At 34.9% G+C, this 576716-nt stretch overlaps 1 protein-coding gene across 1 annotated transcript; it reads left to right on the top strand.

The window, feature by feature from the left end:
• The first annotated feature begins 105125 nt into the window (after positions 1 to 105125).
• HCN1 (hyperpolarization activated cyclic nucleotide gated potassium channel 1) lies at positions 105126 to 493573 on the top strand. Its single transcript, XM_012449553.2, has 8 exons — positions 105126 to 105532; positions 150030 to 150453; positions 312848 to 313009; positions 372986 to 373204; positions 413809 to 413955; positions 448406 to 448646; positions 481515 to 481679; positions 485917 to 493573. Exons 1-8 carry the CDS (start codon positions 105126 to 105128, stop codon positions 486804 to 486806), a joined length of 2655 nt encoding a protein of 884 aa, XP_012304976.1. The 3' UTR covers positions 486807 to 493573.
• Positions 493574 to 576716: the final 83143 nt, after the last annotated feature.

The raw sequence follows: 576716 nt of genomic DNA, 5'->3' as shown, positions 1-576716 counted from the left end.
ACCCCTAGGTCTGGGCTTCCTGAAGGGCCACAACTCTTCTTTCCTTCTTGTCTCCAGAATGTGATGAGTGGGTATGGAGGTGCCTGTTTCAGCCTTATTTGTGTTACAGCTCTTTCAGTTCTGCCATTCAGCAGGTCCTGAGTTCTTGTCCTGTGTCCAGGAAGAATGAGGTATGTGCACATCTGGAGAGTGAGTAAGATGGACAGGAGTTTTATTTAGCAATAGAATATGTCTCAGGATACCCAAAGTGGGTAGCTCCTTTCTGCAGGTAGGTAGCTCTGACAAGTGCAGCCCTCAGTGGAGAGGGGACCTGAAGTGGGTAGCTCCTTTTCACAGGCAAGTTCTCCTAACAAGTGTCCAGATCTCAGCATAGAGGAGACCTGTCGTGAGTAGCTCCTTTTCCCAGGCAGGTTGTCCCAATGAGTCAAGGAGACCCAAACTGGCTGGCTCTTTTCTGTAGCTGGTACTTTTGACATCTGCGTGAGTCTGGGGTTTTTTATGGGCTTAGAAAAGGGTAAGTGCATGCTGATTGGTCTTTGGGCATCCATGGATGGGCATGGAAAAAGGACCGTAAGTTCTCACTCTAGGCCTTGGAATCTGCCTGGAAGTGGCAGCTGGTCCACAGGCTTCAGGCTGTTCCTGTCTTGAAGGAAGGGTTTCACAGGGGTCCTGCCCCATTCTGCCCAGGAACCTGACTGCCTCCTGCCATCATCAACATGTTGTCTACAGTGCTCAGGCTGTCTGGGTCAAGGGATGCCTGCAGGCCCATACTTTGCTGCCCTCAGCACCCCTGGTCTCCCTTCCATGCTTGTCAGTGCCTGAAGTCTGGAGGGGTCCAAGGCAGCAGGGAGCTGGCGTGTCAGCACCACCCCAGGTGCACGCACAGTTTGCCAGGTCAGGCTCAGCTACAACTTTGCTTTGCATTGCAGCAATCACCAGGAGCGAAGAGAGGCCAGGGAGTGGGAGCAGGCATTTCTGAGTCTGTGAGGGTAGCAGGGTCTTCCTGGGTCCCTGAGAGCACGAGGATGCTCAGGTCCAGAGTTGTAGCTGGAGTGGCTGCAGCTGTGCCCAGGAGCATAAGGCTTCTACTCCACTAGTTGATAAGGGGCAGGGCTTTACCTGTTCTTGGCCCCTGCTGGCTCTGCAGAGCCCACTCTCCCCTGCCACACCTCCCCATCTGCAACTGGTGTCTTCACAGCAGCCACTCCAGCTGCTGCCATCAAACCCCACTCTGAAAAGATACACCTAACTGATGTTAGGATAGAGGTCAGACTGTTTTTAAGTACTTCCTGCTGGCAGCACATGTTGTTTTGGGGAAAACAGCAGTCAGATCTCTCTCTGAGACCTAAGAGTCCCTGGTAAGAAGAGAGCCATAATCTGAGGCTCTAGTTGCATGACCACTTGGAATTTAATGGCCTCTAGGCAAGAAGAAAAGAAATTTACAAGGAGGTTAAATAGGTGAAGGAAAAAATCTTGTGCCAAAGATAACAGAAATAAGAATTAAAATAAATGAATCATTCTGAATACAATGTTGTGGTTGGAGCTGTTTCACCCTGGTGAAAGAAATTAAATCTTATATGGGGGCAGTTAAACTTTAAAAGAGAAATAACTATTTAGGAGAGTAGATAATCCCTTGGGAGTTCAGGATTAAGGGGTCCTCGACAAAGAGGTCTTATGGTGAGAAACAGAACAAAAGTGAAAACATCAAGTATAGGATATCCATGGAGGGCTAATTGTTAGCACTTATCTTCTATGATTTTTAGCTTGAGGTTCCTGATTTATTTACTCTGGTACTTCAGGTGCTCTCCTGAGTCAACAGAGGTAATTTTGTCAGTTTCCCATGGGTTTTTTCAAGTATATGAATCCAAGAATCCATTCCAGTGACCTTTACTGCCATAGGAGTTGAAGGAAGAACAGTGTAAGGTCCCTCCCATTCTGTTCCTAAGTGGAAGGATTTTAAGAACTTTCCATTGGCTGGAAGCTGGTAGATGAAGCTTGCCATCCTCTGATTGCAGCCATCATAAACACCGAAGGGTATATCTCTAGAGGCAACTCATTCTATCTCCACAGAGGAATATAGAGGTTATATTTCTTTTAAGGAGCCCTCTTGGATAAGAGGGGTCTTAAAGTGGATCAGAAATCTGGAGCCCTTTCACTGCTAATTTAGATGCTTGGTCTGCCAATGTATTTCCCTTGGCTATTTCATCCATCCCCTTCTGGTGGCCATTACAATGTATTACTGCCACTTCCTGTGGAAGGAAGACTGAGAATAATAGTCTGTTAATTTTCTGATGATATTTAATGGGAGACCCATTAGCTGTGAGGGAGTTCCTCTCCTTCCAGATAGTGGCATGGGCATGGAGGACTAGGAAAGCATACTTAGGATAAGGATAAATGTTTACTGCTTTCCCCTTGCTTAATTCAACACTCTCATGAGGGCAATTAGCTCAGCTAGTTGAACACGTGTGCCCGAGGAGAGAGGCGCACTCTCAATAATGTCATTTAGGGTGACTATTCCATACCATGCTTTATGGATCCCTTGCTTTATGAAGGAAATTCTATCCATAATGAGAGTCCAGTCTGAGTTCTCTAAGGTTTTTTTTTTTAGGTCCTCTCTGACTACATAAGTTTGTAATGCTATCTGTTCACAATCACGTTCAAGCTCCCCAGCTTTCTCTTGGAAAACTGGACTGTAGGTCTTTCTGATATTTGAGGAGGCAGTTGTCCATTAGCCAGAGACTCTCCTTAGAAGACAGCAGTTCTCCAACATTATGTGGGGTATAAAAGGTTAAGTTTTTCCATATGGTGAACTTAGTAGCCTCTGGTACCACTGCAACTGCTTGGAGGCAAGCTGACCATTCTTTAGCTACCAAATCAAGCTCCCTACTTAGTTAGCCTACAGGCTGCTGGGCTGGACTTCAGGCCTGGCTTAGAACTCCCATTCCTTTCCCTTCTGAGACATAAAGATTAAACATCTACCCAGTTGGAAGACTAAGGGCTGGTGCTTCAAGCAAGGCTTGTTTTAATTGGCCAAAAGACCTTTAAGCCTCTGGTTCCCAAGTTAGGGAGTGGGTTAGCTGCCTGAGTTTCCTTAGGTGACATAATGGATGAGCTATTTTACTGTATCCAGGTATTCTTAGCCTGCAGAATCCTGTAATGCCCAAGAATCCCCTCAGATGCTTCAAGGTTTGGGGGTGGGTAAAAAGAGGAGATGGGCCTGATCCTTTCTTCACCTGGTACCCTGGTCCCCTCTGACAAGACTATATCTGGGTACACTGAAGTCTGACAGAGCTTAGCCTTACATTTTGAGATCTTATCTCCTCTGTTAGCCAGAAAATTAAGAAGAGCCTTATTGTCCCCCTGAGATATTTCCTCAGTTGGGGCATGAAGGAGAATGTCATCTACATATCGTAAAATGTTAACCTGAGGATAAGGAACTCAGAGAGATCTCTTGACAATGCATCCAAACAGGTGGGCACTGCGATGGAATCCCTGTAACACTGTCCATGTTAGCTGGGTGGTCTGATTGGAGGGATTCTCGAATGCAAATACTGGGAGTTGGGTGCAGGAGAATGCAGAAAAAGGCATCCTTTAGGTCCAGGACTGTGAACCATTTAGTTCCCTCAGGTACTTAAGTTAGCAGGATATAGGGATTGAGAACCACCGGGTGAATTGGAACCACGGCTTTATTAATGAGGCGGAAGTCTGGGATCAGTCTCCATTCCCCATTGGGTTTTGGGGCCCTGAATATCGGGGTATTACAAGGGCTGTTAAAGGGTTTGAGAAGATCCTGCATTCTCAAGTTATCAATGATGGCTTCTAGTCCTTTTCTACCTTCTGGTTTTAGGGGATATTGTCTCTGCTTAGGGAAGAAGGTAGAATCCTTAAGGTGGATCTGCACCGGTGTGGTGGTTGTGGTTCGGCCAATTTTCCCTTGAGTTGCCCAAATTTCTGGGCTAATATCGGCCTCCACTAGGGGGAGACAAAGAATTTGTCCTGGAGCCATAAGGCTGGTGGTTCCCATACAAGCCAAAATATCCCTGCCCCACAAAGGAGTTGGGCTTTAAGGCATGATTTAAAAGGCATGAGTAAACAAGTGGTCTCCCCAGCTACAACTAAGGGGTTAGGAAAAATATTAGGGTAATGGCTTTCCTGAGACATCCCTCACAGTCATACTAAGAGAGGAGAGGGAGCCCGAATTGGAAAGGGGAACTGAAAAGCCCACTCTGGAGTCCAGGACGAGGTCCACCTTCCTCCCTTCAACTTCCAAAATTATCTGGGACACCTGGATGGTAATGGTGGTCTGAACTACTGAAGCCAGGGAGAAAAGCCCAGGACAAGTCAGTCCTGCTGGACCATTTGGGAGACTGGCTCTGGACCCAGTGACCTGTGTCTCTGGGGACAGTCCACCCTCCAGTGGTTCCCATGACAAACTGGACAAGGTCAAGGTGGCTTTCTCATGTTGCCTGGACAGTCCTTCCTAATGTGCCTTCCTTGCCACATTTGTAGCCAAGAATAAGTGCATGTCGGAGACTCTGGGTTTGTGAGCCTGCAAGGCAGCTATCAGAGCCTCTGCCTTTTTCTTGTATTTCCTTTCTTTTCTGGACTTCCTCCTAATCTCTACTGTAAAAACAGAGGTGGCCGCTTTCAGGAGGTTCTCTAAAGTACTATCTGGTCCTATAGACCATTTTGGAAGCTTCCTCCTGATATCAAGATCTGCCTGAGTTATAAACCTATGCTTTAGGATCAGTGGTCCCTTGATGGCATCAGGAGATAGAGAGGTGTGCTTTACCAAGGCCCCTCTTAGCCTTTCCAGGAAGGTGGTGGGATTCTCACCCAATCCCTGGTGTATCATGGATAGTTTGGAGTAATTGAGAGACTTAGTTCTAGTTCTTCATTAGCCCTCCAATATGCACACCTGAGAGTGTTTTCTCTTCCATTCTTTCATTTCATCATTGGGGTCCCATTTAGAGTCCTCTAATGATAACTCTAGTCTTCCAATTGGATGAGGCTCATCCCCTTCCCTGGCACTATATGACATGCAAAGCTCATTCCTGAAAATCTCTGCTGCTTTCATGGGAGACTGCTTTTCCGTGGTAATCAGGGTCTGATTCAAAAGTAACATAACATCCTTCCAAGAGAGTTCAAATACTTTAGTTAAATTCTGGAAAGCCTCTATATACCTGTCAGGATGGTCTAAAATACTTGCCTTAAGTCCTGTAGATAAAAGGGGACCTGGATCTCTATAGGGCCACATTCACCAAGCATTGTTGCAGGGGCAGGAGTAAGACTGACCTGCCTAAAATGAAGATTTCTAGGATGGGGCAAGATTGACAGAGAACCAGCGTAGGGAGGAGTGAAGAGCATTGACTCGCCTACTGGAGGTACCTCTGGAGTTTGCTTTTGTAGTTCCGTACAGCCTCTCCTGAGATGGCCACTAGGAGCTCTGAATCAGTCCTATAATGTCGGCAAAGGTTCGGATTACTCTGCAAGACAATGAAAGCCTGCACATGTGGAACCTTGTATCATTTGACCTCAAGTTTACAGAGAGTGTCCAGCTTCAGAATAGTGTTGAAATTAATGCTTCCTTCTTGAGGCCATGTTTCTCTTTTCTACAGAACATAATTCAGCCACAGCTATGTGCAAACAAATATGAGGCACTTTTTCTCAAGTGTCTGATGGTCAAAGGAGTCCCAGTGATGAACACTCTAGAGTGTAGGCTGAAGATGACTGGTTACCCATCTGGAAGATAGGACAGAGGAAGAAAAGGCATTTTTTCTTCTCTCCAGAGCTTGAGGGTCAAGGGTGTCTCAGTGATTCAGAATGCACTCAAGAAGAGTGCAGGCTGAAGATGTTAGTTACTCATCTGAAAAAGGGTATATATCAGCAGCTAAAGCACATATTTTTGGTTTCTTCATCTTATATACAAGAAAGAGAGAGCTTTTATTCTACCAAATTTTGTTTTTAGAGTTTGTTTGTAGATTTCATTCTATCAAATTTTTTAAAAACACTTTTACCAGTCAGAGAGGATATAAAGCCTGTTTTAATCACACTCAGTAAAATATTTGATGCAAATGAATATTAGGAAACTTCTCTAGGATTTTTTAAAAGTTAAAATAACAGAAAATTCCAACCGCAGAGATTTGTGCATTTTTTTTTTTCACTTAAAGTGTTACAGTAGGTAGCTAGTCAGAAATGGGCAGGGTGGGAGAGGGCTCTCCCCGCAACCCACCACCAGGAATGTCAGGCAACTCTCAGGTGATTGTCAGGCAGTTATTAAACTGTCTCTCTAAAATAATAATTGATCACAGCAGGCACCAGGGAAAGGCGTCTCAGAATAGACAGAAGAAAACCTGAAACTGGTGATCAGGTTTTTTTTTTAGCAATGAAGAATGGAGTATACTCATTAATCCAATAAGATTCCAGCAGCTGGGTGAGTGGGCTCAGGCATTAAGAGGTGAAATGGCAGAGTTTAACTGGAATATGACCTTCTAGGGACATTCCACTGGTAAGGGAAGAGCGCCTCAACTGAGTCTGCGTGCAACTCCAGTAAATACACTGTGCATGCAGCTCCTTCAAAGTGCTGGCAGACCACTGTGCATGGACACCCCAATCCAAGGGAAGAATCAGGGGAGAAGGAAGTCAAGACCCCAGAAGCATGCCAACATATAAAAACCCAAGTCAAAAGGTCAAACCTACACTTCATCTTTTAATTTGCCCACTCAGCCCACTTCCAAGTGTACTTTGCTTCCTCTAATTCCTGCTCTAAAGCTTTTCAATAAGTGTTCACTCCTGCTCTAAAACTTGCCTTGGTCTCTCCTTCTGCCTTATGACCTTCAGTTGAAGTTTTTCTTCTGAGGAGGCAAGAATTGAGGTTGCTGCAGACTCGTACAGATTGGCCGCTGGTAACATACTTTGATGCCGAGTGACTCAGATATGTTCCACTGCTCACAAAAGTATTTTGTCCATAAAAGAAGGAACCAATGGCAATGCCTGTCCTCCTTTTCTCTTCTGAGCCTCAGAAAAACCCCAGAGAGCGATTAGTTTGTTTAATACATGTGTTCTACTGCACAGTGTTGATTTAAGGTACTAGGTATTTAAAAGAAAACCTTGGGCATATTAAAATTTTAAAGAGTTTCTTAGAGCCGACAGTGACTCATGAATCAAGCAGTGCTAGACCCCAAGGAGTTCAGCGCTCCATTGAGAGGTCTCAAGAGGAAAACTTTTATAAAGTGTTTGTAGAAACAAGACAAAAAAATGCTATTTGGTTGGTTAAAGTGGAAATCCCTTTCTAGTTAGAGGTTAGTTGGCAGTTTTGTATTAGTTAAGCCTAAGTTTCATTTTATTGTTTTTGGGTCGGGTTTTGGTTTGTTTAGGGAGGAACCCAAGATACTGATGTCATCTCAGCTCAACAGTCTCCTAATTAATTGTTTTTTAAATACAGCATATAAAGCTTAATGGAACTTCATTTTCTTCACGTGTTGCTTTCAGGATCCCCTTCCCTCATTTTATTTTGCAGTTGTTGGTCAATCACAATGCAGGAAATTCAAGAGAACACTATTATTCGATATATATATTTTTAAGTGGAATGACTCTACAGAAATTACCCAAACTTGACAAGACCCTAACAACTTACAGGAAATGACCATGCCCAATACAATCCTTGAAAGTGTCATTGAATCTACAGTTCCCATCTATGACTCACACCAGTTTTTAGGCAAATCACTTGAACCAGAAATCTAAAAGTTATTTGCAATTTCCGTGGGCTTTACTGCTCATCATATAAGCCTCTTAAGAATGTAGATATAAATCCCTTCCTGTAACCCCATTTCTGCTGCCATGGGACATATCAGAAATAGAGACTGAAAATGCTAAGAAACCAAATACCACAGGTATTTTTTTGACACAAAAAATTAATTTTATTTACATTTGTGTGCCTATGATAGCATACGTATTTTGCTTGAGATATTTGAGTATGTTTATTATTTCACATGCCTATTTATGCTAATATGTACTTGAATTTGAAATCCAATACTGAGCACAATGGTACAAGTCTCTAAACTAATTACATAAATAGCCCGATCACTCACGTTCTCCCTTCCCGCTAGAATTACCTTACATGCTTTTGATACTTCTTCTTTTGCAAATGGTTGAATTTTACTATCCTGTTTAACTCTAACTTCATGCTCATTAACACTAATTATTTTTTTTCCAGTGTTGTAGAATTTGTGGATATTTACTATTGTATTCTCACTCCTCCAAATGCAATGACTCATTACAAACATTTCACAAAATTAATTTTATTTTTTATAAACATTTCACAAAATTAATTAAATGTATTAATTATATAATTAAATTAATATATATATTCTTCTTCGAGTAGGTAAGAATTTATCCTTCTTCTAAAAATCAATATAGATCAAGATAATTTTAAATGGCTGATTTGATAGTATACAAATGTAATTAAATTGCATGTTGACAAATTGGTCTTCCAGTGACTATATAATATAGTTTAGTAATGGATGTTTTACAAAATGTAGCTGGAGATTTCTAGGTTGCAGAAAGCTACAGGGGTATATTGTTCTTATCCTGACCACAAAGAAAAAAGAAAATCCAAATATCTACAAAATCCTAACTTTTCTCAAGTTCATCAGAGACCCGGGTGTTCGGGGCAACCTGTTAAACTTAAGGCCAAAGGGAGACACATCCCTTAAAAGAGCATATGAACCATTTCACCTTTGAAGGAACCCAGGAGAAAAGAGGCTGCTTTACTAGTTGGTAAGACAAAAACAACTGAAATTTCAGCATTTTCTTAAAACACCAGTTTGTAGTGGTCAGTTTAGAATCTTGGGCATACCAACAAACATTTTTTCCACAGGCTTGTAGTATGTGTACTCACAAGAAACAGGGGGGCAGATCAGGTCACCTGAAAGAGCCCACCCCATCCCCAACCCCCACAGTCAGTGGCACATAGGTAAAAAAATCTCTTCTCACTTTTTGGACTTTTGTTTCATACAAACCAAAAGCATTAAGACACTGGAGGAGGGGCAGAAAACCCTCCCACACTTACTAGTCATGCAAAAATCCAATCTTCCCTCTAGGGAAGAACAGAATCAGCAAGTCATTCATCATTAAGCAGAGGGGGAGAACCGTCCAGCATCCAGGTTTAAACAACTGCAAACATGTTGATGGAGGATAAAACAAATGTTGTATGCCTCTGAGAGAGGGGCAGGAAAACCCTGGGACACACTATCAAACTTGCACCATGTAACAGAATTTGAATGCTGGTGAAGGGGTAAGAAATCCTCCTGCCCAAAGCTCCAGGTAGAAATACACCGCCACTGAAGGAGAAACAGAGGCAAAGCTGTCTGCACTTGAGAGAGATATGGAAAATGAGATATATGTCCAGGATCTTGCACTGACAAAAAGCAGAGATCTGCTGCCACTACAAGAGGAGGAGGCAATTCTCTACTGGCAAAACCTCAAATAATATAAGTGCTGTTTGACCAAACTCTCTAGCGATGCTGATTAAGAAATAAGTTATCAATATCAGAAATAAATTTAAAAAAGAATATTGTAAAAAACCTTGTGACAATATATTCAATCAATTAGATAAAACAGACAAATTCCTCAAAATACAGAAGCTGAAAAAGTTTACTTGAGAAGAAATAAATTTTGTGAATATCCCTATGTGTATTGTTAAAAGAAACTTGGATGCTTTAAAATTTTAAAAGAGTTTATTTGAGCAGGCAGAGATTAATGAACTGGGTAGCACCAGACCTCAAGCAGTTTAGCACTCCATTGAGAGGGTATGAGGGGAAACTTTTATAATGTGTTCATAGTAGCAAGACAAAGAAAATATATTTGATTGCTTAAAGTGAAATACCCCTAGATATGTTACAGGTAGTTAGACACATATAAGCAAGACAGAAGAGGACTCTCCCATACCTATTAGGAATGTTGGGTGATGGTTTGGCAGTTATCACATTGCCTCTCTAAAAGTGATAAATTGGCAGCCAGCACCAGGTATAGGCCATGTCCTGATGGTTCACACCTGTTGTACTAAAGTGTTAATTAAATGCAGATGCCAGGGAGAAGCAATTTCCTGTGTATGCACAGTAAGAGATAAAATGCTGGAATATGACATTCCAGGGGTACTTCACCAGAAAAGGGAGGAAAAGCCTGAGATGGGCATGCCTACAACTTCCTAAACACACTGTGCCTGCTCATATCCTAAGGGTAAGAAGGGAACTGCACATGTAAGCAGCTCACATTACGGGAAGAATCATGGGAAAGGGTTGCAAGACTCTGGAAGCGGGCTGGTCCTATAAAGTCCTAGGTTCACAGTTAAACACTGCACTTGACCTTCACTGCATTTGATCTTCATTTCTTTAATACTATTTTAAAATTTTACCTGCTTGGATCTCTTCCAAGTGTACTTTCCTTTCTTTTCAAATCAACCTCTACTCCTCCTCTGAAGCTTGCTTCAGTGTCTTTTTCTGACTTATGTTCTTCTGGAGGAAGAATTCCTTTTTCTGAAGAGTGATTTTTCTTTTTCAAGGACGTAAGAATTGAAGTTGCTGCAGATTCATACGGATTTGCTGCTGGTAATTACATTACTTCCACTGGTAACATATTTGGTGCTGTGAGACTCCAGTGTTTGTCACTGGTAGCCGTTATACGTTAGTTGGTGGTTTCTGGTGATTAAGCTTAAGTTTTGTTTTACTGTTTACAATGGGCTTTGATTTGTTTGCTTATGTAGAAATCCAAAGTGCTGTAGGCCTAATGGTCTCCCAATTAAAATTTTAAAATAATATTAAAGAAATTGAAATTTTAGTTAAATACTTTTCTAGGGAAATTGATATACCTAGATAAATTCATGGATAATTTGTACTATGTAATAAAGGAAAATATAATATCAATTCCATAGGTTTTCAAAAAAAATGAGAGAGAAGCAATTATTTCTAAACTTATTTTAGAAAACCAGGATTACCCTGATATCACAACCAGACAAGGTCATAACAAGAAAAGAAAACTATAGATCAATATTCTTCACCTACTTAGAGGCAAAAATCATCATGAAAATATTAGCAAATTAAATTCAACAATATATAAAGAAGTTCATGTTTATATTGTGTTCAAATGGAGTTAAAGCTAGCTATGCAACACTAGAGAAACATTCAAATATGTGTCAATTTTAATTCACCATATAAACAGAGTAAAATTGAAAAATAATTTCTAGATACAGAAAAAAAATTTGACAAAATTCAACATCCATTTATGCAAATACCCTTGGAAATCTAAGAACACAAGAAAAGTTCTTTAAACTGACAAAGGACACTGTTTCTTCAAACCGACAAAGTATAACTTTGAATGAATCAAGGATGACCAAGAAAGTCAAAAAATTAGAAAACAAGAAATAAAAATCTCTTTATTCACAGATTATATAACCATCTACATAGAAAAATTTAAATACATCTACTGAGACCAGCTTGGTCATAGAGACCCCCACCCAGATGGCACTGAAGGCATTGAGAAGCAAACACCCAGATAGAACAGCAAAGTGGGTCTATCTGGGGGAACAACAGCTTTCTGAGGGACTGACAGCATTCCAGGTTGAGGGCCTTGAGCAGACTCTGACTCACATATTTATTCTCTCTGAACAGGTGATTATTATTAACAAAGAGATGTTCAGTATTTTCTCCTAACACAAAAATATATCAAGTAGTCAGCTGGTCCCTACTTACCACTGATCACAGACAAACTAAAAACTTTTCTCCACGAGGGAGCCACAGGGGCAGGTTCAGATGTCCCACACTAAAATAATTGTTTTAACTGGTATATGATATTTATATATTGTCCTGCCACTTTAGAATGGCCCAGGTAGTTTTCTACTTGGGGGGGCATGGTGGCTAGGTTTTCCTTGCCATCGTTCTTCCTAGCAAGTAATATATTTTATCATACACTCAGCATTTCTCAGCAATCATACACTCAGCATTTCTCAACATTTTACCCCGTCTTTCTTCAACAAAGCTAGGCAAGCAAGCACAGCTTTGTCTTGGTGAACTATTCCTTAGAGGATTCAAGATCCACACCTGCAGACTGCACGAAGAGAAACAAGACAAATCAGTAACCCAATCATAACAGCAATTATAGATCTTACAAGAGTTTTCACCCAAGTCACTGGACTTAGGGCTGCCAATCCATCAGCAGCTCCCTCAAGCACCTCAGATCCTGAAACCAAAGTTAAATGTGCTTTGAGAAGCTTGAAAAAATTGTTCTTTTAATTTTCTCATATCCAGTGATAGGTTTCCAGAATGTCCTTCTAGGTGATGTTTTATTCTTTCCCAATTATGTTCAGTCTCATTACACTTTTAGAATTAATAAAGTCAATCTGCAACTCTCCCACCACCAAAAGACATGAGCGGTTTAAAACATCCCCTATTTTATTCCTTCTAAACTTCAATGAATAAGAATTAGGGCCTGATCTTCTATTATATTTTCCTTCCCAGACTTTTATTGGTATTAGAACCATACTTTTTATTCAGCTCTTATCATCGGCCATACCATTTTTTGTTGTGGTCCTATTAATCCTCCCATTTACAGCTACTGGCGAATCTAACCAAGTCATGGGCCACAATCAAGGAGGAAAAGGAATATGTGCCCAATATGTGAAATTTCCTTTTACTTCCGCCCACTCCAGGAATACTCACTGCAATGGTGATAACCCTCATCATACTTATAGTAACAGGCTGTCCTGCTTTCTTCAGGTTTTTCTCAGCCATCTGTGAAAGTGTTAAATGTCTGGATGGTACTCACACTGGTTGTGGATTTAGACCTGAAGAAACACAAACAAATCCTCTACCCCATATTATTACATTGCCTTTGTCTCAATTTTATGTAAGTGGATCTTGCCACCAGATTAATTGCCCTACGGTTTCTTGGATTTTTTTTATTCAGGTGTTGTTCAGCTGCTGTTAATTGTCCTCTTCTTGGCAAACTCAAAAATTCTAAAGTTAATCTTGATAAATTTAATTGCATTTGTGGAGTTCTATATTCATCATCTCCATCCACAATTAAAACAAGCTCCAGGACCTCCTTTGTTTATTTTTAAACCTGCCATTGCTTGTGCCAATAAGATAGCTTTGTGTAAGTTTCCTCCTATTCCATCACATGCCTTAATGTAATCTACTAAGTTAGCTTTCCCTTTAAATGGCCATAAAGCAGCCTGGCATTAAGAATTAGCATTGTTGAATGCTGGTACGTATAATACAATATCCTGAGCCTCAGTTTCGGATATGGCCCTTCTTATGGCTTCTGCAACTGAGCTATAGTTGGCATATGGCTCTTTTGGACCCTGCTTAACAGCTCTGAAAGGATTTTTTTCACTTCCTGATATAAGTTTCTCTCGAGCTCTTAAACTTACTTTCCTAATCTGCTCTATGACTAGATCAGCCACAGTAGCCTGTCATTTAAAGGAGCCCATACACCAGTTCCTGTGAGCTGTTGTACGGCAGTATTAATTGGAGGTTTAACATTAGTATTTATATTAGCTTGAATTATGCCTCGTCAGTCTACCAAGTCTTAAACTGTGAAAATTGAGAGGGAAACAAACGAGTTCAGGTTAAGGTATCCCAGTCTATAGGAATTAACTGAAATTGCCATGCTTCTAACTCTTCCTTTTTTCTTGGTAGTTGAATTTCTGCCTGAATGAAACTGGTTGCTGTAATTCTAGGAATACACGTGCTGGATCCAGTTACCGTAGTTCTAGGAGTACACACGGCAACAGAAGCAGAGGTCGAAATATCAAAATATTGGGAGGATCTGGCCATCCCTCAACAAGATACTGAGGGGGAGCTGACAGGCACACCTTTTTCTCATTTGACTTTTCATCGTTTTGCTCTATAGTTTCTCTGCATATTTCATCATACTCCCTTTCCTCTTCTGAATCTTCTTCCTCAACGACTCTAAGGCAGAATGCACTAAAGCTCAAACAAACCACACTAAATAAGCCTTGCATTCGCTTGATCTTTATCCCATGTTACCCTAATACTGCCTACTGAGCTCCCCCAGCTCACTCCGGGAAATTTTTTTCAAGCGTTTTCGGGCTATTTCCAAGCTCCCCGCAACTTACCCTAGGAGATTTTTTCAAGGGTTCTCCAGCTACTTCTGGGCTTCCCCTAACTCACCTGGTAGATTCTTTCAAAAGTTCCTGGGCTCCTTCTGAGATCCCCAGCTTACCTCAGGGATTTTTTTTCTCAAGAGTACTTGGGATACCTTCAGCTTAGATTCTCCTTTCTCTATCACTCAAGTGACCCTTCATCCCAGGTTCAAGCCCCATGGTAGGTGCCACTTACTGAGGCCAGCTCGGTCATGGAGACCCCCACCCAGGTGGCACTGGAGGCATTGAGAAGCAGACACCCAGATAGAACAGCAAAGTGGGTCTATCGGGGGACAACAGCCTTCCTGGCTGAGAGCCTCAGGAGCTGACAACATTCCAGGCTGAGGGCCTTAAGCAGACTCTGACCCACACATTTATTCTCTCTGAACAGGTGATTATTTTTAACAAAGAGATGTTTGGTATTTTCTCATAACACAAAAATATACCAAGTAGTCAGCTGGTGCCTGCTTACCACTGATCACAGACAAAGTAAGAAGTATCCTCCATGAGGGAGCCACAGGGTAGGGTCAGATATCCCATGCTAAAATAATTGTTTTAACCGTTGTATGATATTTGTATATTGTCCTGCCACTTTAGAATGCCCCAAGTAGTTTTCTACTTGGAGGAGGGTAGACTAGGGTTTCCTTGCCATCGTTCTTCCTAGCAAACAATATATTTTATCATACACTCAGCATTTCTCAGCAATCATACTCAGCATTTCTCAATATGTATCTACTAAGAAAGACACTAGTTCTATTAAGTAGCTCATAGACTACAAAATAGGTCACTTCAAAGTCATAGACTACAACTTTAATATACAAAATTTATTTGTATGTGTTTGTGTGTAGGTATATATATATTCAGCAATTAATTGGAATTTGGATTAAAACCATATCATTTAAAATATAGTTAATATATACAAAATACTTAGGAATAAATATACCGAGATATATGAAATTCAAGATAGTTTGATAGGAAATCATGAATCTGGTCTGAGAAAGGGAAGTGAGATGAAATAGTCCAATTTTCCCTCAAGACATTTGCACAAATTCTCTATTCATACCCATCTTGAGACCCACTTATATTACTGTGTGAAAAGGATAGTCTTTCTAACAAATGGCAGTGGAACCATTAGCTATTCATATATATAAAAGTTAATATTAACCCTGACTTTAGAATATGTTAAAATTAACTAGAAAATACGTCATATGTATAAAAGTTAAAACTGTATAACTATACAGAAGCAAATGAGTAAATCTGTGTTGTATTGGGTAAGACAAAGCTTTTTTTTTAATAAGACAGGAAAACTGACTTGGTGTGGTGGCTCACACCTGTATTCCCAGCACTTTGGGATGCTGAAGTGGGCAGATCACCTGAGGCTGGGAGTTCGAGATCAGCCAGACTAACATGGAGAAACACCATCTCTACTAAAAATACAAAAAAAAAAATTAGCCAGGTGTGATGGTGCATGCCTGTAATCCCAGCTACTAGGGAGGATGAGGCAGGAGAATTGCTTGAACCCGTGAGGTGAAGGTTATGGTGAGCTGAGATCATGCCACTGCACTGGGAAACAAGAGTAAAACTCCATCTCAAAAACAAGCAAAAAAAAAAAAAAAAAAAAAAGAAAAAAAGAAAGAAAGAAAAAGAAAAACCCCAAACAATGAAAGAAAATTGACAAATCGTATTTCCTCAAATTAAAATCTCAAGTTATTTCAAACAGATTAAATAAATAAATAAATAAAGTCACATATAGAAATACAATATTTTAAAACACATATGTGACAAAGGACTTGTATCCAGATTACCCAAAGAACTTTCACAACTCAATATAAAGAAAACAACCCAATAAAAATGTGCCAAATAAATAAAAAGACACTTCAGCAAATAAGACATATAGGTGTCAAATAAGCACATTATAACAGGCTCACCATCTTTGGTCATTAAGTAAAACCACAATGAGATACCACTAGAATCCCACTAGATTGGTAAAATGGAAAAGCACAGGAAAAATAAGTCTCAACATTCAACATGGATACAGAGCAACCGAAGCCTCATATACCAATGGTAAGATGTAAGAAGTTAAATTAACTTTTGAGACTGGTTTGGCCATTGTTGGATTATAAAATCTACCATGGGCTCTTGCACATTCTTGCTGAGTATGCCAAAAATGCAAAGTCCTGACCACTCTTTACCTTTTCTACTAGTTCATTGCTCATGATCTTGTGTGTACAGTGAGCAACCCTGAGAGATGAGGTAATGTATTTTCTGGGATAAAGAACAGACTTACTTATTGCTTGCTATAGTAGAGGTGAATTCTTCAACTGCAACATTCTTCTCCTGTAATTTAACCCACCACCTGTGTAGGAATCTTTCTAAAATTTTTGTAACTCTACTATGAGACTTGGAGTGCAATGGGAAGTGGTACGAACATGCCAATGCTCCTGCTACTTGCTGTGTAATAAAGTTCTTTGTCTGACCCAGAGATCTCAGTCCTCTATCAATATCTATGAAACAGTAATGTGCTTATTTATTATAAGTTGGGTAACATTACTCTTGGATCTGATAGCAGTTTAAAAAATATATTAAATGTGCACTTACTATATTATACAGCAATTCCACATTTACACATTTACTGAAGGGAACTGAAAACGAAGGTCCAGACAAGACCTTATACTAACTTTTGTAGCAGGCTTATTCATAAGCACTTCAGACTGAAAACAGTCTAAATGCCCATTAGCTTTGAATGAATAAAAATACTGTGATGCATCCATAGAATACTATTCAGCAATAAAAAGGAACCAACTAATGGCACATGCAATATGAGCAATTTGAAAAGCATTATACTAAGTTAAAGAAACAATATGCAGGCCAGGTTCAGTGGCTCTTACCTGTAATCCCAGCACTTTGGGAGGCCAAAGCTGGCAGATCATGAGGTCAGGAGTTCAAGACAATCCTGGCTAACATGGTGAATCCTTGTCTCTACTAAAAATACAAAAATTAGCTGGGCATGGTAGTGGCACCTCTAATCCAAGCTACTTGGTAAGCTGAGGCAGGAGAATCATTTGAACCCAGGAGGCAGAGGTTGCAGTAAGCCAATATTGCACCATTACACCCCAGCCCGGGTGGAGACTCTGTCTCAAAAAAAAAAAAAGTCATATACAAAGTCTACACACATCACAGATAATTCCATTTATATTTCATTCTGGGAAAGTCAAATCAACAGAGATAAAAATCATCGCAGTGATGGCAAGGGATTGTGGAGTGGTGTATGCGAGAAATGACTGGAAAGGGGTGTAAGGGAACATTTTTGGGTGATGAAATGTCATATAACATGACATGATGCTGATTATACAACTATATATATTTGTCAAAACTCATTGAATTTTACACTTTAGAAAGGTAAATTTTGCTGCATTTTGATTATACTTCTACAAAAAACATTAGCAAAAAGTTCAGTTAAATGTTTTTCTCCTTATGTGAATGACATACTTATTAGAAATTTCAATGCTTGGAATGAAATGAGATATGTAGTTTCATGCCATTAGGGAGTCAGTTTGCTATAGAGAAAAGCACATATTTCTATAAAGAAGGATGCCCGGGATCAAGTCCTGGATTTTTAAAAATAATAGACCATACCTGAGACTTCTAGAATTTGAATTACTTCAGAACTACAACAAAGTGGACTATGGATAATTTCTGAGGTAAATTTCAATATATTTATTCATTTGTTTTTCTGAGATGAGTCTTGCTTTGTCATCCAGACTAGAGTGCAGTGGTCTGATCATAGTTCCCTGTAACCTTGAATTCCTGGGCTCAAGCTCTCCTTCTGCTTCAGCCTCTTAAGTAGCTATGACTATAGACAGGTGCCACTACTCCAGGCTAATAATTAAAATGTTTTTGGTAGAGTCAGAGTCTCGCTATGTTACCAGAGACGGTGAGTTTCAATGTTTAAGTGTTCCTTTTAAAGCTTTTAGATCCATCTGTGCAAACTTCCTTTACCCAAGAGTTATTGCCTAAATAAATTCAGACATGGCAAACTACTAATATCTGATAGAGTTTAGTCGGCTAATTGGGAGATTTAGGTAATTGTTTTACATAAATATTTCAGGTTAGCTTGGACACCATAAAATTAAGAGCCATCAATAATCAAGAGCTAAGGCTGTTTCTGACAATTCCTTAGGCTTTAACAGCAGTTGTGTTGATACTTTTCTTTCATGATTGTAATTGCAAAGTTTGGCCCCATGCCTGGATACAGTTTGTTCACTTTCTCACCGAGGAAGCTGAACTCTTCTCTCAGATGTGGTAGGGATGCAAGTCCAGTGAACTGCCCATCTTTCTTTTCCTTGTGTAAAATGAGGCTCCTCATGAGAGTTCACAGTTGGCAAATAATTCGTGTTGGCACAGGATGTAAAGGGACTCAAAACATATTAGCAACTGAAATTAAAGTCAGTTGTCTGCTTTGAAGAACAAAGAGAGTTTTACTCTCAGAGTTCTTTACTAGTGGAGATGCATTTACTGAAGTTCTATTATATTCTCATTCAAAGCATTCAGTCATTCCAATTCCATTGTACACATTTTCAGCACTTTTTATGCTATACTAAGAACTAGCATGGAAATCTGTTACTTTAAATTTCATTTGTTAGTTAGTAACTTCCACAAGAGGTTTACCAACTCTCTCCCTTTTGTATATCTTATAAGGACATGAATCTTTAAATTAAGTTTTCATAAAAATCACAGGAAGGACTTATTTAAATAAGTAAAATATTTGAACCTTAACCTCAGAGAGTCTGATTTCTGAGGTAGGATCTGAGAGTCCTTTTTAGACAAGCATATGGCTGGCAATCATGTCAATCGTTGTTAGATAAAATTTGAGAATCTTTATTGCGGCACATTCATTTAACAAGATTGTTAGTATTAACATTGGCTTTTGTGTGATGTCTCTTTTGACCTCCACATCCAATCACCAGTCAAATTCCATGGACACTGACTTTTCAATGATATTCATTGCCAATAGTCTTTCAATTTCTTCTTCTTTTTTTTTTAAAATATATTTTATTGCACTTCAGGTTCTGGGGTACACGTGCAGAACATGCAGGATTGTTGCATAGGTACATACATGGCAATGTGATTTGCTGCCTCCATCCCTGTCACGTATATATGGCATTTCTTCCCACGTTATCCCTCCCTACCCCCTGCTGTCTCTCCCCTAGTCCCCCACAATAGACTCCAGTGTGTGATGCTCCCCTCCCTGTGTCCCTGTGTTCTAATTGTTCAACACCCACCTATGAGTGAGAACATGTGGTGTTGGATTTTCTGTTCTTGTGTCAGTTTGCTGAGATTGATGGTTTCCAGATTCATCCATGTCCCTACAAAGGACACAAACGCATCATTTTTTGTGGCTGCATACTATTCCATGGTGTATATGTACCACATTTTCCTTGTCCAGTCTATCATCGATGGGCATTTGGGTTAGCTCCAGGTCTTTTCTATCATAAACAGTGCCATAATGAACATATGTGTGCCTGTGTCTTTATGATAGAATGATTTATAATCCCTTGGGTATATACCCAGTTATGGGATTGCTGGGTCAAATGGAATTTCTATTTCTCGGTCCTTGAGGAATTGCCACACTGTCTTCCACAATGGTTGAACTAATTTACACTCCCATCAACAGTGTAAAAGTGTTCCAATTTCTTCACATCCTCTCCAGCATCTGTTGTCTCTAGATTTTTTAATGATCGCCATTCTAACTGGTGTGAGATGGTATCTCAATGTGGTTTTGATTTACACTTCTCTAATGACCAGTGATGATGAGCATTTTTTCATATGTTTGTTGGCCTCATGTATGTCTTCTTTTGAAAAGTGTCTCTTCATGTCCTTCACCCACTTTTGAATGGGTTTGTTTGTTTGTTTCTTGTATATCTGTTTTTGTTCTTTGTAGATTCTAGATATTAGCCCTTTGTCAGATGGGTAGATTGAAAAAATTTTTTCCAATTCTGTTGGTTGCCAGTTCATTCTAATGATTGTTTCTTTTGCTGTGCTGAAGCTCTGGAGTTTAATTAGATCCCATTTGTCTATTTTGGCTTTTGTTGGCAATGCTTTTAGTGTTTTAGTCATGAAGTCCTTGCCTATGCCTATGTCCTGAATGGTTTTGCCTGGGTTTTCTTCTAGGGTTTTTATGGTTTTAGGTCTTATGTTTAAGTCTTTAATCCATCTGGAGTTAATTTTAGTGTAAGATGTCAGGAAGGGGTCCAGTTTTTGCTTTCTGCACATGGATAGCCAGTTTTCCCAACACCATTTATTAAACAGGAAATCCTTTCCCCATTGCTTGTTTTTTTCAGGTTTGTCAAATATCAGATGGCTGTAGATGTGGGGCAGTGCCTCTGAGGCCTTTATTCTGTTCCATTGGTCTATATCTCTGTTTTGGTACCAGTACCATGCTGTTTTGATTACTGTAGCCTTGTAGTATAGTTTGAAGTCAGGTAGCATCATGCCTCCAGCTTTGTTCTTTTCACTTAGAATTGACTTGCCTATGAAGGATCTCTTTTGGTTCCATATGAAGTTGAAGGTGGTTTTATATCCTGAGACTTTGCTGAAATTGCTTATCAGTTTCAGGAGATTTTGGGCTGAGACAAGGGGGTCTTCTAAATATACAATCATGTTGTCTGCAAATAGAGAGAATTTGACTTCCTCCTTTCCTAATTGAATACCCTTTATTTCTTTTTCTTGCCTGATTGCTCTGGCTAGAACTTCCAATACTATATTGAATAGGAGTGGTGAGAGAGGGCATTCTTGTCTAGTGCCAGATTTCAAATGGAATGCTTCCAGTTTTTGCCCATTCAGTATGTTATTGGCTGTGGGTTTGTCATAAATAGATTTTATTATTTTGAGATACGTTCCATCGATATCTAGTTTGTTGAAAGTTTTTAGCATAAAGCGCTGTTGAATTTTGTCAAAGGCCTTCTCTGCATCTATTGAGATAATCATGTGGTTTTTGTCTTTGGTTCTGTTTATGTCGTGAATTACATTTACAGACCTGTGTATGTTGAACCAGCCTTGCATCCCAGGGATGAAGCCTACTTGACTGTGATGGATAAGTTTTTTGATGTGCTGTTGCAATCAGTTTGCCAGTATTTTAATGAAGATATTTTCATCTATATTCATCATGGATGTTGGCCTGAAGTTTTCTTTTCTTCTTGAGTCTCTGCTGGGTTTTGGTATCAGGATGATGTTGGTCTCATAAAATGATTTGGGAAGGATTCCCTCTTTTTGGATTGTTTGGAATAGTTTTAGAAGTAGTGGTACCAGCTCCTCTATGTATGTCTGGTAAAATTCAGCTGTGAACCTGGGCTTTTTTTTGTTTGGTTGCCTAGTAATTGCTGCCTCAACTTCAGCCCTTGTTATTGATCTATTCAGGGTTTTGACTTCCTCCTGATTTAGGCTTGGGAAGGTGCAAGTGTCCAGGAATGTATCCATTTCTTCTAGGTTTACTGGTTATGTGCATGGAGTTGTTTGTATTAATCTCTGATGGTAGTTTGTATTTCTGTGGAATCTGTGGTGGTATCCCCTTTATCATTTTTTTATTGCATCTTTTTGATTCTTCTCTCTTTTCTTTTTTATTAATCTGGTTAGTAGTCTGTATTTTGATAATCTTTTCAAAAAAACCAGCTCCTGGATTAATTTATTTTTGTGAAGGGATTTTTGTGTCTCTATCTCCTTCAGTTCTGCTCTGATCTTAGCTATTTCTTGTCTTCTGCTAGCTTTTGAGTTCTTTTGATCTTGCACCTCTAGCTCTTTCAATTTTGATGATAGGGTGTCGATTTTAGATCTTTCCTTGCTTCTCATTTGGACATTTATTGCTATAAACTTCCATAGCATTTATGTACATGTCTATCATGTGTACGGTACATAATAGTTGCTCAATAAACATTTAATAACAGAAAAATGGTTACAAGATTAATTTCTATGACTCAGTTTCTTCTCACATCCAATTGATCATTCAGCTATTTTGATTTTTAAATATAATTCTTAATGAAGTAAAACATATATAGGGAAAAGTATGCTAAGCATAAGTATGCATTAAGATGAATTGTCATAGCGAACACATTGATATAACTAGAAACAGCACATGACCAGCAGCCCAGAAGCAGCCTCATGGCCCCTTCCTATTCATATTTCTCATCAAAGGTAACCATTAACCTGACTTCTAATGGCATAGATTTCATTGCCTGTTGGTAAACCTGACATAAATGAAATCATAAAGAATGTACAATTTATATTCAGCTTTGTTTGTTGAATATTATGTTTGTGAGATTTGCTTACCTTGTTGCATTTTAGCAATGTTTTCTACATTTTAATCTCTACATAGTAATCCATTATATAAAAGTACTAAAATTTATCTGCTTTATTGGCATGGGCATTTGAATTGTTTCCAGCTTTTTTTTAGCTTTTCTTATACTGTTACTATATTCATTTTATACGTGTCTTTTGATGATTGTATGTAAACACAAATTTGTACACCTAGAAGTGGAAATGTTTAGTCAAACACTATTGATTTTATTTTCTAAATATTTCATCAATATATCCTCTTAAAATGTATTTCACTTCCCAAATTGAGGCTCAGGAAATGTTTAATTGAGATTAATAAAACAGCCCCAAACTGATCTTATTGACTCTATTTATCACCATCATCCACTTAAACCAATCTTTGCAAATCAATCTGTATAAAACACAATTTTCATCATATCTTCAATTGCCTGAAAACCTTTTACAGATTCCTTGTATAAAACTGAAGTTTTATATCTGGCGCATGAGTTACTTCATGGTCTTGACAGTGCTAATTTTTCAGTCTGTAACCTCCAATTCTTATTATCACAGATAGTATTTTCTTTCAGTGATCTAAAATTTCATCATAGCCACTATTTTAATATATTTAGTCAATAAGGACTTTAACACTATTGTAGAGGTTTGTTTTCTTTGTTGATTTTAGGGAATTTTTTTCTTGGCCTCCTGGGAGGTCACTCCCATTGAATTGTACTCTCATGTTGGCATTGGCTGACCCAATGGATGGTGTTTAGGGAATGAGGGCTTTGCCTTCATGAATGGATTAATGCTGCTACAAAAAGGACATTTAGGAGTGGGTTTACCCCTTTCTGCCTTTTCCATGTAAGGGCACAGCAAGAATGCCTTCTCAAAATCGCTTTGCCTTGATCTTGGACTTCCCATCCTCTAGAACTGTGAGATATAAATGTTTGTTCTTTATAGATTACCCAGTCTCAGATTTCTTTTTATAGCAACATAAACTAAAACAGTATTCCTTGAGTTATTTAACAGATACTGTTGAAGACCCTAGTATTTTAGTTTGAATTACAGAAGGTTTAAAATGTTGTGTTCCACCCTTCAGGGTGGGAAAATATTGATTCAGGGGTTCTAGTAGTCTGAGTCCCCATGTGGGATTAAGTAGAATCACATAAGATTATAGGAAAGAGGCTTATCAAATAATTGTTGGCATATCATTTAAGAGAGTAATGATTGGGGTTGAGGGATACAGGAGGCAATCAGAGCCTCTTTTTTGAATTTCTAGAACTATTTCCATATATGGGAAAGGAGCAGCAGGGACTAGAAGGCAAAAGTCATGATTATTTTTGGTAGAAATATGTGATGGCAAACTAAAACTTTGGCAACCATTGAACTGGGATAACTGATATGGACAAAGACTTGGAATTCATCTATAGAGCAGAGAAATAACAATTATTGCAGAATAATACACTGCTCCAGTGGGATCAATTAAGACAGAGAACAATGAGATAGTAGAAGTCTTGACAGGCAATTGATCAAATTTTGGGTATTGGGAAGAAGAAAAAAGATGATCAAGATAAAGGCTAAGAGAACAATGAGCCATGAACCCAGGCTAAAATAGACAATAGGAATTCATACTGTAATTAATTTGAATAAGTAAATAGAATTTCTTATAGAGCTACAAGTTATTTGATTAAGAATGTTCTTCAGGTATTATCTTGCCTGAAAACTTAACTAAAAAATTGGAGGTTCTGAATCTGTATATTGATATGTTGTATGTCTCAGAAGCTCAAAAATGCATATATAAAATAACCCCTAGTGGTCAAAGACACTCTTATTTTATGAGTTCAATCCAAGTTTCTACGTCTATAGGTCAGTCTCAGTTTTTGGTTGTTTATTTGTGTGTAGGGAAAGACAAAATTACTCCAGAAACTGTAACTGAATCACAGGGTGTTAGAATATAGTTGGATCTACATAGGTCATTGATAGGCAAATACCTAACAAATTTTCAAGAACCATGTTAAATTTTTTATTAAAATCCAGAATTCTGGGCCCCTCCTCAGACCTGATTGCTCTGGAATCTCCAGAGGGTAGAGGGGAAGAGGTGGCAACCAGAAAATTACATTATAAAATAAGCAGCCCATGTGATTATTTTGTGGAAGAAAATTTGAGAAGCATTATTTAAACAGGATCAAAATGTGATAGAAATGAGTTAGAGCAAGAAACTGATTTAAGTGTTAGTGAAGGGAAGACCTGAAAGAGTTTAGGCTAAACTCTTAGGAGGGATTGAGAAATTACCATCCTATGGATCAGAACAGATGACTGATATATAGCTCAAATCAGAAGAGTAAATTCAAAATCAAGTAGGATTAGGGTGGCATGAAGAGATCTGGCTCAATATAATGGAGAGGATTGTGGGCAGAGGTAGAATAGCTTTCTGAAAGAGTTACTCTATAGGTGAATTTAGGATGCAGGCTTGTTGTAATAACCTTGGACATATTTTCAAGTTGAAACTCAGTTTGATAAAGGACTGTCATTCTTTTGTGATATTGCCCATATGGAACTGGAGAATCCTTCCAACTCTCCTGAGAGCTTGTGACATTCTCTTTGTAGGGAGGGCCATGTCTGTACTCTGGTTTGATACTCAGTGAGAATGCTTAGAGATTTTTGTGGTCTTTGTCCTGTGCTTCATAGTCTGGTTAACTGTATTTGTGAGTATGTGTGTCTCTGTGAGTACGTGTATATGTGTGTGCATATTTCTAGCCATCTTCCTTGTCCATAGGTATGAATCTTTTTAGGGTTTCAAGTCTTTACTAACACAATGTAATGTCTTAATGTTTATTCATAGCCGCTGTTATTTTCATAATAATAAGAAACAAAGCAACTTTCCAAAAATTTATTGTATAATCTTTAAGGCAGATAAAAGAAAGCCTTGAAAAAGAGAGAAATTGTTTTTTCTTCCAATAAAACATCAGGGAGAATTTTGTTAGTGTCTATCCATTTCCTCTATTTCTTATAAATGTTTCAGCTCTTTCCTTTTGTCTTTTTTTTTCTATTTTCTTTTTCCTACCATAATCTACTTAATAGTGCTTGATGTTATAAAAATTTTATATGTATTAATGTACTGGAAAAAAAGATTTATTACAAAGATTAACTACAAAACCTCAATGCTATAACAAAGATAAAAACTTTTATTATAATACATTTAGAAAGTACTCTGTTATCAGGAGTGTAAGTATCAGTTTACTTCAAAAATTATTCCTGGTCTCATTATCTCGATTCCCCTGACCAGAAAAATTTATTATATCAACTGCAATCCACCGTAGGAGTTTTTAAAACATTTACTTTTGAGTAACTATTTTCAAGAGTACAAAATAAAAATGACCAGCTTCAATCTCTATTTTGCAATTAATAGAGCAGTTCCTATCAACAACCACTGGGAGGTAGCACATGTATGATGTTTTCATTATTTTATATGTAAAGTTATAAACTTTGACTTGATAGTGCCTGAAGTTAATGACAGTATTTTTATTATTTGCATTAAATCTGTGTTAGCATAGACAATTAATGGCTTTAGTAAGATTAGTGAACAGAAAAAGCGAGCTGAACAATATAAGAAAGTAAATAGCCATGCCTTGTTTGGAGGTCATTGTTTTCCAATAAAGAAAATTAATATAATGTTAAATACCTGAATATTTTGCCATCTGTACAACTTTCCAAAAAACTATGTACAGAAAATCTTAGGCTTATCTATGTTCAATTTGAAAATAGATTAGAAATAAAAATAATTATGCTTACACGCCTGAGTTAGAAAATAGCAACCAATATAGGAAATTCAATACAGGTTTTCATGCCTATTTCAGTTAAAACAGTTATCTATTCTGCGTGCATTTTCATTCTGTAGACACTAATGCCTTAAAAAGTGTTCAATATTTTTAATTGTTATCAATTTTAAGTATGTCAAAACTTTTGGGCTCAAATAATTGAGAGTAAATTAGACTAATGTCTAGTTTTAATTCACTTATATTTTAATACTTAGCCATAATTCAATAATAGTGTGTATGATAAAGAATTTTTTTGTAAGATCATAATTCATAAATTTCAACAGAAAAATTATTAACATAATTTACTAAATACAAGTGATTCATTATTTGCCACATGGCAATATTTAACTGAACTAGAGTTGTAATAAAAATACATTCATATTAATTTAATTATTGAGAATTCTTAAACTATAACCAGAAAAAAGAAAGAAATAAGAAAAAAATTCATATGTTCGCACGATTAGCAAAAAGAGGAAATATGCCAGCCTTAATTAAGAAATTTTAGTGTGCTTTAAAATGACATGTTAAAGCTCTTTTTTCTTGCTATCGGCTTGGACTTTTAGAAAATCTAGAATAGTGTTTATTAATTATTTATTGTCAACAGTAAATGCAATGGCTACTATGTTGCTATTCTTAATATTTATCCTGCACTTATTATTTTCCAATTATATAAATTCCTTGGCTTTTATAATGAATCAATCTTTCAGAAGAAAACTCCAGGTTGCTAGTTTTTGTTATATGACTTGCAGTTATTTTACAGCCTACTAGACAGAATGACTAGAGAATATTATCATTTAATATTTTAATCCAACAATTTCTCTTCTCATTCTACAAATCTGCCAACAAAAGTACTGTAGCATCTCCATCTATCTCTCTTGGTTCCCCCTGGACATAAATTACAACAAAGTTCAAACATTTGGTCATCGGAAATAGAGTAGAAGCTCCCTTGAGCAACCATCACATAATTTACCTTCTGGTTCATTTTGTCCCTCTTTTGCCCTTGAAAACAAATGGACTGATATTTCAGAAACTGAACATTCACAACAAAAAATTAACCCACTAGTAAACCTGTAGAGTTCACCCTCATCTGTTGCTTATAGGCTTTCAGTGTGTCAGTCAGCGTTGTTAGTTCCCTATACTAGAGCAGCTAGTTTTGTTGGTGGCTGATGTGAGACCTCAGTTCTTGTCTTCTTAGTTTAAATGAACTTAAACAAGAGCAAAAGGAAAAGAATGTTTTGAAAGTTAAGAGCAGAATAGACAGTATGCCTTGAGAGAGAGAATTCAGGGTGGCTGCTCATAAGGATGAGACAGAAAAGACTGGCACTAGGGAGACTCCCATTTTAGGAGTCTTACATGATTATTCTTAAGGAGGCAGAAAGAGGTGTTGCTGGTAAGCATGTTCTGGCTGTCCTCTAGGTGCACTTGCACAGTAGCTGTACTTGCTCGCTCATACATCGCAGGTCTCATTAGCATCTTAAATATCCACCCAGGGTGTGTTTTTTTACTATTATAATGAGCAAAGGGTTACTTTAAGAACAGGTAAAATCAAAGTGCACATGCTGTCTACAGGGGAGATTCTCTTCTGAAGATAGCTTTGCTTGAATGAGCCCAACTATGTTGAATGCTAAGGCTTATTATGTTGATTGTACGGTCACCATGGATGCTGCGTCCTGATGACACGGTCACTTTCTTGACTACTTATCTGCCTCTGTTTAAGCAGAAAAATTATTTATCCAAAATACCGGATAGCTCACAGCACCTCTAAGAAAGCTAGAATAGCACTTTGAGGCAGTATTGCCCTAACATTTGTTAGAGGATGGAGCAAAACACACAATTCTGAACACGACCTCCACTCTCTTCCTACATTTGACTCCACTGTACCCAGTTATGGCCTTATAAACATTATCTGCACCTTAAGTCTCTGTGACCTACAGATACACATGTCTGTGGTGCAGTCTGCTTATGGGAGGACTGACACAACAAGAAGCTTAAATAGGCCCAACAAAAAAGTCCATTAGCCAAGAAATATTGGGGTTTTGAGTTGCCACATATGTTCTAGAAGCATATGCTCAGGTTGGCACTTCCCTTTTGACCTAGGGATCGTTGTTTCATGGGAAGGGATATGGCCTAAATAGTGCATCAGTTGCTTAGAGTTCATGCAGTCAGGCATCTTGGAGCTATGGAAAGTCAATGTTGATAACTGACAATCTAATTTCAGAACCTCTGTCTCTGCTGCTTAGATGCTGGAAAGCTTCACCACCACTCCCACTAGAAAATCAATTCCTGTAGCTACCGCTTCTGAACAGGAAGCAAATCCAGGTCGTTTATTTCCTTTCTAATGTGCCCACATCTTAACTGCAAGGCAGGTTTACCAAGAAAATTTCTAGCGGCTACCTCAGGGAAGACTAACTAATAGTGTGAGAAATTCCTCAAACCCAAAAAGATTGTTGAATATTGCTGCATGGCCCCAAAGATATACTCTCTGTACAATAGACTTAGGGTTAATTGTGTTTTTTTCCAAAGCAATTTAGGTCAATTGCACACATTTTGTAATTACATAATTTAAACACATTTTATATAAACCTATACAAAGTAAATAAAAGGAAATGGTTTCTTTTAAAACTTTGCTGAATACTTTGGAATAACTTGATGAGGGCGAGTTGCTTTTTAAAATGCTATTAAGTGTGGGTGGAAAAATCATTAAACTAAAAAAAGATTCTGCAGTTAGACTGCTTCTCAAATAGCTTTTGGGTTAGGGCTTCATTGCACTTTAAAGAAAGCAAAATTTGAAATCAATTGGAGATAGCTCATCATGGGCGTGGCTAATTAAGGGAAGGTAACAGTTTACTTCAGTCAGCCCACGCATGTTCAAAGAAAATACATTAGCCCTACATCACAAGATTATAAGTATACTCTTTCTTAGTTAGTTTGAAACTTGTGAGAAGAAAATCATAAAACTGAATCTTAGAGGAATGATATCTATTTATTAACTTAAAATTCAAAATTTTACATTAAGCATTTAAGTCGTTTATTGCCTGAGAATAACTTGACCATATTGCAAACCTTATTTTATGAAATCTCCCATGAACTATTTTTTAAAATAGACAACAGATTAATCCTGATCCCACTGAATAAGATGGCTTATTCTGTGTGTCCAGATAATGAAATTTGTGGTTGTAACTTGGATACTTGTATTAGGTTACTTTGTCTTTAATATAAATTAATTTCACATGGATTCAGTTATACCATATTTTTAAAAATGGTAAAACAAAAGCCTCAAGTTGTTTTTGCCAAATTTTCACAGATAAAATGAAATAAATAATACATTCATACTATTATGCTGCTAATAATAATTTGTATAATAATGTTATGCTAATAATAATGAATAATAATTAAATCTTGCTGTAAAGATGAGGGTATTAGCAATTTTTTAAAAATGCTCATTATATATCTGCATTGTTTTAAGTTACTATTCCTATACAAAAAGCAGCTGAAACAATTATGTAGATAATTATTCTCTTTTATCACATTCTATAGTATCAGAATCTGTGTTAATCAATTTGTTTGCATTCATTTCTGCATATATCATCTTACACTACTTTTATTCAAAATTGATAAATATTTCAGCTGCATTCTGCTATGAAAATGATGCTTTCCTAGCCCAGCTCTTATGTTGTTTCCCTTGATACTGTTAGCTCTGGTCTTAATTGTCACTTTGAGTTCCTGACATTTACCTCGACTGGTCTTCTGGTGTTTGTTTCTTACTAGGCCTTTTCCAATTCTTCCACTCTGTTCATTTCCTTAATATTGTTTAACCATATTTGCTAAAAATCGGTGATTTTTTTAAGGTAAGCTCTTATGCAGAACTTTGTCTTGATGACTAGATTTGTCTTCCTACATTTGCTTTGATGACTAAAGTGCCTTATGTTTTGCCATGATCATCAGATCACCTGTAGGTAACAGATGAGTGCCATGTTATTCATGCTTATGGATATAGCCTTCTCTTCTGTATCCTGCCTGGTTGTAACTTTTCTAGTTTTAGCTCCATGCTACCCATTCATAACCACTGAACACAAATAACCAGAATTTTTAGGGGACCCAACTATCTTAAAATAACTATTAATCCTCTTTGGTTCCTGGTCTCATTTCTTTCCCTGGTACTGCTGTGCTATGTTTATTTTTCCAATTCGTTTTTATCAGCCCGTATTTCTGAAGCAAACTGATTCTGTCTTGACATTTCTAAACTGAGTTCTATCCATAATACCTTAACATTTTTATCAGTCTGTGTTTCATGCAGCTGCCTATAACAGAGAAATCAATTTAAAATTTCTTAACTAGTAAGTTACTAATCGTGTATTTTTCCTCCACTAGGAGTCTGGAATTAATAGGTCCAGAGCTGGTTCTACAAGGATCCAGATTCCTACCCCGTTTTCAGCTCCCTCAAGTAAGTTAACTTGTTAATTTTGTCCTTTTGGTTGTATAATGGAGAACTTTTTTTTTGCCAATATTTTAGTTGCTTCTTTTCTCCATGAAGCACACATTTTATCCTTCTGAACTTTTAAAAAACTGCTTTGAGTATAATTGACATGCAATAAACTGTATACATTTAAAATAATTTAATAAATTTGGACTTACACACACACACACACACACACACACTCTCATACAAAACCTTCAGCACAATCAAAATTATTAACATACCTGTTAAGCCTGAGAGTTCCCTTTGGCTTCTTTATATCCCTTTTCTCATGACTGGGTCATATGGTAAATATATGTTTTATAAAATTATTATTATGTGTTTAATGTATTTTTATAGTATATTTTGTATTATAATGTAATATACAATAAAATATATTGTAATATGTTTAAGTATTAATGTTTACAATCTGCTTTCTGAAGCCATTGTACCATATCGTATTTCCATTAGCACTGTGTGAGAGTTCTAGTCGGTCTACATCCTCACCTGGCAGCATGGCCAGTCTTTTAAATCTTAATATAGTGGTGCATCACTGTGATTTTAATTTACATTTAAAATCTGGGGTGAGATGGTATTTCATTGTGGTTTTGATTTGCATTTCTCTGATGATTAGTGAAGTTGAGTATTATTTCACATGTTTTTTGACACATGTTCTGTGTCTTCTTTTGAAAAGTGTCTGCTCATGTCCTTTGCCCACTTTTTAATGGGGTTATTTGTGTGGTTTATTGCTAGTTCAATTATTTAAGTTCCTTTTAGGTTGTGGATGTTAGACTTTTGTCAGATGCATACTTTGTAAAAATTTTCTCCCATTCTGTATGTTGTGTGTTTACACTGTTGATAGTTTCTTTTGCTGTCCAGAAGCTCTTTGGTTTAATTAGATTCTACTTGTTAATTGCTGTTTTTGTTGCAGTTGCTTTTGAGGGCTTAGTCATAAATTCTTTCCCAAGGCCTATGTCCAGAATGGTATGTCCTAGGTTTTCTTCTAGGATTTTTACAGTTTGAGGTCTTACATTTAAATCTTGAATCCATCTTGAGTTAATTTTTTATGTGATGAAATGTAGGGGTCCAGTTTCATTGTTGTTCCACATATAGCTAGTCAGCTATCCCAGCACAATTTATCGAATAGGGAGTCCTCTCAACATTTCTTATTTTGTTATCTTTCTCAAAGATCAGATGGCTATACCCATGCGGCTTTATTTCTGAGTTCTCTATTCTGTACCAGTGGTCTCTGTGCCTGTTTTTGTACAAGGACTATGCTGTTTTGATTACTGTAGTCTTTTTTTTTTTTTTTTTTTTTTTTGAGATGCAATCTCACTCTGTCACCCATGCTGGAGTGCAGTGGTGCAATCTGGTTCACTGCAACCTCCACCTCTCCAGTTCAAGTGATTCTCCTGCCTCAGCCTCCTGAGTAGCTGGGACTACATGCGTGCACCAACATGCTTGACTAATTTTTGTATTTTTAGTAGAGATGGGGTTTCATCATGTTGACCAGGCTGGTCTTGAACTCCTAACCTCGAGTGATTTGCCTGCCTTGGCCTCCAGAAGTGCTGGGATTACAGGCATGAACATTGTACCCAACGATTATTGTAGTCTTACAGTGTAGTTTGAAGTAGGCAATATGATGTCTTGAATTTGTTCTTTTGGTTTAGAATTGCTTTGGCTTTTTGGACTCTTTTTTGAGTCCCATCTAAATTTTATAATAGTTTTTTTAATTTTGTGAAAAATGATGTTGGTAGTTTGATAGGAATAGCATTGAATCTGTAAATTGCTTTGGGCAATATGGCCATTTTAATCAAATCATTACAAATCAATTTAAACAACATCTAATTAAATCAATATTACATTGAATCAATTTAATGTCAGTTCTTCAAATCCATTAACATGGAATGTCTTTCCATTTGTTTGCATCATCTCTGATATCTTTCAGCAGTGTTTTGTAGCTCTCCTTGAAGAGATCTTTTACTTCTGTCATTAGATGTATTCCTAGGTATTTTATTTTATTTTAATTTTGGGAGTGATTATTATAAATGGGATTGTATTCTTAATTTGGCTGTCAGCCTGAAAGTTATTGGTGTATAGATGTGTTACTGATTTTTGTGTACTGACTTTGTATATTGACTTTTTATTGAAGTCGTTTATCCATTCCAGGAGCCTTTTGGTGGAATCTTTAGGGTTTCTAGGTATGAAATCATATCATCTGCAAAGATAGTTTGTCTTCTTTTCCTATTAGGATGCCTTTTATTTCTTCTTCTTGCCTGACTGCTCTGGCTTACTTCCTGTTTTGTTTTTTAATATTGAGTTTTGCATTCTGAATACAAGATCTTCATCAAATATGAATGTTGCAAATATTTTCTTCCAGTATATAGTCTTTGTGTTCGTCTGTGTGTCTTCTGAGTGAGAAATTTTTACTTTTAATGAAATCCAATTTTATCTATTTGTCTTTTTATATATTGTGCCTTTTATCTCATATCAAAGACAACTTTGTTTAACCCAGGATCACTCCACTTTTATCTTGTTCTTTTCCATTGACCTATTAGTTTATTTTATACCAATACCTGATATAATTTGAAATCCATAGTGTTAGTTTTGCCACCTTATTCTCTTCCAAAGTTGTTCATGGTCGTCTAAGCTTTGCACTTCCCTATGAATTTTAGAATTAATTGTTTCCTTCTATCAAAAAAAAAACTGCCAAGATTTCAATTAAGACTGCATTATATCTATTGATCAATTTGGGGAAAATTAACATCTTAGAATAGAGAGTCTTTTCATCCGTGAATGTGGTATTCCTCTTCATTTTTTTAGATTTCTTCATATTTGTCTTTTCAATGTTTTGGTAGTGTACAGGTCTTGCAAAATATGTTGGACAGTTTTGTTTCAAGCAATACATTTGCCTTCCAGGTCAGAAGAATAGAGAAAGCATGAAAAAAATCTTCTATTCATGGAGCTTTATTTATTTTTATTTTCATTTTTATGTTGACTATTTCCAGCCACTATAATGGAAAATGTCAAAAGAATATGAGGATGGGGATAACTTCTAAACCAAAAGTAGCTGATCCACACAAATTACAGTAACTTTTAACATATATTTTTTCAAAACTTTCTAGCTATTTTATTGTATTCACTTTTTTAGAGTGGCAATAATTTTTTCATCTTAATGTAGAAGGAGAAATTACCTTTGTATTGGGGGAATATTTCAAGTTCCTGTTTTTAATATAATGGATCTACAGTCATAGGTTTTCCAAGATTAAGCAGTGCTATTGCTATTTAGCTTAATTTTTTCCCGTTAAATATATTTAGCTAATACTAAGCTTATTTTTGTTTGTTTTTAGAAAATGTGTGTCCAGCTAATAAATTTGTGTTGGCTTTTTAAAGTGGGATCCAATATCGAGATCTCTAATGACACCAGAGTTTTGGAGGATATCTATGAGGATACAATTGATCCATAGGTAGAAGGATGAGAAGAAGCATTCCTAATTAAAATGTAGAATGTTTTCTCAGGCAACTGATGCATATTTTACCTGTTACTGCTCCCAGTCCTTTGGCATATAATGTGAGTGACATTGAAGACTGAAACTACAAAAAGAATATTATATTTTGTTTTGGTGGTTTCTTGTGACCGTATAAGTATTGCTAAAAAATGTACACTTTGGATTCAATGATCATTTCAATTATTTTCCTTGTGACTCTTTTAGCTTATGCACAAACAAGATCTTCCAAGTTACTGCAAATCAGACAGGTCTTTGTCTCCTTTAAATTACCTTATGATTGAAATAGGCAAGAACTACAAATAAATCCTTTAAAGTTACCATTAAATGTCATAGCTAACAGAGTACACCGAAAAAGATACTTGTCTTGATACCATAGCTCTTCTATGTTACGTTCTAAAATAACCTATATGCTATAGCCCAGAAACAGAGTGCAGTAGGTAAGATAAGGTCTTGTCCCTAAAGAAGTGATTCTTTCCTAGTAATTATTTTCTTGTTCTGTCTGAAATGTACTGTTGTATAATGAAGATAACATGTGTCATTTTGGGGTTCTAACACTAATTCTGACACTTATTAGCAGAAGGAACTTGGGCAACCAGTATAATTACTTTCTAATCTGTAGAATAGAGATAATAAACTACTACCTACTTTATAGAGTTGTTGTACATTTATTTATAATATATGCAGAATATCTTATATGGAGTAAACATGATTCAAAGAAGACTAAAGGTAAGAATATACAATGATAGAACAGTATGGGAAAATCCCAATTACTTGTTTCTCTAAAATAAACATTGACTCTTCTATGTCGTTCCATTTCAGAGAAGATAGACTTTTTTTTTTTTTAACCCCCTTAACCCATCCTCTCCACCAAGCATCAGTGCCTCAGATGCAATTTTTTAATAGTGAAGATAAAAGAAAAAAATACGTAATATGGATGTCAATCTACATGGACTGACTGGTTACGTTTTAATAAAAATGCTTCTTTTCCCTTGTTGTTAGGGCCAAAAATGTTAGGCAAAAATGTTAATTTATAGAAATCAATAAATTAATGTATCTTCTCAAATTTTAATAGAAATCCAGATAAATATTTTTAGAATAAAAAATTGATTTAATTTAGATATAAAGGAATGGCTATATTATGAAGTTTGTACTGCTGAAAACTGTGGCTGTCATGCTTTGGTTAGATGTTTTCAGTCCCTAAAGTTTTTAAATTCCTATTGCTCCAGTGACAGATTTATCTCAAAATTTATATCTAGTACGTTAAGTGACGTTGGATTTTTTTCTTATAATAAAACATTTGTCAGGGGAAAATCACCTCTGGTGACCTCCGACACAAATAAAATAAGTATACTGAGAATAATGGCATTTTATGTGTCTTGAGACATTATTGAGATCAGGCATAAAGTAGATTTCATAGCATTTATTATCAGTCACCAGTATCTGGCCAATTAACAACATTCTTATTCCTTGTTTGTGGGAAAGTGTAAATGACCTGGTAACTGCGAGATAGAAAGTGTGAAATGCCTCTGGTGTATATACTTGAGTTATTATTATAATTCATCTCAGTGAGCCCAGAAAATTCAGATATGCATCTGCTTTTTGTATTTTACACACAGTAAAATGTTCTGTAATTGGATTTCTCTGTCTTATTTTCTAAATGTTGGTATTCTCTCATAAATGTACTGTTGTTCTGGTCTTCATAAACGCACCTGACGTAATTAAAATAGTGGCTGATGCATCAAAATGCAGGACAGGCAGTAGTGGGGAAAGTTAGGGATTTGGAGTAAAATATAATACAGTTCAAATCTCAGCTCCATGATGGACTTCTTTATCCTGGCATCAGGGTTATAGTTTAGGTCAGGGTCAGGATTATGTAATTAACCTCTTACATGTTGGTTTTCTTGTCTGTAAAATGTGAATAATAATACATTGCTAACAACATAGTGATGAGTAATAATGTAATGCCTGACACAGGTCATCCCCAAAAAACTGATGCTATTATAAATGGTACTATTTTGTACTATAATGTTGTATCACTTGGCAAGGGTAGGTTTCGATAATGTGAAATAACTCATATTTTCTCTTCCAATTTAAATATCTGGCTGACTATGAAATTATGCATAATATGATGAAATTTTCTGTCACACTTTAACAGATTTCTATTATGGGAACAAAACTGTTAGGGTATAGAGAGAATGTTCAACAAATTTAGGATTGTAAAGTAGTTTCTCCCAACGAATTGAGAAGTTTACATGGTGGAGGGGAAAACATGAGTGGGTTAAGGAAGCACAAAAGGGTAAGAAGTTGAATTTCAAGGAGAAAATAGAAGTATTTGCTGTAAATTATGCTTTTTATTTTTTTGTTTCCCCCTATACATTTCTTTAGAAAAGTATCAAAAAAAAAAACAATGTATATATGTACATATGAGTGTGTGCATAGGTGTATTTGCATGAATTTGTGTATACTCATGCATTTTGAAAGGATAAATATATTATATATTTGGGCTCTATTTACCCCTTAGTTATTTTTCATATCCCGTCTCTTCTCTTTTTTTCTCACATCTTGCCGAAACACTGGTCCATAAGAAATATGCTAACTTATGTATGTATCAACATAAAGATTCAGGTCAAGTTTAAAATGACAACAACTACAACATATTGGTGGCAGTTCAAGCTCAAGAGGGCTGTTAGCTCTGATTATAACTTCTCTGGACATTTGCTGGTGAGATGAAACTCCATTGTGTTATTTTTGACCCAAACTCCCAGGAATTGTGCAAAATATTACTTTGGAACTCTAAAAAGAAAACAACTTGGATATAATAGCTATATACATTTAGAGGTAGGAAATCGCTAATTCAACTGTAAAATTGTTTCATTTAATTCAAGATGCACTTTTGAGCTTGCTCTTTGTTTTTAAAGAACACGGATGTATACACAATACCAAGCTATAAACCATATTTAATTTAAATATAATTGGCTTTATTAATCCTTTCCATATCCCAGAACCTTTTTGTACTATAAAAGAATGTAAGCATCAGTGCCTGAAACTCAGATATAGTCAAATGATTTCACACATTTAGCTGAGATTCTAGCTTAAGAATTGAAACAAATAGATGAGCTTGAGGTCATAATATTTATAAGCATACTGTGAATATTTTGATAGCCATTATACCATGAACAAATTTGGAAACTCTTTTTCTCCCTTTGAATCTAGGCAATTCAAATGCGGTATTTGCCAGAAAATATAACTTTAGAAATCATTAGAATTAATGAAGTCATATTTTCAAACAATAGAAATATCTACTGCACTAAAACTATTTTCAGATATAGGGAAATATATTTTATTACACTGTGCTCTGAAATTATCAGCCTTTTAGTTTGGGGGCCAATAATTGTAAGGAATTTCACCAGGTGGCTTTCTGACACCAAACCCAAACTTCTCCCCTCTTTTTGAAGTAACTAAACCACCAATAAAACCTCTAGCTCTTTTTTGAAATACTATGCATAGGTTTATCAAGCTTGTGAAATAGTTCTACAGTCTTACTGATAACTGTTTAATTACCAGTAAGTTCTACAGTCTTACTGGTAACTGGTTTAATTACTAGTAAGTTTAATTACCAGTGAGTTACCAGTAAGTTCTACAGTCTCACTGGTAACTGGTAACTGGTAAATATCTTAAGTAAAACCTTAGGAAACTGAGTTGTATATGAGATAGGATCCTACCTTTATGTCCGTTAAACTGATATTTGCTTTCACATTTCTGATTTTTAACAGTCAAAAGTAGTATAGATAATCAATAAAAGAAAAAACTAAGCTATTTAATTTTTACAATATATTTTTTACTTCTGTTGTTATCTTATGGCATGTTCCTGATACTAAACATGATGTTAGTGGTCTGAGTTACTCATGATTAAGGATTCAGAATGCTAATTTTAAAGATTGCATCTTCTATAAAGTCAGATCTCCATTGGTGATGGAAAGCACTGGAAAGTTTTAAAGAATTTATGTTAGACCTAACTGATGTCATTCTTTTAATCTCTTTTGACAACCTAATAAAAGTGAAAGTGACAGCAACTACCATCATCTCTGTCTACATAGTTACAAAATAATAAAACCAATATTTCTGTATCCAAGGGGGGAACACAAAGACTATCAGCCAACCCATTCCATCCTCATGAACAGAAGGAATTAGTTTAGACAGAAGAGTGTTTTACAGGCCAGAGGGTGCCAGCCTTGACTGTCTTTTTGAAAATCTTTTGCATTTACTGCCTCTATTCTTGGTTATCCAATGTAACCCATTTAAAATTGTGACTGATGCCATTATACAGCATTATTTCAAGCCACTGTGGCTGAGGAAAATTTAATGACATTGCTCAGGAAAAATCTTGGTTTCATGCATAAAGATCATTTTTTTTTTTTTGAGACGGAGTTTCGCTGGTTACCCAGGCTGGAGTGCAATGGCGCGATCTCGGCTCACCGCAACCTCCGCCTCCTGGGTTCAGGCAATTCTCCTGCCTCAGCCTCATGAGTAGCTGGGATTACAGGCATGTGCCACCGTGACCAGCTAATTTTTTGTATTTTTAGTAGAGGCGGGGTTTCACCATGTTGACCAGGATGGTCTCGATCTCATGACCTCGTGATCCACCCGCCTCAGCCTCCCAAAGTGCTGGGATTACAGGCATGAGCCACTGCGCCTGGCCATCATTTTTCTTTTTTAAGATGACAGATAGGAGGCAGTGTTAGTGTGCCTCTCCCACTTGGAAGAACAGAATAGTGGGTAGAGATTCTTTATTCCCCCAAGAACCACCACAGGAGCTTAACAGGAAAACCAACAGAATTCACAGACCCTTTGAAAGAAGTGCCAGACTGCAGCCTGCTCTGTGAGACACATGAAAAACTATATGTAACCAGATTATAAGACGTGGAGAGCCCACCTCCAAGCATACATCCCTATCAGGGAATCTGAAAATCCAGGCCATGGTTTAAGAAACCCTTAACTCTACCAGGAGCTAGAATAAATTTAGGGAGTGGCATGAAATATAAAAGTAGAAGCAGTAGTAGGAAGTGCCTTGTAGGCATTCCTAGTCTCCAGAGTAGAATGAGGGAAGCCATTTCTGACTGTATTTCACAGGAGCCCTCAGAGAAGTCAGCCAATGAGCTCAGGGAGAAGTCCCAGGGTGAAAGATGCTCCCATCTGGATTTTGCAATATAATCTCAGGTGGTGACAAACTCCCTTGAACAGAAACCTGGGAAAGAGTAGCAAGTGTCCTGTAGATAGGAGCATAGCATCTGGGCACCCAACCTTGCAGCAGACAAGGAGAGATGTAGTCTGAGAGGTGTGCTTGCTTTCTCTGCTGGTAAGCTCATGGCTGGGACAGTCTGAGTTCTGTGCTCAGGCTGCCTGGATCTAAACCCAGTGCTATTAGCAGAGCACTGTGGGAGTAAGACTAGCCTCACTGACTATGTGGGATCTGGGTGGGGCTTACTGCTGCCCACTACTCCCCATTCCACTTGCAAACTCTTCTAAGCATCAGAGTCAATTATACTCCTCTCTGAAACATTACCCCAGCAGCCTGAGAACCACCCCATCTACCACAGGGAACACGGCCTGCCCTACTCAAGGATAGTCTGAGTTTAGACCCATTTAACCCTGCCCCCACCATCCTGGTAGCTTAACACAAAGGACATAGTTTCTGGAAGCTTTATAACCCTACCCATCCTCTGAGAAACCAGAATACTTCTCCTGGGAAAATTAAAGCAAACTGAAATCCCACTACTACTACTGCAGCTGGTGCTCTTCTGAAAGCACCACCTCCTGGCTGGAGGCCAGCCAACATAGGCCATTAGAGCACATCTAGGTAGAATAACAATGTACCCAGAAGGAGAAAAATGGCTATGTAATCTCAGCTCTCACCACTGCCTATGATACCCTGGCTAACCAGAGGTCCTGAGTCCATCCACAAAAGAGGTTCAATACTAGTATAAGCCAGCACAGTAAGCCTATCTACAATGAAGGAATCTCAGTCTGTGTCCCTCTCCTGCCACCTCCATCAGAGCAGGTTCTAGGATCCACTGCTGGGAGACTTGAAGACAGGTCACATTATTGGATCTCTTGCAGACATTCCTCAGAACAGAACTGAGTCTGATAGTCCAACTGGGTGGCTAGACCCAGAAGAGCAATAACAATCACTACAGTCTAGCTTTCAAGAAGTCTCATTCCTAAGGGAAGGAGGAGGGCACTACCAAGAACCAGCTCAGTCAGGAGTCCCCCACCCAGGCGGGCTGAAGATATTGAGAGGCAGACACCCAGGTAGCACAACAGAGTGGATCTATCCTGGGGACCAACAGCCTGAGAGCCTGCAGGGCTGATAGCTCTCTAGACTGAAGGCCCCAAGCAGATTTTCATCCATGTATTTATTTGCTCTTTGACAGGTGATTCTTATTAATACACAGGTGTTCTATGTATACACATAACTCAAGAATATACCAAGTAGGCAGCTGTTACCCTCCTACCACTAATTACAAACTAAAAGGTATCCTCCACAAAGAAGCCATGGGGGCAGAGTAAACTTAATGTTTCTCCACAGGGCACCATATCAAAGGAACACCCTGTGGGACAAAATAATCTGAATGGCAAGTCACAAGTCTCAGGTGTTTCCAATGATGGGATGTTTCTTACAGCAGAAACACAATTACAGTGCTGGATGCAGTAGAGAAAGTTTGCACTTCCACCCCAACAGGCAGGCAGCCTGTGATCATGAAGAGTCTTGGAGGAGGAGTCTTTGTCCCCGCCTGATGCACAACTGCAAACACAACTGAGGCTTCTCCCATGGGAACATAGCATGGATACACCTATAGACAGTCTTCTTGGAACAATTCAGAGAGACTGCAGCCTCACAGGAGGAGCAGATTCAGGCCTGTATGAGAGGCAGTCACAAATCCTCACTACCTAGAACATCAACATTTCTACAAATGAAAAGAGGTATCTGTTTAATCTGAATAGCTAGAACATTGGGACAGAAGTGAGGCTGTGAGGTGGACAGATTTCCTGCTGGCCTAGCAGGGGAACTGAGGAAGCTCCCACCTTTGCCCTGATAAAACCTCAGCACATCTAATTGAGAGCTATCCCAGCCACCTTCATTAAGGCTGGGACCTCTGCTCACTATTAGGTATTCTGTCTATCCACCTGCTTTAGCTACAGTGAGTGCCTACCCAGGGATACCTCCCTTATTGGCCTAAAGTCTGAATCATCAACTCAGCAAATAAAATACTGGGCAAAAATTGAACAAATAAATAAAATGTACACAATGAGAAAAGCTTCAAGAGATCCCTTCCATTCTAATCCTATAGAAAACAGTGAACTTGCACACACACCAAGTATATAACTACTGGAAGCAGCATCTGGGATACTAGCACACAGAGACTTTATGAGAAACTCATACAGATTCTTCATATCTAAAGGCATTAAGAATCAAATTAGGCTATAATAAATTATAAAAATTAGTCAGATCCTTAAGAGAAAAAAAGAAATTTAAAAAACACAGCTTAATCAAAACTAAATTCAAGAAAATTTTGAAGAAATAATTTACCCAATGAGAAGGAACCAGAAGAGTAATTCTGGTAATATGACACATCCGGAGTCTATAACACCAAAACAGTGTTCTTTAACCCCTCAAAAGATCACGCTAGCTCCTCAGCAGTGAAACAAAACCAAGATAAAATCTCTGAAATGCAAGATAAAGAATTCAGAAGGTTGATTATTAAACTACTCAAGAAACTAGAGAAAGGTGAAAAACAACTTAAAAAAATAAAAAAAAAAATCCAGGATATGAATGAAAAAATGTTTAGAGAGATAAATATCATAAAGAAAAAAACAGAACTTCTGGAAATGAAAGACACACATAGGTAAATACAAATTGCATTGGAAAGTTTCAACAATAGACTAGAACAAGTAGAAGAAAAATTTTCAGAGCTCAAAGACAATGCTTTTGAATTAACCTGATCAGAAAAAGACAAAAAAGGACAATAAAAAGCCAAGTTTCCAAGAAATACAGGTTTATTTAAAATGGCAAAAACCTAAAAATAATTGGTGTTCAAGGGAGAAGAGAAGTCCAAAAGTTTGAAACACTTATTTGAGGAAAAAAATTGAAGAAAATTCCCTGGCCTTGCTAGAGATCTAGATAGCCAAATATAAGAAGCTCAGGAAACTCCTGGGAAATTCATTGCAAAAGATAATCACCAAGGCATAGTCATTAGGCTACCTAAAGTCAATGCAAAAAGAAAAAAAAAATAGAATTTTAAGAGCTGTGAGACAAAAGCGTCAGGTAACCTATAAAGGGAAACCTATCAGACTAATAGCAGATTTCTTGACAGAAACCATACAAGCCAGAAGGGATTGAGGTCCTATCTTTAGCCTCCTTAAACAAAATAATTGTCAGCCAAGAATTTTGTATCCAGCAAAACTAAGTTTAATAAATAAAAGAGAGATGATAAAGTCTTTTTCAGATAAACAAATGCTGAGGGAATTTGCTACTACCAAACCAGCACTACAAGTAGTGCTAAAAGGATGGTACTGGTACCAAAACAGATATATAGACCAAAGGAACAGAGCGGAGGCCTCAGATATAATGTCACACATCTACAACTATCTGATCTTTGACAAACCTGACAAAAATAAGCAATGAAGAAAGGATTCCCTATTTAATAAGTGGTGTTGGGAATACTGGCTAGACATATGCAGAAAACTGAAAGTGGACCCCCTCCATATACCTTATACAAAAATTAACTCAAGGTGGATTAAAGACTTAAACATAAGACCTAAAACCATAAAATCCCTAGAAGAAAACTAAGACAATACCATTCAAGACATAGGCATAGGCAAAGACTTCATGACCAAAACACCAAAAGCAATGGCAACAAAAGCCAAAATTGACAAATAGGATCTAATTAAACTAAAGAGCTTCTGCACAGCAAAAAAAAAAAAAAAAAACCTATCATCAGAGTGAACAGGCCACCTACAGAATGGGAGAAAATTTTTGCAATCTATCCGTCTGGCAAAGAGCTAATATTCAGAATCTACAAAGCACTTAAATTAACAAGAAAAAAAAACCAACCCCATCAAAAAGTGGGTAAAGGATATGGACAGACACTTCTCAGAAGAAGACATTTATGAGGCCAACAAACATATGGAAAAAAAGCTCATCATCACTGGTAAATTAGAGAAAGTGCAAATCAAAACCACAGTGAGATACCATCTCATGCAAATTAGAATGGTGATCATTAAAAAGTCAGGAAACAACAGATGTTGGAGAGGATGTGTAGAAATAGGAACACTTTTACACTGTTTGTGGGAGTGTAAATTAAGTTCAATCATTTTGGAAGACAGTGTAGCAATTTATCAAGGATCTAGAACCAGAAATACCATTTGACCCAGCAATCCCTATACTGGGTACACACCCAAAGGATTGTAAATCATTCTACTGTAAAGACACATGCACACATATGTTTATTGCAGGACTGTTTACAATGACAAAGGCTTGGAACCAATCCAAATACTCATCAATGATAGACTGGATAAAGAAAATGTGGCACATAAACACCATGGAATACTATGCAGCCATAAAAAGGAAAAAGATCATGTCCTACCCAGGGACGGATGAATCTGGAAACCATCATTCTCAGCAAAAACTAACACAAGAGCAGAAAACCAAACACCACATATTCTCACTTGTAAGTGGGAGTTGAACAATGAGAACATATGGACACAGGGAGTGGAACACCACACACTGGGGCCTGTCAAGGGTGGGGGGCTAGGGGACGGATAGCATTACAAGAAATACCTAATGTGGATGAGGGGTTGCTGGGTGCAGCAAGCCATCATGACATGTGTATAGCTGTGTAACAAACCTGTATATTCTGCAAATATATCCAAGAACTTAAAGTATAATAATAATTTTTTAAAAGAAATCAAAAAAAAGATTTCTATCTTGACACAAAAGCTTGATATGCACCAAAAGAGAACCTCTTCAAGCATAAATCTCACAGGGCCTATAAAACAATGCCACAAAAAAAAAAAAAAACCAAACCCCCAAGTATCTAGGTAACAACTACCATGATGAACAGAATAGTACCTCACATCTCAATATAAACATTGAATGTTAATGGCCTAAATGCTCCACTTAAAAAATATAGAATGGCAGAATGGATTAAAAGCCACCAACCAAATATCTCCTGCGTCTTCAAGAGACTCACCTAACACGTAATAACTCACATAAACTGAAGGAGTGGAAAAGGAGTAAAAGAGTGGAAAAAATATATTACATTCAAATAGAAACTAAATAAGACCAGGAATAGCTATTCTTACATCAGACAAAACAGACTTTAAAGCAACAACTGTAAAACAAAAGACAAAGAAGGACATTTTATAATGATAAAAGGATTTATCCAGGAGGAAGATATTACAATCCTAAATTTATATGCACCTAACATTGGAACTCCAGATTTATAAGACAATTACAACTAGACCTAAGAAATGAGATCGATGCAACACAATAGTAGTGGGGAACTTCAATACTTCACTGACAGCAATAGACAGATCATCAAGACAGACAAAGAAATAGTGGATGTAAACTATAACCTAGAACAAATGGACTTAACAGATATTTACAGAAAATTCTGCTTCATAATGTCAGAATATATATTCTTCTTTTCAGCACATGGAAAATTCTCCAAGATTCCTTACGATAGGCCACCAAACAAGTCTTGATAAATTTAAGAAAATTGAAATCATATCAAATATCTTCTCAGACCACAGTGAAATAAAACTGGAAATCAACTCCAAAAGAAACTCTCTAAATTATACAAATACATGGAAATTAAATGATCTGCTCTTGAATGATTTGGGGTTAACAATGAAATAAAGATGGAAATTAAAAATTCTTTGAAATGAATAGTAACAGTGACACAACTAATCAAAACCTCTGGGATACAGCAAAAATGGTGATAAGAGGAAAGTTCATAGCATTAAATGCCTAAATCAAAAAATCTGAAGGAGCACAAATAGCCAGCCTAGTTTCATACCTTAGGGTACAAGAGAAACAAGAACAAACTAAACCGAAACCCAGAAGAAGAAAAGTAACAAAGATCAGAGCAGAACTAAATGAAATTGAAACTCAAACAAATAAGCAACAGCAAAGGAGTACAAAAGATAAACATAAAAAAGCTGTTTTTTTTTTTTTTTTTTTTTTTTTGGTAAAGATAAGCAAAATTGATAACCATGATTGGGGTTAACCAAGAAGAGAAAAGATCTAAATAAGCTCAATTAGAAATGAAACGAGAAATATTACAAACAATGCCACAGAAATACAAAGAGCATTCAAGCCTACTATGAACACTTTTACATGCACAAACTAGAAAATCTAGAGGAAACGGATAAATTCTGGGAAATATGCAACTGTTCTAGATTAAATCAGGAAGAAATAGGAACCCTGAACAGAACAATAACAAGCAATGATATTGAATTGGTAATTTTAAAAAATTGCCAACAGAAAAAATTCAGGACTAGATGGATTCACAGCTGAATTCTACCAAATATTTAAAGAATAGGTACCAATTCTATTGAAACTATTCCACAATATGGAGAAAGAGGGAGTACTTGCTAAATCATTCTATGAACCCATTACCACCCTAATATCAAAACCAGGAAAGGACAAAAAAAAAAAAAAAGAAAAAACTACAGACCAATATCCCTGAAGAACGTAGATGCAAAAATTCTCAACAAAATACTAACTAAATGAATGCAAAAGTGTATCAAAGAGATAATGCATCTTGTTCAAATGGGTTTCACACCAGAGATGCAGAGGTGGTTTAACATAGGCAAATCAAAAAAAAAATGTGATGCATGACATAAACAGAATTAAAATAGAAAACTATATGATCATCTCAGTAGATGCAGAAAAAGCATTTGATGAAATCCAACATTCCTTTGTAATTAAAATCTTCAACAAAATGAGCATAGAAGGAATTTACCTCAAAGTAATAAAAGCCATCTATGACAAACCCAGAGCCAACATCATACTGAATGAGGAAAAGTTGAAAGTATTCTCCCTGAGAACTGGAACAAGACAAAGTTGCCCATTTTCACTACTTCTATTCCATATAGTTTTGGAAGTTCCAGCCAGAGCAATCAGACAAGAGGAAAAAACAAAAGGCATCCAAATTGGAAAAGAGAAACTCAAATTGTCACTATTCATCAAGGATATGATTGTGAACCTAGGAAACCGTAAAGACTCATCCAAAAAATCTTCTAGATCTGTTAAATGAATTCAGTAAAGTCTCAGGATACAAAATCAATGTCCACAAATTAGCAGCACTGCTACACACTAACAATGACCAAGCTGAGAATCAAATCAAGAATTCAACCCCTTTTATAACAGCTGGAAAAGAATACTTAAGAATATACTTAACAAAGGAGGTGAAAGATCTCTACAAGGAACACTACAAAAGACTGCTGTGAGAAATCACAGATGACATAGACAAATGAAAACACATCCCATGCTCATGAATGGAAAGAATAAATATTGTGAAAAAGATCATACTGGCCAAAGCAGTCTGCAGGTTCAATACAATTCCCATCAAAATACCATCATCATTTCTCACAGACCTAGAAAAAAGCAATCCTAAAATTCACATGGAACCAAAAAAAGGGCCTGCATAGCTAAATGAATATGAAGCAAAAAGAACAATTCTGGAACTAGCATATTACCAGACTTCAAATCATACTACAAGACTATATTTACTAAACAGCATGGTACTGATATGAAAATAGGCAAGCAGACCAATGGATCAGAATAGAGAACCAGAAATAAAGTCAAATACATACAGTCAACTGATCTTCAAGAAAGTATACAAAAACATAAATTGAGTAAAGGACACCCTATTCAATAAATGGAGTTGAGAAAACTGGCAAGCCACATGTAGAAGAAAAAAACTGGATTCTCATTCTCTCACCTTATATAAAAATCATCTCAAGATGGATCAAAAGTTTAAATCCAAGACCTGAAAACATAAAAATTCTAGAAGTTAACAGAAAAATTATTGGACATTGGTTTAGCAAACAATATATGACTAAGACACCAAAAGCAAAGGTAACAAAAACCAAAATAAACAAATGGGACTGAATTAAAATAAAAAGCTTCTACACAGCAAAATAAATAATCAGCTGAAAAAACAGACAACCCACAGAATGGGAAAAAAATATTTGCAAACTATGCATCCAACAAAGGACTAATATCCAGAAACTACAAGGAACTTAAACAAGCAAGAAAAAAGCAAATAATCCCATGTGTACAAACAACATGAATGTACAATTCTCAACAGAGGATACACAAGCAGTCAACAAACATATGAAAAAATGCTCAATGTCAGTAATCATCAGGGAAAGGCAAATTAAAATCACAATGAGATACCACCTTACTCCAGTAAGAACGGCCATAATTAAAAAGTTAAAAAAACAATGGATGTTGGTGTGGATGTGGTGAAAAGGGAACACTTTTACACTTTCAGTGGGAATATAAATTAGTACAACCATTATGCAAAACAGTATGGAGATTCCCTTAAAGAAATAAAAGTACAATGATCATTTGATTCAGCAATCTCACTACTGGGTATCTACCCAAAGGGAAAGGAGTCATTATATGAAAAAGACACAAGAACATGCATGTTTATAGCAGCAGAATTTGCAATTGCAAAGTTATGGAACCAACCTAAGTGCCCATCAACCCACAACTGGATAAAGAAAATGTGGTGTATATATACACAATGGAATACTACTCAGCCATGAAAAGTAACAAAATACTATCTTTTGCATCAACTTGGATGGAGCTTGAGGCCATTTTTCTAAGTGAAGTAACTCAGAAATGGAAAATGAAATATCATGTACTCACTTATAAGTGAGAGCTAAATTATGAAGATGCAAAGGCATAAGAATGATATAATGGACTTTGGGGACTTGGTTGGGGGGAAGATTGGGAAGGGAGTGAGAACATAAGACTATATATTGGGTTCAATGTACACTACTTGGGCGATGGGTCCACTAAAATCTCAGAAATCACCACTAAATAACTTAACTCATGTAACCAAAAAACACTTGACTCCAAAAACTGTTGAAATTGAAATAAAAATGAAAACTTAAAAAATTTAAAAGACTTTTAAAAAAATTTTTTGAACAGAGGATTCTTCCTAATATCTTCATCTCAGCATCCAGTATACAAAGTTGGCAGGTTAAAAATTCAGAGCTGCAGCATTACGCAAACATTTTATGCTGAATAATAAAAAAAAATCCAACAAAATAGGCAAAGTAATATTATATAATAATTTATTTTCTTGTGTCTTACTAGCCTTTTCCATGAGACTGTAAGAGCTTTGAAGCTTTCTAGTTTACTACTGTATCTACTGAGCTACAAACAAGACCTAGAACAGAATAGATGTTCAGTAAGTGTTTATTGGATGAATGAATCAATAATGAGAGTCCTGTATCAATAACTGAATATTCTGGCACAGACAACCCTGATGGGAGAAGAGTGATATTGGGTACTTAAAAAGAGATAAAAAGAACTTCAAGCCCAGGACTGAGGCAGTTCTGTAAGCAACAGACATATAGGGAGGATTGAAACATGGTATCAGAACTTATACCATTCACTTTCTAATTTATTACATCTAAGTGGGTATACTAAATTGTGTAGATATTTAACAGCCAAAGCCAGACCCCTTCAGAAAGCATCTCAGGGGGTTATCCAACATGGTTTAAAGTTAAGAGGGAATAGATTCACAGTCCTCTACTCTCTCTCTCTCTGTCACATACACATACACATACACACACACACACACACACACACACACACACACCTCTTACACAGCCCACCCCAGAAAAATTTCCCCCATGACAAAAGCAATGAGAACATAGGTATTATTGAGTCACAGACAAAAGGATGGGTTATTAATTAAAGGAGGGTTTATTTGTTTCTTTTTTAACTGGTGGAATAAGTCCCATTGAAAGGGAGATACTTTACATACAAAGAAGTAGGAGTAATTGATAAAATACAATTTCTGCAAAGACTTCTGGAGGCAATAGGATTCCCAGCATAATATTGACTTTAAATAGAAGGCTGCAGAACTTTCTCACTGAAGAAGAAAGAAGAAAGATATAAAAGATATAAATGTAAGCTTTTATGCCTAGAAGTATAAAAAATAGACTTTGGAAGAAAATAGAAAGTTTTGCAAGACTTGAATAGCAGAAAGTAGTTAAAGAATGAATAGGAAAAGTGAACTTTTCCTGAGGGACAGTATGACGATACATGTTGGTATTGCTGTGCAGTGTCACGTGTCTGTTTAAACTTGTGAATCATGATTTTATACTGGAATCAATACACCTGTTTTCTGCATTTTCTCAGCAGTCTATTTCAATGGAACAGGCATGAGAATATGAATCATGCCTGGATTACAGTTTATCTTTGAAATGGTATTTTACTCATAAAGTGTTTCTCAAAATGACTTACCCTCAAGATATGTAAATATAATAGGTTCCAAAGTTTCCTAAATCAAATAGTATTTATGTAAATTTCTTCAAAGAACGTTAATACAGGGTCATGCAAAACTGACTGGCATATATCCCATTGATAAGACACCTGTAATGAGTTTTTAAGTTTTTTAGAGACAGGGTCTCACTCTGTTGCCTAAGTTGAAGTGCAGAGTGTGGTAGCATAATCATAGCTCACTGTAACTTCAAACTCCTGGGTTCAAGTGATCCTCCATCTCAGCCATCCAAGTACCTGGGACTACAACTTTATACCACTATATCCAGCTAATTTTCTTATTGTTTTGCATGTAGAAATGAGGTCTCTCTATGTTATCCAAGCTGGTCTCCAATTCTAGGCCTTAAGTGATCCTCCTACCTCAGCCCCACGAAGTGTTGGGATTATAGGCGTGATCCACTGCACCCAGCCAATACTATTTCTATATATGGAATTATTAGCTTTTATTGGATAATAAGGCTGTATAATAAGGCCACCACATAATAAGTCAATGTTAAAATCATTTCTTGATGCATGTCTAGCAAAGCAAAGTGGATTTTACCTGACTACACAGCCAAGGATTGTTATCTTAGGTAAACAATAATCAACTCAATTTTGTTCTTTGAATTTAGAATGTTGCAAAGAGTATATGCCTTCTTAAATGTGAAAATGAGATAGCACTTTGTGCATTTCTGCCTGGTTTCTTTGAAATTATTCTATCTATATCAATTTCTTTCTGGAAAACCAGTGAATAGTAGTTGAGCTTTCTTTATATTTGCCCACACTAGAAAAGAGACAGAACAAAAAATAAATAATCAGAGTACAACTCATATTGGGCATTGAGATTTTCTTTTAACCAAACATTTATGCATGGGTTACTTTGGTTTTCTGAGAATTTGAAAGAACAAATAATAAAATGATGCTGCCATACTTTGAAACTACGAATTTAAGGGAATAAGACGTTATCTTTTGCCTCCAACCTGTCACATTATTCATAATTTTCTCTTTACTTTCTATGCATGCTGGCTGCTGAGAGCATATGGTATCCCAAGCAACAATTTATGCTAAAGTGCTCTTTTTAAAATCATGGCAATTCTAGGTCATGTGGTCTTAGATTGATATAGTAGTTAACTCTTTATGTCCAAAGGACTAAACTGCATGTTCTAAGACTGAATATAAACAGAGCCAACAAAAGGATTTATCATCTTCTTTGATAATTAATATATTACTGGAAAAAGTCTTCCTAAGGATACTTTTTAAAAGATGTTCAATCACTCTGGCTTGTCACAGAGGAGTCAAGTGCCTGGGACTACCACCACCTTCTTCTTCATTTTGGCCACAACAGAAAATCCAACATCTCAGCTCCAGGAATGACTTGGCACATTAGCCTTGTCTTGAGACATCTGCTAAGGCCTAGCAAAGTTCTTGTCCCCTTTCATGCATAAAGCTGAACATGACAATGCAGTTTGTACCAGCATTTATACAAAAATGCATGCATTGAATACCTGCTATGCATACCTGGCGTCAGAATCAAATATAATTAAACAAAATACACAGAGGAACTTCCAGTTTCCACTTCTGCATATAAAGAGCTTAGAAGTCCTTCACTCCATCCTAACAAGTAGAATGCTGGACAGACTGGAAAATCAACAACTCTACTTGAATCTGTAAGAGAGTGGAGGGCACAGGACACATCACCTCCCCCAAGACTGGAGAGAGAGACAGTTGAATACAGAGAGTCACAGCTTACTGGAGGGGAGAATAATGATCAGGAATCACAGCAGGAGGCTGGGTGTGGTGGTTCACGTGAACCACTTTGGGAAGCCAACTTGAGCTCAGGAGTTAAGGTTACAGTGAGCTATGATCACACCACTGCACGTAAGCCTGGGTGACAGAGTGAGAACTTGTCTCAAAAAAAAAAAAGAAAAGAAAACAAGCAAATAAATTGGTTCAGGAACCAATGCAGAGTAGGGAAATATGAAAAGTGATTGATGAATGGAGGCTTGGTGTGGACAATTTTGAGGGTTGAAATTTCCATGCTCCAGTCATGGGGGGAAGGACCTCACACAATGCTGTGAGATTTACCTCCAGGAACTCAAAAAGGCTCCCACGATAAACGCTGAAGAAAAATCCCTTCATGTGATTGGCAAGGGGAAAGGAAAAGAAACCATTTTAAAATATGCCAGACCAGCTAGGTGCAATGGCACATGCCTGTAATCCCAGCACTTTGGGAGACCGAGGCAGGCAGGTCACCAGAGATCAGTAGTTTGTGACCAGTCTGACCAACATGGTGAAACCCCATCTCTACTAAAATATGGGGTGTGGTGGTGGGTGCCTGTAATCCCAGCTACCTGGGAGGCTGAGGCAGGAGAATAGCTTGAATAAAAAAAAAGCCAGACCACACTCATATATGTCCTCAGGAGAAACAAGTTAACCAGAGCCTATTCTGCTAGGTTATTCACAGAGCCTAAATGAACTTGAGGCAGGAAAACACCCAAATCATGGCCCCAGTGGCTTTCTGTACCACCTCCTGGAGAAAACGAAAACTGAAAAGCACCTATGAATTCACAGTCCAGAGGTATAAGCTCACTAAAAGAGAGACTTAAACACAGGACTATAGCATGGTTCCTTTCTCTTCACCCTTTATCACCCCATTACTAAAGACCTATTTATAGCAGTTTCCTGTACTAGTACGTTGTTTTTGGCTATCAAGGAAACATTACAGAACAAATACAGTTGGTAAATGGAAATAAACACACTTTGAAAAGACAGAACAAACTTCAGAACATGGGAAGGATTTTGGAATTATCAGACCAGAAATTTTAAAGCATATAACTAATATGGTAAGGACACTAAAATGTAGGCAACATGCAGGAACAGATAGGCCATGTCAGCAGAGGGATGGAAACATCCAGGAAGAAGTAAACAGTAATGCTAGGTATCAAAACCTTTGTAACAGAAATAAAGAATGATTTTAATGGTTTTACTAGTCAGCTAATTAAAGCTGAAAAAAATCTACAGCTTGAAAATGCCAATACAAACCTACAAAACTGAAAAGCAATTAGAACAAAAACTGAATAAAAAGCCAGAACAGAATATTTTAAAACTGAGGGACAGCTACAAAACGTGTAACATATGTCTAATGCAAATATTAGAAGAGAAGAAAGGGTAAAAGAAACAAAAGAAATAGTGACGACTGAAAATTTTCCCAAATTAAGTTAAGATACCAAGTCACAGATCCAGGAAGCTCAAAGAACACCAAGCAATGTAAATGCCAAAAATCTACACCTACACATATTTTCTAACTACAGAAAATCCAAGATAAAGAAAAAATCTTGCAAAAAGCCAGAGGGAAATACCACTTTGCCTACATAAGAACAAAGATAAGATTTATATCTGACTTCGCAGAAACCATGGAAGCAAGAAGAAAGTGGAATGCAATATTTAAGGGTTGGTAGAAAAAAAAATGTAGAATTCTGTACCTGATAAAATTATCTTTAAAATATAAAGAAAAAATAAAGACTTCCTAAGACAATCAAAAACTAAGATAATTTATTACCAGTAGACCTACCTTGCAATAAATGTTAAAGAAAGTTCCTCAGAGAGAAGGAAAATGAGTGATATGCAGGTGAAGTAAGTGATGACAATGATATAAGGATGATAGGTTAGAATTAGTATTATTTTGCTATGATAAGGTACTTGCACTATGTGTGAAGAGGCATAGTATTATCTGAAAGTAGACTTGGATTAGTTTTAAACATATATGGCAAATGGTAGGACGACAACTAAAAAATTTAAAAAAGAATTATAACTAAAATACTAAAATAGGAATGAAAATGAAATAACATAAAATGCTCAAGTAAAACCACATAAGGCATAGAAAAAGTGGAAGACAAAAATAAGAACAAGGAACAAGGGCAACAAATAAAAAACAGTAATAAATATGATATTTTTTAATCCAATGATATCAACACTTTGAATAGTAATGGTTTAAACCAACCCATGCCCCGTGGGCCTCATGAGGCCCAGATGGCTTTGAATGCAGCCTAACACAAATTCATAAATTTCTTAAAACATTATGAGATTTTTTGTGTGAATTTTTTTTTTTAGCTCATCAGCTATCATTAGTGTTATTTTATGTGTGGCCCAAGACAATTCTTGTTTTCCTAATGTGGCCCAGGGAAGCCAAAGATTGGACATCCCTTGTTTAAATGTACCAATTGAAATGTACCAATTGAAAAACAAACATTGTCAGAGTGGTTCTAAAAGTAAGACTCAATTATGTGTTGTCTATAAGAAACCCACTTTGAATATAAAGATCTATCTATGTATCTATCATAGATTGATAGGTAGAGAGATATAGATATAGGCTAAAAGTAAATTCCTGGAGAAAGATATGCCAGCTAAAAATAATCAAAAGAAAGCAAGAACAGCAGTATTAATTTCAGAGAGAGCGAACTTCAGAGCAAAGAAGTTGTTTGCAATAAAGAGAGATACTACATAATGATAAAGGGATCAAATCTCTAGGAAGACATAACAATTATTAACATGCATGTACCTAAAAACAGTATTAAAATAGATGAGGCAAAACAGATAGAACTACAAGGAGAAAAAGACAGATTCACTATTATAGTCAGAGATTTCAATACCCTTCTATGATAAATGGATGCATCAAGCAGACAAAAATCATTAAAAACATAGTGGAACTCAGCAGTGCTATTCAATCAACTGGATATAATTAATTTCTATAGACTTTTTAATATAATAACATCTGAATACACGTTCTTTTCAAGCTCACATGAAACATTCCAATAAAATAGGTTTTCTTTGGGTAATAGAGAGAAGAGTTAAATCCTCCTTCCAGATTGGAAAAGTGGTGTTAATAGAAGCTGCTTTCCATGAAGGAGTCATACTTAGGATACATTTGTACTGCTCAAAGTAAAATTACTTCCAGGATTTGAAATACGATGTTTATAAAGTGCTGAGCTCATTACCTGGCAAATTTGCAAGTGCTCAACACAGAGGAGCTACTTTTTATTCTCAGGTTAAGTAGTATGAGCCACAGCAATATATAGGGAAAACAGTTGTGTTTCAATGGAGTTTGAGCAAAAAAAAAAAATTTTTTTTTTATCAACACAGGGAGAATTTCCATTTCTTCAGAGATGCACCTGCATCCTGGGGAGGCTAATCTCCAGGTTCTTTCTGGTGCCCTGTGAATTAAATCAGACATTCTGGTTTCTTTTTTAACCTTCTAAAGTTTGCTTGTGTAATAAATACATCCTTCTATCTTCTCATGCAATACATCTCTTTCATCAAAATAATCATTGTATTCTTTTGACTCCCTAGCTAAATATGGTGGCACCTCTTTGAGATATATTTTTTCTTTAACTTCAAGATCTGGCTGAATAGCGGATAGCATTAATGGTTTTTAATATTTACGTTCAATTCATTTAATAAGTGCTTTAAGGACAGTCCATGACCCAAAGTCTATTTGGTTTACAGAGTTTTATGGGATTTTCCACACGAGACTGTGCAAAACGCAATGAATATTCACATTATACAAACTGTGCTGAATAATTTATTTGGCTTCAGGTGATGAAGACGTGTTGGCCTATGAGGCCCTGGTTGTTGTATGTGTGGGGGTAGTGGGGGTGTGAGAATAGTCACCGTTTTTGAAAGTGTCGTGCAAGGCAGTAAACCATGGCTCCCTTGACGCTTCACACCATCAACACTGCTCAGACACTGAGAGGAAACTAAGAACACATCAACTCAGGGAAAATTTCCAGTTCTTCAGAGATGCACCTGCATCCTGAGGAGGCTAATCTCCAGGTTCTTTCTGATGCCCTGTGAATTAAATTAGCCATTCTGTCACTAGAGTCAAGTTTGACTTTGAAAGTGAATAGCACCCTTGGAAAACAAAAAGACCCCAAGGAAGTCAATTCTCAACAAAGAAGAAGGAGGAAGAGGAAATACATATTTATGATATATATATCTATCATTCTCACTCTCTCCTTATTTCTCTCTCTATCCCTCTCTCTTATCCATCATCAGGTAGCTTTTAAAGTTATTTGCTAAATGTGAGAAAATCAGAAATCATTGGTGTACTAAATAAATTCCCTAACGTTCCTGCATATACCTTGAATAAAAAGCAATCCTTTTCTAGTTGTATTAATACTCAAAAATTACAGAATGGGTGTTCATAATTAGTATTTAAATTAATCACTTAATCAGTTTGTCAAAACAAGCCCTGTTAGAATTGAATTGTGTGGCAAATTTTGGCAAGAGAGAGTGGAAGAAGGTCTGATATGATTTGGCTCTACGTCCCTAACCAAATGTCATCTTGAATTATAATCCCCACATGGTGAGGGAGGAACCTAATGGGAGGTTATTGGATCATGGTGGCAGTTTCCCTCATGCTATTCTCATGATAGTGAGTGAGTTCTCATGAGATCTGATGGCTTAAAAGTGTTTGACAGTTTCTGTCTCCCTTTGTCTCTATCTGCTGTTGCCATGTAAGATGTGCCTTGCCTCTTCTTCACCTTCTGCCATGATGATGTTTCCTGAGGCATAACCAACCATGAGGAAAAGAGCTGAGTGAATTAAACCTCTTTCCTTTATAAATTGCCTAGTCTCAGGTCATTCTTTATAGCAGTATGAAAACAGACTAACACAAAATTGGTATGGGAGTCTGGGGCACTGCTATAAAGATACCTGAAAATGTGGAATTGACTTTTGGAACTGCGTAACAGGCAGAGGTTGGAATGGTTGGAGGGCTCGGAAAAAGACAGGAAGATGTGGGAAAGTTTGGAACTTCTTAGACACTTTTTGAATAGTTTGGACCAAAATATTGACAGTGATATGGAAATGAAGTCCAGGTTGAGGTGGTTTCAGTTGGAGATGATGAATTTATTGGGAACTGTAGTAAAAGTCACTCTTGCTATGCTTTAGCAAAGAGACTGGTGGCATTTTGCCCCTGCCCTAGAGATCTGTGGAACTTTTAACTTGAGAGAGAAGATTTAGGGTATCTGACAGAAGAAATTTGTAAACAGCAAAGCCTTTGAGATGTGACCTGGCTTTTTCTGAAAGCATGCAGTCTTATGTGTTCACAAAGAGATGGTATTAAATTGGTACTTATGTTTAAAAGGGAAGCAGAGTATAAAAGTTTGAAAAATTTGCAGCCTGACCATGTGATAGAAAATGATAACCCATTTTCTGGGGAGAAATTCAAGCTGGCTGCAGAAATTTGCATAAGTAATGAGGAACTGAATGTTAATAGCCAAGACAATGTGGAAAATTTCTCCAGAGCATGTCAGAGATCTTCACAGCAACCCCTCCCATTTTTCCCTCCTAGGCCCAGAAGCCTAGAAGGGAAAAATGGTTTCATGGGCCAGGCCCAGAGCCCTGTTGCTCTGTGTAGTCTCAGGACATGGTACCCTGCATCCCTGTCACTCCAGCTCCAGCCATGACTAAATGGGCCAACATATAGGCCCTGCAGGCTGTTGCTTTAGAGGGTGTGAACCCCAAGCCTTGGCAGCCTCCATGTGGTGTTGGGCCTGTGGGTGCATGGAAGACAAGAGTTCAGTTTGGGAGCCTCTGCCTAGATCTCAGAGGAGGTACGGAAACTCCTGGATGCCCAGGCAGAAGTCTGCTGCAGGGATTGAGTCATGGAGATCCTCTACTGGGCAATGAAGAGAAAAATGTGGAATTGGAGCCCCCACACAGAGTCCCTATTGGGGCACTGCCTAGTGGAGCTATGAGAAGAGGACCACTGTTCTCCAGATCCCAGAATGGTAGATCAACTGACAACTTGTGTTGTGCAACTGGAGAAGCTGCAGGCACTCAACACCAGCCTGTGAAAGCAGCCATGGGGGCTGTACCCTGCAGAGGCACAGTGGCAGAACTGCCCAAGGCCTTGAGAGCCCATTTCTTGCATCAGCATGACCTGGCTATTAGACATAGAGTAAAAGGAGATTATTTTGGAGCTTTAAGATTTAATAAGGGCCAGCTGGGTTTTGGACTTGCACGGGACCTGTGGCCTCTTTGTTTTGACCAATTTCTCCCATTTGGAATCAGAAGATTTTCCCAATGCTTGTACCCCAGTTTTATCTTGAAAATAACTAGCTTATTTTTTATTTTACAGGCTCATAGGTGGAAGGGACTTGAGTTGTCTCAGATGAGACTTTGAACTTGGACTTTTGAGTTAATACTGGAATGAGTTAAGACTTTAGGAGACTGTTGGAAAAACATTATTGGTTTTGAAATGTGAAAATGACATGAGATTTGGGAGGGGTCAGGGAGAGAATAATATGGTTTGGCTCTGTGTCCTCACCCGAATCTCATCTTGAATTGTAATCTCACATGTTGAGGGAGGAACCTGGTGGGAGGTTATTAGATCATGGGGGCAGTTTCCCTCATGCTGTTCTAATGACAGCAAGTGAGTTCTCATGAAATCTGATGGTTTAAAGGTGTTTGACAGTTTCTGCCTCCCTCTCTCTCTCGCTGCTGCCTCCATGTGCCTTGCTTCCTCTTTGCTTCCACCGTGTTTCCTGAGGCCTTGTCAGCCATGAGGAACTGTGAATCAATTAAACTTCTTTTCTTTATAAATTATCCAGTCTTAGGTCATTCTTTACAGCAGTGTGAAAACAGACTAATACAAGGTCCAACAGTCAGTTGAGACCAAAAGAAAGACTTTCTAATAGAATCTATAATCTATATTATATATATATCATCATAAATAAAATAATTTCTAATTTCATTTGTTTTGAAAATTTATAAATAACACATGAATATTTATGCCCTTTTAAGCTAGAATTATTCTGTATATTAATTGCTTCTAAATGTATTTTATAGTATACTATTTCAGAGTACATAAATAGGTACACAAAAAAGCTCTGACTTGTAAAATGAGGTTATATCTCAATCTAGAATCTAGAAACTTTTCTGTGCACATTGCCTTATAAATGGTACTGAAAATTATGTGGTTAAAAAAGGTATAATATTTTCTAAATGCTGTGTTGATGAAATATTGTTTTCCCTCAGTACATCACCTGTAGAGAAATTCCAGAACAGTGTAGAGTGATCATGAATTTGAAGAAATAATTTGGATCCTTGGGTTCTGGGAATACAAATATAAATAAGCCACAGTACATACCTTTAAGTAGGGGACAGAAAATTTATCACAAGGAACAACCACAATTATAAAAATATGTTTAATAACAATAACAAAAATCATAAAATGTATGTTTTCAAAGTAGTAAATAGTAGGAAGTAATTGACTTTGCCCAGAAATTATGGTTTCACAGAGAAAGTAAAAGGAAGGAATTTTTCCCTGAGTTGTTTTCTGCTTACAAGAAGTCTTCAAAAAAAATTGGGTTTTAATTTTCTTCTTGTTGCTTTTAGTTGACTCTCTAATGGAATATGTTTTTTTGTTGTTTTTCTGGAATACCAATTCTCTTTTGATTGTAATCCTTGTATATATTATATTTCTACTCTTCAAGTTATTAGTGTTACATATGTTGTTTTACTCTTCCCGAGAAAACTGAAGTCATGGTATTCTGAAGACTAGAGATAATCCAACAAAGCCTGTGACTCTTCCTCATTTGGAATCTTACTGGCCCAATCTGTTTTCCATTGCCAGCATACTGCTGCTAAAGCTATACCATATCAAACATTCTCCCTAAAGGCTCAGGCACCATTATGGAAGAGGAGGGCAAATGAGATTGTAAGAGCCAGATTAGCGAGGTGCAGTGTAGAAGCCAAAGCAACTCCATCTTGAATGCTAATCTGCCATGTGGGATTCTGATTAACCTCAGTTCCAGGAATGCCTCTGATGTTCAGTTTCTCTATTGTCCTTTATGATCAAATACTTACTGTAAATCCTGCCTTTAGGGCAAATTCCCACCCATTCCCTCTGAAACATATGTGCCCTTCCCCTATAGCATATAATCCCTAGATCTGGCAGGTAATGGTGAAGGTCTCACTACTGCCTGAGACACAGACATTGCTTCTGTTTGAAAGTTTCTGCCAGAGAAAACAGAAACTGTCAATTCTTGAAATTTTTTAAGAAAGGAGAATACAAATAAAAAATTTTTTAAAATAAATTAACCTAACTGAAATAATAAGGATGAATGTGAGAGGGCAGTGATACGCTTGGGAGAAGTAGTTGAGGAATGGCAGAGAAATCACTGAATGATTTTCCTATAATTTTGCTGTTGTATACTTCTACCTTTGTGGCGGAGAAGGTTATCTCAAAACTCATTACTTACATTTGAAATCCTGGATCAGGTTCCTTTTACTTCTAATTCAACTAGATTATGTATTAACTAAGTTTTTGTGGGCTGGTCTAGAGAATCGACCACCACTGTGAAAGTTGCAAACAATTGGGGTACAAATAATGTTTTCACAGATCAAACACTGCCAGGATAATCATATGTTGTCAGAGACTAGTTGCTGATTTATTCTGTTTCCAGGCAGCAGGATGTGTGATAACTGCTTGAAAGTAAGTAGAAAACCTAATCAGGAATGCCCTTATGCCTTCTGAGATCTGGCAAGAAGAGAAGAGCACCATTATACTCCATTCCAAATTTAAGGGCAGCTGAGAGCCAGCAAAGTCCAACCTTCTGCATGAGGGCGAAGCATGGATTTTCCACCCACGTCACAGCTGGCTTCTCAAGTTGTCTCATCAGTGTCACCTACAAAGCATTCTTTGCCTGAGATAATTTGGCAGAATTTCCCACCCTGGGACATTGGAATGCAGCCAATCTATCAGCATGGAAGTTAGCTTGCAGGAAGCTCATGTGGCTGTTGGATATAGGGCTGATTGAAGGAGGGTGATTCTGAGCAGCTTGGATGATAAAATCTCCTTATGGGCATAACAATTTATTACTCAGGTTGTTGGAAGCAATGTACACTATTTTTCTGCCAATAAAAATCTCCACAGATAATCTGATTTTGTATGCTTATTTTGTTTTGTTTTTTTTTGTTTCATTAAAATATAACCATGTGAAATAAGGGAACACCTATCAGCAAAAGAGTCTGGCAGACCATAAAGCCAAGCACCCCAAAAGACATTGAATTTCAAAATAGGTGCACTCTATTCACAAATGAGGGCACTCTGCCATCTTGACCCAACAGTAGGATTATTGGGGAATATTTGTGGTATTATAATATATAATATTTAGGTATTATAATTGATGGGAGCATCTAGTCAGACCCACTGATTTCTCCTACAAACCCACCCTTATGATTAAAACCAAATGGCTGTCATGATACAGAGTTTATTTGTTCCAGGTTAAAGAGAAAGAGCTGTTTGCGAAAATTTTAGTAATGTATTAGGAAAGGTTGAGGTTCCAACTGTGAGCCTTGGCATGGTAAAATAAAGCTTTGGTTGTTGTGGTACAAGAGGTCAGGGGAAGGGCAGACTTGTAGGTTATGTGAACTAAGACGAAGTTGGCCTGTGAATACACGCTGCCCATATTTACAGAGCAATAGCCAGTACTATCCTTCAAAGGAAAGATTTCTTGAGAAAAAAAAAAGTCAGTGGCAGAAGATTCCCACACCAGCTAACCATAGCAGTTGACCTGGTCTTTTGTTCATAAACATGAACTGACAACCAAGAATCATCAAATACTTGAAGAAAATCAACAGCGCAGGAGAGAAAAGCCTACATAAATGAGGAGGACAAGTAACATTAATGGAACCAGAATCTACTTTGAGAATCAGAATAAATAGTGAAATTATAATTTCTATACTCAGATTGGTTTGAATAAAGGGTACATCTTTTAAACAAGAAGAGGTTGCTTTAAAAGAAAATTATGAGAAAACATGAAAAAATTTATTTCCAAAATCTGTGATTTCTAAATAATAAGAGGAATATAGGACTAAAAGAGGAGAAAAATCTGAAGGGCAGAGCCAGGCAACATAGAGATTTAAAAAAAGGGAAAACGTAAGAAGTATAGATAATTGAGCCAGGAAGCCCAGCATTTATCTAATAACAGATTTAAAGGAGAGCAAGAACAGAAAAATGGTGAGAAGAAAAAAAGTTAAAGAAATAATAGAACATATATTAGTGAAATAAGAGAGACGAAGATGAGCACTGTCAATACATTATCATATTTTCTTTTCCAAAAGAAAAAGAAAAGCAAGTTGAAGTGTATTGTACACAACATGTTCCCATTATCGAAATTCTAATATGCAATATTACATTATTGCAATGCTATAATAAATATTAGTCTTAAAATCATAGTACCCATTCCTTACGAGATGCATAGATATAGAGTAAAATCATAACAATTTAGCTGCAGTTACCTTTGTGAGAAGCAGCAAACACTGTTTAAATTTGCTTGGCTCAGTACGAGATTTTGCCTAATTCCTTACAGTGGGAAAACTTTGAGGGCAAAATCAATCTGTCTATGTGTTAATGAAGGTTACTGGCTCAAGAATGGACTATTTAATGAATTGAAAATGAAGATACTACGGTGACTTGCTCTAGTGAATTGTGCACTTTGCGACCCATTCACCCAGAATCTTAAGGGTATTCAAAATTGTATTTAGTTTGTCCATGTAATAATGGGAAATTTCAATTATTTTGGCTATCGAAGGCATTGTGGGCTACTCTATTTTTCTCAAGTCCATTGGGTGACTTTTCAAATTAAACATCCATTCCATGTCTCTGTTCATTTTCAAGTCAGTACTGGAGAAATGAAGGTGGAGGAGATGACAATACAAATAAATGATTCTTATTCAGCAGGTGAATGTCCTTCCTCCCTTCTCTCAAGATGGCATATGTAGAGCATGCTCCATAAATATTGATATATCTATATACTCGGTGAAGTATTCCAATAAAAATTCCACAAATATATGGAGAGGTAGATAGATATCGAGATAGATAGGTAGATAGACCAATAGATAATGTTCACATATAGCTACATTTAGAGATATAGATGTGGAGATGAATACAGATGTAGACGTGACTATATAGAAGTGTATGGACACGTTGTTAGCTAGAAGAAAAGAATCTGAGTTATGTCCTCAATATCTAGAAAGGTATACAATTATAATATGGAAGGAAAATAATGTCACGATTAACTAGTTAGAAACATACAGAACCTGGGAGGTGGAGAAGAACATTTCTGTACTTTTCTCTTTAAATAACTTCTCAGTTGGCACAGAGCGTCCTTGGATGGACCTGAGGGTCTTTTCTGTCTCTCTTCCTTCTCTCATGCAGTCTCACCTACTCAGTCTTTTCCATGCTTTTCTTCTTTTGACCTCCGCCCTGGAGATGGGCCTCAAAATCTCAAAGTTCACAGGCAGCATTCCCCTTTTCTCAAATGATTAAAGTAGGCTGTTTTAGTTGCAATGGATGAGCTGAGTATCAATGTTCATGTAATTTAGAATTAAGCCTGCACAATTTTGGTGATGTGTCCAAAGTGGACTGCACATGCTCCAGGGGTGCGTGGGATGATCTATCAGAGTGCAGGAATGTAATAGTCACAATTCTGTTTATATCTTGCTTTTATAAATTATTTGAAATATATATTTTTATAATGCTCTATAGTATATAATTTATACGCACAGTACTATATAAAGTAAATGAAATATACATACATAAATTTACATATATTGCAAGCTTAATTTGTTTAGCTGAGAGAGCTATACTATCAAAGGCTATTCTAGAAGATAAAGTATTATTGATGTTACTTACTTTAATATGTTAATTCTGCTGCATTTTATACTAATAATAACTACTACAACAGAAAACAATGTTTTGGCAGGGCACTTTGCTTATGCTTGTAATTCCAGCACTTTGGGAGGCCAAGGCAGGAGGATCTATTGAGCCTAGGAATTCAAGATTAGCCTGGACAACATGGTGAGATCTCATCTCTACAAAAAACGAAAATAAAAACTAGCTAGGTTTGGTGGTGTGTGCCTATAGTCCCAGCTACGAGGGAGGCTGAGGTGGGAGAATTGCTTGAGCCTGGGAGGTTGAGGCTGCAATGAGTTGAGATCACAACACTGCACTCTAGACTGGGTGCCACATAAATAAATAAATAAAATAAAGCACAGTCTTTTTATATTATCTTAACAAATTTGTATCCCCACTGGGAATAAAGGGAAAGAAAGGAGTGAAAGAAAGAATAGATCACCCTACCCTATAAAATTGTAAATTTAAAGGAAATATCAAAGAGCTGTTACAAATGTAAAGATAATAAAGAGTTAGTGGTTTTCAAAGAACGTGTCAACTCTCATAGGAGAAAGTAAAGTGTGCAGAAGGAACTTTGAGTCACCAGGTTGCCTTTAATATGTTGTGTTCTAATTGTCTCCCTGTTACCCTCTTGTCTTCTTCAGTCTTGCCACACAGCAGCCATGGGGACCCTCCACCCTGGTAAGTCAGAGTATGTCATTCCCCTGGTATCAGCCTTCCAGTTCTGCCCATTTCACTCTATATAAAATTTAAAGCCCTTATTATGTTCACAGAGCCCTGTATGATTGGGTCCTGGCTACCCCAGGAACTTTTTTTCACTGCTCTTTCCCCTTGTTCACTGTCTTTACATAACAAACATATTCCCCTCTACCTCAGATGTCTGCTTTCCAGTTCTCTCTGCATTTAGTATTCTTCTTCTCTATATTCATATGTCTCCCTTTCTCTCCTTTATTCATCTCTTCTTCAAATGCCACACCATTTTAAATGATCATTATAACTACACTAGGATCCTCATGTCACTTTATGTCTCCTTAAATCATTTCTAATGATCCTGTTAGCCCTTCCTTCTTGGCACATCATACAGGTATTGAATAAAAAGCTCAGCAGGAAAAATTCACTCAGTCCTCTTGACTTAAAATTTCTCATCTAAAAACAGGAAAAGAGTAAATCAATGTATAGGAACCTGCCAATACCCATACAAGTTTGTAATGAAAATATATTTGTTAGATTAAGTTTGCTTCAGTGGCAGTTGATTTACTCAGCAAACTGTTTTTTTGGAAGTTTCTTGGGGAATTGGTATTTTTTCTCCAATATTTAGCAATACTAATGTGTTCTCTTGAGATGAGCGAGATTTTGAAACAGATTTATTTTCAGATGGAGAGGATGGGATAAGTGAAAAAATGAAGAAAGCTACAAGCCCTCTTCCACCATTTGTGGAGTCCAAGACAAGAGACCCACAGATGTATTTCTAAATATGTAAAGATTATAAATCAAACTATTCTCACGGCCTAGAATAGTTTCCCCTCAACTCCCCCACCCTCACCCAAAACTGTTCCTTAGATGTAGAATATGGGATCTAGAGGCTGAAGGGGCTGCGATTTTCCCAGCCAGCCTAGCTGTCTAGCTGTCTAACAGCCTAACTGACAATAAGGACCTGAAGTAACAAGGCAGGGCAGAGCCTGGGTGGTGACAGACCTTGCCTGGACCTATGACAAGTCAAGCTTCCCAACACTAGCCAGAGAGAGCAACTTTCCTCCCCCGATACATCGCTTTTCTGAGTCAGGATTTCCAGGCAGTTCTAGCTACACCACCCACTTTCAGAGATTTGGGACACTGATGCTTGAACGCTCTCTGGTTTTCCCAAAGGCTGTAATTTTCTCATCTTGCCACCCCAACACCACACACACACACACACACACACACACACACACACACACATCCTCTACACACTCCACCTCTGGCATGAGTGGCTATGTTCAGATCAATTGTCTTTCTTCTGTGATTCCCAAAACTTTTCTATTTCGTTGTTGTTGTTGTTGTTGTTGTTGAGTCAGGGTCTCACTCTAGTCACACAGGCTGAAGTGCAGTGGCATGATCGTGGCTCACTACAGCCTCCACCTCCCAGGCTCAAGAGATTCTCCTGCTTTAGCTTCCTGAGTGGCTGGAACTACAGGTGTGCACACTACACCCAGCTAATTTTGCTTTTTATAGACACGGTGTCTCACTATGTTGCCCAGGCTGGTCTCAAACTCCTGGCCCCAAGCAATACTCTCATTTTGGCCTCTCAAAGTGTTGGGACTATAGGCGTGAGCCACCACACCCAGCCCAAACTTTCTTTTATGTACCCAAAATACAACAAAACATCTTTGTGTATTGCCATTTGTAATATATGGGATCTTCTCAGTCTTCAGTTCCAGAGTAAAGAGTCCTCTTGCCCAGGCATGAGTGCAGGACTGGTCAACTGTATCATGTGGATTATCAGGAAAATGACTCAGTTTTCAGAGGTCCACTGACTTACTCTGACCTTTGGACACTTCACTTAACATCTCAGTAATATTTTTTTCCTCTCTGTATAATCATTTTAGCAATAAAAAAGAACCTCTACCTCTATCATGAGAACATATATGAAGTTAGTTTTAATACCTTGAGATTGCTTCATGGGAAACCCAGAACAATTCAGAAACTCGGGCTATCCTTAAATAATGTACCCCCTAAATGTTTTACAGAAAGTATTAATAACTTGTGTCTAAATAAATTTATTAATAATAAACAATTTGCATTCTACTGGTTATCAAAATAATCTTTTCTTAAGTGAATCTAAGTTAAATAATAAGTTTAATATAACATCTTTATATAGTAATTGATATAATACTAATTATTTAATATTTATATAATATTAATTATATATATATTTAATTATTAATTTACATATTACTAATTATATGATATTAATATAGGTTTAATTACAAATAGTAAATAGTTTCTTAGTTGGTAAAATACACTAGGTAATAGAAGAATTGTTATTAATTGAATTCTCATTTAGGATAATTAGACTTTATCTTAGGAGCACAGACTGGGCCATCATATGTACCAAGATTGAGAGACTGTGGATGGACTTGGGTAAGAATCATCTAAAAAATGAAGATTATTATAACTGTTGTAATTACAATTATAATAATAATATTTTAAATGTTCTAAATACATTTTTTACACATTCTAGGTGTTAGAGATATTAAATTTTCATCGAAAGATGGCATGTTAGCACATTGTTAACCTTGGCTCTATGGAAAAGTTGAAAAAAGCAATAAATATGTCAGCATATTTACTGAGTGTCAATTTAGGATAAAGCATAGTGTTCTAAGAGGGATTCAAAGATCAGTAAGACATCCTTGATCCTAAGTATATATTAACAAGTGCATATATTAATATAGTATAGCCTAAAATACAATTAAGTAATATAGGTGTTTAGAAACAAATTATTCCCAATTCAAAAACTAGACATGGCTTTGCAAAGAAAGCCTCACAAAGAAATAACATCACAGTATTTAGTAAAATGTAATTTCTACTCTAAATGAAATTTGAATAAAAAGTAATTTCTGTTTTCATTTATATATATTTAACTGTATATAGTATTCTTGTGTGTGTATAAAATCTTCAAAAAGCCTTTTTACATGTATTATCATAAACATCCTGAAAGCTGGCCGGCTATTTCATATTATTAATATTATGAATAATGTGACTTGACAACATTATCATGAGTTCATAAAAGAAGGACTAACATTGGAGTTCATAAGTCTTTGCTTTTCACTCACATGATGCTTTCCTTTTCAAATGAGACATGCCAAATTTTACCATGAAAATTCAAATGTATCTTAATATAAGTCTAAGCAATGTATAATTAGATAATAGTCTTACAAGTCAATTACGGATCCAATAAAATGGGTAGAGATTAGGTTATCTGAGCTGCTTTTTAAATAGAAGACTAATCTTAGGCTATTTCTCAAATCTGAGTTGAAGGTGCATGGAGGCTCATTGGTTCCATAGGTCAATGTTTTGCAAAGCAATTAATAAAGGGCCTACATTTTGTTAAGTGTTCAGTACATTATCCATTATTACTTTAGACTTTTTTTCAGTTCAGTGGAAAACCAATAAAATCTTCAGTGCAAACAGAAATCCTAGGCAGCAGACACCAAACTCTGCCCAGTTGTGGGTGGGGGAGGACAGATATTTTAGAATATTGCTCTCACTCTGAGCCAGAGACATTTGCCAGGAAGACTGCTGGTGATAGTCTATTGCAGCAATTGGCTTCACAGTTCCTAATTCATCACAAGCTCTTCACTGTCAAAAGTGAGAAAGATAAAAGAAGGAAGAGGAAGAACATTTGACATAGTGTACTAATAACTGCCTAATTCTGCCTGTACCCCCCAATTTATGTGAGGGAAGTTTGAAAACTGACACTAATCTCAGAAAAAAAAATGTAGCTGGAGCTGCAAGGATGACCAAGATCTGGTCAATAATGAGACAAATCAAGCTCAGATAATCTCAATATTGTCTGTTTACAAGTACATTTTCTTATGGATGTAATTGGATGACTTTTTCCAACTGTATTTCTGAAAGGAACATTCTCCTTTGTTCATAATTAATAAACTGATTTATTTATCTCCACACTAGACTGTGATCCTCTGCTATGGTGTGAATATTTGTGCCTTCCAAAACGCATGTTGGAATTTAATTGCCATCTTAACAATAGTAAGAAGTGGAATTCTTAGTAAGTAATTAAGTCATAAGGGTAACCCTCTCCTGGATGAGATGAGTGCTGTTAAATAAAGGGAAAGTTCAGCCCTCTCTTGCTCTCTCTTGGCTTTTTGCCTTCTGCCAAGGGATGACAGCAGGAAGGTGCTCATCAGACTCTGCTCACCAGATCTTGGAATTTCTAGGCTCCAACACCTTGAGCCAATAAATTTTTGTTCATTATAAATTTTCCAGTCGCAGGTATTCTGTTACAGCATCACAAGATGGACTGAAACACTCTCCAAGGTAGAAAAAAATGTATCCTCTTTAATATCATCTAGTCCTATAATAATGCTGAGCACAGGACAGTTCACAAATAAATAATTAATGATATTAAGTATGTCGTATATAAGAAACCCACTGACAATCTCATGAAACTATCTAGACACTTAAAAAATAATTAAGCAAAAAAAAAAAAAAATTGACTATGGATCTGTTATGCAGCCCAAATAGATATACTATAATGAACACCAAGAAACAATCCACTGAAAACTGAAAAGAAGCACTAGCAATATAAGAATAATTTTTAATTTGTGGATTCTACAAAGATCTGGAGCTTGTAAGTGCAGATAAAACAGTACAGTTTTGGTTGGGCACAGTGGCTCACACCTGTAATCCCAGCACTTTGGGAGGTCGAGGTGGGCAGATCACGAGGTCAGGAGTTCAAGACCAGCCTGACCAACATGGTGAAACACCACCTCTACTAAATATATAAAAATTAGCTGGGCGTGATGGCATGTGCCTGTAATCCCAGCTACTCAGGAGGCTGAGGCAGGAGAGTTGCTTGAACTCGGGAGGCGGAAGGTTGCAGTGAGCTGAGATCACACCACTGCACTCCAGGCTGGGTGACGGAGCCAGACTCCGTCACAAAAAAAAAAAAAAAAAAAAAAGAGTACAGGTTTTATTCAGATAAATAGGCCTCAAAACTCTGAATCAAAACATTTCCTAGTGGCTGTGGTGCTCTTTGCAAGACATAATTGTATTTACTTGCTTTGAAACCACTAAATTCTTCATGTGACTTGTGGGTGTTAATTTTTAGGACATTGTTTTCTAGCTGCTAAAAGAATGTAGTACATTAGGCTGTGTGAAGTTTTGCGTGAATGGCTCCTTATGTCATATTTGCAAGACAGATGTCTACAAATTGAAGTTTGTTTTTATAATCACGTGCATATTCAGCTCATCCTGAGCTTGTGCAATTTAAAGTTTGTCCTCAGTTCACACTGAAGTGGTGTAAGTCAATGTTTTCCTCTCTGAGAGAACAATTTTGTCTACTGCATGTTAACCAGTTGGCTCTCTTCTTAACTGTTAAACAGTATTAAATTAAACATCAGTTTCAGTGAATGGATGACTTATTTGAGGCATGTTAAAACAATCCAAATTGCTTTTTCACTAGAAAGAATTTGTTGTAACCATATATTAAGAACAAAGGTTTTGTCACTGGATATCAAATATTTGTTCAGTGAAATCAAAGTTTCACAAGTGTTTTATAAAAGTAGACTGCACAATGCAGGTAAATGATGTTTCTTCTTTCCCACTCTCTTTTTCATTTTTACACTCTCTATGATTGTTAACTTGTTGATCACAATATTTGGTGAATGGAAAATATTTACCAAATATTCTTTGATTAAAATAATCTATAAATAAAACCTAATAGAAACATTAACCTGCCCACAGCATTTTCTTTTTCAAATAAACATGCTTTATGTTAGAGCAGTTTTAAATTTACAGGACAACTGAGCAGAAGGCACAGAGAGTTTCTGTATACACCCTGTTACTACACATGTACAACCTCCAATTCAACAAGGGTTCATTTATTAAAATTGATGAACCTGCATTGACACATCATGATCACTCAATGTTCATAGTTTGCATTGGGGTCCACTCTTGGAGTTAAATATTCTTTGAGTTTTGGCAAATTTATAATGATAGGAATCCACCATATTCAGAATAATTTCAATGCTTTATTACTTAATGTGATTATTGAAGTAATTGTATTATTGTCTACCATATTTGTTAGTTTTATGTTTGTTATCCTATTGTTTGTTCCTTTTTTCTTATTTCATACTTTTTCTGTCTTTTGTGTCTTTAATTGAGCATTTATATGATATTAATTTTTTTCTTATTACATCAGTTATACTTTTTTTTCTTTTCTACTTTTTCTAGTCGTTGCCCTCAAGTTTGCAATATACATTTACTGCTATTTCTAGTCATCTTTCAAATAACACCACACTATTTTGTGGTTATTGCAAGTATCTTATATTAACAATATATTTTAAATATAGTAATCCCTTTTATTTGCAGTTTCACTTTCTGTGATTTTAGATATCTGCAGTAAATCACAGTTTGAAAATCTTAAGTAGAAAATTCCAGAAATAAATAATTTATGTTTTAAATTGCAGGCCATTGTGAGTCGTGATGAAATTCTGTGCTGTCCCACTCCACCCACCTGGGACATGAATCATCTCTTTGTCCAATGTATCCATACTGTATATGCTGCTAACCACTTAGTAACCATCCAAGTGATCAGATGGACTGTTGCAGCATCATGGTGCTTATGTTCAAGTAACCCTTACTTTACCTAATAATGACCCCAAAGTACAAGAGTCAAGATGCTGGCACATTGCTATAATTGTTCTATTATTAGTTATTATCATTAATCTCTTACTGTGCCTAATTTCTAAATAAAACTTTATCATAGGTATGCATGCACAGGAAAAAAACATAGTATATATAGGGTTTGGTACTAGGCATGTGGTTTCAGGCATCCACTGGGGATTTTGGAATGTAGGCCTCATGGATAAGGGGAGACTGTCATCTATTCCTCTCTCCCATCCTTTGTATTTTTGCTGTCATTTCATTCATTTACTTGTATACATGTATACAGACATAATAATATAATACATATGTAATAAGCACACATATATACATATAATAAGCATATACATAATAAGTATACACGATCAGTACATTGTTGCTGTAATTATTTTGAACAAACTGTTTTGTTAGATAAATGAGGAATAAGAAATTTTAAACTTTATTTTACCTTCACTTATTCTTTTTCCAAAGCTCTTCCTTTCTTTACATAGATTCAAGATTCTAATCTATGTTATTTTTCTACTCTTGTTTTCACATGTATTGCAGAGCTTCTTTTCAGATGTGTTGGAGGGTAAATCTAATGACAACAAATTTACTTCAATTTTTATCTGAGAAAAATCTTTATTTTTTATTCACTTTTGAAATTAATTTCACAGAGTAAAGATTTATAAGTTGGTGTTAGTTTTGTCTGTTTTTTCTCTGAACATTAAATATTTTACTGCACTATTCTCTTCCTTGCATGATTTATAAGAAGTCAGATGTTATTTTTATCTCTGCTCCTTGCTAGTTAAGGTTTTCTTTTCTTCGTCTAGATTTTTGTCAAGACTTTTTTTTTATCTTTTGATGTTTTGAAATTTGAATGTGTTATGCCTAGATGTAGTAGTTTTGGCATTTGGTTGTGTTAGGGTCTCCTGGATTTGTAGTTTGATGTCTGACATTATTTAGGGATAAATCTCAATCACTATTGCTTCAGATATTGCTTCTGTTTCTTTCTCTTTCTTTTACTTCTGGTATTGCCATTATGTATATGTTATACCTTTCATAGTCGTCCTACAGTTCTTGAATAGTTTGTTTTGTTTTTCTCTTTGCTTTTTAGCTTTGTGGGTTTCTATTGAGATATCCTCAACTTCAGAGATTCTTTCCTTAGCAATGTCCAGTCTACTAATAAGCCCACAAATGGCCTTCTTCATTTCTATTACAGTGTTTTGACTCTAGTATTTCTTTTAGTTATTTGTTAGAATCTGCTTGTACTATGCATCTATTCTTGCATTTTTCATTAAAGCCCAGAGCAGTATCGATCATCATTTAAAAAATATAATTACCTGATAATTCCAACATTCCGGCCATATCTGATTCTGGTCCAGGTACTATTTTAGTCTCTTCAAACTGTTCTTTTTGCATTTTAGTATGCCTTATAATTTTTCCTTGGAAGGTGGATATTATGCAGTAGGTAAAAAGAACTGCAGTAAATAAACTTTAACATTATAATGGTAAGATGTTGGGAGAGGGGAAAACTTCTATAGCCCTGTAATTAGGATTCAGTCTTTAGGTAACTTTGTGTCCATGACTATGTTCCTCAGTAGTCCTTCCCCAACCCTCCCACCCCACTGGGAGAGGACAGCTAGAGGCAGCTGGAGTGAGGTATTGCCTTTTTTTTTTTTCACTTGGAAGGCGATAGCCAGCTGAGTTGGACAATTTTCTTCCCCCATGTAGTTTACACTGTGATATAACCCAGCAGGTTGGACTTGGGTAAAATAATTTCTTTTAAGGACAGGGCTTTTTAATGCTCTGGGTATTTCAAAATGACTCCTCTTCCCTTGCTAGGAGCATGCGTGGATTTTCTGTAAAATTCACCATGACGACCTGGTAGAGCTCCTGGAAAGAAGAGTTCTAATAGTGTGGACACTGCCCATGAGTGTGCCCCCTTGGAGTTTTTAACCTGCCGATTTGTTCACACTGAACCTCCAGGAGTTCATCAGTTAGAGTTTAGGTTTTCTGACCTAGGCACTGGTTCCCACTGGTTTCTGCTCATGGATTTCTTTTTTGATAAGTTGTGATTCTCTGTATTTGCTTTTCTTTCTCTTCAATTTTGGGGGTAGAAGTTTTCTCTGTGACCTTACTTCTCTAGTGGATCTAAAAAAAAGTTGTTGATTTTTTTCAGTTGGTTCAGCTATTTGCTTGTTAGGATAGAGTGGCATTTTCTAAGTTTCCTATGTGCTGGGCTGGAAACTAAAAGTGAGTGTTTTCTTTTGAAGATGAATTGTATTGCTATTTAAGCTGGCAATTTGGTATAAATCTATCCTTTATTTATAAGGGCCTTTTATTCTTTTCTCATTCCTGTGACTGGAACTTCCCTAGCTTACCATACTCATTTCAACTAAATGTTCATTATTCAAATTAACTAGGTTACTGGTCTGCATCCAGGATTTGATCTGCATCCAGGATGTGATCTAGCACAGCAGAATCTTACATCAGCTATGCTAGATTTGCTGGATAAAAGCATCCTGGAAAAGAATCAAAATACTTAGGCAAATGGCTAGGAATACTAGTGCATACCAGAAATTATAAAGAGGCTCTTATTTCCCAATAATCATTTTCAATGTCTACATGTTACAATGTAAATTGAGAAGAAAAATAATCACAAGACAACATCATTTGTTAGTGAATTGACCATTTATAAAATTAGTCTGAATTTACATTTTCCTTCTCTCTATTACATGGTCAGTGTTTTGCAAAATGTTGAATGCATTTCATAGGACAATGCAGTGCAGACTGAATTACTTACAATGTGAAATTGGCAACATTAAGATTTCATGAAATCAATAGTATAATGCCAGACAACTGGTGAAATCCAATGCCAATTTATTACCCAGCAAAGGTATAATGGAGTTAGAACAGACATACATACACAACAAAACAGTAATTCTTAGAGCAAAACAAAACAAAACAAAACAAAACAAAAAAGAATGAAATGTATGTGTGTATGTGTGCTTACTAAGATGAATTTTTGGACAAAATTGTATGAGAACACAGTTGGTACCTCAAAAGAAGATATTTTGATCACCAAGGAAGTAAAATATCTGATTTAAAAAACCACTGATCTTTAGTAGGCATAAAAATATGATTTTTGAGCGGTTATTTAGATATGAAAGTGAAATGTGATATAAAGCCTAGACATTTGATATATCATAAAATTTCATTGGTAAAATCATTTCTTTGTTACTTAACAAAGAAAAATAAATATTTGCTTCATTTATTCAAATAAGCTCATATTTGAACTCATAAACTTATTTTTGGTGCTCATAAAATAAACAAATTGAAAATCTTACTTTCTCCTAAAATAGAAAATCCAAACAGATTATTTTTATAAATTATTTCCTTGAGTATCCAATTAACATGGTCATTTTCCAGTATTATTTTCATTTAATAACAAAATGTTCTATATTTCTAAGCATGACACTATAGCTATTCAAATATATGGGCAACTACAAGATTTTAACTTTCATCCCTACCCTCCGGAGATCTATTCTAATCTGTGTAAATACATGCAGAATTTTACATTCCCACACTTTAAAACCATGAAGTGTGGGAATGTAAAAAAAACACGCAAACGAAAAAGAAGTGAAAAACCCAAAAGAGTATTAAAATATCCCTACTTAATTTGATAACCACATATCTTCTTTTCAAATTTTCCCCGATGACGATTCTTACCTGTATTAGTCTTTACTACAATGATTGCAAAATAGTATCTTACTAGTCCATGCTCAACATTTCGGTGTAGGCAAGAGGCCTTCCTCCTCATTCTCATGATTATCTATCTTTTTTCAAATAACTGTATAATTTATTACTATCCTCAATCATTTTCATGCTCAAAGACACCCAGATTTTTTTCAGTGGAAGCCCATTCAAGCTGGTTCTGGTGCTCCTGGGATGGGCCCACATAACTTTTTTGAACACTTCCTTACACTCTGTCAAGCCCTTTTTCTACCTCTGCCTCTCCTACCCAGCCCTGGAATCTATGTCTCCGAGGAAGCCAGGATTCTTGTAATAATATTATAAAATATGATAAAATAAAAATAATATTAAATAAAAATTAAAGTAATATTAAAGATACAATCTGGTTCCTGTGTATGCTTATTTTTACTCTGGCAACATTTCTTTTAGGCCCTTTCAGCAGCCAGAGGTAGGAAAAAATACATACCCACACCCCCACCACATACACACTTCCCCATGAGTATATATAGTATGTACATACATACATTACCATGTGAACATATACATGCATGTACATAGCCACACATATTTTAGAAATCAGGAGTTTGCATAGAACCCTACAATTTCAATCCATCCCTAAAGTTTTTTCTCTTGCTTTTGTCTATTTCATATGTGTGTCTTTTCTTTCACAGTGAGAACCCTGACTCCCAACAGCCATTAATACATGTGTTCAGTGTACAACATATTGAAAATAGTTTCAGAATTGGTTCATCTATATTTATTAGTCAGGTAATTCTGACATTACTAGTATGTTTTCAGTTCTGATCCAGCAGAAATAAGCCATTATTATTTTCTTTGAGAATGGGCCTACTTTTTCACCTTGTAAAGAGGATACGTGCTAGCACCCATTTGTTGTTGTTGTTTGTGTGTGTGTGTGTGTGTGTGTGTGTGTGTGTGTGTGTGTTTGTAGTACTGATAGGGAAAATATCTTCTTCCTCATGCATTAGAATTTATTTCAAGCACCTCTTTCCTAACTAACTGTGAGAAATTTGTGGAAAAGAACTTTAAACAGAATTCAATTAGAATACAAATGACAAAGTGAAGAGGGACTAACCCAATTACTCCTCCTCAGTTTATCACTGTTTTTACTCAAACCATCACTTCATTTCATGTTCCTTCAATGCTTTGACTCTCTTTTCAGAGTCAGTTGTGAAGAAATAAAGAAAGCGAGCATTAAGAGTAGTGACTTTCCAGTCAGAAAAAAATCTAGTTTTGAGGCCTACGTTCACCACTAAGCAGTCATATGTACTCACCTAGCAGAAATGCCTGCTTTGTGACTAAAATGAATAAATTTATATAAAAGTATTTAGTATAAGGGCCTCGTACATAAGAAGAGTTTAATAATTATTAGTTACTATTATTGTTAAGTAAAGTCTATGGTATCTGCGTACACAATTTAATTTACTTAGAACCTTAGCTCCTTATTTAAATTGTAGCCCTATCGTTTCACATTTTAATTGTATTTCAGAATTGAAACCCATTTAGAAAATTTATTGGTATATTTTAGTCACTCAGCCTATATGAGATATAACTGGTGGCAGTCAGTTTTTAATTTTCCTCTTCAATTACTTTATTGTAGTCTAACACTATTATCTTTATTATAGTCTAACACAATTGCTTTATTAGAGTTTAACACTATTATCTGCAATTACTCAAATCATATATTGCCTAGTTCCTAACTAGAAAATATATTCATTGTTCATAAAGTGCATTCATCAAAGAGCTGATTTTAAAAATAAAAAGGTTGTAAAATCTAAAAAAAGAAAGATATAGGTGAAAGAAGAAGTTGGTCCATAAAATGCTGACCTTTAAGTACTGTTCTTTTCTGCTTTCCTGTGGGAGCATTAAGGAGGGAGTGATCTCATAGATTTCCACTAATGTCGTGACCTATAGCTCCTGCCCAACATTTCTGCTAATTATGGAGTCTTCCTTATTGTCTTCACAATGTGCTTACCTGTTTTCTTATGCTAGGCTGACAGCTTGTTCACTTCCGTTGGCCTTAACCTTGGCTTTGACATCCACAGGGGGTAGGCAGGCTGTCAATACGAACATCAGAATAGGGCAGAGACCGTCTGGAAGCTAGAATCTGGGACAACTTTGGCAGCTCCTGCAGATTTGTATTTTTCATGTGATTATTCAGCTAGCTTCCCCCCACCCTAAAATGTTAGAAGGCATTCCAATGCCAGAGGGCTAATGCATGTAATTAGAGAGGCGTGGTTTTTGCTATTCCCATCCCATCCGCAACAGCTTGAGTACCACTGCATTACTCATTAGGAGTCATAAATCTTGACTTACTGGATACCCAAAGGGCTCAAAGGCTAGGGGTGGGCAGCTTGGAAGAAAGCCGACATTGCTTCTGACCTTGGATAGCCAAATGAGCCCAAACAAGATTTATATTTTATATCTCACATTTTATAAAAAGATTTTTAAAATTCCACTCATGGGTTTCCATGAGACCCATTATTTTTAGCTATTTTTATTTTCTTTTTACATTTTTAAATTTATGGAACAGTGTAAGTGTAGTGATATAGCATAGCAAATTAACAGTTTCCAAAAAAGATTCAAAAGATCAAAAATTTAAAATGCATATTGGAAAAAATAACCTTTAGTTATTATTTTCATACTAATAATAGAATGCACTAATGTTTATTGTTAATAATTAGAAGAGATTCAGAAGAACTGAATTTGCAATCCTTTTGTTTCTTTCTGGAAATATCTTCCACCTAATTGGCTTTCTCATTTGGGCAACTTGATATTCTAAACAAATCAGGTGGTATGTATATGAAAACAGGTGCAGAAAGGTTGCTGTCTTTGAAAATTTTTAGTATCTCTTTAGCCAGAGCAAGAAAACAGACTGAGTTACAAAAACAAAATGATGAATAAAAGCTTCCCAACAATGTCTCTTCTCATCTTGCTTCTGATTTTGAGGGGAGACTTCCAGGGTATTTTCCTAATAATAACATTATACCTAAGGCTATCCTCAGACTCTTGTCTTGCACATTCATGGCCACAATGATGTCTGAAAATGGAGAAACATTGTATGGAGATGGAGGGAGAAAGTGAGAAAAGGAAGGAAGAAGGAGAGAGATGGAGAGGAAGGAAGGAAAGAAGAGGGAAGGAAGGAAAGGAGAAAGGAAGGGAGCGGAAAAAAGAACACAAAGGAGGTTCAACTATTTATTTTGTACTCGTCAAGGATTTTTTTTCCTAAAGAAATGTAAAGCCACATCACAAACAATTAGCAAGAAAGTTACTTTCCCTTTGCCTCTCCCTTCCCCACAATAACTCCCTTTACTTAGAATTTATCTCATTCAATGACAACCTCATTAAGTTACACAGCTCAGTGATCTTGGGATCAACTTTTCCTCTTCTCTTTCTCTTACATCCCACATCTGAAAATCCTGTTATCTCTACATTCAAAACAAATATTTAGAAGTTTATAATCCTCTTTACTTCTTCAAATTTCATTCTGGTATAAACATCCATGGTTTTATAACAGGAGTATTGCTTTAGCTTTCTAACTGAATTCATGCTTCCGTCTCTGTCATTCATCAGTCAGAGTCTCAACAAAGCATCAAGAAATATTCCGTTAAAATCTTAAGCCTGCTTATACTATGTCTTTGCTTTTTCAAATGAGAATGTTTTCCCCTCTGAGAGTAAAATCCAATAACTTGACTATGGCTTATGAGATGCTATCTGTTCAACTTCTCTACCTCCACCCACTGCAACCATAACACTATGTTTTTGAACTCAACTGTTACAATTCCTCCCTTCCCACATGTTCACTCTGTTTAGCAACTCTCGACCATACAAAACATTTTATTGCTTCTGAAACTTAGCCCTCTCTTTGAAAACATTTCTCAATTTTGCACAAATAACTTGATACCAGTGAGGTCTCCTCTGGTCATTTATTTATCAAGAGCTAACATAATATGTATCTTCCTTATTTACTTATTCATTATTTGTGAACAATAAATTCCCTACTCCCTCTACTTGAAAGTAAAAATTTTGTGAAAGTAGAACTTTACAGTTCTGTATATTATTCAGTTCCCATGACCTAGAAGTGATTGGATTCAGGATATAGCCAGGATATAGCAGACTTTCAATAATTAACTGAGGGAATTAATATATGATTTTGCAGAAGAAATAATTTGTACTGTAACAGAAAAAAGGGCATGGGCCAAATTGTGAAGGAAGCTTAGTTCATTTTTTGTTTCCCACAATATCCTTTTCATTTTCTTTCTCCTCCTCTTGGAGGCTGGCAGTAGTGTGATAGAAAGAACATGGAGTCTAGGATGACAAAGACTCATGTTTGGTTCCTGGTTATAGAATATTGGGCAATGTACTTTCCTCCCTAAGACTTGATTGTTCTCTTTTTCAAAGTGGGAATGATAATCTTACTTTGTAGAAATGTTATAAATCTTAAATGATATTAAATATATAAATTGTTTAGTGAAGTTTGGGCACATTGTAGGTATTCAATTAATGCCCTTTTCTTTTTTCTCCTTCAGCATCCCTTCTTTTCTATTTAATGCTACCTAAGAGCCCACGGAACTAAATGCTGTACTTCAGGGTCTCACAAAGATCTTGAGCCCTCTGGAGACGAATGAGGTCTCATACCACTTGCTTAGTTTAAAACAATTGCTTTAAATTGAGATCATAGAGATGTGTGGTATATGCACCCTATGGCAGTGTATGGCACAGCCGCTGTATACCATAGGCACTACTAGGGATTTGCCCAGATTCTCTCAGATGCCTTCTGCTCTTCTGTGCATGCCTCCTCAGGTGTCTGTGTGCTTCTGCTTGGGGCTAGCATCTAGTATGCTATGGGGGAACTATTCTTGGGCTACTAAAGCCACTTTGTCCATGGAATTAGAGAACCAGAAATACTTAAGAGTTTATATCCAACCACCCTCACACCCATTAACTGACTCATGTGGGAACAAAAAACGTCAGTTTTGGCCTGGTGCGGTGGCTCACGCCTGCAATCCCAGCACTTTGGGAGGCCAAGGCAGGTGGACACCTGAGGTCAGGAGTTAGAGACCAGCCTGACCAATATGGTGAAACTCTGTCTCTACTAAAAATACAAAAATTAGCCCAGTGTGATGGTGGGTGCCTGTAAGCCTAGCTACTCGGGAGGCTGAGGCAGGAGGATTGCTTGAACCTGGGAGGCAGAGGTTGCAGTGAGCCAAGATCGCGCCACTGCACTCCAGCCTGGGCAACAGAGCGAGATGGAAAAAAAGAGAAAAGAAAAGAAAGGAAAAGTCAGTTTCCTTGTCTCTAAACAGAATAAACTCGGAAATCTCATCTAGAATCAAGCTGAAGACTCCCTCCAGGGGATTTTGTCTCCTTCAGAGCCTAAGGGTGGTCTGCAGCACTGGCTCTTTTGCGCTGATTCCTTAACATACTTGGCAGTTCTCCGAGGCTGACTGCAATCCTGCATGCTGAGTCACCACATATCAGGACTCTCTTCTCTGTCTCCCATTCTCCCCGAAGATAAGCACCACCTCTGCCCATGACCAAGACTGACATTCTTTGAAATGACAGGGAAAGGGGTACTTATTTCCCCTCAAATCATTTTTCTATTCTATAATTATAGCCTGAACTCTGTGCTTAATTTTTCTTGGACATTTTGTTTGATCTTTCAAAATGCAATTTGGAAGTTAACAAACCAAACATGAATCCTTCCTTTTTTCTCCTCTCATTCCCTTGTAATAATAATGAATAGATACATAATTCAAAATAATTTCTCAGTGTATTCTAAGTGAGAAATCAGGATTAGCAAACAAGTAGCTGGGATTACAGGCACCCGCCACCATGCCCAGCTAATTTTTGTATTTTTAGTAGAGATGAGGTTTCACTATGTTAGCCAGGCTGGTCTTGAACTCCTGACCTTGTGATCTGCCCACCTCACCCTCCCAAAGTGGACAGGGTTTCATTGTAGCCTATAAATGTCTTGTTGGTTTATTTAACAAACAGCTATGCTCTACAAGTGCTAGAAGAATAATACATGGTCCTTGCCCTTGTGGACCTAACAGTTGATGAGACTTTAGATACCATGCAAAATGTGTGCCCAGCATGAAATGATAGCACTGCCGCAGTGCTGAGTTAATGTGGCTTAGTGAAAAGTACATTGGAGGTGAGGACACGGAAACTGTTTTGAAAGATTAGAAAGGTCTAGTCAGGTTAGGAAAAGAGAAAAATCATTTCACATCAAGGGAGTGGCCAGAGAAAAGTCCATAAGACTCAGGCAGAGTGTTCTGGGACAAGGACTAAAAACAGTTTTGTGTTATTTAAACAAAACCATTTAATGGTTTATATGAGACAAGGACTATTAGAGACAGGGACTATTAGAGAAGAGGTGGAAGAGAGGAGACAGATTCTGTGTTCATGAATTTGACCATGAAAAGTTTGGAGTAGGAGAATAACATGGCCAAATTTGTGTTTTCTACTCGTTTTCTTTGATTGTGTCAAAAAATGGACTTCAGGAAGCAACACTGAAATCCTGGCACAGCTGTTGTGAGCCTGAATTAGAACAGGGCCAAGGAAGTATGATCAGGAAGGGAAAGTTTCCAGAAAGAAACTTCAATGGCAGGAGTCTAGAAAGGGTCTAGGAACTCGGCACACTCTCATTCGATGCCCTTTCCTGGCCTCCACACCACTATTGGCAAGAATGAGTAAGATGCCTCAGACTTTCTCTTGCTCCTGGCAAGAAATCCTCTCCATTCACATGTCAGTAAAAATCTCATTACTCCCTTTATCCCCATTTACATCATTCATCACAAGAAGCCCAGGGACTCCCGTGTCATTCTTCATCCTGGGATTCTAATCCCCATCTGGCTCTTGAAGCAGGGAGATACTCCCCTTCTTTCTGGCTCTCCCTATACACTTTCCTCAAGATTTGTTTTTCCTCAAAGCAATTATCACCTTCTGATATGCTCTAGATTTTACTTACTTACTTGATGGTTCCATTCTCTCACCCCCTCCCCCACCATGGACACACATACTAGAATTTAAACTCTAACATGGCAACAATTTTTGCCAATTTATTCTGGGATATTTCTCCAGTGCTTAGGGCAGTATTTGACACAATAAACATTTGTAGAATGAGTAAATTTGAAAGTAATAACAGGACCTTTCTATCAACTATATTTCTAGGGTAAGAGAAAGAGAGCAGTTGCAACTAATTTCAAGATTTGGCTTCAGTGACCGAGAGTATAATTTTAAATGTTTGCTAAAATCAGAAATGATTTCCTTCTATAGGCTGTACTAATTTTGTTTTTTTAATTTTAGCCAGAGAGCATTTCCATGAAAATTTGCAAGCATTGTATGTTTTGTTTGTTGCAACCAGTAAAATTTATCTTTGGGGAAAACTTCACAAAGATTGAAGCATGACTGTTTTCAGTGCAATGGTGAGCAGAAATAATTTCCTAATTCATTTGTTTCCCAAGAATGTGAGAAGTCGTTGATTTTATATTAAATATTAGGGGACTTCAGGCTATAAAGATAAATTTTTCCAGGTGCTGTTCTGGAACATTAGCATCATAAAAGGGCAAAGGAGAAGAAAAAGCAGTTTGGAGTTAGAGGAGGAAGATGAAAGGTAATTCTTTTTTTATACTTCTGAAGAAAGACAACATCAACAAAGGATAATAGACAAACAAACAAAAAGTGGTTGGTCAGGTAGGGGAGAAAATTGACAAATGGCATCAAGCCCTTCCCCAGCCAAGGGTAGCACATTCATATCCTGGTGCATAATTCAAGCTGTTATTTTATTATTCATAAGAAACAACTTGATATCTGGATATCCAACCCATACACTATATTGATTAATATACCTGTAAACCAAACATACATATACAAAACCTTCTATAAAAAATTGTACGTTTAGTCTCCTAATTTTGGTTGCTGCAGAAGCATTATATGTAGTTATATACAAGTGACTAAAAAGATAGAAGGATTTAAAAAATAGTCTACCAGGAAAGGAAGTTAAGTGGAAAAGTGGAAATGGAACTCTCATTAATTGACGAACTTTCGGGGACACCTACAATATGTATATACCTTAAACACATTCTCAGTTAATCATTAACAACATTTTGGAAAATACATATTTTCTCCCCAAGTTTATAGATGATGATAGCAAATAAAGTCACTCAGCCAAGCTGTAAAACTGAGATAATGAAAATCTAATCCACATTTTCAGATTTCAAATGAACTATTTGTCACCAACGTATTTCATACAATATTGAAAAAATTTATATGTATAAAGTTCTAAAAGACGAATTGTACAAAATGAAGCACATGGTCCTCCTGTTTAGGATTGCCAGCATTCCCATGCTTTGTTGGCATTTATAAAGTTTTACTAAATTTGGCTTAAAAGCAATACATCCACTACAAGGAGCAGTTGTTTTTGAGTGTTTTGGGAAGGAGGAGGGAAAGCAAGAATGCATTGTGGGAGTGAAGACAAAGAGCAGTATTCTTAGTATGTAGCAGTGACTAAGAAAGATTTTGAGCTCCAGAAAAAGAGTAGGGGAAATAGAACAATAAACAAGATCAAGCTCCATTATCATAAAATTTAAAGACTAGGTTTCTACCACATTTGTCATGCTCAAATATCTCAAACATTATTATTATTATTGAAAAGGAGTCTGTCGCCCAGGCTGGAGTCCAGTGACACTATCTCAGCTAACTGCAACCTCCACCTCTTCGGTTCAAGTGATTCTCCTTCCTCAGCCTCCTGAGTAGCTGGGATTACAGGCATCTGCCACCACGGCCAACTAATTTTTGTATATTTAGTAGACACAGGGTTTTGTCATGTTGGCTATGCTGGTCTCGAACTCCTGATCTCGGGTGATCCACCCTCCATGGCCTCCCAAAGTGCTGGGATTACAGGTGTGAGCCACAGCACTAGTTCTCAAACACTATTTTGTATTAGTGTATATACTTCTTATTCAACGGCATCAACATATTTATTCATGGCCTATAATTAAGAAAAGGAAAAATGAACAGAAATTAACAAAGCACTTTTCCACTGAAGAAGAATAACTAATTAATTATAGAGATATGCCATTTAAGTGAAAGGAATGAAATGCCATTGAGATGTCCAATAAGGACACTGCTAATGCTATTCTTTTGTGACATTGCAAATGCCATAGATTTACCAGCTTATTTATTTATTTTTGGCATGGTGTGCATAGCCTTATCTTATTTTCCAAATTCTAAATTAACATGCTTGGCTAACTGACTGTGGTGGCTTATGACTATAATCCCAGCACTTTGGGAGGCTGAGTCTGCTTGAGGCCAGGATTTTGAGACCAGCCTAGGCAACATAGTGAGTTCCCATCTCTACAAAAAATACAAAAATTAGCTAGGTGTGGTGGCATGTGTTCGTAGTCTAAGTTATTTGGGAGGCTGAGATGGGAGGATTGCTTGAGCTCAGGAGGTTGAGGTTACTGTAAGCTAAGATCATGTCACTGTACTTCAGCCTGGGCAACAGAGGGAGATCCTGTCCCAATCAATCAATAAAATAAACCAATGGTTTAACCAATAAACTTTTGGAACATAAGCATTCTTAAATGGAAGTTTGCCTATATTATAAGCTTATCTTGAAGTCGGTAAATAGCTATATACAACTGGGAGCCAGTTATCACATGGCCCCAGACTATCTCCTTTCCTGAAGTAGAAAGGGCTTTTTAAAACCCTATCACGATAACTTCATGGGATTTGGCATAATTGAGTAGATTCTGAACCTTGTCTTTGACATGAGAAGATTAAATGAGATAACATATGAAAGTTCAGTGGTTGCTACATGTCAAGCATTCCATAATGGTAGTTACGCTCCTGCGTTTTAGCCATTAGTTGAGAGTGAGAAGGAAAGGACAATAGAAAGAGAAAGAGAGGGTAGAAGGACAGAAGAACAAAACAAGTATGACAGTGTTATTACAGTACTTCATGTGAAGACGTAATTAAGTTTCATCTAAAACATCTATAAAGTTTAAATCTTTGAGTGACGTAATAAGCCATAGGATAATAAAAATGCATTAGATAAAATGTGTCAGTTAAGTGCGACTATCTTTCAGGGGTGAATAAATGTACATTTCAGTGTTGACCAGGCTCCTCAGGTGGAAATAATCCTATATTTTTATTGTTTTGTGAAGCAAAGAAAATACTTTATAATCAGAGTATTATAAATGAATCAATAAATACTGCTAATATTCAAATTACAAGACTTTAGAAGTAATACATATGACAAAAGTTTGTTTCTAATTACATTTTGCTGGCAGAGTTTATATCACTACCATCTTACATTCTTGAGGATGGCTTACATCTGCAAAATTCCAACTATCTGAACATCTCTAAATAACAATGAAATTATATGTCTGACTTATGGATCAAGTGTTCCTAAAATATATAAACAAAATTGATTTTTCTTTTGCAGATTATTTATTAAAATTATTACATTACTTATAATAAAGCCAAAAGTGATTTTTAAAGTTACAAAACTTTCTATTAGTCAGAAAAATATCCCAGACATGATTATATATCTACTATAAGGCCTTCTGGGTAGATAAGACTGTTTCCCCACAAAATATCAACTTGTCACAGAATAACCTAAGGTATAAATATTAGAAATGAAATAAATAATTTAATATTTCTGAATTATGTTCCTAATTATATCTATCAGGTTTCTAGAAGATTTCATTTCAATATCTTCTGATGGCCCATAATTTATTAAATGTTTTACAGTCAACACAAAATCAGAAGCATTAGTTTCTTTGAATAACTCAGGCATGTTTGTTTTATGTATATAATATGTTTAATACATATTATATTTTTATATACAATCTTACATTATACACAGAATTTCCATTTACTGGTATGTACTTGCCTAGAAGAAAAAGACTGTGTTGTTGTTCTTCCTCATCTCTCCAGAGCATTTTCAGTCACTAGAACCTCCAGTTATTCTAAGGCTGACAGTTATTAAATACAAAGGCAATGAATAAAATGCCTTGCAATTTTAGAGATCTCAATCTTCTAAGAAATGCCAAAAACAACAGATACCATGGCAAAGGTAGGCTTTTTCAGTAGAAGAAAGTTCTGGAGGCAGATTCATAAATACAGAATTGCGATTTGAATTAATCTGGTTTCTTTTTGATTGTTATAGGAAGCTCAAAGTGTAAAAAGTATTTTTTTTAATGAATGGGAACTAAGAAATATAAATGGTTAGTTTTCTGTAATATAGGAGCAATGTACTGTGGCAAAGTGTCATGAACTAGCTTGATATCTAAAACACAGAAATTAACATTATAAGAGTACTCAAATGAGCTTTGTGAAAGTTATCTTTCCTTTTGATATATATCATTATTATTCTCTTTATGAACTAATGACAAACTTATTGTTGATAGTAGGAGAACAAGAGTGTAGATATAAAGTAGACACTTTTAATCTGCATGCAGTATTTCACCTAGAAGAGAAAGAGTGAATAAGCATTATATATTTATACCTATAACCAATTATTAGTCTTCTCAGAGTGATGTTCAAAAAACTATTTGAAGTTGCATCTGGGTTCAGTAAGGCATGTTGCCATGATTTATCAGTAATATCCAAAGACACTGGTTAAAGGAGTGACTCTTGTTTTTTTTTTCTTTGCTTTGTTTTGTTTTTGCTAAGTATGGGCCACTCCTAGCCTTGAACATTGCTAGTATTTAATGAATGTTAAAAATTTCTTGAGACAATCAGTATCTTTTATTAACAGCATTCTACTTTATTGAAACACAGATTAAGGAAAAATTCAATTTTTAGGGTTTCTTGTTATACTGGCTATCAGTTCTCAAATCGTCTAAAGATTATGATTTAGGCAATGCTATGGAATGGTGAAATGAAAAATTAAGAGTGAATTGATAGAGAAAAAAATCTGTTCTAGTCTTTCTCTAGAATTTATCTCCTTTTACTACTCTCTTATTCCCCTCACACTTCAGGTCTCTGTTGATCTTTCTTCCTTTCTGAATGGTATTATTTTAAAATATTCTTATCTCTGAAGCAGCTACGTTTGCATTGATATATGCAGTATATCAGTTCCAAATTTATCAACAAATACTCAGCAGGAACTACCCCTCTGAAGTGCACTTTGGGTTGCTGGCAGCCATGAATGCTTTGGAAGCTTGCCTTCCATTTTCCTTGGTTAAAATGATGCCACTTGAAAAGACAAATACCACTATAATTCCTGTTGAGTTGGGACACAAGTCTTCATCTCACACACATGAAAGCATAAATCAGACTCACAAGATAATATCTGAGTCAGCGGTTCCTACTTTTGTATTGAATCTAATTAAAAGCATGAAACAAATGCTTGTCACACATTCTATCTCATTGAAATAATATATAAATAAATAGTGAGACAGAAAATTGGAAGATACAGCAATTGGAATGACAAAAGGGAATTTTATTCAGAGCAGAACTTGATGACTTGAAATCTAGAAAATTAACCTAATTAAAAGTAGCATAAAACATATTAAATATGCTTAATACTCAAGGATTCAAATTAGTACTGTGAGAAGATACTAAGGTGGATGGTTGTCAAATAAATCATAGATGCATCTGATGTAACAGGTATATTAAGATAACATCTTCCTGATTAATTTGGTTTTTTGATTCACAGATGTGAGTATTTACTCTTCCTCTGTTTAACAAAGATTATATCAGAACACAGTGAAATAGGTGATAAATGTTGTGGCATAAAGTGCAATAGATTACTTTGAAAGTATGGTGACATCTTTAAATTGAACCCTGGAAAGAAAAGATTCCCTAGGCTAGCATGACCTTCCACATGCCAGAGGCTATAATGATTTACTCCAGCCGGAGGAGCACATCTGCACCATCAGCTGCAATTGGGATTGCTGCAATTGGGATCACTACACTTGGGCAAGCTTAAAATAGTCTTTTGCTGTTCTCTAAGACCTACTCTTTTTTGCTCTGGACCACCTAGAGTGAAATTGGGATATTCTAGGAATCAACAGTCCTGCATCTTTCAAGCCTTAACAGTGACAGATTCCTGTGACTTGACAAAAAATACAGCACTTTTTGATTTAAAATTTTGATTGGGTAAAGGTTTATAGGGTCCAGAATTAACCCTTCCTACCAGAAAAGCTTATTGTATAGGTTAAGAGTCTACTGAGATACTTCTTCCTGTTGCTTGAGGAGGTCTGGTTATAGCCAACCTTATAATCAAAACACAAACTAAAAGAGAAAGGGGGCATCAAAAATTAAAATTGCTTAATTTTTTGAGTATTGACTTGACTGATAAATTCATTTTCAAAAATATAATGCTTTGTAAACATTATAAATAAAATATCTGTACATGGTGTCAAAAATTTATATTCATTATATGAATTTTAAATGTAAGCAGAATAATAATTATTATAAGTAGAATAATTAAATTTTTGGCAATAAATTTTTGTGGATGACTTTCCCAGTTCAATGTATAAGCATTTCTGCCTTAATATTTTCAAAGGTACTATATTTTCACTCCTATTCAAGGTATCTTTTTAAATTAGTATTTTATAAGATAAAACTCATCAATGTTGTTACTATTATGATTTATGCCTTTTGATTTATTATTTTCTTACTGGCTTGCCAAATGTTATATGCTATAGTATGACTGAACCTCTCAATTTCATTTGTGTTAAACAGCATATTCATAGCAAAAAAGTTTTGCTGTTGTCACTCTGACTTCACCAAATACAGCTTGGTGGTTTTGTGCATCTTATAGGCTCCAGCATGAACCATGGCACATTGACCAGTCTACTCAGGTCCTGGTAGGTTTCTTCCACTCTCAATGGAGGCTTGAAAGAGTTAGGTGTCCCTGGTCTCTCATGCTCAAGGAGACTTGTCTTATCAGTGAATGCCTTCATGCTGTCCTTGAAAGGAAGGTGTTAGATATATCATCCCTGAAAAGTGCTGGAGAAAGAAATGCAAGTTATTTCTGGCAGACTTCCCCATGCACTATGGTAATAACTCAATTTACTGCCTAATGTGTTTCCAACACCACTAGATAAGACCATGGCAGATCTACCAAACTCTTCCCTAATAATTCCAAAGCAAATTTTAAGTATGCCCCATGCTTTATTTAAAAACTGAAAAATTCAGAACAAAAGAGCACACTGGGACAATAAGTGTGAACCACTGTCTTAGGCTAACAGAGACTTTTGGCAACAGATAGAAACTCTGAAAATAATTTTCAGGCTTCCATTGTATCTACAGATAAGTGGACTTGCTTTAAAATCTCATTTATTGCCTTTTTAAAGGTAGATTCAGGTTTTATGAGGCCAGAAGTTTATACAATATAAAAGGCCTCCTTTGGGAAAAAAGAAGATTAAAATACTTCTTTTACAAATTGTAAAACAGTAGTGACACACTGTTTTTTGGGTTCTCTCAGGGCTGTGCAAGTTAAATGCCCGAAGCTTGGAACATATGAAGATTTTAAAAATCTGTTTGTGATCTCTTCTTTATCATCAAGTCCATGCTGGCTAATTGACAACAGGGGTTGTCTGAATCACCAGGAATTGGGTTTGTTTACAGATGTTGGCAGGAGAAAATAACGCCCAGTGAAGGACAACACAGAGAAATAAGAGAGGAACCATTCTGTGAGTGAGGAGAAAGGCAAGCTAGCTGACAAACCCAGGGAGTCAAGCCCCAAACTATCTATGAAGCTCCTTAATTTAGTCCTTTATTTATGAAGCTTGGGGTTTGTGAACTGGCTTCTTCCTGGGAATAGCACACAAAGCCAATTGTGTTGGCTTAAATCAGCTCTGTTCATCAACTTGTAGTTTTGCTGTTGTAACTAAGATCCATGTACACCCGAATTATACAAAGTATGAAGTGAAACTTCTTTCTTCTTCCTCACCCTTGCTGGATTAGGACCTCTGAGGAAGGGGTCCTCTTCAACTGGTGCTGGTATTTCTGAAAGAACATGCTGGGAAGGTTATGGGGTGGAGAAAATCTCCAAACTATAACAAACTGCTGCTGCTGGAAACATTGCCAGTGCCATGGTGAAGAGCCACTGTTGTGTGATGGTGATAGAATTAGAAAACAAACAAGAAATGCTTCTTTTCCCTTCTCCAGCTTCCCTGTCTCTTAGATTACCCACTACTGGAAGAGCCTAACAGTGATTTGCTGAATACAGAGAAATGTGATTTGCAGAGTCCCAGATCCAAGTATAGATAGGCCAGTTTAAAGCTGAGTCAATGGCTTAATAATCAGCACATTGCCAGTAGCAAGTATACTATTGGAGTTAATTTATCCCTTACACCTGTATTCTTGAATAATTTCCATCTACCGGGAACTCTAGAGAGTCTAAGTAGTGAACAAAATGAACAAAGTCTCCGTCCTCCTGAAGTTTATATTCTATGGGGGAAAGGCCAGTTAGTAACAATTTTAGCAAATGAAAAGGATAAGTGCTACAAAAACAAGAAACAAGAAATTCCTTATGTCCTTTATATTGTTTAATAGCAATTGGTAACTGGTTCTCCAGAATCTTGCTCTCAATAGGCAATTGGTTCTGCATAACTTCAGGCATACACTTAATTAGCTGTTTTGCCACATCATCTGGTACTGTGAGTTTCTTGGTTCCATTACAAGGATACCAATGGAAGTTTTGCTGCTTTTATTTTATTTATTTATTTATTTATTTTTGAGACAAACTCTTACTCTGTCGCCCAGACTGGAGTGCAGTGGAGCAGTCTTAGCTCACTGCAACCTCCTCCTCCTGGTCAAGCCACTCTCCTGGCTCAGCCTCCAGAAAAGCTAGAATTACGGCACCCACCACCACGCCTGGATAATTTTTGTATTTTTAGTAGAGGCAGAGTTTTGCCATGTTGGCCAGCTGGCCTCAAACTCCTGACCTCAGCTGATTCTCCTGCTTCAGTGTCCCAAAGTGCTGAGATTACAGGCTTGAGCTACCAATTTTAGCTCTATCTAGGCAATATAATTAATACTTTCAAATACTTCTTGTCCCCTGATGGTCTATATTTGCACCCCACTTCTGGCCACATTTGATGTATCCAGATACTTTATTATAAGCTACAGAAGTTAACTTAAGCCAAAAGAAAAATTCACAAGATTGAAGATAAAGCTGAGAAAACTGGCTTGGGGAGCATAGAAACCAAGTATCTCCAAGGTATTTAGAGGCAGAAAAGGCTCACTAATCTCAACCATGAGCCATTGCTGAAATACATTAAAAATATTATGTCTATGTATATACTTCTGGTGCACTACTCATGTGTCCACCCCTTTGTTCATCATGTGTCAACCCCTTTGTTCTTTTTGAGTAGTGAGAGGAAGGATTTGTCTTCTAAGAGTCTCCACCTCATTTTAGATTTTATAGGGGAGGACAGAGATTAATGCAGTGTGCCACCAAGATACCTCATAATCAGGGAGATCTCTACTCAAAATAAAATTGGGAGGCTGTTAGTTATGAGAAGTGGATGCCAAGAAGTAAAACATCACTAAAGTCAATGTCACTATTTAACTGCCATCTCCTATTAGTACAAAAAAAATAGGATTGACCTGATGTATCTGACTGGATTTTGAATGCAGATACACATTCAAAGAAGAGTTATAACTGTCTTCTTATTTAAGTGAAATAATCGAGGAGCAGAATTACTATGCTATTCTGGCCTAGATTTATTTTTGCACACCTATATTTATGCACATTTGACAGAAAATACATATGTTTAATGATATTAACAATAATACAGATCTTTGCAAATCTTTACATAGGGAATCATTTCAATGGTAGACCTTATTTTGAGGAAGGAAAGCTGCTCTTCATCAAAACCAAATTTCCATATTCTTCAGTGACTAATAAGTAATTCTGAGGTTACGTTTAGAAGGAACTAAAACTTTCTTTCTTTCTTCTTTTTTTTTTTTTTTGGAATCTCCAAAGGGCGTTACCTTTCTGCTCAAAAACCAGTCTACTCTCTGCAGTGCTATGGCTCTATAGAGCATGGAAGATCTTTCAGTGAATTGCCTCTGCATAACCAACAAGGCATCTTTGACTAGACTCCGTGGCCTCCACTTCTCTTGTGAGCACTGCTCTGATGCTGAGGATCTAGCATTGCTGTCAAAGTTGCCTGGTGCCATGCATGTGGCAAGGAGATATATATATATATATATGTGAGTCAGTGTAGACTAGCAAAAATAATCCTCTTCTCTTGAGTGCTACACTTTGCTGTAAAGATTCCAAGCATTCATTTCCCTTATGTTGTATGAATGTTAGTGAAACAGGTCTTACATTTTTCCTGTCCTGGAGGCTCAGACATACAAAAAGGTGTTTAGAGGGGATGTCCAGTAACAGGCACCACACTGTCCTCAAAATTACGGTATCCTTCTTTATCCTATGGGCAATTTGGTGGTTCAGATATTTTTTCTTTATTTCTTCTAAAAAAGGTAAACAAGATACATGTGCAGAACATGCAGGTTTGTTACATATGTATACATGTGCCATGGTAGTTTGCTGTACCTATTGACCCATCCTCTAAGTTCCTTCCCATGACCCCCCATCCCCCAATAGGCTCTGGTGTGTGTTGTTCCCCTCCGTGTCCATGTGTTCTCAATGTTCAGCTCCCACTTATGAGTGAGAACATATGGTATTTGGTTTTCTGTTCCTGTGTTCGTTTGCTGAGGATGATGGCTTCCAGTTTCATCCATGTCTCTGCAAAGGATATGATCTCATTCCTTTTTATGGCTGGCTCAGATCTATGGTGCCCAGATTCTTTCTTTAGAGTGAGTTTTCTTAAGAAGCTTCTCTGTCTTCATACAAAATGGACCTCTAATGGCTCACTCACCAATTTGCCAAATGATGCCCACTAACACTCTCAATTTGCATTGTCATATTTAAAGTCAGCTACCCCCCAAAAATAAAAAGTGGTTCTCATTAATTCATGATCCATAGTACAAATTATTTCAACTGAACTCTAGGACAAGGACTCTAGTTGTAGTATAAAGCTACTTCTGGCTGTGATAAGCTATAAATCTGTGAGGTTCTGACTCTTTGAACTGTCCTTGGGATGACCAGTTTGCTTTATTTGCAAGCCTTGCTTTTCCTGACTAGTTTAGTTAACTAAGGTCCTGGATGAATAACTTTATTTCTACCCTTTAGCCACCTATCAGGCTGCTGATGAATAGAGGCCTTGCATTCATTTATTATACATTTCATGACCCAAATGTAATCTACCATTAATTCCATCTACTTCTAATACATGCCACAATAAAATGTCACTTGATTTGTACTGGAAAGTTACATTTTAAAAGATATTGCTCATAAATGTGATTTTACTAACCCAAATTCTATTTAATCTCCATGAAATAATATACTAATCTCTCTTCTTTAAAAAAAAAATGAAAAAAAAATTGTTGAATTGTAAAGCACAAAATTTAAGGTCCTTTTTCTCTTATAGTAGGTAACTTGATTCATTTTAAATTATATTAAATCAGTAATTTCATCCATATTTTATGTATGACATGTCATGAGCTTGATTCTATAATGCAGTATTTCCATCAAAACTGCAAATAAGGTAGTAAACAAAATCTCTATGAATTTTTTTTTAACCTAGTAAAAGATACCCTAAAGTCTTCAGTCAGTTGTATTAAAAGTAAGAATTGGACTAATTATATAACTACTAATAAATAGGTTTTTTGTAAATTTCTTACACAGAGGGTCAGAAAGTGCCTTCATTTATTTCATGTAATTCCATTTCATTCATTTCATCCATTCAAAAACAAATGATTGAATGAGACTAGATGTCATTGTTCCACTTGCTAGAAGCACAGCAGTGAATAAGGCCTTATGGGCTTATAGTCTATTGGGGGAGACAGATAATCTACAAATGAAGTAAAATATTGAGTATGTCACTTGGTGTCAAGTGCAGTACAGAAAAATAAAGCAGGGAAGGGAGATAGGAAGCCATAAGAGAGGTTGCTTTTTATGTAGAATGATAACTGAGAATATCACTTAAAGTACATACCTGTTTAAAGTGAGAGAAAAATTTTACAGGTAGAAGGAACAACACATACTATGTGCTGAGGTGGGCATGCTTCTGGTGAATTTGAAGAAGAATAAGCAGGTCTCTGTTGTGGGAGCAGAGTTTGGGAGAAGGTGAAGTAGTCAATGGGATCAGAGAGGTCACAGGGGTTAGCACACAGTGAGGATGGTGGCTTTTAATGGGGTCATCATTCCATTAGAGGATTGAGATGAGAGGAATGACCTGGCCTGGCTTTTGTTGTAAAAGATTCACTGTAGCTATAGAGTTTGAGTTTAGATTATAGGGAGGCAAAGTAGTGAGAAGTGGCCAGGTTCAAAATGTAGAAAAAGTAGGTATTGCTGACAGATTGAATGTAAGGTAGACATGAAGCAGAGAAATAAAAGATAAAGTCATGCTTTTTTAACTGACCAGGTGGAATGAACATTAGGTTTATAGTTGATATTTTATAAAGACTAATTTAAAAACAGAAATAAGTGGAGAAACATTTTTTAAAACGAGTGCTACTGAATAATATTCGTAGAGAACACACTGAAGTGTGTGTATATATATGTAGTTACTATGTTATACATACACATAACAAAATAAATAATTTTGATAAATATGAATAGATAGCAAGATAGAGCAAAAATCTGTGGGTCATTTGAGGTGGAAAAGAGATGCCAGCTTTGACAAAGAAATTTTATTAAACATATATTGGGAAATTATACCAGTCAAGGTCCTAGAGAGAAAAAGATGGCTCACTCAATGAATTTAATTGAAGATATTTTAATGAAAGGGCTATTTGCAGAGATATGGATAAAGTTAAGGGGACCAACAAATATGGTGATGCAGCTACATGGAAACTAATCAGAGCTTGTGCCCCATTCAGTAATAATTTCTTTTTATTGCCACGTTTAATGGCAAGGTAGAGGAAATTATTACTGAATGGGGCACAAGCTACAGCCATTGAGAAGACAATAGGAACTGTGGACATAGAGGAAAGTAGCCAGGGATAGAACCACGGTGAAGAAGGGAGGAAGTGGGACAAGGGAAATAAACAATCTGTTCTTTCTCTCCTCCTATCCCTCTTTTCTTTCTGGTCCCTCCTATTGGCCTAGGGTAGTCAGAATACATAAGATCCCTGGTAATGCAGTCCATGGAGTTCAGCCAAGAGGGAAGAGGGGTAGAAATTGAATCTAGAGGAACAAATGAAGAATGTATATCACAGAATTTCACATAATTTAAGAAGATCTGAACATTGACACAAATGAGGAAGTCTCTATGAAATACCTGTAAAAGAAACTACAGATTACAGTATGTCTATGTTTTTATCACCGAAAACTCATCTGCAACTGCCCATTTTCTCACTAAATCTGTGCTGAAAAGCTCAGATTCTGGGAGAATAACTTCCAAGACCTGTCTTGAATTAAGCACTTACATTTGTCAGGTGAAGGTGCTGGCAGGATCCAGTAATTGGAGCCCAATTTTAATCATGCAGAGTTAGTTAGGAAAGGGAGTGTGTTTCAAAGAAAGGTGTTATAGTATTTACAAATCCAGATAAGGCTCTCTCCTGGAACATTAAAATATTTATATATTAAAAATAAAAAACAGAAAGGTAAATTTATCTAGATGGACACTAATATTTTGGAATATAGGAATGCTATTTAATTTACTTCTCAATGGCAATGAAGTCAAAGCTTGTTATTTGTTTTCTTTTTTTGAGATTTTCTCTTTTTTTTTTTTTTTGTCTAACCAAAACCTTTATGCCTAATTCCAGGTTTAATTTCTTTCTTTTTTTTTTTAAGATTGAAAGCTTACAAAAGTCTTAAAAAGAGAAGAAGAATGGATCAGTATACAATAATTGTCACTGCTGGGGAGAAACAAAACTATAGATGAACAAAGCCTTGAACTGTGGGGTTTTATCAATTGCTAAGGGTAAAAATAATTGTAAAGAGGAAACCACTTTAACCTAATTTATGCATCTTAATTTACTCAGAGACAATAATAATAATCTCGTTTATAATTGTGTGCAATTTTGTTTCCAGACTTTCTCTGAATTTCTTGTTAAAGAGGTGGAGAAAATCAGCTTTGAGACTCCAAGCTGATAATAGCCTCTTTGTTAGTGACAATATCCACCCCCTCTCTCTGAGACAACTAGTCATGCGATTTGGCTTTGCGAGTGAAAGGTCAAAAGGGAACATAATTTTAAGAAGTAAATTAAAATTCATCAGTTCAGTATTGGCCAATTATTAACGCTTTTTCATCTTATTCATTAATTGATCTGGTGATCAGACATGTAATAATTTTTGATGTAAAGGAGTGAGAGTTTGCAAATATATGTATACTTCTTTCTAAAATAGAAAATACAGCACTTCAGTAAGGAGCACAGGCAACTTCGGAGCCAACAGATTCATGATAAGAGGTAGCTCTGCCACATGAAAGCTATGTGAAATTTTTGTGTTAATAAGCTGTCTATCCTAGAGTGTAAAATGGAGACAATATTTGCCTTACAAATGTGCAGTGAGGTTTAAGTGAGACATCTATGGAGCACTTAGTACAGGACCCAGCACAGAATATGATCGTTAGATATTACAGAACGAATATTACTCATACTCTAAGGTAAAAGATACAAGTCAGTAATCATAAGAACCAACTTTACTCACACTTTAAGGTAAATGATGCACTTTAATAATTATAATTCACTATGATAATCATTTAGTAATATGTATAGTGATACACATATATGCTCTAGGTGTACAGAGGAAGGAATTCTAGATGAAGCTGGAGGATTACTGGAGGAGGTTCATTCATTCATTCATTATTTCAACAAATATTTATAGAATCCCCACTTTGTGACAGGCTTATAAGATTCAGTGATGAATCCTATAGGGAGGGTCATTGTTCTTGTGGTACCTTCTGTTGTATCAGAAAAAAAGTAAAAAATAAATATGTAAGTTCATTTAGGAAACAAGAAGCACTGAATGGAAATAAAATGTATAAAAACATAATGAGGCGAAGGGAATCAGAAAGCTTAAACTGAAGAGCATGTCAGATATATTTTTATCTCTATAGATCCACTCTTCATCCTCGCTCTATCCTAGACATATGAACAAACCTCTGAGGTACGAGACTTCTATTGGGTTTGTCCAGAAGGAAATGCCAGCAAGAGGTGGGAGGAAGGGGGAAGAATAAAGAGAGGTTTTCCACCTTGAGACTAAAATCTGTGCCTAATCATGTTAAACTAGATAAAACTTTATTAGGAAATTTTTTATTCTAGTGGTCTATAACTTTTAGTGTCATTAAAATAATGCAGTAGATGTTAAAAAAGAATTCAACAAGATTTAAAACATATACTTAATTAAAATGCACACACATAGACACACAGACACACACACACACACACTTCTTACCTCTTATAGTGCTATTCTCAAAAATATAATCTGTATTTATATCTTTTAATGTATCTGCTTCAAACATAATAATACTTAACATTAAGATAGAAGTATTCTGAAGCTATTCTTTATCAGACATACGAAATTAATATTTTTCATATATAAATCAATAAAATTTTAGAAGATAATAAAAGAAAAATAAATAATTCATAGGAAGAAAGATACAATATTTGTTATCTGTGCATGATATACTTGCATATCAGTTAAACAAAATAAAATAAAAATAGGATACTGCAAAGCATAGAATTCTTTTCCTCTTTTCTGTTCAGTTGCTAAACTGCACTGAAAACTTTAAAGAGTGTCTGCACATAGTAGATATCCAATGAATATTTGTTGAAAGAATGAATGAATGAAGATAATTTAGTAAAATACTTATAAGACTAAAATATAAAAGAAACTCTGAAAATTTATTATATTAAAAAATCCCTCACAAAATTAGAAATCACACCAGATGCAAATATATTCACAATAATAACCAATAGAAAAATACTTTGAAGAAATCATCATAGTGTTACTAGAAAATATTTAATAGTTATATTACTAAGACATAGAAATTCTATTAAGAAAAATAAAACAATAATTAACTAAATGAGAAATCATAGCAAGGAGTAAATCAAGAGGGCAAACAGAACATTCATTCACCTGTACTTCAGAATTCCAAAGTTCCATAAAATGATAGAAATGATACATTTTAAAGAAATAGTACAAACCCCTGGGAAAAATAATAACACTTTTCCCACACCAGTAATTTCAAGAACTTCTAGGAACAGAAAGTAACTGTTATTAAATTTTTGGAAGAAAAAAATGTAATAGTAAACAAAATAATAGCAACAGGAAAAGTCCTATAAGAAAAAAAGCACTGCAAAGTTCAATCTTTTCCACTTCACATTCAATGAACAGACGAGAAAAGTTGCGTAGAGGGACTCGGGGCAATTTTCAAAGCATCTACTTGAAAACTGGGTTCAGAATAGCTGGACCCATTGGACCTTTGAGAAATTAATGAAACACAAACCAAAAAAAAAAAATATGACTTGGCTAACAAAATTAGATTGGTTATTTTTTAAAAGGCAAATGAAATGGATAAGCTCATTGCATTCTCTTTAAGACAAAGAGAAAGGAAACAACAGTAGGCATGAGATAAAGAACAAAGATACAAAGAGGAGAGTTTTGTTCTTGCTGGTAAAGCGAATATAGTATACAAATTTACACTCACATTTAAAAGCTTGGAAGAATTGGGAAATTTTCTGATGTAATATAAAGTACCAAACAATTCAATAGCACTATCAAATAGCCCAACAACTGTAGAATAAATTAAAAGGCTGGCAAACATACTCAAATGAACACATTTATGTGTTCCTAAACATAAAGTAAATTTTGACAGCTCTATCACTTATATGGAATAAACAGCTATAGAGCACAGAAGAAAATAAAGTTTTCTGATCTCAGTCCATGAAAAGCTAGCATAACCAAAGCTGGCCAAAAATAGCAAAGAATGAAAATATTACCATCAGCATTATTATCATCTAAAAACATGTGAAATTAATATAATAGTCTAATGTGATAAGATTTATGCCTATAAAGAAAATGTTAATTATGTTTATTAGTATAATCGATTACATTAGCAGATTAAAAGGGAGAAAACAAAGACCATCTTGACATATGTAAAATTATTAGTAATATGTATAAGTTTATTTTATCATTAAAACACTTTTTAACAAGCAAGAGGGAATCTACCTTAATATGATGAAGGCTACCTTACTAGTAACCTATAGCAAGTGCCATAAAATCAGAACAGTTGCTATTACATATCTATGATAACAGTGTCAGCTAACATTATAACTACTCTTCAGCATTTAATTGACATTCCTTGCCAATGTAGTATGTCAAGAAAAGTGTGTTATAAAAATTAAGAAAGAGAACAAATATATAGTTGATAGAAGATGTCATTATTTACTGACACTACCAAAAAGAATATACTAAAATACCATGTTAGATAGAGTTAAATAATTCCCTACTACAGCTATATGCAAGGACAAAGTCAGCAATAAAAAAGAATTTTTCTATAACCAAAAATAGCCAATTGAAAAGCACAATGATAAAATGTCTCTTTTTCCAAAAGTCAGAACACCTATGAAATACCTAGCGACAAATCTCTACTAAACAAAAAATTTCCAAGACTTATATTAAAAAACTATATAATAGGTTACCTTGTATTTAGATACATAGGTAATATAGGTAGAAAGAGATAGATAAATGGAGAGATTACATTTTAAGATGTACTAATATAAGGTTATAACTATGTTCATTATTTATCAATTAATGCATACATGTAGTTCCAAACAAAATTCCAGCTGGATTGTTTAAGATAATTTGACAAACTTATTCTTAAATTAATATGAAGGGAAAAATAGGAACAAAAGTATCCAAGAATTTTAGCTGGGTGCAGTGGCTAATGCCTATAATTCCAGAACTTTGGGAGGCCAAGATTGGAGGATACAATAGGTATACTAAGATATTAGTTATGTAAAATAATACAAATGAATATATGTATGTTAGAGTTGAGAAAGATAGGCATGTGACAGCAAAATGAAGGAGGGTTGATGGAATACTTCAAGGTTTTTCTTTTTAAATGTTGTATTGTTCAAATGTTTGACAAAAATATGTATCATTTAGCGCTGATAGAAGAAGAAAATAGGAAAGAAATATCTATTTTGCTTTTAAATAGCAACTCAATATTAAAGATGATAGTTCTTCCTAAATAGCCTCTATGTGCAATGCAAACAAAATGCCTTCACTACAAAGACAAGTGCCAAAACTTGTCAAAAATAATTCTATATGTATCTGAAAAAAATCGTGTTTAATATGTATGTATACAGACACATGAAGAGATATACAGATGTTAGGACTGGGCCACCATATACTAAAACTACTAAAATCGTATAGTACTGTTAGTATTTCTATAGACAGGTCAATGGAAAAAATTCTGAAAAGTAAGTATCTGTCAATCTTTTAAAGTGGCGTAGTTTTTTCCAGTGTTTGCTTTTATAAACGTTTACCTGTAATGATTTTCAGTATTTACATTATACTACTAAATCATCTTAAACTCACTTTAGGAAATAACATGATATTATATTCTACTTTCCTTTTCTCTGGAATAGTTACTTAACCATCCTAGGACTATTTGCTATACAACATATCTTTTGCTCATTGATGTAAAATGACAATTTTGATCTATGATTAATACTAAAGTGTGTTTCTGGTTTTTATTCCTTTTTTTTTTTTTTTTGACAGGGTCTCACTCTGTCACCCAGGCTGGAGTGCAGTGGCATGATCTCATCTCACTGCAAACTCCACCTCCTGGGTTCAAACAATTTTTGTGCCTCAGCCTTCCAAGCAGCTGGGATTACAGGCACACACCACCATGCCTGGCTCAGTTTTTTGTATTTTCAGAAGAGACAGGATTTCACCATGTTGGCCAGGCTGGTCTTGAACTCCTGACCTCAAATGATTCACCCGCCTCAGCTTCCCAAAGTGTTGAGATTACAGGCGTGAGCCACCGTGCCTGGTCTGGTTTTTATTCTTTTGTATTGCCTTATTTGTCTCTTTCTCTGCTCAGTGCTACCTTAAGCAGCTCTAATACTTTGGAAATTTTTTCACTGTTTTCATTTTTTAAGCCATAGCCTATGAACTGTTAAAAATGATTTATTAATCCAACTAAATTTAAAAACATTTTGTTGCTTTTGTCCCCATGAAGAAAACCAGAAACACTTTTTTTTTAAAGTAAGTTGTTTTAGTGGTTTGTAAGAATGACTGTATATTACTGGTGAGTTGTTTTGTTTGGTTCGTTTGCTTTCTTTCCTTCTTATTTATTTATTTATTTATTTAACTTCAAGTTCTGGGATACATGTGCAGAATACGCAGGTTTGTTATGTAGGTATACATGTTCCACGGTGGTTTGCTGCATCTATCAACCCCTCATCTAGTTTTTAAGCTCTGTATGCATTAGGTATTTGTCCTAAAGCTCTTTCTCCCCTTACCCTCCATCCCCCAACAGGCCCTGGTGTGTAATGTTTCCCTCTCTGTGTCCATGGAATCACCAAATTTCATTTGAAACTTAAAATCAATTTTGGAAGAAGCACCATATTGATAATATTGAGTCTTTATGGACAAATTGTATAGCTAATTTATTTAAATATCTTTTACACCTTTTATCAAAAATGTTTCTTAAACTATGGATCTCAGATATTTCTTGTTAAGTTTATTACTGTGTAATTTTCATTTTTAGTTGCAATTGTGAAAAAAAACATTGTTCTCCATTTTGCCTTAATGGTTATTGCTGATGCTTAGGAAAAATGTTAATTTTTGCACATCTAGTGAAGTAACCAAAAGTTTATACCAACTTTCCAAATTCTATTATGAGTTACAATGGTTATCCAGTTGATTATTTTGGGTTTTCAGAAGACAATATTATCCATTAAAAATAACATGCGTTGCAGAAATGGTGGGTATGAGTGCCTTGTTCTGACTTGAACAGCTTTAATGTTTCTATTAAGCATGATGTTGGTGTGGCTTTCCAGACAGATAATCAGATTTGCTTGTGCACAAGACACAAAAAGACTGTGAGGTTGTCTATAATGAACTTTTTTTCCCACTGTTCCTTACCATTGCCTTCTTTGACAGAAGTTTTTATTTTATTTCCTTACATGTGTAATATGTTTTTAACATATTACTCTGTCCTACTAAGAGGACCAAAATGTCTTATCCCTTAAATCTTTAAGTTTCAATGAGACTTTCCAATAAACCGTCAAACTTCAAGTCACCAATCTATCTTTTCTGTCTCATTTCATGTGTGCTAGCATCTGCTGCATGGAGATTTTATTTTAGGTTCATATTAATCTTCTGCTGCTGTCTGCAATTTGATCTTAAGCAGAGTATTAAAGGAAACTGGGAATATTTCACAAGATGCACAATTCTTGTATATATTGAACAGCACCCATTACAACTACTGATGAGACTTTCCTGAAATTAATTCATAATTGATATTCTCTAATGAGTCCTCCAAAATCAGATCCTGTAAAATACTAGGCACTTTGACATCATGGATATCTAATGACACAGAGTCAACATGATGGTAATCTTATTTCTAAGATGTCTTTAAAATACACACTTGAATTTAGCTCACTAGATTTTAGCTTGAGGTAGTTAATCAACGAACACAATACCAAGACAAGCTAAGAAGAGATTATTCTGAAGTTTCAAGATTGTCTCTTCCCTTATCATTGATTTCTTTCTTTTATTACTTTCACTTTGTCCCAATATTCTTGAGAGTTCATTCTTCTTCCAATGAAAACTTAAATTTCATATTCTAAACAACTTTAAATCGACACTCTGAAAAGTAAAGAAACATGACTTTTTATATTGCTGACAACTTGAAGTTAATACATTGATATACACATTCTCAAATTTTTAAGAAAATGCATATTTTGAGATTTTGGATAAATAAAATATGGCCTAAAAGCTATACTTGGAACAACCAATGACTTGTGATCCTTTGTAGACATTGCTTAGTTCTATTTTGAGATCTTGTTTTTCAGTGATTCTGTCATATCAGTTTAGTACAAATCTTGAAACTCAGAAAAACTTTTACTAAAATAACTGCCTGGTCATGAGTAAGATTAAGTTGCAATAGAACAAACAGAGAGATTGGCTGAAAGAAAAGCAAACTTACTTAAACTCAGCATAACATTTTAGATAGTATATTTTTACATTATTATAAAATTTAAAATTTATGTTAAAATATACATTGTCACACTCATGACTGAAAATAGAAGGATTGAGGAAGCATGCAGAATGGGAGAAAAGTAGGGAAACATCTTTAGTCTAATACAGAAAAGCTGCCGGAGTAATCGGGCCTTTCTTAGGCAGAACTCTGCTTTGGGCAATGTTTGCTTTCATCCATTCCCGTGGTTTCCTTCTGCCCTCAGCACCTGGTATCCTCATCTGACCTCTTGGATTTCCAAAGTACAGAAAGGTCTCTATTTTGATAGATCAGAGCTCTATATTTTCATGTTTTTCCTTCTCTTACCATTAAAATTTGGCCATCCATACTTATTCTTAGGGTTCTGGTTTATGATTAGTTGAAAACAGATGGTGTCTGAGTCAGGACATAGCTCCGTGAAATAAGGAGATTTAGCATAGGCGATGGTAAGGAGAATGGTAAGGGAAATCTTACAGAATTGCAACAGAGTTAGGTCTAATGGCTCGTTTCTGCTTCCCTCTGCTCTCTTCTCAGTTCTCTGCTTCCTTTCTCAGCCTTTGTTAACCCCTCAGGAAGGCATCCAGTTGTCTTCCTTTCTCTTTATCCTTGCTTCCCTCATTGTTAATTGGCTTCATCACTGTTTAATTTTTCAGAAAAAACAGCTTGATTGGCCCCACTCATTTTTTTTTTCTTATGATGGGTCACTAGTTGCCAGCCTGCCATACATTCCCTCTTTGAGAGCCTGCCCCTTCTGCAAAAAATGTGGCTTGAGCTGACAGGAACCCAGGGGATCTGGGACTCTTGGCAGGCCAAGATTTCCTTTGAAGAGGCTGTAAGCAGGAGGCAAAGCTTGTATCTGAAACAGATGTTTTGGGACATTTGGGAGTCTTGAAACTCTTCAGACGCCTGGGCTGCCCTGCTGAGTGATTGGTGGGTTTGGCAGCACATTTTGCTTCTTTTAGCTAATCCAGTGGGTTTCAGAGATGCAGGGTGAATAAGAGGAAACGGAGAATGCTTTCCTCAGCATCGGTACCACGCTTGTAAGTTTTCCTTACGAATGTTCCTCCCTTCTGAAATGGTAATGACATTCTAATGAGAGATTCCAAGACGTCTTTACTTCTAGCGTGGTGTCAGTAAACACTGACAGGCACACACGTCCCTTAGTGTGTTTTATTGATTATGTAACTTATCTAAAAAGATAGGTCAGCTCAGGCGAGGCCTCCCTCACACACTTTTCTTTCAATATTGGTGGCTGATAGACCTGCTTGCATGTGTATTGATATGAATGGCCCTGGAAAGAAAGAAATCCCATCCTCTGTTTAAGGAACTCCGCGAGAATTAACAAGGATAAGTGTAAGGAGGTCAGTTGTCTGTCCCCAGGTGCAGAACCTTAATCTGAAAAGCCCCAAGCAGCTGGTTACCCAGGATTACACAGACCTGGTAGCTTTTGCCCTCTGCCTCTCTTTCTAGCACACACACGTGCGCACGCACACAAGCATACTTTCCCTGGTACTTTTGACATTTATTTGCCATTGTCAAACTTTACTTTCTTTTGGACATTTGGTTTTGCACGTGAATTTTTGGCATGCATAGTCAGCTCGTTCCCTTTTCCCCATCTGTAACGTTATTCAAACAGGCGTTCAGACAATGTCTCCATGAGTTTAGGATGTTTGTCTCTTTTGGAGCAACACACACTCGCTGGTTCAGGCTTGCTCTCTCTCCTCTCTCCCCGCTCTTTCATGCAAACATACACCGAGTCCCTCTCCACGTGTACCAATGAATGTCTCCTCCGAGGGCTCCTGAGTTCAATGTCACGCTGGGCAGAAGTGGAGCAAGAGTAACGAGCATGTGTGGAGTGCAGACGGGGAGAGACCCATTCCAGCCAGCAGAGGGCAGCCGAGGGGAGGCGCTGGCGCGCGAGGGCTGAGCCGAGCTGAGCCTCGCCTCGCTCGGGCAGCCTCAGCCTCAGCACCAGCCGCGCCGGAGCCCGGAGCGCAGCCACTGAGGGCAGCGGCGGCGGCGGAAGCCAGGCGCGCAGCGAGGAGCGGCGCGGGCGGGAAGCAGCAGCTGCCGCCGCCGCCGCCGCCGCCACCGCCGCGACGGGCAGCAGCCAGCCGCCTCGCCGGCAGTCGGCTCGGGCCCCTGCCCTCTCGGCTTCGTGTCCCTGGCGCCGGGCGGCCGGCGAGTCTGGAGCCTGCGCCGTCGCCGGTCGCGTCCTCCGGGCATGGAAGGAGGCGGCAAGTCCAACTCTTCGTCCAACAGCCGGGACGATGGCAACAGCGTCTTCCCCGCCAAGACATCCGCGACGGGCGCGGGGCCGGCCGCGGCCGAGAAGCGCCTGGGCACCCCACCGGGGGGCGGCGGGGCTGGCGCGAAGGAGCACGGCAACTCCGTGTGCTTCAAGGTGGACGGCGGCGGCGGCGGCGGCGAGGAGCCGGCTGGGGGTTTCGAGGACGCCGAGGGGCCCCGGCGGCAGTACGGCTTCATGCAAAGGCAGTTCACTTCAATGCTGCAGCCCGGGGTCAACAAATTCTCCCTCCGCATGTTTGGGAGCCAGAAGGCGGTGGAGAAGGAGCAGGAAAGGGTTAAAACTGCAGGCTTCTGGATTATCCACCCTTACAGTGATTTCAGGTGAGGGCTCCCAGTCGCCGCCCCACCCTCCCTTCAGGCGCGCCCTCAAACGCGCTTCCCCGCGCTTGGGAGGGGGGCGCCCCGGGGACTTGGAGGGCGGGCGGGGGGTGGCGCTGCCGGCAGCGTCGGCTCGGGCTGACTCGGCGCCTCCCAGTAGTTTCCACCCAGGAGGGGCTCGGAGGATGCGCTCCTGTTGCCCAGGAATCCCAGATGGACTCTCCTCCTTGGCCTCGTGAACTTTGGGGCAGATCGGGGGAGGATGGAGGCCACGATGACCCTCCCTAGCGGGAGGCTAAGTTGTACCAGGGAAACTTTTACTTCAGAGACGGGAGTGAGAGGAAGCGGCCATCCTTCCTCTCGCGACTCCCCCAAGCGTGGTCTCAACCAAGAGGGAAAAGGAGGCTTCTGGGCTTAGGAGAAGACGGGGTAACCTAAGACAGCGATTCACACGCCCAAGGAGTTCCTGCCGCGCTCGCCCCTGGGGAGTGTGTTTAGTCTGTTTTTCTTTATAGGCGCTGGGTATCCTCACAGTGTTTCCTCAGAAACAGCGCTGGCAGGCAGGAGAAGGGTAATTTGCACTTGGATAGTCCCTGACAAGTGAGGTCTCAGCAAAGCCGGGCGCCTCCAGGAAGGGCAGGAGCATGGCAGGAAGCCTCTAGTTCCTGAAACAGAGAGAGGGGGCGTCTCCAGAGCCCCCTTCCTGAAATAGAGCGGCACCCTTTCTTGACCTTGACTACAAGTCTGTTTCAAAAATCTCTTTCACATCCCCCAGCTTGGGAAGAAGGGCAGGAGAGCTGTCAGCAGGAGAACTCCGCTTTGGAGAATTAAAATTAAGACGTTTTCTGATCTTATTTGTCGCCCAAGTATTCATTCAGTGATAAGCATGTTTAGAGATTGTCAAATGAAGGTCGTGAAGTAGATCCTCTTATTAGCATGCTCACGGTTTTCTTAGCTCCTGAACAAGGCTGGACTTTCCATTTTAAAATCCAGAACGATTTAACTCCAATTAACTCAGGGTGATATCTATTTTTTTGGCCGAACTCGTTCTAAAAGAAAAAAGAATCAACTAAAGGAGTATGTACATATGCTAAGCATTCTCTATAGGCTTCTACTAAATAGCAAATAAATATAGCAATGAAAAGCAGCCTTGGAGTTAGTTTAGAAACTAAGGAAATTATTACCAACTCGGTGCCTTAACGGGAGCTGTCCACCGTTCTGAATGACATTATATGTGAAACCCCCGCAGTCCCGCTACACAAAGGCTCAGAGTGACTATCTTTGCCTTCTTTGAGGTATTTATTGTCTCAGAAGTCAGTAGCCTCTGTGATCTATGCATAGAGTGAGTGGATTTTAGAAAGTGTATGATTTTAAGGTACTTACTTGTAAGAACACACAGCAAAGTCCAAAGGAGAACTTATAAAACCTAATGATGTTTATAGTCTAGAGATCATTAAGAGTTTGGTTGAAAGAATGTTCATATTAAAATGATCTATAAATAAGCAAACATGTTTCCTCCAGTAGGAAGATAGGGAAGCAAACTTATAAATGACCTTGTTCTGAAATGTGTAAGGTTGTCATGTTCTTTAGCATTTTAAAGGTGGGAATCAAATGTAGAATATTCTATCTTCTTCAGTCCCCAATGGAAATATATTTCACCTCCTTTTAAGATTTTAAGTGAAAATAATTTACATGAAAACAGCCTCAAGTCTTAATACCAAAAATAAATGTGGTATTTCTAGAAATGTATGGGGTTCAATATTAACATGTAAAAATGCTAAACTTTTTAAAGTTAATTTCACTCAATTAAATGATTACATGTGATGCTTTTATTTTTCAGCAATGTGAAAAGGACTATCCCTTTTCAAAATGATATCATACATCAAATAAACTTTTTCCCACTTACTAAATAAAAGCATAGGGCCACTTTTCAGGAATTAGAATAGTGTGCCAAAGTCTTTTAAATGAATGAAATTACAGGATTCTCCTAATTTTCCCACTTTGGAAACAAAAGATTTCTTTAAAAATAAACATTGTTACTGAACAAAGGGACAAATTGAAATCAGGTGATGATTTAATTTTATTATGCATTTCAAAGAAATGGAAAATGATTTAAAAGTGAGCTAATACTCTAAATAAACTCCACTGTGGAATAGTTTGGAATATTTGAATTTTCATTTGCAAAAATGGAACAAAGAAAATGGCAGGTACAGTTAAGCAATTATAATTATTTAGATCTTCTTAACCTGAAAGATATCTGAAAAAAATAGATAAAACTCATAATTACAATACACACTGATGTTTTAAAACAAACTAGAGAAATAATCATGTACTTGTTTACATTCAAAAGATATTTACATCTTATTTCATTAATGTTTTTGTATGATCTCAAAATCAATATAAGGTTTTCTGAAACCTATAACATGTCATGATAATGTAATGAAAAAAGCAAAAATATGAAAGACAAAATTCAGTAATTTTTTTTCTCAGGGAAAAGCAATGTATGAGTAATTTTCAACAGATATTAGATATGTTTGTGGTCATGATCTATTTACTTTGGGCCCTTTCCTGAGGGATTCTTTTGGGGAGGTGCTTTACTACAATTCCTAAAATGCCAAACTTAAGTTCATTAATCATTTAGAAACTGAGCAAGTAAAAGTTAAGAGTAATTTCTATTAAAAGTGGGGAGATATTGCAAATGAAGATATCCAGAGGATTCTTTTCCTTGACACTTTTAATAAGCCTTGCATGGCCAGAGAAGTTTACTGTGTTCTTACTCCAGGGCATGTCGTGACTTTAACACTGTTACTAGTTTCCTTTCTCAGGGTGATATTTAGGACCCATGGCTTTCTGCTTTACTTCCCTCAAGTGACAGGGCTATGCTCCCACTGAGACTCTCAGAGAGCTAGCTAGTGCCTCTTTTCCCAGCCAGAGCCCAAGAGTGCTATTGCTGTGTCTGGCAGGTGGTTTTCTCTACCCCTGGTGTAAGTAGGGCAGAGATGCTGTATTTCCCTTCTTCCTCAGGAGAGGATGATGTTAGAAACCTTCAGAGAATAAAAGGAGTCCAATAGTATAGATACTGTTTGAAATAACTGGGTGGAAGCTACAAAATTTAGTAAACACAACAAGCGCATGTTTTTGTTTATACTGTGGTATAGAAGCACCCAAACTAGAGAAAATATGGATAGTTACTTAAAAACAAATGTACCTTGATTTTTGTGTAGTGATGGCATGGTCTTAGTCTTATTGAATTTCATGTGAATGACACAAGACACATTTAATTTGGAGGTTAAAAATGATTTTTAAAAATTCATAGTGATTTTATATTAATTAGCTAATATTTTATTAAGGTAAAAATGATTCTGGGCAAGCATTGTGCTTCCACAGCCAATTGACAGTTATGATATAATCATTTAAATAGGTTGAAAGAATATTTAGAATAATTTTGTTGATGATTTTTATTATGCAGATAATTTAATGGAAGAATGTATCACCAGACTATTTGCCATTTCAGAGATTCTGACGTTATTTTGTTCTATCATGCTAATACAAAGGGACTTTTAAAAAGAAAGCTCCTGTTCCATATACATTGCCAGCCAACATCTTGCTCCTCATAAGGGAGGCAAGTTTTATCTTGACTTCTTATTTTTTTCAACTTCTTTTCATCGTTAGTACAAGTATGTGAAAAGCTTTCTGTGTTATAAGTGCTCAAGGATTCTAGAGATGGGAGTTACTTCCTGAAGATACTGTCACTTCCGGACTTCCATCTCTGCTTTGGATTGCAGCCACAAGTGTACTGATCTCAGAATGTGTTGGTTAGGGAAGGGGGGCTTCACCCATATTATACAGTTCATCATAGAACATTTGCTTCTCACAGGAGCTTCGCACAAGAAAACAATTCAGCCTTCTGGGGTTTAAAGACTAATTAGCCTAGTGTTATCTTTGTGCTGAACACATTCTGTATTCTGCCAGCAATGCTGCTTTTATTTGCTTTTCATATCAACATAGCCAAAATTAACCATAAGAATTTATTTTCTTTCTATGTTAGGTCTACCTTTTATGCTTTATACGTTCAATTACATTTTTCTTAGTGACTCTAGCAACTGTTAGGCATGTGAAATTTCTTCAGAGATTTAAAGGTGTAAAAAAAGTAGCTAAATTTATTTAGTTACTTTTTCTTAGTGTGTATGTAAGTTATGCAACTTTAAATTTTAGCAAATGTTTCACTATTGCAGTTAGTAAATATGATGATTTATACTATTAAAATATTATAAGATGGTTTCCTTTTTTTTCTGAGCAACTTTCCCTTTAAAGCTACTTTTGGGGTATGATTATAAATTGAGAATCTGTGGAGAGGTACACCTTACTAATCATATTTAATTATGTGGACTTGGATTTATGAATGTTCCTTTTGAATAATGAAAGAAATTTAAATGCACTGAAAAGATATATTATTATTTGTATCATAGGTTCATTTAACAAAATTGTATTCAGCTATATCTGCTTGATCAAAAACCACAAAGCAAAACAACATCACCACCAAAAAGCAGTATAAATAGTATTTGTAATTCTGCATTATTATATAACTCAATGCACCTATGTCCTATAGTGAACATGAAGCCAGCAAAATGCATTTGGTATGATTCTCAGGTGACAATCTTATTCTCAGTATAATTGTTGTGTTTAGCAGATAATTCACTTCATTATTTAGAGACAACTGGGCTCAGGACAAGGACTTTCAAATAGAGTTTCTTGTAAGCACAGTACAAATTATTGCAGATCATTAGCACTGCATGAAGAGTAGAGCATTTGCAGGATCTGTGACAAGTTTTCATTTTATCATTTTGTGTGAAAGAGTAATAAACTATAAATTAGGCTGACACTATGTATTTTAGTTGTGGAAGTAGTGATAATGAAAAAAGTCTGCATGCACTAAGTAAATTCTATTTTCACTACTTTTCTTCTAAAAATAATTTTCTTTGTGAAGGCATGTGGATGTACAAGTTACCATTAGTTTTACAGAAAAAAATCAATATTCCTGGTGCATCCTGAAATTTTATGTTTTTGCAAAATTAACCTTCATGGCTCTATTAATTCTATTTGTACGTATGTGTTACAGAAACTATTCAAGGGACATCTATATACAACTATGCATGTAAAGAATATATGTAGAAGTTGATTATTTTTGAGTTGAGCATTTATCTGATACATTTCACCCAACTTTGATAAAATTGATTTCATGACTCTTTCAAGTTATGTTAGTTAATTTTCTCATAGTATTTTTCTATTTCACCTAATAGTTGACTACTCAGTTAAAGCAAAGAAGTAACATTACTCATGCCTTAAATGTACAACTTATAATTTTATTTATATAAACATAATTTTATTTTCAAGTCGTTAGCTATAACTCTAAAAATATAAGGCTAATTCTACATACATATGAAGTTAGTAAATATTTACAAATTTTAGACTATCAGCTTTGTTTCCAATAATTCAGTATTATAAAGAGTGCTGCAACAAACATCTTTGCACTTTACTCTTCATTATATTCTGGCTAAAGTTCAGGGAATGGAATGACTGCCTATGAACTTTCTAGAGATTCTATACATATTGATTTAACCAATTAATACTGCCTCCAGTTTACACATTTCTTAAAATGGCAAGAACAATGTAAATTCTCCAAGGTTGACATTCCTGTTAAGATATTTACAGGCTGTTTTAGGACAGAAAGTGTAACCTGTCCTCCATTTCATTCTTCATAGAGTGACAAGAGTGATCTTAAAAAGAAAATCAAATAATGTTGTTACGCTGTTTAGTGACTTCCCATTACTCTTACACTGCATTTGACAGACTTTCTATGAGCTTCAAGCTTCAATTATGAGCTTTTCCTGCGTAATTTCAACCTATAAATGCAACCTCATCACATGCCACTCATTACAGCACTGTGTTCCAGCCCCTTGGCTAAATTTTCAGCTCCTAGAACAACCTGAGTTCTCTCCTGCGACTAAGATTTTAATGTGACATTTACCCCCATTCTTGAAATACTCTTCACGTTTCATTACTCCACATAGCTAGTTTCTATTCATCTTTTATATTTCCATTTAATCGTTGTGCTCACATTTACTTTATTTTCTATCTAGGCTTTCTGTTCATCAGAATGTGTAATTATTTGTATATGTGTCCCTTCCCTGGAATTTGAGCCATGCTACCTTATGAATCCTACTCAGTTTTATATTCCCCATGTTATAAACATGCACATAATAGACTTTTCTTGCCAAACTTTCTTAGATGATTCATTTTTTTCCTCAACTTTTCTTTTAAGATCAGGGGTACATGTGTGGGATGCTCAGGTTTGTTACATAGGTAAACATGTGCCATGATGGTTTGCTGCACAGATAATCCCATCACCTAAGTATTACATCCAGATATGCTTTTTAACAGCTTTTTTGAGACAAAATTCATATACCATATAATTCACCCATTTAAAGTATGCAATTCAGTGTTTTCTATTAAGTTCACAGAGTTATGTAGTCATTACCACCATAAATTTTATAATGTTTTATCATCCCAAGAAGAAACCACATATGGATTAGCACTCACTTTTCTCTTTCCTCTCTCACCCTCCTGCTCAGCCTTAAGCAACCACTAATCTGTGCTCTCTCTGTAGATTTTTGCTTATTCTGAATATTTTATATCAGTGGAATCATGCAATAGAGAGTCTTTTGTTACTGGCTTCTTTCACTTAGCATAATGTTTTTTCAAGGTTCATTCATGTTGTTACCTGTATCAGTTCTTTATTTATTTCCTTGCTTAATAACATTCCATTTTATGGCTATACTACATTTAATTTATTCATTTATCAGTTGATGGACAGCTGGGTTGTTTCTGCTTTTTGGCTATTGTAAAACTGCTGACATGAATATTCTTGCACAAGTTTTTGCTCAGAGATGTTCATATTTCTCTTTGGAGTGAAATTTAACATAACAGACCTGTAATAAATATTTATTGACTGAATGACAAAGAATTATTCTCCAACCAGGTCATGAGCACATTAATCTTAGAGTTGACAAATTCAGATGAAAGCAATGAAAGCTTTTTTTTTTCCTACAGTAATACCTGGCATCCACTTCCCACTGGCACCTGCAATATGTGCCCCAACTATTACATTTCCCTGCCCAATACACAGATGAATAAATGAAACTGCAGAGAAGTTATGTCGCGTGAACATGGTGACATAGATAGATAGTAAGAACTGGGCCAGGAATTCAGTTCTTGTGAATATTAATTTTGTCACTTCAACTCTTTTACATAATAAGAAACAAGGCTGCCAGTATAAATAATTCCCCAAACCTTCTGAGAAACATGATGGATTGAACTAATCATTTATACTTCCTCCCTCTTTAAGTCACTCCAAAATAATATGAAAAAGCACAGACACATTGGTAAGTGGAAGAAAGAAGAGACAGCAGAGAATATAGATCTCAAAAACATTTGTAAAATAGGAAGTTAATGGAGAAATTATTCCATTTCCACAATCCTTCACCCATTGAAATCCAGAAGAGTTCAGGACTTGGAAATGCCAATTATGAAATAGTTCCAGGAAAGCCAGACTGAAAACAGAATTAAGTAAGGGTTTCCTTAGTGAATATAGAACTCTCTGTGCTGACATTAGGATGCTTGGAGCCAGGTCAATTTTTCTCAGGCAGGAAACTAAAGAAATTACCTCCAAAGTGAGACATCTCAAAGGCTTCAGTATAAAAATCATTTTTATTGCCTAATCACTGCAAAAATTCCTGTATATGTACATTGAGACTGTAATTATATTTTTCATATGGCATTGCTTAATATGGAACTGAAAGCAAAAGATAACCAGACATTTTAGAAAAGTCTCATAAGGAAAGACTAAATCAAACAAAGAAAGACTAAATCAAACAATCAAAGAAGGTCCAGAGGGATAGGATAAGGAGAAATGATAGTATTATAAAAAATACTTTATAAATGATAGCTTCAGAAATATTTTATCTACACAATAAGAACACTATGCCATGAAAACAGTAGTAAGAAATTTAAAAAACAGCTCTTAGATGGAATGTGTTGGCAGGTAGAGTCTGGGGAGCCTATCAGAATTAGAGCAAAAAGACAAACGGGGATAGGAAATATAAGAAAATATAGCAAAATGAAGAACTAATTTATAAAGTCAAAATCTACGAAAAGGTGTTCTAGAATGATAACAAGGAGTGAAAAGGACACATGGAATTAATAGAGACATTTTAGATAAAAATTTCCAGATAGCAGCAACTGAAATGTCTGTTCTAAGGGACTCATGGAATGCTTAGCATCATGAAATAAAATGACTGTCCAAGAATCATCACACAGAAGCTTTAGAACACCATTGAATCAGCAACAAACAAAAGACTGAGACTTTCCAAAGAAAAAGTTACATATAGTGGGAATAATACAAGTTAAATGACAATGTAACGAAGTCTACAAAATTCTGAGAGAAAATAATCTCTAAAAGATATCCACACCTTGCCATAATAAAAAGTTTAAATAAAGATATTCAGAAATGAAGAACTCTAGTATTAATTACCCATGTACCCTTTCTTAGAAAGTTGTTAGATGACATGTTCCTGCAAAACAGGAAATTGCACCAAACAACATTAAGACATAGAAGCTAGGAAATGGGCTCTAATACAGAGAAACCTGAAGTCCCAGGAGTACCCCAAAATAACTGGCCTTGATAGAAACCAGTCTAGACTCTGGCAGGAAAGCAAAGTGTCCTGGAGGAAGGCCTTCAGGGTAGAAGAAAAAGACATGGATATCAGCATTTGATAAATAATGTTATTAGGTGTTCCACAGATCATTTGGAACAAGATATCGATGACTTTCATATAAATATTTGTAGAGTACATTGGATACAAGTAAATAAACAAAAGACCTTTATTTACTCCAGAATGATCTAAAGGTGTCTAAAAAAGGGAAAAGAATCACAGTTCCTTGTTCATCAGTACATAATGCTTATTTGGTCACAATAATGTAAACCAGTTGACTGATTTAAACAACGATTGTGGTGCAATTGGGAGGGTGGGAGGGCAGGAGAAAGGTAAATGCAGTTTGGGTGATATAAGAAAGCTAAGTCCTTGTCTTCCATAGTTGGAAGCTAATAAATGAATAGTGTTTAAAGTTGGTAAATTCATCTCTTTGAAATATGAACTAAACGCCAAAAGCAACAATTAGAGTGGTTAAATTTGGAAAGTGATATGTAGGGTAAAAGGAATAGGGTGAGGCTTATATGTTCTCTTTATAATCCTTGATGCTGTTTTGCTTAAAAAAAAAGACTATGGGCATATATTATTTTGAAGCAACAATGTTAGGAACTGTTTGGATCAGAATCCGAGCTCCACCACCTTAGTAACTAGACCTTGATTTTCTCAATTATAATATAAGGAAATATATATATTTATATATTATAGAAATATATAGATATAAAATTCATGGGGTGTATAGTATATATAGTGTGTATGTATACTCTATATGCTATATAAACATTTCTATATTGTGCTTAGAAGTGATGCTCTGCATTTAATGCTGTTTAAGAGTTATTATTATGAAAGTAAAATTAAAACAAGGCATGTTAGTTGTTTGAAAAAATAAAATAATCTCTAAGTACATACTCTAACCATTTCCAGAATTCCTGAAGAAAATGTTTATGTGAAAGAAGGGGCTTGTAAATAGTGTGTTGCTGTTTCCTTTTTACCTTCATGCAAGCCTTGACAGCAGAAGCCCTGATGTGCAGTGACGTATTTTATGTATGTTACGTGAAATTGGTCTAGTCTTGAGGCACTTTAGCATTGGAAAATTTTTAATATATTCTGTTTCTGTAAAATTTTCCGGTTTAATCTCTTTAGTTGGTATGGAATGGATACAGTATTGAACATTAGGAAATAGCTTTTAGGGAAAATTCTGATGTCATTGAGTTTCATGTGCTACTTTCTGTTCATCTTTATTTTCATCAGAAAATGGCATAAACCATTTGGGATATTCAAATCAGTTAAGTATTTTATATGAGGCAAACAAGATGAGTTATAACCTGATAAATCTTTCATTTTCTTTTTTATTGTCATGTTTAACAATCTTTAAAAATTGTTATTTAGAAATATAATTATTTCTTTAGGAACACAAAAGAATTTGAGATATACTACAAATCTGACAAATTAAAAAAAAAATCTTTATGACATCATTTCTAGAGCAATTGTCACTTATCGCCCTTGCAGAATGTTTTAGCCTTGTTATTTTATTAAAAAGACAATGCCCCTCATTAAAATATACACTACCTAGTTTGTTTGAGGAACATGAGCAGAGACTGAAAAAATGAATACTGAAAGTGATTAGTTTTTTTTTTTTTGAGACAGAGTCTTGCTCTGCCAGACAGGCTGGAATACAGTGGCATGATCTCAATTCACTGCATTCTACACCTCCTGAGTTAAAGTAATTCTCTTGCCTCAGCCTCCCAAGTACCTGGAATTACAGGCATGTGCCACCATGCCTTGCTAATTTTTGTATTTTCAGTAGAGATGGGTTTTTCATGTTGGTCAGGCTGGTCTCGAACTTCTGACCTCAAGCAATCCACCCACCTCAACCTCCTAAAGTGCTGGGATTACAGATGTGAGCCACTGCACCTGGCCTATTTGATTAGTTTTTAAAGGGAGAACAACTGTTCCTTATTTTTTCCTATAGAAGGGTCATTCTTTGTTTAAATAGTATTTTTAATAAACTGTCTTTTTTTTCTAAAAAATAAATTTGATACTTATCCTGAATATTCATGTAAGTGAATTAGAATGAAGATTGGAGACATTTATATTTTGTGATCTGGATGTATATTTAATGTATAAAAAGCAGAAATACATGCTAGAAGCACCAAATTATGGTTGAATAAGTATTGTACAATATAAATAATCCCATAATTCTAATTGGCTATAATTACTGATTATACTAATTATTCATGGTTATCCATTTGTGTTAATGATTCTAGGCTTTAAAGACTCATAAAATACTTCACAAATCACATTAAAGCTATGGACCCTCTGACCTGTGCATTTATTACAATATTTGTCTATAATTTCAAGAGATTTGTGGTTTCCTTGAAGCACATTTATTTTTGGACCGCAAGTTAAGACTTCCTGAACTATCTAATATTGTCATGCCAAAATAGAGACACTAAAAACAGTGCATGGAATATTTAAGCATAGAGTTTTGCCTGGGCAAGCTATTTAAGAATTATTGCTGAAGCTGGACCAGGCACAGTGGCTCATGCCTATAATCCTAGCACTTTGGGAGGCTGAGGTGGGTGGATCACTTGAGCTCAGGAGTTTGAGACCAGCCTGGGCAACATAGTGATACCTTGTCTCTACAAAAAATACAAAAATTAGGCAGACATGGTGGTGCACACCTATAGTCCCAGCTACTTGGAGGCTGAGGTAGGAGGATTGCTTGATATCAGGAGGTTGAGGACGCAGTGAGCCAAGATGACGCCACTGCATTCCATCCAAAGTGAAACCCTGTCTCAAAAAAAAAAAAAAAAACTATAGCTGGCTAGGAAGAATTTCCTTGAGAGGGAGAGAATTCCCTATGAAGAACTAGTTTTAATTTTGAGGCTAGCTACCTGATCAGCAGGAATTGAAGAGAGGCTTGTTCTGGATAGGTCAGGCAGTACAATAAGGCACATAATTCTAACTAGAAATATACTTGGGGTGAAAAGAAGCTAAATTATTTTTTGCAAACATTAAAGAGTTGGTTGAACCAACATATAAATTATGGGGTTAACTGCTAAATTCAGAAAGATGGCTGCTTCTAAGTTAAATATTTTAAGCTATAGCAGTAACTTTCCTTTATATCAACAATGATGATTAGAATCTATAACAGAAAAAAAAATCACTGACTAAAAAAACTAAAAACATAAACTATATATCCTAATTTAGTATTAGAAAAATGGTTTAGTGAAATAATTGAGTAAAATCAATTTTTATTATTTTCAGCAAAGTTAAATCCAAAGTTAGGCTTAAATTTATAAATGGTAAAAATAACTGATATCAGAAATCCTGGAAAAATATTAGTGAATTATTTAATAATAAAGCTATGGAGGGAGAGCTTGCCATCATGACACTAAAGCCTGTAAATTATTCTAACCTTTCTAAAGGTCAGCTTGATACCTTATATTTTACAAATATTGAAAATGTATAGGGTAGTAAGTTATTGTAAAGAAAAAATATGGCAAGTTTGCAAACACATGGAAACAAAGATGATTCATATGTTTTTTATAATAGTGCAAAATTATAATAAAAACTCATTACAATATCAACATATTTTAAACTTCAAGTTGTCATCTATTTCTCGTATCTCATAAACTCTAGGTTATCATCTATTTGTCATATTATATCACAGAGATATGAGAAACTTACCACAATTTATCATAATTAGTGTTTTGTTTTTCTTCATAGAGCATATCGCAGTTTTCTTCATAGAACATATCACAATATCGAAATTTATCATACTTAATTTTTTTAAATGTTTTGTTTCTTTGCTTCGAGTATTGTTTATCATCCCCAGATTCTGGAATTTAAGGCCCATTAACATGAGGGTTTTTTTCTTTTTTCTGTTTGAATTACTATACTCCCAGGCTCCAAGGGCTAGAAGTATGCAGGATATAAAATAGGCATTTAATAAATTTGAATAAATAAAGAGACTTTTAGCAATACTATGCTTAACTTTGGTTTTAATATATAACTTCCAACAACCTTGTTCCCTGTGTGCTTTATAAAAAACAATAATTTAGTGTGGACATCTAATCTGCATTTTATTACTTCACAGAAACATGCATTTGGAAATAAGATTTAAAGCCATTACAGTTAAATAAATGCATATTTCTAAGAGCTCTATTTACTATAATGCTTGATTTTATGTAGTTTTTAAAATTTGAGTAGAGGGGGGTGTGTGTTTGTGTGTGTGTGTGTGTATGTGTGTGTGTGTGTGTGTGTGTGTATATATATATATATATGATATCTTGTCTTAGTTCTTTTGAGCTGCTATAACAAAATACCATAGACTGAGTGGATTATAAACAATGTAAATTTATTTTTCACAGTTCTGGAGGCTGGAAAGTCCAAAATCAAGGTGCTGGTTGATTTGCTCTCTGGTGAGGATATGCTTGTCACAGATGACTGTCTATTCACTATAACCTAGCGAGGTGGAAGGGGTGAGGGATCTCTTGGGATCTCTTTTATGAGGGCACCAAACCCATTGATGAGAGCTCTATCCTTATGACCTAATCACTTCCCGAAGACCCCTCCTCCTAACACCACTAACATGTGGGTTAGGATTTCAACATATGAATTTTGGGGAGACATAAACATTCTATCCGTTATACCTGGCATGGCTCTTCTTTTACAGCCCTATAAAAACTATTTAAATGTCATTGCCTTTAGAATCAGTGCTATCTTAATCGAAATAAAGTTGAGAATGTATCCCTTTGGGCAATGACATTTAGAAAGAATTACATTACTTTTAGGTATGTATCATTTATTTTCTGTTCCACCTTGCCAAATTGTGCTATTTGATTTAACAGTGCACCTTTAAAACCCTGTTGTACAGAGATGGAAAATTAACACTATGTCCCTCTAGGTCTAATTAATAAAATATCGAGTCAATATTTTGAAAATGGATTTTTGTTTTATTTTTAACTTTTTGTTGACCAGGTTTGTATTTTTTAAAATTGTATTTACCACATTTACAGTGAAGAAAAAAATATTCCAATGGAAAATGTCCTGAGTGAGCAGTGTTAAATTAGCCTTTGTGTAAATAGGAAAGGTATCATAGATCTTGATACAGGAAAATTGAACTTAACATAATTTTCAAAAGCGAAAGGAACTTGAGTCTGAAAAAATGAAAAACTAAGATGTCAGCTTAATTTCTGTATATAAAAGACAGCGCAAAACCAAAACCCAAACAAACAAACAAAAAGCCATGGGCAACTTTTACAGGAAAACTATCTTTAGCAACCTGAAAGATAAGTAAATTGACACAAACCTTTAACAACTGCAAGACCTGTTGTTTTTGCACTTACCTGTTGGAGAAAGGAAACAGAGCAGAAGCATCTGACAGACCTGAGAATATGGGAGACTCCCATGCAGCCAACAGGAATGGGATGGAACAGCAGCTGAAACTGGGATGGAATTTGCACAAGTGGGCTGCCTTAATTTGAAGAAGAGAAATGTATGATCCTAGCTCTGGGGCAGGCAACGTATGTGAAGAGCCTGGAATAACTGGACATACCAGATATTAAGGAGGTTATCAGACTACCAGGGTAATAGCAAAAATAATCAGGATCCCACTTGAAGAAGCCAAAGATGAGCTTTGAAAAGGATAAGAATTTTAATGATTTCAAACCCATCAGATGTTTAAATTTGAGTTCATAATGATTACCTACTAAATGTACCTTCACCTAATACATGAAAAGATAATGTAATTAGAAAAGCATTATTTTACCAACCATATTTAATTAATGAGCATCACAATAAAAAGGAAGGGGGAAAAAAGGAAGAGGTCTTAATTTTGAAAAAGAAAGATCAAGGCTATAATTAAAGGACAGTTCAATTTTACTATTTATCTTTCCATTTTACTCACAATTTGTATTTTCAACAAAACCCTAATAATACTGAGGCAAAGCAACTTAATGCAACTTTATGCAGGGGAAATGTCCCAGACATAGTCTCAGAAAAATCGGAATCTTAACTCTTTTAATTGGATTTGAATGGACTTTCCCTCTCTTTTGAAGAGTGAAAACTTTCATGGCTATCAACATTTTGGGATGCAAATCATTTTATTATTTGGTTCATGTAGTTTATATAGAAAGGAGGTATTACGTAATGGAATAAAAGAAGCCTAATAAATTCAAATCACAAATAATACCTTTTTAGTATATTTTTTATAAAATAGCAATTCTTTATTCATTCATTGTTACACTGTCGTGATTCCACAAAGCATAAAGCATTGTCAGACTTGTTTTGAAAGTCAATCAAATGTAGAATTATTTCAGAATTGTACACTTAATAGAAAAATTCACTGGAAAACAGCAAAAGATTTTAGTTGACTGAAATGTGACACTGCTTTTGCATTTCTTTCCTATGTAAAATAAAACTGATAAATATTCCTTCTGTATCAACAAATCATGTTGCAAAGAGAGAGAAAAGCTCTTAACCTACTTTCCTATCTTCAATTTTTAACTTTATCATGCTTGTTAATTGCCTGGGTGTCCTTTAACTATCTATTTCCATGATTCTTTCCCAGAGGCTTGGTTTAATTTTAAAAGTGCAGTGTATTCAGCCCTAATTATGAGAGCTCACTGCAGGCAAACAGCAAGAGATAGTAATGACCAAAACGTGTTCTTAAATCAGTGTCACAGCTACCACAAACACATTGCTATAAACATTTATGAAATACAGTCATGTAGACAATATTTAGAAGCTAGTAACATTTGAAAATAGCATTCCTCCCAAGAAACAGTTTTTTAAATGTGATTTTAAAAATATCTACTTTCTGTACTGAAAAGTAGAATATTTTTATCAATTATTTAAGCCAGTTCAACATTCACATATTTAAATTCTTTCATAATCAATAACTAGACATGAGGTGGTTCTATGACTTCACCTGATTTAGAATGAAGTTCACAAAATATGTTGTGTGACTAGAAATGCTGTCTATCATTTTTATTGAAAGGCATGCTTCTATGTTGTCCTAAATGCCTAAAATAAGTAGAGATTTAAAGCATTCTCTGTCATAGTTACTTTTACATTTTTTAGTTGGGGGAAGATTTCTTGCTGAAATGTTATTTTAACTGGTCACACAGGGGAAAACAACATAGTCAGTGAGATATTCTACAAAAAGTGGTCCAATTGCAGTATTACCTGCTAAGTTCTAACTAGGTGCCGGGTGCTAGTCTAAGTGTCTTTATTTCTGTTACTTCACTGAGTCCTTAGAGCAACTCTGTGACAGGTACTGTTTCCTGTTTCAGCTTAGAAAACCAAACTATGGAAAGGTTAGACAGTTATAACGATAGCTTATAAATGAAGAAAGATTTGAACACAGAGACCTAGCTCAGAGCCACTATGCTTTGTCCCAAAGGTATTCAATCATATTCTGATCCAATGACTTAGTCATTTTCTCAGACTTTTAAATTTATACACCTTTAGTAATTATACATATTTTTTTTCTAGCTATATAAATTCTAGTTATTTAGCTGATATTCTCCAGTGGGAAATGGTGCTTTTTAGTCAAAGATTGGCTACAGTTTTCTGGGAACTTCATTTCTAATTCATCATGTTGGATTAGATCTTATGTGTTAAAACTTAATTATTTCAGATGCTCATTTGTTTTTCCAAAATGTTAATTTTTTTTTTCTTTTTTTGAAAGAAAGAAAGAAAGAAAAAGAATGAAGAAGAGGAAGAAAAAGGAAGAGAAAGAGAGAGAGAGAATGGGAGTATTGCTTTCTTGCCCAGGCTAGAATGCAATTTAGTAACGGGTATTGAAAACCTCTTTTATACCAATAATTATACTTAATGATGTAGACAGGAAGGAATAAGGGAAGAAAATAACAAACAAGCAGCCAACCAATATTTCATTTAAACCTATGAAATGCTATGCGATTACTGAGGAGTGCTTTACTTCCAATTATGTAGTCACTTTTGGAATAGGTGTGAAGTGGTAATGTATGTTTTGTGTATTTGAAGTGGAGAGTTCTATAAATGTTTATTAAGTTTACTTGTTCTGGGTCTGAGTTCAAGTCCTGGATGTCCTTGTTAATTTTCTGTCTCGTTGATCTATAGAATCTTTAGCTCTTCTTGTTACATTGATCCTTTTGCCATTATGTAATGTCCTTCTTTGCCTCTTTCGATCTTCGTTGCTTTAAAGTCTACTTTATCAGAGGCGAGAATTGCATCTCCTGCTTTTTGTTTATTTGTTTATTTTACTCTCTGTTTGGTTGGTAAATCTTCCTCCTTCTCTTTGTTTTGAGTCTTTGTGTATCGTTGCATGTGAGATGGGTCTGGATGCAGCATACCGATGGGTTTTGGCTTTTTATCCAATTAGAGTATATATAAGTTTAATACTGGCATTTGATGCTAGCTGGCTGTTTTGCCCATTAGTTAGTGTAAATTTTTCATTGTGTTAATGCTCTTTGCTTTTTGATGTATTTTTGGAAAGGATGATATTGGTTGTTCCTTTATATGTATAGTGCTTCTTTCAGAAGCTCTCGTAAAGCAGGCCTGGTGGTGGTGAAGTCTCTAAGTACTTGTTTGTTTGCAAAAGATTTAATTTTTCCTTCGCTTATAAAGCTTAGTTTGGCTGGATATGAAATTCTGGGTTGAAAGTTCTTTTCTTTAAGGATGTTAAATATTGGTCCCCACTCTTTTCTGGCTTGTAGGGTTTCTGCTGAAAGATCTGCTGTAAGTCTGATAGGTTTCCCTTTATGGGTAACCTGACCTTTCTCTCTGGCTGCCCTTAGTATTTTCTCCTTCATTTCAACCCTAATAAATCTGGCGATTATGTGTCTTGGGGTTGGTCTTCTTGAAGAATATCTTTGTGGTGTTCTCTGTATTACCTGGAGTTGAATATTACCCTGCCTTGCCAGGTTGGGAAAGTTTTCCTGAATGATATCCTGAAGACTATTTTCCAACTTGGATTCATTCTCTTCATCACATTCAGGTACACCTATCAAACGTAAATTAGGTCTTTTCACATAGTCCCATATTTCCTGGAGACTGCTCATTCCTTTTTATCCTTTTTTCTCCAATCTTGTCTTCTCATTTCATTTCACCGAGCTGGTCCTCAACTTCTGATATCCTTTCTTCTGCTTGATCAATTCGACTGTTTAAACTTGTGCATGCTTCGCGAAGTTCTCGTGTTGTGTTTTTCAGCTCCATCAATTCACTCATATTCCACTCTAAATTGTCCATTCTTGTTAACATTTCGTCAAACCTTTTTTCAAGGTTCTTAGTTTCTTTGCATTGGGTTAGAACAAGTTCTTTTAATTCACAGAAGTTTCTTATTACCCACCTTTTGAAACCTGCTTCTGTTATTGGAACACACTCCTTCTCCATTAAGCCTTGTTCCATTACTGATGAGGAATTGCGATCCCCTGTAGAGGGAGAGGCATTCTGATTTTGAGTATTCTCTGCCTTTTTAGGCTGGTTTCTTCCCTTCATTATATATTTATCCCTCTGTCGTCTTTGTAATTACCGACTTTCTAACTAGGTCTCTGAGGGGACGTCACTTCTTGATTCCCAGTGCCGAAATCTGAGCAATCCACTGCACTGGCCAAAACAACGGTGTTAAGATTGATGGTGCTTTTCTGCCTGGGAATCTCCGGACTCTGCACCAAGAACTGCCGCGCTGAGGCACCAGCAAAACCGCCGCGCTGGCCACAAGAGTCGCCCTGGCGACCCGTGGGACTCCTCTGCTGGGAATCTCTTGGTCCGTGAGCAACAAATATTCATCTGAAAGTGTGGCATCCTCTAGTTCTCTGCGCTTTCACTGGGAGCTATGAGCCCTAGCTGCTAGTGATCAGCCATCTTGGATCTCTCCTCCCAAAATGTTAAATATTTGACAGTAAAGAGTTAAGGGCAAATCTTGAAAATAGAAATGTTCTTATTCAGGGAGACATGTAAAAAGAAACAAAACTTCTTTAGACTGTACTTAAGTTTAATACTCCAGAAAACTATAAGAACCAATGAAAACATTCTTCCTAAAAATACTTTTAATTTCCTTTCATTATGTGTTTTTGTATCCTTTTAAATGGTAATGCTTAAGTACCAAAATGAACAGACTATTTAAATGAAAATAGCAAAGAAGAGCTGTACTCATGATGAAGTCATTGGGAGGTGCATGGAAATAGAAAGAGGCTCAAAACTTTAGCCATAAATATTGAGGAGAGAGACAGTTATTACACAAAAAGGTCAATGTTTGTCATTAGATTACAATATACCACTGTATAAATGTTATGTATTAGATAGTTTATAAATTGGAGTTTATAATAATAAAAATGGATTACAATTGCTTGCTAAAATTTAGGAGGGTTATTATTAGACTTTGAATTTACTAAAGAAAAGGCAACTGAGAAAGGCAAGAAACAATGGCATGAGGTTTCAGATGGCAGATGCCCAAGAAGTTCCTCCATTAACTGTGGTACTCTTGTACCCCTGAGACTATTCCTTCTGGTTTCTTGAGGTCTGATAGCAGGATATTTTGCCTAAGAGAATCACTGCATCCAAAACAGTTATTTCACAAGTAGCCATCACTTATTTGTACTGTAGAGCTATGTAAATAACTCGAGGAAGCCAAATCCCCAAAGAAACAGATATACTGGAGAATTTGGGAAAATTCTCCCAAAACTTCTCTGTTTAACAATAGTTTTTTGTTTTTTTAAATTGGAACGATGAGGTAGGTGATGTTATTACCAGTCTTCAAGATCAGAATATCCTGTAATAATGGATAATTTAAAAATACGTTTTATCATTTATCCTCCTAACCTGGGTAAATTTAAATTCTTTCTCTATAGGAAACATGCTCAAACATTTTAATTTAAATTAAACAAAACCCTTGGCTCTCAGTTATGTTTGCTACTTCCATGGTTCACCTTTGACCTTCCCAAACCTTAGGAAAGAGAAATTTACATTCACTTGCTCTCTTTCTCTCTCTTGCTTGTCCTTTCTCTCTCTTGTTTATCATTACTCTTTAATCCTATATTACCATTTCCATAACCCTTTCCATTCAAGTCCTACCTTGAAGAAATAAAACAGAACAACAAAATGAAATTAAGCCAAATAAGTAAACAGTAAATGTCATTTAACCTCCTTTTTTCTAAATATAACCAACACTTACCAGAATTTATTTACTTTGACCCCTTAGTGGCACTTAACACCCCTTTTTGTTTCTCTGTTTCTTTTCCCTTTGTATTGTTTTCCTATGTCTCTGCACACTGCTGCTCAAATTCCCTCCAAGGCTCCAGCTCTTTGGCCTTTACCTTTCAGCTTTAGACAAGGCTCTACAGATATGCAATTTGCTTCAATACAGATTCTTAATAACCTATATGTGCCAGCCACTCCTCAACCAGAGTAGAGCAGTGACGAAGTCAGATATCTGTATTTTTTGTGAGCTTCCAGTCTTGTGAGGAAGACATGCAGAAAACAAGTAATGAAAGGTTATCACTGATAACAGAGGAAGACTACAGGGTAAGATGTGGAAAGATAGAGCTGGGAGTTTAATCCAAGGGGTTAGGAAAAGCCTCCATGAAGATGTGGCAGTTGAACTTAGAATTAAAAGACAAATAGGAATTAGCCACATGTTTCAGGCATGTGTGAAGACAGAAATAAATACTTGGCAAATTTAAGTTATAATGAAGCAAATGCAGAAAAATTTTTTGAATCATTTCCCACCAGTATTAATTGGATTATATGATATGTGGACTGATGGTAGATAGATTGATGGCTAGATAGATAGCTGATAGACAGATGATAGATAATTAAGTACCTCTCAAGGATCATATTGCATATCAATTTCTTCTGTAATGTGTCATCAGAACCTTTGCCTGTTTTTCCTCTGTCATGATTGTGTTTTAATATATTTCCATTAAATGTTAAGATTTCCCACAAATCATTCAACATGTAAATGACCATTCCTTTACTTTGCATTCTCTTAGAATTTATTTATAATTCATATCCCATTATCTTGAGACTGCACATATTCTCTGGTTATTTTAGCCCTTCTATTTTTTTCTCTATTTTTTTTTCAAATTCCTTCCAGAGCATTTATGTCTTCTACCTCCTTTTGATTTAGTTCCTTTCCATTGTCATTTATCTGAATGTCCTAAGTGTCTTGTTCCAAGACATGCTCCAGACATATCTTGCTCTGAACATGTTAAAATTTTATCCTGATTTTCTTGTACAGAAATACAAATAAAAAAATATTTTAATACTATAATTATGGATACACTTTACTTAATATGATCTCTAATGTATCTGATTGACCAACAAAAATGTAAGGTGTATATAGATTTGCTTAGGCATATATGTGTGTGTATTTGTCTAGAGCAAGTTATGTCTATATTGTTCTTTATGTAATTATAAGACATTAAAATATGGTTGATTTTTTGAAGATTTCATAGGCAATATTCGTGATGAAAAAGCAGGTCATACTGGAAAAGCTAAGTGACAAAGTATATGTGAAAATTTGAAGTAAAGTGATACCTCAAAAATAAATATGAGAATAAAGCTTGTTTTTATGAAGTCCAGCCATGTAAAACTACACATACACAAACATACACTCACATACTTTATAAATCATGTGAAGCAGGGATGCATGCACACAACTGCTGTGGACAGCTCCATATTTGTCTTGATCCAATCAATGACCGACAGGACTGAGTCTTGGAAAAGTTGTGAAGTGTGATAATCCCTGAATTGCTCATCAACCTTTTCTTACAGCATTTCCCTTTTCACTCTTGAGCTTATCTTCTATTAAAATAGAAAAGGATCTGACATCAACCATTTATTCATGGTGTTTAGATTGAAGTATATTCACACTGAAATGACTTTATCAAATTTTTGTGCTTTAAGTTTTTATGTCTAATGGTATAAAATAGTTGTTCACAATGGAAGGAAATGAACAAACTGCTTGGATGCAGGTGGGTGATGGGAGCTATAGAGATGACCCTGAAATCATATTAGCCTTACTTGGCTCTTTGTGAAGCTAAAGGTGATTTAATACTTCGGAATGGTGCAGAGAAAGGTCAAAACGTACAGTCCAGTTTGAAAAATGGGGCTGAAGTTGAAGAACATAATTTTTTTTTGCCATCTTTGGCATAATTGTGTGATTGTTTTCTCTAATAGTTCAGCATCCCTGTGTGTACAGAGAGAATTCAGATGGTAGTGTAACCAGGTTGTCGGGAGGGGCTTAGCTCCCTCCCTAATTTGATTTGCCCAAGGTTCTCGGCCTCTCTTTGCCCCAAGAATGGGGGAAGGGGCCCTGGAGGCACAGTGAGCTTATCGTTCAAGTAAATATTGGAACCAAAGAGTTTAGCAGAGAAAGAGAAAGAGAGAAGTAGAGCTCCCATGCTGCCATGGGAGGGGAATCCGGAGGGGATATTTGCACAGTTAGAGAGAGAGAGACGGCTCTATGTTGCTGTGGGAGGTGATCGGGAGAAGGAGTCCGCACAGGTAAGGGGCAGTGGGACTTTAATCTTGGAGTTATTTCTGCCCCATTCATGTTCTCGTCCAATGAGAGGAGTTCTTTTAAACTTCCTCTGGAGCGATTGATCTTTGACTTTGATATTGGATTGGCTGTCTGGTCTGCAACAGAGTCCGTTCCTCCCAGAGCTTTCCTCGGGCTTTTTAAACAAAGGAGCACACATGGAATTTTGCCTACTCTGTGCCTGGAAAGTCAGACAAAGAACTCTGGGTTTCCGGATGGGGAGGTGGATGGAGGCATGGCACTGGGAAGCTCTTGCCTTTGAAACCATGCCCCTTGTGGACTCCATTTTCCTTAACACAGTCCCTCAGTCCCACCTCTGAACAGGAAAGTCCAACTGCTGTTGGGACATGGCGTCGATTGCTCTTTAGTTACTTTCTGCTGAATTGGGGCATAGAAGGGGCCCTGCAGTTGAGGTTTCCTTGAAAGGGGAGTGTTCCAGGGGTGCAGGTTGATCTAGAGGTTCGTGATAGAACTCTGGAGCCAAGGACACCTGGGGTTCCATTTGCAAGATCATTTGTGGCCTTATGGCTTCAATTCTAGAAGAAACCAACTTGACAAGAAGATTAAAGATGAGAGACCCAAAGGCCAGCAATAATGGAATGGTTATAAACGGGCTAGAAGAGGGTAGATTCAGGACAGCAAGTTGTTTAACAGGCTCCAGGATCCTGTTTCTTGAAGGTCTTTAGCACTGTTTGATTTGGTCCCTGAGTTCTTTAACTTTGTTTAAGACAATACCTGAGTAGTTTATAAAGTAGCAGCATTTTTCTAGAAAGAGAGAGGTTCCTTTTTCTCTGCTGTTAACAGATTCAGGGCCCTTCTATTCTGAAGTGCTACAGCAGCTAAAGAGTTAAGCTGCTTTTGCAGAGAATATTAGCAACATTTTTCATGTTATTGTTTAGCTCCTGAAATAGCTTATAGTAACTGAATAGAGGTAGTAACTTTTCCAATGCCAGTTTTCCTATCATTCCGGGCCCCCCTCCCCTACCAGTGGAAGGAATAATTGGGGTTTGAGTATGGCGTGGCCTTGGCAAGAGAAGACTCTGCACCTGAGAGTAGGTGTACATTTTCATGGGGAGGGGGCACTAGGAAGGAGAGGAGGAATGCTATTAGGCCAATCCATAGGGGCAATCACATAGAGTCCAGTCACAGGTAGTAAAGTTAAGAGTGATAGTTCTGTTAATGCCAGGATGTAAGTTAGACTTGTGAGTAGTTTCCTGGTGATTTTGTCGGAAGAGCAAATGTAGATCCTTTAATGGCTCACAGGTGTACGAAGGGTCATCTCCTGGAATCAGGCTGTGGAGTGGAGGGCCTATGATTTTCTTCAGGAGGTGTCCAAGGCTTGAGCTGAGTGTGTTGAATCCAGGAGTCAATTCCCACCACCTTAACTGCCATCGGGGTAGACAGAATAACCGAAAACGACCCTTCCCAAGATGGGCCTAGAGAGGGAGATTCTGAGGGGAGAAATTTAACAAGCACCAAGTCTCCAGGGCAGAACAACTCTTTCCCTTTTTCCCTAGAGTGTCCTTCAGGTAAGGTCCTAAGAGCCTGTTGGTACTTAGCCAAGGAGGCTATATCTTTTATCAGATCTGCTGTTTCCTTCTCTAATACGAGTTCATTAGTAAGAAAGGGCCATACATAAAGCATCTCATAGGGGCTGAGTCCTATTTTGTGAGGCGAGTTTTGAGACCTTAAGAGTGCTATTGGTAATAGAGAAGGCCACGGGCAGTGGGTTTCCTGTCCCATTTTGGTTAGGTGTCTCTTAAGAATTTCATTCATCTTTTCCACTTTCCCTGAGGACTGAAGCCTCCAAGCACAGTGGAGATGATGCTGTATTCTAAATGTCCTGGAAATTCCTTGGATCACTGCAACTTTGAGGGCAAGGCCTTTATCGCTTTGAAGACAGCGAGGGAGTCTGAATCTAGGGATTATTTCATTAATCAGGACTTTTATTACATCTTGGGCTTTTTTTGTTGTTGTTCTATAGGGGAAAGCCTCAACCCAGTTTGTGTAAGTATCTAAACATACTAGCAGATATTGATATCCCCAAGGCTTAGGCATATGGGTAAAGTCCATTTGCCAGTCCTCACCTGGGTAATGACTGGTTTGCTGTTCCCCAAGAGGAACTTTACAATGTGCCAAAGGATTATTTTTCTGGCCTATTTCACCTTCTTTTACCATTTGTTGGACAGCCTTGAAGAGACCTTTGTTTGTAAATATAGATTTTTGGCTTTTGGATATGTTTGAATGACGGATCACTAGTGACTCAGTGGGGCTAGAGAATGAGTGTTCTGGATAATTCCCATCATGAGATCTAGTATGTTTAGGGAAGGAACATCCAACAAAGGTTTGGATGAGTATTAGATATAATGTGACTAGCAGAGAGAATGAGAGAAAGGACTTGGCTGGTCTAGGATATCTTAAGGGACAAAAGTTGATCTCATGCCACATCTGAATTGGGAGCCAAGCTACTATCAGACTTGATATAAGATGGGTTCTACACATTATCTGTAAGTATGTGGTAATATGCTTCTTACAAGATATATATGATAAAATTGAGAGTAACAGTGAGAATCTCGTTCCAGCAAGGTCATCAAATTATATTTTCAAGGAAATTGTATTGCCACTCATATATATTTTCCAAGTAGCAATAGTTGAGAACCCTGAAGTTTTTTGTGACACCTACTTACAACATATAGTAAGTACTTATATATGCATACATATCTTATTATTTTTATTTTTAATTTTTAAAAATTTTTATAGAGATAGGGTCTTGTTATGTTGACCAGGCTGGCCTAGAACTGCTGATTTCCTTCTAGCAATCCTCCTACCTCAGCCTTCCAAAGTGTTAGTATTACAGGAGTGAGCCACTACACCCAGCCCATGCATGTCTTATTGAAGATACATTTATTCTGTACTTTCTTATTTTTAATTCTAGAAATTTTTTTATTGTGCTCTAAAATAATAAAACATTCAGCATTTATGATATTGAAAAATCTTGTAAATTGATAAAATTGGCTTCCAATTTATGTATAACGACTGAAAATACAGTTAATATTAAACTTTACGTTATAGGAGAGGACACATATTTTCTTAAGTTGTATCTAATAAATGGCATTATATTAATACTTGTGTGATAAAATAAGTATTCTCTATTTCATTCTTGTAAAAATTTGTTAGAGTTCGTAACATAAGCTTAACATAAAATCATAAATAAATGCTAGGTATACGTAGATAGAAGTTCTGTATAAGATCAATCATGGAAAATTCCTAGAATGAATGTTTTCCTTTTTATTCATTATCCTTTTATTTAGCGATTTTGATAGCTGCCTTCTCAGAGAGTTCTGTGACACCTAAAACATATAGACTTCTAAGTTCTCCTTGTAAGATTAAGTATTAGAGAGATTTTAGGATTGTTGTTATTTATCCCAAAGAGCTAATTTACATAATTCGTAAAAAGCAACTTAATTAAAGGCATATATATGATATATATACATATGCTTAGCAACTAAAAGCCAATGAAAATTAGCATTTTAATATTAGCTTTTAAAATATAACTATCCCATGTAAAGTTAGTATAATAACCAAAAGGTTTTCACTTAATGCCTTGGTATGTCAAAGAGAAAAATTTATTTTGCCTTAGACATTACAAGAGATTTTACTTAACATATGAAATTAACAAATAATGGGAAATTATTTGGGGACGCATATATGTATACTTGATATCATGATCCATGAAATAAGCTAGTACTAGAATGATTCTGCTGTGCCTTTCTTGTGGTAGAAAGCATAAGGTCAAATTTGTGACCTTTGAATAAGGGATCTGTTTTAGAATGTCTTATCAGTTGATTGTAGCTATAGACAACGTTATTGAAGACAAATATATTTCTTTATCACCTCTAACCCCCACTTGTGATATCCATCTAAGCAAAGAATTGTGCTACTTGAAAAAGCCACTAATAAGTAGGGATGCTTGGGCAAAATTTGGAAAGATAAATCTAAAGATCTTCTAGTGGCCAAAGATGGGACAAATTGAACAACTGAATAATAAACTAGGATTGAGTTATAAACCCAAACTATAATATAAGTAACTATGATATCATACTGATATAAAAATTATTGAATCTATAAATAAATGGTGTGGGAGGGATTCCAAATAATTTGTGTAGCTGTTGTACCCTCAGGGAAGTGGGCCGTTCCTTACCTGTAGGCTGTCAATAGTAATTTCTTTCAAATAATGATTTGAGAAACCTAAGTAACATTACAGTTAAGTGATCAAAATTAACAGTCATAAATCATGTTGATAGTATGTATACTGCATATCATGTAATCTTTGCTTCTGTAGTATTCCTCTGCAATAGCCATAACCTCAGTCTAATCATGAGAAAAACATCAGACAAATCCTAATTTTTAAAGTCATTTTACAAAGTACATGACTAGTACCCCCAAAACTATGAAGGTCATCAAGAAGAAAAATAATCTGAGAAAAGTGTCATATGAAGCATAGCTAAGAAGACATACTAACTAAACTGTAATGTGGTATTCCGGACAGCATGCTGGAATAGAGAATGTACATTAGGTAAAAAGTATGAACATGAGAGTAAAGTATGGACTACAGTTAATAATGTATAAATATTTGTTCATTATTTATGATTGATGTAACATGCAAAAATTGAGAAATTAGGTATGAGATACATGGGAACTCTGTACTATCTTTGTTATTTTCTGCAATTTTGAGACTATTCTAAAGCAAAGGTTTATTCAAAAAAGAAAGATAAACAGAGCAACTTTTTAGCAGCCAAAGACCCAGAGTAGAATTAATTAACAAGGAAACAGAGATCATAGGTAAAGCTACAAACCTCTCCAATTAAAAAAAAATTGGATCTTTTACATAACATTTTTTTCTTATTTTTTACGACATAATTTGCATTTCTGAATTATTTAATATGGCAACCTTCTGTTCCAAACACAGACAACAAGGAAGTATTTTTAAATCTACTTTACTCAGTTGTGTTTTTTTCTTTTTTTTTTTTTAACTTAATTCTCTAACGACTTTTTTATTTCTTAGTGGAATTCAGTTCCTTTATTGCAAACTGGGTTGGTAATATATGTACTGATAGCCTGAGAATGAACATTTGTAACACAGTTATAAATACTAGCAAATACTTAACGTAGACAAGTGGCATCTGAAAACATCCTTCTGTCTATTCAAGCTCACTGAGGCCTAAAGAAGCTTTTACTATAATTTCTAGCTTTTGAAGCTTATTATTATTATATTAATAACTTTAAAAATAAAATTATGTAGATGAGTATAGTATAATAACTTCTAGTATTTTATGCATAAATACACTAATAATTAAGACAGCCTTTGTTTATGCACAGTAGGTATGTGATTTAGTAAGATGTTCACATTTTGCCTTAGGCATAAGCCTAGTAATCCACAGTTCCCCTGGTGTTTTTTGACTGGTCAAGTGCATTGCAATAGTCAAATCAGTTTATACATCTAGGTGCAGTATTGAATAATTTACATTCCACAACATTCTTTCTCTCCTTCTTTCCTCTCTGCCACCCTCATTTCCCCATGACATTGTTGAAATTCAGTAAAGAAAGCATTTCAAAATGCAGATTTTAATTAAAGGATTTAATAATTTTCTTGGAGTAAATATCTTTCTTATGTGGATTATAAACTTTAAACCAGCTGAGGAAAAAACCCTATTATCTTCTAACTTACATTTAGTGACTTTTTAAAGATAAAATCTTTAAACGTAACAATAACAGATTTTTTGACAGTCCTAACTCAATTTACATGAGTAGTAACTTAGAACAGAGCCATGTCAGACTTATAAAATATTCAGTCTTAATATTTAACTATTGTTTATATTGGAACACTTTACATAACATTTTACTAGTGAACTACAAATAGTTATACAACAATTGAAATTGTTTTTTTGTTCCTAAATTCTGCCTTCATAATTATTTTATGTGACTAGTAATCATCAAAGGACTGGTAGTCGTCAAAGTGGTAAGTCCTCACTTACCAAAATTTACTCAGCATATAAGTATTGAATTGCAACTATATATAACCATATAGTAGGGGCTGAAATAGATTCAAACAAGAGTAAGTCATGAATCTTGCTCTTAAGGATCTTACAGTCTAGTGGGATTGTGTGGGATGGGTTGAAGCAATTATATATAGCAATATATATAGTACTGTATATAGTACTTTATTCATATATAATGTCAGATAATCTAATGCATACTGAACATGACTTGCTGATAATAAACATTAGGCTTAATAGGACAGAGTGATTACTTCAAGCTGGAAAGTTCTGGAAAGCTAATGAAGGGAGGTGGCATTTGAACTGGACCTTAATGACAAGTGGGATTTGGGTAATGGAGTTTGGAAAGAACAGGACTTTCAGGTACAGGATAGCAAATAGATGATGACAGAACAGTAGGCAAGGGTGATGGAGCTATTAAGGAAGGTATATGGAAAATAAGCTTGTTTTCTCTAAAATAACTGCAGAATTTGAGTTTCCTGATTGATGATGCATCTAATTAGTGTTTTGCCACTTTTTTAAGGAATTAAAGCTCTTGGTGTTACATTTAAAATAATTTATATAATTTAAAATGTACTTTAAGGCTGTTACTTTTTTCTATCATCCATATTTATCAGTTACTATAATAAAGTAACTAAGATTTATGAAATTTTGTTTGAATCTGTTTTGTAAAATGTGCTGTTTGCTTCACATTTTTTTCAGTAAAAACTGATTTTAGATGATATTTTATTGTGGAGAAATTAATTGTAATTTATTGCGTGGTAGAATTATGTTAGTATATTTTTTGGCCCTAACCTTTGAAAAATGTGCATTAAAAGAAAGATCTAATCATTTCCTGTAAAAGATATGACTTTTTCTCGCTAGACAGATCTTAAAGCGATAAAGTTTATGTTGAATATAGATTGGATATTAGAGAAATGTATGTTTGCATGTTACAGCAGTGTAAATAGAGGCTTCCTTAGATTTAAATAGTGTAGGGGCATGACAATTTAAGAAATTATTCCAGTTAGAAAATGCATTGTCCAAAATTATTTCATATTTGCTAATTGAGGATGATTCTTAATAACCTTGAGCTTGAGAACTAATGCCTACGTCTCTTAAGGAAAACGCACTGCTATGTTTATAGGCTCCTTTGGGAGCAATGTTTTAAAGAAGCACAGGACCAGAAGTAGGAATTAAAATTATCTCCTAGCTTCAGTTGTTTAACTCCCAAACATATGAAATGTGTTGGATTCAGAATGTGGCAATTAACTTTTTTCATTATTGAAGAAAAATGAAAAGCTCCAATAAAGCATCATTTGAAGATTTGGCTTTTTGGGGGTTTTTTTTGCACTATGTTTCGAAATTTGCATTTCTTCCTTTTTCTTCTGTCCGTGTGGCAGATACATCACATCTATGATTCAAAGCAAATTTCTCCACTTTCGTCAATGTCTCATTTTTTCTCTTCATCTGTGACTACATTTTTCACATTTTTACTCTTCATATTTATTTATTTATTTATTATTTTTTGAGATGGAGTTTTGCTGTTGTTGCCCAAGTTGGAGTGTAGTGGCACGATCTCAGCTCACTGCAACCTCTGTCTCCCTGTTCAAGCAATTCTCCTGCCTCAGCCTCCCGAGTAGCTGGGATTACAGGCATGTCTGGCTAATTCTGTATTTTTAGTAGAGACAGGGTTTCTCCATGTTGGTCAGGGTGGTCTTGAACCCCCGACCTCAGGTGATCCACCTGCCTTGGCCTCCTAAAGTGCTGGGATTACAGGCATGAGGCAGAGTGCCCAGCCCATATTTATTTTGTTATTAAGAGTTTCCATACTATCAGCCTTAAAATATAATCAGGGTTTTCCTAGTCTTGAAAAGGAAAAAACAACTTTATACCTCCATTCAAGTTACAGAGGGGGATGGGAAACACCATAAACGCATTTTGAAAAAAATGAAAGAATAATCAAATTTCACTTATTCTAAAATGTTTTCTATGACCTTCCTATCTTTGACTTTCATTTGTTAACAGCTCCATTCCATTAACATGTGTTTATAATATCATGATATCTATAATCTCATGTGTCTCCACACAACCTATTGTTCACTGTTTGCAATTTGTTCTTTGGTACCACCTCATTACCATTGCTTTCACAATGGTAACCTATCTTTGCATGATCAATCTAAAAGTTTGATCTCTATCTACATTTCTCTCAGAGAAATTTTCATCTCAGTCTCACTTGCTGCTCCATCTTCTTGTTGGAGTGGACTTGGCTCATGACCACCATTTTGGATCTTTTCTTCTACGTATATTTTCCCCTTGGAAGACTCATGTTCCTGTATAGGTTCAGTTCTCAAATCTACACAATTCCTAAAGCTGTTTCCTTGGTCCTGGCATCACCTCTGAGTTTTAGAATATTACAGTTCCAACTGTTGTCTGCTGGGTGAATGTGAAACATATTAAAGTCATTATCTCCAAAACTGAACTTATGATCTCCCCCACATCTACTCTCAAAATGTTCAGATTATCATTTCCTGGCTTTTCTGGCATAAGATCTGGGAGTTATATTTGACTCCTTCAACTTCCTCTCTTCAAGTACATGCAATTCCACATTTTACCAATTTTTCTCTCATAAGGATTCCTTACTCCATTTCTTCTTCTTTGCCTTCTGCAAGTTAGTTTTTTTATATTAAATTTCTTTGAAGTTATTCCAACTCTCTCAATTTCTTGCTCTGACACATGATTAATTTCTACAAACTAAAACTTTTAGATTTGAGAAAACTGTTGGAAATTTTCTTAGTTTACTTTCTGTAAGGAATGAGTTAGAGACCCAGAGCAGGGGGGATTTTCTCAAGATTATAAGGTCTAGGTAATACTAAATATTAAAAATACGCCCTTCTACATTCATTGTAGTCTTCTTTCAACTATACCATACTACTGTTCTTCAGAAGTTTTTTCCCCAACACCAAGGAATTTGTTTTGGTCAATAATAAACATGAATACAACTGACAACAAGATACTAGTGGACCACTATTTTGGCTTAAGTGCAGAATTATTCTTTTATAATTATTTTAAGGGAAAGAGCAATTAATTTGGAAAATAGCAAAGCAAATATCAACATCATGCATATTACATCACATTCTTGTCACAAAATATAACACTTGCTTGACTTCTAACATCTGTAAAGGTCAGAATTTAGAAATGGCTGTCATCTAAATCCAAATTATGAATGTATCACATAGGATGCTTATGCATTTTCAGTAATACATATCTGTAGTGGAGTTAGAGATAAATGCATAATTTTGCATTTGTGACTGTGTCAGTCTGTTTTCACGGACTGCTTTAAAAATACTTGCTTTAAAAATACTACCTGAGACTGGATAATTTATGAAGGAAAGAGGTTTAATTGACTCACAATTTCACATGGCTAGGGAGGTCTCAGGAAACCTACAATCATGGCGGAAGGTGAAGAGGAAGCAAGGCACGTCTTATATGGTGGCAGGAGAGAGAGAGAGAGTGAGGGAGAAGGTGCCACACTTTTAAACCATCAGATCTCGTGAGAACCTCCTGTCATGAGAACAGCAGAAGGGAAACTGACCCCATGATCCAGTCGCCTCCCACTGGATTTCTCCCTCCACACATGGGGATTACAATTTGAGATAAGATTTGGGTGGGAACACAGAGCCAAATCATATCAGTAACTATCTGTTTTGATAATCAATACAGATTATTTTTCATTAAGCTACTCTTAGGCATATAAAGAAATTGTGCTATATCTGCGACATAAAAAAAATGTTGATTTTGGGGGGTGTAAAAATACAAAAACAAAATAAATCTGATGCATGACATTACACAGGAGAGAGCCCTGGGTTAGCCATCAGAAAATCTCCCTCCAAATCTTAGATGCCATTAACCAGTCAAGTGATCTTGGCCAAGTCACATACCATTTTAATTGTTTTAGATTTCTCATCTGTAAACATAGAATGAACAAAACATTTTTATTTGTCTCATAGAACTGGTGATAAAATGCAATGAAAATTAATACTCTGAAAATATTTTATGAATACTAAGTTGTTTTATACGAATTGGGAACATGGCTATTGTCTGAAAAACTCCTAAAATGCCTCAGTAGCTTGACAACCAAATTGGAACATAACAAGAGAGCTATAAATCTTGTTTACCTTACTAATAATGTTAGTAAGGTATTTATTTCTAAGATTTCATCAAGTTTTAATTCAGAGTATTCTAGGATGTTTGAATTTATAACTTGCAGAACATTTGTATTAATCCTAGGCATGATTTTCTTTCAATGCGTGTTTTAAAAATCAATGTAAATTTGTTAATGTCATCAGCCTCTGCTAATATTTTCCCAAACCTACAGTACATCTGACACTGTACTAGTACTTAAAATGTTTCAACTCATTACTTTTCTTGGAACTTCTTGGAAAACTCTATAGTTTTCAATGTGATGGGGGTTGTAAATCTATAGTATCTTTATTTTTTTTTAAAGTCTGACATATAATTTTTACTCAAAGAATGAATAGTATAGGAAACTAATAGCTTTCCCTTGGATATTTGTTTTGCAGCAAACAATTATGAGACTGGCAACTTCTTCTACTCACCAAGACCAGCATCTGTCTCTGGAGAGAGGTTGTAGGTCAGAGAATAACCCCTGAACTCTGATCTCATGAGAAACCACTAGGTGACCTCAGGGTCTCCTGATGGTTGAAAGTATGCCCACAAGTATTCTTACTATGGTACCTTTGTGGCTTATTTTTTGAAAGCAGCTGAGGTTTGTAGGACCAGTGAGCCCAGCCTGAGTTCCATGGCTGTTCCTCACCCTCTTACTATACTGGTCAAACTAAGTCCTCACTTTACCTTCAAATGTGTGGAATATGTCCATATTTTTTCATAGTTTTAATCTAACCAAGTTTTAGATATTTCACTTTTTAAATCTTCTCTTACACATTAGGCTTTCCATTTCCTTAATCATTCCCACCCATCACCCCCGATTTTTTCTGGTTATCTTCCAGCTTGTCTGCATTTTCATGATATTGGGGTACCCAAAACAATAAAATATTCAGGGAACAGACACATATAGACTACGATTTAGTGTTTTTATTTATTAAAGCTGCGAATATTCATCCACTAATTTATTCAATAGATATTTAAGGAGTTCACTGTAGTTGCAGACACTGTGTTAGATAGACAGTAGGGATATAATATAATGGGAAGCAGAGATATATGTGATCCCTGGCCATGTTACATTTACTGTAATTGGAGAAATAGACCTTTAAAAACAATTTTCCACACACAATACAAAAATGCAAAGCATTTTATGTATATGAAGGAAAAGACATGACTCAAGGAATGTATTACTAGGCCACCTGACCAAGTCTGAGAGTGATTTCTTCATTCAGTCTGTGAATGCTCATTTGGGTTTATTATGTACGTAGTGTGGTTGTGGCCTTTCTTTAAACGTAACAGAAGAATGACATGGTTGTTGCCTAATATAGAAATATCTAGGGGTGGCTTATGAGAAATCATGCCCACACAAATGTTTTTGTAATCTTATATGAGATGTTAATAAATATCTTTAGGACACATTGCTATGTTTTATTGACTAGTCATTAAAACTCTGAGCAAAAACAGCATGATGGCTAAGGAAACAGTTTTACTTCAAATCCTCCTAAACCCTTTTTTATATTGCCGGTTTTCCACCCCCTCATTTTCACCTAAATAGATATTCTGGAGGCACCACTGCTTGTCCTGGGATTAGATTTAACACATTCTAAGGTTCATAGGCTACAGAAGTTCAATCGAAAGAGTACAGTAACTGGCTCAGAGACCTTGGGATTAGGCTGGGGGAGTTGGTAGCTCACTTCAGCCTGGAGAATGTCAAGAAGAGGAGAGAAGTGGAAGGGAGAGTACTGGAGAGTAGTTCCAGGGAGCAGTTACGCAGAAGACGTTTTAAAAAGGAGGTGTGAAGGCTAAGTAATTAGATTAGCCTGTCTAAAGCTCCTTGATCAGGTTGAGGATTAGTGAGAGTAAGGGTCAGAGAAATTGGACAGATTGGATAGAAATGTAAATTAAGACATTTACATCAGTTTCAAATTGCCAAGAGTTTTGGCATAGTTTAATTCTCATATTCTATAGGTTGATATTTTCTCTTTTAATCTTTTCTGTTATTACGTGACACCATATGGATTTTGAAATAATGACTTTTGAGTTAGTAATCTGCAAACACAACAAAATTATTATTTTAAGAATTGCTATTTTTGATGTGTATATAAGATCAATTCTTGTGTTTCTGCTTTTTTTTTAACCAATTATCTCTGTTACCAAAAAAAGTCTGAGATTTTATTTCTTCACAAGTTTTTTGTTTTTGTTGTTTGCTTTTTAAGCTGTTGAAGAAACCAGACACAGCCTGTCACTTAAATTACCAGAAGGTAGAAGTCATATCTTTTAAAAAGTGAACCAAAATGTGCAAATTACAGAAACTTTTTGCAGAATTTAGTAAATTTATAAATAATTTAAAAAGTCTCTCTAAGTTACCGGCCTACATAAAAAAGCATGTGCAACTTCTGCCTACTGATGGGATTCTGCTGTTTGTTGAGGAACATCATATCATCCATATGTGTATTTTCTACTGAAGCAAAAAAGATTTAATAAGTATCACTAAATGATGAAGGAAAGGGTGAAAGAAAACAGGACAAAAACATTTCTTATTATACCTATGCAGAAACATACATACATACAGTTCTTTGTGGGTACTGTAGTGAATTGGAGTGGGTATTCATTTGATTCATTTGTTAAGTGATGGAAAATTTCTCACTCTACTGGCAGTTCTGCTTAAAGTATGCTGTAGGATTGATGTGAATTGCTCAGAGAATTAAAGAAACACAGTCTTTAATTCTTTAATATTCCATAGCAAATGTTACTCTGCCCACACACCCTCGATATTTGTTACAGACCTGGAAACATATGCTCCTGGTAGAATCATTTTCTTCCTTGACACATCACCCATTCTGCTGCATCAGATAATACGCAGCTGCCAGTGGGTGAAAACCTCAATGCAGTATAAGTATCAAATAACATCTTAAAACATACTGTTTTAGGGAAAAGAACATATACTAAATGGAAATGGCATTCTTATTTATCCCTGTAGGGCTCAAAATCTGTAGAAATGAGTAGTATTTAACTTCAAAAATTTGTTATTAAAATAAATAAGTAGACATCAATTATTTTAGAATATCATTTTGAAGGAAAAATATATTATGAAATTTATAATAATAAACAGAACTTAACACTTTTTAAATTGAGATTTTATTTGATCACATTCTTGGCTGTCTGTGATCATGAGCCTACATTTTAATTGGGAAAGCAAAGACTTGAAAATATATTAGGAGCAAACTCTTGGGATACCATTGGATTTATTTTATATTATAACATCTAAAACATTAGCTGAAAAAGTAAATATGCCACCAGACCTTTTAACTTTCATGCAATTTAATCCCTTTATCCTCTACCTTTTGTCTAATTCTCTTGGTATTCCTTCTGGTAACCCCGGGACTAGCACTAGGTTTACTGCTCAATGAATGTTTGCAGTGTTGTTACGTACACAGAAGACTTGATCACTCTCCTTTTTGTCTTTTAGGAGTGCCCTTTATAAAGCCTATCATAGAACTTAGACTATTTTATAGGGCATTATTGATTTGTTCATGTTTTCTTGAGGATTAGGCTGTATCCAGTTCTAGTTGGAGGCATAGTGCCAAGTCCAGGAAACAGCACGTTTGTTGACAAATTAATATTTGTGCCATGATAAATATGCGACCCCAGGATTCCTTAGCAAATGCTTTCCTTACATTTCTTTAATACTAGAACTTACTTAAAAGATGACCAATTGATTATCTCTTTTGGAAACCCAGAGTACCTATGGTGTGAAATGTACGGAACATGTCTTAAATTCTCTTTTAGTCATATTTAACTGCTTCATGTTAGGCATATTAGGTCTTCATTTTTTTGGAGGTCCTTGAGGGCAGAATTTGTATATAGTTTGTGTATACATTTCTCACAGTACTTAGAACAATACATGCTGTGTACATATTTTTTGACATTATTATATTGTAGCTATTTGGAGAGAATATTTGGTACTACATTTGACTCTTGTTTCTCAAGTGTTTTTTTGCATTTAGAGGATATTAACTGACTTTAGTCAATGCACTAGTGAGATCTCTTTGCGGGCTAAGGCAGAAATAATTCAGAAATCCCTTTTGAAACAGGCAATCTCATAGCTCCTCTGTTTAGAAGTTGTGTGCTACTATATGGGCATAAGCACAGGAGAGCTATCTCTGAGTCTCTGGGAATGTAGGCAAACTCTTAGTGGCTTCTGTATCAAAAGGCGTAGAGACCAAAGGCCTGACATTGAGCTGTACCTGTAGCATCATAGCCTATTCCCCTTCTTTTGTGAAAACAATTATGTAAACTATCTGCTTAGATGGGTGACTGATAAGAATAGGTGTAAGAGTTGTCATTGCTTTTCTATTAAGTATACAATTTTAAAAAAGAATTCTCTTAAATTCTTAAATTATTTATCTGAATATGGCGGGAAGAGTGAAAGTACAGAAATTGGTCTTGGGTTCAAAATCAATTTGCATGATTTTCTGCTTGCAAGAATTTAAGAAATGTCCTTGATTAGATGGTTTCGGTTTTCCTCTTTTCAAACTTAGACAAGGTTGCGTACCTCTTTGGCTGTTTTAATATCAAACAAGACCATGTCTTTAAAGTGTCTATTAGCTAATAAATATTTTATTTATTAGATAATACTTTATTTAATGTTTAATACTTTATAGCCCTAATGCTGCACCCTTAATATTCGGTAACATAAATTGTTATATCTAGAAATCAGGATCATAAACACATTCCAAAGCTTCCAGAAAACATGGACATTTTAAAGACTGAAGGGCACAATTATGTGCTTGATTCAGTACTGTCCATCACACCCACAAACTGGAACAATAATGCAAATGATATGTATGGCAGTGGCAGCTTACAACTTAACAAAGAGAATAAAGATTTTTGAGATCTATAGAGTAACAAGAAACACAGGGAGGTGACTTGTATTATCAGCAAGAGGAAAAATAAACTGGGTGGTTTGAAAATAGGCAGTGTGGTGGGAGAATTACAATAGCAATGAGGGGGAAATCCATCTGAAATTAAAACTGGACAGTATTTTTGCTTTCCTTAAAAGAATAAATTGTCAAGAGTTAGAAGTAGGAAATAAAATTTAAAAAACACCCAATGGTCCATCAAATAAAACTACTTAGAATTTAAGGAGTAGTTTTAAATTAAACTTTCTGGAGAGCTCTAAATCTAAACACCAGGAGCTATTTTGTACATTATTTCTAAATAATTTAAATTAAGGATTTTTTAAATGGAAAATTTACATGTCCTTATAAAGATAGAATGCTGCAGAATAGATGTACTTAATGCCCAGGGAGTTCTTCTCCATCCTATATCCTTTGATTAAAGCTATAGGCTTACAGAAATATAATTCATGGGCTATATTTCGGGGGGAGCAGATGTTTGGATTCTGCAAAATGAAACTTGTGGCCTTCATTTGAAGTGAATTTGAATAACACAATGTAAGTCCCCTTGAATGATATCTTTGTTCTTGTTGTCTAAAGAAAGAAGATTAAAACAGTTTAAAAACGTGTCATAATTCTACCATTTGAGAAAAAACAAAGGCTTCTACCTGATTAATTTTGAAATCATCCAAAAGAACAAATGATCATAATTATTTTAACTAGGATTGTGTAATGCTATAATAAACCCTCATTAACACAGATACTAATTTGGAATTTAATCATTGGGAAATCAGCAGTATGTATACTATTTGCTAGGTAACTTAAGTATAAAGATGACTGGCATTTAATTTTGCTGGGAATAAGGGCTAAAACAGTATTTTTGGATACTGCTTATTAAGCAGTCTTTATTAAATTATTGTTGACATCATATTATGGCAGGGTATTCACTGTTCAGTAGTAGATGCACTCAGATGCTGAAAATCATGTAGAGAAATTAGGATAGGCATTTGGGACAAGAGGAGACCAACTCCAATTGGGATGGGGATCAGGTGAAAGGGAGTTCTGTGAAGGAGCTGGAATTTATTCAACTGTTGAAGTAATATCAGGCTATGTAGAGATTGTTATTTTTATGCTATTTTTCAAAACATATGTACCTAATCATTAGGCTATTAGATATTGAAAATTGAGTCAATTTTAAATAACATTTGGGACCTGATTTTTTATTAAAAAATTAAATCCAGCTGGGTATTTATTTTATTTATGCAGATTGATAAATAAGTTGTTACAAACATGTGCTTAATTCCTGTTTCATATCTAGAAAATAATTGTTATCAAGAGATCATTCTTCTAAATACAATGGTCCAAACTTTTATAATGCAGCTAGTGATGTTTATTAATCTCCCAGACCACCACTAATTTTGAAACCAGTGGGACTTCACAAAAGCAGCACACTAGGTCTGTATGTCAGCCAAAGAGGTGCTAGATTTGATGAGAAATTATCAAAAGCATTTATATTTTGGGAATTCTATTTCTTCAATTCTGGTAAATAACAAATATTTATTTCATCAGAGAGAGGGAAGAAGAGAACTTTCATTTACTATTTAGAGAAAATTGTGAATACAAGCACCTTTAGTAGCAGTAAAGTATGCTGATTATTTAAATCTCATTAAAGCTTTAGGTTAGAAATGTCTGACATCAGGGTGTTACAACTAGAGCAGATATCCTAAGCAACTGGGTCTGGGGACATTCAGAAGAGTGGGAAGTTTTTGTCAGGAACAAGGAGGAATTCTCCTTACCACAAACATTAGAGGGATGCATGTGTGTAGAGAAAAAAAATGTATGACTGAATTTGGAATTCTTCTTGATTTAGTATCATGGATTTAATGCCACTTACTCTCTTCTAAAAACCTATATAGAAAGATACATTCTACATTAAAATAATAAGTGGCCTATCAAAATTATTTTATTAGTAGTTAATATTATACTTATTGGTGCTAATATATCATGGATTAAATGCCACTTTCTCTCTTATAAAAACCTATATAGAAAGATATGTTCTACATTAAAAAATAAGTGGCCTGTCAAAATTATTTTATTAGTAGTTAATATTATACTTATTAGTGCTAATATATTATAATTTGAAATATTATTTTATTTAGCCTATTTTATATATTTCCATTAAAAAGGTAAAATAGTTACCTAGTTTATGACTTTGCTGTAATTATAAAGATCATTAGTTTTCAGTGAGTGTCCTCTCTGCTTTGCTGGTATTTCAGAGAAAGGAAGTTTCTACATAACAGTTTCCTTCTCCACCCCCTTCAATTGATGGGGATTTATTATAAGGAAGGAGAAATGAGTAAAGAATCCTATCAATGTTGAAGTCAGGCTTTGTAGAGAACGAAAACCTTGTTCAGGATACTACAGAGATTCCAGTGTAAGATAGAACTCCCAAGCTACCATTTTTGGGTCATGGCTTCTCTTCTAACACAGGTTCTGTATGCTACACTTTACATACACTATTGCATATAGTCCTCATGCAGAGTAACTCTAAGGGTAGTAGAAAAAAATAGAAATTTATGGCAGCCAAGTATCTTGCTCCAAATCATACAGTTAACTCTGGTCTGCCTTCAAAGTCCAACGAAGTACTTTTACAAATACCATTTCTCTGGGGCAGGATGAATAGAAGTAGATAGATTATACAAAATGTCAAATCATGTGTCAAATACACAACTCCTTTGTTTTTTAGATATCTAACCTAAGAGCATATTTCTAACCTCTTTGTATCCTATTTTATTTATTTTAATGTATTTTGTTGTAAAAAACTCTCAATAAGTAAAATCCAGATTTATATGCAAAAAAAATTAAGAAATTATTATTTACTTTGTTAATGGCTCTTTGGCTTATTATAAAATGTTTTCTTTAAATATCCCCCATTAAAGTTTATGTTTTTATTTAAAATCCAATTAATAAATATTTTTTAACATTTGCTATCTTAGATGCTATCTTATAGCAGAAAATATATAGAAGACATGATATAGTTTTGAACTTTAAATAACTTAAGTCCAGTAATGATGGAAGAAACACATATAAATAATTAGTAATAGAATCAAAAATAAATTAGGAAGCATGTTGAGAATATATGCTTCTCTGGGGTTTGTAAAAAAAAAAACTAACAAATGAGGGGAAACAAGGATGAATAGGAAAAGCTCGTGATTTTTAGGGAAGTGAAACTACTCACATATGTACATGTCACTATGTGTTTGCCATATAATGTACAACAACAGTGAACCCTAATGTAAACTGTGGGCTTTGGGTGATAATGAGGTATCAGTGTAGGCTTGTCAGTTGTAACAAATGGTTTTTTATGGTGGTGGATGTTGTTAATAGGGAGGGGCTGTACATGTGTAGGGGCAGGGGGTATATGAGAAATCTCTGTACACTCAACTCAAGTTTGCCATGAACCTAAAACTACTGTAAAAATAAAGTCTACTAAACAAACAACAACAAAAAAAAAAAACAAAAGCAAAAACCTGCAAAAAACTAAGAAACTCATTGCTAGAATGGGATTTGAGGGAGAAGTAGAATGCTGTTAGGTAGAAAGATAGGTGGAATGGAAGTAATCATACCTCCTATATGTGTACCTAGATAGGCATGAGGGCAAAGCATGAGCAAATGCTCTCTTGCCTAAGATATGGGATGCTTGTGCTCAGTTCTTAAAAGAGGAAGCTGGAAAGGCAGGAGTAGGCCATATCATGGAGTGCCTTGACAAAGTTGTTTTCATTTAATTGAGAGAGTCATTGCTGGTTATTGACCTAGCAAATTGATTGTTAGGTAAGTTGCTTTGGGAGTGGTGGGACTTGATTAGAAAGAGTAGACAGGAGACTCATGACGAATTTTAAGCAAAAGGTAGCTCTGCCCAGACCAGAGAAATAATAATGGGAATGGAAGGTGGGGATAGATAGGAAAAATATGGTAATAAAATGTGTGAGATATAGAAATTGAGAGTTAAGGAAAAGAAGGAGCTTGGGTGTCTAAGAGAAATTTTTAGAGTAAAGAGCTAGAAAGAAAGTTTCATGGGCAATTGAGTAAGACATTTTTCATGGGGTCAATTTTCAAGAACCCATTTTTTTTTAATTTAAAGAAGGTATATTGAACTTCTAGAATAGGTGATAATTGTGTTTTCTTTGGTTACCTAAGGAATGAATCCATGCTAACTAAAGACAGTGTTATATAAGCATAGAATAGCACTTGTGGTTTTGTCTACAAAATAGAGTCAATGTTACTTTAAAAGGATATTACAGGGTTTAACAGAGCTTCCTACTGGTATTGAGATATCTAATGGCTTCAGACTATATTACATATTGCTAGCAAAAAGCTATGGTGTGATAAGCATTATTACTGTAATAAAGAATGAATGGTACTTTCTTTTTATCTCTATTGCTCTGAGGGATGGGATATTAGTTTTCCTTCAGAAAAAAGCTTCTATCTTAATTACAGAAATGCAAAGATGTATATAGTAATGAATATTTTTCATTAGGCTGCTGGGTGCTTCTCACAAAATTAGATTTCTTTTGGTGGGTGAGGAAAGGTAAATGGGTACTGACTAGGTCACCTGCATTGTGTGCCACAATTATAGGCCAGGCCCTGGGATTAGCATATATTTTTCATTTAATCCACAAAACCCTGTGCATTTGGTTCTATAATAATCTTCGTTGAACAGATTAGAAAATGTAAAATAAAAGAATTTAAGTGACTTGTTTCTAAATAAAACAGCTGGTAAGACTTTCCGAATGAGGACAGCTGCAGTGGGAATTGTAAAGTGCAAATGGATGAAAACAACATACATTTAGGTGTGAAAACTAAGCAGCCATGGTAAGCAATGGGATATGTGCTTGAGTAGATTTGGGGCCAAGAGTTATTTAGGATGGCTCCATGATTTCTGGCTTGCAAATCACATATAAAGTTGTTCCATTCCCTGAGATAGGGGATATGTGAGGAATATATGTGGGAGAGGAGATTATGAGTTTCAGCTTAGGCAGGCTGTTTGAGATGAGTGTGAGATATGCCAGGAGAGAGATTTAACGGGTTGCTGATTATGAGGATTAGGAGGCTTAGAAGATAGGAATGGACTGAAGATAAAGCTTTTGGGGTCATCGGTTACAAATTAATTATTAAAGACACGGATGAGTATATAATATTTGTCAAGGGCACTGTGTAGAATAGAAGATGAAAGATGTGTGACACCCAGGGGAACAACAGCCTTGAAGAGGAGGGCAGAGAGAGAAGCTTACAGAAGGGACTTGTTAGGAGTGCCCAGGAGTGAAAAATCCTCAGTGTAGACAGAGTTTCATTTTAGAGTTTAGTGATGCCATTTCTTTGTGAAATAGCTATTACAATATTGCACCTCCTCTACATCTCTCCTCTGTCATTATTATGTTGAATGGCACCTTTTGCATTTCCACTGTGAGAAGAAGATACAAAATCATTTCATTTAAACTACCAGTGCATGTTGTATGACTGACATGGGTATTTGTATACTTATTTCAAAAATTACAGATAAGTTTTGACAGAAATACTGGTGGAATCTTCAAAATGATAAACGTTTATCCTTTACAACATCCTGAGTCTGGAAACAGGGGAGATAGGGCTTATTACAGTTCTTTCTTCAACTACTACTTTTATTTCAGGAGTCATTCATTCATAATTGCAGATGATAGTAACTTTGAAAGGTTTATACGAATATATACCTCACCAAAATGTAGCTAAAACAGTCTAAGTAGGAGTGCTCATGTAAAACAAAAATATCTTGGTTAACAGACATTTTTATCATGGAAGTTTATATGGTTTATGCAAACCTGCTCAAAGAGCATACCTATGACTAGGATAAAGTAGCTCATGTTCTTGGAAACATTTCATGATTATATAGTTGTGTTAGTTTTTTTTTTCATTTTTAGAAGTAGACACTATACCAACTATAAATATTTGATTAACGACAGCGTCAACAGACTGAGAGAACCCCCATAAAAATAACATTATGGTTATGTCAATTAATTTAGTTAAGCTATATTCTCTCAATTTTAATGTAAGCTGAGATAACAGTATTTCAAAAGGTAATTAGTAGTCATAGGCATGTTCAAAATTAAATTAGAAATGTTAAAGAAAGAATTTTTTTAGCCTGGCATGGTGGGCGCCTGTAATGCCAGCTACTCGGAGGCTGAGACGAGAGAATTACTTGAACTCCGGAGGCGGAGTTTGCAGTGAGACGAGATCGTGCCATTGCACTCCAGCCTGGGCAACAAGAGTGAAACTCCATCTCAAAACAAACAAACAAAAAAAATGAAAATATTTTTAGAGAAATAGTGGCAATAAATTTAAAGTAGTTGTTCAGTACAGCAGTAATAAAAACACAAATTTTGGGTAGATTCTGTTTTCAAATCTGGAGTAGAACCTGTTCAGTTCTTTTTAGCATCAGACCAAAATTAGTTTTCTTATTTCAAGCAAAAGAAGAAAAGAAAGCATAAGTATTTGGAGTACTGCAAAGCTCCAGGGTATTCTAGACTCCATGGCAAACCTAATCTGTATTTATTGAGATAAATCTGCAGTACCAAAATTAATTGCTAGAGTATCCTATTTATTTCAGTTTTTTTCTAATCTATGGTAAATGGACATGTAAAATAATTCAAAATGCCTCAAAAGAGCCTTCCCAAAGACATTCTTATAGATCTTCCAGTCTTACACGTCCTTCTAGTTTCTGTGTATATTTTGTATTAACTATAAGGCAGGTTGCTTTTTTTGCCTCTTTACTAAATAAATGGGGATATGAATGTTCTTGATTTTATTTGTATAATGCTTCATATCACATAATTTTTAGAATTCTGTAATAATAATGCCTTGGTTTAGGAATATATTAATTTTACTTATATTTAAACATATAGCCATTTAAGGAATCACATTTTTTTTCTTACAAAACCATTTCTTTGTTATTTTACTTACTGATCTCATTATATGTCAGTAATAATTTTTCATGGGGGGAATAGGCTGGTTATTTTCTACATCTTAAAATCTGATTCTTTTTATTTGTTGTAGGTTTTATTGGGATTTAATAATGCTTATAATGATGGTTGGAAATCTAGTCATCATACCAGTTGGAATCACATTCTTTACAGAGCAAACAACAACACCATGGATTATTTTCAATGTGGCATCAGATACAGTTTTCCTATTGGACCTGATCATGAATTTTAGGACTGGGACTGTCAATGAAGACAGTTCTGAAATCATCCTGGACCCCAAAGTGATCAAGATGAATTATTTAAAAAGCTGGTTTGTGGTTGACTTCATCTCATCCATCCCAGTGGATTATATCTTTCTTATTGTAGAAAAAGGAATGGATTCAGAAGTTTACAAGACAGCCAGGGCACTTCGCATTGTGAGGTTTACAAAAATTCTCAGTCTCTTGCGTTTATTACGACTTTCAAGGTTAATTAGATACATACATCAATGGGAAGAGGTAAGATGCATCTTTTTCTTTTTTAAATCTATATCATGAAACTGTTAAATATGACTGTTTTAAAATGAACAACTGTGCTACATGTAATGAGTTTTATGAAATTCCAGTAGAAAAATGTACTTGACTCCTCTTTTCCATGCATAAGTGATATATTTATATCCCTAAAATATATGATCAATAATAGATTTGAATGAGCTGAAAAAAATAGTGATCATTTTATGCCAATTTATTATATTTTAAAATGAATACACTTTAATTAACAATTATTATCCTGTTCAATACAACCCCTCTCCCACCTTTTTTTTTAATCTATTATGAATACATCAAATACCATCTTTGATAAAGATGTGTAGGGTCTAATTACTAATCTGGTACATCATTAGCTCTACGAGATATTGTGGTTTTTGTCTCCTCTAATATTGAAGTTTCATTGAACTCATGTTTGGTAAAACAGATTGCTTCTTTATTTCCAAGTTGTATATGTAAAGGCTTTGTTTTTAGTGTATTAAAATTTTGCTCACTATTAGGCCTTGCTTATAATAATTTATTATAGTTTCTCCCTATTAGTTCATTTCAAAATACTAAAAAAGAGCATATTCATAAGGGACATTGTACATAGAAAACACAAAGAGTATAGTGAATAAATGGAGTGAATCTGACTAGTCAGACCCATATTTTGCTGAATAGGGCATCTGCTGTTCTCAGACGTGGGTAGGACCTGAGAAGGCTCAGCCAACTGGAGTTTCCAAAGATCTGAGTTAAATCATCATCAAGCAAAGGAGTTTATATCCCTATCTTCAAAGTCTGCATATTAACCATTTGACTTCATTTTCTTCCTAAGTCTTTTTGTATTAATTATAACCTGAATTTTATTGCCTTCATAAACGTTAACAGTCCTAAAGACCTGTAGAATGCCTAAACCAGTACTAATGAAAGTCATATAAAGTCATATACTGGGTATAGATTATTGCTTTACTCCCTACAGAAATACTTTTTAGCATTTTCAAGATAGATTATGCTTTTAAATAAGTCATAAAATGGAAGTTCTGTTTGATTCCTGTGAGGTGGTAGCAGTGTTTTTGTATGTGCTTGTCAGTGACATTTTGGTTCACAGGATTTCAGGAAATGACATGAAATAATAAAACACTGCATAATACACTGATAAAAAGGCATAAAAATGGATCATTCTTAAAATATAGATATGGGATATATTTAAAATCAAATGAAGCACATTTGAGAAATCAGATTCATCTTGTAATTTTTCTCTATATAACACATTCCATCTAAAATGGAATAAATGTTCAGTTCTCAAAGCTCTTTTTATGCTAACTTGAGATTAATACCAAACCAAGATGATTCTTGCTAATAATTTCTAATATTTATTGAAGGCTTATTACATGTCATGTAGTATGTTTGATCCTTTACATGTATTAGGTCACTGAATCTTCCTAACAACTCAATGATGTAGATATTATTGCCATCATTTAACAGAGGAGAACAATTAAATACTATAAGGTAACTTGTCCAGATTCATAGAACTAGTAAGAAGTAGAGCTGGGATTCTAAACTTGGCAATCAGAGTCAGGATCTAGTGCTCACAACTGCAAAACTATGTAAGTTCTTACTATGACATATACTGTTTTAGTTATAAGTATCTTAATATTTTACCATTTTATAGATTGTCTAAGAAATTGTAGGGAACTTTTCTTAAGTAAGACTGTGGGGCATGCAATGCAATAAAGTTGAACAGTACCTTTTAAAACAAGGCCACAGAAAAATATTTTAACAAATATCCTGTGAAAAGAAAGTCACTGATATAAATATCCAGTCAATTAAAAATACAGTAGCAATGTGACTATTTTTAATGTCTTGTGGTTTTAACCCAGTTACCCTAGAGAATGGCAGCAGGATGAACAGATGGCATCCTATCAGATAAAATGGCAGACCATGTGGTCATAGAAGAGCATACTCCTTAACAGCAATGTCCTTTGGCTTCTGGCAGTAATCACAGGAACCTAGATCTGTGTAACATGATGTGTTTTAAAGATGCCATGATATAATTTAAGAACATCAGCTCACTGCTATCATTATTGTAAAATGCAATTTAATATGCACTTACAGACATTTGGTAACCAAGTACATTCAGGCTAGAGCTGTGAGTTGGCAAGATCTTTCTTATAAATAAATGACCTTGGTAATAAATGAACCATAAGCCCATTTAGGTGAAGAATGTTTTCTTGATTATATGATACCCCATATAATATCATGTATCATGGGTATTTAGTGCCTGTTAGTAATACTGTTAAACAGGGAAGAAACAGAAGAATAATTCAGAATTTAATAAAAATTCATCCTTCTATCACCTACATGATTCTAACCATAATCACAAGGAAACTTGAATGATTCCAAAACTGGAAATCTGTCTACCTGATTTTTATAAATGCCACCAGGATATGTTTACAAGTAGAAATATAACAAATAAATCAGAAAAAGTAGCTCTGTGAGCTTTTGAAATAAGAATATAGAGGAAGATGTGAGTTCTCCCACATATCTTTGATTCTGAGTGTTTTAGTACCAAGCTGGCTAATGCTAAATTCAGCAAATTTGGGGAAGTAATGTGTGAAGTCTGGAAGCTGCCACTGTTCTAAATGAATCATTCCTGAGGAAAGCTGCTGCCTTCTATAGGAGACTGCTTCCATCTTCAACAATACATTTTTTTTTTTTCTGGACTGAATTAGTTCAACTGAAAAACAACAAGAAGCCCTGATGCCAGATAAATTAGAAAAATATTATGAATGAGATACAGAAGCTTTGAAATTTTGTCCTTATGTTATTATCATTTCTAAAGCTGAATTAGTGTTTAATACAGGAGGAAATAGCTGATTTGGGCAACTAATTTATGAAACACATGGTGTTAAGAAATGAAGAGGGAAGTTGTTTTCATGAGCCAATTATAAGATCAATAGATTTAGGATGTAAAAATAGCTCTCTGTGACATTAAACTGAAACTTTATATATATTGCCAGGTGAAGTAAAAATCAGAGACATTTTAGATAAATCAAGCCAAAAATGTCTTTTCTTGCAATAGCTAGAAAACTGAGGTGAATCTTTCCCGTTCTTTCATTTGAGTTTAAAAAATTATTGTTTGAATTCAGCATTGTTGTTGTTACTGTATTACAAGTAAAGATTGTGATCCAAGCCAGACTGCTATTTCGTAACCTATCACAAGGGGACCCAATTCTGTATGATCCTTCTAAAAAGAGACATACGGTGAGGAAATCCCTGGAAATTAAATGGAATATGTGACAATCACAAGCCACTGAAGAGATAAAGAGTAGATTAAGAGCTTAGTGAATAGGAGATTATTCAGTTTGTAAAGGTGAAGAGTTCCTTTACAGCTGCTGATCTCAGTCATTTTATCAATAGGAGATGACCTTCAAAATTTTTTTGAGGTTTAGGAAATATTAATTGCAAAGAGAAATGCTACACTGTAATGATTATCTCTGTAGGACTTAATGTCATAGATAAAGCATAAATATTTCATAGTTAATTTTAAAAAGTAGGAAATGCATCATTATATAATAACTATGGCTTTGGAATATATAACTATAATATTTTATTTTTTAATCATCATTTTGAATCTCCCCAACCTCCCTTGTATAGAACTGGGACAAATTACAATTAATTACATACATTTTAGGGCAGGAAAGAGGGCTTGTGGTTTTGATTTTATATGTTTATAGCAATTTCAGATGAATAATGTGTCTTGAACATTTCAATGCTTGTCTTGAAATCAGTATTAGATATTTATACTGGCTTAGAGATGGTTTTATATACAAATCATATATAACAACAGAGAAGTAATAAGGAAATTTATTCTGCAGGGAACTAATGCAGATTACAGTTTCTGTCTTTGGTTAATTTTAGCATTCAAATTGGTGTAAAGTAGAAACTAACTCTTACTATAAATTGCCTGTCTATAATTATACAAATACATATTTTAATTACTTTCATATTTTAAAAAACACATAGGATTCTATGATTTGCCATAAGCAAAGAGCAGAGTTGTCCCAAACCTGCCCTGTACTAGATCTTAGAGAGGCTCCCTATTGCTTATCACATCAAATCTGTGTTTCTTTGCTGTGCCTACAAGGCTCTCCAGCACATTGTTCCCTGCTCTTACCATTGTCACTTCATATTTGCACTCAACTCTTTTCTGTTTGTTTGTGTTTTTGTTTTACAGTGCTGCTTGCAGGAAATGATTCTTTCTGCCTCTATAATTTTACTCCTGCTACATCTCTGATTTGGAAAGGCTTTTTTTTTTTTTTCTGTCACTCCTTTAAAAATCAGACTTTAGGCCAGGCACAGTGGCTCACATCTATAATCCCAGCACTTTGGGAGACTGAGATGGGTGGATCACCTGAGTTCAGGAGTTCGAGACCAGCCTGGCTAACATGGTGAAAAATATCTCTACTAAAAAATATAAAAATTAACTGGGTATGGTGGCAGGTGCCTGTAATCCTAGCTACTCTGGAGGAGAACCACTTGAACTTGGGAGGCAGAGGCTGTAGTGAACTGAGATCGTTTCATTGTACTCCAGCCTGGGTGACAAGAGCAAAACTCCATCTCAAAAAAAAAAAAAATCAGGCTTAAACTAATTTCTGGAAAGTGTTCTATATTGATGGACTCTACTGTGACAGTCAATACCTTTACAATGAAAATTTCTACTGGCTCTACATGCGTGTGTTCATGATCATTTGGTTACTAATGCTTTATTACACACATTTTCCTTTCCTTTTGCCAAACATAGACATCATAGGGAAGAATCAGTGTCAAATTTTGCCCTTGAATTTTTTGGTATACTAGTGCAGGGTTATAAATACAATAAATGATCAGAGCATGCTTATCCACTAAATACTGGCAATCTCCCATGTTCTAAATCCATTAAATAATAATAAGAGAGTATTCATTCTTCACTCCCAAGGGTTTACTGAGTAATCTGTTATGTGGAGATGCTGCAAATAAGAATAGAAGACAGATGCCAGTTTTGTGAAAAAAGCAGATGTGAGCAAATAATCACAGATGGTGTAAGAAGTAGTGGCACAAATAAGGGAGTGAGCAACATAATTGCTTCTGCACAAGAGGAAGCCTTTGAAGATACTGAACTGAATTTTGAATCTGGAATATGCATTACCAAGCTGAACAAGTGGGCCAGGCAGACCAGTGCCTTCCACAAGACACAAGATACAAGCAGCCTAGTGCAGTAGATGCACATCTCCAGATTAAGTTTAGAGATGTAGACCAGAATTTGTGCTAAGGATAGACTTAATTAAAAGGTACCATTGATGCATTTTAGGCAGGAGATACACATTTTAGAGTGCTACAGAATGAGGATTGGAGGCCACTGTGGATAGAGCTAACACCACCAGTTAGAAGAGAGGTTTATCACTTCCTTGCATTTTTTTGTATGCAGTCAATGTCAAACATACTACTTTCTTAGATAGCTAAAAAAAGGTTTATCTTTGCCAAGTACTCTTGCTGTTGGAAAATGTTTGTATCAGTTAATAAAGTATGATAAGGCCTTCTATGAAGTCTACCTGTAGTGTTTTACTATTTTAAATATCAATTATATTGGAGGTTTTGATTTTTATGGATGTATGGAATGGATTTTATACCAGAAATTAGTGTATGTTTCAACTGCAACATTATTTTCTACGTAATCTAGGGAAAATCACATAAAGCGACTTATTTATGCCCACAAACAATCAACCAGTTGTGAAGTTCAAATGAAATGAAGTATATGGAAGTTATCTGAAATGTTTAAACATATATTTCTGTAATACTTATAATATTTATGTTGACATCTTTCTCAAATTAGCATATCTACCAACACCAACATTCTTACATGTGTGTGAATTGCCTGATATTTTCTGCAAGCAAATATTGATTCTGCTGAAGACCACTAGGTGTCCTCTATTGGTTATGTTACCTTAAGGTTCTATCTTCTAAAATGCCAAACTTTTCTTTGAAATTATTCATTTACACCCTCCTGGAATCATCTATTTTCTTGGCTAGTTCATTTCTTGAAAAAAAAAAAAAAAGAATGGCTATGGATATTCATATATGTAAAATGATATCTAACTATACTTTCTTCTCCAATTACACAGAATTTTAAGTTCCTTCTCTAAACAATTATTAGTATTCTCAGAGAATTGTTTTCAGTATTATATTATGTATTTTTGAATGTGATATCTTAACAGATATCTTAAAGTTTTAATGTGCAATAAAATGAGTTCTGTTTGGAAATGAAATGTTACATCAAGGCAACTGCTCTGTTATCCAGGCTGGAGTGTAGTTGGTTTGATCTTGGCTCGCTGCAATCTCCGCCTCCTGGGTTCAAGTGATTCTCCTGTCTCAGCCTCCTAAGTAGCTGGGACTACAGGTGTCGCCAACACACCTGGTTAATTTTTGTGTTTTTAGTAGAGACGGGTTTCACCATGTTGGGTAGGTGGCCTCGTCTTGAACTCCTGATCTCAGGTAATCCACCCACCTTGGCCTTCCAAAGTGCTGGGATTACAGGCATGAGCCACCATGCCCAGACCCAAGACAACTAAAAAGTTGTAACAGGGTGTGTACGATGTACATATACATATGTTATAGGAAAGGCTTAAGTTTATAAATGCTCTTTGGTCAGTGTCCTGTGGCAGATCTGTATAATCTCAGTGCTTTTGACATGGAAATCTCAGTTAAATGTCAGAATATAAGATCCAATTTGAAATGTTCATGCTTCCTATTTTAAGATTAAAACATTCAACTTTCTTAATGCCTGATCCTTGTCCCAATCTGTGTTCTTGTTTTGCAGGTTTTTCTATAATTCCATGGCTATATATTGATACTAATCAGATTGATACCCAAGTTTCTAAATTATGTACCTAGTTGCTTCAATGTCCACATGACTCAGTGACATCCCTACAAAGATATCTCATGAGCTCCTCAATCTTAGTAGGTTCATTTTTTCTTTAAATCTTCTCCTTCTTCCATATTTCCTGTTACTCAAGTCAGAAATCTAAAAAGTATTCTTTTCCTTCTCTTTCAATTACCAAGAAATAGCCAAGTCCTACTGGTTCTACTACTTCCCGAGTGTGATTTGAATCCTGTAACTTCTTCACTTGACCGCCTTACCACCATCCTAGTCCAAGCAAACTTCAGTTGTCTCTCATCTGGATTTCTATACTCAATTCATAACTGTATTTTTAAAAATTCACCCTTGCTTGCCTTCTCAGGAACTCAAAAGTGATAGTTTTGAAGAGTAACTATTACCATATTACCCACCTGCTGAAAATATTTCTGTAACTTTTCATTACTGTCAATATACAATCCAATATTCAAGGCTCTTTGAAATTTGTTTCTGGCCAAACTCTCAACCTGAGAAACCCTTTGCTCATTATTCTTTAACTATGTTGAACCTCTTTAGTTTGTCAAACACCACATTTCAAATCCTATGTTTCATGTTCATGAAAATATGTGTTCATGTTTTCTAGAACTTTGTTCCTTTCAACAGTTTCAGATTAGCCAACTCGCTTTATTTAAGCATCGCTTCCTTCAGGTAGAATTAACTAATCTCTCAAATGTAGTTAGTTCCATCTGTAATGGATCTGGTATAGCTCCTTGTGCTTCTGCTTTGTAACAGTCATCACTTTTGTAATTTCTCTGTATCTGTGCCTTTAAAACTACATATTAGACTCCAAAAGGACAAATATCAGAGCTTTCCTGCATCTTCAGCTCCTAGCATAGTGTCTGGGAAATAATTGGGCTCTAAAATACTTGCTAAGTGATTTCAGTTATTTCCGCAATGGAACTTCAGTAGGAAAATAAAACATGTAAATAAACAAACCAATAAATAAAACAACAATGTATTGAATCCAGTGTTACAAGCATTTATTGTGTAAACAACAAAACCAAGAGAGAGAGATATTATATATGAGTGTGTCATAGAGAGTAGAAGAGAGGTTCTAGGGTAAGCACGCTAAATATGGCCACTTTCAAATCTAAGTGTGAAAGTGTATGTCCTTCTAAGTGGCAAAGTCTGGGGAATATTCCAAGGGAATTTAGAAATCATGGAAAAATTAATCAATTTCTTCATTGAGAGAATGGGGATAATGATAATTTTTGTGTCCAATCTCACAGAATCTAAGGTTCAAATGAGATGTTATTGTTGAACATATACTTTGAAACTAAAAAGTTCATAGAAATTTAAGTTATATTATAAATGTTTCTATGAATTTAAAATGTAAAAATCTCAAAAAGGAGTTCAGTTATTAGCCCTTTATTGTGCTTATTGCCCTGGCAAATATTGAAAGAATTATGAATACTATTATGCATTGCTTTTTTTTTTTTTTTTTTTTTTTGAGACTGAGTCTCCCTCTGTAGCCAGGCTGTAGTGCAATGGCACAATCTTGGTTCACTGCAACCTCCGCCTCCTGGATTCAAGCGAGCTTCAGCTTCCCAAGTAGCTGGGATTACAGGTGCCTACGGCCACACCTGGCTAATTTTTTTTGTATTTTTAGTAGACACGGGGTTTCACCGTGTTAGGGACGAAACGATCTCCTGACCTCGTGATCTGCCTACCTCAGCCTCCCAAAGTGCTGGGATTGCAGGAGCGAGCCACTTCGCCTGGCCACATTGCTCTTTCTTTAGAGATGAGGTCTTGCTCTTTTGCCCAGGCTAAAGTGCAATGGTAGGATTATAGCCCACTGCAACCTTGAACTCCTAAGCTCAAGGGATCTTCCCACACAATTGGGATTATAGGTGCATGCCACCACTCCTGGCTAATTAAAAAAATTTTTCTTTTGTACAGATAGGGTCTTGCAGTATTCCCCTGGCTGGTCTGGAACTCCTAGCCTCAAGCTATCATCCCACCTCAGCCTCCTAAAACACTGCGATTACAAGCATGAGCCAATGTGCCTGGCCCTTATTATGCATTACTTCTGCCCAAAATATACCAACTGAAGAACTGAAGTAGCAGATGAATCAGGCTAATTTAGGACAAAGCACATTTAGCCTTACATTTATCCAGTTTCTGAATAGATTACTTAGTTTTTCCTTTCATTGTGCATGCAGATACCATATATATTATGGCTGCTGCTATTTTAGACTCATTTGTGTGCTATTTAAGTTGATAATACTATTGGTTTATGAATGTTGTAGACACAATTCGTTATGTGCTTCTGGTTTAAACTTGAAATCTGGTTCTATTGCCAGAGTGTTTTATAATAAGCGTGTGTTACTTTAATTATCCTAGTAATTATCTCAGTTGAATGGGTCACTTTAGTTGGTCTTGTATATGGTGCGCCTATCTACAAACAAGAAAGGTGTGATGATACATAATGGACGTTGGAAAATGGTATAGTGACATCCAAGAATATTTTATTGTTACAAATAACTAGGTGAAATTAAACTTATCTCTGAAGAAAATGCTAAATATACTTACGTAATGAAAAGGAAAATATATGCCTTTTTACTATCAATTTCTAATAAATCAGGCTTTCACTTTAGTCTGATTCAATGTCAAAGGTGTTTTTACTAATTTAAAATACTTTGGAAAACAAGATTATGCCTGCATTATTTCAAAAGAATGATTGATGTGAATATAATTGGGCAAAGCATACTATTTGAAGTATATCAGCAATTGTCACAGAAAGTCAGTTTATGAGGCATTATAACTGTATTATGAAAGCTCAAGAGTAAATAAAATTAGAGCCCTTCAGTTGCACCAGATAATGGCTGAGGAAGACCTGCTTTGACTTCTCTTTCTGTCTTGCTGATGTTTGCAGTTTAGATTTTGTATTATATGAGTCGTATCTTAGTGTGAAAAGGAAATGCATTTGGTTGGTTATGTAAGTCTGGTGGCTATTTTGAGTTAAATCTGCCATTTAGACCATTTTTTTAAGACAGCTAAATTCCTTATTACATTTTAAAGTGAAAGTAGACATTGAGTACGGACTCTGGAGGCTGGTCTCAGGGCTCCCGATAATTTAAAGCAGTTGCAAAATAAAGAAATGGTAGCTATTTTTAAATAATCTTATCTAAGTCAGGAGTAGTGGAATCAGATAGAGATTGTTTCCCATTGAGATTGTTTATGGGTCAGAATATTCACAATAATCTATTATTTCAATTTGCTGTTTTTGTTGTTTTTGTGGGGATATGAGTTGAGAACGGGGGGAATGCAGAATTCTGAAATGAGTGTCAGGAGTATCTTGTGCAAGTCATTTTCAGACATTTTTCTCATATTTAAAAAACATGGATGACAGCTCCTACTTGGTTGATAATCAAATGGAAAATTCATATGAAAGTGCTTTGTGAACTCTAAAATTGAAAATCTCTAGAGCATATTTATATAAGATATAATTAGCATGTCAAGTTAATTCACTGATTCTTTCACAGAATCTATGAAGGAATGAAATTTTTTTCCTTCCTCAATATTCTGGCTCATGCCTAAGATTTAAATAGTAGAATCTGGATTGTGGTAAAATGTGCTTTTAAATTTAGAATCCAGGAAGTATATCTACCTAACCATACCTAGCAGTAATGCTTGGGAGATCAACTAGCTTTGTGAATGTGACAGTTTCTTAGTGCGGGAAGTAGTTCTCCATTGTGTGAAAATATTCATTTTCATGATACTAAGGAGAAGGATAAATGTTCAGAACAACTCCTTTCAGTTAACTGGCAATGAATCACAAGCATTCGAATTGATAGGTTTTAACAATGCTGTACAATTAAAACATATTGCCTCATTTTTATCTAGACTGAAATTTAGAGAAATGTAGCACTAGATAATCTTTAATCTAGTAAAGACAACTTCTCTTTCTTCTCCTTACACATATTTGTTGTAGAAGCAAGACAACTTTGTAATAACAGTAATTACCAAGGAATGCCAGTAATTACCAATCTGTTGGGAAAGAGTTATTGAAGAACTTCTAGATTTATAATCTTTTAGGCTCACATAAGCATTGGCTTTAGAATAATATTAGATGGTATATAGATTGCAAAGTAGTATATACATTTACTCTCTTGACGGCTAGGTTATGAGTAATGGATTCTTGAAGTTCTAAGTGACCAGTTTTGTGCTCTCAAACATTTATTGAGAATTCTGATATTAATAACTAAAATTTCACTATTGGGAATGACTAATTTATGTTTCAATGTCTTTATTATCTTCAAGAGTATCCTAGAAAATGTCAAATGTGCGTTAAGCTATTACTAGATAACATGTTAGCAGGCTATTGGTTGACAGGGAGCTGAGAGTAATTATACAGAAAGGATAAGTACATGAATATGAGTGTCACAACCTGAGGGAGAGAATGTGCATTTATATGAGTGGGAGGTTCAACCAGAATGTGGTGAGTTTAGATTGACTGGCAGAGGAGAAAGGAGGGCACCAGTAAGCAATAAAAATAATAATAAAAAGAAATCACGGTTTTGTGGAAGTCTTCCTGCCTCTGCATTATCAGGATTTGCCTAATGTCAAAGATGACTGTTTTAGTGTTACTGGGAACCTCACCAACTAAATCCTTTGCCCTTTTATCATTTAGTTGAATCATTATTTCAGATATTTCAGAAATTTTCAATGGCTTGAAATTAAAAGATAAGCCTATGCCTTCAGGTGAAAAAAATTTTTAGTGAGCACATGTTGCAGTAAAAAGCTGTGATTTTTGAAGAACTCTGTTTAGTACTACATTTCTTAAATGTATGATTTTATACAACCATTTAACATTGTATATGTAATTATATACTAGCTATACAAAATAAAAATGAGAGGTCTTCACATGAAAATTTCATATCTTTATAATATCAAATATAGAACTTGAACTTAATCATATATTAATTGGCCATATGTATACCATATGCTTAGCTGTGTTATCTTATATAAAAATGAATAATAACCACTGCTAAAAGAGAATATGTATTTTTGTGAAGGAATTAGAAAAGGAAATAAAAAATTATAACAGGTGTATGTGAATTCCCATCTATTATAAATTATTAAATAGAATATTTTGAGAATGGCTCTAAAGCTGCATTTTGGCTCCATTTGAAAGACCTCCTCAATCTATTTAGAAAGGCTTCTAAGAAAGCAGGAAGTGGGGAATAGTGACGTTTTGGCCAGATGATTACAATCCTTTGATTAGCCCATTGAAATAAAAAAGGGGCTGTTACATATCATGCTTTACTAAAATGTGAGATTTCCCAAGTTTTAGAAACAAAAAAAAAATTATTTAAAATAATGTTAATACTGTTTTGAGATTGCAAAATAACTTTCTTATGCTAGAATATGAGACATTCATTTGCATTCAAATCATACACATTTATGAAAGATCCCTAAATTTTTTTTTTGGAAGAAAGAACAATGTATTTTAATTTTATAGACAGTCTTACAAACTCTGCATTTAGTCAGATAACAAAAAGGAAACTTAGTTCCCCCCTCTCTCTCTCTTTTTCTTGTAGTATGGATGACCTTGTAGGAGACTCTTAACCAGAAAATGTATCACAATTACTAAATAGACAGTTGGAAATATCTAACAGATTATCAAGAAACTGCTGCATTCAGGCACTTGAGTGACCAACAGCAAATCAGTTATCCTGTAGTTCTGAAAATACTTACCTTATTCAAAATTATTCATTTGTCTTCACATTTTCCATGAGTATATTATTGATTTACTTGCACCCCCCAGCTTCTATTTCAGCATGGAGTCACTTCCAACATCTGTGTCTGTTGTGGCTATTGTTAGAGAATCCGTGTGTTGATAGATTCTGTTTGAAAAACCAATGCATTCTTTCCACTAAAAGGTGTTGTAAAATATCTCTTCAATAGTAGGACTATTTATTGATGGTGTTTTTATTGTCATTGCTGTTGTTAATCTTGTTATGGGCAGGTAGTGAAATTACCCAGAATTTCAGGTTAGATAATACCTATTTTATAAGACGTGAGAGGTCAAAGGACCCCAGCTTTAATTCTTACCCTTAGGAAATCAGTTCCTTTCTCTGTTTCCCAAGAAAACAAGATCTTGCTAATACTATGAATGTTTAAAATCGCTTTTACCTTTATGGAAGCAAAATTTTTTCTTTATCCTCCTCTTTTGTCATATTTCCCACCAGAAGATTTGCTAACAGAATGTCAGCAAAATATCTATTTGTCATTTTTTTATTACTGGGAGAAAACAAATATAATTTCCTTGTCAGGAAACGGACACACAGACACACAGACACAAACACAGACACATACACACACACACACACACACCACACTCTCATTCACAATGGAGACTTAGCATAGGATCAAGGAAGTCCTATTTCAGAGACTCAGGATACTATAAATTCCATTGTCCCTTGAACTGAAGAATGGAGTATTGAGGTTGAGGAAACCAGTGTGATCTACCCCTTGATACAAAATAAATGTCATTTATTTTCTGCCTTTTAAAACAGAAAAAAGCCCCATAACATTGTATAAAAAATAAAAGCAATTAAGAAGATCACTAAATTCAAGATAGAACATTTCCAAATTGGCAAAATATCTTGCTCAACTTGCAAGACCAAAACATATCAGATTGATTATTTTCCTTTGTACCCAGTATAACTCTGGATGATAGTTTCTTTTGTTCACTTATTATTTGATATGAAAAGCAAATGCTTCAGCTTAAGAACCACAACTTAAATTTGTTGTAATTTTACAATAGTTATTTTAGAAACAAATTCTCCTAAATTATGTGATTTTAAAAGTTCAATTTTTTTCCAAAGAAGCAATCAAAATAGTTTCCTCAAAGCTCAGTCATGCAAATAATGTTATTGTTACAGACTTGAGCCTACAAAGTAAAGAATCTAGGAGATAGTTTCCTTGGAATGTTTTCCCAGAGTTTTTAGAAATCTTGATCAACATTCTCCAGTGTGTAGTCTGTGAGTTGTTAATTGTTTCCTGGAGACATTTTTTTTTTTCCAGTATTGGGAATGTTATCATGTGGGCTAAAGTATCGTAGTAGCTTCTCACAGCAAATGTTAATATGTTGCTCCCAGTACATAACTATCATAGGTGGGTTTGTGGTCTTGCTTCTTGTCATCTCATACCTGGATGTAGACTGACTAAGCAGCTTCCATCATGACCATTGTCAGTCATTTTGACAGGGAGATAGATAGCTCTGTAGGGTTTTAAACAATCAGACTCAGAAGTAATATATTTCAGTTCTTACAACTTTTTGGCCAGAATGTCACATGACCTCAACCAGCTGCAAGAAAGTCAAGAAGAGCAATCTACCAACTAACTGGGAGTCAGATAACTGAAGCAATTTGCTTAATAGCATTACTTCAGTAGTTGGACTAGCTGAGAGACGGAGACAGGGTATGCCTTGAACGGATCACCAAGTTGGCCCGTGACTAACTTACATTACCTTTGTATCTGTTCAAATTAAAATGACCAACCAGGTTGATCTCTTTGTTTTTCTCTCATGGATGTTTTTGGTCTCAGACAACCATCGGGCTAGCTAATGAGGTCATAATAGAGGAAATGTGATCTACATTTTTATAATACAGCTGCTGTATGGCCCATTATTTGATTATTCATTTTTCTTGTTTTTTGAATAAATATATATTGGACTCATATGCTATGCATATAGGTTACAACAGTAAATAAAAACTAATTTCTTTTTTTAAACAGCCTAAAATCTAGTTATATGAGTAAAAAAACAAACAAACAAAAATAACAGTTCTCTTTGAGGATGTATAACAGCTTTAGAGGCTAGGGAAGGCTCTGGAGAGAAAGTGATACCTGAACTGAGATTTATAAGAAGGCTAGGACTTATGGAAAAAGCCAAAGAAATACATTGTAACCAAGGTAAATTCCTTAAGTCAAAAGACATGTAAGCAATTTTTCAAGAAACTTAGGTCTGAATAGGTGAGGTATACAGAGATGAGGTTGCAAAGATAAGTTGGTATTTTGAAAGTCAAATTAAAGAGTATAGACTTTGTCCCTGAGGACAATAAGAAACCTTTGAAAGGTTTTAGGCAACACCATGGTATGTTTAGCAAACACAGTGTTTACTGTGGAGCCTGTTTACTATGGAGCCACATGCTATTCTAAGCTCTTAAAAATATTAATTTCATTAAGCTCCATAGTGACTCTGTGAAGTCGGTAGTATCATCATCACTATAAAAAGGTGAAGAAGCTGAGGCACAGAGAGATTATTAACAACCTGTCTATATTGCATAGCTAGTAAATGATCGTGCCAGGAAATAAATCCACACTCCATGATTCAAAATCTTGAATAGATCTTGCTCCCTCTCTGCTTAAATATGACTCAAACTAGTATACATACGGTTTGGAAAGAGACAGGTAAGATTTCAAGCAGGGTTTCTATTCAGTGGCATGTGCTATAACTTGGACAAGAGAGAAAGAATTAGGGGGCCAGTGATGGTACTACCTACCATATGATCTCCTTCCCATGATCATAAGGTGCTTAAAAAGCTGATAGACGTTCTTTTAGGTATTAACAGGAACTGGCACTTACCCTGGGTGACTCCCTCAGAGCAGCCTCTTGGGTATATCAATTATAAAGTAATCTTTATTTTACTTAGTTTTTGTAAGTGAACTCAACCTTAATAGGAATTTAAATTACTCCATTAATGGAAGTACCAGTTTCCAGGCTTCAAAACATTAGATTTAGTGTGAGTTTAATAATTTATTAATTGTGGATGAATATTAGCATAATTTAATTTCCTAACTTTCACACTAAAAAGAATTACAATGCTTAAGATTTAGATTTTTGTCCAATCAAATAGGGAGCACATGTTATAAATGTATGATAGAATCAGAATAATTCTTTTACAAGGAAAACTTACTGTACTTGAAATTTTGAGAACACTTGAAATATAAGCAATAAAACCCAGATCTTAAGTGTTACAATATATACATTTTACTGATAATGTGTTACTTTTGTTTGGACTTTGTTTTTTAAGCTATTCAGACTTAGGAAGTACTTACAAATTAACTACTTTAGGATTCTTTGGCTACCAATAAATTATATTACTATCATATGTTTAATTATCTTTGAGTTTTACACCTTACTCTAATTTATGGAGAATCACTTCATTGCCAAGAATATGGTCTATCTTAGTGAATGTTCTATATTCGCTCAAGAAAATGTCTTTTGCTATTATTGATTAGAATGTTCTGTAATGGTCAATTAGGTCAAATTTGCTCAATTAACAATGTTGTTCAGATCTTCCAAATCCTTACTGATTTTATGATTGCTTGGTCTCACAGTTCTTGAGAAAAGGACATTAATATACTAAGCTATGATTTTGCATTTGTCCATTTCCCCTTTCAGTTCTATCAGTTTTTTGTTGTATATACTTTGAAGCTATGCTGTTAATTTCATACATAATTAGGATTGTTATGTCCTGTTGGTGAATTGGTTCCTTTATCACTATGAAATGGCCCTCTTGACCTCTGATATCTACTTTATTGGATATTAATATTGCCACTGTACTTTAATAATTGTATGATATATATATATATATATATATAAAATATTATATTTTCTTTTCTTGTTTTTTACTTTTTTGAGATGAAGTTTCACTCTGTTGCCCAGGCTGGAGTGAAATGGCATGATCTCAGCTCATGGTAACCTTCACCTTCCAGGTTCAAGTGATTCTCCTGCCTCAGCCTCATAGCTGGGATTACAGGCACCTGCCAGCAAGCCCAGCTAATTTTTCGTAGTTTTAGTAGAGTCGGGGTTTCACCACATTTGCCAGGCTGGTCTCGAACTCCTGACAAGTGATCCACCACCTTGGCCTCCCAAAGTCCTAGAATTACAGGCATGAGCTACTGCACTCGGTCTCATATTTTATTTTCAATGTGTGTATTTAAAGTGAGCTTTTTGTAGATAATATGTAGTTGAGTCTTGGTTTTATTTATCAAACCTGACAATCTATGCCTTTTAATTGGAATACTGAAATCATTTATATTAATGTTTTTGTTTTCTTCTAATAAGCATTTTATCCAGAATTGTATACTTATTAATATGCTTCTAGTAACCAAAGTTTTTGCAAAGATTCAGAAAAGTTTGCCCCCTTTTTAGTAGCTTTTGTTCTATCTTTCCCTTTGTGATTTTTTTTAAGTAGGTGATTTTTTGAGACCTTTATGAAAGAGTTTACAGTGTAGATAATAAAACAATAATAGGAATGAGTATTCTTAGTAAGCAGAGCCAGGGCCTGCATTATTCAGTTTAGGCTTTTGATGGTGTGGGAGAATGTGAACCATGTGAAGTAGTGATATTAGGTAGATATTAATGTGTTCATTTTTTTACTTCAGTCACTTTCTACCTTGACAGGACCAACTTTTATCACACCAAGAGAAGTAAAGAACGATGTATGAAAATACCAGTTGCTTGGCAGTTTATTATTTATTTATGCTACCATGTTCCAGTGCTTTCTGTAGACAGAAGTGTTAAAAAAGCTAATCCTAGCACTTTGGGAGGCTGAGGTGGGTGGATCACGAGGTCAAGAGATCGAGACCATCCTGGTCAACATGGTGAAACCCCATCTCTACTAAAAATACAAAAATTAGCTGGGCACGGTGGCGCATGCCTGTAGTCCCAGCTACTCGGGAGGCTGAGACAGGAGAATTGCTTGAACCCAGGAGGCGGAGGTTGCGGTGAGCCGAGATCGCGCCATTGCACTTCAACCTGGGTAACAAGAGTGAAACTCCGTCTCAAAAAAAAGCTGCTAGTTTTTGAGTTCTCTACTCTGGTGTGGAAATCCATTATTATTTATTTTCCTCTATACTTTTATAGAATTCACAAATAAAATTAGATATAGTTAAATAAAGTTATCTAAAATTTCACGAAGAAACTAAGAATATTGCTGACATTTGGGTTGTAACTGGTTTATGAAACCATGGGGTGATTATTCTTCCAATAAAGCCCACATTTAGGATTATGTTATGACATTTTTCTTGTACACAAGCTCACACATAATGCCCTGCCACTCAAGTAAAATAAATATATGTTTATTTCCCTTCATTCCTATTTTTCCTAAAGTTAAACATTATATTCACAGAAAAAAACTGAATATGATAGACTCTATCTTGACTCTGCCCTAATATGGGTGTTCTTGGATTTTATTTTATAAACAAGGAAATTATTTTATTCTCAAAGCATATGTGTGGTACAAAGTAGACACATTAGGTTTCATTTTGACAAAAAGTGACTTAAAAATCTGCCATCTACTATTATTTCAGTGTTGTGTTACAGTAGAAATGTAGGATGCTGTAATCAACTGTTGATGACAATCTCTTTTGCTTTCCCAGATCAGTGAAAAAAAAAATCACCATGGTTGCACCTGGTCCATAGTGGAGCATTTGGAGTGATGGCTCAGTATAATGCATATCATCTTGAGGATGAGATAGAACACTATATATCTTTCTCACATGATGCAAACTGATCATATGCAATCATATCCAGATTATTTTGGAGAAAAAAGTGACATGTGTAACTTAGTATGAGGCAATATTCCTGCTATTCAGATGTGAAGCCTTCCAATGACTTGGTGTGATAAATGGCTGATTTTGCAGGTCCTACATTTCAATGTCAGTTACCAAAAAGAAAACTGTCATCTAGACAGAAAGAACAAGATGAAATAAGAATTACCAGAATTACAGAATTGTATTTCTTCCTGCCTGAAGGCATAGTCATCTTATTCGGCATCAGCTCTTAAAGAGTTTGACTTTGAGAAATGTATTTGGAAAGAAGTGCAGGAAAATGAATGAACCCAGTTACACACACACACACAGTATATACATATATATGGCACGTGTGTATATATGGCATGTTTATATACGCTAATCATGTATATGTATGTTGCATACGTATATGTATATAAAACACTATTACCTTCTCTGTGTGGTTTTTTAAACTTTAGTTTTTTAATTAGATCTTATAACTCTGTGCATTTTCTGATTAAAACCTTCTAAAATTTAGAATTAACTTGACCAGGGCCCTGAATGATTCCCTGCTGACCCTTTAAACTCAGCTTGTATCATTCTCCCCTTTTGCAGACTGTTCACTAGCTGTATTAGACTTTCCTAGAAGCTTGGTTCTTCCTTAGGAATTTTTGCATTGGTTGTTTTCTCTGCCTCCTCAATCTTAGATCTTAACCTTCACAAATAGATATTTCCTGAACACCTTTAGCTAAAGTTGCTACTCCTGTATATTTACCTTCACATCATGAGTCATTGTTTATTGGCATTTATAATGGTTTTGTTTATGTGTTGGTTGCCTGCTTTGCCACTGTTTTTCTCTGCTAGGATGCTGGGTGGTTCATAATTGATTAGTACACCATTCTCAGTGCTTAGATACTACCTGCCACATGGTGAGCACTCAGGAGTGATTGTTGAAGGATGTTTCCCAGGAGCAGCACACTGCTGATTGTGCAGCGATTTCCATGTCAATGTTCAGAAGAGCCAGTCTAAATACTCATATAATTATTTTCAACAAAGAAGCATTATTAGATGTTTATTTGTAATTAAAATTAATAATCTTTCACAATTATAAAATTGATAAGTGACAGTAAAGTGGTGTGATTGACATACACATGATATGGGTTGTGTTTCTGCCTCTAATGAGCTATGTAATCATGCTACACCTATATTTTCCTATCTATAGAGTAGGGTTAAGAATAGATAACTCATGGGGATGTTGTAAAGACTGAATGAGCTAGTGTCTCTGTAAAGAGTCCAAGGCAAGACCTGAACACAATGCCTGGCACGTAGAAGAAATTTTATGAATTGTGAGCACAAAAATTTTGCCTGTGTCATCCCAAATTTTATTTTATTTTTTTGTTGTAAATGTGCCTTCTATGTAAACAAGATAAGAGATTTAATATTAGAGAATGATCAAAGTAGTGGCCTAATAAGACAATAAAATATTTATTTGATTTTGGGGTTTGCAATAAAATAATAAATTTTACAAAGTACCCTATGTCAAAGCTTAGCTCATTACAATTTTGAAATTCTATTTTATTTGCACCGTATTGATATAGTTTATTAACATATTATTGTTCAAGTTTTTCATATCCCTTTTAGACTTTGAAAAAACTGTAGGTTTTTCTTCTTTCTTATTTTAAAGTTTTCTCCTTCCCAGGTGAGAGTGCTTTTCATTCTATAATTTTATAGGTTAAAATATAAATTAGAGCTCTTCATGTATTTTTTCCCATTTCTTAACTAATCAAGAACAATAGCATCCATAATATGTGAAGGTACTAAGTGCAGTGGGTAGTGGTATGAGGGATTAGGAAGATATGGACAATAAGGCAAGCCTGGGGACTGGGGTGCCCTACCTTATCTTTGCGAATACTGTAGGAAATGCAAACTGTCACTAATTCTACATGTAAATGAATGTTTTTATTTTTGTTTTTGTTTTGGGAGGGAGTCCCACTCTGTCACCCAGGCTGGATTGCAATGGCATGGTCTCGGCTCACTGCAACCTCTGCCTCCCGGGTTGAAGCGATTCTCCTGCTTCAGGCTCCTAAGTAGCTGGGACTACAGGCACGTGCCACCACCCCTGGCTAATTTTTGTATTTTTAGTAGAAACTGGGTTTCACTATGTTAGCCAGGCTGGTCTTGAACTCCTAACCTCATGATTCACCCGCCTCGGCCTCCCAAAGTGCTAGGATTATAGGCATGAAACATCATGCCTGGCCAGATGAATATTTTTAATACCAACATATGGCCTTGCTTTTGATCTAATAACACACTATTAGATCAAACAATTCCATGAGGAAAACTAAGAAAAATATTTTGACCAGGAGCCTGAGGACAGAAGAGGGTCCATGTGCCTTCTCATTATCTCAGAGAGCAACAGATTCCTGGCAAGAAGAGGCCTTGCCTTCCCCGAGTTGTTCACAGCCTCATTACTTACCACAGCTGACCTAAGACACCATCTAGACTTATACCAGTGTGCCCTACATCCCTGTTTGCTTCCATAAACATAGGAGGCCCCAGGCTACTATGTTTCTCATTCCCAAATGGCTTCATACATCCATGATTCTGACCCCATCTTATGCCCCTCTCCAGCGCACATTCCTCACACTTTCTACTAGGTCCTGTGGGGTTTGACGTCTCTATCAACAGAATTCCTCTGGCTTCCAATTCTTCTTTAAGTATCCCATTCACTTCCTTTTTCTCTTTTTTTTTAATTGTATTTTAGGTTTTGGGGTACATGTGAAGAACATGCAAGATTGTTGCATAGGTACACACATGGCAGTGTGATTTGCTGCCTTCCTCCCCTTCACCTATATCTGGCATTTCTCCCCATGATATCTCTCCCCAACTCCCCACCCCCCGCTGTCCCCTACCCTATTTACCCCCAACAGACCCCAGTGTGTAGTGCTCCCCTCCCTGTGTCCATGTGTTCTCATTGTTGAACACTCACCTATGAGTGAGAACATGCGGTGTTTGACTTCCTGTTCTTGTGTCATTCATGTCAGTTCGCTGAGAATGATGGTTTCCAGGTTCATCCATGTCCCTACAAAGGACACGAACTCATCATTTTTGATGGCTGCATAATATTCCATGGTGTATATGTGCCACATTTTCCCTGTTCAGTCTATCATCGATGGGCGTTTAGGTTGGTTCCAGGTCTTTGCTATTGTAAACTGTGCTGCAATGAACATTCGTGTGCATGTGTCCTTAGAGTAGAACGATTTATAATCCTTTAGAGACACTTTAAGGACAATGATTCACCTCTAGCCCTTGCAAGTGGTGACTTTCTCTTTTGCTCATTCTCAGGGCATGCAAGTGAAATAGATGCATTCCTAGATCCTCACTGTCAATTGTAGTCCATTCTGTTCCGCTGATTACTTAACTACTCTTTCTCACTGTTTCCATCTCTAATGCATTGGCCCTATTTTCAGAATAAATCTGGAGTCTGACCACTTCTAACCAGCAATACCCTTACTATTGTATGAAACTACCATCATGTCTTGCGTGGGTTATTATAATCCTCCTAAGTGTTTTATTACTTCTACACTTGCCATACTTGGACTTATGTTTGATATAGCAGCCAGAACATTTCTTTGAGATCCTAAGCCAAATCATGTCATTTCACAGTTCCAAATGTTCCAGTGGCCTCTAATCTAACCAAGAAGCCTGTAAGGTCCTATATTGTCTGACTCCCTACCTCTATGACCTCACCTTGTATTATACAGTCCTTGTTTATTTCCTCTAGTCACACTAGCTCCCTGCCGTACCTGGAACTTGACAAGAGTGCCCTCGACTTACCGTTTTTGTATGAGTTCTTTCCTCTCCTAGGAATATGCTTTCACCAGATATCCCCTCATCTTTCACTTCCTTCAAATCTTTATCAAATGTCATATTATCATTGAGATCTTCCTTGACTACTTTATATAAAGTAATAATCCTCTCCTCATTATTAGTTATCCATCCTGCTGTGTTTTATTTTTTCTTCATGGAACTTGTCACTTCATGTAGTATACTTTGCTTCTCTCTCTCTCTCTCTCTCTCTCGCTCTCTCTCTCTCTAAGAATGAGACCTCTAGGAACATGAGATTTTCTTTCATTATTGTGTAGTCATCTTCGCCCAAAACAATTTCTAGGAGTTAATAATGACAATTTATAGTCATTACTTGTTGAATGAATAGCTAAATGATCTTACCACACTTTTGAATTATAATAGTTAGGATTCTTTACTTCAAACACAAGGAGATATTTCTCTACCTGAAAGAAGAACTGCTTTTTACCCAGCTACAGAAGTAATAGAAGATGGGAAAAGAATTGGGGTTACTATTATTGTGCTACTTGAGATTAAGGTTTCTTGAGAATCTCATGTATAAATCAAACAAAGAGTATTAGATAACCTGTTTATTAAAGTCTCTGAGATGGAAGTGATGTGAGGGGAAGCTAAAACATAAAGAGGCAAAGTGAACTTGTCTACAAATAATGGAACTGGTTAGTGACAGGCAGGATTGCATCTCTGACTCGTTAGTCTCTATCCAGGAATCATTCATTCAGCAATGAATATTTACTGAGTGCCTGCTTGTTTAGTGTCAAGGAGATAGACACAGTTCTCTTCTCATGGATCCTACAATTTAGCATAGGACATAAATATTAAAAACATTACACATATATTCTTGGGTTATGTGCTTCGAAGGAGGAGACAGTATTTGAAAAGCGATATATTATGAAAGGAGACTGACACAGTCTGAAGAATAAAGTAAATCTTTGGCTAGGTGTCATCATGAAGCTGGTAGAGTTTTGAGTGATGAGTGGGGAGTTAAGAAGAGAAAGAGGGAGATATATTTCTGGCAAAAGGACAAGACACTAATTCCTGCTGCAGTAAGGAGTGGGGTGCCATCACTTAGTGGAAGAAAGGCCTAGTTGTCCTTTGATAAATACCAGACTTCTGCTTCCATATCATTATTGTTCTATAGACTGCTTACCAAAGCATAATAGGTATTAATTGTATAACCTTATATACTATTTGACCATGAATAAAACGTTCCCTCTTTTAAATTCAGAAATGGGTTCTCCATTAACTGAAAAGTTTAACTTCCCGTGTTCATGTTGATGGGCTTCTTTTTATCTCTTTTTCATTCTTTCAAAGAAACCTCTCCCTGGCAATCTGTTTCCTTGCAGCTCATCCTTTCTCATCTAGCTAGCTTCCTATTTTTATTGCTGAGTCAACCAATCAGCTTTAATTGTCTCTCCCTCCAGCTGGCTCTGTCTTTTTGGAGAAAAAATTCTGCTACAGGTGCATTTTTTAAAATTAGGAAAATATGAGTGTCTAAATGTGAGTGCAGCTAGACTTTAATGGTGAATTCTGAAATTATAAAAGATGATTAGTTCCTTTTATCAGTCATTATGGTGACCAACAGTTTTTAAAGCATTCATCCTATCCACAAACTGACCGATAGCACTCAGAAAAAATCTTAAAAAAAAAAAAATCCTTTTACATGGCTTTTATTTGTGGCTTAATTATTTCCTTTCTTTTCTTTTTAGAAAGTTTAGATCCATTTAAAATTGGGTCACATTTTTTTTTTTAATGTAGCCTGAAATGAAAATACAACCAAACTTCAAGATTGGAAGGTTTTGAAATAATTTTAATTCCCTCTTAATTATCTATGAAACACTATTTCAAACAAATTAATGGTTTAAAAGTTGAAACAAAATATTTAGCATAACAAGTCTTATTAGTGTTACAAAATATGAATGTTAAGAAAAATATGAAGGTAACATATATGTAAAGATTCTACAATATTTTGTTCCATATACTTGAAAGGAAGAAAAAGAGTCTTAAGATACGCTATTGGTCTTCTACAGTTGTTCCTAATTAGTGAATTTCACTAAATGATAAGTAAAATAATTTTTCTTTCTGCTTAGGTTATTCAAATATTAATACTCAAATGGTTATATTAGGTTAAACTATTTATTAAAAAATTCACTTATATTACCAAATAATGTATTTTGATTCTTGTTGACCAAGTCAAAGATTCAAACTATTAGATTCATTATGTTTTGTGGGTGAAAGATTTGTACCTATGTGGTGTTCAGAATGTTTTGAGAATGCTTTATTTATCAAATATTTAATTCCCACATACTGTAGTCATATAGATCTAGTTCTACAAATTACTTTTTATTAATTATCCTCTGAATGTAAACTGAAGATACTCATGTTGTTGGGGTTCATAAATAAATAATAAAGCACCATTAGGTTTTTTTATCCCCCCGATTTACAATTATTCCTGATACCTTTTCCTGATAGAGTACTACAGAAAAATAGAATTTAATTTAGTGTGATAACATGAGGTAAAATAAGGCAAACATGAGGAATCAGGAGACTTCTATTTTCAGCTTTGTCACTATCTCATTAAATGAGCTCAAAAAAGCATTTAACCTTCCAAGCCTGACTTCTCACTTTTGGAGAAAAAAAAGGTAGAACAATTATGATAATTACCTAAGAAGAATTTTCAGAAGTCGAAAGTGTGAGTTTCAAGGTTCTGGAATAAAGATTGCTAGAAACAAGAACTCTGAATACATCATTATGTTGAGCTGAAATCACCCTTTGAGGTTGAATAAGTATTTCCTAGTTATAGAGAAAACAAGCACATTTACACCTCTCTCAATGTTTCTTCTCAACCCAGAATCATTGTTTGAGTTGAGAAGCCAAGAGACTTGTTTCTAATCTGGTTCTGACATTAAGTTTCTCTGTGACTTTGATTTAATATCTGAGATCTCAATTTCCTTATCTGAATAATCAGGGTATTAGATTATGAACTGTGTATTGTCTAACCCAGTTTTAACTAGGATTTATGTATCCCAACCATCTGGAAGGATACCTGGCACATAATAGATACTCAATAAATAATAGGTTGAATGAATGAATAGATCATTATGGTACCTTCATTTGGTTTGTTAGGTAGGGTACTGTAGACTTGTCAGATACAGAGACTACAAGGATACCTGTAAAGGATCAATATTATGGGGTTAATGTTTGAATGAACTAATGATTTTCTCTCATTCTGCTCAAACATGAAGCCAGTGGCGAGCCTTTGGAATTTTGCTGAGATTTGCTTGGTCATTTTTTTTTTTGTATTTATGTTCCTATACTCCTTCCCTTTTGACTGTAAATGAATTTACATAACAGAACTGGCTTTGATATAATAATCATATATATATTTTAAAATTTCCTCACATAGCTTAGTTCCATAATTCTCTCCATATTTGTCTTCTGATACTAGTCAGAAAACTAAAATATATATATATTTTGAAAATAATTTCAGATTTACAGAATTGTAAAACAGCATATAGGGTATTTATATAACTTTCACTCAGCTTCTGAAAATGTTAATATCTTACATAAATATGGTATATTTATCAAAACTAAGAAATCAATTTTGGTACATTGTGTATTAGTACAACACTAGCTACACTACAGACTTTAGATTTCACCAGTTTTTCCACTAACGTCCTTTTCCTATTGTAGGATTAAATCTACATACCACATCACTGATAGCCATCGTGCCTCTTTAGGCATATATGATGTTTCTTAGTTTTTTCCTTGTTTTTTGCCACCCTGACACCTTGAAGAGTACTGGGCAAGTATTTTGTAGAATTTGTTCTTTTATAATGATTTCTCATGGTTAGTTGTGCCTTATTAACTTTTTAGGAAAAATGCCACTTAGTTGAAGTGCTCTTCTCATTGTATGTAACTACGAGGTACATAACTTCAACATGACTTACCACTGGTGATATTAACTTTCATCACTTGATTAAGATGATGTTTACCAGATTTCTCCACTCTAAAGATACTATTTTTCCTCTTCCACACTCCGTTCGTTAAAAGCAAGTCACTAAGTACAGTTTATACTCAAGGGGAAAGAAATTAATCTCTACCACTTGAGAAAGGAATAGCAAGGAATTTGTGGACCTGAGTTCAAATCACCACATTAATTAATAAGTATCTTGAGGAAGTTATATTTAGTCTATACAGATATCCTGTTTGTTCTTAAAGTTTAGTCCACTAATTTAGACATTTTTTCAGTGGATCTTGGCTGTAGCAAATATTACTGTGATATTCTAGCTGTGATTTTTCTATTTCCCTCATTTCTTCCACATTTCTTATTTGAAATTCTTCTATAAAGAAAATCACTCCTCAGCAAATGAAAAAGAACAGGAATCATAAAAAACAATCTCTCAGACCACAGTGCAATCAAATTAGAACTCAAGATTAAGAAACTAGCTCAGAACTGCACAACTTCATGGAAACTAAACAACTGGCTCTTGAATGTTGACTGGATAAATAATGAAATGAAGGCAGAAATAAAGATGTTCTTCGAAACCAATGAGAATGAAGACACAATTTGGCAGACTCACTGGGACACATTTAAAGCAGTGTCTAGAGGGAAATTTATAGCAATAAATGCCCACATGAGAAGCAAGGAAAGATCTAAAATTGACACAATATCATCAAAATTGAAAGACCTAGAGGAGCAAGATAAAAAAAACCTCAAAACCTAGCAGAAGACAAGAAATAACTAAGATCAGAGCAGAACTGAAGGAGATAGAGACACAAAAAACTCTTCAAAAATCAGTAAATCCAGGAGCTGATCTTTTGAAAACATCAACAAAATAGACAGACAGCTAGCCAGATTAATAAAAAAGAAAAGAGAGAAGAATCAAATAGATGCAATAAAAAACGATAAAGGGGATATCATCACCAATTCCACAGAAATATAAACTATCATCAGAGATTACTACAAACAGCTCTATGCACATAACACAGTAAACCTGGAAGAAATGGATAAATTCTTGGACACTTACACACTCCCAAGTCTAAACCGGGAAGCAATTGAAACCCTAAATAGACCAATAACAAGGCCTGAAGTTTAGGTGGCAATTAATAGCCAACGAAACAAAAAGCCCAGGTCCAGATGGGTCCACAGCCGATTTCTACCAGACATACAAAGGGGAGCTGGTACTACTCCTTCTGAAACTATTCCAAACAATCCAAAAAGAGGGAATCCTTCCCAAATCATTTCATGAGACCAACATCATCCTGATACCAAAACCTGGCAGAGACTCAACAAAAAAAGAAAACTTCACGCCCATATCCATGATGAACACAGATGCAAAAATCTTCAATAAAATACTGGTAAACCGATTGCAACGCATATCAAAAAGCTTATCCATCACGATCAAGTAGGGTTCATCCCAGGGATGTAATGCTGGTTCAACATACACGAGTCTATAAATATAATCTACCACATAAACAGAACCAAAGACAAAAACCACATGATTATCTCCATAGATGCAGAGAAGGCCTTTGACAAAATTCAACAGCCTTTTATGCTAAAAACTCTCAATAAACTATGTATCTACCGAATGTATCTCAAAATAATAAAAGCTATTTATGACGAACTCACTGCCAATATCATACTGAATGGGCAAAATCTGGAAGCATTCTTTTGACATCTGGCACTAGACAAGGATGCCCTTTCTCACCACTCCTATTCAATATAGTATCGGAAGTTCTAGCCAGAGCAATCAGGCAAGAAAATGAAATAAAGGTATTCAATTAGGAAAGGAAGAAGTCAAATTCTCTCTATTTGCAGAAAACATGATTGTATATTTAGAAGACCCCATCATCTCAGCCCCAAATCTCCTTAAACTGATAAGCAACTTCAGCAAAGCCTCAGGATACAAAATAAATGTGCAGAAATCACAAGTATTCTTACATACAAATAACAGACTTAAAGAGAGCCAAATCAAGAATGAACTGCCATTCACAATTGATAGAAAGAGAATAAAATACCTAGGAATACAACTAACAAAGGATGTAAATGACCTCTTCAGTGAGAACTACAAACCACTGCTCAAGGAAATAAGAGAGGACACAAACAGATGGAAAAACATTCCATACTCATGGTTAGGAAGAATCAATATCATGAAAATGGCCATACTGCCCAAAGTAATTTATAGATTCAATGCTCTCCCCATCAAGCTACCTATGACCTTCTTCACAGAACTGGAAAAAACCACCTTCAACTTCAAATGGAAAAAAAAAAAGCCCGCATAGCCAAGACAATCCTAAGCAAAAAGAACAAAGCTGGAGGCATGATGCTACCTGACTTCAAACTACACTACAAGGCTACAGTAATCAAAACAGCATGGTACTGGTACCAAAACAGAGATATAGACCAATGGAACAGAATAGAGGCCCCGGAGGCAATGCCACACATCTACAACCATCTGATATTTGACAAACCTGACAAAAACAAGCAATGGGGAAAGGATTCCCTGTTTAATAAATGGTGTTGGGTAAACTGGCTAGCCATATGCAGAAAGCAGAAACTGGACCCCTTCCTGACACCTTACACTAAAATTAACTCCAGATGGATTAAAGATTTAAACGTAAGACCTAACACTGTAAAAACCCTAGAAGAAAACCCAGGCAAAACCATTCAGGACATAGGCATAGGCAAGGACTTCTTGAATAAAACACCAAATGCATTGACAATAAAAGCCAAAATAGACAAATGGGATCTAATTAAACTCCAGAGCTTCTGTACAGCAAAAGAAACAATCATAAGAGTGAACTGACAACCAACAGAATGGAAAAAAATTTTTCAATCTACCCATCTGACAAAGGGCTAATATCCAGAATCTACAAAGAACTAAAACAGATTTACAAGAAAAAAACAAACAAACCGATTCAAAAGTGGGTGAAGGACATGAACAGACACTTTTCAAAAGAAGACATTTATGACGCAAACAAACATATGAAAAAATACTTATCATCACTGGTCATTAGAGAAATGCGGGTCAAAACCACATTGAGATACCACTTCATGCCAGTTAGAATGGTGATAATTAAAAAATCTGGAGACAACAGATGCTGGAGAGGATGTGGAGAAATAGGAACACTTTCACACTGTTGGAGGGAGTGTAAATTAGTTCAACCATTGTGGAAGACAGTGTGGCGATTCCTCAAGGACCTAGAAATAGAAATTCCATTTGACCCAGCAATCCCATTACTGAGTATGTATCCAAAGAATTATAAATTTTTCTGCTATAAAGACACATGCACATGTATATTCATTGCAGCGCTGTTTACAATAGCCAAGACCTGGAACCAACCCAAATGCCCATCAATGATAGATTGGACATGGAAAATGTGGCACATATATACCATGGAATACTATGCAGCCATAGAAAATGATGAGTTTGTGTCCTTTGTAGGGACATGGATGAATCTGGAAACCACCATTCTCAGCAAACTGACACAAGAACAGAAAATCAAACAAGGCATTTTCTCACCGATAGGCAGGTGTTGAACAATGAGAACACATGAATACAAGGAGGGGAGCATCACACACTGGGGTCTGTTGGGGGGGACAGTGGGGGGTAGTTTGGGGAGGAATAACATGCGGAGAAATGCCAGATATAGGTGACGGAGTGATGGAGGGAGCAAACCACATTGCCATGTATGTACCTATGCAAAAATCCTGCATATTCTGCACATGTATCCCAGAACCTAAAGTGCAATTTTATATGTATTTATGTATATATATATGTATGTATGTGTGTGTATATGTGTATATATATATGTATATATATATTTATATGTGTGTATATATAGAGAGAGAGAAAAAGAAAATCTGCCCCATCTCATTCATTAATTCATTCACTTTTTCATTTGTTAATCAGCATAGTCTCATAAATATTTATTGGGTTCCAATTCAGTACTCTTGTCATTTATTTTATTTCTCAAATTGTTCCAGGTTTAGCTAAGTCTTTTGGTTGGCTACTGTATTTTTTTTTAACAATTTACTTATTTTCTGACACTACACAATGTTTGGATTTATCTTGTATTTTCTCTTCCCCAGTTTGAATCTGCAAATTTTCTAGGGAGCCCTGTTATTTTTGTTGGAGAACAGTATCTAGAATTGTGATGTAGGCACCAGATATGCTCATTGCTACCAGGATACAGAAGTGTCCCTGCTCCTAGGCCCTCTCAGAAGTCAATGGAAGCAATTTTAAACTAGGTTAGTGTCTGTGTATGAAAATACTTCTTGGGAGGCTTGGTTTCCACTTCTCATTACTACTAGTACTTTAGAAATTTGATGTGGCTGATTATAGATTCCTCACTTAAAAAAAAATCAATTTTTCTACCAGTTAAGTGCTAAAACCATTTTAAAAGCACATACCAGGAAGGAAAAAGATTTCAGTACTACTGAAATCGTAATTACTCTCAAAATGATAATTTCATCCTAGATTGCTTTCTGTTTCGGACGTCTATGTTCAACTCCCGCCAAATGCTCCTACCTGAAATTCTGTGTGGTGTTTCAAACCCAATATGTTAAAAAGTGAACTCTTCACATCCCCTTTAGATTGCTCCGTCTTCTTTTTCTTTTAGTCAGTCTAACTGCAACACCTTTCACCTGGCCATTTAAGTTAGATTCCCATCAGCTCACCTATACAATCAATTATTAACTGCTGATGATTTTACTTCCTAAATATAATATGGAGTTAGTTTTTTTCAAAATGTTTATTTATGATTAGACTTGAGTCATTACTGTTTTAAAAAGAATATCACTGAGGTGTCTAGTCTTGCTCTAGCACATAACTTCATTGCTTTCCTTACATTGGATGAATTGCACCTGTTCTCTAACTGCTCTTTGTTTAAGTTAGCCTTATATTTTTCAAATCCATTATTCTCGCTGCTGAAGCAAATATCTTGCTATGCAACTTCTCTGTTTAAAGCCTCTCAAATGACTTCTCATTGTTTGTAGAAATCAATCCAGCTCCTAAATATCATGCAAAGCATTCTAAACCTCTGTGTTCCCACAACCACTATAGGCTTCTGGTTCAAGTATAAGCTATTGCTATTTCATAATGCCTCTGTGCTTCTGCTTATCATATCCTCTTAGCAGGAGGAATACCCCCCTGTCTCTTTATTTAGTACTTATTCCTACCCCTCACCACAACACACACCCCTATCTTCCAGGATTCCTTCCCTGACTTCATTTTGTAAGCTGGTTTAGTAGATTTGCAGTGCAACAATGGCTTCCTGCACTTATGTCACTATTATTATTATTGATTGCTTATAGCATGCCAAGAAATCTACAAAGTGCATTATCTATTTTATCTTTTTAATCCTTCCTAAACTATTATATCCTAATATCCCATCTGTGTTCTGCCTCTTCTAGTATAATGAGCTCCTGAGAAAATGCACCAGAACTTACCCTTTGTTTTACCAGAGAGAACAGTTTCTGACAGATAGTATTCTATAATATATTTTGTAGCAAATGGAGAAGTAGACTCTGGAACAAGTTGGGTAGTGGAGGGAACAGCTATAGTCTCCTTGGAATGTCTTTTTAAACATGAATTTCTATTCCTAGAAATTGGTAATGCTTGCTGCTAAGATGTGAATGAGAACTAGTAAAACAACTAATACTGGTTACTCCTTAGTAAATATTTACAATTTTCTCCTAAATGTTTACAAATTTCTCCTAAATTTGTCATCTGCATTTTCTCAAAGAACCTTCAAAAACACTACAAATGAGATTTTCTTTCAATTTTACAAAAGGAAATTAAGTCTGTGGCAAAAATTGTTAGAGCTTCATCTAGAGTTCACCATACCATTTTGTTCACTCTCCCTAAAAAATGGGAAATGAAGTGGCAGGACTGAGTTCATGCCAATGGAATATGAATGGAAATAACATGCTTTATTTCTGTGCCTGGCCCATAAAACTTCACCACACTTTCTCTTCCATTTTCCTTTTCATTCTCTGACTCAACTTGTGGTCACCACTTGTGGAAGACAGTGGAACCACAGATGGAAGGAACTTGAGTACTGAAATTTCTACTTGGAGCAGAAACAGTTGTCCATGATATACATCCTTTGGACTTTAAATGAGCATGATTTACTTGAGCTTTAAAAACCTGAGATACTAGTGTTTAGTTGTTAAACTCCTAGCATCACGCTAACTAATGCGTGGCCATAGTTAGCTTGTCCAAGGTAACACATTCCTAACATTTCTATAAAACATGTTCAAGCAATTCAAAGATGTTTTGGTCTGACTTTATATCTTGTGTTCTCTTAACTTATATGGCACCCCTTAGTAAATAAATGAATATTTTTCTGTTTTTCAAAATTTGATTTAGGGCTTGCCAGGTATTTTTCAAATCACTGTTTCCACCTCTAGCTCCTACTAAAAGTTTGCCATTATAAACAATAACATTTCCACAAACATGCCTTTGTCACAGGCATATTTAAGACTACAATAAATGCTGAGGTATTTAGGACACGTTTGGAGAATAAGTAGAGTAAGCAACATTTCTAAGTTTTTTTATTGTGTTTGGGAGCATGGTTGTGTGTTTACGATAATATGTTTATTTTGATTAAAACATGGAAGGAAAAATGGAGCTAGTAACATGGAAGGAAAAATGGAGCTAGTTGACATATCTCACATGCATTTCAATCAACCAAGTTTCTTTTTTATTTAATAGAAGAGCCAAAGGATATTTTTTTCATTAACTTCTTTCTCTTCTTTTCTGGGATCTTCAATGCAATGTAGAACAAAGATTATGGTTTTATCAATGTAAGAGACTTAAATTTTATGGCCAACTTCCAACATTACTGAATATATCACTTTGAAAATGTTCTTTAAACACTGAGAAAATCTTATTTTCTGTAAAGTAAAAATAATATCTTACTCATAGAAGATTAAATAAAATAAACTATTTAATTATAGTTCTCATATACAAAAGCCAAATCAATACATGATATTAGTGTTTATTGTCCTTGTGACTATTGTTATTTTAATTTTTTACTCTTTTAGGCACTGTCTCAGAACTTAAAATACCTTAAATTCTCTCAAGCTCCAAATTGAGCATCTGACAAGTTTTTGTATTTTTCCATTGTTCGTTTTATTTGCTTCCTGAAAGTTGCTTGATCTCATAGATTAAGAATGCTCCATGTGTTATCACGTTATGCCCATAGTCTGGCATTGCATTGTAAGGATTTATCTGAGAAGTTATTCTCAGTTTATTCTTTCCTGTTAAATTAAAATGTGTATGAGCTGCAAATCTTCCAATACTTGGCAATTAAAGCCTTTGAAGAAAAAAATGCCATCTTTTATTTTTTTCAAGAAAAACATTGTTATGTACCAAATATCTCTTTTAGTCATTTTCATTTGCATACTTCCTTGATATGTAAAGTTATTTAGCATAGTGCTTTTTAAAATCGCTTCATAGATGTTCTTTTACTTTAGTTCATCATTTTCTGAAATCATTTTGGAAAAACAATTGTGGTGTTTAGAGTTGAATAACTGTTGCATTTCAAGCCATTTTGCGTCATCACCATAGGAGGCTTATTTGTAATCAGAATTTCTTGAGGAGGGAAATGAGATCAGCACATCATACTCTTTCTTCATCCTTCTTGTGGTCAGAGAAGAGCCAAGACATAGATAATTGAAAATAGCAATTAACCTCAAACACTTATATTTGGCTTTAAAGTTAGTTTCATGATTTTGAGAAACAGCTTTACTTTTTAAATTAGATTGTATTCAGAAAATCATTAATATAGCTTTATTCCTTAAGCTTATAACAAATATTATCAAGGGGCTTCTGGTGAGAATTGTAAGAAGAGTCTGGAATGATCCACTGAGAATGCTTTCAATCAGCTCTTTTATTCTGCAGTCTTGCAATTAAACACTACATTCTGTACCCACACTGGCATGTCTATGAAGTTGCAGTGTCTTTTTCAATAAGCCTTTCTGTAATTAAGGCATAAAACATATCCCAGTATTGTTTCCGGCTTTGGTTTATACTTGAAATAAGGTATCAAATGTCCAGAGCAAACCATATAGTCATCTGCATAAAGCAAATGTTTATTACTCTACTTCTCTGAGGTCACTTTCTCTCTCTCTCTCTCTCTGTTCTCAAAAGATCATGATTCCCTATATTGAGATGCCTAGAATTATCAGGGAGACTGTCAGAGTGCTTAATTTGCAAAGATTTCTGTTAAAGTATTAATGTAAATATGATTGCTTTGCGTGAATAAATGCTCTTTTACTCATTGTTATTTATATCATCTTCCTTAGGATGAAAGCAGTGAAATCTGGTTACAGGAAATGATTTTTTTTTAGCTCAAAAACTCATCAGTTGAGATATAGAGACAATTTTCCAGCTTTGGAAAATTAAAAACAAATTAACAAAGTTGACTTAAGTTCTTTTTTTTTCTCTGTGGTTTTGAAATATATTCCACTCTCCACCTGTGAATATGCAGCTTCCAACTAAATGAACCAATGGATGAATTTCCAAATTTGAATTTCAAATTATTGGGAGTTGGGGTGGGGTGACATAATCTGGAGTGTGAAATATGGAAATGAGATAACCGAAAATTGAAAATTCAAAAACATATGAGCACAAATGAAATTCCTGTGTAGTACTGCTTGTATGTATCAAATTTTGCTGCTTTGGCTTCTTTTCTGTTTTCATGCAGCTAATTTAGTACTAAAACTATTTAAGGAAATAGCCAAAGAGGAGAGCTCAGAAGAGAAAGAGAAGTCACAGAGATAGTTCACAAATTGGATAATCAGTCCCTAAATAATTGAGAGATGACTATATTTGAAAGATTTATCAATAGCAAGAAAGGCTGAGGTAACTTTAAACCACAGCCATTGTCAATGTGAAGAAGTGATCTATTTCAAGTTTTCTCTTTGTTTTTTTGTATCTCCTTTGGCAGCTTTTGTGAATGAACATCATGACCTGCCCCTAGCATTACAAAATACAGAGAACCCTAGTTTGTATTCAGATATGGATATTACAAGTATATTTCTACTTTTTCAGTGAAGTTTATCACTGATTTTATTAAAATGGTGGATTTATGTCTTCCTAGGAAATTAGGAGACAGATGGATAGTTATATATAACCAGAATTAATAAATGAGGGAAATCATCATCTTCTAGGATAGAAATGAAAATATGGACTTCTGATTCGCAAAATAAGATACTGAGGGAGGAACTCTTAGAAAATAGCAGTTTGGGTTACCAAAGGATTCCTGATTATCAGGGATGAATATCACATGAACAGCAGATGTCCGTTGTTACTAACTGCCTTAGCCATACGGAAAGAACAGTATCTGGGGAGCCATTGGTACATCATTTTTCCAGACCTGTTATACATAACAAGAATAAACCTGAGACTAAATAGCTATGTTTTTAAAATGCATTACTGAACTTATTTTATTACACTAACCATTTCTCCCTACACCTAAATTTGGAGTGCTCATAAGACTGCAGAGTATCTACAATACCTTGAACCATAATTGAGGACATTTCTACCACAGAGTATAAAACATACTAATTTGGTGGTGACCATTTATATGGCAAGTTTTATTTTTAATTTTACTGAAGAATTTTTAATAAAAGTTAAATTACTTCAGTGAATTCCTTCCTCCAAGTCCAACACTGTTTGTCTTGTAAATAATTATTTGAAAATCATCATTAGGGATAGCTGCCAACTGAAGAAAGCCTAAAATATAAATACCATCTTACAATATTGAGTTTCCCTTTGTTTCTCTGGAATACACCCAGTGCGTCAAGCTAAGTACCTCTCCTCATGGTGCCATTTCCATATAGCTTTTTGAAAACAGAATGGGACAAAGTGATATATAATGAAGAAAAATGTCTACTATACTTTTCAGCAACATCAGCTGGTATCCTTTGGCTTTGAAACATGTACTCTTCACTTTCAGGGTTCATCAGTGTAGCTGGAAGGTTGAATAAATACATATACAAACCAAAAGAAGTGTAAGGACACATAAAATAGCATGATCTGATACAAGTCAATAGAATGCAAATTATAAACACTTGGGTCTCAGGAAACAAATATTTAATGGTATCACTTCATAATATTTGAGATTGCATAAAAATGTATGTAGTTAGCTTTTAAAATAATAAAGTGATTTCAATATTAATCAATATGTGTTGACTCTCATTATGAATGTGCCTTCCTTTATGCTGGGTACTGGAAATGGAAATTGTTGTAATACACTCACCTTGTCTCCAAGAGGCTTAGTGCATATGAAGTCAGAAACTTAGAATACTTTTTATAGATTGAAAGATAAATGAATGATACAGATAACAATTGCCATTAAAGTTTGGAAGACACAATCAAAGATGATTTTCTGGAGGAATTAGTTCTGGATTTAGTACTTGAAAATAAAAACACTTCTTAGGTAAGTTGAAAACTGAGAAAATTAAATCAAGACTCCAGAAATAACATAGTAACTCCAGAAAATTAAATCAATATTCCAGAAATAACATATTAACCACTGGGAGATCAGTTATTACCCTTGTGGGTATGATGGGGTGTGTTACTCTGTATGTTAAAGGTTTTAAACTTGGTAATGAGATTCAAATATTTCATAAACTATGAAACTTGTTTGTAAATATTTGTGTATATGGGCAACATACATATTTATAAGAAGCACTTTAGGTCTATGATTTTTTTCAGCTTCCCAAAGAGGTGTAACTTCTTCCAAAGGTTAAAATTCTCTGCTCCATATTAAGATCTTTCTCCAATGTAGTTACTTTTTCCATGATAATTTTCTTAAAATTGACTGTCCAAGTTGTTGATTTATTTTTTATTTTTGAGATGAAGTCTTACTCTGTCACCAGGCTGGAGTGCAGTGGCGTGATCTCGACTCACTGCAACCTCCACCTCGTGGGTTCAAGCAATTCTCCTGCTTCAGCCTCTTGAGTAGCTGGGACTACAGGCACGTGCCACCACACCTAGCTAATTTTTGTATTTTTAGTAGAGACAGGGTTTCACCATGTTGGCCAGGATAGTCTTAATCTCTTGACCTGGTGATCCACCTGCCTATGCCTCCCAAAGTGCTGGGATTACAGGTATGAGCCACCGTGCCCAGCCTATTGTATGTTTTATGCTAAAACAAAAGAGTTTTAGCAAAGATAATCTTTCTAGCCTACCAAACAGTTAACTGAATTTTTAAAAGAATCATATTTGAATATCTTCTCTATGGCATGATACCCTCGGCAGGAACTCCCATTAAATATCATAGGAAATTTTAAACTTATTACCAGCTTTCCAATAACCCAAAGAGGTTGCAGTCTTACACTGCCAGGGTCACCAGAAAGGAGATGAAAAGAGAGCAGAGGGCAATCACCGAGCTGACCTAGAAACAAAAAGGGCAGCCAGACAAGAATTTATAGAAGGACCTTTAATATGGGAAAACCCTGTCCAGGGAACTAGACCTCAATACTCATCAGAAAAGGTAGAGCGGGCAATCTCCTAGGGACATAATCTTCTTCCTTCAGGATGGCTAGCTACTGAGGAAGGGAAAGTCCTCCTACCAGCTGCCAGCCAGAGGAAAGTACTTAAAACCCTGCATCAAACCTTCCATATGGGTATAGGGAATACACGTTGAATGGCCAAATCTATATTTACAGAAAGGTCTCTTCAAGGCTGTTCAACAAATAGTCAAAGGATGTGAAATATGCCAGAAAAATAATCATTTGGCACATCGCAAAGCTCCTCTTGGGAAACAGCGAACTGGTCATTACCCAGGTGAGAACTGGCAAATGGACTTTACCCATATGCTTAAGTCTCAGGGATATCAATATCTGTTAGTATGTGTAGATACCTACACAAACTGGGTTGAGGCCTTCCGTTGTAGAGCAGAAAAAGCCCAAGAGGTAATAAAAGTTCTGATTAAAGAAATAATCCCTAGATTCGGACTCCCTCGCTGTCTTCAAAGTGACAATGGGCCTGCCTTTAAAGCTGCAGTGACCTAAGGAATTTCTAGGGCATTAGGAATACAGTATCATCTCCACAGTCCTCAGGGAAAGTGGAAAAGATGAATGAAATTCTTAAAAGATACCTAAAAAAACTGTCACAGGAAACCACCTCCAGTGGCCCTCTCTATTACCAATAGCCCTCTTAGGGGCCCGAAACTCTACTCAGAAAATAGGACTCAGCCCTATGAGATGCTTAATGGATGCCCCTTCTTACTAATGATCTTGTATTAGACAAGGAAACAGCAGATCTGATAAAAGATATAACCTCCTTGGCTAAGTACCAACAGGCTCTTAGGACCTTACCTGAAGGACACCCTAGGGAAAAGGGGAAAGAGTTGTTCTGCCCTGGAGACTTGGTGCTTGTTAAATCTCTCCCCTCAGAATCTCCCTCTCTTGGCCCATTTTAGGAAGGACAATTTTCAGTTATTCTGTCTACCCCAATGGCAGTTAAGGCGTTGGGAATTGACTCGTGGATTTAACACACTCCGCTAAAGCCTTGGACACCTCCTGAAGAAAATCATAGGCCCTCCACTCCACAGCCTGAAGTTCCAGGAGATGACCCTTCGTACACCTGTGAGCTGTTAGAGGAGCTATGTTTGCTCCTCCGACGAGATCCCCAGAAAAGTAACTACTCATAGGTCTAACTTATATCCTGGCATTAACAGACCTATCACTCTTCACTTTACTATCTGCAACAAGACTCCATACGATTGCTCCTACAGATTGGCCTAATAGCATTCCTCCTCTCCTTCCTAGTCCCACTCCCATGACAATTTACACCAACTCTCAGGTGCAGAGTCTTCTCCTGCCAAGGCCACGCCATACTCAAACCCCAATTATTCCTTTCATGGCGGGAGGGGATGTGTAATGATAGGAAAACCTAATACTGGCATTGGAAAAGTTACTACCTCTACTCAGTTTTACTATAAGCTATTTCGGGAGTTAAATAGTAATGTGGAAAAGGTTGCTAATTCTCTCTGCAAAAGCAGCTTAACTCTTTAGCTGCCGTAGCTCTTCAGAATAGAAAGAGCCCTGAATCTACTAACAGCAGAGAGAGAAGGAACCTGTCTCTTTCTATGAAAAGAATGCTGCTACTTTATAAACTACTCAGGTATTGTCTTAAACAAAGTTAAAGAACTCAGGGATCAACTGAACACAGGGCTAAAAGCTCCCAAGAAATAGTATCGTGAAGCTTAACAACTGGCTGTCCTGGCTTTACCCTCTCCTAGGCCCATTTATAACCATTCTATTATTGCTGGCCTTCGGGCCTCTTATCTTTAACCTTCATGTCAAACTCATTTCTTCTAGAATTAAAGCCATAAGGCCACAAATGGTCCTGCATATGAAACCCTGGAGGTCCTTAGCTTATGAGTTCTATCATGGACCTCTGGATCAATCTGCACCCCTGGAAGACTCCCTTTTTGAGGAAACCTCAACTGCAGAGGCCTTTGTCAACCCCAATTCAGCAGGAAGTAGTTAAAGAGCGATCAACTCCCGTGTCCCAACAGCAGCTGGACTTTCCTGTTCAGAGTGGGGACTGAGGGACTGTGTTAAGCTGTTTTCAATGGCAGGAATTTCTCAGCACCATGCCTCCCTCCATGCCCCCATCCAGGGACCAAAGGGGTTTCAAATGTAAAGTTCTTTGTCTAACTTTCCCGCAGCAGGCTAGGTAGAAATTCCAGGTGAGCTTCTTTTATTCAGAAAGCCCACCAAAAGCCCTGGGAGGAGTGGCTCTGTTGTGGGCCCAAGAAACCAATCTGGGGTCAGAGTCAAAGATTAATCACTCCAGAGGAAGTCTGAAAGAACTCCTTTCATTGAACAGCAACATGAATGAGGAGGGAATAACTTCAGGGTTAAAACTCCACTGCTCCTTACCTGTGTGAATATTCCCTCCAGTTTCCCCTCCCACGGCAGCATGGGAGCTGTCTCGCCTCTCTCTCTGCTTGATAAATTGCTCTCTGCTAAACTCTTTGGGTCTGATATTTATTTATGTTACTGCTAAACTCTTCTAAAACACAAACCTCATCCTCTAATTTCCTTACTTAAACTGTGTTCTGCTGGATGCAGTCATGACCTATTAGTATCATATGCAAAGCATATTTTACACTGGCATCAATTTTTGCTGACATCTCATGACAAGGTCTTTTATATCAGCTTCACGCAGTTACTCATCATTCCTCAAAAGAGTCATGCTGTTTCAAGTTGGTCCTCTCAGGCAGGATTAGTTGTTTCTTCCTCTTTGCTCCTCCTTCATGTTATAACACTATGATAACTTATTTTAAATTTTGTTTACAAGTCTGTCTTCACCTTTAGACTGAAAAATCTTGAAGGGCAATGGCTGCCTCATTCACCTGTGCATTTCTTAGAACTAATATGTAGTGTGGCACAGAGACTCCATCATAGTTTACACAATACATTTGCACCAGTCAAGATAGAAATAATATTGTAGCTATTATAGTTGGATTCTTTTTAAGGTTTAATGGTCAAAATTACTATAGAAACTAATAGACAATGTTAAGGTATACCCAGAGACTTATACACATTGTTCAATTTATCCTACTATTGTGAGACATCTACCATACCAACAGTATTTTCAGCATGAATACTCCCCATAATCCAACTTGTCAAAGGGAAAAAATGTAACAGTTGGAGAGTTCCTGTTTCTTTTTATTAAAATATTTTATTTTACAACAGAGCTGTAATTTTTAATTTATCTTATTATTGATGGGTATTTATAGTACCCCATATTTTTTGTTGCTATGTTAACTTATTTTTTACATGTCTTCTTGTGTACATTTCTAAGATTTTTCTCTAGAGAGTACACCTAAGAGTAGAATTGAAAGTTACAAGATATGGGTCGTTTCAGCTTTACAAAGTGATGCCAAATTGCTTTCCAAGAAATTGATACCATGTTCTCCCATCAGCAGGGAAGAGAGTTATTGTTGTTTTATGTCCTCTCAAACACATAATATTGTCTTCTTCTAATTTTTGCCACTCTAACTTGAAATAGTGTCATGTTTTGTTTGAATTTGCATTTCCCTGATTACAAAGAAAGTAAAGCATGTTTTCAGGTTGTGAGTCATTTAAGTTTCTTAAATGTCTTTTGCCATTTTTTCTCCTACTGATTCATAAGAGTCACTTATAAGACATATTTATACAGTTTGGAAATACCTTCAACTAGTTTGTCGCTTGCATTTGTACTTTTTTCTTTGTACTCATTTAATTTTGTCTTTTGATGTACGGAAGTTTTAATTTGATAGTATTCAATTTATTAATATTTTCCAATTATAAATTTGTGCTTTTAAAAATGTATTTGCTACCCCAAATCATAAAGATTTTAAAAAATTTTTAATTTCAAATATATCTTTCATGATGGGTTATTTTCCCTCTGAAATTGATTTTCATGTACTGTGTAAACATTTCTTAAATGCATAGCTTAGTTTTATGACTTTATCTTCTCTTCCATTGATCTTTACCAGTGTGCTATCTTAATTACTGTAGCCTTATATTAAGTATTTAAAGCTAAGAAGGCAAATTTTCCTGCTTGATTCTATTCTTTTAGAACTATCTTAGCTATTTTTATCACCATATAAAGAAGCAATTCATCATCAATTCACACAGAAATCACACACACACACACACACACCCCCATCCTACCAACTTGGACCTTCGATTAAAATTGTAATGAATTTATAGATAGATACATTCGGGCAAAATTGATGTCTTTACATTATCGCATTTTTTGGTTATGAACGTGGTATGTTTTCTATTGATTTAGGTATGGCTTATTATCATTATTTAATAAAATTGTATAATTTTCTAAATATAGTTTGCACATTTTGTTAGATATAATTGTAAATATTTAATACTTAAGTTATTTTAAATAGTATCTTGTTTTAACTTTCACTTCTAAATATTTGTTGCTTCTATATAGGAATGCAGTTGAGTTTTGTTAATTGGTTTTAAATACAGCAACATTTCTAAACTCCCTTATTAATTCTAATAATATATTTTTATATTCTTTTGGTTTCCCAGTATTTAATAAGATCTGTAGCTAATTAGAGTTTTGTTTCCTTATGACCAGTATTACTTATTTTAATGTCTATTGCACAGGCTAGGATCTCACATATAATATTGAATAGAGAAGATGTCAGCAGGTATTCTTGCTATTTTCTCATTTTAAAGATAATGCTTTTAAATTTTCACCAATCAATATTATCCCTGTTGCTTTTGCCAATAATTTTTATTAAGGATAGCAAATTGTTCTCTATTCTTAGTTTTCTAAAAGCTTTCACCATCCATTAATTATTGTTTTTTATTGAATACCCCTTCTGTATTTATCAAGATGACTCTCTCTCTAGATATAGCTAGATATATCTAGATCTTCCTATTTATAGATAAATAAAATGATATTACTGTCTATCTATCTATCTTCTATCTACCAATCTATATCCAAATATCATTTAGTTTTAATCTAAAATGTCTTAAATTAATCACATAAGGAAATTTCTAGTGTAGAGACAATCTTGTGTCTTACATTCCTGGAATAAATCCAACTTGGTCTTGATGTCTTATACTTTTTTTTAATTAACCGTTTTGGTTTGCTATTATTTTTAGTACATTTGCAAAGATTTGAGGTTTCTTTTATCAGAATGACCTCTTCTGGTTTTGGGATCAAAACTATGAGAACCACATAAAATTTATTGTCCTTCTTGTTTTATTCTCTAGATGTCTTTCTTCCCTGATAATATCCCATTTTTCATTAGATTTTTTGAAAATACTTTTTCATAATAATTCAGTTTTCAAATTGTTCTTTAAATTGTTCTTTATCTACTTCAGTCATGTTTAATGATTTATATTACTTTCCAAAATGTGTCTTTACCTAAGTTTCAAATTTGATGGCATAACAAGGTTCATGGCCTATTTCATATGGTCATTTTTACCTACTCTTAATCATGTACTTTTTTCACTCTCTTTGGACTTATTCCTCTGTTTCTTTTCGAACATCTTAAATCGGATGCTTAGTTTATTAACTTCTCATATTTTTTCCTAATGTAAGCATTAAAGATTCCGTATATCACTTTAATACATTCTAGAAGTTTCATATATAATATTTTTTATCATTACTTAGTTTTAAGTCTATTATCTGAAAATTTAGATTATCCTCCTTAACTTTACATGCATGTTTAGATTGATTTGTGATAACTCATTTTGTTATTTCTATTTTGAGAGCTTTTAAAAATTATTTTACTTTAGTGGGGTTTATTTGTTTATTTATTTATCTTTTACTTTTTTACCTTTTGAGATTGAGACTTTTTTCCAAACCCAGGCCTAGACAGATGGTGTGCTTTTGTACGATGGTTTTTTTTTTTTTTTTTTTTTTTTTTTGAGACGGAGTTTCGCTCTTGTTACCCAGGCTGGAGTGCAATGGCGCGATCTCGGCTCACCGCAACCTCCGCCTCCTGGGTTTAGGCAATTCTCCTGCCTCAGCCTCCTGAGTAGCTGTGATTACAGGCACGCGCCACCACGCCCAGCTAATTTTTTGTATTTTTAGTAGAGACGGGGTTTCACCATGTTGACCAGTATGGTCTCGATCTCTTGACCTCGTGATCCGCCCACCTCGGCCTCCCAAAGTGCTGGGATTACAGGCGTGAGCCACCGCGCCCGGCCCACGATGAGTTTTAATCTGATTTATATGTTGGAATTGTGACTTTTGTCCTGTACTTTGAGATATTGAAGGTTCTTTGATTCAACTTTCCACCTGCATGAGCGCTCTGTGCTTCCCCCGACTCCAGCTTTTTCACTAAGGATAAATACTTCTTTCGAAAATATTCTAAGCCACTAGAGTTTAGCATATTTCTTATGCTATCTCTAGCATATCTCAGGATAAATGCCAGCTCCTAAGTTTACCATCGTTAAATCATATTCTCTTTTTTCCTATTTTTTTTTCTTTTTTTGTTTTACGTCAGCTTAGACATGATATACATATATATGCACCCCTACCCCACACACAATCTGTTCTGTACCAGGTGGAGTTTCTCAATACACGCACTTTGTTATACTGTCTAAAACAAAATCATTTGTTCCTTTTCTATTTTTTACTAGGTTCAAAGCAAAGGAAAATGAAGGTTAGAAAGTGAGAGAAATTCTCTGGCAGTGGATGCTTAAGTAGTGGGAAAATCATGGTGTTCTTGTTGGTGGAACCATAAACTGAAACAGTTGGCTGACTTAATACTTCTAACTCTGCCTGGGGAAATTTGACAAAGTTTGAGGTTGGAGCTTGTGTTAAAACCTTAAAGGATGTGAAGCTAGTATTTCCCATCAAGTATGCTTACCTTTGCATTTTAATTTTACTTATAAATTTTATTATTCACACATGTCAGAAATGTTAATTTATGTTCTTTCCTTAGATATATTAATTTTCTCCTTCAGAAAATGTCTTTTCAAACTCATTTTTTAATCTTCCCAGGTGAGCTAATTTTGTTTTAAATTTGTAATCATTTTTAAACAATATTACCAGAGTAACACAGCTATTCTTTAAAAATTTAAACATAATTATGCTAAGAGAAAAATGAAAGTCCTCAGCTGACTCCAATAGTCTCATTTACCAGATAACAACTGTTAATTGATTTATCTACATTCTTCCAGTTTCTTTGGCTATGTACTCATTTACAATATACAAAAACTTTATAAAACTTGTACAGTTTTTTAAACTTTGATAATCCTGTCCAGATTACTCTGACACTAGTTTTCTTCAGTGAAGAACATATTACGGACATCTTGCTGTTAGTCTGAGAATTACCTTAATATTTTAAGTAATGTTGCAGAATTTTTTTGTGTTTCTATACAACATAATAAATGATTCTTTAACTCATCAGCATTTTGATTGATTCCAATTCATTGCTATTGGAAACAATGCTGCAAAATTATTCTCCTCCATAACTCATTGATTAATTTTACAATTATTTTTGGAGAGTAAGTTCTAGAAAAACAATTCTAGAGTTAAAGACATGCATGTCATTTGAAGAGATATAATTAAAATTACATATTAAGGTTGTTAAATAGAGTCACAAATGAAGGTACCCATTTAATTTCAAGGATCTACACACCTGAAACACTGGTCTCAAAAATATACTGGTAGGCAAATATTTCGCTTGCTTTTATTGCCTGTTTGATTTAGATTATATGCTCAAACAGTAAGACTTTATACTCCCTCATTTTCAATGGCTTTTAATATGCCTTAAATATATAAAAATCTGCAATGTTAATAGCAGATAATATACCTGAAAATATAGCAAAGCAAAATAAAGATTCGCATTTTTTCTGAGATGTGGCTAACTCCTCTTAGACTACTCTGCCTGCTCCCCACCAGTAAAATAGTACTGTTTGATAAATTTTAACTAAAGTAAATTACTGTTTAGATACAATCTTTGGGTAATTTGCTAACTATAAAATCATATTCCTCTTTGCTCATATTTATCAATTAGGTATGAAAGTCATTTTATACCCAGTTTATCATATTTTGAAGTTGTGTCTTTAATTTTTTTGTTACTGCTCTTTCAATTACCTCTACATGTCTTATCTGAGAAGTTGTCTATTTACATTTTGTTGCCATTCCTTAATGCTAAAGCATTCATTTGCTCAAGTGAATAATTTTTTTTAAAAGGTTGATATATTTAGCTTCTGTGAACCTATGACATGTAATTTACCTCCCTTTATTATTAATACATTTTTAAGAATCATTTATCAGCAGACCACAGAACAGTAGTTCATAGACACTTTGTCACCTACATGGCTGGCTCCCTAATTTCTAACAATATCACTATTTATTAATAAGACCTTTTAGTGTGTCAAAAGCACAGACTCTTTCATGTTCCTAACTGGAAAACTGAATAATGACATTTCCAGCAGAATGGTAAGCACCACCCAGACAGTAGACTGCCTTTACTGTAATCTTGGCACTGTCACTTGCTGGCGGTACACTTTAGACACTGGTAATTTGCTTATCTTCTCTGGGTAACCACATCTACAGAATGAAAACAAAAGTCTTATCTATCTCATGGAGTTGTTGCAAAGATCAAGAAAGTGTTTGGTCTGTCCACTCAGGAAATTATTGGCAGCTGCGTTATTTCTACTTGTCATTCTGTCAATTCTGTCTAGAAAGTATATTTCAAAAATCACTTCCATTTGAGTTTTGAATTCATTTCAATTATTTTGTGAAACATCATTTTAGGGCTCATTTCTTCTGAGGTTTGATTGGCTAAGTTTTTGTGTTATATTATCTACTTATGATCCTTTTTTTTTGAACGTGCAGAAGCTATTCGAAAGTGATTTTTGAAAATGAAAATAAACCTATTCAGTAATTAACACAGTATTTTATCATACTGATCGAAAGGAAAACCAGGAGCCATTTTGTTTCTCCTAGAATGCTTAACATTGTATTCAAACAGTAACTAATATGGAAAGTTTATCATACAACTAGTCATATTTTAAAAATCTATATTGGGGCATGTTTTCAATAACTGGTAAGGTTTCATTTTGCTTTATGCTATTCCTTTGGGCATGACACTCCACAATTGATTACTGTTTTAATGGTTTTTCTGGCAGTAAAGATTTTGTAGGCAAGAACTGCAGTTATGAACTGCATATAGGAAGCCTTGTATCTGATTTTCCCTATAACAAATTCAACCATTCAATTCTATGTTTAGAGTCAATTTTCAATATTCTACAGAAAGAGCATGAAATAAATGTTTAATTTAAAAAAGCTCCCTGAAAGATATGCCATCATCCACTTTTATCCAATATTCATTTGTAAAAATTAGATGCCAGATTTCAACAACTATTCCAGGCAAATTGTCTTGCTTCTATTTATCACTAGATAGCAGCATTTTATGACTTTTTAATGTAATTTATTCAGAGAAGTGCTGGAAACATGTTGGCAATTATTCTATCCATTAGAACATCTATGATCCATATGCATCCTAAAGTATATACTTGAAAGGATGTCTGAGGACAGGAAGCGAATTGGTTGGAAAAGTTATGCTTGGCAATACTAAAACAGTAAATGCATTCAGACTGCATCAGATATTATGACAATGTACTCCTGGGTTATCACCTACAATATTATAGGTTGTGTTTTCTTGCCTTCTTAAACTTCTAAAAGAATGAGAACTAGGGAACACCATGCCACTCATATTGAACTATAAGAAATAATTAGTTGAAAGATATTCAACCATATTTTTAAAATTACATACTTTATAAACACTGTGACTGTTTTTCCCTATTGAATTGGACAGATGTTTGATTGAATTAATTTTGTTGATATTATGTGGGTGCAGATTGCCTCTGATCACTAGAAATAATGAGCTTAAACACATATCTACTTTTATTGATTATTAATAAGAATAGAAGTCAAATCTGCTCACAAAAAACCTAAACTTTTTTTTGCCATTGTATCAAAACTGTATACATATGTATTTGCTGGAGTTTTAACAAACACTTGGAGAGGGTGCCTCTCAAGCACTTGAATCTGAAGAGTGGATTGGAAAGTTATAAATAAGTATTCTATCTTAATCACAGGAAAAATAAAGAGAAATTCTGGCACTTTTTCTCTGTCAGTAATCATAAAAGTAATCAATAAGAAGCAGCTACATTCTCAAGTATTTTAGATAAATGGAAGATGGGAAAAGCACATGTATTAGTTTACTAAGGTGGCTATAAGAAAATACCACAGACTGGGTGTCTTAAACAACAGAAATTTATATTCTCACTGTTCTGGAGGCTAAAAGTTCAAGATAAAGATGTCGGCTGCTTTTGTCTCTTTTGAGGCCTCTTTCCTTGGCTTGTGGAAAGCTTCCTGCTGTGTCCTCACATGGTCTTTCCTCTGTGTGCACATCCATGTCTCTTTGTCTAGATTACCTCTTCTTATAAGTATACTGATCATGTTGGATTAGGGCCTATGGTAATAGTTTCATTTTAACTTAGGTACTTCTTCAAAGACCTTATCTCCACATACAAGTACATTCTGATGTCCTGGGGAAGTATTAGTCCAGTCTCATGCTGCTAGGAAGAAATACCTGAAACTGGGTAATTTATAAAACAGGTTTAATTGCTCATAGTTCTGCATGGCTGAGGGGGGACTCAGGAAACTTACAATCATGGCTGAAGACACCTCTTCACAGGGTGGGAGGAGGGAGAATGAATGTCCAGTGAAGGAGGAAACTCCTTATAGAACCATAAGATCTTTTGAGATCTAACTCACTATTAACCTAGAACAGGCATGGGGGAACTGCCCCTATGATTCAATTATCTCCACCTGGTCCTTTCCATGACACTAGGGATTAGCGGAACTACAGTTCAAGATGAGATTTGGGTGGGGATACAGCCCAACCATATCAGGGGTTTAGGACTTCAACATATGAATTTTTGGAGGACACAATCCAGCCCATAAGGGCACACTTTACATTCTTTCTCACTTCATTTTTGGAAAACATACATACATTGTCAGAACATATAAATGCTTTATTTAGCTTCTTTAAACAAAAATGGTGCAGTAGTTAGAATGCCTAAATATCATGAATAATTGGAGCTCAGCCAGTGTTTTTCAAAGGACTCTGGACAGCCGAAGCATCTATTAAGAAGTCTGTGTACAAAAGATCATGTGCTTTCCTCACAGGAACACATCTTAGGCCCTTACTCCAATCTGATTTATTTAAAGTTTATTCATGTTTGTAACAAGAATCATTATTTGATTTCCTACATTAGGATTAGGAGAAAATTTATTTCAGCTATCATCTCCTAGCTCCTGATTTTACAGGTGAGAAACACAGGTCCCAAAGGTCAATGGCAAAATTCACAGAAAAACCTTCCTTCCTAATTGTATAACCGGAACTTTCAGATGGGCTGCTTGCTGATGATTTGGGATTGGCTTCTAGCATCTGAGCCTCAGTGGAATCTATTCATTATTAGAAAAGGATGTTGAAATTACTGTGTGGCAAAACACTTCACTAGATATTTTTTTTTGTTCCAAACCATAAAAGAAATACCTACTCATTAAGACAAGTCAAATGACATAGAGACACACAACAAAATCCAGATGTGCTCACCTACTGCTCAAGGTGGACAACACAATGTGAGTCTTTACCTGTCCTTTACGTTGCAGATGCATTTTCCATTTTTAGCTTTTTTTTTCTGATAGTTGGCCAGAGACTAGAAAAACAAAAATAGGAAAAAAATTATATTCTTCCAACCTTGTACCCAATCTCCCATACTCTTTATACTTCAGGTATAAATTATTGTTTATTGTTAGGTAATCCTAATTACCTAACAATAAGAGAGAAGTAAAGTGCTTGAGCTTCACTTTTTGGATTCTTCCCACTCCACTTCTGACTGTTTTTCTTCACAGACAACAGTTTTGGCTATTGAAAGTTTCGCCTTCCTGCAAAAACATGTTTAAATACTATTTTTTTCAGGAAGTATTTCCTAACTTCTGTAACCCACAGAACTCTCTTTTTTTCTGGAACCCCAATAACACCCACTGGCTGGAATGCTTATTTGACATTCATCTTGTGTATGTATGCCTTTTTTCTTAAATTGGATGCAAACTTCATGACAGAAAAGAGTTTGTTCAACATCTCTATGAATTGGCTGTTTCTCAGATCAGGAATTGCCAGTGAAGTGCATTTTTGACTCCTCCAAATAGCTTCAAAGTGAGATATTGTTAACACTTTTCCTTGTGGGTGAGCTGGCCTGAGAATTTTTGGAGGGATCTACTAATGGCTAGTATTCTGCTCATATAATTTAACATGCAAAAGAGCATTTTTACAGGTTCTGAAGTTCTTGTAGCAACTAAAAATTGTATCACATATGAGAATTTCAATGACTCAACAATAATGTTTTCATTATTAAATAGTGGGAACATACTAGGATTTCAAGATAATAGGAGTAATTAACATATTTTGATCCAGGGTATGTATGATTTCTGGAAAAAGAGAGAAAGTAGGAAAAAAATACTTGTGTCAATTAATCAAATGTTTTGCTCAGAACTCACCTGTCTCTTTGCCTTGTTGCTGTTTCGATGAGGTTGTTGAGAGATAAAGAGTGTGTATGTGTGAGTGAGTGAGAAAGAGAGAGAGAGAGAGAGAGAGAGAGAGAATAATTGGGAAATAATGCCTAAAAATATAATTTTTTTTTTAGCCCAAGTCAGGAAAAAATGACAAGACCACACATCTAAACACATTACAGTAATTTTCCTTGCTAGCTTGATAATGCTTATAGTCTTTAGCCTCCTGAAACCAATATGTGCTGAGTTATGGAAGAGGCCTGGGCAAATTGTAATGTTTTACTTTTCCTTCTAAGCTTGTTGTCTCTGTGTGCTCTTGATGAGAAAGAAGAAACTTCTGTGTTAAGAACTGCAGTGAATTCAGTTTCACATTTGTTGGGATCCAGCCTAACTCTGTATGTGGGTGCCCCGAGTCCTGGCAGTGATGAGGGAGTGAGAAATAAGACAAAGACAAGAGTAGAATTCAAATGTATGGGTTCAGGGGGCCAGCACACTCTAACATGGGGTGAACCACATTAACACTGGGCTCTAGGCTCCACATACTTTTATTGGGTTCATTATCTTATTAATTGTGTGGGCTGTGGGGAGGAGAGGTGAGAAGGAAGATGGGTGTGGGGGAGCGTGTGTCTTGCAGCATTCAATGGCAAATGTGGTTCTTCTATGAAATGCTAAGGACACTGAGTTTTACCACCCATTGTCTATCCAGGTGCATCTGCAAAGAGACACAGCAAATAAGGCACCATAAGTTCTGACCACACACAGTGCATCAAGGGGCTTTTATCTTCCAAGCATTGCTGACACGGAGCAATGAGAATTATTCCATATTCTGAGAACATAGGCAGAGCCTGTGGCATTCTGGTTATCTCTACCCTGCAAGGCTTTCCAGCCTCCCAAGCTCCCATGTGCAAACACCCTTCGAGTCTTGTGAGCAGAGGTTGCATGCCTTCCCAGAGTTCTTGCACAAAGCCCTCTTTATGAGACCCTCATGCAAACCCTATGTTGGGAAGAGATCATGGGACCAAAGCAGTATTTGCTGCCTTGCAAACACATAGCAGCGTTCCATGGTTATAAAGCACTCTCAGAATCTTTACTATAGGCCTCCTGTTACCTGCTTGATCTCTGCTTTTATTTAACTGCACAGTAGTTGGAGTTTTCTTAATTCAATATTTGATGGGTGGCACAAATCTCAGTGTATAAAAAGCAAAGCAAGCAAAGTAATCATTTAACTATAAGTAACATAGGTCTTCCCCTGGCCATCTTGGCCTACAACATTTATTTCAGTGAAATAGCATAAGATTAAAAAATATGAGAAAAACAAAACAAAACAGAAAATACTACTATAGTGTGTAACGTGTAGTCATCCTGTAGAGACAACTTAATTGATAACACAGCCACTCATCCATAGCAAATATCATGAGTCTAAAACATCATACAACTTTTTTTCACAACAGTAGTAAAAAGCAACTCAGACTATTATTTTTTAACTAAGATGTGTATCAGATACTGAAGGAACTTTAAACTGTTTTAAAGCCCAAACATACAGTGATTATCTTTTGTTTTTTTAAATGGTAGCCTCTGAAGTTTTTATCTAAAAGAGATAACTTTATCTTTTAAGGTAAACAAACAACCAAACAGATAAAAATGTACTGTTTATTTTGAGGAAAATATTAAACATCTATTCTTTGTCTAGTTACTTGCCTTTTCACTTAAGATATTCTTCTAATTTCATTTTGGATGATGCAGAATTTCTAGAGCTATTCTAATTTAGCTTATTCAGTCAGCAGCGTTTCCTTCAAAATGTAATTTTGATGTAAATTATGGACTGTTTGCCATGAAAAAATGTGCATAGCATAACACAGAACTTTGAACATAGTTTCATGATTCATGGACAACTTCAACCCCACCTCGGGGTCCTTGTTGAAAAAACTATGACTAAATGGCAATTTGACAGGGAGAGTACAGCTTCATCTAGACAATCCATGTTCTAATTCCCTGTTCTAAAACTGCAACAGCTGGAGTTTTGCTGCTTGCCCTAATATGTTTCATGCCTTTCTCCAAGTGCATGACTATGTATACAAACTGTTATTCATTGACACTCCTATTGGTCAGCTGAATCTCTTGAATGGGAAGTCAGATTAAATCAATTATGTATAGATTTCAATCTTTGTAAGAGTCATTGTCATTATGTGCATTTACTGTGATAGGGCAATTTAGAATAACTTTTTTTAATCATCTACTATGTGCAAGTCCCTTTTCATGCACTGTCTTATTTAGTTGCCTTAATAATCTCAATAAGGCAAATACCATTACAGATACTTCTCAACTTACAGTTAGGTTAGGTCCTGATAAACCTATTGCAAGTCAAAAATATTTAAGTCCAAAATACAATTAATACTCTGATAAAACCATTGTAAACTAAAAAAAAAATCGTACGTTGAACAATCATAAGTGAGGGAATAGCTATAGATTTCCACAAGATACTGAGACACATAATGCCATTTGGTTGTTTGGTTATTTTTTAAATTGTTTCATATAGAGTCAAATAAAAATTGTAATGTCATATAACTTCTTAAGGGGAAGCACCAGGACTATAGGATTACAAAGGCTCTATTCATTTCACTAAGTTATACCTTAAATATATCTTGAGAATATACCATGACTTAATGAAATTTAAATATGGAATAACCAAGAAATAAAACACATTTTAACAAAATGAGACAAAACAATTGAAGCTCCACAGGGCATTTAAGCATCTAATTCTTAATTTACATATATTTTTATTGTTCTCAGAGCTACCAACTTGGCCAGAATCAGAGTGAGGTAACCAGGCTTGGAAACAGAGCCCCTAGGGTTGAATTTCTCCTTGTGCATGACTGGTCTGGACAGCTTGTATAATAGAGGGCTTCAGGCTTTTAGAAGTTTGTGCACTGTATTTATCTGCATTTCAATGTCTATTGTTCTCCATTACTAGGAAAAAAAATATCCTGCCTTTTTCCTCTGTTACTTATTTTACCATTTCTCTTTCTTTTCCTGGGTAAATCATTCCACATCCATGACTTTCCATGACAGAGGTTCCCACCATGTATTTCACCACCATGTCTGCCCTGAACTTCAATTTCAGATTAGTCTTTGATGTTTTAACTCAAACATTCCACAGGCCAGAATTTCCAAGTAACTTTCCCCCTCATGGCTATTAATTTCATTCTTTATCCCTACACTGATGGAACTTCTGTCAGCATAATCTAAATAACAGAAGGTAGTAGGGGGGAGGTTATTTAGGGATGAGGAAAATGATGAATTTGGTTAATGTCAGATGTGGGTTACTTAAGGAGACATCTCTAATATGCAGTTACGGTAAAAATCTGGATATTGTACTAGAATTCTGGCTTTGAGAAATAGAAAATCTAAGAATGAGACCTATCTTTTTAATGAATTTTTTATTTGTGATAATCTGGAAGATTTCCTTTCCCTTGTGACATTGCTGACTGTGATATTCAATAACCTAAAAATCAGGGAATGCTTTTGTTAGAATTTTCCTTAGCAGTCGTTAAGTTTAATAATTTTCCTTTTCATTTGAGAAAGCTAGGATCCAGAAAAGTATGATAACATTTTCAACATTTTGAGCAAGGACTGCTTTTCAGGGCTCTTTACATTCAGTAGATACGTTGGGAAAGCCTCAGTGGCTAATTTCACTAGCATTTGTATTATCTGTGATTGTTTCAGCAAAACTGATCCCTCTTCCTTCATCTCAGAGAGAGGATAAATTAGGCACTAATATATCTGAAATTAAAGTAGAATCATTACATCGTGATACCTTGATGTAATATTGGCAATTGAAAAGCAATGGAAGATAATAGTACTATCAACATCAAACAACAGAGAGAACACTTTTCTGCTCTGAGCCCTGGAAGGCTAAGGCACTTTGGGAGGCATGACACTTTTATTCCACTAAGGGAAACCATTTAGTAAATTGCCACTGAAATGCTCTTAAGGGTCTCTTAAGAGGTCTGCAAGTGTTAATGTATCTCCCAAAGTGTCTGGCCTAGGCCCAGAGAAGAACAGCAATACTTTCAATTTAAAATTCAGGAATAGACTGGGCATAGTGGCTCACATCTGCCAAAGCAGTTGGATCACCTGAGGTCAGGAGTTTGGGATGAGCCTGACCAACATGGTGAAACTTCATCTCTACTGAAAATACAAAAAAAGTAACGAGATGTGATGGCGTGCACCTGTAACCCAGCTACTCAGGAGGCTGAAGCAGGATAATTGCTTGAACCAAGGAAACAGAGGTTGTAGTGAGTAGAGATTGTGCCACTGCACTCCAGCCTGTGAAACAGAGCAAGACTCTGTCTTTAAATAAATAAATAAATAAAATTCAGAAATAATAATAATGAAAATAGCTACCTTGCTATAGCAATTTAAAATCTTGGAACACATTGTTTTTGTTCCTCTTCATGTTCATTGGCAGTAACAAGGTTAAATGAGGTTCCTTGACTGGAACTCTGCCAAGGTGTTACAGAAAGTTACCAGCTTCACTGTCTTGCTAAATGTGGGCTACTATCAGGGGTAAGTGAGGTTACCATGAGAAAACTTGTAGTTTCCTAATATGAATGTAGCACACTGTGTCCTGTGTCTTACATGTGTGGGCTGTGTGTGTGTGTGTGTGTGTGTGTGTGTGTGTGTGTAAGAGAGAGAGAGAAAGAAAGAGAGAAAGAATATATCTCTACCTTTGTCTCTGGATTTCTCTGTTAGTACGTGTATGTGTGTGTCTGTGTGTGTGTGCACGTGCGTGCACGTGCGCCTGTCTGTAGGGACTAACAAAGTCATTATTTTGAACATAAGAAAAGGTATGTATAGAATATAGGAAGAGCATTTCTGTTAGTGATCCAAACAATTTGGAGAGGAAGGGATTTATGATTTCCAAATTAGTTATCCTTTTGGAAAAATAAGTTATTTTGTTAAACAATATTTTAAAATAAAAGTATTTGGGCACATTACTGTCTATTGTATTTTCATACAATTTTCAAAATGAAAATGATGTGATAATGTGATTCATGATATTTTTAAAAATAAAGTAACCAGAATTTTCTCACATTTCCTAAGTGAAGGTATCTAGGAAAACAATAAGATAACTTTTCCTTGCTTCTAAATCTTCAGTGGTCTGACTCTTGCACTTATATTAAAAAAGACATTACCTAGGGTGGTTTATAAGGCCTCATTCTATGAGTATTTATGTAAATACACATTCCTGTAAACTATTCAAATAATTCATTGTTTGGATTCATATAGTGATATTAAAACAGTTTAACAACATTTCTTTAAATAAGTTAATAAGTACTAATTGCAGTTCAAGGAACTCAAAAACAGTCCAAGAAACAAGTTCATTCATGGAAAGGAAAGATTCTTAAGCAATCCTAACGTTTTTTAGTTAGAACATATCATATAATGAAATAAGATTCAGAAAAGGCCTAGAAATATATAAATATGATTATATACATATTAATTGAAAATCAACAGCTAATTCGTATCATCTGTTATTTGTTTTCTTTCTCTAATATACTTATGGCTCCCATGAAAAGTAAAATATTATGCTAACATCAAAAGCCAATTAAATAATGAGCTCCTGCTAGTGTTCCATGGTTAGTCTCATTTCCTAAATATCTGTGATCATTTACACATACACTTAAAGGTTCCATTATTCTTGGTTTATTTTTATATGAACTCTACACACTTTAAGATTTCCAATGTTTAAAACAATTGATTAGAGAACTAGCACTACCTGACTTCAAAACTTACTATAAAGCTAAAATAATTAATACAGTATGATAGTGGCAAAAGAAGAGACAAATAGATCAATGTAGTAGAATACAGAGCCTAGAAATAGACCCACATACACACAGTCAAGTAATTTTTGACAAAGGAGTAAAGGTAATACAATGGAGAAAAAATCTTTTCAACAAATGGTGCTGGAACAAATGGACATCCATGTGCCAAAAAAAAATGTATCTAGACACAGATTTTACACCCTTCATAAAAATTAACTCAAAGTGGATCATGGAGCTAAATGTAAAATACAAAACTATTAAACTCCTAGAAGAAAACATAAAAGAAAACCCGGATAATCTTGGATTCAGTGATACTTTTTAGATACCACACCAAACATACAATCTGTGAAATAAACAATATTTTATAACCTGAACTTTATTAAAATTTAAAACTTCTGATCTGTGAAAGAGAATGTCAAGAGAATAAGAGAATAAGACAAGCCAAAGACTGAAGGAAATACATCAAAAGATACATCTGATAGAGGTCCATCAAAATATACAAAGAATAATGTACAAAATACTCAACAATAGTGTTTGCTTTAATCTGATTTTTAAAATGGGCCAAAGACTTTAACAGACACTTCACTAAAAAGATGTGCAGAGGCCAAATAAGTATATGAAAAAGATGCTTCATATCATATGTCCTCAGGGAAATGCAAACTAAAACAGCAGTAAGATACCACTTATATATCTATGAGAATGACCAAAAATCCAGAACACTGACAACATCAGATGCTGATGAGAATATGGAGCAACAGGCACTCTCATTCATTGCTAGTAACAATGCAAAACAGCACAGCTACTTGGGAAGACAACTAGCAGTTCCTTAAAAAACTAAATATATTCTTATCATAGGATCCAGCAATCTTATCTCTTAATATTTACCCAAATAATTAAAAACTTATATCAGTGCAAAAATCTGCACACAAATATTTATAACAGCTATATTCATAACTGCCAAAATTTGGAAGGAGCTAGAATGTCCATCAGTAGGTGAACGGATAAATAAACTGATCCATCCAGACAATGGAATATTATTCAACACTAAAAAGAAACTAGGCCAGGCATAGTGAATCATGCCTGCAATCTCAGTGCTTTGGGAGGCCAAGGTGAGAGGATCACTTGAAGCTAGCCCGCATCTCTATTAATTAAGAAAAAAAAATAGCCAGTCATGATGGCACATCCCAGTAGTCCCAGTTGTTTGAGAAGCTGAGATGGAAGGATTGCTTGAGCCCAGGAGTTTGAGGCTGCAGTGAGCTATGATTGTGCCACTGCACTGCAGCCTGAGTGACAGAGCAAGACCTTATCTGTAAAAAACAAACAAATAAACAAACCAATAAAATTTAGCTAGCTATCAACCCATGAATACATATGGAACAAGAGTAAATGCATATTACTTAGTGAAAGAAGCCAATCTGAAAAGGCTACATACCTTATGATTCCAACGATATGACATTCTGGAAAGGTGAACTATGGATATAGTAAAAAGATCAGTGGTTTCCACAGGTTTATGGGAGAGAGGAAGGGATGAATAGGCAGAGCATAGATGATTAGGGCAGGAAACTTGTCTGTTCTATACTAGAGGGGTGGATATATGTCATTATATATTTGTCCAAACTCATACAAGGTGCAAGAGTGACCCTTAATGTAAACTATGAACTTTGGGTGATATCGAAGTATCAATGTGGATTCATCAGTTGTAACTAAACCAAAGCCATAATCTATGAAATAAACAATTGATAACCTCACAAATATTCCACTACAGTGTAGGATGTCGATCATGGAGGAAGCTATGCATGTGTGAGGGCAGTGGGTAGATGGGAAATCTCTGTATTTTCTGCTCCATATTGCTGTGAACCTAAAATCACTCTTAAAAAAGTCTATGAAAAATTTTCTGACTGTGTTCCTAATATACTATTCTACTTAATATGAAAGGAAATTTAGGTAATGTATTTTATGGAATGAACTTTTAAACAAAGATATGAAAAAAGTGGTTGGAAATAAACACTTCAATTGGAATGTAACTGAAACTACAGAAATTACTCTGAGGTTTAGAATTGTAGAGTGTTAAAAAGTATACAAGTACAATGATTTTTTGCATCTATATCTGAAAATTGAAAGGAAAAAATATGTATAAGTAATTATTATAATCATCAAATTGATATCTTGCTTTGATGATTGATTGATACTATTTTCTGAGTAGAGTAGGTAGTGTCAAGGATAAGAAAGCTGTAGTGTATCAAAAGATGTACCCAGTGTTCCCATGAGCCTGAAAAGTTATAGATCAGGGAGCTGTCACCTTTAGACAACTTATCCAAATGTCAAATTATTAAAGGAACTTAACTATTAAGCCATGTTCTCCTCTAATTAGCTATTGATTCCTGTGACCATCAGATAAATAGAAATTATTAAATGGAAAGCCAGCATCTATTGAAATATTACTATTGGCCCTTAAAAATATGTATTCCCATTCACATGGAATTATAGAACTCACTAGAAAGCACATATAGGACAAACAAAACTTTACTCTTTTGGAGTTTAAAATTCATGTTCTACCATCTCCTGTTCATTCTATTTGTGATCATTGATCATAATTTTGTGCATAATCAACTAACATGCAAAAGCCCTAATTGTCTGTAACTCTTTCATAACAAGGCACCTTAACACAGTCAATTCTCCACACATGGGCCATGACCTGTACTTATTACCCCAAAAAGCTACACCGGCACTAATGGCTTCAGCCATCTCATACCACTCTAAACTTGACCCACTAAACCTCATCTTTTTCTCTATATGACTTCAAACCTGGAGTCCTCCTTACCCAGTCAGTTTTCCAGCCCCTATATCACATTGTTTCTTCCTTACTGCTGGAAACTCTACAACTGATTTATTAATCATATTCTCTTTTACTGACGCCCATTGCTCTTTCGCGTTCAGTTGCAGTGTATTATGCTGAAAAAAGCTTCCGAGGCAGATTCTTACAGTCTATCTCAAAGAGCTACTCTTATGCTAGAGTGAGAGGGAATCTTCTTTTGGTTTAAGGTTAGGCTTTCTCTTTTATCTTTTCTAGGACTTTATTCTGCATTTCTGTAACATAAAGCTCTCTCTGAGAACCATTGCTGCCTTGTACACAAGCTTGATTTCCTCTCCCTTAAAATAAAATCAAACAATACCTAATGTGGGTGGCGAGGGGATGGAGGCAGAAAACCACCATGGCATGTGTATAGCTATGTAACAATCCTGCAAGATCTGCACATGTACCCCAGAACTTAAAGTAAAATAAAAAAAATCATAATCCCTTCTTTCTGCACATAAACTGTCCTTCAAGCTACTGCCTTGTCTAACTGTTATAACCAAAGTATTTTTATCAGGCATGAGATAAATGAGATAATTCACAGGAGAGCTCAGCATGCTCAGCAAGTGGTAAACTTTCAGAGTAATGTTAGTCATTGCTTATATGACATTCTTATTTGTTACTATTAGCAGTAATAGAGAAAAGCAGAGGTCTCTGGATGCAGGAAGATATGAAGGTCACATCTAGCCTGGTAAGTAGTGAGTGAAATCCTCCTGGAAGGGATGACCCCTAACTTGAATCTATAAGGATTAACAAGTAGTAGTTAAAAGATACAGAGTTTGTAAAGGGATTCCTGGATCTTTAAAAATTATCATAATGCCTGGTGGGGCAGGAGGTGAGTGGGGTGTTGGCATTTAGAGGATAGGGTCAGGAATTCTAGCTCTCCTGCAATTTAGGCAGTGTTGCACAAGTAAAGATTACCTAGGAGTTGACATACACAGCATTTTGAAGTAAAGGAAGTGCTGTACAAATAAAGAGATTCTATAACGTTTTGTTTTTGTGCTCAAAATTGCACAATATCCACTCCATTGTTAGTATCAGTGACCAATGCAACATAACTGTTTTAGTCTGAAGTTGTATTCATGGTGATTCTACCTATGGGGACAAACATGTTATTAATTTATTGTGTCTTCTAGTGTAGTCTTGCCTGAATATAAATGCATATTATTCTGTTATCCCTACTTCCCTGATACTTATCTATAGGGGATTATATATTTTTTCAATTTATGTGTATAAGTAAATTATATTTTCTTAGTTCAAGATACTATAACAACTTGGTATAAGGGAAGGTAATGCTGGTACCTCAGTGGCATATAAACAACAGAAATTTATTTCTTTCAGTGCTGGAGATTTGATGTTTGAGATCAGGGTGCGCTTATGGTCAGGTTCTGATGAGGGCCCTTTTCTGGCTTGTAGACTGCCATCTTTTATCTGCATCCTCAAATGAAAAAAAGAGAAAGCGAGTTCTATGTGACTTCATTTATAAGGGCATTAATCTTACTTGTGAAAACTCAAACCTCATGAACTAATTACATCCTAAAGGCCCCACCTCCAAATTCTATTTCACTAGGGATTAAATTTCAATGTATGAAATTTAGTAGGCACAAGTATTCAATTCATGACATATATTCTATGTCTTTAATTTTAATTAATAAAGATGGCATTAATATTTCTTGTAAATAGAAGCATTGATCTGATAGGTTTGAAAGTGACTTTGTTATATAGTCATAAAGATATAATTGAGTGACTATAGAAAACCTTGGTTAGTGATGGCTCATAGAATTGAGGTACATATTTTTTGACTCTGGAATTGATTTTTAAAACATAGGAGTATTTCAGAAGGTTTATTAAGATAGTCTGTCATATTCAGCAAAACCACATAAACTTGAGGAATCTCAAATATTTATTAATTTAGTCTCTGTTGCTAAGAGACTAAATGATGGAGTTAAGAGACTAAATGATGATGCTAGGCTAGTACATTAGTTTTATATTGCTGCTGAAGCAGATTGCCACAAATTTAGTGGCTTAAAACAACAACAAATCTTACAGCTCTGTAGGTCAGAAGTCTGATGTGGTTCTCACTAGGTTAAGTCAAGATGTAGGCAGGCTGCATTTTTTTCTGGAGTCTGTAGTGGGGGATTTGTTTCATTGCCTTTTCCAGGTACTAGAGGCCACCACATTCCTTGGCTTGTGGCCCCCAGGAGCAATTTAAATTCTCCTTACTGTGAATCACTCTGATCTAATTCTAGTCACAGCTCTTCTGATTCTCTTCTTCTGCCTTCCTTGTTCACATTTCAGGTTCTTTTTGATTACACTGGGCCCATCTGGATATTCCAAGATAATCTATTTTAAGACCTGTTGATTTTCAGCTGTAATTACCTCAACAACCTTAATTTTCTTTTGCCGTGTAATCTAATATTTTCATATTACATTACAGGGAGTAGGATATAGGAATCTTGCAGGGCAAATTCAGCCTTCTGAATGGAATCAATTCTTGAAGGTGTCAGCAGGACCCTGGCTTTAAATAGGCTACCCTAGTCTATATCATTCCAGAGAAATATGGTAGACGGATATTACATCTAAACGGCAAGCATATTTTAGTCACTTGGACCATCCAAAAAGAGTTAACATGTTAACATGTAGAGGTTTATCATCTCATATAAATCAATCTTTTACCGGGAAGAGAAATTCTTACATAATCTATTCCACTGTTGCACTGCTTTAAAAACAGAAACAAAAAAACAAAGACCATCATGTTTTCTTTTCCTCCCTCTTTATATAGATGTGTATTTCAAAGATTACTTATTACTTTTAATTTATCATTCAGCTTGATGTGCTATACCTTTTCTTCCTCCAAACTATGAAAATATATAAATATTTCTGTATCTGGTATCTAAACCTCAGATTGAAATGTTAACAATTAAAAACTCAATTATAAATCAGTACTTATTCACTTTTTTTGTTTGGCTCTTTATAATTTTTTTAAGTTCTCACTACTACTATATTCTCCTCTTGATAATTTCACTCTTTGTTATTTTATTTAAGTATTAGGCTCTTTGCAGGACCATGGTAGGTACCTGCAGGAGACAGAAACATGACCAAAGGGAAAAGGAGAAGAGGTTCACTTCCTGTGTTTCCCAATCCCAGGGTAAGGAGATTGGCCCTGAGTTGTGTTGGTGAGGTGTAATTTATGAGGCAGTTTACAATCTAGAACTTGATGATGACTGTAGGAAAAATATGACTTTGTACCTATGACTTGGTATAAAGGAAAAAGTACTAACCCAAGTCAGCTACTAAGAGTTTATCAGACTATCAATAAAATTACCTTTCCATTTGTCATTTGTAAACTTTGAGAATTGGACTAAATTTTTAGGATTTTTTGAAGTTTAAAAATCTATAGCTTCATGTCTTAACATTCTATTCAATAGTCCTGTATATATTTAATTACTATACTTGATTTTATAAACAGATACTTATATGTTAATAGAAATAATAAAGTTTCATTTAAAAAATTACTTTTGACATAATAGGTTGTTTTAGGAAATTTGAAAATGTCATAACAATAATGACATTTGTACAAAATTAATTATAGATACTGATTAATCCCATCCAGGTGAGTAAAAGCAAGTAGAGTAGACATATAACAGATATTGCTTTTAATTTATTATATTATTTTTGTGTATCTTTCCTTCAATCTGAGAATAATGAAAATATCTTACTTCCCTTTGTTCTTTCTAGAGCAAAAGTGCCCGATTTGAATTCTAATCATATTACGTTTCAACTGCATAGCTTTGGCCAAGTTTGTTAATTTCTCTATGCCTCCATTTTTTAATCTGTAAAATGGGAATATTAATAGTATTTGTTTTATAGAGTTTTATGAGAACTAAGTGGGTTAGTAAATGTAAAGCACTTAGAATATAGCCCCCAGACAAAGTGAATGCTCGGTACTGTTGAGCTATGATGATTCAGGAGTTATGCAGTCTCCAAAACTGCCTTAGAGACAGTGTGACACTGTAGGATGTTTGCCTCACCACCTTCCACTCTTATCTAATGCTTCCTGGAAACACTGGGGCATAGTTGTGAACACACGGGAGAGGAGCTGACTAGGTGCCTTTTTTTTTCTCCATAGCAACAGGAAATAAACAATATGTGCTGCATGTTGAGTCAGAAGGCTTCAGATATTTTACTGTCAAGCCTGAATCTAATGTCAATTTATATTTATTTCCAAGAAGAGAACACCTAATCACTGCTTGGAATATGCTCCTAGCTTTGTGTTGGCATCCCAGGCCACTCATTTGAGACCCTTAGGATAGACCTCTGTCTTACTAAGTTGGCCTTCCATAAAACCCCAATTGTCCCATTTTAGTTTCTCAGGACACTGTGGTGGGTCATCTAAAAAGTGAACTAGCGTAAACAAGAGCAATGGCAACAACCAAACCTCTTGTTACCATCCGTATGAGACAAATATCCTTCCTTTCATTTGTTTAAGTCTTCTTAACTCTACTGTGATCAATCATATTATGCCAGGTTTGTAAGTCTCATCACTACAGTGAGTTCTAAATATATGTTCAAAAGCCATGAATTACAGATGGGATTTGGCTTAAGGAATGTTGTGGGTGGTTTGATCTTCTATCCAGACCACTCAGATTTTCTCCATATCAGCAATAAGGCTGTTTCTCTTTCTTATCACTCCTGTGTCCACTGAAGTAGCCTTTTTAATTTCCTTCAAGAACTTTTTCTTATATTCACAACTTGGCTGTTTGGCATAAGAACTTAACTTTTGGTCTGTTTTGCCTTTCAACATGCCTTTGTCACTAAGCTCAATCATTTCTAACTTGATTTAACGTAAGAGATGTGTGACTCTTTCACTTGAACACTTAGAGGCTACTGTGGAGTCATTAATAGGCCTAATTACAATATTGTTGTGTCTCAGGGAATAAGGAATTCTTAACAAAGGGAGAGAAATGGAGAAACAGCTGAGCTGATTGAAGGAGCAATCAAAATGTACACTTATTGATGAAGGTCCTCATCTTACATGGGCATGGTTCATGGCACCCGAAAGCAGTTATATTAGAAACATCAAGGATCACTGATCACAGATCAACATAACAAGATATAATAATAATGAAAAAGTTTGAAATATTATGAATATTACCAAAATGTGATGCATGAAAGTGTCATGTGAGAACATGCTGTTGTAAAAATGGCACCAATAGACTTGATTGATGCAAAGTTGCAAAAACATTAAATTTGTAAAATCACTTTATCTGAGAAGCACAATATCATGAAGCCCAATAAAACAAGGTATTCCAGAAAACTGTTGCAAATGTAATAGTTGTATAAACTCATGGTATATTGGATAGATGGGAAAAATAAAATTTTATTGTTAATATGCATGCATTTTATCATATTCAATGGGCACATTACATTTAGTGATCACTTGTAAGCAAATTTTATTTTGTATATGCTATTGGGACTCTAAAATTTTTTAATTTTTATAAATTATGATTTATAAGAGGAAATTTTATGTATTTTTCTCATCAACTAAATCATTTTTTGTTCAGAAAACTTATATAATGGTTTTTAAGAAACACAATTCTGAAAATATAATGTAAATGCTTTTTTTGAGAAGCTTCTCTTAATCTTTTTTAAAAACACTACTGTGAATGTAATTTCCCAAGGCCAAATGTCAGCAGTCAGTAATAATAGAAACCTTAAATCAATCATCTCAACATTTTCAAGCCTCATAGCTTTTTTTTTTTTTTTTTTTAAAGTATATAGCGAATAGGATGGCCTGAAGGGAGCAATTTGCAAATCTATTTCTGGAAGGCAGTATTCCTGTTAACAGCACATAAAACCATTTTTTTCTCTTCTGTTGGTTTCAGTTCACTGACCAAATGATCACTTTATAAAATAAATGTACAAAAAAAAAAAAAAAAAGGATAGTGTTACAGGCTTTTTTTTTTTTTTTTCTAGCAGGTTTTTGGTTTTTAGTGGAAATCCCTCCTCAGGAAAATAAATAAATGAAGTGAATTCACAGCTGTATTTGCACTAGACACTATTAGCAATGGGATTTTGGTAGTAAAAAATACAGTTTCCCTAATGAGACAATACCTTAGTCAGCCTGGGGGTTGAATTAGAAGAGGGCTTTCTTAATGATGTTCAGATTTTTGAACTGCAGTGGTGCCTATGTTTCTTACTAAGTTGTTTGGGGAAGAAGAGCAGAAAAAAGTAATAGATTTTGAATAAAATGATGAATTTAATTTCAAATGTGTTTAAACTGAGGTCCTTTGAATAAATTTGAATAGATACTTGTATATGCATAGAGAATATTTTATTATGTACATAGAAATTTCTTAGAACAATTAAGTTTCTATCATCAACCTTCCGGGCATGAATTTCTGTATGCCAAAAATATTTTGCACAGCAAGGCAAAACAAATGCTAATGGAGGTGTTTGCTCACATGTTATGTTTCAATAGATCCCTTCCTGACTTTCTTAAAAAAAAAAAATGAAAATCTTCCCCCTACCTACAGAATAGGAACTGTGTAGTTCCTATTCTACATTTTCTGCATCTTTTCTCCATATCATAAATCACAATGACACTTAATATATTGAACTTAATTTTTATCTCTTTTTCCCTATCCACACCATGACAAAGTCCCTCCATTAAAGCAAGGAACTTGTGTTCGATGCTGTATCCTCAATAGCTAAATTGGTGCCAGTACGTGCTCACAATTTTGTTGAACAAATTAATGAATATAGAGTCAATCATTAGTTCCTGAAATTCTGTATCACCAATCTTTTATGTATGGTAAGACTGTTTTACCATTAAGAGAGAATAAACATATTTCCCCAATTTAAAAAAGAAAACTAATATGATTATATCACTCTCAATCTTGGCTAAACAACAGGCTAAAATGCAACAGTCGTATTTCCACATATACAAAAACACAGCCACACTTCTTTTTTTTTTTTAAATCATTTATAGACATTTTCCAAGTGTGTGAATCCTTAATATTATTAGCCCTGTGCAGAATGCGCTATATCCAAGCTAATTCTCTTTAAAGTACTTTGAGGGCCGGGCACGGTGGCTCACTCCTTTAATCTCAGCACTTTGGGAGGCCGAGGCGGGTGGATCACGAGGTTAACAGATCAAGACCATCCTGGTCAACATGCTGAAACCCCCGTCTCTACTAAAAATACAAAAAATTAGCTGGGCATGGTGGCACCCACCTGTAGTCCCAGCTACTCAGGAGGCTGAGGCAGGAGAATTGCTTGAACCCAGGAGACGGAGGTTGCAGTGAGCTGAGATCGCGCCATTACACTCCAGCCTGGGTAACAAGAGCGAAACTCCGTCTCAAAAAAAAAAAGAAGAAGTACTTTGAATACTCCTGAAAGAATGAAGGTTTATGGTCAAGTGGTAGACTAAGCATAAAGATACCATAGGGAGAATATGAAAGGACAATGAGAAGTGTTTCCCACAAGTCTGATGCAATTTCTGAAATTTATTTGATTAGATATTTCATTCCTCAAGTTTAAGATCTGATTTGAAATCCTTTAGAATGATAATGCCTCTTGAAGGGTGTATAGTTTTTACTTATCCTTTGGCATTAATAAGTTATCAAAGCAATTTCAACAGTGGAGGCTGAAAGGAGGGTAACAATAGATATAATGTGTACAAATGAATGGAGAGAAGAGTGGAAGAAAAATCACTGCTTAGAAACCATCAGGCTCTCTGTTGTGATTGGCTCTAACACCACAGTGCCTAAAGAGAAAGGACATGGAATGTTTCAAATGCACTTATTGACAAAATGCCAATGGTCATAACTCATACTGATTTTTTATGTTTTACTTATTTATTTATTTATTTTTGAGATGGAGTTTTGCTCTTGTTGCCCAGGTTGGAGTGTAATGGTGCGATCTTGGCTCACTGCAACTTCCACCTCCCAGGTTCAGGCAATTCTCCTGCCCCAGTCTCCCAAGTAGGTGGGATTACAAGCATGTGCCACCATGCCCAGCTAATTTTTTGTATTTAGTAGAGATGGGGTTCCACCATGTTGGCCAGGCTGGTCTTGAACTCTTTACCTCGGGTGATCCACCCACCCCAGCCTCCCAAAGTGCTGGGATTTCAGGCATGAGCCACTGGACCTGGCCTCATACTTAATTTGAAATAAAGATACTAGTTATAATCTATAGTAATATCCTGAGTAGAGCACATAAGGAGTTAATTTCATAACTCAAAATTCCCATGAAGCATCCAGGTTTTTTGATTTAATCTTTCAGCCCCACCATCCTTAGCTTGTCTATTTAAGTGTTTCATCTAGCTTTCTCCGAGTCACAATATGGTATAGCAACTCCAGTTGGTGTGTCCAGATAATAAAATATCCAGAAGAAAAGAGAAAAACAGCTTGTTCTCTGATTCTTTTTTTTTTTTTTTTTTTTTTTTTGTCTCCAGGCTGGAGTGCAGTGGTGCAATCTCCGCCAACTGCAACCTCTGCCTCCTGGGTTCACGCGATTCTTCCACCTCAGCCTCCCGAGTAGCTGGGACCACTGGTGCGTGCCACCACGCCCGGCCAATTTTTGTATTTTTAGTAGAGACAGGGTTTCACAATGTTGGCCAGGATGGTCTCCACCTCTTGACCTCATGATCAACCCACCTTGGCCTCCCAAAGTGCTGGGATTACAGGAGTGAGCCACCACACCCGGCCTTCTCTGATTCTTTTTTTAAGAGTCAGAAAATATTTCCAAGAAGAAACCATGAAACCTACCCTATCTGCCCAATTTTACAACAATCATTGTCAGAAGTGAATGGGATTACTAGATTTGTTTACTAATCTGGTTTTATATGAATCACATGGGTACTAGTGGACACACTAACAAAGTCCTCATCTGTATGCCATTAGGAAGGAAAGAGGAAGTGACCATAATTGGACAACCTATTATGTCTGCTAGAGGAACCAAAAGGAGCGTTAGAAACTGGGTCTATTTAATTAAACCAATGTAGATATGGAAGAAGTCAAAAATGGGAAATAGCATGAATTGTCCTTTGTACTATTTTATTCAACAGTACAACCATATCAAATATTAAATTATCAAGCAAGCAATATTGTCCATAATCCTCATAAGTGTTTACATCAATAGTATGAAATATTAGCGAAATAGAAAAGAAAAAGATACTTGTCACAAGAACAAATTGTCACAAAAGAATTTTAAATTCCCCAACATGTTTTTAGATATGAAATTTCTTTGTATATTTGTACTGGAAATATCTAACTCTAGAACGAGGGTTATAATAAGGAATTAGTACTCTTCTTATCTTTGAATATTACTGAAAGTTTTAATCTTGTTAAAAGTAAGGCAATAACAATGTTAGGTGTGTTTTGTTTTGTTTTTTTATATTTTGTTTTTAGACCAGCTCAACTATCCAGTTTAAAAATTAGGGTGGACACAATGTAGATATAAGTGTTAGTCAAATGATTTAAGTAATGTTTTAGACATTGAGTACTAAAGAAATTCAGCCTCTGATTCTGTGTCCTCTGGGTAAACCAGGAAAGCAACAAAATAGCTTGTCTTATCAATATCTTATTTATTAATATCTTAATTATTATTTCACTAAATCAATATCTTAATTATTGTTTTGCTAAAGTTTCTCTCCCAGCTGGTAAGGTAGTATAGTGGTGAAAAGATTATTGCTAAAAGACTTAATAATCAATAGGCCTTCCTAATAAACATGGAGATGATAAGGTAAAAAAAGAAATATGTCAGTAGATTTCATGTTCCAGATGACAGCGACTCTAGAAAAATGTGTAATAAAAGAAACATAGGCAGAGGGATCAGAGTAATCTACATGAGATTTTAAAGATACAACAAAAATACCTTAGAGGTGGGGGAAATAGAAAAAGTAAGCAAGAGAGGAACAAAAGGAGGAAAGGAAGAAAGAGACAGAATATCAGGCTACATTAAATACAGATAAAAGATGTTCACGGTGACATAATTAAAAATAAAATGTAGCATTGGTAATTAAAAATAGCAATAGGAATTCTTCAGTGTGCACTAACGTTTTATCACATTAATTTTAGATCATCTGTTTGGCAAATACCTGCAATTTTTTACTTCAGTCAGTTGGTGGCTTTTAGTCAAATCTCTCTGGAAAGTTTGTCGTCAAGCTAGGTTGTCCCATCAAGTTAAATATATTATCTCCTGTAGGTTAAATTATACCGCCATGAGATGTTATGTTATATTCTTGGCACCAAAGCATATGATGATGATGATGATGATGATGATGAAATGAAGATGATGATATTAATAATAATGATGCCCACATAATCTACTTGTAAAAATATAGATTAATTAAGCTATTCTTACTAATTTTAGACTTCCAACTATATTAATCCTGAATGTTAAAAAGACGGATGTTTGAGTTTTATAAAAACAGTTGAAGACTGGGAATATTAAATAAATCTTACATTAGTTAAGAACTATATAGCGAGCAGCTTTTATTTCTTTTGTAATATTAATAACCAAAACGGTAATTTAGATTAAATTGAATTAATTAATTAAATATAATTCTAAACACGATGGATTGTTACACCCTCAGGTTCCAAAGACTGAACTCACAGAAGTCTTGAGGTTTAACATATCAAACAAACTTTCAGCCATATGCAACTGTCTTAACATTTCTGAATTTTTCAAATGAATTTATAAAACATAAATCCTTCTACATAGGTAAAACCTTCAGTATTAACTTTAGAAAAGTTATTACTTTTCCTTATCTACCACAAGGTTCATGGACAATTCCCTTATCACAAAAAACAGATTAATAAGAGAAAAACAAAGCATATGTAAGTTTTATGTGACATTGAAAACTTCAGAAATGAAGAACCAGAGACCTAGGGAAAATAGTGTATTTTAATGGACAATCATGTAGAAGTATGATTGGAGAACAAAAGGGTATGATGTAAAGGTCATTAGCTGGGGGTAATGTAGCAAGAGCTGTTCATTCAGATCTTTTCCTGTGTTTCTATGTGACATTTCTTCCCTCTGGGGGCAGGACACCAGTCACAAAAGGGTCTCCAGGGGAGTGAGAAGGAGACTGAGAGAGAGTGAGTAACCTTTCTAGGGTTTATGGCTTGCTTCAGGGAGAAAGAAGTGAGGAGAATTTCAGTTTCTGAGCCTTAGTTCAGGAGAGAAAGAGCAGGAAAAGTTCAGAGACCTTTCTGCTTCTATTGAAAATACTCAGTATGCCAAGATCCCATATTTTGGTGTATTGTTTTCTAAGCCCTGACATACATAATTTAAAAATAAAGCTACTTAAAGAAAAAGAACCTAATGTTTTGAATAAGTAAACAATTCTATTATCATTACGCGTCTAAGATTTTAAAGCACACTTGAAAATATAATGAGCGTTAATTTTTTTTTGCTTACCAATTTAATAGTAGAATAAAAAAGTATGATTGATTTTTTAAAACTAATAATAACAATCATTAACATTTAATGAATGTTTACCCAGTTCTGGGAAATATTCTACTTTACAAATATTAAATAATTTAATATTCATAATAACTGAGTTAAACACTATTCGTATGCCCATTAAATGATGAAGAAACTAAGGCACAGAGAGTTATTCTGGGACCAGTTCTGTTTCAGTCCAATTCATTATGCCTTTTTTCAACTTTTGTACTTTACAGTCCTAAAAATTGATGTGATCAGAAAATTTAACCAAGGTCCTGTAGCTTTTCTGAATCATCTAAAGAATATTAGATTGTGTTAGTGAGACAACTTATTACAGTATAGAGTCAACAAATTATTAAATATTTTAAAGGATAAAGCTGTGAGCTAACTAATTTATGAATTTTTTAATCTGATGATCATAAAAGTTGCTCAAGAAAGAGAAAATACTCAATATGATTTTTTAAATATACGATCACAAATGTCACTGATGATTAAAATAGTGAAAATAGCCAATATAAAAACAAAACAAAATCCTGACTGCACATGAGTATAGTGGAAAGACCTTTTATATGTGAAGTTAATACTGGTTTTATGTGTTTAATAGCAATATAATTTTGAGCAAGTTCTTAGTGAAAATTTTAACTACCATAGCCATTTGTGTGTGTGTGTGTGTGTGTGTGTGTGTGTCTGTGTTACTTTACATATGAAAGTAAGGTAGACGTCTTACGCATTTTACAAGCAAAAGGCATAACAAGCCTTTAAGAATCATGCCAAGGAGGCTGAACTGAAAATTCAGGTGTGTTTTAAAAACTTTCCAGGGACAGTTAAAATGGCCATTCCAATGTAGAGTCAGAGTTAAAACTCAATTTTACCCTCATTTGGTTGGCAGGCACTGTGTTAGATGAGGACTATTGTTCGGTCAGTATTTTCCAAAGGGCACTTTTTCAAATTCAATCTTTTAATGAAACTGTGTTTTTCATGCCAACATGTTTTGAACTGTATATAACTCTGCGTGTGTGTGTGTGTAGCCTAAAATGCCCTTTCCTTTTCACCATCTGTGTTTAGTTAACCTGTGTTAATCTTTAAGATTTAGTTCTGCATGTTCTGCATGTCAACGTTTAGCTCTGCAAGCAGCTCAGTACTATTCTATTCCAGCTCTGCACTCCTGAAGCTCCTTCCTTTTTTGTGGATATTCCTCACTGCATTTTCACCCTATAAGAAAGTTGCTTGTTTCCTGCCAATCACCCCATTCCTTTACATGGGAAAGGGACATTCTTTGTTTGTTGCTGCATTAGCAGAGCCAAGAACAGTTTCTGGCACACAGTAGGTGTTGAATAATTTTTGGAGAAGAAAAGAAGGTAGAAAGAATGACAAAAAGAAAGAAAGAAAAATCTATGATGCTGGTGGATGAATAAATTTCCATTCAATTGATATACCTTAATTTTGTTCTTACTCAATCAGTTCATCTTAATTGTCTTACTTCTTTTGTATGTTACACATAATTTTAAAATTAAGTAAAATTCCCCTATGTGTTGACAACAGTATTATTAAGTTATAAGACATTTCATGAACTTCAAGTAGACAAACTTGCAGCAACCCAATTCCTCTGGAAAAAACATCTATGTAATTTTTAATTCTATAACCTATATCAGAGAGAAAGTAACAGTGAGGGGAACAGACTGAAGCTTTTACTTCATGTGTGTGGCTCACCTAATACTGACTTGTCCTTGTTTAAACTTTCTGCTTTTATAAAGCCCCTATTAGTTGCACAAGAAACCACATGAGAGTTCTTGCTTGGGCATTTTCCTCCCAGGAAGGAATTCATCCCAGAGTGCAGAAGGGCTAATCTTCCAGAAAGCCATTGTGCAGAATAATTTTACTTAGGTTTGGGGACCTGCAGTCAAGGGAGTCTTTTATCTTAGTCTCTCTCCACTTTCCTCTCATTTTATTCTTCTTTCCTCTTTGAAAAAAATTACTATCAATTTCCATTTGTGATCATTGTTTTGTATTTTGCCAACATATAAATTCTCTTGATAGTCTGGATTTTGATGTATAAATCTTAGCTACCCTTTGATATGAGGCTATTAAACAATTTAAAATATATGGAAGTGTAATTGTGACCGAAATAGAAAAATACTGTATTCTCAAATACTGAAATAGGAAGGTATCTAGTAATAAAAAATATTGAGTAGTGAAAAATGAGTATTTGGTACTAACTTTTAGACTAAAAATGTGGGAGAGTAAAAACAAGAAAGCGTTATGTTTTAAATCAAAATACCTTTTCTAAATTAAATTCATTAGACCTACCTCAAACTAAAAAAGAAACAACCAGTTATAGAGTTTAAAAAAGGAAATCAAATATGTGTATAATTAAGGTGGCATTATACTGGTCAGTGCTAATAGAATCTCAGGTTGCGAAAGATGAGAACAATTCAGTAATTCCATTCTTAGAATGATAAAATAAATTCTGGCATCTGTTGGAGAGAGAATGATATTAATCTGCTGTGAGAAAGCTACTCAATTTAAGAGTACCATGACTAATTAGCAGTATTCAGATTTTATTGTTTATACACTAATCATTATACCACCATCTCAAGTTACTCTGAGAACACATTTTAATTTTATTTTGTTACCAAAATGAGAATATTCTTCAAAGTAATTTTCTCTCAAAACTGTGTCATATTCAATTAAGTTAATCTCTGAACCATGAGAATGAGGTTAACAAACAAAATGCTTTATTATTATCGTTGTTGTTTTGAGAAAGGGTCTCATTCTGTTGTCCATGCTGGAGTGCAGTGTTGTGATAATGGCTCACTGCAGCTTCAGCCTCCAGGGAACAAGCTGTCCTCCCACCTCAGCCTCCCATATGCCACCACACCCAGCTAATTTTTTTATTTTTTGCAGAGATGAGGTCTCACTATGTTGCTCCGGCTGGTCTTGAATACCTGGGGTTAAGCGACCGTCCCACCTCAGCCTCTCAAAATGCTGGGATTACAGCTACAAGCCACTGTGCCAGGCCCTAGAATGCTTAATTATTTTACCACTGTTTTATAATATCAAAATAAAGTTGACTCCTGTGCTTACAAGATATAACTACCCAAGGACACAGTCTTTTCCTTTAAAATATTGTTTAATGGTGAAACAGGCATGATTATACATGCAAATGTATTCTATAGGGAAAACTATTAGTGCATGTTGGAGGATTTTAAGGCCGCACAAGGCTACAGAGTGAGTTGAGCCTGCTAGGCACTGAGAAAGATGGCAGCTTAATGATGACACTTCCTCCATTCATTGTTCCCACTGGCTTCTGCAGATAGAAAAATCTATAATGATTTGATATCATTCCCTGAAAGAACATTTGGGAATAGAGTGTAGATTTAGTGAGATCAAAGGAAAAATATCCACACTGTTTATCATAACTCATAAGTTTATCGGTCATTTCCATTGGACCAGCCCTTAAATCTGACAGTTCAATTTCAATTTACCTTTTCATTGCCTTTTCTCTGAAATCTTCTTCCCATGATGAATTTCAGTTTAATTTAATTTGAAAACAACAGAAAGATTCTTCTGACAAGACAATTATTTTGGGCTATTTTATAAAGATTTTTGAGTTTACAGGAAAAGGAAAAAAGGAACCTGTTAACAAATACAAATGTGTAGCTCCAGTGTGCCCAGCAAATCTCTTTATGCTTTTTTTTCGTACTGTCTTTTCTTTCCTTCCCTTCTGATACAGATTAATAACAGACGTAATTCAGGCTGCCACCTACTCCTTTATTTCAGATTATTCCTTTTTATCATCTTATGTTCCTTACTACTGATAATTACGGAAAACTTACGTTAATATCAGTTTGTCTGTAAAATATGATTCTTTATAAAAATGAAGATAATGGTAGGAGTATTTGCTCTTATAAAATGAGACTGGCATAAAGGAATGCATAGTTAGAACAAAATTGTTGTTTTAAGAGTCTACCCTTAAAACAGCCAAGGAAACGTACATTGACTTTTCTGTGTGAGCATGATATTTTTAGGAGGATAGGCATTTAGAGTTTAGGTAGATTCACTCACATTTAATTTACTTGTTCACATTATTTTTACTTAGTGGGAGATAAAGTTTATGAGATATCAGGAGGAGATTAGTCATTTAAATTTTCTTTGTGGATCAGAATGAAGTGAAATTAACTCAGTGTTTAAGTTTTGATTACTTAACAAATTACATTTTGTCAAATAAAAAGAATTTTATGACACTGATGATTGGGTCTGAGGATACAGATGGGGATAATTAGGCTACTAGTTTTGCTCAGGTGTCATATGTCTTTGTAAGTTCTCCACTACAGTGTTGCTCTAATCCATGGGCATAGTTGGAAGAACTCCTAGTACCAAATCAAAATTAAACTGACATAGATAGAAACTGGGGAAGAAAGCTCTTCAAAAATAGGAAGTGGACTTATATATAATTAACTTAAAGGACCCGATATTTGAAAGCAACCTGGGTTAAACTTCCATCTCTGTGACTTCAGAGTTACATATTTTTTTTTATGTTACTCCCTTTTTTTTTTGGACTAAGATTTTTCATCTGTAAATGATCAAAATGCAGGATTACTGGGTGAATTAGATAAAATGTAAGACACCTTATAAAAATTGTCATATATGATGAATGTTCATTAAATCGTTGCTGTAAGTTCACTAAAAAGAGGTTGAATAAATTTAACATTTTCAACATCTTATTTATCAGTCATGTGAAGGGTTTTTAGAATTGTTTCAGAAATAATTTATATAATCTTAATATTTTGATATGAGAATACTTAACACTGTTTCCTCTGATTGTAGGAATTCTGCTGTAAGTCTTATACTTGTAAATCTTGTATAACTTTCAACATATTATTCAATTCATAAATGAAATGATATAGGGATTTCACTATATATTATTTTATTTTACTTATTATTATTATTATTTTTTGAGACAGAATCTCATGTTTGTCACTCAGGGTTGAGTGCAGTTATGCAATCTTGGCTTACTGCAACCCCTGCCTCCCAGGTTCAAGAGATTCATTCTCCTGCTTCACCCTCCTGAGTAGCTGGGATTACAGGCACCCTGCCTTAGCTTCCCAAGTAGCTGGGATTACAGAGGCCTGCAACCATATCCGGCAGACTTTTTTGTAATTTTAGTAGAGATGGTGTTTCACCATGTTGGCCAGGCTGGTCTGAAACTCCAGACCTCAGGTGATCTGCCTGCCTCAGCCTCCCAAAGTTCTGGCATTACAGGTATGAGTCACCGTGCCCAGTCTCCACTATATATTTTAAATTCTCTACATATATTCACTACAAAAAGGAAAGATAAATCTAGGTATGACAAATGTTAAATTTACCTTAGGTTTATTAAGGGATTGTTTCAGAAAAAAATCAACATATTTAAAATTTGTTTATATGAATTTGTTTCTACAAGCAAAACTATTTCTTGGTACAGAATTCTTTTATTCAGTTTTATGCTAAAAATGTCCTTTCTTCAAGTTCTAGTTTTAAATGGTCCATCACATATCCTATATATTTTGCTTAATTCAAATTAATGTTCCCTTTTATTATTAGTACATTCTGAGAACGAAGTGTCAGCCTTGGTGTTAGGAAACCATTAAATTTACATGAAGTATGAGCTATACAAGAGGGTTTTACCTGTATTTGTTAAGCTATTTTTATTCTGAAGTGACCTGTAGAAGGAAAAAGTGGCGATTCTGGTTTTAGTCTTTTTATCACTTCCGCTTTGACAATTCTTGTATTCTTAATATTCTAAATCACAGGATTCATCTCAAGAAATTACCTTTGTGGCTGTTATTTTTACTCACATATTCATTCATAGCTTCTTATTGGTATTTGTGTATGTGTCTTTCTGTGTGTGTATATTTGTGTATAAAATTTACCTAAGTTTTTTTGTAGACATGGGGTCTAACTGTGTTGCCCAAGTTGGTCTCAAACTCCTGGGCTTAAGTGATCCTTCTGCTTCCGCTTTCCAAAGTATTGGGACTATAGGCATTAGCCATTGTACCCAGCTAGAATATACCTAAATTTTAAATAAGGAGAATTTTCTAGGGTTTTTTCTCTGATATTATTCTGCTGTTGGATATCAAGAGAAAGATGTTAGGAAAACACACTTTGAGGAAATAAGAAAGGTATGACATGTATGCAAACAAAGCTTTATGAAACCACAAAATATGTAGATAGAAATATCTCAAGAAATGACTCTTTGTTCTCAAGTTGTATTGTGATATTGTAGCAATTCAGTTACATCTTCAGATTCCACTTTTAATTCTAGTTCTCTTGCTATTTCTACCACATGTGTAGTTACTTCCTCCACTGAAGTGTCTTGAACTCCTCACAGTCATCCATGAAAGTTGGAATTGACTTCTTCCAGACTTCTGTTAATGTTGATATTTTGACCTGCCATGAATATCACAAATGTTCTTAACAACATCTAGGATGGTGAATTCTTTCCAGAAGGTTTTCAATTTATTTTGCCCAGATCCATCAGAGGAATCACCATCTATGTCAGCTATAGACTTATGAAATGTATTTCTTAAATAATGAGACTTGAAAGTTGAAATATTCTTTGACATATAGGCTGCAGAATGGATGCTATATCAGTCATGAACAGCATTAATTTCCTAGTACATATCCGTCAGAGCTCTTGGGTGACTAGATGCATTGTCAGTGAGCAGTGTTATTTTGAAAGGAATCTTTTTTTTCTGAACAGTAGGTCTCAATAGAGGGCTTAAAATATTCAGCACACCATACTGTAGGCTGGGTGTGGTGGCTCACACCTGTAATCCCAGGACTTTGGGAGACTAAGGTGGGAGGTCCATTTGAGGCCAGCCTGGGCAATCTAGCAAGATCCTATCCCTAAAAAAATTTAAAAATTAGCTGGGTGTGGTGGTATGTACCAACAATCCTGACTACTTGGGAGACCAGGATGAGTTGACCACAGTGATCTATGAGCTATGATAGTGCTACTGCACTTCAACCAGTGTGTGACAGAGAAAGACCTTTCATCTAAATAAATAAATAAATACTATAATACAGATATGCTGTCATCCAGACTTATTTTTAAATTCCACTTACAGAGCACAGGCAGAGTAGATTGAGCATAATTTTTAAGGGCCCTTTGATTTTAGGAATGATCAATGAGCATTTGCTTAAATTTAGATTCACCAGCTGCATAAGCTCCTGAAAAGAGAGTAAGCCTGTCCTTTGAAGATTTAAAGCCAGACATTGACTTCTATCTACCTATCAAAGTCCTAAATGGCATATTTTTCCAATATTTCAATATAGTCTCTTTCATTTACATTGAAAATCTATTGTTTAGTGTAGCCACCTTCATCAATTATCTTAGCTAAATCTTTTGGATAGCTTGCAGCAGTTTCTACATCAACATCTGCTGCTGCATCTTACACTTTTATGTTATGGAAACAGCTTTTTTTTTCCTGTAAACCTCACAAACCAGCCTCTGCTAACATCAAACTTTTCTTCCATAGCGTCTTCACCTCTATCAGCTTTCACAGAATTAAAGAGAGTTAGCATGTCACTCTGGATTAGGATTTGACTTAGGGAACATCATGGTTCATTTGATCCTATCCAGACCACTCAGACTTTTTCCATATCAGCAATAAGACTGTTTCTCTTTTTATTAATTATGTGTTCACTGGAATAGAGTTTTTAATATCCTTCAAGAATTTTTCCTTTGCATTCACAACTTGGCTCACTGTTTGGCATAAGAGGCCCTGCTTTTGGTCTGTTTTTGCTATCAATATGTCTTCCTCATTAAGCTCAGTCATTTCTAGCTTTTGATTTATGTGAGAGATATGTGACTCTGCCTTTCACTTGAATACCTAGAGGCCATTGTGGAGTAATTAATTGACCTAATTTCAACATTGTTGTGTCTCAGGGAATAGAGAGGTCCAATCAGAGTGAGAGAAATGAAGGAATGGCCAGTTGGTGCAGCAGTCAGAGTACACACAACATTTAACTATTAAGTTTGCTGTCTTATATGAGTGCAGTCCATGGTACTTCAAAACAATTACATTAGTAACATCAAAGGTCACTGATCATGGATCACTATAACAGATATACTAACAATGAAAAAGTTTGAAATATTGCAAGAATTACAAAAAAGTGACACAAAGTTATGAAGGAGCACAGGCTGTTGTAAAAATGGCACCGATAAACTTGGTTGATGCAGGGTTGCAGAACTTTTCAATTTACTAAAAAAAAAAAAAATAGCTGCCAAGTGCAATATAAAATGAGGTATTCATGTGTTCTCTATTCAGGAGTAATGATAAAGCATTTCAAGCAATTTGAAAGAAATATGTAATGAAATAAAAACTTTTTATTCTGAGTTGTCTGCCTAGTAATGTAGAACAAGAAGTCAGCAGCACTACAAAAGCAGTTGACAACTGAAAATGCAAAAGCTGTAGTCGTTTCCTACTAAAAATTTACATGGCTCAATGATGAGAATCATTGAGAATTTTAGGTTTCCAGATCAATGTGTATTGCATTGAAGAAACAGAGTAAGAAAGAAAAAGCAAAAGAAGAACAAAGACAATAAACAAGCTTTCAAATTCCAAATGTGAACAGGAGAGAGCTTTGGGAGGATTTGGGTATATTTGATATTTATGAATTAATTGTGATTGAAACCAAAATGACTAAATCTTCCTGTGATGTTTGAAGGTTGTAAGTCTTTCAAAAGAGAAGTGAGACATTATTATCAGAGGATATTGAAATGACAGGGATGAGAAAAGGATGGAAATTGAAATTTTATGAAAGTTTGAAGTAATATGTAGGTAGAAGGAAAGCTTGAGAGATTAGTCAGGCTTTAAACATGTGATATTTCAGATGTCAATGGGATCTCCAAAGGATGGACTCCATCTTTCTGTTGGCAATACAGGGAAGGGACTGTGCTAAGAGATAAGCATTTGCTATTCACACAAAATTATATGAGAAACAACAGGAATAAAAATTGATGGGAGAAGGAACATAGAGGGGAAAGAATATAAGGGAAAGAATCAGTTTGGGGGAAGAGTGCATTAGAGAGTTTGAGAAAGAACCTTTGAAACCAATAATAGACAGTTAAAGCAAATGTGCTTCTTGGGATGAGGAGACTAAGATATTCATCTTTGCATCTTCTGTGCTTGTAACATTGTTAAATAGAAATGGAAGAAGGAATCTAGGAGAGTAAGGATGAATGTTATAGTAGTAGTACAATGTCATCTAAGAGATTTTGGGCTAGAGAAGCTAAAGGCTATAAAGCAGTTTATGTGTAGTCATGGTGAAATATGATTAATAAAATCAAAGAATTAGAAAAGGACTTTGAGCTGTAGGCAGAGAACAATGGCCTTGTCAAGCTAATTTTAGTGTGAGAAAAGATGGGATGTTATCATAGGTTCTCACTTTTTATGCTGACATCTAGAGTTTCTTGGAAATCTATTAATAAAAGGTGAAGGATAGATATGAGTGAGAGTTCCAGCAAAAACTTAGGAGATTGACTACTGATTTTTTTTTGCAGTCTGTCAATTTACTGGTAATTAAAAGCAATTTAATTACCAGTGAATTAAAGACAATTTAATTATCAGTAAATTTACTGGATGTAGGAGAAGAATACAAATAATTCCAAAGTCTGAGTCAAATAAATAAATAGAAGTCATATGCTTATATAAATGCTTCCAAAATTTTCCATTGATAATGAGAACTTCAGAATTTCTTAAATGGCATAGGTGAACATTTTACAAAATCTAATGGAAAGTGACATCAACATGTTTATTCTAAACAAGGATATTTTGATTTTTTCAATATACATACTCACATATTAAAAAATTTGTGGGCACATAGTACGTGTATATATTTATGGGGTGTATGAGATATTTTGATACAGGTATACAGTACATAATAATCACATCAGAGTAAATGGGGTAACCACCTCAAGCATTTGTCCTTTCTTTCTGTTACAAACAATCCAATTATACTTTTTTAGTTATTTTAAAGTGTACAAAAAATTATAGCTGACTGTAGTCAGTCTGTCATGCTATCAAATACTAAATCTTATTCATTCTATCTAGCTATATTTTCATGCCCATTAACCATCCCTACTTTTCCCCACTGAATACCCTTCCCAGACTCTGGTAACCATCATTCTATTTCCTATATCCATGAGTTCAATTATTTTATGTTTTTTAGCTTCTATAAATAAGTGAGAATATGTAAAGTTTGTCTTTCTGTGTCTGGCTTATTTCACATAACATAATGACCTCCAGTGTCATCTATGTTGTTGCAAATTACAGGATCTCATTCTTCTTTTGGCTGAATAGTACTCTACTGTGTATATATGCCACATTTTCTTTATCCATTCATCTGTTGACAGGGCACATAGATTGTTTCCAAATCTTGGCGACTGTGAATAGTGCTGCAATAAACATGGAAGCGCAGCACTTACTTCCTTTCTTTTGGGCATATATCTAGCAGTGGGGTTGCTGTACCATATGATAATTCTATTTTTTTAGTTTTTTGAGGAACCTCCAAACTGTTCTCCATAATGGTTGTACAAATTCATATTCCCACCAGCAGAGTACAAGGGTTCCCTTTTCTCTACATCTTGCCAGCATCTGTTAATGACTGTCTATTGGATAAGAGCGATTTCAACTAGGATAAGATATCTCACTGTAGTTTGATTTTCATTTCTCTGATGATCTATGATGTTGACCACCTTTTCATATACCTGTTTGCCATGTATTTGTCTTCTCTTGAGAGACATCTTTTGCCCATTTTAAAATCAAATTGTTAGATTTTTTTTCTATTGAGTTGTTTGGGTTCCTTATCTATTTTGGTTATTAATTCCTTGTCAGATAAATAGCTTGCAAATATATCCTCTCATTTTGTGAGTTGTCTTTTTACTTTGTTGATTGTTTTCTTTGCTGTTCAAAAGCTGTTTAACCTGATGTGATCTCATTTGTACATTTATGCTCTGGTTGCTTGTGCTTACGGGATATTACTCAAGCAATCTTTTCCCAGTCCAATGTCCTGGGGAGTTTCCATATGTTTTCTTTTAGTAGTCTTATAGTTTGAGGTCTTAGATCTAAGAGTTTAATCCATTTTGATTTGATTTTTGTATATGGTGACAAATAGGGATCTAGCTTCATTCTTCAGCATATGGATATACAATTTTCCCAGCACCATTTATTGAAGAGACTATTCTTTCCTCAGTGTATCTTTGACACCTTTGTTGAAAATGAATTCATTGTAGGCATGTGGATATTTCTGGGTTCTTTATTATGTTCTATTTTTCTATGTCTCTGTTTCTATGCTAGTACCGTGCTATTTTGCTTACCATAGCTCTGTAGTATTATTTGAGGTCAGGTAATGTGATTCCTCCAGTTTTGTTATTTTTCCTCAGGATAGCTTTGGAGTGTGTGTGTGTGTGTGTGTGTGTGTGTGTGTGTGTGTGATTTCATATAAATTTTAGAATTTTTTTCTAGTTCTTTGAAGAATGTCAATGGTATTTTTATAAAGATTGCATTGAATCTGTAGATTGCTTTGGGTAGTGTGGACATTTTAATAGTATTGATGCTTCCAATTCATGACCATAGAATATGTTTCCATTTTTTGGTGTCCTCTTCAATTTCTTTCATCAGAATTTTATAATTTATATTATAGAGATTTTTCACTTCTTTGATTAAATTTATTCCTAAATATTGTGTTTTATTTGTAGCAAGTGTAAATGGGATTAATCTCATGATTTCTTTTTCACACTGTTCACTGTTGGCATATAGAAATGCTATTGTTTTTTGTATGTTGATTTTGTATTCAGCATCTGTACTGAAATTATCAGTTCTACTAATTTATTGGTAGAGTCTTTAGGTTTCTCCAAATATATAATTTTATAATCTGCAAATAAGAATAATTTGACTTCTTCCTTTCTAATCCGGATACCCCTTATTTCTTTCTTGTCTGGTTGCTCTAGGAAGAATTTCCTAGAATATTTTGCTTAGGATTTTTTGTACTAGGCAGATGTTGAAGCAGCCATATCAAAACAGCTATAAAATGTGTTCTATTAAAAGGAAATCTCCTATTTACATTTTATGCCTGAGTTCCATTCTAGTTTCTCAGCCTCCATGAATCTCAGAGAAAGCTTAAGTGTCAAGGATGGGGTCAGATGCTTGTGTATGTATTATTAAGAAATAATACAGAAGAAAGTGAAAATGTTTATCAGTCCAGATGACCACATGTTAAGGTCACATTGGCCTTAGCAAAATTCCATATACACTGATTATTCATGGACAATTAAATAACTCCTTGCCCAATATGAATGGTTTTGTTGATTTTCTTCTGCTTGCCTTAAGGATTATCCTGAATCCTCACAGATTGGATTAAGTGGTAGTGGGCCTAGCTAAGTAATGTGGAATAGCTTTTGTTGTTTCAATCAGGTTTTCAGACTTATCAGATGTTTCTGTAGTGAAGAGGGCAATTATAATAACTCTGGGTTGAGGCCTTTTCTCTCAGATCAAGCCTGAACCTAAATGGATTTACGTTCCATTTAGGAGGGATTACATTTATTTTTTCATTAAGTTCAAATACTGTGGGCAAGACGGTAATACATTTATTTAATAATAGCTTGATAGATTAAATTTTGTGAGGGCCATGAAACAGAATATTTGAATTAGAAGGAAACTTAGTAGTCTTCTAATTCAACCTTCCTCCTAACCTGGGAACATCTCTGATCTCTAATTATCCATTATGAGTACTTAATGCATGGGTAGTCACAATTTTATGAAGATACCTAATCATCATTTCAATGGGCCTATCTGTCGATAATAATAAACAATAACTGCTTATTGAGTCATTCAAAATTTAGAACTTCATTTTTGCCTGTCTGGGCTCAGCAATGAGCTATCAGTGAAGGAGAAAAAGTTGAGATCTGAAATTAGCCAGTGCTCTAGTGAAGAAAGGCCAGGCATTCCATAGCTAACTTGGATGTTGGGGTTTAGTAATAATTTAATGTGTAAGAAACATAGAGCTGTTATAGATGGTGGGAGATTATGACTAATAGAATATTTCACTTTTGCCATTTTTAGAGTAAGGGACACGTGTGATTTCCAGGTACAGTTGGCCCTCCCATTCATGGGTTCTGCATTTCTGAATTTCAAAAACTGAGGATGAAACTATTTGAAAAAATCAATAGAAAACAGCATGCAACAATAAAAAACAAGTAAAAATGTAGTGTAACAACTATTTACATAGCATTTACATTGTATTAGGTATTCTAAGTATCTGGAGATGATTTAAGGGATATGGGAGGATGCACATAGGTTACATGCAAATACTCTGTCATTTTATGTCAGTAATGAACATCTATGGATTTTGGTGTCTATGGGAGGTCTTGGAACCAATGCTGTATGGATGGGGGATGGATACCAAGGGAAAACTTTATATTCTTTTGTAAGGGAAGGAAGACTTTTTCTTTATTGTCTGAGTGTTTGAAAAATTTGAGTCTGTAAGGTAAACTGACAGCAGGCAGAATAAGAGGAAAAATGGTATACACATTTATAATGTGTCCTGGGGCATCATATGACCAAAAAATGATTACCCAAAACCTCAGTGAGATCTAGAAGCTTATATATAAATCCTTTTCGTAGGGGAAAAGCAAGAGAGGATGTGGCCAATCTAGGGACAGTAAATGATTTTTGAGAAAGAGAGTGGGCCCTCAGAAGAATAGGTGACAGCCTGTGACAAAATCTGGATGGATGAATGTCCACCCCAGCCTTCATTCGTGGGCTAGGAGTTAATCTTTCTTGATTGATGAGATTTCTGGGCAGGTGATTTAGAACAATTATATTTCTTTCCTTCAGAGGAGGCAGAGGATGTGACTTTAGGTAAATAAGAGGAGTTCAGGGAAAGCCCCTTCCTGCTTGTGCTGTTCCCAGGTGCTCTGAATTTGAAGTAACCAGCGTACCAAAATAGCATATTTGGAGGTGTAATTTTCTGAACTTCACTTTGACTGTGAATCAGATATCATTCCTATTTTATGATAGGAATGTTATCATTCCTATTTTATCTAATCTTCTATTTGTGTCTCCATCTGCTGTTAAAACGTTTTGTATTCCCAGTGTCTTCCTTTTATCATATACATTATGCCATGCAGAACTCATTTATCCTTATGTTTAACCAAAATTTGCTTGTCTTTAACACTACTCTTAGGTACTAATTTTGATGATAAGCTTACAAAAATTTGTGATAATCTTCCTGAGATTTCACTCCTATAAGCTAAATGCTATTTTTGAGTGGATGAAAAAAATATATACCATGTTTCTAGAGTTTTCAAATTCTGCTTACTGAAGCTCTTACCTCTTTTAAAGCAAAATGCTGTTTCAGATGTTACATTTCCAGTACAAAATTAAATGCAATGATGATAGCTGTACTATAAAAGTCTGTTCTGTTTAATCAAGGAGCAGACTTCAGGACTTTATCTTGATGATACTTAGAGATAGAAACACTAAATAAGTAATATTAAAATAATATGTGGGCATGAAGTTTTTTGTTCCACAGTTGCACCATGTTGCTACATTGCAAAGGAACACTTAAAATGCTACTTGAAATAAAATGTTAAATTTGTTGACTACCATATTGTTTGAGTACTTGGCTGCCTGTTTTTTAAGGTATACTGTGGCAACAATAACTTCATTATAAATACACAGTTTGAGAAATGGAGAGTACATTAAAGAGGGAATGTACTGCTCTTGAATTAATGGAGAAATCAGATTTAATGAAGCTTTTGTAGTTTTTGGAGATATGTGATAGATTTCACTAAAGACATTATTTATAGACCAGATTTTCCCTTAGCTCAAGCTCAGAGGCAAAATTTGAGGATGAATCTGCTTCTGTTAACCACTATCTCCTTCATGATATTCTCTCAAAGAATGTAAGACAATCTCAAGGTGTAATTAAAATTCTAGCAAAAATTTCTAGGAGTGGACAAATTAATGGTTGCTGTGTATATATTTTCAGTTCTGTGACTTGGCTATATTCTTTTATAAAACCAATGGCATTATGCATCTTAATCCATTACCATTTTGGCTAACTACAAATAATAGTTAAAATTACTTTTAAAAATAGCCAGACAGTTTTTATACACAATTGAATAATAGTTATTTGTTGAAAAATTTTCTCCATTATGTTCAAAATTATTGTTTTTGTTTTAAATCCTTTATAGAGTTGTTCAGAGTCATCCTCCACAATTACTAAATTGTACAGATAGAACACCAAAAAGATAATTGCTGGAAATAGGTATTGTTGCTAAGTAGAATATAATATGAAACTTTCCTGTAGCAATGAAATTTCATATTACGATATTGACTGTAATCTGAATAAATAATGCCCTTTGTAAGGCAGTATTTTACCTTCTTTTTGAAAATAAAGAAAACTTTTATCCATCTTTAATCTTCTACCACTTTCTAATTCTCCATGATTGCTCAAGTACATCATTTCCTTGGTGACACTGAGAGTTTTATTAGTATTTTGGGATATAATTCATTTTTATCTACAAACTTAAACTCTTAGATATATTTCTTCATGTGACCAAAAAAAAGAATGTTGAGAGATTTTATTAAAGTCCCCTCGTGGTTTCATCTGTTCATGTGCTTGATATGACATTAGATGTGCAATAGATAAGAGCATAATATATTTTTCACACTTTCCTCATTAGTTTGTTGTCTATTATTGCTTACTGACCAACTCTTCATTGTAATGTCTAGCCAGGAAATTGGGCAGAAAATTCTTACAGTCAGACATTCATATCAGTGAATGTGAAATGACTTTCCAAAATTTAGGCCAGCAAAGTAGATAGATATAATGGATTATTATAAAATGGTAATATGTATCAGAGTTTTCCTTAAGAATAGGGATAATGAGTTGTTATTCTATGAATTATTAAGATCTGTATGCTTAAGATTATGTAATTTGGCTTTCTGTGCATGGCTTTCAAAAATAGTATGATCCCTTTTCTCTATTTCTAACAAATGCAAAATCCATAGAAATGGAAATTAGCTGCAGCTGTGATTTTATGAATGGTTTCCTAGAAACTACATTGAAGAAAACCTTAATATACAAATGAGTTTTATACTTCCCTTCTAAGTAAGTGCAGATGGGAGATTTGTGAATCTGCTACCACAATGCATTAAATATACATTTTGAAGATGATGGTCACATTTTCTATTTTAAGGTAACATTTAAATAAGTCCAAATATACATGTTTTCACAATGAAAACTCTAGAAATCGTCTATTGAAATGACAAACTCATCCATTATCTTTTAAAAACTAATTTTAAAAAACAAGTAAGAGGTTCATTGACTTTTTTCTTTACTCACACAAACTTGAAACTCTTATATCATCTCTTAATCCAGATGATCATCATTTATTTTTGTGTTAAATCTAGGGTTAGAAAACTCATTTATATAAAGTGTATTCATTGAATTCTTACTCTATATGTAGGGCGTTAGTGGTAGTCTTGGTGAAAAAGAAGTAAGATAATACAGAAAGTATGTGTTTTTTTAAGTTTATAAATTCATTGGCAAGGTTAAGCATGTGTATGAGTAGATTGTTAATAGACCCTTGACAATTCTAGGATTAATTATTAAAACACAATTTTTAAATGCCCTGAATAAAGGAAATTAGTAGAAGCTTATGATATTTTACTACTTGAGCATGTAATATTAAAGTAATCCTGTTTTATTTTTGATAAAGTTTTTATTCTGGCCAAGCAAAGGAAAAGAGAAGGTGTATTATATCTAGAATACAAATAGTTATTTGACAAATCTTGTGGCAAGATAAACATGAGTAGATGGTTAGTAATATATTTACTAGTAAATATTGGATTAACATATCAATATAATCTCTGAGTATAAGGATTATTATCAGCCTGAAAGGCAATTTCTAGTGTAAGATTTCTTTTCTCTTACCTAGCTATCCATTATAGCATTTTATATGTTTCTTACATGATGACATTGAATATTTGTTTACCAGTTTCACAGATGACACACATCTTGGATGTTTTAAAAAAAAGTCCTGACACATAGAATCAGAACCTAAAAAACTGCTGTACAAAATAATGACTTTTCAAATCAAATGAGATATATTTTAATATACATTGATGTTTGTTCTGCACTTGGGCTCAAAACATGATCAAACTGTTAAATATAGATAAAGAATAATCATATTAAGAAGATAGGTGAGCAACAAATTCCACATTAAAGTTCAGCCTGAAATGACTAGGAAGACTGCTAATTTGATCTTGCAAAACTGCTTTGGTAAATGCATACTCTCTCCACTAGTATATTCTATCAATATTACTTTACTACTTTAATAAAAGTTGCTAACTCATATTGAATAGAGCAAAATTCAGAAATTCACCTTTGCAAATTGTCCCTTCTTATGCTTATATTGTTCTAGTAGCTCCTTGTCTTTCATTGCTCAATCCAGAAACGTATAAGTTAACATTCTTTTCTTTACTCCTTTCATATAGTCAATGTATCCTATGTATTCTGTCAGTATAGCTGGAGACATATCACGAAGACTCTTTTAAAAGATTAACAATTTAGATTTTACTCCGTTGGTAATAACCTATTACAGATTTTATCGTAAGAAAATTTTAGTAAAATCATTTGCATGATTAATGTGCATTCTTAAAATTGTACCAATGTAGAGACTCATAGAGACCAGTTAAAAGGTTAATGAAATAGTTCAAGTCAGAAATAAAGACTGAGAGACATAGAAGAGAGGGAAAATAAGAGGATATAGACTGAAAACATACATTTGAAAATCTGTAGAGGATTTTGGCTCAATGTAAGTAATACTTTTCTAATAAATGAAGTATTCTAATCTTAAAAACAACTTATTTCTGAAGAATTGAACTGCCTTGTTACAAGATCATTTTAAATAGCATAGTATGGTTGGAATAATGATATGTAAGATCTCTTCTGGTCTGAGAGATTATTTTTCCATTATAAACATCATTGAAGATATATAGGATGGGGCATTATAAATTAATAAAGCAAAATCCCCCAAGGAATACAGGATAGAGAGACAGAGATGTAAAATATTATAGAGGAAATTTTATTTGAATTGATAAAAGTGAAATTATAAAGAAACGAAGTAATAGAACTAAGATGGGAAAGGAAAAATCACTTAGGAAATCATCAGTCTTCATTTCTTTGAAGCAAAAGATGATACATACAGAAGTCTTAGGAGATGTGCCTGGAAAGTCACTCTAGGTGTCATTGTAGAATTTCTGAATGGCACAGAATTTGGATATTAGGCTGTGGTAAGTGTAAATATGGAAGCTGATTAGAAAGCATTGGAAACATTTAAACATCAAGGTAAATTTTTAAAAACTTGCTAATTTGAAGTAGAAAGAAAAAAGTTACATATAAAATAAATTGTAAAGAAAGTATGGAGGAGAGTTCCTTTTATTATATATCAGCAGGGGGCCAACTGGAGTCTGCATTTAATGTGGGAAACATGAAGAAAACAGAAGAAAAGAAGAGGAATAGGTTTAGATGTGAAGAATTGTTATGTATGTATTTGTAGACTTGTTGAACTTTGAAAAGACACTGGAAATCATGAGGAGAAAATGTCTATCAAATAATTATAATGCAACATTGTAGGCTACAGGTAAAGTTACAAATGGAGATACAGATTTACAAGTAATTTACACTGGAATGAGTCAAATTGGGTAAAGAAACCATCATTGAAGGAGGGAGTATGTAATGCTTAAATGAAGATTACAGGGAGCATTAAAGTATATACATATTTGAAGCTAAAACACTTCTGAGGTGTCAGAGAAACTGTGGTCTATACTACAGCAGGGAATCCAATGATATTTTATTAGAAGAATGAAAGAACAAGAGTGTCTCAAGAAGGAGATGATAGTCAACAGTGTCCCACATTTTGCAAAGAATTAAGAATTCAGAAAATGCCATTTGCCTTGTCAAATGGGGGGTACCAGGTGATTTTCTAAATAAGAACAAGTAGAAAACTTAAAATTCTAGATACTCATCTTTACATAGAAAACTAACCTATTGATTTAACAAGATTATGGAAATTTCTCTTTGATTTTCTAGATTTTTTTTTAAGGATAATGAAAACTCATTCTGAACTTTGTACTACTTTAATAATGTAATATGTACATACATTATTTTTTATTTAGTAATGTAAGTATATTCTAAAAAGGCATTCTGTCTTTCTATGGTACATAGATAGTTCCAATTCATTTTACTCCTCAGAATGGTAAGGTACTCCAGACTCTTGAAAGCAGATAAGTATTTGATGCCTTTTTTGTTAAACTATTTCAAAATTATGGAATAACGGAAGTTGAAACTGTAAGTCAGAAATGTAGTCACACATATGTAATCTCCCCCTGTTTTTATACCCATCTTCTCTATATCCCTTTTCAACTTACCTTCCTAGTATGATTCTTCTCTATCTGCTTTATATATTGGTCATATTCAGTGTAATATGTGGAACAAGTCTCCAATTGTTTGAACATACACTGTACTATAAACGGCTATAGCATTTTCTTTTAAGTGATGTTCAGTATTTCAGTGTAACAGTGTCTCCCAATTTTATCAAAGTCTGATTTTAGCTAAGCTCTGTTGGAAACACAAACTTAACCTAAACAGTAAAAATTCGGTCACTGGAGAGTACACAGGACAACTCAGGTCTCGTGGGTGAATTTCATGCCTGTTGGGTGTAGTAGTTCTTGGCTATGTTTATTAGAGGGGCATTTGTCCTTCAGCAAAACTTTTGCTGGTCTGCTCGCTGTCACCACTGTAGCATTCATCAAAGTAACACCTTAGAAAGAAGGCACAGCAATGTTCCCAGAGAACTGCTAATCTGAAAATCTTTTTTTTTTAATAGCTTTTCTTTTCCTTGGCTAAAAATAATGCTAAAACTATGTTAACAGGTATGTAAGAAGAAAGAATATGCAATAGAAAAAAATTCTGACATAACAACAGAGTTAAAAACTAGGACATGATCGGAAATATTTACGCTTGTCCAAAATATAAAGAAAAAGCATTAATCCACTTATTGGGAAATTTCAAAAATGAGTTGAGACATTATGAATACTATAGAATAAAACTTACTGTATTTTATTGCACAGTAATTAATTATTTTGACATTGCTTGTGTGTAGTTTCAGCCTTCATTTGACTGGTTAGGGAAGAAAAATATGTGAAAGAATTTGCATGAATTTAACCTGAATTTAATGACATTTTTATTTTTTCAACATTATTTGACGAAACTTTTAATTTGTATTTTAATTCTAGTTATCTGGCTCTTTCACTTGAATGGAATTATAGAAAAAGCAAATTAATTTATGTTATGGCTAATCTAGGTTTAAACATATATTGCTAAGTGTTTTATAGTTTTCTGTCTACAAATATGTTTATGTTATAATGTGGCAACTCAGTAGCTTATTTCTTGTTTCAAAGTCACAGCTGATCAAGGAAAAGATTTAAAGCTATTTAATATTTTTAAGCTAATTAACTTGTGGTTATTTGTTTTTATTCTGTATTTGAATTTACATTTTATGAATTCTCTATACTTTTTCTTTTATCTATTATCTACAGAATTTAATTGTTATTTGTCCCCTCCCCAAAGAAGAAGAAAGGATACACAGAAAGTAAACCACAGTGTTCGATTAGTTTTGTAAAAAAAATAAATAAATAATGTTTAGAGATCTCAAAGTTAAATGCACATTATGTCAGTTACAAATTTTGTAATTCTGTTCAGTATTTTACATGTGTTAAGCCATTGTGGAACTCTCTTCCTACTGGGAATGACAGACAAAAACTAAATGATAATAAAGTGTGGTAAGTGCAATGGTTACAAGTTCAAGATTTAATGAAAGAACATAGCAGTGTCACTTAACCAAGTATAAAAGGATCATGAATTAAACAGATTTGAGGCCAGGTAGGTTTAAACTGGGATGGGGCTAGGTGTTGTAGGAGTGTGCAAGAAGACAGGGTAACAATGCGAAGCACATGGCAAGTCATATTCAGAATAATTGGAGAACAGAGCTCTGGAGATCTGGTGATAATGTAGGGCTTGATAATCAATAATTTGCTGCATTTTTTTTCAGAATTAGGAAAGCACTTAAGGGAAAATTATAAATACAATGTGACATTGCCATCATTGTTTTCTATGCTTTAATTTTTATAAATATTTTGTACCATTGTACTTGGAATACAGCCCACAAATTTTTTTGTTTGTAATGGGGCAATATTTTAGGTCTTCTCTTAGATTAACTTTTTTTTCCTTTTTTTCTGCACGTTTAGAATGAGAAGTTTGTGGTGAGCACTAAGTTTTGTGTGTTTCATCAGGATAAGTCAGTAATATACTATATTACCTTTGGATTTCACTTGTGTTCTATTAGAAGAAAACCTAGGTAATACCATTCAGGACATAGAATGGGCAAGAACTTCAATTTTGATGTATTATCTGACCTCTTGGTATGATTTGGGTCTTTTTAATCTTATAGCTCTTTTAAAAACGTTCATTGACTATTGCAAATGAAGTAGATAAACTCAGACCAAGCCTTTTTATTGGGCATTTAGAAAGAGCCTGGGACATATAGTTATATCATATCCTAGTTCCATCACTTACTTACTATGTAACCTTGGGCAAATGATTTAAATTCATTTGTCCTAATTTTGCATTTCCTAATGAGCAAAATTATGATAAGCATTTATCCCAAAGGATTGTAGAATAGTAATTCACGTATAGACCATCTTAGATATTACTTTCTATTTAGGTGTTATATAATACATGTTTATTATTCTTATGATTTGATAAAGAGTAGATATTTTAATTTTATTATAAATGTAATACTTAAAAGTTGAGGTCTTTGACTCATAGTAATTAGTGGATCTCTATTTCCAAGCTTAAGAAACTCATTACTTAATTTACTACTGAAAGTATGAATTTAATATTTATTATTGCATTGAAGAAGAGTATAATCTCTAGTAGGAAAGTTAAATACAATAGTAGTAATTCTCCTTTCATATCACAGCTAAAGGAAGGTACTTTCAGTCAATGATCCATTAGCCTTGGAGCCTATTACAAAGTCTGTACTATCCTTTAAAATTGACGTTCTCAATTTCCTAGGTGATTCTAGGTATATTCTTTACGTAGTTGTAGTCAAATAGCCAATAGCACAAAATGTGATTGGGAAAAAGACAGAAAAACAGAAGGACCAGATCAAATACTCAAGTAACAAGAGAAGATGGGAAGGTAACAGAGTGACTAAAAGTCCTAGATACAGAAATTAGCCAGGCATGGTGGCAAGTGACTGTAATCCCAGCTACTTGGAAGGCTGAGACAGGAGAATTGCTGGAACCCAGAGGATGGAAGTTGTAGTGAGCTGAGATTTCGCCACTTCACTCCAGCCTGGGCGAAAGAGCGAAATTCTGTCTCAAAAAAAAAAAAAACTTAGAGGTGCTTTAATTCAGTGAAATAAACAACAGTAAAACACCTTTTTGCAGGAGAATCAATATATAACATGTTTGGCAAATGTTTTCAAACAGGGTATTATTAAAAATAACTCAGAGATAATCAACTGTGTATCAGGATTTTCTACAAAATGGCTTAAATAGCAACTTAAAATATTCAATAATGAAGCTTTCACTTGGTGAAACTTAAGCAGCTAACTAGCAAATACACTGAAAATCTTTTTTTTAATTTAGTTCAATAGAGGTTAGTCAGAGATAAGATTTACTGGAAAACATAGAAACTGTAACTTGTGATGTTGTTTTTTATGCCTAAGGCTGTACCGTATTACAATCTTGAGAACAGAAAGCTGCAGCATTACCAGCCTGGGCTGTCAGAGAACACAGTTTAGAACTGAAAAAGCAGCCATAAATTAAAAGGCAAATCCTTTGAGAAGGAGAGATCCTCAGAAGGGATGAACACCCAAATCTTAGTACAAAAGCTGCCTAAAACTTAGTCTGACCTAAACATTATGCATGCTGGTTGAGAAACTGTGCATGCAATTGCAGGGAAACAGGGGAAAGCAACTGTTAGCAACTGTAATAACTGATTGGTGATTTTACCTGCTGCCAACCTTATGGCATGCTGAGCTTGGAGTTCTAGTTTAGCTAAATTGACCACTAAGAGAAATAAAATGTATTTTCAGAGAAATATAACAAAATCTAGATTTTCTTTCAATTTATTACTAGTAGTCATTATTCAATTAAAAATTTGTAGCTACATGAAAACACAGGAAAATTGATCTGTACTCAGGAAAACAAGCAGTTGACAGAATGTGACAATGACATAATTAAAATATTTCTATTAGCACACAAGAATGTTAGAGCAGTGACATTTTCCAGGACTTAATGGGAAACAGGAATATAATGAATACACTCAGAATGGAATCTCAACAAAGAAATATAAGCCATAAAAAGAATGAAATAAAAATTCTAATGCTGAAAAATGTAGTAACTGAAATGAAAAAAGGAAATCACTGTGTAGGTTTAAAAGAAGATTGGTGATGACAAGGAATAAAGTCAGTTGAGTTGAAGATTGAACTTATCTAAGTGAAAGACAGAAAATAGAAAAAATTGAAGAATAATGAGCATGGACTCACAAACAATGCAAGTGGTCTAACATAATGTAATTGGAATTCTAGAATAAGAGGAGATTAGAATTGGGTCAGAAAAAAATGTTTTAAAGAAAAAATAGGTGAAAACTTCCCAGAAGATATCAATTTACAGATCCAAAAAGTACAGTAATCACCAAAAGTGATAAATGCAAAGAAAGAAAACCAAACCATATATAAACACATCATAGTCAAGTTGCTGAAATCTGAACTTAAAATGATGAAATTACATAGAGTGAGAGGATAATACAAATGACAGTGGAGTTTTCACAAGAAACTAATATCTTTAATATTAAAGGGATGGAGAGCAAAACTAAAAAGCAACAACAAAATGGTCAACCACAATTTTGTATCCATAGAAATTATCCTTAACAGATAAAAGTAAGAAATTTATAGTTAGACAAAAACTGGGAGATTGTATCATTAAGAGACCCTTATTACAAGACATTGAAGACTTAAGAGTCTGAAAGAATAAGATTACCAGAAAAGCTTAAAAATAATGCATATAATCATTATGTATATTTTCATATTGCAGGCTTCATTTTTTAACTTTATCACTGAAAAGATGATGGAAAATTCCTTGATATTAAAAATAATTATTTGATGCAGAACAATGAACAATGAGTTATTGAATTATATTTGTGTCTCTGTTATATTTATTATATTTCTTTCTTTTTTTGGCTTCCCTTCTGTTTTTTTTCTTTTCTTTTTTGAAACGGTGTCTCATTCTGTTCCCCAGGCTGGAGTGCAGTGGCATAATCTCAACTCACTGCAGCCTCCACCTCCTGGGTTCAAGTGATTCTCCTGCCTCAGCCTCCCAAGTAGCTGGGATTACCGGTACCTGCCACCATATGCAGCTAAGTTTTGTATTTTTTGTAGAGATGGGGTTTCAGCAGGTTGGCCAGGCTGGTCTTGAACTCCTGACCTCAAGTGATCCACCCACCTCAGCCTCCCAAAGTGCTGGGATTACAGGTGTGAGCTATTGTACCTGACTTGCTTCTCTGTTATATTCTCATTTGAGAAGATATCATCAAAGAATATATTAAGATATTCTCTTTCACTATAGATTAGGGCCAAACATATTTCTTATATTTGTGTTATAAGATAGTCCCTAGTTTTATATTTCAATGTAAGAGGGTCTAAATAGCACTAATTTTTTACTTTATTTAAAGATCCTTTCCCTTATTCAGAGTATTGTATGACTTGCATTTTTAAAAATAAAGGCATATTGCTATTGTTTCTGGTTTTATAGTACATGATTTAATTTCACAGCATATAAATTGTAGCACTGAGGAGAATGCTGGTATTTTATTTTGGGTGGATAGAATTGCTAGGTCTTATTGTTTCAATAACTTTCAAGTCAGGCATATAATTAATGTATGTGCCTGTTAAAGTATGTTATTTTTAAATTGGTTTTTCACATTTTAAATTTTATAGTTTGGAAGAAATGTTTCATTCAGATCAATGCATTTTTTGCCTCTGTTCTGAAAAGAAACTGTATGCTTGTAATTAATTAATCTTGGCTATTTAGCAAATGTATTCAAAATAAAAGGTTAGCTCTTTTATTATTCAAAATCACTTATACCACCAATATTGTTTACAAACTGATATGAGACTTTTTTTTTTTTTTTTTTTTTTTGGTCTTAGAATCATCTTATAGGCTTTTAAGCTACACTCATAACTCCGTCTCTGTAATCTTCCTCCATAAACTTTTATTAGGCCATTGCTTAACAATTGGTCATTGACATATTATGTATGTTATTAATAGTTATGACATTCCCCACTCCCAGAGCCTTTTAGGATTGCTCTAAACTTTCAGGCAGAAATAGTCTTACAGCAAACCCCTGTATACCACATTAATTTTCATGGTCTATTAATTTTTTTTGAGATGGAATCTCGCTCTGTTGCCCAGGCTGGAATGCAACGGCACGATCTTGGCTCACTACAACCTCTACCTTCCAAGTTTAAGTGATTCTCGTGCCTCAGCCTCTGAGTAGCTGGGACTACAGGTGCCTGCCACCATGCCCTGATAAATTTTGTATATTTTGTAGAGATGGGGTTTCAGGGTGTTGCTCAGCCTGGTCTTAAACTTCTGACTTCTGCTGATCCACCAACCTTGGCCTCCCAAAGTTCTGGGATTACAGGCATAAGCCACCATACCCGGTCCATGGTCTATTAATTTCCTTATAGACTTCAACATCTTGTGGTATACAATATGGATATTAGGTAGTAATCCATGGGTGACTGAGATGAGAAATCTATGCTCAGTAGAACAGGATTTTCTTATAGATCTCAAAAACTTTTAGATAATACATCTTAAAGCTGGGTGCCAATATTATGCCAATCCTTGTTCTCTCTTCTCCCCTCCACTGCCCATTTAGCAGATGGCTTTGAGCCCACAGAACTGTTCCCTGCTTCACTCCACTAATAACCCTATTGTCAGCTCTCTTTATCTTCTGGGGACAATGTCACCACTAGGATTTTTATAGTTTACAAAACACATAAAAAGCCCTTTCCTGAGAGATGAGAAAAGACTGAACTCTAGCTCAGGTTCTGCTCGCCAAGGGAACAGTTTTTGCTATATTTCTTAGCCTGGATGGAGAGCCTGTCTTCAATTCTTGCTGTTCCTTCCATATGGTTTAGCTATGGGCCATCAGAGGGCACATGGGATTTTGTTATAATAAAAACACTTTCTATTTCTTACAGAATATTGGAGTATATTAATGAGTATATTAACTAAAGGGGTATCACCTACCTTGGAAAGGCACATCAGTACATATGAGACTGTCATCAGAATCCTTGACAAAGGAAGAGCTAGGCATCATCATACCACTATACTTACAGAAACTCAAAATGACATTTACTCAAAGTGGCTGTGAGACAAAGCAAGTGGCATGAACCTGACTTATTAGGCAGCTCCCTGAAATAAGCCTAAATTCTGAGGAGATAGAAAAGAACTCTCTTGGAGTCTAAGACTTTAGTGAGATGATTTTGCTTTTATAAGTTCAATTTTTTTATGGATTCATTGTATTTTTGAGTATAGTGAACAAGTAAGAATTTTCACTTTTCTAATTAGTCCTCATTTTACAAATGTGCAATGTTTTCTAAAAAGTAAAATGCTTCCCAGTAAAACAAACACCATACACAGCAATTACATATTACAAGTAATACACATACATAATCAATCCGAACTGGCACAATTCAGAATTGTATCCTTGGTGCAGTAGTTCTTTCCTTAGAACTCAAAATCTTAGCTGTCAGAATTTCCCTGAACTCATTAAGACTCATTTGTCTCTGTCAGTGACATGTTCTCTAGAGCCAGTTCATGCCGCCTGCTTTGTCTCACAGCCACTTTGAATAAGGCCAGTTTACAAGAGAAGAGAGAACCTATGCCTTGGAATGCATTATATCTCAAGGAATGATATAATTTTTCTTCACAAACTTTCATTTGCAAGGAAAAGTACGGGTTAAACACTACCTAAATAAATTAAATGGTGCATAATAAAAATATCCATTCTATTAAAAACTCAACTCAGAATACTGTACACTGGTTCAAATGAACATAGTAGAGAGATTCTGATCACTGTTCTTCACTGAAGGACAACAAGTACTGTAGGATAATCTCTTAATACTCAGTTTAGAAGTGCCTTAGTACCATGTGTTGTGATATAAATAAACATATATAACACTCTGATTATTTGTTTTAATTTAAGGATAGGTTTTTCCTCATTCCAAGAATAGATGATAGATAGAATGAACACACTTAAAGCCATGCTCCATAATTATGATTTCTCTCAATTTAGTTAAAAAATGGACTGTAAATGATTTCTATGTTATAATTAGCTATATTTTACAACAACAAATTTTAATAGCTTAACATTAAAGTTTGGAGATCACATTCTTTTCTAAAATTATAGTAAACTAACAAAATGTCCACATAGAAGGTGCTAGAATGATCAATATTATCTTGAAACATTTTTGTCTGCTCAAACATAAAAGCTAATAAAGTACTGAAGCTTCACATTTCTATACTATAGAGCAGGACCACAGTTGTTTCAGCCTCTGTTTTGTTAAGAATAATAAGATGTGTGGTCCTTGCTTTTGAAGAGCCTGTAGTCTAGTATAGTAAATTGTATTTACCAAATAATTAATATGAGGCAGGTGCTAAAAATCATATGAAAAAAGTGTTATGGAAACGGAGGACAGAAAGATTATGACGAGGAAAAGCATCTCAGAGATGTCATGTTGGAACATATTTGAAAAAAAGTATCAGAGTCTACAAAGTAAACTACAAGATGAAAGCTATTCTAGCACATAAAGAAATCAGAAAGAAATGGCAGACAATTACTTGCTTGAGGTACTGGCAAGTGTGGCTGACAAAGGGTCCATATGATGAAGAAGGGGCGAGATAAAGGGAAAGGCAAGTAGGGGCCATGCACACTGCACAATGGCTATTGAATTGTATTCTGAGGACAACAGAGGATGTTCTTTAAAGGCAAGGGACTAGTAGAGTACCAGGATCAGATTTATGGACAAAAAACCTTGAAGGCATTACAGAGAGTCATTAATGGCAATAGCGACTAGTGGCAATAGTCTGGGTTAACTCCTGTTGTTGACTTGTTATAGCAACAGAGGAGCCTGAAGTGAGCAGAGTCCCCTATTTCAGTGGGGTGGCTATTTCAAAGCCCTAAACCAGAGCAATTAGAGTAGGAGTGGTAGAAGGAGGAGGTCTGAGAAAAGAACAGAACCAGTTAGAGAAACATTTAAGAAGTAGGAATAACAGTGCCAGTTGAAAGGGAAGAGTCAACAAGAAGAAAAATTTATCAGGGATTATTCAGTTTTACTGTTGCCATAGATTATTCATGTAAAACAACTGAATTTGGAGTAGAAGTAAATGATTCAATTTTAAGCATGACCATTATTCCTATTTTTTTAATGTGATGATTTTGTGCGTGTGTGTGTGTATGTGTGTGTGTGTGAGCATTTCTTTAATTTTACATCAAGATACTACACCCCATATTTCTTGGCATTTAAATTCAAAATTCCATTTTTAGAAAAGCCTGTCTCCCACCACCACCATTAGTCTTTTTGTCTATCTTTCTTTCTTTTCCCAGCTACATTCAGGCTGTCTGGGTAACTCCTGTTGTTGACTTGTTATTAGCTGTGTGACCTTAGGAAAGATAGGGAAATTTTTCCATTCTGTCATTTATGTTACCTGTCAAATGGTTATGTTAATAATGGAACCTACCACATAGAGTCAGTGCAAATTTTAAATTAGTTAATACACATGAAGTACTTAGTTTATACACTTTTTGGAAAATGAAAATTAATTAAAGTTAAACTTTGTTATTTTGAAAGGTCCATAGTGTGAGCATAAAGAGTATCCTTTAGATTATAGTTATCTTGGAAATTTTACCCCAAAATACTTGTTCTTAGAATCCATATTACGATTCTGTAACTATGAAACATTGTGAAATGCTTAATGTGTAATTTTTACTAGTAGTATAATAGCCAACAGTTTTTGCCACTCAAAAAATGCCATTTATTTTAAAAAGCTAGCTTGTTACAAACAGAAATAATTGGGTAAAATTAGAGATGCCAGTTTTTTTAGAGAATAATCTCTTCTCTACACAGAAATATATACTTGTTCTTTCAAACAGACATTTTTTTCACTCATCATCTTAAAATACTCCAAAGCACTTAATATGTGAAATATATATAACACAGTTATTTCCCCAAAGCCACAAAGTGACATAAGTAAAAATTTAAATTTGCTCAGGTTTACTGAAAGCTAATGTGATATTGCTGTTGTATATGTGACTTAAAGCAGGTTTCTGTGTGTTTTTGTTTTAGTGTGTTCAGGGCTGTATGATTTACAAAGTGTTTTTAAACATGAGTTAAACCCATGATTTAGGAGTGGCACCTGATTTGCCTCACTGCTCTGAAAAAAAGAGCTCAGAAGCAAAAGCGTCACCTGAGGTTACAGATTCAGTGATCACTGGAGTCAAAACTCAACCCAAGTACTCTGACTTCTAGGTCAGTCTTGCTTTGCTTGCAGCATTTTGTCCTAATCCATCTCTATTATTATGTTTGTTTACAGAATAGACATAGTAATACAGATAAAAAAATTAAATATGTGAAGAAACAGGAAAATCTAGAAGCACTTATATATATCTTTATTATGAAGAATCTAAAATAACCACAAAATACTGTAAAACAGTCATATCTATAATTTATCACCTTTGGCTTGGGAAAAATTAGTAAATTTGTAGAAAATATTAAAGATAAACCCAGTTTTGCAAGCAAAAAGATTTATAATTGATTATTTGCAATTGATGGTGCTGTAAAATTGCAAAGTGAAACTGCATAATGAAACACCAAAAGTGACGGACAGCTGTGGGTAATGCTAGATTTCCTTAAGACCTTAACTGATGAGAACATATTTATGTTCATCTGTTTTTAAATTCAAGTGGGCACTTTTCATTTTGTCTATTTTAATTTGGTGTTCTGCCCAAGATACCATTTAGATTTGATCAAAATGACTTGGTTTCTACACACTCCTGATTTCTATATATTTCCAGAGTCGTCATTAATTGCCAATGCCTTCCCTGCAATTTACACGTTATTTCCTTTATTATGTTGACATATTTTAAGTGAGCAGGAGCAGACAGACTCACTATTAGAATAAACCTCCACCGAGAACTTATGCCAGTTTCTAATTCTTATTTAATAAAATCATGAAAATTAGGCTTTACCTGGGCTCTGATTTGCCTTCATTATTTATTACTTACCAAATTAGGGACTAATTAGCTCATAAATATTGAAAGAATAAAGTAGTAGGGAGATAGAGTGGATTCAGCTTTCTTTTTAGTTAGTGTGTAGTAAAATAAAGATGTGTTTAGGAAAGGGGTTCTTGAATACATTGAACCAGAAAAATACAGTATGTTAATACATCACAGTGAACTTGTTTTTTTTTCTTTATGCTTAGTGAAAAAGGATCTTGAGAACTTTAAAAAGCATTAATGCCACTGGAATGAAGGAGGGAATTATCTGCTTTTTATTTTAAAGCTCAAAAGTAGATGCCAGTCTTTACTGTGTTTGAATTCATCATAAGAGTAGGATATTTCTTGCCACATTTGTCCCTATTAAACTTTTGAATTCCATAAAGCTAATGGCAACTTCACTAAATTCTACCTGTCTTTACTTTCCTAATCATGCCTATGATCTTTAATTATTATGCCAATTACATTTGCCTTTATAACCTATGCTTTCAATTTTAATAACATGGTCTATACTTTTTTAATCATTGAGACTCAAAATCACAAGCAAAGACATTTTAGAAAAATTATCTTGTCAGAGTTCATAGATTTTGAAGATAGTGTGGGCTTAAGGCAAAATTTGGAAAGAAACAATTTTTTGGTGTCTTTCTGTTTTCTCCTTTTGGATATTTTGGCTTATTTTTATGTATTTTTAAGTTTATTAAGCAGCACGAGCTTTTGGAAGATTACTTCATCACCTTGAGATCTGAATTCCATATTGATAAAACTGATATAATGTCTGCTTTTCCTTCCTCTTAAGGTTATTCAAAGAACCAAAAAACAAAATGAAAAATTCTTTGTTAGAAGTGATATTAATCAAAATATGTATCAATCAGGAAGATGCAACAATGAAAGCTACTTGGTCTGTAGTAATGGTGTATACAGGCTACTAGTCAACCCTAGCGTAAAATACTTGCTATGTAACTCTACAACACTAAACATATGAAATATAAACTATTAGTGATATTGTTCACAAAAATATTGATAGATGAGACTCAGAACAGAAAACCTTAGTATATAAATATACATCAGTAATAGTGGGATTTAGGGAAGTTATGTCAGACAGATATTTGAAGGAAGAGTATTCTTACAGAATATATTATTATATCAGATTTCGTAAATAGTTTATCTTTTAGTCTACTATGTTTGAGAATACTTTGAGAACAGTTAAAGATATTCGTTGCTTACCCTAGATTTACTTACAAGATTAAGACATCAGAGTAACTCTCCTTCTATTGGTAAAGAAATAAATGGAACTAAGGCAAACTTATTGATTTCATTTTTAAGTTAATTATTTTTCTCCTAGGACTATGGGAAATTCTTGGGTTAAAAAAAAATTCCTGACTTTAAAATCAGACTTGTTTAGATCCCATCTCCACCATTACTGGCCATGCCACCTTGAGAAATTTAAACTGCTAAACATTTATTGACTCTGTACTATATGCCATGCAAATGAAAATAAAAAAAATTAATATAACATTTTATCTCTGCCTTCAGTTCCCTAACATTCTATTCAGAGGGATGGACAAGAAAAAAGACATTTAAAATGTGAAGGATGTTTCTGGCCTCAAAAGAAAGTATCTATCTCAGTTTATGTGGGAAAGGATGTAAATGTCTGTGTGTGTGTGTGTGTGTGTGTGTGTGTGTGTGTGTGTGTGTGTCAGAGAGAGAGAAATTATGATAGGCAAGGAAGGAAGGGAAGGAAAGATTTATGAAAGACAAATGAAACCCAAGTTCATAGACATTTTACTTAGCTTTCTTTTCTTTCTTTGAACATTGGAGGAAATAAGATGGAGCAGATTTCTGGGTGGCAGGGGTAATTAATCTGTTAACATGCTATAAGCTTCTGTGACTTAGCATGGTAGCTTGGCTCAGAACAGAACCTAAAGCAAGGATTACAATATGAGGGTAAGTATCTGAGAAGAAAAACTCAAGTAGACTGGCAGTACAGGAGAGGTTGACATGAAATCCCCAGTTTTAGGCCCCAGGAGAAGGAAATCTAGCTTAGTAGCTGCACTATATATCTTAAAGATAGGAACAGTGTGGAGGGGCGGTGGCGAAAGAAGTGATAGCTCTAGAAAAAAGGATTTCTTCAAATCCAAGGGTCAGAATAAGTGGTTATCCTCAGAAAACTCTTTGGCTGGGTCAGCAGGCCCAGAAGGGACAGGAAACTAGTTTTTGAATAGAGGAAGTAGTGAGATTGGAACAGGTAAAAGAAAGGTAGAGTCCAGGACCTAAAAGGCACCAGGCAAGTTACCAGGATGAAAGGTGCGTGGAGGCCCAAAACCAGTGGCTAAAACAGAAAGCAGTGTGAAGTAAACAGTGGCCACTCACTGTTGTCTCCCAGAGAGACTCACTCTATTCTCACCTGGTGGAAAGAGAAGAGGTTAGCTCTCCTTCTTTTCTTATAAGGACACTAATCCCATTATGAGGGCTCTATCACCTTGACCTAATTACTTCTCAAAGCATTCAGCATTCATCACCTAATGCCATTGCATTGGATGTTAGGGCTCCAACATATGAATTTCGGGCACATAAATATGCAGTCCCTAAGATGACCTAGACTAAATATAGTGAGCACTGGGGCAGAGCAGTGTAGCAGTGGGCTTAAACCCTATCATATGTAGGTGAGCAATTCTATAGGCTGGGGCAAATCAATTACACACTCTCTCATCCTCTTATTTCTCATTTGCAGAAAGGGGCAATAATGTTTACTTGAACTTGGTTTGGGGTAATCATAATTTTTAACATTTAACTTACTTTTTATTTATTTATTACTCCTTTGTTCTTATTTAAAATGGAATTTAAAGAAGCAATTGGATTTGTACAGACTTAATATATTAACTAGTATATGAAATAATTGTGCTTTATCTTCATTTTATCATTATATTTACTTGAGGTCGACATTAAGCCATTTCTAAACTAAAGGCAAAATTAAATGTTACCCAAATTTTCTTTGTATATTCATTGCAGACAAGGATAATTTTCTTTTAAGAGTTTAATTTCATGCAATGAAACTATCAAACTTTGTATGTTTGCTTTTTGATTTAGGAAAAATGTTACCTTGATTAAAATTAGGATATTAAGTGTTCATTGTTTTAAATATTTTTTTTCAATTTACTAATGAAAAGAGACTCACATTTTAAAGATTTCTACTAAGTCAGTGTATCTATTGGGTAAAACTGCAGGAAATTTAAGCAAGAATAATTTTTGCTTCAAATTACATTTCCTTCTCAGTTATTGCAGTATTGTAGTGATGAATGTTTATATACTGAGAATGATGCTGAGGGCCATACTGTGGTTTCATTGTGCACGGGTTTGAGACTGAATGCATAATTTAATTCAAATGAGTAAATCTGACACTAGTGTTTCAGATGAAAATTTTGAACGAAGGTTTTAATGATCATTTCTATAACCTATGAAAATGATCACATACGTTTAATTATTTACACAGTAAAGTTAAGTGTATAGTCTAAAATGAAGCTGAATGTAATAACAGCAAAAGTAATTCTGGATACATGATTTTTTTTAACAACCTAGGAAAATAAAATTAGAAATACTGTTAAAGTAAATTTCTATATATTAAAAAAGTGGAATAAAGTCAAGGTTTCTAAGTATTGGTTATTAGGTTAGATACATGACTATTAGGTAAGAAACAGGAACATATAGCTGAATAAAATTTCAAAGTCATTTCGTTTATAGTGTATTAAAATTTAAGAACAGTTTAAACTGAGTAAATCAATCTCATCCATAACCAGTATGACTCTAGAATATTCCTAAAACCTTCTGAGTTTTAGTTAAATTGAAAGTCTTTACCCTAATGCTCTGTAAAATTATTCTACCAAAGATAATAATTCCCTTACTTACATAGCTGATTAATGGTTAGTGAAAACTGCCAGGCTGTATCTTTGCTGATAATGAGTAAAATTATAATGTTATTTAATATTTAGACAACAATAATGGAACTCCTTGCTGTTATGGGTTAATTTTATCCCCTCCCTGCAAAAGATACGGTGAAGTACTTACTCCTAGTACTTCTGAATGTGACCTTATTTGGAAATAGGGTCATAACAGAGGTAATCGGGTTAAAATGAGGTCATTGGCATGGTTCCTAATCCAGTATGACTGATATCCTTATAAAAGGGGTTGATTTAGACACAAAGACACAGATGAAAGAAGGGAAGATGATATGAAGAGACATAATGCCATCTACAAGCCAAGCAATTCCTGAGGCTACCAGAACCTAGGGGAGAGGCATGGAACAGATTCTTCCTCACAGACCGCACAAGAAACCAACCTTGTTGACACCTTGATTTCAGACTTCTAGCATCCAGACCGCTGATATAATAAATTTCTATTCAAATCTGTCTAGCTCGTGGTACTTACTGCCATAGCCCTTGGAAACTAGTACACTTTCTCTACGGCTTCATGTTAAGTTTGGCCAATGGGAGGTGCCAGAAGCTAGGAAAAGAGAAGGTTGCAAGGGCGTTAACAGTTTTTGTTTTCTTGGCTCCCTCTTTGCAAAGACCCTTGGGTTGGTTTTACTCTCTTTTAGGGTGCGCTCTCTCTCTATATTTATCTTTCTTTGGATTCCTGAAGCTCTCCTTTCATCTCTTCAGGTCCAAGTGTTCAAGGGCTCCCTGATGCTACAAGCCTCAGGGATCTGTGTCATCATCACTTACTGACTCTTTCCCAGGCCCTTTAAAATAATTTCTTTTTAAAACTCTTAGGAAAGTATCTGGTTTGCATATGACATGTTTTTCTTGGCAGGGCCATGACTGATATAGTATCTATCTTTACCCTTTATGCTACTAGTGGACATTGTACTATGATAACACTTGTAGTGACTTGCCTGAGTAGTACGTCTTTTCATCTATAAAAGAAATTGCTTGAAGCTGCTTGTTCTCCATTGTAAACCTGCACCTTATACAGGTTCTGCCATTATGTAAGTCCTCAATATATACTTATTGAATGAATGCATAGATGAATGTTTATTTTTAAGATGCTTCTGTATACTGCCTTGTCCACAAAAGAGAAACTTTGGATAGTTAGTAAAATAAGCATCATGTAATAATATTAAAATTAATCTGTAAAGAAATTCAAAACATAATAGGGTCAGGGAAAGAAAGTGAATGTGAAAATAAGATTAGTACATGAAATATCATAATTTGTAATGTACTGGCATGAGGTGGATAACAAATACAGTTCTGTGCTTTGTAACAGAAAATGGAAAGGCTAATTAAGACAAGTTGCTTAAATCAGTGTCCATAAGTTAAATACAAACTAATTGCTAGGAGATACACATATTCCAAAGACTGGCACGGGAGCAGATACAAATAATTTCCAGTGAATCCCCATGGAGAGGCAAGCATGTCATGCAATGAGCAATGCCTTCGATATGCTTCTACAGATAATTAAAAATGACTTTCATAAGATGTTTTTGTGCCATGTTCTCATATGACCAATGCAGTAATGCCCAAATAATGTAAAGATTACTCCAATGGGAGCAGGCTAAGCAAAACAATATAGATGAGGGGCTGTGACAGAATGGACTAATCTAAGCACACATATATGAACTGCTTATATTTTTGATAATATAGTGATTAACGCCCATATTTAGTCATAAAATGAATGGATACAGCAAGTTTGCAAAAGATAGAAAATAAAATTTTCCTTTTGGTCCCTCCTAGATTTTCCAAGACAGCTTTCAATGAACGATGAGATTTTGAGTCCCATATCAGCTATTTGGAATGAAAGACATTATTGAATAAATAGTTTAAAAAAATTTATGTGATAAAATCTCACACTCCACACATATTCCTTTTTATTGACTGAGGGGGAAAACATGTCAGTGGGAAGTAAACACAATACTCACTGCTTGTCCTTTTGAGAAAACTGCACATTGTTTTTTCTCAAAATATTGCAAATTCAATATCATAGACCCCAGCATGCAAAAAGTAAAACTATTATGGCCTACTTTTTGGGCTTATCTATTAACAAATTAGCAGGCCTCTAGAGAAGACAGTGTGTGTATGTGTGTGTGTATTTGATTTACAGTACGTCCTATACTTATCAGTGTAAACAATAAATACAGTTTTCAGGATCCACAAGCTTCTCTCAGTCTTACCTGGTCATCTTCTTGAACTTCTCATAGTAGTGGTCTGTGATCTTCTCATTATCTTGATGAGTTAGGAGGAGACAATTCATTCTCATTTCCCAGTAGCCAGATTATTTTTTTTTTCAAGTATAAGCATTAAATTCCTTCTAATAAAATTGGTTATGATTCCTATAATTAATATGGTTGTAATTTATGCTAGCATAATTTGATTTTAATGGCCCTCCTTTTGTTCTGCTAATCAGCTACCAGATGGTCTTAGTGCCTTCTGTGAAAATCATATATATTTTTAATTTTATATATTTATGTATATATAGCTACATTTTTATATGTATATCAATACCTTTTACATCAGTACCTTTGGGCTGCTGAGATCTATGAAGGCATTTTTAAAGTTTTTCTTAGCATAGGAAACTCAATTGTTTTCGGGACGGTAATACAGAGTTTTCTAATTTCTTCAGGTTTACTTTTTACTCTCCATATGCTAAGATTCCCTTCCTTTTTTTCAACAAATTACTAGCTCAAAGTACTTCATTATCTAACTGTATCGTTTCTGTTGTTTTCTGATTCCCAGTATGAATTTTTCATTTGTTCTAATCTTTTTTAACATGCCTTTTTGATTTTCTCACCTCTGGAAGGAATTGTCCGTAGAATGGTCTCTTCCAGCAGGATCACAATATTTACATCCTTGGGCCTTCTCCTCAAGCTGTGCATATCTTAGGTTTCCTGCACTCTCAATATAACCTGCTTATCATACTCCAAGTCCTGCTTCTCTTAGTCAGACCACCAGTCATCACTATGCCATCAGGAGATTTTTCCTAGTGGCTAGCATGATCCTGCCAGTCCTATGATCAGGCTGCCACACCCCTATGCCTCTGCCCAGCAGCTGACATCTTGAACAAGGTGGGGAGATTGACAGGGACATGAGTTTAAAGAGAGGCCTCTCATACTGCTTGGTAGATATGAAACCATGGAATGCCCAAAAACAAAGTCAAGATTTTGCCCACAACAATTTAGTGTCTACTTTGATGCAAATAAGTGATTGATGTGCCAAATGTTCTACATCATAGACTGTGGTTTCAGTAATCTGAAGTGATGTAACCTTCTGGTAAATCCTCTAAGATAAAGTTGTTTTAATCTATCAGTCTGGACAAATCAATAAATTAACTTACACTTTGAACCTTTTAGCTATGAGCCAATTAAATGCTAAATGTCATCAACCACAATTAATTGCTTTAATTTTAACATTCGGTTATCTGAAATTCTTATTTCTGACACAATTTAGGAAGGTGGATCAGTAAGAATTGCAGTGGACTACATCTAGCAAGTAACTTACATTACAGTGGCTAAAAAATGTTTTTTTCCAAATAAAAAGAAGTCCAAAGATAGGCCATAAGAGGCTGGTATGGTGACAACATCATTTCATCAGAGACATTTTAATCTCCTTTTAGCTTTCTTTGCCAAAATTTTCAGGTTGTGCTTCTTATTCTTATGTTTACAAGATCTTTGCTGTAATTGAGGCAGGTTTTCTTCAAAAAGAAGAAAACATGAAGAACCAATGGTAATAGGGTATAGACTATTTGAGTCAGCCTCCTCGGAACCTCAAAGCTAATATTTCAACTGACATCCCATGGGCATTTCTGTTTAAAAGGGTGGGTGGGAAATATAGTTTTTTTATCTGGGCAATGTTCTGACCCCAATGAAATCATGTTTGTTTTTTTTTTTTAAAAGGGGCAATTGGGAATACTATCTCTGCCACAGAAGATCAGATTTGAGGCTATGTGATAATGTGTATTCAGGAAAATACCTGTTTTCTACAATATGACTGTATGCATGAATATTCATACACATATGTTTGTGTGTATGATGGGGATCAAAAAGAAAGCCTGAAACAAACTCATCCAAAAGTAGAATCAATTTATTAATAATGAAGTAAAAATAAGGGAGTATTATGAATGAATTTCCATTTTTACCCTACTAAAAATTATGTCTGATTAGAGTTTATTCCTGTCCGTTCTGAATATCATGGTTGAATTATGGTGTAGGTTCTTAATAGCATCAATATCCAGGAGTCTGTATTGATGTCACACAATTTACACATATGGCTTATTCCCATTTATGAAATCAACGCCTTCAGAATACGTCAATGAAGGCTCCAAGCAGTCTTACAATTTCTTTTTCTAGCATAGTTTTCCACAAAGTCCTATGATTCTCTTTAGAACATAAATAAATAAAGAAGAAACTGTGTCTATAGTCTGTGGACTTCTGATCTTGCATGTTATCCTGAGAAACTTAACAGAAGAAATTTATTTACTTAAATGAGACAGCTAATAAGTTAACTCATCTATAATATATGGGACATGATATGAAGAACATAATAATTTTAAATGCATAATGTACTCTGGCTCTATTAAGACAGAATATGAACTAATAATATTTGATAAGATATCAAGTATTATCAAATATGAAGTATAAGATGAAAAATCAGAGAGAGACTTCAGTAATCCTCAAGACACAATTAGCTTAGGCTTATTAATCAAACTACTCTATGGTAGAATATTATAAGAATCAATTTGCAGTTAATCCTGGAGTTAACAAAGTTTAGAGCCGTTTATAAAACCAGGAAAATTACTTCCAATAGAGTTACAAAAATATGTCTAATACCACAAACTAATTTGCCAAATTCAAATTATGGCATATTTTAATTAGAGGAAGTTTATTTACAAATATTGTCTATCTTATCTTTGCATCCAAAGAACTGCTGAAAGGACTAGAAGAAAAAGAGTAACAAGAAGAAAAGATCACTTCTTATTTCTTTCTTTAAAAAGTTAGTTTTTAAAAATATGTATCACTTTCTATGAACCATTCTTCTGGGGATATGGATGGTACACTGTATTTAATCAAATTTCAAAAGTTTCACCCAGACTATAAGTACTCTAGTAGTTCAAGGAGAAAAAAGTGCTCAATGTTTAAAGAAGAAGGTAAGGGCTAAAAGGACAAGAGAAGATGTGAACTGAGCTGAAAAGAATGGGTCAGATTTAGAGAATAAGTCAACTCCATAGAGGAAACCCCTTCCAAAAGAGCAGCCATGGGAATGATCTAGGTTTTTGGGTAATAATACAATAAACAATAACACTAGATGACAGATATTGATGCAAAATAAGAATAGGGCTAGGATATTAAAAACTAACTGTTTGGGGTTTCCCAATTTAGAATCATGGATTAAAAATTGACATGCATGTATATATCAGAAAGGGTCAGTCTCTGTGAATCATATTTTTGTATTTTTTTATAAGAGTCATTTTTGTTGGTAGATTTAATAAAGCATTTTGATGGGTTTGTATTTTGTTTTATCCTGTGGGAAAATTTTGACATTATTTTTTAAGTTAAAATTCAAAGTTTATATATTTGTTGTGAAACCAGTAGCAGGCATTCTTAGAATCTGAAAAGATATGTTTCATAATGTGGTTATAGGTTGAGTATAAAGTAGCTGGATGGACCGGTGAACTCTTTGTCTGTATTCTCTCTATGTGAGACGTTAGTAGAACTGTTGCCTCATTTTCTTATGGTATCGTTGCAGGAATACTGTATTTATTTATTCATTAGCCAACCTGTTTTGACTTACATACTTGCCATTCCTGGTATGTGATAACAGCTATGAAGATAAATGTGGTATCTCCTTAGTTAAGACAGACGTAGAATAAAAGTATAATTATATTTTGAATTGAATTGAATTGAATGGTACTTATTGCTACATTATTTTGTTCATGTTTCTCTAAGACATCAACAGATATTCAGTAAATATTTATTGAATGAATGAATGACAGAGTTCTGAAATTTCAACAGTGACTTTATTGATGGTTTGGGGTTAAAATGCTAAGATTTTAGGTTTCCTAATTTGATACCATGGAGATAATGTATTATAGTATATATTCTGATCATCAGAACTTCTTTGGGCAAGTAAATTGGTTATCCATAAGAAAAAAAGAAACCTATTACAGCTTGATGGATTTTTCAAAATCTAATGTAGAAGTGTAGCAGCAGTTGTCACATATTTTGACATCAGCTGTGATATTTCTTCTGTCCTCCATATGTTAAAATGAAAACTGCACACAGGGTCTATATATCCTGAGAAGGTTTTATAGACATACATCTAGTTGTATAGTTCTTATCTCTAAATTATCATAGTAAATAAGAAAGCATTTTACCAATAAAAATTAATGAAAACATCTAAAAACACTCAAAGCAGCATTTTTAGGATAGAGAGATTGAAATTTCAAGAAGACAGATTTCAATTCAACAGAAAGAAAAAATTTATTTGCAATGAATGCCTCATGAAGCAGTAAATTAGTTCCAAAATATTCACGTAAAGTCTGTATTTTTTTTGTCATGAATTTCTTACACTAAATACCCTAAACAGGTTTCAAGTTAATTCCATGAACATTTGCCAAATGTGTATTCTGTTTACCACTTTATTAAAAAGCTTTCCTCTATGGGCGGATTTTGAGAGATGGGTAGAAATTCCAAGCCAGGGCAGGATGAGGCCAAGGTTATTCCAATGTGGTCTGATTAACAAGCAGGAATGAATTTTGGGAAGGGTGGTTTTCTGTTAAAGAATGCTTAAACATTGAGGTGGAAATAAATGTAAAATTCTTGAAAAATAGAATTGGAACTACTTGTACCAGGTTTTGAACTCAGCAAGAAATTTGGTCTTAATTTTTAAGGAGTAGTCCTTAAAGGTTCTGAACTACATGATCAAGTCAGTATTTCAATAAGATCATCTGGCTGCAGCCAGATTCTAGGATTGGAGCAAAGAAATATTGGAAGACACTGCTTTGGAGGTTATTTTTGTGATTCAAATAAGGGATGATGGTGGCAGGAATGAAATATTAGGAAAGACAGTGCAGTGTATTTCAGGTTGAATTTTAAAATTTGGGATATTATTTCCTAATAATGTTAAATAATAGCATTAGGTTTTTAATCAGAATTCATAGGATATATGAATATATAAGTTGTTATGGCTTTTTCAAACTCAGAAATTAAGGAGTAGAAATTTTGAGAAATTTCATTCAATGTGTTCTAAGACTGTCCATTGGTCTTAGGATGTTCCCAGTGTTAACCTTTCTTTGATATACAGTTTCTATCCTGTACCTTTTAGGGAACAATTAACAAGTGAAAACTTATCAGCAATGGAAATAACAAGAGGTTGATCAGTGCTCCATGTTTTCTTCTTGTTCCTTGGGGTCCCTTTAATTTGGGCAGTTTATGTCCTTTTAAAAATGTTTATAATTATGGAAATTCTTGCAAATTTCTAAATTTCATGTATCTACCTTAACGCGGGTCTGAAATCTATGAGGTTTTATAGATAATGGGGTTATAGCAGCAGTCCCCAACCTTTTTGGCACCAGGGACTGGTCTCTTGGAAAACAATTTTTCCACAGTCAGGGGTCAGGGGATGGTTTCGGGATGAAACTGTTCCACCTTAGATCATCAGGCATTCGATTCTCATAAGGATAATGTGCAACCTAGATTCCTTGCAGGTGCAGTTCACAATAGGGTTCACGCTCTTATGACAATCAAATGCCACTGCTGTTCTGACAGGAAGCAGAGCTTAGGTGGTGCTTGCTCACCTGCCTCTCACCATCACAGGCTGTGCAACCTGGTTCCTAATAGTCCAGGGACTAGTACCAGTCCAGGCCTTGTCTATATAACAACTTAGTCTAGCTTTGATGGTTTATACTTTTGAAAGGAGTCTCCTTATGTAGGAATTACCTAGATTCTGTAATTTATCATGAGGAAAATATAGTTTTTACATAGATTTTTCATAGCTTCCTGGATCCCTTTTTCCTCTTTAACATCATATATACTTTCCCACAAGCTCTCATTCCAGGCTTCTTCAGAATTATACGCGTTATAATTTTACATTTTGTTTTATCATAAGTAATTCTGTTTTATAAAACAGAAGTAGGTAATATATTTGGTTCACTATTCTTTTTCAAAATTTAAACTTTACTTTCTGGATGTATTTATGTTTACCTGTAATGCCAAAATCTAGAGGCATTTTGCCATATGTGTATTGTGCATATATGTTCTTAACACCATGTGGGCATCTCTGAAATATAATTTATATTATGTTATAATGTTGTATTTTTATGTCTCTATATTTCACCAGAACTGTACGTTATTGAAATATGGAGATGTAATTTATTAATTTTTAAAGTCGGACTCTGGCATGAGTTGGAACTTAGTAAAAGGGTGTTGATAAATAAATACTTTTTTCTACTAAATATTACTTCACTGTATCTAAAACATCATATTAGCCTTTTATTTCCATCAGGCTTACTTGTCTCTATTTTGGTAAATCAAGCTTGCTTTACTGTAACTTGGTACAACTGGGTAGTATTTCTAATCACATTCTGTATTTTATCTTATCTTCTGAATTCCTCTGTATGATTCAAAGTATGCTTGTATAGAATCTTTTCAACAATGCAGCCATGGCTACTGTGAAATTCAGTGCCATACCTTGACTAGGCCATTGTCCTCTGGAGTAATATTTTTTTAAAGAATGCCAACTCAATAAATAAATAAATAAACAAATAAATGCATGGGGCATGACTTTTTAAAAATTACTTTTGTAGAAAAAAAGCAGATTATATAACTCCACATTTAAATTATTGGCTAGGGGATTATCAAAATGATATTGTTTTATGCATACTAATCTGTTAACAACTAGTTAGGTGTGGAAAGTAGCCCTATGGGGTCAGCTTTCTAGTATTTGAGTCTGAAATTAGTTAATCCCTCAACTAGAAAAATAGCAAAAAGTTGAGTTACAACTTACATAAGTGCTGTTCAACTTTTTTTTTAGCACGTTAGACTGCATTAACCTTATCATATTCCAGAAGACAGGATCACTGAGTTTTCAGAAGACATTAAAGTGTTCCTAGCAAATAGCATTTTGGAAAAAATTATTTTGACTAGTGGAATATATAAAATGAATTAAATATGATTGAAATACTTTTTTTTATTCTAAAATTTATGAGAAATAAAATAGGGTTTTGTAAATAGAAAGTGACGATCAAGGAGTTCATCTAGGAAAGCTGGCTAGTTGCTCACACAGAGACTTACAGGATGCTAGTAAGTTATATAAAGACGACTATCTTATCCTTAACTTTACACGCCATGAACTAAATAAGTTCCTTTTGCAGAACTTACTACTTTCAGCATTATAACTTTTCAAGTAAACTTTTAGTTTGTAATAGTTTTATATTTGCTGAAAATGTATAAATATAGTTTTCATATACTGTACATAGATTCTTCTATTTATTAACATCTTACTATGATAGGTCTGACAAACTAATGAACCAATACTCATAGATTATTATTAACTGAAGCTCATACTTTTATTTGTATTTGTTTAGTTTTTTTTAGTTTACCATCCTTCTTCTGTTCTAGGATCTCATCCAAAAGGCACGTTACATTTAGTCTTTGTCTCCTTAGTCTCCTTTAAACTAACATTTTCTCTGACTTTCCTTAATTTTTGTAACCTTGACAGTTTGAAGAAACTATTATATAAAATGTCATTAAATTAGAGTTTGTCATTAAATTAGAGTTACACAGGAGTTGTAAGTCTTTGGGAGAAAAACCACAGAAGTAATATGCCATTCTCTGATAGAACATCCATATCGAGGGTACATTCTCTGAATATTACATATCATTGAAGTTAATCTTCATCATCTGACTAAGGGAGTGTTTTTCAGATTTTTCCACCATAATGTTTCTCTTTTTTCTCCACTTACCATACTGTATCTTGGAAGGAAGTCACTACATGCAGTGTACACTTAATGGATGGGAAGTTTGCTCCATCTTCTTTAGGGGAGTATATCTACGTAACTTATTTGGAATTCTTCTGCACAGGAGATTTTGTGTCCATTTATCTTTTGATTTAATCATTTATTTATTTTATAGTAGGCTTGTGGAAATTTATTTTATACTTTGGCTTGTATTCTAATAATACATTATTTATTTTGTTTCTTAACTTGTTTCATTTTGGGCCATGGAGAGCTCATGGAGAATGGCATTAGAAACTGTCATCTAGGTACTGGGTATACTCACTGCTACTGGAGGTGTCATTAACTCTTATAAAGTTAAAAATTTATTAACCTAAGTAACTGCTTACATCATATTACCTACATGATGAACTACAAACTCCATTAAAATGGGAGGAAGAGATTGCTAGTTTCCCCCAATATTTATTTTCAATTTTGTTCCCTTTAATAGGACCACTAAATATTAACTGGATATGGACACCAACAATAAACTCTGTATTTCTAAGGTCCCTTGGAGACAGATGTGACAGTTATTGAGGATGGGATATAACAGATATCATTAAATAAATTTTTTGTTCTTAAATGGAGGAGACATACCCTTCTTCTACTCCTTTATTCTTTTGCCCACCTGGAATGTGGATATTATGGCTGGAGACAGAGCAGCCATGTTAATTAACAACATGGTAGAATCAAGTGCTCATTCTTCAGTTAGTCATCACAACAGGTCTGGGATGCCAAGACTTAAATGAGATAGGTACAAAGTTTTCTCTTCTATTCATTTTTTATTTAATGTTTCCTGTCAAATCAAACTCTAGCCTAATTCTAATTATATTTGATATAGTCACTTCAGATGATTATGTGTTACAGACACTTACCTCTTAATCAAATAAAGATTTATTAAGTACCTGCTGTAAGCCAGACTCCATAGTAGGAACTAGGAAAGAATTTTATAATGAACAACTTAACAAGTCCCAGCTCTCTTGAGGCAATATTCTAGTCATATAATAGAATGTTCCTGAACATTCAGTTCAATTCTTGTGTCATGTTTATTCACGCTTCTAAAATAATGTTTTCACTTCTTATCTGCAAGAAAATCTCATAATTCCTTAGAAGACTCATCTGAAGACTTACCTTTTGGGGGAAATTTTCTTTTATTTATGCATATGGTATTAGTCACTCCTTCATATATGCTTCTGGAGAACCTATTACAAATTTTCAACCTTGATATCAAGTCATACCATTTTTTTGAATAGATCATAAGCTCTTGAAGACAGGTTGTCTTTTCATTCAAATGTAATTATTATTTGCCAAAAGGATGTCAGATGTGAGATGTTTGGTATAATTCAATTTTATTAATTTACATGGATGATATTCCATTTGAGAGAGAATAATTTTAGTGTATAGTATCTGGGGAAATCCTGTCACTTATTCAGGTGGCAGGGAAGTTAGATCAATGATTAAAGTTCCCATGGTGATTTTTGGTATCAAAAACACAGCTTTGCTGTATGACATGGATGGTGTTTGAACCAGGCCATGTGAGGCCTGAAGAATAATTACTTATTCCACAACAAAATGTATTTCAATGATATTCTTTAGATTCAAAATTGCATCTTGTTATAGTGAAAAAAATTCCTTGAAAATACTCATAACAGCCACATACTGGAAATATCTGTCAATAGCTCCAACATAGCCAGTCTCTCCTCTCAAATTAGAATGTATCACTTTCTCCTAGTTGAACATGAGTTGACATAATTGGATTGAATTTTGGGAGCATTTTAAATGAAGTCCTATCTTTAAATACTGGAATTACACATGGTCCACTGAGATGCTCCTACTGTTGGAAGAACACAGAAACAGAAGAATCTGAACTTTTCTGAGTGCAGTTTATGCTCAACCTGCAGCATGCAGGCTTAGAATGTGGTGGTAACTGAAGTCTCCGGCACTATTCAAATGCTTTTTTTAATTTATTTTGCTCTCTTCCTCAGCCTGTCAGCATGTCTAGTTGAATTTGTAAGTTTAAATACATCTCATCTACTTCATCATACTGCTCTACATAATCCAAAGAGCCTAAATGTGTCTAACTCCCTGGCACAACCAAATCTCTTGAGTTACTTTCACCTCTGAGATATGTGGCAATCTCACTGCTCCACTATGAGGTGCACTCCTAGTTACAGATAAGCAATATTGATTTGGCAGATAATGATACAATGCTGACAAGTTAAACATCAACATTAACAATCATTTGTAAGGCTCACATAAAGAAGCATATTGTGTATTAGTCATGTTTAAAGGACTTGAACGTGAGGAAAATCATTATTTTACCCATGTGCTTTGGGCAAAGTAAGAACTTAGTAAACATTTTTACTAAGTTTACTTGTAGTAGACTTGAATAAAATAGTGGTATTTTTTACAAGCAGGCTGGATATTAAGATAAATTGAATTATGGCAAATAAAAATAATGATGGAAACCATTTGTTCACCAGGCTTAGCTTGTTTGGGTTTCATAAGGCTTCAACCTGGAAGCCAAACCCTTGGGCACAGCTTTGTGGCTTTATCTATTAGTGTATGAAACTAAATAATACAATATAGCCTACTTGCATCATCTGTTCCAAATTTATCCATCCTAAATCTAAAACAATCTTTTTTATTAGTAAGCTTTATTTATATACGGTCAACTAAATCAGTATATAAATAATTGTTATTGGGTGATATTATATCACAGATACTCTATACAAAAAAGTCTGACTTTAAATGTGAATGCTTGAAAATGCCAGAATTTTCATTGAAGATACCCTGAGTTTTGAAGCTTTTCAATGGTATGATTTTAAGTAGGACATACCCCTTGTCTTTTTCTTTCCCCAATTTTTCCCAGAAAAGGCAGTGCATAATGTTTGAGTATAGAAGCGGAGATAATGCTAAATAATTGAGGAAATGTTGGTGAGCTATCTACTGAAGATCTCCATGAGCTTTAATTACAGACAGGTGAAAATTGTGAACATTGAGAATAGCCTGGATTGTAAAACAGGTGATGTAATGTAACTATTTATGGTTTTCAATTGCAAACAGGTGAAAATTGTGAACACTGATGATAGCCTAGATTGTAAAACAGGTGGTGTAATCTAACTCCTATGGTTTGCAAAAGTAAGATGCAGTGGCCTTTGCCTGGGAAGTTTCTGTAGTCCTACTTGGAGATTGGAGAAAAACAAGATGACCTTTTCACATATATTTCCAATTCAATATTCATCACATGAACCTTAAGAGTTAGCAATATTTCTGTTTGCTAAAATCTTTCACAAAAGGCTTTTAAGGTAAGATTAGAATTCATTGATTTCTATTGTCCTTTTAATTTTCAATGCTTTTGTTTATGGTAAGTTGCCTTTCTGTAGACAATGTTTGTGTATATATCTGATAATCTTCAGAATTTATAGAATTAAAATAAGTTTTTGGTGAAATTCAGATAAGATATATTTTCCTGCGCACATATAAAGTTATACTTTTGAACTCAGAAATATAGGTAATGATTTTTAATGTAGAATTATAATAAAGTTACTGGAAAATACTTTATGTTTATTCAAATACTGATGTGGCTCTTTAAGGAATTACTGCACATTTTTAGTTAAGAAGAATTTCCAAACATTGATCTAATGCATATGTTTATATCTTGTATTTCTAATCTTTCATTAAAAAGGCCTAAAAACTCTCCTTTATCATTTTCCTAATTTGACAGTCATATAATCCGTGGGTCACCTTCTGACCATGTGTGGGTGCTCCTCTCTTCCCAATTTACAGGCTTGAATGTTTCTCATTTATATACTATTATTTCCCTTTGAAAAAGATGTTTATTGTGAGTATCTGTGGTGAAGCTGTTTTCATTTTTTCCGTCACATTTTTAGTGGGACCTTGGAACCATTACAAAATCACAAGAAGCAGCATGAAAATGGAGTGTGCTTTTATTCTTTTCTTATCCTGTCATAGTCCTCTTAGCTGCTGCTATGGCAACAGACTGGCAACAGTTGTAGAGGAAACCATGCTCAGACTAAGGCCAGATGGAGGGAGTTGGTGCCAGTGGCAGCATTGCAGGGAAACTGTGTATAGCAGTGATGAATTGGAACTTGGCTGTGTTCCTCTCCAATAGATAGGCAAGATGGAAAGGGAATGAAAAGGGCAGAGACTATGGAGTATCACATAAGCTGAGCAGTCGTTCACTGGATTGTGGTCCATGTTAATAGGAAATCTAAGTTTCCTACCTAGTTTAAAAAAATAAAATAAAACATGCTAATGTCTATGAATTATTAAAAAAACAAGTTTTGTGACATTTTTGTTCTAATTGACTTTCTGTGAAACATTCCTTCTACAAATTACTATTGTATTCAATCTCCCTAGTCTTACAACTGATGACCCCTGAACAGTACACAGTATACCATTTTACTGTTGATGGTGACAATGGAAAATTTTTTTTCCCTTAAGAAATGTCACTTTTAGCATGCAGGCTTGAGGCCACTAAATGCATAATATTTTTGTTATAAATATATTAATGTTTCTTTAGAGTTAACATTAATTTCCTATTCTCAGTGAGCTTTTGTTATACAAGAATCAAGACTGATAACAAATAAATAAAAAGAGTAACACTTGATTTAGTAATAAAATGCAGATTTCTGTACAGAGCTGTACTTTTAGGCAAATAATTTTTCTTGAAGGAAAGGCTTTAAAGCCTTTCTAACTCATGAATTAAAATAGCAATACAAAGTAAAATAAAACATTAAAAAATACATCTGAGTGGTATTTTCCTCTCTTGTTGATAAAACCAGTTTGTATTTGTGTTTTCATTTTTGTTTTTATTTTGTAACTCAGTTTGCATTTGCATTTTTTATTTTTGTAATTCTTATTAAAAAATCCTAGAAAACAGAGGTACAGACATGGAATGATGTGGTCAGTTGTTATTTACTATTTTGATGAGGTAACGTTACATTTCAACAAATTTTAAATTGAATACCAAATTTGAGGTGGATTTTTATTTTCTAAATTGCTGGTATGAGTCACCTGGTAATTGGTATCTCTGATTTAGTTGACAGATAAGAAAACGTGGTTGTTTATAGATTCCCAGGATAAAGCACATAAGTTGTCTTAAGAACGTATACACTTGAAAAATGACAATACAATAATTAATTTCTGAAATGTTTCTTGGATCTTAAACAAGAAAAATGATCATTTTGCAAGCTAAGTTTGAGATATATTTTAGCAAATAAGTGTAATCTGTAACTAAACTTTTTATTTTTATTGTGAATTACAGTTATCATTTATCTAATATAAAGAGGAAATGCTAATTTTATTTTATTCTAGTGAATATAACTATACTATCCTTGTTACATCAGCAAGGAGAGGACAAGAAGATTGCACTTTCAATTATTCAGATTTGAACTTACCAAGACATAATGATACCTTAATTATGTCAGGATAATAACATATGGACGCAAGCTTGATTAGCTAATGTTCCTTATTTCTGACAGGTGGCCATGGTCATATCAGATTGATGAAAAATAATACCAGTATTTGAAAATGATAAAAATATTATGAATTTTCTTCAACATGCATACATATGAAAAATACAGATAATAAATGAAGCTTCCATATGTATACTTTTCTAGTTAGCATTTTAATATTTTAACTAAGTATACATGTATCCAGTTTTTAAAACATTTTTAATGAAAAACTTAAACTGTCTTCAAAAATAGAATGTTATAATTTACCCTTCTCCAGGTTCAATAATTTTCAATGCTTGAGTATTCTTGTTTCATCCATCTAAAAATTCCCCTTCCCATATGGTTATAAAGACAATCACAAATAGAATATAATTTAATTCTGAAACATTTGAATATAGTACTGTAAAAATAATAGATTTTAAAAAATATAAAAATACTATTGTGACCAAAATAAGAATATTTATTTTCATCAAATACTCAATGTTAAAAACTTTTGCATTGTTTTCCTTTATTTAAAAAATTTAAAGCATTTTTCTAATTAGAATTAAAGATGCATTTTAAATATGTTTTAAGCTGTATCTAGAACTAAAGTCAATCTGTCTCTCTGTGTCTCTGTTTCTTTCTTTCTCTTTTTCTTCCCTGGATATTTATTCATTAGCGATACCCACTCATTTGCCTTTATAGTTTCTCAAGATCTGGAGTTTGCTAACTTCAAAATGTTCTTCTTTTGCCTTTATTTCCTATAACCTAGTAGTGAGATTCAGGTTTGTTTTTTGGCAAGATTATGTCATAGGTGGTGGCGTGTGCTTACATCAGAATATTTCCCGATCTGTGATGTTTGCAGCCACGACCTACATTTATTATTTTATTAAAGGTTGCAAAACAGTTATATTCTGGTTCACATGCTCCTTCCTAACCCTTTCATAAAATACTTTGTTATCCTACAGTAAGTTTCATATAAGAAGAGAGAGATAAATGCATGAGTCTTTCCATTAATTTATTTGTTTATTCACTTTAACTATTGCATTGTTTTCGATAACATGATTATACCAACATATGTGTTTTTTCCAATTTTTATAGATATAAATAATACAGTAATATAAATGATTATACATATTTTGACAATTTCTACTTTAAAAATGTCAAGTTTTTCTTAAGGCAGGACATAAAAATTCCTCTTCAGCCAACATTCTCTTGTGTTTATCTTTTATTTTTTATTAACAACAATATCATTATTGTTGTTAATCTCATAGTGGTGGAATGATTTATCATTATTACTAGCTAACATTTGTTGAGTAATTAGTATATAGTAGGGCTTCATTTAGACATTTTAGTAGCACAATTTAATTTACATTGTATTTTTATTAGGTAGATGCTATATTATTCTGAGTTCACAAAAGGAAAAATGAAGGCACAGAAATATTAAATAAATTGTACATGGCCAGTGAGTTCTAGAGTCAAGATTTTGGCCAAGATAGCTTAATCATTAAATAATAGTGGATCCCAATTGTTGAAATTTGTATTTCTTGATTTTTAGGAATATTGAACCTCTTTACATATATTTATGACCATTCTGGCTTGTTCTTTAGTTTTTTGCCTTTTTATATTCTCTAACTTTTTTTCTCTTCTTAGATTTTCTTCATGTATGCAACAACTTCAATCCAAATCAGTCTCAGTCCATCTTGTACCTAGAAGTCCTCATTTTGTCATTTTTTTAAGGATAAAGTAGAGATATCATAAAATTCTTTCTATACATTTGGGTTTTAATTTGTGAGGCTATATCCTTCTGAATCTTGAAGAGGTTATCCAAATAATACTCTGACTGTGACTAGTAAACACTAAAGGATATAGTATCTTTTGTACAGTTGTCCTGAGATTGACATTATTATTAAAATAATACAAAAAATATATTGTTATTTCAAGTTCCTAATGAATCTAAATTACATATACCCCACCTGGCCAAACAATATGAAGAAAAATAGTCTAATAAAACACTATATCTATTCTGAAATTTATAGTCTGGTTAAGGGGACAATTTCAGTAATTGAAATCATTAAGGAAATGAGGTAAAGGAGCACATAATCAAAGACTAGGTAACATGGAGTGTTATAACTCTATGCTTTAAAAAATGTGAAATTTGTTTCAGAAGAAACAGAAATTTGAGTTTTCTGATACTTCAATATCTTCTTTTTAGGAAAATAGGCATAACAGTAAGATAGCATTAAATTAGCTATCAGCTTTTTAAAATAGAGCTATTCAAAATTATTTTTTGAACATTGCCTCTGTCCTAAGCCCTGCAGATATAATGTTAAAAAAATTATTTTCTTTCAAGTATAACATGGTAGAATCATGATTGTTTAGCACATTTTCCCCTAAAAGTAGATCTTGCCCTTCAGAAGACTGCAATCATTTTGTTTCTGCTGCCAAGTCAGTCATTATTTGAGCTGTCACCTCTTCAAGTTTGAGTCTGCTTATTGAACTTTGTATAATGTTACTAGTTATTAATCCATGATATTTTGCTCACTCCATTAGTATTTTATTTTATGTCACAGTAACTCCTAGGATAAAGAGTGAGATAAATAGGATAAAAGTTTGTCAAAAGAAAAGTGACACATTTATTGATGTGAATTTTGTTAAATTCTAGAAAAAATGTCACTAGAAATTTTAGTAAATTGTGGAGAAATTTCCTTGCTGAGAATTAACAACCTAAAATGTGAGTTAGCCTAAAGAAAATTATCAACAGACATTATTTTTCTCAAATAAAATGATTTACCTCCCGTAACAGACTGAATTAAGGATAATATGCCTGAGTTATTAACTTTAGGATTTTTTTTTATGCTTATGCAAACCTTATGGCCCATATATCACCATGCTAACTGATAAGGTTTAGGTTGTATGTTAAGATGAGATAAATTATTGCACAAATATAATCCAATTTTAAACAGATACTATGGGTTATTTAAGCTATATTATAAAATAACAAGTTGATAATTTACCAATTAGTTCTACCAGATCTAACATTTATTTCCCTAATCCAAAAGTCCTTTACCTATATGTCTGCATGCCACATATTATTCACTAATTTTAGGCCTCATAATTTTCGCTTGTTTCTATGACCAGTACATAGAATTCTTCATAAACATTTTATTTTAAGAAACGTATTTCTATAATTTAAACTTAATTTGAAAAATCTTGGATAATTATTCCAAATGAATTCATCGATAATTTTTAACCTAAACTATTGATATTTTGTACTGTCAAAATCTACCAGATAATGGCATAACCTTCTGTGTGTCCTGAACTCCAGAGTTTTACCAGGGCTAGACATAGGCTACAGGTCTTAGCTAGGATATTAATTTTAAAATAAGAAAAATTAAAAATGTTTTGGAATTACCCAAATTCCTTAAATTTCACCAGTCATGACATCTTTATTATTGTCCCTGGAAACATCCATGGTAAAATTTTCCCAATAAGTATAACATCATTTCAAGAGAAGATATTTATTAATATATTCTATATAATATGTGTATTACAAAATTATAATTATTCTTAAAACTTTAATTTATTTCAAAATTATAAATGACAATGCATAATGTGTTTGTGTGTTTTATGTGTATGTGCATATGCTAGCAGTTTTATATGTATAAGTCTGAGTAAAAATTATCAACAAAGTAGGTTGTGAAGAGATAAATGCTAAAAGTAAACAAAATTTGGTACTAAAATACCTGGGTTTTTCAAACCTTTCATTTCTATTATGTAATAGAATGTGGGAATAGGGTTATATTTCTGTCTCCTGACATAGAGATATACATAGATGTATCTCAGTCTTATATGTAGTGTGACAATGAAGCTATTTTATCCAGTCATTAATTTATACTTAAATCAATATATATTGAGTGCTTTCTCTGCTCTGCACTAGTAATATATTGAATTGAAACACATTGGTAGGGTCAGAAACTACACTTACATGAGTAAGTGTATCTAATACTTGCAGGTATTATATATTCTAGTAAAAGGTAGTAACATGGACACAAAAAAGAACTTATAATTGCAAGTCCTGATAAATTTTCACAAAACATATTTTAGTACAAAAACATTCATTTATATAAAAGGAATATATAAAACTATTACATTAATGGGGAAAATTATGGCTTAGAGGCATTAGAAAATTATTGTTTAAGTTTTTTTTTTGTTAAAATACAAAATAGTTAAGTTTTCAGATGATCATGACACCTCATTATTTCTTTATTCTTGGTCACTGAAATTCATATATATGTGTGTGTTTGTGTGTGTGTGTGTATATATATATCTATATATATATGTCATTGCAGATTTGTCATTCAATTATGCAAAATAAACAAATTCTTAAAAATCTAGAATCACTCGAGCTTCAAAACTCAGTAGTTTTTGAGACTAAATTCATGTTATACTAAAGTCATGTTTAGTCTCCGTATTATTTATAGAGTGTGCCTAGTAAAATATTTTACAAGAATTTGTATGAGAAATAGCCTACAATTATTATATACTGCATTGTAAGAAAGAATAATTATATATTTTACATTTCACTTGCAGGACATTTTATGAGTTATCCTTGACCAATCCACTGACTTTTCCAAACTGTCTATCCTCTAGTTTCTTCTCATACGTCAAAGAGTTTTCTGAGGAAAACAAAAAATTAAGGGATGATAACATGTACTTAGATTTTAAAAAGAAATGTGTTAAAGTGTAATGTAACACTCATGCCTATAATCCCAGCACTTTGGGAGGCCAGGGCAGGTGGATCATCTGAGGCCAGGAGTTTGAGACCAGCCTGGGCAACATGGTGAAACCCTGTCTGTACTTAAAATACAAAAAGTTAGCTAGGCGTGATGGTGCGAGCCTGTAGTCCCAGCTACTCGGAGGCTGAGGCAGGAGAATCACTTGAACCAGGAGGCGGAGGTTGCAGTGAGCACACCAGTCTGGGTGACAGAGTGAGGCTCCTGTCTCCAAAAAATAAAAAAAGATTGCTAGTAACTCCACTGTCTCACACAATTTTAGCAAAGAACTTTGACATGGATGGATAAGATTTTACTTCAAATTATTATTTTTTTTTCAGTGTTTTGGGAGGGTACAAATGGCTACCTGTCTCTTGTGCGTGTCTACTGCTTATTCTTCCTGTACTGAAGCGGTTCTTCTAAGAAATGATTTGTAGTAAAATGCTGGATTTGATTGCTAGACATGATGTAGGTGCAGCTGGTCTAACACTCATGACATATGATGGGTGTTAGCTTAATCTGATGCTTGTGAAACATGATAAAGGTGCCTAGAAATTCAGTGATTATCTAAAATTTTTAGATGAAGTTGGACAAATGAATTGTTTGTCTTGGTTTGTTATACTTGGTTATATATTTCCATGTTATGATAAAATTTCATAAGTGTTAACGTGACATTTATATAGAGATAATACTTATTAATCATTTAGGAGTACTATGTCAAATCTTGAATTCATAAAAAATAGAGAACCTCAGCCTACCTTTCACCACTTCCCTACCTTGTTGTAGAGGTCCTACATAATTTCCTCAAGACATAGAATTATATTCTGTAACTCGCTTGCACATAATATTTTTCTCATTCACTCATCACAATAATCCATTAATTTTTCCAGCTAAAATAAAGACACAAAGTGTTGGAATTAATGTTATTCAAATGAAAATGTTCTATGCATAGCACATGGCTAAATACAAAGCATACCCATAAAATACTGGTAGAATAAGTAAGTAAATAAACAAATGAATGAGACATATAGGAGATCAAAAAAAGATTCAGAGATTGAGCAATATACAAAGTCTCTTAATGAGTAACTAGCAAGTCTATGATCACATGGCAAAGGTTTAGACAGTGTGAATACTTGAATGCACGAAGTAGATTAAAGTCCCCCACATCCTCAAATTTTGAATTTGTTTTTTTGAATGTTTCAACTCATAGCATAATTAAGATATACTGAAAGAGTGTTATGTGTTCGTTGGAGTATGGACACCAATTGTGGAAACACTCTGAGAGTTTAAAGGAAAAATTTAATGCTGATTTTGGATAAAGCTTGACATGAGAAGACACCAAATAGGAGTTAGCTTGTATATGTTTCTGGGAATAACAGAATATAAAATTTATTTCTAAAATCTATATATCTTAATATAGAGTTCTTGGGCAATACATGTTAATATTTAATTTTCATATACAAACTCTGAGTGTGATTTGCTTATTACTTTGTTAAAAGATGGTTTAGTGAAATGGAGGAGGCAGACGCCAAACCTTAGTAACTTCAAGGAGAGAAAGGGTTTATATAGCAAGAGTAAATTCACAAAGACAGGGAAACTGAGGTTGGGGATAGGAAGAGCCTTGAACATGCTCCTGCATGGAATATAGAGCAAGTTGAGAGGGAGAAGTGGATAAAATGGGCTAGGCAAAGGATGATTGGTAAAAGGTCAAAGATACTTAGGAAAGGATGGAGTGTATTCTGGAGCAAAAATTGAGGAATTATACATGGATGAAAATTGGAAGAGGAGACATCTTTTTAAAAGTTTTTTATTATTTCAAAAAATTTTGTGGGTACATACTAGATGTGTATATTTATGTGGTACATGAGGTGCTTTGACATAGGCATACAATGTGAAATAAGACCAAGAAAAGAGTAAGGATCATAAGAAAAATTGGTCAGATACTTTAATAATGATGATTATGTCAGCAGCTGAAGTGGGAAGTGGTAGGTGTGAACTGGAGGAGAGGTCATGGGTAGGAGTCAACTGGGAACTGTGGCATCACATTTTATCTATTTCTTGGAAGAAAGAAGCAAAGTAGTTTGGTAAGAATGCTAAGAAAGAGGAAGAAACAAGGAGGCTGGAAGAGAATACGAATGTTTGAAATAACTGGAGATAATAAATAATATCATTTTATATATATGTAAAGAAAGTACAACTCATAAATTTGTCAGGCATCAATGAAGGACCAATCAGTTGTGGAAAAGCACAAATTCATAATGAATCTATCAGCAAGGCCTTTGGTATCTGTTTCTTCCAGAAAAACAATCCAATCTCATCATAATCTGACTCTTGACTACCCTGCAAATGTATCTATATTGCACTGTTGGTATTGTATGACCGAGTTATGGTGAATTTCCTTGCAGTTTTCTAAATGAGCTATTTTCTCCCTTTCTTCCATATGTTGTACATGTTGTTCACTGTGTTCGAAATTTTCTTTTTAACATGCTTCACCTGATTAATTTCTATACTTTAAGATGGTGCTCCAGCAATGTCTTATCCAAAAAGTATTGTCAGCAGGCTTGCCAAGTAAAATACAGAATGCCCAGTAAAATTTGAATATTTGGGGCACACTCATACTAAACAAATATTCACTGAAACGCTAATTGAATGAACTGTATTTGTATTTGCTAAACCTGACAACCCTAATTGTCAACCTCAGATGGACTAGGTTAGTTGTTTTTCATCTTTTGTCATAGCACCCACTATGGTCGCCTGTATTACATTGCCTACTACTTCATACCTTCACTGGCTGTCTCTAATATTAGAATTAAAGCTTCTATAGAACAGGCATCACATCTTGGAGAACTCTTTACCTAGACAATGCCTGGCTCATCATAGGTTGTTGGCTCATTATAAACTGATCATGCTAAATTATTTGGTACCTTTATTGGAGAAACTTAAGCTGGTTGCCTAACGATCTAACGCAAAGCTAAGTTTCACTTTGATCACAGCTTTAATAATGATGGACACAGAGAGCACTTTATTCATTGCGGTGAATTAGAGTGTGGGAGATGCATGGAATTTCTGAAGAATCACCAATCTAACCCAGCCGTGTGGTTTTTCTTTTGTACTTTTCAAGTTTCTTATTACCAGAAAAACACTTTTATTCTGGAATAGATTCAAGTACATTTTTATTTTATTGTTAATTGGCTTCAGGGATTTCCCACTATTCGTCCCAGAATAAAAGTTAAATACTAGCCATGAGTTTCAAGGCTCTTAACCCCAAGTTATCGTTTCAGGCACAATGTTTATAGTTTTCCTACATGCCCTGGCTTCAAACCATAGAAAACTATTAATTCTTTCCAAAATGCAAAATAAAAAAAAAATAAAAAAATAAAAAAAATCCCAAACTTTGCATTTCTGCAACTTCTTCCTATACCTCTGTCTTCTTCTCTTAGAAATCCTACTCCAAATGTAACTCAAATTAAATATTTTGCCTTCTGTGAAGCACAATGCCCAACACCCAGCTGTTCTGAACTCAAAGTTAATGATTCCTATTCAGGAATTTCTTGAGGCCTAACCTGTCTCAGAGTCAGGTACACTGAGTACACGCCAGACTTTGATATGTGGGGCAAGATTCGTGGCAGGCATTCAGCAACTGTTTTACTCAGTGAATTGTATAATCAAGGCTTTAAGGCAAGAGCCTCTCATAACACAAACTGCAGTGCCCTTCAGGTGAGCTTTGAAGTTGTGTTTCCTCAGTTTCTTGATAGAATTGTGATCACAACACCCAGTATCAAATATAAACTAAGTAAAAATACCAAAACATCAAGAATAGGAATGGATGGAGGAATAGCAATAGCTGTGAAATTATTTATCATATAGTTACATAGTTATGTATGCTTTCTCCGATATTCTCTAACTTACTACATCTTTTTCAGTAGGACTGCAACCTTTGAAGTTTCTGAATTGCTTACACTTTTCCAAGTACTATAGCACGTTTGAAAGATTGTTTTATATGAACTTTGGTAGCTCTTTAGAGCATGTCAATATATTTTATAAAAATACATAAATGCTATATATCTTGTAAAGTGATATTATATGGAATTCAATGAAAGTGCAATTGACTTGTCTTGTTATTTTTATATAACAACAGAATATAAACACTCCTTGCTTTTTGATATAAATTATTGAAGTATGGGGAAATGAAATATTTTCATCCATTTTTCCTCAATGCCAAGTATTATTAGTCTTTTAATAAGTACTTATTGAGCTACTATTAAATGCTTTCAGTGTTTAAGTTCCCCATTCTTGTGAAGTTTATATTTTAGCAGAGGCACACAGAAATAAGCATAATCAAAAGTAAATTACATAATGTCATGGAATCAAATTTTTAATTTTATGTAAATAAAAGAAGTATAAGAGAATTATGAGTGTAGGGACAGGTTGTTGGGGAAGTGTTGGGAAAAGGTGGTTTACAGTAGTAAACCATGTGGTCAGGGAAGACCTCAATAAGAATGTAAAATGTGAGCCAAGACTTTAACAAGGAATAACAGCAGATGTTAATATCAGGTTACATATGCATTCACTCAAATTTAAATGATCTTCATTTAATACATATTGTGTGCTCTCTAGTCGAGATTGCTATACTCACAGTGTAGTTCAACTTCTCATAAGTATGAAAATCAGTTGTGTTTTATCATTTAAAAATAGCAGATATCAAATCAATATTTTTAGATCAAAACCCTTATGTTTCTTCTCTGTCACTCAGCAAATGAGATCTGGCTCTAAATTTACTTAATTAAGACTTTCAAGATTTTTGAAAGAAGTTTTACTAACTTTTCTTCAAACCTTGTTGTGTGTGACATACTACTTTATAATACTATTCTTGCATTATTTTGAAAATACAGAATGTTCTAGCCATATAAACTGGAACATAAACTTACATTATTTTGTGTATTTTCTCAATTGGAAAAAAAATCAGAAAATACCCTCATGTGTGCACATATGTTTTTGAAAAGTCACCCTATGACAATGGATTTTCATGTTTGTGAAGTGCACACAGGGGAAAAGCTCTGATAGTATATGCCTTTTAATTTTGAAATGGCCTAGCTATATTAAAAATAGTGATTGGGCCACCATACCTTGCCCTAACCAAAAGAATATATAGAGCTGACTGCACAATTTCCATCATATTACTGACCTTTTAAATGCTGCTCTCAAACATGCACTTTATATTAAACAAGAAATATTTTTAAGAAAGCTTGAGCGAGTCATCACACAAAACTTTTATTCTTTCTATATAAAGTTACCAAATGAAGAGTACAGCAAACTATGTGCTCACGGTTTTCAAATTCTTAAATATATCTTTGATATTATGAACTAGATTTTCAGTTTAATATATTAATTACAAACATTTCTCAGCAACAAAAATTACTATTGAATACACCATGATTATTGACCCAAAGTTGTTAATATAGTGGCATTTCTGTTTCAGATTATTTTGAAATTAGGTAGAGAGAAGGGTTCAAAGTTTTGGTATATCCTTTATGATTATAGTGCGTAAGGAAGTAAGAAACAATTACTGCTAAAGAGGGCCTAAATCATCTGATGACTTACAGGAAACACTAATGGAAACATAGAAGAGACACGTGAAAATTAGGCTGTAGAGACTGGATTTGGGACAACTGTGATAATTGCGAACATCTAATTTACCTCCTAACATAGATGGTTTGGTTGGTTGCCATTACTGAGATTTATATAAACTAAATTCTGATTGTAAAAGTTCATGAATATTTAATTGTATACTTAGACATTGGTGTATTCCCTTGCAATATCTTTCCTTGTAATAATATACCTATATAATATTCCTAAAATATTTAACAAATTATACTTTAAAGATTTTGATGAGAAATTAAGATAGTTTTTCATCATTTGTTTGTTAGTACACTATTATATTTTAAAGTAGCTTTGCTATTAATTCTATTGCATGGCTTTAAAATTTATTTTGAAACTTCTTTATAAATCATCATTAATAGAATATGAATGACTGCCACATGAAGGATGAAGATATAGCCAGTGCAACAAGAATTGATGATGTATATTTCTGAATACATCCCATTAGAATGTATATTTTCTTTAATATCATGTGTAATTCTTGATTCTTTATATATTTAATAGAAGAATAATCTTTATCCATGTCGTGTTGGTTAAAAAAACAAGATTTTTGTAACAGAATGAATTTAAAATCTAGCTCTATTTCTTCCATTGTGGTACAGTTTGGCAAGTTACCTAATTTTCACAACTTTTGAGGCTTTGACAATGGATATAAATATAAACACTTACCAATTAGTCAATAGCCATGATTCCACCTATCATAAAATCTTGTATGGAAAAAAAAAAATCTGGTATGGGAGACTAGTCAGACGTTCTGGGTAACATTAATACCTTTCTCCCTGTCTCAATATTGCTTTCAACAAGAAGAAAGTCTTTCATGTTGAATAGAGGTTGAATAGAGAAAATGTTTTGTGAAGCCTTATGATTCCTTGTGGCAGGTTAGAACATAATCTCCAAAGTCAGAGTGCATGGGTTTGAACCTTATATGCGTCACTTAGTATGTGAGGTCCTGAGCAGTTTACTCAAATTCTGAAAGCCTTGTTTTCTAACTTGCAAATTAATATACTGATACTATATAACTCAAATACAATGGTAAATACTCATATGGTAGCTATTGTATTATTGTCACTTAGCTTGAGCTAACTATGGGGCATAACTAATCTCCATGTAAGAGGATAATTTCCTGAACCTACTTCTAAACACATGGAGTTATCACTGTTGGCACCATCTGTTAATGCTCCTCTACTGACCTTCACCCCCTGGACTTCACATGAAAATATAGCATCATGCCTTAAGAATACTTGGTTTTGAACTCTTGGATCTTTTCTGGTATGCAGGGCTGAGAATAATCACACTATCTTTTACCAACTTTCCTCTTTTCTAACCCTGAGTTGGGTTTTTTTTTCAAGTATGTGAATATATTAACTCTGATTCTTTGCAGAAAAAGAAAAATATCACTTTTATAAAAGTATAAATTATAAGCCATGAGTATTTGCCATCTGCATAAGTGTTGGGAATTTATAAAATAGAAATTATGTATAATTATGCAGATGAGATGAAAACAGTTTTATTGTTTAGTCATAATTTTTAATAAGATGAAAATTTAAGTTTGCTTTTATTTTTTGTATTTTCACATTTTGGGGGTAATTTCTAAAATTTTTTTAATTGTGTCCGTAAAAGACCAGAGACATTCAGAAGAATGGGAAGAGATGGAGAGGAAAAGAACATGGTTTACATGCAAAGTTTAACAGTATTAATAATCATTTACCTTATAGGAAGAACTGGAATGAGGCATGTGTGGAAGATATTTACATGGAACCAAATCATTAGTTATTTGAAATAAACTAATTCTTTTAGAGCCTACATTGTAATACAAATCAATCAATTGCTTTTGGATATTCTCCTAGAACAGTTTTTCCGCCCCCATTAGCAAACGTAATAAGTGATAACATAAGGAAGCTGAGCAGAAAATTACCACATCTGACTGAAATCTATCAGGAAATTAGGGCATATGTATGGATAATGAGTTTATCCAAATTTAGTTTTGGCCACAGCTCAAAAGGCCAGGCATACAGTTGCCAAATTACCACCTGTGCCCTATATATCACAGGTGTTCAGGCCATCAGAGCTGCTTTTCTTTCTAAAGATTTCTGGGCCAACCATGCTTCTACCCACCCCATGAATGTGGGCTCATGCACAAAATCAGTACTCAGTTATGGACCAAACATTGAAATTCACCTTGACTTTGAACACTTTAAAATCTATTTTTTAAAAGTAATGACTTAATAAAGTATAAGCACTGTGTCAATTAGTATTAGGTTTAGCTACTGTTATTAGAGACCCAAGATAAATCTCGAGTCCAGGGGTTATATAGAATGTCCCAGATCATCAGAACAGAAGAAAATTCCTTCTCTCAGCTCCACTAGTCTTAGACTGTGGCTTCCAATATCAAATTTATATTATAGTCACAAGATAACTGCTGAAGACCTCACCATCATATTCTCATTTTAAAAGGAAGAGAGGAGAAGGGCAAGGGGACCCCTCTTTGAGTCATGTCTGCACCAAAGGGCTTCCCTGGAAGTCAAATGAAGTAATTCTGTTTATATTTCCTTGCCTATCATTATCTGTAAAGGAGCCTGGAAAATGCTGTTATTTGTAACTAGAGACATTCTGATGCCATAAAATAAAGTTATTTTAAGGAAAAAAGATTACTGGATAGGCAACCAGGAGCTTCATTTTTTTTTCTTGAGATGGAGTCGTGATCTGTCACCAGGCTGGAGTGCAGTAGTGTGATCTCTGCTCACCACAATCTCCATCTCCTAAGTTTAGGTGATTCTCTTGCCTCAGCCTTCTGAGTATCTGGGACTACAGGCGCATGCCACCATGCCCAGCTAATTTTTTTGTATTTTTAGTAGAGACAGGGTTTCACTGTGTTAGCCAAGATGGTCTCCATCTGCTGACCTTGTGATCTGCCCACCTCAGCCTCCCAAAGTGCTGGGATTACAGACATGAGCCACCGTGCCTGACCTGCAATCGGGAGTTTCTACCATATGTTTTTATCTTTATGCTACGTTATTGATCTAAAACTGTTTCATCAAGTGGACATAGGCAGTAGCTTCTGTATAGATGTGCTTTAGGTTAGGAACAACTTACTTGCACCAATAATGTTTAGGGTTTTTAGTTTGCAGAAAAATGTAATGGGAGTTTGTTTAAAATACAGCTTTCGCTATCCTAAGCAAAAAGAAGAAAGCCAGAGGCATCACACTACCCAACTTCAAACTATACTTTAAAGCCACAACAACCAAAAAAGCTTGGTACTGGTACAACAACAGACACATAGACCAATGGAACAGAATAGAAAACTTGGAAATAAAGTTGCACACCTACAAACATCTGATTGTCAACAAGGCCAACAAAAATAAGCAATGAGAAAAGACTCCCTATTCAATATATGGTGCTAGGATAACTGGCTAGCCATACGCAGAAAATTGAAGCTGTACTCCTTCCTTCCACCATATACAGAAATTAACTCAAAATGAATTAAAGATTTAAACATAAGACCTCAAACTACAAAAATCATGGAAGAAAACCTAGGAAATACTCTTCTTGACATCAGCTTGGCAAATAATGTTTGGCTAAGCCCCCAAAGCAACTGCAGAAAAAACAAAAATAAATGGGACCAAATTTAACTAAAAAGGTTCTGAACAGCAAAAGAAACCATCAACAAAGTAAACAGACAACCTACAGAGTGGGAGAAGATGTTCGCAAAGGCCTAATATCCAGAATCTATAGAGAACTTAAACAAATCAACAAGCATAAAACAACTCCATTAAAAAAATAGGCAAACTACATGAACAGACACTTCTCAAGATGTACAAGTAGACAGCAAACATGAAAAGAAAAATTCAACATCACTAATCATCAGAGAAATGCAAATTAAGACCACAATAAGATACCACTCAGAATACTGGTATGAGATACCACAGCAGTCAGAATGGCTGTTATTAAAAAGTCAGAAAACAAAAGATACTGGCAAAACTATGGAAAAAGAACACTTACACATTATTGATGGGAATGTAAATTAGTCCAGGCACTGTGGAAAGCAATCTGGAGATTTCTAAGACCTTAAACCAGAGCTACCATTCAACTCAGCTATCCCATCCCTGGGTATGTACCCCAAAGAAAATAATTAATGTACCAAAAAGACACATGCACTCATATGTTCATTGCTGTGCTATTTACAATAGCATAGACATGGAATCAACCCATATACACATCAGTGTTGGATTTGATAAGGAAAATGTGGTACATATATGCCATGGAATACTGTACTATCATTTAAAAAAATGAAATCATGTATTTTGCAGCAACATAGTTAGGGCTGGAGGCTATAATTCTAAGCAAATTAACACAGGAATGGAAAACCAAATACTGCATGTTCTCACTTACAAGTGGGAGCTAAATATTGAGCACACATCAGCATAAGTATGGAAACAATAGGCCCTGTGGACTAGAGGATAGAGGGAGGAAGAGGGGTAGGTTGAAACCTACCTATTCTCACTACCAGGGTGACAGTGACGGGATTCATACTCCAAGCCTCGGCACCATGAAATATTCTGATGTAACAAACCTGCACATATACACCCTGCATCTAAAATAAAAGTTGAAATAAAAACAAAATACAGCTTTCAGAAATTCTGGTTCCAAGAGGCTGGGAGAGGCTCAGAAATCCTTTGGAGGTGTCTCAACCACATTACATTTATTGATAGCCCCCCGATGTCTTGCTGTGGAAAGTCTTTTTGATATTTTTCTTTCTTTATTTTAGTTTTTGTTCTAAACCATGCCAACTCCGGGATAGCAATCTCTTGAAAAGGGAGGGAGGCATGCTAGTGTTGGAAGCTACAGAAATAAAGCCCTTTACGTAAGGTTGAGAATATGCCTCTAGTCCACATGAAAGAATTGGACAGGTGCAGATTGTGATTTGAGAGCATGAAGCTCCTTTCTCTGCTATTTGGTGCTGCCACTGTTTGTGAACCTGCCTACCTTCTAATTCCTGACATTGATGCACAAATTCAGCATATTTCTGAAATGCTTCAAACTCATGCCCAGCCTTTGTCCTCTTTCTTGTTTAATCTTTTCCAGGTTTTTTTTTTTTTAATAATAGTGGAGTCAGAGTTTAATTTATCAGATAACTGATAACAAGACAAAAAGGAAACAGATGGGCAATTGAAAGAAAAATGAAAACAAGCCTCGCCAAGATCATTTATTGAACACCTATCACATACCCAGCTATGGTTTCTATTTTTTAGGATTTCAGTTATCCTCAATACAACACTCTGAAATAGATATTTTGTCATCCCCATTTTATAAATGATGAAACAGAAACTGAGAGTAAACCTTCAAAATTACAGTTGGTAGTAGACAAAGGTAAATTCATACCTGGATCTGACTTCAAAGCTATGTTCCTTTGACCCTGCCACAATTGGTATCATGGAAAAGAAAAAGATTACAAAAGAAAAAGGGAATAAGTACATGTGGTATGTAACAAGAAAGAAAAGTCAGTTTGTCCCAGACACATGCCACCAAGAAAGTTCTCATCTCACTATTCATTCTACATCTTCCTTCAACGTATATACTAGATTATTTCCTTTAATTGTGTCTTCAGCTGCTATGTTAGAGTTCATGTTCCTTTCCATTCATCAGACCTCCAGTCACTAGTCTAACCACAACTTTTAGCCACAACTGAAATTAGTTCTCATTTCTCTCCAAACTGTGTCAGCTTCTTATCAGTCCCTCTTAGGTTTGATCTTATCTTCTTAATTCATTCCGCATCCATTGCCTTCTTAGTTTCTATTGCCTAAATCATGAAAAAATACAAAGAAGCCATATGTAATGAGATTCATATCTAGCTTGAAACCATTATTAGAAGAATCAGTGAGATCCAGCTTCTTTAAATATCTGTTTCCTGACAGGAATAAAATGTGGAGTATACATCTCTGTTGGTGTTCATGAGAGATATTAGCAGCCAGTGATGCCAAATTCTCTTCTGTCAGTGCATGGCTTTAATTATTCTTCTTTAGGTATCTCAGTAAGTCAACACAACAAGGTGTTTTGCTTTTTAAATTACAGAATCTCTCTTCATCTTTTTAAAATGTGGGGTTCATGTAGCCTTTACTGAACTGTTAGTCCCTAGTATGGCAGTATAGCAATGGTGATTCAATTCTATTCTCTGCCATGAAACAAACTATTATTTAAACTCTAAGTCTTACTTTCTAACACTGGAATAATGAAACTACTAGGTTAGAGTTTTTTGATTATATAGAATTATAATTTTCAAAATCCGTATGACATAGTGTTTGAAAGATGCTACTTATATTACAAGAACTATTCACACACTTTCTAAATTTTATTAGGATCCTACCAAATGAAGTATTTGATCCAGTATTATAATATTGATGTCTCTTAATTGCTTTCCTTTGTAGGTTTCCTACAGTCTACTGACTGTGGAAAAAGGATAAGAGACCATAGTAGAAAACGTGGTTAATGACATTGAATAGAATCAGACTCAAGTTTAAAAACTTACTTGTTTTCATGGGACTTTTATTGTTTTCTGTTTTTGTTATTTTCATCTTTTTTTGTTATACTTTAAGTTCTGGGATACATGTGCAGGACATATAGGTTTGTTACATAGGTATACATGTGCCATGGTGGTTTGCTGCATCCATCCCCCCATCATCTACATTAGGTATTTCTCCTAATGTTATCCCTCCCCAATCCCCCCAACCCCTGCTATACCTCCCCTAGCCCCTCTACCCCCTGATAGGCCCTGGTGTGTGATGTTCCCCTCCCTGTGTCCATGTGTTCTCATTGTTCAACACTAACTTATGAATGAGAACATGTGGTGTTTGATTTTCTGTTCTTGTGTCAGTTTGCTGAGAATAATGGTTTCTAGCTTCATCTATGTCCCTACAAAGGACATAAACTCATCCTTTTTTATGGCTGCATAGTATTCCATGGTGTATATTTGCCACATTTTCTTTATCCAGTCTATCACTGATGGGCATTTGGGTTGGTTCCAAGTCTTTGCTATTGTAAACAGTGCCACAATCAACATACGTGTGCATGTGTCTTTACAATAGAATGATTTATAATCCTTTGGGTATATACCCAATAATGTTGCTAGGTCAAATGGAATTTCTATTCCTAGATCCTTAAGGAATCACCACACTGTCTTCCACAATGGTTGAACTAAGTTCCAGTCAACAGTGTAAAAGTGTTCCTATTTCTCCACATCCTCTCCAGCATCTGTTTTCAGGACTTTTATTATTGACCTTCCTAGATATTTGTATTTCCATTTCAGTCATTGTCCATGAGTTAAGATATGGTCTCTGTCCTCCCTTCTCATTTGAGTATCTCATTCTCAGAACAAGCCATTAGCTCCGATATGCCCATCCTTTCTTTTTTTGATGGCTGGCAGCCTTATATATAAAGCCTTCTCTTCCAGCTGGCATTCACATACTCAAACTTATAAGTTTTATGTGGATATGTAGCTCTATCTACTTTTTGCAGTTTGGTATTTAACAAACACGTATTAAAAGCTAGAGGTATGTCAAGTGATCAAAACTTATATAAAAATATAAAATGCTTAATTAAAAAAATACAAAGCAGCTTATGAAAACTACAGAATGGAAGTAGGGGTGTCAGGAGAGAAACCACTGATAACTTTTGTATTAGAATTAGCTTCATGGAAGAGGTTGCTAGATCTGGAAGAATGAGCAGGCTTATAATAAGCGCAGTTTGGTGATGTGAACTTTCATTGAAAAACTGTGGAAATGTAAAAACTATGGGTAGGTATATTTGAGTATATGCAGAAACTCAGTTAATCATAAGCAAGGAGTACATTGAAGAGCTTATTTGGGACTGGCAATATGAGCCCCTCATAGGCTAGAATGATTTACATAATTCCAGAGAGAATGGTAAGTCATTAGAAGTCTTTGTGGGGCTGTGCACAGTGGCTCATGCCTGTAATCCCAGCACTTTGGGAGGCCAGGGCGGGCAGATCACTACGTCAGGAGATGGAGTCCATCCTGGCTAACACTAAAAATACAAAAAAAATAAAAAATTAGTTGGGCATGGTGACAGGCCTCTGTAGTCCCAGCTATTTGGGAGGCTGAGGCAGGGGAGTCACTTGAACCCAGGAGGCAGAGGTTGCAGTGAGCCGAGATCACGCCACTGCACTTCACCATGGGTGACAGAGGGAGACTCCATCTCAAAAAAACAAAAAAGTCGTTGTTCAAGGGATTATCTGATCAGAGATTTTTCTTTGAAAGCTTAATCTGTTATTGATTCAGAGTATATTAGAAGAAGAAACGGTGTGTGAGCTGATTAGTTAAAAATATAAGAACCGTAAATGAGGAGGAGAAATGTTGCTTTTTATTCTACATGTTTGAACATCATATTCATTTATCTAACTGCATACTGGATATTTCCAATGGGTTAAGCTATGACCAACTTAATCTTTGATTGTACAAAACTGAAATCCTATTCTTCTTCCTCTTAAAATGGCTTAGTATTTCCTATATTGAGTGTTGAATGCTTCTGCCCACCTAAGTGCCACAAATAGAAACCTAGGAGCCACTGTGCCTCTTTCCTTCTGTCTTCTGCATCCAGTTCATCATCAAATATTGCCAGTTCTGTTTCTTCGATTGCTTTTTATTCCTTCTGCCACAGCTTCAGCTTATTATCTCAAGCTTGAACTATTCCAATAGCAATTTGGAGTCAGTTTTATCTTAGCTATCTTTCTCCTTTACAATTAATTATTCAATGTTTAAAGGGGTGATATTCCTAAAATTCAAACTTAGCCATTTCATTTTTTTTCAAAACCCATAATATAATATTGTTACTTTCCCAAATAAGGCATCTACAGTCATCCATTGTTCAGGTTTCCAATATTATCTAATTGTAGCCCATTCTCTCTGCCCTGATTCCCTCTCCTTTCCAAGCTCGTTTTCAGATGCTATACTGAATTTCTTTAGGCATCACTTACACACCAGGACATCTCACTGCCAGACTAGTCACAAACTCATTTCTCATCTTCAGCTCATTCTTTATCACTTTTCCTTATTCCTCAGTGTTCTCAGCTAACTTTTGCTCACCAGTAAGGTTTTTGTATTGATGCAAAAAATCTACACAGATACACCATGCACATTACATTTCTCTGGCTTCATTTTAAGAAAGCTTCTTCTACTCCTTCTGTTCTGGCCATATTGTTTGCCTAGCATTATTTAATATGCCAGACATGCATCACTTTAGGGCCTTTATATTGATTGGTTGATCTCTCTCACTATGATTCTTCTCTTTCAGAATTAGTAAGGATAACTATCACTGTATCCAACTCTTTTAAAAATGAGGCCTACCTATGCTTATGTGCTGATAATCCCATTTTGTATTGCAGGTGCTTAAACCCTTGCTCCTCTTCAGCCAAGCCATCTGCATTAACTGATTTGACATTGCTAAGCTTTTACATTGTTGTGGCCATAAAATTTACCATCTGCTAACATTCTACATAATTAATATATTTATTTTGTTTATTGTCTATTGTCTATGCTCCTTTTTCCAATAGAATGTAAACTTCTTCATTTTTACAATAGTGGAAATCTCTGTTTTATTCACTGATGTACCCTGTGCACCCTATGTATATTATTTGACCACAGCTTCAGAGCTGGCTCTTATATATTAATTTGCTATTTCAAAGTATATGGATTTTTTTTTTTTTTTTTTGAGACAGAGTGTCTCTTTGTCACCCAGGCTGGAGTGCAGTGACATGATCTCTGCTTACTGCAACCTCTGCCTCCCAGGTCCAAGTGATTCTTCTGCCTCAGCCTCCTAAGTAGCTGGGATTACAGGTGCCTCTAAGTATATGGATTTTTTTTTTAAATACTGATTTATTATTGTCATTTTTACTTAAAGTTTGTACCAATTTATGTTTAACCAATGGTAAATGAGTGTCTTTTTTTCTATGTTCTCAACAGTATAATATATTCCAAGTTAACCACTACGTTTGTTGAAAAATGATATCTTATTAAAAACCATTCATTTTAAAACCTGTTTTAAAATTTTGTTTTATGCGAAGGTTGAACACCATTTATGTTTTATTGGCTTATTTTTTCTTTTGGAGACATGTTATGCCCTTTACATTATTTTATATTTTGGATGTTAGTGTTTTCCTTATATATTTGCAATACATTTTTGCACATTACTTATGTTATTTAACTTAAAATATGTTTGACTAAAATTTTATTTCTGTTTTTCAAATAACATGTCTTCTGCCTCCTTTTCTAAATTATTCTCTGAATAATTTATCTTCTTCTCTCTTTTATTTGTCTATGCTGTCTTTACAAACACATATTACCAGGTTTACTGACCTGCTCACTAGTGAAACTATGGGCTACTTTTTCCCCCTGACCTTTATTCTCTCCTACTCTTTTGAAGAAAACCTGCCTTTGACTTTAAGAGTGTTCATATTTGCTTTTATCTATTATTTCTGAAAGTACATTTTCAGGTACTTTAGTTTGTGATATTTCTTCTGGAGACAAACTTTAAATCACCATTCTGAATGATTATATTGTCTTCCTCAATATTGTGTTAGTCTCTTAAACTTGAGCAATATTGTTAAGATAATAATAGTCTATCCTCCCCCTCTATTTTATTTTTTCCGATGAGTCCCAGACCTTCTACATAAAGTGATAAAACATGGAAGTTTTCTGTTTCTGGAATGAATATTTTAGTTAGTTTGAGAAATCATGGTATAATACAAAGTATTGTCAGTGACACAGTGTTGATTTATACTAGGTGGTAGGATTTTGAAATTATGTTGGACATCATGTCTTGATGTAATTATAACAATTCATCTAAATATGCCTTGGGTGATACAAATTATCATGGGAATAATATGGAGCAGAATTAGCTAGATTTATTTTCTTGAAGATTTATTTAAATTATTATTTTTTAGTTCAACAAATATTAATCCTTTAGCCTTATCCACATAGCCTGAAGGTAACTTTATGCAATATATTAAGTAATTTTGTGCATGAAACAAAGCTTGTATTAAGTACTCATGTGTAGAATTATCTACTTGTGGCATCATCAGTGCTCCAAAAGTTTTGATATAGGAGCATTTCAGATTTTCTTGTTAGAGATGTTCAACCTCTATCTAAAGGGCATATAGTCTAATGAAGAGGGAAGACAAATAAACAGGCAATTATGTCCCAGAATGATAAATGCTAAAATAAAACAAAGAGAGCTTTGGGAACATATAAGGAAGGATTTCCAATACAATCCCAAAGTTTTTGGGAGGAATTAAAGGCTATGCTGAGACCTATGTTTTTAAAGAAGCTAGATAAAATTATAGAAAGGTGAAAAAAAGGTCAAGAAATCCAAAAGCTTCCAATTTACTTTACCTAATACTTTTTTAAATGATAAAATGATGAGATATTTAAATATGGTTTAAAAAATAAGCAGTGGTTTAAAAAATAAGCAGTGGTTTAAAAAATAAGAGCAATTATGACTTATTATGAGGACTATTTATACATATATATTTTTCAGCTTGTTCTAGATACATAGATATGTCATTTGGGAATTAGATTTTTATTTGTGAATATTATAGCTTAGTACTTTCTAAGCTCTTAAAAATTCTGTTAGAAAGAATAAAAGTATATTATTAAATATAGTAAAAAGCTACATTTTACTTATAAAAAGTATTTTTTCAGCTTATTTTTTATATAAGTATCAAATATTTTCTATTGAATAAATAAAAACATGCTTTCTTTAAAAATATGATTAGGGTTTCTGTACGTTCTAATTTATAACTTTCTTCTGCTTTTAGGAATAAACACACATCTATGTGTGTATATGTGTGTGTGTGTGTGTGTGTGTGTTTATATCTTATATATTATATCTAACTTCTGCATTCCATTATATTTAATGAAATACAAGTGATGCCTCATAAACCATTTTTATTATTATATCCTAGTTTCTGTAAAGATGATAGACTTAAGTGTAAGTTTACATAGTAAATTAAATCATTATATATATAGTAAGACAAAACTATTAATGAAGGGCAATAAATTATTATTTCTTATTTGTTACTTTTTAAAAATTTTTGTAGTAAAAGGGTCTTGCTGTGTTGTGCAGGCTGGAGTGCAGTGGCGCAATCATAGCTCACTGCACCCTTGAACACCTCAGCTCAAGCAATCTTCCTGCCTTGGCCTATGAAGTAGCAGGGACTACAGGCATGTGCCACCATACCTGACTAGTTCTTACTTATTTATATACTTTTTAAACTGTTTTTTGTAGAGATAGAGTTTCACTATGTTGACCAGGCTGGTCTCAAATGCTTGGCCTCAAGCAACTCTCCCACCACAGCCTCCCAAAGTGTTGAGATTATAGGTATGAGACACGACATCCAGCCAGGAAATTATTTTTAAATGCAAAATTACATTATCTTTATCTGGTGGAATATTGATCTTACTTAGATTTAAGTTGAATCATGTCTTGAAGTAAATCTTGATGTACATATTTTACAGTATCATTATAAATATGTCACAATGGAAGACAAGGTTTTTTTAAATTTCATGATTTTAAGTAGAACATTATTTTCCTATTAAAAATGCATTATCCATTTGAATTATAAAGTAGACAAGCATTTTTATATTAGCCTCAATAGATTTTTATACTTTCACAAATTTTGATACATAATTTAACAATTATTAGGGTTTGTGCATTTTACATTAGATACTTCAAAAAGTGAATAGATTATTTTTTCAAAAATTAGCTTTCAGTTAAAAAATGTAAGCCAAAATGTGTTAATGCCTTTTCTTTTATATACTTTATTGTTCTTACCTTTGGGGGAAAAGGTATACATATAATTGTAAAGACATTGTGAGAGATTTAATAGTTAGATTTTAGATTGTTTTAAACTTATTTCAATAAAATAGAAATGTAAAGTGATTTTTTTCAACAAGGGATGAAAAAGATAAAGAGGGATCTATTACAAATGTGAAAAAGGAATACAAACACGTATGTATTTTTATTTTTATTTATTATTTTACTTTTAAATTCAAGGGTACATATGCAGCTTTCATAGGTAAACATGCATCATGGGGGTTTGTTGTGCAGATTATTTCATCAATCCAGTATTAAGCCTAGTACCCATTAGTAATTTTTCCTGTTCCTGTTCCTCTTCGCACCCTCCATGTTCTGAAAGGCCTCAGTGTGTGTTGTTCCCCTCTATGTGTCAGGGTGTTCTCATCATTTAGCTTCCACTTAAAAGTGAGAACATGCAGTGTTTGCTTTTCTGTTCCTTTGTTAGTTTACTAAAGATAATGGCCTCCAGCTTCATCCATGTTCCTGCAGAGGACATTATCTCATTTTTTATGGCTGCATAGTATTCCACACACACAAGTATTTTGGAGGTAATCAGTTTTAGAATCAGAAATGTAGCATAATCAATAGGAAAAGCCTTCAAAGGAATGATGAGTACTAGTACTTCTGGTCAAGACATTTATCTCTTTTTGGTTTATATTCTTTCCTTCTATACAAAGGACCTTTTTTGTTAGATGGCACCTTTTTTGATGGCTGTTACAGTTAGAAATTGTATGATTTTTATTGATGCTTATTCATTCAGTATTCTACAGAGGACTACACTGATTATAAATAATATAGAGCAAGTTTTCAATCAACACTCAACACTTGATAAGCACATTCCATCTAATTCAAGCCTCACAGCTCTATAAAGCAAGGATGGCTTGCCAGTCTCCAGACTGTTCTTTGTGACTATGAGTGTTGTCTTAGATTGTATGTATCCAACTCAGTTGTAGGCATTTTCCTTCCCTTAGGGGCAGCCAGTAGTACTCCTAAGAGCATGAACAGTAGCCTGATCTGTGACTCTTCAAAAACAGCCTTGGAGTTCCCTACCAGTTTGAAAGATGGAGTATCCCTTCAAATTTTCCATTTCTTGCTGAATTTCTATGTTTTGACTTTTGCAAAAGGTACATATGATTTTGAGGTATGTTATTTTATTTTATCAGACACAAATAACTATTCTAAAAATTATCTTATAAAAATACAAATAAAAGGTTTACAATCTTGATTTAAATATTTTTTAATATAAACACACTTAAGTAGTATAATACTTTAAGTATTAAAATAGTAGAAGTGGCATGCAGCAGTTGTACATATAGGCCAGTATCCCCAAGGAAACACTGTAGCTGTTTACTTTCACTCTGCTTTCATACTTACTCTTGTGTGTTCTCCTGGTTGGTTCTCTGGCCTGCAGGCATGCAAGTTTGCCGCCAATCCTGGCTTCTTGCTACACTCTAGATTTTGATAGTGCTCCATGATACCCATCTTCCCCAGTAACCCTTTTTTTCTTTGTCTTTAATTTTTCTAAACTTTCATCAATGAATATATTTCCTGAGTATTTGTAAGCTATTATAACAATTTAGTTTAAAAATGATGAGACTATGAATTAATTGTAATTGAAGACATGAGAATGGGAGAGAAGCCAAAATATTTAGGAAATAACATTAATATTATTAAAAGTAAAGAAAGTAAGTAAGGAAATAGCATTAATATTATTAAAGGTAAAGAAAGTAAGAAAGTTAGGAAATAACATTAATATTATTAAAGGCAAAGAAAGTAAGAAAGTAAAGGTAAAGAAAATGAGAAGATAAAGAAGGAGTGGTGAAAGTTTAATCTAAAATATCTTGTCTGTCTGTGTATATGATTTTGCCATTGAGTAAATAACCAAAACAGGGACTGTTTGGTAAAAGTTAAACAGTTTAACTTGCGGGACATAGAATTTGATATAATTCTAGAGCTCATAGTAAAATAAATAAATGGATAAATAATAGGCAAGATGCCCTACCAGAAGACATTTTGCAGAAGCAGGATGAGAGGGGTCAGCTAGAGATAGGACCTTAGGGAAAATGAATTTTCTGTAAAGAACAACAATAACAATAAAATCTAATAATGAATCTGATAGTATAGATGTCTTAAATACATGGTAAGAATGTTTCAGAAAATCAGTGATCAAAATGTAAAAAGCAATATACAGCATAACATAAATTTGACAATTAGAAGATACTGATGTAGACTTTCAATAGAAGAGACAGTGGGTACAAAGCTTAGACTGTTGTGGGCTATGGCAGTAAGTGGAAAATGGCATGTAGACAGTTAATATGGGTGACATTTTTCATAGATCTATCTGAAAAAAAGAAAAGATGTCTAGATGGTGATCTGAGTGAATAATCTTATCATTGTTCTTTTTTTTTGAGTTTTTAAAGGATTATTGAGATAAATAAGTGACTTTTTGCCATTGATTCTACATCAAAACGTATTTATTGGTCATCTATCATATCTCTCATTTCTCTGTGCCTTTTTGTCCATCAATGACAGTTCTATTCCATATTAACTTCCAATCTCACAATCCCAATTAACTTGGTTGTGGACTTTTTGCAATCCAGATTTAGGACATGAACTTGCCCTCCATGTACTGACGAGGTCCTAGCAGACAAGTCTATTTGACCAAAATATTCATTTTTTGTATATACTTAAAAACAGACATATTCCACACTAATACATACCAATCACTTAATACTGGTTTTCTACATACCATTCACTTAATAGTGATTTCACTGTAACTTCTTATTGACTCATGGTAGTTGAATATTTTAAAAGGTATTTTTTTTCATGTTATTTAGTTAAGTGGTTTCTTTAAATTTGCTAAGTAAATATGACTCTTCTGATTTTTAAATTAACAGTAAATTGTTCTTGGGCTACTTAAACAAAATATCATAGACTGGGTGGCTCATACAACAGATAGTGATTTCTTACAGTTCTGGAGGCTGGAAAATCCAAGATGTAAGAGTTCAGCAGATGAAGTATCTGGTGAGGGCTCTCTTACCAGTTTGCAGAGGCTTGCGTGCCTTCTTGCTGTATCCTCACATGGCAGAGAAAGAGGGTGAAAGAGAGAAGGTTTTAGGGTTCTAAAATCTTTAGAAGAGCTTTGTGGCATTGACCACATCTCTAGAAACCTTGGGAATGCTTTTACCTCTCTCTCATGGTAAAAATATTGTCCTGTAGCTGCTCTCTCCTGTGATTTTAAAAAATGGTTTGTAAAGTATTTTCATTTAAAATTTAATTTTAAAAGTTTTATCATCTATCTTATTCTGTATATGCAACTCAGAATTTGGCCTCTTGGATATACTTTTGTCTTTTAGGAAATGCTGAGTCTTTTTGAAGAGACTTAGTAAAAGAGGTTGACAGAAATATAACTATAGATGTAGATGTATTAAAACTTTTTTCCATTGTTAGACTCAAAATAAAAGTGTATATTTTTTCTCTCTAAATAAACTGGTAAACATAATATAAAATATTATCTTCTCTTAACTCTCGTGCTACATAAGAAAAAGAAATAATAATATGGAGGCTGGAATCAATGCTGAATTTAGCAGAAAACATGACAGTGATTTGTGAGTTTAAATGTTGGGTAAAAGCCCAGATAATAATGATAGTAACCTTTTGGACTCCTCCATTTAGAACTTGTCAGAAATACTGAATTCTACTGAGTTTAAATCATGCCAATTCAATAGGAATACATCCAGATCTCATTTCTTAGAGTGGAATTTGGCACAGTCAAGGTTTTCCATTACAGAGTTAGTCCATTAGCTCAAATTGATAATGGATCTTGAACTCCTTAAAATACAGAGGGTTTTATGTTGTCAGATCCAATATTAATGGAGACTAATATTTTTGAGTAATTCAAAATCATCTGAAAAGCTCAAAATAGTCTGTGTCATAATAAAAACAATACCTCCAATCCATCAATATTTTAAAAATTCTGCTAGCATAGCACGCATTTAGAGTACAGAAACCAAGCTCCTTTGGTGGTAACAATTTTATGATTGTAGAACATATGACAAAGAAGCAGAAATTAACACTGCTTTCATATACTCATGTGTAATCAAAGTTCACTTAGTCACTAGTTTATTTTATATATTTATAATATAGTCCACTATTACATTATGGATAAGCAATGAAAAGGCAGATTTCAATTAGTTTCTATGAGAATTGACAGCAAAATAAAAATCTCACCGAAGTCATTCAGGTTTTCAAAAGGCATACAGGTTATTTTAAACTGAGTGACACTTTGATTTCAATCTTTGTGTGCTGTTTATTTTTAATAAAATGGAATTGAATTAATGTTAACAGGTTATAGATTTTATTCATTCATTTTCCCTTTCATTCAAAATGTGTCCCTTTTTTTCTAATTCTAAATAACCATGTGCTAAAAGTCCTTGAGATACCAAGACAGTAAGATATGATCCTTTCCATCAATGAGTTTATATTTTAATGGTGATAATGATTATATAATCCATATTAGTAGGAGGAGTAAATTATACCTTTTTCAAGTGATATGACCACAGGAAAATAAATATGTAGGATAAAAAATTGAGAAGTAGATGAGGCTTAGTAAGAAAGCAGTGAATGGATCATGAAGGATCTTATATGTCAAACTGAAGCACTTGCCCTTTTTCTTAAATTTCGTTAAATATTGCTTATTTTTAACCAGGATGGTAGCACCATCATACTTATGTTTTAGAAAGAAATCTTGGTGAGTGAAGGAAAATCTAGATAGATGAAAATAATTTAGGAGGTTTTGAAAAAACTCAAGTGAGAGATGATAATTGTCCAGGGTAGGGAATTTATAGTATAAAAATTTTTACAGAGAGAGATTTATATAACTTAGTCACCAATTAAATATGGATGTCAAGGGAACTGAGTAAGTCTAGCATTATATTCAGGAGAGGCTAATTGCAGGATCAATGTGTATTATACTATGGAGAGGCTGAAATAGGGAAGTAGAGTGTAAGAGAGATTAATATAGTTTTGGACATCTTCAGATTGACTTGATTGTGGGTTTTAGAATTAAGAAATTTGTCTTTAGGCCGGGTGCGGTGGCTCACGCCTGTAATCCCAGCACTTTGGGCGGGCGGATCACGAGGTCAAGAGATCGAGACCATCCTGGCCAACATGGTGAAACCCCGTCTCTACTAAAAAAAAATACAAAGATTAGCTGGGCATGGTGGTGTGCAACTGTAGTCCAAGCTACTCTGGAGGCTGAGGCAGGAGAATTGCTTGAACCCAGGAGGCAGAGGTTGCAGTGAGCCGAGATCACGCCACTGCACTCCAGCCTGGCGCCTGGTGACAGAGCGAGACTCTATCTCGAAAAAACAAAAAAGAAATTTGTCTTTAGTAGAAGTCAAGGTTATGGAGAACCCTGATTATAAGCAATAGTGGAAAGCTATCGATGTGGGAGAATTTCCTCAAATAGATTGTGTAGAGAGGAACTAGAGAGATCTGAAAATGAGTAGTTTGTGGACATTGCATATGAATGACAAACAAAATGGAAGTAAATCAGAAGCAAGAAAGAAACTTGCATTTCAGAAACAGAGAAAGCAGTATCAAAGAATATATTATAAACTCGTGAATGTGCCTAGAGGTCAAGCAAATGTGGTTTACACATTGTTTATTGGATTCAGCAACAGCAGTGTATGAAAATTTTATCATGAATGTTTTTAGATGACAGATAGGAAACACCAGGTTACAAATGTTTGAACGCTGAATGCATGCTAAAAAGTGAAGAAGATGTAAGTAATTTTTCAGTGTTTGAGAAGGAAAGTTAGACATTAGTAAAGTGGATTGAGAGGAATATATGGTTAACATAATTTTCTAATATAGGAAAGATTGAAGCATGCTTCAATGCTGGTAAGGAAAAACAGACAAAAAGTCCTAGGAAGAAGACAAAAGGTAATTAATGAAGCAAAGTCACTGATGATACAGGAAGAAAAACATAAGTTAGGCATCAGAGAGGAAAAGAGACACATCACGCACCAGTGTAAGAAGAAAGCGTAAGTGTAGATATTTGTAAATGACAATATTTTCTCAATAAATTTGAAAGTTAAATGTATTCTCATGATTGAGGCAAGCAGGCTTAGTATGGGAGACCCTGGAAAATCTGGTAAGGTTTTTAACTAGCTGCCCTGGAGAATATATATGTGCTATCTAGAGATACACTAACATCACTAGATAGTATAGAAAACATAGTTGACGTTAAAACCATGAGGTAGTTGTGCAGTCGTAAGATTCTCTCTAGAAATATACAGAAGCTTATATACAGAACTTAGAAAATGGACAGTTAATATTGGAACAAGATATTACCACGAGAATACAACAGAGGAGAAGAGAATTGAAAATTTCGATAAGATACTGGTTGAAATAATGAATTTTTGTATCAGACTGGATATGGAAGAAAGTGATGATAAGCAAGGAAAAGAGAGCAGGAGAAAGTAAAACTCTATAAAAGTTAAGCATTTCAAACAATTAAAAAACAGTTCAGTGAGAGTAAGACAGTGACATTAAAAGCTAGACACACAAAAAAGATGTGATCAGAAAATGAAATTTTGGTAATTAAGAGATCAAATGAGGAGAGGCCACAATGATGACAAAGACTACATGGATATTATGATGTGATGAAGGATGTAACAAAAGATGACAGATACTCTGGAATGAATGGGTGTCAAAATTACAAACAAAATGTGTTTGTAAATTTATTACAGATGTGTGATAAGTATTCTTTTCAGATTAGAGCCCCTATTCTGTTGTCACAAAGAGTATTTGGAAACAATATATAATAATCTCAAATATGCCTATGTAGTAATACATGCTATATGTTTCTAAACTGGGAAACCTCTCTTAATCCCTCTCTCCTTTCCTTCTTTCCTTCCTTTTTTCCTTTTTCTTCCTTCTTTCCTTCCTTCCTTTTTTCCTTCCTTCTTTCCTTCCTTTTTTCTTTCCTTCCTTTTTCTTCCTTCTTTCCTTCCTTCCTTCCTTTTTTCCTTCCTTCTTTCCTTCCTTTTTTCTTTCCTTCCTTTTTTCCTTCCTTCCTTTTTTCCTTCCTTCCTTTTTTCCTTCCTTCCTTCCTTCTTCCTTCCCACCATCCTGCCCTTTCTCCCTCTCTTTCTTCCTCCCTCCCTCTCTCCCTTCCTCCCTTCCTCTTGTCTTTCCCTTTTTCCTCCATTTTTTACTTTCTTCTAATTTGTAAACATGTGTTAAGTGCATGCTTTGTGAATATAATTCTTGACCTCTAGGCCTCACTATCTAGTAAGAACACAGATACATAAACATGTAATTATAGCAATACATTAAACACTTTTACAGAGTTAAGGACAAGGCCCTATGGGAGTAAGTGTTTGATTGTCCCCCTGGACAAGCCAAAAATGTCTTTCCTGAGGAAGCAACATGTGTGTATGAATAAGGTCATTGGCCAGAAAACGAATAGGATAAAAGGTAGTATACCAGGAGAGAATAGCATGTAAACAAATGCAGACTCTGATCAATCATGTTAAAGGATACTATGACAAGTTTTCTTTGCCTTAAGCTTGGAATACCTACAGAGCAAGGGTGAGAGATGAAAATAAAATGGTAGTACAGAGACCACATCACAAAGGGCCTTTAATGCCAGGCCAAGAATATGGGCTTCATGAATATTTCCTAAATATCTAGTGAAAGTTCTAGCAGGAAATTACAGGATCAAGTTTGAATTGCAAAATGATAATTCCAGATACCAAGTGTACTATATTTCCAAGGAAGGTGAGGTAAATGATGAAGTTGTTGAAAAAATAATGATAGACACGTATCAGTTTATAAATTAAATCAGTAACAGTAGTCCAACTCAGTTTTATGAATGGGAGAGGGACTTGTCAAAGTGATTTCAAATTTATCTTGGAATACAAGTGTATGAAGCAAAAACATGCATTTATGAATTTGGGTTATATAAGTACTTTCAATGTTATATAAGTTCAGTTCAAATGATTGAAGAAAATATACATTATAAGATAAAAGTTCATGGTTCAACAGGAGGGAGAAGACAACACATGTGGGCTTTCTGTCACTCCTGAGTCGAAAACAATTAAAGAATCAAAGTGAGTAAATGAATACATCATAAAACAAAAGCAAACAAGTGCAGGGAACTTGTTAAGACAGAACAATACATAAAACTTTTGAAGAATTGAAAGACAAGGGGAGGAAAAATGCAGGCTGACACAAGGAGAGAAAGTCATATTCTGGGATATGCTACACATGAGTCTGTAAAAGAAATGGGAGCTAATCTGTGCAGTGGAATCTTTGAGACATTTGGAGTTGGAGTCAAAAGGTATAATGGCGAATGTAATTGAGCGGTAGGTCAGAATAAAGGAAGGAATTTTAATTTAAGGTCAGTCCTGTACCTCCATGAATCACTCATTTCTTGCCTCCCACTCACTGAACACCACATGGATAGATTTTGGGCCATTTTTATTTATCTTAATGTAAAACTCTTTATCTTTTCACTAAGGAAATTAACCCTATGTTTGGGGAAACATATAATTTCAATAAATACTTGAAGGAATGGAATCAGGTCTTTAAGTATCTGGGAGAAAATTATGTTAAATCTAGAATTCTATATCCAGACAAGGTATTATTAAATAGGAAAGACAGAAAGATATATTATCAAACATGTACCTACTCTTCTAACCAACTTCCCACTTAAATAAAACTATAAACTGAAACAGAGTGAGGAAATTACATGATAATATTAAAGAAAACAACAATCATGATAGCTCTGCAGTAGGTCTAAAGAAAAAGAAGTGCTGATTAAAACAAGTGAGAGGTCTCTAGAAAAGTAAGGGTTTGTGTGGTTTAGTGAGGATGTGGAAGCTGATGTCATAAGCAACGGCGAACCTGGTGCCTAATATTACATTCTTCACATAGCAAATGCTTAATAGGTGGTGTCAGTGTTAAGAAAAATCAAACTTACACAAATAAGCCTTATTACTTTTAAGGACGCTTCCACATAGATTGTTCAGTAAACGTACAACAAAACAATCCAGATAGTTAAATATTTTTGGCACTTAAGGTGATCTAGCAAGTATCTAGATGCACTATTATTATCTGAATTGATGGAGCATTACAACGCCTTCCTTCTGGAAGGTGTCCTTCTAGTGAATCTGAAATAATGCCATTTTTTAGTACATTAAATCTTACTCAGTTCTTCCTTGTGATGTTAGGAAATTGCCAATGCTTCTTTATTTTTTAAGGTTTAGTTTCTTTTAGGGGGTTGCACTAATATATTTTTATCTTTTATTAAGTTCCATCAAATGGAAGAATGCATGGTTTGTTCACAAAGAGTTATAGTGCAGTTTTATTGGCTTAGCAGCAAATGTAATTAGTGATTTCTTTGGAAGGTATACGCCAACACAGCAAACCAACACCTCTGTTTCTTCCAGAGCACCTCTGACACAAACCCACTCAAATAAATTAATATTCTGTGCTTGACTGGCTTACTTGGCCAGAATAACAAGATGCTGTGCCAATGCGTGATGTAACTCAGATGACCAAGGCATAAAAACTTACAAATAAGCATTGTTTTCATCTTAACAGTTTTTCAGCAGTCTGTTTTTCTTTCGGTTTTCTCCTCTATAGATTTCACCTATCAAATGGTGCAATAAGCTAGTTTGAATATGCCTTTTTAGACTTAAAATGATGAGAGGAGGCTGGGGATGTTAGACATAGTACAGTTTGCCCCAATGTAAGGCTCACTCTCATTTCTTTTAGTGGAAAAACTAAACCAGAGTTAAGAGAATATTGCTAATTTACCTATTAGTTTGATTTTTCACCTTATTTCTCTGCATTCACACACACACACGCACACACACATCCATTTATAACTAGTATTTTTAATTCTTTTTAATGTGTAAGAATTATACAGTAAAAAGAACATTACCTTTTTTATTTAAAAATTGATATTTTATTTTGAATTTTCAAGATAAATTTTAGAAAAAACTTCAGAAAATAATAGTAATATTTAATTAAATCAATATGTTAGTGCTGACTACATCTGAAAATTAAATGTGTATAGTAAACATCAAATAATCTTCAAACATCATTAAAATGAGGTTCAAAGATTCATCATAAAATATGTGGCTTTCACCTGATTTTTAAGTCATTATACTTTAAGTTCTGGGATACATGTGCAGAACGTGCAGGTTTGTTACATAGGTATACCTGTGCCATGGTGGTTTTTTGCATCCATCCAACCGTCATCTACATTAGGTATTTCTCCTAATGCTATCCCTCCCCTAGTCCCACACCCCTGCTATCCCTCCCCACCGACAGGCCCCAGTGTATGGTATTTCCCTCTGTGTCCATGTGTTCTCATTGTTCAACACTCACTTATGAGTGAGAACATGCAGTGTTTGGTTTTGTTTTTGTGTCAGTTTGCTGAGAATGATGGTTTCCAACTTCATCCATGTCCCTGCAAAATCCTTTTCTTTGGCTGCATAAAAAATCCTTTTTTGTGGCTGCATAGTATTCCATGGTGTGTACATGCCACATTTTGTTTATCCATTCTATCACTGATGGGCATTTGGGTTGGTTCCAAGTCTTTGCTATTGTGAACAGTGCCACAATAAACACGTGTGCATGTGTCCGATGGGAGTGTAAATTAGTTCAACCATTGTGGAAGACAGTGTGGCAGTTCCTCAAGGATCTAGAATTAGAAGTACCATTTGATCCAGTAACTGCCTCATTTAAATATGTCAGTGGTTGCAAAATTTGTAAATGTTGTCTACATTTGCGGCCATTTGAAATTTGTAATAGAGGAATAGTTTGTTTAAGTTTAATTAGTTTTATTTTTGTCCTAAGTATTAATCAATGGAACTTTCTTCTTACTAGGGTCATTTCCAGCATTCATTCATAATTTGATTTTCCCATTAGTTAAGCTGCTTTTTAAAGTAATTTAAGCATATGAGTTTATGCTTGCTGTTTCATTTTTCCTGGGCATGGTACAATAAATAAATGGTCATGGTCATCATGAAAGTTGAAAAGATGTACTTCTTTTCCTACAGAACTTAAGAATTATAAAGATTTGGATAGAAAAGTTAAAAAAATAACCTATCATGTTAAAATAGGTGATATTTTAAATATGACTATATAATATTAAAATATAACTATACCAAAAGGTCACCTATCAAAACATTTTGTTTTTTGACGTATTCCAAGATGTCAGCTGATATTGACTTGAAATTTGAAGAAAATGAGTAAAATTAACAGAAACAGTTCAGCTCGGTTAGATATTTATTATCTAACTTAATACAAATTGATTGTTAGTTGGTTAACTTCTATAGAAGGAAAAACATTTGTTGAGCATGAGCTTGTGCCACCAGGCATTGTGCTTGACAGCTTTCAAAGTTTATACTTTTAACAGTTTACATTATACCTGTTTCCTATCATTGCTTCCTACCAAAATGTTCAAAGGATTCATATTGTAAGTTGCCTGTTTTTTCATATTTCTCTTAGTAATACATTATCTCCAATTATTCTCAGACTATTAAAGCTAAATAAATAACAAGTTTTAATAAACACTTTTTGTAAATGTTTAGATAGATGGAATTGAAATTCTATGCAAAAAATATGTATGCTTAGAGAAGGCTGGTACATCATATAGCAGCAAAAAAATGAAACATATATAGAAATTCTCAGTAATAGCCAAGGTAAAATATAGTTGAAAATATAATTAAGAAACATGACAGATTTTTAAAACATAATTAAAATGTCTAAAATTGCTTTCTTTTTATTTTATGCAAGCATGTATATGCTTATTAAAGGAACATGTGGATTAAAATAATATATGCAAGTATAGTTTAGTTTTAAGTCATGATTGACAAAGAGTATATTCTGTTCCATAACTACTTCTATAAGCATATAGTTGTTATGACCATATAAGTACTGTTTTGTTTACTGCAGTCATGTAATGAGGCTTATATCTCTCTAATCTTTCAACAATATGATATCTATGCAAGTTCAATAAGATTTCTCAGAAGAAATAGTTCTTAAGTTTTGGTACACCATTTGGGAAAATAAAGTGAGCCTGAAATATCTTCACATTTTCCTCATATATGGGTTGGGATGAGAATCAGAGGCACAGAGTAGCTATGACATATCGGTCCTTCTAGAAATCAAATTTTGCTTTGTGCCTCCTGGTAATGTGTACATATAACCATGAAAAGAAATCTGTTTTACCCTCTAGGGCAGGCCACCTCTCTCTGTGTCTCAAAGCTCCGATAAGTTGTATTTGCGAAGCTAAGCAGAGAAGACTGAAACGAGGGAAAAAAGAGAGGAAAATACCTAGGAAGTGAATCTTCTTTTTCAATTAATTTTTTTTTTTTTTTTTTTTTAGGAATTGAGAAATTTTATTGTTTCTTAATCTTTGGGAGTAAATCTAGCATAGATAAAGTTAATGATTCTGAGGAAAAACTAGTCAAGTAAAATTATGTCAATTTGATATTGCCACCATAGCCAAGCACATAAACAGTAGGTTTACATTATGTAGGTCTTAAATTTTCGTTTTAAATTTTATTTTTATATTAATCCATTTGTTCCACCTTTTACAAAGTGTCTGTCCACAACTGTTAGGGAAGAAGTCTGGCTTTTACCACAGGTTGAGGATATCTGAATTGATTGGGTTTCTGGAAAGACGGATCATATTAATATCTAAAAGTTGTAAGGACTCGTTTTGAATAAAAGATACATCTGTTGAGACTAGGGAAAAAAATAAGAAAATTATAAACATATGTTTGCTTGAAGATATGAGGGTCAAAGTTGAGGGAATTCAAATATAAGAGTATCTCCTTAGGAACAGATAAAACTTTAAGCTGAAACTGAACAAGATAATCAGGGACTTTGGGAAAGTGGAAAGAGAGAATGGGATGATGTTAGGAATAGGGAAATGAATAGACCATTGCTGAGGGCTTCAACTAAGGTTGCTATCCCTTAAAAAATTTAAGTAAATACAAGCTACACAGCTTGCTCTCCAGTAATCTTCCAAAGCTTAGGTATGGAAGGTGGCTGTTTTGATTAATCAGAAGTTGACTTTTTTTTCAGAGAAAAATGCAGTGGAAAAGGACAAAGTCCTTAATAAATGGAGATGTGTGGCACCTGGACATTCGGAGTTTGTTTGATGCCAGAAGTGAGCAAAGTTATGGGTAGGGTAGGCAAATGAAATGAACATTAAGAAAACAAATTTTTTATATAGATGAACAAATAAAGTGTGAAAGTGTCAGAGGTTAGTGAGGAAATGAGGCACTCACATCACAACCTAAGACTTTTGGGGTATGAAATAACTGAACAAACTTTCAGAAAGCTACCAGAGAAGTTGAGGCTTTGGTGATGGGAAGGTGGTGGGGAGAGTCATAAATCTCAGGAAAAGCAGAGAAGTAGAGAAAGCATTTCATGAGGTAGCTGAGGGTATTTGCTAGTTAATTGGTTATGTAGGAGGAGTTTTGGAAGAAATAGTGGAAAGAAGAATACAGGTAAAAAGCACTCAAGAGCATGAGGATGGGATGGGACAATACTTTGAGGAGGTTGAAGAGTGGATTATCGGTTTTTGACTGTTGACAGAAGCTGATAGTTTTTAGATGTCCAGATGGTTGGCCTTCCGAACATTAAGGTAATCTCAATCAGAATAAAATCCTAGTTAGAACAGGGGACTGATAAGATTCATCCAATGACTGATGATAATTGTGAAGAGTGTTATTCTCTCATATGAAGTAAAACCTCCTACACTTTGTACCTAAAGCATGGAAGGATGACCAGTATGACTTTCAGGTCAAGAATTACAGAGGTGTAACACGGCTTTTAAAATATTTATTTATTGTTGATTAGAAGTATTCCATATTGAGCTCTTGAATATATGTTAGCAGTCCAAGTAGCTATTTTTTTTTAATTTTGTGTCAGGATGGTATGTATACACTCCATATAAAAAATACAGTAAGTCATGCAGGTGCCAATTTATAAAGAGAAACAGAAGTATCCAACCTTGTTTTACACCTTGTTAAATACAATGTTCTCTGTCAAGGAGCCATTTTTGGCCCATTTGATTCTCTTAATCTTACTTTGATACTCTTAATCTTACTTTGATACTTATGAAGGTATATTAAGAAGTCTAGAATCAATATTGAGATCACACAAACCAGCCCAGAAATGATCCCAGTCTGTAAAGTCAAAGACTAAGGACTTTGACTAATACATAATACAAAAAGTCTTCAATTATTTTTGACAGTTTTTTGGTTAAGGAAAACAAAATTGGACAAACAAGCATAAATTAAGGTCACTAGTTTTATATACAAGCTATTAGATTGAAAGACCCATGAATCCAGTTCATCAGGAAAGAATATGGAAGCATTTTAAAAGAATTCAGATAATTTATAGATATCTGTTGTATAGCGTAGTTTAGAATGACCTTTTAAAAACAGGGTGAAATAAACTTTGCTCCTGGGAAAATATTACAAAAAATTACACGTATGATGAGCAATTCTGCAAATATTATGGTAGGATTTGGGATTCTGACTTAAAATATCTAAGAGCATTTTTCAGTTTTAGAAAGTTAATTAGTTATCCTATCTTGAGTTATTGGACTCCAATGAGATAAAATAAATAAAATTCTAAAACTATAATATTTTTTAAAATTTCAGTGAGAATTTGTGACCAGATCTTTCCTCTTATTAAGGTCACATGAACAGCACAATGTCCTGAGTTGAACAAATGTAAAGCACAGTGCCTTCCACAGACATTGTTTGTAGTCAAGATTTGGGAAAAAAAGATGATTTAAGAGTTGTTTAAAAACTTATTTTAAGTATTTTTTTTCAGTTGACTCCTATAAGTACCACTTTAAAGTATATTGCTAGTGGGTGAGAAGAGCCTTTCTTTCTGTTACCCCAACCCTGAGCACTCAAGTCAGGTTTCAAATCAGATTACTTGGAAGATGGAAAATAATAATGAAGTGTTTGTTTTGTTTTGTTTTAATTCCCTTGTTTAATATACAGGAAGAAAATTGGTACACTCTTAACACCATAAAATGTTACTTATGTTATTATTATTAAATTCCTTCAACTTATTCATCTATCTAGTAACAATTTACTGAGTGTCATTTATGGTGCCATTTTGCACGCAGTCAAGTTTTCATGCAGTAGCACGAAGACAATTGATTTATATGGAAATTTATTGTTTAAGGATGTCCACCTCATAGATGAAGAAAATCTAAAAATAATGATTAATCAATAGTATTAGTCACTTGTTTAGTAAGGTGAATAAAGTCACACTTACATTTATTCTACAATGCCTTTATCAATAATAAGTTATGGCTATGCATAAATTAGATCAGATACTTCCTTCTTTAGTTAATCTATCTACAGATGTGTGAGCTCCATACAGAAGTAGTTTTCTCATTCCAAATCTTTCTTGAGTAAAGTTTTAAGAGGGTCATTAATTTCTGTATTCAGATCATATGTAATGATTATGCCTGCCAGAGTATATTAGTTATGAGGGCTCAACAGACATTCAGATGGGGCTGAGATAATGTTCACATTTACATATTCATCACAAGTAATATTATATACTTTACATATGCTCTTTTATCAGTTAGATAAATAAAGATGAAGATCTATGGGTTGACTAGTTGAAATTTACCTCTACTTATTAACCAGTGTAAAAATATCCAATTTGCTTGTACCTTCTCCAAAGTTAAATTTTGGGATAGCTCCAAAGGTAACATCACTTTTGAACACATAATATTAATGCCCATAAGGGAGACTGTTTATAAAATTAATTACATGAGCTGTTATCAAGTACTCTAAAAATAGTAGAATTACTGTATGAAGCCAGCACTAGCACTAGCTAACTACCATTATGGAATTGGGAATGACTGTTAGTAGATAGGCTTGAATCTAGGCATTATCTTATAGGTAGATAATGTAAATACATAGAAGCAAAACAAAAAAGTGTTTCTAATGTGTTATCAATGATCTTATATCTCCGTTGACTTCCTCTATGAAAATAAGGGTTCTGTGTTTCTAGAGAACATTTTAGAGATAATAGGATTTTCTTAGAGGAATTGAATAACTTAGCATATTATATCTTAATTCAGTAAATAATCTTTTAAGAGCCCATGAAAAGAATCTAATTTCCCAAAATGAAGTAAAAAATGTGAAAAAAAAATCAGCTCTACTAAGAATGGATGCTAGTTCTCTAGACTATTCCACACTCCACTCTAAAGCGTGATAATTGAATGATGGTCACTGGCTATATGCTTATAATTTGTAGATTTTGCCATATTTTCAGATAGTTATTAGTTGCTTCAAATAGTTGGGCAGAAAAGTGCCTCCACTTATTAACTAGTGAAGTTTATATTCTGTTTTTTCCAGAAGTTTATATTCTACAATTTTACACAATTTCCCAACAAAACACAGTCCTTACCAACAAGACATTTTGAATCATATTCTTAGGATATATTAAAAAATAAATATAAATTCTATTACCAAATAACAAGAAAAAATCTAAGTCTGTGGTGACTTTTTCCAACGTTTATCAGCAGAAAGCTTTTTTATAATGTTTTAGTATATAACTTTTAATGAGAAATTAGTGTTAGTACAGTTTCTATGAATTCAGTGACCAAGAAATATCAGAAGGAATAATACCAAAAGGATGTTTTTATGGGTTTTTCAAATTTAAAACCAAAATAAAAAGTAGCTTACAGAAAAATAAAGTTCTTAATGCTGTAAAGTAAATTGTGTGTATAGATGTCTGAATATCAAAATATGTGGTCTGTTGCCATTACAATCTAGAACCCCCAACTTTCTTTTAAAAAGAATTCAGAACAGTCCATATATTCCCATAAAGAATAATCATTTTGCTCACTATAATTACTATGTCAAAAAGATTGTTTAAATAAATAATAAATGCTCATAGAAATACATCAAAGTGAAAAACATTTAATTAAAGACAGATTTGGTTATTTTATAAAAGCAAAATCACAGATGCCCTGTCATTTTACCTCTGAGTACTTCAGTATGTATATTTTAAGAATTATAGATGTTTTCTTATAAAGATACCATTTCTAAAACCAAATGTAGTTTTTTTGTTTTCTTTATATTTTTAGATAATTTTTCAATACAAGTGTGCCTTGTTACTTCAAAAACACACCATTACTTTGGTGAATTATACAAAAAGTGATTCTAAATATCTCAAATTATTGTTTATATGTACTTATTCATATTTAATTGTATTTATTAATGCAGTAATTCCTTAACAGTTATAATAAAACTTCATTCTACAATGTAGGTCTGCTCCCAAGTGGGATTTGCTGTTCTAGACTAGGTAATATATAATCAGAAACCATATTAGCAGCCAGAGAGCACAATTAACTGCTAAAGACAGGACTCACATTCCGAATCTATTTCTTGTAATTTCTTAAAAAATGAGTAGTTACAGATGTAAAGATGGGTATCTGTTTCCATTTACACAATTCTGATAGATTATGTTGCTTTGTCATAATGTTTGTGTTTTCTGAAATAATCTAACCTACCATATTGAACTTCATGAAAATACAAACAAGAAAGGGTCACTGAAAAGTGAAGCCTGTACCATAAAAAAACAAAAAGTTGAGGGAAATAGTTATGATATTTTTCCTTTTCTTTTCTTTTTTCGAGAAGGAGTTTTTCTGTGTTGCCCAGGCTGGAGTGCAGTGGCACGATCTGGGCTCACTGCAACCTCTGCCTCCCGAGTTCAAGCGATTCTGCTGCCTTAGCCTTCCGAGTAGCTGGACTGCAGGCATGCATCACCACGCATGGCTAATTTTTTGTATTTTTAGTAGGGACGGGGTTTCACTGTGTTAGCCAGGATGGTCTCAATCTACTGACTTCACGATCGGCCTGCCTTTGTCTCCCAAAGTGCTGGGATTACAGGTGTGAGCCACTGCGTCCGGCTAACAGTTATGATATTTTATATTTTAAAGTGATATACAACTGTTTTTAAACCAAATCCAGGTATCCTTTATCTCAAAGACCTCTATTTTTGTTCGGTATCCACAATTAAAGAAATATCTCCACTCACATAGCTATAAATTTAACCGCAGTTTATTATCAATCTTATTTCATATTTTGCAGCTGAACTCCTTTTACGAATGGTTTTCGGTCCTTGGGTACTTTCTTTGTCTTTCAGTAAATCTATTAATATAAAAAGAGATGAGAAGCAGAGTAGAAGCTACCTATCGTGTAAATTTTGCTACCCTGTTTTAAAGTAGTTTTGCTGAAATATGCAAAAGAACAATAAAGAGAAATTACTGGCAACATCGATGTTCTTTAATATATACATTTATCTATTCATGTTATCTCTGTTGCTCGTGAAACATAGTTGGCTTTAATATTCATAAAGTGGAGTGTCAACCTCATTGTAAAAAAAAAATGTAATTTGTTTCTATTTCTGCAAGTATTCCCATATTTTTATTAAATCAGTACTTACACTACACAACATCAATGCCTATGATCAGTAGTATGCTTGATTTTTCTAAAAAACTGATTATAAGGATTGATTTTATATTTTGGTCAACAGATATTCCACATGACGTATGATCTCGCCAGTGCAGTGGTGAGAATTTTTAATCTCATCGGTATGATGCTGCTTCTGTGCCACTGGGATGGCTGTCTTCAGTTCTTAGTACCACTACTGCAGGACTTCCCACCAGATTGCTGGGTGTCTTTAAATGAAATGGTTGTAAGTAATTTGTATTATTTTATACTCTGACTTTTCAATGTTTTGCCAAAACCTTTTAAGTAATTATGTTAAAATGATCTGATTTCCCCTCTATAAATGTTTAGAGACAACTTGATTTTGCTTCTATGAATATAAACTTAGATGTTATGTTTTGGGGGGTACCACTAAATTTTACTTATTTAATATGTCTTGAGTATGTATATGTTACAACATCTACTTTTACATATTTTTTCTGTGTATACTGAAGCATATTTTATTTCAAAGATACAATCACAAAAATATCGCCGTGGTACAGCATTCTTTCAAAAATGTCTATAGCTCGGAATAACTCCTTATTTCTTCAGCATTTTTTAGCATTCACTATTTCAAGACATACAATTTTAGGAATTGTAAAACATACAAAGACGTGTACATCAGCATAGATACAGATTAAATATATATGAAGTGAAATGAGGTTTCAGATACTAGTTTTTGCTAGGGAAAATAAGGAAAACTTCGTGGAAATGGTAGGCTTTAAACTTAACCTCTGAAAGATACGTAAATATTTTAAAAATTATAAAATATAAATTTGATTTAAATAGATAGATATATTTCTATAAAATTTTAAGAAGATATGATTTGATCTATATAATGCAACATTCAACACTCACAAAAGAATTAAAAGAACAGTGAATATTTTTAGTAGATTATCTATAAATCTCTCTCTCTCTATATATATATACACATAAACATGTGTTCACAAATACTTGTTCTCTTTTTGTGTAAGTTCCCATATTTTCTTCCTGCATTATATTTTAATTACATTTGTACTTAATAAAACATTGTTTAACTGTGAATAGGCCTCTTTGATGGGCTATTTTTATGTATATTTTATGGTACATAAATTTTATGAGATTTTTATATTTTTCCCTTAGTTACAAATCAAATATTCTCTTTTTTCAAACAGTTCTACTATTGATCTCTTAGCTTATTTTTGTAGAAATTACATAGACAACTAAAGATTATAATTTTTTTCTCCTAATGACTGTAGCACAGGCTATTTGAAAAAAGGCAGTTTACATTGAAAGGAAGTATTGTCTTCCTTTCTTCCTTTTCTATCTTCTTCCCTATCTTCCTTCCTTCCTTCCTTCTTTGCTCTTGCTTTTGTTTTGTTTTCCTTTGCTTTCATTGACATTTGCCCTGATATGTATTATATTTACCTAGATCTCACTTTCATTTCATTAATATTTGCTTATATATCACTAAATCACAGAGAGCATTCCGGACCACACCTTATCTTATATATTACTCCACTGCTTTACATCTTAATAATAAGATATGAGAACTTCAGTAATAAGATGTATATTTAGAAACACACACACACACACACACACACACACTCTTATTTGTTATTTATGTTTTTATGTGTTTCCCCACAACAGAATGTAATGTCTGTTCTCTTCTGTCTTTTATTTCCAGTGGTGTCTTAGTTTCTTTCGTGCTGCTATAATAGAATTCTATGGACTGGGTAATTTATGAAAAACAGAAATGTATTTCTCATTGCTCTGGAGCCTGGAGAGTCTAAGATTAAGGTACCAGTAGGTTCAATTTCTATATCTAAGATGGCACCATGCTGCTATGTCCTCCAGAGGGGAAAGAAACTATCACATGGCAGAAAGTGGAAAGGCAGGAACATAGTTCTGAAAGCCTTCTTTAATCCATTTATAAGAGCAAAGCACTTATGATGTCAACATCTTTATTAGGCCCCGCCTCCCCACATTGTTGCATTATGGATTAAGCTTCTAACACATTAATTTTGGAAATTACATTCAGACCATAGAAAGTGCCTAGAATAGTACCTGACACATTAATTTGTTTTGACTTAGTCATTTATAGTTGAATGTTTATTTGAGAAATATTCTATATGGTAGTTTCAATAACTAAAGAACAAAGCAAGAAGGAGTTTGGTTGGCTTGTTTTTCAAATCTGTGATGTCTACTTGATTATAGATCTGTCGCTTTACTTATCTTTGAAGGAGTAAAATGTATGGTAAAAACAGTAATAATGATATTTTTCAGGAGAAGATACTGCAATAGCTTTATAATCTGGCTACGGGTTGAGAGGATAGTATAAAAACATTAGCACTACTGCCGAAAGATGATTCATCATTGGCACCAACCAATATTTAATTTGGTAAAAAATTATTATTTTAAATTTTTTCTATGTATATTTCAGAAAAATACCAATTGTCATCATTGAAATTGTAAAATAACTATTTTGGGATGTCTGTAAAGTACATATGATAGTATAATTATAATGTAAGGCAATATACTACTTAATATATCTGATGATAAACTCATTTATTGAAAAAATTATTGATCATTTTTCTTTAAACATGTCTATATGTGCTCAAATGTGTGTGTTCGTGTGTGTGTATGTGTGTAGTGTGTTTATTCCAACATAACCAAACCTTTAATCTTTTTTTATATCCTGACATTATACAAAATATCTTTCCAGAATTTGCAATTCATGTTTTGTTGTTGTTGTTATTGTTGTTTTTGAGATGGAGTCTCTCTCTATCACCAGGCTGAAGTGCAGTGGTACAATCTCAGCTCAGTGAAACCTCCACCTCCCAGGTTCAGGTGATTCTCCTGCCTCAGCCTCCTAAGTAGCTGGGACTACAGGCATGCACCACCACACCTGGCTAATTTTTGTATTTTTAGTAGAGACAGGGTTTCACCATGTTGGCCAGGATGGTCTCCATCTCTTGGCCTTGGGATCCTCCTGTCTCAGCCTTCCAAAGTGCTGGAATTACAGGCATAAGCCACCATGCCTAGCATGGCTTTTTTTTTTTTTTTTTTTTGCTGCAGATTTACATATGAAATTGGCTTTTACTTTCTTTTGTGTTTATTTAACATCATTTTCATGTGCAAGTCTAATGTAGAGGGAAGGAACCAGTTATATATGTTCAAATATAAAAGCCGTAAATTATTTTATTTTATTATTTTTATTTTTTGAGATGGGGTCTTGCTGCATTGCCCAGGCTGGTCTTGAACTCCTGGGGTTAAGTGATCCTCACACCTTGGCCTCCCAAAGTGCTGGGATTACAAGCATGAGCCATTATGCCTGGCCTAATTTATATTGTGGATAATAGTGATATGAAGGAAATAACAGTAAAAAGATCATGTTTGAATCAACAGAGAATCTTAATGGTATCATTTGACCTTGAAGATATTATTTTCCATTCTAAAGCTATGGAATTTTGGTAAATCATTTATTGCAATAATAAAAAGCAAAGTATATTTACACACAAAGAGTTATAATGGAGAAGCGAAAATCCAATATAAGAACAAAACACCCTGCTATAAGTGTTAATATGCTTACTAACAAAACTCCGTCGTTTGAAACATGTTGTCTTATTTGTTCCTCACAGCAACTGAATGAGGTAAACATTATTTTGCCCCACTTTTTGGTTAACAAAACTCAAGTTTTTAAATGTTAAATGAATAGCTAATGTCACACAGCTAGATAATAGAACCAAGAGTAGAATGCTTATATATCTTACTCCATAATTTCTGCTCTAAACCATGTTGGACTCTCTTGTGCAGAATAGATATAAAGAACAATTAAGGAAGGTAGTAATAAGAGACAAAACCTATTAGTTAAGCACTGCAACTGCAGTAGTAAATCACATTAAAATTAATGTTTGAGCTTTGACACTAAAAAGTAGCAAGACTGATCTTTTGCGAGATATAGAAAACCAAAATCAAGTTGGGAAATCAAAAAATTAAGAAGCCAGATCAAGATGTATGCAGGAATGTACTAGTCTCTCTTGGGTTTGTGCTTGACCAACATGCTATGACATTAGGGTCTGATTCTAAATTATTTATAATAAAGATTAGTGGGTCTAACAAATTCTTTACGTTTATTCTTTCTTCTTCATTGTATCCTTCCATCATTAAATGATTTTTATTCTTAAATGGTATTAATTACTATATATTTATATCCTCCTTAACTGTATCTGTACTTGTATCCATATTCTTATCTGTATCCCACTAGCTAGATGAGGAGAAACTCAAATATATATATTATATATATAATTATATATATAATTATAATATACAGCTATAATTATACTATATCTGTAACAGTAGTATTGATAATTTAATATATCTATTCTTATATTAACTGTTTCATTCCATAAAATTAGGTTCCATTCCTCTGAGTGAATTCCTTTGCAGTCTTTCTAAATTCCTCATTTAAGTTTTTCTTTAACTATTATTTTTTAAAAGTCAGTCCACAACCATGGTCGGTGCTATGGTTTAAATGTGTCCGCCTAACTTCATGTGTTGAAAACCTAATCCCCACTGCAAAAGTGATGGGATCCAGGACCTAATATGAGGTGATTATAAAGAGCAGACTGATCTCATGAATGGATTAATATTGTTATAGGAGAAGGGGGTTAGTTATAAAAATAAGTTTGGCTATCTCCAGCTCTCTTTCATATGTGATTGCTGGCCCTTTCACCCTTCTGTCCTTATGCCATGGTAGGTCACAACCCAAAGGCCCTCACCAGATGAAACCTTATGATCTGGGCTTCCCAACCTCCAGGACTGTGAGCTAAATAAATTTCTGTTGATTATAAATTACTCAATCTGTGGTATTTTGTTATAGCAACAGAAAGCAGATTAAAAGTTCAGGCTACGTAAATTGACTAGAAAGAAGATACTGACTTGCAAAATGCGCTATGATCAGGAAGTAACTTTGCTTTGTATTTATATTATTTGTTTTTGTCTCATTCAAGAAATAAGTCTGAATTGTGGAATTCTATCTGAATGAAAATTTTGACAATACCAGACAATTACTTTCTAATAAGATTAATTTTATTTCCATGACATTTTGTGGCTATGTGTTTAGGTGTAAAACTCTAAAATTATATTAAGTCATCATAAATGAGATTGGGAGTAATGGCTTTCTGTTAAAATTGCAAGTATGAAATATTCATTTTAAAAATATTAGAAAATAAAGACCATGATGCATGTCAACTTGCATATTAACTTTGAACTGAATCTCAAATATCTGATGTAACCTAGGGAATGACTTTACAGAATAGATGAAGACAGATTTTCAGCTAAACAGTACATTCCTAGAGCAATCTTTCTTTAATTAAAGTCTATAGGTTTACTGTCAGAGAGTCCACATTTTCTACTAGCAATCGTATAATGTGTGGTTACATGTTAGTAATAATTTTGAAGGTTTTAACATAGCATATTGTAAACCTAGGAGTATCTGAATGCCATACATATGGAATCTGGATATGCTTTTGTAGTTGGAGCATGTTGTGTCATGAAGTGTTACATCAAATAATTCTGGTTTATGAGCATAACAAATAAATGATACATTTATATCAATTGAAGGCTTAATCACATATTAATTCCTGTACAGAATTTTCACTGTAGTCAAAATGGAGAAAACTTGGATACAGAATCAGCCATTCCATAGCACTCAGTTGTAGAATACTGTATAAAATCACACAATCTACAAAAACTGGCATTACAGCACTACATTTACATTGTAGGCACCTACTTGGTTTTAGCAAAACAGGATTACTCATCACAGTAAATTTACATTAAGATGTATTTGTTGATTCATTATGTTGTTAGTATTTGATTTGTAAAATTATGTTTGTTTTAGTTTTATACTTACATTTATTTGAGTAACATTATAATCATTATAATTTAAGGCAACTCAAGGGTATTTCATTGTAATGTTTCATTTGTTGCGATTTGAAGGAATCTGCCGTATTTAATCTTGATAAGTGCTATTCTACAGGACAAGCAATTGGTCTTTCATGTATCTGCACACTAGACAGATCCTATACCAACTTTGCATGTGTTGCTAACTAAATTAATATTGTTTATAATTAAAATGGTAATTATCAACAGCATTTTTAAAATATGTGGAAACTAATTATTCAATTATCCATTTAAGTGTTCTTACTTGGATAGTTTTTGTTTTAATGATTTGTACATCTCAAGTTATTTTTTCGAAGATAAGTAATCAATCAGTTGACCAACTCATGGACATACTCTAAATTGCTGAAGTTAAAATCAATAGGCCTCTAATTCTCTTTATTCCTATATATAGAAGATATTAATTTCCAAAAAAATTAAGATACGTGAACCAGTCTAGCATTATCAGTGAAAAAAATGATGTAAAATTGTTTATAATGGTCTAATTAGTAAATTCCATATGGAGAGAATAGGGATTCAATTGTAAAATCTAGATTACTCATTTCACTTCTACTTGAGACAATGTAACAGGGACACTTACTAACAATCAGATAGCTATGTGCTTTCCAAATTTTCTAGCTGCCTTTCAGTTAGATAGGTACTTGTCTGTGCTAGTAATTAATAGTTAATGGCCTATGAATAGCAGTACATTTCACTTACAGGTATAAGCATTGAAAAGCTGCTACACCGCTATCAGCTCTTTTTTAAATTTTTTAATTTTTTTTTCGTTCCAGAAGCATGTCTTAATTTGAAGCTCACACATAACACAGCCTATCCTAACTCATTTGTGCAGAAACATAGGGGGCAATATTGGCAGAATTAAATTTAAAGACATATATATCAGAATTGCCTCTACTCCTAAATCCTCTGATTTTATACAAGTCACTTGAGTTTCTTGTACTTAGCTTCTTAGCTATGAATTGTGTTTATTTTTTATTTTCTCATTTAGATGATTGAGCATTTATTTGTTCCAGACATTATTTTAGGCACCAACACATGGTAGAGAATGAGACAAAGTCCCTTCCCACATTAGGCTTACATTCTAACATGGTTTTATTTAAACTATTTTTTTCTGAGTGCTGAAAACTACAAAACTTGACAAAATGTAAGTTCAACAATGAATAAATTTATAATTCAGTGAAGTGGAAAATTATATGCCATAGCCGTTAATAGAAATTTGAATAGAGAGCTCTAAAATGTTTGTACTGTCCAAAGACACCTGAGCTTGGGTCAAGTGCTAGTGAATTACTACCCTTTTTCCGCTTGCCAAACTGTGTTCCCTTGAAAATGAAGCTATGCAAGCCCATTTTTTTCTTCCTAATTTAGATACCCAGAGAGTACACTCTTTGTTCTGACTCACACAGTGATGTTCTAGTAGTAGCCCTGTGTGGACTGAAATAAAATAAAACCAAGGGCTAGGGAGACACAAAATAGGGAGACATTCATTTCAACTAGTATTATCTGGCTTTAGATAAGGAACCTTCAATAGAGTGGGGAATCAAGATACTTCAGGCATTTCTAGCTCAAAAGCTATATTCATCCCAATAAATGTGTGCTAGGTGGGCAGAGTAGAGAGAGCTATTTATTGATGTTTTAAGTAAATGATTTGAAAAAAAAGCAATAAGTATTATTCATAAGCTCACATATATAATTAGAATATGGAAACCCAAATAATTATTTTAGCTATTGCTGTTCTATCAAATATATAAGGGCAAAATTAAAATAGATTCACTTTTTGTTTACAAGCCCATTTAACTACTTAGAAAATGACTGATTGATATAATATAGTCAAAATAATATGACCAAGAAATGGGGCTAAAAAAAATCCCTTCATTAAAAATATATCTCCCCATCTCTTGAGGTCCAATAATTTGTTTTGTTTTGTTTTTTTATTGTACTTTAGGTTCTGAAGTACCTATGCATATCATGAAGGATTGTTGCATAGGTACACACATGAGGCAATGTGGTTTTCTGCCTCCATCCCCCCTTCACCTAAATCTGGCATTTCTCCCCATGTTATCCCTCCCTGACCTCCCCTACCCCCCACTGTCCCTCCCTTGGCCTCCCACAACAGACTCCAGTGTGTGATGCTCCCCTCCCTGTGTCAATGCATTCTCAATATTCAACACCCACCTATGAGCGAGAACATGCAGTGTTTGATTTTCTGTTCTTGTGTCAGTTTGCTGAGAATTATGGTTTCCAGATTCATCCATGTCCCTACAAAGGATACAAACTCATAATTTTTATGACTGCATAGTATTCCACGGTGTATATGTGCCACATTTTCCTTGTCCAGTCTGTCGTTGACAGGCATTTGGGTTGATTCCAGGTCTTTGCTATTGTAAATAGTGCTGCTATGAATATATGTATGCATGTGTCTTTATAATAGAATGATTTATAATCCTTTGGGTATGTACCCAGTAATGGGATTGCTGGGTTAAATGGAATTTCTATTTCTAGGTCCTTGAGGAAGCGCCACACTATCTTCCACAATGTTTGAACTAGTTTACACTCCCACCAACAGCATAAAAGTGTTCCTGTTTCTCCACATTCTCTCCAGCATCTGTTGTCTCCAGATTATTTAATGATCACCATTCTAACTGGTATGAAGTGGTATCTCAATGTGGTTTTGATTTGCATTTCTCTAATAATCAGTGATGATGAGAATTTTCTCATGTGTTTGTTGGCCTCATATATGTCTTCTTTTGAAAAGTGTCTGTTCATGTCCTTCGCCCACTTTTGGATAGGTTTATTTGTTTTTTTCTTGTAAATCTGTTTTAGTTCTTTGTAGATTCTGGATATTAGCCCTTTGTCATATGGGTAGATTGCAAAAATTTATTTCCATTCTATTGGTTGCCAGGTCATTCTAATGATTGTTTCTTTTGCTGTACAGAAGCTCTGGAGTTTAATTAGATCCAATTTGTCTATTTTGACTTTTGCTGCCAATGCTTTTGGTGTTTTAGTAATGAAGTCCTTGCCTATGCCTATGACCTGAATTGTTTTGCCTAGGTTTTCTTCTAGGGTTTTTATGGTGTTAGGTCTTATGTTTAAATATTTAATCCATCTGGAGTTAATTTAAGTGTAAAGTGTCAGGAAAGGGTCCAGTTTCTGCTTTCTGCATACTGCTAGCCAGTTTTCCCCACATCATTTATTAAACAGGAAACCCTTTCCCCATTGCTTGTTTTTGTCAGGTTTATCAAAGATCAGATGGTTGTAGATATATGGCATTGCATCCAGGGGCTCTGTACTGTTCCATTGGTCTATATCTCTGTTTTGGTACCAGTACCATACTGTTTTAATTACTGTAGCCTTGTACTATGGTTTGAAATCAGGTAGCGTGATGCCTCCTACTTTGTTCTTTTTGCTTAGGATTGTCTTGGCTATGCAGGCTCTCTTTTGGTTCCATATGAAGTTTAAGGTGGTTTTTTCCAGTTCTGTGAAGAAGGTCATTTGTAGCTTGATGGAGATAGCTTTGAATCTGTAAATTAGTTTGGGCAGTATGGCCATTTTCACAATATTGATTCTTCCTAACCATGAGCATGGAATGTTTTTCCATCTCTTTGTGTCCTCTCTTATTTCCTTGAGCAGTGGTTTGTAGTTCTCCTCGAAGAGGTCCTTTACATCCTTTGTTAGTTGTATTCCTAGGTATATTATCCTCTTTGTAGCAATTGTGAATAGGAGTTTGCTCATGATTTGGCTTTCTGTTAGTCTGTTATTAGTGTATAGAAATGCTTGTGATTTCTGCACATTGATTTTGTATCCTGAGACTTTGCTGAAGTTGCTTATCAGTTTAAGGAGATTTGGAGCTGAGATGATAGGGTCTTCTAAATATACAATCATGTCGTCTGCAAATAGAGACAATTTGACTTCCTCCTTTCCTGATTGAACACCCTTTCTTTTTTTTCCTTGCTGAATTGCTCTGGCTAGAACTTCCAATACTATATTGAATAGGAGTGGTGACAGAGGGCATCTTTGTCTAGTGCCAGATTTCAAAGAGAATGCTTCCAGTTTTTGCCCATTCAGTATGATATTGGCTGTAGGTTTGTCATAAATAGCTTTTATTATTTTGAGTTATGTCACTTCAATACCTAATTTATTGAAAGTTTTTAGCATAAAGGACTGTTGAATTTTGTTGAAGGCCTTCTCTGCATCTATTGACATACTCACGTAGTTTTCGTCTTTGGTTCTGTTTGTGGTGGATTATGTTTATAGATTTGCATGTGTTAAACCAGCCTTGCATCCCCAGAATAAAGCCTACTTGATCGTGATGGATAAGCTTTTTGATATGCTGTTGCAATCGGTTTGCCAATATTTTATTGAAGATTTTTGCATCTGTGTTCATCATGGATATTGGCACGAAGTTTTCTTTTTTTGTTGACTCTCTGCCAGGTTTTGGTATCAAGATGATGTTGGTCTCATAAAATGATTTGTGAAGGATTCCCTCTTTGGATTGTTTGGAATAGTTTTAGAAGGAATGGTACCAGCTCCTCTTTGTACATCTGGTAGAATTCAGCTGTGAACCCCTCTGGACCTGGACTTTTTTTGGTTGGTAGGCTATTAATTGCTGCCTCAACTTCAGCCCTTATTATTGGTCTGTTCAAAGTTTCAACTTCTTCCTGGTTTAGGCTTGGGAGGGTGCAAGTGTCCAGGAATTTATCCATTTCTTCCAGGTTTACTGGTTTATGTGCATAGAGTTGTTTGTAGTAATCTCTGATTGTAGTTTGTATTTCTGTGGAATCAGTGGCGATATCCCCTTTATCATTTTTTTATTGCATCTATTTGATTCTTCTCCCTTTTCTTTTTTATTATTCTGGCTAGAGGTCTATTTTGTTGATGTTTTCAAACAACCAGCTCCTGGATTTATTGGTTTTTTGATGGGTTTTTTGCATCTCTGTCTCCTTCAGTTCTGCTCTGATCTTAGTTATTTCTTGTCTTCTGCTGGGTTTTGAGTTTTTTTGATCTTGCTCCTCTGGCTCTTTCAATTTTGATGATAGGGTGTCAATTTTAGATCTCTCCTTGCTTCTCATGTGGGCATTTGTTGCTATAAATTTCCCTCTAGACACTGCTTTAAATGTGTCCCGGAGATTCTGGTACATTGTGTCTTCATTCTCGTTGATTTCAAAGAACATCTTTATTTCTGCCTTCATTTCATTGTTTATCCAGTTGACATTCAGGAGCCAGTTGTTCAGTTTCCATGAAACTGAACTAACTGTGTGGTTCCACTAACTGTGGTTCTGAGTTAGTTTCTTAATTCTGAGTTCTAATTTGATTTCCCTGTTGTCTGAGAGAGTGTTTGTTATGATTTCCATTCTTTTGCATTTGCTGAGGAATGATTTACTTCCAATTATGTGGCCAATTTAGAGTAGCTGCAATGCGTGCCGAGAAGAATGTATATTCTGTGGATTTGGGGTGATTTCTGTAGATGTCCATTAAGTCTGCTTGGTCCAGATCTGAGTTCAAGTCCTGGATATCCTCATTAATTTTCTGTCTCATTGATCTAATATTGACAGTGGAGTGTTAAAGTCTCCCACTATTATTGTGTGCGAGTCTTAGTATCTTTGTAGGTCATTAAGAACTTGCTTTATGTAGCTGGGTGCTCCTGTATTGGGTGCGTTTATATTTAGGATCGTTAGCTCTTCGTGATGCATTGATCCTTTTACCATTATGTAATGTCTTTCTTTGTCTCTTTTGATCTTTGTTGGTTTAAAGTCCATTTTATCAGAGACTAGGATTGCAACTCCTGCTTTTTTTTGCTCTCCATTTCTTAATAAATCTTCTTCCATCCCTTTATTTTGAACCTATGTGTGTCCTTGCATGTAAGATGGGTTTCCTGAATACAGCACACCGATGGGCCTTGATTTTTATCCAATTTGCTAGTCTGTGTCTTCTGATTGGGGCATTTAGCCCATTTAAATTTAAGGTTAATATTGTTATGTGAATTTGATCCTGCCATTTTGTTGCTAGCTGGATGTTTTGCCCATTAGTTGACACATTTTTTTCATTGTGTCAATGGTGTTTACTATTTGGTATGTTTTTGGAGTGGCTGGTACTGGTTGTTCCTTTCCTTGTTTAGTGCTTCTTTTAGGAGCTCTTGTAAGGTAGGCCTGGTGATGACGAAATCTCTCAGCAATTGCTTATCCATAAGGGATTTTCTTTCTCCTTTGCTTATGAAGCTCAGTTTGTCTGGATATGAAATTCTAGGTTGAAAGTTCTTTTCTTTAAGGATGTTGAATATTGGCCCCCACTCTCTTCTGGCTTGTAGGGTTTCTGCAGAGAGATCCGCTGTGAGTCTGATGAGCTTCCCTTTGTGGGTAACCCGACCTTTCTTTCTGGCTGCCCTTAGCATTTTTTCCTTCATTTCAACCCTGGTGAATCTGACTGTTATGTGCCTTGGGGTTGCTCTTCTTGAGGAATATCTTTTTGGTGTTCTCTGTATTTCCTGGATGTGAATGGTGGCCTGGCTTGCTAGGTTGGGGAAGTTCTCCTGGATAATATCCTGAAGAATGTTTTCCAGCTTGGATTCATTCTCTCCATCACATTGAGGTACACTTATCAAATGTAGATTAGTTCTTTTTACATAATCCCATATTTCTTGGAGGCTTTGCTCATTTCTTTTCACTCTTTTGTCTCTCATTTTATTTATTGCCTTCTCATTTTGTTTCATTGAGTTGATCTTCAATCTCTGATATCCTTTCTTCTGCTTGGTCTATTCAGCTATTGAAACCTGTGTATGCTTGGTGAAGTTCTCGTGCTGTGGTTTTCAGCTCCATCAAGTTGTTTATTTTCTTCTCTAAGCTGTTTATTCTCATTAACATCTCATCTAACCTTTTTTCTAGGTTCTTAGTTTCTTTGCATTGGGTTAGCACATGTTCTTTCAGCTCTAAGAAGTTTATTACTCACCTTCTGAAGCCTGTTTCTGTCAATTCATCAGATTCATTCTCCATCGACCTTTGATCCCTATCTGGTGAGGAGTTGTGATCCTTTGGAGGAGGAGAGGCGTTCCAGTTTTTGGTGTTTTCATCCTTTTTGCACTGGTTTCTTCCCATCTTAGTGGCTTTATCTATCTGTGGTCTGTGTAGTTGGTGACTTTCAGATGGGGTCTCTGAGTGGATGTCCTTTTTTTTGATGATGAAGTTATTTCTTTACTTCTTAGTTTTCCTTCTAACACTCAGGCCATCTGCTGCAGAACTGCTGGTGGTCCACTCCATACAATGCTTGCCTGGGGATCACCTGCAGGGGCTGCAGAACAATAAGGGTTGCTGCCGGTTTCTTCTGTTATCTTCATCCCAGAAGGGTACCTGCTGGATGTTGGCCTGAGCTCTCCTTTATGAGGTGTCTCTTTGGGTATATGAGGGTCAGGGAACTGCTTGAGGAGACAGTCTGTCCCTTATAAGAGCTCAAGTGCTGTGCTGGGAGCTCCGTTCTTCCATGCAGAGCTGCTGGGCAGGTACTTTTAAGTCTGTTGCAGTAGAACTCAAAGCCACCTCTTTTCCCAGGTGTTCTGTCCTAGGAAGGTTGACTTTATTTATAAGTTCCTGTCTCTTTGGGTATACAGGGGTCAGTGAGCTGCTTGAGGAGACAATCTGTCCCTTATAGGAGCTCATGTGCTATTCTGGGAGCTCTGCTGGTCCATGTGGTGCTGCTGGGCAGGTACCTTTAAGTGTGCTGCAGTGAAACTCATAACTACCTCTTTTCCTAGGTGCTCTGACCTAGATAGGTCAGTTTTATTTATAAGTTCCTGATGTGTTGCTGCCTTTTTTCATAGATGCTTTGCCCTGCATGTAGTAGTCCAGTCACAGTCTGCCAATAGAGGTGTTGCTGAGCTGCCACAGGCTCTGCCCAGCTGCTATGTGAACTGCCTTGGTAGTGGCGGATAGCCTTGGTAGTGGTGGTTGCTCTTCCACACACTGAGCTGAACCGTTGTGGGTCCAGCTGCGCTTGCTGCGAAACTCTCAATCCAGAGCATTTCAGATTGCTTGTTTTGTGGGTGTGGTGCTCACCAAGCCAGATCATCTGGCTCCCTGTCTCTTCCCCCTCCCTTTCAGTTGAATGGGCGGCTCTGTCTCCTAGGCATTCCAGGCACCAGTTGAAATGGCCACCCAGATTTGTGTGAGTTTCTCTGTGCCAGGCTGGCACCAGCTGAAACCACTGTGCTGAAAACTCCTGGTGCTTTTTGGCCCGGGAATCTCCTGGTCTGTGGGCAGTGAAAATTTGTTTGGAAATGTGGCGGACCCTCACCCTCTGCATTGTTCTTGCTGGGAACTGCACTCCGGAGCTGTTCCTATTCAGCCATCTTGAATTCCCAAGCCCAGTAATCTGTTTTAAATTTGAATTTCTATAACTTAGAAATTGTATTACTCTGATAGTATTTTTTTAAATAAAATGTACTGCCATAACAGAAGTTTTTGGTTTTTTTTTTTTTAGACTTAACAAAGGGTAACTAATTTGCTGACAAGTCATTGTAGGTGTACTGAAAAAAAAAAATGCCTTCATAGCTCCTATGAGTTACAATAATAAAGTAGGTCAGCAGTTTGCCGAATGTTGTAATTCTCCTTTGCCATCCTGTCTCTGCCCATTAGCAAAGCCTGCCTGGCAACTGCTCTCTATTGGATAGAAACATGACCTCATCACACTATGGAAACTTTCGAATACTGCATTCTTCCTTCTCAGATGTGGATTCTCTTATGGGAAAAACATAAGGAAATCAACTCTAATCTGATATTTTGTTTTCAAATAAAATGTGTATTTTGGAAAATTTTAAATTGAACTGTAATTTCATCACAGAGAGGGATATGAGATATTGATGAGATTATATATTAGCTATGGTGACATTGAGTTGCTTTAGCAATGGAAGACCAAGCCAGAAGTTCTAAACATGTTTTTTGTTTCCCCTTACATAGGTTGGCTCTTCAATTTTAAGCAACAAATAGCTAGAAGAAGTACTATTCATGAAATTACCTTACCTAACAAGTGGCACCTGCTAAAGTTGAAAAAAAAATATTTTGCAGTCGAATATTTCCTTCAAAATGATTAATTTGCTAGCCTTAGTTCTCTATATATACATGCCATTATAAATGTTGAGACTTTCACAAATGTAGTATAATGTATGTATAACACATTATCTCACTTATTTTAAAGGAAATAAATAAAAATACATTCATTACAATTTTAAAGATGAAGACTCTGAAACACAGAATTGTTATTCCATTTGCATAAAGCCAGAGACAGACAGTATGGGAGCTGGTTATAAAATCCATGCTTCCCTTTGGATTAAGGATGAACTCACTATACCATTCTACTTCATGAGCCCCAGAAAACTTCATCTTTTATAAACCATTGTCAGTTTGTGTTTATAGAAAACAATGATGAATTGGCTGCACTGCTGGAAGAGCTCAGAATGTATATGCAAAATATGTGAAAAGTCACTGTGTTTTGTATGTGTGTTGTGTTTTAGGGTTTTTCCTTTTACTACTGTCATAAATTCAAGATAATCTGGCAAAGAATAGCAATTACAATATCTTATTTTTCCTGAACTCCTCATATACTTACATTTCACATAAAAATATTGTTTTAAATTTATGCAGATTGGAATAAAATAGTAACATTGCCTTCAATCAGTGAATCAATGGAATAGCATACTAATGGTTTTTACTGTATTGTTCTGCTTACAGATATATGGATGTCAGGCAATTCATATGAACTTCCTCTCTTTCCAAAGAGTTCAGGATTATCATTCTCTTTTTAAAAGAGAGAGACTTATATAGACTTGAATTACATAAGCTAAGTCACCTATTTTCAGATAATTTTCAAGACATGATTATATAGTTGCTTCTCATAATGAAAGACTCTCCACACTTTGCTCTTTTTCTATTCCATCTCATTTTTATCCCTCCTGTTTTATGCCCCTGGTCTAATTATGCTACTCTAGAGATATAGGACAGAATCAGAAGTGACATGAAGAAAGTCATGTCATAAATGAGGGATATAAGAAATAATGGGAGAGACACTTTTTGAGTCTTAACATGAACATTTTCGTAACCCCAGTGTATACCCCATCATTTTTTAGAAGTGTTTGTTTTTTTTGGAGATGTAATATATTCTAGAGTAATGTGTAATTTTTATGATGAATTTGGTTCACTTATTTCAGCTATTTTGCATATATTCTTATAACATATCAACCACTGTAAGCATTTTATTAAATGAGATGTTAAAATATATAATAGACTAATTGGCCCATTTTCTTTAAACTTTGAAGGTTTAGATATAGGGACATTATGATTAACATTTAAACACTCTTTTAGGTAACAACAGACAGTGAATCCTACTTGAGGTTGGAGGGTGGAAGGAGGGAGAGGATAGAAAAACTACCTATTGGGTATTATGCTTATTTCCTGGGTGACGAAAAAAAAATCTCTATATCAAACCCTGTGACATGCAATTTACCTGTATAGCAAACCTGCATATGTACCCTGGAACCTAAAATAAAAGTTAAAAAAAATATGAAATACTCTTCTAGTATTTACCAGCTAGGTGCCTCAGAAACAGAGCTCCAATCCAAATAAGAGTTAATCAATAAGTGGTTCAGTTCTATATCCAATATCTCATGCCCTATGCATAGAGAAATAGGCACACCTAGCTGTGAACTATTACCATTTATTCTCATGCATAAGCTTGGTAATGATTAATAAATGATTACCATTTATTCTCATGTATTAGCTTGGTAAAAATTATGTAGAGAAAGTTTGGAATTTATCATAATATATTTGTAATTTATATAAAAAAAATAGAGCAGTAAATCACAACATATATGCCAATAGCATTTTCTTGAGCATATCATAAAGTCAATTAAAATGGTCTCAATTATATTCTCAAGATAGAATTAATATTATTTATAATATCTACTTATAATGTCCACCAAAGCAAATGATGTATATTTACAGATCACTGTGTGCTACCCTTTGCTACTGTGATCAATGTGATCATCTAAAATCGTGATTCCTGCAACTTAGGGAAGGGCTTCCAGTGGAAAAATATTAAATTTTAACTGTATTCAAATGTGGATATAATTGAATTTGACCTTAATTTTCCAGATACTATATTTCTGTCCTTTAGTTGACTTTTCAGATTTTTTAAAATTGATGTTGTGTTTTTCCTAAGGTCAACTATTTATTCACTTTTTAAAAAAAATATTTTTACTGAGTTCAGTGAAATTATAATAGAAAAAAACACCATAGTGGTAGGCATTATTATCTCCCCATTACTCCCAAGCTAAAAGTAAGCATTAATATGCCATTTAATTATGATTACATTTAGTCCAGCACTTTTGTAATTCTGTCTTCAACTGAGTTACAAATGCTTAAGGAGAAAAGAAATTTGCCATGTGCTGTAATTAGTAAATATTAGGCAAATCAAACAAAAATGTATTAATCTATAACATTTAATGAAAATCATTCTCCCGAGAGACACCTTTCCCTTTCATTCATCAGTGTTATTATTTCTCTTTATTGTTTTGTTCTGATTGTACCAAGAGATCAGAACTTTTTAGTAAGCAGCTCTTTTGAAAAATATTAAAAAGAAATGTAAATACATACAGATTTTTATACAAAGGATCACGTTAAAATAGAATTATTATAAATGATAGATGTAGAGACAGTTTACCTACAAATATTTATGAGACTGTTATGCTCTAAAGTTTTTGAATGTATTTCTCTATCATTTAATTTATATTCAAATTCATTGTATGAACAGGCTAATTTACGTGATGGTTTAGTGTTATACAGGAATTAAATTATCGCAAAATTTGAAGAAACGAAAAGGAGGATAAACACATTATGTTACAGAAGAATGAAAAAATGAATAGAAGTAAGAGATAGAAGCCCAATAGCTAATAAACTAAAGATAGATTTTCTTTTCTCCTCCAGGCTGGTTTTGTTTTTTGTTTTTTGGGTTTTTTTGCCATTGAGGTCATTCACCGTAGTCACTAGGTGGTATTGAAGCCTGCTCTGTTTCTTCCAAAGAAGATAAAACTTACAACTTTTATCATAACCATGTGTTGTTTGAGATCCTAACACTATTTATTTTCCTAAGCTACAGTCTTATTAAAATCTTTTATTTCTTGTTTAGAAAGTAAACAATATAGGTTTATGAATGTAGTTCTACCAGCTTATAAAAATACAAACCAATTACAATAATTCCTGTACAGTTGTAACTGCTGCCACATATCTAATATTTAGTACATGCAATTCATTATTATTACTGCTTTCTTATTTATGCATCTAGCAGTTCTGTGATATCTTTTCACAACTATATGAAGCAAATTGTATTAAGTGATTAATAACACATTAATCATAGTATCATAAGTACTTTAAAGTACTTTTATATAGAATCACTGATATTGTGAATAAACTACAAATTAGGAAAGAGACATTCAAATTATCTATCAAAACTCAATCAGAAAGCCGGTGATAGAACTGGAACTAAGACCACAGTCTCCTTACTTGTACTACCTTCTATTTTCCATCAAGGTATAAATATAGAAATCATATACTCATATATTAAAGTCCAGGTGATTGAGTAAAAATTAAAATTTCCTTTAATTTCATTTTTATTTTAAAATGAGAGTTTATCTTTAATCAGTTGATAAGTTAGCTACTGAAATAAGTAATATGGAGCATATCAAAACCTCTCGAGGCAGAAGTTTGAAAGATAACCATAAATAAAACTTATGTTCTTAGAACTTCAATATTCTTATGCATAGGTAGGGCAAAATGATACATATTCTAGAGGAAATCATGAAATTTGTTAGGCTAGAATTTATCATTCAGATACATTTTTAAGAAAGAAATTGACCTAATTGGAGGAGACCAGGTGTCATATAGGTACACATCTACATGGAAATCTAGCATGCTGGGAAGGTTGAAATAAAGTGGTATGAAGAAACATTAATGAAGAAATATTATTAATAGCATACTAGAAGGCTTCAAAGTAGTAAAATGAAGGAGGTTTAGGGTACACCTTAGAACTAGAAAAGAGATGGGACACTTACTCTCCTTAAAGCAGAAGACTGATGATAAGTTCTTGGCTTGCCTAGGTGACAATAAAAAGCATAGAAGAAATGATGAGAATCTACTTCAACAAAAATTGGATTTGTTGGAAATAATATGATAAAATTTGTTAGAAATAATAATAAATAAAATATGAGAAGGGACATTGTGAAGTGGTTAAGCATAATCAAGTCTTAGAACTAGATTATTTACATTCCTTTACTGGTTCTCTTATGCTAGCTATGTGACACTGGACAAGTGACTTAACGTATATGTACCTTGGTTTCTTTATCTGTAATGCAGGGATGGTAATTATAATTACTTCGCAGAATTTTGAGATATATAAAGGTACTTTTCATGCCAAGTACATAAAATGATTTTTTTTTTGAAACAGTGTCACTCCATCACCCCAGTGGAGTGTGATGGTGTGATCTTGTCTCGCTGCAACCTTCTGGGTTCAAGCAATTCTCATGCCTCGAGAAGTAACTGGAAGCTTCCCAAGTAACTGGAACTACAGACATGGGCCACCATGGCTGGCTAACTTTTGCATTTTTAGTAAAGACAAGGTTTTCACATATTTGCCAGACTGGTCTCAAATTCCTGACCTCAAGTAATCCCTTGGCCTTAGCCTCCCAAAGTGCTGGGATTACAGGCATGAGCCACCATGCCTGACCAATGATTTTTATTATATTTCTCAAGTCAGTACACAGAAGCTATTATTAATAGTTATATTTGTGTGTGAGTTAAAAGTTGATATTCCCATATATATATATATATATATATATTTTAGTATATATCCCTGTCATTTCAAAAATATAACAATTTGAGGTAGCCAAGAATATAAGAAGATATACTGTATACCTAGAAATATTAAGAGAACAATGGCATAGAAAGAAAAGTTTATAATGCATAAACCTGGCTAAAGAAACCAACAGTATTTGAACATAAAATTTTGTTTTTATTTTTCTACCACCTACACAATACTAGACGTAATGTTCTGAACCCATAAGAATAGTTGCAAAGAACATTTAGAATAAGAGAAACATTAATGACATTTAGTAATAGTTGGAGCAAGACCAGGAAGTAAATAAACCCTCCATTTGGAATCCATAGAATAATAAATGACAGAATGTTAGTGGAATAATTTCAGTCTTGTTTAATAATGTCTTCTTTCAAGGTGAAATATTTTAAGCTGAATAGACTGGAATAAAGTTCAGAGAAATTGAACTCTGAGACAGTACTTTGGTATTCCAAATGAGCTCAATCCCCTGGCTCATGTGAATTGCACCTTAAAATGGTCATATTGGAGTTAAAGTAGATCACTTCAGAGTTTTAATGAAAAAAAAAAAGAAAAGAAATAAAATGGTCATATGTTAGAGAAAAATGGTGGACTGATGCATAGGATCTTTAATGAACAGCTAAAATGGTGGAAGAACTGTTTTTCCATGGAATATAAAACTGATGTATGAATTTACAAAGTGAGAATGAAGAAAGATACTACAGATTAAAACTTGGTATGTTTTCATCCTAATTCCATGCAAGATTCTGTACCAAATTATAAAATAAATTGTATATGGTATATTCCAAACTTTTCCTACATATGGTATATTCTGAACTTTTCCTACATATGGAAAAGTTCAGAATTTACCGTAGTATCTTTGTAATTTATAAAAAACATATAACAGTGAATCACAACATGCTCTGTATTGTGTTGTGTGGTCAGAGAAAGCACTGGTTTAATGAAAGCAAGTAATAACAGATTAGCATTTCTTTCTCTCTCTCATATATATATAAAAATATATATATATACATGATATCATGAGGGGAAAGAACTTGTTGAAAACCTTGCTAATGATGTATACCAAACATCTCTCCCTTTTTGAGATGAGCCTTAGGAGTAGCAAAGCTCCTTATACAAAAATTTCTACAAGGTGCTTCCTGATATGAATATTTGAACTACCACACTGTAGAACTGAGTTAAGTTAATAACTGTTTGAGTGAATGTTTTCTCTCCCCACACCCTAAAGTGCAGATTGATGAGTTGATATTAACAAAGAAGAAGACATGTAAGAGGACATCTACAGGATTCTGTCTTCATATCTGAGTTATTTTTAACATATTAATAATAGCCTGGGCTGGGCGAGCAGCTCATGCCTGTAATCCCAGCACTTTGGTAGGCCAAGGCAGGAGGATCACTTGAAGTCAGGAGTTTGAAACCAGGATGAACAATATAGTAAGACCTCATCTTGATAAAAACTTTGAAAAGTTAGAGAATGTGGTGTCAGGTGCCTGCTGTCTCAGCTACTCGAGAGGCTTAAGTGAGAGAATCACTTGAGCTGGGGAGGCAGAGGTTACAGTGAGCCGAAATTACGCCACTGCATCATTTCACTCTGAGTAATAGAGCCACACCTGGTCTCAAAACAAACTAACAAACAAACAAACAAAACAAAACAGAAAAAGAAGAGAATAAAAGAAAAATAATAGCCTGGTTGAAGTCACCAAAGATGCAGCCAACAAAAAGCAAAAAAGAAATGGGCTAGTATGCTGATTTATAGATTCATATTTAAGAAGACCTTGTTATATAAAAAGGTGAACTGAGCCTAAGAAAATGGATTTCTTATGGCAAACATAAGATCCCATAAGAGATCAGAAAACAAAAAGGATAAGGGCAAGTACAAGAATCAGACAAGGCTCAGCCAAAGATGTAAAACATAATAAGAGTTTTTGTGACTATAACTTCAATATATGTCATAATTGAAATATTGCTCATTTTAACTACATAAAAATTCTAAACAATTATTTTTTTATTAAAATACTTTGATATTGGTGCCAAATACTAGATATTTTGATTCTGCAGGCAATTATTTTCTGACCAGTAGATAAATCTTTGAAATGTAAATATGCACTGGCTGTCTACTTACATTCCTGAAATGATGCTTTCAAAACTAATTTAAATTCATTTATAAAATCATTTAAATCAAAGACCATGACAAATCAGTAATTAACTTTGTTTTTAATAACCTCTTTTCCCAATGAACTCACTTGATTATTTGATAGAGCATTTAGATATTAAGAAAGCAGTAAAGCACACCTTTATATTATGAAAACCTGCCAAGAGTGTAGCACAGAGGATGCAATTAGGATAAATTGAACAAGAGATTTTATTATTTTTACAGTTAATCTTTTCAATTATGCAAATAGAAAACAAAAACTCATTGCTTTGCAATGCATTTCTCTTTGTAGTGCATTTCTTATGTTTAGCTGCTTTTGGTTCATAACTTTATATTACTCATTGTGACAGATCAGGATGATGAACTCCTTGACTGAAAATCTTAAAAATGTGTGACTTTTCTTTTCATAAACCATTGACATTTTGTTTTATAAATATTTATAAAAAACTTTATTACCAGTAATGATCTTAAAAATTATAACGAAATAGCCTTCTAGATTAAATTAACTATTTGTCAGTTTCCATTTAGAACACAATTAGAGAAAAATATTAAATTATGGTTTAACTTGAGGGAAGAAAGTCAAAAGTTGCATATTTCACAATTCACCAAAAGTAATGTCAGCCCTAACATAAATGTGTTGTATTTGCTAGTTTACTTCATTGCTGATTATTTTCATTGCAACCAACTTATGGAAAATTGAGCCTGCATTTTCATAAAAATGCTTATCTATATAGAGATGAAGAGATAATGGATGAGTTAACTCATCTTCTTTCTATATATCTTTTAATTGTAAAATTACATTTACTTGGAGGACTCAGAAAAAACCTGTTGGAGAGGAGAGTTAAATCTATATGAAATAACCAACCAACCAAACACCCGAGATTCACCATGTGACTCACCATGTGCCATGTCATTAAAATGCAACTAATTAAAACCTTTACATAATGTATTATTTTTCCCTTCCTTTCCTATAATTTGGTGCACAAGAGTTCAAATCGCAAGAAAAATGGAGAAAGTACCTGATAGTTATTCTAAAATTTAGGATTGGCAAAATAATTCTTGGCTATGGAATTAATGCAGGTTCAGTCCAATCCAGTGCCCTATATATTCCTCTTTGTAGAATACTACCATTGAGTACATTATGGTTATCTAAAAACTCCTGGTTATCAAAAAACAATTTAATATTTAATTTAACATTAATATTTAACATGACAGGAAATAAATACCTTACACCAACTTTCGAAGGCAAAATTCCCCTGTAATATGTGTCAAGCATAACAACAAAACTTAATTCTCTAAAAATGCTATTTAATATTTAAATTTTATTGGATATATAAAAAATAAGTGCATGATAAATTGAGGCTATCAAGCCATTCTCATAATATAGATGTATGAATTAGACCAAGTGTAAGATAAAAGGTAGGCTATGACTTTGGTGAATTGGTAAAGCATATTCTGTCCATAGAATACGGCTACTTTTCAGTTTTAACTAATAATTATCATGTAGAAATATATGCCTAGTGATGCCCAGAGTTATCAAGAACAGCTGAGCATTCAGATTTCTTTTATTGTAAATCCCATTATAATTTATATATGGCAACTACATTATATATACACATACACTATAGATGCATCTATATGTACAAATAGATATGCATTTGCAAGTTTTATATTATTTAATATATATACTTACATATAATTTAATTATTGCTTTTAAAAAACTATGTGTTCTAAAGGAAAAAGCATCAGCAAGCCTGATTTAGAGCCAGCAGGCTCTTAGTTTCCACCTTCTGAAATTAATCAAACATAATTTCATCTGTTCACATGGTTGAGAACAGAAATACTGGCTTTGCCTCTAGATATGTTGGTATCTTGTCTCAGCCTCATGCCCTAACAGAATTCTTCCTTTCGCCTCCATTTACAAAAGGGAAAAAAATCAATGAATATAAAACGCAACTGGGGATGACAGAAGAAAAGGAATTTGTCTACTTAGCAGTTCAGCTGGACTTTGAAGATTTGTTGCCTTAATTCAGTTAAACTAGTTTGGCAACTTGCTTCGATAATAACATGATAAATTATCAAACAGCTTATGTCTGATAGATCAAGCCTACATATAATACATAAATAAAGTTAAAAGGGCACAACAGACAGACAAGTTAAATAAACACTTTCCGGAGAATTTATTGTTGCAAGGGAAAAAATAATATTAAAGTATTTTAGTCATGATATACCTGTAAAACAGCATACAATAACCTTACAGAATTTGTTGAGCATTAAGGATTTTCTCAAAGTTAATGTCTCTTGTCTTCTTCAATTCTCATGTCGCCTATTGTTGAGGAGCATATATTGAACACTCCATTAATAAATGAAGATCTAGAGCTTTACTGCATCCATAGCTATCATAAACAGTTACCAGACTCGGGAACCTAAGATTCAAGCTTTATATTCTAAATATTTGATTTAAATAAGTTTTTTTAATTATTAAGTAAGCAGAATTATCCACATGTCAGTGATAAAATAAAAAATATATCAAGCATATTGATTGTATCATAAAAGAGTTGTTCTTCAGTTTTAAGTATATAGTATCCAGACTGGACTGAAAAAGATTTGGTTGAGTATTGCATGTGCACCTAGTTATAACACCTTCTCATACCACAGGATCAATTTGCTTCCACTTGTTTGCTTAAGATTAGGATGCATTAAATAGTATCTATCTATTTATATATATTTTATCCCCTCCCTCCCTCCCTTCTTTCCTCCCTCCTTCCTTCCTTTTTTCTTTCCTTCCTTCTTTCCTTATTTCTTCCTTTCTTTCTTCCTTTCATGTTTTCTGTCTCAAGTAGCTATTCTTATATGCTTTGATCTAATGGCAAATATATTGATAATAAAACAAAGTCCTTTCCTCATGGTTTTCTGTTTTTCCCAGAAAAAAATAGAACATAAACAAATTAAACAGCTGTAAAATATGTCAGGTAACACAAATTATATTACCAAATTTAAAGCAAGAAAACAGAATACTGTGACCTGGGTCAAACAGATCTTTTAAAAATAGAATCATTCCTAGATGCCATCCCCCCCCCAAAAAAAACAGATCTTTTAAAAATAGAATCATTCCTAGGTGGCATTTGAGCAGAAAATTCAAGGAAATGAAGTAAGACGTTATGCTAATATCTGGAAGAAGAATAATCCAGGAGGAAGAAACAGCAAGTGCAATACCGGCTGGTGTGGCTGGCGTGGCTGGCGTGGCTGGCGTGGAGTGAGAGAGAACAAAAATAACCTTGGAAAGATGTCTGGGAGCCGGCCAAATCACAATGGTCTTATAAACCCTAGAAAGATCTGAGCTTCTATTCTTTGTAAAGGGAAAAGCTAAATTGAGGCCGAGTTTTCTATGCTGTGAGAATTTCTACCAGGGTTGAAGACAGAAGAGAGTGCTATTTTGCTATTTTACAGAATGAGCTACAGCACCAGAAACTAAGCTACCTGTGAGCAAATGTCTAAGTCAGCCCACAACAAGAAGTAAGTGGTTTGGGCAGAACAGCATAGCGGTTGGCAGTGAACAATAGATGCTTGAGGTAGACAAAACAGAGCAACACACAGCAGTACAGGCAGTTGGATCTGAACTAGTGAGGGTTAGCAAGGAAAACAGCAGCTCCCTTCACCCTGGGGGACAGCAAGAATACAGTGGCCTACCTAAGTAGATCAGACTTACTTGAAAATGTGTGTCATATTTCCGAGTATTAGAGGTTAGTCACCAGAGGGGTGTGAATTTCTTTGGTCATGAAGGTAGGAGCTGCTAAGAACATAATTTAGATATAAGTATTAAGGAGACATCATGTTATTCTAGGGGGAAATAATTTGGTAACTAAATTATTTGTTATATAATTTAATAAATTATTTGGTATATATGGTAGAAGTTATGATGTGTCACTTATGAGATTAGGTCACCTTCTATCTTGGGTTTTGTCTTGGATCACTTGTTCTGGGAGGAGCCGGCTGTTATGTATGAGCTGCCCAATGCAGCGCCACTGAAGCCTCATGCCAGTACACACATAAAAAGCTGAAAGTGGATCCTCCAGCCCTTCAGATGAAGCATTTCTATCAGACTTTTATACTGACTCTGTCAGGAAAGATCCTGGGCCAGAAGGACCCAGCTAATCTCCTGATGCCTGATTTTCAGAAACTATAAGAAATAATAAAGTGCTCTTTAAAACTGTTAAGTTTCAGAGTAATTTGTTACACATCAATAGATAGTTATTGTACCTGGCACTATATCTTATATTTTTTGTCAATGTAGTCAAGGAGCTTCCAAGCCATTTTTCTTCTTCTTCACTGACTCTAGTGATTCAAACATCACCCTCTTTATGAAAATGTTTATTCACCTTAGTACTCTCAGGGTTTAAAGTTGTGACCTGAGCTAACAGCATAATGTGACAAATTTGTTGTGTGCATACCATGAATGTGAATGGATGACACCAGAAAAACTGTATTCTTGGAAATAATAAGATCACTTTATTCAAATGCTCTACATTTAGAATTAGTGGTTATTTGGCAAGAACTAGAATGAAATTTGCCTTTCATTATCTATAAAGAAAATATTACTAAGCAAATGTAAAATCCATGGTTTGTAAAGAAGAAATGGAAACATATTAAGTAAAACATTTTCGGAGTTTGTGTTTCATAATCACATTGACAAGAAATTTACATTTATTCATGTCGAAGGCTATGATACAATGGAACTTATTCTCTTATGTGGCTTGATCATACCCAATTCATTCATTCATTTCTAAAATTGTTGTATTAAATTATTACCCTACTGTGTACATTTAAGTGTACACTTGCTGATGTAATTCCCAACTGCTAGCTAACTGAGCAGTAAAACTGCATGCATTTCTTTTAGAACTAATCTTATACTGACTTGCCACCAGTTTGGATTTGCCATATCCACATGGGTGTACAGTAGGGACATTTTAACATTAAGGAGGTAGCATTGTACAGAGCTAGAGTACTAGAGAGATAATTAGGAAAACTGTATTCTAATCCAAGTTTTCATTAAACTGTATTCTAATCCAAGTTTTCATTTACTGTACTATTTAATCTGGTTAATTGGACTTATTTTCTCTGGTGCTTTTTGCTCATCTGTAAAATGAGGGAGTTAGACTATGTGTAGTTAGCCTTTGAATTCTTTATTCCAACAAAACCTGCAGTCCAATATGTCAAATACATAATTGGCTATATGAATAGAAGCCTAGGTGATCTGGCCTGAAGTAGGGGTGTGGTGGAGCCCAGGCTTTATCTCTCCAAGTCCTTCAAAGGCCCTGTTAGTGTTACTGGGACCATGATATGACTGTTGTATTTATAATATTACAAAATTATTCAGTAGAAAACATTTAATAAAATATATATGTTACCATAGAAAACGGAGAATGAATAAAGTGATTTTCTTTTGGAGTTCTTCTTACTTCATAATTACTTCTTTTTACTTGTTTATCATTAAATTATCACTATTTTATTCTATCATAATTGTTGACCACTGTACAGAGACCTATATTAAAATTCAGTGGATTTGATTAGCCTCCCATTAAAGTATGTAAATGTGGCAAGTAACACAGATGTGGTACAATGCAGAACCTCCCCTCTGCCTTAAGCAACAGATGTTTAAGCTAAGAACATCTGGAGCATTTCATGTAGTCAGTCAGGTTTAGGTAGGGAATTCATTATTGACATTGTATGCTGGGCTTAGTTAAAAGCTGATTGGACAAACCCTAAACCCAGAATAATCTACTGCCAAAATGAAATAAAAACTGTGGGAATGAATACATCTGTGACATAAGGAGTCTTCTCCAGTGACATTCACAGAAGCCATATAGCAGATTGCACACAAGTGCTGTCTATACATTCTTATAGTCATGTATTTATATGTATGTCTGTTAAATATTTGTAAATATAGAGAAAACTGAAGCTTCAAGTATTTTTTCAGCATGCATGGAATAATTCAAGAAGTCCAGATAAAATGCTGAAATAATGGAATTTTCAATGCAATTGAATTTCATTTTAGTAAGAAACTTCATTTTATTAATTGGTGGGGGTCTAGAACAGACCCCACTATGAAAAGCACACTCCTGGACACTTGTTGATATATCATTTGCTGTAGGTTGTTTTTCCCCTGAAATGTTCCATAGAAGGATAGTTCTGTCATAATTACTCATTTTGTGGTAGTCTGGTGAGTTTATCTCTAGTATCTTTTTTGGTATATTTACTTGAATTGATTCTTCTTTAAAGAATGTTAGAATAAAATGTCTGAGAATTTTGATTAGTAGATTCCGGGTTAGCAAAGTCTCATGTAATACCTTTTCTTCATCTCTTTATTGATATTAAACCCATACCCCATCTCATAAATTGTTGTGTATGGCTAGTGTATTCTTTTAAATCTAGCAGATCTCTGTGATTTGCTCTATGTAAAAGAATCTACACTACATTGAGAATTATTACATTGGATCATTGTCATTAATGAGGTCTAATAGTTGTCTGAGCCTTTTCTAAAATAAAAAATATGATATCATCTTATTGTTAGAGTTTTCTAATTGTCTAGAACCTAGTTACCAAAAAGCAAAATGTATTTTATATTGATTTTACAGGTTATAATACTAAAAATTTCATTGAATATTGGAATGACTAATGTTTAAGAGGAAGTTAGAAAAATAATCAACTTTTTAAAAATTTTAAAGTGAAATATTTTATTTACAAATTCTGTTCTTTAAGTGATATATCAGAAGACTAATATACCATAATAATACACAAGCTTCAGTCATTGTATCAACAAATTGGGGAACTATTTGATTTTTCTGCACAAATAAATTTACTTTTTAAATATATAAATTAGTGATTTGATGATAAATATACAAATTAGTGATTTGATGATATACTTTGTGAAATTGTATTGTAAATTATACCTCACATTAGTTAGATGTTTTTGACAAAATATAAATAACGTATTCTTATGCAAATATATGGGATATTTTTAATTAGCTTTGACTTTGTGCCCTCTTCAATTAGTCTTAACATAAAGACAATATAGCAAGTGACATTGTTTAAAAGAAATAAAGATGATCTGTGATGACGATATTCTTTAGATATCTGTTGGCTCTTTTGAATGATAAGGACTACACTTCTTTTAGAATATCGATATAATATGAAAATAGAACTTCATTTTGATTATTCTGTATTTTTTCCTTAAAAGTTTTTTTAAAAGACCCAATGATGCCATACTCCTTGGGTTGTTGTAAGATTTATAAAAGTCTCTATAAAATGCTTAGCATATCTGGCATATAGTCAACACTCAAAAATATTATCCATTAGTAATATAATCCTCTATGCACCAAAATTTAACAAAACTGGCAGTTTTCAAATCGTCCATACTCTGCCTTTGTTCAGACATTGGCCAAATGTCTTCTCAATCTACAGCTTTGAATAGTGATAATTCTCTTTTTTAATTTATTCTTAAGAAATGTCTACTTTCCCTCCTCCACATTCTTATATCTACTTTAATTTCTGTGTTCTATATCTTAGCATTCTTTAGTTCCACTTTTCCTCTTCATTCCTACTGACTAAAATTTGTCCAATGTCCAAATAGTCTGTTTCACTTTAGAAGGCTGCTTGTGGATGTCCATTTCAGAACTGTTTAAACCTTTTGGATTGAAACAGTGCTGGTGCAGATGTCTTACAGGACAGACCACAAGTGTCTGTCCAAGGGTATTACCAATAATTAGGAACCCATCATCTTGTATAAGTTTATAAAAATTGATATTGTCCCGCTTTCCCAATAAAAGAGGGACAATATCTTGCATCAAAAGACTCAGATATTAAGTCTATACATTCTTCAGAAGCACTTAAAATTCATTTTATTTCACTCTCCCTAGAGGAGAAGTGAAAAGCAACCTTTGAGCTGCAACTTGACATCTGCTATTAAATCATCTGTGCTGAATACACCTTGGAAGGAGTGAGGAATTAACCTCAGTATCTCTCTGACACTGGGACACCACTCCATTTGCTTAACTAATATACTATGCATGGATTAACCTCCTCCTTAAATCACATTAGTTAAGTTTAAAAATAAACCAACTATTTTTGTGTCCTATCCTCCCATACCATGTGATAGTTTGCCATTTTAAATTGTCATTCAACAGACATTGAGTGAGCACCTACTATATGTCAGGCTTGTGCTAAGTCTTGTTGGCATGATGTAGAAAGGAAAGGCATTTTTTTCACTTTTGCTTCTTTTCAGGAAATAAAACTGTCTGGTTTGAGAAGGTGCATTTCCAAGACATTTGAACCTTCAACAAAACACACAAAAATTGCATATTTTGCCAGGCTAACAACAGAAGAGGAAGAAGGAAGAGAAAGATACATCATCACCTGTGTTTTAGTGCCCATAAACAAAAACCTGATAAGAGGAATGAGTCTGCATATAGCAATACTAACTTTGAATGTAAATGGACTAACTGCCCAGATTAAAAGGCACAGTGTGCCAAGTTGGATAAAGAAGCAAGTCCCTATGGTATACTGTCTTCAGGAGTCCCATCTCACATGCAATGATACCCAGAGACCCAAAGTAAAGGGATGGAGAAAAATCTGCCAAGTAAACAGGAAACAGAAAAAACTAGGCATTGCTATTCTAATTTCAGATGAAACAGACTTTAAATCAAAATCTCTACACAATAACAACAGCAACACCATACACTTCAGGCTAGGCTGGGCACAGTGGCTCACACCTGTAATCCCAGCACTTTGGGAGGCCGAGGCGGGTGGATCACGAGGTCATGAGATCGAGACCATCCTGGTCAACATGGTGAAACCCCGTCTCTACTAAAAATACAAAAATTAGCTGGGCGTGGTGGCACGCACCTGTAATCCCAGCTACTCAGGAGGCTGAGGCAGGAGAATTGCCTGAACCCAGGAGGTGGAGGTTTCAGTGAGCCGAGATCTTGCCATTGCACTCCAGCCTGGGTAACAAGAGAGAAACTCCGTCTCAAAAAAAAAAAAAAAAAAAAAAAAAAAACCTTCAGGCTAATATTTTTGATGAACAGAGATACAAAATTTTTCAACAAAATACTAGCAAACTGAATCCAGCAGCACATCAAAAAGCTAATCTATCATGATAAAGTAGGCTTATTCCTGGAATGGAAGGTGATTCAACATACTCAAATTAATAAACATGTCCATCTTATATGGTTTGGCTGTGTCCCCACTCAAATCTCCTCTTGAATTGTAACTCCGTAATTCCCATGTGTCTTGAGAGGGACTCGTGGGAGGTATTGAATCATGGGGACCTTTGCATGTGCTGATCTCATGATACTGAATAAGTCTCATGAGATCTGATGGTTTTATAAAGGGGAGTTCCCACGCGCACACTCTCTTGCCTGCCACCATGTAAGATGTAAATTATCACTTTGTTCCTCATTCACCTTCCACCATGTTAGTGAGGCCTCACCAGCCATGTGAAACTGCGAGCCTATTAAAATTCTTTTTCTTTATAAATTAACCAGTCTCAGGTATGTCTTTATTAGCAGCATGAGAACAGACTAATACACCATGCATAAATAGAACTAAAAACAAAAACCACCTGATTATCTCAACATATGCAGAAATGACTTTTGATAAAATTCAACATCTCTTCTTATGAAAAACCCTCAACATACTAGGCCATGAAGGAAATACTTCAAAATAGTAAGAGCCATCTATGACAAACCTATATCCAACATCATACTGAATGGGCAAAAGCTGAAAGCCTTCCCAATGAAAATTGGCACAAAACAAGGATTCCCTCTCTCACCACTCCTACTCAACATCATACTAGAAATCCTGGCCAGAGCAATCAGACAAGAAAAGGAAAGAAAAGGCATCCAAATAGGAAGAGATTAAGTCAAACTATGCCTTTGCAGACAAAAATGATTCTATACCTAGAAAACCTCATAGACTCTACCAAAAACCTCCTTGATCTTATAAACAACTTCAGCAAAGTTTCAGGATACAAAATCAATGTACAAAAATTAATAGCATTCCTATACATGAACAACATCCAAGCTGAGATCCAAAATAGGAAAGTAATGCCATTCAAAATAGTCACAAAAAGAATAAAATACCTAGGAATACAGCAAACTAGGGATGTGAAAATTGCAATCAGAACTGCCAAACACTGCTCAAAGAAATCAGACATGACAGCTACAAATGGAAATACATTATATGCTCATGCATAGGAAGAATCAATATTGTTAAAATGGTCATGCTACCTGAAACAATTTGCAGATTCAATGCTATTTCTATGAAACTACTATTGACATTCTCATAGAATTAGAAAAAAAAACTATTTTAAAATTAATGTGAAATCAAAAAAGACCCCAAATAGCCAAGGCAATCCTAAGCATGTATTATGGCTTAAAATTCATATTATAATATAATCAGTAAGCATATTTTATTATAATAATTATAGCCATATAATATGAAACACTGCAGGACTTGAGTATGCCTTTCATGACATAGAAACTGCTAAATTTTTATTATAAATTCAGATTACATAATTACTTTTATCTACACTATAGTTTAAAATTTTATTTTTCCTTTAGCAGGCAATTGGAGAAGAAATGTAAGGGTTTTTTATTTTTTATTTTTGGCATAGTTGAATACGTAAACACACATTCTCAGCTTTCTTATGAAGAGCAGACTTGAGTGCTTCCAAATTCTTCTTGGGGACTGTATTAGTTCATTCTCATGCTGCCAATAAACACATACCTGAGAGTGGGTAATTTATAAAGGAAAGAGTTTTAATGAATTCACAGTTTCACATGGCTGAGGAGGCCTCACGATCATGGCAGAAGGGGAAGGAAGAGTGAAGGCATGTCTTACATGCTGGCAGGCAAGAGAGAGAGTATATGCAGGGAAACTCTCCTTTGTAAAACCATTAGATCTCTTGAGACTTACTCACAATCATGAGAACAGCACAGGTAAAACCCATCCCCATGATTCAATTGCCTCCCACCAGGCTCTCCCATGATGTGAGAATTATTACAATTCAAGATGAGATTTGGTTGGTTACACGGAGTCAAACCATATCAGGGACCCACATCCTATTTGTTTAAGTTCTTGTTCCTGTGAAGAAAAGAGATTTCTATGACTAATCATTCATGTTAGCTCCAAAATCCATTCTTTTAAAGGGTTCCAAATAAATGAGCCTTAAAAGGTACAGAGCAAAAAGGCATTCAGCATACATGTAAGTATTGTAATGTAAGAATCACATCCATTAGATTCATCACACTTTATTTCAACAAGTTTTGCTTATTCAAACAGTTAAATGGAATTAACTACAGAGAAGGATGAAGTTCTACTTTAGGTGAGGAGAGGGCATAGAAGAATTTTGTTTATCCCGGCTCAGGAACATATATACCTAGTACCTATTTTCTCATTACCACAGATTTATAACACTATTAATGCACTCATTTTTGCTTTCACATCAAGTTCTAATTTGTTATATGCTCTTTATGTTTTCTGTCCTTTGCCATTCTCAAGCATCTGTCTTTTTCAAGTATTATTTCATATTTAGATTACAAATGAGATCCCCTAGTTAATCTGCCAGCCTCCCTTCTCTCCTGACTTGATTCCATATCATGTCCTTCCTTGGGTAAAATTTCTTAACCAATGAATAAAAATCACGATATGTTTGTATCCTTGAGTTCCAGTGATTCTTTTCTAGATCTCTAATTCATTTTCAAATGTGCAGCATAGAATTAATTCAAAGCTCTTCCTCAAATAGCTCAAATTACTTCATTACTTAGTCCTTTACATAGTAGTTGTTTCTTTGTTCTCATTTACTGGGAATGAGATTATTTTCTCCTCTAAATCTTCATTTCTCCTGCCTTTTCTTTCCATCACTACCATCCTCATATGAAATATCCTCTGCCAGTCTTAGCTAAAATTACTAACTCACTCGGTAGTACTAGAAAGTATTATTTGACATCTTGATGTGATTGCTAATATGTTACCAAGAATTATCCTAGAGTTATTTTATGCATTTGTATCATTAATGTCCAAGGATTTAATGAATGATTTTTGAGTTTATCAAATGATCCAATAAATGAATTTCTTGGTATTAAGTGAAATGCCACACAGATGGAGTTAATTAGAATTATGTGCATATAAAGTGTGTTAAGAACTTAAATGAGAGATGCACAGGGTAAGAAGGCACAAGCTGTTAAGTGTGGGCATATAGCATTGCAATTAAATTTATGCTGCTGATTCCATATCATGCCTAGCAAAAGGAGCTAGTTTAAAAGTTTGGCAAGAAAAAGCACAAACCACCACTCATCCCTTGCCATCAACTATGGTGTGCCAGGCATTATATGCTTGGTAATTGTAATAAAATATCAATGCCATTTTCTCTGATTTCATTATATTCAAATGCCAAACACCCAAACACCATTAATGAAAATGATAAGAAATGACCCCTGGACTGAAACATCTTTTATTGTTAGTGTTGATACAGATAATGTTCTATGTGTAATACATAAACCACATGTATATGTGTGTATGCGTAGATGCACAGTATTAGAAAAATGAATGTGCTTTTCAGGATAGACAATAGCAATAAACATTATTTTTCTATCACGTTGTTTATTTTATCTAATTAATCTTATTTATTCATGGAGAATGCTAAGACTGCACCTCTGTATTCTAGATACATTTTCAACATTGTCACTGATAAATAGTAAAAATATATATAATAGGAAAGTGCTAAAGTTATTTTTTAAATCCCCAAATGTAGTTTATGAAATAATAATATTTGTTATTTTATATTGCATTTCATGTCATCTTATTAGTGAAAGTAATACTTCCCCAGATTTTAGAATATTTAGGCAAATTTGATTATGAAGAATTTTTTTCTCTCATGTCTTTTGCTTCTGGACCTTATGTAACCAGACTCAAAAAAAAAAATGTAATTTTCTTATTTTCTGCAGAAGTTATTAGCACTTGATTTCATGGTGTATTTATAAAGAGAGGTAATTAATAGATTGACACAATTCTTAGTCACAGCTTTAATGTTTTAATTCCTTTAAAGGCAAACATCAATTTTTATGGAGCACTTTATATACGCAATGAATTTAGCAAGATCAGGCAAAGTGAGTATACAATAGACATATTTCTTTCTCTCAGTGATGTTTAGGTAGGAAGACAAGAGAAAAATAAAAATATGCAATGTAAAGAAAATTTCAAGAGAGTAGTTGAAGATATTTTGGAGTTTATATGTTTGGAAACTCTATTGAACCTCTTTCCCATTCTAGGAACTGTGACATGTTCTAGCAATATGATAGTGAACAAGTGAGTTGAGAGCAGATGATACTGGACAGATTTGTTAACAAATAAGCATTTTACAAATGAAAAATATTATAGCAAGTCTAAGAAAATAGTTTCAAGGAAGAAGAAAAAATATGAGCTGGATATTCAAGGATGAATACGATTAAAATCTGTAGAAAGAGTAGAGAGCTTTCCAGACATGTAGAGTGTAGTGAACAAAAATAGTCCTTAGGAAAAACTCTGATGCAGGAAAGTCTAAGGGTTGCTGGAGAGTTAGGAGTTTGACTACAGTGGAGACTTTGTGAAGGGTGATTGCAATAAAGAAACTTAGAAAGGTAGAAAAAGGCTGGAGACTGATAATATGGGGCCTTGAATGCTGGACGGAAGGAGATTTTTGTGTGTCTTACTCTTAAGCCACATGCAGTAATCAATCTCTAGTCTACTTCTTGAGATTCATGTTTTATCCCATTAACATCTCAGTAATGTAAAAGAGTCTGGTGGTAACAATAAGTATTTTTTTAATTTTTAAAATGTTTATGGGTACATAGTAGGTGCATATATTTATGGGGTACATGTGAAGTTTTGATATAGGAATAGAATATGTAATAATCATATCAGAGTAATTGGAGCATCCATCACCTCAAGCATTTATCTTTCCTTTGTGTTAGAACATTCCAGTTGTACTCTTTTAGTTATTTTTAAATATACAATAAACTGTTATTGACTGTAGTCACCCTGTTGTGCAGGCAAATACAAGATCTTATTCGTTCTATCTAAATATGTTGTTGCACCCATTAAGCATCCCCACCTTATCCCCCACTCCCTGCCGCCCTTCTCAGCCTCTAGTAACCATCATTTTACTCTCTATTTTCACGAGTTCGATCGTTTTAATTTTTAGCTCGCACATATGACTTTGTGAATTGCAGAAATGTAAAAGGGATCAGAGAGTTAATTGATATATATATATATATATATATATATATATTTAAAACTGATGTATTATGGTTAACAAAAGAAAACTATTGCTGATCTTGGAAGGTTTTCTAAAATGGTTTGATTAGTTTCAAAAAGTGAGCCCTAAGCCAAATATCTGTCTGTCTATATGCACAAATATATGATATAATTATTTAATAATAGTGTTAGAAAATTGACATTTTCTATGAACTACATGTTTCTGTCTTTCCAAAATTCATATGTTGAAGTCCTAATCTGCAAACTGATGGGTTTTGGAGGTTTGGCCCTTGGGAGGTGATTAGGTTTAGATGAGTCATGAGGGTGGAGGCTCCATGACATTGTAGGGGAGAGAAAAGTAATATCTTTTCCTCACCCATGGCAAGATTCGTACTGACACCTCTACAACAAAGAAAGATTAACAAGAGAAAAGTATTACTTTTATTTTAACAAAGCTTTATGTGACACAAGAACCTTCAGAAAGGAAGACTCAAAGAAACAGGGAAAATCGCATACCTATATTTTTATGCTTAGGTTTGATGAAGAGTAGACAGTCATGTAGAAGTGTGATTGACAAAAGGCAGCATGATCTAATGGCAATAAACTGGGGGAACTTAGCAAGGCCTGTTTGTTCAGATTCTTGTTGTCACCTCTGCATTTTTATTCCTCTCCTCCACATATGGACAGGACACTTGTTATATGTAAGGATCTTACCTATTTTCAGGGAAGATAGATCAGAGAATTCTTTTATGTCTACCTCTCACACAGAAAGGGGGAAAATATCAGAGTGACCTTTCTGCTTTTGCTGTGTTCTCAGTTTTCAAGGTGCCGTATTTTGGAGTAGTGTGTCATATACCCCATAAATGGGATTAGTGCCTTTATAAAAAGAGGAAGGGAGAAAATCTTTCTATGTGTGCAAGCATCAAGGAAATGCCATGTGAGGACATAGTCAGGAAGACAAACCTGACCAAGAATTCAACCATACTGACACCTTTGGACTTCCCACTTTCAGAACTGTGAGAAATTAATGTTTGTTGTTTCTTTGATTTTCACCTCAGTCAATACTAAATCACTTGGCTGCCCTATTCTTCCAAAATGTATAAATAATGTGTTTTATTAAACTTGGCATATTGCCACCCCAAATTTTGGGGGGTTCTGTAGAAGAATAAGGATTAATATTGATAAAGCAATCAGTAGGGTGCCACAGGATCCAAGAAAGTTGTAAAAAAGCAGATACCAACCGTCTTATAATCATGTTTTCTATATTTAGAGTCATAAACATATAAATTTTAAAGGCAAAAATAAACCCCAGATCCCATCACAAATTTGCTTTTTAAAAATAAAAAGATGCCTAGAGAAGATAAATGGCTTTCTTAAGGGTACAGAGTTATTAATGATTGATGCTGAGCCAACATTTCTTGACTCTCAGGTGAGTTTTTATTTTTCTGTTCTCCCATGTGTTTTCTCCCCTTTCTACCTATATAATACAAAGGCAGGGTCCCAACAGAAAACAGATGTCACTCTTAAGTTACAAAGTTGAAGCAAGTTTTAAAAAGAAGACTGTTTACCAAGTTGTGAGTGGAATGTTGGGGACTATAGGGGATATCAGGGACCCCAGGAATAGTAGTAACAGAACTGTTCCCAACACTAAAACCCAGAAAAGAAAGTTACGTAGACAGGACTGCATTGACATGGGGGAGTGACCTTCAACAGAAAACACAGCCAGCTTACTGTCTTCAAAGTAGGAGCCTCCAGCACTGGCCACGTTTTTCTTCTTCCCTCTGATGTTCTTTCAGGGTTCTCCATTGCTGAAACCAACTGAAGTCAGAGGGTAAGGAGTTTGTTGTTGGAATCCATCCATACAGGCTAATTTCCTGAACAAAAAGCAGGTGCAGAGTAGATTTGGAGGGGCAAAGAGATTTCCAGCACAATGTCTCATTCTTAGGTAACAGAAACACTGTCTTATTAGTATAATATAAACACTCTCTTATTTACTCAAATATCTTACAGGGCTTCTGATTCTAGATTGCTTGGCATCCTGGTTATCAGTACTCCTATAGGCTTCTGATTAGCATGCTCTTGTTTGCCTCCTTCTGTCTCATTCTTCATGCTCTGAGGGTATCAGCCTGTCTAATAGGGTACTGGCTCTTTGCATCTGAAGTGCTTCTCATTAGCTACTTGCTAGTACTAGGTAAGCAGCTACTTGGTAACTTGTTCCAGTGTTTCTGTGAGGTTTTTCTATACTAGTTGCTATGCCATAGTTCTTTCAAGATAAGAAATAATAACTCAAAGTCCTTTAGGTTTGTTTAACATAGGAAGCTTGTAAAGTGTTATAGTATACCACACCCTGAGCTTCCCAAAAGTTCATCCCAAGTTCCTGAAAATGTCCAACATACCTGTCAAAAACTAAGTTCTTCATCTTTTATGATTTCTAACATGAAGGGGACACAAATGCAAATGGAATTGAAATGCCTAACTCTAATCTCATACTAGTCTGTGATGAAGATAGTCACTTCAATTTTATTGTGTAATTTGCTCTCTGGTGATACTTCTGGATCTGATTATGTCAATGACATATAGAATTATATATAAATCTTCAAATTAAAATAAAATATTCTTACAGAGAGGCATTAGACTTTCTACCAGCAAACTGGCTTATCGATTTATATCTTCTGCTCAAAAAAGGAATTCCCAGATTTCTGACATCCTTAAGCATAGTGTTTGCTTCCATTTTTATAATTGTATTTTGCCTTCCTTTTCCACATCTGTGTTAATCTTAGGACCCAGCTGTTGACAGTTATATTGATTTATCAACATTAGATTCTAATGGGAAATACACTATTTTTCTCCTTATGAGTTTTCTGGCCTAAAAATATGACCTTTTTTCTATCATAATGTCATTTAGCAAGGATCAGATTGCTTGGTCTTAAAAGCTGCATGTAAAACAATATTAAATAAATTAGAAGTCCATTAATGCTATAAACATTATTTGTTAGCTCAGATGAACTCTGTGATAGGTGATTGTTTTTAGCCTATCACAGAGCTTATCTGAACTAAAAAATAATGCTGATTTGGCCTCATAATATATATGAAGGAGGGAGAAATAGAAGCATGTATAATGTAGAAAAATATATTTATCTTTATGTTTGCATATATTATTGAATAAATATAGTTTAATGAAGATGTTTTCTCACCTTTCTTTGCTTGCATTTCAATAGAGTACATTATAAACACTTTTTCTTTTATCGTTCTAATATGTCAAGACAAGATTAAAAGATAGATATGAAAAATGCATTGTATCTACTTATAAAATCAATTTGTAGTCCTTTGTTTACTTTTTTCTTAAGTTTAATTCTCAGAAAACTGCCACTTTATTATTTTAGATACCCACTTTTCCAGATTCAAACTTGTGCAGTGAATTCTGTATGCCATTCTAATAAGAGACATTCCATGCCCAACTTCAACCTTGTCAACCTTACTTTGTAAAAATATATCTCAGTATATTTAGAATTTCTACTTTTTTCTATCTTTTTATTTGTCCAGTGGTCTAAGTGAGATTTTGAAATCTGCCTGACAGTTGTTTCCCTAGCCTTTGGTTTCTTTTCTGGGAGGTATTTGGAGGATTGAAATTTTCCACCATGAAGTCATATACCTTGAGCATGACCTCGATTTTTTTTTTCCTCTCTACACTAATGAGACCCTGGGTAGCTCTTATTTAAGGAAGCTGCTTTTGTTTGTTTGGCTAAATTAAATTGATCATAGCTGATAATGGATTACTTGTTATTATATTTATTTATATTTTTGAGTACATTCAGAAGGTCTACAAAATTATCAGCTTTATGTTGGATATCACAATTAAGAATATCACACTGTATTCTTTCCAGTCACCTACTACAGGCAATGACCTTGTATTTATTTTAGAAATGAAACTGGATATATCGCCATCGCTTTTTCTGCAATAGCTATAACAAAACAGCATCTCAAGGTTAAATACTACAGGACTTAGTAAACACAAACTATAGATTCTACACTTAACTCTGACCTTGACATAGCTTAGTACAAAATACTGATGAAGAATGGCTTCTCTGATAATTGCTAGGATTTTGTTTTTTTCACATACTAAAATATTACAGAAATATTACATTAATGTAGTAGGTAAAAGAGAAATTTATTAGGGTCTACTTGTTTAATTGGTTGTACACCTAGAGACAAAAAAAAACAAGTCTACTTGCAATAGATACCTTGGGCTATCTCTTGAAAATAAACAATCTGCTAATATTTAGTGGGTACATACTACATGCCTGGCACCGCACTTGGAAAAACGACATCTGCATGTTCTCATTACTACTGAGTTTTGGGTCTTATGTAATTTCAAACTAGTTCAGGGTTGTTTGTAAAGCACATTCAAACTTCAGTGTATTTAAATGTATTCTCTGTTATTTTGTTCATACATGAAGAATGATTCTAGGAAGCCCAGGAAATTCTAAGATTAGGCAAAAAGGCTTTCTAAGGCTTAAAGACAGAAGTTTTGAAATATTCATATTGCCTTTGTCCTTTTTTAATGTGTTAGGGGTAGAGGGGAGATGAGATCTAGTGTCCCCTATTTGTCTAATATCTATTCTTATATGGGAAAACTTCTGCCACTTTTATTGTCTACACTAAAATGAAAATTTGACCATATTGAACACAATTTTGTCCAATTAATTATGTTTATGAAAGTGAAAAAATTATTTTGCTTTTGTTTCTAATATGCTTAGGAAATATCTAAGGTAAATAAACAATAGCATATTTATAGCACTGTGTGTGTATTACTGTGTATTTATGTATTTGCCTTCATCCTTCTCTTACCAAATCTATAAGCACTTATTTCACTAGTCTAGTCACATTTGTAAATCTGAGTGATAGACCACAGTTTTTACCTTCAGTGTAAATGCTGTATTTATTTTCTTCATCTAAGGAAACCAAAAACAACTTCTGCTATGTAGCTTTTCAATTTGTATATATCATATATGCATTTCATATTTGTTTCCTGAGGAAAACATGTGAAGAATAATATTTGCATTACTACAGTGGTGTTTTCAAATTTAACTCTAGGCACTTTGAGTCCAGGAAAGCATAAATATATCATTGTGAAGGGACATTTGCCTTCCTTCCTAGAGTAAATCAAGTAAGGAGTGACAATTAGCCAGTGATGCTCATCCCTGATAATGCATTCATGATTAAAATAATACCTAATACATTTGAAATATTTTGCATTATTTTATCTATTAGTGTTAAAGTATATTTTAAGTTGTTTATGATATCTGCTATGCAGATGTAAATTGGCAGAACAGTTGATCAGACAACTAAGGGCATGTGTGAAATTTAAATTGCATTAAATTTAAAGTTCACATTTCAATCCCAGTTAGAAAACACCCTGAATCTTAATGACAGATACTGGTTTCCTTTGTGGTTCAGATGAAAACATCTGACTTTTTAACTTAAAACATAATTCAAGGTAGTTGTGCTAACATTATCAAACAGGATAACATTTGTATACTGTTATAATTCAGTTCAATTTTTTTCCTAGATACCACTCATATCAATCACTCTGCTAAATGTCTGGGATATAAAAATGTTTAGGACATGGTCTTTGCCCTCAGGGAGCCTTGGTTATAGTGATGAAAGCAAACAAATAAACAGTTGGTACAGCAATCATGTGATAAATGGAAGCCCAAGTTCTGTGGCCATTAAACGAGAAGCTAAATCAGGCTGGGAAGGCTGAATTTGAGGGATGAAGGTTGATCTTTGAGAAAGTTACCAAATCAGCTGTATCTTGAAAGACTAGTAGCAGTGTCCAGTCAAAGAGAAAGGAGACAAGAAAACACACTGAGTCAGAGAAAACTACCTATATAAAAGCATAGCACATAATGAATTGGCTTGTTTGGGGAACTGCAAGTAGCTCAGGGTGGCAGGAGTACAATCTTGGGTTTTGTTATAAGTGTTAGGAAAGTTAAGCAGTATTGCCCAAGAGAGATGCAGGGGATATATTATGCCCAAGTTTTTGTGATTCTCATGAGAGGTTGAACTTACTCTAGGGCTATGAGGAAACTTTAAGCATGGGAGTGGCATGATTTGACTTGTTAGGTGCTTTGAAGAATGGACTGAAAGGGAGTTAAACTGAGGTGGTAAATTATTAAAATTTGTTGTGATCTAGAAAAGAAAAACTAGAAAAAAACATTATTTATTAAGACGAAGAAGAGCTATATTTTTCTATTTCAGAGCAGAGTAAAATCATGATTAGAAAGAGCCTTATGTAGCTCTAGAAATAAAAGAGCAGAATCAAAATCCAAGGTCGGTGAGAGAACAGATGGGTAAGTTTAACATTAACCACTGCTTATAAGATATGACAGGATAATATCTAATTATGACATAGTGTTGATCACAGAAGTGTAATTTGGTTTTAACAAAACCTTGGAAAGTAAACAACTGACCTCAAAATTATTAAGCGTCATAAGGAAGAAATGCACAAAAGACAAGCATGGTTATTAAGGATGCCAAGTCGCTTTACATATGGCAAATATATAATAATAGAAGTAACCAAAAGTAGGGCCTAAGATAGCCTCAAATCAAGGGATACCATAAGACTGCCCTGAGATAAGCATTGGGCAGGAATGGGAACCTGGATATTGTAAAGAGATGAGACAAAAGAAAGATTCTTTTTAATTGTCATTTGTGTGTGTTTGACTGGTTGTTTTGTGATAAATATGCATTTCAAAGCTGCTAGCCTGTAACTATTTGGTATTTGAGCGGTAATGTGGAAGCACACGCTGTTTCGTTGCTCTTCTGTCTAGAAGCTCTGGACCCACCCAGTGGAGAAAAGAGGAGTCAATCAAGTAATACTAAACTCATCTGGGGATTCAGGAAAAACAGGTTTTATCAGCAGCATACTCAGGTTGAATGAATTCAATTTGGACACACAGATTTGGGGTGTCTGTGTAAAGCTGAGTAGAGGCAAATGCGTCATATAAGATGAGAAGTCAAGAGAGAGGCCTGTCTTTTTTAGATGAATCATATTCAACTCTCTTCACCTAAATAATTGAGAGTAACCCAGCTTTGTTTTTAGTTTGTTGATTGTTTTATGGGAAGAGGAGACATGGAAGACAGAGACAAGATTAACAAATACCTAAGATGGTATTGGAGTGAGACCTGTGATAGTTCACTCAATCGTAAGGCTATATATCTCCAGCTTAGTCTATTGAATGGTAGCTTAGAGTCCCTGTGATGCCTTCAGATTTATGTTGTGATAGGGTAAAATATGGGTAATATTGGTGAATTGACTGTAAAGATTTGCTTTCTGAAACTGTTTTTCCTTTTCTCATGGTTTAATTTATTAATATCTAGAGTATGCTACAAAGTTCAGATATTTAGCGTTTCTTCTTAAACTTTGGCAACAAATTGTTAAGCTTCAAAATATGTGAAATCCTGCTTTAAGATTGGCTTTAGTTTTTGTATTGTATGTTCATAGAGATATTCTTGATCATTTAGTTTCCTAAAAAACATAATTTATTATGAATCTATTTTTTCAAGATTTCAACCAAGCTGTAGATTATTGTCTTTGAAAACACCTTGATTCCTTACCACATTTGTTTTTGGAAATGTCATAGTTCACTGTAAAATAAAAATTTTCCTATATGGTTAATGTTATCAAGATCACTACTTTAACCAAATTTTCCTGCCCCTCCATATCCTTGTAACTATATTATCATTTAAAATGCTGAATATTCTTCTCCTTTTTTATTTCTACCTCTGAAAGTTTTCTACCTAAATTTTGTTGACAGTCCAACCATTTTACTTATGCAGTTTGCTCCTGTATAGTTAAAAAACTACAGGTGTAGTTAACAAACAATGGAAAAATACCTAACCAAAAACAAATCTGAATATCCTCAAATTGGCATGTATAATTGTAATAATCAGTCAGCTATGTCACTGTCAATGTGTGGGGCTGATTATAAATCACAGTAATGCTATTATTTATTCTTGCAAGGCACCAAATGGTTGACAAAGAAATGTCAACACATTTACTTTTTCTGGCAAAATGATCTTGTATCTCAACATTGTTGACGTCAGGTAAATTCATAAAAATAACTGAAATTAAAATATTTAATTTTTTTATTCCTGACTTATTCTGACACTCTATTCCTTTGATTAGATCTCACATTCATTGTGAATAATAAATGTTCTGGGATTTAATCTCTTGTGAGTTAGCTATTTCCTACTCTAAGTTTTTGTAAAACCTTCTATTCCCCATATGTCTGATTGTATGGAATTGTATGTCTGATTTTTTGTCCTTAGGCAACTTTCTAAGGTGACTTACAACTAATCTAACGTGTCACTTCATCATAATCCATTAAAGAATAAAAAGAACCCATTGAATCATTCCCCATTTTAACTACACACTGCATTTTCAATAGGTGGCAAAGACAAGCCAAGAATCTTCCAAAATAGCAATCTTTCTGCATGCCATCTTATGTACTTGATAAACGTTCACTCTCTTTCTCCTTTCAGTCGGAGGGTCCTACCTCTGCCATTTGCATTAACTTTTATGCTATTCAATCCTTGTCTTCCCCAAAATAATTTATTGCAAGATGATCCTCATGCTCTCTTTATCCTTTGTCAATCTGTGCTCACCCAGTTCCAGCCTCTTGGGGATCAACCCGAACCCTACTGGGGCAAACTATAGAACCTCTAGGCCATGGAAGGAGGCTATTTGAATAGTGACTTAAATGCAATGCACAGGCATTCAAATAGCAGCCTTCTAGAGACATTTTCATTCATTTTACTTTCTTATGTAAATAGACAGAGACTTAATAGAGGTAATTTCAAGCCTCTCAGAAGAAGATATGGGAGAGATTTCTGAGTAGGCTATTCTTCGTCTGGTTTCTCTGATCAAAGAATTAGGTACTATCCTCTCAAACCTTATCTGCAGTGTGATTGCATTTGTCTCTCTAAGGCTTACACTGTTTCCTGCTCCACTGTCCATAGAACCTGGAGGCACAGTGCTACCAGGTTTGGTTGTACATAAAGGAGACCACAATGCTACACTTCTTCTAGGACAGCCTGGAGTAGACATACACAGATACCAACACCTGAATATACACAGATGACTTTGTTAACCTTTATTGCTAGTGCCCAAAGAAAAGTGAATATGAAACACTATTGACTCATTGAAGCAGATAAATCATTATAGAACTAGCTCAGGAAAATCTGGCATGAGTCATAGAAGCTATCCACAAGAGAAATCATTAAGCTTTGAATGTTTACTTCCTTTCCTGAACAGTCCCTGTTGACTAAGCAATGTATGCTGATGATTATTAAGGCATTCTCTTGCTTTGTCAGTAAGCCATAGTGTTGTTTCCTTCCACATTGGAGGAGCTTAAGGAAAGACACTTTTATGATCTGTCTGGATGTGTTCCTTAAAGTTAGTCTGACAATTTTTGGCAAACTTGGCATTATGCCTGGTTAAGCACTCTTCTACAGGAATTGCATTAAGTGGTGTGCTCCCTTCAAAAATCACCAGGAATTATGCTTCATCCCCAAAGTAGTCAGGATTGTGGGAAGTGTTGGCATTAGGTAATATTAGGATTGGAAGCAAATAAGAATTCTACTGAAGGAGTCAGGGTTGCTCCATTTCTGGGTCTATTTAATTATCTTGCCCATTTCTTCTTCTTTCCTGAAAACAGAAACCTCATAAATGTATTATAATATTAATTGGGTTGCATTTGCTTTTTTCTTAATGTTTTTGTAATTCAGAAATGCAGCAAAAATGATTTCTTTCCTAAAGGTAAAATAACCTTCATTTTATTCTCTATGCCATAAAAAATAGCTAGAATATCCTCATAAGCATGATTTCAAATGGAATGCACTAAATTTTAAAGGGACCCTGGTTCACTTTATTTTCTTTGGTTAGTAATATTATGGTTGAATATGACCTTTTTTCCTGATTTTAGATAATTGAAAGGAGCTCATCAGAAAAAGGAATTATGCCTGAGTCACCATCTTTTTAGTCTTGTAACTGAGTAGAATAAAAAAACAGAAGTTAAAAGAAATAGAGAGGGAAAATAAAACAGATTGTTTCAAATACTCTTTTTTGCTGTGCTTTTTTGCTAACATATTTCCAAATCAGTCTATATCTGAATTGAGAGATACGCTTAAGAGAAGATAATCTGGGCCTTGAAAAGAAATCTGTATCTCTCAGTCTCCCTCAGTCTCTCTCTCTCTCTCTCTCTCTCTCTTTCTCTCTCATCCCACCCTTTCCTCCTGCTCTCACCACAATGTACACACACAGAGAGACTCAAATGTAATGTGATTGGAGAATTGATTTATCAGAGACAAGTGATTCTCTAAGGATTTAACCTTTATAACTACTAGTAAAAGCATATTTAGCTTGATTGTGTTGATCTAAGTAATATTTTGCCTCTCTTAAATACTATTTGGTATTTGAATTTGCTGTGAAGTTGTCTGTGAGATCAAGGAGTCTACACATTATAAAACTTACACTTGTATACAGCTTATGTGGATTTAGACATTAATGCTGAATGTTCTCTCAGATGGGTAACTGACACAGAAGTCTTTCATACTGAGAACACGCTGAATACACAACATAGGATAAGAGTTTAAGTTGAGAGTTAAGCTTCTAAAAATAGCTTTAAGTGCTTAATACTTTCTGCCTTTTTACACAGCAGGGGATTTCCTAGGCGTATCTTGTTATATTTCATAATCAATAAACAAAGTTCTAGCATTACTTATAACTGAAGCTTTATTTATTTGTTTGCAATTTGAAGTCATGCCTTTAGAGTTGAGAAACATGCATTGTTGCTGATTTGTGTAATTATAAGTTAGCTGTAAATAAGAATATGACTTCTAAAAATATGTTTCTAGAGTAAGGCAGTAGTTTTAACTGATGTCATTCATGTTCTAAATGTGCCATTAAAATAACTTTAGCATAGGAGAATGGTTCTCTACATAAATTGATTAGCTACAGATCTTGTAAGAGTACTTTTGCCTGAAATAGATTACTCTATTGAAATATTGGGCAATACAGATCATAGTATCTTCACCATTTTACCAGGCGTATTACAATAATAATTTGATTTGCAGGCACTATATCTGCAATCAGCAGCCTAGAGATCCAGTAGAGAGATACTGCTGCTTATCATTGAGACAATAGGCTACTTAATGAAACTCTGAACTTTATCCACATCAGTAAAATGAAGATAATAAAGACTGTTCTTGCTACCACAAGGCTGTTGTGATAATCGCCATGTCTAATAAGTTTCTTATAAGAGAGCTATATAAACTGGACTCATATTTCTGCTATTGTTGGTAGTGTTATGGTCAGTATTATAATTATGCAAATGTAATGAAAATAATACTTGCAAGCACATCAGACATGAGTTTGTATTTTTTGTTTTGTTTTTGTTTTGTATTTTAATTCTTAGACAAGCTAAATCAGACCTTGGGCAACTAACTTAATGTTTTCTATTACCTTAAGATGTATTGTTCCTTACATATCAGATTTGAATAAAGTTGGGTAATCTTAATATATTTAACTATTTATTGTATATTTTGATCTTACAATCATGGAGATTCTGAAATTTAGTGTGCTTATAAAAAGGATAAATTTTTGTACAGATCCCTTACAATTCTAACTTTCTATGAATTGATGGATAAAAGTCAGTCTGCCATAAAAAATATTTAGTGTGCCACTATTTTATTTTATTTTACTATTCTTTTTTATGCCTGGTAGTGGGAACCCCAACCCAGTAGCAAATCCAGGTAAAAAAAGAAAAAAACAGAGAGGTTCGCACCATGTCATCAAAATTGTATGGGCATGTTAAGTGTTAAGGGTAAATTCTACTATTACTAAGATGGAACTTCATAATCTGTAAAGTTGAGAGCATGATTTTTGAGATAATGGAAAAGCTTTTTTTAACCTCAGCATGAATAATCAATTGCTATGTAAACTTCTTATCAGCATACACATTTCCTTTCTCTATAGTTTAAGCTTTTTTATATTTTAGTTATGCCCTTCTCTAAGCATTAGATTTTAATATATTTTAATACATTTTTCATAATTTATGTATTTGCAAAGAGGTTAGAATTGTTCCTCATAGGTAAAAGTGCTATAAACATATTTTTACATTAAAGCACACAAACCAGTAATAAATTTATCCCCTCATTTATACAAGTATTTCAGTTAGAAAACAGAAAGCTTATTATTTATTAGCCCTTTTATATAGGGCCTGTTAATATATCAGCCTTTTATATAGTCTCTTGTTTAATTATCATAAAAAGTACAAATTCTTTCCACATTGCACCATCTATCACATAAATTGACATATATGCAAATTATCTAGAAATAAAATCTAATGCCTTACTCTCATATATGGTAAGAGAATTGCATCTACTGAAAATGCATATTTAATAAATGTTATGATCTGATAACTGACAATAAACACCCAAAGACTACACATAGGATGAAAGACATTCTTAACTCTTCTGCTTCTTTAATGTATTAGGTAGCTACTTTGTATATAAAGAGCAGAAACTTGAGCCCAGCACAAAAATATATATGTATGTCATTCTTTGTTTTCATTTTAATAATCTCACTGTTTTAGTAGTTTTTAACACTCCATTGTGCTCAAACCTCAAAATAGCAGCATTAAACAATTCAAGAATGCCATCAAAAGAGATGATCTACTAATTTGACAATCATCATTCTAAAACCACTTGGTGAAAGCTCATAAAATTAATTTAAACATGCACATTAAATAATAGTACTTAGCAAATATGATGTCATTACTGTCATTAGAAAGACGAAGAAACACTCTGAGAAGCAAGTCTTTAGGCAATATTATCATTATGAAAGCATCATAGATGGTACTTATACAAACCTAGACAGTATACCCTATTACACACCTAGGCTATTTGGTATGGTCTGTTGCTCCTAGGCAACAAACCTCTACAGTATGTTAACTTTACTGAGTACTGTAGGCAATGATAACACAGTAAGTATTGATGTATCTAAACATGGAAAAGATATAGTAAAAATACAGCATAAAAAATAAAAGATGGTACAACAGAGTGAAAGATAAAAGATGGTACATGAACAGAGCTTGCATGACTGGAAGCTGCTTTAGGCGAGTCAGGGAGTGGTGAGTCAATGTGAAGGCCTAGGCCATTACTGTACACTGCTGTAGACTTTATAAACACTGTGTTCTTAGGCTACACTAAATTTATTTTTAAGATTTTCTTTAATAATAAATTAACCTTAGTTTACCCTAACATTTATTTTACTTTATAACATTTTTATTTTTATAAGTGTTTGACGTTTTTGTAATAACACTTAGCTTAAGACACAAGCACATTGTACAACTGTATAAAAATATTTTCTTTCTTTATACGTATATTCTATAAAAATTTTTTCTATTTGATTTTTTCTTTACTTTTAAATTTTTTGTTAAAAACTAAGACACAAGCACACACATAAGCTTAGGACTATACAAGGTCAAGATCATCAATATCACTGTCTTCTACCACCACACCTTGTCCCACTGGAATGTCTTCAGGAGCAGTAGCATGCAAAACATTGTTAACCACATTGCCACAGACAGATGAGTTATGCATTGTGCTACGACATGATAGCTACAGGGTCACTAGGAGATAGGACTTTTTCAGCTCCATTGTGATCTTCTTATAGGACCACTGCTGACTATGCTGTCCATCATTAACTGAACCATCATTATATAGCACATGATTGTACTTATTTTCCTTTGTCCAGGTGTTGAGTGAAAGCACACAGCATCGATTAGTGTTTTAGATTGAATCTGTTAGCCTACGCCACCTGCATCTTTCGTAATCTGGAGCACTGAGCCTCAGGCAAGGATTTTCTTCCAGAGGACTGCTCGTAGCAGATAACTGTCTAGATTGCTTGATCCCAGGCTTTGGGGTTAGGTGGAAAGAAGAATTTATTAAAAGTTTTGACTAATAGGAAAATATAAAAGTGAACTACAATTTTAAAGTCCAACTATCTTCACTGACCTAACACTCTCCAGGAAATTTTACCTGTGTTTTTCTCTAATGAAAACCTTAGATAATTTCTCTCTAGCTGTCCTTAAGGTGTAATAGAGGTTGTCTTTTGGTGGTTGAGAAGAAACAGTTTAAAGAATTTCTATGTTATGGTTATGTTCTTAAAATGCCTGAAAATTCCATGTTATAATTATTATGACTTTTACTCACATAAATGATTATAAAATAATGACTATGGTCTTTGGAATGGAGAGAGTTTATACTGTGGTTCAGACGGATCTGTGATTGAATTCCAGATTTGGCACCTACAAGTATGTGAACTTAAGTAAGTTATTTAATTTTTCCAACATTTTCATTTCCTATCCATAATAACAATATCAGGTTAGGTTTCAAGGCAGTTAAGAGCAGTGAGATGATATTATAATAGTACCTTGCAATAAATAATTGCTCAGTGTATGCTGATTTCTTCTATGGTGTCTTTATATTAGTGCATATATGCATATATACACATAAAATATATTTACTAATATTTGTATATAAACATATGTAAAATATATTTACTTATATTTATTTATATGAACAAAGAGGTACCCCATAGGAATACTTGATTTGCTTGAAAAGCTCATTGTAATAGAAACATCACACTTAAAATATTTAAATGATGTTGAATTTGGGGCTTGTTTTAAAAATAGTACTAATGAACTCTTAGTTTAAAAAAATTGGATTAATGAACAAGTCAAATTTAAAATAATGTATTGATTTATTTAATTTTTATTTTAAATAATATACCAACATCAAAGAAAATAGGAGAAAAAATCCATGATATAAAGCATCACTAAATTTTAATTTATAACTCTACTTAATGCAAATTTTGCAATTTTTCATCATTACTGAAGCAAGAAAACGTACACTTAAAACTTGAGCGATTAATTGACCAGGGAATGAGTTGAGAACAAGCTCTCAGAATAACCAGACATCACTCTTCATGGCAACAGCAATTTAGTTATGCAGTAATTCTATATTTTACTGTTAAAAACTATTTGAACCCTCTTGTAAGGCAAAGCGTTGTTATCAGAGGTACAAATGTTTTTATGCAGATCATAACACTAAATATAAGAAAAATTAGCCAGGCAGGATGGCTCACGCCTGCAATCCCAGCACCTTGGGAGGCAGAGCCAAAAAGATTTCTTCAAGCCAGCTTCTGCAACATAGCAAGACCTTATCTCCCCAAAAATTTTAAACATTATCTGGACATGGCGGTGCACATGTACAGTCCTACCTACTCGGGAGGTTGAGGCAGAAGAGTCACTTGAGCCTAGAAATTCCAGCTGCAATGATCTATAATTGTGCCACTGTACTCCACCCTAGGGAAGAGAGCAAGACCCTGTCTCTAATTAATTAATTAATTAAGTCAAAATTTATTCCCAGATTTTGATTGCCAGGGGTTGGCATCCTTAACATGTGCTTTGTTCAAAGACCAACTGTATACAGACAGTAAAATTATGGTATATTCAAGTGAATGCACTCTTTTTGAAACTGATGACCTGTTATACTTCTTATGACTGCAGATGAATTATGCTACCCAATATTATTTTCCAAAAGAACTTTTAAATGCAACATTCTATCTGATTGGCATTTCCGTGATTAATTAAAAAAAATGGTATGTTTATCCAATGACTGCAGGAGAAAATTAGACACACTTACCAACATTTTGTAGCTTAGCTCTGCAGAATTCATACTCTACTGGTGGCTTTCTAGTTTCACCTCTTTGTTATCCAATTGATTCATCAATATTTTAGCAGTTGGTTTGTCCACTTCAAAGTCTCTGAGTGCCATATTTCAGATTTTCCTAATATTTTACCTACTTAATGTGTTTGTACTTGTATTTGCTTGCAAATAATAAAGAAAAATTAATTCTGATATTTAATAATGGAAAGTTTTGGCCCCCTAAATTAACTAAATTACAGTTCATGTGAAAGGTGATGGACTGGAGAGCTTTTTTTCCCATGGCAGGCTACTGAGTGGTTAAGTTTGAATTGAATGTATGCCAGGAGGTCTAGGACACTGGAGAATAAAGATTCCTTTTTCTTTCTTTTTTCTTTTTTTTTTTGCAAATAGCCCTTCATCCTGAATCCCCAGATTTAGTAACGATATGGACAGGATGTCAAAACAAATGCCTAGAAAGTATTTTCATTCAAAACTACAGAAAGCTCCAAATACAGTATTACTAAGCGAAAGTTCTCAGATGAATAAGCAAAGGTATTTACTATGTTCCGATTAATTTGACTCAATATCTTTTCCTCAAAAGAAAATATTTTCAATAATGCCTCAGTGAAGTGATTAACTAAATGAACACTTTGAATAACAAAAATATAATCTAAAATGAACAACTTGTTGGTACTTTGTTACCTAAAATGAAAACAAGATAAACCTCAATTGAAACAGTTCACTTGTATCTTATTTGCTTATTGTCTATAGGATTCAGATTATATGAAACTGGGTATGTTTGGACTGTATGGTAAGGCACTTTGAGTATACAGTTTTTCATTCATGTATAATATCATATTATTGATGTAGCCTAAAATATAATAGAGTCATCTTTACAAGATGAAAAAGGAATAGCCACATAATACAAGAAATAAGGCAGAATGGGATTATGAACATTCCTAGATTTTCGCAAAACTTTCTCAGATGATAGCTTAAATCTCCCACTCAAGCCCTTATTCAATGGTAGTAGATTAAAATAAGGCAAAGAGGATGCCCTAAGGGAAAAAAAAACCTTGTGATGATTATAGGTTTATAAAAACAAGAGCTGTATAATGTAATAATTAATACTGTGGTCCCTAAAAGGAAACTGCCTGGATTGAAAACACTGAATCTTCCACTTACAAACTTTTAACCCTGGGCAAGTCACTTATGTTCTCTCCTTCAGTGTCATTATTTGTCAAATGATGGTAAGAATAGAACTAGTTTAACATAACAATTGGTGCTTTAAACAGTTTAGAACCATGTATCTTATTTATCATTATGCTGCTTATAAGGATAACATTTTGTGTGTGTTTTACCACAGTCAATCTAATTTTTCTCCTTGAGCTCTGATACGGTTTGACTGTGTCTCCACCCAAGTCACATCTTGAATTGTAGTTCTTGTAATCCCCACATGTCATTGGAGGAACCCAGTGGAAGGTGATTAAATCATGGTGGGGGACTTACCCCTAGGCTGCTGTTCTCATGATAGTGAGTGAGTTGTCACTAGATTTGATGATTTTATAAGGGCCCTTTTTCCCTTTTGCTTGACATTTCTCTTTCCTGCCACCATGTGAAGAAGGATGTGTTTGCTTCTCCTTCTGCCATGATTGTAAGTTTCCTGAGGCATACCCCGCCATGCTGGACTGAGTCCATTAAACCACTTTCATTTATAAATTACCCAGTCTCAGGTATGTCTTTATTAGCAGCATGAGAATGGACTAATTAATACAAGCCCTTTGTTCCTGGGATTTTAATGGTATGTATGTATGGTGGGGGAGGGGTTAGGATATCATTCCTCTACTTGGAATTCTTTCAACACCAGCCTCAGAATCACATGTCTGCCACCTAAATGCTTAGAATTCCTTTGTTATAGTTTGCTTGGCCTTGCAAACACAATGTGTGTAGACAAAATTCAGTGTCTAAAGAAAGCAGTATTGGCCTTGTAGAGTGCCAGAGAAGATCCTTATGCCTAATCACTCACTCTCATAAAGAATAGCCCAAGGGCCAGGTGCAGTGGCTTATGCCTGTAGTCCCAGCTACTCAGAAGGCTGATTGCTTGAGTTCAGGAATTTGAGGTTACAGTGAGCTATGGTTATGCCACTGCACTCCAGCTTGCATAAAAGAGTGAGACTCTGTCTCTATTAAAAGAGAGAGAGAGAGAGAAAGAAAGAAAAGAAAGAAAGAAAATGAAAGAAAGGGAAAGAGACAGGGAGGGAGCAGGGGAGGGAGGGAAGGAGGGAGGAAGGAAGGAAAGGAAGGAAAGAAGGAAGGGAGGGAGGGAGGGAGGGAAGGCAGAGACAGGCTGGCTGTGTTTCATTAATCTTTCTGAATTTATCATGAATCCCTAAGTTGTTTCATAAAAGTCTAATATTCTACATTCTGTAGATATCATCTTCTCAAAATTATTTATTGTGATTGCTTTATACTTTTATATTATTTAAGTTCTCTTAAATAATATAAAGTTATTTCACTTATCTTAAACTTGTAATAAAATTTATACTGACTTCTATATTTGGTCCTTATTACAACCTTCCTCTACCTGAGGATTTTTCATCCTCACCACAGCTGATATTTTGGACCATCCAATTCTTTATTGTGGGGCAGGATGAGGGAGTCTCTCCTGTGAACTACAGGATTTTTAACAGCATCACTGGCCTCCACCCTTTAGATATCAATAGCACCTCCGGCAGTTGTGAAAACTAAAATGTCTCCAGATATTGTATGTTGCCACATGTCTCCTAAGTGGTAAAGTCATCCTTAGTTAAGAACCAATACTCTACAATTCTGCTTGATCAATCTTCCTAAAGTACGGTTCAGATCATATCATTCTCTGCACAAAATTTTTAAATGGCTTCCCATTTTGTACTGAAAATGTTTTAAGGACTCAGGCTCTGGTCACCACTGTGCTTCCTGGTACGTTCCCTATTCTCTCCTATTTCTGGCATGTTCCTCATTCTCTCCTATTTCTTCTCTATAATTTAGACTGGCTAAAATTACACACACACACACACACACACACACACACACACACTTTGTAGGGTGTGGGGTTTGGTAACTTTTTTCAGCCTCCAAATACTCCTATTCCATATCAAGCATCATGTATTTAGATTTTTACCTGCATGACCCATGGTCTTACTCAAATTCCCTCAGGTAGTAATTCAGTTTAAACCCCTGTTGGAATTAATATGGGTCCTTGTTTTAGATACATATTAAAATAATTATAAATTAATTTACATATTAAGATAAATTATAAAGTTACTATAATTAAAACCATATGGTATCAGTATAAAAATAGCCAAACAGAGCAGTGAAACAAAATATTGAGCCCAGAAACAAACACCATTTTTATAAGAGACAATATATAATAAAAGAGGTATTTTTTTCTATATGTAGACCTGGTAATTTTTTAAAAATTATATATTGGCACAAAAGACAATCCATTTAGAATAAAGAAAATGTACAAAAATAAAATAATTTGAAAAAACATTCAGGGCATAGAAATAATCTCATTTAGAGATACCTTTTTAATCAATATGAGAAATCTAGCAACTGTCAAGGAAATTACAGATTTAATTTTCCTACATAAACTAATTGAAGTATTTGTATGAGAAATTATATGATTAGAAGGTCGATAGGCAAATGATAAATTAAGAATAAATATTTATCTCACATATCAGTTAAAGGGGTGATATCCAGTCTTCAAGGAGGCATTGCAAATTAATAAGAAAAAAATAAAAATTTCATTAGAGATGAGAAAGTTGAGTTGGCAAATAAATACATGAACGCCTTCTCAAATTACCCAGCTAGGGAAATGCTAATAAAAGTAACAACGGATTATTATTTATAGCTATATAAGGTACAATATTTTTTTAGACATTGTTTTGAAAAAGGTGCTGCCTTTTAAATCAATCGGGCAATGTATTTTAAAATCAAACTGAAAATCTTACTCTTTGAATCAACAATCACTCTCTTAGGAGTTGTATTGATAGAAATAAAGGGTATATGGATAAAGTTATTTATTACAGAATAGTTTGTAGTGGCAAAAGCTGGAGAACAATGGAAAAATTAGTGAATTAACTATGGCATGATCAACAGACTATTACATAGCTCTATGAACAACAGATTATTTGAATGCATTTTCTATGTGATAAAAACATTAAGAACATATATAATATAATTCATTTTTGTGGGAAAAAAAGCCAGAATCATGGATGTGTGTATGTGTGTGTGTGTGTGTGTGTGTGTGTGTGATTATATGAGCATGGAGGAAGGTACAGAATGATCCATACCTACTTTCTGGAAATATGTGGAGAGAGAGGAATGGAAACATGAGAAAATGGAAAAGAGAAAATTTACCCATGATTATTAAAAATAAGAAAGCATTTTAAATATATATTTATTTTAAGTCTTTTAAGATCTTGTATGTGTAGGTGTATGTTTTGTGTCCCTAGCAAGATAAATGAAAATAGACATAGCTGCATTATTTTGAGAAACTCAATTAAACTTTCTTTTCCAGCTCCATACTCTGCCTCCATTCAAACACAAAGGAATAAACAATATCTATAGAATTAAACTGTAGTCTCCACTTAACACCTATTGAACTTTTATTATGTCCATTTTATCTGAATACATTAAGAAGATGCTTTAACAACATACCTTCTCTGTGTCCTTATGTGGAGGAAGGAAATCTTGAATTAGATTTTACATTTTAGTAAATGTGAATATACCATTTCTTGTTCATGGACCATCTAAAATTTTGGAAATCTTAGATGTATTTCTGAGAATTATACATTTTCACTTATGAAATAAAGTATAAATTTGTTCATTCTCCAAAATAAGTTTTTGCATGAGTTTATTACACTACATACATATTAAAATATGACATACGAGTACTTTTCTAGTGTTAAAATTAAATTTTTTTATTTGTATACAAATACATATAGAGAGGATAATTTAATATGAGCAGAACTTTATTTTATAATTAAATAACAGTGAATTTCACTTTAAGAACCTTAATCCTTTCAGCTAAATGGGGCTAGTTACTTTCTTTATTTTTCAGCAGCTATGAGCTATGTGCCGTTCTGAGGTTTGTAAGACTGGGCTTTTAAATCTCATATTCTATTTTTTAAATCTACAAATTAGATTTTGAAAAGCCCCATTAAGGACAAACAAAACTATCCACATCTATTCAGAATAAAATAGTTTGGAAAGTTGATGATAATTACAAGTTAATTTGACAAAAGCTTTGACAAAATGTATGATAATAAAGAGTTAATTTGACAACTGCAGGTATGGCTTCAATGATATGTGACCTTGAAGTTGCACAGGGCCCCTCACTGTCAAAATAACACTGTACTTGGTTTATTTCTGTAATGTTCTGCTCCTGCCATCTTGAAACTCTTAATAATTTTATCTTTGAACTTATGTTTTGTAAGTGAAGTCCACTAGGACAACAAGGTGTGAACATGAGCAGCAGAGGTGCACGGTGGCAGCAGCACACACACAGATTCAGGCCTGTAGGCACAGCAAGCATGCAATTGGCCTAGCAGCAAGGCAGCATATGTATGACTCAGCAGTCTAGATTCTATGTGTCCCAGATGTGGCCAAACCAGGACTGGGCCCAGATTAGCAGTGACTATCTGTAGCAGCAGGAGACTCAGCAGCAACAAAGGCAGTCATGGGAGATGAAAGTGGCTACTCAGGCAGACAGAGAAAACACCCAAGGTGAGTAGACAGCTTGCTCATCAGTCCCGAGGGACCATCCCTGTAGTAGCTACCCAAATATTAAATCTCCTACCTAAATTCCAAGACAATACCCATGGCACTCAGGTAGTAAACTTTGTAAATAAATTATTATAAAATCAGTGTTACACATAGGCATTGCAGTAAGCACTGCAATGAATTCTTCAGTGTTTACAATGTCCAGTTTCGAAAGCTGCTGCAAAATTCCATAGCAAATGTCCACAAGCTTAGAAATATACATTAAATTTAAGGCTCACATTTGATGGAAAAATGACACGATTTTTATATGAAGTTTTAATATAATCAGTTATTCACAAGGAAGATAATTTTTAAATTAAACTTTGGAACTAAAAAATATAGCAATACAATATATAAACAGGCATTTTGAATTACATGCAAATCAGGAAAATACTTTCGGTTTTTGCACAACCTTGACAAATTACAGGAAACATCAGAAGTAACACTAAAACATCATTGCGTACATTTACATTTAACATTCAATTCAATAAAAGGCAGTATAAGTGACCCTTGTGATGGAATTGTTCTATATCTTGACTGTGGTAATAAATACATGAACCTACATATGAGGCAAAATTGCATAGAAGTGAATACACACACACACAGGCACGCAAATGAGTACACGTAAATTAGTGAAGTAAAAATGATATTAGTAGATTATATCAATGTCAATTTCCTGGCTATGAAACTATACTATAGTTTGCACTGTGTTACCTCTGGGGAAGTTGAGTGAAGAGTACATAGGAGCTCTCTCTATTATTTCTTATAACTTGCATGTAAATCTACAATTACCTAAAAGTTAAAATTTTAATTAAAAAATTAAATTCAGATGTAAAAACCAAATTCCATGTGAAATGAGTATAAAACTGATTGTTATAATGAGTTAAATTTATTGAAAAGTTTCCTATGAAAATCATCAGCTCCAAATGTACTCAAATATATATTTTAAAATACATTATCAGAAGTTGACCCTAATATCACAGCCTATAAAATACTCCTAATAGTTTTTAATAACATTGAATTAATAGAAAGATATTGCTCAAAATTAAATATTAAAAATTATTTGTAATCTTGCAATAGCCAAGAGCAAATGATGTCATTTTCAACTAAATCATTGAAAATAAAGTTGATAATTTTATAAATGTTGATAAGAAATGAATTTTCAGAAAAATAAACCAGAAAAATTTTATGATCAATCAAAATATCACATTAATACAGTATTATTTATTGTATTACATATAATTATAACATTAAAATACTAATTTTTAAAATTTGTAAGTTTATATTACTCATTTATCACTATTATCACGTTAAGTTTTCTAAATAATAAAATAGTCTTAAAGGAAAAAATCTTTATATTTTATTATATTTAACAACATTTTTTTTCCGCATTATAACCAGAGGCCCCTCACTTTCATTTTTCTATGGTTCTCATAAATTGTGCAATACCTGAATTAGGAAGTTCAATAAAAATTTATCTAAAAAATAATTTAAATTTTAACAAAAGTAGATAAAATAGATTGGACAGCATTTTTTAAAAAATGAGCTTGCAATTGTTTTGAAATGACATCAGAAGTTACAACTGATAAGTAATCTCAGAATTAGTTGAGATTAATTCTCAACTAATTAATTTAGTTGTACTTTCTAATTTTTTTCCCCCAAGACATAAACCAAGATATTCTTTTGTGTATTTCATTTGATTATTTTATAAAAAGCCAGTAAGACTCAAGTCTTCAATCCTGACACAAATCACAATATACATCACTTTGAGAGAGGACTTCAAGGAAGTCTTTGTGTTTATCAAACCTTTATTTCCGATATATGTTTGTTTAAACTTTTCATTTAAGAAAAATTATAGTGTTAAGGACTATACAACTATATCAATATGAATTTTTAAAATCTGAACTTCATGGTTTTGATAAAAATGTCTATACTTTGGCCTGTATGTGTCACACTGTCTGCTTCATTTCACAGCTTGTAAATATAATATTAATACTATTTGACAACATTTCCTTGAAACTTTAAAGCATTCATTCTTGGCATCATTACATGAAATACTATTGTCCCAAAAGAAATTTTAGTTTTAAAAACAGCAAACTTAAAACTGACAAAGAGCACATGTAATTAACAGCAGACTGTTTCCACTTCATCATAGTAGGAAAGAGTTTTAAAACATCATCATTTAATTCACAGTTACTGAGAAGTACATTTGTAAATGCTCCATTATAAGGATTTTTCCTGTATTCAGTATTTTATAATGCTTCTGTGTACAGGTCCTACTCACTTTTCATTCTGCGATCCTAATGGCTCAGTCAATTTTCTTTTTCTCTCATGTTCCAGAATGATTCTTGGGGAAAGCAGTATTCATACGCACTCTTCAAAGCTATGAGTCACATGCTGTGCATTGGGTATGGAGCCCAAGCCCCAGTCAGCATGTCTGACCTCTGGATTACCATGCTGAGCATGATCGTCGGGGCCACCTGCTATGCCATGTTTGTTGGCCATGCCACCGCTTTAATCCAGTCTCTGGATTCTTCAAGGCGGCAATATCAAGAGAAGGTAATTTATTTTATTTATCTCTAATGTCTTTAACCAGCTCTAATGTCTTTGACCAGCTAACCTGAACCAATAAATTGAATTGTGTTCAAGATAACTAAACTGTCTCCTCTATCAAAATATGAGATAAAATATTTAAAGTAAAAAGACACAATCTTCCTTGACATTTTGAGGGTTCTTCAAGATAGTTCTCATAGCTTTTGTTTCTCATTTCCTTTTTGAATCATGAATTTTTTTAAATGTGACTTTGTATCTACATAAAAAATACTTATGTGTTTCAAAATTTCTAAAGCTGATAGAAGATGTTATCATGACTCATTCTCTATCATATTTCTATAGTTAAAATAAACCCTTCTCTCCTATGTGTTAGAAAAATGTTAGCTGATTAAGTGGAGACAGGCAGCTATTGTACATTTCCCTCTGTACCGCTCCTCATGCTATAATCATAATTTATATTTCAATCCATATGCTTAGCTGAGCACATATTACTCATATATCTAGATAAGTCGCCATACTCTCTAGTCTTAAAACTGCATATTAACAGCTGCTATGATGCATTCTTATACTCAAAGTGCCAATTAAAATGATTTCTGCTCTAAACTTCTCTCAAAAGACAGAGAAAAAGTAAGTATAGGCAATGATTTATTCATTGGATTTTTTTTCCCACAGGAAGAATTTCTTTGGCTAGGGCTGCACATAGGGTATTTGGTACTCTAAGCACTATTCTTGACCAAACATCAATAGCTTTCTGACAGATAAATAAGAATATTTTAAACTAATGGAACAATGTGTCATGTGGGGGCTCTGTTGATCCTGACACAGTCATGCACCTTGCCAAAAAGCATTTCTCAAAGTAATGGTTAAAATGGTTCTAGAATATTTCTCTTGGTGAGTGATAACAGCTTAGCCTCAGAATTATTTTCAAAACAGCCAAAGAAATTTTCAGTTACTGCTTTATTTACAGAATTTTTCAACACTGTAATCACACAATACAAGAAAAGGAACATAGATATTTCCCTTGAATATAATTATACTGCCACCAGCTATTACAGTGAGCAAGCTGGCATTTTATTATTGAAGTAATGAAAAGATAAACCATAAAAATTGCTTTGAGGTTCATTTTCAAATAGTCTCCAAATGAATTAGAGTGAACAAAGAACATAGGAAGAAGAGACTTTATACAATGGTGAATTTAACTGAGAATTATATACCTAAAGGAATTTGGGCTAATTTTATAGAGATTTAAGATAAGACAACATCACATTATATCTGATGTTTCTCTTACACTGTTGCTTTTCTTTCATTTTGTGTTGCTTTTAATAAAAATTCCCTTCTCACACCTTACATACTTTTTCTTCTTTCACTATTTACATATTCTGCCCTTTTCTTTGGAAGGCTGTGGGAATTTTCCCTGATCACACCATCCTATAGTCATTTGTTTACTGTATTTTCTCTCTGTGTCCAGAGAGATATAAGCACCATTATGGGAAGATCCATATCTCTGCTATTGTGTATTTTAGCCCCACACATAGAAACCTCAGTACTATGATCCTGAGGATACAACGTTACTCAAGTAAGACAGTGAGGATGAAGGATGTTTACAGGTGTTAAGCCTTTATCCTAAGATATAAATAGGTATCGAAATTCATAATTTAACATTTCCTGAATGCTGTCACTCAAGTATGCATGAAAGAATCTTTTAGAAACTTTTATTTTGTTGTTTGTTTACATGTATACAAACATATTGCCTTGGATTTTTCAGTAAGTGCTTGCTTGTTTGTTGGATTATATTTATTTACTTATTTTTATTTTGCTTGAACACAAGTCACTTTTTAGAAATGAAATATCCAATCTGCTTTCTCTTCTAGAATTCTGAGATTTATTTCCCTGGGAGTAAGAGATATATTATCAAAGTGCCTCTCATCAGATTTGAAGCCATTTCTTAGTCTTGGGCTAATCACGGGTGTGTTCTGCTTCAGGAGATGATGGAGCCTTCTGTCTCAGACAGATGGGAGAGTTTGTCATTGTTGTCATGTAATTCTAAGTCTTCAATTTTTTTATGCTGTTTGACTAGAATAATGGCTGAGCAAAGAGGAACAGTTTGGAGTAATGCCCATGGTCATTTATAAATATTATTTAGTTAAAAAAGAAAAAAGTTATATCCTGTTTTACAGCCCCTCTTCATTATATCAAGAAGCTTAGTTGAGCTGCTAATTTGGTTTGCTGATTTTGTAGCATTCAGTAGCATTTGCTTTCATAAGAGCAGAGGGACTTTGAAGTTATAATGATCTTGACCTTGAAAAATCATATCGACTGGGTACTTAAATAAAAAATGTTTTGATGCCCTAATGCACATTAGAATTATACTTAAGGGGAAGAGCTAGCTCTGAAATTCAAGTGCTTTCAACAAAGCGTTTCACTTGGTTTCCTTCATAATTCTTAAATGCTTTCCTCTTTTCTTTACCAATAAGAATGCCATGGGTACAACTCCCACATAGTACCTTAGTCAAAAAAATTTTATTAGGCTACAGCATATACTTTGCTTCCAGAGAACTGAATTTAATATACTGTGATATGTTAAATTGTAGTACAGCCAAATGTTCTCAGGCAAAGGAGATCCTAGGACAGGAAACCTCTGTGAGATTCTCCTGAAGGAATACACCAGTGTGACAACCTTGGAATAACTTAATTTAGCCATTGGAGCCATTGTAAAGAACAATGTTGCTTTACATTTTCATCTGGCACAAATAATTTTTATATTAACTAAGTATTGTTGTAAAATCTGGAATAAGTCTTTATAAGAGAGGAAGTTTGAGGCTGTTAATTTAACTAAATAGAAAAAATATAAATTTGCCAATTGTAATTCACATATCCATGATTTTTCAAACTTTGTGTTTTGATATAGCCCACTGTGGGATATGGCATCCTTTTTTCCTCAGTGATCATTTCTATGTCAGTACTCTAAGCTACATGCTGGAATGTCCTACTTGTATATTGTAGGTATTCACAGTTTCAGGACTGTACAAAGTGCTAAAGATTTGTCCTTACTAAACATTCATTTAGTTCTTTGATGTTTACATTTATTATTATTTACAGCACATATGTTAGCTTCTTGTAACTCTAGAATTTCATTTTCCATTTAATTAATTGACATGCATTTAATATTTTAGACCTTTCTGAATTCTCGAGTTTACTCCCCAAAGTTCTCTTTTAAATATTCTTACTGTGTTTGTATTCCTTATAGGTCATAAGATATAAACAGTGAAGCACTTTGACAGGGAAACCTGGTAGCCAGGGAGCCACTAATCTGATAAGAACCCACATTGAGAAGAATCACCCTGCATGTAACTTGTGTTTAGTTAGCCACTTTACTAGAATGTACTGGAAATGAACCTTGAAGAATGCAGAGGTAATCAGAAGGCAGAAGTAGTCACCATGAGAGAAATATCTCAGAAAAATGCCCAAATTCTGAGAGAATTTCAGGCAGACAGGAACATTTGCAAGGGCCCTGAAGTGGAGATGTATGAGACATATTGAATAGTCTAATTTGAATGAAACAAAAGCTACCTTGCTGGGGAAGTGTGAAATAGCCTGTATCATGGCCTAAAAATAGTTTGAATTCTGGAATGATGAGATTGTACATTATGAAAGGGATATCCTTTGAAAAACTTAGCAATGATATGTTAGAATTAAAATTGTTTTTTATAAAAATGAATCACAACAGTGCATGAGATATGGTGTATTCCTAACCTAGAATCTAATATTATGTGATCAAAATGGTTCCTTACTGAATCATTCATACAAACATGTTAATCAGGAATTTAAGTCCATTAAGTAGGTAGGGATAACTCCGATAAATAAAACTTTAGGAAACAATATTTTTATAACAAGTAGGATCCAAATAGTATTCAGTGATAAGGTGTCGTTTTATCTGAGTTTCAAATAATCTATTTTTTCCCTCTGCTCCATGCATTCCTATAGAATGCTTATCATGTGTCAGGTCTGGTAACAGATGCTGGGCATATAGTGAGCAAGTAGACATGGTACCTCCTCTCATCAAGCTTCTTGTAATATGGTGGGTGGGTAAGGAGGACATAACACCCAGTAAAAAGATTCATAGAAAGCACTACATTAATTTTTTAAAAAATTAATGCTATGAGTGGAAATGTAAAGGCAAGATAGATTGTAAGTTTTTTTACTTGATTCATATGGAATACAATAGGGTGAAGGGAGGGGAGGGAAGAAGAAATTGTGTTATATTTGAGAAGAGACCTAAAGGATGAGGAAGTAAGACATGAAAGTGAATTTCATGAGAAAAAACTGAGGTATGAAGAAGCCTACCACAGTTCATGAACAGGAATATAGAAAGTGTAACTAGAACAGAGAGAAAAGTGAAATGACTCTAGATAAGACTGGAGAGGCTGACGGGGATCAGATCAGGTGACACCTTGTAGGCCTAGGTAGCCATCCTGTCTTTTAGCCTAAATGCCACAAGAGTCTAGTAGCAATTTGAAATGAAAGAATGATGAGATTAGATTTGCCATTTTTTAAAAAAGTCAATCAACAGTGTGTATAATAAACCAAAACAAGGCAAAAATGGCCTGATGTTCTTTGGCATTACACAATTTTCCAGTGCAAACTTCCCAAACCTAGGTGAGATTTCCATTTTAACAGGTGACATAATAAACAGGGTGGGAATATTAAATAGGCATTTCATATTGAAAAATACTACTTAGGACAAATGCTAAACATCTATAAGACAGAGACTCAACAATTCACTAACTTAAAGAACTATATGATTTCACAAATAAACTTTGTGAACTGAGAGGGGTAGGTGGGGTGACACTGCTCCAAATGGCCATTTGTGAATATAGGTTCGTCCAAGCTGTTCCTCCGCTATCACCTAGGACAATGCTTTCCAAATTTTAGTGTGCATCATAGTCACCTGAAAAGCTTGTTAAAACACTGATTTGTAGGCCACATTTCCTGAGTTTCTGGCTCATTAAATTTGCAGTGGGGTTTGAGAATTTGTGTTTCCAACAAGATCTCAGATGCTGCTGCTGCTGCAGGTCCAGAGACCACCACTGCCCTAGGGTATTGTTCTTGTCTGCGTGTTTGTCTCCTACCTCATGACAAGAAGAAGAGAACACAGAGAAACAGGCATATTACTTCTTCTCATAGTTCATTGATGAGAACTTAATTATTGGTATATTGCTATTCAAACAGGCTGAAAACTTTTTTCTAGCTAAGCAGAACCTTGACCACCCAAAAACTCTACCCATAAGGAGGAAGCAGAGATGAGATTTAGGTGGGAAACTAGTGGCCTCTGCCACAAATACAGGGACAAAGATGAAGAGATAGGAAAATGCTTGGGATTTCTTAGGAAGTTTATACATTTTGAATGGGCAATGGAGTACTTGAAAAGCAATGGTAGATATAAGACCTAAAGTCATTTGCATTTTGTTTGGTAAGCAATGGAGAACCACTAAGACTGAGTCACTGTAGCCCTCCCCTCATCCATGTTTTTGTTTTCAGTTTTGGTTACCTGAGGTAAATAATGGTCCAAAAATATCAAATTGAAAGTTGCAGGAATAAACATTCACATAGCTTTTATCACAGTATATTGTTATAATTGTTCTATTTTATTATTAGTTACTGTTAATCTCTTACTGTGCCTAATGTAGAACTCAAACTTTATCATAGGTATGTATGCATAAGAAAAAAATATTATGTATATATACACACACACATATGCACACACACACGTACATGTATGTATATATACATATACACATATATGTGTCTATATAGACACATAGACATACATATATATGTGTGTATAGATAGATAGATAGATAGATAGATAGATAGATAGATAGATAGATAGATAGATAGATAGGGTTTGGTGCTATCTGCAGTTTTAGGCATCCCCTGGGGGTCTTGGAACATATCCCCAACTAATAAGGAAGGACTACTCTATAGGACCTGATGCTGTAAGAAGGTAGATGACAGAGACTGTGGCAATATACAGAGTAAGAGGTAGCAAAAGGATAAAATGTAGGGCAAAATTTCTTTTTTTTTTTTTTTTTTTTTTTTTTTTATTGCATTTTAGGTTTTGGGGTACATGTGAAAAACATGCAAGGTTGATGCTTAGGTGCATACGTGGCAGTGTGATTCGCTGCCTTCCTCCCCTTCACCCATATCTGGCATTTCTCCCCATGCTATCCCTCCCCAATTCCCCACCCCCCCGCTGTCCCCCCCACTCCCCCACAACAGACCCCCATGTATAGTGCTCCCCTCCCTGTGTCCATGTGTTCTCCTTGTTCAACACCCGCCTATGAGTGAGAACATGTGGTGTTTGATTTTGTGTTCTTGTGTCAGTTTGCTGAGAATGATGGTTTCCAGGTTCATCCATGTCCCTACAAAGGACGCGAACTCCTCGTTTTTAATGGCTGCATAATATTCCATGGTGTATATATGCCACATTTTTCCTGTCCAGTCTATCATCGATGGGCATTTGGATTGGTTCCAGGTCTTTGCTATTGTAAACTGTGCTGCTATGAACATTCGTGTGCATGTGTCCTTATAGTAGAACGATTTATAATCCTTTGGATATATGCCCAGTAATGGGATTGCTGGGTCAAATGGAATTTCTATTTCTAGGTCCTTGAGGAATCGCCACACTGTTTTCCACAATGGTTGAACTAATTTACACTCCCACCAACAGTGTAAAAGTGTTCCTATTTCTCCACATCCTCTCCAGCATCTGTTGTCTCCAGATTTTTTAATGATTGCCATTCTAACTGGTGTGAGATGGTATCTCAATGTAGTTTTGATTTGCATTTCTCTAATGGCCAGTGATGATGAGCATTTTTTCATATGCTTGTTGGCCTCATGTATGTCTTCAAAACAGAGATATAGACCAATGGAACAGAACAGAGGCGTCGGAGGCAACACAACATATCTACAACCACCTGATCTTTGACAAACCTGATAAAAACAAGCAATGGGGAAAGGATTCCCTGTTCAATAAGTGGTGTTGGGAAAACTGGCTAGCCATATGCAGAAAGCAGAAACTGGACCCCTTCCTGACACCTTACACTAAAATTGACTCCAGATGGATTAAAGACTTAAACATAAGACCTAACACCATAAAAACACTAGAAGGAAACCTAGGCAAAACCATTCAGGACATAGGCGTAGGCAAGGACTTCATGACCAAAACACCAAAAGCATTGGCAACAAAAGCCAAAATAGACAAATGGGACCTAATCAAACTCCACAGCTTCTGCACAGCAAAAGAAACAGTCACTAGAGTGAATTGGCAACCAACAGAATGGGAAAAAATTTTTGCAGCCTACCCATCTGACAAAGGGCTGATATCCAGAATTTACAACGAGCTAAAAAAGATTTACAAGAAAAAAACAAACAAGCCCATTCAAAAGTGGGCGAAGGACATGAACAAAATTTCTATCTTCTCTTAAGCCATCTGTTAGAAACACTGGAATGCATTATCTAGAATGCATTCTTATACACTGTCGTATTTGCCAGGAGTAATGAGGTGCCCCTAAGTAAAACATTAGTTAAATATGTCCTCTTTATTAACAAAGATATCACTGTTGTTAAAAAATTCAGTATATACAACATTTATTTACCAATAATTTTTCCCCTGGATTTTCACTTGTAATCTGATCATTTATGGGTAATCACTAACATGAATTTTTCTCTGCTATTCTTAAGAAAAAGAAGTTTGCATAAAACAAAATTGTATTATTTGTATCATAAAAAGTATGAACAATAATATGAGTAAGATATTATAGTTCACTTTACAAAGTCAAAATTTTTCTCTCTGAAAAATGTATGAAATAACTTACACATTTTGAACTAAATATATTGATACTGTGAACTTAAAATAGAAATTTATAACTTTTGATATATAAGACAACTATAAACCATTTTGGGGACAAAGTATTTTCAACTTCTTTTCTGACTATACTAGTATTTTACTTAAAGGATATAAATATATATTTGGATTATCACATAAGTTATTATAGTTCATATTAATTGCTTAAGCTTTGCCAAGTGAAATTATCTTAGAATAGTATATTCATTTTAAAAGATTTCTTGCTGTCTCCTACTTACTGAAGTTATTATTAGAATCAATGAACTAAAATTTTAAAGTTACTTTAGCAATCTGGGAAAAGCCTCTATTAAAATACTTAGATTGGCATATATAATAACGATCATAAATTTTAGCATTAGAGTTTTATTAAGTGATATTTAGAGAGCTTTCAAGATTTCTATTAAATGATGCAAATATACTCAAGTTTTTCCTCCAATGATAACATAAAATACTGAATTTTATTTTAATACATGATGATTTTTTAATTTTATTTCCAAGTGATGAGCTGATTAGAGCACTGAATAATTTTTTAGTTATTTACAGAAATAACTTGCATATTTGGAGCTCAAATTGCTAGTAATAATGAGCCCCTGAACTAAGCTCCACCTCTGAACTTTTTAGAAAACCAACACAGTAGAAGTAGATGCAGAGCTGCTAAAAGTAGATGTGCAGAAAGGACAGAGGAGGAAAAGAAAAAGGAAAAAGGTTGGCTGGGAGCTGTGGCTCGTGCCTGTAATCCTGTACTTTGGGAGTTCAAGGAAGGAGGATTGCTTGAGCCAGGGAATTCACGACTAACCTGGGCAATATAGGGAGACCTTGACTCTAGAAAACGTAAAAAAAAAAAAAAAAAAAATTAGATGAACATGATGCCTTGCACCTATATTCCCAGCTACTCAGGAGGCTGAGGTGGGAGGATCACTTGAGCTAGGGAGGTTGAGGCTGCAGTGAGCTCTGATCACACCACTGAACTCCAACATGGAAGACAGAGCAAGGCCCTGTCTCAAAAAAAAAAAAAACAAGCAAGAAGGAGAAACAGAAAAATGGATATTCAGCAACTGAAATGTCTGTGCTGCTGTGGCACAATGCAATGGAGGACTATGCCATATAGCTGTCAATTGATTTAGATCAGGCTCTGGTTCTACAATGAGAGTTCCTTATGTTTTAATGGTATCTAGCAGGAGGATTGTAAAGGTTAGACGGTCCTGGAGAACCCAGAGGATTGGGTCCCATGTGCTGTAAGAGGGCATGAGACTCTGAGTCACACAATGGTTGTGTCCAGCCAAGAAGGTGATTATTCCCAAACAGCCACATGGCACTCAAGTAGAATATGGTAATCGTGGAATTTTACTTGCCAATTCACCCAAACAATATTTTATATTTAATTGCATTCACTATTTAATTCCTTTAATTTTTCACCCAGTTTTTAAAGTATTTAAAAACAAATGGGAATTTTATTAACCACTGAAACATACCTTGTAAATATGGTAAACATTGTTTAAAGTATCAGGAAACTTTACAATAGATTTTCAGGCAATTCACAATAGATTTGATTAACTGAAATACGTTAAAATGTCTTTAATGGGTGAAAGATTAAAAGCCTTAATTGCTTTTGTTTCCTGACTCATTCTTCCTGCCTTCTTCATATCCTTCAACTCTGGCAAACCCCAGGAAGTTATATGAAAACACAAATTTAAGAAATTAAATTTATAAATCAATTTCCTTTTTTAATAAAAAATCAAATTACTACCTTTTCAACTTCCAAAAATTAATAAGTGCTCCTTATGCAGTTACCATGGTAATCTCTCCTATGAGCATTGTAAAAAATCTAGCATAAGGGATACTAGGTCCCTATATTTTATAAAAATATTGTAAAATAATCCCATTTTCAACCCAATTTTAGATATTAACTGGAAGCTAAATTCCCACAACAGCTAAAGAATCAGAACAAAGAAAACAGTCAATATTCTAAGTATGAGTGTGCACAGGACTAACCAGTGTTAGTGCATATTAACATTTTAAATTGATAAATTACCATCCAGATAACTAATGCTATGTAGACAATATTGACACAAATACTTTCTTACTTTAAAAGCTTTCTGGTTAATTTTGTTTGAAGTCTCCAGTTCTGGAAAAATGGAAGATTTTTCTATCTAGGATCCTCATTATGATTTTAATGTCAATTGATTCACATTGTAGAGATAAGAAAACTGAGATCTAAAGAGATTAAATTGTATTCCACATTTATACATCTAACAAGCAGAGTCACAAAGATACCAGGTAGTATTCTTATTTCCCAATCAAATGTGCTTTGGAGATCCATAAATAAATCATGAATTTAAAATTCTCAGAGGTACTTTGCAGATCAGCCTTTGCATTTTCTTCCAGCCTCCAAAAATAGACCATAACATCCAAAGAAGACCTCACTGAGAGGTAGATTTATTGTTCTAAGATTTTTTTCCATCTGTACAAACAAGTTTATTTGAGAAATATCAAACATTTGATGAATAGATTAATTAAATTCTTCCCTGGTTGATTACTTGTGTTTAGTAAACAAGAATGTTAACTGAGCAATATATCCAAATACAAATAAATCTTCACTTAAAAAGTTATGTTCTGCAGTGCTGTTTATGTGCTTTTGGCCATACAAACAGTGAAGTTATAGTCTAGAAAGTTGATTTTCATGAGTTTTATTAATTTCAAATAGTATGAACTTCGAAACAAAACGAAATACCATAGATTTCATATTATTCCAAAGATTTTCTGCGACTATATTTGATGTAATATAAACATCATTTAGATATCTGTGGGTGTTATTAATATCTTATTACATTCATCTATCACAGCCCTTTTACTTGGCATTGCAGGCAGCTTTACTAAACACCGAATACTGCACAGGGATGTAAAGGAAACATGAGTGTATACTGTGGCTGTTAAGCTTTGATCATTAGCATTCCCCCAGCAAACTCTTAGTTATTTTCTCTATTTAGTAGATAGAGAATTTGTGGCATCAACGGGTTATAAAGCCAGGGAAATGAACTTTCTGTGGTATACCCATTGATTCTTCTTGTTTGAGTAGTTAGATTTATTAATTCATCAAGTGTTATTGAGTGCTAGTAACATTTCAGACACTGAAGTATTTCCAAAATTTGAAATGTGGATAATGCAGATATAATCACTGTCTTCATGTAGAATACAGGCTAATTATACAGTCATCAAAAATGATGAGTTCGTGTCCTTTGTAGGGACATGGATGAACCTGGAAACCATCATTCTCAGCAAACTGACACAAGAACAGAAAATCAAACACCGCATGTTCTCACTCATAGGTGGGTGTTGAACAGTGAGAACACATGGACACAGGGAGGGGAGCATCACACACTGGGGTCTGTCGGGGGGAAATAGGGGAGGGACAGCGGGGGGTGGGGAGTGGGGGAGAGATATCATGGGGAGAAATGCCAGATATAGGTGATGGGGAGGAAGGCAGCAAATCACACTGCCATGTGTGTACCTATGCGAAAATCTTGCATGTTCTTCACATGTACCCCAAAACCTAAAATGCAATAAAAAAAATGAGAAGGTTAATGAGAAGACAGACCAAAAGTCAATTAATAAGTACATCAAAACTTTAAAAGAAGCAAATAAACAGGCATATCTGTGTGTGTATAAATATAAGGTAATATCGTGTTATGAAGAAAAGGAATGTAGAACTTAGAGAATAATGAGAGTTATCCAGTTAATTCATATTTTAATTCATTCAGTCATCAAATCCATTACTTTCTATTTGTCAGGCTCTTCTCTAGGTACTGAGAATACCACATTAAACATGACAAGTCTCTGTCTTCATCCAGCTTACAGTGTACACAGGTAGTAAACATGAAAACAAGGATATAAGATGATTGCAGATGGTGATAAGTCCCTTAAACAAGATAAAATAAAGAAATTGGATAGAAAATAATATGTAGAGGGAAGAGAGTTACTCTATTCTACTAAAAAGGTTAGTTGGAAAAGCCCTTTCTGGTGAAGTGTCACTTATGCTGAGACCAGAATGCAAAAACATCTGAAGGAAGATGTTTTATTATCAGAGAAAAGAGAAAGTACAAAACTGCTGAGATGGGAAGAGCCTAACTTGTTCTAGCAATTCAAAGTCAGTGATGTAGGAACAGAGTCAGTGTGGAGAACGATGGCTGGACAGTAGGATTCAAGCTTAAAGAGGAAGAGAGGCCAGATCAGGAGGCATCATCTTGTCTATGATTAGTTTAAATTTCAGTGGGAAGCCATTGGAAAGGTATAAGCAGGGATATAATACAACTTGTTTTTTGTTTTGAAAAAACCACATTGGATGTCATGTGCAGCGTAGATCTAGTTAGGACAGGAATGGAAGCAGGAGAAGTGAATGAGATCACAGAAAAATATGATGGTCTGGGCTTGAGAGATGGCATGGACATAGCAAGTAATGGTAAGGTCTGGGATTTATATAGGAAGGAGAGGTGACAGGACTTGCTAGATTGATGGAATAGATGTGAGAGAATTACAGGCAGGTGACGAATCTGGAAAATGACTCTTTAGCAAGGTAACCCTGAACCTAGCCCTGAAGGATGAAATGTGGAGCTGACCATGCAAGGAGTAAGGGAAAAGGGGTTGTCACATGGGGAAGAATCATGACAAAGATAATAGCTTTACATGAGTGAGAGCTTTAAGTGAGCTTTTTACTTTATTTCTGTTTCAAAATTCTGATGGCAGTTGCTTTGAAATTTCTAATTCATCTATATATAGAAAATATAGTAGAAACTAAAATTTCACTTGGCCCTAAAATTTCACTTGGCCCTGATATGTTCATAATGATAAGAGAGGCACCCTAGAATCTGTGTTTTAGGAAGAAATTTATCTGAAATTGTTTTCCTATCTTATATCATAGGATAGGTTTCTGCTGGTTCAAAGAACTTCTCAGAAATGTTTTTAGAAAAATGTTAAATTATTTTCAAAGAAATCAGATTTTACCATGCATATACACCTTAATATACTTTATTAACAGGCTGTGTTCTTCCTGATTGCACGTGCTAATCCTATAATTATTATTGAGATTCTTACATAAATTAACTTTAAGAAATTGTACAGGAAATCTAGTTTTGTTCCCTTCAAAAGAGCTTTGCAATATCATAACAAGTCTCCTCTAATGGAAAACTCTGTATGATTCAGTGTAACTGAAGATAGCTGCTAATAATCACTGTGCTCACAGCACACTAATCTTGACTGTGCCATTTTCTCTGGAAGAGGAAATAACATTTAATATTTTCTAGTTTTACTTGAAGGGAATTGACTTCACTTTCAGCAAGCAACAGGAAGTCTTATCTCTTGGTCCCAGAAAATTTCCCATCTTGTAAGTAATAAAATGATTTCCTCAGTCCTTTGCCACCAAAATAGCATACTACTTTTTCTATAGTATGTAATGGGAACTACATGTCTAACAAAGGCAAAAAATGTACAAAGAATTCTTGTTAGGAGTCTTATTAGGTGTCATGGCCATGAAATCTTATGTGCTCTAGTTTTTCTTATTTTTCATCATAAAATATGCATAACATAAAATGTATCATTTTAAGCATTTTCTTCTGATGAAAAATGTGTCCATTTATTATAAATATATTTAGTAAGCCAGAACTTCACAGTTTGAACCTGAGTATCTCCATAATCAGATCTCCTATATAACTTAAATTCTTCTAGAATGTTTTCTAGACATATGCTAGATATCCATAGAATATATAGAGACTAATAGAGCTACTGTTTTAATGTTTGTGTCCTTCCAAAATTCATGTTGAAACTTAATTCCCATTGTGGTGGTATTAAGAAGGGGCCTTCTAGGAAGTGATTAGGCCATAAGCCCTTTCGAATGGGATTAACACTCTTATAAAGGAGGCTTCAGAGAGCTTCCTGGCCTTTTTGCTCTTCCATTATGTGAGGACACAGCAAACAGCAACAAGACACCATCTTGGAAGCAGAGAACAGACCTCTCCAGGCACTGAATCTGCTGATGTCTTGATTGTGGACTTCTCAGCCTACAGAAACGAGACAAATAAATGTCTGTTCTCTATAAGTTACCCATTCTAAGATATTTTGTTATAGTGACATGAATGGACTAAGACAAATGGATCCAAACTCTGCAATCTTGTTCCTCAGGTTCTTTCTTTTTTACTTCATATATATTGAATATATTTCCATATCTGTACCTGCAAATCTGCCTGTCTTTTTCTCTCTTTATTTTATCACATAATCATCACCACTCTCCATTTCTTGAACTTTTTCATCATCCCAAACAGAAGCTCTTTACCCATTAAAGAGTCACTTGCCATCCTTCCTATTAGTTTTTATGATTGATTTTTAGATTTGGTTATCTTTCTGTATCAAGTAGTAGTTGAATAAAAAACAGAATCTAAGTTTGTGTGTTGTAGCGCTATCCATGCCCCTTGTTATGCATTCCATGAAAATATTTGTTAGTCTAAGCTTTCCTCATAGATCTTATACAGATTTATAGTAACCTTAATGTTTTATTTGTATTCTTTCCTTAAGCAGGGAAACAAAAATAGAGGTTTCATAAGACATTCATACAAATAAGGAAGTGCCTTGTGTCTTTGGATGAATTATATAGATAGAAATTGATTAATTTATGTTATCATACCAGATTGGACTTTGCCCAGACTATTACGCTTTATTTCCTTTACGTAGTTGCAAACATACACAAACTTTTCACTAAATTTAAGTTTTAATTTCACAAAAGTATTACATTTTAGATACCATATTTCTTAGATACAATTCAGAGACCACACAAAGTGAAAATTTTCCTAAATAATGTTTCATATTAAGAGAAGTGTGTCATAGAAAAGTGCACATGAGAGAAAAACGAAAAACAGTAACCCAACATTGTAAAAATAATCAATGAATAGACAACAATTACTTATCAACCTCCACATGGAGAGAAGGGTACTTAAATTTCCAATTAGAGATAGAGAATGTGTTCTGATGTTGCCTGGCTCCAGGCAGTGTCCAAACTTAGATGGAACACATACGGTTGCTCCAGAAAGGAATACTTCTCTCTTTCTGGACATATTTTCTAAATGCCTCTTTATCTAGAGTTATCAAGAAAATTTGCACTCTATTATTATACTTAATAAGGATATAAAAAATTTGACCCAAGAATTAATAAGAACTGAAGAATAACAAAATATGCTGAACAGTAGGTTTGGCAAGGGATAATGAAAAACACTAAGTGTTAGGAAATCAGAGACCTGGTTTTGTTACTGACATTTGCTAACTAGGTATAAAGTTTCTGGAAATGCAATTGTTTCTCTGGATTTCTTTTCCTCATCTGTAAAATTAAAGAATTCAAATTAATTATCTCTGTGGTGCCCTTCAGTTCTGAATGTCTCTTTCTATACTAAATATGTATTAATCTCCTTTGGACCATCTGAAGGCATTTTAAATGTCTATTGGGTCATCTTTATACACATAATTCATTAATGTATAGTACTGGTTGGGGATACAGGGTAAGGAGATCCCCTTTCTTAATATCATCTGACCTCTTTTATTCTATATGAATAACTTTCAAGGCTATGCCAATAATTATTTCTAAGACTAAATACCATCTTTCTATACAGCCCTCTCGGGAGACTTTCTTCCACTAGCTCTGGGTTTGAGCTACAACCCAATTTGTTATGGCATTATATATTTATAGTAACACTCAGTCACATAGCTACCTGACTTCTAACAATCTCAAGTAGGTCAGTCACGAAACCGGAAATAATTAAGCTAAAACACCCCTGAGTCTTAGGGAAATAGGTTTCAACATGTAGGTATAAGGAGTGTTTGTATTTCTTGCCTTCTCAAATACATCACATTTTTTTAGCTGCTTTTACTAGTCATTAACTTTGCTTTAGGTTAGTTGCAGCAGGCAGTCTGACAACTACAGCTGTAAAGATTAGGTTGCGGATGATTGTGTAAAAAACAGACCCCTAAGTATTTGGAAAGTTATAGTAAAAAAATAGATCAGATCACAAAGAAAGAGGCAAAAAAGGTCATTTTTAATAAACACATTTGTTTTGATTATTAATATTTAACACATGCACAAAATTTTAAATAGTCATGAACAGAAGAATGGGAATTAGGTCTCGAGGCAAATGAGAAATTTTATTCAGTATCTTGAAACCTGAGAGTCTTCTAGTTATTTCTTATATCCACATTGATTTCTGGCTGCCACCATTTTTCTTGATCAATGGTTGTCCATTTTTGTTTGAGTACTTTTCTAAAGGTTACAACTTCGCAAGGCTCATGTTTATTATTGAAATGTTTTAATTTTACGAATTTCAAGGTTTCTGGTTTTCTGGCATCTATATCTCTGTAGCTTCTACAACTTTCTCTAGTTCTGCCTAGTACAGTAGAGCTAAGTCAAACCTTTTCTCTTAATTAATTTCTTGTCCAAGATAGCATTCCAAGTTTTCTCAACAAGTCTTCATATGCCATATTTTTCTCATATAACAAATGCCTGGTTGCATTCTTCTTATTCTAGACCAGTGGTTCTTAGAACTGCTGAACATTACAATTACCTGAAATCCTCTAAGAAATCAAATGTCAGAAAGTCACAGATGATTTTAACTGGCTCCCTTACCAATATACAACAGATAATTTCCAGAAAAAAGGTGAGCATATATTCTATGTGTAAAATACATGGTTCAGAATCCCAGTGACACAAGGAAATTGCTGAATGGTCTTAAGGATGTTATTTCCTGCCAGTGGATCTCAGGGTCCTCATGAAGATATAAACAAAATTATGTCTGCCCTACATGACTCATGGTATAGTTGGACTATTGAAAATTCTTGGCAAACTTTAAATCATCATCCAAATGTTATCACGATTATTATTATCATCTATTAAATTTTAGAAGTTTTTTTTTTTGCTTATACAACATTAATATCTTGCAGTTCTGGAGGCTAAGTCCAAGATCAAGACACCAGCCGATCTTGTGTCTGATGAGGGCAAGTTCCTGGTTTGGTAAAGGCCATCTTTTAGTAGCATCCACACATTGCCAAGAGTCAGTTCTAGTCATTCTCTCTCTCTCTCTCTCTCTCTCTCTCTCTCTCTCTCTCACTCTCTCTCCATATATATATATTTTTTTTCGTGTAATTTTTTAAAATTTTTATTTTTGGCTCATGGATACATGTACAGTATGTGCAGGTTTGTCATATAGGTAAACTGCATGTCACAGAGGTTTTGTGTACAGATTTTTCTATCCACCAGGTACTAAGCATAGTTTATATTAGGTAGTGTTTTGATCCTCTCCCTCCTCCTATAATATTGGGGTACAGGGGTTCAGGGTGCCCTTAGCTCCCCTGAGTATGTTTTTCCAGGCTCTTGGTCTCCTGCCCTCTCAAGAATGAGAGAGGGGACCACAGCACAGTGAGCAGTAAATGCCGGACTCAAAAGTGTTTGTAGAATGTGGTTTATTTAGAGAGATAAAAAGGAGAAGGAGAGAGAAACAGCTAACTCTCACACTGAGTGAGAGAAAGAAAAGCCGCTCTCACACTGAATGAGAAGGGTTCCAGAGGGGAAAACCAGAGAAGTAAATCTCCTCTCACACTGAGTGAGAGAATCCAGAAAGATGGAATCTAAGAGAGGAAAGCAGCTTCCACACTGAGTGGAAGGGAATAGAGAGAGATGGAGTTTAGGAGGGGAAGACAGGCTTCCACGAGAGAGTGTGGAGGGGGACTTCAGAGGGGAAATCCAGGAGAGAGAAAGATGGCTTCCATGAAGGGAGTGTTCATGGAAGGGGATCCAAACTTGGAGTCTGAAAGGGTGTGGAAGAAGGGGACTTTTAACCTGGGAGGAACCCCCACCTTCTCCAAGACCCCAGGCCAATGAAAGGAGTTCCTTAGAACTTCTACTGCAGTGACTGACTCTTAGTTTCTTCCCGTGCCCACGAAATTCAAACATAAACTGTTAAATCTCCCTGATGGAGAGAGATGGGAGGGGGGCATGGCACTGGGAAATTCTTGCCCTTAAAACTACACTCCCTCATGGACCCAGAAAGAGAATACATTCCCTCATCCCACCCTCTACCACTGAGTAGGCCTTGGTGTTTGTTGTTCCTCTCTTTGTGTCCATGTGTTCTCATTGTTTAGTCCCCACTTATACATGAGAAAATGAGATATTTGGTTTTCTGTTCCTGTGTTACTTTGCTTAGGATAATGGTCTCCAGCTTCATCCATGTTTCTGCAATGGACATGATCTTGTTCTTTTTTTATAGCTGTGTAGTATTCCATGGTGTATATGTACCACATTTTCTTTAGCCAGTCTACCACTGATGGACATTTAGGCTGATTCCATTACTTTGCTATTGTGAATGGTGCTGCAATAAGCATGCATGTGAATATGTCTTTATGGTAGAATTATTTCCATTCCTTTGAGTATATACCAAATAATAGGATTCCTGGATCAAATGGTGATCCTGTTTTAAATTCTTTGAGAAATCACCACATTGCTTTCCACAAACTATAGTATAGTTTGACTTTGAATAATGTGATGCCTCCAGCTTTGTTCCTTTTACTTAGGGTCGAACTAATTTACCCTGCTATTTTGGTTACTGTAGCCTTCTAATATAGTTTGACTTTGGGTAATGTGATGCCTCTAGCTTTGTTCTTTTTGCTTAGGGTTGTCTTGGCTATTCTATTTTTTAATTTCAGATGAGTTTTAAAATAGTTTATTCTAATTATGTGGAGAATGTTATTGGCAGTTTGATAGGAATAGCATTGAATCTGCAAATTGCTTTTGGCAGTGTGGCCACTTTAATAGTATTGATTCTTTCTATCTAGGAGCATGGAATTTTTTTCCATTTGTTTGTGTAATCTCTGGTTTCTTTGAGCAGTGTTTTCTAGTTCTCATTGTAGATATTTTCTTCCTCCCTCTTTAACTGTACTCCTAGGTATTTCAACTTTTTGTGGCTAACATGAATAGTATTGCATTCCTGATTTGTCTCAGCTTGGACGCTGTTGGTGTATAGGAATGCCACTGATTTTTGTACATTGATTTTGTGACCTGAAACTTTGCTAAAGTTGTTTATCACATCAAGGAGCTTTTGAGCAAAGATGGTGGGGTTTTTTAGGTGTAGAATCATATTGTCTGCAAACAGGGATAGTTTGATTTTCTCTTTTTTTTGTTTGGCTGCCTTTTCTGTTTTTCTCTTGTCTGATTGTTCTGGCTAGAACTTCCAGGATTATTTTGAATAGAGGTGGTAAGAGAAGGCATGGTTCTCTTGTTCTGATTTTCAAGGGGAATGCTTTCAGCTTTTGCCCTTTCAGTATGATGTTGTCTATGGGTTTGTCATAGATGGCTCTTATTATTTTGAGGTATGGCTCTTCAAGACCTAGTTTGTCAAAGGTTTTTAAATCAATGGATGTTGAATTTTAACAAAAGCCCTTTCTACATCTATTGAAATAATCTTTTTTATGGTCCTTCAAGACCTAGTTTGTCAAAGGTTTTTAATATGAATGTATGTTGAATTTTATCAAAACCCCTTTCTGCATCTATTAAAATAATCTTTTTTAAGTTCTGTTGATATAATGAATAACATTTATTGATTTGCACATGTGAAACCAAACTTGCATCCCAAGGATAAAGCCTACTTGATTGTGGTGGATTAGCATTTTGATGTGTTCCAGGATTTGGTTTGTAAATACTTTGTTGAGGAGTTTTGTATCTGTGCTCATCAAGGATATTGACCTCAATTTTTCTTTTCTGTTGTCTCTGCCAGGTTTTGGTATCAGGATGATGCTGAACTCATAGAATGAGTTAAAGAGGAGTCCCTCCTTAATTTTTTGCAATAGTTTAAGTAGAAATAGTACCAGCACTTCTTTATACCAGCACTTCTTTATTCTTTATAGTGGTACCTACTGTGAGTCTGTCTGGTCCTGGGCTTTTTGTGGTTGCTAGGATTTTATTACTGATTGATTTTGAAACTCATTATTGGTCTGTTTAAGGATTAAAGTTCTTCCTGGTTCAGACTTGGGAGGTTCTATGTGTTCAGGAATTTATCCATCTCTTCATCATAGTAGTCTTTGAGGGATTTTGCATTATTTTATTTTATTTATTTTATTTTGAGACAGAATCTTGCACTGGAGTTCAATGGTGCAATCTCGACTTACTGCAACCTCCGCCTCCTGGGTTCAAGTGATTCTCCTGTCTTGGCCTCCCAAGTGGCTGAGGGTAGAGGCGCCTGCCATCAGGCCTGGCTAATTGTTTGGATTTTTATTAGAGACAGGGGTACACTATGTTGGCCAGGCTGGTCTCAAACTCCTGACCTCATGATCTGCCCTCCTCAGCCTCCCAAAGTGCTGGGATTGCAGGCATGAGCCACAGCGCCTGGCCAGGATTTTGTATGTCTATGGAGTCAGTGGTAATATCCCCTTTGCCATTTCTTATTTTGTTTGTTTGGATCTTCTCTCTTTTTTATTTTATTAGTCTAGCTAGTGGTCTATCAACCTATCTTATTAATTTTTTTCAAAGAACCAACTCCAGGATTCATTTGATCTTGTGTATAGTTTTTACTATCAGTTTTCTTCAGTTCAGCTTTGATTTTGGTTATTTCCTGTCTGCTAGTGCTGGGGTTGATTTGCTCTTGTTTCTCTAATTCCTCTAGTTGTGATGTTAGGTTATTAATTTGAGATATTTCTCACTTTTCAATGTGGGCATTTGATGCTGTAAACTTCTCTCTTATCACTGCCTTAGCTCTGTCCCAGAGTCTCTGGTATGTTGTATCTTAAGGTTTCTTTTCAAAATTCTCATTGTACACATCTCTGCTTATGCAATATATGCCCTAACATCTGTAGTCTTTTCTTCCTTTTCTAGCTTTAATATATTTTTCTCCTCTTCTTTGCTTATCCTAGCAAATACAATACCAAACTACTCAAAAAATACATATTTATGGAGAATCAGGAAAAAGAATTTTTAAAATTTACATTTTTAAATGTTCCATTTGGCTGTGTCACACTATACAGCCATTACTTCTTTTAGAGTATATGCACATAAAACAATATTTGTCTTTAGCATTTTAATGCATTTTTGTGTCAGTGAAGAGTAAAAATACCATTCTACAATCAGGGGAAAATTTTTCTAGTCATTGCTCTGACAGTAACTAGCTCTGTGGCCTTATGGAATTATAGTAGTTTGAAAAGAATAAATAAGCACACAAACATATGATAAATGCTATTTAGCTCCTGGGAGAATTATTTATAATTGTAAAAAACTTTGAACATCAAGAAAAATATTTAGGTTCTGTTATTTACACATTTAGTTTGTATTTATGTTTATTTAATTTATAAAGGTAGCAATAAGGAAGGTTATCTTATCCTCGGAACTCGGATGTTGAAGTTCAGAAGAGCTGTGAAACAAGGTGTTTATATGCTGTTTTCTAATATGACCTAAAACAGTATGTTGAATATATGCTTAATGTTTCCAATGCACTAAAATATCTGCTTTAATATAAAAAAAATTAATGTAATGGGACATTATTTTTAAGGCAGAAAAATTGGGAGTACCTGTAAGTCAAATTTTTCAATTAATATCTTTATATATTCAGGTTTTTAAAACTATCTTTTTTATTTGATAATATTGGATAAATATTTCTGTTTCTAACCAAATTTGATAACTATCGGTTGTTTTATATAAAGTTATGTCTATTTGAGGAACAAAAACAGTCTTGTATTTTTCACATTGCAGTATTTTAACATACTCCATTAACACTGAAAAAAATACATGCTATCATACTTTCAAAGAAAATATGAATCTCATACCATTATAATTTTTCCCAATAAAAAATTAACTGTGAGTATTTTTTATGTCAACCCCAATGAAAGTACAATTCCATTCATACATCAAGTCTTATAGCACAGTTTATTGTGTTGCTGCTGATTTTGTTATTGTTTACAAACTTGAAAACTTGATTTAAGAACATACAGAGCTAGCATTATTTATTTCTAGAGGTTCTCTTACCTCTTAGGTATCTTATCTTAGCTTGAGCTATAATTACATTTCTTTATGCTCATGATCTGGAATAATCAATTAAGTCAATAATGTTCACACTTCTTTACCAAGTAAAACTAAAATGCAGCGATATTTAGACACACACCCTGGAGTGTTTTGGGGTATAGACAAATGTCACTTGTCTTAATTTGAAAGGATATTCAAAAGTTAAATTTTTACAAGATATTCTACAATCTATATTATTTTAATATTATAGTTTTACGTTTCTTACCACTGAAGAATACTGATGATGCAGGCAGATGTGATATATCTATGCCTTGATTTTTCTGTTACTCTTGGGCTCCCCACTCTCCTTCCAGCTTGAGAGTACCCATCAGGCTGGAACTGAGTGAGCAAGGACAGTAATAAGATAGGCCGTGAGAGGCTGTGTTTCAAATATTTTGGCTTTCATTCTAAGACAAAAATACTTGGAAAGTTTTTAAAAAGTTATGCCATGAGCAGATTTACATTTTAGAAGGATAGTACTGGATGCTGAGTTAAGAATGAATTATGAGCAAGCAAAAGAGGAAACAAAGAAGCCATTTAGCAGGCTATCACAATAATACACATAAAAATTGATGGTGACCAGGGCTGTTTGTAGCAATAGAAACAAATGATGAATACGTTGTAAAAGTAGATCCAGGAATATTATTCTGAAATAAAGAACAAATATCTCCCAATATATGCAAAACATGATATATCTTGGAGACATTGTCCTCAGTGAAAAAAAAGCCAGATGAAAAAGATTAAATATTATTCCATTTGTGTAAAATTCTAGAACAGGAAAACCAAGAGTGACAAAAATACAGATCAGTGATTTCCTGGGACCAAGGGTGGGAATATGACCTAACCGTGAAGGTGAATGAGGGAACTTTTGGAAGTGACAGAAACATTCTAAACCTCCTGATGAGGAGGATTTCTCACAAAAATGTTCACTCAAGTGTATGGACTTTGTTATATATAAATTATACTTCAATAAAGCTGTAATGGAAAAAATAGTACATCCAATAAGATTTGCTGACAGAGTGGTGTATGAGAGAAAGAAATGTGGCAAAACAAAAACTTTTCATTTTTTTTGCCTCAGCTCCTGGTAGACACTCATCTGATATGCAGAATACAATAGTAAGATGATGTTTTCATTAAGGATTTCAGCTTTGGATGTGTTTAATATGAAATCTTCAGTACATACCCAATGGAGATGCCAATTAGGCCATTTAGTATATGAATCTTGATTTAATGGAAAAGTCTAGCCTAGAAATGCATATTTAGGTCTTACCATTATATGTAGTGTCTAAAGCCATAAAACTGGGGGAGAACATTCTCTATCAATGAATGTTGATATAGAAGAGAAGAAGTGCACTAGAATAATTTCTAAATTATTCTATTATTTATCATTTCTATTTAAATGTATATAACCCATCCTTAGCCCCCAGCTTAACTATAGGAAAAATGATTACATTTTTGCCATAATTTTCTCATTACCTGGCTAACTGACTAAAAAAAATGTTCATTAGCAGCGACTATGGATTAAATGTGTCTCCTTAAGATCATTCAGCATGGAGAAAACAAGAAGAAAGGATCAAATTAGTGTCATTATGTTGAAGCCTCAGCTGATTTTGAGAAATTGTTTATAATGTGAGAATATAAAATGTGTATTAATTGAAACAGAATCTATTCTTCTTGTAGAATAAATTAACAAAAAATCTTATTGATTATTAAGAATAGTGTAAACTCCTGGTTCCTTTATGGTTTTAGTTGAACACAACTGGAAACTCCTTTGTTTTGCTCTTTTCTCACTTCATCTTGACTGAGGATATCGAGTAATCTGTTGGTCTATTTCTTGCATTCCACTTCTTCACTTTGAATGGCCCATAAATCAGCCAATTCACTACCTGCCTGATAACACATTTGCCTTGACTCACTTTCATATTATATATGAGACCGCTGGCTTTGTATTAGGTCTCTAAAGTTTTAGTAAGCAGTTGCTCTCAACTATTGCTCTGAAGTTTACCTGGAAACCTTGCTTTGTTTTGTGTTGATGAATGGTTCTAATTTTAATAAGGTATTTTTGAATTTATTCTAGTTAGATTGGAAGTTCTTTGTCTTCTTTCACTACTTCAGGAAACTTATTTTGGTAGTGATGATGGTGACTTGGTTCTGAAAAGTCAGTCAAATTTTAGATTTAGGTCAACCAATGACTATTCATTGCATACTAGCTAAGTTGAGAAAGTTTACATCCATTTTCTTTTATAAATTCCATTAGTGATTTTCTGAAATTGCCCTCTTTCTACTGGTAACATCATGCATCATGGTTACGATGCTTTGCTGAAGTGCTATCGGAGTCAAAGCAGTGTTAACAGGTAACTAAAAACTCACTGCCAATTCAAACTATTGTTCAATTTATGTTACATATGTAGACTTACATTCAGAAATTCATATTTCTGTATGTTGACATTTATGTATACAAAATACATATACATGTGTGTGTAATTGTTTTGAAATCAATCATTAATATTCACCAATATGGGTCTTACTTAAATAAGACTCAATTTTTAATTTAAATAAGACTCAAGGACTGGGGAGAAAAAGAGGTTTAATGATTTTTCTTATTCTGCTGTGCAACACTTTGCACTTTCTTCTAATAACATCTCCTTACTTTTTAGTAGGTACCTACTAGTGGCTATTATAGTATTTATATGTTGTAACTTCCCCTGTTGGTTTAGTTGATTTATGTTGAGACTGATAACCAATCAATACTTGGATCTGAAACACAGATGTTGACAATTTCTTAATATTTATGTACCCTTCTTCATTAATTCTTAATACCACATTATTCAGACTTGATAAGTACCATAATAATATCATTTTGATCTCATTTTCTATTACAAATGTAAATAAAATCAGGTTTTTAAATCGTACTGAAGGAACATCATTGTTAGAAATTTTCACTTTTGAAAAACAAATTAATCCAAATGAGTATAAAAGTTAAACACTATAAATACTTCTTTCTTCATCAGATATGTTGCTTCTATATCGTAATTTCCTGTTGAGTCATTTAAAAATTATTCTTCAGATTATATTTACTCTTAGTAATATCCATATCCTCAGATATTCAGTTGCTTTAAATTTGGAAAGATATGAACAATAATATAGAAACATTTGCATTAAAAATAAACTAGAGAGATTTACCAATGTGAATCAAACTATTACTAATGCTAAGAAATATTTTGACTAAACATAATGAAGTAGATTAGCGATATTTAAACAATGTCCTATTTTAAGCTATTACTGTTTTTTTTTTAACACATTTACATATACAGGTCTTACAAAATAATTTATCACCTATCACTAAAAACTTAAAAAGTTGTTGGGGCTGTGGAAAAAGGACATTAGGAATGTATTATTTTTTAAAAATCACTTAACTGTTTGCTGTAGATAGTGAATATACTTTCCCAGTGAAGGTTATACATAACTAAATTTCCATTTTTTTCATTGACGATTTACCCCCCCAACACACACACACATAACATACAAAAAAAGAGAATGTACATATACACACACACACACACACACACACAAATGCTATAATGTAACAATCAATGCACTTAATTTTCAAAATATTTGCACCATTTTTAATCGCCCAAACTCATCCAAATTATTACTCTAAAAGCTGCAATCTTTGATATTTAGTAGGTTTAGCCCTGGTGTGAAATATTATCTCTAGATTTTTGCTAACTGGCTTTATAACTTAGAAAACATTATGTCTTTAATCATCTAATTTCAAGAAATTAAATGGGAGGTCATTTAAGTTAAAATTTAATAAACTAAGTTATGGATCTTTCAACTACTTAAAGCATATTACCTGCCTTTGAGGAAAAAATATATAGGCATTTTGTGATAACAAATAGGTGTCTGACTTGTTTCTTTCTAATGTATCATTAGAATTTTTTTTTTAAGTAAAACAATATGAAGATTCTCAAAGAACTAAAAATAGAACTACCATTCAATCCAGTAATCCCACTGCTTGGTATCTACTGAAAAAGAAAGAAATAATTATATAAAAAAGACACCTTCATGCATATAATTATCTCAGTGCTAGTGGCAATAACAAAGTCATGGAACCAGCATAAGTATCCACCAACAGTTGATCAGATAAAGAAATTGTGAGTGTATATGTGTGGAGTACTACAAAGCCATAAAAGATAATGTAATCATGTCCTTTGCAGCAACATGGATGGAGCTTGAGGCCATTATTCTAAGTGAATTGGCTCAGAGACAGAAAATCAAATATCATATGTTTTAACTTATAAGTGTGAGCTAAACAATGGATACGCATGGACATAAAGATAGAGATAGTAGTCTTTTGGAACTCTAAAAGGGTGGAGAATGGGAGGGGTTGAGGTTTGCAAAATTGCCTATTGAATACTATGTTCAATGTTTTGGTGATGAGTACACTAGAAGCCCAATCACCACCATTATGCATGTAACGCCTACATAACAAACCAACACATGCACTCCCTAAATCTAACATCAGAAATAAAATAAAAAATATGTATAAGAATTTAAATGTTTTACATATTTTTGATTGTATGGAAAAAATGGCACTTTTATTTTTAAAAAGGACTTCAAATCTTGTTCTCGACAAAGACTAAATAATGTGGCAATAAATAATATTTTAGAACATACTAATTAATCAATGATTGAATACTTTTAAGAAGCTTATAGTCTAGCAAAGAACACCGACAATTTCAGTAGAAATTATGATAGCGTGAAAAGAGCCAATGTATGGGAAATACTTGATGTAATAGGAGAATAAATAGCTGATCTAATCTAATCTAATCTAAATCTCAACTACTGTAATTCTCTTACTACCAGCATTAGAATCATCTAGAATCTTGTTAGAAATACTAAAATTTCAGTTTCAGCTCCATACATGCTGAATGTGAATCTTCATGTTAAAAAGATTCTCATATTATTTTAATTTACATTAAAGTTTAAGACAAGTATTAGGGAAAACTCCTCAGAGAAAGTGGCATTAAAAATTAACTCCCAAAAGACAAGATAGTTAGTCTATGAAAATTAAAGGTAAAATATATTGGAAACAGAGAAATGAGTGTACCCAAAACCAAGTCTATAGCTTAGGCTGCAGGTTGGATAGAGAAGACATGCAGGAAAAAGGAAGACCATTTCAATTTTGTGTTCGATGTGCTGATGAAACATGTTGTAAGGGTAGATGTTTAAAGGGAAGACAGACTTATGAATCAAGATCAGGGACTTATTCTCTGCTGGTCCATTGACTTGAGAATTGGTGGTATATTGATAGTAACTGAAGTCATGTGAGTGTGAAGGCTTGACCAAGGAAAATACGTAAGGTGAAAAGAAAAGAAGGCCTTGGGCACAGTCTTTGGAAATACCAACTATTAAAAGACGCCAACAAATGAGACTGAAAAGAGCAGCCAAAGAAGAAACAGGAAAGCTAGAACCGTATATGGACGGAGAAGCCACAGGAAAAAATGTCTTAGGAGGAAGAGCTCAGTTTGTAATATTATTTTAGTTTGGGCTCTCCAAGATGCAGAGCCTAAGAAAAGAATTTGAGTTTGGGTAATTTATTGAGGAAGACTTTTAAGAAGCAGGATTGGGAAACAGGAAGAGTAAGACCATTTGTATTAGTCCATTTTCATGCTGCTGATAAACACATACCTAAGACTGGGGAGAAAAAGAGGTTTAATTGGATTTACAGTTCCACATGGCTGAGAAGGCTACAGAATCATGGTGGGAGGCAAAAGGCACTTCTTACATGGTGGCAGCAAGATAAAATGAGGAGGAAGCTAAAGTAGAAACCTATCAGATTTTGGGAGACTTACGCACTATCAGCATGGGAAAGACCAGCCTCCATGATTCAATTACCACCCCCTGGGTCACTCCCACAACATATGGGAATTCGCGGACATAAAATTCAAGTTGAGATTTGAATGTGGACACAGCCAAACCATATCGCATAAAGGGAAATGTAATGAACGATATAGTTTTGGGTTTTGTTTTTCTTTTTAATTATAGGCAATTGGGGCTGAGTCCTACTGAGACTCTAGGAAACTGTGTAGAATGAACCTTATACTTGTTTCTCTGAAGGAGAGGGGCTGTTATTAATCTGTACACCCAAATCCCTCACTTGTTAAATGCTGCCTATGTGGTGTAACTTAAACCTCTCCTCAACCCCCAAAATGCTCCTGCAACTCTAGGTTGTGCTGATCAGGTTTTCTAGAGTTCCCAGAGAGCCCTAATGCAAAAACTCTGCGATGTGCTTTCCACCATTGGTACAGTTGAGGTAAGACGTGGGTCAGCTTACAAGGGAAGAGGTGTTGCATGGGACATCAATAGTGTTTACCCTGGTGGTCAGTACTGTTCAGCTAACAAATACACACACACACACACACACACACACACACACACACACACACGTACATATTTATGAAACATCTAATATCTAAGAATCATGGTAATAATCTGAAAATCACGGAAATGCAAGACTATTATTAGTGAAATAGAAGGATAGAAAGAATGGAAGCTATAATTAAATGTTTAAGGTTTTAATGGGAAGTAGAAAGTTAGATGATGAAAGTAGATTACACTTTCAAGAAATTGGTTGAGAAAGGAGAGAAGAAAAATATGATGATAAATAGAGGGCTACTTGTGATCAAAAGAAAGTCATTTTGTGATGATAATAATGTCATGCAGTAAATAAGAACACAGACTCTGAAGCCATAATTTTTGGATTCAAATCCTAGCTTCAGACCTAATTAGCTGTGTGACTCTATGCAAGTTCTTAAAATTCTCTGTGCCTCAATTTCATTATCTGTAAAATAAAGGTAATGATAGCAATCTCATAATGTGGTTGTAAGAATTAAGTAGCTAAATATGAGTAAAGGGTTTAGTTGAGTGACAAGAAAATAGCATTTAATATCCAAGGATTAGACACGATTATAATTTTATTGTAACTGGACATTCAAACACAGGTGAAAGAGTAGCTTCAAATGGGATGAGAAACACTTCTTTCATTATTTTTAAGCAAACTAAGTACAGAAGAAGAAAAAAATAGGTTTCTCTCTAAATGAGTTAGTAGATATTCTTATGTGAAAGCTTCCATTTCTTTTTGAAATTCTATGTAAAGTCATCTTCTGGGAGTGAAAGAAACTGTTGAGGGAAGAAAATATGAAAACTGATAGCATAAAATTCTTTAAAAGGTCCAATTTTTTAAAAATGGAAGAGTGATTATGGTAGGCATGTTATATCAGTCCATACTCTTGTTCAATTAAGGGTCAAATCATTTTCTTACACACAGATACACACACAAACATACACACCAAGCCAAACTATAGTAATAAAGATTAAAGTCATTTAGAGAAGGAAAACTAAAGGAATTTAAAAATATTCAAGCACACATTTGGATGGGTGTGGTGGCTCACGCCTGTAATCCCAGCACTTTGGAAGCCCAAGGCAGGTGGATCACTGTGGTCAGGAGCTCAAGACCAGCCTGGCCAACATGGTAAAATACTGTCTCTACTAAAAATACAAAAATTAACTGGACATGGTGGCAAGTGGGCAAGTGCCTGTAATCCCAGCTACTTGAAGCTGAGAAGGAAAATAGCTTGAACCAGGTGGCAGAAGTTGCAGTGAGCCGAGATCATGCCATTGCACTCCAGCCTGGGCAACAAGAGCCAGACTCCATCTCAAAAAAAAAAATATATATATACACATATATATATACATGTATATATATATGTGTATATATATATAAAAGCACACATTTTAGCTGTATTACAATGGTCATAATGACTGTTTCTACTTGTAGCAATCATCTAACCCTTGACTCTTATTCTGTAATTACAAATAAATTATAGATGTTTTAGATGGACAATTTACTTGCTTAGTAATCAAGGATTTTCTTCTAATTGCTAAATACACTAAAGTCTCATCATCACTGTTTTTTCAATTACATGCTTAGTTGAGTCTTAAACAGTGTTAAATTGACTTTTCAAAAACAATGATCAACCTGGCCATTTTCAAACAAAACATAATAATAATTGATAAATGAAAAACTATGTAGCGTAAATAACTTCCAAGTTGTTTTGAATCTTGCATTTTTACATAGATGAATTTTGCATTTTTACATAGATGAATCTTGCATTTTTACATAGATGAAAGTATAATTTTTTGTGAAATATCTGAATGGATGGCTAGGTTCTATAAACAAGAAATTAAATTGCTATTTATATTGGAAGAGATCATTCTGGATGGAATAATAACACATTTTACTTGTAGTTTCTGCAAATATTTTAAAATTACGTTAGGTTGCGACCAGTCATGGTGGCTCATACCTGTAATCCCAGCACTTTGGGAAGCCAAGGTGGAGGAACACGTGAGGTCAGGAGTTCAAGACCAGTCTGACCAACATGGTGAAACCCTGCCTCTACTGAAAATACAAAATTAGCTGCACATGGTGGTGCATGCCTGTAATCTCAGCTACATGGGAGATCGAGGCAGGAGAATCGCTAGAACCCAGGAGGCTGAGGTTGCAGTGAGTCGAGATTGTGCCATTACACTCCAGCCTGGGCAATGAGAGTGAAACTCCATCTCAGAAAAAAATAAAAATATAATATAATTAATTCAGTTGGAATTGTGACTGTTTTCCACACAAAGTAGATACATATTTTATTTCAAAAATGCTTTTCCGTATCTTGAGAGCTAAAGAATTCATTATTCCATAGAAAAATCTATGTTTTGTTACCCAGCTTTCCAAAAAAGGAAATATAAAATGAAGATAAAATAGGAGTATCTGACTCAAACTTCTGCTAAAAAGCAAACAAATCTCTAAACCATCTGCTTTCCTTCATTTGTGATTTTCCTTTAGTTTTTTTCCATTCGTTTCATTGAAAATCAAATTCAGGAAGATTTCATGTTATTTTTATGATTATATGACTTACTATGTAAAGACTATGCAACTTAAAACTTTTTTATAAAATAACCAGCAATATATTTGAAGATTTTACTGTATTTATAGCATAGTTCTTGAAAATGATTCAATCTTGCTGCAAAATTCTAGAAACAATACTTGTTAAACTAATTAGCATATTATCTAACTTTTCTATACATATGAATTTATATATTTTTAAATGTAGGGTAATAAAAAGAAATTATGGCTTCAATTGCTGTGTAAATAGCTGGCAATACTAGAATTATTCTTGGTAAAAATTAATATAGATTAGTCATAAATCCAATGATTATTGATAAAAAAGTTAAAAAAAAAGGTGATTGTTGGTCTCTGAAAAGCAAAAAATTTTAAATATTTCATTATTTATTATTATTTGTAAAATTATGTTTAAAACACATGTAGTGACGTGAATATAAAATTTACAGCTGTTTTTATTCTGTAAGAAAAATTTGTTTTCAGAGACCATTTTAGGAATGCTGTGTTTATATTGAAAATGGGACGTACATTTTTATTCAACTAGATTTTAAGCTGTTTTCTTCTTAATGATTTTTCTAATAATTGCCATTTATTATTTATTATTTGTCACACAATATACATGCATTATCACTAATTCTCATGACACCCAGTATGTTAGATATTATCATTTCAAGTGGACATATAAAAAAACTGAGACACTGAAAATTTAAAATATATATATATATATATATACTCAAATCAAAAGTTAAAAAATATATATATATTTATATACATACTCAAAGTCAAAAGTGAAGAATATAGTGTAGATTAAACACAGATACCACTGGTTCCAACACTCATAGGAGTTTTACAATGGCAATAAAACTTAATGTGGTCAATTAAGATACTCAGATATTTTTAAATTGACACTCAGATATGTGTAAACACTCTTGAAACTGTAACACATTTTCATGCATGTTTATTTTGGCAGATGAAAATCTGTATCTTTTATCTGTTGCTATAGATTGTCCTAGAAATAACGTTTAAAGAAGCTGTATTTCAGCTAGTGTAGCCTAGTTTCAAAGCTAATTAATGTAGCATTTATGATTTATTTGAATGTGGAAATTAGTTCCATCACTCACCAAAAAAGTCTTTTACCTGTTAAAAAGAAATATTAACTTTTGTTTCACAAAAACAAATAGGTGACGTGTAATGGTGCCAATGTACATATAGATACCCTGCAGGTTAAAACTCTACTGTGGGTATGTGCTGCACTGTAAAATTACCTTGAGATATTATAAAACAGGTGATATATAAATATATATAGATATGCTTTTTGAAAGTAAAAAGTTAATTTCTTATAGGCAGTGTTTTATAGATTTGAGACATAGGGTTAGAATCATGAACTTAAAGTTCTATTTGATTTGATGTGCAATTTTTAATAATTCACTACTTTTCATTGTATGTGACTTGCTCTTCTAATACAATGGGAAGTACAACTTCTGATCCCTATCTTCCAGGAATATGAAGTGTATAAAATCATTCCTGAAGACCTGAAGAATATCTGTTTTTTAGTTGTACATCTGGCTCTGTTGGTAGTGAGGAAAACCCCTTTTATTTTAAAATAGAACACATATTTAACAGGGAGGGTATCTTAGCAAGTAACTCCCTTTCCAAAATACCCTGTGTTCTAAAAAATTTATCAGCCATAAATTTTTTAAGATACTGACTATATCCTATATTTATATTCTCCACAACTCAAAAAAAAAAAAATCCTTACTTACTGAATAAACTCAAAGACATTGCCACAATTTCAAAATGTCAAAAGAAATAGTTAAAATAAGAAGGCATGGGGGAGGTGCTGGCAATCAACCAAGTATTTTATTATTTGAAATAAAAATTCATGTTTTTTGCACATATTTTTCTAACTTCTGCTATAGACACTTATGGAATTATAAGAACGCAGTTTCTCTTTTCCAATCTATGATTTTCCTCCTCCTTGCACCTGTATTTGACATGAAGATTAATACACAGATTCAGACAGAAACTGCACATACTTTGAAATTCATATTAATTTAGGTTAACTGTTATAGGCTAAAGATTCAGAATGTCTCATCTTTATAAAATGTTCGCTGAATGATAAATTATAATAGCCAATAATAATCAAATGCTAATCCAAAATGTCAATCCATGTGGCACTATCCCTATCTAGCATCCTGCATTGATACTAGTATCTCAGCTCTAAGGAAGCAAACATCACATTCTATGTTTATCCAAAGAATTTCCAGAATGAATGTAACAAACCAAACTTCCATTCAGTAATTACTTGAGAGTTTTATATGTGCAAACACCCTAGCAGATTCTGTGGTGAACAAGACAGGGAAAGAGACACAGGTACTCTTAGCATGAGTAAGTGATAAACTCAGTACTCTTTGTAAGTGTATAGCCAGAGGATCTTATGTGGTCCAGGAAGTAGAGAATATGTTCCTGATGTAGTGGTATTTGAGAGAATTAAAGGATGAATAAGTATTAGCCAAGACATTATGGATGAAAGAGCATTTCAGATAGCAGAAACAGCATGAGCCAACTCAGTATCCAGAGACCAGGACAAGTTTACAAATATGAAAGAAATTTAACGTAACAGGGCATAGTAGACAAAAGGGAGAAAGTATAAAATAGAACAAACAAATAATGTATGCTTACAGCAAGGAAACTGTACTTTGAAAATAATGAGAAGTCATCAAAAGGCTTTAAGGAAAACAGTGTAGGGAAGTTTAGATTTTTCCCCTGAAGTTTAATTTGACTCTATAACACAAACTGGTAATAGCTCAATAGGAAAAAAAGGCATACAAATTTGTTTTCTGCAATGTATGTATAGGAGTCATACAAAATATGAAAACTCAAAGAAATGCCAGATCATTGATGCTTTTATACCATCTTGAGGTTACAGAAAAAATAGGGGCTTATAGCATGGCAAGATGGATTGTCAGAGGTAGAGCGGAAGAAGAAAGGCAGGGAGCAAAGGCAGCCTTGTAGAGATGTGCAGGTAGCAGCCCTCAGAAAGAACAGGTGGTAGCCTATGGTAAATGTTTCTCTGTCAGATCTTTTGATTGATTGATTGATTGATTGATTGGGACGGAGTTTCACTCTTATCGCCCAGGCTGGAATGCAATGGCGCCATCTCAGCTCACTGCAACCTCTGCCTCCCAGGTTCAGGTGATTTTTTCTGCCTCAGCCTACCTAGTAGCTGGGATCAGAGGCATGTGCCACCACACCCGGCCAATTCTGAATTTTTAGTAGAGATGGGGTTTCTCCATGTTGGTCAGGCTGGTCTCAAACTCCCTACCTCAGGTTATCCGCCCACTTCAGCCTCCCAAAGTGCTGGGATTGCAGATGTGATCCACCTCGCGCAGCCTGTCAGTCAAATCTTGAAAGGTGTCAGACTCTTCGTTAATCTTTCCTAGACCTGGACAAGGGGGGCCTCAGGAAAAGCCTGCTTGCATCTATTGTTTATTTCACTTTATTTCCTCCACAGATGCAAATCTCCTCCACAAAAGGCACCTTTGCAGGGCTATTCCTGTCTGCAGGCCCTCTGAACAGCCATCTCAAAATATGTTAAAGAGGTATATTTTGGGGTGAAATATTTTTAGTTTCCTTTAGGGGTGACAATAAGATTAACATTTTAAAAAGATGTCTCTGTCTGAATCATGGAAGATGAGTTAGAGTTAGAGGAAGACATGTATAAATAGCTACAGAATGTAGTTAAGAAGCTGGTCATGAATTGAAGGAGAGAGAGTAGCTTTGACCAGAATGGCGATGCAGAGAAATGGAAAATTATTGAAACTTTTGGTAGGTAGAAATTACATAATTTGGTGATGTCTTAAGGATTGGGATGAAAGAGTAGGGGATAAACTAAGGTGTTACTATTTTATAAATAAGGGTATCATTTCATGGATATATAAACAATATAAATGTGATTTAAAAGTTCTTTAGATTGCTTACATTTGCCATGCCTTCTGTTCCCTTAAATTATCATTCTAGTTCTCACCTCATAGACAGAGCATGATGGCTATTATATTTATCATTTCCATTGCCACTTCTATTTTTCATTATCCTCTCTCCTACTCCATTTTTCTGTTGCTAAAAAGGAAAACCTAAGATTGGGTAATTAATAAAGAAGAAGGGTTATTTAGCTCACAATTCTGATGACTGGAAAGTTCAAGTTTGGACATCGGTGTTAGTGAGGGCCCCAGGCTGCCTCCACTTATGGCAGAAAGTGAAGGGGAGCTAGAGAATGCAGAGACCACATGGGAGAAAAGAAGCACGAAAGAGAGAGGGGAGAGGTGCCAGAAACTTTTCATCACCCAGCTCTCTAGGGAACTAGTAGAGTGAGAATTCACTCACATCTGAGGGAGGGCATTAATCTATTCTTGAGGGATCCACCCTATGACACAAACACCTTCCATTGGGTCCCACCTACAACACTGGGGATAAAATCTCAGCATGAAGTTTAGAGAGTCCTATCCAAACCATAGCACAAATCATTACGGTGTGCTTTATACGACCCCTACTCCTAACATACACACAAAGGGAAAGGTCACCAAAGACATTACTGAAACTAAATCTATAGGATACTTTTGAACTCGCATTTTTTTAGACATGTCACATATTTTGGATAATAAAAGCAACCTAAAAATCATTTTTTAAAATCTCACATTAGTATATTTTTAAACCAAATATACTAAAAGTACAGAAATAAAAGATCAACAAAAAGGAGGAGGAATTCAAAATGTCTTCTAAGAGTTTCAGAAAATTTCTAGAATTCAAGGAAAATGTTGGGGGAATATAGAGAAAATGTAGGGAATGCAGAAAAAGGTATGGGAAAATATAGAGACAAAATACGTGAAAAAAAGATAAGAAACATAAACCAAATCTAGCATGGAGGATCAAATTCAGATCCAAAGCCTCAGCATTCAACTAAGGAGTTCAACCTAGAATTGTATGTGGAGTCAACTTTGACAGTTTAATAAGAACATTTTCAGACATGGAAAGATTCAGAAAACATAAATCCCATATAATCTTTCTTAGTTGTGTACTTGGAGAATTTTTCCAGAAACATAAATAAACCAAAAGAGAAACATGGCATTTAGGAATACTGAGCACAGTCAAGGATGTCGTAAAGAAAATTCCTATAGGAAAATCTTTGAAAACAAAACTCAATGCCTATCTGGTGGAATAAGGAGGCTGTAAAACATAATACTAAATTAAAGGCTAATTATGCAATAAATAAATGTATGTGATCAGCAAGTGCAGGATTAACAAATCCTCTGGATGAACAAGTCTTGTTAATCCACTGATGAACAAGAAAATAAATGTCATCAAATATTCAATTTGGCTTTGTGGTAAATATTTATATAGCCAGAGTAATGTTAACACTTTATGAGTTTGGAAGTTCCAATTATAGGAACAGTTACAATCTACCTTTACGTTGTAACATTAGATATGACAGAAGTCATCAAATGGAAGTGAGGGAGGGAGTTTTTACTCTCACCTGGTAAAGTACCTTAGAATTATCTGAACAAGAAATAATATTAAGTTTGGTACAGAAAGGTACAAAGCAAACTAAGAATTAACAACACTAGTGACACAGCTATAGCATGAGAAAGGAAGAGTTGGGGTACTGTAAGTGGCAAAACCTCATTTATGGCAATTAGTCCATAAACTATGCCTATAATTATCTATATAAGAAATGGAAAGAAGCATATTGTTTAGTGATATGGATTAAACACATTTTAACATGGAGAAGTGAGACTGGTGGGTTTGAAAGTACATCCTTGCCATTCTTTATATGTAGTCTTGTTAGATGTCATTTTTAATAATCATGTACATGCATCCTTTTATAAATTTTTATAATTATGCAGGAAGTTTTAAAACTAAAAATATATTAGAATTTTAAGTGGTAATTATTTTATAGTCTCTTTAGATCTGATGGAATAAACTTTTGATCTTATATTTACGAAAGAATTGTATTGGCTTTCTTGCTTTTCAAAAACCTATTTGTCAGTGACTACTAAATACATCAAGTCATATTTTGCATGCAGTATATTGCTACAGCTATTAGAAAGTTTGCCATTTTATCATTTTTTGACTTTGACAACTTATACATTACTTGTAACATCTAGTTTATTTCATGGTCTGACTACCACTAGGTGTCTTTTTCAAAGAGTAGTTTGCTATTTTTATTCACATCACATGGAAGTGATATTTTCATACATTCTTGCAAGTCTTGTTAGGTGTGGAAAAAACAGACAAAAGGAAACTGCTCCTGTTTTTAGTGTGTTGTATTCTAACAGATATTACTACCCAATTTCCAAATTCACTGGCCACTGTTCAGTACCTCTTTTCTTAGAATAGATTCCTTTTGACCACACCTCCTGTGAAACTTTATCCTTCTCTAGATTTTCTAATCATGTTTTTCTTGTTCTACTCTCCATCTTGGTAGGTATTAACAGTACCCTTAACTTAATTAACCACTATGGCTCAGCTGCTTTTAAATCATAAGTTCCACTTTTTAGCCCCTTTCTCCTCATTTGACACATCCTCCCTTAGTGATTTCTCAGTCAATGATGATGTATGTATTTTCTTCTCTGAGTGCCTGACCTACATAGAGGCGTGAAAATGTGCTATGGGCATCTTAAACTTAACTTGCTGAAAACTAAATTTACTTTGTTTCCCCTATGCTCACTCAAGCATGCTTCCTTATGTCCTAAGATAACACAGTACTTGGCATATGGCAGCAATTATGAAATTTTTGTGTATGAAGGACCTGTTAAAACACATACTGCTGTGTCCCAAATCTAGAGTTTCTGATTCAGTAGGTCTGGAGTGGAGACTGTGAATGTGTTAAAGAATTCCCAAGTGATACTGGTGGTTTGGCAACCGCACCTTGAGAACTATTGGCATACATTAATGTTTGTATGCCAATAGTTTTTATGCCAATAATAGTTTGTATGACAACAAACATCATTTAATGTTTGCTTGATCAATAATTGCTATGAATTAATGAATGCTTAAAATAATAATATAGTTTCCAAATTCAAACTTAATATGAATAAATGATAAGAAATATTCATAGAACTTTGAAATTTTAGTATGAAAGAACAAGGAAGATCATTTAGTCAAATACTCTCTTATTGTTGATTAATGAATGAATTCTGGAAGGGTTAAATGACTTGTGTGAGGAAAAATAATTAGATTCGATCAACCCTGAGCTTCATAAAAAATAAAATAACTATATATGTAACATTTGTACTTAGCCACAAAAGAATTAATTTTCCAAATTCTGAGATGGAGATAGAGCAAATTATGTTGTCCCTAGATTAATAGGCCTTTGCACACAAGCACTAATTTCCCAAAAATGATTAAAATACATACTTCTGAGATGCATGGAAAAGAAAGTAGCAATGGAGACCTCAATGTGTTGGTTAAGGTTTCAGATTCTCACCACTCCAAGTAGTGTTTGAGCAATCAGTGTGTTGCAGAAAGTAAACAAGATGACACCTACCTACTGGTCCTAAAGAAATAACCCTTTATTTGGCCAGAAGTGACAGCCCTTCCATTTGTTGATGCATACCAGTGACTGTCAAAATGTGGAAGTCCTGGTGTCTTAAGCTGTCTTACTGTTTTCCCAAATGTAAATATTCGAAAGAACTCAACACTACTCCACAGAGTATACACATATTTAGGCTTTTACTTAAGGGCAAAAAATACAATTTAGCAAGACAGAGAGAATAGAGACAAGCATCAGAAATCCAAGAGCCTTTCCACAGCCTAAGTGTCCTGTGGGCCCAATCTTTGGATAATTGGAGTATGCTGACTCTCTGGCTTAAACTGCCCCAATCTGTGTAGAGTCTTGGTTTTGAGAGAACTCAACCACAAAACTCTCATTGACTTTTTGCTTTTTAGTCCAGCGGCAAACCAATTGTATCCTACGAGTGGTCTTGTTGAGAAAGCCATGGAAGCTTCATGTCTATGAACCAGCTACGTGAGAAGCCAAGTGGCCTGAATCCTAGGTCTCTGGAAGAGGGCCACTAAAGCATGTTGAGGTTGGGTAGGCATACAGATTTTGAGCTCTCCAGAAAAATTGATCTGATTATTCTTATTTATTTATTGAAAGTCACTTACACAATGGCAGTGATACCACTGGTGCCTAAATTCAAAATACTATCATAATCAAATTACTTCAGAGAGATGTACGTAGGACTTCAGGATTTAAATAGTTTGGTGGAGTCTGGTTATCAAAGGAAGTCTCATGACAAAGTGGTATTTCCTTTGAGGATACTGGTTCAAAAAGGAACATTCGAACAACATTATTTTTTTTGAAAAATGAAAGTATGTAGGAAAAAAATGAAGAAATGCAATACAATGGGTTGCTGTTTCTCATTAGATAGGACTATTATCAATTACCAAGTACAATTACAATAATTATGGGCAAAGAGTGAGGACACCTAGATCTAGTCAGAGTTGTGTTATCAGGAAATATAAAATAGATTAAATGTGTTTTAAATAAGGAAATATTATTTTGATATCTTTATCCAGTTGTGTTACCAACTATTACAATTTGTACTCAATGCTATAATCTATACAATGAAACAAAATTTTTAAAACCTAACTGATTTTTTTTTCAATGTGTGGTCTTGTAACCACCTGCATTCAAAACACCTAGGGATTGTTTCTCAAACTTTAAGGCATCATCTGGAAATGTTTTTAAGATGCAAATACTTATTCCATGGGTCTTAGATGAGGCTTGAAATTATTCTCTTCTAATAGGCACCCAGGTAATATCCATGCTTATATAGTCCTGTTTGACTAGCAGGGATACAGGGATGTTACTTACAAAATCCGTGTGTGTGTGTGTGTGTGTGTGTGTGTGTGTGTGTGTAAACATAAATAGGCAGATATGTCAATAGAATCAATCTCTGGGATTAAGCCTAAAGATCAGCCTTCCAAAAAAGCAACCCCTTCCCAGGTGTTAAGACAGTCACAGTTGAGGACTATTTCTTTAAATGAACTTCAGTGTATAAGTTAACTTTCAGCTATACAGTATGTGGATCTAGTCTCACCATGATATTCTTCTAAATCCTAAATTGGAAGCCTGCCATATTCTTAGTTCTCAGTAACGTACAGGGCATCTGTGTTGCTGAAGTATGTATGATTTGCAAACACCTGCCAAGCTTCCTGCCTGTAGATTTCAAGTTTAATTACATTCTGATCTTTCGCTAAAAAGCCTAAGATGAAACCTATTGTACTATCCATACTTAGGAGATTCTTCTTAAAAATCAAAAACCAAACAACTTCATACTTCTTTTAGAACTCGATTTCAAAAAATAGTATAACATTTTGATTTTGCCCCATCACGGGCTTTTTTGTAGCTAATCCCTTAAGTTGACTCTTCACTCCCTTTGTGCCTCTTCTCCACATTATCTCAGTTCTTTACAGGAAATGTTCACCTAAATAAAATATCTTACACAGTATGTAACATGAAAGAGGTACATTAGACCCAAGTGCATTAGTTTCTTCCTCTTAAAAGATATTTTTTGTAACTGAATATTCAAGTGTTATTGAATACAGCAAAACAAAATAGTATGATTTCTTATACAGCCTAACAATGTTTTTTAATTTTATTTTTCCCTTCCTTACAGTATAAGCAAGTGGAACAATACATGTCATTCCATAAGTTACCCGCTGATATGCGTCAGAAGATACATGATTACTATGAACACAGATACCAAGGCAAAATCTTTGATGAGGAAAATATTCTCAGTGAACTCAATGATCCTCTGAGAGAGGTAAGGTTTATTGTCCTCAGTCTCCATAATACATGATCATTGTTTGTTTTCTCTTTTCATGAGGAATCTTCTAGTCCATGTTATTACACTACTGTAAAGAAAAACCTAAACTTAATATTAAGATATTTTCTTCTTACCTTCTTTTGCTTTTTCCATATTTAAGCTCTTAATTGTTGAAAAAAGTATTGGATAATTACTCTTCTGTTTATGATTCTCAGAACTATTCTCTTTTCTGTATTTCTGACTCTTTAATAAAAATTCCTTCTTGTGACATCATCATCCATATCTTCCCCATTTTTCTCTCCCTTATTCTTATCAAACTGATTCTTCTTTTAAATTTCTGTTCTTCCTCCAATCTTCACTTTCCTAGATCATCTTGTGGACCCTGACAATAGAATGACTTGCTGTGAGCAGTTTATTTCCTATTATCTCATTAAAACACTTTGCAACATTAATAACCACCTCTTTGCTTTGCATCATCTTTCTGTTCCTCCCTAAAAATCTTCCTTCTTCCTACTAGAATATTCAGATTACCCTTAGACCAAAATAACTGATTTTGATTATTCATATTTCTTAACACTGCTTTGCCCTCTCCTTTCTTTTACTGCCTATCTTCTCAAAAGATTTCTACATGGTCACTGAATTGTGATTTGGTCTTAATTTCTTGACCAAAGTTGTTCATTTGAAAGTTGTCAATGACCTGTCATCTTGAACTGTAGCTTCTTCTATAATCCCCACATATCATGTGAGGGACCCAGTGGGAGGTAATTGAATTGGGTCCGTTACCCCCAGGCTGTGTTCTCACTAGTGAGTGAGTTCTCACGAGATCTCATTATTTTATAAGGAGCCCTTCTCTCTTTTGCTTGGCACTTCTCCTTGCTGCCACTAAATGAAGAAAGATGTGTTTGCTTCCCCTTCTGCTAAGACTGTAAGTTTCCTGAGGCCTCCTCAGCCATGCTGAACTGGGAGTCAAATACTCCTCTTTCCTTTATAAATTACCCAGTCTTGAGTATGTCTTTATTAGCAGCATGAGAACAGACTATTATACTAAACTGGTACAGGGTAGTTGGCACTGCTTCAAAGAGACCTGAAATTGTGGAAGCAACTTTGGAACAGGGTAACAGGCAGAGGTTGAAACAGTTTGGAGGGCTCAGAAGAAGACAGCAAAATGTGGGAAAGTTTGAAACTTCCTAGAGACTTGCTGAATGGCTTTGAACAAAATGCTGATAGTGCTATGGTCAATAAAGTCCAGACTAAGGTGTTCTCAGATGGAGATGAGGATCTGGTTGGGGACTGGAGCAAATGTGACTCTTGCTATTCTTTAGCAAAGAGACTGGTGGCATTTTGCCCCTGCCCTAGAGATATCTGTGGAACTTTGAAGTTGAGAGAAATAATTTAGGGTATCTAGTGGAAAAAATTTCTGAACAGCAGAGTGTTCAAAAGTTGGCAGTGCATAAAACTTTGAAAAATTTGCAGCCTGACCATGTAATAGAAAAGAAAAAGCCTACTTTCTGGGAAGAAATTCAAGGCTTCTGCAGAAATTTGCATCAGTGACAAGGTGCCGAATGTTAATTTCCAGGATAATGGAGAAAATATCTCCAGGGTATGTCAGAGACCTTCCCAGCAGCCCTTCCCATCACAGGCCTGGAGCTCTAGGAGGAAAAACATGGTTCATGAGTTGGGCCCACTGGCTGCCTGCTGTGTGCAGCCTAGGGATTTAGTCCCCTGCATTTCAGCTGCTCCAGCCATCATTGCTAAACAGGGCCAAAGTACAACTCAGGTTGTGGCTTCAGAGGGTGCCAGCCCGAATCCTTGGGATCTTCCACATGGTGTTGAGCCTGCGGGGGCCCAGAAGTCAAGAACTGAGGTTTGAGAACCTCCACCTAGATTTCAGAGGATGTATGGAAATGCCTAGATGTCCAGACAAATGTTTGCTGCAGGGACAGGGCCCTCATGCAGAACCTATGCTAGGGCAGTGCAGAAGGGAAATGTGAGGTCAGAGCCCCTGCAAAGAGTCCTATTGGGGCAGTGCCTAGTGGAACTGTGAGAAGAGGGCCACTGTCCTCCATACCCCAGAATGGTATATCTATCGACATCTTGCACCCTGCAACTGGAAAAGTTGCAGACACTCAATGAATGCCAACCCATGAAGCAGCCAGCAGATGGGCTGTATCCTGCAAAGCCACAGGGGCAGAGCTGCCTAAGGCTATGTGAGCCCCTCTTGCATCAGCGTGCACTGGATGTGAGACATGGAGTTATAGGAGATAATTTTGGAGCATTAAGATTTCACTGCCCTGCTTAATTTTGGATTTGCATAGGGCCTGTAGCTTCTTCATTTTGTCCAATTTCTCCCATGTGGAACGGCTGTATTTACCTGATGCCTGTACCTCCATTGTGTTAGGAAGTAAGTAACTTGCGTTTGAGTTTGCAGGCTCATAGGCAGAAGGGACTTACCTTGTCTCATGTGACTTTGGCTGGTGACTTTTGAGTTAATGCTGAAATGAATTAAGACTTTGGGAGACTGTTGGAAAGGCATGATTGGTTTTGAAATGTGAGGACATGAGATTTGGGAGGGGCCAGTGGTGGAATGATGTGGTTTGGCTCTGTCCCCACCTAAATCATGTTGAGTAGTAGCTCTCATAATTCGTACCTGTCATGGGAGGTACCTGGTAGAAGGTAATTGAGTCACGGGGGCAGTTACCCCCGTGCTACAGTTCTTGTATTAGTGAGTGATTTCTCACAAGATCTGATGGTTTTATAAGGGGCTTCTTCCTTTTTCGCTCATCACTTCCCCTTGCTGCCACCTTGTGAAGAAGGACATGCTTGCTTTCCCTTTTGCCATAATTGTAAGTTTCCTGAGGCTTCCCCAGGCATGCTGAACTGTGAGTCAAATAAAGCTCTTTTGTTTATAAATTACCTGGTCTCAGGTGTGTCTTTATTAGTAGCGTGAGAATGTACTACTAATATATCTGTTAATTATAGATCCTCTGAGACGTTGGGACTACTTTTTATGCTGTTGACAAAACACAGATTCTTAATCTCTCTCTCTCTCTCTCTCTCTATATATATATATATATCTTTTTTTTATTTTTTGTCTTTTTGGCTTCTTTAATGCTGCAACATTTCTGAGCCATTGAATTTTCATTTTGTATGTTTGAATTTATTATCTTTTATTTATATTATCTCATGTTTCAATTCTATAAATTTTAGCTCTAAGTTCCTGCCTTAAACTTCATTTTCTTAAAAGCTAAATGATATCTCCTGCACCCATACATGTAGTAGGTTATACAATGAAGTCATTTATCTTCCATCATTAAACCATTTTATCTCTTAAAGTCTCTCTGTACATTGTTTTAGTCATTCTCTCAAGTTACTTGGAATGCAAAACTTTAGTTTGATTTTGCAGCTTTTCTTTTTCTGCTCTGTGCATCCAATCACCAAATGCTGTCAATTAACTTTAGCAATACATCTCACACTCATGCCTTTGCTTCCTTTCCCACTGCCATTGTCCTAAACTAAAGCATCTCACATAGAATATTTTCACTGTCACCTTAGTTTGCCTTCCAGCTTTTGGTCTGATTTATCTAACTACCATTTAAAATGCCACTGTCAGATTAATCTTTTATTTACATGAGTTACTCATTTCTCTGCTCAGAAACTTTCAGTTTTTGCATTATAAATTGAGTCAAGTATAGACTCCCTAAGCTCATCTTCCAGTCCTTCTATACTCTGACTCCAGCTATATCTCCAGCTTTCCTTTCTCCCACTGCCATGTCTGTTGCAAAGTGGCCTAAAAGAAAATTGTGTAACTTGCTGTTTTGAAAAAAATTAATTATAATTTCTCACCTTTACAACATGTATTGAAGAAATGTCTCTCCTCTCTTGGGAAAATTGAATTCAAATAATACCTATTTATTTCTATATATCTTATTTGATCAGATATGAGACTGGATCTTATATCTCCTTTCTCTGGCCCTCAGTGTACTTAGTCCATAACATAAGAGTGCTACTTATCCATTCTACCTGTGTTATTATTTTTTTCACATTTATTTTCTCCACTTCTGTCTTAAAATTCTGTCTCCTATGTACAAAGAACATTTACTTAGTCTATATTTTCAAATTTTGTTAAAATTTTTAGTACATTTACTATAAATTAAATAACAAATATTGTTATTCCAACTAATGTCTTCACAATTTATATCTATTATATTTATTATATTATATAAATATTTATATCTATATTTTATATCTAATATTTTATATCTATATTTTATATCTAATATATTTATATATTATATAAATTTCTATACCCACTAAAAGTTTTTTACATTTTTTTGAATAGCCATAAGATAACTGCTAAAAGTTTTTAAAATATGAGGCTAAATAGCTCCTATTGGTTAGTTAATTTTGTTCCTACAAATTTCTCAATCAAATTAGAATGTATAAATCTTTTTGCTTTGGGAAACATAATTCAATTTTTTATATTTTGGTAAAAGAAAGAAATAGGCCAGGACCAGTGGCTCATGGCTGCCTATAATCCCAGCACTTTGAGAGGCCAAAGCTGATGATCACCTGTGATCTGGAGTTTGAGACCAGTCTGTCCAACACAGCAAACTCCGTCTCTACTAAAAATACAAAAGGATTAGCCTGGTGTGGTGGCATGCACCTGTTATCCCAGCTACTTGGGAGGCGGAGGCAGGAGAATTGCTTGAACCTGGGAGTCAGAGGTTGCAGTGAGCTGAGATCACATCACTGCACTCCAGTGTGAGTAACAGAGCAAGACCCTATCTCAAAAAAAAAGGAAATAAATATATGAGAGGATTTCAAAAAGATCATAGAAAATGGAATTAAAAGATAAATATAAGAATATTAACTTTATCTCTCCACATAAGCTCCATAATCTCCATCAAGTTCAATACATTTTTATAAGCAATGATACCAGCTATTGTTCATCCCTAAAGAATTGAGGGTCCTGGGAATTTAACCATGTCAATGCAATCTGTTTCACATTATTAATTGAAGAAAAATGGGTGCCCTTTACAGATTTTTTTAATATTAGGAAACAAAAATAAGTCAAACAGAGCCAAACTGCGACCATAAGATAGATGCCTAATGATGTCTCATCAAAACTCTCACAAAATTGCCCTTGTTTGATGAGCAGAATGGGTGGGAGCCTTGTAGTGGTGGAAGACTGGTGACACTTCCCTGGGTGTTTCTATGCTAAAGCTTTAGCTAACTCTCTGAAAATACTCTCATAATAAGCAGACGTTACTGTTCTTTGGCCTCCAGAAAGTCAACAAGCAAAATGTCTTGAGCATCCCACAATACTGTTACTATAACCTTTGCTTTTTTTTTTTTTTTTTTTTTTTTTTTGAGACAGGTTCTCACTGTCACCTAGACTGGAGTTGAGTGGTGCAATTATAACTCACTGCAGCCTTTACCTCCCAGGCTCAAGTGATCCTCCAAGTTTAACCTCTCCACTAGCAGAGGCTACACTACAGGCATGAGCCACCTTTGCTCTTGACCAGTCTACTTTTGCTTTGACTGGACCACTTCCATCTCTTGGTAGCCATTATTTTTATCAGGTTTTGTCTTCAAGATCATACTTGCAAAGCTATGTTTTTATCTCCAGTTACAATTCTTTGAAGAAATGCTTCAGGATTTTCAACATACTTGTTTAAAATTTTCATTGAAAGCTCTGCTCCTATCTGCAGCTGATCTGGCTACAATGGTTTTGGTACTAATGGAGTAGAAAGTTTGCTTAAGTTTAATTTTTGAATCAGAATTATGAAAGCCGAGCAAATTGAGATGTCTACAGTGTTGGTTATTGTTTCTGCTATTAATCATTGGTCTTCTTCAAATAGAGCAAAAACAGGATGAATTTTTTCCTTGCAAATTGATGCAGATGATTTGCTGCCATGGGCTTCATCTTGAACATTGTCTCATCCCTTCTTAAAATGAGTTATCGATCTGTAAACTGCTGCTTCATTTGGGGCATTTTTTCCATAAAGTTTTTGTAAAGGATTCTTTACAAAACAATACCAGGAATAAAGATCAAATCAAAAGACAGAAAGATAAGAGAATGAAGGATATATTCCAAGAAGTCAAGGAAAAGTTATCTAGTTAAAATCTCATTCGGGGAACACAGAAAGGATTTTTTACAAAAACTTTATGGAAATAATGCCCCAATACAGTTTACACATTCTTCCATCCAAGCTTCAGCATAAATTGGATGTTTGCTTCTGCTTCAATTTTATAATTCATATGCTCTGATAGAGGCTATTTTAAAACTGACATCTTATTCTTCTTAGTGCCTCAAACTAGATTCTATTCAGATGTGTTATAAGAAGTTTCTGCAAGTTTATTTTGATCAAGAAAATGGGAAATCCATGTATAGCTTTTTCATAATATGCACCTTCCATGAGCTTTTTGAAGATCCCTGGTATTAGTCGTTTTTTTTTTTTTTTAAAAAAAAAAAAAAACTCTGTTAACATACTTTGCTTTTTAAATCTAAATCATCTTCACAAAAAAAGCAGTTCAAAACACTGGAACCAATCGGGTTCTCAGGGACCTGGAGAGGTTCAAAGTAGAATTGGACAGATCATAGGAAGGAAACAAAGATAATCCAACAGACATTACAAGGAATAAATATCAAATCAAAAGACAGACAAGATAGAATGAAGGATATATTCTAAGAAGGCAGGGAAAAGTTTGGATTCCAGAATGAAATCTCGTTGAAGGACTGCAGAAAGCCAACAGCACAACTGAGTATAAAAATGAACACTAGTAATGTATACCATTAAATGGGAAGTTTTCCTCTATGCAGAAAATTCTCCATGTAATAGAGTAAAAATAACCAGAACATTTTCTGTGTCATGTGTGTTTTATTAACTATTCTTTCTCTTGACACACCATAATTCACACTGATCTTTACTGGAAAAAATATCCACTTTTCACTTTTACGTGCATCCTCTGCCAAACCTTTTCTTTCCTCAATTCCTACAACCATTCAATCACTAAATTGTGACTAATATTTTTTCTTTATATATTCAAATGCCATATACAGGCTCTCAACATTACCTCAACAACTGTCTCAACTTTTCTCCCTGGTTTGAATGTCAGTTAGCTAAAATGCATTCCGTTACAGGGCTACCATATTGATTGATATAAAACCTAAAGTTGACAATATAACTTGCTTCTTAGAACCTGCTCGGGACCTCTTATTCCCTGCAGGGAAAACACCCACACTCCTTCATATGACACAGAGGTTCTTCATGGCCTGCCTTAATCTTCCTTTCTTCCCATTAATGCTTCATCTACATTGTTGACAATTTCCTGGAAAATAAACGCCTTGCTGGCCCTTTTCTGCCTTTCTTTATGCTACCCTCTCTATCTTCAATCCTTTCTACTCAGCTTACCTTCTGCCTTTCTATAAGCATTTTTACCATTCATAAATTACCTTACCTCATTTATAAATTTTCTGTAACTACTCTGCCTCTATCACAGTGTTTATTATTGTTAGTTTATTATCTCTTTAAAGACTATGAGCTTCTTGAGGATAGAAACTGTGTTTAATATCCTTGTATCTCTAGCAACTAGCATGCAGTAGGAAGTTATGAAATATTTACTGAGTAAAAGGTCTTCTTTAACAAAGTTATGAATGAAAACCATACTAAAAATCATGACTACTTAGTAAAATGAGAGATCCTAGAAGTGGAAACATAAAATGCTCAGAAACTTAACACCTTGTAAAGGTGAAAACAGTGTTTCTCCAAATGCTTCCCTACTGTTCAACTTTTGCTTTTCTAATGTCAGAATCACACAAAGGTCTAAATTTCATGCTACACATAAGTTAATAGTTTATTTGAAGGGAAAAAAGCATGAGAAGAGCAAGAAAATAAAGAAAGACATTGCAGAGAGATCCAAAAGTTATGACTAAAATAACACTGAGTCTAAAAACCTAGACCTGATTTTTGAAGAAAAGTTTAATAAGAACAATGGGAAATATAACATCGAATTGGAGAATTATCTACCTACTATGTACATATGTACTATGTACCTACTATGTATCGAATTGGAGAATTATGTACCTACTATGTAAAGATTAAGGGAGCAAAACATAAAAATGTAGAAAAGTGCCTGGCACCTAGTACGTATACAGTAGAATTTAACTCTTAATGTTACTACAACTCAATGAAAAATAGGATAGAGCTCTATGGCTCTTACATTTTAGGGAGAGATTCAAGTCAGAATGATAGATTATGAGAAATGTCTAAAAAGTAGTAAAATACATCAATCCACCTTTCAAAAGCTGTGTTTCACTTGGAAGAGGAGGCATCAACTTATGCAAAGGTATGTTTGGGTCACTGTTGTGCTCTTAGTGTCTAGATAGTGCCTGGCACATGTAAGATATTGAATTACAAATAAGTGATAAATGAGTGAAGTAGGATATTCAGAAAGGCAAAAGTGGATTATTTGATATACATTTTATGACAAAGATAAAAACATAAAAATATATATATACCTATATCTAATATAAATGATTAGAATTGCTCATCATAAATTCAATTTTATGTCAACAATCATGTTATCTTATGACTTTCAACTTAAAATGCTTCATTAAATAAGAAAGCTTATTTTTATAAAAGTATTGCATAATTTGAGACATTAATATGTAGTTAAGAGGAGTGATTTAACACAAGTCTAGGAATTCAGAAACTTATAAAATTGAAGAATAGCCATACCTTCAGTATCTTAGAAACTTATACAAATGACTATTGCTTAAAAATAGAGAAAGAATGTAAAATGCAGTGGTAAAGAAAGTGAAAATCAGTCTAAATTCATAATCAGTTAAGTCTGTACTGTGTTTTATCCATTTTATACCTCAGACTTTCCTTTCAATGTGTTGGAATACTATGACACCCAAATATGTAAAATGGCATTAAGAATTTCATTTGTGAGAGCTTTGAAAGCTTTTAGAAAAATCTCATAGAATAGAATACACATAAAATTAATTCAGTTAGCTGATTTTTCAGAAACCCTACTTTATGGAAAGCATTCTCCTATTTTCATTTTTGTGGCAAAAAATAAATGATTTAACAGACTTAACTGATTATAAATATAGACCAATTTTAACTTTCTTTTGTGTGTGTGTGTTAGAGACAAATTGTTAAAACACCTTTGACAGATAACTAGCCCATTTTTATTGTTCAAGTCTCAATACAAATGTTATCTCCTGGAAGAGGCCTTCCCTAAGAAGCTCATCCAAATAGTTCCCTCTCAGTCATTCTCCATCAATCACATCAGTGTTTTTGTTGTATGCATATTATTATATTGTCTTACTCGCCCTTAATACTTACTTGTTCATTCTCTGTTCTGCTATATGAACTCAGGGTCTGAGAAAGCAAGGACTGTCTTCCTTGACTTCCTCTGTGACTCCAACCCTCAAATAGTACATATTTTGTAATTACTTGGTGGAAAAATAAATACATGCACATTAAATAAGGATTACCTACTTGGCAAATCATCTCAAAGAATGACTGAGTGTTAAAGCTTGGAGACAGCATTTTGCCAAGAGAACAGTAGCACTTGTGCTTGTATGGATAAGAAAAGTGATGCTCAAAACAAAGTATTCTGTCCACAGAACTTTCTTAGTATCACTGTCAATTATACTATGGTCCATATATTTTTAATGTATTACAAAAGGATGCTGGCATCTTTAGATTTCTCTGTGATTATGTTTGGTATATGCATTGTATGCCATAACATCCTGTTTTTCATGTGATTGTTTTTACTTTCTTTTTAACTATCTCCATGTTTTTGCATTAGTCATTCAATGCAGAGCTAACTGGGAGGGTGGGGTGAAGATCGTGGGGTGAAGAGGAAAGTACCATTATAGAGGGTGTATACAAACGTTCTGTCTAATCAGTCACTATAACCCAGTCACATCCATGGAATAGATAGAAAATGTTTTTGTTTTTCTTTTATATTGCTACTAAGGTGAATGTTTATGCCCTCTGCTCCCAATTCCTATGTTGAAATCCTAACCCCCAAGGTGATGCTATTAAGAGGAAGGGGCCTTTGGGAGATGATTAGGCCATGAGGGTGGAGCCCTCATGAATGCGATCAGTTATTTTATAAAAGAGGCCCCAGAGTGATCTCTGGTCCCTTCTGCCATATGAAGAGGACACAGAAAAAAAATCACTGTCTGTGAGTGGGCCCTCACTAGACAAAGTCTGCCAGCACATTGATCTTAGATTTCCCAACTTCCAACCTAGAATTGTGAGAAGCATTTTTTTTATTTATAAGCCACCCAGTCTGTGATACTTTTGTATGGCAGCCCAAATTGACTAAGACCATTGCTACACCAGGTCTGCCTAGATTATTGTCAGTGACTCCTCAAACAATTGTTCAGGTTTCCCTGTCCAAACCTAAATATTGAGACACTTCAAGATATAGAAAATTCACAGTGACAGATAAGGGTTATGTGTTCATCCTCGAGCTAGGTTTTATGTCCTGCACACTGAGCTCCACTGGAATTTTCAGCCTTCTGGGAAGTGATTGTAAAGTCATCTTAAAATATCATCATTCCACTGTGCACTAAAATACTTGGGTCAGATAGTAAAGGAACATTACGGTCTTATGCAGAAAATTCTTAAGATGCTACCCCAAAACATAGCATTTTAAATTAAAACTATTGTTGTGTGATGTATTCATTATCTCTAATCTGTACTCTCTAGTTGCACTCTGTTTGTGTCTAGTCAAATTTATGAGTCTGCAAAGTTGACTTCAATAATCCCTAGTATCCTCCCCTTCCTACCAGTTGCTACCTGACCTGGCTTTCCCTGGAGAGCTCTCCTCCTTGATTCTCCTCCCATCCACTTAGTATGCTCTTATTGTCCCTAGCTGCTGAGAAATATTCAAAGCTTCATTGTTTTGGATAGTTTAAATCCCTTTTGTGATTTTTTGGTACCACCATTAAGTATATGCATTTTTTTCAGCTATACAACACATAACGGGTGAGAATCTACAATTAAGGGGCTATATCGCATCATGATTACCAGATGACCTTCCTTCCACAGCCTCATTTAAATCCAGCTCTACTATTAACTAGATGTTCAACTCTGAGCTATTTCTTAACTTAACATGTACATCATTTTCCTCATCTTGAAACGTGAATAATGATCATAACTACTTCACAGAGTTGTAAAGATTAAGGGAGCAAAACATAAAAATGTAGAAAAGTGTCTGGCACCTAGTACGTACACAGTAGAATTTAACTCTTAATGTTACTACAACTCAATGAAAAATAGGATAGAGCTCTATGGCTCTTACATTTTAGGGAGAGACAAACATTTAAATAACAATTGTATGTAATTGTTTGCAAGTGCTGAAAGGGTGATTCGAAGGGTGTCAGGCCAGTACTCAGGAGGGACAACAAGCCCAGCAATATCATATACCCCATTTCTTTCGGAATGTATTCAGACAATCTGCTAATAAGCTTCCCCTACGTTTTAATAGCCAGTTTCCTGGAGCCATTGCCTTAGCATCAAAATTTGATATTGAAATATTAGAATCATAAGACTGATGTATACTTCTGTAAATGCTGGCAGTATATTTAAAAATAAAAACTAATCAGAAAGATTCAGTGAACTATATCCTTCTGTTTATGAATGCCTGTTGGAATGTGTACAAAGTAGGAATGTCTATTTTTAACATGATCAGACATACTGATTCGATTAGAGCAAAATGGCAAACTTAACTGTCAAGAAAGAGGTTAATGCCCTTCTGAGCCTGTCTCCAAAGTTCAGAACTGATCTATTTTTAAACAATGGATTGTGAAGAGCCATGGGTTTAAAATAGGTACAGATCATGTGTTCCAGTAGAATATAGAATGTCAGTATATTTCATTTTCACAGTGCCTGAATTAGGCTGAGAGTATAATCCCGTCCTTCTGACCTTTAATTTGTTGAATAGACAGTTATGCAAGAAAGCACAATTTGCGTGTATATTTATTTCGTGTAATTCTGAATCATCTTTCTTAAAGTACATACTTGTTGATTTTTTAAATGCCTTCTAAAAATGTGCTTAGTTAAAATTAACTAAAATGGTTAGAATCATATTGTAAAACTATACCAGCATCTTACAAATTTTAAAATACTCATGTAACAGGCCTAAGTAACAAAAGATTAGCAAAATTATATAAATGACCTGATTTGGCCGCAGTGCCAAAGATATTGGCCTAGAGCTTTTTCCATGCACCTCTGCATTCTGTAAAACAAACAGACAAAAATTATTGATTGCTTAATGTGTGCAAGACATTGATCCAGGCATGAAGGGAAGGTAAATTGTAAGATGTGATTTTTTTCAGTCTTAGAGAAAGTGCTTACTATATTCTTGGAGAAATGAGATATGAACACACGAGAAAAAAGTATAAGAAAAAAGTAAAATAAGGATACTAGAAATGTAGGAAGTCACATTTAGTTAATGAGCAGAGGAAAGAAGACTGAAACTACTAAAATTGTTGAGAAAATAAATGTGTTCACCACGGCCTGGAATAGACTGAAAAGGCCTCAGCAGAAAGAGTTTGCACTAAATCTGGAAGCACATGTGGAATTTCAGTAGACAAAGAGGATACAGATGTAAAGAACATAGGGTAAACAGACAGAAAATATGCCTATATTTCCAAAATCTAGTTGCTTTTTCAGCTTCTCATTTGGTTCAAAGAAAAGGGAAAATAAACTGGAGAATAAATTACTTTTTATTCTACAGTGGCCTAAGTTATACTTTCATATGTGTGGAAACACAATTAAAATATAAGCTTGTTTTTATTGTTATAATAAACCATGCTGTTTTTCTACAATTATAATAACCGTGATTATTTTAAGTGATCTCAGAGAAAAGAGCTAAGTAATAGAACTCAAACCAAAATTATGAAGATAATTGGAAACCAAACTCAAGGAGCCCCAATTATTGCTAACAAGTCAGTGCAGTCAGTGGCATCATGCATTAATATAATTAAGATTAGATACCATCTCACCTCATTAAAATGGCTTTTATCTAAAAGGCAATAACAAATGCTGGCAAGGATGTAGAGAAAAGGGAACCCTTGTACACTTTTGGTGGGTATAGAAATTAGTGCAACCACTATAGACAGCAGTTTGAAGGTTCATATTTGACGGAGATGCCAAGAACATATACTGGGGAATAGTTTCTTCAATAAATGGTTCTGGAAAAACCAGGTATCCATATGCAAAAAATGAAACCAGCCCCCTATCTCTAGCCATATATAAAAATCAAATCAAAATGTGTTATAGCCTTAAATCTAGGGCCTCAAACTATAAAACTACTACGAGAAATCATTGAGGAAACTCTCCCAGACATTGGTCTGAGAAAAAAATTTCTTGAGCAATACCCTACAAGCACAGGCAACCAAAGCAAAAATGGACAAATGGAATCATGTCAGGTTAAAAAGCTTCTGGACAACAAAGGAAACAACAAAGTGAAGAGACAATCCATAGAATAGGAGAAAATATTTGCAACATGCCCATCTAATAAGGGATTAATAACCAGAATTTATATGGAGCTCAAACAACTCTATAGGGAAAAAAATGTCTAATAATCCAAATAAAAAATAGGCAAAACATTTGAATAGACATCTCAGAAGAAGACATACAAGTGGCAAATGGGCATGTGAAAAGATGTTTATCATCCCTGATCATAAGACAAATGCAAATCAAAACTACAATGAGATATCATCTCAGCCCAGTTAAAATATTTATATCCAAAAGACAGGCAATAACAAATCCTGGTGAGGATGTGGAGAAAAGGGAACCCTTGTACAGTATTCATGGGAATGTAAATTAGTACAACCACTATGGAGAACAGTTTGGAGCTTGCTCCAAAAGCTAAAAATTGAGCTGCCATATGATCCAACAATCCCACTTCTGGGTATGTACCCAAAAGAAAGGAAATCAAATATCTGTATTACTGTACCAAAATATCTCATGTACTCCATAAATATATACACCTACAATGTACCTACAAATATTTTAAGAAAAGATTGGAAAGATCCTTGTGCTAGGTAAAGCTTACATTTTGCATCCAGGCTGTACACTGAGCTAAATATGAATTTTAAAAAGATAATACTGTTTTCCAGAGTTTAAAGTCAGAACCATTAAAGTAGCATATGTAAAATACGTTTGTCTCACTTATACAAACCAATTTCTATTGTTTAAAATATACCCCCAGTTGACTTACATAGCTAGAGCTTCATATTGTTAAATTATGCAAATTATTAATATATCTAATATCATTTCATTTTGAACCTTGCCTTGGCAGAATATACAGTAAGATAATATATGTTACCTGGATGAATTACTGATGATGATGGTGGTGATAATGATGATGGTGGTGGTAGTGGTTTCAATGATGATGATGATGATACTAATTTTTTAAAATCCACTCTAGGTAGAACAGCATATCATGTGTTGGGGTAGTTTGGTTTTGCTGTCATTGCAGTCATCAAATAAATTACTTAGTGAGCTTATGTGCAGGTGTGTTCAGATACATAGGCATATAAACAATGTGACCTTTGTGTTCAAGAATGACAGAAAACTACAAATATTAGAAAGATCTGAGCTCTTGAGTTGAATTCATAGTGGTGATTTAATATATACATGTTGATTATGTGAAGTAAAATACTAATAAGTCTAAAATGAAATAAATGATATATAAATCCCTGAAATATTTTGTGCCTTAGCTTGATATTTTAAAAATACTTCTCCATTAAAGTTATGCACAGGATTTATACTCCTAAAATGTTTATTTATAATTGTAAATTAAGGAAAATAAATCTATTTTATAGAGAAGTGACTAGCCTAGTGTCTGTTCCCTGGGAAGCTGTGTTTGTGTTTTAAATTAGGCTTTGCAATAAGCAAAAGACTTAAGAACTCAGTGTGAAATAAGTGCTCAATAATATTATTTTTACAATGATTGCTGCCCTAAGATCTTAATACTGATATTAATATATTTAAATATTGTCATCGCCTAAGGTGAATTCTATTCTTTACCTGACATAAATGTGAGCCATTTCTACCTGCTCAGCGCCAAAGATCATAAGCAGGAAAACCTAGAGAAGGCTAAGAATTATATCTCAAAAACTAATGAAGAAAAGTAGACATTTGACATTTATCTCAAACTGAAATTCTATAATCTAAATTATATATTTCAAGGAAAAGGTGGTTATATAAAGTAAGACAATACAAAGACATATAAAATTTTTAAAGTTTTTGAAAGTGGCTTCCTGATAAATTTTACCTATTAGACTAACCCAAATGCCCATCAATGATAGACTGGACAGGGAAAATGTGGCACATGTACACCATGGAATATGATGCAGCCATCAAAAACGATGAGTTCATGTCCTTTGTAGGGACATGGATGAACCTGGAAACCATCATTCTCGGCAAACTGACACAAGAACAGAAAATCAAACACCGCATGTTCTCACTCATAGGCAGATGTTGAACAATGAGAACACATGGACACAGGGAGGGGAGCATCACACACTGGGGTCTGTTGGGGGAAAACAGGGGAGGGACAGCAGGGGGTGGGGAGTTGGGGAGAGACAGCATGGGGAGAAATGCCAGATATAGGTGAAGGGGAGGAAGGCAGCAAATCACGCTGCCATGTGTGTACCTATGCAACAATCTTGCATGTTCTTCACATGTACCCCAAAACCTAAAATGCAATAAAAAATAAATAAATAAATAAAATGAAATAAATTATCTCCTTATTAAGCAACACATGCTTTTGAGAAAGATAAAATTTCCCAATATATAGACTAATTTGAGGAAAAAATATATTTTAAAATACATTTAAAGGCATGAGTATGCATTAGTAGGTCAGAACACATCAATACCAAAGAGGCATATTTGATGGTTATGAAATAATCTATAAAATATTGTATCTAGTAATAAGAATTTCTTGCAAAGCCATCTCACTGAGAAAGAAAAAAAAATGACATGATACATTATTGTTTGTCTATTAAAAATTCTTTATGAGTCATTTAAACTTAGTTTCCTTTTTTCTAATGCTGCAGTTTAGTTTTTTCTAGGAATGGCAAGATGATTTTACATATATATGTATACATGTAAAATGTTTCTGTAACTACAGAAAACATATATGTAAAATAGATATATGATTTTACATCTATACATATATACATAAAATGTTTTCTGTAACTGCAGAAACATATATATGTAAAATCATCTTGCCATTATATAGATATGTGTATATATATATATATATATATCATACATATATATGATGATCAGGCTTGTGAGTGTATTTGGTGGTTGTCATACAAAAATAAATTTTAATGTTCCAACGAACTGTTAATATATCCGCAATTTTCTTCCTTATGTTTGACCAAATTCAATTTCTTAAAGCAAAACAATGTAAACCCAGTATTTAATAACTCCTTAAAAATTTTTGTATGCCAAATGCAGCATGGCATCATGGTTTATATCGTGGAACACAGAAAAACACAAGTAGAAACCTAATCAAATACAAAGTCTGGAGTTTAATAGTAATTCAGCAATGTTGATTTCTTAGTGTGACAAATGTCCTATAGTAAAGTAAGAATTAAACCTTTGAGCCGGGCGTGGTAGTTCACGCCTGTAATCCCAGCACTTTGGGAGGCCGAGGCGGGTGGATCACAAGGTCAAGAGATCGAGACCATCCTGGTCAACACGGTGAAACCCCGTCTCTACTAAAAATACAAAAAATTAGCTGGGCATAGTGGCGGGTGCCTGTAATCCCAGCTACTCGGGAGACTGAGGCAGGAGAATTGCCTGAACCCAGGAGGCGGAGGTTGCGGTGAACTGAGATCGCGCCATTGCACTCCAGCCTGGGTAACAAGAGCGAAACTCCATCTCAAAAAAAAAAAAAAAAGAATTAAACCTTTGAGAAAATTGTGTAAGGGACACATGGACACACTCTATATTGTTATGCGTTTTTTCATGAACCTAAAATTTTTCCAAAGTAAAATTTCTTGTTAAAAATCTCTATATGTAATTGGAAAGAGAATGGTCTTTGCTCTGCTATCTGGAATCGCCTTGACTGCCCCAACTTATTCTGTAAAATTAATGTAATAATAACATTCTCTCATGGTTGTAAGAAGGTTAAATAAGATGATTGGTGTATAGGAACTTTCTCAGCCATAAATCAGGGTACCTATTTGTTATTATTTCAATCCAAATTATTGCTGGATGACAGGTATCTGAATTTTAGATTCTGGTGGAAAGATGAAAATTTAGATAATTTTCCCAAAGGCTCTAGAGTGTAACATAAATAGTGTTAAAACATTTTTAAAAACTCAAAATATCTGTTCCCCATATCTATAAATATATATGAGTCATTGAAAAAATAATTTATTCTATGATCATTTGTTTTATAAACTTCTCAGGCACCATCTCTTATGTACAATATGTTCATTAAAAGTTGGACTTTTTCTTACTTCCACTGAATCTAGGAGACGGAAAGGGGAGTGGAGCAGATCGTATTGTCACCAGAGAGATCCAGACTCTTGTGCCTTTCCCTTGGTTTTTCCTAATGTTATCTCCCACTCACCACATCGCCAGTCTTTTTCTGAATGGCATTGTTTATTTCTAAGACTTCAAAAATTGACCCTATGCTAATATTGTGTAATTCTGCTTATGGGAGGTCCCTAGTATATGCAAATTGACAGATGCAGAAAGTAGAACAAAAGTTACCAGGGGCTGGAGAAGGGGAGGAAAGTGGCAGTTCTTTAATGGTTACAGAGTTTTTGTTGGGGATGATGAAAAAGGTTTAGGTATAGTGAGGATGTCACACATAGTGAACGTACTGACAAATTGTATACTTATGAATAGTCAAACTCTAAGTATCATTACATATATTTACACAGTTTTTTAAAAATAGTCTTGAAAATGGCACCCAATCTTTAATCTGTTTTCCTAATCTCCAAAACCATTCCCATCTGCCTGCCACTTTTATCTGAATGTGAAAGATGCTTCATATGCAATACATTTTTTTAAAAATCATTCCTCCACATCACTAAATATTTTTTAAATTTATTGCTTCCCAAACTGAAAAACTCAGAAGGTCTTGAAGTGTGTAAAGTAGATTGTGTTCCACATCTATGCATAGTAGATGTCAATATTGCTTATTAACTAAATTGCGTATGGTGCTTCTGCCACAGTTCACTTTCAGAGCAGTGGTAGAGTAGTCCTACCTTGATCTGTGGTATCCCTTTCCACAGTTTCAGTTCGTTACTAGAGATCAACTCTGGTCTGAAAATATTAAATGGAAAAATTCAGAAATATGCAATTCGTAAGTTTGAAATCTTGCACCATTCTGAATAGTGGGATGAAATCTCCTTTGGGACATGAATCCTCTTTTGTCCAGTGGAGCCACAGTGCCTGAGTCACTTCATAGTCATTTTGGTTATCTGGTAAACTGTTGCTGTATCATTGTGCTTGTTTTCAAGTCACCTTATTTGACTTCTCCAAATAAATGTTGAAGTGTCAGTACCTCAGCATGTATTTAGATATAGGACATTTGAAAAGGTAATTAAGTTACCGCAAAGCACATCAGTAGTGATGCTGGTCATTTGGTTATGGCAGAGAAGCCATAAAATACTCTAAGCAAAAAGGTGAAAGTTCTCCACTTAATATGAAAGAAAAAAATTGTATGCTGAGATTGCTAAGATCGTCTGTAAAAATGAATCTTCTATTCATGAAATTGTGAAGAAAAATAATGTGCTAATTTTGCCATGACACCTCAAACTGCAACAGTTACGTCCACAATGCATGATAAGTGCTTAGTTAAGATGAAAAAGGCATTCCATTTGTGTGTGGAATACATGAACAGAAATGTGTTATGATTGATAGCAAATGGGTTCAGCACTGTCTGAGATTTCAGGAATCCACATTTCCCCACGGAGAACGGGGGACGACTATCCTGATACATCTTGGCAGATCTTCAGAAGGGGCAACTTCATCCTTCTTGTCGCATTTTGACCAGCCTAACTTGCTGTATTAGTTTTTTAAGGCTGCCATGACAAAATACCACAAACTGGGTGGCTTAAACATTAGAAATTTATTTTTTCACAGTTCTGGAGACTGGAAGTCTAAGATCAAGGTATTGGCAGGTCTGGTTTCTTCTGAGGTTTCTCTCCTTGGTTTGCAGAGGGTTTCCTTTTCTCTGTGCTTGTACATCCCGGATGTCTTTTCTGTGTGTCCAAATTTCCTCGTCTTATAAAAGGACACCAGTCAGATTGGATTAGGGCCCACCCTGATGACTTCATTTTAAGTTAATTACCTCTTCAAATACCCCGTATCTAAATACATTCTGAGGTACTGCTGCTTCAACATATAAATTTTTGTTTATTTGTTGAAGCACCATAACAAATGCTAACACATGTAATCTCCCATAAAAATCTAACTAAAGTGAGAGTAAAAGAACATTTAATTTATGTGAGCACTCTTGTCTGATTTTAGGGCCTGACTTGATTTCCATAGGTCCTCATGCACATATACATATATTGTTATGTATGAATTGTTTCTGTTGCTGATTTGTTAACAATGAAAATTAATTTATGTGGATTATTTAGTAAAATTTCAAATATAAGTTTTTACCAAATTCTCCAAGTCATCTTAGAATTAAGTCTCCAGATTCACTCTGCTATCGGTGGTCTTCTCTTAATAATATTTTTTAGTTCAGCGTACTTCTGGATATTTATTTGTTGTATGTGCCACTTAAAAATTAATAGCTTTTTTATCACCTCAGGCAGGCTTAACTTCTATTGGGCAAATCATTCTTACACCTTGCTACAGACACTGGAGCTAAATTGCTGGAGCTTACAGAAATCTAATTACTGCTTTGAGCACCTGATACCACATAGTAAAGCAGAGATTCAAAGTCTCTAATGAACACTCTCCTTATCAATATACAATTACTTAATTTCAGGATTTTTAATTTTAATTTTTTGTCTGCTACATTTTTTCCTTTATAATCAAATGGAAGTGACACTAAGAGAGTTTTATATCATCTACTGTCACCCTGCATGGTGCCTTAACAGAACAATATGTTCCTCTGTTCCAGGAAGGCAAAGCAGTGGAACTATGCTAACACAAAATTAATTTCAAACTTCATTTGCATCCATATTGTAAAGTTTATATGTGATTAAATACCTTAGAGCCAAATTAAATGCATATGAGAACTGTAACTACAGAAAACATTACAATTTTTGAATTGGTATATCTCAAAATTCAGCTTGCCCTGATCTGTCTTTACAAGACATCATTTAAGCCACTTAGTAATAATTTTTTATTTTAGGCTAATTATATTTGACTTATAACTTGAACTCTATTAATTTAGCAGTTAAAGAAATAACTTGGTTTCTAAACAAGTAATAGTGAAAAATGCTAAATATTGCCATTATTTAAGAGGCCGTTGCAGTCTATTTCTCTCCCTGCTTATTTTTCTTAATATAACTATGATTAACACAAGATGAAACATTTTGTGGCCATTAAAAAGAATAGCAATGTGGGTCATGTCACAATTTGGGAAATATTTTGTGTTACAAGTGTAGAAAAAAATGAAGCAAATATTGAATATGCATTATGGTTATAACATGTTAACGTGAACTGGAGATTATTTGATGAAAATCATAAATTTCTTTCATGAAGATGATGACAATACAGATGTATATTTTTAATTGAATAATTCTTTTTAAAATCTTGTGTGGGTACATAGTAGGTGTATGTATTTATGGGGTACATGAGATCTTTTAATCAGGCATGCAATGTGATATAAAAATATATATAATATAGTTTAAGGAAAATGTGTACTCCTTTTGTTTTCAAATACTTTAAAAAATACAGTTTGGTAGTTTAAAAAATACTTGATTAATCTTTCTTAATAAAATGGAAGTTAAATAAAATTAAAATTAAGGGATCCTCTGTCAGTTCATCAGTCCTCCTGCTTTTACATGTAACTGCAACTCCCAAAATACAAATAATAAAAAATAAGTATTTTTACCCCTATAATTTAATATTTGACACTCATATTATTCAGGAGTCTCACTATAAGATCTCTTTAAAAAATAAGATAGCTGAGTGCGGTGGCTCACACCTGTAATCCCAGCACTTTGGGAGGCCGAGGCAGGTAGATCACGAGGTCAAGAGATCAAGACCATCCTGGTCAACATGGTGAAACCCCGTCTCTACCAAAAATACAAAAAATTAACTGGGCATGGTGATGCATGCCTGTAATCCCAGCTACTCAGGAGGCTGAGGCAGGAGAATTGCCTGAACCCAGGAGGTGGAGGTTGCGGTGAGCCAAGATCGCACCATTGCACTCCAGCCTGGGTAACAAGAGCGAAACTCTGTCTCAAAAAATAAATAAATAAATAAATAAATAAATAAAAATAAAAAATAAGATAGATTATAGTGCAAATATAAATCTGTGTAAATCCTCCCTATTAGAGACAGAGAAATGATGGGAAAACGTTTAAAATTCAGAAATTGAAGCAGGTGCTGTACAAACTAGTCAATGCTTGAATGAATGTTCAAAACATTTTTTAATTCATTAAGATCTGCTAGTATGGGCTGGTTTTCTTATATATGTAGTCAACCATCTTGCAATTTAGAAGACAAACCACCAGGTTAATATAAGTCCGCTGGAAATGCTGATGGAAAAATATATGTTTTTCAAATTGCCCTCATGTGTTTTCTTTTTTAAAAAATGGAATGTATGTGTAATTTATAATTCACCTTCCAAATTTATCATATTAGTAGAGTAGCTTTATTACAAGTCCTATGTTTTATTTCTTGGCTTTGATCAAAACCCGTGTTTATTATTTATAATTATCATATATTGAATATATACATATGTAGCTTTCTTTCTCAATGAGATATAGGTTTCCAGATACTCGTTAATCTAGGAGCCTTGGTTTCCATACCTGACTGCTTGTGACTTGGAGTATTTTATTAACAACAGAGATTTTGAGTCATATCCCCTAAAGATTTATGTGACTCTGGATTGGAACCTGGCAATTGAGAAAAATACCATAAGTAAGTCCACAGAGTAACTGTCTTCCTCTAAATAATAACAGGGAGGTAAATGTCATCTTTGGCAAGTCGTTGCTGCAATTTTTTCTCCTTTGTGGTGCATATCTACCTGAGAGCCATGATGAGGGCAACTGCCCTTGTAATAATCCTGAGTATATTCTGTTCCTGCTCCAGAATGGTCCTACATTGTACCTACAAACTTCTTCCTACCTGGGCACCTTCTATGCACCAAGCTCTGTGCTGAACACTTCATTTCTGAGCTGTCATTTCCTAGGGCACTAAGGACTGCTCCAAAGGGGTAGAAGCTTGGGGAAATTTATCACAAGATAATGATTTTTTTTAATTTTTTTTTTAAATTTTTCTTAATTTTTAATTTTTTTTTATTTTTTTTTCTCACAAACTTCATGCAGGGAGCTTAGAGATTATAATTGTAGATGACTTCCCTAGAGCTTCTCAGTGACATTTCTCAAAATTAACTTTGGCTGGCCATTTCCAGATATTGATTTATTCCTCTTGGAAGACTTAGCATCCAAATCTTATTTTTCCAAGCATCAAACCAAGCCATGTTTTATTAGTCTATGGAAGTTTCATCTTCTGTTTCACCTTTCTCTTCAAGTTACAAATAATATTGAAAAATTATACTTTATGTTTCTCTTGTTGAATTCTTTTTAAATTAACAAAGGTTTTAAAAAATCTAGAAAGACATTCTACCATTTTATTTTTCAAATTCCCTTCTATATGATACCATAATTGTTCTACAGCAGTGCTGACAGTCCAGTGGAGATATTATGAGTCATATAAGTTAAATTTTCTACTAGTTATACCAAAAAATAAAAAAGTAAAATTAAGTGTAATAAATTTTGTAAACTAAATATATCCAAAATGTTATAATTTCAACACACAATCAATATAAGAACATCATTCATGAGATAGTTTACATTCTTTTTTTTTAAGTCTTCACAATCTGGTGTGTATTTTAATACTTGCCCCACATCTTGATTTGAATGCTGAATTTTTTTTAGAAATGCTTAATCTGTATGTAGATTTCATACAATTTACAGTTGAAAAAGTATATCCACCTGTCTAAGTTTCTTCAAACATAATTTAACATTTTCTAAAAACTGAATTATGTCAGTGTTTAACTTTAAACTTAAATGGGTTAAAATTAAATAAATTAAAAACTCAATTTCTCCATCACATTAGCCACATTTCAAGTGCCTGATAACCCCATGCAGTTAGGAACTATCATATCAGACAAGGTTGCTCAAGGAACAAACTGCATACCTTTTAGTAGTAGTAGGCTTCATTTCCTACATGCTGTGATTTTTGTCAGATGACAACCATTTTGAGACTCATTTGGTTTATCTATAAGATTGGGTAAATAATGTAACTACAGGTTGAACATTACTAATCTGAAAATCCAAAATTCTAAATACTCTAATATTGGAAACTTTTTGAGCACTGACACAATGCCAAAAGTGAAAAATTCCACACCTGACCTTATGTGACAGGTTGCAATCAAAACTTTGCTTCATGTACAAATTATTTAAAATATTGTATAAAATTATCTTCAGGCTAATGTTTGAGGTATATATGACACATAAATGAATCTCATGTTTAGAGTCGAGTCCCATCCCCAAGATTTCTCATTTGGGATATGCAAATATTCCAAAATGAGAAAAAAATAAGAAATCTGCAACATTTCTGGTCTCAAGCATTTCACATAAGGGGTTCTCAACCTGTATTTCATTGGGTTGTTACAATTACATGAGAAAACACAAAGCATTTAATAAATGTTAGTGAGGATCATCACTGTGGTCATTATGCTACATTGAGACCAGTGGCCCCTTTAAAAATCTGATGAAAGCTGCCATCTGTTTTATATAAGACACAAATACAGTAGCCACCTATTTGCATATAATTTCATTGAGTTCAGGACAGCAACCCACAGCCCATTAACACCTTTGTTAAGTGTCTTTAGGATCCATGTTTACATTTTTTTAAATTAGTATAGCTCCAGCTACCAATACTTCAGTTTTCCTTTAAGTCATTTGTGACTATGTTATGGAGTTATTAGAGGAAATGAGTTCATATTATCCAGGATGCTTATTTACCAATATAATGCTGAATCATTTAGTTATGTCTCAAGATCTCATTTGTTTTCTTCCATATTTACCTTTTACACTAATTTTCTGGTGAGGCACAGAGGGGATGCTTCTTATTTACCTGATATATAAATGAATGTATATAATTGAAGAAAAAGTTATTTTTGTATGTAAAATAAATGTTGTTTTTCTTAGTTTTCAAAAAATTTTTGACTATTGTTAAAGCAGTTATCTTTTTATAGCAAAATTTGAATCACATACAATAAAACACAAGATGTTTAAAATATATTTTAACTAGAACCATGTATCTTTAAATAATCCCACAACAGTTAAATATATTGCCATTAAATGATCTGCCATAAAAATATGTATGTGTGTAAAATGTGGCATTCAAGTCAGTTTAAAATGTAAATTTTCTAAGAAACATATTTAAGCAAAAAAAAATAGATATTAGTCTCAAATGGGCAAAATTTTAGATTAAAGTTTTAAGATGCTAAAAGCAGCCCTTTTTTTTTCATTCTAAAATATACACTATTGCAAAATATAAAGGCATGGGTTAATTCTACATGCTAAGCTTTCATGACTTTTATCCAGGTAACAAGGAGGCCTCATGGCAGGGTGAAATGAGTACAGTTAGTTTTCTCTACACATATTCTAGCTCTGTGGCCTGGACAATACTTTTCATCCCTCTAAGTGCCACTTCCTTCTTCTGCATATGTGGAAGAAATAAAACAAAATTTAAGTTTATTGTTAGCTTATTTTTTCCCCAGGAATATGTGAGATTAAATATGCAAAGTTCCTGGCTCAAAATGGGAGCTTAATGAATCGGATTCTCATCCTCTTTCTACATCCCTAATTTGTAATCAAATTAAATTACAGTGTATTTTGAGGGCTGTATAGGGAGATCCAGAGATACCATTGAGGAAACAAATAGACAGGAACATTTCTTTGAAAGGGAGGTAGAAAGGGCAGTCACTGACAAGCTATGAAGAGATTTTTTTCAGTTTGTTGACACTGTCTCCTGTGATAAAAAACATGAATCCCCCAACAGAAAAGAACAAATAGCGGTCTCTCTTTCTTTTCTTGCAGTTCCTTGCTTTAGTGTCCAAAGATCTCAAATTCTATTGCTTTAAAAACCAGTCAGATAGCCTAATTGTAGGAGTAGCAAGATATTGAATACAGATGGCATTTTAAAAACTGTAATCACTAGAAATGTACATGCCATGTATAAAGGGATTCAGATTCAGATTTCTAAAAACCATTACTCTGAGGAAAATTTTTAAAAGCCAAACGTATAGCTTTCAGTTTGCCACCTGACAATCAGCAAATGTCCATGTTAGTCTTTCAAAATGTATACAACTCAACAAAACAAATTGTTGGTTAGTATCTAAATCTTCAAGTTTTGTTGTGATTCTAGATTTGTGCAAAGGTTAAGGTGGCTTCTCAGAATCCATCAAAATCCCAACGTGGAGAGCTAGGCTACCCTGAGATACCATAGTTTCTCCTCTTGCAAGTATGTGGTTACTAGCAAACTACATGACATCTACAAAATGGGGCGGCAATACTACCTAAGATATAGGGTTGTTGTGTGGACAAAATAATATTTGTAAAACACTTAGACAATACCTGAAACCCAGCAAGAACTCAATAAATGTTGTCTTTTCTTTTTATTACATTCATTCTTAGAATTATCTTTGCCTCAAACAATTCCCTAAACATATCCAACTGCTGTTTTGATTATAATGAATCCAAGCTACTGAATTGGAAAGAAAAAATGGGATATTTGGAGCACTTTTTAATAGGATTTTCTAGGAGATGAGATGTCACATGGTATACATTTGTTTATATATATTTATTTGTTTCTGAAGTCAATATAGTATGGATGCCTTCTGAATGTCTGTCTGATATAAGTTCTTAGAAGGAAGATCTTATATGCTCTGTATAGTCTAAAAATATGGGGTATGTTGGAGTGTAGAAATTTAGCAATGTAACAGCAGCTCTATTTTGTTAAGATTACTCTATGATTCATTTGTGTAATGGTGGAAATTATATTTATAGCTAACATACTTAAAACTTTTCAGAATTATACTGTTTAGAATAATAGTAATGTAAAATGGAGCTGAATTAGATGTTTCACAAAAATGGAACTTTATACAGTGATGTTTAAGTTAGCAATATAGAATTATAGTGCTAGAGGAACCCTAAAGTTTTGCTATTATTTTTTAAAATAGCTAAATGAGATATTGCTTAAAATTTCTTAAAGTCTTAGAGCATTTAGAATTCCAAAATACAGATTTGTGATTAACATACATCCTTCTAGAAGCAATCTGAATATCTCAAACTCATTTTTTTTGGTAGTTATTAAAGTGAAAAAAAAAAACAAGAAACAAATTAACAAAACAATTACAATAAAAGATACTACTTAGAGTGAAAATGCAAGCCACAGATGTGGAGAGGTATTTGCGGTGCATCTCCCCCAAAAAGGAATTCATATCATGAGTATAAGAAGAACTCATACCAGAGAAAAAGCAGGGAAACTCTTGATTGGGCACTTCACAAAACAGGATATTCATTTGATTGAAAAGTTTAGGGAAATGTGCATAATGAAGATACTCATGGGAAAATGAAAATTAAAACTACAATAAGAAAACAAACACAAATGCAAAAAGCCAAACAGTAAGGTATGTCCAATTACCCACCAGTGGCTAAATGATAAAATCAAATTTTGCTGAAGATATGGGACAACTGGAACATCACATGTTGTTGAAATGAAAGAATAATAATAGAATCATCTAGGAAAACTTTTGTCAGCAACTATAGTGAAATATATGCTTATTCTACTATCCAGAAATTCCAATATAAGATCTATACTCAAGAGAAATCAGTGCATAAGGTGCTTCAAGAATGTTACTCCCGACTTTTAATTTTTAGCTCACATTTATTTTATTAGCCTAAAACTGAAAACAACCCAAATGTCATGAAGAGTAGAATGGATTAATAAATTGTAGTATAACCATAAAATGAAATATAGCCTGAAATTTAAAAAGAATCAAATTAACAGAATGGAGAGTAAAAGAAGCAAGACACAAAAGACTACACAGTATGTGATCTCATTTATTTCAATTTCAAGAACAAGCAGAACTACTCTGTAGTGATAGAAATCAAAAGAGCTAAAACCTCTGGGTTGGTTGAGATGAAGCAAAAGGAGCCTTCTGAGAAATGGTCTATATTTGGATCTGACGGGTTATACAGGTGCATATATTTGTAAAGAAATCACTTAAAATTTTTGTACACTTAGGATTTGTTCACTTCATCTATGTTGTAACTTAAAAAAATACTCCCTATGCTGTAACTAAACAAAGAACATGAATAATCCTGTCATATTTTAGCAAAATAATGGGAAGGGCTGCTGTAAGTAAAGATTTTTATATCTAAAATAAATAGACATCATTTCAACCTAAGATCAAATAACAGGGTTCTTTATTGCTGTTTCATTCTTGTATTATGTTGTTTTATAATATATAAAATTCGATTTAAAATCTTAATGCTACCATTTAGGAGGGTTACTGTTTGCCATATGAAAAGCATCCTCAAGAGGGCGTTGCATAGGAAAAATCTTCATGGAAGTGTGTGCGTGAATGTTTTAGAAGGCTTAAACAACCATTCCATTTGGTTGAAAGGCAGATCCCAGAAAAATATAACATAAATATTTCTATCTCATGTCATCTTTTAAGACACTTTCTTAATGAATACAAATATATGTACACCTTGGGTTCCAATGTGGACTCTTCTGGATGACAAAGATTGTTTCTAACTTGAAATATTCAAGGAAATAGTTTGCAGCATTTCCCAAAGCATCTGAGCTTATTTACTTGTCTTCCCAGTGTTTATCTCCTAGCTAGAAATTTGAGAAAGGGGTTGATGAACTTTGAGGGCGAAAATTCCTTCCAGGTTCCAAGGCAACCAGTGTATTCTTCCTCTACAATTACTGCTCTGTCTGAAATTTTCCTCAGAGGAATAAATAGAGCTGTAGGTCTCCTGCATTTTCAATGAGAAACCTTATGCAAAGAATATCACCAAAATCACATTCTTGGCATTTCTTAAGTCAACACTTTTATATCGAACTGGTCCTTTTATGGGCAGCATATCCTCCATGGATCATAACACTTATACCATAATTATCAACAGTAAAGAAACAAATCCACTCCGGAGAACTTAACATTGTATAACTTCAAAATTATGTTATTTATACATGGGTGTTTATACAAAATATTTATTATGACTTATTTTAACAAAACAAAATGTTACCTAAAATTATCAATTCCCTTCTTAGATGTTTAAGCAAATTTTCTTGCATGAGCTGATTGCATATGTAACAAGGAATTGAACCAGTGTATTTTAAATAGTAACATTTGAAATCCATCCTTTTGCTAGTGGGCAACTTGAGATGTTTTAAAATAAAAACCACATTGATGCTATGTAAATTATGTAATAATATTCCTTGGAGAGAGAATCTCTTTGGAACAACATTTTTGTGTCTCCCTCATTTTGATGTCTTTAATAAATGAAGATATATTTCTAACCTTGAAATAAAAATAGATTTTTTAACTTTCATTTTGAGTTCAGGGGTACAAGTGCAGGATGTGCAGGTTTGTTAAATAGAGAACATGGGGGTACTTAGGGTTTGTTGTACAGATTATTTCATCACCCAGGTATTAACCCTAGTTTTTATTAGTTATTTTTCCTGATTCTAGTCCTCACACCCTCCGATAGGCCCCAGTATGTGTTGTTCCTTTCCGTATGTCCATGTGTTCTCATCATTTAGCTCCCACTTGTAAGCGAGAACATGAGGTTTTTTGTATTCTACTCCTGAATTAATTTGCTAAGGATAATAGCCTCCAGTCCATCCATGTCCCTGCAAAAGACATTATCTTGTTCTTTTTTTTATGGCTGCATAGTATTCCACACTGTATATTTACCACATTTTCTTTATCCAGTCATTCCTTGATGGGCATTTGGGTTGATTCCATGTCTTTGCTATTGTTAATTGTGCTACAGTAAACATATGCATGCATGTGTCTTTATAATAGAACAATGTATATTCCTGTGGGTATATACTCAGTAATAGGATTGCTGGGTCGAATGGTATTTCTGTCTCTAGGTCTTTGAATAATCACCAGAACTTCCACAAGATCTGAACTAATTTACACTCAAATCAAGAGTTTATAAAGATTCCTTTTTATCTACAACATCACCAGCATCTGTTATTTTTTTACTTTTTAATGATAGCCATTATGATTGGTGTGAGATGGTATCTCATTGTGGTTTTGATTTATATGTCTCTAATGATCAGTGATGTTGAGCTATTTATCAGATGCTTGTTGGACATGTATATGTCTTCTTTTGAGAAGTGTCTGTTCATGTCCTTTGCCCACCTTTTGATGGGGTTGTTTGTATTTTTCTTGTAAATTTGTTTAAGATCCTGTAGATGCTGGATATTAGACATTTGTCAGATAAATAGTTGCAAAAATTTTCTCCCATTCTGTAGGTTTTCTGTTTACTTTGTTGATAGTTTATTTTGCTGTGTAGAAGCTCTTTAGTTTTATTAATTCCCATTTGTCAATTTCTGCTTTTGTTTCAGTTGCTTTTGGGGTCATCATTATAAAATCTTTGCTTGTGCTTTTATCCATAATGGTATTGGCTAGGTTATCTTCCAGGGTTTTTATAGTTTTAGGTTTTACATTTTGGCTTGAGGCAGTAATAGCCTACCAACCAAAAAAAATTCCTAGGACCAAATGGATTCACAACTAAATTCTACCAGGCATACAAACAAGAGCCAGTAGCATTCCTATTGAAAATATTCCAGAAAGAATTGAAAAGGAGGGACTCCTCCCTAACTTATTCTATGAGGGAAGCATCATCCTGATACCAAAACCTGGCAAGGAAACAACAAAAAAAGAAAACTTCAGCCCAATATCCTTGATGAACATCGATACAAAATCCTCAACAAAATGCTGGCAAACTGAATCTATCAGCACATCTAAAAGCTTATCCACCACAATCAAGTACGGTTCATCCCTGGGATGCAGTGTTGGTACAGCATCCACAAATCAATAAATGTGATTCATCACATAAAAAGAACTGAAGACAAAACCACATGATTATCTTAATAGATGCAGAAAAGGCTTTTGATAAAATCCAACACCCCTTCATGTTAAAAACTGTCAATAAATGAGGTATTGAAGGAACATACCTCAAAATAAAAGAGCAACAGATGACAAACCCACAGCTAACATCATACTAAATTGGCAAAAGCTGGAAGTATTCCCTTTGAAACCCAGCACCAGACTAGGATGTCTTCTCTTACCACTCCTATTTGACGTAGTACTGGAAGTTCTGGCCACAGCAATTAGGCAAGAGAACTAAATAAAGCGCATCCAAACAAGAAGAGAGGACGTCAAGCTATCCTTGTTTGCAGATGGCATGATCCCATGTCTAGAAAACTTCATCATCTCAGCCCAAAAGCTTCCTAAGCTGATAAGCAACTTCAATAAAGTCTCAGGATACAAAATCAATGTATGAAAATTGTGTTAGCATTCCTGTACACCAACAACAGTCAAGCCAAGAGCCAAATCTTAGAAGACCTTCCATTCACAGTTGACACAAAAGGAGTAAAATAACTAGGAATACAGCTGACAAGGGAGGTGATGGATCTCTACAAGAAGAGTACAAAACACTACTCAAAGAAATCATAGGTGATACAAACAAATGGAAAAACATTCCATGCTCATGGAAGAATCAGTGAAGAATCAAAGAAGAATTAATATTGTTAAAGTGACTATACCACTCAAAGCAATTTATATATTCAATGCTATTCCCATTAAACTACCACTGATATTGTCCACAGAAATAGAAAAAAAAAACTATTTTAAAATTCATATGGAACCAAAAACAAGCCCAAATAGCCAAGACAATCCTAAGCAAAAAGAACAAAGCTGGAGGCATCATGCTACCCAACTTCAAACTATACTATAGGGCTACAGTAACCAAAACAACATGGTACTGGTACAAGAACAGACTCATAGACCAATGGAACAGAATACAGAAATAATTACAGATTTTGTATTTGTAAAGAAAAGCTTAATAGAAATACATGAGATTGAAAATGCATGAGATATATATATATATATATATACACACAATTTGTCTTCTTCTTGACAGACTACGATTTTGAACTCCACAGCAATATAAACAGACACATTCCAGGCCTGCTGTTTATACTCAAACTTCACTATAATATGATTGTTTTCAAGTGTGTACTAGGAGATCTTTTTCAAATTAACTTTTAAATGAGTTAACTTGAAGAAAATATACTTTACATACTATGACAAAATACCATATTCATATTGACTATGAAGAGTGGTAATTACATCTTTAATAAGCTTTTTATTTTAGAATAATTTTATGTTTGTAGATGTCTTAATTCATTTTGCATTGCTATAAATGAATACCTGAGGCTGAGTTATTTATAAAGAAGTTTATTTGTCTCATGATTCAGCAGCCTGTACAAGACGCATGACACCAGCATCTGCTTCTAGTGAGGGCCTCAGGAAGTATTCATTCATGGTGGAAGGGGAAGGAGAGCCTGCATGTCACATGATGAGAGAGGGCAAGAGAGAGTAGGTGCCAGGATCTCTTTAACAATCAGATCTCATAAGAATTAATAGAGTAAGAACTCACTCATTACTCAAGGACAACACCAAATCATTCATGTGGGCTCTTCTCTCCTATGACTGAAACACCTCCTCCCATACCTCCAACATTGGGTCAAATTCCAGCATGAGACTTGGAGTTCCAAGCATCCAAACGATATCAGCAGAAAAGTTTCAAAAATAGTATGGAGAATTCCCATATACCTCACATACAATTTCCCCTGTTTTTAATACTTTATGTTAGTATGCTATGTTTGTAGTAACTATCATTGATACATTATTATTAAGTCAAAACATTATTCAGATTCCCTTAGTTTTATTTAAAGTCCTTTTTTTCTGTCCTAGGATCCCATCCAGGAAACCACAATATGGTCAATTGTCGTGTCTCCTTGTCTCAGACAGTTTCTTCCAAGTTTTCTTATTTTTGATTACCTTGACCATCTTGAGGAGCACTGGCCAAATATTATATAGAATTTTCCTGAATTTGGGTGTGCTGATGCTTTTGTCATGATTAACTGGGATTAAGGGTTTGGTGTAGGAATGCCACAAAAGTAAAATGCCCTTCTGATTACATTATACCAAGAGTACATGCTACTGGCATGATTTAGCCCTGTTGATGTTAACATTGAGCATCTGCTTGAGGTGGGGTTTTTCATGTTTCTCTACTGTAAAGTTACTCCTTTTCCCCCTTTTCTGTATGGTATTCTTTGAAGGAAGTCCCCATGCTCAACAGAGGGAAGGAAGGAAGATGGAGTCTCAGTTGTAAAAAAAAGACTCCCTCCCTCTCTCTTTTCCTTCTTTCATCCCTTTCTTCCTTCCTTCTCTTCCTCTGTTTCCTCCTTCCTTACTTCATCCCTCCTTTCTCCATCCTTCCCTCCCTATCTCTTCTTTCATCCCTTCCTTCTTTCCTTCCCACCTGCTCCCTCCCTTCCTTCCTCCCCTCCTTCATTTCTTCCTTCTCCACTGCTTCCTTTACATGCATGCAACTTTATTGAGTACTTACTAATTGCTGAACATTGTTATAGACCCACACTCTATACATCAGCTAATATTATCACAAATTGCCCTAGATACAGTCAATCATGGAGTCAACTGTGTATCTTGGCTTGAATAATGCTGCACCAAGTACCATATTTAATATCTTTCACTTGTCTTTGCTTTTATGTTCACTTTCTGATTATTGTTGGTCATTTGTAATATTTTATCATCTTCCATGAAACTTCACTATTACAGACATTGCTGTGCTTTGCTAAACTCACAAGATATTGTTGAGGATGAAACACTTCTTCCATGGTAGATCCAAAATGTTGTTCCTTCTGTGTCAGCTGGAATTCTTCATCTATCCTGGATGGTATTAGGTCATTTTATGAAGTAAGATCATATAAACCTTCTTTCTGAGTCTTAGAATTGATGCATCTTTATGGCACATTTCCCCAACGCGTAAGATACACTTCTTAGACTCTGTTAATACCTACAATTCTTTGTGCCTTTTTTCTACCTCTTAGCAGAGGTGTCCAATTCCTATTCTTCTTAAACAAGGTTACAAATGCAGTCCCAATCTTTTGCGAGGCAGCTCATTGGTAAGGAAATTTCTGAGAAGTGGCTTTGTGGCAAAATGTAGATTTCCACTGTCTAGTCTGTGTCACATAACTGATTTGCATGATTAAAAATTTTTGTTCCATTTTTCTATTATCATCCATAGGGATAACAATATGTCTAATCTTGACCAGAATCCACAGAATGAAATCAAACATACATATCTCCTATTTTAGAATTGGCCTGATCCTGGAATAAAACAAACAAACAAGTCAAGAAAAGGCAAATATGTCCTCTTTCCAGCCCATAACTTGCAATGGAAATCCAAGAGTCTTTAAAAAAGAGTGATTTTCTGATTCTAGCCCAGACACCAAGTGAAATTTATAATTTTAGATTAGAGTCTCCTTTGTGTAACCTTTCTCGGAACTATTCATAGTCCTCACACTAATGTGAATGACACTAACAAAAAAATATATATATCAAAATGCTTTTGCCTGACAGCTGGGCCCTTGCTTCAGAATTCCCACCAGTAGGTACAAGTTAGATTATTCATCACAATGGAGCACAGAAGCAGCAATGTCATAACTAATAGGAAGTGATAGGACTTTCTTTCTTCATAAATAAAAGATAAAATGAAGAATAGACTGTGTTCACATTTTAGAAGTTTTAGTTTCATATACACAGTAGTTAAGAAATGGGAAGTTACAAAAGTTGAGACTTTTATATATTGAATTAACATTTATTGAATATTTAATATTTTCTTATACTACACTAGGTGCTGGAAATACAAAATTTCTACACAAAAATAAAACACAATCCTGACTTTGATGTAATGTGAATTACAAGAATTTATGAATTTTTGTATCTAAATTTAAATTGCAATGTTATGCTATTTATATATATTTTAAATTTCAGCATGTTTTTCTTCCAGATATGATTAATATCTCTCTTAATATTTGTTTCCTCTTGACATCTTTAGGAGATAGTCAACTTCAACTGTCGGAAACTGGTGGCTACAATGCCTCTATTTGCTAACGCGGATCCTAATTTTGTGACTGCCATGCTGAGCAAGTTGAGGTTTGAGGTGTTTCAACCTGGAGATTATATCATTCGAGAAGGAGCTGTGGGTAAAAAAATGTATTTCATTCAACACGGTGTTGCTGGTGTCATTACAAAATCCAGTAAAGAAATGAAGCTGACAGATGGCTCTTACTTTGGAGGTTAGTAAAAAAGATGCAACTAAGATGAAATCTAAATTGCTTGAGATTTGTGTCTTTAATAATTTTTTAGATGTCAGAATGTTCTTTTGCTGATTTTGAATGTGAACCTGTGTGTGAATTCTGATCAAAGTATCTATAACAGTATGTTTTCACATTTCAGAGTCACAGGCTCAATATGTGTGCATTTATTACCACATTGGTTGAGGTACTATTTCAGCCTCTTTATCTGGAACTGAATAATAGGAGTTTAAGTCAGTCAGAAAGCATAATTTTCTCCTACACAAAAGTTCCAGGAGGGTTGGCAGGCTTTCTCTACAACATCTTGTAATGACCTAGATTCCATCCATCCACTGAGGTGTTTTGTTTCGTTTTTGTCATTTCCACAAGAGAGGCTGATTCCTCTCCACCATGTTTTGATATGGCCCATGTAATAGAAGAAATTAAAAACTAACAGCTTCTCTTTAGATATGCCCACTGCCCAGAAGTTGCAAAAATCATTGCTATTCACATAGGATTGCCCAGACTTATAAATCACGTTATGTTTCTCTTTGTATCTGTACCCTCAGCATGATGACTAACACATGATTTTTACTGAAATATTGGTGGCATTGTATCTACTTTTGGAGCCACCTTTAATTGAGTAAGATTTTATAACATTAAATTAATGACCAAACTTTTCTTCTAATAAATGGTGTCTTTTTTTTACAATTTTTAAACATAAAAGTGTCTATTTCTTTTTGTTTGCCCTACAGATTCTTAACAGAAGTCATAAATGTAAATCAAATAATTAGACTTAGTGTTTCAGTAATATCTTACTTAGTACTTGTCAAGGACTGAATGTTTATGTCCCCTGCAATTCATATGTTGAAACTGTAGTCCCGAATGTGATGATGTTGGAGGTGGGACCTGTGGAAAGTAATTAGGTCATGACAGTGGAGCCCTCATGAATAGGATTAGTGCCCTGTATTTGTCCATTCTCACACTGCTAATAAAGACATATTCGAGACTAAGTAATTTATAAAGAAAGAGAAGTTTAATGGACTCACAGTTCCACATGACTGGGGAAGCCTCACGATCATGGTGGAAGGCAAAGGAGAAGCAGAGGCATGTCTTACATGGTGGCAGGCAAGAGCATGGAGAACTGCCCTTTATAAAACCATCAGATCTCGTGAGACCTATTCACTCTCACAAGAACAGTGCAGGAAAACCTGCCTCCATGATTCCTCCCACCAGGTCCCTCCTACCGTACTTGGGAAGCTACAATTGAAGATGAGATTTGGGTGGGGACACAACCAAACTATATCATGCCCCTATATAAAGAGTCAGAGACCAGCCAGCTTCTTTTCTACCATAAGAGAATACAAAGAGGGCAGTATATAACCTAGAAGAGGGCCCTCATCAGAACCTGACCACGCTGGCACCCAGAACTTGAACTTCAAGGCTCCAGAACTGTAAGAATAAATTTCTGTTGTCCATAAGCCACCTACTCTATCGTAATTTGTTACCCCATTTTAAATGGACTAATACAGTGCTGAATAGAAGAGCAAATTCCTTTGGCATCACTTCTTTTTCTGTCCCTGTGTATTTGCTCTCCAGCCTCCCATTTGACTTTTGACTGTCATTACAACTTTGCCGACTAAGATGTTCTTGCCCTGCTTCAGCAGATCTATTCATCCTCTGCCACACTCTGGTGTGATTAATGAGCTAACATTAATAAAGTACTTTGAGTTCCTTGGATAACGTTGTGCAAACTATTATTCTGTTGTGTTACTTTATTTAAGGATATTATGCCCCATTGTATTTGTGGAGTCTAGGAGAGAAAGTGACATAAATGTCTCTGAGAAGGTACACCTCAACAAAGTATGCAAGTATAACTGCATGAAAACAACCGGGCTCCAGAATTTTATTTTTGATATACTTTCATTCTCCACTCATCTTTTTTATTCTGTATTCTTAGCCCAGAGTAAAGTCAGGTAAAGTAATACCATCTTACTATATGAACAATAAATGTTAGATTGTGAGGCATTAAGTATACATTTGGAAGCAATTTAAAAATCTTTCAGTTTCTAAGTCATATTTTTATCCTAATGAATAGTTAATATATCTATAGGAAAGATAATGGCCAGGCTTTTTATTATTGTGAGATATTTAGGTTTAAAATATTCTTAAGTTATATTGTATAAATGCCCCCCAAAAACACAGTTTATGAATAATGGACTGATCTTAGGAATCTGCTTTGTGAATAGGTTCATTTGGAAGGCAATGATGTCCTGCAGTTACTTTCTGTGCTTCATTGCTGGTGGACAGATGGCTGGTTTCTCACTGTGTTCTCATTTCAACTCAGTCTCTAGCTTGCTCCTTTCCCATGTGGCCTTCCCCCTGTGCTAATAACAGAAGTTTTTTATTCTATGCCCAGGTTTTACTTACTCTTAAATTTAGGCCCTCCCTTCAAGTCTCAAGGTCCAAATTGCTACAACTGTGCAACAGTACCAGGAATCTCCCTACTAAACTATGCACCATATGCAACTCACAAGTTATGTCTGGGGAACTTAAGCATGAGTTTATGCCTGATTCTTTCTCATAATATTGCAAATTAAATTATCAAATTCTATATTTATGATCAAAACTGTAAAAGGATTAGGAGGCATCATTATGTGGCAGTGTGCTCAGCATCCAAAGAGCCAGGTTCTAGTTTCCTCTCTGTAGATAGGACCTACCTTGTTTAACACGCAAGGGCTCAGAATTATTATGTGTCCAATGAGATTATTAAGACAGACACTTTCTACAGCCCCTTTCAGACCAATGATTATGTTAGAATGGGGCTCTTGAAGGCTGTATTTCTTTTTGCCAGATTGTTTGGCATAAAACATCCAAAATGTCTTCTGCCTATTCTAGAGTCCACAGTATTTTTAAAGAAAGGCTGCATTTCATTTGTAGTATTATCATTGTGAGTGTTTTCAAGGCCAACCACTTAGCATTTTAAAAAGAAATGGAGGCAGGTAAGATTTGTGATGATTCATACTCCAGTGGTTAAAAATTAACTATCACTGTTTTTCGTGGATAGTGAAAAACAGTAGAAATTGTCGGACCTTGAGCTGTGAAGCTCCTTGAAATGTGGTGGAAGATGAGAGGATACTGGTTAAGAGTGTAGGTGATAGAGCTGCACCCTGAGATGCTGTTGGAGCTTGGGAAAGACATAGAACTTCCCCAATAATATTTCCTAATCTGTAAAACTGGAATAATACTAATTCCCACCTCATTAGGTTTGCTTAGAAGATGAAATGATTTAACATTTCTAAAATAGTTAGAGTGATACCTGGCAGAGTCTGTGCTATGATGACAGGCGTTAACAGAAGTAAAAGGGCCAGTGTAGTATATACAGTAGGAGATGCATGTAAAAGACAGTACTGGGGCATTATTGATTCAGGACTCATGTCAAGTGAATCAGCACTGGAGATCTAATTGTCAATTTGTATTTCTCCTGAATCTGTGTTAGTCTTAATCCTGTAGCAATGAAAATCACTCTCTATCAAGGTGTGTGTGTCAGAGGATGGGAAAGTAGGGGTGGAATAAATAATCATGGCAGCTTTTTCAAACCAAAGATAACTTCAACTCTGAAAATTCTAATCTCACTATAAACAAAATTGAATTGTGAGCACACACATAAGAAATCATACGCTAGGATTTAATGAAATTCAGATTCTTCAAACAACTCGTTCTTAATGTGCCAGGCGTTATACTAATCAACGTGTATTATATAACTCAGTTATATTAAAATAACTACAAAAATAATCTTTGTCATTTTTGGTATGTTTTTCATATGCTTTAGAAGTAAAATAGAAGACATTATTTGTCAAACACTAAATTATTCATAACTTTTTTTTAAATTTAGAATTAGAGGGAGCTTATTCATTACCTAATGATCTTATATGAATGAAGAGCCTGAGAAATGTGTGTGGCTAGAGGTTGGTGGTGACAGGGCTGGAACTTTCACACACAGGTCACTGCTCTTCCTATAGTAACAGGGAAATTTTCTGAAAGTTGTTACCAATAACGTTACTCTGTAACATTTCGGAAAATAAGGTTTCTTTCCACTTCTATTGAATTATAAAACACATCACACACACACACACACACACACACACACACACACACCTTCTAGCCTATTGCTAAATAATATGAATTTACTAATTCTAAGCATGTTTCAATTAAGTATGACTGTTCTGACCTATCTATTATCCATGGAGACACTTCTCCATGGCTGAATTTACTTAGAAGGGAAGAATAAAATGCCAGTCAGAATAGTTCAGCAAAAAATAATAAAGTGAAAAAAGTTTAGTCACTTTCAATTGCATTTCATCACCAATTTTGCAGTGTATATTAAACTTATATTATTAGGATGTCCTCAGCAAATTTTAAATGCCAGAAGTAATTTAAAAAGTGTCTTTGTACCTCATACCATGTTACAAGAGAAACACATCAACACCAACTTAATGTTTTAATGGTATGCAATGAGTAGTTCCCTTTGCTTGGATATGTGTTTGTACCCCAAAGAAATGAATATAGTCTCAAAAGATGTGTCTAATATTTTCAATACTAACAAGTTAATTGACAATCACTCACACAAATACAGTCATACTGGACATAAGTGAGAAAGGTGAAGACTGAAATACATCAGACACTTCATAGAAATAGCCTTTAAAATCTTAATTGCATTCATCTTACAATGCAATGGTTGACCTATTAATTTAGTATTGTTTGTTTATCCTCTTATTGTAAAGATTTGAAATATGTTAAAAGTTCTTCTTATCTTGAAGTTCACAGGATACTTGTTATTATAGAGCAACCACCAATGCTTCCTGCCTCAAGAAACTGGAAATTTTTGGTCTAATACTTCTTAAACACTGAAATCATTTTTACATAATAATATTTATAGTTGTACATGTACTATTATAACATGGAGGACAGAAAGGATACAATGTTTGTACTTATAATTTCTAATAAGGTATGTGTTTTTAAACTGTATAAGTAGGGAGAGATAACATTATTATCATCATCAATTTGCCACTGCAAGAAGACACAAAAAAATTATTCTCTATATTTTGTCTCCTATATCTGTCACCTTTTGAGAATGAGAATTATCTAAATAAAAGTTAATTTCCAGTTTCTGAGAATCTTAGAACCTTGGATTTTTTAGTTCCTTAACTAGGTAGTTCTTTAAAAACTTAAATTTTCCTTTTGTGTATCTCCCCAAACAATAAAGAAATTTTATCAGAGGAGATGAGGAAGTGATGGCAAGCATCTGATGATTTGTTTCTAAGATAGTCATAAGGTGCTGCAGAACACATCTTAGGTCATTTCTGAATCATTCATGTGTCACAGTTACCATGTTTTTGCATAAATGTAGATCTCTGCTTCCTCCGGTTCTGCTGGAGGGTATGGATGGTTTTAGGAAATAAAATTCAACATCCCTGCCCTCATTAGGTGGAACATCTTTAAGTCAAGACCTTTTTTCATTAAAATCGTGAAGAGGACAGAAACTGGTGGTGATTGATCCTGGCTACATTTTTCAGATAACAATCTTGAAATCTTTCTCAGGGACCATGAAAATGAATAAGATGCCAAAATATAAATACCTTTAATAACTCAGGGCTGAAAATAGTCAGTAAAATTGTTTAATTGAAATACCCTTCCAAATGAAATTTACTGCTCTGAAAGTGTCTTAAGTCTGTAGGACCTCAGAAATACCTAAGAATAAACCTAATTCCCACCAGCTTCCAACTGAGAAATCTATAATGATATAGAAGAGTGAAAATGAGAATGAGAAATGGCACCAGAGGATGTGAAATTGTATTTCCAGCCCAGAGGATAACATTTTAGAAAGATATTTTGGATTTATTGTTCAATTATCTATGTGCATTGGCCGACTTGTGCCTAAACAAAATGTTCAAGGCCCTAAGAGTACCCACCCCACTTCTGAGCTGTTGTAAAAATTGAATCGGAGTGTGTCAAGGAAAAGTTGAGATGGAGATGGCAAGTTGAAGGAAAGTGTGAACTGTTTTAAAGAAATAAATTATATGGAGCTACTTCTACTTCTTCACCTCAGGAAACTCATTTCTGATGTTCTAAAATCTCTCCAGGTCATTCCAAAGTGAAGCATGACCCTAATGTAGACTTAGAAAATTGATTTTAAAGTAGCATCCCCCCCACCATTATGAAATAGAAACTTGTAGAAGTTCCACTTAGAGTTTAATAGAGTTAGAGTTGACCTACATTGTTTTTTCCACATTAAATAGACCCATCTCTCTTATAGTGCATAGGAAGGAGGAAGAAACACTTAGAAAAGAGAAATAAATCTCTCGTCCATATCTCCAAATTGATGACTGTGACTTCAAATGATTCTTAGACTTAATAGTTTGATTTGAAGGTCTCTCCTCTTCTGTAAAGAAAAACTGCCATATGGCCTACATTGTGGTCTTAACATTTACACAACAATTTAATATGCCTGGTTCGTAATGAAATACCAGCTCCCGACTGGGAAATTAAAGCAGCATTCAGCTCCTCTCAGCAAGAAGGCTGCAGTTTGATATATTCTATAAACTGGATTCTGCACTAGCCAAAGGAAAGAGAATTGACATACTTAGAAAACACAGTTGGACTTGTTAAAACAAGCGTTTCAGTGCACAGATGCTAAGTCTCTTTGGAGTTTTGCATTGGATGATTTCCCTTCTACTTAGCTATTAGCTAAATATATTTTTGTTTCATTTCCTCTTAATTTTCATCTTTACTGCAATTTATAGAATTGCAATCATTTACCCCTAAGATATTTCAAAACTGTTTGTTAGGAAAGAAAGGGCTTACAGAGTATTAAAATATTCTCCTTTTTTAACGAGTGCCATTTTATTTTTTATTTTTTTAACTTTTATTTTCATGTCAGGGTTACATGGGCAGGTTCGTTACATAGGTAAATTCATGTCATGGGGATTGGTTATACAGAATATTTCATCACCCAGGTACCAAGCCGAGTCCCCAGTTGTTATCCTTTCTGCTCCTCTCCCCTACTCTCCATCCTCAAGTAGGCCCCAGTGTCTGTTCCCTTCTTTGTGTTCATGAGTTCTCATAATTTAGCTTCCATTTATAAGTGAGAACATGACGTTTTTGGTTTTCTGTTCCTGCATTAGTTTGCTAAGGATAATAGCCTCCAGTTTCATCCATGTACCCACAGAAGACATGATCCCATTCATTTTTATGGCTGCATAGTATTCCATGGTATCTGTGTGCCATATTTTCTTTATCCAATTTGTCATTTGTAGTATTTGATTCCACGTTTTTGCTATTGTGAATAGTGCTGTAGTCAACGTACGCATGCATGTGTCTTTACAGTAGAATGACTTATATTCCTCTTGGTGTATACCCTGTGATGGGATAGCTAGGTCCAATGGTAGTTCTGTTTTTAGCTCTTTGAGGAATTACTGTACTGCTTTCCACAATGGTTAAACTAATTTACACTCCCACCAACAGTGTATAAGTATTTCCTTTCTTCCACAACCTCACGTACATCTGTAATTTTTTTACTTTTTAATGATAGCCATTCTGACTGGTGTGAGAAGATATCTCATTATGGTTTTGATTTGTATTTGTCTAATGATCAGTGATATTGAGCTTTTCTCATATGATTGTTGGCCACATGTATGTCTTATGTTGTTTATTTTTCCTCTTATAAATTTGTTTAAGCTCGTTATAGATGCTGGATACATAGTCAGATACATAGTTTGCAAAAATTGTCTCCCATTCTGTAGGTCGTCTGTTATTCTGTTGATAGTTTACTTTGCTGTGCAGAAGCTCCTAAGATTAATTAGATCCCATTTGTCAGTTGTTGCTTTTGTTGTAATTGCTTTTGGCATCTTTGTCATGAAATCTTTGCCCATTCCTATGTCAAGAATGGTATCTGGTTTGTTTCCAGGGTTTTTATAGTTGTAGATTTTACATTTAAGGCTTTAATCCATCTTGAGTTAATTTTGTATATGGTATAAGGAAGGGATCCAGTTTTAATCTTCTGTGTATGGCTAGTCAGTTATCCTGGCACCATTAATTGAATAGGGAGTCTTTTCCCATTGCTTGTGTTTGTCAGCTTTGTCAGAGATCAGATGGTCACAGGTGTGTGGTCTTATTTTTGGGCTCTCTATTCTCTTCCATAGATCTGTGTGTCTGCTTTTGTACCAATACCTTGCTGTTATTATATCCCTGTTTGCAGATGACATGATTCTATATCTAGAAAACCCCATAATCTTGGTTCAAAAGTTCCTTGAGCTGATAAACAACCTCAGCAACATTTCAGGATACAAAAATCAATGTACAAAAATCTCTAGCATTCCTGTATACCAAAAATAGCCAAGCTGAGAGCCAAATCAAGAAAGCAATCTCGGCTGGGCGTGGTGGCTCATGCCTGTAATCCCAGCATTTTGGGAGGTCGAGGTGGGCAGATTACAATGTCAGGAGTTCCAGGCCACCCTGGCCAATATGGTGAAACCACATCTCTACTAAAAATACAAAAATTAGCTAGGCATGGTAGTGGACACCTGTAGTCCCAGCTACTTGGAAGGCTGAGGCAGAAGAATTGCTTGAATCTGGGAGGCAGAGGTTGCAATGAACCAAGATCATGCCCTGCACTCCAGCCTGAGTGAGACAGCGAGACTCCGTCCCCCACCCCCCAAAAAAAAGAAGAAAAAGAAAGCAATCCCATTCACAATTGCTGCAAAAGTAATAAAATACCCAGGAATATAACTAACCAGAGAGATGAAAGATCTCTACAATGAGAATTACAAAACACTGCTCATAGAAATCAGATAAGACACAAACAAATGGAAAAACATCCCAAACTCATGGATAGGAAGAATCAATATCATTAAAATGGTCATACTGCCCTATGCTATTGCTATCAAACTACCAATGAGTGTGATTTTAATCAATCCAATTCAGTATTGTTCAAGGTAGCATTTTGGAATAAGGATAGCCTCACACAGACTGAGAATTAAATGCTGGCTCTTCTACCAACTAGTTACTTGGTTCAAATTCTGGTTCTTCTACCAACTAGTTAATCAAATTCTGTTAACATGAGTGCAGTAGTATGTAAAATGAGGATAATAATCCCTTATAGGGAAGATATAAGGAAGATATAATGATTAACTTTTCTTAAAAAGGTCAAGTTACACCTGGCCATTATAACATCCAGAATTCTTATAGAGGTCCATGTCTCCTATGTGTGCTGATATCCTAATTGTCAATTAAGCTATAAAAACAAATACTCTTGATAGAATGACTTCAACTCTCTCTGCTGAGGTAAGAACCATTTCTCCCAGATGGTACAGATATAGTCCATCATTAAACTTTTATGTAGAAGAACAAAGGAGGCCAGAAAGATCTTCTAGGCCACAGAAAAACTTACTCAGCAAGAAGAACTTTGCCTATGAGAACCACAATAATAACAAAAGACAAACTTCTGACCCTAAAACTGATATCCAGCCCTGTTTACCACATGTATATTTTAACATATTAATGTTAGGCTAACTCAGTAGTCTGACATTGAAAAGAAACATATGAACTCATGAAAAATAACAATTATTAATATATATGTCATCTCCATCTATCATTATAAAAAGCCACTTTTGATAGTTGTATTCCTAAAGCCCAGTGGGAAGGCTGCTTGCAGGTCTGTGCTGGAGTTTTCACTGGTCTATGATAAAATCAGTAATATAAAAACAATGTAGTGAGTTATTATGTGTAAGTTGATTTAACTGTCTTGTCCTTTATTCTGAGTTTGTTTTTATTCTGAGATTATTCTTGCTATATCTATATTAACATCCTTTTTTTCTCCTATGCACCGATGGTGATGATGGATAGTTGATGATTTCATTTTTCTTGTTTTCCTTATGTCTGCACCTGAAAAAAAAGGTACCAATATCTTCATGGTACTAATTGAACAAATTTTTAATTATTTATTTTTTTATTTTTATTTTTTAAGATGGGGTTTCACCATGTTGGTGAGGCTGGTCTTGAACTCCCGACCTCAGATGATCTGCCTGCCTTGGCCTCCAAAGTGCTTGGATTACAGGCATGAGCCACCACGCCCGGCCTGAACAAATTTTTAAAATATGTTACTGGCACCTAAATATGTTATAACACTTCATTTATTAATTTATTCATTAATTCTCCAATAAAACATACTGAGTAAGTGAAAAGCATCAGTGCTGTTGTAGGTAAGTGCAATAAAGTGGTGAAGAGGACAAACATTGTTCTTCCCCTATGCAGTTTACATTTTAATTGAGAGAAACAGACTATAATCAAGGAAATAAATCAATAAAATTATTTCAGATTATTGCAAATGCATTGAAAAAATAAAACTGATTCTGGATAAGAATTCTCCATGAATAGGTATTGTACCAGATGTATACTCTTTTTGATTGTACTGGCCTGATTTACCTACCCATCTATTTCGTGAAACTTGTCATTGCAGCAACAATAGGCATGTTGCTGAGGATATTGCCCATTATATTATAAAGTGGCTTACTATAAGGACTCAATAATTTTTTTAATGTGTAGAGTTTATCCTGAGAAAGGTTTTTAAAAAATTTGGGAGACAAAAAGTTGATAGCAGAAAATGTGTTTTTGTGATATCTGAGAGTAAAGTTGGAGACACATTTGTTGTCCTTTCATTTCTCATTTTTCCCCTCACTTATTTTTAAAATGCTTCCTAGCAGTGTGCCACCTATCCTTACCACCATTTGCAAAATCAAATCTCACATTGGTTTGTACCTTGTTCCTATGCAGGTTGTAAGGCATACTTTTTGAAATCTCCTGACTAAGGCAAATCTATACTATTAGCAGTTATTTCTATTTTCTATTTTTGTAATTTTCATTATTAAATTTTTAAATCTTGTGGGTACATAGTAGGTATATGTATTTATGAGGTACATGAGATGTTTTGATACATGTATGAGATGTGAAATAAGCACATTGTGGATAATGGGGTATCCATCCCCTCATGCATTTATCCTTTGAGTTACAAAGAATGAAGTATTTTCTATCTTTAATCTATATTTTACTTTGATATTTAAAATGTAAAAATCACTGCCCATAGATATCTGGTGTATAATTTGTGTTATAAATAGTATTAAAGTGTTCAGAAAGAGTCTACCTGTTCTTGAGGCTTTGTTAATTCTTGTGAAACTGAATTCTTTGTTTTATCATCTGTGACCCCCAGTGCTGCTGAGTTGTTAGATAGATAGATAGATAGATATAAATGGATGGATGCGTAGATAGATGAAAAGTAGATAGAGATAAAGATAGATGATATAGATATAGATATAAAACCTGAACAGTAAGTTTCTATGCTTTAAGTATTTTTAAGTACACTTGATAAAATAGTATATTTGCAACTATTTGTAGAGCATTTATACCCACAGTGAAAAACCAGTTTTGGACCTAAAGCAAAATCTGGCATTATCATTTCTAAGGTGGGAAAACATTTTCAGTGTATAGTCTTTTTTTGTTTGTTTGTTTGTTTGTTCTCCTGAAAATGTTTCTGCCAACTTATGTCCATCCTGGATGTATTTTTTTTGTGTGCCAGACTAATCATAAGCAGGGGCAGATATCACAGAGCCTGTCTACAAATACAGAATCTCCATCAGCCACCCAACTACTTAATAGAGCAGCACTTCAAATGTAGTATTTCTAGACAGATAATCTGATTGTGAAAAATCTACCACAATAATTGAATTAATCATGCAATGCAAATAGCTGGCAGTGGTTAAGTTATGATAATTTTAGAAAAACAAAGCCCTGAAATAATAAAGAATACTACCCAAATAACTTACAGAAATATGATATTTAGTTGGGGCTTTAAAAAGCCCCAAATTTACTTTCTGTCCTCTTTAGAAATTTTTAGTAAAAATTCAGACTCTCCTGTGGGCTTAGAATATATGAAAAATCTTTGAACCTTACGCTGAATTTTGCTGTAAACCTAAAACTACACTTTAAATTATATATATAAAATCTATTAACAAAATCCAAGACCCACAAGAGAGAAAAGGAGTGCTCTATATTTTCTGTTTGATTCTCAACATTATTTTATTAAATGAACTGCATTTAGTTATTTGTTTAAGATAGGGTCTCACTCTGTCACCCAAGCTGGAGTTTATAGGCTTGATCATGTCCCACAACAGCCTCTCACTCCTGACCTCAAGCAATCCTCTTGCCTTGACCTCCCAAGTATTTAGGAACTACAGGCGTGAACCAGTGCACCTGGGCAAATGGACTGCATTTAAACCCTGACTGAAATTTATAAATTTGATTCAGCAAACATAAATTGAACTCATACTATATTCAAAATATTGTGCATTTTATACTATTCTCTTTAATAATCTCTGAATATGCTGTTAAAGTATATTTTCATCTTCATTCATGGCAATGTTCATCATAAAGTCACATTCATTTGGGGAATGTAGGAACTTTCTTAGATCCAGTTCAGATATGGAGGGTACAGTACAAGTTTGTGATTACCTTTGCAAAGCTTAAGTTTATTTTTATTACTGGTGATTTAAAAGATTGTAGATTAAGTGAAGTGATTTTAAAAGTAGACAAATGTGTGTCAACTCAATTAATATTTAAAGAAAATCAGTAAACGATAAAATTTAGGTATGTAGAGGACTTTGAGAATATGGTTTCTGTAAAGAGAAATACAAAAGAAAAGAATGACCAAGAGCTATACTGGAGCTGATTGAAAGAATTACTAGTGACACCTATGAGGTATGTTTCCCATAACACAGGATGAAGCACATAGTTGGAGCTAAGTAGATGCTTGCTGTATTGAAATGGAGCATTTGAGATTGTAATGAGAGACAGTGCTAGTTGGAAACATAAAATTGGACCAGATTATGGAAGGTTTTGAAAGCCAGATTAAGGAATTTGAAATTTATTCCACTGACAGTACCATCCAAATGTGAATTGTCATGAGATATTAATTCAAGTTTGGGGGAGAATTGTCTTTACTTTGGCTATGAAAACTCACATACTATATCTAGCTAGACAGTCAATTAAAAGATGATTGTTTTTATGACCCAAATGTTCTTTACACAAAATCCACTCACTACACATAATTTCAATTAATACTTTTCAATGTATTTTCAAGGTATTATGTGGCAACATTCTACTCAGGATAACATATAAGAAAGCTAATAACAACATGTTTTATTTTACATTGATATTGGGAAGACAATTTTTAAAGTCCATTTCATTTAATGGGCTTTCACTCTCCTCATCCTCCGGACCACCTACAATTGGAGCCAACCCTGTTAGTGTTACATAATTAGCAGAAGGGAGGAGTTTCAAATCCTGGCAATCTAACCCAGAAATCTTTCACTTAAGACTACATAGTACTGCTTATGAAATGAAACTGGCAGAAAAATAAAGGACAAGGGCAAAAGGAGGACTCGGAGTTATCTACAGAAGACCTCATGGGACTATGTTGTTTTCATCATCACCGAACTACCTCAGAGTATGGCTTCCAAAGCCCTCCAGGATATGTCCTCACTCTCTACAAACCCAACTGGGTGGGAATCTCTTGCACACAGCAACCCGTTCTCCTCCCTACCAGAGCAAGGGCTTGAAAGGCCAGCTTCAGCAGACAAAACCAGGAAGCCCTGGGGAGTACCTAGCTTCCATATCACGTATAGAATGCATTGGGGTAGCATGAACACTTGCTACAGTAATTTATTTTTTCCTAAATTACATGTTGAAAAAAGTAAACAAACAAAAAAGGAAGTGAAAAACAAAAAAAAGGAAGTGAAAAAATGTAACTACAAAGTAGCTTTCAATGCTTTACTAAGTGTTATTCTAAAGAAATATTGAAGGAATTTCCATTAAACTTACATATATATGTGACATATATGATGATATATATATGATATATATATATATATATATATAATTCTATGGTGGAAAATATATTGCAAAATTTTTTAATGATATATGATAGTTATATGTGACAGTATTGGGCATATTTTATTCAGTTTTCTCTATCAAAATAAATATGTGCTTTTATACCAGTAAAAAATCAATAAATTTAAACATGTGGCTCAATATAACAGAATCTTCATATGTGAATCTTTTAACATTCCCTTAAGCATATACTATAGCTAGCCCAAAAGAAGACCTCTTGTATATTTTTTGTCTGCATGCTCTCAAATACTTTTTTTTCTGCACATATGCATTAATCTCTTCTAGCATTGCTATAAGAAACTTCCTGATATTGGGTAATTTATGAGGAAAAGAGATTTAATTGATTCAAAGTTCTGATGGCTGTACAGGAAGCACGGCTGAGAAGGCCTCTGAAAACTTACAATTATGGTGAAAAGTGAAGAGGAAATAGCCACATACTATTGATGGTTGAGCAGGAGAGAGACAGAACATGTTTTAACAACCAGATGTCTTGAGTACTCACTCACTGCCACGTAAACAGCAAGGAGGAAATTCGCCCCTATGATCCAATTACCTCCCACCAGGCCCCTCGTTCAACACTGAGAATTACATTTCTACGTGAGATTTGGGTAGGGACACAGAGCCAAACCATATCAACATGGTATCAAAAGTCTCCAACGGAATTAAACCTTCTCTGTCATAAACAATTTGCACATGATACTATTTATTAACACTAACAAAAATTTTATTTATTTATTTATTTTTTTGCCTCTGAATCTAAATGCCACAGATTCCTTAGCAGAAATCTTTTTTATCCTGGTTAATTAAACTGGTAAACCAACTTACTTGAATGGAAAAGAAAAATAGATGGAATTTTTGAAAAGCATTTTTAATGTGTTTAAATAGCTGTCTCTCATGAACCAAAGTGATTAGCATTTGTTTTACAATGTTCCAAGAAGATTATCCAAAAAAGATTGCATAATTAAAGCAAATGTCCCAAAGAGTTTATTTATAGATGCTTTGATATCTAAAACATAATTTTAAGCTTCTGTTGTAAAGATGATTCAAAAGTTGCACAAAGACACAAAGCACTAGCATGTTTGCCATCTTGGATTTTTAGAGCAGGGTTTATGAAGATAGGAGGCCAAAAATATGTCCTCATGAGCACTTCATCGTGGTACTTTCAGTGTGAGGAGTTTGCTATTGACTTCCAGTAGATCAAGGCCAGGGAGATGAAGATAAACATTTTGCAATGCAAAGGACAACTCCAGATATCAACAAATTTTCTGGTCCTAAATGTCAATAGGGCTGAGGTTGATAAATCCTGGCCTAGAGAGTCTTATTTACTTTTATATATTGGAACACAAGTAGAGAAATTAATAATAGTCAAATAACATTCGGATGATTTCTCTTTGCATTTTTTCTCATGAGAGTCTTTCAAGTCTTCCTTCATTCTCACTTAACCTCTGAAATTCTATTGTCTTTCATCATTCTGTTTAGGAGTTTCTGTAATGATGGTAATGATGATGCAAAATAGTAAGTAAATATACAGCTTGATAAATCTATATTCTAGGACAAGAGTATTTTAGTTGTATTTTGCTAGTGCTCAACAACAGCAAAATTATTTTTTGTTTTTAGTTGATACTCTAAAAATCGGCTAGTATCCCTTTTTGAAATACGTGAGTATAATTTTCTTGTCCTGATACAGTATTATAATACATTACATATCTTTTGTGTTTCAAAGCTTACTTTTAATCATTTTAAGTGTTATAGGTTCTACAGGATGTTTTTGTTTAGGTTTCTTAGGAAAGTGAGGGAGTTGGGACATGACCTTCAAATAACTTCTTTACAAAATGTGTTCATGCTTAAAAAATATGAACACCAGCTAAGTATTTGAAAATGTTAAGAAATTACTATTAATTTTGGGGGTGTTATAGTGATATTATGGACATTTTTAAGAATATTTATATTTTAGTGAAGCATACTGAAATTTTATCTTTGAAATAATATGTCTGCAATTTTTCTCAAAATAATGAGGTGGAAATGTATGAGGTACCAGTGAAACAAGCTATCAGTTGATGATTGTTTAAGCTGTGCAATGAACACATGAGAGTTTATTATGGTATTATATTACACTATTCTACTAATTCATTAGACCTATACTCTTCTACTAGTTTCTATTAATATAGTATATCGTTATTTTTATGTGTTTACAATTTCCTGCAATAAAAACATTAACAAAAATATAGGAAAAAAAATACACTTTTTTGTAACTTTTATCTTTTTAGAAAGTCATTTATCATCCTTATCCTTCACAAATATGGAAATAAAATACTAGTTTATTCAATTTCTGGTTATGTGTGGCATCTTTGAACATGGTTTCAAAGGGATGTATCACACCTCAGTTGAGCTTTGAAACAATGAGTGGTATCTTTTCTCCTGGATGAAAGCCAGACCCATTGGTGGGAGGATTTCCTGGTGTCCTTTTTATCATGTTGACTAAATGAGTAAGAGAGGATTTCTTTTTTAAATATAAAAGATAATATGTGGTTTGGATAAACTGTTGGGCTGTTTGACCTAATTCTTCACTTCACTTTGCTTAAAGTCACAAGCTAAATAGTGGCTTATACATCTTTAGTCCACTCATTTATATTCTTTCCAGATTTTATTTGCCTAAGTTAAGATAAAATAAAGGACATCTACTTGTAAGGAAAAAAAAAAAATGTATGTAACCATGGAATAGGCAAACATTTTTCTGCAAAAGTTCAGATAGTTAATATTTAGGCGTTGTAAGCTATATATGGTTGTATATCCATCTTTCATTTTTGTTTTTATTTTAACAAACGTTTAAAATGTAAAATCCATTTCTTAATACAAAAAGCAGTACAATAATCCAATTGTTGGATTTGGCTATAAGACCCCTGATCTAACCCCTCTGTTCAAAACAAGCCTCTTTTCCAAATTTAACTCATTCTGAACAAGATATGTAAGCCAAATCATTCTGTCAAATATATTTTTCTTATCATTATCATCCCTTTAATGTATATGCGTTTTACCTCTATCAATTAACATATACTACTAAAGTAACTATTCATGTAGCTTAGCATTTCTTATCAACCCATACTTTAGCTTATACACAAACTTTTAAAATTCAAAACCTCGGTGGCATTTCTTATGATTGTCATTATTACCTTGAATTTGCTCATTAGCTGTCATATAGAATGATGTTTCTTGGAGTGGAAAAAAATCAACAGATATTTACCTCTGTTAGGATTGATTTGTAAGCATGAATATTTTCTTGATTGGGCAGCAATAGTAGGATTGCTTTATTTGCCTAATAATTTTTTTCTGTTATCTTGCATGAAAATTGATTCCCAGTTGTCTTCTATTAATACCTCAAATTACCAAAAAGTAGAAAATGAAAAGTCTATAGGTAGGATATTAGTTTTCTACTTACATCAAGACCTCTCTGTGGCTACTCATATACTGAACTTGAAGAACTCGTAATCTTACCAAGTGAGGGAAATAAAAGGTGGAAGCTCTTAACAAAATGGGCTGGTATGAACTGCTAGACCTGAAAGAGGTCACTAGTAGAGATGTGTATGAGTCAGGTACTCAACTGGATGACACAAAGTAAAGACCAGATTAACTGAGATGATAGAGTGCATTGTAAGGGAGCACAGGAAAAAAAGGAGCATGGGAAACCATCTCAGGAGTATTAGAGGCAGACATTATGGCAAGTAAGAATGTCCATCAGGAAACTGTAACCAGGGGAGAGAGCAGGGGTGTCCCAAAGAAGCTCCCAGTTCCCCAATCCAAGGTCCTTGGCCTCTCCTACCCCAAAGAATCAGGAAAGGGGCTCCAGAGGTGCAGTGAGCTTACCATTTGAATAAATATCGTGGACCCAAAGAGTTTTGCAGAAAGCAATTTATTAGGCAGAGATAGAGAAAGAGAGAGAAGGAGAGACAGTTCCACACCGCTGTGGGAGGGCATCCAAAGAAGGAGTCCATATAGGTAAGGAGCAGCAGAGTTTTAACCCTGGAGTTATTTCCTCCCCATTCATGGTCTCATCCGTGAGAGGAGTTCTTTTAAACTTCCTCTGGGATGATTGATCTTTGACTCTGATACTGGATTGGCTGCTTGGTCCGCAACAGAGCCCCCTTTCCCAGAGGTTTCCGTGGGCTTTTTGGACAAAGAACCACACCTGGATTCCTCTACCTCGCCAGCATGTGGGAAACCCAGACAAAGAACTCTACATTCCAGGCTGGAGGTGTGGTGCTGGGAAATTTCTGCCTTTGAAACCACATGCCTCGTCGACCCAGGAAGAGAAGTCTTTTTTCTTTAACACAGTCCCTCAGTTCCCCCTCTGAACAAGAAAGTCCAACTGCTACTGGGACATGGGCATTGATTGCTCTTTAACTACTTCCTGCTGAATTGGAGCATAGAAGGGACCCTGCAGTTGAGGTTTCCTCCAGAGGGGAGTCTTCTAGGGGTGCAGATTGATCCAGAGGTCCACGATAGAACTCATGAGCCAAGGACATCCAGGGTTCCATTGGCAGGACCATTTGTGGCCTCATGGCCTTAATTCTAGAAGAAACAAATTTGAGAAGAAGGTTAAAGATGAGAGGCCCAAAGGCCAGCATTAATAGAATGATTATAAAGAGGCCTAGAAGAGGGTAGAGCTAGGATAGTCAGTTGTTAAACAAGCACCATGATCCTGTTTCTTGAAGGTCTTTAGCCCTGTGTTTGATTCATTCCCTGAGTTCTTTAACTTTGTTTCAGACAATACCCAATTGGTTTATAAAATAGCACCATTTTTTTCCTAGAAAGAGACAGGTTCCTTCTCTCTCTGCTGTTAGCAGATTCAGGGCTTCTATTTCAAAGATCCATGGCAGCTGAGGAGTTAAGCTGCTTCTGCAGAGTCAGCTGCTACTGCAGAGAGAATTAGCAACCTTTTCCATTATTTAACTCATTATTTAATTCCTGAGATAGCTTATAGTAAAACTGAGTAGCGGTAGTAATTCTTCCAATGTCAGTACCAAGTCCTTTTACTATTCCGGCCCCTGCCCCATGAAATAAATAATTGGAGTTTGAGTAAGGTGTGGCCTTGGCAAGAGAAAACTCTGCACCTGAGACTCGGTGTAAATTGTTATGGGGAGGCACTAGGAAGGAGGGGAGGAGAGCTATTAGGCTAATCCATAGGGGTGACCACATAGAGTCCAGTTGCAAATAGCAAAGTTAAGAGTGATAGTTCTGTTAATGCCAGGTTGTAAGTTATACTCATGAGTAGTTATTTTCCTGGGGATCTCATCAGGAGAGCAAACATAGTTCGCAGATGTGTGAAGAGTCGTTTCATGGAACTTCAGGATGTGGAGAGGAGGGCCTATAATTTTCTTCAGGAAGTATCTAAGGCCTCAGTCAAGTGTGATGAATCCACAAGTCAGTTCCCACCACCTTAACTGCCATTGGGATAGACAGAATAACCGAAACTGGTCCTTCCCAAAATGGGCCTAGAGAGGAGAATCTGAAGGGAGAGATTTAACAAGCACTAAGTCTCCAGGGCAGAGCAACTCTTTCCCCTTTTCCCTAAGATGTCCTTCAGGTAAGGTCTGAAGAGCCTGTTGGTACTTAGCCAAGGAGGTTATATATTTTATTAGATCTGCTGTTTCCTTGTCTAATACGAGATCATTACTAAGAAAGGGCCATCCATAAAGCATTTCATAAGGGCTGGGAGAAATATGGGAGACTGCTTGTCCTAGGGTTCCTCAGACAGTTACAGACTTGGAGGACAACCATCAAGGACAGGAAAGCAAAACCGAGAAAGCCACGCCAGTGTTCAGAAGATGGACCTCCTGGCCCTCTATGGTTAGCTTTACCCAGGGCTCCATGAGGATGGCTTGTGCTGGCACTTGCCCCTGGCACCTTCAGTCTTGCTGTTGGGTCATCTGGTTAGCCACCTCAGGTCTGGGAACCTTTGTCCCCTGGGACAGTGTGACTTCCAGTGATTCCCTTGGCACAGTAGGCAAGGACAGGGAGGTGATTTGTTCCTCTGGGGACAATCTTTCTTAAAGTCTCTTGGTAGGGTGCAGTGGTAGCAAGCTCTGCCGGACTGGCAGCTAACCCAAGCCTTTCTCTCTTCCAAGCCCCTTGTGTCTGCTTGCCTGAAGGCCATGACTAGGGCTGCAGCATTTCTCTTTTCCCTCCTGTTCCTTTCAGCCTATTCCTCCTGGTCTCTATTATAGAACACCGAGGTTGCTGGATTTAGTAATGATTCTAGACTCTGATCTGGTCCCAGGGCCAGCTGCTTCTTCTAAGATCGTGGGTCAAATTGGTCCCAGTTATCAGATACACTTTAAGGGCAATTTTGACCTGGGAAGAGTAGCATCCATCTGAAATCAAACACAGGAATGCCCGCATCCCTGGTTATTCATTGCAATTGCTAGCCCTGGGGCATCCCCCAGTTATAGCACCTTCTAGTTTCCTTGTGCCCTAGATGCATGATCACCTTCTAGGCACCCCCCATTTGCTGAGTTTGATCACGCCTACCAGCATCATGGGCATACCCTCACTGTCTAATGTCCTTATTGGCCACCATAAGGACATGGGGACTGCCGAGATTAGTGGCCCTGTACTGGCGCATCCTTGAAGAACTAGGCCAGTGAGGCATGGTGATGGGTGCCCGTATTCCCTAGCAAGAGTTCAATTAACATAGGCCTGATCATAAAACTGCCCTAGGAGGATAAACTTCTTCAGAGGAGCCTCTAAACACAACAATCTTAAAGAAGGTAATGGCTGGCCTCTGGACCCAAGCCTTCTCCCCCACCCCGCTTTCCATCATAGGAATATGCCTTAGGGTTGTGGGGCCTGTAATTAACTATTTGAGCCTCGGACCCAGTCTGACTATGGTATTCTAGATTGAGAAGTTCTGCCATACAGAGAGCCAATCCTAGGCAAGACAAATTGTACATCATTGGATTCTGGCACCATCCAGTTGGACTGGGAAATTGCAGGTGACAAAAAACACAATGTCCTATAGCCTCCAGTACCCACTGATAGACTCTGGCTTTGTTAGGACATAATCTAGCACTGTGGACTAAGGGAACTGGCCCTGTGCATTTATACTGCAGGAAGTCCTCATAGACATAAGCCTGGGGGCACCATGGGCATGGGTCCCTGACTGCCAACCCAAAAGCCTTAAAGTCCTAGCGAAAAGGGTAATAGCTTTATGTATAGGAAATATCTTAGAGGAAAGAGCTGGAAAGAAGTTAGCCTCATGGAAATCTGGACCCAGGAGGTTAAAGTCTGAAAGGCTGGGCATGGCTTACATAGGTGGCAGCCACTGCTGCAGCCCCAGCCCAGCCACTGCCACAGCCCCACACAGGCCTGACCACCCACTTTCGACAGATGGCGCCCACCCAGCCTTGCCTCCACCACTGCACTCAGTCTTTACCTCCTTAACAAATTTAAAAGAAGCAAAAGGGCAGATTAGCAAGCGAAAGCGGTCTGATACCACTCACTGCTCTGAAGTCCAACATTTCTCCTGGCTGGCTCACCAAAGATGTAACATGGGAGGGAGTAGGGGCATCCCAAAGATGCTCCCAGTTCCCCAATCTGAGGTCCTTGGCTTCTTTTACCCGGAAGAATGGAGAAAGGGGCTCCGGAGGCACAGGGAACTTACCATTTGAATAAATATCGTGGACCCAGAGAGTTTTGCAGAAAGCAATTTATTAGGCAGAGAGAGAGGAGAGACAGCTCCACACCGCTGTGGGAGGGGATCCAAAGAAGGAGTCTGTATAGGTAAGGAGCAGCAGAGTTTTAACCCTGGAATTATTCCCTCCCCATTCATGGTCTCATCCAATGAGAGGGGTTCTTTTAAACTTCCTCTGGAGTGATTGATCTTTGACTCTGATACTGGATTGGCTGCTTGGTCTGCAACAGAGCCCCCTCCTCCCAGAGGTTTCCGTGGGCTTTTTGGACGAAGAAGGGCACCTGGATTCCTCTACCTAGCCTGCATGTGGGAAACCTAGACAAAGAACTCTAGTTCCAGGATGTGGGCATGGATGGAGGCCTGGCTCTGGGAAACTCCTGCCTTTGAAACCATGCCCCTCATGGACCCAGGAAAAGAAGTGTTCTTTAACATAGTTCCTCAAAACTACAGTGATGCCAGTGGCCCAACACCACTTTGGAAATCTACCATTCTCACAACTCATGAACTCTGAGTATGCTAGCTATTCATTTTTTACTTTAAATCTCCCCCACAATGGGTATGATTAAGTCTATGAGTCACAGTCTGATTGAAACATTCCCATCAGACAGAGTTCTCCAGCCAGACTGTCATATGGGCTGCTGCCTCAGTTATAGACGACCATCATTGGAGTAAGCACCCATCCTGGTTGAACCAGAGATTTTTAAAGTCACATGAGAAAAGTTTACCAATTTGTACAACACCCCCCCACACACACAGACACACAAATACTGCTTTAATTTTTAAATAAGAAACAACTGGATTAATGTGAGAAAAAGTTTCATAAAATTGAGATATTTTTGTGCAAAAGTTTTGCTTTATTTTTTTCCCAAAACAACATTTATCTTATGTTCACTCACAGGACAGACATAGTTTAGCATTTATGTTCAAAATTGTGGATGCCTTAAGCCCTTTCCAGCTCTGTTGAAGTTTCATTTTACAGTGATCCTTTAAAGAGACCACTTCTGTTTTCAGTGCTACAGGTTTAGATGAAGCAATTCCCCAAAATTATTATCAAAACTTCTTTACAATTCTTTATTTTAACTGCTAAAAACTTCCCTTCCAGTTCATTTGGCAAACATTATTGATAAATATGCCTGCATCATAAAGCAAAAGATTTGAGAGAACAAATTTACCTGTTAGAGAAAGAGAGGCTAAATGTCTTTCCAATAAATGGCAAGATATGTAAACAGCTAGAGTCTCCACTCTATTCCATGTAATTAATTTCTTAAAATAACATTTTACACACAAATTTTTTTCCTGAAGAGCCCTGAAATAATAGTGTAGATCAAGACTAACTTTCTTATCCACAGGGAAATATTTTCTATGCCTAACCAAGTACCCATGATCCTGTCAAGCTTCTCTTCTTACAATTTCATAAAAATTGCCTTCCAAACTCTTCTTTGAACCCAAGTTCATGATACTGTTTCATCCTCATGTCTCCTCTCCCCTCCTGTTCCTTTTCCCTTGTCCTCTTTATCCCCATAGTCTGTGTAATGTAGTTTCTACACTTCTTTTTAAGTCTAACCATGATCCTTCATGTCACTGATGATGTACAGAATTACTCTATGATGAATGATATATTATTTGAATTTATATAAAGTCACTAGTAGATCATTCAGCCTTGGAATTAATGTTCAAGCCTTTTTTATATTATGCTTAAATTTATAATTGTCAATTCTTTCAGTTAGGATCAATATCATATGCTTATTTTGTATTCCTCACAATTGCCTAAGGTGCAAGTTACAGGAAATCGGTTCTTAACTTGAATTCATGTTATCTTTAGTTTTCATTCCTTTTCTTTACTTATTTCAATTTCTTCTAAATGAGGAACCCTTTTGTAGTCATAAATCTGACAGCTATATGAACTCATTACAAAAAAAGCCTATCAGTGGTAATACCTATCTCTTGTTAGAATTGCAGATTCTTTCATCCCACTCCAGACTTACTAAATCCTAACCTGCTTTACAATAAGACAACCCAGGTGATTCCCGTACATGTTAAAGTATGACAAACATTGCACTAATGAATCCATTCTGAATACCTGAATTAATTTTTGCATTAAACAAGTAGAGGAAATGAGTATTTAAATGTCAATTGTATCATGTGTGTTTGTGGTGTGTGTGTGTATCTGTGTGTGAGAGAGAGACAGAGAATCAAGGGAAATATTTTGGAGACAACCTCTTAAGCTGTAGTAGACTTGCTTCATAAATATCTACTGAATATATTGTCTATAGAGAGTATTGTTTCTGCCATGTGTTTTTTTCATTTTGTAGAAGCATATTAAGCCACATAGGAAAACAGGACTGTCAAGATATTACTTCAAAAACACATTGGAGGCACCTATGAGCCAAAAATCATTTGATGAATTTTTAAAAGCTGGCTGCATTTTAAAGGCATTTATAATTCAAAGTGTTTGATTAACTTTTGAAGAGTTGAGTGCTGGTAGATTTAAAGATCGAAAGGAGCAATTTGGAATAGTCTGGTGAATTTTTTAAAGACAGATAGAAGCAGAAAAATTGTGGTTTTACCCTTTGTAGCTTTGATATTTTTATGTAATTTTTGTTGCAATCACAAAACAGAACACTTTAATCTATTTATGTCACATGGGCTAACATGGGGTTACCCAGTTTGTTTCCTGCCTATGTAACATATCTGTAATATCAGTAATACCCATTAGGTATTTTAACTTGCCAAAGGCAAATAGTACAAATACACATTCAGTGTAAATTTACAAACAGTATTATGTAAAGCTGATTTTATGCAAGCTGAAGGAGTTACAATGGAAATGAAAGACAAAGACAACTTAAAGAAGAGGAAAGGGAGAGGTTAAGAATGAAAAGTGTAAACCTTTATTTGAAAAATTCACATATACAACACAATGAAACAATCATGTTACAAATATGTTTATGATCAGTAGGAAGCAGATGAGAGCCTTGTATTATAACTTCGGTCAGTTGGAGCCAAAGCTTCACAAAAAGATTTGCCTATTTGTAATATTGTATTCAAATATGGGCAGTTTGTTTTATGAAGAATATTTTTAATCTGATGTAAGCCATTTTGCTTTTCAGTTATTGATTCACTCATTCCTTTTTCTTTTCTGACAAAGAGCCTCACTTCATCACCCACACTGGAGTCCAGTGCAACCTCCACTTCCTGGGTTCAATTGATTCTCCTGCCTCAGCCTCCCAAGTAGCTGGGATTTCAGGCGGATGCCAACATACCCACTAATTTTTGTATTTTTAGTAGAGTTGGGGTTTTACCCTGTTGGCCAGTCTGGTCTTAAACTCCTGACCTCAAGTCATCTGCCCACCTCAGCCTCCCGACATTCCATATTTCTTGAGCCAAATTATATATGATAATGTATAGTAAGTGCTGACATTACAAATGTGGTCATTGTACTTCCTTTAAAGACCTTATATTTTTGATATAAAGAATATAAACAAGTCCAATAATGTGTTGTAGGAAATAAGATGCAAGATGATCAAGATACAGAGGAAGTACAAAGATAAATTCTCCCTGGGACAATTACGAAAGCGTATTAGTGAATGTGAAGCCATCTTACTGAAGACACAGCCTAAGGAATTTGTATGATTAGTTTATAAACAAATTGTTTACAAGAGAGTGGAAGATGTGGAGGATGATATTTATATATCACAAATTTGGAGAGCTACTTGATCTGTGAATCTTTTATTTGCTTCTAGCAGATAGAGTCAAAATCATAAAGAAAAATTATGAGAAGTTAAAGAAAGAGGGAAAAAGGAAGGCAACTTAAGTTTTTAAGAGCACCCACAGTGTACTAGGCTTGTGATGGTCTCTTTATAGATGCTGTTTTAGTTACCCACATAACACCTTTGTCAATGAATAACTTTGCTAACACATAACTTGTCTGAGGAGTTGCTACTAGGTCAACATTCAGATTCCCAGGTGATCACGCTAATTTATATATTTTAAGAGAGATGATTTAACGAACTTGGAGCTAAGATTTGTTAGACAAAACAATAACTTTATCTCATCTAAATAAGAGGGCAGTTATTTATGGTTAGTAGTAGTAGAGGACACTAATAATTGTGCAATTAGGAATGTATCTATGTGAGTTGAAATGACCAGTTATATCCTTAGTAAAATGCAAAATTGGGTATTCTGGTTATTAGAATATTATAATATGTAATCTATCTCTACAGAAATACCTTTCTTTATAATATCTGTATTTATAAATTTGTTGTTTTCAATCTCTGTTTCAGAAGATTGTACAAAATGTGAAATGCATTAAAATACTATGCTAAAAATCATTCAAATACTAAAAAATTTGCATCTATTTAATGTTCTATCCTAGTCTAAACTTCTTTAGATTTCTTTTCAAATCTATTTTATACCCAGAGTACTTCTACCAGCCAAACATGGTACAAAAAATGATTTAAGCCAGATGTTATATCATCTCTTATGACATACAGATGCAATGTTTTACTAGTTCACTAGTATTAATACAGAAGGTCTACAAAGCCAAAAAGAAAAAAAAAAGTGATATTACTTCTTGCACATTTTTATAACACAGTGGATTAGAAACCTAAATAATTTATAGGAAATTAGTATTTTGATGCACAGCAGAGAATTACATTTATTTCATGGTATCAGGTACTAAAGAAGGAAGCAGCTTTTGCTTAAGTTACTACGAGAAGCTGAGTACAGTTTTCCCCATAAATTCTAGAAGCTCAGTTAAGCACATTACTTTAGAAACTTCTGTCATGAGTTCCTGATTAGCTGCGTGTCACTGCAATGTCAAGTTCAGTTATAGAGGTCAGAAAATATTTTTGAGTTGCAAAATCCTTGAAGCCATTTGCTCTACCTGATAAAAATGACTTTAGATAGGTGACAGTAATGTCACGTGGACTTAAATGTTTATAATCAGGGTTAACTAAATAGCATTGAGAAGTTGATATATCTCATACCCTATATTAAAGGTATATAGATAATGTACTAAGCCAAATCTAGTCTCCCGAGTCTTTCTGACATTGAATTAGAAACAGAGTTTTCTATGTTCCTATGACAGGATGCATTACCAATAGTTTTCATCTTAACTAGGTGAAATAACTACTTAGCCATTCATAAATACCCTATAAAGAAAACCAGGAAAATTCTACCAAATTAAAATTAATATGCTAAGCACTAATTACTGTTATAATTTCTTATAATATATAAATATGCATCTACATGAAGGGACCTATTACCCAAGTAAATTTGCATAAGATTCTTAAAACAGTGATTATACCACTGTGAAGTTCCTAGCTAAGCTCTCAGAGAGTATACAAACAAGAAAAAACAGAAAGACCGTAACAAATTCTAAAAAGTATGCCAAGACAAGCTTTAAAAAGCTTGCATGTGCAAACTGCACTGAACTTGTTCTTTGGGAGTCCAGTTTTATTTTATTTTGTATTTGACTTTATTTGCTTTATGAATCAACATGGGCACCTAAAAGCACGTTCATTTTCTGCCTGATGAGTAAGGGCATGGTCTACATTGAAAAAAAAATGACCAAATTTTCTAGACAATTTCCTTTATTATAAACATTGCACAAAAACCTCAGAGATATGCTGTGAAGGTCCATAAAGCATTTGACAAGTTCTATTACAAAGGGAAGATGCCTAGCAGGGGAACCAATATTATATCATCCAAAACTTAAGAAGATAACTCATTGTGGGTTTTGTGTTTATCCACTGTAATTGATGTATTCATAAGCATTTTTAAATCATTTTTCCTGGGCTGGAAACTCAATATAGCAGGCAGCATGAGGGATATTAAAATGTAAGTGTATGGTTTCTGTCTTTAAAATGTCTTTAACAACTAGTGTGATAAAGCCATTATTTAGGAAACAATTAGAAAATTCAGTAGAATAAAATAAAATAGTGATAAACTAACACAGACATAATTTCTAAGGTGCCTAAATGATAGTATGAGATACAGATGACCAAATTGTTTTTTTCTCTCTCTATCCTGTATTTAAACACCCCCCATCCCCACCATGTGTGTACATGGCAAATACACAAAAGCTCCATAACACCTAACAAAGTGCTATGTTTACTTAATAAGTGGATTTTCGAAATAACTTAATACCGTATCAAGAGAAAATTAATTCACAGAGAAGCACCTGCCCTATTCATATTGAACCTGGAAATGCATTAAATCTAAGCCTCTTTGATCAGAAAGTTTACTCTTTTTTCATTGCTAAAGTTATGTCATTTCTTAACTCTGTTATTCTTAAGAGAAACAGAGTATGGAGGCTTTAAAAGAAGAGATTATTTTAAGTGTTTTTCATACTTCCCAGTGACTATTTCTCCCCTCATGAATAAACCTTCGGTTGTTCTTTTTCTCACTGAGAAATTACTGAGGACATGCAGCAAGGTAATGACTGATGACTTTTGAGTTGGCAGTGAACAAAGACCTTTATATAACTTTTGAAGGGACTTTGTTGTGTAAGTCTATATTTAACCCTCAGCTTCTCCATAGGGAAATGTCACATTAAATACAAAGGGATTTTTTGTAGGTGATTAAATCATTTATTTCGGCAAGCATGTTGCTATTTGATTCAATGATTCAAGTCAGCTGACATTAAGTACCTATTGTGTCAGGTAGGCACTGGAGATATAAAGATTAATGAGACTTTAGAGGTAAAATGTTGAATAAAATCTAAGTTAGTTACAGAGTTAATGACATTAAAACTCTAGAGACATAATTGAGTTTTACATCTCACTGATAAATAAAGTCCACAGAATATAAATATGTGTCTAATCCTCACAGACAAGAGCAGGTTGACTTGAGACTAACACAGGACCCCAAATCCCCAGGCCAATACTACACTAAAGAAACAATCCCTAAAATAGCCCAAGCAACTGTGTGTGTGTGTGTGTGTGTGTGTGTGTGTGTGTGTGTACCCGAATCAGCAGGAAACCAATCATTACTGCTGCAGAAAATGCCCCAAATAGCACTGTTACATCATTAACTGGCATAAAGACCAAATTAGAATGTCAGTGTTGATCCAACAAATTATAAAAGGTAAAATAAGTACATTATCTTTTTAAACAAAATGTAATAAAGAGGTAAGATTTGCAGAGCAGTAGCATCTAAGTTTTACTGAGATAGCAATATAGAAAACTTTTGGGTTAAGAGCTCATAACACATGTACACATTTCTTCATGTAGGTCTTAAACAGTATTTAAAAGCATCCTCTTTGAAGAATTTATTTTCTTACCAATGATAATATTTAACTGATTCAAGCCATGATTGCTTAGTAATGGGTACCTATACTATGTAACATATGCTACATATGTTATATATTCATTATATGAGATCATCAGATGATAGAGGCCAGAAAATCATTTGTAAATAATGGTTTAGAAAAAAATATGAATAAACATATATCTATGCTGCAATAAATCTGTTTTTAACATATCTCTAAAATGACTGTGCATACTGAAAAGAGCCATAGTCTTATTTCTTTTTTTTTTTTTTTGAGACGGAGTTTCAGTCTTATTACCCAGGCTGGAGTGCAATGGCGCGATCTCGGCTTACTGCAACCTCCGCCTCCTGGGTTCAAGCAATTCTCCTGCCTCAGCCTCCAGAGTAGCTGGGACTATAGGCACACACCACCATGCTCGGCTAATTTTTTGTATTTTTAGTAGAAACAGGGTTTCACCATGTTGACCAGGATGGTCTCGATCTCTTGACCTCGTGATCCACCCGCCTCAGCCTCCCAAAGTGCTGGAATTAGAGGCATGAGCCACCGCACCCGGCACATAGTTTTATTTCTAATATTTAAACTTGTTTTTAAAATAAAAAGTAATATATAAACACATGCTCTTTGTAAAAATAAATCCAAGTGATTTCTAAGCATAAGAGAAAAGTAAATTTCTTATTTAAGATGATTCCAAGGATGTGTCTTTTTCTTTTCCCTTTACAGAGACCCAATTAACAATAGTAAAAGAATAAAATATAAACCCAAACCACAAAGTAACCTGATGCATGAATTTTTATTTGGGAGCAACAAAGAGATGAGACAGAGGGACATGTTTCTAGAAGACAGAAAATAGATATGATTGAAATGCCAGATAACATTGGTTCCTTAGCCAGCAACCAGTGCCCTTTCTTGTTAATAAAATCTTGTATGACTAGCATCATATACAACTTCAGGGATTAAACCAGTATTTACCTAATTCAATCACTAACAGTAGTTACCTTATTCCAATTTAACAAATACTCAGTTTTAAATCCTTCTTCCCAATAAGGCTGGCCACACGATGCAGTTCTGATAATAAAATGCTAGAGAAAGTAAGATAGGGACCTGTAGTACAACTTTTGCCTTCACAATAAAGGAAAAAAAAAAAGAAATGTAGGAAGAAGATCTTTCACTGTCTCCCTACTTGGGATGCTGTTGTGTGAGTATATGAATGTGTATAGTTGTTGCCATCAACTTATGATCATGAGAAGAGAGGCAAGGCAAACAAAGTATTGCTGGCACAGTGCCTTGGCATGATTGAGGTGCTGAACCAGCGCTGGCCTTGCCTACTCCCAAATTTTGTTTTGTAATATAATGACATTAATATATTGGATAAACCAGTGCTACTCTGGTATTCTGTAGCCTGCAGTTAAATGTATGCTGGTGGTTCCTGATGAACCTTGAAGGGAAAGCAGAGGGAACTTGGAATATATGTACAGAGAACAGGAGCCAAGGAGAGAGCAGGTATCCTGGAAGAATACTAAACAGGTTCTTAGTTAAGAGACAGCAGGACCACAGAAGACAGAACAAAAAGTGGGTGACTTATGCTGATGGTAGGTATGAGACATCCCTCCCTCCATGTTGCAGAATAGTCTGTAGCCAACTACGTATCTAGGGGTGGGGGGAAATGACAGTGGTTCTTGCATAAAGCAATTGAATGACAAAGAGAACTAGAACAGTTAAGAGAGATGTCAGGGGCCTGGAGTAAAGCCCTCCTCATTCTGGATTTAGAGAAATATGAGGACAAGCTCCTCGCCTATTTCTTTCAGGTATCTTCCCTAAAGAAGAACTCTAAATTAAACAAACTCTCTAACATACTAGAGTTTTTATCTTTAAATGTGAATGGACATCAGTAGATTACCAAAAGAAAACATTCAACACAGAAGAGAAAGACCTAGAGACAGAGATAAAACAATGATTCCAGAGTAAAGAGAAAGAGTTCAGAAAAGAGAAAATAAATTCAAATAAAAATATAATAAGTATAAAGATTAAAAAAACTAATTTTTCTTTCCACCTTGTATAGCTTTAATGCAACATATTTTACACATATAATTCATCAATTTAAAGTAAAGTGTACAATTTAAATATCTTTTAGTAAATTTACCAAGTGATGAAAACATCACTACAATTCAGGTTTTAGAACATTTTCATCACCCTAATAAGATTCCTGTGCCCACTTACTGTTAATTCCCTTTTCCATCTTTTGCCTCAGGCAACCACTAATGTGTTATCTGTCCCTGCAGATTTTTATTTTCTGGATATTTTACATGAATGGAATCACACAATATGTGGCTCCTCATGTCTTCCTTCACTTAACGTTCTAGACAATAACTTGTAATGTTCAGATTTGAAACTGACGCTTAGCTTGTTTGCCATAATGTGGCAATCATAAATTATAATAATATGGAATTAGACTTCAGTGACACAGGAATTTAATTTTGGAGTAGTATTCAAAATACATCTTTTCATTACATTGTTTATATTATAGGAGCAGGTAAATTCCCTGGTATGATAATTTTCTTTCAAATTGACCCAAATAGATTTATTTTCCTACACAAACACTAAATGCATACACACAACACACACATACACATTCAGGCTGGAAAACATGCAGACAAATGCAGGCACACAAACATGCAGACAAACACACACACTCTGCAATCTCGAAATGAACAACAGCATAATTGATGGTTTAGGTGACATTTCCTAAAATCCTCTCTGTCTTCCCAGGTTGGTTCACATGCCCTTTTCTAAGTATTCTCAGAGTTTGCATATATGTGACATTGTTCTTACCAGATTGTGTTCAAATGAACTTCGTATTAAGATAATGTTTTTTTTTTTTTTTCTGTCAGAAAGTCCTATAAAAGTGGTAATGTTTTTTATTCTTTTTTATCTCTAACATCAGTCAAGTACATAGTGTCTACAGCATGATTTACTCACAATGTTTGTCAACATAAATAGAACTTCTTTAAATTAGCTTAAATGTGAATTTAGACATTTAATATTATATTTACCACTTTTCCTTTTGTTAGGTCACTGTAAATTGTAAAAATACTTCTATCATTTCTTTTTTTCAAATTTGTTATTTTGAAGCTAAATGTTTAAATTATTTCCAAATTAAAAATAATCAAAGCCTACAGTAGTTCAAATAATTTTTGGAAAACAAAATGGAAAATTCTCACTTAATAGCTATATAGCTTCAGCTGGCCAGTAATGAAATCCTAATTTGCAAACGTTTGTTTACTCATATTTTGGAAATCTAAATTTCAGCAAGGAATTACCCTTAAAAGTCATTTAAATAGAAAGTCCCTCTGTACATGCGGAATATCATGTTCTTCATACTGATCTCATTGGGAATATATAAACTACATTAGGCATGCCTATAATATATCTAAATTTCTGGTCTAGTTTTATTTGATCATAGGGCTTTCTAAGCCAATGTTTGGACTCATTTTGGCTTCTGTCTGGTTTATACCATCTGCTTTTTGCCTTCTAGAATTCATAAGAACTTCTTTCTAATCATCACCCCTTCCTGTTTTCAACTCCTTTATGGACGTTTTATTCCTTTTTCTGCATCTCTTTTGTTCTTTTTTCATTTCTTATTTCAGGGAATTGGAGTGAGAAGGATATGGTATACTGTGTTTCAGTCTTCCATTTAAACCAAAAGTGTCAACAGTTTTTTTTTTTTTTTAAGAACATTATTTTAGGATTGAGTATTGGCAGTTGGATACTTTTAATTGTCAGAAGGAATTTGCTGATAAAATAGAAAATGCTGCTAATAACTGGTTTTTCACACCATGAGACTTGTTTTAAGTTGTGGAAAATCATTAAGGCTTTAAAAGAAAATGATCAAACAAGTCATTCTTTGTTGTTTTTATAGAGATTTGCCTGCTGACCAAAGGACGTCGTACCGCCAGCGTTCGAGCCGATACATATTGTCGTCTTTACTCACTTTCTGTGGACAATTTCAACGAGGTCCTGGAGGAATATCCAATGATGAGGAGAGCCTTTGAGACAGTTGCCATTGACCGACTAGATCGCATAGGTACTCTAGTTTTATATCTTCTTTATATACAATGTAGTTTTAATCTAGTGGCATAGTATAAGTTTGCAATTATAAGTTCCAAATGTGGTCGGGTGTGGTGGCTTATGCTTGTACCTCCAGCACTTCGGGAGGCCAAGGTGGGTGTAGCATTTGAGGTCAGGAGTTTGAGACCAGCCTGGCCAACATGGTAAAACCCCATCTCTACTAAAAATACAAAAATCATCTGGGCATGGTGGCACGTGCCTGTAAACCCAGCTACTCGGGAGGCTGAGGCAGGAGAATTGCTTGAGGCTGGGAGGTGGAGGTTGCGGTGAGCCAAGGTGGCACCACTGCACTCTCGTCTGGGCGAGAGAGTGAAACCTTGACTCAAAAAAAAAAAAAGTCCCAAATGCCAGTTTATAGCTTGCTTGTTAATTTGTGTAGAAATAGCAATTAGCTGTAGCCATATTTCTTGAGAGATCTGGGTCCCTATCTATCTCTTCAAAGTATTCTGGGTTTATTTATTAATGTCTATTTTTGCTAGCTAAACAAACTGATTTCCTGAGTGATGCCAAAACAATCTGAATCTTCAGGTAAAAATGATAAAAATTCTAGATAGCATTGAAATAGAGCTAAAAATGTGATGAGTCTATATTACAAACCACATTTTATCACATTTTTTGTATTTGAGAGTCAACTTTATATTTTATCTTTATGTTAGGTATTGAAAACTTACACACATAAATTAGTCTGAGCAGAGACATAGTAAAATGTTTGTAATATAGACTCAAGCAGAAAAAAAAAAGCCTTGTTAGAAATGCCCTACTTAGACGCTTTACCTTGCGAACATCAGCATATTTTAAAGTCTTTTCTGCTACCAAATAAAAATACATAGTTACAAAAATTAGGCCTTATTAGTTATGCTTGTTTGAAGATTTGCATAATTACCATAGTAAAGTTAGCTTGGATTGGCTTGCTGCTAACTTTCCTAGATATCCTGGAACATTATGTTATATGATAAGGTAGGATGCATTCATTCTTAACACCTAAACCAGCTTTGCCCACATTCCCCTTCTCTGCTTTTTACTGCCAGCTTGACTCTGCTCAATCTTCCTATCTCTGTTCAGACATCACCTCCCTCTACAAAGCTTCTTTGACCTCCCACTCCCTACTAAGCCCAGTTCCTTGGATATGTTCTGCCATAGCCTCTGAAGTTCCCCCAGCACAGCGGTGCTTTTATTATTGGCTCTAGAGATACCAAGCTTTGTCAAGGTAGAACTCATGTTTAATTCACCATTACATTTGCAGTACCTAGTGTAAGGTATATTGCCGAGTCAAAATGAGGAAACTGAGGCCAGTGTGAGAAAATGAGAATCCAATTTATTCAGCTCTCGGGCGAGGTTCTGTGGTCCAGGAAGGGGCCAGAGAAGTTGCACTGGGCTTCTCAGGGCGTGAGGTTTTATAGGGAATGGAGGTAGTTGATTGGTCTTTAGGGAAACAGAGCAGACAGTTTCATTGGTGAGGAGGGTTGATTGATCATTAGGGAAACAAAGAGCAGACAGTTTCATTGGTGAGGGGGTTTCATTGATCACTAGGGAAACAAAGAGCAGACAGTTTCATTGGTGAGGGGAAGTCAAGGTGCCGATGGGGTGAGCTGCCATTGGTTGCCAGGTGGGACTACTGGTGGGTTGACCAGCTGGGGAGGTCAATGTTAAGCTGCCATTGGACAAATCTTGGGTGGGCCTTTTAAATTTTGAAGGGGTCGAGTGAGGAATGCAGGAGTGGGTGTGTGGAGCCTGCATAGAGAGACCAGATAGGAGTGGGTGTGGGGAGCCAGCATAGAGAGGCCTGATAGGAGTGGGTGTGGGGGAGCCAGCATGGAGAGGCCGGCACAGGGAGAGATAAGTGTGTCCATTTAGCTCCTGGCGAGGCAGCCGGCCTTACACCTAGTATACAATGAATATTTGTTGAAGAGAGGTAGGAAGGGAGGAAGGAATAAATGAACTCCAAAAAATAGGGCTGGGATCATTTGTGATAGACAAGGAGGTACCTCAACTGCTTCATTCTTATTAAAGGTAAGGGCTTTAGATTGATAAATTGTTACATCAGCTTTTTTTCTGTACTTCACATTCTCATCTTCCTTTTTCTTTATATTAGTAGGACAACAGACTGCATAAAGATCTGAAAATAGATTAGAAGAAATAAAGGTAGTATTTGGACATTATCATTAGACATAACAAACATATAGCAATTCACATTGAAATCTTAGAGATTTAACAGGATCTACTCATTCATGGAGATAATACCCACGAAAGAAGGAAACACTCCTGAAAGCATCCTTACTTAATTTGAAAATAACTTTTCTCTTTGTAGTGTGTGTGTGTTTATGTTAGAAGCAGAGACTAATTTCCAAGCAATTACTTTTTTTCTAAACCAGCTAGACATCCTTAGAGAAAACAGTAAAATCAGGATATTTCACCAGAGAATTTCTGTTAATCTGATACAGCTTCACTTTCATCTAACTTATTGCAGTTAATTTTTATAACAACGTTTATATGAAATAGTTTATATGAAATAGAATCAATACAGACAATGAAATTCTAATAAGCCAACACTAAGAAATTGAATTTCTGATCTTTATAAAATTGTAAGCATATATTAAAAGTTACATTATTTGTTCCAAGATTAAAGATACTTAGATTAAGATATTTTGACTGGTCAGAAAGAAACATTTGACATAATCAGAAAGAAACATTATGCTGTTCAGTTTTGTGGCCACTGCATATAGATGTATGCTGCAGTTAGTTAAGCAAATATGCTAAATACACATTTATATTTATTACTAATGTAGGAAGTTTTGTTCTTTGGGAAATTAGGACAGTCTGCAAGTAGAGAGAGGTAACTGTTTATTTTGGCAGTCATTTAAAATGATTGTATTCCCAGCTGTCAAGGAAATTACAATATATTTTTTTTTTTCAAAAATATACTCTGTTACTTTTAATGCATTACTTTATTTAGTAATATCAAAAATTGATTCATTTTTTGGTACTATATTCACTTGGGTATTAGTGTATCAGTGATGTCATAGAAAAGTCACTACTCTCCCCTTCTTTCACCAATCTACTATTGATTCTAATTGTTATTATGCCAGACTGTCTAGTATTGCAAATCACTCAGATGATGGCAGGAAGAGCTAAACTTTATTAAGGTCTTAGAGGGAACTGAAAGCCTACAATGCACTATGCTCTTGGTCCTCACAACAACCATTCTAAAGAGGAAAGATCATAAAGCAGGTCTCAATCTTGGTTGCACTTAAGAATTCCCTAGGGAAATTTGCTTTTAAACTACTGAAATCCGGACCCCAGTCTGATGATTTAGATTTAATTGGTAGGGAACAAATGGACGTTAGTATTTTTTAAAGCTCCAGAGATAAGAAAAATATGCAGCTAGGAATGAGAATGACTGGTGTAGAACACTGGTGGAAAGCAAAGGCCCCGATATAGTCCCCTCAGATTTGCATTTGGGAATCACCTGGGCATCTTAGTAAAATCCAACATCTGATTCAGCAAGTGGAGTCAGGCCCAGGAGGCTGAGTTTCTAGCAAGCACCCAGATGAGACAGATGCAGTTGGTTCATTTTCCATTGCAAGGATGTACAATCACCTTTTTGTGTGTATGGTCTTTCTCAGCCCTGTTACCTGCCAACCATGTTTTCTTTGTTTTCTTGGGCATTCTTCTTACTCTTCTCATGTCCTGATCTCCTTTCACATAAAATGAGGTTATGAACACACCTATCTTACAGGGTTGAGGGTTACATAAAATCATCTACCTAAGGTCTTTTGTAGAGTGCCTATCACATAGTGCTCAAATGTTCTCTCTTTAATCTTCGCGGTCATTTCTTGAAAAAGTAACTTTAAAATCAAATGTTGATTCATTCCAAGCCTCTCCCAATCCAAAAGCCCTTTCTTCCTCCATTCTTAAAGGTGGTCCTCATGTTAAATATCTCCGTTTCTTCTGTAAAATGGCTCTTTGCCATATTACAGGGCTTTCAACTTGAGTAGAAAGTAAGAGTTCCCAGAAAAATACAGGAAGGGGGAAGGGCAGGAGCCACGTTGGTATCTGGTGTGTACAGGTGAGTGGCTTTTTAAGCCTCTCCTGTGAAGCACGGCTGTACTTCCGCTTGCAGGAGCCACTCTCAGTTGGCCTTGTCGTCAGTCGTTGGGAGGCTTTCTAAGTGCCTATCTTTCTTTTGCTAACAGGAAAGAAAAACTCCATTCTTCTGCAAAAGTTCCAAAAGGATCTGAACACTGGTGTTTTCAACAATCAGGAGAACGAGATCCTGAAGCAGATTGTGAAACACGACAGGGAGATGGTGCAGGCAATCGCTCCCATCAATTATCCTCAAATGACAACCCTGAATTCGACACCCTCAACTACGACCCCGACCTCCCGCATGAGGACACAGTCTCCACCGGTGTACACAGCGACCAGCCTGTCTCACAGCAACCTGCATTCCCCCAGTCCCAGCACACAGACGCCCCAGCCGTCAGCCATCCTCTCGCCCTGCTCCTACACCACCGCGGTCTGCAGCCCTCCTGTACAGAGCCCTCTGGCCGCTCGAACTTTCCACTATGCCTCCCCCACGGCCTCCCAGCTGTCACTCATGCAACAGCAGCCGCAGCAGCAGGTACAGCAGTCCCAGGCACCGCAGACTCAGCCGCAGCAGCAGTCCCCGCAGCCACAGACACCCGGCAGCTCCACGCCGAAAAACGAAGTGCACAAGAGCACGCAGGCGCTTCACAACACCAACCTGACCCGGGAAGTCAGGCCCCTCTCCGCCTCGCAGCCCTCGCTGCCCCATGAGGTGTCCACTCTGATTTCCAGACCTCATCCCACTGTGGGCGAGTCCCTGGCCTCCATTCCTCAACCCGTGACGGCCGTCCCCGGCACGGGCCTTCAGGCAGGGGGCAGGAGCACTGTCCCGCAGCGCGTCACCCTCTTCCGACAGATGTCGTCGGGAGCCATCCCCCCGAACCGAGGAGTCCCTCCGGCACCCCCTCCACCAGCAGCTGCTCTTCCGAGAGAATCTTCCTCAGTCTTAAACACAGACCCAGACGCAGAAAAGCCACGATTTGCTTCAAATTTATGATCCCTGCTGATTGTCAAAGCAGAAAGAAATACTCTCATAAACTGAGACTATACTCAGATCTTATTTTATTCTATCTCCTGATAGATCCCTCTAGCCTATTATGAAGAGATATTTTAGACAGCTCTGGCCTACACGTGAAATGTAAAAATATATATACATATACTATAAAATATATATCTAAATTCCCAAGAGAGGGTCAAAAGACCTGTTTAGCATTCAGTGTTATATGTCTTCCTTTCTTTAAATCATTAAAGGATTTAAATGTTGTTGTAAGATTATTTATTTCTAACCGACTTTTACTTAAGTCCTTTGATATGTATATTTCTCTATTTTATGAAGAGTTCTTGGATTCAATGGAAACAAAACTGATTTTAAAAAGGCGACTCAAACGAGCTAGCAAATAGCACCAATCCAAACTTTCTTTCATTAGCTGTGTCTCTGCATCTAAATTGTTAATCATTAATGATGGAGAATTGAATAACAAATCCCATTTTATAGATCTAAATTGTATGTCGGTGCTTTCAATTTTGAATTAGGTTAAAGAATGCACTACTTGCTCGGCCACCGTAGGAGACTAGCATTGGCACTGTTAAGAATATCACTAACCTTAAACATGTTCATTGATCTTTCAGAAAGCTGAGGGAAAATTAATATTTGTCTTCATGTGTTATTGGACTTTTACCAAGACTCGATCAATGTTAGTTGTAAATAACTTTTTCAACCCAAATAAAAATAGCTATTCTGTGTTGTATGAAGGTAAAAGTCATCGTTTAAGAATTTAGTTTTATTGCTTCACTTCAAAACTTAGAGTTTTAAATTTTACAAAACCTGATTGTGAGAATTATTCAATTGTAATGCAATGGCTTGAAACCTACAATATTATTTTAACCTGCAATGTTTTATGCAAAATTGTATGCTCGAATCTACAAATTGCTTGTATTACACCAAATCTCATTACTTTTCTTTCTTCTTGCCATAATTAAGCATCTGAAAATAGTCCCTGCATGCTTCTGGGGGGAAAAAAATAGGTTCAGATCAGTCATTGTAGGGAAAGGCTTACAGTATTTCTTGTTTCTAGAAAAGCATAACAATTCATTAATTGCCTATCTTAAAATTCCTATAAGGCTGACTTGGATCTCTGACTTAAGTCTAGAAGTGAGGTTTTCACTTTTATTTAATATTATTGCTATTATTATTATTTAAATAATTATTTGTAAACCACAGCTTGATTTGGAGTTAAGTGTGGTCTGTGTCTTCACTGTAGCTGGTAATTTACTATGGTGTTAATTTTAAAAAATAAATTCAATACAGCATCACGTCTGTTTGGGAACCCACATTTTGCTCTATGTATATTGTAACTAAGTGGTTAGTAAACCTTAAGGCATGTGGTGACTAACGTAGCCCTTAGATAGGAGGTTCGTCATTTTTAATGTGTTGAAAATACTACAGACATGGTGACAAAAAGCAGGGATAAAGTTGAATGTCTGTGAGCATTGTTTGTCTGTTTTCTTAACTCTTTCCATGGTCTGTGAGCACCTGCTTCTTCTCAAAGAACTCCCTTAGTAATCATTTGTGCCTAATGCATCCCACACATGTGGAGTATGACTGGAACACAATTGGAAGATTCCTAATAACTGGCTTCTGTAAATAACCCAAGTTAAGAGCATGACCTAAAGTGGAGGTCTCCAGTATCTCTGACACTGGCAATACATTTAAGAACGTACAGAGATCACACATTATATGGGGCAGGGCCTGCAGAAAAACTTGAGGACAGAAAACAAAAACAAAAGCAAAAACTCTAAAGTGGATCCTTGCTGCCTGTTATGCCTTTTGCGGATATAATACCTATAATACCAAAATGAGTTGTTATGTTTAATTTCAAACAAATTCCAACTTGTGTGGAAGTAATCAACAATGCTAGTCAATGTAATATAATGATCAATATGCTGGTGACATATGATGGCATGTCAGGAATACTGTTGTAAGAAAGGGGTTGTTCAGTCTACCTAGAACCTATGGGAAAGCTGCAAGACCATTTACATATCAGTACAAAACTCCTTTATTTTATTAAAATATGAGAATTAACTTCAATTTATTAAGATTATGTATCGGTCCTTTAAATTATTAGAGGTTTACATTTGATAGGATTAATGGATTTGGTAGTGAAATATTTTTATATATATATAAATTTTTGGTTTTTTATTTTGAGCACTATTGGGAAACATAAATAAAATTGAATTGCATGGTCTTTCAGTGCAACCATACAATTTTTATTCACTTTGTAATAGAATGGACAAAAAAACTAAGGTTTATATGTTAAACTAATAAAATGGTACAGGGTAAATTATATACATATATATATGAATGTATATATAGTTAGATTAAGAAAAAAAAATTACTCACATTCCTGTAATATAAAGGTCCATTGCTAGTTGAAAAGTGACCTATTTTCTCTGTAAGAAGTGAAGCCCATACGTATGGAGTTTTAATCTGTACAGAAAGAAATGTATTATTGATTGGTCTTTCTGCTGCTGGGAAGATAATAGAATAGCTGAATCTTACAATAACTGTATGATCAGGGATGAGTTAGAGTATTTCTTTTGTCTTTGCTCAAAGCCATACATATATAAATATATATAAAGATTATTAATAAATTCAACAAAAAATAAACTACAATCATGAATATTTTATTTTATCAATATATGCTAATCAAATGTTTTATTTTATTAATGAGTACAGCTTTGCCTCTTTCTATTTTTACAACCTAAAATTTCCAAGAGAGCTTATACTTGATAATCACATAAAATCAATTATATTCTGTAACTCTATAATGAGAGGACTTTAAATAGAACATGGACTTTCAACCACTTCTTTGTTTTACCTTTTCCATATAGTAAAATATGAGCTTCTTTTCTTTTTGGCTCTGTGCCTTTTTAGAATGGGGTTGTTCTCCAACTTCAGAACACAGCTATTTTATTAGATATACAGAAGAGAAATAATTTTCCTATAATAACTGTAAATAATTGTCCTGTAAGATATTTATACAAACCTATTTTGTTATAATAGTTCTATAACATACCTATTTTGTTATCATAGGGCCCAATGCCCTATTATAACAAAATAGGTTTGTATAAATATATTCATATTTATAGCCTTGGGCCCTGCAAAGGTATTTGGATAGTGATAGAACCTCCTGATACAAGTGGGTTTTAAATGAGACACAAAAGCCTGAAATAGAGTTTATCATAATGAGAAAAAGTAGAGAAGCATTCCTGAAAACAAGGAGATGAATAATAGCAATGGCAATATATTCTATTCACCAAAAGAAAATAGCTTGTCTCTAGGTCTGGATGACCTCTTCATAAGTGAATGATTCCCTGATGAATGCTGTTCCACTTTAAAAAGATGGTTATTTTGCAATTTATAAACTTAAATGAACATACTATTTTCAGGACACTACAAACTACATAGTCAAGTTATTACCATTGTTCCTATAGGACATGGAATGATTTAAACATGACAGGTTTAAAATTTTACATGATTTATTTCAAAACCTGAATTATTTGTACTTCACATTATGAGCAATCTCTATTGTCTTTCACAACTATTTTTAAAATCTCCATACCTCCTCTTTCAGCTTAGGTTTTTATGTTTGTTAATTTTACCATGTCACTTTGCTTCTCTGGCCCTCACTTGTATCATTTATAATGTTAAGCTGTTTGAATGAGGTATCTCCATTGTAGCTTTATCTTTTTAGAACATGTTCCATAAAACCCATGTGGTTATTTGTTCGTATGCACTACAACTAGCAAACGTTTATTATATGTTCACCTACTTTAAAAATTACTCATACTCTACTATGGGAAAGAAACATGGTCCTTACAGAATTGAATACTGAGCTATTTTAAGTCCTGAAAAGAATGACCAAAAATTTAAGGAACTGTGATTGCTGCATAAGCCAAATTATAGCTCAGTTCTGTAACTGTTTTCAATATGGTTGTTTTCAAGGAAAATAGGATAGAGATTTTCTTTGAAAGATTTGCTGTTGTACTTAGGTGAGTATACCTGCTATTGTCACTCGAAAACAATGACTTTCTTAAGCAATTTCAATTTTTCCCTTTTTAACAACCCTGCACTTGCACAACCCTGCTTCCTTGCTTTACCCTAATCCTGACCCTGCTTCCGATTCAGGCTCTGACATGGACAAATGAGTTTTTAAGGTTTTTTTTATGAGAGATGCCTTGCTGACATTCCCTGCTGTCAACCTTGAAAATTGTTTAAAGATGATATTAAAAGAACCTATATATAATGCTCTGAATTTGTCTCCAAGGTCCTTGATGTGGAGAGAATGAATAATATATTCAATGCTGGAAAAAGAATTATTTAGTGAAAAATTAAACCTGCTTTTCTAAACTGTGGAGGTTTAACAGAACACAGCTGATTGGGAACGCTGGCAGTTCAATGTAGCTGGAGCGTATCACAGGAACCGAGATGAAGTGGGAAATATAAATTTGAAAAACCTTCTGAAAGGCTTTTAACATTAGGGCAAAGGTTTTACAGTGTTATACTTTATCTTCTTAATTTGAGTTTATCAATGGGGAGGATTCACATTGAAATGTCTGTTTTGCTAATGTAACAAGGAATAATTTATGGCAGAGCAAAAATTGGGGGCTATTTATAATAGAGGATTCTGGGTCCTCAGGAAGGTCCTAGCTTTGCTAAATAGAATAATGGGAATAGGAAACTGAAAGTTGACTTGCTTTGCATAAGATAAAGAATATATTGCGGCAGGGAAGAGGGACGGGAAGATAAGAGCCAGAACCTGTGAGAAGAGAAAGAGGTGATGAAATAATTTTGACTAAAATAAAGCAAGTTCTCAGGCCAGGTGTGGTGGCTCATATGTGTAATACCAGCACTCTGGGAGGCCAAGGTGGGAGGAACACTTGAGGCCAGGAGTTGGAGACCAACCTGGACAGCATAGTAAGATCTGGTCTCTACAGAAAAAAAATATTTTTAATTGACCAGGTGTGGTGGTGTACTCCTGTAGTCCTAGCTACTCAGAAAGTTGAGGCAGGAGGATCGCTTGAACCCAGGAGGTCAGAGCTGCAGTGAGCCCTGTTCACGCTGCTGCACTCCAGTTTGCGGGGTGGAGGAGCAGAGCAAGACGCTTTCTCAAAAAAAAACCAAAAAGTGAAGCAAGTTCTTTAATTCCTATTAGAGGTATCACACACACTCCGAAGATCGACAAAGGTGAACATTCTATGGAGCTATTTTATTTCTAATGTAACATCAATGGCCATTTGCTCCCAAAAGGAAACATCTTTTTTAGGTGAAGTCTGGCTCTGTTACCCAGGTGAAATGGCAGGATCTTGGCTCACTGTAACTTCTGCCTCCCAGGTTTAAGCAATTCTCCTGCCTCAGCCTCCCGAATAGCTGGGATTACAGGTGTCCTCCACCACACCTGGCTAAGTTTTCATATTTTTTTAGTAGAGACGGGTTTCACCTTGTTGGCCAGGCTGATCTCAAACCCCTGACCTCAAGTGATTGGCCCGCCTCAGCCTCCCAAAGTGCTGGGATTACAGGCCTGAGCCACTGTGCCTGGCCCTTCTATTTTTTTTTTTTTTAATTTCATGTAAGCAGAGAATAATATTTATTTATTCAATTGAACAAGTCTGAATAAATTAGTAAATATAATAATTCTTCAAAAGAGAAATACCATTTTATGTTTCCAATAGGTTATATAATTGAATTCAAGTAACGTAGTTATTCAGACTTTTTTTTTTTTAAATAATGGAGTTTTGCAAAAAACAGGTTGTAATTTTACCAAACCGACCATCATTTTCTACAGAGACTATTCAGATGTGTAGAGGCAAAGAGACTTTCTTAAAAGGTTTTTATTTCCTGTTAAATTCGTGACAAAAACTCCTAAGAAAGGAAAGATTTACTTTTGAAGGAAGAAAGAACATAACTCAAAGAAATTTGAAAGATTCAAAAAGAGTTTTTCAAATATATTCTCATTTCTTTCTCATATTTGTTCAAGGTCTTAGTTTCCAAGCATTTAAAATTAAATATTGCTTGCCTAACTCTTCTATCTATTACCAACCTAACCTAGTACAATTCTATTTAAAATGTGCAGTTCTAAATGTCCCTGGGTGCCTCACTATGGCAAGTGTGGTGCATGGAACGAACTACGGCATCAGTATCACCCAGAAGTTTGTAAAAAGTGCAGAGGGCCTTACCCTGTACCTACAGAAGTCTGCTTTTGGACAAGATCCCCAGATGATTCATATGTGTGTTAATATTGAAAAGAGTGGGGCTAGTTAGTCCTAGAGGAGGTAAATTTTAAGGGCATTTTAAGGGACCTTTCAAGTGTTAAGACATTTCTGGAGATGACAAGTCAAGATAGTGTGGGATCTTGGCTAAACAGGGAAAGTGAGAGAACATTAACGCAACACAAGGAACCTGAAACCGGTGACAAACCACCTACGTCATAATTTTATCCTGGACCATCCAAAATTTGCTCTTGGTCATGCTGTCTAACCCAGCCTGCCTCCTGGTACTTGCTAATTAGAAACAAGGAAGAGAAAACTAGTATGTGTTAGGTATTATAATTTCCTTATTTTAGATAAATTTTGGTGGCATAACTAGCAGTGTTTCCTAATATCACATCAGTACAATGTATTTGTTGCCTTCTGTAACATTTTTAATGCTATCAATAATACGTTGACACTAAAAATAAATAAATGTGGCCAATGTTTTGCAAATGAGCTTCTCTTCATCAGCTATATCTATATACCTACAGCGTTTAGAAAGCCTGACTACAAAAACTGGCTCTACTGCTTATGTCCTGTGTATTCATGGTAGAATTAATCTTATTACATGTGATTTCATGACTGGAAAATGGAGATTGGAATGGTGTCTACTTTACAGGGTAGTTATAAAGATTAAATGAGATGAATTGTACAAAAAATTTATCCTAGCTCTTGGCTGCCATTAAACATTCTAAGAGCAATGAGCAGAATTTTCTAAGTCACCCTGGGCAATCCAGGCAATAAATTAGGTGGGACTGACCTCTCACACCTTCCCAGTAGAAGGGACTGTGCATGCAATTCCAATTTCACAGAAGCAGCAGGCTCCCACCCACTGACATTCCTCCTAGCCCATGATCTCCAGGTGTTTGGCAGCTAATATTTCTAGATGACTTCTGTGAACAGCTGATACCCTGTATCTAGTCTTCTTGGTGCCAATTAATCTGACCGCTGCTGAGGCTGGATTTTCCTGTCTGTCCTGTAAATGGTAAAATGTCAGGAAGCCAGTATCCTCAACTAGCACCTCAGCCCCAGGAAGCTTCTCCATGAAAAGAGAGGATTGTATCATGAGCCTACTTCTTCACATATACCACATGACAATACAATTTCTCCTGAAGCCTAATGCGTGAGAAGTTTAGGTGCAAGTAGGACATCATGTATGACATGCTGGATGTCATGCATGTCATGCTATAGCATCACTATTATAATCATACCTCTTGAAAAATTAGAATCTGCAATTGAGGGCAATAGTCATCTGGTCATTTGTAAACTTGATCATGATAAACTATAAACATATGCATGCGCGCGCACACACACATTTGGTTACACTCAGAAAGCCTTGTCTTTTATATCGCTTATTTAGGTAAGGACAGATTTCTGAAAGGTGTCACGTGCAAGTGCTTTCCTTTTTGGTTGAGGTACAGATCTGATTAAAGAACCTAATGCCTATACGAGGCACTGAGAGAGATGGCAGCTGTGTAATTGTTCTTTCAATGTCTTTCTAAGCGTAGTTCAACTCTTCTGGCAAGCAGCAATCATCCTGCCCCTAGGAATTTGACATTTCTGCACTGTACTTTAAATTCAGGCTCATAGCTAGACAGCAAGAAGTTAAGGAGGTGATGCAAGATCTTTTTTTTTTTTTTTTTTTTTTTTTTTAGAACTTATACTTTAAAATCTCCTACTACAGTTACAAGACCACAAAATCTTCTGGGCTGCTAGGTTCTACAGGAGATCATGTGGACTCAGTTCTTAAAGCTTTGTTCACAGCAGGAGCTGAGATTTAAACTTCTAACTATTATTTCATGATTTACATTTTTTAAAAATGTAGGCAAGAAAACACCCACCTCATGTCAGAGTACTTTAATGCTACTGAGATGAACAGTGTTGTTAAAAATCTGTAGACAGGTGATATAAGTACAAGACTGAAATAATCAAAGAACTGTGAGGTTTGAAAATTGAAGCTTCCAGCAGTTTCAGATCAACTGCATCCAATTAATCAGATTCTTGGCCTAACAACACATGCCTTGAGCTGTTTACTTCATGTGCTGTTTATTGCTAAAATAGATATTAAATTTAAAGTGATTTAGAGGAAAATGGATGGTCTGTTAGGGGAAAAGAATTACTTTTAAATTTTCCTTTATAAAAAAAGATTAAATTGTTACCAGATTACATTTAGTTGCCAGCTGAAGATTAAATTTTATAGTAGTGATAGAACTAAAAAAAAAAAATGTTATTTTTAAGGGAAGCAATTCATTGCATATGTCAATTGTAACACTTTGTGATTTTTTTTGCCTGTTTTTTGTCTTCAAGTGCTAGTACAGGTTAAAAATTTGACTATGGGAATGACATGAAAGGCTAAATAGATTCAATGCTTTTAACACGTCTGACTTTCTAAGACTCTGCTCTTAACACGTCTGACTTTCTAAGACTGAATTATTAATACTTCATTTATTTAGCACACTTCTTTCTTCAGCTATATGTTTCTGCTCATCATATATATGCAAAAATCTACGATTTATATTTTATCTTCGATATGATAAAAGTGGTTCTTCTTTGAACACTCTAGCTACCATTTTCTACTTTATTCCATCTTTTTACACTCTTTCAGTTCTTTTTCCAAGAATGAAAAAGATGTAATATTGCTAAAAACTTATTGTGAGTTAACTAACTTCTGAATTATCCCAGGAATTTGCACTTTAAAATAAAGCCATCATTTTAAAAAGAAACAAAAAATGCAAAAATAAATTGGCTACTAACTCTTGGACACCAGTAAGTGCTCTCACCTGAAAAACAAGAATTTCACTGAATAATCTGTAGGATTGCTTCTACAGCTAAGATTCTGAAACTTGGAAACTCTTGCACCTTAATGGGAGGGAGTTTATGTCATCACAGTGATTTGCTGGGACTTTTGTGCTCAAATGTGCATCCACCACCTACAAAGTCTGTAATAAAGCAAGTTTAATAAGTGTTTGTTGAGCATCTAGGTACATGAAGAAAGTAAACCTTGAAATAAATAGTAGTAAAATATAACTAAAGCAGTTCAAGTCAAAATCAAAAGGAGCCTCACAAGGAGTAATAATGTGAATTAAATTATACAAATGAGAATTGTCACCACAGCAACTATTATTTGGGCAATATCGATAGAGGGAGAATGTACAGAATCATGAAGTACTACGATGTTTGAGCTATAAGCATCCTTAGAAATGAGCTTGTTAAACTATCCTGTATGGTAGAAGTAAAAACAGACCTGGAGCCCCACTGTCAGAAGAGATCTCATGAAGTTTCAGGACTATAATTCACCTGACTGCTGATGAGGCTGGTTTTTCCTATATGTCCTGTAAATGGCAAAGTAGCAGGAGGCCAATATCCCTCAACTAGTACTCTGGCCTCAACAAGCTTTTCTATGAAAAGAGAGAATGGTGTCATGAGTCTACCTCTAACAGCTATGGAGTCTGCAATAAAGCAAATTTATGATTATTTGTTGAACACCTAGGTACATGTAGAAAGTAAACAATTAAATAGTAGCAAAATATAACTAAAAGAGTTCAAGACAAAATCAAAAGGAGTGTCACAAGAAGTAATAATTTCAATTAAATTATACAAATGAGAATTGTCATAGCAATTATCATTTGGGCAATATACAGTAGAGAGAGGGAGAATGTGTAGAATCATAAAGCACTAGAGTATCTGAGCTATAAGGATCCCTAGAAATGAGAAACTAGAGATTTACTGTACTTTGAGTACAGAAAATAATAATAATCTAGAGTGATTTTATGAAATTCTAGATAGACAAGCATAATTGAGAAAAACAAAAATGAAGGAAAAGTTGGAATGTTCCAGGATTTTTGCCACATCCAAAACCTAAAGGCAAGTATATAAATTCACCTAGCATAAGAGATCAGACTAGAGGGAGTTTTGGTTTTTTGATTGTTTTGTTTTGGTTTTGCTTTTACAGAGGAGAGACCCTAGATTAAGGAAAGCCTTAATTATGACCTTTAAGATGTTCATCCTTACCAGGTCAGCAACAAGGAGCCATTGATAGCTTCCGAGTACAAAACCAACAAGACAAAGACAGTACTTTTAGAAAGAGGATCATTGTAGATGAAGAACTCGATGGCAGAAGGTGGAATCTCGTGGAAAAGTTAACAGATTAGTGTAGAGCTTCTGGAAGAAATTTAAATTTGCAACCTGAACTTTAATATGAGTGATTATTTGTAGAAATGATATTTCAAAACCTGAAGCATGGTACCAGTTACACAGCAGGTACCCAGTAAACATTGGTTAAATAAATAAATTGAAGTATAATCATCCTAAATACCCCACTAGAAGAAGAGATGATTTATGCTAGAGATGATTTAGCATATCTGGCAGAAGAAATTTCTAAGCAGCAAAGCATTCAAAAGGTGACTTGGATGCTGTTAAAGGCATTCCATTTTAAAAGGAAAATAGAACATGAAAGTTCAGAAAATTTGCAGCCTGAGGATGCAGTAGAAAGAATAACCCATTTTTGGAGGAGAAATTCAAGTGGGCTGCAGAAATTTGCATAATTAGTGAGAAGCCAAATGTTAATCCCCAAAACCATGAAGAAAATGTCTCCAGCCCATGTCAGAGACCTTCATAGCAGCTTCTCCCATCACAGGCCAGGAGGCCTAGGACGAAAAAGTGGTTTCGTGGCCTGGGCCTTGTGCTGTGTGCAGCCTAGGGACTTGGCACCCTATGTCCCAGCTGTTCCAGCTATGGCTGAAAGAGCCAATATAGAGCTCAGGCTGTGGCTTCAGATGGTGGAAGCCCCAAGCTTTGGCAGCTTCCACATGGTGTTGAGCCTGTGGGTGCACAGAAGTCATGAACTGAGGTTTGGGAAGCTCCACCTAGATTTAAAAGATATATAGAAACATCTGGATGCCCAGGTAAAAGTTTGCTGCAGGGGCAGGGCCCTGATGGAGAACCTCTGCTAGGTCGATGGGGAAGGAAAATGTGGGATCAGAGCCCCCACACAGAGTCCCTACTGGGGTACTGCCTAGTGGAGCTTTAAGAAGCGGGCCACTGTTCTCCAGACCCCAGACTAGTAGATTCACCTGCAGCTTACATCATGCACCTGGAAAAGCCACAGGCAGTGCCAGCCTATGAAAGCAACCAGGAGGGAGTCTGTCCCCTGCAAAGTGACAGGGGCAGAGTTGCTCAAGACCATGGGAACCCACCTCTTGCATCAGCGTGACCTGGATGTGAGGCATGGAATCAAAGGAGATCATTTTGGAGCTTTAAGATTTCACTGCCGCAGTGGATTTTAGGCTTGCATGGGCCCTGTATTCCTGGCGTTTTGGCCAATTTCTCCCATTTGGAATGGCTGTGTTTACCCAATGCCTGTAAGTAAAATCAAACTTGCTTTTGATTTTACAGGCTCATAGATAGAAGGGACTTGCCTTGTCTCAGATGAGACATTGGACTGTGGACTCCTGGGTTAATGCTAAAATTAGTTAAGACTTTGGGGGACTGTTCGGAAGCCATGATCGGTTTTGAAATAAGAGGAAATGAGATTTGGAGGGGCCAGGGGTGGAATGATATGGTTTGGCCGTTTCCTCACCCAAATCTCAACTTGAATTATATTTCCCAGAATTCCCACATATTGTGGGAGGGGACTGGGGAGGAGGTAATTGAATCATGGGGTCTAGTCTTTCCTGTGCTGTTCTTGTGATAGTGAATAAGTCTCAAGAAATCTGATGGTTTTATCAGGGGTTTCTGCTCCTGCTTCTTCCTAACTTTTCTCGTGACGCTGCCGTGAAACAAGCCTTTTGCCTTCCAACCTGATTCTGAGACCTTCCAGCCATGTGGAACTGTAAGTCCAACTAAACCTCCTTTTGTTCCCAGTTTCAGGTATGTCTTTATCAGCAGCATGAAAACGAATTAATATAACCATATAATTGAATGTCCAAGACAGAAAACAGTTGAAAGGAAAGGGATCTCTATTAATGTCTGTCTTGGGAGAACAAGCATAAACTGGAGCTGTGCCAGACAAACTCTTAACTTTTCACCCTGCGGGTTGCTTCTGTATCTCATCAGTGATTAACTCAAACTGAGCTCAGTCTCCACCAATGCTTGTAAATTAATTAACCAATCAGTGAGAAAAACATGTAAATTAGCTTTCTCTAACAGCAGTGCCTGTGTTTCTGTGAGCCTTCTATTGAGGAATAGCCTTAGGCAAATTCGATGGAGGAAACTTAGGTTGGACATCCCTTCGGTAATTTCTTCAGTGTTCTGTTCAATTCAAATTGAATTGGCTGCCACAAATGCCCAGAGTTGGTGCTTTACAGTTGTTATTTCCCTATTTTCTCATCTTTGAACAGAGAAAACTACCTGTTCTAAAAAAGCTCCAGTGGAACACTGGGAAAGATGGGAAAGATAAGTCCAAAGAGATATGCAAATTTAACCATTGTCTAAATGTTTGAAGACCCTAAGCCCTCCATATTTTTTAGTTTTACCATTTCTTTGCAAATTTATATGAAGGCTGAAGGTAGTTCTTGGGTTCTTGAGAAAATCTCACAAGAAAACACTGTAACTTTGCCATCTCTCTGCTCTTCAGATTTATCTTAAAATACCTAAGAGAAATAAATGTATTGCCTTCTCTGCCCCAAATAAAACCAATCCCCACAAGCTAACCCCCTTCCCTGATTATGATTCTCGCAACCTCTACTCATATCATCCTCACTATATTTTTCCTCATTCCTCAAGTCTGCCCTAATCTTAACATTCTTCAAAGGCCTTAGATACTATCAGCAGCAAGTTTGAACTCCTTGCCAAGGCACATAAGGACCTTCGTTCTCTGGCCCTTTACACCTTCTACAGCTTCCACTTTGGAGAATGCTATTCTGTTAAATATCTTCAGTAGCTCCATCTAATATTGTTGATTCCTTTATTGTTATTGTTGATGCTTAAATAATTTAAAATGTACACTGCACTGTATGTATGGATAAAGTGGACTATATTGTTCATGGTTGAGTTTAGGTACCTAAATGTCTCTCTGACCAGATTAAAAAGTCCTCAAGAGGAACAAGTTACATATTTCACGATGTTAAGCACAGAGGGAAAAGTCAAAAGTATAAGGAAGTGGTAACTGAATAGAAAGCCATTACATTAGACTTTTTTGCTTTGTCTATTCTCTTGACGTTGTCTTTAATCCACTTTTTCTTACTCTTCAACAATCCCTGACCAAATCTACCTATTTTATGTGAAGCAGTATAGAATAGTGGTTTAGAGTCTGGACTCTGGAGCCAGGGTGTGTATCTTCTTTAAAATGATAGCTCTACCACTTCCTACCTGGGTGGGTAATTTTAGCAAGTTCTTCAACCTCTCTGTGCCTACATTTCCTCATGTACAAAATGGAGAGCATGAACACAAGGATGAAACTCCATCATAAGGTTCCTGGAAGTATTAAGTGACTTGTCTTCTAAGTGTGAGTGCTTATAACAATGAACAACACAAAGCCAACAGTATCCAAGTGTTATTTGTTAATATACTGAAGACTCTCAATTCTCCACCTCCCGAAAATCTCCTCTTCTCAACTGCAGATACATCCATCCACCAGCTTTCGTCATCTGGATATTTCATAATTACTTAAATGTGTCCAAAACTGACCTCTATTTTTATCTCCAAACTTATTGCTCCTCCTGTGCTTTATATTTTAGTGTCGCCACGGCCCAGGTACCTGCTCAGTCGTTTGGGGCTGCTGTAAGAAAATACCTTAGATCAGGTAACTTATAAACAGCAGAAATGTATTTCTTACAGTTCAAGAGGAGGCTAGGAAGTCCAAGATCAAGGCACCAGCAGATTCAGCATCTGTTGAGGGCTCATTCCTATTGCCTTCTAGTTGTTTTCCCTCAGGGCAGAAGGCAAAAAGACTCCTTCCAGCCTTTTTGATAAGGGTGATAATCCCATTCATGAGGGTAGAGCCCTTATGACCTGTCACTTCTCATAGGTCCCGGTGCTTAATATCATCACCTTGGGGGATAGGTTTCAACATGTGAATTCTGGGGAGACACACACATTCAGACCATAGCAGTGCCCAAACCATGAATGTGAAAATCATGCTCACTTTTCCTTTTCTTTAACCCCATACTTTCAACAATTCAGCTAGTGTTACTAGCTTCATACCATTAATATTTTTTGAATCTGCTTTCTCTACTTCAAAATAAGCTCTTTGAGCAAAAATCCTTTCCAAAGTAAGACTTATGAAGACAGTCTTTTGTTTCTTTTTCCACCATCACACATTATCTTTATTCTGTAATAGCAGTAAATCTCCTTTGAGGGTGAGTGAGCAGAGATGATTGAAAAAACTCAAAATTCATATCTTTCTTTTCACCCTCTCACACGATAAAAAGTACAGTGTTTTCATAAAACACTTGATTTTCTTGAGTCACCATATTGCTTCCTACCAATCATGCCAAGTCTTCATTTCATTGGTCACTAAGCAGTCGAAAATAATAGGAAAGTCAAAGGAGGTGGGAAAATAGCATGCCAAATATTTATTGTAATATATAGTGCCATTTTGCCCATCTTTTCCTGAGTTTAGGTGAACAAGTCTAGGCAGAAGAATATCTTCTTTATTTCTCAGTTATGAAATGTGAAGGGCTTGAACCAAGTTTTGATATATGTTGAAGCCACTGCTTGAACTTCACGGCTTTCGTAAGTGAGAATAGTTTTTTTTGTTTTGTTTTTCTTTTCTTTTTGAGGGCATCAGGCCCATTTTATCCTTTTATTAGGTGTACCTAACATCTAATATTTGTTTTCTTTTCTTTTTCACTCTGAGGGAGACAGAAGCAGTGCAGTGTTTTTGAGTGATGAATTTAATTCATATCTTGTTTTTTTGTTTCTTTGTTTTTTGTTTTTAGACAGTTTCACTCTCTGTTGCCCAGGCTGGAGTGCAGTGGCATAATCTTGGCTCACTGCAACTTCTGCCTCCCAGGTTCAAGCAATTCTCCTGTCTCAGCTTCCAGAGTAGCTGGGATTACAGGCACCCGCCACCACACCAGGCTAATTTTTTTGTGTGTATATTTTTAGTAGAGATGGGGTTTCACCATGTTGGCCAGGTTGGTCTTGAACTCCTCACCTCAGGTGATCTGCCCACCTCAGCCTCCCAAAGTGCTGGGGTTGGTTACAGGCGTGAACCACCTTGCCCAGCCAAATTCATGTCTTATTAAAATGCAGGTCGAATATGTATAAACACATACACCACATACAGACGTGACCACATAGACCTCATATTTGTCCCTGTTTATTCTCTTGTCCATCATTAACCCTTTAGCTATAGAAGAAATGAATGCCCAAAGCAAAGGAGCAAGATCTTTCATGTTGAGTAAATATGTTCCAAGGAAATAGAAAAATTATTTTGTTCACTTTTTCCTCAGAGAAAGTTGAGACTGTGTATAAGTATTTAAAAGACATTAATTGTATAGTGATATTTTTCTTCTTCTGTGTATGTGGGAGGAAAAGAAGAATGTTCGGTAAGAACAATTTTGAAATATTTTACTCTGGTATCGATGTGTGAAATGATTTAGCAATTCAAGTCAATCCTTTTTTCATCTGCTGCTGTTATTATGGTATATTTTTGTGTAAAACGGATTTGCAGCTTAGCCAATTTTTTTTTTAATGTCTGAAGGCATATGTAACTCACATTTTTCTAAAAGTCATCCACATTGCCATTGCAAGAATCAAATCTCAATTCTACGGAGGTGTTATTTATAATTGTTTGTTTTCTGGCCATTAAAATGATTTTGCAATTATATTAATAAAAGCATCAAATAACTGACACTATACTAGACCAGGTAGGGAGGTGGTTACAGAGAAATACAAAATGAATAAAATAAAAGATGTCCTGTAATATAGTAACAATTCGTTGGGAAGACAAAAGTAAATATATCCATGTGAAAAAAATGTTTGCAAATCAACATACCAACAAGTAGACAGCAACTTAATGTTAGAAATTTTGTTGACTTAACAAATATTTCTGTACTAATTTTCTAAATGTAAGAACATGTTGTGATTTTTGAGAACATGTTTCATTTCACCACTTATATGGCTATTTTGAATTTTATTGTGACAAATAGATCTTAACAGATCTTAATTCTAGCTCACTTTATGTATTAGTTCAGTCCTCTGACACATTATCATAGACTTAGTGGCTTATAAACAGCAGAAACTTATTTCTCACATTTCTGGAGGATTGAAGTCCTGGATCCAAATACCAGCATGACTGGGTTCTGAGGAGAGTTCTCCTCTGGGTTGCAGACTGCCAAGTTCTTACTGTGTCCTCACAAGGCAAAAGAGAGGAAGTAAGTTCTCTTCTAACAATACTAATCCCCCTCTTCAGGGCTCCACCCTCGGGGTCTTATCTAATCCTAATTACCTCCCAAAGACCCCACCTACTCACACCCTCACATTAGGAGATAAGGTTTTAACATAGGAATTTTTGAGAGATAAAAGCCTTCAGTCCATGGTACTTTATCAGCAACTCTATATTTAGTGCCAATTATGTGTGAAATTCTATATTAGGTCCCTGCCCTCAAAAGGGTTTATAATATAGGAAAAAACTCACTATAACTCTAATTTTATTCAGAAATTATTATAAAACACTGGATCTCAACTGGCTACACGTTAGAATCACCATGGGAGCTTATGCTAAGATTCCTCTTCTAGAGATTCTGGCTCAGTTGGTCTCAGGTGTGGTCTGGGCATTGAGATTTTTAAAGATCTTTCTACGAGATTCTAATGTGTAACCCAAATTAAGAACCACTGCTGCAAATCCTAGGGAGAAAATTTACCTTCATCTGGAGTAATCATAGAAGGCTTCTCAGAGGGGGAGTGTTATCCACTGACAACCAATCAAACCAGATTTAAAGCTAGAAAGGTGTCAGAGATTTTGAGACATCAGAAACGTGGACAAATAGGCAAAGAACAACATGAAAGCAAGAAAGTTCATGTTATGTTTGTTGATTAATGAGTAGAACTGCATAGATTACAGAGACAAAAGTAAATGTGAAGGTAAAAATTATCCCACTGACCCATGTATGTGCTATATTTTTTCTGATATTCACCTTTACCTCTGCAGATATGAGTGATATGTTATCCAAACTTTAGCATCGTGTGGATGACATAGATGGCCATAATCATTCACTTTTACCTATAACTGTTCCATTTCCCAAGTCCTACCCGTAGAAAATCAGTCTCTTATTGCTTCTCTTTAATCTTTTGAATTCCTTTGGCCAATTAAATGCAGTGGAAGTCAGGAGAGGCAAGATACAAGCCAAGGCTTCAAAAGTCTTTGAATACTCCCACTCTCTCTTTCTCTTTTGGAACCTTGTCCAGCCACAATATATGAAACCCCAAATAACCTGCTGAAAAAATGATAAAGCATTTTAAGCAAAGACATAACATCCCACTGGAGGCCGTTCTAGACCAGCCAGCTTCCAGCTAACTTAGCAGTTAATCATGACTTATACAGTCATGATTAAATGAGCCCACCCAAGACTAGAAGAGCCACCCAGCTAACCCAGTTGAAATTGCCACCCTACAGAATTGTATTCTAAAGAAATGGTTTCTATTCAATCTATTAAAATTTAGCGTCATTTGTTTTACATAAATGTTAACTGATACAGTCTCACTTTCCCAGCTACAATATCTGATCCAAGGGATACACCACACTAGGTCAGTATGGCTTCTAACTCATAACGTTTTCCACTGGAATGAAAGAGACACACTCTGCCTTAGGCTACCACACTGTTAATATATGAGTACAGAACTTTCCAAACCCATGTGTCCTATGCCATGGAAAACCATCTGCAACAACAAAAAGACTGAAGCTTAAATGCAAGGAAGTAATAACAAGACCCTGCCAGAGTGAGTAGGTCCTTTTTGACAGTCTAACCAACCATCCATGATTCAAAGTTTCCTTAAGACCAGGTCCACCTTGAGTCCTTTGTGGAGTTTTGTTCTAAATCAGAAAATTCCTCTGTTTGATTTAATCTAGTTTTAGTTGGGGTTCTGTTATTTGCAATCGCAAATGCACTTACCCAAACTGTTTAGCCAGTCAGGAGGAAATAAAAAAAGTGGATGAAATACTAGTCACCATTCAATACAGCTGTTCAATCAATACACTTTTGTTTAGGATCCAGAAAATGGGAATGTGATCTTATCCTTGAAGGTTTTGTATTCTAGGACAGAAGACAGACTGGCACACTTACAATTAAAATAACCAGGGAACAAAATATGTAGGAATCTACATATTTTATATTAACAATCTAATATTAGAAGGCTCCCTAATCTAATAGATCACAGCGTTTTAGCTTTGAGAGGAAAATATGGCTCAGTTCAGATGAAGAGATTGAAGAAAACATTCTAGTTAAGAAATCATGACATGCTCACTCCTGTAATCCCAGCACTTTGGGTAGCTGAGGCGGGCAGATCATTTGAGGCCAAGAGTTTGAGATCAGCCTGGCCAGTATGGCGAAACTCCATGTCTACTAAAAATACAAAACAATTATCCACGTGTGTTGACACACGCCTGTAATCTCAGCTACTTAGAAGGCTGAGGCAGGAAAATCACTTGAACCCGCGAGACAGAGGTGACAGTGAGCTGAGATCAAGCCACTGTACTCCAGCCCGGGCAACAGAGCAAGACTCTGCCTCAAAAAAAGAAAAGAGAAAATGAAGAAAAAGAAAAAGCCAGAAATCATTACACAGCCTTATCTCCATCAAAGTATATACTTAATTGGATTGCTAATACTCCCACACCTTTAGGTATGGTTGTTTTTTTTAAAAAAATAAATAAATAAAAATAAAAAGGTGAGGAGAGAATATAAAATGAAGCTAACTTTTTAAGATACCTGCTGTATTTCAGAAACCACATAAGATACATTATATATTATCTCTTTTAAACGTACGTAAAGCAATATATCTCATTGTAATTCTGCAGAAACTGTGTGAAACAGAGAATACTGTATTCCGACTTATTATATCACGTGTTATATGACAAAAATCAGCTTTGGAAGAGATAATTAAGTTTGGATTTCTTTCTTTATAAAATACAAATATATTTCAAAGACACAATTCTGATATGTAGTGTATACTATTTTGAAAAATTATTGAGATACTTTTCTGGCATTAACATTATTGATTGAAATTTACCAATTTGTAAATTTTTAGTAATTTTATAGATATACAAGTTATTATTGCCTTAACACTTCAGCAAAAGTTTGTCTTACATTTATGATTATAGCTTAACAATCTTGTCACTGTTTCCTGGAAGATAATTGCAGAGAAGTATCTTTGAGGCATTAAAAATGCCACAATGAGACAAGATGAAATTGCAATGGATAAATTATTCCTTAGATTGAATGTTCACATTTTCTGGCTCTCAGTGGGATTTATTTATCTTTAAAATTTATTTTCTTTTTAAATTTGTAAACTTTACTTTCTTCCCCATTTGCTTATGAAATTTTCAAAAGAAAAGTACAACATGTTCTTTTAACCATTATATATAACGTCATAAAATATTTGAGTAGATTGTCATATTTCTGGTTATGATCAACACAGGAAAGATTGATAGTGCAGAATAGAGATAACTGAGAAGAAAAGTAATCTTTTAAAAAAAGTGAAGGGACATGGAAACATGAGGGCCAGTAGAACTAATTTATGATGAGACGTTTTTCACTGTAACAGATGAAAAAAAAAAAGAAACCATAGAGGCAGATGCTGTTGTTACTGCTGCAGTTGCGGTTGTGAATCTCGTGATAACGATGATGATGATTATGACGACTGATGTTGTTGAGGGTGACTGGGAATGTGAAAGTTACATACGGGATTTAGTAAAGCAAAGGATGTGCATATGCAGAGACATAATGAGGCAAGTACACACACACAACATAGACCAGATGCCAGGCTCACTGTCTTTCTAGTTTCAATATTTAGCACCTTATAAAGGTTTTGCTCTGTGAGACATAGCTTCATCCCTCTAACAAATTCACCTTCAATTTCCTAAGTTTCATTGAGTGGGTTCTGTTATTTGAAATCAAATGATCCATCCTGAGACACTTTGGAGACCACTCAATTCAGAGTATACAGTATTCTCTTTTGACATGTATTACTTGGCTAATACCCATAGTCATATTTGTATTCTTCTTAGTGAGAGAGTCTAGTTTCCAGCCTATATTAGCCTACCCTGTCCTGGCATAGGTTACCATTAAGGACACTCTTATTTTTAAACTTAGACACTCAGAAGTTTTACTTCACTGTAGAATTAATAGGAACCAGAGGTTGGTATGGTTTCCAGTAAACGTAACAACCTAATAATTAATAGCTATGTCCAGAATAAGGGAAGTGTTATCATTAGCATGTTTCTTTCTTTCTTTCTTTCTTTTTTTTTGAGACGGAGTTTCGCTCTTGTTACCCAGGCTGGAGTGCAATGGCGCGATCTCGGCTCACCGCAACCTCCGCCTCCTGGGTTCAGGCAATTCTCCTGCCTCAGCCTCCTGAGTAGCTGGGATTACGGGCACGCGCCACCACGCCCAGCTAATTTTTTGTTTTTTTAGTAGAGACAGGGTTTCACCATGTTGACCAGGATGGTCTCGATCTCTTGACCTCATGATCCACCCGCCTCGGCCTCCCAAAGTGCTGGGATTACAGGCTTGAGCCACCGCGCCCGGCCAGCATGTTTATTTCTAATCAGACTACTACAAGGGTGGAGCAACCAGAAATGGTGTGTCTTCCACTAAATGTAAGCACCAATCAACAAGATACGTTCTCCTGTTCTCTACTGTTTCCGCACTTCCCAGAACATACGTGCTCAATAAATATTCATTGAAGGACTGAAAGCCATGCTATAAGATAAAAGCTTGTCATAACTGGGACTGTCTCACTTGGAAATTTGGACAAATATGGTAAAGAAGAGATTTCTGTCTTTAAGTATCAGAAAAGGAAGATTACTCCCATTAGCCCAAAAGGGCAGGATTATAAACTGGAATACTCGATTTTTAATTTTCTGTAATCTTCCCACATTCAGAATATCTAATAATGTCCTTGTCGCATTAGGGACCTGAATCTTTACACTAAGCCTGTGTAACTACATCCAAACCTAGGCTGCCTCTCTATGCCTAGGAAGTGTTATTTTGAAATAAAACTAATGAGAAAAATAAGTAGATCTTCCTCACAAAAATATTGCTCTAACAGTTCACTGTATCCTACAGCACTTTTTCTGCAATAGTGAATGAAGGCTGGCAGTTTTAATCTTAATTATTTTCGTCCTGCCTATATGAACCCAAGATGGATATTTAGTCGAATTGATTATCTGGGTGCACACCTGCTAGCATAATTATAACTAGAATAGGATGTTTTGCTCATTCACTAAAAACAGCTAAACCAAGTGTAGCATTCGTGTTTCAACAGGCAATCTGACGTCTTTGGGGGTACTTTGAAAATAATACTCATTAAGTCAAGCATTACCTTAATTTAAGAATTTTTTTTTATTAGTGCAGTGATTCTGTGAGACATCTATAGAGCCTAGAAATCTACATTTTTAACAAACACTCAGGGTGTAGTAGGTAGGTGGTAGACAATGCCTTAAGCAGAAAAGACAATCAAGCTGGATACTGGATGCTAATTGATTTATTAGAATTGAGCATTTTCATTTGAGTTAAAAAATCTTCTATGGTTAATTAGGCTTTACAGAAAAGCCAGTGAAATGTTTCATTGACATTTATAAGTTTATCCTTTAATGTTATAATATACCAAAATGTCATATTATTTAAAATGTACTTCCGTGCAAACACACAAAATATTTTAAGCTTGCCTGCCATCCACTGTTGATGTAGATATATCTTTTGTGTGTTTCTCCAATAACAGCCACTATATCCATGCCCTGCAGAGTCAAACCCTGTTAGTCAAAACCTCAGCCTTAAAAGTTAGGAGTTACTTATTCAACCATTCAAGCAAGAAATCAAAAGACATGGAGAAATATTTGTCTTGCTATAACTGCAATAGGTTTTTATCTTTTTATTCTTGGATCCTCAATCTCCTCCTCTCTAATAATGAGTACCCTTGAAGTAACTAGGCCATATCCTTTTCTTTGTGCTCTAAACACAAATACTTGCATCCTCTCTCTCTCTCTGCCGTCCTTCATTTTGTAAGCTCCAATTTTTGTACCTTCAAATAACACAATTTAGAAAACTTCAGCTTAAAAAAAAAATGAGTGATTCTCTTTGTCATTCTCTAATTACCTTAAACTGTGAAATATGTGTTTATAAATGAATATATATTCCATTCTGAAGAACTGAAAAGAGCTATTTCTTAAGTCTACAATGATGCAAAATAACTATGTAAAGAGAAAAGTTGAATCCAGGCGCAAAGTAAAAGGACTTGGCAGATTGCAAGATTAAGATCAGGCTGAGGTGCAACTGGTTTCTAAAGTCGCCCGCTTGGCCCTCTTCCAGGTTGTACCTTCCTTCTTCTCTTTCCTTTCCATTTTTTCCTTACTGCTCTAAAGCTTTTTAATAAACTTCCACTCCTACTCTGAAACTTTCCTTGGTCTCTCCTTCTGCCTATGCTCCTCAGTCGAGTTCTTTCTTCTGAGGAGGCAAAAAAGGAAATATATATATATCAGGCTGAGTCAGAAGACAGAGGCAGTGCACTAATGGAGCCACCGGAAAACAGATGGAAAGTTGTGACATTCGAAGACACCTGAAGAGTACAGTAGGCCTATGAGCTCAAGAGAGTTAGAAATTGGTAAGATCTTGTCTTAGAAACTCAAGAGAATCTTGATAAAGATTTTTTTTTTCTCCTTCTCATGGACCAGAGAAAAAAATGAAAACAAAAAGAAATATTGAGAAGTATCCATAAAGGAAACATGATTGTTGTTTTTATTCATGGTTGCCATGGTATTTAAGCAAATGATCCTCTTCTACCCTTCCAACTTCTGGACAATTCTTGTGGTCTCTACAATGAGGAAACTGTGACTCAGGGGAAATTAGGCAGTTCATCCAGGATCACACAGCTATGACATTAAATTTCAATATTTAAATCCAAAATGCATATTCATTTCTTTTTGCTAAAGAGAGAACTAGAATTACAAATTCACAGGACTTGAAGAAAGAAACTGCATATTGAGAAATATAAAAACTACATCATCTCAAATTCATTGATCATTCAATATTCTTGAACAGAGTTAACCACTTTCAGTGATACCACAAGTTCTAAGGAAATAGCAGTGGAGTAGGTAGATAAATAATTGCCAATGAATACAATGCGTCTATAATTTGCTTACCCAAATCTGATGCCATTTTTATTTGCTTATACTCCAGTAAAGTAGCTGGAGTCCAATGTACATGCCTGAGGAAGAAAATAGGAGCTAATAGAAATGGAAATAATAAGACTTGGAAATACAGCCAAAAATCAGATTTCCTCTTTGTCTCTGTTGATTGATAGCAACAAAAGGAACTATTGACAATAAGGAGACTTGAAATATCATCAAGGAAAAAAATGTCCCTTCATTGCTCCATTACACCAAGATCAGAAAGCCTTTTTTATTTGTCTTATTTTTTACCAGATTCTACTGCAATATTGAGCAGAAGGTACAGAGATTTCCCAGCCCTGCTATCCCCACACAGACATAGCCTCCCCCATCATCAACACCCCCCACAGAGTGGTATATTTGTTATGACTGAACCTACTAACACATCACTAGCAACCAGAGTCCGTGGTTCACATTAAGATTCACTCATGGTACTGTACATTCTATGGGGATGGACAGATTTTGAAGGCATATAGCCATGATCATGGTATTGGTATAGTTTGGCTCTGTGTCCCCACCCAAATCCCATGTCAAACTGCTATCTCTAGTGTTGCAGGAGGGTCCTGGTGGGTGGTGACTGAGTCATGGGAGTGGACTTCCCTTTTGCTTTTCTCATGAAAGAATAGAGTTTCATGAGATCTGGTTGTTTGAAAGTGCATAGCACTTCCACCTTCTCTCTCTCTCTCTCTTCCTCCTGCACCCACCATGTAAGACATCATGGCTTCCCCTTCATATTCTGCCATGTTTATAAGGTTCTTGAGGCCTCCCCAGCCATGCCTCCTGTACTGCCTATAGAACTGTGAGCCAATTAACTCTCTTTTTTATGAGTTACCAAGTCTCAGGTAGTTCATTATAGCATTGTGAGAACAGACTAATACAGGTCTCATACAGAGCAACTTCACTGCCTTAAAAATCCTCTGAGTTCTGCCCATTCATCCTTCCCTCCCCCTGCCCCCAAACCTTAGGAAACCAATGATTTTTGTTTTTTTTTACTCTCTTTATGGTTTTGCCTTCTCCAGAGCATCATATATTTGGAATAATACAATATGTAGCCTTTTCAGATTGGCTTCTGTCACTTAGTAATATGAATTTGTTTCTGCCATGTCTCTCCCTGGCTTCATAGCTCATTTATTTTTAGCTCTCAATAATATTGAATTACCTGGATGTACCACAGCTTATCCACTCACCTACTGAAGTATATTTTGGTTGTTTTCAAGTTTGGTCAACTATAAATAAAGCTACTATAAATTTTTTTTATTTTTAATTTTTTTTTGAGATGGAGTCTTGCCCTGTCCCCCAGACTGGAGTGCAGTGGTGAAATCTCGGCTCACTGCAACTTTGGCCTCCCAGGTTTAAGTGATTCTCCTGCCTCAGCCTACCAAATAGCTGGGAGTACAGGCACCCGCCACCATGCCCAGGTAATTTTTGTATTTTTAGTAGAGATGAGGTTTCATCATTTTGGCCCAGCTGGTCTCAAATTCCTGACGTCAGGTGATCCACCCGCCTCAGCCTCCCAAAGTACTGGGATTACAGGCGTAAGCCACCATGCCCAGCCTACTATAAACATTTGTATGCAAGCTTTTGTATGGATACAAGTTGTCAGCTGCTTTGGATAAATACTAAAGAGCACAATTGTTGGATTGTACGGCAAGTATGTTTAGTTTGTTAAGAAGCTGACAAACTGTCTTCGAAATTGGCTGTACAGTTTTGCATTACCACCAGCAATGCATGAGAGTCCTGTTGCTACACATTCTCTTCAGCATTTGGTGTTCTCAGTATTCTGGATTTTGGCCATAGGTGTGTAGTAGTATCTTACTTGCTAATAGGTATGTAGTGATATCTCATTATTGTTTTTGTTCACATTTCTCAGATGACATATGATGTGGAACATCTTTTCATGTGCTCATTACCCATCTGTATATCTTTTCTGATGAAATGTCTATTAAGGTCTTTGACCAGTTTTTTAAATTGGGTACTTTCTTTTCTTATTGAGTTTTAACAGTTCTTCGTATATTTTGAAAAACAGTTCTTTATCAGATGTGTCTTTTAAAGATATTTTGTCTCAGTTAGTGATTTGTCTTTTTATCACCTTGGCAGTATCTTTCACAGAGCAAGAAATTTTAATATTAATGAAGTCTAGCTTAGCAGTTCTTTCATGGATCATGCTTTTGCTGTTGTATGTAGAATGTCATCACCAAACCCAAGATCATCTACAAATCCTCCCATTATTTTCCAGGAGTTTTATAATTTTGTGTTTTACATTTTGGTTTCTGATCCACTTTCAGTGAATTTATGCAAAGGGTGTAAGGTCTATATCTAGATTGCATCTTTGCTTTTTTTGAATGTGGATGTCCAACCATTTGTTTAAAAGGCTGTCTTTGCTTCATTCCATTGCCTTTGTTCCTTGGTCAAATATCAGTTGATTATATTTATATGAGTCTATTTCTAGACTCTATTTTTCATTGATCTCTTTGTCTGTTATTGTACTAATCCCATATTGCCTTGATTGGCATAGCTATATAGTATGTCTTGAAGTCAGGTGGTTTCAGTCCTCCAACTTTGTTCTTCTCCTTTAATATTGGATTGGCTATGTAGGGTGTTTTGCCTCTCCATGTAAACTTTATAATCAGCTTGTTAATATCTAAAAAATATTTTCCAGGGATTTTGATTGGAATTTTATTGGAACTATAGATCAAGTTAGGAAAAAGTGGCATCTTAAAAATATTGACTTCCTCTTCATGAACACAGAATGTATCCCAATATATTTAATTCTCCTTTGATTTCTTTCATTAAAGTTTTGTAGTTTTCCTTATATAAATCTTATACATATTTTGTTAAATTTATATCTAAGTAATCTTCTACGTATTTTGTTAAATTTATATCTAAGTATTTCAGTTTTGAGGGATGCCTATATATAGTATTATATTTTTTAATTTCAAATTCCACTTGTTCATTGCTCATATATAGGAATGTGACTAAATTTTGTATATTGACCATATATCCTGCAACTTTGCTATGAATATTAGTTCCAGAATTTTTTAAAAATTTTATTCTTTCAGATTTTCTAGATAGTGATCACTTCATCTGTGAACAAAGATAATTTTACTTCCTCGTTCCCAATCTGTATACCTTTTATGTTCTTTTCTTATTTTATCTCATTAGCTAGGATGCCTAGTACTAATACAATAAGCTAATTTAAAAGATCTGCTAAGAGGGGACATACTTGTCTTGTTCTTGATGCTAGTGGGAAAGTTTCTAGTTTCTCATCTTTAAGTATAATATTAGCTGTAAGTTTTTTGTAGATGCTTTTGGTCAGGTTAAGGAAGTTCTTCTCTATTCTTAACTAGCTGAGAGTTTTTATTTTCATTAGGTGTTGGATTTTTTTTCAAATATAATTTCCAAATCTATTAAATATGATTATGTGGTTTTTCCTCTTCAGCCTGTTGATGTAATTAATTTCATTAATTTATTTTTTAAATGTTGAGCCAGCTTAGCATACCTGAGATAAATTCAGTTTGGCTGTGGAATATAATTATTAAAAATTGTTAGCATGGATTTGCTAATTTTTTGAGGATTTTTGCACCTGTGTTTATGAAAGATGTCAGTCTGTAGTTCTCCTTTTTTTAAATTTCTTTGTATAATCTTGGTTTTAAGGTAATGTTAGCTTAGTAGAATGAGGCAGGAAGTATTCTTTTGTCTTCTATATCTTGAGAAAAATTATAGAAAATTGGTATGATTTCTTCCTTAAATATTTGGCATAGTTCAGCAGTGAACTTATCTGGGCCTGATGCTTTCTGTTCAGGAAGGTTATTAATTATTGATTAAATCCTTTAATAAATATAGGCCTATTCAGATGGTCTTATGAGTTGTAGCAGATTATGTCTTTCAAAAAATTGGTTCATTTCTTATAGATTATCAAATTTGTGGACATAAGTTGTTCATAGTATCCTCTTATAAACCTTTTAATGTACATGAGGTGTATAATGATATCTCTTCTCTCGTTTTTGATATTAGAAATTCGGGTCTAACCTTTTAAAATTATTTAGCCTAGCTAGAGGCTTTTCAATGTTATTGATTTTTTTAAAAAAACAACACCTTTTGGTTTTACTGATTTTCTCTATTGTCTATTTTCTATTTCATTGATTTCTGCTCTTATTCTCCTTCTCTTTTTTTTTGATTACTTTGGATTTAATTTGTTCTTCCGTTTCTAAACTAATGTAGACGTTTAGAGGATTGATTTTAGATCTTTCTTCTTCTCTAATATATGCCTTCAATGCTATAAATTTCCTTCTAGGTTCTACTTTGCCAACATCCCCTAAATTTTAATAAATTGTGTTTTCATGTTTAATTTGTTCAAGGATTTTTAAATTTCTCTTGACAGTTATTCTTTGATCTATGTGTTACTTATAAGTGCATTGCTTAATTTCCAATATTTTGGCATTTTAAGGTATCTTTTCATTATTGATTTCTTGTTTAATTTCATTGTTGTCTGAGAGCAGACAGTGTATAATAGCTATTCTCTTAAATTTGTTAAATGTATTTTATGGCCTAGAATGTGATCTATCTTGGTGAATGTTCCATGTGGGCTTGAGAATAATGTGTATTCCACAGTTACTGGATTAAGTAGTCAATAGATGCCCATTATATCCAGTTAATTGATGATGATAAAGAGTTCAACTATGCCCTTCACCATTTCCTGGATCTGTCCGTTTCTGATAGAGAGGAACTGAAGTCTCTAGCTGTAATAGTGGGTTAATTTGTTTTTTTCTGTTTTTCCTTCATGTATTTTGATTCTCTGTTGTTAGGTGCATACACATGGAGGATTTTTATGTCTTTTGTAGAATTGACTTTTTTATGATTATGTAAGGCTCCTCTTTATCTCTGATAACTAATTTTGCTCCTCTTGTTCTCTTTTTATTAGTGTTGTCATAGTATACATTTCTCCATTCCTTTACTCTTAATCTATATGTGCATTTACATTTAAGGTGGGGTGGGTTTCTTATACACAACATACAGTTGCAAATTTGTGGATTTTGTTTCACTTTGACAATTTCTGTCTTTTAATTGTGCATTTAGTCCACTATTTTTTAAAATTATTGATATAGTTGGATTAATATCCATTATATTAGTTATTCTTTTCTAGTTGTTGCCCTTGTTCTTCCTAATTCTATCTTCCAATTTTTCTGCCTTTTGCTATAAAGAAATAAAAAACACCTGAGGCAAATTAAATTTACCAGAGTTCATTTGAGCAAAGAACAAGGAGACATCCAGCAAGCTCCACCCAGCAATGTGGGCAGGCAGTATTTATAGACAGATAAAAGAAAGAAAGTACAGACACAGCTTGATTGGATCCAGCTGGCATTTGGCTTATTTGAGCATGATGCAATCAGTTGGCAGTCTGTGCCTGGCTGAAGCTTGGCTGCTATGATTGGCTGAGTCTAAGCTACTTGTACAAAAATATACCCTTGGTTAGGTTGTAGTTTGTTTACATACTAAGTTAGGTTGTAATTGACTACAAAGGAATTCAAATTCAAACGATGGAGGCACCCTCAGGTCAAATTTATTGTAATTTCACAATTTCTCCATTTTGTTCCATCTCTCAACTTCCAGATAGTGACCAAATATTTGTTCATTGAAGACACCCTCTGTTATTATATTGGACTTGTTTGGTCTCAGCATTAAATTAACAATTCATAACATTAGATCAGTTGGATGATTTTTATAATCTCTTTATGTTTTCAATATTCTAACTGTAGTAAGACAATTTGATGTATAACAGATGGCTGTATTAGAGCATTTAAGACTCTTGAGAGAAAGCAATGCAACAGGGAGAATATTATGAGGGCTATCCAAAGGATCGTATGAAGATACTAAAGTATACTTCTTAATAGAGCTTACAGAAATTGGACCCATCAAAATCAAATACATAGAAATTGTTCCAGAAGAGAAATCTACTTGTCTTAACCAAGTAGTTTGTTGATTTCTTGCAACTGAGTTTCTACTATATCAGAAAATTTTTTCCAAATACAACAAAAAGAATTAGCTATCACACACAATACCCCCTGTTCAGCCAACAGGTAGTCCAAAGCAATCTTGTTACCTGAAACAACTCTAGCAAGAGAAGTTTAAGGCATTTGCTGGGCAACTATAGCATTTTCAGTAGAGTCAGTGCTATGGCTAAAGTTTGTGCCAAGCCATGGAAAAGGCATTCTAACAAAAGATTCCCATTTAGAGGAATTTATGCCTGTTGGCAAAACATCTTTATTCCATAGTGAAAATTAAGAAGTGTTCCTTTTCCAAGTTGTTTTGATGTGACAGAGGCACTTTTAGAATCCCTAATCTACATTGAGTCTTATTTTCCATTTATTAAGACATGGAGTTACCCAGACATATGGTTGATCATTAAATCCTTCACAGATAAAAATATATCTTGGAGGGGCACAACAGACTATTCCCTGTGGGATGCCTTGTGCATTAAGGGTTATCAGTAGGGAAGCTAGTGATATTTATCTAAGGCACCATTCTTGAATCATTGCATGGTTTCAGGCTATGTACGATCAAGGGATTTGGGTTATACATTTGTTTATAAACAAATTCTTTCTTTTAGTTTTCTTACTGAATATCTGGCAAAATTTAACTGTTAAATCCTCATTATATGTTTTGCCTACTGCTGGTTTTAAGCAAGCAATCTGTGTATGTGCATGTAAAAGCTTAACTGTATAGAAAGAAACAGATATTGTACTTGAAAGATCAATGAATTTGTTAAAGAGTGTGCCAGAAAGTCTCTAAGATCATGTAAGGACTTAGGCTTAACGTGACATAACTAACATTTAGTTAAGTTCCCCGTGGAACCTACTATTCATAAAATCTTAATTATTACATTATCTTCCCATGTATAAACAAAAAAGAAACACAGGAAACAGAGGAAAAGGGGCAAAGATTTTGTGATGACAGAGGGGAAAAATCTCAATCCATAACCTTGAGTAAACTTCCATATCTAGGATGTCATCCCCTTTTGAGGAGAAACTTTCCTGGGCAATTTTACCTTGAGATCTCTAGTGAGTGTGTAGTTCCAGGAGTCTAGAGGGCCTCTCCTAGGCTGAGAGGAGTGGATCCAAGCTCTAAGTTTTATTGCCAGATGGGTGGTAAGAAGAACTTGGTACAGTAACTTCCAAAGTTGTTCAAGGGCAGTCTCTTGACTTTGTGTTTGAGTTGCTTTCAAAAACCCATTGTCTGTGTTCTAAATCATGAAAGTTCCAGTTGTAAATTGGTGAGTCATAAAGATCTTCTCATACCTGGTAAAAATACACTTTGGCATCATGAATTAAAACCTGAAATATTGAGTCATGTTAGAGCTTATGTGAGTATGAAATACACAAGTTTCTATTATTAAGGGAATATGCCTTCCCGCAGTTCTTTTATAAGAAAATAAATCTATGTTTTCCGCTGGAAGTGGATCTGATTGCCATAAATCAGTAATGCCTTTGGAGCAATCCAGTTGATTCAGTAAGCTTTGTCTAATACTATTGGGTTTGTAATATCTTATCTGTTTTACAACTTGTCCGGTGAAATGAGTACCTCCCTTGCCAGAGATTCTTCCAGCAACTACCCATAAACAAAACGCATTTTCTAATAATCCGTTAACTACTGTTGTAGCATCTTCCTTCCTGCATGGGGATACTTACACAAATAAATAGAATTCACTGAAGGTGACAATTGAATGAAATGCATCTGTAAATGTTCAGATGATCCAATAGGTGCTGGAAATGTGCCATCTGAGGAGTTTCTTGTCTTAACAGAAATTATTAGTTTGATGAATGAAATATTGGCTATAAGTGATTTTAGCAATTTTAGAACAGCCATCCATCAATATTTTTTCATAATTTCTATAGTTTTTACCTCTTCCATTATGAGTCATGGAGTGCAAAACTTTTAATAATGGGAGCTTTAAGGACACAAGAAGGACCAAGTGGCTGTCTAGGCTCTCTATGGGTCAATGCTTACCATTGCATTTATATCTTTTTAAACACCAGCTTTACTTCTCCAAGTTAGGCACATAGCACTTCTTATTAAATATGTTATCATTGGGTTTGAGTTATTATTTGGCTTGGGTTAATCTTATAGAGTTCATTCAAATTTCGTATCTTAACAATTTCAGTACTGGCTGACAGCATGAAATATCTGACATTTCCTTAGTATTCAATTAATTTTTTTCTTCTTGATGTTGGGTTAGTAGTTTTATGGAACAAATCAGTTTCTTCCTTAGACCTCTGGGAATTCTTATTCAGTCCAATGGTATGATCTTAAAGATATCAGAAATGTGTACTTGTTAGAGTCCTTTCTATGAATATCCTTAGTGATAAAACACTTTAAGTTTATAGATGCTTACTTACAATAGCTTTCAGTAAAGTACCAGAGTAAACAATTATTTGTCTGTGAATGATAAGAATTTAAATGTTCATGATAAAAAGATCTGATAAAGTTCATTACAATAATGATGTAATTGGCAAGGAAATTTGTATATTTCTGTTGCATACAATATTTTAAGATAATCAGAATTGTTACTGATAACATTATACCAGACTATAATATATATATGAATTTTATGCAATATGTGGAACACATATTTTAATACAACTATGCAAATATAACTCAGAGAAAGTTTAGTATTACTGATTATTAGATGATGCTCCCTATAGAATTTAATGTATCAAAAAAGCCCAATTGGCTTCTATTTTTATTTTTATTAAAAGAGATATCATTTTAAGTGTCCTAAGGATGCAATGAAGCATATCAAAGTTAATTCTAGGTCAATGAAAAAGACTTATTTAGAGTTTTATATTGAAAAGTTTGTCAAAATATAAAAATTTTAAAACACTTGATCAAAATAGGATAACAGGTCACTGTGAAATAACAGCCATTCACCTAACCAGTGGTAATTTAAAGACTTCAAAACAAATATAGAAAGGTATATAGTTGCATAAGAAACCTTACCTCATTAACAGAAAGAACTCAGTTTTCTTAAGAAATCAAAAATGTAATAAAGATAACTTAAAGCAAAGGATATTATTTCGGTAAAACAAAGAATCTTTGTTTCCTAGGCTAATTACCTAAAAGGTAAAGAAAAACCTTTCACAGTTTCCTATTAAGAGTAGACCAATACTCTTAAAACACCTTGTTGTTTTAACAGAAGAAAAAATTCTAGTTTTGCATCAGTGTGCTTTTAATATTAATGCTCAGTATCTAGGGAAAACTTACAAATAATTTCTTTCTAAGCCAGCTTGATCACATCTAAAATTCTTTTCACAAGATTTACCTTCCATAAAACTTTAAACCTTCTTTTATCCCTTCGGTTTATTCTTTCTCTGCTTTTTTTCTTACTTTGAATCAGTCAGTCATACTATTATAGGAGAAAAATTGCTTTCTTTTACCTTTAACAAAAACACATATTTTATGTAAGCATTACTTATCAAAAACATGTCACACTTTCCCCTTATAAGGAGTTGTCTCTCTTATTATTTGTAGTTTTAATTATAACATATTAATTAGAATCTGAATCTTAGCAATTGTGAATCAGCATACTGTAGATAAATACCATTTCTTGATTTCATGAAATATATGCTACCTCAAAGTATATTTTTTAGTATTTATTAACAGACCCAGATATATTTAGCTTCTCTGCACCTTGTTGAAAATAAAATGCCAAAACTATATAAACTTAAACTTATATTCAGCAATTAAGTTTCAGTATTTTGCTTTTTTTGGAAATGACCCAGATATTCAGTGAATATCCATATTTTAACTTAATTTAGCAAAACTCCAAGGGTGTAAGTTTCCAAATGGATTTGGGAAGCTATTTTTAAGTAGGCACACTGATACAAAACAAAGTTAACGAGCATCAAATTATTTCCTTACTAACTATTTTTACTGCATATGTATTTTAGGCTGTCATCATGAAAGGAAGATCATAAAGTTGAATACATTTTTTCAAATGTTATGCTATGCCTGATATACATGAAGTAATGGACACTGCACTTCTACTTGCACACTTATTCTTAGACCGAACTTACAGTTTTATGATCTTAAACACCTAATAGAGATAAAAGTTGTGTGTCTGGATTGTATTTAATGCTGACAGCTCTAAGACCAGCCTGTTTTAATTACACCAGCAGTATTCAATTCACATGAACTTGGAAAGCATTTGAGTTGGTTCTTACTTTGCTGAGAGAATATTTGCTTTATATAAGCATTTATTTTTCTTAAAGCCATTAAATAGAGCTCTTTTATAAATTAATTTGGCAATATCATCGGGAGATAGAAAAAAGTACCATACATACATATTAAACACACAGACATGCATAAACATATAAATAGAAACAATTCTTATAGGTTTTGCTTTAAAAATTTAGCCATGGGTCAGGTACTATAATATAAATTCACCAATTCATTAAAGAATATCTAGATCCAAATTGTTTTTCTGATCAATGAAACAAGATTTTATGCCCAGATGACTAACATTTTTGACTAATATTTCATTTGACTTCTGCTAGGATCATTTTAAAGAGGCAATCTTTGATTCATTTAATCTTTTTGATGCCTGTGTTATACCAATTAAAAGCTATATCCCACTACTTTTGTGGCATTTTTGGTCCTTAATTTTCAAATATACCTCACATGTAAATAATTTTAATCTAGGTTAAAATTTTCCTATTGTGGTCACTGTAATTCTAAGTAAATTGTCCTTAGTAAGGTTAACTCATTTTTCCCAAAGTACACAGGTACTGAGGCCCATATTTTTTAAATATAAAATTAGTTGGTATTCCAGAAAGTCAAGTCCCATACTTCTAGAATCCCATACTTTTTAGATTTGGAACAATCCATTTTCAAAAGTTACCTACCTGAGGCCTCTAACTAAATCCAATCCCACTAATTGTCCAGTCCAATTTGATCCTGGAAGCAGTTCAATTAAACATTTCACAAATAAAGTTTGATTGCTCAAAGCACAAGTTTGTGGAGCTTGAATCCAAGTCAGAACTCACCTGTGACCCCAGTTGCTGAGAGAGCTAAATGTCCCCAGTGGGCCCTGGTGGGTATATTTGTCTTGTCACTCAATGCTGGAAGTCATGGGAGGTGTACTTTAGATCCCACTTCTGATGCCAAACCATTAAAGGAAAAATTTTAGACAAATTCAATTTAGCAGAGTTTATTTGAGCAAAGAACAATTCATGAATCGGGCAGCACTCAGAACAAGTAAACATTCAGAGAATCTCCACCCAGTGATGTGGGGGACCAATATTTATAGACAGAAAAAGGAAGTTAGGTACAGAAACAGCTTTATTGGTTCCATATTGGTATTTGCTTATTTGGGAATAATGTGATCAGGTGGTAGCCTATGGTGGCTGAAGTTTGGCTGTTACCATTGGCTGAGACTTAGGTACTTGTGCAAGAATATAATCCTAAATTAGGTGGCAGTTTGTTTGCATACTATGTTAGATTGTAGTTTGTCACATTTTATATGACTTCAACACCTCTCCTTTCTTAGCATACCAGTTACACTTCTTTTTAAACAATTTTTTAAAGTGGTTACCATAGAGTTTGCCATATACAATTGCAATTAATTCTAGTTAACTTTCAAATGACATGATACTGCTTCGCAAGTAGTAAGAATATTGTATAATAACAATATATTCCAATTATTCTCTTCTGTCCCTTGAATCATTGCTGTCATTCACTTCATTTATATATAAGCCTACCTAAGCAAATCTTTCTAACTACACACACAGAAGACATACAGATAAGCATATACAATCCAATGCATGGTTACTTATTATTTTGAACAAACTAACATTATTTAGAATTAGTAAGAACAATAAAATAAAAGGTTGTATTATACCTTCATTATTCTTTCTTTAAAGCTCTTTCTTTATGTAGATTTGCTTTTCTGACCTAAATCACATTCCTTCTCTCTAAAGAAAGAATTTTAACATTTCTTGAAAGGCTATTCTACTGGCAACACAGTTTTTCAATTTTTGTTTATCCAAGAAAGCATTTTTCCTTCACTTTTGAAGGATAATTTTAGTGGGTACAGAATTCTAGGTTGGTGAGTTTTTTGTGCATTTGTTTATTTCTCTCTCTCAACATTTAAATGTTTCACAGCACTCTCTTTTTGCTTGCATGAGTTATGAGAAGTTCAGTGTAATTCTTATGCTTGCTCCTCTATTGGTATTCTTTTCTTCTGGCCTTTATCAGGATTTTTTCTTTATCTTTGCTGTTCGTAGTTTGAATATGATATGACTATGTATAGCTTTTTGGCATTTATCATGCTTGCTGCTCTCTGAGATTCCTGGATTTGTGGTTTGGTTTCTGACAAGAATTTGAGGAAATTCTCAGTCATAATTACTTCAAGTATATTTTCTGTTCCTTTTTCTCTTTATTCTCCTAGTGTTACCTTTACACATAAGTTACACCTTTTATAGTGGCCTCTTGGATATTCAGTCCTGTTTTTATTTATTTATTTTTTTCAATTGTTTTTTCTTTGCTTTTCACTTTTGGAAGTTTCTATTGAGATATCTTCAAGCTCAGCAATTCTTTCATCAGGTCTGTCAGGTCTACCAATGAAGTTGTCAAAGTTATTTTTTCATTCTGTTAAAGTGGTTTTGATCTTTAGCATTTTAATTTTATTGTTTCTTACAATTTCCATCTCTATGCCTAATAGCCCATCTATCCATATATACTGTCTACTTTTTCAATTAGATATCTTAGGATATTATTTATAGTTGTTTTAAATAATTAGCTGATAATTCCAACATATCTAGCTTATCAGTGTCTGTCTGTGTCTCTGTGTCTGGTTCTTATGATGCTTACTCAGTCTTTTCAGAATGTTGGTTTTTTTTTTTTTTTTTTTTTTTTTAGTCTTCTGGTGTGTGTTTCATAATACAGGGGATAAAAGGAACTGCTGTAAATAGGACTTTAGTTATGTGGTGGTAAGTTGTGGGAGGTGGCAGCAGGAGAGGAGAAGGGAGGCATTCTATAATCCTATGATCAGGTCTTAGTTTTAGTGAACTGTCCCACTGGACTGTGAACTTCCCAAGTACTCAGTTTTTCCCCTCATCATTAGGTGGAACAGAGAGGCTAGCATGGCATGGAGTTGAGTGTTTTTCTTCTCTTACATGAAGTCTAGAGAGAGCTAGAATGAATTGTCCCCTTTCTTCACATGGAAGGCTAGAGCTGGTTGGGGTTCAGAATTTCCTGTCCCCCAGATTTGATAGGCTCTGAAAAAAACTCAATTAAGTTAAACTCTGGTTAATACATTCTCCTGAGGGCAGACCTCATTAAGAAGAACAGAGAAATATGCTCTAGCATGTTTCAGAATAGGTCCTTCCTTCCCCCAAAAGAATCTTAAGGGAATTGTCTTCTGCTATTCACCATGACAGCCTGGTAGAATTCCAGGAGGTAAAACTCTCAATGGTGAGAGGAATGCTGACTGGATTCCCCTGGAGTTTCTAACTCTTAGACTTGCTTATAGTAAGCCTCCAGTAATTTGTTCATTACAGTTTACATTTTTCTACTGGGGCACTGTTTCCCATAGAAGTTTTTGCTTGTAGGTTTTAAATTTGTTAAGTTGCAATTCTCTGTATTCATCTGTCAGTCTCTTCAATTTTGGAAGCAATGGTTTTCCCTGTAAACTCACTAATAAAGTTGTTGATTTTTCAGTTTGTTCCTTTTTTTTACTAAGCTCCATACCTGGTGGGCTGCAAACTAGAAATTCAAGAAAAGCTCTTTAAAAAGCTATATAAGTAGTAAACAGGTGTAATTGATGTATAAATTTGCATTAAGTGCACTCACTCTGAATCTTTTGTACTTGTAGGCAAAAAGAACATAAATATTTACAGCTAAAACATATTACAAGAAAATGGAAAAATGGAAATGAAAGCAAGAGTTTGCTATCTGATATTTAATTTTATCTATTGTTCTTTTCCTTTCTTTTCTGCTTTCTTTTAGATTGAGTCCTTTTCCAATTGTCTTTTGTCTCCTCTGCTGACTTACTAGCTATGACTCTTTATTGCCTTTCTTAGTGGTTGCTTTAGGGCTTATGTGATACACACACACACACACACACACACACACACACACACATATATCTTTATCGGATTACTTTTACCTTCAGGCTATATTATACTACTTCACATATAGTATGAGAGGCCTACAACTGTACACTTTAATTTCTCCCCACTCCAGGCCTCTTGTGTCAGGTTTGAATAGACCTAGTTGTTCTAACTCCCACCTGGGCCAGGAAGTTTCAGGATGACTCAGTGACCAATTAAATGCTTACAAATTCATGGTTTATTGGGAGGTTTTCACACACCAACAATCATGTAAGAATATTCAACTCACACAATCGCTAAGAGAGACAGAGAAGGAACCATAGGGAGTACCTCAGGAGACCAGCATGCTGACTGAAGAACCAGAAGGTCAGTTTTATCTCTGAACACCAAACAACAGAGGGCTCTGGTCTCAGCCCAGCAGGGTTTCTAAAACTATAAATGGATGCTGTTTTTATTTTAAACAGCAGATTATGCAGATGGTTAATGCAGATTAACCACATGGAAAGCAAGAGAAGAAATGTAGATGCCACTAAGAGCAAAGACCAGTCTCCAGTAGACAGCTGGTAAGCAAAAGGCAACCTCAGTCACACAACCTCAAGAAACTGAACTCAAGTCAATAACCTAATGATCAGGGAAGCAGATTCTTCTCCAGAACCTCCAGAAAGGAAGACTGTACTGCAAACACTTTTATTCTAGTATTGTGAAACTCTAAGAAGAGGCCCGGCTGAGCCACACTGTACCAGTGGTTCTGACCTACAGAATTATGGGATAATATGTGAGTGTTGTTTTACGTTGCTAAATTTTTGTCAATTTCTCATGGTGGCCACAGAATACTAATACACCATGTTTCTGAAGATTTGTGTCTGAAACAACTACTTATTCCAATTCTTCTGTCAATCAGAATTCTTAATACATTGAACAGAAACTTAATTCAGGTTGATTTAAGTAGATTCTGAATATGGATTTATAGGAGATATTAAGTAGCTTATAAGATCAAGAGAAAGAAAAAAAAGAAACAGGCTTAGGAAATGATAAGGAACAAAAGAGGGTTAGTTAAATATCTCTTCCTTGGCCAAAAACATGCCTGAGAACTGTGTGATGACATTGCTGTCCTTGCCACAGAAAAATATGATTTACTCTACCAATTCCACCATCTCTAGACACTGTCTTAAGTCCAGAAGACAATACTTAAGTGCAATCTTAACTATTACACCCTACCCTAGCAACTGCTTGCGAATATCACTACAACCATCACTAGAAATTAGTCTCTATAACCATTGGTTTACATCATTATTGGTTCAATGTCTGGATTTCAACATCTGAAATGAATGCACTTGATTGGCTATACCCAGCTTATGTGCCACACCTGAGCAGCTCTTGCAGCTGGAAAATGAATATTACTATTTCAGGCAAAATAAAAAGAGATGAGCTCTGCCAGCACTATGTAGTTGGGAGTACTCCAAAAGTAGAAAGGAAGAGTTTTCAAAGGATAGGCAGAAAAATGTTGAATACATTCTGGTTATTCAGTTCACATATCTAAAGCTTTTAAAGTTTCTATCTTAGGTTCCTAAGAACATGTTTTAGAGTCTCTTTTCCCAACTTAAATGTCTGAGGCCTCAGCTATCACAGATCATATGCTAAGAATGTTTGTTTAAACTCTGAATTTTAACTCTTTCTCAGTAAGGGGTTGTATATTTAAAACAGAGGTTATAGAAGCACACCAATGGAACAAGTATAAAAGGTTCCCTTTTAGTTTCAAGTGAGGTGACCTTGGCTGTGTCTCCACTTAGCCTTTTTACACTTGTTTTCTCAAGTGTAGAAATGGTAATGAGCCTACCTCGAATGGGTATTGATTAGTTAATATGATCTTATAAAGCTATTTAGATAAACCTCTGAAGAGCTAAATATAGATGTAAGACAAATTGTGAGTGGGTAGTGGACGAGGAGAGTGTGCATGAATCGTGAGTGTAAAATTAGGCCTTATGTCCCAGAGACTGCTTTTTGAAGCACTATATGTCAACTCATTTTAAATATAAAGGTCATGACAAAACAAAGTAAAAGTATGTTGATGTCAAATTAAGCTCTTTTGAATTTTAAATATATATACACATATATACATAAATATATAATTATATAAGTATATGTATATAATTACACATTACATATATACATATTTATTTATTTACAAATACAATTTCTCCCTCTGTGCTTGTTTTCCCCTTGCTGACTAATGGTGTTTCAGGTGAACTGTCTTCTTGCCCTCTGCTATTTCCCAATCTCCCCAGTTCTTGATTTTCTTAGAAGGAGCTATAATCTGTTGCTCCTATGATGCTTTTCTTAAATAGCTTATATATTTGTATATAAGGAGCTGATTATTTAACTTAAAGGAGACAGTGAAGCAAGTTAGAACATTCTTGTTTTAATTGCAATCCATACCTTACAAAATTAATAGGATGAAATAAAAATATAGTAAGATGGAAAGATGTATAAATAGAAGCATAGACAGGTCCATATGTGTGTGTATGTAGTTACGGGGATGTGTGTATGTATAGGTACAGGGGTGTGTGTGTGTATATATATATATATATATGAAACAAATATGGTAAGTTATTCATTAAAGATTCTAGGTGGCTCATGCCTATAATCCCAGCACTTTGGGCAGCCAAGGCCAGCAGATCACCTGAGGTCAGAAGTTCAAGACCAACCTGGCCAACATGACAAAATCCCGTCTCTACTAAGAATACAACAATTAGCTGGGCTATAATCCCAGCTACTTGGGAGGCTGAGGCAAGAGAATCACTTAAATCTGGAAAGAGGAGTTTGCTGTGAGCTGAGCTTGCAACATTGCACTCCAGTCTGGGTGGCAGAGGGAGACTCCATATCAAAAAAAAAAAGAAAAAAAAGGATTCTAGGTGGTAGTTCTATCATGGTTCACCAAGCAATTCTTTCAGCATGAGAATGTTGGAGCTAGAAAAAGCTTTGGAGTTCATATAGCACAAATCCATCATTACATGGTAGATTATTGTACTCAATACATTTTTGGAGGCTGAGTGAATAGATGAATTTGACAACTAAAATCAAGACATAAGGAGGGTATAAGGACTGCTAAATCACATAGCTAGTCAGTGGCAAAATCACAGCTTAATTAAGCTTTCCTGACTCTCAATCAGGTGATCTTTCTTTTATATAGTATATAGTCCACTATAGCTTGGATAAAAAGTCCTAGTCTCAACCACTAAGAAGGAATTCCAGGTGGAAACACACATCTGCAACTGTTTGGGATGTGACATTGTATCTAGTATATAGTAAACATTTTTTTTTTCCATTCTTATTAAGAAACATTAGGAAAGTTGTAGAAGATTTCAAAAATGGATCTCATACTCAAACTGGTAATCAGTTCTAACAAATACTCACTCTAAATCTTATATTTCCCATGGATCTCATACTCAAACTGGTAATCAGTTCTAACAAATACTCACTCTAAATCTTATATTTCCCATTTATTTGTCAAGATTTCCCTTTGGTGTGTATGGATGTGTGTTTGTAGGGGTATGCAATGGGTAAAGTAGGGGAGGGTGGTCAGCGTTGAGGAAGGGAGGGCACCAGGCTGTCTCCTGCGCTACCCAGCTTGAAAGTGTAAAGTAATTTCTACTTGAGCTCCCTTTCCTGCATCAACAAGTCACATCTCGATGTTCAAAAAGTTTGGGACTGGATTTTCTTTTAGAATTCAGAATATTTCAGACTTTAAGAAGATGTATAATGTGTATTTGCCTTAACTAATGTTGTATCCCCAATGTGTCATGGGTAGTACACTACAATCAAATATAAATATGGAATACAATATATGGACATTTACAACAGATGGGATCAACAAAGTCTAGGAATAGCCTCACATCAATTCAGGTCAGTTTAAGTTTTTTGCTCTTTACTGAGTAAGCAAAAGCATTTCTTTCAGGGCTTTTTGAATTTCAGAATATCGACCTAATAGTGAATTCTAGGTATCTTAAAGCTTTGATGGTTAAGAAAATGAAGAGTGCTTAACAAATATTTTGTGATCTCTAGAGGACTCAGAAGTTTTCCATTTGTACTGAGGAGAGAACAAGAGGAGATTGACTTAGATGTAGAAGAATTGAGATTAATAGAATATGTATTTTTTCCTCTGGTTCCTAACAGAGGACTAGGGACTCTGTAGTGTCAAGCGATATGCTTGGTTCATAATACATACAAAAATAAATTGGCATAAAAATGGCATAGATGATTTACCTAAGGAAACTGGAATATAAAAATAACATTGTAAACTATAGAGTGATATATAAATGTTTATCATTGCTGTTTTTAAGTAAAGAAAATCGTTGGCAAATAATTTTTCTGGGAGTAGTTTCTGGGTGAAGGACTTTTGCATATGATTAATAGAAGATATTTTATATTCACATATGCAGGATCAGCAAACTTATTTTTTAAAAAAAGGTAAATATTTTCAACTTTGTGGGTCAAACATTCTCTGTCCCAACTTGCTCAATTCACACCATTGTACAATAAAAGCAGCCACAAGTAACAAATGAATGGGTGTGGCTATGTTAAAATAAAGTTTTATTTACAAAAATAGAATGGGTCAGATTCTGTCCTGAGGTCATAATGTGCCCATCCACTCTTATGTTTCTATCTTGTCCTCTATATGTTATATAGTGATTTCCTCTATATATTATATAATTTCTGTGCAGAGAATAATTTTTAAGGTCTTTAGGTTAAAGGTCATGCCTTATGCCAATTAGTAGAATTCATGATTGTGCTTTAAGAAAGTATGCACCCAACCATGGCTTAAAAGTTGACAACAGGTAGGAGTATGAATTGTGCACCCATTCTGGAGAAAAAAAATGAGTAATTAGTTCACACACCCTATACATACACTTTTTGTCTCAACAATCCTATATCCAGGAGAAAAACTCTACCCTGATCTACAGGTAACCTTATTGTAGCCAGAAGTAGTGACAACCTTGATATTTATCTTTAAGATAAAAGCTAAGTAATCTGGGATCTGTACATAATGGGAGCCTTCTATTATTGACAAATGCCTATCATGTCATATATGAAGTATATCATTATAGTATTAAATGAAATATATATTAGATAAGTAATATGATATATGATAAAATTATAATGGCAGTAAAAAGTTAAGAAAGAGAATAAAATCAATAAGAAACATTATTTGTGTACATTAGAATTACATAAAAAACACTATTTTCAAGAAATCACATCTAAGAACACACGGAAGCTAAAGCAGAAACATATCAAAATAAACAATAAAGAATGGAGGACACTTCCACCACTTGATGATAATAATGTGCCAAGGATTGAAGGGAAGATAACCTAATTCTGCACACTTGAGATATAAAGATATCAAAACAATAAGAAAAAAACCTGAGCAGTGGTTCTTAAGTTAGGATTTAAGAACCCCTACTGGGTCACAGATGAGGTCAATGTTTTCACACAAATTAAATGCAAAAGGGCAGATCTAAGATTTCCTAGCAATCAGTGTTGCAAAATAATCAAATGGGCTGCCTCTTGTGTAAATGAATTCTAGAACATTTGATGGGCTGCATGTGAAAGATGAGGAGAAGATGGAATATTGTACCCAGTATGATTCTTAGCTTTGCTGAGGGCAATAAACACCAATGATATTATAGTGAACCCCCAAAATGTACATCTTTACCTACAAACTGTGCACACATTGAGAGATGGTTTCCCTGAAGCCAAGTATAGACCTTCTCCTGAATGATGGACCACTGTGAAACACTGCAGATCTAGACAGTTTGAATGTTTGAAAAATGCTCTAATCTTAAGTATTTATCAATTTTACATTCTTTAAAACATATTTTTAACTAACAACTCATAAACGTTTCTATTAGATTAATTCAAATGTAATCTTGCATAAGATCTGCAAAGTTTTGGCTTTAACTTGTTTCGAATTAAAGTTAGTAACGTAGTTTTCTTAATGCACAAGGTAAAAAAGTGTTCCTGTATATGAACCAATCTTTCCTGCGCTTCCTTCTGATTTCTCATGAGGATAACATACATGACTGTCCATGGCTCTTCACTACCTATCAAGCCTTATTTCTTGCAGTTCAAACATTCTGGTATGTTTTTATTTCCCCAGCAGTACAATTCCTTGCCGTTTCTTAATCTTGCCACGCTGTCATCTCTGTGATTTTCTACAGCAGTCTCTCTCCTTGAAATCATTTACTTCCCCTTTTCAACTGAGTGACCATTATATGTCATTTTAGGATAAGTTTAGTGTTGTCTGCTCCAGAAATGCTTCCGTCACTCTTCAGATGGGCTTGTGTCCCATTGTATGTATTCTTATAACAGTCTATGTCAACTTTCAACATACCACAGTTTCCTACAGTATATATCTATTTCCTTATCTGTGTTCTATACCTTAAGTATGAAAACTGAAACCTTTAACCTATATCTGTTTATGCCATTCAGTAGGCTCTTTATTATTGAGTAATTCAGTGGTTAGTTATAATTGAATGAGTAAGTAAATAGCTGTTTATTAAATAAGTATACTGACTAATAGAATGGTACTTTATCCTGGATCCAGTGCAGAAGTTTAACATTGTTAGAGTAAATTAAATTTTGTTCTTATCATCAATTCTTTAAGGTGACAGAGAGGAGGATCAGAGCACATGAAGTTAATGGATAAGAATATTTACGGAAGGAAAAGTATCATTGCAGTGGCCTCACTCCCACACTTTCCATGGATGAAAGGCCATGTATCAGCACAGAATGTGCCTCAGCAGGTCTTTGCACTAACGCTCTGCTTGCATAGAGACACAATAACTCTTGTCTCTGTGGTTTATGCTCTTTCAGCCACTTCTAAGTAACTTGTCTTACTTTCACTTAGCTTTATGTTTCTACTCATTCGTGATTTTGAAAGCTTCATGATTTTTTGTATGTCTTTGATAGGAAACTCTTCTGCCCCAGTCTCACTGTTTTTAATCACAAAAAGTGCAGAAGATAAATGACTTATTTGCTGCATAGTTAGTAGTGAACCAGTTGTGAAAACTCCCATTAAAAAGAATGTATTGTAAGAAGCTATGGGCCAGCCTGTATTTGGAGAAGGGGGCAGTGCTCAATCACACCAGTTGTGGCCAGGACAGTAGAGATGTGTGGTACAAAGCAAAGCATAGAAAGCTATTTCTGGATGCTTTGATCAGAACCTCAAAGGATAATTGCCTCTTTAGAGTATATATTCGTATTACGTGATTCATTTTTACTACATTAATTGCACAGGTGCATTCCATTATTATCTCCACCAGTTTATGCCCAGCTACTGATTAATACCTCTCATCAATCTGGCATCCCATAAGCACACATCTGCCATGACAAGGTGCAAAATCTGGTTATGAACTCTTTGGGTAACCCTTTAAAAGTACCATATTGCTATTTCAAGAACTTTAATCAGGGTAAAACAATTTTCAAAACATCAATGAAAATACCAGTCATCATGATTAGTTTAAAAAGGTTAATAAAATAAGAAAAGCTCTAAACATTGAGTAAGCTAAAGTGATTTCTCTGCCTTCATTATGGCTAAGTATATCAAACACCACAGTAAAAACAAACAAACAAAAATCAATACTTGCTTTGCAAGATAAAGTAAACACTAACAAACTGACTAACAGCCGCAAGAAACAGGACAACCTTGTCTATAATAAGCTCCCAAATTTATGAAGCCTTGAGCCTTTTTTCTGAAAGGTGTTAACTCATTCACAAAAAAAAAAAAAAAAAAAAAATCTGTTCCTGACTCCTACAATATGCTTTCTGAAGATATAACGTTTGTAGATATATGAGCATGTGAAGAGACTGATATAGGTTTCTTTTTTCCATTATAAACAGACTAGCTTACATCCTGGTAACCTTATGAATTTACTTCTTTTAATACTTGCTGTGGCTTTTATTTTTTTCCAAGTGAAGGAGGAATGAGGATATAAATAATTCTTTTGAAAGCTAGACTCCTAGAATTTTTTTTTGTCTCTCGACTTCCTTTCATAAAATTTAGAGACGAAGAACCAAGAGCTAGGTTTGTGAAACATTTGAAGAATTGATGGGATTGAAATTAGTAGTTGGAGCAAGAAGCAAGTCACCTACAGATGAAATAGCACAAACCAAATCATGGAAAGTAACATGCTCAGAATGTCTCAGGGTCTGGTTTAGACAGACCACAGGTTTCATGTGTAGTAGAGGTGCAGTGAGGTAGGAAAGGTAATATGAGAAGTCAATAAGAAATAATCACCTCAAATATCATGTCACCGCTACTGCTTTCTACCAAATTGAGCATTAATGTACAATATTGCTAATATTCAGCAGCACACACTAATGTTGTTGAAAGCTTCTTTAAAAAAATGTCTCAGACTTCCAAAAAGCTACATTATATAATACGCGAGCTCTGCATTTTTTTCCTTTGCTATCTTCCTCAACAAAATAAGAAAAGAAATGCTTTTCTCAGAAACCATGTAAAGTTTAACAGAAATATGGGGATGAAAGATTATTTTTACTCACAGTTCTTCAGTGTATGTTGTTGTTCCCACAACATTACTTCTGTTGTACGGCTCACTCTAAGATGAACATTCTGTATTGGTTTTAAAGTAAAAATGTAAAGTACATTTCTCTGTGTCATGTAAAGTTTCTAAATATAAAAAAAAAATCAATTCCACAGCCATGCCAGATAATAAATGCTTTTCAGTAATCACATACAAAAGTTACTTACCCACCTCCCAACTCTCCTGGGGAAATGGGTTTCCCTGGCATTTGCTCCCTATATAGTTAAATTAAACTCAGTTGTGTTTTCTGATGTGGATAAGTATCCATCAGTGGCCCTGATTGTCACTATCTATGTGTTATTAACCAATGGAAAATCATCAGCTTATGTAATGACAGCAGTCAGTTAGCACCATTTGCCATCACATCCATACTACTTGAAAGTGTTCTCTGCAGATGAAAAGAGTTTAAGATTAAAAATATATCTGTGAGAAAGCTATAGTTTATTGTCTGCTTAAAATATTTATATACTATTATTATTGTTATATATATTACATATATTATTATATTATTTCTCCAAAGTCTTCATCAAGTGTGAATAACAGTCATTAACTTACTATGGAATTAAGTACAATTGTCTGAAATGATAATGGATCTAGAAACCAGACTTGGCGAGTATTGGGATTAATTAAAAGAGTAATCTTTTAAGAATTTCAATTTCAGTCTTTCTCACTGAGTAAATTATAAAGATCCACACCAAGGAACTTTAAGGAAGTAATGAGGCTTTCATTTCCATATGTCAGATTAGTTTTTAGCTGGCATAGTTATCAGAAAAGGTCATGAGCTAATTTCTCGGCTCATTCAAGGCAGCAAGAAGACCCTGAAAACATTTTTCAATAAAAGCCATAAGGAGAAATTCAGTACTGATGAGAGATTGCTGCCAAAGCATTTTTTTTGTTTGCTGTGATTCTAGAGAATAACAAACCATTTGAGTGTGTTTGTGCAAATAGAAAACAGGCATGTGCAGTAGAGAATCCATCTTTAAAAGTGACAGGACATTGTCTATCTAAACTACACATAATTCTTACCAATATCAGGGCCAACTGATACAACAAAGATTTGGAAAACAATTTGAGTTAACTTGCTTTATGATGTCTTAGCCAAACTGCTCATTTTAGTTGAAATTCACTGGATGTCTCCAGCTGGATATCTTCACAAATTGCTATTTTAGAACAAAATTCTAAAATTACAAGATCTTATTTTGAAATACTCTGTATTGGCCTGTGCATATTACAGATCCAGATGGTGCAGCTGATTCCCAGTACAGGCGTATTGTAGATGTGAATGGTCTCAACGGCCTGAGCTAACCACGCTTGCTACTTCATCTTTCTTTCTGTTAGTATGTGATGCTAATCATATGCTTTTAGCACCTTATAGAAGCTGATTCACTCAAATACTGGTGATGTTTTAGAAATTAAAACACATCTTCATTCTAGCTCTGGGCACAGTTGTTAATTTATGTACACAGGGATTTCATATCTTAAGGAGACGTGTCTTGCTGGTGGGCTGTCCAAACATAACAGAGAGTCTTGCTATTTTTTTTTAAGAAAGAATAAACTCTGATTAATAGACTTCTTTGTGATACAGGCCAGAAAGCTCTCAGCATCTCTAAGTATGTCTGTGAAGCCCTCAAGTTAGTCAGGATTGACCCAACCTCAGGCTTTGTAAATAGGCTTTTGAGCACACTGAGTGTATTCAGTGAAAAATTATGTTTACCACTATTTTATTTCAGTTGAAATTTTATATTAAAAAATGATGAAATTAAATGTGTACAGAGTATGATTTCAGTTTAGTCTGTAGGATGGACATGACAATGAAATCTGGGTAACTAGTTTAGAGAATAAATTTTCTTTTATTTGAGAGGAAGGATACATATAGGACTCTGAGATAAAGGTGCTTGCCATTTCTATTTCTAAGTTTATTTTACTTTTTATCAACTTCAGAATAAATGCATTTTAAAAAATAAGTTAAGCTTCCAGTCCTGATTACACACAGTATCAAAGAAAATTCATAATTTGAGTTAATAAGTGGATTAAATCTACAGTCAAACAAATCTTCAATAGTCTATAAGATTTCAGATAATATACATATTCTATTACTTAGATCATAAAAATCATAAATTTGCCAAAATAAGCAGTGCATTCGTTGATTTGAAAAGTTGAAATGATCGGGATAGACTTTACCTTTAAAATATTGATAAGATATACTTGATTTCCTTTTTAAGACAATTTATGACTATACATCTTCCTAATGTTGAGAAAATCCTCCTCTTTTGGTATAAACTATATTCAGCAAATCATTTAAGGAAAATATTTTATCACCTGCCTTGTTATCTTTTTCTAATTTTAAGTATTTTGATCTTCTGTGATAAGTCATTGCTTCAATTGATCCAAAGACGTCAGTGACAAAAGCCAGAAAGGCTGCAGCCAGCAGAAAAGCTGCTGGCTCTCTTGGTCAGTATCCGGCATTAAAACATAAGTATAATCCTAACTTCAGGACTTTTATACAACTATATTGCAATCAAATTGTATGTTAATAAAATGACGTTTTGCTTAATGAATTATGCATGTTACTCATCATTAGCAAAGAAAGGATCAAAATCTGATTTTAAGGACTATCCTTCTTGTCTGTTGACTCATGTAATTCTCTCAACATTATCATTAGATAGCACCTCCATCATTCCGATGAAGAAAATAAGATGATTACAGACCATAGAATATGTCTCTAGGTTGGAACTAGGAAGACAAATTCAGGCCACGTTCATGTAATGTTAAAATGCTATCTAAACATACTAACCTAAAAGACAGTTGTCTACAAAAAAAAGCAGAAGATATGACCCCTAAACTTAAGACAATATTCTAGCAAGTGAAATAAAACTATAAGAAATACCCAGAACATAATTCAGGGAATGAGATAAAGCTATAGATGAAATAAGCACAATACAATCATAACATATATACTGTGTGATGGAGATATCCATAATGCTCCATGTCACTAAAGAAAGATTGAACCAAAATCTATAACAGACATTAGAAAAGTCTTGACAGCATAATTAACATATGAAACTGAATCTCAAATGTCAGTAAAGATAACAAATTTGGCAAGTAGACAAGGAAGAAAATAAATTTGTGGAGAGTCATAGCATATTCATAGTTATTTTCTGCTATGTAGGCAAGCTTAACTTTTCCTGTATCTACTGAAGAATTATTGACATATGTTAGAGGCGATAGTGACTTTAAAACATTGCTTTTTAGAATAAGAGTTTGGCAATAATACCAAGATTGAATTTGAAGGGCTTACAATAAATATAGAGCTACTGAAAACTTTTAGATAAAAAAGAAAGAACCTTTTCTATGAAAGTGGAGATGAAAGGGAGTATGTCAACTGAAAAGACAAAAGCCTGAAAGAGCATTCAATATTCAGTCAACACCATTTATTGAATTCCTACTTACATGTGAGGCATTACTCTAGGCACTGACTTATGACTTTGAACAAAATATGCCAGATTTTTAGTTCCAGGCATTTTAATTCTAGTTAGAGAGAAAAAATATATTTGATACATTTTTAATATATGCATTTTGTCCATATTGTAAAATCTTTTAAAATCAGCTTGAGGACATGAGACATCAAGGTTACAAATCAGTGTCTTTGCTAAGTATACCTTCCAATATACTAAATTTTCTAATGAAATTTACTGTCATATAAGCCACACACTTTTTCCTTAAGGAGAACATAGTATGATGGTATGTACTCTTCTACCAAAAAAAATGTGGCTGATTGACAGCTTGTGATAATTTCCGTAATTGAATTATAACAGCATTTTGTGACCGTGACTGAGAAACAACTCTATATAATGTGGCCAAGAAAGGTTTCTGAAGTTTGAGTTAAAACTTGAATTATAAGGAAAGTATTATGTAATGAGCACAAGGAAGGAAAGAGGGGTGAGACCATAGAAAGTCACCATTGGGAGCTGAGATTTCATTTTAAGGTAGACGAGCAGTTTTAGGTAAAGGAGCAAATGATTTAATTTTCATTTTAAGTGACTTTACCACTATTTATTTGCGGAGAATGTAGAAAGGCAATATTGGAAGCAGTCTAAATAATTTAATTGCAGATATGAAATGATAGTGATTGGGTCTAGGTTAGTAGAAGTTAGAATAGAAGGAAGCGTCCAGTCTATCATCGATGGGCATTTGGGTTGGTTCCAGGTCTTTGCTATTGTAAACTGTGCTGCAATGAACATTCGTGTGCATGTGTCCTTATAGTAGAACGATTTATAATCCTTTGGATATATGCCCAGTAATGGGATTGCTGGGTCAAATGGAATTTCTATTTCTAGGTCCTTGAGGAATCGCCACACTGTTTTCCACAATGGACAGGAAAAATGTGGCACATATACACCATGGAATATTATGCAGCCATTAAAAACGAGGAGTTCGCGTCCTTTGTAGGGACATGGATGAACCTGGAAACCATCATTCTCAGCAAACTGACACAAGAACACAAAATCAAACACCACATGTTCTCACTCATAGGCGGGTGTTGAACAAGGAGAACACATGGACACAGGGAGGGGAGCACTATACACGGGGGTCTGTTGTGGGGGAGTGGGGGGAACAGCGGGGGGGTGGGGAGTTGGGGAGGGATAGCATGGGGAGAAAAGCCAGATATGGGTGAAGGGGAGGAAGGCAGCAAATCACACTGCCACGTATGCACCTATGCAACAACTTTGCATGTTTTTCACATGTACCCCAAAACCTAAAATGCAATTAAAAAAAAAAAAGAATAGAAGGAAGAGTGTAGATTTGGGGTAAGTTTTAGAAAACTTTTAAATTGAGAATTGACAGGACTGGCTAATGGCTTAGATGTTGAGGTAGGGTAGATAAAGAGAGCAGCAATGATTCTCAGTCCATGATATGATGTATTTTCTCAATAAATAACTGTTGGATAAATGCTAAAACTAGATGTTGGAAGCTATCAAGGTATTTGCCAGGTTGAAAGAGAAAAGGGGCATTTAAAAGTACCATGCACTAATATTATTGGCTTCCTTTTGATATCCATCCTGTTAACAGCTTAATTTTCTAGTCAACTGAAGTTTCATTATAGCTTCAGGAAACAAGTGTGGTAAAGAGTGTTCTCTTGCTCTTCAAGAAGCTATAAAAGATCAAGGTGTCTTTACTAAGTATAGAACTTTCCTATATGCTGAATATTTCTGATGAAATTTACTTCCACATAAACAACAAACTTTTTTCTTAAGGAGAACATAGTATGATGGTGTTGATGTACTCTTCTACCAAAAGAAATGTGGCTGACTGAATCTTTGAAAAAGATTTTTACAAATGCCTGTCTTACAAATGTGAAAAGTAGTGGGAGATTCTGGAAATTGAAACCTGACATTTCTAACTTTAATTATGGACTGGTGATTTCACAAACTGAATTTCCTAAAATTTCAAACAGGAAATCTGAGATAGGAGTGATTGTAAAGAACACTTACATTTAGCCCTCTTGATTTTTCTGCCTTATTTAGAAAAATATGTGAATATCTCCTAACTCAAAGTAGAATCATAGAGTTCTATTACATCGGAGATAGGAAGACTTGGATATTCTCTAAACCAGTGCTGTTGGATAGAGACAATGAACCACATATGATATTAACCACATGTTTAATTTTGAATTTCCTGGCAGCAATATTAATACAAGTAAAAAGGCTAAAGGTGAAATTAATTTTCATAATATAGTTTATTTAATTAAAATAGCCCAAATATTGTCATTTCAACATGAAACAAATATAAAAATATTAAGGATGTATTTTATGTTCTTTTCTTGAGGGTAGTAAGTCCTCAAAATCAGGTATGCATTTTATATTTGCAGCATACCATAATTCAGAACAGCCACATTTCAAGTGTTCAGTAGCACATATTGGACCACACAGATGTAATCCACCTTTAAAGGATGAAGAAAATAAACTGTTACATAAATTAGTAAATTTTTCCTAAGTCCTAGAATAAGAACTTTACAACCAGACTCAGACAACTCACTTATGGAACATTGGGCTTATAATAATTGTTGAACCTTTCTGGACAATTATGTTCCAAGCACGGTTCCATGCACTTTACATTTATCTTATTTAATCACGATAACAATGAAGCAGGTGGTATTTTCTCTATTATACTGATGAAGACACCAAAGCATGGGAAAAGTAAGACTTCTCTAAAGGCACCAGCTTCTAAGAAACAAACAAAAAATTGGAATCCAAGGAGCCTGATCTAGTTTATGTTCTTAGCCACGACAATTTTCTGGCAAAGAGTAAACAAATGACTTTATATTTTATAATTAAAAGCAAAGTACAGAACCATACCAGCAGTCAAAGGCAGTATGTACCTAATGTTTTCACCAATAACAATGTTTGTTGAACTCAACTGCACCCTCAAAATAAGGTTGTTCTGTAAGGTTGAAAGCATCCTTTTCAGCAATTCCACTGTCTTTCTGGCAAATATGTTGTTATTGACCAAGTATCCTACATCCCTTCCAGCCAAGTTTCAGGATATTTCACTTTCTCTTTCTGATTTTCAGTTTGGTGAATCTCTTTTTACCTATCGATTTTGTCTTGCTTTTTGTTTTTCTGTGTTTATTATTATTATTATAGGGAAACAGTGGATTTATTACATTTCTCTGTAGTTCAGGACATGTAGTTAGCACTGCAGTTAATATAATTTCTGTACATATTTACTTTCATTTCCTTGCATGTGTTACTGAATGCTAATACACATAGAACTATTTTTGTTATATGAGGAAATAATCAATTGATTAACTGTGTAATAAAAGTAGCACTTTCAAACTACTTGTATTACATTAAAAATATTTACATCGCAGATATCCCTTAATAATCAATATATGCTTGATCAATTTATTTATTAAAAAAACTGATCTGACTTAATACATTTAAGTTGCTATATCATGAGTCACCTATCCATACTGGAAATTCCCAAGGTCAAAGTATTATTGCCAAACACGGGGGTGTACTTTCTTGTGCGCTCCATTCACTCATATCGGAAAACTGATATTAAAATTCTCGCTTTCTCTCCCTCTCTTTCTGAGACAAGATGCATCCATGTTTAAAAGTTACATCATACAACAAGCAAAGCACTTAGCCTGCCAATTTTCCTTTCCCTATTTAGATGAGAGCCTATGCAGTTTGAAAAAGCCGTGATTATCCAGTTCTTTGCTTTTCCTTATGTGGCTTTAGAGGTAGAGATGGATCCGTGACCTACTTAGTGCTAACAGTTGAACCAGGCACTTCCCTTACCTTGAGAGTAATGGTTCTAAGGGCAACCTTCCATCCCAGGGCATCCACTAAGGGCACTAAAGACAGTAGCTGAAGGAAGAACAGCTGTTGCAGATCATGTTCATTATCATACCATGATTCCACCTGATTAATGCAAAGGATTTTTAATACCATTCCTTTATTTTAGAGAGAATCTAGAGCTGTCCTCTCTCGACCACATTATTTCAAATATAACCTCAAAATACCACAATTAACAAAAAGGGGGAATGCTTACCCCTTCTAGTTTTAACTTGAAAATAATGATAATTTTCTGCCTCAGAAAATAATGATAATTTTCTGCCTCAAATTTTCCATTCAAGCTTTTCTGTTAAAAGTCAAGCAAATATTGATTTTTTAAAAGTGGCTGTGCAGATGGAAGTAATTTCTCAAATTATTTCACAGCACACCAGTGTGCTTTATATGCATGAACACAACCCTAACATCAGCAGACTCCTAATGTGCATTCTGGGGTTGTAGTTCTGCAGGAAGCAGAACTATACGGCCACTTGAATTTCATTTCCCTGCTATGGCCTCTGCAATTCTTATCCCTGTAAGGCTGTATTTTATGGGAGCAAAAATGGCATATATTTGTGGGCAGAAATCAGTATCTGCTCATTACAAATGCTACAAGGCAGAACAAAGCATCATTACTGAAGAATACAACCATTTCTTTTAGCCTCAGAGTGATTCACATTTAACTTCTTCTTTTCCCCTTAATGTAGGACTACTATTAATCTTCTCAAATAATTTGAGACTTCCTATAAGAAAAATAGATCCTAATCTAAAACTGTGTTAAAAAGTCAGAATGTAGGGGAAAAAGCCAGGCCATAGCATAGTTTTAATTATCTTAGAAATACATTTTCCAACAGGTCTCTATAGCTTAGATGTTAGAGATCTTATCTGAAAACTTCAACTCTTCATTACTACCAATAAGGCTATATTTAAATGATTGTAATTGAACTTCAGAAATATTTAATTGTGATGATTTCTTATATGTTATTTGAAGAATAGTTTATAATAATAGTTATAAATTATAGAAAATGAGATATTTATTAATATTGTCTTAATAAAAATGATACAATTAAAGTGCAGCTTCAGTCATACCCCATCCCCCATCAGAAACATTCAGACACTCCCCACTTACTTACAGAATAAAATGGAAACTCTCTCAGCTTACTTTAATACCACCCCCAACATTATGTCAGTGGACCTATGCAGTCTGTCTTATCTTCTGTCACACTCTGTATGTACCAGTCAATTTTATTCTTTAAAATATGCAGAAATAAAGACTTAAGAGCCTCCCTCTATAACCTGTGTCCATGTAAAGCATTCTTATCTTACTCTAATTTATTTCTGCTAGCTAATGTTCTAAGAACATTAGAATAAGAACAAGAGTACAAAATAAGAGTTTGCTAAGTGAATATTCTGCTTTCATTTAAGACCGGGCAAGCTGTCTTGAGGAAAATAGACTACATCCATATAATTAATATGTTAAATTGGCAAATAAAGTAATGCATTCTCACTACTCCATAAAGCATCCCTCACACATACACAATACTAATATTTTTATAATGAACTCCATTTTGAAAGTATTTCTACTTCTGAGGTGGTATTATATTGTTTCTCTCTTTAATCCAGTCCCCAACTAGCATGACATTTGTCACAGTGCATTTGTATTTTTCCTCATGTCATATGAAGCTCATCCTGCATGGGAAGTTAGGGTGAGTGAGTTTTTAGTAGTGGAATTTTGGGAATGCTAAATCAAGTGCTTTAAAAATAATATTCTGAAAGTGTGTGCCATAGCACCAACTAAAAACAACAGGATTCGTTCTTTCCTGTGTATAAAGATATAGTTTCCCCTAACTTGTTGAAGTTCCATTAAGTTCCATTATTTCAATCCAGTCTTGGAATACATTTCCTCACCTCATAATTATTGATTGTCACATAATTTGCTGACCAGTTAAATCTCTTACCTTTCTCAATTAGCAAAGAATTGTGTTGAGACACAACCTTGGCATTATAAATCCCTTTCAAAATGGAATGACCTTGTTTACAATTGAATTAAAACTGTACTCCAAAAAATCTTCAGAGGTGATAGAATAACTTATTTATGTATATGAGTTTAGAATATTGGGCCCCATCTCTGACATTTCTAAACCTATAAAGCTAAGAATAATAATGCTTAAGTCACCTTCTAAATCCAGCAGCTTTACCCCAGCTTCATAGCAGAGGAAATCTTTTGTTTGTGAGTAAAATTACTAGGTATCTAAGGACTAGAAATATTGAAGTAAAAGTGACCTTGTGCCTCTAAAAATAACATCATTCATCTCTAGCTCTGTCTCCTCTATGAATCTCTCCTTGAGCACCACCACCATCACCATAAAATATTTTTGATGTCATAGCATTATCGATTTATTTAAATGCTTATCTTATACTAGCCTAAGAATTTCTAAAGATCAGGGACTTTGCCTTACTCATCTCTGATTCCCCAGAACTGGCCTCAGAAATAGTAGGTACTCAATAATAGCATACTAATAAATGAGTGTAGCTTTTCTGTCCTTTTAAATTTTCTTTTTCTCTGAACAAATGTAGTACTTTCACTCAGCGTTGGATAATTAATTGAATGCTACCTTTAGATGTTGCTTAATCTTTTAATGTGGGTAGCTACTCCAAGGCCAAGAAATTGGTCATATCAAACTTTTTTTCTTGGCATTTTACTTGATTTTAAAATAACTGGAAAAATAGTAGGCCAAACACTTGATGAGTAGCTAAATACTGCAATTTCTCATTCACTAATTTAGTTCAAACATTTATTCAACAACCACTATGCCCAGAACTGAGAATGCCATGACTGAAAATGCCATGATGAACAAATCTATGATAGTTCTGGTCTTCCTAATTTCAAGTTTCATTCCAAACCCACTAAATCAGAAATTCTAGGGAAAAAGCTTGAAAACTGATAGTTTGAAACATTAAAGTGATATTGATCAGGTAGGTTTGAAGATTCTTGAACTGAAGTTTGCCAAAACAGAAAAAGGTATGAGATTGAGGATAAAGAAGACACAGTTTCCCATCTCATTCTCCTGCATGTCTTCAGGACCTTAATAGTGCCTCTGCACACACAAAGAACCCACTACTAGGACGTAAAAGTTGAAACAAATTCAAAGAACCAGAACCATCTTTACAAATAACGAATGAATTACTTATGATAATATCTATTATACACATTGGAAAGTTTTAATCTGCAGAATGGTTTCTTGTGACTGATGTGAAACTGAGAAACTCTTAATATTGAATATGATCTGCAGGGAAACTGAATATTCACGCCAACACATATGCAAATGGAGTAAGGAAATACAGAGGAAAAGTAGAAGATTAAATGATAAAATGACAGCTATACCTCTTATTTAGAAAGTGATGTAGTAGGTTGAGGTACACAGTGTGGTTCTATATGTGGTCTGACATTTCATGGGTTGTAGAAAAATCTAATCTATTTTAGGTTCTTATTCTTGAATTGCCAGAAAAATCTGCCTTTTAAAATATTAGGAAGTATCTATTGCTAATCTCATAAGGCAACTCTGTGATCCCAATGAACTAATAGAAATATAAAGCTAGGAGAATTCTGTTATAGCCAGGCAAAATAGTTTAGATGGAAATCATCAATCTTTTATCAGATGTAATGTATAATTTCACATCCAGGCAGGCAGCTTGGGACAAAAAAAATTCCCAGAGAAGAGTCAAACTGTGAAATTATGCACACAGAATTGTGAAAGTCTACACTAAAATATAAGTAACTCTTGAATAATAAAAGGCAGGTGGGAATTTTTTTATTGGTTACATCCTGTCACTTCAAAATAAAAATATACATTATTTGTAGACTTGATTTCTTGATATTTTTAGCTTAAAGAGAAGGCCCTCTAACGTTACAGGAATTATTAATGTATTTATATTGGAAAATAGTGTTTTTAAAAATGTTTATCCTTGGGTGTTCATAAAAGCACTGCCAAGTATTCAGAAGACATACTGAGTCATTAATTTAATTGATTTACAAATGGATGGCATTTTTTTAAAAAAAGTCTGGTCAGAGGCCTAATAGTTTGATAAAACTTGAATATACATCTTCAGATTGCCAATAATACAATTACAGTCCTGATATTATAAACTCAGTATTGTGCTTTTACCTTCAGTAAGCTAAAAGAAAATTTGAAATCAGCTATTCTTCATTTTACTGCTTTCTACTCTAAAAATTAAAGCAACCTTGAAACAAATATATGAAATATATATAAAGCATAATATATAAGTAGAATCACAGGAAACATTTCACAGCACAAAGAGACACCAGGCTAACATGATTTACTTTCCACCACAATACATTTTTCTTCCTTCCTACTGTTTATGTTGTTTTGAAGATCTAGAGCCTGCAGAGAAACCCACTGCGTTGTGCTTTCTTCTGACTGTGTACGGTTGGCCTTCTGTCTCCATGGGTCCCCACATCCAGGACTTCAACCAACCATAGATCCAAAATACTTGGAAAAAAAATGATAAAAATTACAATAAAAAATGCAAATAAAAAGCAATATAGTATAACCATTATTTACATTTTGTTACGTATTTAAGTAAGCTACAGATGATTTAAGTTACACAGGATGATGGACATAAAATGCAAATACTATGAGATTTTATATAACAGACTTGAACATCCCTGGATTTTGGTACTGCATGGGTCCTGGAACCAATCCTCCACAGATTCCAAGGGACAACTGTGCCACTATAAGCTTATTACTTCACAAAGGCCAAGCAGTACTTATAAGGACATGAGATGGGAAAACAAATAGAAAGTATTATGTCTTTCACTCTGCTAAGTCCAATTGATCTTCCATATTTTTCACTAGTCAATTAAACATATATATTTCTTTCTTTTTTTTCCCCCTGAAACAGAGTCTCGCTCTGTCGCCCAGGCTGGAGTGCAGTAGCTCGATCTCAGCTCACTGCAACCTCCACCTCCCGGGTTCAAGCAATTCTCCTGCCTCAGCCTCCTGAGTACCTAGTATTACAGGTGTGTACAACCATGCCTGGCTACTTTTTGTATTTTTGGTAGAGATAGTGTTTCACCATGTTGGCCAGGCTGGTCTCAAACTCCTGACCTCATGATCTGCCCGCCTCAGCCTCCCAAAGTGCTGGGATTACAGGCATGAGCCACTGTGCCAGGCTTATATTTCTTAATTACCTACACCATGCCAGTACTATGAACAATATACCCTCTTCCCAATAAGCTGTAATGCAATCAAAGCAATGAGATGTTTAGCCATGCATTAATTAGGCAACTCCACATTCTATAGGTTAAGTTCTGAACTGCATCTTACTGACCCTGAATTCACATTAAGATTTTAAGTAAGTGGAAGAAAAGAGAAAGAGATTGGGGTTGGTAGAGTGATAAGAACCTGCAGGGATAGATACGCAATAAAATGTCATGCTTATGTGTATACCTATGTAACAATCCTGCAAGATCTGCACATGTACCCAGAACTTAAAGTACAATTTAAAAAAAGTGATGCTTCATGATAATTATTAAATTTCCTCCATTGTATTCTGAATCTATACACAGTTTAGCCTTTTAGGTAAGTTCTAGTTCCAGGAGTTTTTATAGTGAGAGGGAGAGCAAGTAAGAACTGGCAAGAATTGTTTAAGTATTAACAGGACTCCTTTGCTTTTCCATTCCTACTTCCCCTTCTACCATTCCAGCACCTGAGTTCTGTCAGAGAAATAACTAGATCCAGAAATCAGGAGTTCTTGAAAAGATTCTAGGACAGTCTGGATTCTTCATTTTGGAGAAAACGCAGTTTTTACATGAATCTTTTGATATCTAAACAGGCAAGAGAGGATATGTTTTGAGAAAGACTTGAAAAAAGCAAAGTTATAAGGTTGCTTAGTTATTTCCAGAATAATTGGGTTATATATTCAAAAGCTAGTTTATATGACTTTTTAATGAATTGCTATACATTTGTATGCCATTTTCAGAAAGTGCTTACTCTTAACTGTATCAGATCAGATCAGATCAAATAATTAGTTTGACAATGTACAATTGCTGTCTAATTTACTGCTTTTTAAAGTGAAGCTTATGCCCATAAATACTCAAGCAAAGAGGTGGACAAAGTAACTTTAAGGTCTCAATGGATTATAAATCAAGAGACTGTATGTATCTTACCAAATTCTTGATCATTTCTAGGACAAGCCCTTTCTGAAAAAATTCCTTACAAATAATCTTGTAAACTTCCCAATTAGTCAGGCTTGTTTTGGGAGGAAGTAGTAACTCTCCTCATTAGTGTGTCCAACTATAAGACAGGAAGGATTTAAGAATAGCCAGGAAGATGAGTAAATTAAGGTCAATGCTTGCGACTTTTATATAAGTGTTATATCTCCTCCTGAATAGTTCTTAAAGGATTATTTGTTCACTTAATCAAAAGTCACAAGCATAAATGCTTTCATTGGGGTTGAGGGCCAATGGGGTGAGGTGGAGGAAAGAAAGGAGAATCAGTCCTGTGATAGGATTTCTAAACTTGGCCGGACATCCATTATCTCAGAGTTGACTGCGTCATAATGACAGATCGCAAAGGGAGAGGACAAATGACAGGGTGGGGGGAGGTTTTTAAACATGGGCACAAAATGCTCATTAGTTACATTAATCTTAACCTAATGGAAGTCTTGGCTTAGGAAGGTGGTACTTACACGAATGAGACTAATGTTCTAAACGCAGAATGCTGGCAGAACAATAAGTAAGTTACCATAAGGTCATGGGCCATAATCTCAATATTTAGTTTATGGATTCTGAGAGATGAGTGATGAAAAATAACTATGGCTTAAATAAGGTAATGATACTTGGTAGTGAGAATTGTTTCCAAAGTCATCACACACATACACACACACACACTCACCTCCCTCAACAGATTCACTTTATCTCTATGATAAAAGTAAGTTAAATTTTGAGAAAGTACTAAACTCACCTGGTTCATCCCCTTGAAGATGTTATTATGTTTAGTTAAACACATTCTTCTAGTCATCTATGTATGTAGTATTTTAAAACTAGGAGACCTCTGGAAAGAAGCCCAAGTTGCAAGATTAAGAGTAAAATTGTACATGCTGACAATCTGTTATCAGTTAGCTATATTTGGACTCATAAGCATTTTAAAATGACTAACAGTTGAACTGCAAGAGTATCTGAGCTTATAATTTACCATTTACTTTTTTTAACTTATAAATTATAGATGTTGTAGTCATATTTTACCTCTGCGTTTTTTCTGACCTCCTTCCTCCCTCCATTTTCACCCTCCCTTTCCTTCCTTCCTTCCTTCCCTCCTTCCTTCCCTCCTTCCTTCCTTCCCTCCTTCCTTCCCTCCTTCCTTCCTTCTTGCCTTCCTCCCTCTTCCTTCCTTCCTTCCAAAAACTAGAATTGAAAAGGATCTGTGATATCAATCTCTTGGAATAAGTAGACCACCTACTGCATGAGTGACTTTTGGTAATTAAAATTATACTGAAAAACTGGCTTACCTACAGACTGTTGGTGTCTGGTCCTCGGTGATCTAAGGCACAACCTATATCACTTTTCAGAGGCAAATTGATTTCCCTGACTCCTGAAAGGTTTAATTCAGATAACAATAATATATTTATCTGTGGGCTAAAGTCCTGGTGGGAAGGTGGGGGCTGGAGGGCAGGAGGATAGGATAAGGAAAAGTAATCTTTTAAAATAAACTAGAACTTGAGTCACTTAGGTTGTGCACCTGACACTGCAGAGTCCACTGAATTACAGTAGAAAGACTTGGGGACTAGACAAAAATAGACCCTTTTGCCTTGGCATACACTCTGATTTCAAGCTCTATATTTAAAGGTAAGGAAAGCTCAATCCAAGGAAAGATAAACCCAAGGAAAAGCATGCCAAGAAAAAGAACTTCTCTTTTACAGAACAAGCTTCTCTATAGATTTCAGTTTTCTTAAACAACCGGTTTCTCAGGTTGGAAACAGGACTAAGTTCATTTTCACCACATCACTATGTGATAAGTGATACTAAGAATCCAAACAAAGGAATTATAAAACAGATTTTTCCCTAAGCACTTGAGTCCTGTCCATGTCTTAGAAACCAGACCACTGATTAAAATTATTCAACAAAATAGTTTAGGCAATTGGAATGTAACATCAAACAAAACAAAAAAGATACCTCCTTCCTGAAGCTTACATTCTATGGGGGAATGGCAAGTAATTTTTAAAATTATTTCTTTATTAACAAAGAGTGCTTATAATAAGATGTGTCAGGTCATGTTAAAAATATCTTATAAGTATGAATGCATTTGATCTTTGCTATAGCCCTGAAGTATGTGAAATGGCGCAATGCTTGAAGGCAGACTGTTGCAAGGTAATGTATACTACAAACTCTAAAGCGACCAGTATTAGACCAGTAACACTGAAATGCCCAAATTTGACAGAAACATTAAAAAAAAATTAAAGGCCAACAGCTGTCATAACTGTTACAGTTGGTAGCCTGTCAGACATGAACAGGGCAGGAGAGGGCTCCCCAACTGCTGACACCCACCAGCAATGTCACCATCAGGTGATAATCAGGCGGTTATCTGTCTCTCTAAAATAATAATCGGTCACAGCCCAGGGAAAGGCAATCTCCCAATAGACAGGAAAACCTGAAACTGATCAGCTTCCCAATAAGATGGTGGGAGTTGGGTGAGTAGGCTCAATCACGCACACTAAGAGACAAAATGGCAGAATTGAGAAGGTATATGACCTTCCTCTAGGAACACTGAACTGGTAAGGGAAAAAGATCTCAGGTAAGCATGCATACAACTTCAGTAAACACACTACACATGTGACACCACACTCCAAATGCTAGTGGGCCACTGCACATGCAGACAATCCACTCCAAACCTCCAGAAGCATGCCAACATATAAAACACTAGGTCGAAGGTCAAACAGCCCACCTGATCTCTCAAGCCTCTTGCTTGGCCCTCTTCCAAGTGCACTTTACTTCCCTTTGTTCCTGCTCTAAGCTTTTGAATAAAGTTTCACTCCTGCTCTAAAACTTGCCCTGATCTCTCGTGCTGTCTCATGCCCCTTGGTGGAATTTTTTCTTCTGATGAGGAAAGAATCGAAGTTGCTTTAAACCCGTATGGCTTTGCCATGACTAACAATGACTATAGATGAAAAATTTTATAGAATTTTAGCAAAAGCTAAATAATAATATATAAAAATGATAATATATCATGTACAAATGGAGTTTATCCCAGGAATGCAAGGTTGACTTTCCTCCTCTTTCCCCCTCTCCAACTCCAGTATTATTTACTAATAGGTATCGGTCTACAAATATTGCCTTCTCTGGGAAGTTTACTTTGCTTTCCAAGACTGATTAGCTGCCCTTGTACATACTTTCACAACCTCTTGTCCCTATTTACCTATTACAAAATTCCTTCGTTAAAACTTTACTCTTGGAGGAAAAGCTGTGTTGTTTATTAATATGCAAATATTTCTGACTGCCTAACACATTTCAGCCTTTGTCAGCAATTTACACCCTAGTGTTAATTGGTTTATCAGGGCTTTTCTACTGCTATGGTTTGCTGATTGTGGGTTTTAATAAAAGGAATGTGTAAGAGGTGTTTGTGTGGAATTGAATATAATGGAGAGTGGGGAGGATAGAGAGGAAAGAAAAAAGAAAGGAGCAATAGCCTAATCTTATTTTGTGCCTGAAGGGCAAGATAATTAATGAAATTGAGCACCAAAGGACTTTGCTCAGAACCAGAGCTGAACAAAAGAAGTGAAAATCTCCAGGCAGAGTCATGATGTGGTGCCTAGTACAGCTAATAACTTGCAGTCACTGGCCAAAATTCTTTAAATATTTGTTCAATCTTCATTAAAAAAGAATGACAAGATTATCCCTTAATTCAAATTGAAAGAAGATATATTCATTTCTCATTTACTTCCACTGGTAGAAATACTAAATTAATGTTATGACAAAAAAATTCTGCAAATATTTCTTACTTCCTACTCACATTTTGATGTTTTTGATAGTTGGCCTGTGTGTGTGTGTGTGTGTGTGTGTGTGTGTGTGTGTGTGTGTGTGTGTGTGTGATTTTCTTATTCAAGTAACTTTTTGGAGTCACAGTGAAAGGTTTATATGGTAGATGGTTATAAAAATCACTCTTTCTGATAAGTAGATTTATTCAATTCATTGTTATAAGTGTTTTGGATTCAGTTCGTGTGATTCTACTTGAGTCACAGAAGGACACAGTTGTATTAAATCTGTCATATAGAATCCTGGTTAAATCATAAGGAGTCTAGTTCTCAAGTCTTTCACTCAAATCCCAACTCTATTTTTTTTCTTATCTTTGTGGCACTGAGCAATTTCCTTAACCTTTAAACCACAGTTACTGAAGTCTTAATTTTTACAATAGTTTTAGATTTACAGAATTATTTATAAATAGTACAAAGAGTTTCTTCTTATATCTCACACCTCATTTTCTCTGCTATTAACATCCTCATTAGTATGATACATTTGTCATAATAAACAATGAACAGATATTGATGCATTCTAATTAATTCAAGTCTATGCTTTATTTGAATCTGAGTTTTTATCTAATATCACTTTTCTGGTTTAGAATCCCATCTGGCATACCACATTATATTGGATGTGTATGTTTTCTTAGATTCCCATTGACTATAACAGCTTCACAGACTTCCCTTGTTTCTGAGGGCCATGACAGTATTGAAAGGTACAAGTCACATATTTTATAGAAAGTTTCTCAATTTGAACTTGTTGAGTATGTCTCTATGATCAGAATGGGTAATGTGTTTTTGCTTGGAAGACCACAGAAGTAAAGTGCCATTCCTATATGATGATAAATTGGGCTTATTCAAAAAATTATTTAAAAATGTTTTCCTGCAAAAACCCAGTTAAGAGGATTTAAAAAACAATCTACAGACTTGGAGAAAATATTTGTAAGCACTTATCTGATAAAGGACTCGTATTTAGAATCTATAGAAAACTATCAATGCTCAACAGTTAAAAATAAAACATTTCAAACAGAAAATGATTAATAGATAAAGAGACACACTTCACCAAAGAAAACATACAGGAAAAATAAACACATGAAAAGATCTTCAGCATCACTGGCCATTAAGTAAATACAATTTAAAATCATAATGAGATATTATTGCACACTATTAGAACAACAAAAATTTAAAAACTGACAATACTAAATTCTGGTGAGGATATAAAGAAACTGAATTTCTCATACATTGCCAATGTGAATGATAGGTGATCTAGCTACTCCGGAAATCAATTTGGTAGCTTATTATAGTATAAACATATATTTACTGTAAGACCCATCAATCATACTACTGGAAATTTGCCTCATAAAAATGAAAACTATGTCTGTACAATGACTTATACAAAATGACGATTTATCTGTAATAACAAAAAATAGCTTACCAAAGTGTACTGTAAGAGGTGAATAGTCAAATTGCAGTACATCAATACCATGAAAAGTCACTCAGCAATACCAATAGAAAAAAAAAATCTAAAAAGATCACGTACTGCATGATTCCTATAGAACGTTCTCAATAAGTCAGAGATAGAGAACCAATTGGTGGTTGCCAGAATTTGGGGAGGTTGGGGGTGGGTAGGGCATAGGAGATTAGGTGTGACTATAAAGAGGAAACACAAGATAGATCTTTGTGGTGATAGATTAGTTCTGCATCTTGATGACTGTGACGGTCACATGAATCTACAGATGTTATAAAATACACTGTATTCCAATTTCAGTGTTCCATTTTCATATTGTACTATAGTTACATCAGATGGAATCGATGGAGGAACTATGTATGAAGGGTACATAGATCCTCTCTGTTCTATCTTGCAACTTCTTGTGAATCTATACTACTAAAAAATTAATCTATAAAAAGTCAAATATTTTATTTTTTTGATTGGTTTCCTTTCCAGTGCTTCTGGATCTATGCTTTTGAATCTTTATCTTTGTCTATTGATGCTCATCAGAGACTCTGTCTTCATCTGTGTTTCATATGAAAACAATCAACAGAGGAAAGACACAACTTATGGAATGGGATAAAACATTTGCAAATCTGATAAGGAGTTAATATGCAAAATATATAAGGAACTCAACTCCATTGCAAGAAAACAAGCCAATTTAAAAATGGGCAGAGGATCTGAATAGAAATTTATCAAAAAAGACATGCAAATGGCCAACCAGTATATTAAAAAATGTTCAACATCACTAATCATTGGGGAAATACAAATTAAAATCACAGTGAGATATTACCTCACACTTGTTAGAATAGCTGTTGTCAAAAAGATAAAAAATAAGTGTTGGTGAGGATGTGGAGAAAAGAAAATCCCTATACATTTCTGGTGAGAATATAAATTAGTACAGTCATTATAGAAAACAGTACGGGGTTCCTTAAAAAGTTAAAAATAGAACTACCATGAGTTCCAGCAATCATACTTCTGGATATATATTTTTAAAAATGAAATCTGGGTGTGAAAGAGATATCCATATGCCATGTTCCTTGCAGCATTATTCATAATAGCCAAGATATGGAAACAACCTAAATGTCCACAAACAGATGAACGGATTAAAAAAATATGATATAGGCACACACAGTACAAAACTATTCATTCTTGAAAAAGAAGGGAGTCTTATCCTTTGAGACAACATGAATCAACCTAGTGGATATTGTACTAAGTGAAGTAAGCAGGCACAGAAAGAGAAATACTGCATTATCTCACTTACATGTGGAAATTAAAAAGGCTGAACTTACAGAGGCAGAAAGTAGAATGGTGGTTGCAAGGAGCTGGGCAGGGGAAGGGGAGGCTATGAAAGATGTTTCAGTTCAATAGGATGAATATGTTCTAGGATTCTGTCGTGAAGCATGATGACTACTTAATAACAAGGTATTGTATACTTGAAAATTGCTGAGAGAATAGGTGGTAAATGTCACTACCAAAATTAAAAGTATGTGAGGTGATTAACATGTTAATTTGCTTGATTTAATCAGCTTAAAATGTAAACATATAACAAAAGATCAGGTTGTATACTCTAAACATACATACTTTTTGTCAATTATAGCAACACCAGGGGAAAAGATCTGTTAAGTAATAACATCATACTTATTGATTGTGATAATCCTTGGTATAAATAGAAGAAATTTTTGGTGATATTTCAGCTTATAAATTGAAAAGGATAATAATTTAGCCTGCCATCCATATAAGTTTAAGCATATAAATCTAATTAATGTATGCATTCATGTTAACTTTTGAGATGAGAAAGTTTCAAATTAATAAAGCAGAATCAGAAACAACAACAAAAACAGAACACATACCATATCTCAAGAGACATAATATAAACAATATTGAATGCACTTAAATATTGAAAATAAGTATGTTAATTTAGAATAACTGCTTTAGGTCATCTTCCAACACGTGCAACTTCAACATGTGGATTCTGCTGCTTTTTCAGATGAGAATTATTGTGACATCTACAATAGGATGTTACAGTGAAACTTTTTCTCTTTTAGTTCTAGCTATCATGACCGAACACCATCAAAAAACCAAAAAATACGTGGTGGATATTTTCACATTTCAATATCAGATGGTAGATATCTTATGCAGTATTTGTAAAAGATGAGGCAGAAGACTATGAGATTGTAAACCAAGCATTCATTTGAGAAAGAATTAGTACTGAAAGGTCTGAAGGAAGCAATTAATTTGGGAGAAAATGTGTCGGGGCATTTTCTTCTTACATCCCCACCATGGAGAGAGGGAATAAGGGCCAACTAAAAGGATACTTACAAGAACTTTGTGCCTTGGACTCTATTCCATGCCTTGAAATGTCTCTATTGAAAAAGAAACTTTCTAGATGTTCTGAATGAGGATAAGTAGCTGCACTGGGAACGTTCTAGATTCAGTTCCAAGGATGTATTCTTACTTTCCAGGATGGAATCTGAGTCTCACAGAAGATTACAGAGTCACATTGAACCTTGCCCTAGAGTACTGCTTGGAAGTGAGATGTAGCACTATATAAGTTGAAGTACTGAATTCCCAGAGACTGAAGAAAGAAATATTAGCCAGCTAGATAAAAATGCATGGCCAGCATCTTGAGAAGTATAATTAAAGGTCCCAAAGAAGGTTTCTAGTGAAGCGATAAAAGCACCCGTTCTCTCTTGAAGCCGCCAAGCCCAGAAAGCACCAGTGCAAATGACACAGGTACCAGTTAAGAAAAACCTTATTGTCTCCTTAATTCTGTTCCTCTCATACTTCATGTCTGGAAGAGAGAGTCATAGTTTCTTAAGTGGAGAAGAAAAGAATAAGGAGAAGAAATAAAGAAAGGGACAATTCCCTATGTCCTAAACCTAAGGCAGAACTTTTAATTCCTCAATATTTTAGAGTATAATTCCAAAAACCAAGGACATTCTTTTACATGATAGTACAATCAACAAAATCAGGATATCACATTGATATAATATTATTTCTAATCTACATGCTTTATTCAAAAATTTCACCAATTGTCTCACTAATGTCCTTTATGGAAAAATATATGTATATTTAATATTTAGAACAATATACAAATATAAAAATAATATACAAAATAATATATGTATATATGTATATTACTAATTAAACACTAAGCATCTATAAGAACTAAAGCTATGCATACACCTGGAAAATAGGAAAAATAGGAATTGTTGATTGAGAAAAAAGAAAAACAGTTTATATATAAGTAAAATTGTGTGTGTTTGTGTGTCTATATATAAAGAGAACATATTAGATATTTTATATTATATATGTTATATACTATATCACATATGCTGTAATTATATACATATATTATATATGTTATATATTTTATATACATTCCCCTGCAAGTTACTAAAATGGTATCAGAAAAGCACGTTAGCTAAAGCCATTAATTAAAATTAGTAAGCTGAGTGATGTCATCTATAATACTAAACTTAATAAAATAAACCCTGTGCAGTAACATAGGAGTGCTTGAATAGGTAGAAGTATATAGGATGGGATTACCCCACAAATAGATGAAAAAGGATGAGACTTTCATTCTGTTAATGCATCCTCCAGTTAGGATGCCAAACTCTGTGTATAGTAAAGATGCATCATCTGCAAGTAACAGAGCAAGCACAACAAAATGTATTAAACAATAAAAATAATGTATTGGCTCATACAACTAAATAGTCCAAAGTTTGCATGTGGGAGAAAGGCTTAACCACACTTTTTCACCAAGAATTGTATTTCTTTCTGCCTCCCTTCTTCACTGTTAATAGCATCAGTTTTTTACCAAGATGTTTGTAAGATGCCTCCAAGTAGCAAATGTGACCTCACTCTTCCCCTTGCTATTCTTCCTTGTTCACCTCCAGTAGGTGAGAATCCATCCCCTACACTAATTGTCCAATCTTACCTTTCACTCTAAACCAACTTTGATTACATTTTCACACAGAATCAAACAATATAGCCAGAAGATTGCATGGATTTATTATCTTAGACCAATTTGAAATATCAATCGCTAGAGTTTGTAATAGGTTCAATCGCACCCGAATGATAGGCTGGCTATACAGTGGGAAATGAACTCAATGTTGCAAAAACTTCCAGCAATTTGCAGAGTACTGGGTTCTTCAGGTGTTCCATTAGATCTATTTGAAAACTGGGAGGTAAAGAAATGTTACTCAATTCTTTCAGCTTCATAGACCACTTCCAATTCAGAATTCCATGAGAAATTTCTTTTCCTTAATTTGAGATGCTCAGCCTTACAATAATGTAGGGCTCTCATACTTTGAGCCAAAAATTAAAAACCATGTTTTAGATCCTTTTTCTTTCTATATGTTTTGTTATCATTCACTGGATAAAAATAGGTAGATGAGGTGAGAAAAAATTATCAGGGTGTTGTCCTTGTTTCTCCTTTATTTCCCAAACTCAAAGAAACCTTAAGATAAGACTATCTATTAGAAAGTATATTTGGAGCAAAACTTGTTTAACATATTTTAAGTTACAGTCAAACAGAATACTTTCTTTCCATTTTGTCAAGAAAGTATAGATGTCATCACTGGTTTAATAATAAAACAGTTCTAAGTGTACTTGTACTGTGACTCAATAGTTTCAACATTTCTATTTTCTCTTTAAGACATGTTATTTGACTTTGAGGTGTGGGGAAATTGTTCGTATAAATGAAAGCATTTAATTGGACACTTTTGTTTGTATAATTTCTTCTTGCTAAATCTGTGTTCTTGTGTCTTTAAAAAAAACAGGAGAACTGCTAAATGTGATATATATCTGCCAAGAAAAGAAAAACCTCATTCTTGAGAAAATAGACAATCACATTAGAGTAGTTTGATGAAATGAAAATAAATTATTTGTAAGCCTTAGGGGGAATCATTAGTCTAAACAGGAATGCTAAAAGAGTGTACTGGTTAGGAAAGAGGAGGCTCTTTTCTCATCAGAAGAGTAATTTATGCAGAAACTAAACATAAATCTAATGATCATGGAGTATTTGTTTCCACTGCAGTGTTTAAATTAATGTCTCCAAGGAATAGATAATCAAGAGAAATCAGAATTAAAAACGTCTTTCATGAATTTCAAAGTCCCAAATTAGCATTAACTATTTGTTATTCAGAATACCAATCTTCAAAACTATCTTAATAAAATTATCTTTGTTATTGGATTATATTTCTTATTGTTACTTCAGCATTGTGAATGTAGCAAAAGCTTTCTAAAGTGAAAATTATGGGGGTGAATTTGCTAATTAAATGCCTTGGAAGACAGAGACTAAAATTCCATACTAAGTTAATGAGCAGAGTCTTCATGGGGCTCTATCCACTGCAGAGGGAGATGAAAGACTACTTCGTAATATAGTGATAGACAGTTCTGTGATAAATAAGAGTAATGCCCCCAACAGAGGATAAAACCAGCATGGAACCTAACACAATAATGGGGAAGATAGAACCTCTGGAGTTGGGAGGGGTGAAGAGAAGGAGTCTGAATCCTGTGGGGAGGGAGGGAGGAAGCAATGAGCTCTCCTAGCCTTACCTATTGCCTCCCATGGAGACAGAGTGGACATTGTTTGGACAACAGTGTGAACTTCTGCCTAGAAAGTAGTACTTGCAATATCTAGACACTGCCTTTGAATACCAAAAGCCTAGATTTCTGTGGGGATCTGAAATAATTTATTTGGTGACTCATTTTAGGATCTTCCTCTTTCTCTCTCCCCATCCTTAGAGGGCAGGGGAAACAATTTGAATATTTAGATAGAGCTTGACTACTTGTAATTCTACAGGATGGGGATGACTCAAAGAAACATTGTTTTATTGCTGGGAATTTTTCTGTTTGTTTTGTCTGAGTGTAACCACAGTGCACTCATGACTGATGGCTTAAAACATATGTGTCAAACACAAATATTCTTTTATATTTTTTTCTTTACTTTTATAAAGGGAGGAATCATTTAATATATCCAGAGTCTGAAACTGTGACCATTAATATATAACTAATAAATTCTTAAATTTGCAGGTACTAAGGTGAAGGTTCAGCATTTAAAAATTAAAATTTTTGTTCTAAAGAGATATTTATCTACTAATTTTTCAGGAACTTAAAACACTTTTTAAAAATTTTGATTAGAATGACAAAGGTGTTCTAACTTTCTTTGAAAAACTGGTATCATGGAAGAAACTTGGTCTCTACTTATTCAGACAAATGGAAATTTACTCTCAAAGATGGATAATTAAAAATTGTTAATCTTTTTAATGGGAACAATACATAAGGTTTCTCCAAAACTTGACAGTTTAATTCAGATACTCCTTAAACTGGGCATCAGAGCAAAGAACCAACTTATAATCCTGTGTCTCTTCAAGAATTATACAATACTCTGGCTCTCTCTTTTTCTCTTTGTCACTCTGAATCCAGTTAAATTCAATTTAGTATTTCTCAGGAGTTGCTTATTTCTTCTTCCTCTCTTTATCTCTTTTATAAATCTAAAGTAGGTCCTGATTTTGGCAGTTACACCTAAAAATAGTGCTTAGTACATCTGAGTCAAGGAAAAAGAAAAACATTTGTTTGAAAGTGAAATGAGGACAAATCCCCATTTCCCCTTCCCTCAGCCCCTGATAACCACCATTCTAATCTCTGCTTCTATGAGTCTGACTACATTAGGTACCTCACATACATGGCATCATACAGTATTTATCCTTCCATGACTGTCTTACTTCACTTAGCACAGTGTCCTCCAGATTCATCTGTATTGTTCTATAGAACAGGATTTCCTTTTTTTCTTTAAAGGAATAATAATGTTCTATTGTATATATGTACCACATTTTCTTTATCCATTCACCTGTCAGTGGACATTTGGGTTGTTTCTATAACTTAGCTATTGTGGGTAATGCTACAATGAATATGGGAGTACAGATATCTCTTTGAGATCCTAATTTCAATTATTCTGGGTAGCTATACCCAGAAATAGGTTGCTGGATCATATGATAGTTTTTAAATACTGTTTTCCATAATAGCGATATCAATTTATACTCCCACCAACATTGTGTAAGAGTTCCAATTGTTCCACATCCTTGCCAACACTTGTTATCTCTTTGAAGTTTTCATAATAGGCATCCTAACTGGCATGAAGTGATATTTCATTGCAGTTTTATTTCTGTGATGATTAGTAACATTGAGCATTTTTTCCATATACTTATTGGCCTTTTTATAATTTCTTTCAAAAAATGTCTTTTCAGATCCTTTGCCAACTTTTTAATTTAATTATGTGTCTACCTGTTATTAAGATGTATGCCTTCCTTGTATATTTTGGCCATGAACCCCTTATCAGATACACGGTTTACAAATATTTTTTCCTATTCCGAGGCTTGCTTTTCCATTTTGTCAATTGTTTACTGTGTAGAAGCTTTTTAACTTTGATGTAGTTTCACTTTTCTATTTTTAATTTTGTTGCTTTTGCTTTTGCTGTTAAGCAACAAAGAAATCCAAGACATTCTTGCCAAGACTGGTATCAAGAAGCTTTTTCCTATGTTTTCTTCGAGGAGTTTTACAGTTTCAGGTCTCATGCTTAAGTCTTTAATCCATTTTGGGTTTATTTCGTATATGATATAAAAGAAGGGGCCAATTTTATTCTTTTACATGTGGCTACAAACTTTTCCCTGTATCATTTGTTGAAGAATCTATCTTTTCCTTACTGTGTATTCTTGGCACTCTTGTTGAAATTCAGCAGACTTTATATGTGTAAATTCATTTATGTACTCTTTATTCTGATCCATTGGTCTGTAACTGGTGTAAAGTTTTAGTTAGGTAAGATGAATTACTTCTAGAAATCTACTGTATAGCATATTGCCTATCATCAACAATACTGTATTATGCACTTAAAATTTTGTTTCAAGTAGATCTCATATTAAGTGTTCTTACCATACACACATATATACACCACACCCAGGAATATGCAAAGATTTTGAGAGGTGATGAATATGTTTATTACCTGGGTTGTGGCAATGGTTTAATGGGTGTATGCATGTATCCAAACTAATCAAATTGTACACATTAAATATGTGCAATTTTGGGTACCTCAATTAATACCCCAGTAAAGCTATTTTTAGAAAATTTAAATGAAGGAATGAGGGAATACAAAAATCTTAATATACATAAAACACAAAAAATATAGGTAATTAAAACCCCTGAAAGTGGCAAAAATTCCTTTCTGAAATCTCAAGTTTGCTTATTACTTACTCTCTATAAATTTGTAGTTGTTTATCCTTTTAGAGAAACTCTTCCAACCATTTTTTTAATTTTTTGTCTGTCTTGTTCAATATCAAGGATTGTACATTATTGTTTTCTTCATTTTGCGTTGTTAAATGAGTCAAAATTCCCAGTCTAATAAACCTTCCCTGAGTCTATTTTATAAATGTGTGAACTCCCAATGAATATAAATTATTTTTATTGAGGACCAAGAAAACTTAGCCCCAAAGGAACATAGATACCCCAGAAAAATAGCGAGTGTAGGCTGAAAACAAAATATCTATCTCAAAAATACAAAAGATATCAATAACTCCAGTCAGTAGAAATTACTTCTACTCCAGAATATTGCCTGACCTTTGGCTATTCTAACTCACCATACTGATTCTCAAACTTTAGCTAACATACTGGCAGCTGACCAATGGCCAATTTTTCTTCATTTATAAAACTGTGGTAAAATAAGAAAGAAGAAGTTAGTGCATTCGGTTAAAACAAAATTAATACTGGTTTTTAGCAGTGGATTTCTTCCCTCAACACTGTGTATGTTCCTTCTATCAAGGAAGTGGCAAGCTGGCACTGTGAAGAGCCACACTCATGCAGATGTCCAGGTGAGGGTACCCTTGGCAGCAATCTGGTGTCTAACAAGTGGCTTGTGTCTCCATACACAGAGGAGACCCTGCAGATGCAGGTTGAGATGCCTCAGCTTATTGTGATGCAGCACAGTGGCCTCTGTCCTGGATTCCACCGCCCAATTTACCCTCCGATTCTACTTTCCCTACCAGGACTTTTGTATAGAAATAAGAGAAGGGGTTGGAGAAAAATCGAGAGGCAGAGATTATGGATAAAGATTTGGGGTGAAAGGTTTTGAAGACCTTCAAAATTAGGTGAAGGGAAGGAGGCAGGCACTGAGTAAACATTCCTCTGTAGCACCAGATGGAAGGACCTTTTATTCCTGTTGTCAACAAGCTAATTATTCTACTGAAACTCTGAAGTATGCTAAGCTGAATTCTGTTGGGATGATGCTTCCATCAGATGACAGTAGACCCTTTATTATCTTATTCTCTAGGTTTCCAGCCTGGTTTGTTGATTATCTCTTTATATGAATAGTTTTCCAACGTAGACTCTCTCCAAATATTTTTTTAATCCTCTTTATGTCGCAGATTAATTGGCACAGATTACATTACAATTTCTAATAAAAAGCCCTGATTGACTCCAGATTAAGATGGATTCTTTGTTTTATGCAAATGTATTAGCTTCCTAAAACTAAATGAGTGGATAGTACAAGACTTCGTTTTCAGAATGGATGGACATCCTTGTCTTTTTGTAGAATAGTCAGGAGCAGTGGATGGGAGTCAAACCAAAGTCATAAGAGACTGAGAAAGAAGGTAACTTATAGAAGCAACATGAGAAGAAAATTAACCATGGGGTGTGTGGCAGCAATGAAGCTCATCTTACAGAAAAGGAAGCCGGAAATGTTGAAGAAGAACCATTGACAAATAGGAATGGCAGAGGTTAAGAATCTGCTTTTTCACCAGGATTTGGGACTAAGTTTATCCTCTTAGAGCCTTGATTTTCTCATAAGAAATGAGGCCAGTATGCTTCACTACCTATTTTTAAGGTTGTTATGACAATTCTAAGGGCAATCATTAGTAAGTGTTTAAATATTTTACCAAAAGTATTTTGTTTAATAAACCATTATGAGTCTGAGATTAGGTCTATAAAAACACACCACAATAATTTTGTCTTGATACTGATCTCTTTAATATCAATTAATATCAAGTAATCGTGCAAGAGTGTATGGGTGTACTTATAAATAGTACCTTGGATATAAGGGAAATAGAAACTATGTTAGATGAAAAAATCAGCTCTCTCTCTCTCTATATATATATATATATTTTTTTTTTTTTTTTTTTTGAGGTGGTATCTTGCTCTGTCACCCAGGCTGGAGTGCAGTGGTGCAATCTTGTCTCACTGTAACCTCCATTTCCCAGCTTCAGGTGATTCTCCTGCCTCAGCCTCCAGAATAGCTAGGATTACAGGTGCACTACACCATACCTGGCTAATTTTTGTACTTTTAGTAGAGAGACCATATTGACCAGGCTGGTCTCAAACCCCTGACCTCAGGCGATCTGCCCACCTTGGCCTCCCAAAGTGCTGGGATTACAGCCATGAACCACCACACCTGACCCAGAAATGATATATTAACATAATTTACTACCTGATGATGCGGGGTGATCTAACAAATTAATATTTATAAAAATTATAATGCCTTAATTATGATTGAAAAACCAATTGCTTAGCACAACTTTGAGGGGTGGGGTGGATAGCTTAGTCAATTAGGTATAAATAAAATGCAAGGGTCTAGGTCAACTGGAACTTTAACATAAAGCACCTTAGTGAAACAAGTGTTAGAAAAAATTACTGTTATGCCACTCTAATAGACTTTCTAAGTAAATATCACCATAGCTTTTCACCCAGAATTAGGCATCACAGACAAGCTGTTTCTCACTCAGTGGTGACTGGCCAGGATGAGGAAGGAAATGAGTAATGTGGCAGAAGGCAGGGTAGTTAGAGATGAAAATCCTAATCCTCCAGAAAAGAAGACAGAGGAAACTTAAAAAAATAAATAAATAAAAAAGAGAATTCTCTTCAAATATTTAAATGGCCCAGATTTCAATTACAGAATTAGTTGCAGACCTAAGAGTTTGAACTTGAGCATCAGAACGAAGTCAATTGAAAACGAATTTGAATAACTATATGACAAATTTTATTGTTTTTAATATAAAGTTTATAAATAAGACAAGCAATAGATATTTATATCAGAAATTTTATAAAATCCAGACAACCTGAAAGGAAAAAGAATTGCACACAATTCCCGCTAGGTAAAACAGCAACAGCAACAATACCTTGTTTCGTGGAAGCAACTGATTAAAAGTGATTTTTATAATTTATATCTCTGTTAGAAATGTTACAAATTAATTATTTCTGATACTCAGTTTCTCATTGAATTTGGGAATAAATTAGACATATATTCAAGCAATCAGAAAAGTAAGCAAAAAATCACAGGGAAATTTGAGAATACCACGATAGGTGTAACCACCCTTATCAGCTTGTCTTCTGAGATAGATTCTGCTTTGTTAGGGTAAGAATTATTTTGTTTCTATACATTATGAAATATGCAATTATTTTCCCTCAATCTCATAAAAAAAAATAAAACTCTAGTTTTATATCCTCTAGAGAGCAGTTATCAATGCTATGTAAAATATATCCTATATAAAATACTTGATAGTTTAGAGTAAAACACTGATTGGTATCTGTTATTGAGAGCCTTTTCTATTTTTTTCATAGTAAGGATTATGATTGTGTAAATGGAGGCATCTCCAGGCTAACCATTAAGCAAGAAAAGTAAGTCACTTAAAACTCTCATTTCCTCAATTCACTGTATCCACTCCTCAACCCTACTAAGTTGTTAATTATATATGGCTTCTGCCAATATCTCACCAGAATCTTTAGGCAAACTTAATAAATCATTTTATAAATGTTGAATTACAGTTTTAGTTTTTTTCTGTGCGTAACTGGCTCTCCTTTCTTTGTGACAATACTTAGAATCATTCAGGAAGAGCTTCTCTGTTTTTTGTCATTTTACACCCATTATCTTGTTCCATTGCTATCTTGACATGTTCCCTTCTCACAGCTTTGAATAAGGAGACTGAGATAATAAATGAGTTTAAGTTGTGTTTGGAAGAGACTAGAAATTCTCAAGAATGACAGTCTCCTCTGTAGAGTGTGCACAGCGTCACTCTGCCCCCATTTGACTCTGCAGGCTGCCAGTGCCTATTTCCTCTGGTTAGCATATTATTTCTTCCTCAAACAGAGTTTACATTCACCTGTTGGGTGGAAGAACTGAACACTGTGCTGAATATTGCTGTGTACCAGTTAGATTCATTGCTCCAATGAATCTCTTAAAAACTCAGACGAAGGCGGAGCCATGCCATACATAATCCTGCTAAACATCTCCTCATGGATAATTTCTGAAGATGGACAAGAACTCTTCCATTCAACACTCCATTCTATGTCACCCTCTCTGGACAGTCATTCTAAAACTGGGTTTCTTCCATATCTTTTCCTTTAATCCTGCTTTAATTTTCTTCTTAGCACTTTCACCGTTTAACTTATTACACTGTATTTTCTTATTTAGCTATTGTTTGTCTACCTCTTCTCCTCTCCTGGAGTGTAAGCACCAAGAGGGCAAAGACTGCTTTTGCTTCGGCCCCAGTGCCTAGAACATCATAGAGCTGAACAGTATTTGTGTAATAAATGACCTTGCTGGAGAGATAGATTATAGAGACATCAAAGAATATGATGGTGTGCTTATATCATATCAGTTTGTTCTCTTGCCCTCTGCATAAGGACACACATACACATAGACACACAGGACTCCAGGGTGGCCTGTGTGATCATCTTCTGTTCTCAAGGATATGTACTCCATAAATATTTGTTGACTAAATAAATGTATTCATGAAAGCATGAGTTTGACAACCAGTCGAATATATTTTTTTCTAATTAGGGCCCTAAAATAATAACTAGGAAGAAAAGAGAATAAATATGCAAATAGGGTAATCCCATTATATTTTCTTCTATAATTGTGGAGATATCATGAGGAAGACACTGAGATTTTTCCTTCTAATTTTTGATTAGAAATTATGAGGAAAATTTAAATGGCCAAAAATATAAACATTGTGTTTCACTAGATAATAAATAATTTGAAATATAATCAAACAGTCAAAGAAATTTTTCAATTTGGTCTCCATTTCACTGGAGGCACAATTTTAACTTTTTGGTGAGAGGTGATGACAATTTTCTCATCAAAAAGGCACATTTAAAGGGAACAAAAAGGTCTGCCAGATGTCTTCCTTGTCAAGGTCCAATTTAAAATTAACTTTCTATCTTGTCTAAAGATATGGCAACTGTGTGAGGAGTGCCCTAAGCAGGCTCCAGTAGATAGAGGGCTTTTCAGCTCATTAATAAACATTGACATGACCTGCCCTTTAAAGACTGACCAAACTGCTCCCCAGCACATTTTCAAGCTTGCTGTGTATCCTCAGGACTGCGAGGAGGACCTGGACAGAGGCTCAGCTTCCAGGATTGCTAGGTTCTAGTCACATTACATTACCTTCCTGCTTATGGAAATGGCGCTCTGGTTTATGCCCACACATTAATGTACAAATGCGCTCTGCAGCCTGGCAGGGAGCCCAGTGCAGGAAAAAATGTTCTGTTTCTTTTTGCAAAGTGCCATTAAAAGCCATGGTCCATGTCCAGACTGAGCTGTTAGATGCTCTTCAGCTTTTTGCCTCACTTAATGTGCATTTCATGTCAGTGCAAGGTTTCTGTTAGCCATTTCTCAGTTCCTAAATTCCACTCACTAGAATTTCAAAAAGTAATCGCCCTCATGCTTTGTAATTAATAAAATATAAGAAAAACTCCATTTCAGAAAAAAAAAACTTGCATGCAGTACTGTGTGCAGTGTTACCTCTACCAGGACCTCTTTAAAGAAAAGACACTTCAATTTTTGACAGCCTTTAGTGGATAGTCCCTAACAATAATTTTCTTTCTCTCCCACCCCAAAAAAGAAAATTTCAACTTCTTTTTTTCTCAAAATTTTATCTTTGTTTTCTTCTTAACAGTCCTTCTTGCTCAGAAAGCAAAATCTTCAAACCATCTCTTTGTCTCTAGCTAAAAATAAGCACTACAGAGCCAAAGTACTTATTGTACTATTGGTTTGTCATGAGTTTTGATGAATTATAAGCCCCCAACTAGTACCGACCATGTTTTATTCAGATCTTAGTACCAAAGGAGCAATCGTAATGATATTAATCACTGCATTTATTGAGAATTTATCATGTGCTGGGTACAATTTTAGATACTTTACATATATTAAATCATTTAATCCTTGTGATAACTCCAGGAGAAGATTATTTTTCTATCATCGAAGAACCAGAATTATAAAGAAGTCACACACCTGGCAAGTTGTGGAGTTCAGATTCAAAACCATGCAAACATCACCAGATATTCTTAACTGGAATGTGTGTTGTAGGCCCTCAAATATTTGCTGAGTGAATCGTTATTTGTGTTTTGAGTGTAGAACCATTGGGAGTGCTTAGTGTAGCTAACATGATCATATGCCCTCCAAAGTAATTTTGGAAACACTTGTGGTCCATTTTTAAATAATTCCATTGTAAGCCTGTCCCAGGAGTCTCCCAGAAGCTACATTTCCTCTTCAACTCTTGTTTCTTATGACTACATCCCAGTCCAGTCTGGCTGATGCCATTGCATCTAGAAGGAAAGGTCCTATTTGGAGTAGCTTTGAGGTATACTTTGGTGCACCTTTGTGTGTCTCCTGTGCCTATATCTCTTGCAATTTAACTCCCAATACTTATTGAATCTTAATTTAATGTCCTGTTCCTGTGCTGCTAAGAGGTGCATACCTTTTTTCCTGACCTTCTCTCCACTTGGGCTATGTTATTTTTCATGCATTCTGTACCTAATTTTTTGGCATTACTGCCTCTCCCAAGTTCCCAATCCAATCTTTAAAGTTCCCAATCTAATCTTTAAAATCAACCAGAGGGCTCTGTTGCTGCATGGAAAAGGTCAACTAGTCATGAGCTGAAGGAGACAGTTTATGGTTTTCAGTCTTAGAATCAAATGAAAACACCTAACTCATGAGGAGAGCTGACAGAAGCTTCTAAAATGTAGCCTGTTCCACCTTAATAAGAGTTGACTGCAAAGGGCTTGAAGCTAAGAGCCACCACTCTTAACAGTGTCACCCTGTAATGGTTTGAAAAGTTGCTACAATTACAAATATCAGCTTTTGTGGGATTTTTTAAAATAAAAATCATCACAGAGTCCTTGGAGTGAAGCTGTTGGTAGCTTATTCTGCAGTACAGTATTTTAGATAAGTGATTGTATGACTCAGTGTCACCTCATACCACAGTACTACATGCAAGGTGACCAGAAGAGAGTGGGTAGCCAAGCTATTCTTTATATGAAGGCAGTAATTGCCAGTATCTTCTTGAGTGTTTGCTGTGCACAGGCAAAGTGCTAAGTAGCTTATATGTATTATTATATTTAATCTCATAATTACTCTCTGAGACAGATATTAATATAATCACCTCTGTTTTGCATATGTGGAAACTGAGACATAACAAAAAATGAGCTACTCGCCCAACGTGACAGAAATAGTAAATGAAAATCAATGGATATAAGATCTAAACCATGGCAATAGAATTGTTAAAACATTTTTTTGCTAATAGAAACAAAAAAATACCCCTGGGAATGTTTTTAAGGGATATTTGATTAAAAGGGTATAATATAAGACTGGATAGTCAAGAATTCAATGTCTTGAGACTACCTTCTCAGGTTGCAATATTTAAAATTCTATCAAGGACCCCAGGGAATGTGGCAATTTCACTGTTAAAGTAGATTTTGGAGGCCTAAAGAAAGTGATGGCCAGTGCTAAGAAAAATAGAATGCCGGAGTTGCCCTGGAGGAAGATAGAAGAATGAATAAGAAGATTGAAGGAAGGGGGCATACTGGAATAGATATATTACTTCCATTGTTCAGAAAATCTCTTGGAGGGAATGTTTATAGAAAAACTCAGAAGATTCACTATTTACCAAATTTATCAAGAATGAGCTGGCAAGAAGGTAACTAACATCACTAAGAAGTTCAGTGGTGACTCTCCTCTGCAGGTCAGCACTGATGTAGAGGTCATTAATATCCATGGAGATGATGACACTATGAAGTAACAGAGGCCAAGAGGTGGTTCTCAGCTTCCCAACAGTTACTGTAATGGCCCACAAGGTGGAAGGGATATCCAAAGGGCATTGCTTAACCTGCATAGAATTGTGGAGATGTTTATTGAAACACTGCATCCTGTAGAAAAGTAGAGTTCTGGTCAGGGCAATCAAACAAGAGAAAGAGATAAAAGAACGTCTAAATAGAAAGAGAGGAAGTCAAACTATTCCTGTTTGCAGATCATATGATTCTATATCTTGAAAACCCCAAAGTCTCATCCCAAAAGCTTCTTAAGCTGATAAACAACTTCAGCAAAGTCTCAGGATAGAAAATCAGTGTGCAAAAATCAGTAGCATTTCTACATACCAACAACAGTCAGGCTGAGAGCCAAATCAGGAAAGAACGCCTATTCACAATTGCAACAAAAAGAATAAAATACCTAGGAATACAACTAACTAGGGAGGTGAAAGATCTTTACAAGAAGAACTACAAAACACTGCTCAAAGAAATCAGAGATGACACAAACAAATTGAAAAACATTCCATGCTTATGGATAGGAAGAATCAGTATCACTAAAATGGTCATATTGCCCAAAATGACATAGATTCAGTGCCATTCCTATTAAATTACCATTGACATTCTTCACAGAACTAGAAAAAAGGTATTTAAAATTCATATGGAAGCAAAAAAGAGCCCAAATAGCCAAGGCAATCCTAAACAGAAAGGACAAAACTGGAGGCATCACGTCACCCGACTTCAAACTATACTACAGAGCTATAGTAACCAAGACAGCATGGTACAGATACAAAAACAGGCACATCCACCAATGGCACAGAATAGAGAACCCAGATATAAGACCATATACCTACAACTATATGATCTTCAAAATACCTGACAAAAACAAGCAATGGCAAAGGATTCCCTATTCAATAAATGCTGCTGGGATAACTGGCTAACCATATGCAGAAAATTGACACCATACACCAAAATTAACTCAAGATCAATTAGAAACTTAAATGTAAAACCCAAAGTGACAAAAGCCTTAGAAGACAACCCAGGCAATACATTCAGGACATAGACATGGGCAAAGATTTCATCACAAAGACACAAAAAGCAATTGCAACAAAAGGAAAACTCGACAAATGGGATCTAATTAAACGAAAGTGCTTTTGCACAGCAAAAGAAACTATCAACAGAATAAACAGACAACATACAGAATAGGAGAAAATTCTTGCAAACTAAGTATCTGGCAAAAATCTAATATCCAGCATCTATCTGAAACTTAAACAAGTTTACAAGAATAAAACAGACAACCCCATTAAAAAGTGGTAAAAGGACAGGAATAGACACTTTTCAAAAGAAGACAAACATGCAGCCAACAATCATATGGAGAAAATCTCAACATCACTGATCATTAGAGAAATGCAAATCAAAACCACAATGAGATACCATCTCACACCAGTCAGATACCATCTCACACCACTGTTATTTTTTTATTAAGAAGTCGACAGAGGTTGGCAATATTGTGGAGAAAGATGAATGCCTATACACTGTTGGTGATAGTTTAAATTAGTTCAGCCATTGTGGAAGACAGTGTGGTGATTCCCCAAAGACCTAAAGACAGAAATACCATTCAACCCAGCAATCCCATTACTGGGTATACTCAAAGGAATGTGCATTCTATTATAAAGACACATTCATACATATGTTCATTGCAGCACTCTTCACAATAGCAAAGACATGGAATCAACCTAAATGCCCATCAATGATTAGATAAAGAAAATGTGGTACATATACACCATGGAAAAGAATGGAGCCATGAAAAAGAATGAAATCATGTTTTTGCAGGAATATGGATGGAGCTGGAGGTCTGTATCCTTAGCAAATTAACACAGGAACAGAAAACCAAATACTACTTGTTTCCACTTATAAGTGGGAGCTAAATGATGACAACACATGGACACATAGAGGGGAACAACACACTGGGACCTTTCAGAGGGTGAAGGATGGGAGGAGAGAAGGGATCAGGAAAAATAATTAATGGGAACTAGGCTTAATACCTGGATGATGAAATAATCTGTACTACAAACTCCCATGACACAAGTTTACCTATGTAACAAACTTGGACTTTTTAATGAGATTGTTTGTTTTTTCTTGTAAATTTGTTTAAGATCCTTGTAGATTCTGGATATTAGACCTCAGTCAGATTATCTTCAGCACACTAACGCAGGAACAGAAACCAAACACCATATATTCTCACTTACAAGTGTGAGCTGAACAATGATGGTAGAGGAAATAGTTACAGACCTGGGCTCATTAATCCAGTTAGAACACATGAACACAGGGAGGGAAACAACACACACTGGGGCCTGTCAGAGGAGTGGTGAGCGGAAGGGGAGCATCGGGATAAATAGCTAATGTATGTAGTCTTAATACATAGGTGATAGGTTGATAGGTGCAGGATCTCACAATGGCACACATTTACCTATGTAACAAACCTGCACGTCCTACACATGTATCCCAGAACTTAAAATAAAATGAAATAAATTTTTTTTTAAAGTTCAGACTTCCAGAAACAGATTCCAATGTTGATCCCCAGATGTGGCAGTATTCATTATGACTATTCATTAGCCATTTTATGGAAATGGCTAAATGGAATAACTAAATGGAAGCTCTTCCATTCTGAGAAGATAAGTGGTTTCTTCCCATATCCATTCCTGGTTTGGGTTCATTTCCTGCCAACAAAGTTTCAACTAGCATCATAATCCATGAGCTTATAAAGTAACTTACCTGTAGGCGTGAAACTTCACATAATAAACTTTAAATAGAAACTGAGTTCACAAGGAAAAGGTGCAGGAGTGGCCCATTAAGATGGGATACACTGAGTGTATCATATTTTACAATTCACAAGCAGTTATCTTCACAGAATGTTGGAACAACTTCTTAAGGTGCAACTAAAACGCCATCTCAGTAGCAAAACATGGGAGAGGCTGCAATGCCATCCTTTAAGATGAAATATCAGAGCGCCCTATTTCATGCTGCGTCTTCCACAGGAAAAATATACGAGCCAAGAAACCAAAGGATTTCAGCAGAGTTAGCTCCACTTGCCATCATTACCAATGATACATTAGGCAAGTTTGTGTTTCCCATCTGTCTCCACAGCTCTAAGAGTAGGAGGTCCTGGTTCTCAAAGGGTAATACTCATGCTAGGGAATACATGGAACAATAAACTATACCTGCTGGCAGAGCACTTTGGCTTCTTCTGTCCAGAAGATGGCAGGTAAGGTGAGGAGTTACCAAACAGGTCAATGTAGTTGTCCCTGGTAAGTGAGAGGCGGTAGGACTGCTTTTACACCATGGGGGCAGGAAAAACAGGTAGAGAGAGTAAGTGATCCACCAGTATGCCTGTAGTGACTCCTTTGCTCCATTTTAACTGTTATTGTTGGACTCATGCAGCAAACCCGGCCTGAGACAAGAATGATTATGAAGGGTATACTCTCCTCTGGAATGAAGGTTTGGGTCAGACTGCTATGACCTGCAGAGATAATAGCTGAATATGCTGAGAATTGAGAATGGATGTGCAGGAGGGAGAGGATGAGGACCAGTGGTTGGCCTTAGAATAACCACAGTGACCAGGGCTGCAGCTCATCCTACTAACCTACCTCCTCTAACTTTTCCCTCAGGAAGAGAGATTCATGGATTTGTTGATATGTGTCTCTCTAATCCTGTCAGGAGAAGATCTGTGTAGCACACAAAAGTGTTCCTAATGTTCTTTTCACACCTCCAACTGCAGGAAGTGTAATTGATTGAGGGCCCAGATGCTTTGTTTGAAATTCGTAAGTGCATTTGCATCAGGGCTACACTTCCATGGCCTGCTCCTAGTCAGTGACTAGCAGGAAGAGGTTGTAAGACAGGCCCGTTCCTGGAAGATGCAGGGTTCCTTTGACTGGCAATCTTGGGTCAAGAACTTCTATTGACTTTATCAAAATGCTCTTAGAACTGCACATCAGTTTAAGATTTCTCTGACCCAACTTTCCTCACAGGGGTTAGACTTGTACCACGGTCTCTTGGCTCCCTCAGCCCTCTACGTCACAGGCGTTCCCTGTGCCCCAAATTTCTTGCATGTCTAATCATATCTGGGTGTCTCAATCTTAGAGGATCTGAATGGAAGAAGAGAGGCTTACCTTTCAATTCTGTCTTGGTTTGGGTTCTTTCTAGAGCCCCTTGAGAGGACTTCTTGGGCTCTTCAGTTTGCTTGGGAAGCGATCCCAGGAATCTGGAGTGATAGACCAGAGGATTGAGATAGGAATGGAGGAAGTCAAGATAAGGATATGTTATAGAGATTACTGAAGTGGACAATGGAGGCTGGTTTCTGCCAGGACCTCCCGAGACGGGCATAAAATGCCTACCAGAATTTTCCTTCTGAATGACAGGAGCTGGAGCGTTTACCCATGAGCTGTGCTGTTCCTCATTGTTTGAGGATTGCCCCAAAGTTCCAGCTGTGCTGAGCTAGCTTCTACACATCAGAGAATACCCTAAAGCAAATTGCAGTAAGGTACATAGTGCACATGAGAACAGGGAATTTTCAATCTTTTCATCATGGAATTTCCAGCACTTTCTGCATATTTGTTTCTCAATAAATATTAAATGAGTAAATGAATGTATTGACTTTAAAAGATCATGTACTTTAGGGATCTCCTAGTACAGTCTATGGATGAACAGTATCAGGCTCATTTTTAAAGATTAAAAAATTTAAGTATTATAAAGTCCTTTTTTTTTTTTTTTTTTTTTTAGAGGCAGAGTCTTGCTCTGTCGCCTAAGCTGGAGTGCCGTGGCAGAATCTCGGCTCACTGCAACCTCCGCCTCCCTGGTTCAAGCAGTTCTTCTCCTGCCTCAGCCTCCTGAGTAGCTGGGATTATAGGCATGCACCACATTCAGCGATTTATTGTATTTTTAATAGAGATGGGGTTTCATGATGCTAGCCAGGCTGGTCTTGAACCCCTGACCTCCAGTGATTCACCTGCCTCAGCCTCCTGAAGTGCAAAGATTGCAGGTGTGAGCCACCGTGCCTGGCCTAGATCCTATTTTTGAGTAGAGTATTTGTGATTCATTAGGCCTGAGTCAGTCCAATATTCTGTATATTTAAAAAATATCTCCTGTGACTTATGGAAAGAGTTCATACTTGGAATTATTTATTTGATTCCACCAACAAAAGCTCATCTTTGTTTGCTTCTCGTGGAAGATATTTGTGATCTGTTTTTTAAATGTCCAAACCGTATCTTTGTAGGTTTTGTACATAAACTTTTCACCAAATTTGAAAGCTTTCATTGGTCAGTGATTGAGGACAGCTCTCTAAACAGAAATGAAATTTCTAATTTCAGGTATAGACATAATAGTTTTTCATTATAGATTAGTACTAAATAAGAAAGTCGACTAATATAGGTTTCACATATTTCTGTTTTCTAATTAAAAATTACCAGGAGAAGCTCACCTAAAATACCAGCTTTAAAAAAAAAAAAAAAAAGTCTCAGTGCTCATGTGCTCTGGGCATCACAATTGGAACTGTACCCAAGAGAACAGTAGGCTCAGGAACGACCAGAGAGGACAGGTTTTCAGCATGTTTACTTTCACCACTGATGACTTTTAATTCAGTCTGGGTCACCTAAAAGTATAAACTAAAGCAGGGGTCCCTAACTCCTGGATCATGGACCAGTGCTGGTCTATGGCCTGTTAGGAACCTGGCTTCACAGCAGGAGGTGAGTGACCGACAAGCCAGTGAACTTCAACTGTATTTACAGCTGCTCCTCATTGCTTACATTACTGCATGAGCTTCAATTCCTATCAGAGAAACAGATCAGTGGCGACATAAGATTCTCATAGTAGCGTGAACTCTGTTGTGAACTCTACATGTGAGAGATCCAGGCTGCATGCACCTTATGAGAATTTAATGCCTGATGATCTGTCACTGTCTTCCATCACACCCAGATGGGACCGTCTAGTTGCAGGAAACCAAGCTCAGGGCTCCCACTGATTCTACATTATGGTGAGTTGTAAAATTATTTCATTATATATTACAATGCAATCATCATAGAAATAAAGTGCACAATAAATGTAATGTGCTTGAATCACCCCAAACCACCCCTGCTCCTGGCCCGTGGAAAAATTGTCTTTCATGAAACTGGTATCTGGTGTCAAAAAGCTTGGAGACTGCTGGACTGAAGGACAGAAAAATAGATCTACAATTTCAGGAACTGAAGTCTTAAAAAGGAAGGGAAACAGACATGAGTAAAATGGGTTAGGAACTTTGTGATATAAAAGCATGGATCACATTTGTCCTAGAATCTCTTGGGCACACTTTTTAGACTAATCTACTTGATGAAGCAGCTGCTTTCACATCATGTTTTGGCCACTCCAGACCCCCTCTTCAGCTGGCATTCTTCCTCACAAGTTCCATCCAAACAATTTCATGTGTAAATTACTATGTAAAATAAGGACTTCTATTATCTCTCTTAGGCCACAGCATCTCAGAACAAGGTGACAGTAATAATGGATCAGGGAAAAGGATGTGACCCACAAACATCTCAGTACTGCCCCTGATTTAAATATAATTTCTCTTTATAAAATGATGTTGACTCATAGAAAAATTTAAAGGATTGTAAAAAGGAGCAAGTAGAAGACAAAGCATCTATATTTTTGCCAAATAAAACCAGAATTTTTGTGTTATTTCCTTGTATTTTTCAATTTTACTGTGGTTATTGTTTTGAGTAGCCTGTTAGGCTCAAATGAAAACGTTAAAAATTAGAAAAAGATAGATAATGGACACAGCCATAGATTTGATAATGTCATTCTCCTGTATATAAAATTTTGTATACTTACTTTATTCAAGAATATAACACAGAAACTTTTATTCATTGAAAATATTTTATAGAAATAGTTGTAATGGCGGCCTAATAGAGTTTAGTACATTTTCCTTATTGTCATTTAGTTTAATTTCTTCTTAATTTCTGGTATCAGTCACATAACCTCTATCATCTATGTAAAAAAAGTCTTTTCTATATTAAGAATCCTTTCTTTAGTTTCACAAAAAGGAATCATGGTGTTGAAGAGTTGGAATGCTTTTATATTTCTTGATAGGGTATTTTTAAACCCCTGAGGAAAAGCAAAAATAAAGAAAGAAAATTCACATAAAGATATATGTGGATTGCACATGTTTATATTTTTAGTATGTAATTGTTTGGACTTATGCTGGAGTAAAGGGCAAAAGAAGAGTGAGTCTAAAAGGGTGTTTCTCACTGGAAAGGATGATGGCAGCATGATGAGTTTTCTCCTCCTCTCCTCCCATTCTGAAATAGCCTTCCCAGATTATCACGTCGTAAGTCTAGGAAGCTGGCTGTGAACTGTGGGGCGCTAATGAGCAGATAACATCCATTCATTCACTCAACAAATATTGATTGAGTACCTACCATGTGTCATGAAATGGTCTAGGTAAAGGAGGTAGGTGAAAGAGAAGGATAAAACCTACTGAGGAATAAAGAAATAAGTGCAAGGCAGAAGATTTAAAGAAGGTCAAGTCTAGAGAGTGACTGATTTGCTGCTGTGGTTTGGGGGGAGTCAAAGAAAACCTTTCCATGGAAGACAGATTGAAGCTGGGTTGTAAAAGGCACGTAAGAATCAATTCTATTTTAGAGAAAGATTACTCTAGGCAGGACAAACAATGCAATTTTCTCAGTAAGAAGTTATTGTCTCATAGGAAACATAAAAAAGGGCAATGTAACTAAAATCTATTCTTTCTTTCAGCTATGAATATAAGTAAAAATAATACAACATAGTATTTGAAGTATTTGTCATTTTGTTATTGTTGGAAATATCATATGCTTTCATAGCGAATTACAGTTTTTACACATATACTTAATTAATATCTATGCTCATTACTTCAAAATCATTGTAGCTATTATATCTGTGACTATGTATTATTATTTAATTTTTAATAAAATAGCATATATTACTGCAACACATTTATTAGAATAATATTTTTATTTCTATATCAATGCAATTGGTTTTCCTTTTTATTTTATGCTTTTATAGCATTATTCTAAGAAAAAAAATCCATAGCTTTATCAGAAGATTGAAAAGGTCCTTGGCACCAAAAAGGTGATGAACTCCTATCTACAGGAAAATGGATGGTGGATGAAATTTTTTCCAGTTTTGTCAATGTGTCAATTAACCCAAATAGCAACAGTAACAATTTGGGTTATGTGCTTTGTTTATTTTTTAAGTTCATGAAAAAGCAGAGTTTCTTCCTGGCAAAGGCTCTTCCATTAAAAAGTGGTTGGTATTTTTTTATGTAATTGGATCTGGCTGCAAAGAATGTGGAACTCATCTTGTAGGTGACTTCCCAACTCAAAAGTCAGTTGTTAGTCGCTGAACGTCTGTTTTAAATATTTAAATAACTATCACAATAAACATTTTCTTTTAGAAACTAGTGAATAGAATGGTCTCATAGGGAACACCTCCAGCAAAGATGCTTTACTCTAGGGACATAAAATGTACCAGTAAATTAAAAGGATAGTTTCTCAACCTTCCTGTTTCCTTTTTGTGGTTGCTCAAAAATCTTTGAGAGGGCTTCAACCCTTCATTAGATGAAATCCCAACTG

Source organism: Aotus nancymaae, unplaced genomic scaffold (assembly GCF_030222135.1).
Source record: "Aotus nancymaae isolate 86718 unplaced genomic scaffold, 86718_ANA_hifiasm-v0.15.2.pri h1tg000014l, whole genome shotgun sequence".
Taxonomy (NCBI): domain Eukaryota; kingdom Metazoa; phylum Chordata; class Mammalia; order Primates; family Aotidae; genus Aotus; species Aotus nancymaae.
The sequence above is the reverse complement of the archived record's forward strand: the minus strand, read 5'-3'. Positions and strand labels throughout refer to the sequence as shown.

Excerpts from the sequence above, each read along its gene's own strand:
- HCN1 (XM_012449553.2), top strand. The coding sequence starts at position 105,126 with ATGGAAGGAGGCGGCAAGTCCAACTCTTCGTCCAACAGCCGGGACGAT. Across the intron at positions 105,533-150,029 it reads CACCCTTACAGTGATTTCAG|GTTTTATTGGGATTTAATAA; the intron begins GTGAGGGCTCCC and ends TATTTGTTGTAG. Across the intron at positions 481,680-485,916 it reads TGACCGACTAGATCGCATAG|GAAAGAAAAACTCCATTCTT; the intron begins GTACTCTAGTTT and ends TTTTGCTAACAG.